We start from the raw sequence: 576,716 nt of genomic DNA on the forward strand, positions 1-576,716 counted from the left end.
AGAATGGCTGGGTCAGCTTCCTTGAAATAAAGAGAAAGTATGCTGGAAACAATAACACAGATCACAAATGAATAGTTTGAGGTTATACTGAGCATAATATTCTGTAATCCTTACTGGCACCAGTGCCTTAGAGAAGTGGATGGGAATGACTGACACTCTGATCTTCCTGCTGCAGGTGCCCTGCTCTCATGGCAGCAGACTTTTTCACTCTTTCTCCAGGATTGTCTCTTCTGTATATGCAAGCTCTCCCATGTTCCTTTGTCATTACCCTACTAAACTTTTTTCTAGTAAGTCAGAGGTTTCTTGGCTGCACTGTACAGCAGGCACAGCTCACAGACAGCTTCCTGCACACAATTGTCTCCTGAAGCTTATTGTGAGAGTGGAAGAAGAATTTAGATAAATAAAAGTAAGCAACAGGCTTGGAATTATTTGTTTTGTGTGTTGTTTTTTTTTTCCTCTTTTTTTTTCTCTTTTTCTAGCTACCTTCCCCACTTCCATACTTTTCAATAGCCTTGAGCATCCTGACACAGGTCTGCATCCCTTAGAAGAGTCTGGACAGAGTTCTACACCACTGTCTGAGCCCAAATTACAGCTGTTCTTCTGAGGTTTGCAGGCCATTTCCTAGAAGTGATCCATGATGCTGCGAGGTAATAGAGCTGAAGAGGCTAGGAACAGTTCTGGGAGAATTCTGCACTGCATTACTCCAACTTGCTAAAATCTCAATGTGCCCTTACCGCTGCTGTCAGAAACATCTCAGGCATCCTGGCTCACAGATATGCTTGCAGAAATCGAGAACTTAAAATCAAGTTCGTGAAATTGGACGAGGTGTTGGTGGGAAGAAGTAGGTAGTGAGGATCTGAGAAAACTTTCAGGAGAAGAGAATCCTGTGCAGAGATGTTTGGCTATCCCAGTTCGTAACAGAACTTGTCTGCTGGCACAGGAAAGGAGTAAAGTCATACAAGACTCTGCCAGCTTTAAGCTGGGAAAAAGCTGATGAGTGTGAAAAAACACCTTGCTCAGACTGCAAGGTGTGTGTGACTTGTATTTGGTGTGTCCAAGAACGGATGAATGGAGAAACAGAGAATACAATCAAACAGAAAAGGTAAATTAAGTTACCTGCAATTCCAGCTGATGAGTATGTATGTAACCAAGAGAAAGAGCAAGGGCAAAATTTATGAGAGGCTTTGAAGGCTGAGGGAAGTAAAATGCTTGACTTCCAAAGGCATCTCCAGGTTGTCAGGCATTTCAGAGCTGGCAGGGAGGAGGTCACTGTCAGATTATCAGCTTCATATGGTAACCAACTTCAGTGCGGCAGGGTGTATGGGTGGGGCATGGTAATGTGTATGAAGAGTTTAAAAAGTATATCAACAGTAAAACACCACAGGGAAGGGCAGGTACTGTAGGAGGCTTATGGCTGGACATACCAGGTAAAGTATAACGGGAGGGTAACATGGGGGTTACCCTTACTGGCCTCTTAGCAGAACCAGAAAATGCTGAGAAAGTGTGGAAATTTAGAGAAAGTTAATAATGATGGCACACTGAACTACTTGCTATCACCAGATCAGTGCCTCTTTGGCGTGAGATGTGGATATTCTGGTTCTGGTTTTCCCTGCTTGCGAACCTGCAGTAGAAAAATGGGGACCTTGATCAGTAAGAAAAGGCCTGCGAACAGACTGGAGGCTGTTAAAAATACCATACTGAAAGTCTAGAATGCATGCAATAATTCAGAAACTCCAGAGTGTTCCTGCCCCACATCATTGTCCCACATGGCTCAGTGGGGAAGCTAAGGAGACTGCAGTGAAATGCTAGTAAGAGATGGAATGCAGTGAAATGCTAGTGTAAGAGATGGAAAATTGACCTACATGAGCCAGAGAATCCTGCAAAATATGTTTTTTTTTAATGTATACAGGAAATCAGGTCTGCCAAATAGAATTTGAAGACTACAGAGTGTGTTCTGCAAATAACAGCAAAAGCTGTTTTGAGTCTGCATGATAGAATAATGGAATCATGAACCTTGGAATCACAGAGTCATGACAAGGTGTAAAAGAGTATATGGGAATAAAACTATAACAAAGACAGTCCATGTATTATTTTCATTGCTTTATTCTGCTAAGTTATCATGGGGCTTTTCACAGCTGGCACATTTATTTATAGCAGACTGAGGAAAGGAACTAATTTAGCTTGGAATAAATATATAGGCAGCATTAGAACAAAGAGATTTTTTATAATCAAAGCATTCTAGAGAAGTTTTGATTAGATATCATGTACTCCAACTGCCTTTACTTACAACAGGGGCAACTCAATCCAGTCAATTGGAGTCTTGTGCTGTTGAGCTGGCAAGATCTCCAAGGATGTCGATCCTGCATGCTTATGCATCCTTCTCTCAGTGGGGGAGTATCCTCCTGGAAAAGAGAGGACATCTCTGACTTCCTGAACATGTTCCAAAAGTTGTGTCTGTTGCTTCTTGTCCTTTCTGTGTGCTCCCTTGTGTAGTGTCTGGCTCCATGGTTAATAAGATGTTAACAAGTTCCTATGAGCAGATGGTACTCACCAAAGGGCTGAGTAGGAATTCAGGTGTGAACTCACAGGCCTGCTGCTTAAGGTGCAAACAGAAAGGGCTGCTAGGTTGCTAACTTGAGCAATGGGTTGCAGAAAGACCCATTGAGGAAATCCTGGGAACAGCCATCTAATAACTTACAATTGTGAGACTGTGATAAGTCTGCAGTGAAGACTAAGGTCACAGAGCACATATGTAAACAAAGTGTACTATACACAAAAACAATATAGCTTCTGTAAAGCTGGATACCTTCAGAGATTCGTCCATTAAAGAGTTGGAAAAAAGGGTGAATGGGGAAATCCTGAAAATCCTGCAGCAGCTCTCTGCAATAATCCTCGCAGTGTGCAGCAACATGCAGAAAAGGGAATGATCTGGGAGGCACAATGACGTAGCTGTAGGTTTTCCCAGTTCATTGCTGGGGAGTTTGATAGATTATTTTTACAAGTCCTTTCTAACTAAAACAATTTTATGGAGACAAAGAGAAAGAGAACTGGCAAGGCAAAGGGAACCACTCTGTTCTTACTGAAAATTTTGGTGGACCTGCAACTTAGGCACTGAGTGTAGATCTCATCTCTGTATCTCAAGAAGGGCATGCTGGAGATAGAAAGTGAGAGGAAAGGAGGAATTCAGGTGATCACTGAGAGGCAACCGTCACTTTTAAAGACAGACCAGAAAACATGAGAATATTTATTTTAGGATTGGGCTGGAGGGTGTGAGACAGATGTGGCTAAAATAAGTAAAGTAGAGGACTGATCTGAATGGAAGTGGAATGGTAGTTCACAAAACCCTGTAACACTGGGGACAGAGGGCATTCCATGAAACCTGGAGGAAAATAGTTTAAAATAGAGAAGAAATAAACTGTTTCTACAGAAGGGGAAAGGAATTTTTTTGAATGGGCTGAAATAGGAGGTTATTAAAGGATAGCTTAAGAAAGAAATTGGCAAAACTCATGGACAACAAATGCATTTGTGGAAAATACTGGGTGGAGCGGAGATATTCATTCTGGTATCCTCACTGCAATTATAGATGCAGAAGACATGAAAAAACTGCACTGTGCAAAGTGAATGGATTTATGTCTTCTTCCTAAGTAGCAGTTCCTACTACCACAGCTGTGGACAGGATACTGTCCAGGGGGTCTACTGTTCTATGGTTGCAGAGCATTTTTTTATGCTCTCCAGTCCATGAGAGTGATAAGAGTGGTTCCCTCTAGGTCTCACAATTTTTCTCTAGTATGCTCTCTCTTCCTACCCATGTGAGAATTATGTGATGGACAGTGTGAATCATATGTTTGAATAGGAAGGGACCCTTAAAGGCCACCTAGTCCTACTCCCCTGCAATGAACAGGGACACCTACACACCTCAGTCAGGTGCTCAGTGCCCCATCCAGCCTGACCTTACACGTTTCCAGAGATGGAGCATCCACCACCTCTCTGGGCAACCTGTGCCAGTCCTTCATCACCCTTATTGTTAAAAACTTCTTCCTTATATCCAGTTTAAATCTCTCCTTTTTTAGTTTGAAACCAATTCCCCTTATCCTGTCACAACAGACTCTGCTGAAGAGCCTGTCCCCTTTTCTTATAGCCCCCTTTTCATATTGAAATGCCTCTCTCAAGACTCTCCAAGCTTTCTCTATGCTAAACTGCCCCAGCTCTCTCAGCTTGTCCTGACAGGGAAGGTTTTCCCTCCCTTGAATCATTTTTGTGGCTCTCCTCTGGTTGTGCTCCAACAGGTCCACGTCTCTAAATGCAATGGGAAAGGAAATCATGTGGGACAGTTGAGTTGGAGAGCATCCTGCCTGATGGCAAGCTGAACAGTGCCTCTCCCATCTGCCCCTGTAGCTATTCCAGATGCAGCTCAGCAGCAGGCATAGCAGGCATAGATCCAAGTGCTATGCACATCTCAGAGCACATGCACCACGAAAAAGATGGGGCAAAGAAGCAAGACTTGCAAGGGAGGACAAGTGAGCAGGAGCTGGCTGGCCCCACTCAGCCCACGTGGTAAGACAAGTCCATTTCACTCCACAACTGTTCCTGACTGAATTGTTTTATTACAGGGTTAAAAGCTGGGCCAAATAAAGGGTCAAGTTATTGAAAAAGTATGGGAGGATGAAACAAAACAGAGAAGGAAAGAAAGTACTTGTCTTCAATGCGTGAGATGTCTGCCTCATAAATTCAGCATCAGTTTCCTTTGGTCCCCAAACCAAGTCTCCTCTAATGCTATTTGCAGATATGGATTGCTGTCTTTTTCATTACTGTTATCAAATGATGCATTTGTGGTGCAGCTCCAGAACCCTCTCTGCCCTGGTAAGTGGATTATGTATCCTGGTGCCAGCACTACTTGACTTATACTTTTAATACTAAAAAAAAAAAAAAGAAAAAGAAAAAGAAAAAGAAAAAGAAATAATGAAATAATGAAATATCTCCCAGGCTTCCAGATTTTTTTCTCTTTCCTTTTCTAAAAGATCTAATTAAGATATTTATATCAAAACAGACAGTAGAGACCTGACCTCTGCTTTGTTAGCAAAATGTGACAAAAGACACTTTGCTAAGCAATTGCACTCACCACTAATGCCAGCTAAACTTCTGGGAAATGCTGTCCCTGTTTCTTCCCACTGCTTAGATTTGAGCCAAGCTTGACAAGATGCACAAGCCCTCAGCAAGCCAGCTGGCCATCTCATGCCACTGCAGCTCTGCATCCCCCTCCATCACCAGTGCAAACACTTCTCAGCTCTGAGGCTGCTGGAGTAGAGAAGGAAAAGGTCCTTTGTCTCTCTGCCTGGTAGAAGTACAGCCATACCAGCTGCACACAGGCAACACTTCAAAGCATGCCATATTATGTCAGGTTTGGCAGGCCCACCTTGCCAGCAGATATGTTCCTCCAAGATGCCCCAAGAATTGAACCACTGCTGTAACACCCAAGTTCTATGTGATCCATTTTTCTTGATAGCAGCTGGCTTTAGCAAGCTTGACGGGGACTTCATCTGGATTGAGAAAGTACTTTGTCTGCAACTTTAGATGTAGTCAGAGGACAAATATAACAAATACCCAAGGTAATTCCTCTGAGAGTGTCTGTTCAATTAGCAGAGGTGATTCTTGTCTAGTAGGATGATGGGAGCAGCAGGAAAATGGTCACCGAGTGGAGGTATGGGTAGGAAATGGACTCGATGGTCCTTATGGCTCCTTTCCAACTCAGGGTATTCTATGATTTTGTTAAAAGAAATTCCTGCCTTCAGCTGAAGTTCTGAAAACTTGATGGCTTTATGCTCATTTGCTCATTATTGTCCCCAGTTTCCAGACTGTGCCACTACAGTTAGGAACTCCCACACCATCTCCACCGCAGTTACAAACTCCACCTCACATCCTGACCTCTCCACTCTCAGTTTCTTCACTCTCTAAGGCTATCCTGGCATCACGTGCAATGAAGCCTCAGTTAAAACCCTACTAGACACCAGTGGGGCAGGACTGAAAGGGTTTTCTGAGATCAAAAGTATGATATAAAAATAACACCAGAAAAGAAAAGCAGGCTCTGCAATGCGCTGTTTGAGTAACAGTGGTATTAACCTCAAGAGTGACATAAAGGGTAGAAGCATGAGCTACAATCGATTTTTTTTAATAACATCTGAAAAAGAAAAGAAAAAAATGTTGGATAGCTGCTGAGCAAGGTCTATAGTATCCAGCATGTCAGACTCATACTAATGAGATAGCATCTGAGCAGCCATATGGGTTTGTGCCCTTCAGCAACTTGAAAATCTTGGTTTTCTAGATCCTTTAAGAGATTGTCAGAATGCAGAAGGACAGAGAGAAAAAAAATACATGATGAGATCTTCAATAGGTTGAAAGTTGTGCTGCTTAATTGAAGGCAATAGAGCTATACCAGTCAAACTTTAGTCCATAAAGATTCCAGAGACTTCAAAAGCCATAAATGGTCTGATCGACATCCAAAACTTTATAGCTACTGCAAAGAGTCTTGGGGTCAGAAAATGCAGAGCACAAAGAGGTTTCTGTCGTTTTAACAGACTTGACCTGCTGCTGGCCTGTGTCATTTCAAGTTTTCTATTATTTAATACATTGATCAGTTGGTCAGGATGAATGCGGAAACATAAAATCAAATGCAACACATTAAAAATCAATCAGAAATAACAACAAGCACAAAAATGCAGCCTGAGAAGACAGTGGGATCTAGCCCAGGGGGAATACAAGAAGAGACTGCCTTTGATTTAAGAGCTAGGAACTCTGTTTATTTGAGGGGAAGAATTACATCATGGTCTAGCTATGGCACTAAGAAACATTTTATGCAGAGAGAGATCATTACAGCAAAAGCATGGAGTCAGCCACTCACCCTACAGGAGTAAGAAAGACACGGTGTCAGCTTGTGTCTACGTAGACTAGGAGTAAAGCTCACATGGGCAGAAGGCAAGTTGTATCTCCCAGACTACTGCAAGTTGACTCGTCTAGCTCAGTTTCCATAAGGTGGGCTGCATCCTAAAACCAAATGCACCCACAGCAAGGATCTACAGCTCTCCCCTCGGCTCACACCTTTCAGCACTGTGAATATTATGTGCTTCTGCTGCAAGCAGTGACTGAGACACAGAGTCATTTGATTTGGGAAAAAACCTGGCTGCAATTTCAACTTTTTCTAGAGTTTTCTGCTTCTTTTTGGAAGGGCGTATGGTAAAGCAGGTTCCTTCTACTGGAGAGACTGAGTCTTCTCTTGAATTCTCGTGTCAGGTAACAATCTCCTCTAAGGCAGCCTGAGGCATTTGCATAGCAGAGTGATAGCTTATCACTCCAGGTTCCTTCTGTGTCTAACGATGCTGGCAGTCCTTGATAGAAGTCACTGTTTGATGGGGCTTGTTAGCACCACAGTTTGTCCCTTTCCCTTTTATTGACAACAGCGTCTGCCTCTTAGTTTTACTTTATTTCTTGTTTGTGAGCATTCAAGGAAAGGCCTCAGCTCCCTGGTGACAGAACATGGATTTAATGTGTGCTCATGGCCACAAGTGACTTTTTAAAAGTTTTTAATGGATTACATGAAAAAGAAAAAAAGTGGAAATGTGTGCGAATGAAGGTGCACTAAAATGCAGGCTTATAACGGTGGAGCCTTGAGCTAGACAGCTAGATGATTGTGCCTTTATAAGAAGGCTTTTTTCTCCTTTTTGTCTTCCTTCCCCTGAATAATTCAAAATCTGCTGATAACTGCAGTGACAGTAGCTGATATGTCAATGTTGCTAGCTCTTAGGCAGGGTGTTCACTGGGCCGCCAAGGCAGAGCAGCACAGCTACAACAGTGTTATTTGAATGCCTGAGTTACAACAGCTGAGAATCATTTTTACTAGTTGCAATAAATAACAACCCTGACAACTTGGCCTGGATCCAAAGTAGAGTGCAAAATTCTATGCAAGTTGTGGGAAGGAAATTATTCTGCAGGCTCCGAGCACTCCTCTGGGACACAAAAATTAATGAGCAGCACTTAAGTTTATCAGAATTTAAAAGAAAAATGTCCTCCAGCAACCCCTAGTAGTGCCTCTTTGTTGTATTAATCTTCAGAGATTGGTACAGATTTCAGAAATGAAGACAAAAATTAGAAGAGAAAAAAATATAAAAAAAGGCTTAACAGAAAATAACCATTGACTTTCAGGGCAAGGACGAGAGGATACTGAAAAATACATGTTTATCTATGTAATTCTATATAAAATAAATATATGTATATCTTTGCCTATAAATAAAGCTACATTGTATGATACATTTAATATACTTATCTATAATATGTCTTTCCACAGCAGGGTCATACTCTCAACAGGTACATGACAGCCCTTTTTCAAGCATGTGTGATGAGACTGGGAAATCCTCTATCCACAAGAATTCCTTGGGAGCTGATGACTGTAGGACTGTACCCTTGCCATTTATGCAGCTCAAAAAAACTGCAATTTCAGCAGGTAATGCAAAGCAATAGGAGGCAGAGAAAAACAGGAAGGACTTGCAAGCAAATGCCTGTTGACCAAGCTGCCTCCTATGCATAAAGAAGGGTAGGTACCTAAGGTTAATGATTATGAAATGTAGCAGAGTTGAGTACAGAGAGCTGAAACCAGGTGGTAAGAGATGTCAAGAATTCTTCCAAAAATACACAGTGCTCTCAAGGAGTCATTAATTTTGCTCTTGTTTTACGTTACATTACGTTCTACAACCAAGTTATTCCTTTCTTTCAAAAGGAAAGAGCTGGTGGGGAAAAAAGGACATTAGAGTGCTTAGAAAGAGGGAGACTGAACATGGTATGCCCTTTTCTGTCTGCTTTCCTTTTCCAGATGTTAGGGCATTCCCTCCTGTTTAGTGCATCACTCACTATTTAAATCCACTGTGTGAAACCATCAGCAATCATGGGTAAAGTTGAGAAACTTCTCTGAAGCAGTCAAGGGGGACATAGACTCAGGTGTCTCCAGGTAAATGGGGGATTTGGGCACAAAACCTCAGCTCCCTGTGTGATGCACTGACAATTAAGGACTGTCCTCACAAGTATGCATTTGGACATCTCCAGAATCAAGATCTGCTGCAGATGAGGCAGAAATGGGAGCCCCATAGGGCACTCAGACATATAAAACTGTGCTCCCTCAGGCCCAAGGTATCCAAAGATGAGAAATTAATAGAATTATAGAATCATCTGAGTTGGAAGAGACCCTTAATGGTCATCTAGTCCAACTCCCCTGCACTGAACAGAAACACCTACAGGTAGATCAGGTGCACAGAGCCTCATCCAGCCTGATCTTGAATGTCTCTGAAGATGGGGCACATGGTGTTCAAGCACACCCAGGAAATTAGCTGCTGTTATCCTGAGCTCTTGACTAGCTGGTGCTATAAGCTGAGATAGTAAGAGAGGAGGAATGACAGAGCTGAAAATACTCCCTGAATCTTCAGTTACCACCAGCAGATTTGTTCCTCACTATGTTGGTAGCATGAGCCTGGGCTAGCTTTTCACAGTGAGCTTCCATGAGGCCTGAGGTCTGCTTTTGGAAAAGTCCTTGCTGAGCTGAGAAGAAGCAACTTTGCTGCACTAGCAAAATGCTGGAAGAACGGCAAACCAGAGAAACTAGGTTTAATACAACATGAAGTTCAATGGAGTTGACTCAGTTGAGCACTGGGCTAGTATATGCTGTGAGAAGGATAATTCCTCCTTCAGGATTGTTGATTTTTTAAGATATACATCTAAAACAATTACTTTTCTTGGACTGATGCCTCTGCCTGTAAAACTGGCAGAAACTCACTTCAGCTCAAATTTCTGAGCTGTCAGTTCAAACAAAGGGCACCTTCCCTCTCTGCTATTTATTGTATCCTTCCCCTCCTCAGGTATTACAGTTCTGTGACTGGCAGTGCCTCTTATGGTGGGAGGAAAACTCTTGCATGAGAACCAGAGAGTGTAAGAGGGAACACAGATACCAGCCAGGTTCCTAGAGGAGCAGTAGAGGTGAGGGAGGAGTGGTGAGGAGACTAACTTGAAAATGAAGGTCTTTCTATCAGGATAACTGACTGTAACAACTGACCTCCATCACAAATGAACTATTTTCCTCAGGGTGCTGCCTCAGACAATTACTGCTCGTGGTATAGGAAGGCTGAGGTTCAAAACATGTTATCAGGTCACTTCGCACACATATAGGTCATAGCTGATGGTAGTAAGGGTATTTCACTGCTCTCATGGAGCTGTAGATATCCACATTTCCTCTTCTCAAGTACCCAAGGAAAACTTCAAATTTTATTTCTTTAAACTTTTTAAGCTGCATGGCTGTCAGACTGATTCTTACCCAGATTCCTCCTGGTGTTGTCTTTCACTGACCTCTATCCTCCCAGTGCAGCTGCTTCCTGACAGCACTGCAAATCTAGAAGCCAAACATAGTTGCTGAGCAAATGCTAATGTGGCTGAAAAGCCTTCTAAGACCAGGATACTGTGAAGATGCAAATATAAAGGACAGGGTACTACTGGCAGGAGACCCCAGAGCGAGAGCCAGTTACGTAAAACTCATCCTTTTAAGCTAGAAAATGCCTTTCTCATTCTGAATATTGTTGCAACTGTTGTATGTTCATTAAAATATCCATTTTTCCCTTTAAATTAACAAGTCTTGAAATCAGAATGCAAGCTAAATGAAGAGTGTCACTACTCAATGCAAGACCTTGCTCTTTTATAACCAATCACCAATACAGGTGCTGGTCTGGTTAGTCTCTTTGACATCCAGAAGGAAAACGGCCTTCCACATTTCCACTATCATATGCTAGGACTCCCTGCTTGCAGAGGGACACTGTGACATTCCATCAGACACAGTTCTCCTAGGTAAATCTATGCCACCTTTTCCCCCATTTCCTTTCTGGAAAGAAGATATGGAATTTCCATTCTGTCTTTCATCTTATAAAAAGAAAAGGGGACAAAAAAAAAAAGAAAAAAAAAAAGAGCAGATGTTTTGTTGGATAGGTATTGAATGTAGAAACACTGGATGATTAATGAGAATTTTATGAGAAGCTCTTAACATAATTAAGCATAATGTCTTTGCTGGATTTTGTCTTCTCTTTTTCCTAGTTCTATTCTAGAGCTGCCAAATTTCCACACAGTGTATGAAAAAAGGCATTGAATTGGGAGCAGACAGAAAATGAGTTAATAGTTCAGCCCTCATGCAGCTCAGCAGCTTTGTGCAACTTGTGTGCCTTCGGTGTTTCCATATCTGTGGGACACATCTTTGTGATGGGGTACAGATTTCCTTGATGAACATGAACCTTTCTGAAGGCTCACCAAAACCTAAAGGCAAAATATAGCAGTGCTGTAACATTTTCTATGTAGAGTCCTTGCCTTTTGGGCATTCTGAGGGTGAAAACATACTTTGCAGAGATGGTAATTTCTCTTCTCTTGGATATTCCCAAGAGACATGTTAGTACGGCAATGAGTTATTAACCTCCCTTTTGTGATACTTTTGAATTCTCTTTGACAAGTTAAATGTGTTGAGCTTCTTGAGGATCCTGTAGGATATCCTACAGATTTCTGTATGACCCATATCTTATGGTCATTTCTTCTCTTCCAAAGCTGTTCTTCAGCCATTTTCCCTTACTCATACTGACTAAAATGCACAGCAATTCCTGGAGAGCTAAAAATTACACATATTTAGTGATGAAACAATCACAAATTCAGACCTTATAAATGTCGGAATCGAGAGACTGCACATGTAGTTATACATCACCCAAGACTTCTTGCCTGCTACCTTCACTTCTGTATTTTTGTGTCTTAGTTCTTTGTCGTTTTTATGAGAAAGTAATTCCAGAATGATAGTGGAAATAACAGGCAAGGAGAAAGAGAGTCCATATAGTTGGGAAACAGTAAGACATTCTTCAGAGTCCACCTTCTCTGTGTTTAAACTAAGGTCACCATGCTCAAGAAGAGAATATTTTTATTGAAGTGACTGAGCTGAGTGGAAGCATCTCCTTTGCAGACTACTCAGAAGAGGTACTCTGAGTTAAGAATGCATCTGCCAGCCTGCCACATGTAGAAAGCACCTCCATATTTCACTGCAACTTTCAGTGTTTTTTAGTGTTTTTTAGAGAACAAAAGTTTTCTAACAGATTGAAGTGTTGTCTATGGAGAAGGATGCATCAAGAAATCACTAAGACCTTCTCTATGCACAACACCAGAACTGTTCAACTGCAGAAAAGACTTTTGGGAAGACTCTGCTGATAGCATTTTATGCCATGTGTCTATGCTAAAGACAATCCTACCTATTCTGAATATCCTATGTGACTGTGGTGTTGTATAATGTCTGCTCAAATAAAATGTCTGTACGTTGGCCCCACATGCATGGGTATCCATGGCATTATGCATAACACTGGAAGAAACTGAAGCAGTGGTTGGCATGTAATATGGGTGGGAGTTATAAGTCTGGTGTCAAATATATAACCTTCTAAGTCAGTGGGAAATCCTGTTGGGCCACTGTAGACGATTTGTCAGCACAGAATGAGAAGAAAAACAATCCAAATTAAACAAAAGGTGTACGTTCCTTGTGTAGTAATTAAACTGCTGAGCGCAGTGTGTGGGCATTCTCTTTCTGAGTTGAAAGGGTCATAATTCTTCTGAGTTTAATTGACTTAAGACAAGAATTGAGTTAAATGAATTAAGGTCCAATAAAACGAAACTGAAATCATGGGGCTTTAGAGCAATTTAACAAATCCCTTTCCAAAGTTATTCTGAATTAATTTTCTGAAATCATTCTGCGTTGACAAAGACCAAATGTTTGTCTGCAAAGGGACATTAATTTGGTTAATGTTAGGGGATTAAAATAAAGAAATAGAATGATTTGTTGTTCGCTCCTTGTGTTTGATTAACTCTCATGCTGGCATAAATATGCTAATTTAATCTAATCTGCTCTGGAGCAAGAATTGTCATGGAGTGGGCAATCAGGAGTAGTTGTTCCAGAACAATTCCTGGTGTACAAAAATGCTGAAATCTGCAGAAAATCTGTTCCAAACTGCCAGTCCAAGTTTAATTTCTTAATGTGTTGGATAGGAGTCCTTTTTTACCTTTGCAACTTAATAGCACAGAAAAGTGATATGTGCTTCTTCTGGCCACTTTAACACCATTATCTCTCTCTCTTTTTTTTTTTTTAATGGCTTGAATTTGAAATAGATAAGAAAAAATATAGACAGTGATTTAAATTCTGAAGCAGTATTAGGAAAGCATTTCAAGCTAACTGTGATATATGTAATTGAAAATCTATAAATATATCAGGCTGAACCTGGCTAAATCAAAGCCAGGTTTACTTCTATCACTAGTAATCTTTGAAGTGGTGCTGTTCCTCTGTTCTTTTTCTCTGCTCCCAACCCCCACTCCTTGAAAGAGAAAATTGGACATTTCTTTTAATGCAATTATAGCTGAAGATACCACTATGTGTATAATTTTGGTAACAGTAATTTGTTATATTTAATAAAGAGCAGCTAGCTAAACAAAGTGAATGGAGAACTGCACAGCCAGACATACCCGTGAAAACGGAGAGGAAGACAGACCCTTTCTGCCTGCCTTGGGGGGCCAACACAGAGTTGTTCTCAGACTGATTACCTCAGAAAGTGAAAGCTATGCAGAAACAATGTGTGCATCCCAGCAGCCCCAGCATGTTTTGAATCTGCTGGATAATTCCAATGCAGTTTGACTGGGAAAGAGAAATCTTTGTGATAACTACATTCTCCCAGTCTAGGAGGGTGGTGGAGAAGTCTCTGCTCACTTCCCTGCAGAGAAGGGAGGTTGTGCTTGGTGTAACTGAACCCACACAGGAGGAACACTGGAAAAAGTGATTCATTCCACCCCTCAAGGAGTGGCTTGGTGCTCATCACAAGACATATCAAGCTTTGTGCAAGTGGTGGGAGAACACAGAAGTTTTGTTGACTTTGATGGTTTCCATTTGGCCCGCATCTTCACTTGACCAATGAGGATGTCAGCTCCTGCAGTGGTTAGCTGCTTCTTCCACCATGGCAGAAAAGGGGTTAGACATGAGGAACTAAGGCACTGCAGCTCGAGAAAACCTGCACTTTAGTGCTTCAAAATTGCCCTCAGCCCTCAGAGCCTCAATATGCAGTGCTGAGCTAGCAGTGGACTAGAGATGGGACAGCAGTGTAGGAGCTCTGCAGCAGCATGTGAAGGCAAAGGGAAGTTGTGGGGAGCTGGCAGGGGTGGAGGTCATAGCAGTGTTTAGCAATTAATATCCTGTGGCAAACTGGGGCTGTAGCTTGCTCCCTTCTGGGCCAAATTGTGTTCAGCTGCAAACCAACCATACACTCTGGCCCTCCTGCACTCTCAGAGCAAGGCATGCTGTACATTCTGGGTGGCCTCTAGAAACAGAGGAGTCTGAGCAACACTAAATCTCATAGAAATGCTGTTCAGTTCTGTAGCTTTTTTGCCGCCTTTTTGGCTTTTGTACAGCTGATGAATTATTTAGTAAATAACCAACTGTCTTAAGAAAACTGCTTTGACTGCCTGTGTCCACTGAGATGCTCTGGTGACATTCAAGAACAAAAGCAATTTAGAGAGGGAGAAATACCAGAATAGGCTCTTAGTAAGTCTAGGAATATTCACAGTGCAGGCTGTGCATTGAAATTTGAACATTGCACAATGAATAAATTGTGGCTGACATTTGATCAGTGACTCATTGCCTGAGTATTTAGAGAAAAAGTATTGATCCCTGTGTGCTGGAAAATCCCAAAAGTTTTGATTAAAAATGCCTATTTCATTATAGCCTTTAGGAAAAAAGAAAAAGACTTAAGATCTTTCTTGTTATGGCTGCTGGGGATTTCTTGACATTCATTCTGGACTCTCTTTCTAAGCTTGCATATAATTTACCCTTTTTCTTGTTTTCTCCTTCTTATTAAATCACCACATTACAAGAATATTTCCCTCCCTCCCCTCTATTATATATTTTTTTCTGTCTGATAGTGGCACTATTGCTTGAAACTTGCTTCTAGACAAATTTAGACAGTGGGCAAGGAACAGGCTCCCCAGGGCAGTGGTCATGACACTGAGCTTGTCAGTTCAAGAAATGTTTTGACAATGTTCTCAGAGATAGGGTTTGCATGTTGGGTGATGCTGTGTAGATCCAGTGGTTGGAAGACTATAAAGGTGCTGCTAAGCTATGTAGGGATGGGGTCAGAAAAGCCAAGGCCCAGCTGGAACTGGACTTGGCAAGAGGTGCAAAGGAGGATATGAAAATTTTATTGAGGTACATCAGCTGGAAGAGGAAAGTCCAGAAGGGCACACTCTCCATAGTGAACAATACAGGCAGGCTGTTTACAATGGACAAGGAGAAGACTGAGAAATTCAACAATTTTTTTGCATTAGTCTTCACTAGCAACTGTTCTACATACAGCCCTTGAGTTCTGAAGGTGGAAATCAAAGGAGCATTGCTCCTCCTGACTTAAGCAAAGATCAGCTTTGCAACTGCCTGAGGAACCTGAACATCCGTAAGATTGTGGGTCCCAATGAGATGCATCCCAAGTCCTGAGGGAATTGTCTGACATAGTCATCAAGCCATTCTCAATTATACTTGAATAGTCATGGCGGTCAGGTGAAGTCCCTGTGACTGGAAAAAAGGTAATGCACTCATTTTTAAGAAAGATAGAAGGAACAACCCAGGCAACTACCAACCTGTCAGCTTCAACTCAGTACCCAGGAAGATCATGGAGCAGATATTCCTCGAAGCTTTGCTAAGGCACATGGATGAGAGGAGGTGGTATGAGATCACCAGTATCAAGGGCAGATCTTGTCTGACAAACCTGGTAGCTTTTTTGATAATGGAACTGCGTCAGTGGACAAAAAGTCACTGAAGTCATCTATCTAGACTTCAGTAAGGCGTTCAACACTGTTCCTTACAACCTCCTTCTCTCCAAATCGGAAAGATATGAGTTTAATGAGTGGACTGTTTGGTAGATGAGGAACTGGTTGTGAGATCCTATTCAGAGGGTGAGTCAACATCTCAGTGTCTAGATGGAGACCAATGATAAGTGGTGCCCTGCAGGGGTTCACTGGGACCAATGCTCTTCAACACCGTCATCAATGACATCAGCAGTGGGGTCGAGTGCATGCTCAGCAAGTTTATGGATGACAATAAGCTGTATGGTGCAGTTGACACAACTGTGGGACAGGATGCCATCCACAGAGACTCAGACAGGCTCAAGCAGTGAGCCTACGTAAAACTGATGAACTTCATCATGCTCTGAGCACCAGATACTGGTGTCCCTGTTCACTGTAGGGGAGTAGGACTAGATGGCCTTTAAAGGTCCCTTCCAAATCAAAATATACTATGATTCTGTGAATCTGTGATCCTTTAGTGTTCCTTTCAACTTTGTATATTCTAGGATACTGTGATACTTTTTGAGTTGAAAGCTGTCAGATGCCTCAGGAAGTTATGGAAAGTAACGATCCCTACTTTAATTTTTGGGGAGTGTAGTTTTTTTCCTCTGAGCACCCTATCCATTTTTCCTATAGAGAATGAAGTCCATCTTCTTGCTGTCTGCACCACAAGAAAACTAAGTTGTTGTTTCCATACTTCTTCCTCCCTTTAGGAAGGTGGGGCAAAAGAAGGAATGTATTCTGTAGGCATCTACCACACAGAGTGTATTCCTTGGGGCTGTGGTCTGGATGATCAGTGGTGCACAGTCCTGGTTGTGGGCTTCTTCCCCTGTCCAATCTCCCACCTTCATGGTTCAAAATTTCACATCAGGAAACCTTGTGGTTTTGGGAATCAGAGTCCTTACAAATGCTCTGAAGCAATGAAGGTTAATAATGTGTATGCAGAGCTAGAACTGAGCTAAGGAGTTTTAGGGTAAGACAAATGACATGTCTTCTCCTCCTTCAACCAGAGACTTCAACACTTTGCTGTGCCATAGGAAGCTGCTGCCACTCCTTGATTCTGACACAACTCCTTGGCTGTGCCACTTGTGATCTTCCTTGAGGGACTTCGTGTTGATCTAAAGTCTTACAGAATGGATCTTCAGCGTGCACCACCCAGAATATCAGCACCCATTTTCTGTTCATGTAGCATTACAAAAAGCTCCACGTTCTGTGCAGCTCTTAGAGATAAAATGATAGTTTTCATTGTTTCACTGCACACAAATTAACACTAGAAGTCACCAGGTGAGTCACTCAAAACAGGTCCTAAAGCAAGGAGGGCTATTATGGAAGACATGGATCTGTATTCATCACAGGTGATTTATCTAACCATCAAGTTATTTTCTACTTCCCATTTTAATACTTGCAATTATTTTAAAACCACCTCTCAGATGGCAGACCATTTTTGTCATCTGGCAAGAAAAGGGATTCTTGGCATTTTGGAAAGAGAGTTAAGGAATATGAATAGGTTGGAATTACACTACAATGCTGTCTGCCAAAGAAAGGTATGACACTTAATTAGCCTAGAAGTACTTTGATTTTTATTGGAAAAATTAGTATAAGAAGTATATATTAAGCATTTATCTCCTCTTTTAAATGAGAGAAATCAAAATGTTTAAATCAAATGGGAAGGCTTTAGAGACCATGTTTTGTGCAGGAATAAGTTCACAATGAATAAAACAGGTGTGGGAATCAAAGGTGTGTGATGAGGCACCAGACTGCTCAAGTTCTGAGCATTATTTTTCAGTTTAGCTGATCACACTTTATCAAGGAGCTGTCTGCCAGGAGCAGGCAGGGAGCAGCCAGGCTCACCTCACTGAGTCTGCTGCAGCCCCACATCCTTGATCATCAGACAGCTCTGCTCAGAGGAAGATTTCACTTCTGGCATCATGCCCTCCAAGTCCAGACAGAGCTTGTGTCCATGAAGAATTAAACAGGAAGGTATTGGTGAGGTTTGTATGCCTGCCACCAGATCAGCTTATGTGGCTGGAAGGATTTTGGTCTTCCTGGGTCAAGCACTGCTTGCCTTGCACTTTTCCATTTCTGTATTTCAGTACTTCAGCTGGATTGTTCTGCTCTTCCTTGGTTTCTGCTGCCCCAAGTGGGTTAAGGTTCATTGGCAGACAAAAAGCAGGGGCTAATGTCCCTTTGTCCCTGTATAGACAGGTGGCTGTCACTGGAACACTCCAGCTTTAGGGTAGTAGTACAATAACACTGAACACAAGATCCAGTCTTGCTCTTTCTCCCTGCATTGGGCAGTGGAAGAGAGAGGTGGGAGAACAACAATTGTGTCAACTCTCTTGCCAGCTGGAGGGAGATTTCTGTGGGCCAGGCGGTGCCAAGGCGGGAGTAGAGCACAAAGATGCCTCAGTGTGCAGGAGGCATGGTCTGCGCGGGTGCACAATCCCAAGTCCCCATCTCCAGGCCGTGTAGGAAGACTGTGCATGGATATCTTGCCGTGTAGGGAGGTCTGGCTCTTTGCCTAGCAATCATCTCTCCTTTCAGGGAGATGGTCACACACTAGGGCAGAAATGCTGAAGCTTGAACTCATATTGCTCTGAGGAAAGGAAGTGCTTCTGCAAGTGGGCAGTGAATTTTCACAGCCGACATCATTAGGATAAAAGCTTTGTGTGATGGTGCACTACCCAGCCCCCTTTCAGCAGGACAAAGGCTGGCATTTTAAAGCACAGCCATTTTTCCTTGGCTCCTCTTCAGTGCTTTTCAGACTGGGGAACATCATTCAGCAAGTTTAGAGCATTGGTGGGACAGTAAAAAAAAAAAATAAAAAGTCTCTATGTCTCTGAAGGTGAGAAACAGAGAGGAAATGAAGGATTAATCTAAAGAAAACCCGGAACAAATCATCCAGCACAAGAACAAATAATAAGTCTGACCCGTTCTAAGAAGTCCTCTCATTATTCTTCATCCTGAAGAAGAAACTATTTGCTTGGCTGGCAGATGCTCTCCCTCCCTTCTTGCACACTTCACTGACATTTATTTCCTTCTCAATTTATTGTAACTCAGTCCAAAAAACATACTCTATGCAAAGTAACCAGTGTTCACATCTATCTCTGATTTAGCCACAGGTTTGTCAAGGCTGTAGATCATAAACTATTTTTTTAACATGAAGCCAGGCTTACATTTTTCTTCCTTTATTTGGGATTGACATTCTCACTGGAGCTGACATTCCCACTGGAGACACTGCGTAAATGACCTTTCTATTCAGGACAGAGAGACACAAGCAGTTTAATTTGGAGTAGAATGATTTGATAGAAGTGGTATGGACTCAAAAAAAGAAGATGCCTGGGAATTCAGGGAGCCACTTTACCTCTTTGGGTTTTTTTTGGTCTTTTTTTCTGTCTTGCCCTGCTAGGCCATTTCTTTCCTTCTGAAATACCCACATCTGGCTATTTGAAGGATGTATGCTACAATAGAGCACTGATGCCAGCTTGGACCCCACAGCATTGCTGCAAATCAAAGAATCATAAAGTCCTGCATGTCTAGCCTTAATGAGGCAGTCCCACTTCATGTTGGCGAACATGTCTGGTGATCTGATTACCTGTTTCTGCACATGCTGAACAGCTGAGAACAAGGAAGCAACTCCAGTAGGAATCTCTCATCTGGGGCATCTGTCTTTTAGACGAATTGGAGGCTGGAGATTATCTACAAATTTGCAAGGAATTAGATGTCTTGAATGGACTAAACATTAGGCTGGTGGTTAACATTAGAGAAACATTAGGTGGTTAAAATTAGATAAACTCTTATCCCCGAAAAAGGATAGTTTTGCATTCAAAAAAGGGAAAGGAACTATAAGACATATAGAGATGAAACTGATTATATAAACAGCTCTAAGTAGAAAGAAAAATTAATTCAGTAAACTAAATTCTTGTTGCCAGTGTTTTGTTATTTACTTCTGGTGGTGCCTGTTTATTGAGTAAAAGAACTTTCTTCTTGTTGTTAATGAAATACAAGCAGATCCTTCTGAAGTCTTTGTCTTGCTTAGGCAAAGAAGCACTGAACATCAGAATACGCTCCTTTGTGCCAGGAAACCTAGTGTGATAAATGAGCCTGCTGGATAAAGGTTAATTGCTACCCACAGAGTACAATATTATACTGATGAAATTGTAGATGAGAAAATCTAGAACAAGCACATTATGCCAGAGCTGAACATTTTATGACATTATTCTGTTATGGGTTTTTTCACTGTCAGTTTTGGGAAGAAATATCTTAGATATGTAAAACATACCAGAGAATTCTCCAGTAGATCACCAATCCATGAAGTGGGATTTGCCTTTATGAGAAAGGATTTATCAAAATGAAGATGTTCTGCAATAATACACTGATGTACATAAATCTCTGCAAATAGACCCCATTGCTCTGAGCTTCATGATATCATCACAAGTTGATGCTTCTACCAATGTTAGTGTCTTCCTGTCTTTTCACGTTGCTCCTGCATTTGGGGCATTTTGGAAAAGATTCCATGAATGAAGTTTACTCTTGCAGTTCCTTCTCATTATCTTTCCATCTCATGTCTGTCATACTCACCAGGCCTCACACTGATTTGCCACTGCAAGCATTTTCAAAGGACTAATGGCAATTGCAGCTGCAGATTCTGCATTTGCTGTGTGCTCAGGTTGTGGAGAGTGACTAAAACAACTTGCTCTAAGTGCAGAAATCATATTCTGTCTCATTAAGTGAGCACTTTCAGATACACACAGCTCTGCCAGTCTAGGTGATTTGATGAACTTTGCTAGAGAAATGATTTGACAGCTTTCCAAAAAATATGTTTTTGTGCTGCTGCTCAACTCCAGATTCTCACAGTCTAAAATAACATGCCTTTTTTTTTCCTGAAGAGTCTGCCAAGATGGTGCTGTTCTGTAAAGTACATAGCTATTGTGAGGCTGTGAAATATCCTTCTGAATCTGGCTTCTGCAAGGTGCAGATAATGGTGGGAAAGCACCATAGTGGAGACTACTCAAGAAAATGTGGCAGCTGGTGCGTGACACTCCCAGCACTTGCTCTGGCTAGCAGCGGTAGACAGGACTGTTCTGAGGCACTTTCAGAGAACATGAGCAGGATTAGTGCTGTTGAAAGCACCAGCTTGTGAATGGTTCCTAGCTTCAGTGCCTTCCAGTTAACCTCCGGTGTCCTCCTCTGAACATGGTTTAGTGTCAGAAAGACGTAAAAGCACATATTAAAACCTAGGCACTACAGATGGTAAAAATTCTGAGTTTCTCTGTCTTTTCATCTGTTGGAGGACGTATTCCTTCCCCTCACTGGTATATGGCTCAACATTTTTCTGAGGTTTCTACAGCCCCACCTTTTTGGGGATGCTAGTTCTCAAGCTCTGCCTTTGACCACAGTAGGACCTGTCCAGGATATGATGTGGCCCAAATGTATGTGGGCCAGATGAGCATAGTAACTCTCCCAAGCAATAGCCATGTACAAACAAACCAAGGCAACATTACTAGAGGAGTTGAGCCACCTGCGGTTGAGCTTTGTATAAGAGGCTGAGAGAAGCAGAAGAAGCCTTCTACTTTTTCCCTTTGTTAGCATGTCTCAGAGCCAAATCAGGCATAATTAACTTTGCTGCTTATGAGAACCAACTATACAGTGTTGGTTTCATTTCACAGATTCTCTGCAGCATTTCAAGTATTCCCAGTGCTGCTGTCAGATGCATATAGAGCAGCACTGAGCTATTGATATGTTCTCATTACTGCTACTTTTGGAGGAGAAAGTGATTTACATATCACTGGATGGAACTTTGGCTTTAGAATGTCTAGTGGTAGTTCAGGTGAATTAAAGCCTCCTACAAACCCAGCTACGGCTCACAAGGTGGTGTTCTGGAGCTGAGTTCAGCACAAGCTCAAGTCCAAGCAGATAGCTTTATCTAACATTTTAAGATGTGTTAATTAGCTCAAGAAAGTTCAAATCACATGTCTGAATCTTAGACTAGATGTGGTTGTAGCTTTCTGTTGCTTAGAAGGGACTCAATCCCAGCTGCCAGTTGTGGGCAGAAAAATAACAGCACGCAGTTTTGTGGTGGCTGGCCTGAATACACAGCCCCTTTGTTCTGAGTACAAGGCAGAGCTGCAGCTCGAGTCACCAGGCAGTTTAGCTGGAGCAGTGCTTATGGCATGAACTGAAAGACAAAGCTTATATCTAGTTTAATAAGAGAAGTCTTGCAATATATTCAGAAAAATGTCTGCTTACCCCAATGCTGTAGCCATTTTTCTGTGAACGTATTCTCACTCTGTCCTCTGTAAGTTGATCTGAAATGAGGCTGAAGGTTACTGGATCATTACATACTTGCAGGATCAGGGTCTGTGGATCCTGCATGTTGTAGAACACAAGACAGAAATAATGCAGTTAGACGTGCTAAGTCCAGGGCCATTCCAGATCTCAGCTGTGACTTTTATGTTGGTAGCTCATATGGCTGTGTACAAAGAATTTGTGCAAGTCCTCCTGCTGATAGTACTGTGATATTACAAAACCACAGTCTCATGGGTGAAAAACTTGATCCCACTATAAAATGATGTTCCAAGAGCATGACTTAAAACAAAAAGAAGATCAAGCTGACTGCATACTATAAGGTGTCAAATCAGATAATGCACAGTATGGAATTCTATGGAAGTTTCTGTCTCCTTCCTGCAAAGCTTTTCTCTTTCTTCTTTCCAGAATTTTGTTACCCCTCCCTGCCTGTTAGAGATCAGCATGTGTTAACTTATTTATGCAGAAAATCTGGCTTTGAAGACTGCAAGAGAGAAGAAACATTTTTCCTGTTTCTTCTTGGAATCATGTTCATGACTTCTTACAATGAGTGCAAATCCAAAAGTAGAAGACAGGGTGAAATATCCAAGAGATTTTGTGTGTCCTTGTTCCTTGCTTTCACATGTAAAGACACTCCTCCAAACTCCTGTCTTGGAACTTACCTGCATAGGATGGAATAACAAGCTGCATGGTTCAGGTCTAGTTTAATATCATTTTTTTACTCACAGGTGAAAAATTGATTTGAAGAAGTGCTTCATGTCTGGTGTGACTGCACTGTGCAAGAGAAGAGAGCAACCTGGCTAAGAGACAGGAAGAAAAGTTTATTACACCATCCAAAATGGCAACAATCTTGTTTAGGTAGGAAAAGATTGGCCTGAGCTTATTTCTCCTCAAGAGAGTTTGCACGTGCTTGAGAAATAAGCAGGCCATGGCAAGTGAAATCAGGTCTAGAGATGGTAATAATGCATGCCACCTGTTTAGATGTGTTGGCACTTACTTCCTCACCTGTTCCATAATGACCCTGTCTAGACAGGTCCTGAATTACCTGAATTATTTTGTCACTTAATGCTTGAATCAGGTACATTCAAGATGAGGTGATTTGCACCCAACAAGCTCCAGCAAAGAAGCTTTAGTTATCACATTATAGGTCCTGTCCTGCAATGCAGTCTCCTCACACAGTGTACACAAGTAGATATCCCACCTACTTCCACATGGTATATGATACACATCTGGTTGTGCTCTGAAATGGCAACATGACTTGAAAAAGATACGTATAATTACTTGTACGTGCATGTCACCTGTAAGCTCATGACTGCACTCACTGAAAAACAGCAGGGAAGAGATCACTCTAAGCAAAGAACTTTGCACATTAATCTGCATCTTCATCCTTTCCAGCGTACTTATAGAATCACAGAATTATAAAGGTTGGAAAAGACCTCTTCCCAGCCCAAAAGACCAATCACCAGCCCACCCCACCACGCCTGATAACCACATCCCTCAGTGCCACATCCACACGGTTCTTGAACACCTCCAGGGATGGTGACTCCACCACCCCACTGGGCAGCCTGTGTCACTGCCTCATCACTCTTTCTGAGAAGAATTCTTTTTTAATATCCAACCTGAACCTCTCCTGGTGCAACTTGAGGCCATTGCCTTCAGTCCTATCACTAGTTACTTGAAAGAATGCGAGCTGTTGGAAAGTACTTCCTTAAGAGCATCTGCTGTTGTCCTGCTTTACCAATATCTATGTTCAGTGATCATCAGCGTGAGTGAAGTGAGGATGATAAAGCACAATGCAAACTAGATAAAGCACAACACAAACTAGAAGTGAAAGTCCAGCTCCTCAGAATGTGCTGCCTCTCAGAAGGGCAAGAGCTCAACCATTTTGAAAATCTCCTCACTTGATTAAAAGTCCCAGTGGAGATTCATCCCCCTTCCTAGAGATTACTTTTCTTTTAATAAGTCCCAAAATGAAGTGGAGAAAATGAAATCCATGGTGAAGGACCATGAGATCTACTGGTGTGTGAGAGAAGTATCTTGGTTTACATTATTCAACTTGCAGTCCATAAAACATTGCTTTGCTGGTACAAATCATATGAGAAAAACAAAAAACGAAACAAACAAACAAAAAACCAAAGCAGAACAAAACAAAACAAACAAATAAATGAAAAAAATAGCCAAGAGATGAGGTGAAGCAGCAGAGAGAGAGCATACATAGCTTTAACTTTACACAGTAAATTTTTAGGAAGCACAGTAAATTTTAGGAAGACACAACATGCATATGACTACGGTACCAGCCTAACCTCTATGAAGAAGAAACTTATCATTAGGAAAGCCCAAGATGTTTTTAAAAAGGCAATTATGTTCTTATATTTAGAGGTGATAAAGCTGTGACTTGGAAAAGTAAAGCAAATTACCCATTGTCAGTAGCACAGAGCATAAATCAAACATTGGGCTTCTTGGGCCGTGACCAGGTTTATCATGTATAAAACTGCATTATTTCCTAATCGAACTGCATCCACACTAGAGGGTGCTGCACAGCTTTTCCAAAGTCATTTCTAGTATTTCATTTATTTAAAGAAGTACTGAACTCAAGTTTAAGATTTGTCTGTGCTTGATGGTGTGACAGAAAAGAGCAGGAGCTTTTTTTGGATAACTGCATGTGGGCATCCACTTCTGTTTGGGTGGATTAAGCTGACAAGCAGGAAAACAAACTCTCTTTTACATCTGTGCATTTGCAAATGCATATTCCTGGGAAAAACTGTACACATACTTGTGTATATATGCAGATATCCTTGTCTTTTTCACAAAAACAATTAAAAAACATTATCCAGTAAACTCAAGAAAATTCAACTCAATCAAATCAACAAGTCTTAATCTGAAAATGATGTGGGATGAATTTGTGTAGCTCAGGGATTCTAAATATGTGACATCAGAAATAGTAATGTTTATAAACAGTCAAGGAATTGGGTGAGATTTTGCTCGTTCTTACAAGGGAACACATCCAGAGAAATGTTGTTGAGGTTCGTGGTGGCATTCATTCAAGGTTATAGAATTAGCATCATGATAACAGAGGAGGGAGCTTCTGTCCTTTCTGAGAAACATACACATGCACATCACAGATGTGCACGCATACAGAGAGGATGAACACCAGCACATCTCAGCTACTTTCTTTGGAATGTTATTCTTTTGGCCTAAGAGTGGGAAATCGATTTTGCTGTTGGGAATGCACAAGCCCAGAATAGACATTATAGAAGGAGGTGAAGGATAGTTTTCTCAATGGACAACTCAACAGGTCCTAAATCAAAAACACCAGTGAGAGACTCCATACCATGTGGGATGGAAGTTGACATAAATTATGTTTTTTCTTAAGCTCTCTTCTGTACCAGAGTTAACTCATGTGAGCTCTAGCCAAATTAGAATGCATCTTTTTAAATATCAGGCTGTAGGTACTTGTGAGAATGAAGACATTATTTGTACACAGGTCTGAGCAATGTACAATTCTGAGCTGCTTACTTCCTATAAAGAATCTTAGGCCCACAGACTGCCCAGACATATTCTCTAAAAATCTATACTCAGTGATGTTATTTACATAGCATTTTTCATAAAGACTGTGGGAATACTGGATTACTCTGTTGAGAACTTTTTGTGAGATGACAAGGAAGGCTGTCAGTAACAATCAAGATGCTACTGGTCACTTTTCAATATATTCCCCTCTAGCTGCTGTTACGTATCTTTTTAAATGACTTTATGGCAGAGGAACTTGCTATATCTGAGCCTGGTCTTGCCCTGAAAGGCAACATGGCTTGGGAAGTATGGTGCCCAGTGACCAGTGTTGAAATAAATTGTTGTGCAGCTTCCTGTAGAAAAGCAGCTTCTAGAACTGACCAAGGAGGGAGCTATAAAAAACAGAAAGCTCTCTACTCAGCAGCCAGTCAGCATGTATGTGACTGCATCCATTTTGGGCTTTCCACCAATTGTCTCTACTTTCTGTGTTGAGTTCACATCTCTGCAGCCCCAAACCCATGCGGAAACCCTGGTTTCTTTGCTGTATTCTGGGAGGAGTCCCACCCCAGATGCTCTGTGACTCACTTTGCTGTAGCAAATGTTCTACCCTCGTGTGTCTATTGGTCTTGGTGTTTTATGTCTGCTATAGAAATATTCAATTTCATGTTAGAATGAAAGCAGTGAGCAAATTAATGATGGCAGAGATGATGGCTTTGTCAGGAACTCTTGCAATGTGTAAAATTAAGAGTGAACTGTTTCGATGTGGGGACAATCCCAGGTGTATGTACAAAGTTTGACATGTTTTTGTTCTCCAGTTTTGCATGTCTGATGTATTACTTACATCAGGTGGCTGTATGACAGGTCACAGCAACCCTCTATCTTGCTGAATGCCAACTCTGCAACAGTTGCTTCAGAAACCATATTCTGAATGCTTCCTGCTGGTGAACACAGCACACAGAGAAGTCTGGAGCACAAGGTTGGTAAGGTCTTCTGCAAGAGGCTGAAGTATCTAGTCAGGTATCTGAGTTTCTCCTGCAATTTCAGCACCTCTACACTGCTGTTTCTACAACAAAGTTCATCTTATAGAGTACAGGTAAAGGCAGCCATGTCCAAAACTTTGTGAATTTTTCTGTTCTGGCAGCACTGGATACTCATTTATCAGTGTTCCTCCTGCACTAGCTCATAGGAGGTATGTTTCACTGATGTCAGAGGATATCGTAGTCCCTCTTTTCAAAAGCTGGTAGAAAGCTCTCTCTCTCTCTCTTTCTTTTCCTTCATGTGATCTGTCAGTGAGGATTCACATGCAAAGGATCAGCACTGGCCAAAAGGGATAACACTGGCATTTCATCACATTTGTGGTGACAGCTGGGCAACTCAGCTCCTTGTGTGCCTTCTGGAAGTGAGATTCTCAGGTCGTGGGAGAACTACTCCATAATAGGTAATCAGGTGGACAGTTCTGCTTCACCCTGCACAGGTATCTGCAGGATGATGGCTTAGGGCTAGTCTGAGTTCCAGCCTGCTCTCAGTCCAGCCAAGTGCTGTGTAGCATCAAAGCAATGAGAAGATGGCTGTAATGTGTCCACTCTCCTTGAAGTTGCAGTACAGAACTCATAGCTGGAGCCTTGTTGCCTCCTTCAGCTGTACTGGCAAAACACTTTTGGACATGGGAAGGACAGAAAGGGTGTATAAATTCCCAGTAGAATACTTTCTGTTTTATTCTGAGGAGCCTTTAATCGTTCTTTGAAAGCTGCAGTTTCTTTGAAGGTCTGCAATAATGGTTGTGCTTGAAGGTCAGCAGGAAATACATCCCAAAGCCAAGGATCAATTTCCTCTTTTAAATGCTGACTCTTCAACTCACCTGATTTTCTTGCTACTCTGATATTGCTGTTTTTCTGTAGAACGCAGAAAGAAGAAGGCCTTTTCTCTGTTTTGAACCTAAATAACTTCAGTTATCAGAAAATATATTCTAATTGCTACCCTTGAAACTCCATGTTAGCATGAGAGACAACCGCCTCAAGTTATACCAGGGGAGGTTCAGCTTGGGTGTTAGGAATAGCTTCTCAGAAAGTGTGATGTCATGAAGTGGTGAAGTCACCATGCCTGGAGATGTCAAGAACTGCATGGATTTGTGACAGTGAGGGACATGGTTAGTGGGCATGGTGGGGATGGGTTGATGGCTGGTCTTGGTGATCCTAGAGGTCTTTTCCAGCCTTGATGATTGCATGATTCTATGATTCTATGATTTACCTTTCCTATGAGATGCTCTACTTTGTCCTTACCATATAAATTTATGTAGCAAAGAATCAGCATCTTATCTAGAAGACTTGACTAATCTCCCATATTTTATGAAAGAGGAGGAATAGGTTCTGAGGGGAAAAAAACCACAGGGCAAGATCCCACTCATTCTTTCATATTCTATGAAGAGAAAGACACTGCCCCTCATTTCTCTTACAACTACATAATTAAGCTAATGTTCATAAATTGGGGGCTTCCTCTTACACAGTGTTTGAATTACAGTTCAGTGTGGTGGCTCTGATGGCTGTCCTCAGGGCACTGCTGCTCACCAGAGTAGCCAGTTGGTGATATTAGACCTTTAACTTGGGGAACAGCAAAGTCTGGTGATGCTTGTATTTCAAAACCTGATGGACCACATGGGTGGGCTGTTCTATTTGCACGTGGCACTATTTATATTTTTTTGTGTTAAAAACCTAGGAAACTATAGAAATATATATATAAATTGCACCACATGTTGCCAAGAGAGCTAGAAGTTTAGTGCTTGAGAGTTAAGTAATGCCAAAAACACTTGAGCTCCCTTGCGTGTGCACATTATGAGACAGTCTCAAGTTACAAGATCGCATTACTCCCATTTCCACAGACAATACTAGGTGCTATATGGTGGAGGACAGCATGGTTCTATATCATTTCTGCTACTGGGATGGAAAATGGGACAAAATGCAAAATGGAAGACTGTGAGGAAAAGGTAGGGTTTAGGAACACGTGTTCGCAGGAACATGTGATGAAATCCCTTCAAAATGTGCAGTAATGTTTTGCGTAAGTATCCTTAAGGTATCTGACTCTGAGCTATTCCTCCGTGCCTGGAGCTTTTCCCATTTATGCTGAAAAATGTAATTATGTCAGATGAGATTCACTAGCATGAGAGAAACAGGAGAGGAGACAGAGTTGTAGTGACAAAACATGTTTTACTTTCTGCCTCACAGTGGTGTTCCAGAGGTGTGGGAAAGGGAAGGGATTTCATAATGCTAAATTGCAGAGCTATGTAACAGGTCAGCAGTTCTACTTGGCTTGTCCTCCACACTGCTGTGGACTATCAAGCTCCATGCATCCAGGCACTTTGCATGTTTATATTGTTTAGTCCAGGGAGCACAGTAAACCTACTGTCCCCAGATGTGTGTAGTGGTTTTGATACACAGTAAAACAAAAAGGAAAAGGAAAAAGAAAATGAAAGGGGGGAAAAAAAGAAGGACTGTAAACTCAGCCTGAGAGTACTCTTGCTTTGCCAAAACTTCATTCCTAAAAGTAAGAACATGTTCATTAATATTGAATTAACTTCACACAAAAAAAAATGAGACTGAAGTAAAATAGGTGTCATCTAGAAAAATGGCATAGGAACAAAACAGATGAAAAGTGTCCTCAAGGTCAGCTCTAAGGACATCTGTTGTTCATAACGTATGTCTATATATAAATATAAAATTACTTGGATGAGAGTGTTGAAAACCTAGGCAATATCCAGCTCTGGTTTCCGTTTGTTCACTCTGGAGTAATTCCACAGACCTTAGTGGAGAACGTCCAGATTTACACTGGTTAAAAAATGGAGAGCAGGATCTGGCTGGAAAGCTCCAAGTTTACAGATGATGCAGAAATTGGAAGATGAGCAAATAACAAGAAACAGTGTAACCAGATTCCAAGGGATTTGGGTTATATTGAGATTTGGAGCCAGCAGATGGCAAATGCAGTTCATTGTCAAAATGATAAAATAATGGGGCAGAATTCAAGGAGACAATCTAGGGAATAACAGCAAACGTTTCATCATGACTAGAAAAGACATTATGGAAAAATAATTGAACTCCACAGCCTATTACAGAGATATAGTAAATGAAAAGACTCTCAAGACACAGTGGTGGTATTTTATAAGGGGAGGGAGTACTAAACAAGATACACAATAGCTGTCTTAAACTAAGGAGTTGTTAATCAATTGTTTGTGATTCCTTTTGCCAGTGTAAAAAGTTATGCTACCATTTCCCTTGCCTCTGGGAATGCTTAGCACAAATTTGCTGTAAACCTGGGCAATGCACACTTGGGGAAAGGACACTGGTATGGCTTGGTTTCCATCCCTTCTTTCAGTACAACTGCTGGATTCCATTTGATCAGGTGGAGATAAAGAACATCTCAGAGACATACAGGAACACCCACTTCAAAGCCTGAGGTCTTCCAGGAGAAACTTTGGACTGTTATTATGTTAGCATTTCAGGGCATGAAACAGGAACACTGGAATCTGTGTATGCTAAGACCTAGGACTTTCCTAACCTAGTGATGGATCTGGAAAAGTCAATGTGAATACTAAATGCGCTGCCAGAAGGAGGCGGTCTGCCTCTATCTACCAATTATGCCCATAGCAAGAACTGTCCTCAGCCCCAGACTGAGAGGGGCCAAGAAAAAGCTGATCTGAAAGCCTGAGGGTGTTATTATGAAGAATATTTTTGAGGATATAGGTTACATGTCAGAGGCCAATACATCACCTTTCATGTTCGTAATAAATATTCACATTAATTAACTTATTTTCCTGAATCCTATAAAAATTGGAGATAAAAGTAACCTATTATTAGCTGGCTAGCAGTCTCTTCCTCAGGGGAGTGATAGAACATTATTTCCTATATAATAAATTTCTGATCTTAGAGCAGTCTTACTTCAACAATTTCTCTTCCTTAATTTCTTGAATCTTCTCTTTATAGTAAGCAGTCCTGCCAGGACTGCATGGAAGCCAATAAGCTGATGTGTTGAAAGAGCAACTTTCCCGGTGACACTATTGATTTTGAGAAACCTTTTACAGAAAGAACCTCAGTAGCTTGGCTCCACCTGGATGTGTTCCTTCCTGGGCCTTCCATGGCTCCCCAGGCTGTGGACCTACACACCCAGCAGGGCCTTGTGGAGACAGGAGCTTGGGAGCGAGGAAGAAAGGGAGACGAAAAACCTTTCATCTGTAGAAGAAGATCAGAGACATTCTATGGACATACTTAAGAGCACCTCTGTTGCAATTACTTCTGTGTGACAGTGCATGGATCCTATGATGTGGACCGGTCTGAAACTAAGCAGGCGAGATTTCTATCATAGCAGTCCAGTATAGAGCAGTTTAACAGTTGCTGTTTCATGGATTTAAAGGTCATCAGGGACCATTAGCTCATTTAGGCTGATATTTGGTAAAGGCCTTCATCCAACTAGCTCTGCAACAAACCTATAGCAAACCTATAAAATTTGTATCTTACTCTGAAGAAGTGGGCTCCAGTGGTCAGACTTTCACCACAAAAGCATATGCTTCCGTACTCATTTGGGTGCAGCAGCTGGTCATACAACGTGAAAGAGGGACATGCAAAGCACACACCTCTAAGATCTGCACAACACTGTCTGTTCAAGGACCAGAACTACAGTAGGTGGGAGGAAGTGATTGTGTTCTTTGTGGGTGATGCTGGGATGGTGCTCACTCCTATGCACAGCTGCGTCCCCAGAAAGACAAATAATTCAGGAGCCTTGTGCTGGCCCACTGCTGAGACAGTTACATGTCACATGATATGACGGATGTCATGGTGGTTTTGGGTTCTTTTTTTTTCTTGTTCTGTCCTCGGGCAACAACCTCAAAGGTGGACCCTAACTTTCCGTCTGAGCTCTGAGGAAGCACTGGCTTTGACAGAACCCACCAGCAAGCAGTATGTGGCAAGTGCAGGTGTGACATAGAGCCTTTCAGAAGAGTCTGCGGGACTGCTTAAAGATGTTGTCTCCATTACATTTCTTCTGCAAAGAGTTGTTTAAAAAGAGCGAGGGACAATATATACCAACAGATGTGAAAGTAATTGTCATGTGGATGGCCTTAATGCTTATACAGGAGGAGCACAAAAAATGGAGAGCTTCTTCTTGTGCTGACCTCTGGTACTGGCAACATCTGAGTTATGAATTACAAGCGGTTGTTTTGTCTTTGTAGTGGTATTTTCGAATCTTTGACAAGTCTCATATATCCTTGTGTCAGAAACAAAATGCCTATTGGAGAATAAATGGTTTTCTAAATGGAGAAAACAATAGTTTTTTACAGATCCTCTTTTATCTAGAAAGGTTTCTTCCAATATATCCTTGTTTAGGAAGGATCATGGTTGTACATTCCAATTTAAAGCTTGGTTGTCTATCTGTAAGTTCAGCTAAAATGTACGTACTTGTTTAAAACAATCTTTTAAAACTGAGAAAGACAGAATTTGTTGCAAAATTTGTTCTTCCTCTCCTTGCAAGAACAAAATCCTATTTCTCTCTCTCTTTCTCTTTCTCTCTCTCACACACACACGTACAAACCTCTTTACTGATAAAACATAAGTGATTAGTTCTTCCTAAGCAGGGTGATTCTTTCATTTCCTATGTGAGTTTTAAAATTTTATGTAACTGAATGAATAGAATTTATGAATGTCTTCATATATGCAAAAAGTCTGTTTTGCTGCTTTTGAAGCTGAGGTAGTAATAGTAACAACAAAAACTTCTCACTATAAAATAAACAGCAAAATTCAGGAATATATTTGTGCAGGGATCATAGAAGGCAAGAACCATCATAATAAAAAGTGATCCTCTTTTCTGAAATGATAAGGGAAAATTCCCTGGTCTGAGGGCTTGCCTCTGACTGTACCAATGAAATCCTGTGGACACACCTGAGCAAACTGCTTGTCTCTTACTGTACCTGTGTGAAACTAGCCTGAGCCATATCTGGTACACAACGTGCTGCTTTCCTGCCAAGGACTTTCTGGTGCAGGAATTTGGGCACTCACTGGCTGACAGTTTCCTAGAGTGTGTTGTGGCTAATAAATCACTGGCTGTCACACACTAAAGTTCCTCAGGAAAGCTGCCAGGTTCTGTACTGGCTCCAGCAGCAAGATCAGAATAAACAGCAAAAAGGAGGTGAAATGGGCAAGCATGCAATATGGGGTTTAGAGGGAGGCTGTCACCCAGGGGGAAGTTTCAGTCTGAAGAAAGGAGAAGAGAAATGAGTGAAGAAGGAAAGATGTAACAAATGGAGCTGAAGGGCTGGTTATACAACTGTGCCAAAACCAAAACCCCAGCCCTGCTCTGCCCCTTGCACCCAGAGAACTACAGTCCTGGGATACCAGCCTCATGCTCATATAATTTGCGCTTCCAGAAAGGCTGAGGAAATAGAAGTTGAGGGAAGGGTAATTCATGTTCCTGGCTCAGTCCTTCATTGAAAACCATGTGCAGTAACATGTAAAAAAGTTGCAGTAAACATGCAGTAAAAGTTCACTGAAGTGTTTGGATTGCCCAGTAGTCACAGCTTGGTACCTCCCTCCAGAAATGTGTGCTGCAACAGCCCTTTCTCAATACATTTTTTTTCCCCCAAATCCTCTAGAGGCTGGAGGTCTTCTGTGGCTCTTTGCCAAGGAGCGCTATGAGTTAGATGGGCTCATGTGGTTTGTGTCTACTGAGTGTCATCAACCAGCACTGTGTCGTCGTCATTCAACAATTATATCCCCTCTGTACTTCCATCTTGGAAGGGAGGCCTGACTATGTTAAGTTCCATTCTCCCAAGCCAGTTTCCTTGTTTACATCAGAGTAACAGATCTACTGAAGAGGCCAATTAATTGGATTGTGTCTGTGGCCAGTTTGATTCATTGAGCAAAATGCTTAATAAAGAATAATAGGAGATGGTGCCGGCCACAGAGATTATTTGGTTTCCAGGAAACAGCCTGTGACTGGGAAACCAATATGTTCAGTGCTGGATGCCAAATTGCCAACACAATCCTCCTGTTTTGTCCTACAGGCAGCTAGCGATCGGCCTCTGGTGAGCTAGGCAGGCCTGAAAAGCTATGGGAGGAACTGCCGTGAGCTCCTATACCTTGTCAGATTTCCAGTAATATGTCAGAACAGTTGACCCCTGGATGACTCAGCTACATCTCAGAAGGGAAATGCCTGGCAAGAAGATTATGCTGGAGGAAAAGTTTTAACAGCTGGGAGAAGCAGCACTGTCACTGCAGTAGAACAGAAAAGGAAGAAGGGGAAGAACGAGTAAGACAGCATAGTAAGACAGCATATTCAGAGGCTGGTTTACAAGCTCAGCAGATGATGGTGGACTAGAGTTTTCACAAGTCAGGACCATCAGAATTGCTAGAGGAAGTGAAAAGTAAGCCGAAAAGTGTTGTATCCTTGCTAATATATTTTCACAGACTCAGACTGTGATTTCAGAAATCGTTGCCCAGCTTCACCAATAAGCTCTGTCCACTTTACTGCTATTCCAGGGACTGAAATGACATAAAAATGCTTTGTCTGATGAGATCTTGCATGCACTGCTCTACATAGCCAGAACAGCAACAAAGGAGATGAAACATGCCATAGGCTCTAATCCTCTAGTAATAATCCCTCTCCAGGGTGGAACAAGTGTTCTATCAGAGAAGAACAGCCAGCACTGTGCAGAGAATCACAGAATTGTAGGGGTTGGAAGGGACCTCCAGAGATCATCGAATCCAACCCCCCTGCCAAAGCAGGTTCCCTACAGCAGGTCGCACAGGAAGGCATCCAGGCAGGTCTTGAACATCTCCAGAGAAGGAGACTCCAAACCTCCCTGTGCAGCCTGTTCCAGTGCTCCGTCACCTCACTGTAAAGAAGTTCTTGCGCATGTTTGTGCGGAACTTCCTATGCTGCAGTTTCCGGCCATTTTCCCTTGTCCTGTCTCCACTCACCACTGTAGAGAGTCTGGCCTCGCCATTCTGCCCCCCACATCTTAGATATTTATAAGAGCCAACCTGATGAGGCCTTACAAGGGCAGAGTAGAGGAGGAGGATCACCTCCCTCGACCTGCTGGTTTCTTACTGCCCAGCTCTCCAGCCTGTCCGGGTCTCGCTGAATGGCAGCACAGCCTTTCACCTTCAGGCGTGTCAGCCAATCCTCCCAACTTCGTATCATCAGCAAACTTGCTGAGGGTGGCCACTATCCCCTCATCAAGGTCACTGATGAAGATGTTGAACAAGACTGGACCCAGCACAGACCCCTGAGGAACACCGCTGCTTACAGGTCTCCAGCCAGACTCTGCACTGCCAATGACAACCATCTGCACTCTGCCAGTCAGCCAGTTCCCAACCCACCTCACTGTCCACTCATCTATCCCACACTTCCTCAGATTTGTTATAAGGATGTCGTGGGAGACAGTATCAAATGCCTTGCTGAAATCAAGGTAGACTACATCCTCTGCTCTCCCCCCATCCACCCAGCCAGTGACAACATCATAGAGTGCTACCATGTTGGTCAAGTATGACCTCCTCCTGGTGAACTCATGAACTTTGACTATTCCTGATAACCATTACCATATTACTGCCATTATAGACAGGCTGCTTAGGGATCCATGCAGCTTTGGAGGCTATGTTCCCATGTCTTTTTGTCCCATGTCTAGAGAATAAAAAAAAACACTAATATCTCCTGCACTGCTTCCTTGACTTGGTATCTTCAGCACTTTCCTATCTCTAATACAGAAATTCTCTGTCTTCAGCTGTCTCTGTGGCCTTTTTACGTACTTGAATATTTTTCTTAAACCGATTTCAGAACTGAACAAAAGCTAGAACAATGACTATGCCAGTCCTAAGCAATGGGACATAATCAGCAAAAATACAAGCTTTGCAATACGTGCATATATCCCTTTCCAACTATCTCTGTCCTACGGGACATCTCCAGCATCTTTTGGGCACAGTGTGACTTACTGAAGTTCTTCTCACAGGAAACAAAGATCCTTGCCAAAGACATCACCAGCTGCAGACAGAAAAATGTCCCAGACTCTTCTCTGAAAACAAAAGTGTCACAGAAAATTGAGCAGTAGCCTTTTTGAAAAATAAGACACGGTGGTTTAAAGATTTCTGGTAACTACTGTTTATACACACTTTCATGTCTCTTCTAAACTCCTCAGATGGGAACTAATTTTCCTATCCTGAAGCATAAGTCTCTCAGATATGAACACTGATGCAAGGGTTTAACAATACAGTTTAACAATACCTTTGTCTGAGCACTTTGGTGTGGATAATCCAGGAGATATCCTGTGATATCTTTTCTAAAGATTCTAAGTACAAAACAAGGAGCCCTGAACCATGGTGTAGTTGTGCTTCAAGCCAGTGGCTTCCACTCTCCCAAATGGTGCTGAGTGAGCATTCAAGACATATCTGTTTTTCTGGCAAGTGGTTTTAGGAACCATCAGACTATCCAAATTTGACTTGTGGTGAAGGCTTGACATGAGAGGAAGCTGAACCAAAGGAAAACAATAAAGAATGCAGAAAAGAAAAAGACATTTCCTTAATCATGGCAATTTACTTCTTCAGATATTAGCAAGAAAGAGATATTCCAAACAGATTTACCTCTATGTTTAATATTGTAACTACTACACTGAGATTAATGGGAATAGTCATGAGATTCTACCTTTCCATCTTTCCTTTTCTTTTTTCCTTACCCTTCAGTCATACTTCATAGAGTAGCTGTCACATGAAGGATGTTTCTCTTTGCTCTATTTGCAGGCTGTTTTAGGCTTGAAATTGCTGTTTTCTCTCATAGTTGGAAGGCAGAAACCATTATCACTTTGAAAGTATTTGAGCTTCCACCTTCATGTTGGAAAGATACATTGCTCAGCACAAACAGCAACAAACCAGTACCCCGGAGCCTCATGTTCTCCAGATGTTTATCCACGTGTCCCATGTTTATTGCTTATGTGAGTATACAGTGGGTGTAGTTCTCAATTACTCAGTTTCTTCTGCTCTGAACAGATTTCCACCTGCAGAGCATTCAGCCCTCTGCATGCTTGTTCTCCTCCACAATGATACTTTTTCGTATGTATTTTAATCCTGCGCTGTAGTCCCACAAGATTAGTTTATATCTCTGTCTTCTTACAGATTGGGTACAGAAAGCTGCATTTATACTGCAATAATTCATCATACTCCAACTTTTCTCTTTGCAGACCAAAATTGCCTGTATTATCACAATAATTTAATAGAAGGCAGGGGCATTAGAAATACTCCATAGATACGAGCTGATGATTGGGCTAGTCCAGGACTGCCTACAGCACTGACTGGCAACCAGATGTTTTGGAAAAAGTAGTAAAAAGTGCATTATATTCCTTTTAGTACAACACTTCTCATCACAGTGAACTCTTGCTCCAAACCTAACAGCAAACCAGTTTATTCCCAAAATGTGTCATTTAGAACCTGAAGGAGCTCACGGAAAAGCTATCCCAAGTAATCAATTATAAATGCAGATTGTCTCTGTTTAAGACACCTAATGCCTTTCTGGTAGTGTTTCTGGCAAATCTGCTTGTCTGCATGGCAACCCAAATTTAATTAGGCCTTATGTGTGGGGAATTCCACATCAGCCTTCGATTGTGTGACTTTCAATTCCATCAGCTGCCCTCTTCTCTAAGTGTGCACAGATAAGTACATAGGACTGCCTGGCTTGCCTTTTACTTGCAGTATTACCATCAGGGGCTTTGTCCCAGACACTGTGCTCTGTGGAAGTGATGGGGGGCCAGGCTGAGCTGGGAGCTAATGGGCGGGGGGATGAGTGGGAGGCTGTGTTTAATACAATAACATATTTTTTCTCAAAATGCAACATCTCAGTAAATGCTGAAATTTTTAATTTCAGTGTTGTCATTTTGTCCATCATAATGCCATGCAAATGTGCCAAATTTGTCATACCAAAAGCTCCAACTTGGCAGAAATGAAACACTTCAATAATTTTGATCAAAACTGGCATGTTTCTGTGGAATGTTTCAATCTAATCAAAAGGGCATTTTCTGTCAGCCAGCTGCTCAGTCAGGATATTTTCACCCAGCTCTAATCAGAAATTTAGCTAGCACTTTCCAAATGCACCCAAGAGACTTGGACACTCAAGGCCCAATGCAAGTTGAGATTCTTGCTCCTAAAACAGTTGGTGCTGGTTTGTGTTGTCACTCTTCTTCCACCTAATATTCATTAAGTACAAGATGTGGCAAGAGGGAAACAGAAATTAACATAGAAAGAGGAAAGGATCTGAAATATTGGCAAGGACCAATGCAGGAGGATAACTGCATCTGGAGCGGAGTTCTGCTGTTACTTGGAAGCTACCAAATTGAATTAGCAAGGAACCAGCCACTCCGTCCTGAAACCATGAAGCTGAGGTTAAGAAAAGCTAAAGCTTTACTTCCCATTCCATACTTCCCACCTTCCCATTCCTGTGCTCTTGCTATTTTCTTCCTTGTTCCCCCTCTGTTTTGAAAAGTGTGCATTATAGAACTATGAACTAAATGCATTTAAAAACAGATATGTAATTGCATATAAGACCTTTGACAGCTTTAATCAGCATATGGAATTTAAATACATACTGCTACCCCCCTGTGGATTAGTAACACTTTTAAATCTGCCTTGAAATCAATATTTTGCATCAGTGACTTAAGAAAATTAGCAGTGAGCTGGGAGTGAAATTGAAACCTGCAGCTACTCTCATCCACAGAGCTCCATCCCTCTAAGAAGCTGTGCCATCTGGTAGCTTGCGATCACACAATTGTCAGGCAACAAAATCAAATGGGGGAGCTTTGGGCTCCAGGACTTCTTCAGGTCAGACATTTACTGAGATTAGGAACAGGCCTTGCACTTTAATCATCACTGTGAACTATAAGTACAAAACCTCTCATGCAAGCCTGCTACCATATTGGATCTGCTAAGTGTCAGTTGTGGTTTTGAATGGCGTTTCTGATCCCATTTCTCTGAAATGAAGTTTTCCCGCTCAGTATGTCTCACCTATGGCAGCAGCTAGAGTCACTGAAAGCAGCAGCTGAAATACATCTCCTTGATGTGACCTTTCTGTATGACACAGACCAGAGAGCCCAGGTCCCTGAAGCATCTTAGTTTTCAGTTGGCAGGATGCTACACACATCCCTGTTATGCCTGTGTCCTCATTTGAACTGTTACAAGTTATGTGTGGACAGCAAGTTAGCCAGATTTCAGAGAGGTGCTTATCTTTCAGTGAAAAGAGAATCCACCACTTCCCTTACAGAAGTTAATCTATCTGCTTAACATTTTCATCATTTTGTTTTTCCACCTCCCAAATTCAGTTTAAGTTTTTAAAATCCTGTCTAGAATCTTACCTTCTTTAGTTCGGCATTTGCAAACTACTATTTACAAGACTTTTCAATTCGCACATTTCTGCATTTTCTCATGCAAAATCTGATTTTAGATTAGGGAATTTAAAAAATTCTGTTGCTCTGCTCTCCTGCATGATCCCCTGTCAGTGTACCTGTAACTACAGAGTGAAAACCACTGCTTTAAAGCAAAAATTCTCCCACCCTTCTCTCTTTAAATGAACAAAGGTGCTTGAAGCCTTGCTACTCCAAGACAGTCTCTCAGAGCTTCCTCTGCATCCTCCACTTTCCTGTTTAATGCTGCCTCTGTGTGTCCCTGCCAGTATCCTCTCCATAAAACTGACATCAGAGTGGGTGAGTGATGGCGCTGCCGATGGTCTGACTCCTGATCCCTGCTCCTTCATCACAGCTTCTGTGTAGGAGGACCACATTAAACCTTCCGGCCACAGTCTCTCAATAAAATGCCCATCAACAGTGGCACTGCATTGTGGAACCATCTCCCCCATCATTGCAAGCTACTCCTTACTCTTTACTGGTGGCCAAATATAAAGGCACACTGGATAATACACAATCTGGTTAACAATCCAGATTCCCCTGGGGAACTGTTCCTTAACCATTTGTTATTTCATGCATTCCTGTTTCATCTGCAAATTTTATCAGCAATGATTTTCATGTTTCATTCCAGATTATTGATTAAAATATCGAACAGCCCTCAGAGTGAAATCTGATCCTAAGGGATACCACTAAAATCATCTGTGTTCCCAGAATGGTCCATTCGAACAATTTCCTTTTGAGATCTATTTTTTCTTTGGTCCATTTTTAATCCATTTAACAAGGCCTATTGATTCCTAGACCATGCTTATTTTAAGGAAGGGGTACTTTAGAGCACAATGGAAAGCTTATTCATTTGAGAAAGTATGTCCATTCTGGTCCTGGCAGCTTAGGGAATTGATATCGACTCTATCCCTCACAACGTACCATTTATTTGTGTTTTTCTGCTGATTTTTAACACAGCTGATTGCTGTCCAAGCATTAGGAAGAATGAAAAATACTATGAATGCTTCAGACAGGTTGTGCTTTACTTTCCCCCCTACTCTCCTCCTGTGCAAAAGGACTTGCCTCCTTTAGTAGCAGTAGTTGTTAAGTACCACTAGGGGCCAGCGTTCTATACCTGGTGTCCGTAATGGCAGACTGAGTTTCAGGACTACTCCCAAACATCACTGTGTTTTAAAAAGATGAAAGGAGCAAAAAGTGTTACCCTACAGCTTACTTCCCCCATTCAGCCTTTCTTTGCTGGCAGAATCATTATAAGTAAAAACCCTCCTATTACTGGCAGTATGGAAGCATGTAGGTGGGGGGACCCCCTACAAACAAGTGGCTGTACATACCTTTGTGCATGCTGTCAATGCAGGCAGAACTACAACTTGTATTTGCCTTCCTTCCTTCCTTCCTTCCTTCCTTCCTTCCTTCCTTCCTTCCTTCCTTCCTTCCTTCCTTCCTTCCTTCCTTCCTTCCTTCCTTCCTTCCTTCCTTCCTTCCTTCCTTCCTTCCTTCCTTCCTTCTTCTCCCTGTGGAAAAGTTATTTTGATACATCACTACTAAAAATGACACTTTCAAACATACTGAGGATCCAGGGAAGACCTCGAGTCAAGAATTCAGTGAAACCACTCTTAAAAAATGTTTTTCGAGTGAGCCCTGCTTTTAAGGCTCAGACATAATGGATTGGTGTGTGTGTGTCTGCTGTAGTGTGCATAAGCAACTGAACTCTAGCACAGAAACAACTGTGTAACAAGGAGTCTATCCTGATTTCCACTGGGAAACCAATTCCACATGGAAGTAAAGTAGCTTGTAGAAATCAAGGAATAAATTAATGTAGTCACCACCAACAATGGTAACAAAAAGAATTTGCTTCATTCTTTCCTCCAGAAAAAAAACACTAGGGAAAAGTGCAGGGTGTGTAACTGTTTACTGTCATTACCTACCAGGCACTGCCAATCTCCCATGTACCACTTAATCCATAGGCTGCTCTGGAAGATCTTAATGAGAAATCATGAGGTTTTTTGGATGCTGACGAGCAGTCCTACTTAGCCTTAGCAGTGCAGAGCAACTGTGAAGAAGTTAATGAGTCCCAGAATGGGCACACGCAGTGCCTTGAATAAGGAATATTCTATGCCCTAACAAAGAGGAAGATGTTGCCTATTATAAATGCACCTGCATTTAAATATTCTGCATGTGTGTAGCTGGGTAAAGATAGCAGAGGAGATTGCACTCAGACTTGCTTGGCAGGTAATGCAGTGGCAGTAAATCCCCTCAGTGTGTCTAAACACTCCCTCAGGGAGTACTGGAAAGGAGTTGACAGTGATGGAAAATCTGTTGTGGCTGAAAAAGAGATGGAAAAATTAAAACATTCTATATGCAAAATTTATGGTTTTAGATTGGAACTCATTTGGAACATCCAGCATCAGTTAAATGTGTGGAAAAACAAAGTTTCTATATACAGCTGAGTAAGTGACATGGGGAAAAATGCTCGGTCTCGTCTAGAACTCCAGAGAACTGGTTTCTGAAGGCGAAGGGCTTCACAGAATCATTAAGGCTGGAAAAGAACTCTAAGCTAATCTAGTCCAACAATCAACCCAACCCCACCATGCCCACCAGCCACACCTCTCAGTGCCGTGTCCACACAGTTCTTGAACACCTCCAGGGACAGGGACTCCACCACATCCCTGGGCAGCCTGTACCACTGCATCACCACTCTTTCTGAGAAGAAATGTTTTCTCATATTCAACCTGAACCTCCCTAGTGCAACTCGAGGCCATTGCCTCTTGTCTTAGTCCAGAATGGAAGTAGCATGAAGCTAAAAAAATGGAGCATTAGATTTGGAACTAAATTAAAACAAAAAAAGAAAATGGGGAAAGGATGTGAAGTACAGAGGAACAGGTAGCAAGTGTAATTTAATTGGAACATGGACAACAGGAAATCAAATCAGAATACACATGTACTTCTACACATACTTGGACATTTAAAAATAACATATATATATATACAAGTTTGTTGAAAATGCTAGATGCCTTAGAAGTAATATGAGTGACTGAAGACATTTTTTAAATGAAACTACTAATATAGTTGCTTTAGGAGAGAGCTGCTGAAAGAGTAGTAATTAATAGAGCACTGAAATGTCACACCAGATGAATACTTGGCTCTTAGCAATGTGCAAGGCCTGTTTCAAGAGAAAAAGGCTGACATCATTAAACAGCAGGGTGAAAGACGGTACAAGGAGCAGGAAAGAAAACTGCAAATGAGACCAGATGAGAACTGTAGGAATCCTTCTGGTTAGTTAGAATTATGAACAGACAGGTCAAAAACCTTAGAGGAAAAACTTGCTGAAGGCATATCACCAGCAGTAGGATGCCCATCAGAGGTGGTGTAAAAGGTGTGGGTGGTCACAGAGGTCAGTATGTAAAAGATAAGGTCATAGCAGAAAACTAAATAAATTATTCACATCTGTGTTCACTTGAAAGGAACCCTCTAAGGTTCATAGTTCACTTTCTCATGGGACATGCTGGAAGATCTGTGCCTACAGAACAACTTCATAAAACAAGGACTGAAAAGTCACAGTGATCAATGACATTCATCCAAAACATCAAAAGGATCCCAAGTATGAAATTCCTAAGTCAACTACTGAGTTGTGGGAGCTACTGCTTAAAACAACCCCAGCACAGGATGAGTGAATGAGCAGTTTTAAAAGAGCTGGAGTAGGGGCAGTACAGGCTGGTAATCTTGATATCTGTAATTAATTGACAGAAGATAGAAATTATAGATACGAAATTAATGACCAGGAAGTGCCATCTGATTTTGCAGAGGGAAGCTATGTTTCACTGATTAATATAGTTTTTTTGATAAGTCACTGAATGTGTTTGTGAGGAAGATCCATTTTGTTTGGCACAACTTGGTTTCCTATAAAAAAATTTAACAAGGTGCTTCCCTGCAGGTTTTTTGAAAAGCTTTTCTCCCATGGGCTGCAAGATATTGCATGTGTAAATAAAAGGCTGAAATGCAGGAAGTAGCAGGTTTCTAATGAAGTGGATCTGTGCAAAGGCGTATGATGCACAGCTTGTTTACAAATGACTGGGAGAAAGGATATTTGGATAATGGTGCAACAAACCTTGAGTAGCATACTAAACCAGAATAGTAAAGCAAGAGCTGAAAATGATTGCAGAAGACCCTAAGGATGTGAAGTAGCATGAGAAAAGTTTACAGATGAAACTGCTGGTTTACGCAAAATTATTCCCGTGTGGAAACAGCAGTGTCAACACTGTACGCAAAAAGTTGAATTCAGTTCCATTTTTTTTTCACTAAGAACATGCTTTTATATTACTGTGCATTGATCTGCGAAAGGATCATTAGTTCAACGAATAGTAAAAATAAATTAGTAAGTAGAGCAAGTAATAGTAAGAATCAGTTTAACTGAATGATAACAGAACTGACTATATAACTATACATACCTTAATCTATATGTTAATCTACACATACCTAAGATATCCATGACTTGAATATCAACTCCAATTCATTCGGCACAGAAGGATTTTATGCAGCCAGATGAGCACCATGGGGGATGACTGGGGTGTGGAGAAGCTGCAGGATAGAAGTTGATTAAACATAAATTGAACATTTCTGCTTGAGAAGAGGTTGCTGAAGTGAAATTGGCTGGAGTTCTGGCTAAAAATGAAGTCCAGTCCCCAGGGAAACTGGGTTTGTAGTGCTGTAGAAACAGGAGTGGATCCCATGAGAACCAAATGCATTTGGGTTTCTGAGCTTATGGAACTTTTTCAGTTCTTGGTTTTGAAGATGTTTGAGCAATTTGGATATAGATGGAGAACAGTACTAAGGACAAAGAAACAGGAGTGAAAGATTTCTAAGGACATCTCACAAGGTCATTCAGGCCTTGCACTGTTGTAGGACACTGATTTTTTAAGACTTCTGCATTCTTCAGCAGAGTTTTGTTATACATTTTTTTGTTGGTTCTACACAAGCATTTGGACTGGAATTTAAAGGTGTGCTGAACAGACTGTTCTCAAATGCATCATTATTCAACAGCATGTGGAAATAGCCTCTTGCTGTGCTAGATGCTATACAAATATGGAAGAAATAGACAATTTCCAGTTGCCCAATAGCAACTTTCCCTTCTTACAAATACTAAACAGGCCAACAGAAGGCCAAGACAGTATGTTTAAAGTTAATGAGTAGAACATTTAACAGTGAAGGAGACCATTCACTATATGAATATCATAGGGCTCCAGTTTTCTAAAGTTAGAAAATATATGAAAAAAATATGCCAATACTACCCACAAAAGTCTTTTTCTTCTTTTTACTTATTTTCCTTCTATTTCCCCCCCTGTCATTTAGAAGATCTTGTTTAGATTTTTGCTATATTTGAGTAGTCCTGAGCAACTTGCTGATCTTTCCTATTTGCAGAAATGCAATCTTCTAACATTGTCCTGTCTCTTCCACATTGCATGTTTTCCATATCTTCCATCTAATTTCCATGATATTACATGTATGTTTCCAGGTTCCTTGGATACTCAAATATCCTAACTGAAGTCCACTATATTCAGTAATGCCTGCAGTTCTTCACCATTATTACCACTAGAATTTCCATCTTTTCACTTCCTCAGTTTTACAGTTCTTTAACCAGCTCTCTTCTTCCCTGTCACAAGAGCAGTATGCTGATTATGAATCAATGTGATCTTTGAAAATAGAAATAGCATTTCCATCTTTCAATGACATTCAGAGTGGAAAAGCCTTCACGTGAGATAGCAAGGCCCTTCATTCTTGTGCTGTGGGCAGAAGATAAAAGTGTGAAGGTCAGTATGGAATTAAGTTGTATGAGATCTAGGAATTCTTAGAAAAACTTGAAATTGGAGAATAAAATGCCCGCAGATATGAACACATAGTTTGCTGAAAATGCAATGCTAGCATTGAGTGGGACTAGAGGTTTTTGAGGTCGGTTCCAGTGCTGAACGTTGACACAGTTGTTTGTAGGCTCTTCCCAAACAGGGTTGTCACTGCCCTTGTGAAGTCAATCTGAATTAATAACTGGTGCTAATTTTCAGAGCATAGGCCACTATAATTTTAATAGTACCTTGTTTTATCTTCTGCAAAACGAAGGGAGGCACTACATAGACTGGGAAGTTTAACCTTCAGGATGATCACAGTAAACTGGGGATGCTTTTCAGTGCAGACAAGTCTGATGTACTATGTAAAGAAGCAGTACTTGTCTGTACAGAGACAACAGGTAACTCCAGCCTCCAGAGCAGCTTTACAAAAGGCATCTATAGGCAGGCTGTGTGCAAAGACTGACATCCTTATAAGAAAGTAACTCACACCTTCTTTCCACCAGTGAATTTTCACTTACCAGTCTTACCTGTATTTTCCCTCTTTGCAGAGGGAGTCTGAACAGGTGTAACATCAGCTGTAGTGTTGCACTCTTCTGAACATGGAAAGTGATCACCAAGTTGCAACATCTTAAAGAGACAGTAAGACTGGCATCTGCCCGATTACAAGGTCCTGTAACTACCCTTGCTCAGGGATACTGAGTGTCTCATCTGAGTGGGCCTACTACATGGTCATGGTATCTGAGGGGCCAGACTTACTGATAACAGATTCTCTGAGCATCAGCGTAATCACTAAGATTCAGAATAAAAATGCCTAGAAAAATCTGCATCCAGAACCTTGCACTAATATTTTCTGAATGGGTTTAGACAGAAAATAGGATAGTGAAAAAGAACTGGGCTGGAATTAATCCTGTTTCCCAAATACTTATTCTCCATTCATGAACAGACTGAAGTAAAAAAAGATATCAGCAGAAATCCGGAGAGATAGGAGCTATTTTCCCTGGATTCTAGCTGTTTTCATCAGGCTACATGAAACTAGCCATGCAGTATGTGTACTTTCCTTTTAGATTTGGACATCTTCTGGGCTGTGACCCATGCAAATGCAAGCTTTCACCTTTTCCCCCATGGAAACCAAATTCATAACTCCTTTCTTGGGACCAGTTGCATAATAGCCCTTCTCCTCTCTCTGGGTTTTATGCACAGCACCCCATCCAGTGCAATAGAGTAGGTCTAGGAGGGAGAAGTCACACAGAGTCTCCGAAGAAGAACAGGCAAAGTAAATGCATGGAGCCATATTGCCAGTGCTCTGGAGAGAAGGTGTAGGAGACACTTTTCTTGCTGTGCCTTTCTCAGCCACTGGGTGTGTGAAGTTAGCTTCAGGGTTCCTTGTAAACAAGATACAAAGTAAGAGCATGAGTTTCTTTGATACCTCTGCTTCCATAGGTGACTTTCAAGTGTTTTGTTTTGTAATCACTACAAAAATAAATAAATCTGAATATGTTCCTTTCCAGACATACTGATGGAATGGAAAATTCATAAGAAGAAAGAGCTATACGACTGAGAAAAGTACAGCAAAATTAATTTATGAAACAAGAAACAAAAAGACAAAGATTTATAACCAGTAACCCTCCACTGATTATGCCATATATTCCATATCTACCAAATGAGGAAGATTAAATCCCCTAAAGGTATTCTGGAAGTGCATGTATGGCACAAAAATCCTCGGGCTGAAGCCTCTATCATCTCTCCACACAAAGCCTCTCATTTGATTTAGACACTGTAGATTAGACAAACGAGGCAGTTCACACAGAACTTGGAGAAGAAAAAACTAGACAGCCACCCTGTCTGCATTAAGTGGAGCAAACTACCATCTAGCAACAACTTATCTGTCACAGATACTCTGTGCCTGGGCCTCAGTTCTCCATCCTAACTACTGAACACAACTGGGGCTACAGTATCCCTTTTTCCAGTCTAGTAGCTTGTTTCACTGCTGAGCACGTCCTAGGAACTGACTCGGCAGCCTCTGGCTCTTTCCAGCAGCTAGAAGACGTTTCAAGGCTGCCTCAGTTTTCCACCAGTCTTCCTTGCCATAGCCTCAGAAGATGTTGGCACAGACAGCCTAAGAGCAAAGAGCTAGCCTGCCTAGCCTTGTCCCCTTTGGGCTTATTAAACACTGCCCGCAGAAATTGAGGTTTGCTGCAGAGATGCTACGTACGAACTAAAATCATGCGGTTTATTATGGACCATTTGGCAAGCTGGTAAAACAAATAGCCAACAGACACTTTACTTAATCTGGATGGCAGGCTGGCATTCTAGAACTTTAGCATCTTCATCAAGCCCTCTGTTACGCTTATAACCAAACTTGAAATCAAATTAATGCTACATGTCCATCTGGCACAAATCCTGCTGACTGTTCCAGGCTAAATCACATCACTAGAATGTTAAGTAAATCATATACAAACCCAGATGACTTTAAGTCAGACCAAAGCAATCACCAACCAGTGTTAGCTCTTCCAGCCCCAGAGCATCTATTTGACTGCTGCAGATGGGTAAACCTTGCTCCTAGGAAGCATTACAGCTCTCCTATAGGATCTCATACAATTCAAGGCAGGATGCAGAAGACAGCTAGTCCTATAGAAAACCAAAGACACTCTTGCCTAGCCTTGCCCTTCCAAAACCAGCCTTGGTAACTTACACATGAAGACTTGGTAAGTGTGGGGCCTCTCCTTTTCTCACTGGACCGTATTCTCCTGACACTACCAACAAACATTTTCTCCTACTCAAGCTGCCAGGAGTTGCTGCCTTTCAAAGGAACTCTTAAGTAACTTATGGGGCACACAAGATCTTGGCTTTAAATAGCATTTACTCCCCGCTATTGGTATTTAGGGACATACATAAACGTCTTTGTTTGTACAGGACCCAGCACAGTGGATATGTCCACAGCAGAGAAACTAGCACATAGGTCAAGATGTTCTTGTCCAAATGCAGGTGGCCACTTGAGGTGAAATTCCAAGCAACTCTTGTAAAAGCTGGTTGTGCCAAGCCACAAAGGCACTTCAGATAGCAGGCCTCAAAGCAAAATTTTGGGCAAAGTGCCTGATCCCAGGTTCATGTCATTATGTAGAATCCTGAACAGCATGGACACTCCCTACCTATTAGCATGGGGGAAGCATGAGGTTCACTGAAGAAAGTTTGACTGGGAAATACCATCAGCAAAGAGAAGTTTCCCTCACTATTCCTCTGCAGTCACTTCCTGAGCAACACATACTTGCCTTACATTACAGTTTTGGCATAGGACAAGGTCTTATACTACTGCCTGTTCTAGCAGTGTTTGAACCCCCATTTTGAGCTTTAGCTTGGCCATGCTGACTGATTTCCTGAGCTCAGCATGGAAGTCTCAGTGATGTTCTGCTCCCCCTCTTCAACTGGCAACTGTCTTTGAGCTGCTCACTGCTCCCAGATTAACATGGCCAAGCTGCAGGTCTGTGAGGGAAGGGCCTGTTTGCAGCTCTGCAGCTGAGCTGTTCATAATCCACCTCACTGGCACTGTTAGGGGGCTGGCAACCAGAGTGCTTATTCCTGCTGTGGAAGCAGGGAAAACCAGCATCATGGAAGGCCTTCATAAACCCTTGAGCTGTTGCAGATAACTGACAATAATTCATCTGTCAGAACCCAAGAAATATGCCTTAAAGTTACACAAGGAAGGTTGCTTGTCTTGGAGTTAAATTGCTGAAAGTGTTTTCTCAGAGGGGGATTGCACAAAGTCCATTCTACTTAAATTGCTGCATATAGAAAAAAGAGAAGTGCCAGAACTCACGCTCAGAGCAAGGTGTTCCTTTCATTCTTCTGCATACACAAATAACTGTGCTGGCTATGTCTTGTGTCTGTGGACTCAGGGATGAATCCAATTGCATTCACACAAGGGTAACTGAGTTCCACAAAAGCTGAAATTAGCAATTAGTTTTCAAGTACTTGTAATTTGGAATCCAAGTGTCACAGGTTCACAGAATCACAAAATGGTTTATGTTGGAAAGGACCTTAAATATTATTAAGTTCCAGCCCCCTGCTGAGGAACCCCCTTGATATCCCCCCATATCAAGGAACAATGTTAGAAAATGAGTCTTTTAAACATTCCGGCAGAAGTTGCAGTGTAGGATTATTTGTCTTTCTTCTACTGAAAATTCAGTTTTGCTCTTACAGATCACAGACTGGCTTGGGGAAACTACTGAGAAGTTGTGGAACTTCAGATCACCACTGTACAGAGTGTGATGAGACAGCATGACAGCTGGATGGTCAGAGACAGAAAAACATCGTATACAACTGTATCAACTTGGGTCCAATATCAGATTTAACAGAGAGAAAGGCCTTAATTTCATGTAATTCAGTTCAAATAGAGATCTAGATGACATGGTTATTCTTAAGTCACACAATGCTAATAATCAGCAGAAAAAGTTGGTCTGTCTTTAAAATTCATATCTTTATCATGTTATTACTCAAGTTCTCACGAACAAAACATGCATGGGTTGTGATATTGTGATATTTATAATTCCTCTCTGGGCTGAAATAAATTGATTGGCTTTTGTCCCAAGTGTCCATTCAAGGTTGACACCTTTGCTGCCTGTCCAAGAAAGCTGTGAAAACTTCTTTTGCTTTGGGGCCCTGAAGGCAACGGGAACAACTACATATCTGCACTTGTTCAATCAGAGCAATGATGAACTAGAGAAAAGTGTAACTTGTATATATTTTATTCTCTTCTTGAATCAGCATATTAAGAGAAGTGGACTTTATGTTTATTCTCAGAAATTTTATCAAATTAGTAGAAGCTCTAACAAACACTCTTCAAAGCACTTGTACACACTGAGCAGCATGGATATTGTTTTTCACCTTGTCCTTTCCACTGTTTCTTCCCTCAAGGGCTGGCTGAACAACACATATATGTTAATACGGGAACTTGCAGGTCCAATGAACTCAAGTCACACTCTGTTTTACAGTGACTCTTCTACCCAAGTGTCAACTTCCACAGAACTTGAGGAAATTTTATCCTCTGAGATACTTGCCAGAGCCTTCAACTACTCCTATACAACAGAGTGACTAACCTTGAGCAGACAGCATAGTGATTTAACCTGCCTCCTAACAAAAATATGTAAACTAAAAAGGGTTTACGTTGAAATTTTTTCTGAACAAGCAAAAGTAAACTCTGGTACCCTCCAGAAACTCCTCTTGAAATTGTAGCAAAAAACTGTAAGAACGAATTGAAAATGCAGAAATTTCTGACTAAGGGTTTCTATTTTTACTCTCACCCACACTACTTCATGGCTGGAACAAATCAATTTTGCAAACCATTCTACAAATAACTTCTTCTGTCTGCTGTCATCTTCTTTTGCCCTCCAAGCTATAAGAACTAGCAAGAAGTTGTCACAGCACCCAGGGCAAGAATGCATTATTTCTTAGTACTTGATTATTGTGAAGGTGAGCTGAATAGAAAAAGCTCTGCTTTAGGTGACATTTGTCATTTATCATTGTCAGCTTATTACAGGTGCACAGCATTGGAGAGAAGAGGGTCACCTGGTTCCTGACAAGAACAGACTTCTGAATGAGGTATAACCCAGTCAAAGTCATTGTTCGTGAGTGATGCCTCCCTCATCACATCTTTTCCAGTGTGTTAGGAAAGCTGATACTGGACTAACAGGCTGCTATACAAGAAAACTACTGGCAATTATAGAAAATGGGAGTTCCATTCAACCAACAAGGCTCACATCAAATTTCTTTTTATTTTGCAGATGGATCTATTCCACACAGCAATGCAGTGTGCATGTCCTTAGAGCAGGGCAGAGAAGGATATCTGCTGAAGACACTGAATTACTGCTAATTGCCTCCCCCACTTCCTTTTCTCCCAAAGAAAATCACAGTCATGTGTGTATCTATGTGTACAACTTTTAATAATATACCTTACCTGAAATCTACACCTCAAAAGAGCATGTATACTACTATTCATGATAGCAAATGTCAAACTACACAGTGTTCCTTTTCTAAAATCCTCTAGAGTGGAGGTGACTTTTTTTTTTAGGAGAGAGATGATAAACTCCTTAATTTCAGGGATGTCATTCGGAGAGACGAAGAATAGGTAATGAGAAAAAAAATGAGAAGAAAACCCCCCCTTCATGTTCCCCAGAAGGCACACTGTTCTGCACATCTCAAGGAGAGCTGCCAGCTAGTTTATGTTGTAGACTTGACCTATTATTGTGGAACAGTTTGGGTGTGTTGAGTCTCTTTGCTTTGGTATAAAGAAAAAAATCATCCCACAATTCAATGCCGGTGATCACTGTAAGTTCAGACTGGAGGACCATGAAAGGAAGACAGGCCATGAGGAAGGCAATAGCTTTTGTCCTTTAATGGCGATGCAGCTAGACAGTATATATCTCTGTCCCAATACATGTTCCACACTTGATGGTCCGGCTTGTTTTTCTAGGGTCTTGACAAGTCAGAGGTATGCTGATAGAAAATCTCCATTAAATGCAGTGTCTGAATGGTGTGCTGAAGCAGTAACTAATGGAGCCAGTCACCTGCCTGACAAATTGTTCATATGTCAAAGTTATAAAAGATTTTCTAAACCCTTTCAGTTCCCTTCCTGCCCTATTGCAAATGAATCAACAAAAGAGGGGCCATCATCTTCTGCCATAGGATGTGAAGAAGACATGGTGGTAAAACATAAAGGCAACTGTGCCTGTAAAGGTGGAAGCCTTTTCTGGTTTTCCCTTTGTTTCTACCAGCATGTTTCTACCATCCTCCAGTTTGCAAGATCACTACAGAAGGGTTACCCGTGATTGTTTCCACAGAGCATGTAACACCAGAGACCATTAAGACCAACAGGTCTGTGGATGCTGGTTCTGTTCCAAAGACATCTGAGGTATGTGGAAACACTTATTCCCACTTCCCTCATGAGGGTCAGGCCTCTGTCACACTTTGCTGTCCAGAGGGCTCGTAGGACACCAGATATGAAGCATGGTTTCCTCTGGCTGCTGAAACAGAAACACAGCTTCTCTGTAGCTCCTGGTGCCAGTCCTCCAAAGCATGTCCGGCAACAAGTGAGCTCATGCACTTGAAAATCAAGATGAAATACCTCATCAATTTGAAATCCATTCTTCTGGGGTGCTTGTCTGGATTTTTTTTAAAACTTTGTTTTTTTAAATCATTGACCTCAGACAAACCAGTGGATAAATCATATTTTTTCCTATGTCAACTGTTTGTTATCAGAGGAAATGTCCTCAGAGTTAGGTCTTGCTGTTTATTGTGCTTTATCTGTGCAGCAAATTCCATTAAGTGAAATTTAATGTCAAAGCTCTAAGATCTGCATTCCTGGGGAATGACTGTTTTGGGGTATTGTCTTTGAATCAGGAGCAAACACAAGCTGATAAAACACTTGTTGGATTATTTAGTCATGCCATCTTTTGCTGGATAGCTAACATACACATACAAATCACTAGAGGCAAAAATATTTCCTAAGTGGAACACTGATGATTCCTGAAAGATACAGCAATGGTCTTAGACAACTAAGCAATACTAGAAGTGATTAAGCTGTTCCTGCCATATGTAACAGGCTGAGCAAGATCTCCCTCTGCCCCCTCCAAGTGACAATTCTTGTTCGCATCTGGTGATGTTGTGCAGCAACGCACATGGGGAAAAAAACATCACCATAATCCATTTTCACAAAAACGTACGCAGTGTTGATTCTTCATTGCTTTAAACTGTATGGTTTAGTAGTGGACACAGGAATCCCTAATATCTTCTTCTGACCCATTTCTTTAGAAAAAAAGGGCAGAACAATCTGGAGCAGAAGAGTTTCTTGGCCCTCTCAGGGTTCAAGGCACCAGGTCTGACAGCGCTGTCAAGCCTCACAAGAAGATGGCATTTCATTAAGGAGGCATCTGCTTCTTGGACCTCTCAACCACCCACAGCTTGCTGTAGTTTTTCATCTGGAAGCTCAAGGGCACCTCACTGACAACAGGTGAAGGGTTTTTTCTTTCTCCCTTCTTCTACTTCCAGCATCCTGTTATTTTCAGCATATAGGAGAACTCATAGACTTCAAAACTATTCAAAACTGGAGTCTGATAGGACCTTCCTACAGCACTGCTGAGATTTTTATTGAATGTCCTATAGTTTACATTTGATGTGCTCTTGTAAATCAGTGTCTGACATGCTAGGTTTCAGAATGCATTGCATGTGCTTGTATGGGACATTTGAATCAGAAAGTGAAGGCTGAATAATTCCCAAATAGCAAAAATTGCTGGATTTTTTCAGTTCCATGTATTTGGCTGGTGTGGTGTATGATAAAGCTAAGTGAGCTTTGGGTAGACTAAATGTGCAGTGCTGCTTAATAATTGTGCAAACACAAAACCAGTGCAATACCCACAATGATCCTAGCTCTAATGGTGTTCAGATTACCTGACAGATGTATGGGTTACTTAGACTCAGTTTTCACAGAATCACAGAATGGTCAGTGTTGGAAGGAACCTCAAGGATCATGAATCTCCAACCCCCTGCCACACGCAGGGCCAAAAACCTCCACATTTAATACTAGACCAGGCTGCCCAGGGTCCCATCCAATCTGGCCTTGAGTACCTCTAGGGACAGGGCATCCACAAGCTCTCTGGGCAGCTGTTCCAGCACCTCACCACTCTCTCTGTAAAGAACTTCCCCCTGACATCCAACCTAAATCTTCCCTCCATCAGCTTAAAACCATTTCCCCTTGTCCTGCTATTGTCTATCCTTTCAAAAAGTTGATTCCCCTCCTGTTTGTAGGCTCCCCTGAGGTATTGAGAGTTTGCAATGAGTTTTGGCTGGTTCTAATGGCTGTCGGTTCATTTGAACTATTTATCTACTGCTCACTTAAGTAAAACTTGTGCACAGGAATAGCAGAAAGAATTCCCCCAGAGAGAGGAAAGCCTGGTGAGAATCCACTCTAAACTTCTCAGTTCAAGATCAGTCCAGGCTCAGCTGTCCTTACTTGGGTACATGAGGAGGCAGGGCAAATTGCCCTTTACTTTGTTTTACAAAGAACAGTATGTACATGGACTGCCTACCCAGAACTGCTCATGCTGAACCTGATTTATTAAAGTAAATACATAAAACTGATGGGTTGCAACCGTGTTTTATACTGCAACAGCCATTAATTGACTACTCTTGCATGAAGATCCCAGTTTTCACTGAACAATGGCTTCAAGTGTTATCATCTGGATGAGCACATTTCTGCAGAGTGGAACCAGTGTTCAGCTCACAAAACATGTGCCTCTGATTCTTTTCTGTCTAGGCACAGAGGCTTATTGAAGCAATACAGCAATGAGAAAAGAGAACAATTCGACATCTGCCTAAGCCTGGCACAAGAGAGATGTAGAGAAATAGAGCAGAGCAGGAAGAGGTCCCTCTCTAATGATCTCCAGCCCTTCTTCTCCTAAGCAAGGTGCCCCTGCCCAGCACAGAACAGCCATGATCACTGGTAGAGACTGCCTAACTAGGATATGGGTGATATCTGCTGAGACCCTGCCCATGATATGTCTGGAGTAGGTACAGAGCAGGAACTGCAGCCTCCATCTCTCAAAGGGAAAATCAGCTCTTCATTCACTGGCTTATTGACTACCTCACTGCACAGCTCTGGCACCCTTTCCTGCTGGAGCTGCTTGCTGCTTGCCTATGAAATGCCAGAAGCCTTTGCACATAGGCCTTGCAAGCAAGAATTTGCAGCCTGATTTTGCTAACTACTGGGTATTTTTTCACTCAAGCTGATGCAGCTATGTTTTCCCAATTGCCTCTTTGGGTGTTTTTCTGTTGTGCTGCTATTCCTATGGCTTTGCATCTGCAGACATTGTCATTGCTGCCATGACGCATGCTTATATAGATATGAGAATTTTACCAGCTTTCCTCCCTTCTCCTAGGCTTTGGTAATGACAATGGTTGTGCTTGGGATCCCAATTACTTGCATGCACAGATCTCATAAGACAGATGGTGTGCTACCTCTGAGCAAGGTGTGCATTAGTGTGTACAACATCCCATCAACAGGGGCAAACAGGAGGGAGCCTGTGGGACTAATGACTGGTTGCTACAGGAAAGTACTCTGGGAGTACAGGAGATGAATTAAGTCAAGGACACCCGCCTGGGAACCTCCACTGCTTCTTTCCACAGTTATGCCAGAGAGTCCTTTCCTTTACCTTCTCCTTCTGATTTTGTTTTTATTTTCTCACAAAAGTAACTTCACAGAATCATAGAATGGCCAGGGTTGGAAGAGACCTCAAGGATCATGAATCTCCAACTCCCCTGCCACATGCAGGGCCACCAACCTCCACATTTAATACTAGACCAGGCTGCCCAGGGCCCCATCCAACTTGGCCTTGAACACCTCCACGGATGGGGCATCCACAACCTCTCTGGGCAGCCTGTTCCAGCACCTCACCACTCTCTCTGTAAAGAACTTCCCCCTGACATCCAACCTAAATCTTCCCTGCATCAACTTAAAACCATTTCCCCTTGTCCTGCTATTGTCTACCCTTCAAAAGAGTTGACTGTCCTTCTATTTACAGGCTCCCTTTAGGTACTGGAAGGCGGCAATGAAGTCACCCTGCAGCCTTCTCTTCTCCAGGCTGAACAAACCCAGCTCCCTCAGCCTGTCTTTGTAGGAGAGGCACTCCAGCCCTGTGATTATCTCAGTGGGCTCTCCTCTGGAACCTCTCCAACAGCTGTCTTTCTTGTATTTGGGTCTCCAGACCTGGAACAGTACTCCAGATGGGGCCTCACAAGAGCAGTAGAGAAGAGGGAGACAATCACCTCCCTGTCCCTGCTGGCCACCCCTCTTCTGATGGAGCCCAGGATACCATTTGCCTTTCAAGCTGCAAGGGCACATTGCTGGCTCATGTTAAGCTTTTCATCTATCAAGACCCTCCGGTCCTTCTCCACAGGGCTGCTCTCAAGGATCGCTCCTTCCAGTCTGTATGGATGCCTGGGATTCCTCCGGCCCAAGTGCAAAACTCTGTGCTTTGCTGTGTTGAACCTCATCAGGTTCACCTGGCCCCCTTTCAAGCCTGTCGAGGTCCCTCTGAATGGCATCCCTTCCTTCCACCATGTCAACCGCACCGCTCAGCTTGGTGTGGTCAGCAAACTTGCTGAGGGTGCACTCGATTTCGTCATCGATGTCATTGATAAAGATGTTAAAGAGCACTGGTCCCAGGACAGACCCCTGGAGGACGCTGCTTGTTACTGGCCTCCACCTGGACATAGAACCATTAATAACCTCTGTCTGTGGCCTTCCTACCAGTTTCTTATCCATCGAATTGTCCACCTGTCTAATCTACATCCCTCCTGTTTGGAGATAAGGATGTGGTGGGGGACCGTGTCAAAAGCCTTGCTCAAGTCCAGGTAAATGACATTGGTATTTCCAGCATGGTCACTGCGTACCATCAAATACAGACCCTGTTAATTGAACTTTGCGCATCTCTCTCAGTGTGCTTTGTACAACATGCTCCATGCCATATGTATAACTAAGCTAGAGAAAGGATGGCCCTTGGGCAAGACCTTTTCCACCCTGTGCCCATCGATGGCAGTGGGCATGGAGTCAGTTTCAGCTCCAGAGCCCTGAGGTGCCTGCAGGGAGCAGGCTCAGACCCAGGCTCACTGAGGGTTCCTGGAGCTCCTGCTTTGCCAAATGCGCAGTGCACTAACACAGATCAGTTCTGGTTGCATTTCAACCAGGACGATTAATTTTGCCAGAAAATTATTAATCAATCTGACAAAAGTAGTTACATACAGAGAGTGACCTAAAAGTTGCTGCGTGGGGATGTCTGTTGCCTTCAGTGGGACATGTTTGGATATGTGAGTGTCCAGATGGAAAGAGTGAGAGCTGTGGGGCAGCAGCTATTTCGCCTGATTGAAGGAATACAACTGTTTTGCCAAGCTCTGTTCCAGTGTTACTACAACTATGAGTTCAGTTGTTCATATTTTGTCAGAGGCAATTTTCATGGATTAGGCATTTGGTTTCCACTCTGTCATTAAAGCCATGTTCTGGCTCCAGAGCACTCCATCTCCCTGCTAGCCCATTGGCTTGCTGACCATCGCAGGGAAAGGTACAAGAAGAGACATCATTTTGGAAAGAAAAAGCAGCTCATTCCATGGTGGGTAGGGACCATTTGACGCTTCATAGACGTTGGATAAACATAGCAAACTGATGAAGTCAGCTCTGTGGTAATGAGACAAAAAGGACTGCATCTGCTATGAGTGCTTGGGGCCAGCTTTTGACACTCCTCTAACTGTCTCACCTCTGCATGCAGTGGTCGGAGAAGGCACTGGCATTATTTGCATGAAGAGTTACTCCCATGAGTAGGGAGTGCAGCAATCTGGGTCCAGCTGCTATTAAAATGCTAATGCGCAGGGAATCCCAGGAGTCAGCATTGTCTGAAGGATTAGTACAGTAATTAACAGGCTTTCTAAACATCTCTGAGTTTCCAGAAGGATGGCTTTAATGATCTCACCTCCAAGGTCCGAGTTTCCTGGCTAGAACACAGACATAGTGTTATGTGAACTTGATGCCATTTAGCAAGGGAGTATAATAAATTTCACAAACAGGAGTTTTCTCCATCACAGCATCACAGCACAGGGTATGTCCCATCTGTACTTTATTACTGAGGCCAACCTGGATTTCTAAGGACTCACAAAGACACAGGCTTCTCACGTTTAGCAATTAGCACTGCAGACACCAGCACTGAGAGGTGCAGCTGGATTTGAGGATGTCTCAGGGTTCAGTGCTACATGCACAGGAATGGCTTTTCCTGTATGCACAGGTCTTGCCTTTTTAATCCTAAGTGTCCCTCTTCTTGATCCTGGATGTTCTGGGACACACTCTGGGGGCCTTTTACACTGAATGCTGACCGCAAAACATTGTGGCCTTAAGGCCACCTCAGGCTTATCACTGAGTTCCTGCAGCTCCCTTGATGTGCTCATGAGTGCCAGCTGATGCAAGGTCTGGGACTAGGGAATGAAATAATAAAACATTTTAGGTTGGAAGTGACATTAAAGATCACACAATTCCAACCCCCAGCATCCATTTGAGCACCCTTTGGCAGCTCGCTGTGGCAGACGGCATAGGGTTGTCATCTCCCAGTGACATCAGCAGGTGCTGAACCCACAGCCAACTATCACCTTTCAGGGAGAAACTCACAAAATTGCAGTTTCGACAGCACTTGGTTTTGTAGTCTTAGGTCAGAGATGCAGTTCTAGTGCTAAGTCTCCCATACTGTACTGCAGCAAGCAGTAAGAATGTGGTGCTCATGGGGAGAAAGCTTGTGGGGCTTTCTGGTTGTTCACAAGGGGGTTCAGGAATGCTCCCAGCCCATGGGTGATTTCCACACCATCCGGTCCCATTCTGCTCCTGCCCCCCTTCTCACTTTGACTTCCCTTTCTTCCCAGCACCTCTCATCTCCCCAGATTTGTGCTACTCTTTTCCAGTCTCTCCTGGGATTCCCTCCCAAAGTCTAGTAGACAACTTTCCTCCCCAGCTTGTCCTGCCCTACTCCCTGCACCTAGGTTGCTCTGGAGCAGAGTGTAAGAGACCAAAGGGGGAGCCATGAATGCTGCAAGCTCCTCCGGGTGCTGTTCTCCTGTCCGACTGCGGCAGGTTGCCAGGAGGACAGCTGGTGTGCTCAGCCACACAAAGCAGCTAGGTACTTAGCATAGAGCCTGTCATACTGAGCCTGAGGGTGAAGGGGAGGGAATACCTCTCCCTGGCTAGAACACAGACTAAGTGGCTATGTGCCACTTAGGAAGAAACATGGTTTGTTATGATGCCAGAGCATCATGCGTGTTATTGCTTAATTTGCCTCGGAGGCCTGTTGTGTGGCTTACATCATAGCATTTCCAGTTCAGACCCATATGTTATTGGCTGTTAAAAGGACTATCTGAAAAATATCTGACTTCCTATGTAACTCTCTGAGCTGCTGAAATAGTTTAAATGGATACTCTGTGGTTCTGTTAACACTCTCTTAGACATCCATAAAAATGCTAATCACACACAGTAGATAGATGCTTTTATACTCCTGAAACCAAAGTCCATTCCTAGCTTTAGTAGACCTCATCCTGAAAGAAGAAATTCAGCTAAGTTGAGGATAGATTTGTTGAAGAATAAGGAGATATGAAAATTTCCATTGCAGCTCTGGGTCAGATTTGTCTTCCTTGCATACCTGATCACCTATTTTGACACTTTGGGCTGCACAGAAGAGCCAAAATTTGATTAATGCCTTGCATGCAAGCACAGGCCCAGATCTTTGTATGCACAGCTAATTCCTAAGGCAGGAGTTTGTGTCCCAGTCCAATTGCACACAATGAGCTTGACTTAGCAGTATGAGAACAACTGCAACTTTCCCATTCTTTGCTCTTCTGTTAAATTTTGTAAGCATCACAATTCACTTTTTGGTCTTTATTTATGTATTTGTGTCTTCTGTAGCATCAGTACACATCTTTTAATTTTTCTGCTCTACAGTCTCCTTCCCAGAGCCCCGCTTAGATATTATCATCAGACTTGCCAGCTGTATTTGTCTCTCAGGCACAATGCAAAGCATAACTGTGGTTGACTCCAAGGGTAGTTTGTATTTAGCCCTCCAAAGTTAAAATTAAGCCCTCTATTGGTGTTCCTGAATGAAGAGATGGCAGCAGGGAACTGGATGATGGAGGATGGTCATCACTGAAATGGTGACCCAGTCCTGGGAGGGAGGAGAAGTGTTTCTGGCTACAGTTACTCTGTCTTGAATGCACCTAATAAGGCAGTATTCCCATCCACATTTTGCTTGATCCTAAAGTATATCAGAGAGAAAGGATACATTGACAGAAGTAAAACAAAAGTGCACATAGCTGGATAAAGCAGATTCATCTTTCTTCATACCAAGTACAAGAGGGATGTCCAACACGTAATTGTATATTTGAAGAAGATAACTCCACCCTTCCAGCTATGATAATAGAGAGATGCCTCGGCTTAAACAGAGTCTGTGTCTTTAAACAATTCTTCTTGGCCATTACAGAACATCCTGAGAAGGCCCACATGACTAAAAAGAGCAGAAGCTACTTCCACCATCTCTCTGCCTCCTTTTAACATGCCCCTTTTTAATGAGATCCTGCAGCAAGCAGACATTTGATAACAGCCTAAGTATAATTGGGCGGAGTATTGAATTATTTGTTCAGCTCATTTTTCAATATGTATGCTGCCTGAAGTTATGCAGTCAGGACCATGTCCTGTGAAAATTTTATGCAAAAAAACGGTATCTAGAAACTAGAAAAACACTGGAGATGGTGTAGCTTTATTTCCCAGACCTTCTTAGTTCCAAAATGAATTATCTGGCTGCATTCAAAGCTGGCATCATCCCTGCATAAGACAAGATGAAGGCACTGCAATGATTTATGGCCAGTATGACTACTTCCTGGTTGTGCTTTTATTTTGGCTATACCTTCTGGAAAGCCTTTCCTTATGAATTTCTTCAACTTTCAATGCTCTTAATCTGATGGTGACTTAGCCTGCCCCTACCAGGGCTTTTTTAAATGTGTAAATAGCACTGGATAAGATGAATCAGCATTAAACCAAGACCAGAAATCAGATCAAATTTCTGGCACACTCATTGCCTACAGCAACACATTCTATGCATCCAGAAAGTGATTTTCTGAGGGACTGCACTTCAATGCACAAGTTAACTTAAGAAAAATCGATTAATTTTCTTGACTTTTATCTTGCTCAGAGTATTTCCCGCTCCCTCAAGTGTCTTTTCATTTTCAAGTGCATAGAAAACCAGAGCACAACTTAGTATAATCAGCTAAAAGAGAAGCCAAACAATGCATTTCAACATGATTTACCCTCTTATATTTTCTATTTCTAAGTTCAGTTTCAAATGACATACTGTTAGAGTTGTAGAGTTAAGAGTTAAGAATCTTTAAGGAAATCTTATAGGTGACAAAATTAAAGCTAGGAAATTAAAGTTAGGAAACAAAGTATTTTCAATTCTATTTAATGCAGAATTACAGGGTAGGAAAGCACAAAGAGCACAAAAGCTTTAGGGTATCCTCCCGCAAATCATGACCTTTGTTGTGTCATGTTATTAACAGAGCACAAATTCATGGGTTCTTATACATCTAGGGATCCTGAAGGAACTAGCACATGAAGCTGATGAGCCATTGTGTTTGAAAAATTATGTGATGAAGATATCAATGAGTGAAAATAAATCCCATTTTTAAAAAGGGAGGAAAGGAAGGTCCAGAGAGCAATGCAGACCACTCAATCTCATGTCTGTGCCCAGGAAGAGTATGGAGAATATTTTCCTGGATACTATGGTAAGACACATGGAAAACAAAGAGGTGAATGTTGACTGCTAGCATGGCATCCACTAAAGGCAAATTATGCCTGACAAATTTGGCGACCTACGGCAGGGTTACAGCATCGGTGAATAAGTAAAAAGCAACTGATATAATCTACATTGACTTGTGCAAAGCATTAGACAATGTCCTGCATGATATCCTGTCCTCTTAAATGAAGAGACATGGATATGACAGACGGACCAGTCAGTGGGTAGCGCTAGCTGGTTGCACTCACAGCGTTGAAGTCAATGATACAATATCCAGGTGGAGCCGAGTGATGATCCCTCAGGCATCCCTAACAGAACCAGTATTATTCAGCATCTTAAAAATTCTGCTGAAAGTGAGATCAAGCGCGCCTTTATAACTCTGCTGATGATACTAAGCTGAATGTTGAAGTCAACATGCTGGAGGAAAAGGATGCCGTCCAGAAGGACCTTGATAGTCCTGAAATGTGGGCCTGTGTGAACTTTGTGTGGTTCATCAAGGCCAACTGCAAGGTCTTGCACCTGGTTTGGGACTATCCCCAGTGTCAGTACAGAAGGAGTGATGAGTGGATTGAGAGCAGCCTTTCAGAGAAGGACTAACAAATTGACAGATGAAAAGCTGGTCAGAAGTCTGAAGCATGTGATGTGGCCCAGAAAGACAGTGCTTCCTGGGCTATATCAAAAGAAGTGTAGCTAGGAGGGAGGTTCACCTCTATTCCACTCTGATGAGATCTCACTTGGAATACTGTGTTTAGGCTTGGAGATCACAACACTGAAAATATATAGGCCTGTTAGAGGAAGGTTCATGAAGATGATCAGAGGCCTGAAGCGCCTCTCGTATAAATACAGGCTAAGAGCTGCTCTTATTTAGCCTAGAAAAAAGAAAGCTCCAAGTAGACTCTACAGTGGTACATAAAGAGAGACTACAAGAAAGCTGGAAAGGGACTCTTCATCAGGGAGTGTGGTGATAGGGGTAAAGGTTTTAAACTAGAAGAAGCTATGTTTAGATTAGAAATTAGGAATAAATTCTTCACTAAGAGAAGCCTGTGAGCCCCTGGCAGAGCTGCCCAGAGAAGCTGTGATGCTAGGTTGGATGGGGCCCTGGCAGACTCAGATGGTGGAGGGCAGCCCTGCCCATGGTAGGGGGTTGGGACTGAGTGGGCTTTAAGGAACAAGGTAGATCATTGAAGAAACTGACTGCCTTGGTCCATCTTCAGTATTTACACTGCCTGTCCATAAAACACACAGGTCTGGTTAAGGTATGTGCACTTTTTCTTATAGCTAGCATACAAGGTCTTTTCTGGCAGTACAAACCACTTTGCTTTCCAAATAGTAATAGCTATAGTGTGAGAACAGTTCAGCACAGCATAACTGAGCCTCTGGGCTGAGATATTACTTTTCTCTGTGCTGTGGTGTCTGAAGCAGCAATGTAAATGACAATGTCAAATCACAGTTAGGAACCTTACTAATAGTGGCAACACTTGCAAGATGTCCACAGCACATCTCAGGAAAACCCAGCCCTCACAGACCTGTTGAGTTGCAAGTAAACGCTAAGTGATCTGCCAGCCACCTTTCTACATAAATAAATTCCTCAGTATGCTGAAAGTGAAAAGCTGTGTCAGCTGGATAATGCGTGGCAAGACCGGAACAATGTTGTTATAGGAAGCTGCTTCCTCTGTAACCACCCAGAAGTTAAGCTGTGATCTTGGAGACGAATTAAATGGGCAGAAGACCAACATGCAGATCTTTGGCCCAATTTGAGTGTGAGAAACTGAGTTTTGTTTTCTAGCAGTTCTTGTTCTTGTTCTCTGAGAGCAGGGTAGAATTACATACATGGTAACCACGACAAATATCATACTGAGGAATAGACTTAGAACTAATGTGTTGTTTTTGAAGATGCATGTATTACTACTCAGAAGTATGGAAAAGTCAGAGCACCAAGGACACAAGTATTTTCTAATAAGCATAATTCAGACATCACACAGGTCAGTTAATCGGCACAGGGCCTATGCCCTGTTAGGGGACCACCATATAAATATGCCTTATGCAATGACTTAAGTCACTCTTCCTCAGTCCTTAGGGTAAAAGATGAAAAGCTTCAATTTCTGGAAGCTTAATACCAGTAATTGCAGAAACCTATCTTTTTTTTTTTTTTTTTTTCCTGCCATGGAGGATCTCAGCCTGCCAGGAAACTATCAGATCTCTCTCTACCTCTTGGCACTGCAGCGAAGCAGACTGCAGAAGAATCTCTCACTGTCTGAACGGAACTGTTCATATCATGTCTATTTTCCTCTAGTGCAGATCATGCTGGCATAGTTTCTTGTGGGGTCTTCCTGGTCATTGTGCACAACTATTTGCAGTAAGTATTATCTGCTTCTTTAAAACCCATCTGTGATCTTGGGGAGCCAGATAATCCAGTATTCCAGTCATACTTTTTCTTTCTCTTAGTACAATCTTTTGGTAGCTAAGCAAGTGTTCCTGTTAACTTAGGAAATCCTGTTAACTCAGGAAACACAAGAAATGTAACTGCTGTGCACAGCCATTCAAGAGCAAGCTTTCTGTAAACTACTCATTTTGTTGCTTTTGATCTTTGTTACCTACACAAATGCCATCTCTTGGATCATTTCTCCACAATTCCTGTTACAGTCTGGAGAAGAATGGGGGTAATATATATACTGGCAGCTCTAGAAGGTCTCTGGATATGCTTATGTAGATAGATTATCTTAGGACCCCTCTAAGGAGACCTAGGAAAAAGGAGCAAGATATCCTTCCTAGAACAAATTTCAGTCCTGGAGTAGTGTCAGACACCTCTAACCTATGGAAAATGTTGGAAAATAGAATATAAGAGCTTCCTTTTTCTTAATGGGCTCAAGCCCCAGTTGGGTATAGCTAGAGCTAGCTATGCCTTCCCGGGGAAGTGAATATGAATACTTTTTATAAGAAAGAAGAAACACCAAAGGACCAAAATAAGAGTTCAATATTGTGATAGGAATTCTGGGTAGAGATGGTAGCTTTAGTAATACATAAGAAACCTGTGTTTGATTAATTCTTTGTAGTGTCTTGCACAAGAAAGCAAGGAGTCTGTCTAGGCACCCCCATACTGAAGAACACAATACAATATGGGAGCATCATAGATATGCTCTTTTCTTCCCGTCTTCAGAGTTGGTCATAGGGTATATTGCATGCATCCTGAAAGTCATCTTCTGAGCACTTGCAATCATGTAACTAGATCAAACCATATTACTGGGAACTCCAGAGAGTTTTGTTATGTTAGAACTGCCAATAGGGGACTTGAGGCATTTTTCTCTTTTCTATGAGCTGCACAAGGCTCAGACTTTTTTTTTGTTCCAGGGTCCTACTGAGAGCTGGGGCAATGTATGATACGTATATTTCATAATCACAACATGACTTTTACAGCTGATGCTTGTGGCATATTTGCTGATAGAGATCCTAAGAGGATTCAAGGGATAACAGATTTCAAGTGTAATGAGAGTATATACTATACAGCCCCGTGACATTACCACTGTCCCTGATACTAATTTCATTAGCATTCCTATTTTTAATCCCAGTAATTGCATTAGCAATTGATATTAGCAAAGCTGTTATTCATGCCATTGCAGAACCCTTACAGATTTGTGAATGAAGACAGGAACATTCATTATCATTTGAGAAGCTGCAGAGTGCTCATCTGCACAACCACACTGTGGTGATATTGAGGCTAATCAGCACATACAGATGGGGGCTGCACTCATTTTAGAAGGTTTTGTTCCCCAGGGCAAGTCGTTAGTCTTCAAAGACCAAGAAATGAACCCAAGATTCTCCTGGGAAGGCTGGGGTGAAAACTATGCATTTAACCTGGTTATTTTCATTTCTGTGTTAAAGAGAACAACTTCTGATCTGGGCAGGCACTAATGAAGCATTAATCATTCATAAGCAGGGTTCGCTGTGTCCAACTTTTTTAGAGCTTTTGCACTTTTCCAAGCCCCCTACAAAATGTGACCTCAAACATTTCTACCATTTAATGCAATTGTGCAAAAGGCTATTCCAGAGAAGCAGTACTTAGACTACACGGCACAGGTTATTTTTATATCCAGTTCTTCTCAGGTTCTACCTGTTGCTCCTCCAAGAAATCAGGGAAAATATTTGCTTTTTGGTGCAAGAAATTATTCAGCCTCCAAATCGCTGGATGCCTCTGTTCTGAAGTAATCTTTTCTACCATAGCTGTCATAGCACTGTACTGACAGTGTCTGGTTTCAGGCCAACAAGCAGAAAGTCAAACTACAAGCTGCATATTTGTTTTCTACTCCTCCAGGCTTCAAGAAGCAATGCCGAGATCCTGGGTCTCCTCACTGCAGGAAGAAAGGCCAGGGTGGGCGTCTCCATGCCAAAGGGCTTCCCTGACAGCCACTAAACACCCCTGACAGCAAGCTGCAGCCAAGAATGGCTGACCTTTGGAACCCCCACGCATGCCTTGGGCATGATGCACTGCAGTGCTCACAAATGGCTCCCTTGGAGCAATGAAGACTGTTCGGAGCTCTGAGCTCAATCAGATCTGTGGGTTCTAGTCTTTGGCTGAGAGAACATGTGCTCTGAAGTTCAGAATCACCCTGTTCCTCAGGCAGTATGACATATCTCCCACCACCTTATCTTGTGACAAGTGGTTTGGTAAATCTACCAAACTAAGCAAAATAAATGCTTAATGGCAAAGTTTTTTTTATTTTACTTCCAAGGCAGAACCTCATAGCAATTGCTTTGCTCTTTCTTCGCCTCACTCTCCTCCCAAAAAATCTCTTCTTATTTTCTTATATCTGAAAGATGTGATGCATACGTATAAAAGGGTGATTGGGAAAGAGACAGTTATAGCACTTCCAGACCTTCATCCAAGGAATACCTCCAAGGGAGGTCTTGGAACTATATGCTGACATTGATCCTGGTGAAATACTGAAGGAGCAAGCAGCAAGAATGCTATTCTCCTGTAACTGAGAACCTATTGTTATCACCTGGGGACAGTACCTAGAGCTTTTTGCTACTGAGTCAGTAGAATGCATATCAGTTAAATGGAATTACAGGGCTGCTGGATGGAAAACCTTGCTTTTTGAAACCCACAAAAACAGTAATACGTTGCCACAGTGAAATTTAATAAAATACTGTGATTAGCTACCTGAATATTTGCCTTAAAATGGCAATTGCAATGAATTGATCAAGGCAATATTCAGAAATATTCAGACAGGTTCCAGATCGTATCTGGCAACCAAATGAAAGATCTGAGGGCAGAATTACTTTGAGGACAACTTGGACTTGAGTTAATCATAATTTCATCTTGGGCTTGGTAAAGCTTTTTGTAACAAGCCATTCAAGTCTGCTCTGAAAGAGTTTGGCAACTGGAATGAAAAGAGGGGATAAAGTATAAGAGTTCCTTTCTGATTTCATTGAAAAGACTCAGGGTGCATGATTTGGTACCATGACAATTAAACTGCTGATTATAAGAGAGAAACAAACCAGCTTGACTTGCCATTTCTGGAGTTTTATTACTCTGAGCTTTATTTCACAATCCATTAGCCTTCAGAGAAATGTCTCATGTTTTCATTTCTTGTGGTGAAATGGAGTTTGTAAATGCTAGTATACAAGATTTTTAATGGTTAGAATGCTTTGTGTAACACCAAGGTGGCATTCTTTTGCTCCCTAGAGCTTTTCCTAGGCAGTGTTTTTAAAACTGGATGCTGAATTGTGAGCTCCAGAACTTTTATAGCGACATTCATGGAAATGGCCTTTATTTATTATAGTTTTGAGTTACTGGTTTCACATCATTAGAAGTTCCTTCCGCTCTTTCCAGGAATGAGTCTGTAAGCACAAATATCTTACTCTGCTCATACACATTTTGCAGCTTATTTTCTGTTTCTGTGGAGGGTTTGAGTCGTCTTAACCTTAGCTCTGGGGATGTTAGTGTATAATGTGGACCTCAATACTGGGACACCCTGAAAGCCACAACTCAAGTGAGAATTGTCCTTCTGAGATTTTCTCTCTTTGCTGCTTATAGAGAAGTCCATGACCCCATTACTTGGGTGTCTTCAGTAATTCTGTTCTGGATTAATTCTTTTTACTTTGAGTTATTTTAATAAAATGAGAGACTTTCTGCCACCCTTGGCATTAAGCTGAGTCCCTTCACTTCTTCACCACACCACTGCCATCTCAGTTCTGGTCCCATTGAGAGCTTCTCTGCAGAATATGATCTAGTTTACCCAATGAGGGAAGAAGCAGGCATTCCCTTTCAATCCCTTCACAGCTGCACAGGTCAACTACCACCCTCATATTTTTTTCTCCTCTGCAGTGCCAAAGGTGTTTCCTCCTGGTTGCAGAGAGTTTTGCAGCTGTTCATTGGCCTTGTTGAAGCATTTTTCCTTTTCTGTCACTGAGCATGCACCAAACATCAGGAAATCATTACAGTAAATTGGGAGACTGTATATGTGTTTGTACACTCAGAGAACACATCACCCAATGGTCTACAGCAATGTGCAGGGTAACTTAAAATGCCTCCCCCACCACATTTGGTTTCTGAAGATTGGTTTCAAATTGGCCATTAGCAGAGTAATGATTTAATCAGTTGTTAACAATCACTGTACTCCCTTCCAGCTGAAGAACATGTAACACTGCAATGACCTCTGCTGTTGCTGTGATCAGAAGAGCTGGCTTACTTTGAGTGATTTTTATGTATTACTGCCAGGGTTCATCTCTCCTGAGTTGCCAGGGCATCACATCCAATACAGGGAAATCTCTTGCTATCCCCAAGGGGAAGAAATAAAATGGAAACTTCAGCAGTAGCTGCCGTTAAAAGTCCAGCTTCCAATAGAAGTTGGTGCTGTGTTACCTCTTGGAACTAAGGGCTTAAAGAGTGAGGTTTAGCTTGGAAGGGGAATTCTGTTCATATTGACATCTTTGTCTTGGGCTCAGTCAGTCCCTGCAATGCAGAACTCTAGATACCCCATGGTGGAGAGAGATCTATTCTGCTGTATGTCACTGACATCACAGCAATCCTACTTGTGCTTAGGCCTGACAACATTGTTGCTGGGAGGTGTGAAACTTGCCTTTAACTCCATCAGTGATTCATAGCATTTGCTCTGTCAGACTTAGTCTGGAGACATTAGGAATAATTTTGCAATCAGTAGACCCTTTCTCATAAGGGCTAATCTGTAGTGATGCTATCACAGCATGACAACATCATGCAAAAGAAACACTCTGGAATAGAAATTCCAAAAACTCTGTCTTGTTTCAGAATTGTAAAATGATCTGTGAAGTGTTCCAGGGAGGCATTATTAGGTCTATCATCACTAAAGAATAGTTTTCCTACTTGTAACCTGAAAACAGCCTGTATTATCTTGCTTAGGCTACACACTGGCTACAGATTGACTAGCAACAACAAATGTCTCTAGGCATTCAGAATAGTTTTATTCCTGCCATCTGTAGATGAGACAGACAGAACTAGCTTGGGAAATGTGTTGTCCAAATCGCTCGTTCATCATATATAGAATTTGCACACCAGCAGCATACCCTGCTTTAGGCTGCAGTAATGAGAAGAGGGTATTTCTTGCTCTATTGTTCTGAGATCATCTGCATTCAGAACTTGTGGAGAAGTTCAGAGACAGGAGCTGACAGAGAGAGATGATAGGTTAAAGACAGCATGGAGTGAAGAACAACATTTTTGCAAGAACATTCATTTGGGACACAAAAGAGTGGGTTTCCTAAAGCATTCTAACTATGGTCTGTATCGAACATGATATAAAGTCCTTAGTTCCTTTGACTCTGAGTGGTTCCCATGTTAAACTTAAGTTCTTAAGTTCATCCTCTCACTTCCTCTTCTACTCAAGTAAGGCCTGCAAGAGTCCGTGGGGAGGTTACTGGCTTCTCAGAGCAACTCATTCCCACTTCAGCAGCCTGCAATGGAAGATAAGAGGAGCACTTTCTTCTCCTTAGTACTACTAGTGTGTAATGGGACACTGTCCTGGGCTTGCTTTGAAGTGACAAAGCCAACTAAAATGTTCAGGTGATACAAATAGCTTAAGCACCCAGACTCCCAGCTACTGGATGCCTCTACAGTCACTGGCAAGACTGAGAGGTTATCAGAAGGAAAATTAATCTTAGACTTGTTCTTGACTCACTGTGTTGAAAGCAGGGAAGGCAGTGAAAGGTAATACCCTTTCCTCCCTCTGCTGTTTAGCATTTCATTCAGTGCCAATGGATTTGTGGAAGGAGTTTGACTTACGCATTTCTATTAGACGTGGGAACAGGTGGATACGAAACACATGTATGACAACTTCGTGTTTTCCTGTCTCTTTTGTCCACTCTTACCTTTCCTTTTAGTTAACCCTTGTCAGTAGTAAATAATTTTATTATACTAGTATCACACAAGGACAACCTTTTCAGCTGTCTGGCCTGTTCACTTTCCAAGGGTGGCAGATAGATGCAGAAAGTTAAGTGCAGGGGAAGTACTTCTACCTCACAATCTCACCTCTGTGTGTGGCGAGATCATGGAGCAGATCTGCCTGAAGGCCCTATTAAGGCACATGGAAAAGAAAGATGAGGTGACTGATGGTAACCAACATGGCTTCACCAAGGGAAAATTGTGCCCGACAAAGTTGGTGGCCTTTTATTATGAAGTTACAGTGTCAGTGGATAAAGTAAGAACAACCTATTATAATCTGCCTGGCGTATCTGATGGTGTCCTGCATGACATCCTGGTCACCAAACTGGAGAAAAATGGATTTGATGGATGGATCACTTGGTGGATTAGCTGGGTGGTTGCACTCATAGAGTTGCAGTCAATGGCTCAGTGTCCAACTGGAGACTGGTGATGTTGTGAGTGACATTCCTCAGGGATCAGTGCTGGGACTGAATGTCTTTGTAGGCTACATGGATACGGACAGTGGGATCGAATGCTTCTTCAGCAAGTTTGCAGATGATATCACACTGAGTAGTGCAGTTAAACCTCAGAAGGAAGGGATGCTATCCAGAGGGACCTGGACAGACTTGAGAGGTGGGCCCATGCCAACCTCATGAAGTTGAACAAGGCCAAGTGCAAGGTCCTGCATCTGGGTTGGGGCAATCGCAAGCAGAGATACAGGTTGGGCAGAGAATGACTTGAGAGCAGCCCTGAGAAGGATTTGGGAATGCCGGTTGATGAAAGATTCAACATGAGACGGCAGTGTACACTTGTAGCCCAGAAGGCCAACTGTATATGGGCTACATCAAGAGAAGCATGACCAGCATGTCAAGGGAGGTGATTCTGTCCCTCCACTCTGCACTCATGAGACCCAACCTAGAGTAGTGCATCCAGCTCTGAGGCCCCCAACACAAGAGAGACACAGAGATGTTGAAGTGAGTTGAGAGGAGAGCCACAAAAATTATCGGAGCATCTCCCTCACAAGGACAGGCTGATATAGCTGGAGTTCATCAGCCTAAAGGAGAGAAGGCTCTGGGGGGCCCTTCCAGAGGGATCTTCCAGTACCTGAAGGGAGCCTACAGAAAAGCTGGGAAGGGACCTTTTATAAGGGCAATTAGCAACAGGACAATTCCAGGGGAATCGGTTTTAAACTGGAGGAGGGTAGATTTAAACTAGATATTAGGAACAAATTCTTTACTCTGAGGGTGGTGACACACTGGAACGGGTTGTCCAGAGAGTTTGTGAATGTCCCATTCCCTGGAGGCATTCAAGGCCAGGCTGGATGGGACTTTGAGCAACCAGGTCTAGAGGGACGTGTCCCTGCTTATAGCAGGGGGGTTGGAACTAGATGACTTTAGAAGTTCAAACCATTCTATGATTCTGTTTTTCATAATGTCCGCTTATTTTCAGTGTAGATATTTCCCAAATCTTATGAGCTTTCTGTGGGTTTAGTAATCTTCACTGGATTACTGTCTGAGATCTGGGCCCCTCTTATGACCATGGAGACATTATAAATCCACTACCTCTTGCAGCAAGGAGTTCTCTAAGTTAGCATTCCTCATGTGAAAAACTGTTTTTGAATATGGTACCCAGGTTTTGTTTGATACCTCAGATACCTCTGTTGTATTAGAAAAGATACTGAACAACCAGTCCTTTCCTATTCTCCACAAGATAAATATTTTCTTATAGATTTTTGTAATACCACTTCTCTAACTGTCCTTTCTTCCAGCCTAATGAGTCCAAGTTTACTCAACGCCCTATGAATCATGCTGTCTCCAGGTATTTGTCCACTCTTCTTGCCCTCCAAACCATTCCCAGTCATACTCTTTTTATTCTGAGACAAGAAGACCAGAACCACTGATTACATTTAAACATGAATTTATACTGTGTAATGGTGATGCTCTGTGATAATTCCTAGCATTTGTTTATTTTGACTGTTGCTGAGCATTGAGGTGACATTCACAGAGCAGCCCCCACTCTCCCACCTCCCCTGCCACCCCACCTTGGTGACAATGGTCATGGCAAATCTAAACACTCTAATTTAAGAAACTAAGATTGTTTTACCTAGGAACTGAAATGTCTGCCAGAGACTTCCACAGGAAAAACTAGAAAACAGAGGGAACGGTGGCCCACAATGCATAAAGCCTCCAGAGCAGACACGGAACCAGGCAAAACAAGATCTTTACATTTGAATCCAGAAAGATGGTGGCTAGTGACCTGACACAGTCTGCTGAGCAGCTGTGCCAGTACAACACATGAGCAATTTAATCCAGCACCTCTTTTACTTAAAATGAAAAACAAAACCTTAATAAATCAACAATTACTTATTGCTGTATTTGGGATAATAAATTCTTTAGTTTATCAGTAGCTTGTGGCTTCCATAGCATGTTCTTTGAACAGTTTGCCTTTCAGTTACATCCCCTTTCTCTCCTGAACAATAAATTATCATTCTTTTTTCTTTTAAAGGAAAAGAGGGGAAAAAGAGGATATATTACAATTTTTTTTCAAAGCAAAAAGAAAAATGCAACATATTTTTGACATATATCTTAAAATAATATGAGGATAACTTTCTCCGCGTGTTAGATGACTATGCATAAATAATAAAGGACGTTATGTTATTTACAGTGTTACACAATAAACTAAGAGAGTCTTATTTAACACATAATCCATAAAGACAGTAAATGATGAAAACATCCAAATATGTACAAGATGTATTTACAATCGAATAGAGAATTACAAATGATGATAATTGGCCATGTTCTTTGTCTGCCCTTCTCTGCAGCATTTCATAGGTGCTTTTTTTTTTGTTTCTTACTAGAAGTAAGTCCCAGCTGATGGTATGTAGCCACACTGCAGAGCCAGGAAGTGTCCAACAGGTTGAGATGTGTTCTTGGAAGGAACACAAGTTTGCTATCCTGGATGTTCAGGTAACTGCTTGTGGTGTGTGTGAAAGAAGTAGGGAGATACAGTATTTTTTTGGAGGACTGAGCTTCCCTGGTTCCTGATAAAGGCAGTGATTGATCTCTCAAATCTAGGGGTGCTGGGGTGGCTCAAGTGAGGAAGGGAATACATGGACCAAGAGAAGGGAGTAGGTTTTTCTCTTTTACAATAACACATTGTGGTGGAGCCACAATGTTCTTTACCAGCTGAACAGGCAGGCTGCACCAGGTTGTGAACATCTTTCAGATCTATACCCTTAAAGGAGACCTTTTATCCTGGAGAACTTCTGCATATAAATAAACACACAGGAAAGCTCACAGCTCAAATTAAATGACATGGAAATAAACGAGGACAATCTGAACAACCTGGCACAAATATATTGAGACTGCCTAGCTCAGAGGTCCAGGTAATGAAGTGAACATCCTCCAGGGGAGCTGGCCATCCCCATAGGCACTTACTGGCTCTGCTCTGCATTACTGCAGTCCACAGCACCTAGGCCAGCTGGAGATGGCTGCAGCCCGCCAGCAGAACCTGTGGCCATGCAGACTTGCTAACTTTGGGGTACAGACTTGCCTGATGTGGACAATGCCTACCTTCCTCACAGTATGCTAAAAACAAGTCCAGAGGGGAGAGGCTGTGTCCTGGTCCCACTTCTGTGAGTGCCAAGCTAGGGCAACTCCCATAACTCACTGTTGCATGAGTTGTGCTGTAAGGCTGGGTTCTCCCCAAAGACCTAAGGGCTTAGGCAGCCATATCCCCAATTGTATTTTCTTGTTCCTAGGTCCATGTGAAGTCCCCAGCCCAGTTTCATTGAGGCACTGCAACAGAAGAGATTTGACATTTCCCTCTAGATCCACACTGAATAAATCATGCTTATCCAACTCCCAGGCACATGATTGCTGCTTCCTTTTGTACTGACCTTATTTGGTAGTCAAATAATTTACTTCACTTCAAAGCAAGCTACCTTTCCTTCCTGATTAATCTATCTGGGGTATCACAGACCCTTGTATGTGAGCTGGCCTTGTAGGCAATTTATACTGGAGCAGATCACGGAAGCCCTGCATGATAATCTCTATTCTGCCACTAAAATGGGTGATTTGGGGACAAATCTATTGTTCCTCTGCTTTCTTTTTTCTGCCTTGTCTGTCTTGCAGGATTGTTGCTGTATCAGAAGCCTTACTGAAAGAACGGGTTTTCAAGTGCCTCTGGAAACTCAAGAGCACAAATGCTTAGAAAACTGGTGGTCTGCATAAAGTTCACCTGGCTCACCATGCTACTGAGCTGCAGTTACTGGGGAAATGGAGTGACTGCTGCATGGGATTGCAGATAAATAGGCATGACTGAGGGGATGGAAGTAAGTGTATGGTATATAAAATTTGTACAGAGCTTTTGTTCTGGTCTGCAAAGGCAAAGTGTGTTCAAGTACATGCCAGCTAGGGAAAAAATGGCAAAGGGACTTGAGTCCAGATAGTCTGTAGTTGCCAAGCTCTGCTGTATGCCACAGAATTTTCAAATATGCAGTGCTATTTCAGCCACTATGTAGCCCAAAGCTGTACTAGCTTTCTGATCTTTTGCACCAACTAGGATGTTGCACCAACATCCTAGCACCCAACTTTCTCATAATTTTCTTCCTTTTCTAAGTTTATTGTTCTTCTTATGTTGAAAGTGGTTGTATGGGTTCCTCCACATTCTTAATAGTGTGATGCACTTCATCTCTACCATAAGAAACTAGCTAATTTTCATCCTCCTATTAAAGAGCTTCATTTCCTAGACTTTGCTTTCAGGTCTCAAACCAATAGGACACTGTCTTCAGCAAAACTCTCAGGCACATGCTCAACTTTATGCATACGCCGGATGCATCAATGGGAGTCTAGCACATGCTGAAGATAACTTCTGCTGGAATTAGCATAAGCATATGCTTGAGCAATTTACTGAGTCAGGACTTTAGTTCCTTGGGTTTACATATCACAAAATTTCTTTGACTCATTTCTCTTCATTTAACTGGGACCAGGACGTGGCCCAAAGGATGAGTGTAGTTTGGCTGAAATTCTTTTTCTCTTGACGTGGCTCCTATTTAGAGTCCTATTTAGAATACCTGTAGAACACATGTTCTCATTTTCAGAATCCCCGGAGTCTAGGAAAAACATTTGTTTTCCACATCAATCCTGAGTCTGTGCTGTGCCAACTGAACACAACAAAAATCAAAAGAAGAGAAGAGGCAGAGTGACCCTGACTAAACTGATAGGAATTCAGTGCAAAAGAGGCCATTTGCTTTTGTCTGAACGGGTGCAACAGCTCCAGCACTGACAGCACTCTTGTTCATTACTAGTCAAAGACTTCAAGGCCATGACTGTCTATATAGACATTCATATCTAATAGCCACATGTAGTACGGCTGTAACCCAAATGATGTGCTTGACTTCATAATGGACTTTGCATCAGCCTTGTTTCCTCCACCCTGAACAATGGAGTCAATAAAAGCAACTAGAAATGAACTCCATGCTTTTGCTATGTCCTTCCTACTTCCCACTACTTTAAACCATCCAGCAGATAAATTCTTCCCTGAAAGTAATTTCTGTGTCCAAGAACAACCCTTACTCTAAAAGCAATGCTAACAAGGTATTGCTAGAAGCTTATCAGGGTTCTTTTTGAGGAGGAGAAGAAAAGGGAGAAAATTGAGGGGAAAAAAAGGAATAAATAATCTTTTAAAAATCAACATTAAAAAATAGAGGTGAAAACTGATTGCACTTTTATTAGTGGCATTTGTTTTCCAGCTAGATCTCTTCCTTGCTTCGTTACAGATATCTGCTATAATATTTCCCCATTAACTTAAACTAATATAAATCTTTTTTTTTTCTTTTTTTTTTTTAATTTTTTTTTTAATTTTTTTTTTTTTTTTTTAGATTTTAAATAGAGTATTGGGTTCGAAGCCTCAGCTAACCTATACCCATTTTCTAAGGGATAACTAGAACAATTAATATCTGGAAAATAATGAAATGGCAGCTCTTAGTGATTACAAGCTGACCTTTGATTAATAATATATTTGGTTTAAAATCACAGTATTTCTTTCTTTCTATAAGTAACATTACTTAATGCAGGTTTTTTTTTTGTTTGTTTGTTTTGTTTTGTTTTGTTTGTTATCCTGCTGTAATTAATAGTAGCATGCTGTTGGATCTACTATTACCCCAGTGCTCAACGAAGCAAACCTTTTGGCTGGCAGAGAGCAGACAAAACTCTTTTCATATAAGGAAAGCAAATAAAATGTCTTATAGAAGAAAACAGGCTTTTTTTCATCATTTTTTCAGTTTTTTTCTTTTTTTTTTTCTTTTTAACTTTTTTTTTTTCTTTTTTTCTTTTTTTTTTTTTTCTTTTTTTTTCCTGGTGAAGTGGATAGGGTGGGAGTGCCATAACAGGGCTTTTTGACCTGGGGATTCCACAACAAGCAAATGGGGACTTCTGCAATTCTTGTAAATCATACATCCAGTTATTATAATGCAGTGCACAAAAAAGCCAGAACAACTGAGGCCTAAAAGATTTTGCAAAATACTACGGGACAGCAATCATTGTAGCTGTACAAAACTTGCTCTCAACATAACATAACATAAAGGCACCATTGATATCTTTCCCCATTTTGGAAATACTGTAAAAAATTGCTACATATGGCACATAACACATTTTTACATACGTATACTTAATTTATAAAAGTTTCTTTTTCCTCTCTTGTTTTCTATCAGCGGAATTGCTAAAATAAAATAAATTGTTTAATTTAAAGGTGGAATACTTCATTATATAAAATAAAGTTTTACATGTGAATCTATGTGTTTTGTTTATGTCTTATACAGCAATAGGGTCTTGGTTAGCTATTACACTGGACAACCTTGCTTGCAACTCTTCTGGTGTGGAGAAGCGATTTGCTGGGTTAGTCCTGCTCTCAGCCAGCCGATATGCAGCGGCTGGCTCCAGACTAGTTGCCATGGGATTTTGTATGCTAAGAAATGGTGTATCCTCACCTATTCTTTCATCTTCTGTTTCGCTCTCAGAGCTAGTGCTCTGAGAGCTTGTGTCGGAGTCCACTTCTACCCTGCTGGAAATATGGCCATTGGGCTTTGTTCTTTTCACCCTCCGGCTGTTGGTGAGTTTCTTTGGAGGCTCCTGTGCTGGTTCGTACTCTTGTGTGGTCTCATACTCCTCATCCTCCACTATCCTCAGAGGACTGGGTGGCAGACTGTTGCTCTCATGGGTGGGATTGTTGTGGAAGGAGTTGAATTGCTGAAGGTGGTTGTCGTACTTCTCACGGAGCCGCGGTGGTGTCACCAACAGCAGAGGTCTCTCCTCATCCATGAAGGGACTCACCGCCACCGAAGGGATGGAGATGGTCAAGCTGGAAACTGGTGGTGACATTTCAGATGGAGGGGACTTGGGAGAAGTTGGAGTGTGGAAATCAACAGGTGACATGCGAGCTGGTGTGGTCATAGCTGAGACATACCTGACAAAAAGAGATGGGAGAAGGTTGCGGGCACGAGCGGGGACACATGAACATGGCTGCTCATATGGGCTGTGGAGAATAGCGCAGAGAACCACTGAGGGGCCGCACCATCCTCATGTGCATCCTTAGCGTTCACATATTCCGTTTGCTATCTTACATCATATGAGCCTATAAAACCTCTGATTTCTGGAACTATGGTGAAAAATGCTTCAAAGCAGTAGGAACAGAGCAAAGCCCCTAGAACTATTCACCTCCAAAGATCCGAGGAGATACTGTAAATTATTTGCCAGAATAATTTCCTGGAATGAACCCAGGAATGAGAATCAGAAATATGGTAATAGCCAGAAACAAAATGGATTTGCAAGTATTTTCTCTCTGCTGCACTCACTTCTGGTAGAATCTGGGGTACATACAAATGAATAACAGGAAAGAAGGGAAGGGATTTGAGGGACAATCCTCTTGCAGCTTCACCCTCTTCTGGCAACCAGACTGTCTCAGGCTAAGGAGGAAAGCAAATGCTGGACAAAATCAGGAGCCACATTCTAGTGAGAGCTCTGTGCTGCTCTGTGCAGCTAGCCTCCCTGCCAGGCTGGTCTATGTGCAAAGAAGTATGACTGGTCAGTGCCTGAGGCAAGCCCAGGAATCCAGCATGAGAACTAGGATGTTTAATTACAAAGGTGGACACTAGAGAGCACAGAGCCTCAAGCATTTCAAAAGCAAGTGGCTGTTCCTCATCCCAGCAAGCTGCAACAGGCACTGCATCCATCTGAGCACTTGTTAAATCACCTCCACATTGCAGCTGTCTTACAACACTGCCTCTATTTTTAAACAACATAGAATATCTAAATGCTTCTTTCTTTTTTTTCCTTTTTTTTTTTTTTTTTTGTTAAATGATTGTTTTTGACTTGGTGCAGTATAGTCCTTACAATTTTTACTTTGGGTTTTGCAGAATTAAAATTATCATTATGTTTCATACGAATGTCATTATTACATATTAGCTTTTTTTTTTCTTTCTTTCTTTTTCTCTTTTTGCCTATTTTGACTGTATCCAAGCTTCAGACAGGAGGCTCTTGTCATAGCTTCATAAGTCTAAATGTGATGCATTAGATGTCCTTGCCTGGGAACAAATGCTGGTAGAGAAGACAGTGTGGCTTACTGACAGTGGTTGCTCTGCAAAATTTGCACTTGTTCCTTCTTAAGTTTTTGTAGGATGGAGTGTAGTCAAAAGTGATTCAAATATAAGAAAGTGAATATATGAAAGTGAAGCTCTGGTGCTGCAACACTGCTTATCTCAAAGGAAGAGGACTTTGGGCTTATTTGGATCAATGGAGCTCTGTTAAATGCTATGAAGTCACACTGATTCATGACGATCAGCCTGAAACTTCCTGATTGATGGAGCAATGTCCAGCATGACATTTTGCATGCTTTGGATTTGCTTTTTGGTCTTATCTTGTGTTCATGTGCTTGAGTTTCCGCTCTGTCCAAACTTATCTCCTTCTTTTAGATAGGCCGACTGAGACAAGTTATATGGCTGCGATTGATGAAGTTTATTTGTGGTTTATTAATCTGAGTCCAAAAGTACCAAAATAAATCCGAATCAAACTTTCTTATCCAACTTATGACTCAGTTTAACATGTTCCTGTTGTTTAAAACAAAGAATTATTGGAAAAGAGAAACCAGTACAGACACTGAACAGAAGTGATGAAGTGGGGTAAATCTGTTTCAGTAGAAGTACATGATTTACATCAGCTGAGGGAAAAAAAAATAAATCTGGAATACATGGGAATTAATCAAGCTAGTTGCAAATGAGAGCAGATGGAAATTAATAGGTCTGTGCACTGAATGAATGAAATCGTTATTTATTTCTCCTTGCATTAGTGAGCTTTTTATCTCTTTCGCTTTTTAAAATAGGTGTTGTCTGAAAAACTGAAGCCTTTCTACCTTTCCAGCTGGTACAGCTTTGACACACTGGAGTTTAGCTGATCTGGTACTGTTAATGCATTTAGTTAAAAGTGTTCAGTGCAATGTATGTGCACACTTTCATCAGTGTAAATTACTCATGCTGGTGTGTTACGCATTCAGTGTTCCTGGCGCAGTTCCACACAATATAATTGTATAGCACTAAGAAGCTGTTGTCCTCAAGCTAAGGTGCAGGTGCTGAATATAGGCAGCTATAGCCCATCCTGAAAGGAAGGTTAAAAGGTGTTGGATTTATCCAGCTTTCTGGCCAACCATACTGGCTCAGTGAAAAGGGATTAGAGTGCATACACATTCAGCCAATTAACCAGTTAAGTGCTGGTAACTTCACCATATGGTCCAGCTTGTCATGCAGAGATGGCATTTTACAAGCCCTGTTCCTGTCAGATGGCTAAGGACTTTACAAAATACACATGCTTGAGGCCTCTGTTCATGGTCATGGCATGGTATACAACAGTAGAAAAGGGCCACACAAAAGAGACCCTCAAAAGTCTGCTTCATTTCATTTCAAGATTGTGAGGGAGCCGGGGGCCTGGAGGATGGATGCACACAGGCTTGATTTGCTAATTCAACATTTGATTGCTTCAGGAAGTCATTTGTCAGCTCATATGCTCCTTGATGTTTCAGAATAATTTTTAGTTGCAAGTAACTCTCATTTTCTCCCTTATATACACATGCATACAATCCATCTCTCAGAAATCATCTGCCACATATTTCCTGCTTGCTAGAAATAGAAGAGGCCTAATTGAAAGCCTGGGAACTATTTTTGCCATGCCAAATTCACAACCATTTCAGGTGCAGACTAAGCCACCAGTGCATGGTGAATTATCACAGAAATGTTGCTCGATTTCACCTGTAGTGTTATCTTGAAGAAACGCCATCACTGACAAAACACTTTATTCATTCTCTCTGAAAACACTTCCTTCTCCCCTACAGTCTATTCAATGTGTGTTAGGGTGTGACTTCACATGTCCAGGGCCATCAGCATGGGAATGCTGAATGACCTGTGCTTCTAAGCATGTATGTTCAAATACACAAAGCTGCATTACATGCCGCCGGTGGTCACGTGGCAGTGCACCCCGCTTGGTTCCTAGGTCGGGGACAGTGCAGTGTTTAATACCATAGGTCCTCATCCTGCAAAGAACACATCGAGCTTCACCCTGCATGAGTGATCCCACTAATTTCAATGGGGTTACTCACACAGTTAAATGCTAATCCCGAGTAAGCACTCAGGGACTGGGGCATGGCTGTTTATGTTGGGTGAGCCACCTATTCTGAAAACTGAACGGGATGGCAAATACCAGGTAAATTTTATATAAGAGAAACATTTTGTTGACCTTTGTGGCCTACAAATTATGCGCAGCCCTTGTCTTGTGGTCCACTGTCCTGCTGCTAAGCAATTGTTCTTGTGTAGCAGCAGTACCACTGAAATGGCTTTTGCTGTACGTGCACATTCATTTTTCTGGAAACCACAATAAGTCTCATACACAAGTTAGTCTCCTTGTGGATTGCCTGGCTGCATTTTTTACATGATGGACAACCCACGATATCAAAGCTCCATGTGATTTCACAGTGTTCAGAGCATTGGTCTAGTAACCATTTTTTTTTTTTTTCCTCTTCAGTCTTTGATTACTGGGAGAAAAGCCCTCTTCAAATGTCATGTTTTTCCTCAGTCCTCCTGCTTCTCAGCCTCAAATCCAGAAACGTTTTTCAGTAAAAGTTTTCTTACAATTAGTACACTTTAAAGCAGAACTTAGCTATTGACAAAATCAGTCTGCCAGAGAAAAAAATTACTTTTTTGTAAAAAACTTGGCCAGCTATGTCTCTGGCTACTCTTGATCTAATAATGACCTCAGTTCTTATGGTTTGCAGTTTGTGTTCTTTGCTTTTATTTAATAAAATGTCAAGAGGAATTTTCAAAAGGGATAATGGGTTTAAGATCTGGAATCCTCCAGAAAGTAGGTGGCAGGTGAATATCTGTACTCTTAGAAGACTTGTCACCGTCTTAAGGTTCAATACTTTCATTTCTCCCCATCTTTTGTGCCCAATAAAATTCCTCAGTAATCAAGAATCAGTCAGAAATCCATTTTTACCTCACATTGAAAATTTCTGAAAAATGACTTTGATGGTGCTTATTCAAATGTGTACTGCAACTATAAGGAACAGAGGTCGGAAGGGAAGAACTGCTTTTCCAAGACTTCAGACTACTGCCAAGGTTTCCATCTTCATGAAAGAGGGAAGGTATGCCCTGCATGAACATCACTGTTGGGTTTCCTCCTATGATCCCAAGCTAGGAAACCCTCAGGGAGACCCTGCCAGCTGGAAGCAGTGAGGTAGATGGTGAGTGGTACCTTTCACTGTGAGGAGAGTCTCGGTAGGAGTCAGGGGTCTCTCTTGCATGCCGGAGGAAGCTGTTGCCTTCCCGTGGCCCACCAATGCCATTGAGGCGGCCTCGTGGGCCTGTTGGGCTGGTGTGCCTGCTATTCTCTACTGAGGAGCTGACGAGCACGGAGTGGCTTTCGGAGAGAATGCTTTCAGTATGGCCATTACTCCAGCTGGAGGAAAGGATGAAAAGGGAGCAGTGTGAGATGAGGAGAAGTTTAATCAGTGGAAAGCAAGGATTCTGATGCAGCTCTGGATGTGCAGCACAGCCTTAGGACTGGTAATTTTTTTTTAATTATAGGAATCCATGTACACTGACATCATTTTTCATGTGTGGGTAAAGGAAAGAAGAAGGGCATTCCTGTCTCCAGTAGTGGAGACCGTTCTTTAAAACAAAAGAGCTGTCACTGACATCAGCATACACTGAAATTAACCCTAAAAATATTGGAATGGCATTCAGTTAACAAAACACTTTGCAAATTCCTGGGAAGACATTTATCTAGGTGACATGACATAGTCATAAAATGAAAACATTGTAAGTGGATCTTAGATTTTTTCCTTTTCTTTTTTTTTTTTCTTTTTCTTTCTTTTTCTTTTTTTTTTTAAACATCTTTTCTGTTTCGCTGCAACAACAGAATGATAGTACAGGTCCTGTTTCACTTTCCAATCTAGTACCTGTGGCTAGGGGTCTGGGTGACTGTCGTGGAATGATGTGTTGTTGAGGTGTAGTGGCTTGTGGAAAACGAGGTCTCTGTTTCTCGCTCAATGACACGTTCACTGGAGATTATGTTTTTTGAAACGTATTGCTGTAAGAAAACAACATACAAATGTCAAGTTTAGAAAATGGAATTTACAGCACATCTTCAGACATAGTTACGTACACAAGAGCACAAACTTCCTCACCCAAATACAGGCAGAAAGTGCACTAACACACTCAAGCAATTTCATGTACACATATCACATCTAAAATCAAAATAGAAGAAATAAGAAAATTAGAAAAAGGCTACATCATAATCAGGCCATAAGCAACATACATATGCAGGAAAGAAATGAGAAATCCTCAAGGACAGAGACCTAGAAAGGTAATCCACACCTGGTACCAGATGTCCGATTGACAAGACAGCAGTAGTTAATTAACAGCGGCAATTGTTCATTGAACTATAGATGTCTGGGCAAGAAATAGCTATTTTCAGAGCCAATGGTTGCAGCACAAGGAATGACTGACAGAACGACCCAAAGGCTTGTGAGATGGAGCTGGAGGCTCAGTCTCCTGAAATAAATGCCTAGAGCCCTACTGATCTCACCAGAGAGGCTGTTACTGTAGGAATCTCCATTTTCCTCAAAGTAAAATCCTTGTTTCCTCTCTCTTAAAAATCTGAGCATGGATTTAGTTTTTTTGAGGGGAAGTATTACAAGCTGTGCTCTTCTGAAAATGTGTTTTGGCCCCAGCCAAGGCTAGCAGCCTTAACAGAACCAGGAGCTTGGATAAAGGTTTAGATGCTGACTGGCTCACTCCACATTGTGCTCTGACAAAAGGCAAGGGGATATTCGTGGATTACTGACCCAAGCCACATATCCCCAGCCAGTGTATTGTCCAGATGAGAATCTCACTCAGACTGTTACACAAGAGGCTGCTTTTTTTCCTAACTCATCACCAATTTTTCCTCTTAAGCTGCTGCAGAAGTTGCCAAACTCTTTCCACTCTGTGTAAAATGCCTTTCATTGCTGTTACACTGGAGTGGAGAACTGGAGTGGGCATCACAAGTAGCACTGCTCCTTGAAAACGCACAGTGTTGAGGAGCCTGAAGTGTGAATTCACATTGTAGATGGCAGTTGCTATGGCACTGGCAAACAAGGCTGAAATGTGGGCAGTAAAACTTACATTCACCAGCTGGACATTGTCTGGTGGTGGGTTGGGGTGGTGAGGCCCATTTGCCATGTTCATCACATTGTTCCTCTCTGAGCGAAGGCTCTGCCGAAGGCGGTCATGCAACTTCTTCCTCTGCTTCCTGTACACAAAACATGGAAATGGTTTTAATACACAAAAGCAAAGCAGCTGCATCTTTCAGCACGACGACGATGATGATAACAGTAATATAAATACTCTTTCTTGCCAGAATTCTCCCCACTGCTGCAAGATTTCAGAGTCACTTCTAAGATCACAGCACTAACTGCACCTGGAGCTGTGGGGACCTGCAGCAGGGAGAGATGTGTGGGCACCTGTCCAGCAGTCAGCAGGCCACAGGGGGACAGGAAAATGTGTAAGGGAGAAAAAGGCCATTTCCGAGCCATGCCCTGTCTCAGAAGAAGCTCTTTGCTGCACTCCAAAGAGAAGGAGGAAGGATTTTAACCACATCACCTTGCCACTTGCCACGATCAGGCTTCTGACTGGTCCCTGCTACACAGGGAGCTGCCACCCTGCACAGGATAGCCTCCACATTAGGGGCCTGCCTGTGGCTGTCAGCAGTAGTGGCAAGGCGTACCAGCAGCCTGCTTTCTGCTTTCTCTTTGGCTTTGCCTTTGTTTCACAGGCAGGCTGACATGTCTAACAGTGGCAAAGTTTAAAAGCACTGCTAAGATAGGGGCTAATTTGTAATACTGCAGCTACATATTTTTTTGTGGGATTCATATCCCTACCCCAGACTTACCCCTTGCATACAGACATGTTAAAGAAGTCAAGAGTGCAGAGAAAGCCTCAGAAATAGTACCAAGTGAGTAGGTGTATGAGGTACACTTGAAACTGCAGCCATCCTGGCAGCTTCTGGAAAGTTTCATTGCAGCAACATCAGATTAACTGTAGAACTTAGTGATTACCAGGCAGATGTGAGGGTTGTTAATTCATTCAAGAGAACCATCAGTATTTTCTGCTTAGATCTTGGCCTTTGGCTGATTCAGACTCCTATTGTGCTTTATTTTCAGCTGCTCCTTCCCTAGTTGCTGATCTTCTGAGCACTCCTCAAAAGAACTTTTCAGGACACTGCTGTGAGCTGACAGCAACAAAACTTGCAGCATACTAAAACCTGGTGCTATGAAGGCTACACAGAATGCACTAAACACCAAAATAAATGATCAGGGAGAGTGTTATTCAATTTCAAGCTTAATTTGTTCCCAGTTTTGCTGGAGAACTTCCACCATCCTGCCACAGAATCCAGGAAAGTGAAGGAAAGGATGCAAGCTGCAACACACTGCAGAGCGCATATGACCTTGGCTATGGTAAGAGCTGAAATACTCTCAATTCCCTAAGTCCCCTGAGTTGGTAGATAAAGTGAGTTTTTGAGAGATCTTCATTTCAGTGTCTATGGGGTTGATATCCTGGCACTTACTGCTTTGGAATCTACCCCTGTAATGTATCCACATTACTTCCCAACTTCAGTGATCATTGTATTTTCATTTTGTGGACTTCCATGTGTGCCATTTGTCCTCTAGTAAAAGAATACTAGCTAAAAAAACATATTCCTCCAGGAAACTGAGGGGAAAGAACAACGAGAATGCTAATATGTGCTTCACTAATTCTGAAGAGCCTTTCCTAATGCAAATGACTTGCAAACAAAGCTTTTCTGAATTGAGACTCAGTGCCAGAATATGTTGCCTTAGCGTTTGACCAATAGTATCTCCTGCAAGGAGACCTACAAAATTGAAGCCATTTAATTTTATTTGATATGTTTTCCTGACACCATCCCAGAATTTCCACTAGGTTTTTGTCTACCAGGAAGAAATGGCCTGTGGGGGATATCTAACTGATAGCAATCTGGTATCAGCAATACACTTGGAGGGCCATGAATGGCAACTCACTTTCATTCTAACTAGTTGTCTTTGAAAACACTTCAATTTTGGCTAGCAGTGATTGCTGATATCTAGGACTGACTGTGACACAGCATCCACTATGGGAGTATTTTGTATAGAAAACTGTACCCGATTAAATGTTTATTTAAAGTCATGGAGATGCCTTAGCTGATTTCAATGAACTTTGGACTGCAAAATATTTTGTTTAGCTACCCTGGTGTGGCTGTTGCCATTTCTAAAATGAGTAATTGATCTGATTCTTTATTTATGTTCAGTGGTTCTCAGTTCCCAGCTGACCATTGGTGAAAAGGTTGTGGGTAGATGCTGCATGTGTGTAGCTGCACTCATTGAAGGGGTAAATGATCTCCCCCACCCCAGGCTTTTAACACATTCATTATTGGTAGACCTTGCAAGGAAAACAACAACCCAGTTACTAGTCAGGCCTTGTAACAGTAAATCTACATGCTTATACAAATGATAAGGGTTTTCTGTGTTTTGGTGTGAAGATTTATAAGGACAACCAGAAGATTTGGCAGCACAAATCCTGCTGATTTTTAGTATAATTTATGGTCCACAATTTCTTGTGCATGTTCAGGAATCACCCCCAGTAATTTACAGAGACTCAAGGAATGCATTAAAGCATCTACTTTTTCACTGGGAACACTTTCACACTTGGTTCTTTGGCCTTTGCTGTTTAGTAACTCCTAGCACTGTTAATCTTGTTCTTGAGTATAAACAAACTAGGCTGATCTTTAAAATTTACTACTGGCTAGCAACATGATTCCACTGTTGGAGTTTGCTCCCATCCAGGCAGGAATAAACATGAGTGTGTGATAAATGCATTACAAGTTGATGAGTCAGACATGAATGATGAGAGATCTTTCAGATACCTGTCTTATTTTTGCATTGCTGATTGACATGGAGAGCTGAACCCTCCTTGTTTGAACCACAGATCCTGATCAGTGGGCTGTCTCTTCAGTTCAACTCTGGAAAAGCCCTGTTAAAACCTTATGCTTAGAGAAGTAGAAGCTACAGAGAAGTCAACAGAGAAGCCCTGATCAACAACCATAGATATAAAAAAGAAAAGTTTACTTGGTTTTGCAGTAGGCCACCACACACATGATGCCAACTACTAGAAGAGCAATGCAAATGCCAGTTATGGTCAGCACCCGTTTCTGGTACAGTTCCTCAGCTTCTAGAAAGGGACAAAAACAGAGAAGATCACAACATGGAGGATGGCTTGGCAAGGAACACATTATCAACAGCTGACATGCTACATACCACTGCAAAGATTCACACAGCCACACCAAAATCTACCACACTTCAGGCATACTCATTAAACTGCAAGGTGAACAGGACTACACTGTAAGCTCTTACACAATATGAGGGATGACTGATCATCCATAAAATTACAGTCAAAAGTAATCTCTTTTTGATTAAGTCAACAAGAATAATATATAAGAGAAAACATCACAGTTGACAAACACTCAGCATTTGCTGGAATTAAGAATGCAACACACTAATGTAATAACATAAATCTGCAAATGCTTAGGAAGTTTTGCTCTGCAAAGACAGCTGAAATGAAGGCCAGTTTTATAGACCTTTTAGATAAATTTATTTTCCTGCTATCTTTTTTGGACTGCTTTCATAACCAATGTCCCTCTGCCCCCCTGCCACCTGATATCTCAGTTGTCTTTGCAGGAGAGATTTCAAAATATCTTTCTACATTTGAGACTTGAGCTTGGCTTGTAATCATATTACCATTGGAAATGAATAAATATTTTGAGCTCTGGTCATAAGTTTCTCCCATGCCCCTCAAAAAACAGCAGTATCAGGAACAAAATGTGTCTTGTATCAGAGAAATGTTGCATTTTAACTTGTATCTCCTCATGGCTAGCTAACGAGCTGCTCTATCTAGAGTGGCAACTTGCTTAGAGATGAGAGCTTCTTGCTGATCTCATTCATGAGACATATTTTACTATTATAAAGATGTTAGTAGCACCAGTAATGTTTGGATTGGATCTACTCTTGCATTCCAGCCTTGATCACTCTTGGCAGAGAGCATCAGTGCGTATTGTACAGGGGAAACATTACATAAGAAGTTCTGAAATGGAGACACGCATTCTGTGTTGACACAAGAGACAGCTTTTATGAATGCAAATTTGCATTCCTGTTTTTAGCAGAAAATTGTGCATCTCGCTTGGGTTTTTCTCAAATCTTATTTTTGACAGTCCCAAAAACCTGCCCTGGAAAATTTGGTCTGGCATTAGGTCAGACTGCAGCACTGACCACACTTAGAACACCAACAGGTGATCACAAATAAATGAACGAACAAAAGCTGCACAGTTTCACACTACTATGGGGATAAAAATCAATATTACTCCTACCCAGAGGGACTTAACAAGAACATAAAAGATCTGTGGGACAATTCACCAGGTGCTACAAAGAAGTACCTCTACATGCTGGTCCCTCACACATACTGTGAGTCTCTGTCCAAGCTCAGCATCTCCTAAATGCTGACCTGAAAAAAGCTTAAAGGAGTTTGGGAGATAAAATTATATTAGGGAATATAATACTTCATCTCAGAAATGCAAAATGTACTAGCAAAAGAAGGTACTTCTCCTGTCAGCTTAGGAGAAAACCCTCCTCACTGTGGAGGGAATATTCATTCTACCAGAGAGCATCCTGTCCTTATTTAGTTCAGTTTAAAAATTGTAGGCACAAAGGTGCAAAGAGCTCAAGACTGGGATTTATGACAGCTTATAGGATCACATCTATTTTCCTTTCTGGGAAAGAAAGGAGGTCAGGGTGCTGCGACTCTGAGAAGGAGAAGCAAGGGATTAAAATCCTGGAATTTGTGTGGAGTTTTGGATAACAAAGGTGATTGCCATCTATCCTAACTGCTAAGAAGGCAGTGAGATTGCTGAAGCTTTTATTTCAGAGATGTGGTTTCAGTCACTGTAATTAACTTATCTAAAATAACTTAATTAATTTAATAAATGTTGTGGCCAACTGTTGATGCATGGCTGGGTGCCAGCACAGATACTACCCAACATTCAGAGCTGAGATTTTCAAAAGATCAGCTGAATGTCAGCCTTCCAAGATTTTCCAGTCTCAAAGCAGCTACTCACTGCTGAGATTCAGGACAGATGGCAAATTTTCCATGCAACAAATCACCAAGTGAGAAGAAATCTTCATTTCTCTGATACAATACATCTTCCCATAGAAATAGTTCTTCCTACAAGCCAAACCCACTGTAGACCAAAACACCAGCAAACAGGTCATGAGCACTGTCAGACAAAATTAATAGCATTGATTATTAACAAGGGAATGGGGAGAAGAAGTGAGTTTGGTAAAACTAGGATGCTGCAAAAATGTATTAAAGAAAAAAGATAATAACTCCGAGAAAGTAAAAAAAGGGAGGGAGGAAAAGTCTGAATATCCAAATCAAATGAGGACAAAAAGAGGAAGGGGAAAAACAGGGAAAGACAAGGTTAAAGGGTTGAGAAATCAACTGCAGGCCTGGCACAGCATGCTTGATACTGGAAAAAAGAGTGAAGAAATGCTCAGGGACGAAAAAAAAAAAGGCTGAAGCAGAGTCTGAAGGGATTTCTCATACAGCATAACTCCTCACCTAGGCTAGTTAGTGGCACTCGATCCCCTTCCCATTTATGCCCCTTTTGAAAGCGCTTATTAGTTAGCCATGGAAATGGTGTATTACAAGAATGTCACAGGAAACAGGAGAATTGCATTAAGCAATTTAGGGGCAAATATGAAATGCTTTGAAGCTACTTTTTCTTTTCTTTTCCTTTTTTTTTTTTTTTTGGTCATGCTGTCAGCCGTTAGCTTGTGAAAGCAAAATGAATAAATACATTTCAACCCATTTTCCTTTGATGGGAAGGGAGAGGAGGAAGATTAAGTAAACAGTGGAAAGTCTGCTTGGTTGTTTATACTGGGGATAAACTGCACTGACTCAGGAGAGTTGCTGCAAGCAAAGGCTGTTGCAAACAAGCTGGTGATCACTTTGCTAATGCTGTCAGTGGGCTGAGGCTTGCTAAATGTGTGAACTCTCCTGGGCTTGCATGGAAGGAGGGTGCAGTGAGGGAACCAGGCTGTGGGTAAAGCTGTGAGTGATGCTTCTTGTACCGCCACATCTGCGGGTTTGTGGGTTTCTGAGGACCTGCTTTCAAGGGCCAAATCCCACACCTGTAAGAGCTAGGACAACCTAGCCAAGTGGGATACACATGAGCAGCTCTGCTGCCATGCACTTCCCAAAATGGGAGGAGAAGCAGATCTCCAGAAAGTCTGGCAGACCTTGGTCTTCCCCAAGCATTCCTGAATGTCTGTAGCAGTGGCACCCACAGCCCAGAGGCCTGAGTAGGTCTCTTGAATTATTATACGACTCCATGGTTATAAGACCTGAAGATATTAAGTTCCTCTATGTGCAGCCCTTCAAACATACTCATTATGTAACTAATTTTACTTCACCCTAATTTATATATAATTGATAATGTCTTAAATTTGCTATATTTTAAAACTTTTCCAGGTCTCTAGTGTTGGTTTTCTTTTTTGTTTTAATTTTTAAAGAATTCGGTTCCAAGAGATGGTTCCACTGATACTGAAAACAAGGTTTGCAAGTTAGTTTTTTTTTTAAAAGGATTTTAATGTAATTTCTCATATGTTAATGTAGCCTTGTGTCTTCCAATACAGTTTAGTATTTATGACTTAGAATTAATATTATCTTGTGATAATAATAATAAACAGGGTTGTGAGAGATTGTTTAAATTTAGATTTGTTATGGTTTCTCCATAGTTCACAGCTAAAGCTAATGACATTTTATGTGGACATTGTTAATAAGAATATGAATTAAAACTGTATGAATACTCTCAATGCTTAGTTCTTCTCACTTGCCCAATAGTTTTAGGAGACTCCATGCTAAACTTGACTGAATTCCAAGAGTTAAAAGAGTTAAAGAGATGCATTATTCACATTCCTGATCACTAAATGTTAGTGGCGTAAGTACAGTCTCTTCATGAAGAGGGCCTGTTTTTATTCTCTTTAAGGTGTATCACAATAATATTACCCACTGCCAAAGTTCTTGGTTTGGTGCAATTGTTGATTTTGTTATAAATAATACTGAACATATCTGCCAATTTCAGCATCTGCTTACCTCCTGCAAACCTTCGTTTAATCTCCTAAATAACTTCCAGTTCAGTGCTCATTTACTGACCTAGAAATATATGTATACATGCATATCATTCACACCTGTGTATATACATCCTATTTACATACCTAATAGTGTGTTTACACATAAAACTTTGCTTGGAAATCAGAGCTCAAAGCTGAAAATTTGCAGAAATTTAAGTGCCTATAACAGTACATCCTTTTTTATAGACTACTTAGTCACTTTGCTTAATGCTTTCAGTGTTTCTGAAATCAGGCAACTGTAGAACTCAGGAAAAGTAAATATCACAACCAGTCAAAATTACATTGCAGAAAAATGAACATACACTATGCCAAAATTACTTGAGTAATTCCAGGATCTCCTTAGATCTGGAATATCCTATTACTATTACAATTTTAGTGAACTGACCTCTAACATATCTAACATTTTGATAAGGGCTGTTGTTATAGCTGTATGATCCCTTCTAAAGCATAAAGAAATTGGTTAAGAATTGAAAAGGGGAGGTGGAGGGAAAAAAAAAAAAACAACAACAAAACAGGTTTTATCTCTCAGGCTCTAAAATCTGCAGGCTATAAGGAATGATTGGTCCATACCCATAAATTCAATCCCAAGATGCTCTGCCAATGCAGAAAGTTGACAAAAAAAAAAGAAAGAAAAAGGAAAATGTTTCAGAAAAGAGCAATACACTGTACTCAAAAAACAAATCACATATTAGTAATATGGCTTTTCTGTGTCTGCATATGAAACAGGACAAAGGGGCATGTGGTCAAATGAGCAGTGCTTGTGAGCCCCTGTGAGCTATGTGACCAGAGCTTCAGTAAGGATTACACGCCAAAACACGTATAGGGTATCTGAGCAGCCACAGTGTAGTGAACACAATGGGAACCATTAACCCTTAAGGATTTTACTGAGATGAAGGGAGCTGTTGCTCGAGAATGCCATGTGAAATGGCTGGATGTTTTCAGATGGGAGCATTAGGGCACAGGTTGGCTTGCAAAGAGCAGTGTTCCCTGGCAGATGGGCTGTGTGCAGCCTCAGTCCCTGCTCTCGTCCCTCTTGTGTGGTTCCTTGCTCTTGTCAGTCGCTGCCCTGAGGTGTCTGGGACCACTTGCTAGGAAGCAGGATCCCTTCTCAGCATTGCAAACTGACTTCAGCAGGGCTCTTATCTCTGGAAGAAAAGGAACTGGTCCTTTTTCCTTGCCTTCATCACAATAACCCATTGGCTGGCTGCATGTCACAAAGGGTGCAGGGGCTATTGCAGTTTTCACCAGATCACCTGCCAAAATTAGCACTCCCATGTCCTGGTACCTCCGTCCTCCGTGTGCTCTAGGAGATCCTTCCCATGGGTCATAGCTCCATAACCATAGCAGTTCTCATTTACTTTGTCTTTGAATGTGGTGCAATTTAAATTCAATCCTAATTATCTGATCAAATGGATTTTTGTATACATCAAGAATGCCAATTCTTTCCTGCCAATCAGTAATATTTTAAGGGTTAAGTATGCTGGAATCCACCCAAGTCTCTTCCTAAAGAGCCATTTTTACATGCCTACATGAACACTGCTAATGATATACATTAGTTACATAGAAAGCTTGGTTAAGTCTTTGATAAAATGAGTGACATGCCCATGCATATATATTGCCGTATTTATGCTTACTTATATATAAAATTCCTTGCCTGGATGTAATTTAATTTGGGGGGAAGTCATTCATATCATGCAGTTTCCATTTGAAATAATTCAACGGGAAATTGGTACTTAGAATGGGAATATATTCTGGCTGAAAGCCCTAATGAGAAAACATGCTGAAGAAACATGCATCACTTATTCAAACCTAGATATAAAATAGCTCTTAGTTATCTTTTTTATCCCTAGCTACATTGCCTAGACATGATTAAAAGAAAGCAGAATATCCCAGCAGTTCTTGTTTTATAAACAGGTCATCAGTTTTGATCTTTTCCTATTTAAATCAATATTGCTACATATTTATTAGACACAATGTGTTTTTTATCCACTATTTGTCCATGTAAGCCAAAATGAAATGCAATTAATTATTTTAAGTAATTGTTTTTTATTTCAGATGTGATTTTTGGTGGAGCAGAATTGGAAGGAATAAAGCTTGGAATGCAGGTTTTTCCAATTAAGTGACTTACTACTGCTGCTCACTGGATATACTGGTGTCCAGTGCCTGCAGAATATGATGCCAGGAAATGCTGCTGCAGTATACAGTTTTTCTACAACTGCATGCTGCATTTATGGCAGCAGTACCACAGTAAGTAGGCAGTCATGATTTTGGAGAGGCTGTCCCACAGAATTAGGAGCTTGGTAGCCTTGGACATAGGGAGGGCTGCATGAAAGCATTGCACCTGACAATGGGACCAGACCATTTGGATCAACTTCACGTAGCTGCAGAGTTATGAGAAATATTGAACTCGCAGAATGGCAGAAAAATGGACTTAGGAAGATCTGTAGTTAATCTGTAAGAAGATCTGTAGCCTTATTCCTCCTTTAATTTCTCAGCCAAACACATCCTGAGAATATGTAGCAGAGTTGTCTAAAAGAAATTTTCCACTGACCCTCTTGAGACCGCCCTCTTGCTCACTTAACATGGCAGATCTGAAATGATCACAAATTAAACTGGTGTCTTATGTTGAAATGCTGCCTTCAGGAGTACAGGGACTACATTCAGTTAACTCTTGAGAGTGCCTGTACTATATGCAAGTTGTTCTATGTCCACAATACATGTAGAAATATTAGCAAATGAAGAAACAAGCCACCAAGACCTTTGAACGAGATCCTTGGCCCATCTCAGTTGTTCAAAAGGACAAATAGTGTACCTGTGATTATGCTTTAAAGAAGTGCTTCAGCTTTTTATTTATTCAAGGTTCTGCTTTGTTTCTTAGTCCAAGGATTGTTCTGCATTAAGAGTTGGTATAAGAGCTACAGAAAAAGTAGCCTGAACTTTTGAGACTAATTATTACTTCTGTTCTCCTACACTTACTTTACCTCCTTGTCCTCAATCAAGTGAATGTGAGAACACTAAAACACAGCAATCTACATGGAACAGGTATTTCTGTAACACTTCCGTGGGCCATCTTCTTATATTTTACAGAACCTTGGTGGCCCATGAATCTTCAAGTCAAAACCACTGCTGCAAAAAGCCTTCTGGTGTTCTGGTATCTTCTGACATTTCTGAGTGCGGCACAAACTGGCCAACAGTCTTAAGTCTTTGAAACTTACCACCTACTATGTGTCGCTCACATATGCCCTTCCTCATTGGAAAAGCTTTTGGGGAAAATACCTGGTAGAAAGTGCAACTACTGTGCTCAAGGAAAGGATGTTAAAGGATGTAAAAAGACAAGCTTCCACGATGAGAAAAACTAGGACCGCTTGCTCTTGATTTTCCTTTTGTTTGCCGTGGTGGGAAGTATCAGGGGAGCAACTGTATAGCTGCAGTGCTGAAGATGACTGTGTCAGTGAGGACCCTAACAGCCATCACTTCTTGGCTGTAACAGGATGTCCTAGTTTTGCAAAGCTGGAAGCTAAGGTACAGTCAATATACACATGTGCCTTTCAGCAGTCTCCATCACTTAAGCTGTGCTTAAATTTCCACTGTCAAAAAGGAAAGTCATTTCTATTGGGGAAGTTTTCTTAAAAGGGAGGTCCAGCTAATATCCTGTATTTCTTTTTGGCCTCTTTTTAGTGCACCATGATAACTACCTACTCAAGGGCTAAGGAAATCACTGACAAGATAAACCACTGAGTTTTACATCCTCTTGGGGCTGGGGATTTTCAAAATGTTGAGCATCAGCTCAGTTCTGATCTTGCAAAAGGCCTTCTGCAAATAACTTTAGGACTCTTCAGGATTCTATAACAGACTTCGGAAGCTAGCTTATTCTCAACAGCCTTAAGTTAGTGAGAGTTCAACAGCAGGCATACTTGACATGGAAACAACTTCTTTCTAAATAAAAAGAAGATCCTTCTGAAATCAATAATGGCTAATGACTTTATAGTTGACATACACATTTTTGTTTCCTCCTGGCCCCGATTTGCTCTGCAATTTGCAAAAACTGCATCAACAGAGCTAAACTGAATCAGTAACCTGCAACACTTGCAGGTGCAAAATATGAGAGCCTGCTTTTTAGCTCCAACTTTCGCCTGAAGAGAACTTCCAATAAAAGCTCCCCTTACATTACATACTATGTATTACATTCTTGCACTTCTGCATTGGGTGCAACAGTAAGAATGCTTCCTCACTGATCTTTTTCTGGTTAAATATGTGTCCTCACTAGATACTACCCAAAAATGTCATTTTAAGATGTAGCGACTTAAGAAATCTGAAGTTATAATGCAGATGCAGTGCAGACTTCAGTGCCAGAGTCCGACAGTAATTGCCTGAAGTTCTAAGACTATTATGGGATATGTATTTGCATGCTCTTTTGCCAGTGCATTTCAAGGAAAGTTGTACTGGACTGGCTTACATACATACACTCCTGCTGCAAGGCAAGGGCATCTATGCCTTTATCATGTAGGCAACTTCAGAAAATCTCAGGTTGGTGTCAGCTACCCAAAGATGCCTTTAAAAATCCCCATCAGTTTTAGGAATCTGAAAAACTAAGGAGCATGGAAAATACATCTCTCTCTCTCTCTCTCTCTCTCACACACACACACACACACACACACACACACACTTTTCTAGGTAGGAAATAAGGCTACCATATAGTTCTTCCACATTTTTCAGGGCAAATTCAACAAATAATGGATCTTATATTGCATCTCTTTTTAAATGGTTCTTCTACAATGAGAAAAATTTAACTGTACTTTTCATTGCAATACACAGAAAAGGCCATTTAAATCTAACACTTAGTAAACTTAAACACTGCAATAGCATAAAAATTCTTAAATCCATAGTTTCCAGAGATATTTTAAAAATAACTCACACTAATAAAGCATTTAAAGCTGAGGGATAAAATACAGACTTTGATGTTAGAAGGTCGGGTCTCCAGTCAGTGCCCATGGGATTTACATGGGTAGCTTCCATGATGGGTAGTATGAATTATGAATGGACATTTTTCATCCATCAGTATAAGAGAAAACCTATGCATCTCTTCAGGCTCCAAAATGTCCAGCATCTGCTAACAGCTCTTAGTTCTATGTACTAATGGAAATTAAATTACCTATAGTCTTTGAAATCTTTCCATGCTGGCATGCAATCTATAAAAAATATTTCTTAAAATAGTGATCTTAGATCATAGTACATTCTGATGCCAATGACAATTAATTATAAAAAGTACTCATGCATTAAAATGTAGGATCTAGGCAATTTTCTTACATGTTACCTTTGACTTCGTTATAGACAATAAGAGAACAAATGTTCAGTGTACTTTCTGTTTCCTCACTGGCAATTAATAACGATTAATCCATTCTTCCATGGGAAAACTTCTAAGATATGACTGCAGTGCTACCAGTGGTCTGATACAGACTCATCTGTGAGTGTGTGTGCTACACTTATTTAGCCAATTAATCTGTCTCTGAAATACTCAATCTCCTGCACCTGTTACCCGCAAATAAATACGTCAGTTCCCGTTGTTTATGCCATCTCTCCCCCTTTTCTTCTTCCTTCTGTGCTCTCTTTGCCCCGAAATTTGGACAATGAGAAGAAAGAGCACTTTGATCCTGTTCAGAATGTGCTTCTTAGAAATGATGTAAGCATATCAATTACCTTTAAATTATTGTTCTGAATATAAAACTCATATGTAAGTAGCTCATTTACCTACCCCTTTATTGAGTGAGTACTGCTCTATATAAAGTTTCATATATAGAATTTTATATTTGTGGCAAATAAAATGACTTTCAATATGTCATTTTGCACTTCATCTGCTTGATGTCAGTGGGATGTATACACCAAACCATTCCGTGTTAATTTCACAGTGTTCCTTATTTTGCATTTCCCCATAACCTCAATGCCAAACAATCCAGGAGAGTACTGCAATTGCTTTTCGTTACCATGTTCATGCAGCAAGCAGAGACGATCAATATTAGGCCTTAGGCAACAAATCTAGTTAAGGATTAAAAAAAAAAAATTGGAGGAAAGATGCAGCGACAAGAAAGCAGCACCGACTGAGCATGCGTCTACTGCGGCACAGACAGAAAGGTAGTGGACGTACTGTAGAAGCTGGCCATTACGTAGTTTTGGCAGCGATCACCAGTAAATTCATTTGGGCACCTGAGAGGAAAAACAAACAAAAAAAAAATGGTAGAGAAAAAAACAGAGAAAAGAGAAGAGGTGAATATATGCTAAGAAAGAAGCTCCGTCAGTGTGAACTGATACGACTTGGTGAGTTCACTTTCAGAAACCGTATCTCGGTTTAGCGTGTTAAAATGGCTCAAGATGTTGAGAGCAACTCATTTGCTCTGCAGAAATGAAACAGAAATCCCCCCCGAGAAAAAAAAAAAAAAGCCAAAACCAAACCAATCCAGATCAAAGTGTATTTCGAGATGTGAGAGAGAAATTCACCACTTCAAATTCCCAAATTGCTTTTAGGATGCACTTTCCACAAGGCAGCGAGGACACAAGATCTGTACATCACTCATCTCCGTGAGTTTGTTCTTTTAGAGTAGCACTTTACAGCAGTCTCCCAAACAAGAAAGCTGCCAGTGTGTGCAATACAAATGCATCTGCAAATGAATGGAAAGATCAAAAACCACATAAATGAGAAACATTTTGGAGATCAATAATGCCATGGTGTACAGATTTTACTTTAGAAAATCAGGTCATAAATTAGTGCGTAAAGAGGCCGGTTCCAGCTGAACTGTGAAAACACCAAGTACTATTGATTTTGTTGCTGTAGTTGGGGAAGAAAGCAAAGTTCAGATTATTTTAACATACTTTCTTGGTTTTGGATTTTCATGGGCAGAGTTTCAGTACATCTTGCTCCAGTGAATCCAGGTTGGCACCTAAAGGGCAAAAATGTGATAAGCAATAGTACACCAAAAGCACTGCACTAACAGACTGACATCTGCTGGCCTACGGAGACGGTAGAGCACTACTAAGTGACCTCCTGGTTAGGTGTTAGTGAATAATGATCAGAAAAGGGAAAAGAAGGAGTAATCTTTCCGAAGACAATACTTCACAAAATTCAGAGTAAAAATCCACCACAGAAAATCACAGGAAGTCTTTTTGTTTGTTTCAAAAGAGAAGGAAGAATTAGGCCTAGCAGAAGTGTTTGTCATTCACTGTTTATTCCACCTCATGAAGGGATCAGATATTTTAAAATTTCCAATGCAGTGTACAGTGGCAATTTACACTGTTGCAGTCGCACAGAATCTATGAAAATACTATGATTTCCCTATTTCTGTAATGAGATGTTGTGTCTTCGAGTAGTTTCCTTAAAAGGAGACTGGATAAAACAGCAATCATGAGAAGCAAAAAAAAAGAAAAAGAAAAAAAAAGGGAGGAGAACCTGAAACCCAAAGGCAAAAGTATTTTTAACATGGCTGATATATGTAGAATGAGTCAGTCTGGTCAGAAAATCTGGAGCTCCACAGCTGCCCACCCTTTCAGTTCATTTGGTCTTCTGTGGAAGACTTCACTGCAGGTGAAGTCTATAAAGAATGAATTTATCTTCAGTATTTTTTTAATCTTTCCTTCTGCTAACAGCTGTCAATTCTTACTTCACCTTTCTTTATTCTTGATTCTGTGGTGGCGCTCAGCAGTTTTCCTTCAAAATATTAGCATACCAATCCAAGCTACTGCACTTTTTATATAAATCTGAATGACTCTCCACCACATTAAACACATAAGAACTTCAGTCTTCCTCCTTTCCTCTTCAATGCACTTTTACTTTGTGTATAGTCTTAATTGATCCGCTACCTACTTCTTCGAATCCATCTCAACTTGTGTTGTCCATCTTTCTGAGAATCTCCATGAGTTTTGCCATGGTGCAAGAATCTTCTTCTGTTGCTGCTGATCAGCTGCTAGCTTCCATTTCAAGCTACCTCATCATTTACTTTCCAGGGGCCTCTTATTTGCAAATGAAAGTTGTTCAGAATGATCCTTTGCCTCTTCCATCCATCAGATCTTCCTGTCCACTGAGGGCAGGCTTATTTTTTTAGGTTTATCTTCAACAGTTTCCTCTAGTCCTAAGAGTCAAGATATTGTACAGATAGGACTCCAGAAAAGCACTATGGCAGGTGATCAGTGTCAGGCATTATCACTAGTTTCTTGTTCAATAAGCAATGCAGGAATAACCTTGGTATGATTAAAAAAATTGGAGATCTGTAGATGATTATTTGGAGATGATTCGCTGTAATGATACACTGGTTTATTAAGGAAGGACATTTATTATCCTCAGAGCCAAGATCTTCTTATAAGCATTCAGTATAGAGAGATCCAAGTCTCCACAGATGTATTCAGATGAGAAAAATGCAACAAAGGTAATTCTATCATGAGAAATAAATACTGCTGGGCACAACGAAAGACTACATTTTGATCTGTGTTACTGAAAAAGAGTGAAAACGTTCTATCACCTTAATTTCCATTATTTTATTTTGCACATTTAATTCAATACTTGTCCTTGATAGCTGGCATTCGCACATAAATTGACATTTATTTCAAAGTGACATCTCCATCTTCTTCTCCAGGCCCAACCCTACAAAACTCCCATGAACATGCAGCTGATTAAAAAATCTCAAGATTACTTCTGGCCGCTAGCTGGGTTTGTTTTTGGGCCTGTATCAAGCTACTGAGACTGCTGATTTATGGTAAAAGGGGGTGGTGACGCAAGTAGATTAAAATAATTTTTCTTTTCCTCTATATTAAGCATTTAAAAGGAATACATCAAACACATTTCATCAGCGTTTTTCTGGCAGGAGGGTAAAGGCTAAATGGGTCAGAACTTAGTGTTTCTGTTTCAATGACTGCCTATAAGCAAATGCACAGTAGGAATGTGGTTTTTCAAGTTGCATTTAGTAGTCTGTTTCATAGTTTATATCAAAACTAGTATTTCCATTGTATTTTTAAATGAGTGACTTCAGAATTTTTGTTAGCATCATTGAAACAATTTTTCTCTTTTTGCATTTTCAAGAACTTCATGTCAACTCCATCAAAGCCTTTGCATGAATATGAGTACAGCAATCAGCTACATCATGAACAAACACGTAATGTACTCTTTTGCTGTTAAGACATACAGCAGCATTATCACGAAACATTATTTTCATCCAGTGAAATCAGGAAGTAAATTAATTTCTTCATCAATAGAAAAAGCAGTAGAAAAGATGATCTCTGCTAGTAAGGAATCAATTAGTCAGACCAGCGAGGACTTCATGGGAGAAATCTTCAAAAGAACACCCTGAAGGCGTAACCAATAGTATATTCATATATGTTTTTCTTCAGATAAGAAGTAAATGCTGGGAACTCTGCTCTTAATTTTACATTTACAGAAGAAGCCGTCTCATTGTTTGTCCTCAGAAGACTTGAGGACACACTTCCAGCTGGACAGTAACAATGAAAGAACCTCAGCAACACCTGTAACATTCAGGCTTCCAAGTCTGAACCATTTTCAAAACGTGACTTGTGTTCCTACGAAGCTTCTGAAAGTTTTATACATTAATAAGCCTCAAAGCTTACTTTATCATATTTCATATTTTGGGATTGCTTTGTTCAGCCTGGGATCATAATGTTAATAAATATAGGAAACATTTGTAACCAGAGATGTAGCTGTATAAAGCATTATTAAGTCTCTACACATTTATTATTTCACCTAGCTATCTCTTAAATGCGTTGAATTTCCTTGAAGCTCACATCAGTATCATCCATGAGATCAGATCTAATTCATCCTGGATCACTGTACGCATATTTTACTACAGGTATTTTTTGAATACATAGGTGTAGACTCTAGGACAAGTAGGACTTAGGATGTCCATTTTTTAAAAATAGAATAGAAAAGTTTACAAAACCAGAGATATCACTTGGAAAATTCCGTGGTTGTTGTGATTCTGAGTCATGTTTTTTTGGTTAGGGATAAAACCAATTTAGAATGATATGGCTCATGCTTTAGAAATTTTGTTTTTGCTCTCAACAGATGGACCATATGGAAAAATGTGAACTTGCTACTGAGGCAGAAATATGAAGAGCAAGTACCATATTTCAAGCATTCTGTTTCCACAGGCATGTTCTGAGGGAAGATTTATTTTCTCAGGACAATGAAGGCAATGTGTACTGGACAGATACTTATTTTAATTAACACTGGAATACTGGAATTAAAAGTAGACATCTGTATTTTCAGTGAAACAAGAAGAGAACCGTATTTCGTCTCTTCAGTTTCCCAGTACTCCCACTTTCAAATACTCACACTTTCATTTCTTGTATTGCAGCATTGCATCCTGTTTCGCTACGCAACATAAAGTTCAAGTTCTGGCAATTATTAGAGGGCATAGCAAAATGCCAGCAAAATAGCAGTGGCCCTGACTGTCCTCAGGATAAGAATCTTATTCCACTGTTTTACTATAAATGAGATTCACCCCTTCTGATTTTACAGCTCTGATGCTTTTTCCAAATAGGCCTTGGGCCACCCAGAGAGAGGCACATCTGCCAAATTTAGGAATTGCCTTTTCTTTCAACTCCAAACCCAGAATTAAGGCTTATTTCTTGTGTACAACAGGGAGAAAATCCTCTCTCCACTGAAATGCCTCTAAGACATTATTTGAGAAAAATTTAGCCAACCTATATCACATAACAAACACAGACAGATCTCTGAATATATATGAAGAAGAAAAACAAGACACCAAAAAACTTTCCCAAACGTCTGAAAATTGTATAGCTCTGAAACTGTCAAGATAATGCTAATTAGTAGCAAATCTGGTAGATGTTGAGCTCTGCTGCCCTGGATTTTCTTGAGTGGTATCAATACAGAAAGTAGAAATAAACAGGTAGGCTCTAGTACATACCCAGAAGAGCCACATCATCTTGTTCTGTTGATGTAACATGATCAAGAGTACATCAACGCGACCTTTTTTTCTCTCTGCTATCCAGCCCACCAGAGCCAGAAACTGTTCCATATTCACTTTAGCTAAAAACTATTCTAAAATCAATGAATCATAGAATCATAGAATCATAGAATGAATGAAATATTCATCACTTTCAGCAATGGTGCAATCCGTGAAACCCAAAACAAAACAAAGCTCATAAGGTCCAGAAAACATCAATCTATAAAACAAACGAAAACTTACATGTGAAGCAAACATTGTGGATTATTATTATTTTTCAAATTAACAACAGTGCCATTCAACCTATGCCTTTCTCATCTAATGAAAGCATCATAGACTTCTGGTAACTCACCCATCGAAACCTTCTTTCCAAATATTGTCATTTGATTTTTAGTCAAAGATATCTGCAATTCTGTGCAGTTACAGCAGACAACAGATTCTACTGAAAGCTGTCTCTTGTCTGTCTGAAAGGCTGCAATATCTTTACAAAAGTGCCCACTTTCCAGTCAGTCCTGATAGACCTAAGGTATTAAATGCTGATTTCCCTCTGAAGTCAGAGAGAAGCAGTAACTTGCTAAGACTGATTTATCTCCACAAGTAAATGCTACATGATGTGCTACCGGGCAGGAAGTGTACTCCAGCACTGTACTTCTCAATAGAATCTTTCCAAATTAATGGATACTGCAACAGCCTTTTGCAGAGTAGGCTAGGCCTTGAGAAGAAATGCACAAGCACATAAAGCTTACGTTCCTAAGCTTTCTTGAATCAAAATCCACACATGAAGTAGTAACCTCCACAAACTGCTGTAACATTCTTTTCTTTCTATGCATTTGACACAACAGTGAAAACTCCAATTGAGAATACATTCTCATCAGAAAATGTTCAGTTATTATAGCAGACAATAAACATAAATCACCATTAGTCCTGTAGAAAGGGTACTTATGTGATGCAGTTCTCAATGCATATTTTTTGACTTTGTAGTGTATTTAGTTTACAGCATCTTTTCATTATATCTAACGTTACAGCTTAAATTGTGCCATTTCATGCCAGGTATACACCAATAAGGTTTGCTGTGCCTTTTAATCCACGGAAAGATTACTTGGTTAGCCTCTCACATGCCTCATATCCAGATACTCAGGATGAAGAAATACCTCATGAAACAAGTCTAAGAGAAGAAATTTTTCAGGTGCACCTTTAAAGAAAAAGTATTTATAGAACCTGAAGGCTCCACCAAAATAAGAAAACAGGATTTCTTACCTGCATAAGTATCGTGGAGGGTTTGGGAGGTCTTTAACCATGTAACACTCTCCTCCATTTACACAGAAGGCTTTCTGCTTTATGTCACATTTTGTGAGATGACTTGTCCCGGTTGTAGATGTGGAAGTGGCTGGAAAAGACAAGAGAGAAAATACAGATCAGAATGGCTAAAACTTTCCTACTGTCTGGTAAGTATATTTGTACATGAGGGAAGAGGTAAGTCCAGTGTGGATCTGACATGTCAGTGAACTCTTTTATCTACTGCTCCTACAAGTATTAGACACCATTTTTCGCTGATTAACGCACAAAGCAGAGTTCAAATGAATACCTCAGGGAGGTATCCCACACCCAGCCTGTGGGGAAGGCAGTATTTCTCTAGATCCAGTCCATCAAACAACCTTTTATTTCTGCAACACTCAGGTATACTTTATTAAATTAGGCTGTATGACTTACATCCAGTTATTTAAATTGTGTGAATAGTTCAAGTGGATACTTTACTATACTTTAATAGTTCATTAAAGCCATGTCCCATCATTAAAGCAAAATTGCTTCTGTGAGCATGGTTAAACATAAGTCAGGCATGCATCTGCTAGGCTGCTGCTGCAGACAACCAAGTCACTAACTCTGGAGCAGTAACACCGTAATTTGGATATGTTTTACCCTAAATGCTACCAAAAGGGGGTAGTATTTAGAGCTTCTATATGGATGCTGGTCGTTTCCCAACTCAGTAACACACCACGATAGGTTATGTGGCTTGTGGCATGTCATTTAGGTTTGACTGACTTCACTTGATTCACAATTTAGAAGTAAGGCTCTCTCCACAGCTCACAGAAAGCCACTCACCTTATCCCCCCAACAGGTGGGATAAAACCCCGTTATTGTGTCTATCTCTCCACACTGACTGCAGAGCAAGCTTAAAGCCTTGAGGATTTTCCCTAATTTTTAAATGGCTGAAACTAACTGACGTCACCATCTGCCATCTATTAAAGGTGGAGGTGATATCTGTATGGTCTTTGTTTATCTGAGTCCAGACTTACGGAATGAAGAAATTTTCTTACAGTGTTAGACAAATCCTAGTATTTTTATTTCTGAAATATAGCTTCTGCCCTGCAGTGAAACGATGGTTTCATCTACTGACTGATTCCACAGGAGCTGACTAGAAAGCTGCAAATGCCTACACGAAAGTTGTGTGATAGTCAAAGCATTTTCCAACACAAAAGCACCCGAGGGGCATGTTTATACTGCATGATGCATGACTTTCTACCATTTGCCTCAAACACAGAATCCATAGAAAACATGCTTTTAGTAGATCAGCTATTAGCAAGCACCACTTATGCATTTTGAGTAATTTCTGAGAATAAAGATGAATTAGTCCCTGTCACATTTGTTTTTCATGCATTTCTCATTATCTTCCAAGGTAAACTGCATTTTTGGAACTCATCATTTGGGAGAATGGGCCACTGTGAATGGCACCATCTCTTGAATGGTTTAGCTATCTTGTTTCAATGAGATACGAGTTTCTGATATATTTAAATTCCTTGTTATTGCTCCATCAAAATCCTGTCTGCCTGTACAGACATTGCCTCTTGTGCCTTTTCTCTACTTTGCCATCCATCACCAGTATGCCAATGTCCTTTTATGTTTTCTACGATGCCCTGTTTGTACAGGGTGTTTTCCTCCAACAGGCTGACAGGGCTCCAAGAAAAGTCTTTCCAAAACTCAAGCTCCCTCTGCTTCTCCTCACTGCAGCCACACATTGTATCATATCTCACTAGATCCACATCTAGACTGGGGCCTAATTAAATGCAAGCATGAACTACTAATTCCTCAGAATAACACATTCCTTTTTCCTGGCTCCTCGAAGCATGATGAATAACCTCTCAGACCAGGATAAATTTATACCTTGTCTACAAGCAGGAAAAGGGGTCATGTTTTAAAAGTAGTCTGATACTCTTTCAACTAGCCTGGGTTGAACAGGACTTTGTTGACAAAGGCTGGCCAACACATTGCCATCAGCTCAGCGGTGAAGGGTTGTCTATGCCTTACATCCGTGGGTCGACCACATCCTTGACACAAATCTTAGGATGGGTAATTTATTTTGTGGAGGAGCCTCTCCTTCTTCACTGGCTTAGAAGAACCCTACATTACCAGCTCAAGAGGAGACGTCTGACATGACGCAATATGGCATAACATGAACACAGGTATGATGAAACCTGGGTGAGTGAATTCCATCTGCATGGTAAGAAACATGGTTGTAACAGGTAAACTCATTTTTAAGCTTATCCCTACTCACAGCATATGTTTAACTACGTCCTTTCACTTCATAAAATATTAGAGAGACAAACACTCTGAGGATGTCCTTCAACTTGGAAAGCTAATGCATTGATTTGGGAAGAAAAAAACAACAATACTGTCTGTAGTGTTTCTGCCAAAAAACCATATTGCTATGCTGCTGGCTAATGGAATGTTTGAAATTGAATTACGAAGGTAGATATAGCAGCAAGTGGGCTTGCAGTTATCCATAATTGTTTTTGTTGTCTTGCTTACAGCTTTTCTTTAAGCAGAAGTTCAGTCATCTTCAGATCACCGTGGAGTTTCAAAGTAACAGTTATTTCCCAGGTGATGTCAGTGAGCTTGGGATAACAATTGCTCTGAACCGATTACAAGAGATGGGAATAATCTGCAGCTCTCAGAAAATCCCACGATACAAAGGCTTTACACATATTTGTGAGGAGAGCCTTTACCCTTCATTTTTAGCATCACATGTTCAAAACTTTCGTATAAATCTTGCACAATAATTTACTCTGCATTACTGATCCACTAGCACCATAGTCCCAATCTTCCTGAGCTTTGTAACTGCATAAGATGAGGGGAGGAAAAAAGTCCCCAGTGAGAGTTAATTCTAGTATTAGTTTTTCTTTGCAAAGAATGCATAGTTTTTATGGCATAAAGCCAGTATTCAGTGTATTCACTACAAGTCTATATTGCAAATTAAACAAGAAACACTAACTGTGGTTTTGGTTTTCACTGAAAGCCACATAACGGAAGAAATGTGGTGTTTGGGAGCAGGTGTTCATCAGAACCCATTTCATACAGCCCATAACTAGTCCTAAAACACTGCATTTCCATAGTTCTGAAGCAGACAGGGGCTTGGAGGATGTATATTGGGAATGACCTGCAGGGGTGAGGTAAAGCACAGCTGCAGACCACGTATCTCTGCATTGTTCTTTTTGGCTAGACCACCTAGCCAAAATTCATACCTCCTTTCTCTTCTGTAATGCTTCCTTCAGCTATACATGTAAAAACTAGCAAAGCTGGTACATTCTGCTGTTCTGTACCAAACCCCTAACTTACACTGAAAGGATAAATTACATGCTAGAGTGAAATTTGAAAATGTCATGCGTAAGTTAACATCTAAAAGCAATGCATTCTCTCTCTCTCTTCTTTTTTTTTCCTAAATGCAGAAATGCCATCCTTAAAAAGCAACTGCAGGCAGTTTGAATAAAGTCTCTGCTAATACAAATATTCACATTGCAGTGAAGAATAATGAGATCTGCTTCAACCTAAGAGAACTGCCCAAAGCTTTTAAGAAAAAGAGAAACAGCTATAGCATCTTTTAAAAAGTACTCTGAAACATGAACTACTGCTGTACAACTAATTTAGGATTATTTCACATCACGCAGACATCACACAATTCTGAGCTTACCTGGGGGATCTCTGACCCGATTCTGTTCTGAAACAGATAAATACATTCTCTATCTTGCTTTCCAAAGACCCCCTCTGAAATACAGCGGCTATAGCAGTGGACTCCCAGTTTTAGATTCTGGAAGGAGTCCTAAGGGATCTCTGAGTACAGACTGAGAGGGAACAGCTTTGCAACCTAAACAGAATAGAATCCATGCCTCCTTGAATTGAGTTTCTGCAAAGCTGGTATGTCAGAGGACATACTCAAAGCCCCACAAGGTGATAAATGAGATCCTTATGACCAAAGGTAGACAAAGTCAAGTGTCATCTGCAAAGGAATGTTTGCCATTCTTACTGGAAGCCTACATATAAATGTGCCACCTCAGTGGACTGCAGACAGAAGCCCTTCCAGTCTCATGAACAAAAAAAGAGCAGAATACCAGACAGGAATAAAACATACTTCTGCTTGTTCCTCTTTTCTGAAACTAAGAGTAGAGCAAAGCCTACTTGTAGTTCATAGCAACGAAAGAGGAAGGCATCTGCAATGCAGTGAGGAAGAGACAGAGGGAAGGAAGAAAGGTAAGTTAGAATGCACACAGTAGAGCATGCAAACTAGCATTAGGATGACAAAATCTATGACCCCATAAGAAAGGCAGCTTTACTAATCCACATTCCCTCACTTGAAGGTCATTCATTCCTTTAAAAACACAATCCATTTCCCCCTTGACTTGCTGACGGGCAGTTTAAAAGTGTTCAGCCCTGATCTGCAGGGCAGATTGATTTCCCATATAACTTTGGCTGTAGCACTTAATCCCTCTGTGTCTCAGTGAAACAATCTACTTTTCTTCCCACTGAGGACTAGGCCTCTTCAACATCCTTGATGATCTTGACTTGCAAAGTACAGAGAGGTAGTTGCATCTGCAGAAAAGCTCTGCCTTTCTGTATTGCACTGAATAAGGAAAACTGCTGGTTCCAGAAAAACGTGGGTAGCAAAAAATACACAGGTGCCTTCAAGAAGGACAGAAACCAAAAACTGAGAGCAGTTGAAAACTGGCTTCTGTCTGTACAGAGCAGAACTTTTTTACCAAGTGAGCAGATGGTTGTGTTTGTTCTTTTATATTGATCCTCTGGTTCCAGAGTTGGAGCTGCACCCATGTAGCTCTGAACATATCAAAGGGTTAGAAAACCACCAACACCTATGAAAGAAACTCAGGAAAAAAATTCCAAACTCTATTGGAGGTATTTCTGGTCCATTTCATAAGGCTGCTCAGAATTCTTCACATTGCTTTGGTGATGTAATACATCACCAAATAAACATATATAAAATACATATAAAAAACATATAAAATACATCACTGTAATAAACTGTCTGTTGAACCCGGTTATTAATTTTTTTAGCCCCAGTCCTCAGAAACAACATGCATTAAAACAGATTTTTGGGACCTTTACATGAGATCATTCAAGAAGCCTGCTATTTTGGCAGAAGCTGGAACTGAGCACTTATACATTAGGGGAATTACTCTCTGGGCTTCAGACAATGCTTTCTTACTCCGGCACTATCTCTATAAAGATCAGAACCAGCAAGAAGGAAACAGGAAATTGCTGGGTCTGCAAGATAGAAACTTCAGGAAAGGCTGAGAGTATATAAACTCTTGCTGAACCACAGCAGTATGTCCTTCTTCTCTCTACGAGTCCTGAATTGCATTCAGCAGTGGCTTCCCCTCATGAATCCAAGCTTAGCAAAACAAAACAAAAAACAAAAAAACAAAAAACAAAAAACAAAAAAACCAACCCAACAACAACAACAAAAAACCCAAAAACCAGAAAAACAAAAGGCAGACACTTATTTCACTGCACCAGATCACTTCCTTCCTGATAGGCCAGCAGACTGACCTAGTTGGCAGGCTTGTGATGACGGTAAGACCTGCACAGTGTCTGGCTCACCACAGAGGGTCGAGAGGTGACACATGCACACATGCTAAAGGCAGCCTGACAAGGAAAAGTCTTTGTTTGCTTCATGTCATTTTGAGATGGGAGAAAAGATGGACAGAGACACACACAACTCACAAGCCATCTGTGAGGTAACAGAATTACTGCTCTGAACAAAGCATTGGGTGGGATGCAAGTTCATCCCTCCTAGCAAGTGCATGTGTACACTGCATTCCTTTTTTTTTTTTTTTTTTTTTAGAAAAGGGAAGAGAATGTGGATTGTGTAAGAGAACAAAGGTGCAAAGAGAGACCTGGTTAAAACTGGGCTCCCAGACAAAGCATGCTTTTCCACTGCTATGAAGGATGTCAACTTCCACCTTTGGGCAATGCAGTAAGGGTCTGCAAGAGGTTTGAAAGGGCCTGTGGAAAACATTCCCCACCCAGAGAGGGCAGACAGAAGTGGCAAAACAGGAGGCACTGACAGGCTAGGGGGCTGAGGGGAAAATATGTGTGTGGCAGGAATAGGCAGCATGAAATGGAAAGAGGACACAGAGGAAAACAGGCCTAAAACCAGGAATGATTAACTGACAGACAGACAGGGGAAAGCCTTTGCTATTGGGGAACTCTTGAATATCCCTGAAAATGCCAGGAATGAATGAGAGCGTCTGAAAACTCACAGACCTTAGATTAAAGGAGATGGCAGATAAGGGATTGAATGTAACTGTTGAACTGAATGATAAACTTTATCTTATGTGGTGGCCTTTGCTGCACTGGAGAGCATCCCACAATGAGGAAAAGCCTGGGTGGCCAACTAGCCATAGTAAAATAGTCCCGGCTTGTGTTGCTTCAGAGGCTGCACGCTGCGCTTCTGCATGTCTCTGTGCAGCAAGGTTAGGTAAGCAACACATTGGGCTAGAAATTCAGGACAACTTCATGAACATCCTCAGGCATGCAGTGCCTGCTCTGTGCCTCACACTCAGACCCTGTTTGTAAGGGGTATAAGCGAAACAAACACATACATTCTCACATATTCATATTCTGTGGAAACTCCTGCATCATCCATGACAGCAGTAATTCCTAGAAAATCAAATAACTCCATGAAAATGTTGTGAGTTTGGAGTAATATTTCTCCTGTCTTATGAGTTGGAAGTGTTCACCTGTGAGAGATCAGTCAGGGTGTTAAACTGAGCTGGTGGAAAAATGGCCGCCACCTCTCCTTCCCAAATAAGCAGGTTATTTCATACATCATGAAGAATAAGATACAGAGGTGCTGACCTAATAGAGAAGCTGGTAGGAAAATGAACTGGACTTTAACTAGTAAACCAGAGAATCTTGGCTCTTTTCTGAAGTCTTAAATGCTATACACAGTAGTGACATTCATATGAAGATATGAAGAACATAATTTCTGCTTAGACCAAACAACTGTACACACTGCTTTTAAGTAAAGAAGATTTTTAATTAAAAAAAATGAAGAACTTTGGCAAACCAAAAAGACAGACACAAAGACTATCATGATTATTAAGACAGATCACTTCCCTTCAAGGAACTGTGCAAGAATCCTTAAGTTGTCCTAGGGCCTTTCAGCTGTCCAAATCTAACTAAAGGTTTTGCACGGCCTTGCAATGCAAAATCTGGATTTTTCCCTTCTTTAGCCAACATTTGACACTATCCTTGCATGTCAGCCATGGAGTTCACTAAGGCTACAACTCACATTCAATCACTAAAACAAAAGATCTAACTTTCATTAGTTAGTTCAAGTAGCAGAGCTGTCTACCCACTCCTGACAGTTCCTGCGGCAGAAGACTGTATTACAGGTTCCGCCTGTCACCATGAAGTTTGTCCTGATTAGTACGTAGCAATACTGACATATTTATTTCCTTATCACCTTGAATATCGAAATACTTAAATCCCATTATAATATAGTGAGTCAAAATCTGTTCTTGTTCCTCTTTTCTCTATAAAGATTTTTCTTATTAATTCCAAGTGGTACAATTATACCTCTGCAGATAAGTGCTGTGTCTCTCCACTTCTCAGCCCTATCTGCTCACAGAAATTCAGGGACTGTAAAGACTATTCAACAGCTTATGAAAAGAATCCAGCAAGCTTTCAAGCACAAATGATATTTTATGCAAAGTTAATTTGATAATCCTATATTGCCTGGAACCCTACTTCAGGAAAGTATTTCAGCAAGATTTTGCTTAAAACTGAGCATGTATGCTCAAATTCAAGAGAGCACCCAAGCATCTGCTTAATTTAAAGTCACATCAGCTTCCATGCTTTTTCTTGATATCTTTAAAAAGTTTTACTGAAAAAGAATGAATTTCAGCACAGTGTCTTAAGTGTTTGAACTGGTTAAAAGAAAAAATTGTCCACTAAAATGTCCCAGGTCTGCAAAAGCGATCTGTGTCTGCAGCCTTTGCTGGAGTATTTCTGAAAGTCCAGCCTGAATGTTCAAGCAGGCATTAATCTGTCTTCTGTTGCATACTCTGCAGAGAAAAACATTTACTAGTTTACTGATTCCAGAATTAAACATGCTTTAATTGATTTTGAAGCCTATCTGCAGAGCCATTGAGAGTATGCACTCTACTCCTTCCAAGTCCAAATCACCTGATACTCTCCTTCAGTGGCTCTTTGCTTCATAAGGGATATGATAGCCCTGAGGAGTAACATCTCAGTCTCTTTAACCTGCTCTCTTTAATCCACTTCAGGATTCAGGTGAGGACCAGCAAAATAGCAGGGATTAGCCCTTCCCATGTAACAAGAGCTTTTGGTATATACTCTTTGAAATACAGATCGGGGTAGAAATATACCTCCATTTCTGAGTGAAAGATATGGCAAAGGCAACTTCTCTCTGAAAAACGCGAACGATTTCTCACAAGTTGCCAAGCATCTCTTAGACATCTATAATAAGAAAGCATTACTAGAAAAGTCATCCAATAGGCCAGGCAAGTATGGGAGATAAGTATAGCACTTATCACAGACACTCTCCTTCTTAATGCACTGAAGCTTGAACGTATTTGTCAGATTACTTTGATATTTGTATTCCAGCAGAGATTTCCAAGTGCCTCCGATTTTTTTTTTTTTTTTTTTTGGTGCTTTACAAATCAAAACAAGTTCTGAGATACAATCAGCAACTATTCCATTTGAAAAGTGCTGAAAAACTGTTAGAAAGAGCTTCTGGGTTTTGCTGGAGAAGTCAGCTTCCTGGTCTGTTACAGAGTTACTCACTGAGACCAAGGAGAAAAATCTTCTGTGGGTGGTGCACAAGCAATTTTCACTCTGCTATCCGCCAACACAGTCATGGGACTGCCTTTTCTGAAAAACGCAGACTTCACATTTTCCTGCTTGGAATTTCTCTCTCCATAGGACAGTGGTAGAGAACAAAGTTAGCAGGTGCTTTGCATACACTGAGATCCTTTAGACTCTGCAAGTAGGGTACTTTTATAGCTAACTGTCAAAGCAGTTGAGATTCCTATCAAAGAAAGTGTTTTCTACAGCAAACTAGTTCCATATAGGAAGTATGAAACTGTTAAAATAGCCTGAAATAAATTTGGAATGTATTTATTTGTTTATCTACTTATTTTCTGAACTGCAGGCTGTAGGTCTAAGTGAGACTAACTCCAATAGATTTCAAAGGAGCCACAGCATTATTGGCCACTAACTCAGCCTGACCCAGTATAAGCTACCTGTAATTACTGCCACCTCTGCCCAGGACCTCTCTGAATGGCTGTGGAAGCAGGCTAGCTCACAAGCACAGCAATGGTCTGGAAGACAGAGTCTAGGCCGGATCTCCATCAATATCTAGCTTTCACGACAGCTCAACTACTTCCAGCAACACTGCCTTTCAGTTTACATAGAATCATAGAATAATAGAATAGTTTGAGGTGGAAGGAATCCTTAAAGGCCATTTAATCCAACTTCTCTGCAGTGAACAGGGACACCTACATCTAGATCATGTCGTCAGAACCCCATCCAGCCTGACCTTGAAGGTCTCTGGGGGGGTGGCATCCATCACCTGTCTGGACAACCTGTGTCAGTGCCTCATAGTATAGAATCACAGAATTATAGAATCACCAAGGCTGGAAACGACCTCTAAGATCATCCAGTCTGACTGACTGCTTGTCTTGAGGGAGATCACATGGCATATGCCAGGGGATCAGGCCTAGGAAGCATAGGTTCATGAAAGGCAGGTCCTGCCTCAGTTCCTCAACAGTCCCCACCATCCTTATTGTAAAAAACTTCTTCCTTATATCTGACCCAACTATCCCCTAGTTTCCTTTGAAACCATTTCCCCTTGTTCCATCATAACAGACCCTACTTGTATTGATAGTGAGGGGTTTTGAAGTGGATTAACTTGGAGACAGAAAAGATTATTAACAATAATCTAATTTCATGGCTTCTCTGAGGCAGGTACTGAGCTACTGTTGTGTCACGTTGCACAAGTCCTATCTGACAGAGTAGAAGAGTTAGTATTTCCTCATGAGCCTCTCCATCTGCGGTGAGAGGTGCACTGCACTTTACCTTGGGCTCACTGGCCAAGTGCCATGGCAAAACCACAGATTACTGTGGAATCATTGGGTGCTGTCCTTAATATCTGCTATCTGCTCAGTCTTATAAAAATAAACAGCAGTATATTCGTTGCAGTAGGAAGGTCTGCCTTCCATTTATCAACAGCACTGGTTTATGTGGCACTTTATTTTATTTACCTGCTAACCTTATTTTATTCATCTGCTATTTCTTCACTGAAGTTGTATGTTAATGTGCTGATATACTGACTGTCATTTAATTGGTACCTGATCTCAAAAAATGTCATAGAGGACTATGTGATAAACACGTGATTGTGTCAGACAGTTTTGAAATGTTTATGAAAATATTGTTGTTGTTGTTGTTTTCACTTTAAGAGAACTACATTAAAACAAGCATAATGTTATTTTTCTACTCACTAAAGAAGTCTGGTATGAAAAAACACAACATGTAGAAAAATAAAATGTGTTCATGTTGAGACTAAATGGCACATTTCCTCCAGCAGTTAATTTCTACAGTCTGGTTATAAATCTGTCAAAAATCAGATTTATAATGAAATGCCATCAGATTGCTGTGCTAATGGAGTCACTGGCATACTCATGTATTTGTGCAGACACAGACCTACAAATGCAATGGATCTGTAGGAATGAGAAAAGGTCCAGCTCCCTGAGTGGGCGTCTCCCTCTTTGCAAGAGGCAATGTCAGACTGAAGGAAAGCTTCAGGTGCACATCTTACTTTCAGCAGAAAGCCAACTTCTTTGTTTCATTAAGAGAGGATATGTGGCAATACTGCACATATAGTCACTTATTGTCCTTCTATTCATATAAGGAAAAAAATACGACCAATAAAATCTCACCCTGTTGAAGCTCTCTTTTCAATATAAATAATTCTTGCTAAACCAGTGACATTCTTGGTCCTCACTCTTCAGCTAACAAGGGGCTCTTTGTTGATATCAATTGTTTCTATTACTGTAAAGAGAGCACAGATGCTATTGTGTACTAATGTCAAGGAGAACAGTAGCCAGAAATGCAGGGACATGTAAAAATCAAGAAGTTACACAGAGCTGGTCATACCAGAAAACATCAAGGATACCAAAGAACAAAGGTAAATTCTGCATCTTGAAAACCATGATTTTCTGCAGGATGCTCCACAAAAGAGGAATTGCTAAGTAAAGGCCTCCTGCCTTTCCTGTCTGTGGAAACTGCCATCCACAGTCCCACAGAAGAGATCCCTATCATATTGTTAGTCTAATAGCAAAACATCTCAGCCAAAAAAATTAACGAAGTCCAAATGACAACCAAGAGACTGGAAGAGGATTGTACAACCTAGCCTGATGAAACTAGATGTAGATTCTACCTAGTAGAATGTGTTTCACATGCCACGTTTTTTGGGCAGATGTGCCAGTCTTTTCCACTTTTGATCTGAAGACAAATTCCTGAAGGTCCCCAGAACAAGGCAATCATTTAGTACAAAACAGTGAGAGAGAAAGATATCAAGTGCTCATGGTAAAAGTATTAGGCAAATATTTGACAGAAGCAGTGCGAGAGCTCTTCTGAATTTATGGAAGTTGTAGGCTTAGCATTTATTTTAAAATATTGTCCTGCAGCATGAGCCAAAGCAAGAAGAATCATGGGTTATGACACTCAAGAGCCCTGAGTCAGGCCCTCAGAATTCCAAGATAATTTTAGAAAGAGAACAGCAGGATGTAAAACATTCTGCTCCTATACTCAGTGCTTTTGCTGGTTTCTTATTTCCCAGCCTTTGAGCCTATGCAGTATTGCAAACTAAGACATTAGGTTTTCTCCCTTTCATGTGAAAGGTAAAATGTAGCTTGAAGAAAGAAACAAAATGCTGTAGGGATTATGCTAACATTGCATGCTGGTAGCACTGCAACAGCATTTTATTGAACTCTGAGAAATGGCGCAATCTGCTGCTATACCCAGAGTGAAATATCCACCACTAGCCATGGGAAGTGGTGACAATTTCAGAAACAACTCAGATTTTTCCCAATCTGAGGTATATTTAGACTATGTTGAGCCTTTCCACAGGACCAAAGACATGGGCTGATTTTCCCTGGGGCTGAGGGGCACATGGAGGAAAGGAGTCAAGTGCCAGCCTGACATTTACAGGCCTCATGGCTGTAGCCTCATGGCTATGGCCCTGTGGCAGGTGCCCTGATGTGCCAGCAACCTCTGCCACAAGTGCTAATGGCACAAGCACATCTCTCCGTCCTCTCCACAATTCTCCCCTGCCCATTTGCATCACTATACATTCAGTAAGGTCCACAGGATGGCGGCTTGTGAAGATAAAATAATAAAAGCAATTCTAGCCTAAGCCTGGCCTGTATAAGTGCTGCCTTCCACAGTATGCATTTCCTCAGTGGAAAATATTTCAAGGTCAATGCAGACAAGACAGTATTTGAGTATCTCAAGGCAAAAAAGAGTGATTTTCACTTTCTTTGAAGTATTTTGTTACAGCCAAACAAGGCTGACTTACTATCTTTTTCAACTTCCCTGTTGAATCAGAAGCTCATGTCAGCTGTCTGCTTTATTTAACCTTGGTCAGCAGGACAATAAAAAGCCTGAATGATGAATGCTGCTGTAGCAGTTGCATTTGGTTTGGAGAGTACACTAATTAGCACTCTCAATTTACCCAACACATCTTGCTTCATTCCACCAAAACCTTGTTTTTTTGTTACCTGAAGTCACAAAGTCATGGTAGTAATGACTCAAAGAAACCAATGTCGACCAATGAAATATGCAAGGGGTTTGACTTAAAACTGATTAAATAGAAGTCTTGGCTTGGTAGTATGCTGGTGGTGGGCTCAGTTACAGTTTCTGTGCAATCTTTTACTCTCTCAGCACGGTAGCAATTGACCCTGTGTGCCATCAATTTCTATAGCCTTTATGAAACTCACCGAGTGGGATGAAATTGCATTTTACTGTGCAAGGAGTCTGCTTTGAGAGAAAAGGGCAAACGGGCCATGAGGATTTATCTGCCACAGTCACTTATGACTTGATTTAAATGAGAAAGTGATCCTGCTGAGAAACAGAGAGTGGGTCATTCTCCTCACTGATGTTTTTTGCATGATTTATCTGGTTTTATTTACATGCACCAATGGAGAGTGTTTCTTCGAGCACTGTCTTCTACTAATGTTCCTAAGGCTTAGAGCAGTTATTCAAATTAAACAGTTTGGGGCTGTCTAAAAAGAAATGAATGAATTTGAGAATAGACAAAAAATCTTCCATCTTAGGTAGGGATGCAAGCAAAGATTATACAATCAGTCTAGCTTACAACAGGCACATTTGGGGAAGAATATTCTGAATCAGTGTGTGGTAGCTCTGTATAAAGAACTGACATGGCACAATGATATCATGGATTATAAAATCAAATGAAGTCTAATGTGAAATATTTTTGCTTAACTTCCAGCAGTAAGGCTTTTCTTTTTTTGGGTTGTTAGATTTGTGCAGTCTTTCAGAAATATGCTGCAGAAAAGGATTCTTCCTACGTTACTGATGCTGATCAGAATAAATTTGAGTATCAAAGAGATATCCAGATAATGTTATAAAAAATAAAATGAAAAAATCTTTCATGCATTTTACAAAACTCAAAGTTCAAAGAGCCTGATGACCATACTAAACAATTTTGTGTTCTCAAAAGCATGAAGAACATTTTACATTTTGAAAGCATTATTTCCCCCAAATGAGTAATGAAAAATAAAGAGAAAATTTCAAGAAATCAGTAAGTATCAGTTAATATGAATATTTTAAGAAGGATTTGAAAGAAACTGGAAAAAAAAGATAGATCTACATTTAGAATATATTCTTCTATTTCACTGGAAACTAATTTGAATTCTACCAGTCACAGTGAAAACAATAAGAACTTTGTTCTAAATTGTGATTAAATATACTACATGAAAATCAGTAAAGAGAAGAAAATGCTTTGAACTGAATAATTATCAAAACAGATGAGGTTTATTTTCAAAAAATACAGCTCTTGTGTGGTGCGTATCCCATGTGTGCCTATCAGAGTTCTGCAGTATATGCTGTTGGTGACATGGATTCTTATGAGGGGAGAGCAAAATTAAACACGTCTGAAAAGTAATGATAGTTATTTTTCAAGAAATTGTACTGAAAATGCTTTCTGTTTTTACTCATTTTGTACAAAGTTGGGAAAGCCCTGAAGTGGTTCCTCTACAAATAAAATATATAAGCATGATGGTAAACAAACTGCTGGTTTCGAGTGGACCTCTTGAGTTGGCCTGCTCTTCAGACAGGCTGTGCTAATAATCCATGAAAGCTGACCTGAAGTAGAAACTTTGAGAATGGAAGTACCAAAAAACTCAGAAGTTTCTTTCTAAAATCTGAGTTTAAATGCCACAGAGTGAGCTCTTAGTGCAATTACCCCGAGTCTGACTTCTGGTAACTGTTTGGCCTCAAGTCAATAGCAGACACATTTTATAAATGAGTGAGAACAGAATGCCATTCATTACCTTCCATCTTTCACACATATTCTGGTGGAGTGTGTCACATCAGAGAAATAAATGGAAGAGGTTATCGCTTTGAGACAAAAATGGGAAAAAACAAGTTTCAGGGATTTCGTCTTTGGCTTTATAACAGTCTGCAATTCGTCATCTACACCCTGTTTCTAGAGGCTGAAAAAGAATTACAGCCGCCTAAAATGATGCTTCTCCTGACTCCTATAGAGCAGAAGTCCAAGTCTGGCTCTCACTGTTGTAGCAGTGGACCTACAGATCACAGTATTTATCCACTTTTGTATTTAGATATCTTTTGCCTTCCCTGCAAACAGTTCATTCCAGACTGTGCCAAACCAGCAGCCCTGTCTGTCTGAGCCTTCCTTCCTCAGCATCTTCCTTCCCTCTCATCCTCTTCATAGCCTGCAATATCAGTTTTTCTGCCCATCCTGGTTTACATCACTGTCCTTGCATTTTCTAGTGTGCCTGGCTCCCCTCCTAGACTGCTCTTAACAGACAGGTCTATTATATTTTGATGCAGAACATGCCCTTGGTGTTAAATAAAGGGTCACAAAGGGAAGCCTTGGGTCAGCTACTTAGTCCAGTAAGAAATCTTTTAAAGTGTTCTTGAAGTCAGCCATCCATTTTGCTGAGACTTCAGCAGCCTAATTTATTTTTATTTTTATTTTTATTTTTATTTTTATTTTTATTTTTATTTTTATTTTTATTTTTATTTTTATTTTTATTTTTTAAATATAGAAGTCACAGTTTTGCATTGAAACTTGGAGATTCAGTTTATTTGTCAGTTTCCTTTCCATAGCCCTGGCCTAGATTTCCCTGGATCTTCAGTAGAGTCAATCAGTGACAGGAAGATTGTGAGAGGAAACTACGAAGAAATAAATGGCAAGAAAAGTAAGACAATTGTCAGAGTTAAATCACCTGCCAAACCAACTTAACCCTACCCTATCCCTATCCCTATCCCTATCCCTATCCCTATCCCTATCCCTATCCCTATCCCTATCCCTATCCCTATCCCTATCCCTATCCCTATCCCTATCCCTATCCCTATCTCTATCCCTATCCCTATCCCTATCCCTATCCCTATCCTCATCCCTATCCCTATCACCAGTCAAAGAATTAAGGAATATGAAGTAAGAAGTCTACTTTTTCAGTTTGTTAAATAATAACAGTAACACCTTTGGGCTTCAACATTGTACAAAACTGTAGTTCAGACAGTGGGTATTTCCACCATTTCTCAAGTGCCTTGAAAAACTGTGCCCAGAGTCGTGTCTCAGTGAGCAGCTCAGAGATGCTGGTCCTGCTGCTTTCCCTGATGAAATGCAGTTAGCAGGGCTGCAGCAGTTTCATCACTACCATCTTTCCAGTTGCAAAACTTTTCTGTATTTCTAAATATAACAGACTAGCCTTGAAGGTCTTTGTGACTCACTGCTCCTCCTTAAAAGACTTATAAATTTACTTGGGGCAGTGTCATTTCTGCAGCCACTGGGCTCATGAGGGGACACATCATTAGCCAGGGTCAGGTATCCTTCATTTTTCAAGAAGACCTATGAAAGCAGTAACCTTACATTCTTTTCTATGTATGTTTTTTTAGGAGGCTGTATCTTTTCTTTTGCAAATGTTTTCCCAGAATATAGTAGAAGTAATACCCAGAGCAAACAAGCATGTATCCAGACGATTGTGTGCCTTGATCATCTTAGAGATGGCAGGATTTAAAACAATAAAGCCAAAATAATCAAGTGAAATTTTGAAATTGGTCACATGCTTTCTGGTCTGTGACAGGAAGCAGAGAGTGTATGGTAACTTAAATACTTGAAGAAATTATTTGCTCATGGAATTATATATAGAAGATACTTATTCATGTAACAAAGAATGAATAAGCAGAAGACACATCTCTGACCATTTATAGCATGTCTGTAATTGCTGTTTTTTTTCTGTTTTTTTTGCTTTTTTTTTTTTAAATTATTATTTCCTAAGAAGCATGTTCAGCCATTAATCTTACAACCAATATGTAAAACAGACTGCACTTCAGTGCTGTAAGGTACTTCTGTTTTGAAGGGTCATCAAGCCCTGAAAAGGAAAAGACATACACAGGGAAGACAAATGTGCGTATGGATCCCAAGACTTACAGATCCTCAGATCGTTTGCATGTGATTGTTATTTTTGTCCCTTGGAGCATTTAAACTAAACTGTTTGGTCTACTGCCTACTTCCAGGTGGACATTCAACCATTCAAACATACAATTCCCTATTCCCTGCTCATAAATCTGGATTAATCCCATCATTCTTCAGAATCAGCACAACAGCACAAAAAAAAAGAAAAAGAAAAAAGAAAAAAAGAAAAAAAAGAAAAAAAGCAGCATGGCACAATTTCAAATGTGATGCGAATTTTCCAAAATTCAGCATTGCTTTTAATTCTGTTTGTGTCTATATATTTATTCCATTAAGCCATGTTGCCATATAGTACATTTTTCACAGGTGCTGAGTATGAACAATTTTCACTGAAATCAGAGGGACTGGCAGGTGGTTCTTACTTTTGTTTAATTAATCTAGTACAACTTTTTCAGACTTCCATTCAAAACAGAGATATGAGCATTCCTCATTGCAGTAGGAGGAGGCAGCAGTTTTCAGGGAAGGTCTGAGATTTACGAGATGTAGAAATCTGATGGCAAGTTTCCAAAGGCTTTGAGGCCCCGATGCTAAGATCTGGGATTGACAGGTTTTGTGTAACTGAGCTGATCAATGAATTTGGATAAATGAACATTTGGGTATTCAACTGCAATAAATGAATCTACCCTGATCTTCGTGAAATAAAAGCTGTACTATATTGACAGCTCTTCCTTTTTCTCCCTCCTTTCCTTCTGATTTCCATGCAGCTTCAGCTCACTGAGGTGATTCTAAAGATGTTTTGTTGCAGCTATAGCACATCTCGACTCTGGAATGTTGAGAAAAAGGACCCTTTTCTAAGGTTCGCATGAGGATGCAGAGGTTTTATGCTGTGACTGCTGTCAGAGTTCCATATTCCAACTTGTTAACAGGCCCACAAAAAGCCCTCGTTATGACTGTGTGTCCTTAATTCAGATTAGACCAAATCTGGGCCTAATCTCCTCTACTGCAGTGAACATTGGGTCACAAGCTGCCTTTGAAGGTACTGGATTCTGAAGGGAAGGAAGAAATTTTCCTGCCATGTGCAACAGATGTGATACTGCTAGAGCCAGATGAGAAAGTGGCTGAGACAACCTCATTCCTCCTGGGTAGCAGCAGAAGCAGATGAAACTACATCCTTCCTCCACTTGCCTTCCCATTATCATATGCCTCTGTGGAGATGCCCTAAAAGTGCTGAACAAGTGTGGCGGAGGCTGTGGTGGAAAGGAAGCTCAAAGAGAGCCAATTCCTCTACACACAAAGAGCATCCAGTGCCGCCCCCAGGCACTGTGGGGAGGGAATTATGCTTACGACATAGTGCTACAGCCTTTCTCCTATTCCAATTACAGACAAAGGCCTCAGAAGAAAACTCATATGGGAGCTCCCCTTCCTGGCCATGGGTGCCTTTGCATACAGTGCTCAGACGTTTCAGCCGCAGCAAAAGGGAAAGGACAACAGTTCCTACATGGACAATAGGAGACCTCTGTGCAAGGACACTGCTGGGACCAGCCTGTAGGGTCTTGTACACAGAAACTGATGTGTGCAAGCACCTGATGTTGTCTTTTGGAAGATGGGTCAACAGGCAGAGCAGCAGTGGTTGGCTTAGGCAAAAGGGGCCAGACAGCAAAGGTGTACTAATGGCACTCTAGTGTCAGCCTCCACCAGCTGCAAGAAGTTCTGAAACCATCTGGATTTACTGTTAAAATGCTGGCTGTTAAGGGTGAATAAGCACAAGCTCTTCTGATGAGAAAAACAACTTTTCAGACCTGTTATAATGGACTTCTAAGAGACAAAATAATTTTATTTAAGGATTTCAGGGGCTTCAGTTTGCCTCATTTGTCCTGCATAAAACAGATGAAAGATAGCAAACTGGTTAACTTCAGTAGGTACCCAGTACCCAGAGTGTCAGGTGTCTCTGAGCTACTCAGCCCTGACATGCATAAATAGAGGTAAAAATAACCAAACTCCAAAAGTTTATTGACTCAACTGTCTTTTGCTCCTGATATGACAACAAACTGATTCAGCTGCAAGAAAGCATCAGCTGATATATAGCAGGACATGACTCCTTTGCTGCCAAGGGAGAACACAGGCAGCGTTGTATCAGCTGTCATAGAACACAGTCACAGCCAGAGCATCAGTGGGGAAACAAACAAACAAAAAGGTCTCAGATATTAGTCCCAAAAAGTGAAGCAAAACAGTGTCTGTGGGACATCTAATCCATTATTTGTTTTATTTTTCCTAGCTTCTGAATATCTGAAACTTGAGGAAACCTAGGGCTGAGGCAGGGAGGGGGGAAAGGGAGAAAACATAGGCTGTGGTTACCTTTGGGTGTTAACCATGCTGTGCATACAGTGTTTGACTGAGCAACACCAGGGTGGGTTGAATGCTCTCCTAATTCTTAGGCTGCCAGAGGCAGAAGCTTTCACAGTCAACATACAGAAGTGTCTTTGCCATTGCTGGCTTTTTCAGAGGAGTAAAGAAGCATTAGAAGTATACAGATTCATATAAAGGAAAAATACAGATACATACAAAAGGAGAAATTCCTGAAAGGACCGATGAACTTCAAGGCCATAAGCAAGACGGACATAAATCACAAATATATCAGTGCATATATCCCAATTGCACTGGAGGTACTATTTGTCTCACTGTGTTACTGTACCATTTGTTTCACTCTGCTTAGACTTTCTACTTCAGAAAACTGCATTCTGTCTATTAGAAGGTTTTCTCATGTTTAATTTGTCCTTAGTCTCTCTACTTTACTTTTTGAGAACATATATTCCATGTGTTAATAAAGCACACTGAAAGTTTTCTCCTCTGATCTGACAAATTGTTTAAAAACCACAAGCAAGAAGAGCACAATATTAAAAAAACCAAACAAACAAACACAAAAAAAACAAGAACAAACAAACAAAAAAACTATCTCTTGTAACAGCATCCAAAATAGGCTATTTGATATCAGCTACAGGCAGTCTCAGTCCAGCAGAGTAAAAAGGGAACAAACAGTGTAAAAAATTTGTGCTATTATATTAAAAAACCTGGAAAGCCTGGAGTTAGGCTGCAACAAATGGGCAAGAATGCCTCATTTTTATGTTGTCAACACTTATTAGTATCTGGAGAAACAGTGAGCATTTCTCATTCAAATCCACCTGTAAAGAGTCAGGTTTCAAGCTTTAACATCTTGCCTGTTTCATTTTTCAGAATGAAAGTGTAGTTGCATCTGTTCCTGTCCTGGACCCAGACTGTTGGGAGCAAACCCACTCATTGTTATCAGTTTGGGGCCAGGCTGTAATCATCCAGAGAGACTTGTATTTCCTGAGAAGAAGACAAGCATGATGGGAGGAGAGCACAGTAATGGAAAGCACAGTCCTTTTTGGAGCACAGTTTGTGACACAGGCATCATCAGCTTCCAGAGCTGTGGCGTTACAGTCACTCCCACCCCAGCTGGGGCTGTTCTCCTTGCTAATCTGGAGCCCTGGGTACCCAGGGCTGCTCTCTGGGTGTCAAGGGATATTCATTAGTAGTAACACAATCCCTTCAACCTGGAGCACTGAGTTAGCATCTGAGTCTCACTGCTTCCCCCAGCCCACTTTCTGCCCCGTTACTTCAGTAGTGCACCTGCAGGAAGGAAGGTTGGAAATAGAAGACATGTCAGTGAGGTCACCTGGCAGCAAAAGCGTAGATTGGCCCTGGAGGAGGACTGCCATTATTACTTACCCCTGCAGTTTCTCTCTCTTGCTCAGTAAGCTGCCCTACCACCTTCAGAAGACCCTCTGCTATGCGAGGGCTTACAAACAAGGTACCAGGTAGATCTAGGAGGTCCTCCTGCCTGTATGCTGTGAGACTGAAGGTGAAAAAGGTCTGCGCTATTGTGGTGCATTTCTGTCTGTCTGGAAGTGTATGGCTGGTTGCCATTGGAAAGCTGCCATTTTTGCCTCCTGATGCTATTGAGTGGCCTGGAGGACCCCGGTATGCTTGGTTTCTGATAACCAGATAGGTTAGCTAGAGACTCCATCCGCTCCTCAGCTAAAATGTTTCCTTCTGCTGACTTGTCTCATCTGCATTGTTTCCTGGACTGGTGAGAGAAATCTCCCTCTTCAGCTATGGACTGTGGCCTATACTCTTGTTTTGGTAAAGACCTTGAAGCTGGACAGATATTGCTGCTTTAAAGCAAATCCACCAATGCATTGTTCTGATTTCAACCCAATGATTTCCCACGGCAACAAGATGCACTGCTTAACTACTTCTGATCAGCTTTTTAGCCCATCAAACAGTGTGACTGAGCCTTTTTGTCAATGCAAAAAGGAAGCAGAATCTCCTGCTGACCTTCTCAAGTCCATTTTTAATATCATACTCTTCCCATTATGTCCCCCCAAATCCTTCAGCTCCTATCTCAAGATAAACACAGAGAGTTTTTCCAAGCTGCTTGCTGTTCTTTCAACTTTTTGCTGGATTCCTGTCTACTTCTGCTATTCCATTCACAAAAATGAAGCAGCAGGCAGCACTCCATCAAAAATTTATCACCAATTTCTATGAAGGCATTGCAACATTTTCCCTATAGCTTTCCCATTCTGATTCATACATTTCTTAACATATGTACTTGGGTCCTTGAGCACAACAGGGTATGCAGAAGAGCTCCTTGTTTGGATTTAAAAACAAAACAAAGTAATACTGAACTGCAACTGTGCTGAGGTGTAAGTGGAATAAGCTATTTCTATTTCAAAAATACCTGCAACACAGGCATAGGCTTACCCCAAGGGACTTAGAATCCAAAGTGACTGGACCAAATTAAAGTTCAGAAGCAGGGATAGATAGACAGTAGTAGAGGCAGGGAAAATGCTTGTGAGTCCTGAACAAACACCAAGACTGGATGAGAAGTGTGGCTCTGGATTTCTCCCTGGGAAACAGACAGTTGGGCTGGTTACATCTCTGTCCTGTGTCAGCTCAGACAGGCTAACATAAAGGAAAGGGAACTGACACAGAGGGCTGTTGGAATAGATCTGCCTCCATGGTCTGTTTTTCTGCATCCAGCCTGCCTTTTTCACAGTCCCCCAAGAGGCTCTTTTCTTTTTTTCTCTTTTTTTTTTTTCTTTTTCTTTTTTCTTTTCCCTGAATTGTGTATTAATTTCCAGTTCTGTTCAGTGTGAATCATGAGAAATAGTTCCATTCCACAAGCTCTTCTCTAATAGATCTGCACAAATACTGTCACCCATGAGACGCTGAAACTTTGACTGACCTACTTGTGGCCAAAGTTTAACTTTCAACAAGGAAATAAGCAATGCCTTTGATCCAAAAGTTTCAAGGAGAAAAACAGGAGAAAACAAAGATAAAAGCCAACTAGTTATCACTGAAAGGCATAATAGACTTTTTTCAGAGTAGAGGGAAAGGATTAAATGGGAAACTCTTAATTTGTGTTCCTCATTCCAGAAGTCTTAGGAGTTCCTTACGGATAGTCTGTGTTACAAATAGGTATTTATCTTGCTCTTTGTAGTTCATTTCTTTGTCATTTTCTTATTGGCACCTCTGGCCCCAGAACAGCCACTAGATAGGAGACTACTGCAAATGCTTTAACAAACTTTCTTAATTGAAGTGACAATTCCCCAGGAATCTGAATCATGCCATATATGCCATATATGATACCAAAATGAAAAAGAGATCCTTGATTTCTTCCCTCCCACATTTCCAACATTGATTTTCTCATCTATTTCTATCTATGCCTTATTCAGGACAGAACATTTCCAATATTGATAACATCTTCTCTCTAGCTGTAAGAAGATTTTGCTTTGCCTTTAGAAAGCAGAAGTTGAAGCAGAAGAAAATGTTTGACTTTGACCTTCATAGGAAATCAAATCCTAGCAGTAAAGAATCAAATAATAAAATGTAGACTGACTTTTCCAAAGATTTTATAGCAGCCACTTTCCACTACCGGGACCCATTTTCAGATGCAATCCGACTCCCACTCTGACTCCTCTGTGGGTGCTGTTGTTCATATAGAAGGTAACCTTTTCCACTGTCCACAGTGAAGTTCTTGATGCTGACTCATGCACCGTTAGCCAGTTTCTTCGAGCAAACTCTTTGCTAACAACTACAAATGGAGGTTGTAAACTGGTCTTTGATAGCTGGAGGAGAAGTTTGAGATTGTCTAGGCCTGCTGCTGCTGCAGTGCTGATTGCAGCACTGGGGAAAAGCCTGTACTGCATGAAAGAAACATGTTACTTTGGGTTGGACAAGAACAGCAAAACCGAGGGATAGAGGAAGATGGGCAGGGAGGATGAATAAATGCGCAGAGGAAGGTTATGCTCTTCTTCAAGGGCTTTATTCCTGATAATACAGGATGTAATCTCAGTGTTGGGTGATTTGTTCTGCTTAGCAGGTGTGCTTTTTTTGTATAAGGCTATTCACTAAAGATGCATGTGAACTACTGGCTAAACTACCTGCCGCGCCTCCTTCATTGTCATTTTCTGAACTCTGTCTTCTCATGTGGGTCAGCCTCCTCCTTGCTCTCGCATATTTTCTCTTAGTGCTTCATTCCACATCTCTCCATCTGTCCCACTGCTGCAGACTTTCACCAGCTGTTCATCTGAAACATGGGGACCCTTCTCCTCCTCTCCAGAGGGAGGAAACACAAGTGCCTTGGTATAAGCATACTGTTCTTTCACAGAAGAGTTGCAGATCCGTGAGATTTTTCTGGAAGATCCTAGGAGAAACCTGCCGCTGGCAAAACCCCTGCTGGGCTGGCAGAACTGCAGCACCTCCTGTCCTGCGCTCAAGGTCCTACTGAAATTACGTTAAAAATTGAAAAGTACATTAAAAATAGAAAAGGCTTTTGACTGGCTCCAGTGTTACAGCAGAAGAGGATGGCATGCCTTGTCAGATTCATACTGATATGTAGATTTAAAGATGTGTGTAGTTAAGTTTCACTGAATTCAATGGATTGCATCAGAACATGAGGCTAGGTATTAGGTTTCCTGCTTTTGTCTGGGGACAGGCTAACTTCTGTTTTTTTGCTCACAGAATATTAAATGAGGAAACTTGTTCTGCCTTTCCAAAACTTCTTTTTTTTTTTTTTTTTCTATTTTAATTCTGAATATGCATTTCACTAAAGAAAACTAGTTTTGCCAGACTGCGTCTGGCTTGGGGCCCAGTCACCCATTGTCCCCTTTCTGACAGTGGCCAGCACCAGATGCTTTAACAGAAAGGTGTAAGAAGCTCTGTTAATGCTGAGTTATGAATAAGCAGGCCTCGGGGAAAATTTCTTCCTAAGTTCTCTTAGCTAGAGCCTGGCTTAAGTCCTGATGCCCAAGGATTTATATTTCTTCCAAAATCTCTCGTTTATTTTTAAGTATTAACCGTTATGAGTCTGGCTATCATTGCTCTCCATATTATGCCTAATCCTGTTTTGAACAGGCTTGCAGTCTTGGCTTCAGCTATATCCTTTGGCAGTGAGTTCCATAAGCTAATTGTGTGCTGTGTGAAAAAGTATTTCCCTCTATTAGTTTTTACTTCTTTTTGTCCAAATAAAAATTATTTTGTTATTTCATCCCTTCCTCTCCTTTTCCTGTTTTCCTTACTAACAGATATCTATCTCAGAGCTGCTACAGAAAGGAGAGAGACATTTATAACCGCTGCAAATTCTGCCAGTGATTCAAAGACAGGCAGTGGGGTGGAAGGCATCACCCAACCAACCCCAAGTAGTCTGCACATTGATGTGCCAGCCCTTGAAAGCAGAGATTCTGTAAATAAGTTTTCATTCTAAGTGTGTTTGGGACAGAAACTTGGGTTTTCTTGAACTTTATTGTAACAAATTTTAATTTTGAATGCTTTAGTTCAGCCATCTGATTTATTATTTATATAATATATTCCATGCTTTGTTATAGATCAGTGGCCTTTAGAGACAGAACTGGCAAAATTTGCTATTAGTTGTCAGCCAGCATTCCTCCTTATTCATTAGAGACACTTTCTCAAAAGAGACAGATGGCAGTGCCAGCAACATACTTCCTTGGAGATTTTCCAAAGGGAAAACATCCGTAAGCTAAAAGCTGAGCTTCCTGAGAACCCAAGTAGGAAGATTCCCTGTAACCCAGGACTCACTCTTGCAATGTGCTTCATATCTCTAAGTATATGGCATTATGAGAATGTGAAAATTAGTTTGCAACATCACTGCCTGCCACCATGAAGGCTCTCTTCTGGGACAGCCACCCACATGGTCTCAGGCTGAATGGGATCAGCTGGTCTTCTCAAAGATCCCATGGCTGGCTCTGCAAAAATGCATATTTGTAGCGCTGATATCTTCTGACTTCAAAAACACAGCATTGCCTTACATTTAACAACTGAGCTGGTCATCATTCTGATAGTTAGCTTGTATTTCACAAGGCCTTGTCTCCTCAATCTTCTAGAAAAAACAGATTTCAGTTTTGCAGCCCCATTAATCAGTAAGCAAAGCAAGCTGTCTAACTAATACAAATCTGGGTCTTACAACTGATCCAATTTAACAAATCAATTTCAGTGAGATTGTAGGCAGACCAGCCTACTCAATCATTGTCACCTTCTGAACTGGAGTTAGTGAAACAGCTTTGTTTTCAACAGCTACTTACTTAAAGGCAGAGTAACAATAGTGAGGCAGTTTCATTCACTGGTAGCCAGTGATCAGGGGATTCAAGGAAGCTAGGTGAACAGAAAGGATGATTGCTGCATGAGGCATACAAGTTCATGAATATGATTTTGGGAACTCTGAGAGATGACCTAAGAAGAAGTAAGGGGAATGCATGGTGCCGAACTCAGACTATCATAGTACCTTTAAGAACAAGTTGTTCAGCCAGTGACTGCAAAAAAGTCCGTGAAAGATGGCACAAAAACAGCAAACACATGGTAACTGCAAGCCAGCCACACTGCAGTTTTCCTTTGCAGCTGCTCTGCAGGCATGGACGGTGACTTATCTCAAAGAAATTTGCATCACAGCCCCTTGTCTTAATTGTTCTCACAATTAAGTCATTGCTTGAGATGTCTGGAGTCATGGTATCATGACAACAGACTGTGAGAGCATAAACAGGTGTATGACCTCACTGTGAGACTGGGCAAAAGATCAGCAGATATTTACCCTGTCCTGGGTGTTACTAAGCAGTAAAAATTAAAAATAATAACACTAACACATGCAAATGGAAGGCAGAGAAGAACACAGCTCTTGCACAAGTCTTTACTCATGGTTACAGACAAACACAAATTGTGCTGTGGAAAGAATGTCTTCTGCACAATTCTCCTTTTTCAAACAGTTTGTGGAAGAAATAAAAGTGAATTTTACAGAGATCTCCTTACAGACCATACAGAACTGCCTGTATCTGGAATCCTGTACAACTGTAATGTTTTCTTGCAATCTTAGTTTTACTTCAGTATTAATACTGAAGTCCTCAGTAAAGCCCCCTTGCTTGACATGCAGTAGTCTAGCTTTACTTGGCAAATAAATGCTTACTTCCTCTGACCTTGATGTTGCAGCAAATTGCTCTGCTTCTCTGCAAAACCAGAGCCCCACTACCCCATGCATGGGTAGATGGGTCCTGTGTATTCAGAGCTTCTTGCAGAAACAGATGTTTGTGTTTTGTCAGTTGTGCTACAGGAGGCACTTTACGATTCCTTTGAACTATGTGCTGGCTTGGTTTTCAGTGTGCGCACACCTTCAGAGCTCAAAAGCAAGAGGACACGTTTACATGAGTGTCCAAATAGCCACGCTTTTCAGTGGGAGTCATTAGTAAAGATTAGCAGTCTAAAAATCTTTGTAACTGTCTCCCCAAGAGACAAGAAGGTAGCCAAGGATCTCCTAATTTTCAGTGGCATTCATACACTAACAAAATGATTCCAAATGCCTCTGAGACAAAGACCATAGTAAAAGCACCTTGTACTAAAAATAGGCACAGAATGCATATTGGTTCTCTGCAGTGCCATTTTTGTAGGCTGAATGCTTAAATGACGTTAGGAACACAAGGATCCGTGGTGTTTTTTTCCAACCTCACCTCTATTTCACCAGCTCCCTAAGCCCTACATAATATGTCATCATATTGGAGAGAGAACGTCCTTTCCTGACGGCTGTTGTCTTCACTGATTTGGTTCTAAGCAGAGTCTTGCACACAAGGAAACATTTTGAGTCTTGGATATACTGCCTCTGATGAGTCATGGAGCAAGGTCATAGTGCAGAAGGAGCTGCATTTAGCAAACAGGAAAATACCACAAGCCTTTTATTCTTCTGAGCTGCCTCGTTTTCCTTTGTCTCTTCAGTGTGCATTACACCACTCTGCCCCCTTTCCTCTCTTCTAAGGGATCTCAAGGGCAGAAGATGATGATGCAAAGCTCATTCTTGATCTAAAACAGATCCTCCTCTCTGCACAAGCACGCTCAGACCTTTGAAATTCTAGGATGCCTGCTGTGCCATTGGTGATATACAGGCAGAGTGGGCTACTTCCTCTGGTCTCTGACCCCACTGAAGAGCCATTATTATTAGGACTTTTGTTTATCCCATGAGATGGATCTTAATGGTTTCACGAGTTGGGCAAGGGGTGCATCTCATGGAACCCATATGATCTAGAAATTTGCAGAAACTGGGAGAAATCTACACATAGCTACGTGTCCCTGAAATATGGCAGCTACAGCTGGGGACCTGGCTACCAATGTGATGTTGTCTTCTCTACATTACCATCTGTGTAAAAGCACAGCTCCAAACTCATGAAATTTTTCCTTGATCTCCTGCTATTCTGTTCACACATGGGCCTCAAGAATGGGGTATGGGCATGGAATAGATGTGAGGTGACAAAGGGAAAGGGCAGCATATAACAGTCAGTCTGCAAGTGACAACAATATGAATGATAGCAGAAAAATCTGCATAGGATGTTCAAGGATATGTGAATCCAATTAGATACATATGAGCAAACTCCTACTTGATGGCCACAGCTTTCTGGTGAGTCACATCGCCAAGCACAAAAGCTTTACAGGAGAGGACAACATTCACCCCACTTGCCTGTTCCTCTGCAACATCTCCTCTGAATATTATTTCTGCCTTTTCTGATTAACCCTCGGCTATTAATTGCCAGAGGACAGTGGAGGACCAAAGGAAGAGGGCTGGAACTGTGTAGGAGAATACAGGACAGTAAGATTCTGAACCTCACGTTCATAGCCAAACCCAACTCATTTCAGCTCAGAAGACTCAAGATATTAGCTGTCACATGAATATATGGTAAACAGAATGGGTTCCCATCCTCCACTACATTGAAAGATCTAAGAGATCTAAAGTTCTCACAGAAAAAAAGCAGCCAAGAGGACATGTTTTATTGCTGTCAGAAGAAGTACATTTGGAAAATCCTGGAAGAACTTGTAACTTACAGAGTGCGGGTCTGGTGTTGTGGGCACAACGGAGACACTATGAGATGCTGTGTATCCTATGCCTAAAATCTTCTAATGAAGCACAGGAATGATCTGGAGGGAAAAGCTTGTGCCAGCTGATTTGGGCAGAGAGAATTAACACAGTGCAGCAGAGCTGTAGATGCAGCCAAGTGGCTTGGACTGAAAATGAACTGAGGTTGTACTCCAAACTGGGAAGGCTTTATTTCCCTAACAGTTATTAAGGCAGGCCTGTGTGAAGTTCCACAGTCACTCTGCCATGTCTTCGTGCTGCCCAACATTTTTAGCATGTTAAGCATAGGAAGAAAGAGGATGTCTGGCATCTTGGTATAACAGATGAAATGCTGCTGTTCAATTAAAAGAGGTGGTGCTTTGATATGGACTTATGCCTGCTTGTGCTTACATGCTTGCAAAGACAAAAAGGGATGAATCAGCCTCATTCCAACACTGCCTGGACTGCTAGCAAATTAAGGAGTCTGAAACTGGACATTCTCTCCAGTGACACAAAACAGGATGCCAAAAAGAGAAGGAATGTTAAGATTATTATAAAACTGCAAGTAAACCTATATTAATATGTAGCTAGATCACTGCAATTTTTTAGTCTCCTGACTTAGGAAAGATCTATTTTCATGTAACTACAAAACCCAAGCCAGAAATTTGGAGGAGTTTATTTGGTTTATCTATTCCTCTAGGGCTACTATGCTGCACTCTTTACACAGGCCAGTGCATTGGCTTTCAATTAGGACAACAGAAGAACATAAATCTAAGTTTCTTACAGAGTCACTGTATCATCCTTCTCCTCCACTCCATCCAGTAGCCACCAGAGACATGCAAAAATAGTAATTCTGAGTTTTTATGTTTGACAACTTTCCTCCCTTCTCCCATTTATTATCCCTGACTTTCTGAAACTACTATTCCCTGGAAAGAACTAACTACATGCACATCACAAATGGACCAGTTTCATTTGGTTGGGGGAAAAGAGAAGATTAATTCCAGTCTTAACAAAGAAAGTTAGTCATAGCCTTAGCTACAGAGGGACCACCAGCTCTTCTTCGTTTTGAGAGAGCAAGGCTTGCTTTTCACAGCAGCAGTGTCTGCAGCTCCCAAACAGGTTTCTGAACCATCATGGTGGGTAAAATCAGCTGCATGAATGTGATGTTAAAAGTGGGTTTTTGACACTACTGACTTTTCTGAAATGTTACTTCTTAAGGATGTGGACGCTTGTTCTGTACCAAGGCAGGGTAATAATACTCGGAAGAGCTTTGCTGTCATGATACATAACACTGAAAAGGAATGTGAGGGATGAGTGGAGGTGGAAAAGGAAAACACAGAAAACAAGTGGCTTTTGGAGAGAAGAGCTCTGCATTATATTCACTGGAAGGCAACATGTAAAAGCTTTACAATAAATTACTGCACTGTGACTTGATGAGGTGTCTGTGATGGGACAGGATACAAATAAAATCACCATCTCCATTCTGTGACTCCTAAACTGCATTTAAAGATAAGTTTTAAAGAGTGCATTTAAAGCCAGAATGTGATGTGGGAATCTGAGACCATTGCATAAAGTCTTCTTCCTGAAATGCTTCAGGTTTACCAAAAGATAGTACCCCCCAATGCTCACGGCATATTTTTGAGTTCTCACTATTTTATGTAAAGTAAGTGCAGAAATAGAAAAGTCAAGAGAAAGAATAACAAGAAATACAGCCAACCTGTTCAGAAAAGGGCAAAAAAAATTGTGATGCTAATGTCCAGCATCACAAGCAGACTTCCTTTTGTACCAGGACATGCTCAGACACCTCAGTACCCTGGTGGATGGGATGCTGCTTTCCCCTGCTGACTGCCAATGAGACACTTCCTTCCCATTCCCATACATTTGAAGACTTACAGACACTGTTTCACAAAAAGATCTGACCAAAAAGCTTGCTGGGGCAGCAAAGGAAATCTTACAGTCTCTCAGCTCCAGAGAGGTGGCGAGAAAGGGTAAAAACCCTTTCCCATCCATCATTATGCAATGGGAACTTCCAGTTCTGGTGCTGAGGAAACTGAGGATGGAGGACACAAGGTACACAGCCTGTGATAGACACCATGGACTGGGAAATCCCTGAACAAAGCCCTGGCAGCTCTGCAAGAGCACTTACAGGGAGATCAGCAAATGATGCGGTTTCTTATGCTGACTTACTTGCTACACTGGTTTTGTCATTTTGAATGCAACTTTCACCACAGCCACAATGCAGCTAATGAATCAAACACATCCCAGTTCAGATTAGACACAGAGTCAGGCTGTCTTTCACAACCCAATGGGTGCCATTCTAACATGACAGGTAGAAAGAGTAGCAAAGCAACTAGCCAAAGAATGACCCAAACCACACACACACACATGCACACACACAGAGATGCATGCACACACACTCACCATTAGATTGAAAAGACTAAACAAAAGAGTCTCCTCCAATGCCAGAAATATTGTATGCTCGTTAAAATACTGGCCAGACTGTTTTATGATTACTATCCCAGGACTTTAAATGATGGCTGAGTTTGAGATGAGGCTTTCAGAACAAAAACTGCCAATTGAATAGAGGAGGGAAGTTCAGAAGAAGAGAGTGAAAAGGATTTAGACGTATCAGAGAGAGTTTTCTCCTAGCGCAGCCAGAATTAGTTTGACAATTAGACACTGTTTCAAAGCCAATGTTCTTTGTGTCTGTTGGGGTATTATCTTAGATGACCAAGAAATTATGGAAATGAATGGAAGAAGCGTAGCAGCATAAGCTATTTAACATTACTCACAACCTCTCATAGCAAATCAAAAGGGAAAATAGAAATGTGGCCTGTGCTACATCCTCTCAATGCAATTGGAAGGATCACTGATCATGCCAGCTCTTATCCCTGACTGTTTTTTTTTTTCCTTTGCTATTGTTAATTTTTAATTTGCTCTCCATTTGCAGTTTAAAGCTGCAGCAGCAAGTGAATCAGCTAGTCTGTATCTTTCAGCTAAATGTAAATCAGATCATTCATAAAAATAAAGAAATATGAAAGGAGAGGAAAGTAGAGAATAGTGGGGCAGAGGAAACCAAGAAGAACAAAAAACCCTCTGCTTCAGGGCAATGTGTGGTCTTCAGTCACAATCCCAGAATCACTCTTCCTGAAGATAAGGAACACTCATCAAACTCCTCTCAACCTAGCATACGATGCTGACTCATTCCAGGACACAGATCACCTTCATTTTCCCTTAATGGTGAATCAAGCAGCTATGCCAAAAGTGAAGTCAGCTTCTCCTGTGCTCTCAGGAATCCTGCAACTAGTGATTTTCTCTTTGAAGTGTGCCCTTCTGTCTTTCCAAATCTTTGGCAGAACAAGGTTACCACAGTGCACAGATCTATCTCTTCCTAGCAGAAACCCACTAAATCAAATAAATCTGCTGCTGACATTCCTTTCCTCCCATTAATGTCCCTTCATCACCACTTTACGGCATGTGTAACCCTTGAAGGCAGAAATATTTCATGCACTTTAATCACAACAGCAACAGATACTATGCCACAAGTACAAACTGGGTGCCACTGAAAAAAACTACCATACTACCAGGATGAATGAATCAAAAGAAGAGATGTGCCACTGGGGAGCTGGCAGGAGCCTAGTGGGCCAGTACATCCTGACCAGATCAGACCTCCAGGACTACTACCAGGGGATCAGATCCCCCATGCAGACCACATACCACACAATCCAACTCAGACAAAGTTTCAAAGCCAACAGGCAAAAAAGTCAGAATAAAGATAGACATGGGAGTTAATGCTCACACTGAAGAGTCCGGGAAGGAGCCGAGTGCACACAGCTATATGAAATACAGGATACTGCACACTACTGCTGAACATCAACATCCTTTGTCTCCCCTAAACATTAGCTAGGCTGTCTCCCCTAAACATTAGCTAGGCTGTTACCTTCTTATTAAGTGATCCAATAATGTAAATGACACATAATGTGGAATATATACACTTTATAGCACAGTCCCTGCAGCCACATTACTCTGTACCTTAAGAGTAACCTGTGTGAGTAACTATGAGCACATCCACTTGGTGAACGCAAGCTGTCCTTCAGCACAGGCAAATCCGTTCTTCAAACACTTTCCTGGTCTTGCTCTCAGAAGTATAAAAAACCCTTTTCCACTGAAACTTTCCAAACTGTGCTCTGCAGCATGAAACAGGGAAAATTTCCACTTGAACAGTTAAAGCCTGTCTAAGTTGTAAACGAGTGGCGGCATGGGCTTATAATGGAAAACATTGTGCAAGCTTGGCTGCAAGCTATTGGCCATCAGATTCCCTGTAGTACAATTTAAATATTAAATGTTTAAAAGAAATTCATGCATTTGTTTTCCAAGATTTCTAGGCAGTTTTTTTTCTATTTCTGCACAGCCCTGTATAGCTTTCTTTATGCTTAACTGCATGTAAGAGAGTGGTAATGATGTCATTCACTGCTGCAGAGGAAATAAAAAGCTCTGAGTTTAGATCTTGGCAGGAAAAAATAGTTTTGCACTTAATCTCTAAACAAGTGTTTAAATAAAGTTTGTTTTGCTTGAATGCTAGTCAGGGTCTGACAGGAGGTTTCCCCAGGCATCCAGTCCCTGGACAGAAGAAAAACTGAGGCAGAGCAAAGGGAAAGAAAGCAGCATGTTGCTGTTGGCTTCATTACTCAGTGAGCAAATGCCTCCCTCATCCTCTACTCTCTCCCTAGCATGGCTGGGACCACGTTACTTCACACCTGAGAAGTGTGAAGTGCTTACACACTGTAAGCACTGAATTTACGTAAAAATTGCTTATGTAGAAGATGTCCCTGGAGGCAATCTGTGAACCACGACATGCAGAAATAATTCATGTGCCTGTAGAACAGCTAAAGACAAATAGAAAGCAGCAGGAAACCCTGATTTCATGGCTGCTGCTGTTTAATTTTTGTTTCTGGTAAATGATATAGCTAACAATGACCCATAATGCAATTATGTCAAGTTTGGAGGATGACAGAGTTGGACGAAGAGCACAATTCAGCTTCATCTTATGCTCTCTAACTACTAGGACATGTGATGAAACCTCATCTGTACATCTGTAAGGGAGTGCAGAGAGGCGATGGCAGACAGGGGGGACCCTAATCACACTCTGTCTGTCCTCTCCAGGACATAACAGGAGCCACCAACCCCGAAGCATGGGCTACAACCCATCAGTCTACTCCAATGGAGAACTTTCAGGAGCAGCTTTCAAACTAATGGGAATTGCTGCTTGCAGAAAACTTACAGACACAAAGGAAGGCCATTCTGGTATTGCTCATTCAAAACAGCTACAAAGCTGTAGCTTCACCTTAGTAAGCCTATCAGACTAGCAAATAGAATATATTTGTTCTTTTTAGAAGTATAAACCATGGTCAACATGAGTGAGTGTAGAACTAGATACAATAGCCATGCTTCTTTGTATCCTGCTCAACTCAAAGCATTCATTCGACTTTCAGTCCCATGAGACCAGAGACATCAGAGCTTAGTCCTCTGTTTAGGTGCAATTTATACCTCCTCAAGCAGAGGTGATTAAGAAAAAGGACTGAATATGTTCATCCTTTCTTCCCATAGAAAGATTTCCTTTCAAAAATAAATAAATAAAACTGACAAGGATAGTCCTGCTTGAGAAAAGGAGACCTTAAAACAATTTGAGGGATTTAACATACCACGTAGAGAAATATTTTTTTAAACAAGATGTTTTGGTGAAAAACTGAACACAGTGACTTTACAAACAATATGTTCAATTTTCCTGGTCTATTGTAAGGCTATCCGTGCAGATGTTTTTAGTAATATTAGGTCCCTTGGTACAATCAAGATACTATCCTTTCTTTTTTTTTTTTTTTCTTTTCTTTTCCTTTTTTTTTTTCTTTTTCTTTTTTTGAGCTGCAAAATGTTTTCTTGGAAGACATCAGGGACACAAAGCATGTTGTATTTCAGAGAAGGGTGTTACAACTGGAGGATGCTGACTGCAACTTGAAGGCAATAAACTTGTAGTGAAATACAGAGTAACAGAGTCTTCTTGATAAACAGCCTGTTATTATAATATCTACCTTGTGTCAGGTTACGATAAGGAAAAGAACCAACACAACAGTCACTTTCAGGAGAACAAAATTCAAGGAAGCAGGGCATCAAAACATTCACTCAGCACAGCATCTTATTACTGTATATCCAAGCTAATACCCTAGTTGACTGTAACTCATTTCACCTCTGACAATTTCTTCACAATCTGCCCTCTAACCTATCTTTGCTTCCTGCTGTTACTCCAAAGTCCTAGAAATGTAGCTGTTAGAGTTGGCAGACAATTACCAAGCTTTGGTGACAAGCTGCCCAGCACAGTGCCAGATGATGGCCCATAGGCTCTATGGCTATTGCATGAGGAAGCCTCACTGCTGTTGTGGGCTAGATCTAGAAGAAACAGGATGAGGAGGGACTGAGGGGAGTGGTAAATTCACAAAAAAGATATCGCATCTGAAATACTGCACTATGGGGTCTGTTGTCTGCTTTCCTGCTCCTTTCTGTCAAGCTCCTTGGAGACCTGCTCAGAACACAGCTGCTCCAACCCATAAGAATTGCCTTCTACTTTCCAGCCCACATTCATGTGCTCTCCGTCCCTCTCACTGATGCTTTCCCTGCCTTAGGAAGTCCAAAATCCATCAGATCATCTCCAATAAGACTGCTCTCCATTCCACACGGTTCGTGTCTTCCAAACTGGTTTTTGTTCTCGTTCCAGTTCCTAAATGGGAGCTCATGCTGTCTGATACCTCACGGGTTTCTTCACCCTTGTGTCCCCAGCTCCCAAGCAGTGCTGATGTGACTTCAATATGCAGTTTTGACCAAGTGCTTACCAGGAAAACAAATATTAATTGTCTGTACTGCACTACAGACTTTGCAGGGCATTTCAGACTGGGCTATTAATGCCAAAAGAGGAGAAGCTGTGGTGCCTCATCCCTAGATGCACTCAAGGCCAGGTTGGATGGGGCCCTAGGAATCATGAGCTGGTGAGCGGCAGCCCTGCCACGGCTTTTTTTTTTTCTTTCATTGTACTGCAGTTATTGCTTAGATTTTGTGAAGCAGATCTTGTGCACAGCTCTGAAGATAAAGAAAAGATAGCTGAGCATTTAGAGCTTACTGAAGTCTCTTCAGGCCTCTACCGCCTCAACTATTTCATCTAATCCCACATGGCTCTTATGTTCATGAAGAACCTCTTTCAACTGGTAATTCAAAGGTTTAACTTCATGGAGGACATGCTGCCTGCATCTGCAGTGGCTTTGGCTTGATAGGCGCATGTACTGAGCACAGCATCTCTCAGTGATTTCTCCTCAGCAGACAAACCATGTAGACGTGCCCCTGCCCCAGCACCACAGTTGCTGGGTAGTTATAGGTATGCTGCTTGAACGCACTATGTGTGTCCCTGAGCTTGTTGAGCATGTGAAATTTACTGTCAGCCTCCAAAATAACCCAAATCACTTGCTGTCTGTTCTAATATATCTGTGCTGCAAATGAACCAAGAACATTTTTGAAGAACCTTAATGTTGCGTCCCACATGTCTTTGTTCATAAGCCAAGTGATTTTGCTGCCAATGCTCAACAAGCTGGATGCGCTTGGAGGTCTGTGAATTGCTACCCTGTCCCATAATCAATGCACCTTGCTCCCCTTCAGCCCACAAAAAATTTGGGCATATTCCTTATTCAAAGGCATGTTTTAAGAGTTGGAATCAGTCTATTTCTGGCAACATGGACAATATCAATAGCCAGTAGCTTCACATGTAGGTATAAAAGATCTCAGTTCAGTCATGCTATGTGCTCTGGTTCATTTGTTGAACTCTTTGTATGCAGCCTGACTCTCCACTACTGCCAAGAGTCACAGCAGTTGGTAGAAACAGGACATCCTGAGAAATTATACTCTGTTTCCAAAGTGCTGGAATAGGAGGAACTATAATGACAGTGTCCTCAGACTCTGCCCCATGGGACTTAGGTGCACTGAGAGAGCACATCTCACAGCTCAGAAATCCACCCTGGGAGAGCAAGGTAGGTGAGGATCCTTAAACACCTGAATATCTTTTCCAGCAGGACAAAGAATCTGATAAAACAAGATTCAGAAACCAGCAGAATCCTCCAGGGCCAGATCCTGTCCAGGCCAAGCAATGCAACTGCACATCACAGTACTTCTCTCTGGCTGACCAGGGCAGAGGGTATCTGTTGAGTCATATCAGCCCCTTGATTGATTCCTCATTTTTCTGTGTGGTTCCTGCCACAGAGTCCCTCCATGTCTTGTACGGCTTGGATCTACAGACAGGCACAGTACTTAGTAAAATACATAATTGTTCTTATTCAGCACATTTCAGCTGTGAAGTAACTCAAGCCATATTATCCCATCCTTGCAGCTCAACCTATTCTCATTTCCTGATGCTATCCCTAAACACATTCAGAAACAGCTCTCAATCCCCTTGGGGCCCTGACAGAAGGCTCTGTGCATCTGCCTGCTGGGCCCTGAGCAGCAAGGCAGTGCTCATAAAGGAGGTGTCAGGGAAAGCCTTATGTGAACAGCAAAGAAAGCAGACAATAACAAAATGCATCACAACGTGTGTATCTTCCTTCTGGTCTGGTCTGCCTCACACTGATCCAACAGTGACCACTCTCCCTTCCTGACATGATTTTGCAAAGGGCAGCTGCTCTGGAAGCTCCTGGTAAAATGTCTGCTCAGGAGAGTCAGCTTTGCCTGGCAACTCTACCTGCTCATGTCATGTACACTCTATTTTTTACTGCTGAGGAAGATGCTCATGGCTGATTCTGCTGACAAGAGGGTTTTCTTTTTCCCTAAATCACACTTAAGATGATAGAAGCAGGATAGGACATATATACTTAAAATATACTTAAAATACTTAGTATTGCCTGCATGGTGCTAAGCCATGGGATTGATCTCAAGGAAGTACTGCCACTGGGCAAGGACATGGGGAAGGAGTGCAGCTAGGGACACTGCAGGGAACAGGCAGTGTTGGCCATGCAGAGTCACATGAGGCCTGGGAACAGCCTGGCTCTTGGCTTCAATTACTAAGCAGCAGGACTGCACTTCAGAGACCACTTATCACGGCAATAAATCTTGCTCCTCACTGAGCACATGTGGAAGCTGAGACATTTGACAGGGGGCAGGGCTCATGCAGGCAGGGATGAGGAAGCACAGCCAAGCAGCAGTTTGTACAGGGCTGTGCATGGTCCCACTGTGATGACTGAAACAATAGTTTGGGTTCAAAGCTGCTTTCTGTATCAGTGTTCTTGGGGGCTAGGGCGATGGCAGTGAGAAGAAGGGGACTTAGATGAAGAAATCTCTTAAAAAAAAAAAAAAAAAAAGAGAAAACAAAATTTAAAACAAATGCACAATCTGACAGCTTCTGTACAAAGCCCCACAGACTCCTCAACAGGCTGCTGGCAGGATGAGGTGAGGACAACGACCATGCCCTGCCCAGCTCCCATTTTGATTGCAGCATTTGCTGCAGAGCGTGTGAAATGTCAGAACCTTCTCACACCATCTCTGCACCCGGCTGCTGCACCCAGCCATGAGTCAGCACCAGATGCTTACAGCCTTGGGAGTCTCAGCTTCAGCAATGATAAATCCCTGCAGCTCCAGTGGCCACAAGAGCTCCTCAGAGCAGCACCAGCTGGAAACCTGCCCCTGTCTGTCTCTGGGGGCTGTGAAACCCATAGCAGCTCCTCCTTGGCCAGCCTCACACAAGGGTCCTATTTTTCCTGCTTCCTGAGTTTATTTCCACTCCTCCAAATGCATAAAAGGAATTTGGTGGATGTGAGAGCTGGAGCCCTTTATTTACGTTGTGCATGCAGGCTTTGCTTCATCCCTAGTCTAAACAAAAGTCTAAATGAGTGCAAATGATCATCAGGATTTTGAGTGAGTGCTTGCGTGCATGCATGCAGGAGACTGCAGCTTGCTTCTGTCCTCCCGGGGATAAAACAGCCGTTTGTAAAACCTGCACACACCTATCTTGGAGACACAGTGAATATCCATTATGTATAAACCAGCAGAAGCCTATTTTTAGCTACAAGGCAATGATAGTGTATCTGTCAGTGCAGTGCTCAAACCTCAGCGCACATCTGTCATTTTCCTTCACTTCTCCTGTTTTTAACCATCCCTTCTCCAAACTTTCCCATTCTTATGGAAACTGGGAGGCATTTTATGAAGTTAGCAATGAGATTCCATCTCCACACACGAACAATGAATCACCCACGGCTTTTTCCCCACTTCCATCGTTAGTTTTTACAAGGAAGCCCTATGATGTTTCTATGATCACAGAACTGTAATATCATTGTCTTATCCTGGGAGTGCTGCTAGAAGTAATACTGGATTTTGTTTCTCCCTTTCTTTCTGCATTTTTTTTTTTTTTAATTAAATTAGGGAAGAAGTTTGTCTGCATTACAAGCCTGTATACTGAGAAGAGCAGGACTTGAATCATAATCTGAATAGTATATCCTTCTGTACTATGCACCATGCCATATCTAACAGTATAAAACCCTGAAACATTCAGCTGAGCCATTTGACTCACTCTAACCCTGGCGTTGTTCCTCCAGGCTCATCTCTATCAAGCCTTATTTTATCCCCTTCACACCTACTTTGAAGCCCCCTCAGCAAGACCTGCCAGCTCCGCTAGGGTCCATTTCCCCCTTTGAGACAGGTGAGACCCATCTGCAGCCATCAGGCCAGGAACAGTCCCATGGTTGAAAAAGCTAAAATTCCTGCAGGGACACCAGCCTCTCAGCCATGTGTTTATCATATACCAGTCCTCTCAGTAATTCTTGCTGCCATTGAAGGTACGGAGGAAAACATCTTCTGTATGGGTTCATCGACTAACCACCTCAAAGCTCTGAAGTCCCTTCTAATAGACCTCAGGCTTCTCTCAGCAACTTCATCCCTGCCAGCCTGAACTATCAGTAAGGGATAACAGTCAGAGGGGTGAACCAGACTAGGGAGTCTCCTAGGAATGTTCCCGACTCAGGCCCCAGGGAGGTATCACACTTCCCTACAGGTACAGTCTGGCTGAGATATGAGGCTCTTCATTCTCCTCAGAAGGGTGTCACCTATGATAATTACTCTTCTTTCTTTGTTGGAGGAAACAGTCTTGAGATGTGGAGTTAACCATTTACCCTGGACAACCTCCTGGGTGGACCTTCCACTGCAGCCCCACTTACCTCTCCCCTTAGATGCAGGGCCTCAAAACTATTATGTATGGGGGTCTGGGGAATAGAGATAGGCAGGGACAGGGTCTCTCTGCAAGGCCCAGCTGAGATCTATTTCCTTTCCTACCAATCTCTCAGGTACCCTGCTGATAGTGTCAGGGCAGGGAGACCACCTCTGTGTGGGATGTATCACCCAGGTGCCTTTCTTGCAGGTATGGCAGAGAGATGATCCACCAGTTTACCTCCTGCTCACATTCCCTGATGCTCGTTAACCTCTCCACCTCCTCTTTCAATTCTTCCACCATACGGAGCAGATCATCCCCCTGATCACAGCTCAAGCAGGTGATATCCCTGCCACCCTTCACCAGCAGGGACAGGCTCAGGCACACTCTGCAACCAGAGACCCAAACAGACACATTTTTGGGCAGGCATTCAATCTGAGTCACCACATTTTTTTTGGCAAGAGCTTTCTGCCTAATGGACCAGAGGCCATGACCAGATTTGTTTTCTGGGGGCTGTTCAATAGGTAGGCCAGTCAGCAGAATGTTTGCAGATGATACCAATTTGGAAGGAAGTGTTGATCAGTCTGAGGGTAGAAAGGATCTTCGGAGGGATCTGGAACCATGTATACTAAGGAACGTGGTTTAGTGGGCAACATTGGTAGTAGGTGGACGGTTGGACTAGATCATCTTGGAGGTCCTTTCCAACCTTAGTGATTCTATGATTTCTGCTCATATTAGGATGCAGTTGCCAGGTTTTCATTCTAATCTGACTCCACTGAAACAGCTTTTTGTCACTGACTCACAGAGAGTTACTAAAAATCAGCACAATACCCTCAGAAGCGTAGCTCAACCATCATGCTAGAGGACTGGCAGTAAAGAACAGCCAGGGGCACTAACTTCCTCATCTTCTCCAGCTTTGTCCCCAAAATATATACGACTGTACTCTTTCTGGGACATTGGAAGAAGCAGGCAACAAGCAGAAGCTGTGCTTGCTCTAATGATGGAAAAGTGAAAATGTGCAAGATTTGGGAGTCTCCCCACTCATTTATCAATGAATTTTTATGACTATACCATCACTGAAGTTTGGTTTTCGCAATCTAATCTACAACGTACTTTTGGCTCCAAGACTAGCACTCTGTGAACTTGCAGACAGGGTAGCAGTTTTCCAAGGTTAGTTCATGTTACGTGTCATTTAAAACACTTCTAATAATCTTATGTTATCCTTGACTGGAAGGAAACATGCAGGAGTTCCAAGGATGGAGCAGTCTTTCAGGGAGCACTGTCCTGCACCCTTAAATGAACAGTTACCTAAAGGCTGAAGGGGAAAGTCTGAAGGGGGAGGGGGGGGGGCAGAATGAGGGTGTTAAAGCTGTCTCTTTGTAGCTTACAGGAAAATAGAGGAAAATTGCACCATGGGGCAAACTCAAAGCATTCAAACGGCAGCAACCTCCCAAGAAGCCAGCTTCCCTGTGTCTACTGCATGCCAATTCTGACGTGCTAACCAAGAGATGCTGCACAAAAGACAGCCTGGAGAAGGTACTGGACATAAGCAAGCTGGCCACAATGTTGCCTGCTGTGTAGAAATGACAGGTTTCCCTCATCTGTATTTTGCAGATACAACAATGGGAGTTGTGTGCACCCAGAGGGCACCACCTGCCGCCCCCTGCCCCCCGCCTGCCTCAGGCAGCTGTCATTGGAAATTTCCATGTGACATTCCTCATGACTGGGGTAGGTATTTCTGCTGTGGATCAGTTTTCTTAAAAACACAACAAAACAAAACAAAACAAAAAACCAGACAACCAAAACAAAACAAAAAACCAACCGAACAGAAAAAAAACCCAAATCAAAGATAAGCCCCAATAGAGCGCTGCAGAAGCAGCAAGGCTGTACACCAGGACAAGAACATCAGGCAGCTAATGGGGTGTTGCAAGGCTATTTCACTCATGACTAAGCTGTTTTTGACTTACTGGGTTTTTTAAATATTCATGCAACATTTCTCCTTTCACACTGTGCTGTAAATTACTATTTTTCAACGCACGGTGCCACAGACCCTGCCCAAGGGAGAGAAACGCAAGAAAATCTGGGTTTGTCTGGGTGGCATTACAGTTTGTTTACTTATTTAATGAGAGCTTTGCTGTTTGCCTTCCCTCTGTGATGTTTAGAAAAGAAGCTTCAGCTGCCTGTAGCAAAGAACAGTATCCTGCTCCTGAAATGGGTGCTTTATAGCAGAGCTCTGGGCATCTGATCCACTGGACAGAAGGAATCGGAAACAGTCATCAGCAGAGCAGCATAAACCATAGAATCACAGAATGGCTTGGGTTGGAAGGGACCTTAGAAACTGACCCTTTCTATCCCCCTTCTGTGGGCAGGGCTGCCCACACCAGCTCAGCTGCCCAGGGCCCCATCCAACCTGGCCTTGAATACCTCCAAGGATGGGGCAACACAGCTTCTCTGGGCAGCTGTGCCAGGGCCTCACCGCCCTCTGAGTAAAGAATTCCTCCTAACATCTAATTTAAATCTTACCTCCTTCAGTTTTAAACCACTCCCATTGTCCTATCACTATCAGACAGTGTAAAAATACACTCCCTCTCTTGTTTATAAGCTCCCTTCAAGTACTGGAAGGCCACAGTGAGGTCTCCCCTTAGTCTTCTCCAAGCTGAGCACATCCAACTCCCTCAGCCTTCGTAGGTGAGGTGATCCAGCCCTCTGAGCATCTTCATGGATTCCTCTGGACTCACTCCAGCAGTTCCACATCTTTCTTGTGCATTGGGCACCAGGCCTGGATGTAGTACTCTAGATGGGGCCTTGTGAGAGCGCAACGGTGGGGACAGTTGCCTCACTCGCCCTGTGGCCACCCCTCTTTTGAAGCCTTGTGACATACTGCTTGCCTCTACATCCCTGAGCTGGCAGAAGCAGAAGGTGTCAATGTCACTCCTGCTTCCACCAGCATTTTTGCTCCCCTCACTGTTGCACTTCTTCAGGGATGTTGAGCACCTTTCAGGGATGTCCCACTGCCCACTAACAGCCCTTGCTGCCTGCACCCGTTATGAGGGTGGCACATCTGTGTGGAAGGCAAAAGAGAAGGGAAAAGGAAGTCTTGATACAAATGGCTGCACTAGTACTGATATGCTGGCATCCAGCACCAGCTTCAAGACAAGAGAGCCCAGCACACAGGTGGGTGATGCTCTTACCAATGGTCATACTGTCAGTGCTCATGCTCAGTGGGCAGCAGTTTGCAAGGCCCAGGGAAGAGGAAATGACCAGCTCAGCACTAAACTGAAGCAATCAAACAGGACGTGATTACTTCCAAGTGACTGAAGCCCTGGCTATCTTGCACACACTGCTGCCCTTGGCTTGTAATGGCACAGCACTCCAGGAGCAGCTCCTGCCAGACTGCATGCCAGCGGCAGAGCAGGCTGCTCATTTCTGACATGACCTTCCTTGCTGAATGGGTTTGGTCCAGGATATTTCCCAAGCATTCACACTGTCTCCAGTGACCACACAGACACATCCTTGCTTGTGGGTCCTGTTTCTGCACTGCCAGGAAACATTACATAGAGTTGCCTGCAGAAAACCGCAAATTTCGAGATGAGGCATAGAAGAAATAAAATACGTATCTCTACTGCTTTGCTTGAATGAGATGGCTAGGAGAAGCTCAGAAAATGAAGCAAAACTCAAGACAAGCAAGAACAAGGAAATTGGGATCCATCCATGCAGAGTGGGGTCACGCAGATGTGCCAGGCCTCTGCCTCTGCACCAGTTACAAAGCTGCTGCTTCCTCTTTCCTGCTGCATTTCTCTTTTTCAGAATAAGAGCTGCTAATAACTACTGTGCTTGTTGTGGCATCCTCTCAAACCCAGCTACTCCTCCCCATATCACCTGCTTCCTGTGCTTCTGACTGTAAATCTCTGGGCCACATTCTTGCACTTGTACCATCCTCACCCTGGCTTAGGAAGGCAGTCCTTGTGTTCTCCATGCATTTTCTGCTTGGCCTTATCCATCCCTTGTCTGTGTTCACAGCTTGTTTCTCCTGAGCTCCAGCTTTGGCTTGAGGGCCTGATCTCAACATAAGAGACAACAAAACACCAGCAAGCCACGGGCCTGAGGGAGAGTGGGTCACAGCTGCACACACACAGCTGGCTGTTCATGTCATCTGTTTGGCTGGATACCCAGAGCACAGGCTGAGATGGGTGCTCTTCCCGAGGAAGAGTCTTTCTGTCAGGAATCATGGATGTCCTGCATCTAGAGCATTTCTGCCAAAATGTCTCCAAAGCTTCCAGAAGGAAGGCAAGCTTTGGATAGCAGCCTTTAGAACAAGGGGAGTTTGGTGTGGCACTCAAGACAGATCGAGGCACTCAAGGATGCTGTCCTGTTCTTCCCAGACATAAAATCAGCACAGCTGTTCCCTAGCAGATGCAGGAGGATCTTTGGAGATGCAGCTAAGGACTTGTGAATGGACGGGCTAAAAGTAAAAGTGCAGATCTACTTTGCAAAAGCACTTTGATTGCTCTTGACACCACAGACTAACTTCATTAAAGCCCTAGGCAGATGACTCATGGTAGCAGGCTGTGCTAGTGAAGGGAACACAACAGGATGAAAAAGGAGGACGACATTTCCACAGTAATTAGAGAATTTCTCAGCTGTAAATAGAACCACATTATGTCTCACCTTCAGCTGCATTGCAACAGTGGGTAACTAGAGATATTCTTGAGGAAAAAAAAGCATAATATGTGCCTTCTACTGAAAAGCATTAAGTAATGGTTTTCCTTAAAGGGCCTAGGCTCTTCCGAAGATAGGTGCCTTCCTTGTTTCTTTCTAACATAAATAAAAGTGTTTAATCAGCCCAAGTGCTTTGCCATGAAACCGCTGCCTTCATCTGCTTGGTCTCTTTAGGCTGCCACAACGTCAGCATACTCAGCCACATGTACATGATTGGGCATCAAGGAAGATCTGAAATGGTAGCAGCCAACTAGAAGCAAAGCAGACTGAGCAGATTCCAACTACAATTCATTTTGCCAGGCTTTGGACAAGCATCACTACTGTGAAGATTGTTAACCACCATAGCTAGTGAGGGAGGAGACGTGTGTTCCCAACTGCATGTCCAAAAACACACCCCAAACAGACAAGCAGCTTTCACCACCTCAAAAGAACTCAGGCATTGCTAAACTCATGCTGGTGAAAGGAATCAGACGTAATCCCCTGTAAGGACTGGCTGGGAACTTAGAAATTCTAACCCTTGGGTATTTGCAATTATTGCTATTAGCTACTAAACTGCAAAGCTGTGATGGAGACCCTGCTGGGAACTCATGCTGGGAAAGCTGCTTCACCAGTCACATGGATATGGAGAATGCAACCAGAGGGACAGGGACTCTCAATGTCTCCATCCCACTATGGTCAGTGCAAGCCCAGCACCGTACAAACCGCAGGAGCCAGGCCTGAGTCACATCACATGCTGTGCAGACAGGAGGGGAAACAGACTGTCTTTTGCACAAAGGCAGCCAACTACAGGAGCTGCAAGGTTTGCACCCAGCAGAAAGCAAAGGCCTCTGAGGACTGACATGTCCCTTCCTGCAGCCCCTGGGATTTGGGGCAAAAGGAAATGGGCTGAGTTTCTTGCTGCTGACACTAGACTGGTGGCTATTTTGCAGAGGAGCAGCTCCATGCAGACTCAAGCTGACATTCTCCTGGAGCAGAACCCCTCCTCAACAACCCAGCTTTCATCAGATGCCCAGGCCTGGTCCCAGACTGGTTTCTCGTCATTAATGTGTGTCCATTCCTCTTAAGCCTCTGTCCTCTGACATTTCACCATGCTGCTTTAATTCCCCTTGCTGGGTGCAGCCTTCTCAGATTTCCCATCAGCCTTATTCTTTTAAAAATGATATATCTTTTCCTTAATGGCATGGCTTTTTTTTTTTTTTTTTTTTTTTTAAGCACAATATATAGCTCTCAAGTAGAACAGTCGTACCCATTCCACAAAGCGTTCAAACTCATCAGCAAATCTTACACAATTCTGCAACTTACACGCCACATAACAAAAAAATACTATGAAGGCAAAAGCAAAAATCAATACGTGCAGTGGATTAGGAAAGCTTTTTTCGCCTGGAATGATTGTCTGGGTTGTCTAATGATATTGCAAAAGTGAACGCTAACGAGAACATCCACTTTTGTTTCTTGTCTCCTTGCTGTGAAATAAGTAGTTATTCTTCAAAACTGTGAGGCTCTGAACAGTTATAAAATATTTGCCCAAGTGACAGAATTTCCATGGCAGAACACTGTCCTGAGAACAGTTATTATGCAATATGTTTGCAGATTTCTTTGCCAAGAAACTGAAAAAGCTGTCTAATTTAGTGCTCATCATTAATTACCAATGCTTATTAAAAAAAATCTTGAGTAGAATGTTCATGGCACTTTCCTACATCTTTAAGTACTTCATTAAAATAACTACAATAACTAATGAACGCAAACCAGTCTATAGTGGCTCTTGCTGGGCAGATCTGCTGCTAGCTATAGCAGGAACAGCTTTTTCAGAACCTGATTTTTTATAATTTTTTTACACTCAGTTGCAGAGATCATGAAGGAGCAGCTGCAGCTCTCAACACTTGCAATATCTGTGCAGATTTGTTTTCTAAAAGGGTAAAATATACCTTTCCTCTTCTTTTTGGAGGGTGAGGAGGTGGAGAGGACACAGGACTTTCAGCAGTGTCTTTGAGTCCACACTGCTCCTGGTGAAGCCTGGGTGAGAACTTCTCCTGTGTGCAGAACTTCTCCTTGTGTGCATAATCTGATATGTAACAACTCCTGCCATCAGATCAGGAGTGGAGGGAGATGCTGAACTTTGCTGAGTCAGTTTTGGTAATCTTTTTCTTTGCCATCCAAGCCCTTATCCCATTATAATGCTTGATTCTTGAGTAGAGGTGAGAATTACAAATGCTAATATGCCAAGGGATTTCCAAGCTACCAAGCAGACATCTTTGCACTTTTTCAGAAGCTTTTTATATTTCCCTTTCTGGTGACTTTGAATTATTCCTCACCGCTAGTTTATTCTCAAAGTCAATAATGCATTTATGGAATGAGGGCACTGTGGTAACAGCTTTCTAAAAACAACACACAAAAAACATCGCTTTTCTGCAGCATCCCATGAAGAGCAACGTTCTCTTTCATTTTAATTGCAAATCTTGAATGTGGCAAATTTTTAGAACGGGTGTGAGATTGAACATTTACACGTGTGCTGAGTTAAAGCTGCCATAAAACTGATACTGTCGTCCTCCTGACATGTTCACTGGGTTGGTGTTGGCACCTTGAGGGAGCATGCTGCTCCCAGATGCCACCATCCATGTGAGAAGGACAAGGCTCCGAGGACAGCAGCATAGGGATCTCCCGCCCCTCTGGGTCGCAGGCCTCCTTCTGAAACCCCCCATCCCTGTTTCCTGGCATTATGCTGCTTCCCACCAGCTAACTCTGCAACCAGCACCAACAAAGGACTGCACGGGGAGGAAGTGGTTACACAATTACAGTTTTGTGCTCTGCCGGAAGGGGATGAAGGTTTTATCCACGGCTCTGCCACATGCTTTCAGAGAGGCATAAGCAAGCTGGTGTGTTCTCAGACATGGCCACTAATCCTGTTTCACTCATTTTTCTGACAGCTGGGGCCTGATCTTTCCAAAATACTCTGCCTTTTGACGTGCCGCCAGCAGGGGCTGAAGGAGAAGAAATCCCAGTGCTTGAGCCTTGAGTGCATGGGGGAGAATCTTTTGGAAGAGGCACATCTACCAATGGCTGCACCCAGCTCAGGTTCTACATGGAGATGCAGGAGCATCTGTGTGGCTATAGGTGAGAACGTGCTTTGAAGTTAAGTCAGGAGAATGGCTGCCTGCTCTCATAGCCATCATACTTCTGCAGGTACCAACGGAGACTGCCTGCTGAGATGCTCTGCCTCCACCATCGGAGAACTGACCACAGAGCCCAATTTTCAAATCACATATAAACAAGCGAGCAACACAAACTCGTTTACATGACTCACACTGACTGAAAAAGCATTCTGTAAACAGGTTTTATGGCTAAAAACGATTACAATTTGTCAGTTACAGCACGATACGCAATGGGGCACAAGTGTTCCACATTTATGTCATTTGTCACACATTGCTATGGCCTGTGTCACACACTGGCAAAACAGTAAAGGTTGAGAAGATTGGTTATAGTCGTGAGAGTGTGAATGCATGGTAGACAGAATCTATTTGGAAAGAAATTTTGAAAAAACAGCAGAATGGATTGCAGAAATACTAAGGTGCTGTTCAGTGGGGCATAGGAGAAAAGTTAATCAACTGTACACATGCAGATAGGTAAGGATGACTCTAGAAAAGGATACTGGAGTTGTTATGGATCACAGCTAGTGGGAAACAGCATAGCCACAGAATAATCACAGAATCATTAAGGCTGGAAAAGACCTCTAAGAACATCAAGTTCAGCCACCAGCCCACCCCCACCATGCTCACTAACCACGTCCCATGGTTCTTGAATACTTCCAGGAGTGGTGACTCCACCACCTCCCGGGGCATCCTGTGCCACTGCATCACCACTCATTCAGAGAAGAAATTTTTCCTAATATCCAACCTGAACTTATCCAGTGTCAGATGCAGCTCAGCACACAGGAGAGGCTGGCTCCCCAGTAGCACATTACTTCCCATTGTCAAGGAAGGTTGCTCAGTTGGACAGGCTGCTCTACAAGCTCATTCTGGTAGGACACTAATGAAATGAGTCTTGAGTACCTCTCCCTCTTTAACCCTTAAATCAATGCATCAAAGCACTGGTACTAGACAACAAATCAGGAGTTTAGTTTTTAGGGTACATTTGCAATGAAACAGTGGCTCATTTCTTTGGAAAACTGTTATTCTGCATGGGGCAACTGATAAAAGCATTTGGTTGGCTCAGATCTAGTTTTATAGACTTAGCAGAGGGAAAGTTGTTAGTTTCATAAGTATGACCTTCTGTGCAATGCAGGACATGCAGTTCTTGAAATGGTAGAGGAATGAGTAAGGAGACTAAGACATTCCAACACTGTATTTGGCAAATGTTCTGTGTGTAGGTCACGGTGTGTGTGTGCATGCACATGTGCATATAAGCACATTAAATTTTGCATGGGGGATGACAGGAAAGAAAAACTCGCAATTCAGCAGCTTAATGTCATTTGGAGGATACCAGATACATATTGCCAGGGATAGAGTAGTCATTCCTTGTGGGAAAAGAACTATTTGTGGAGAAATTGTGGAGAAGTTTCAAAAATTACCCTAAGTATTTCTGAAACATTCTAGAGGCTTTTAGACATTTGCAACATCATCCACATCTTCTACCAGTATAACGTATGGGTCTATTTACATTTTTTATTCAGAGAAACTTTGTGGAACAAGGACAGTTATTTAAAGAAAAAAAATAATCCAGAAGTCTATTCTGAAGAGCTTGTCATAAAATGGAATGAATTAAAATGTTTGGTAATAACGAGAAAAAAAAAAAAAAAAAAAAAAAAAAAGTTCTATTAAAAGCCGTATTCCTGAAGATGCCAAGATTTGAAGCCTGCATTCTCAATAAAAGGTTGTACAGTCTGTCTTGCCAATCCCAAGCATTCAAAAATCAAGAAATTGGCATGGAAGTGAAAATCTCTTTTAAAACAACACATCAGTTTTTGGCCTCCAGATTTCTGAGCTTTAGCTGCCCACATTTTCAGGCTTATTTTTGCAAACATCATGACTGGAAAGTGATGCAAAAAATAAAACAGAAGAGGAGAGAAGTACAGATTTTCACATAGTACCAGGACTCAAAGGGCTGACACTTCATCAAGGAGGTTCTGACTACTGAGGGCCTCATGGTAACACCTAAGTGTTGGCCTCTGCAGAGCAGTCTGCTTCAGTATCTGGGTAGATTTTACAAGCCAGTCCATTGCTTATCTTTTAAGTGCTGCATGGTAGGATATCTCACTCATCTATTAACGACTTCTAAGACAATTAGTCTAACCATGCAAGCTTCTGAGGCCATCTTTATTATAAAGCAGACTTGAAGAACAGCTATCTCAATTAGCATTTGCAGACCCCTAATCAATAGCCATTAGTAGTTTAGTAGCTTTTGACAACAGCTGACCAAATCAAGGCCACAATCCAACTGATAGCTCCCAGCATCTACACCACTTGAATTCACAAAATCAGGAGCTTTTATTGCCAACCTTAATGAATAATGACTGAACAGATGCTGTGGGGGAAAACGTGAGACCACAGCAAGTGTCGTGGCTCTCATCACCACTCTCCCGCAGGCAGGAAGGCAAGGTTTTGTTTTTGATTTGCTTCCTATTATCCCCAAACTAAGACAGGAATAATGGGAAACAGTGGGCCAAGGCTGAATCTGCAGAATTTATTTTTCAGGGGCAGTGCCACCCTTCTCTGAAGAACGGGGAGATTTTCAGAAGGGTTAAATATCAAAGTATGCTGGCTGACACCTAAGAAGATTTGCTAAGAAAGTCTAAGTCCTCTCTGGAGTACAAACCATCTGTCTTGTATTGCCTTGCTTTTTTAGGGACAAAGATAGATAACATTTGTCATGTACTGGCCACACACTACATGATTTCTTCTACACAGACATTGCAATTGCAATTGCATGGACACCTCTGCAATTTTATCTCCTACCAGTGGGTCCCAGCAAGGGGAGCATCCACCAGCACTTATGTGAGCACACCAGCAGGGAAGATGTGATCAAACAACCTTACATTCACCCCCTTGCTCTACATTGAGCTTGCAGTATGAGCACTGTCACACTGCTTTCCTCTTCAACCTTTTGTCTCTCCTCACTGCGTTGCTTAGAGGAAGGGCTCTGTCTCTTGGTTTATTGGTACAGCAGGTTGCAGCCTCAATGCACGCCTTATAAGGCCAGCAAAATCAAAAGTACTGTGGCATGGATCTGAAAATATTATGCTAACCTACAATAGAAGCCCAAAGGAGCCATGTGTATGTGCATCATTTGCAGTTCTGGTCCTTCTGAAGTCTGTCTATCTCAAGTCCTAAAGAAGACCACTGCTAAGGCTGGAATTCTGGCAACAGCAGAGGCAGAGCTGCCTTACTCCGGGCAGTGCTAAAGGCTCAAGTGGCTCAGGACTGAACTTTACCTTCAGCATGGTCCTTCAGCACTCTGCAAGAGCCTGTAGTGTCACCAGGTCATCCACACCCAGTATTTAGTTTCAATTTAATCCTCTAATTTCCTGCTGATCTCTGCTGGTTGGGAGTTAGAGCAAAGGCTGCTCCAACCAGCAACAGTAGGGTTGGAACGCTGTCTCTCTCCCAGGCCAGGCAAAGCAGTATGACTTGGCACAGGTCAGAAAAAGTTAAGAAGCATGTGTGATTACCTGGCCATATCTACAATGCCAAAGAAGCAAATGTGAAAGACACCGCCATGCCAGTGCTGAGAAAACAGAGCCTGCTGCCTGTACTGCATGAGGCAGCACGTTCCTCAAAGTAGTACAGTTGGTGCTTTTCAAGTGACACAGGGGAGCATGTACGTCACTTGTGACACATAAGGAGCTTGGTCAGCATATGGCTTGGTATAATGCAGTACCCTCTGTGGTACCCTGGCATTTCAGCAGTGCTCCCTGTTGCTGCACTCTCTCAAGCTTGAGAGAGCACCATTTGCTAGCACCAGTGAGACCCTGCGCTGCAGGAATGACAAAGCAGGAGTTAGGCAGACAAATGCATTTTATGAAATGCAATTATAGAGCAGAGCAGATCTGTGTGAGAGGAACTCAGCAAAATATAGCTAGGAAAGGTCTGCTGTAACTGTTGTTCTGAGGGAAACGGTATGATTTTGGTCCCTGCCAAATTGTTTAATTTTCCCTAAAATTGGCAACACACTGAGAAGGGGAGTGGGAGGCTGTACGAGAATCCTCATTTACTAGGGAGTTCTCTGTCTCTGGTGATAAATTAAGCTTCATGGATAACTCTCTGCTTATGTCTTATACTCCTGAAGAGCTCATTTTGGTTAGAATAAACTATGGCCTCCCTGGCCCTGGCAAGAGCAGACTGCCGCTCAGTTCTCCAAATGACTGCAGTGAGTTGCACTACAAAAGAGGAAACAGCATGGCGTTGCTTTTAAAGCAAAGGTAAAACTAGTTACGCTCAGTGTCTATGGTCTTTCATTTAGCGGAAGAAAGAGAAATGAATAATAGATGGTCCCCTGGAAATATTGTTCCACCAGCTCTTAGTTGGAATCGGGCAATGCTAATACATTAAGAGCATTTGAGATTATCCTATTTAATCTCCATAATGATATAGTAATTTTAGCCTGATAAGAAGCAATGACAACTCCCCCTCTCCCCCACAAAGACCTTGAATCCATAAGTGGAAGTAGGTCCTAGCCATGTCCCAAGACAATAGATAAAGAGCCTTTAGCTTCACTGTCATTCTCTGGAAGTGTCAGATAACCAGGACATGATATAAGGTTAATAAAAGGTTAATAAGCCTTGTCTACTGCAGGTGTTTTTGGTTGTCACATCTCCGAAGGCAGGTCGAAAGATGGGGCTATACCACACAAACTGTGTTTATCAATTATCTTCCAGCTATTAAGATTTAATACCTGAAAAGCCCAGGCCAGTCCCACAGATAATCCCAGCAAAGTAAATGAAAACATATGCTTGGCTGTACCAGAGTATTTGGTAAAAGCTTAGCATTCAGGCCTAAAAGTATGGCTTCACTAAACAGGCATTAACTCATGCATGCACCATGCTGTAGAAGCAGCTTCTGAAAAATAGGCATGTTTCCTCCTTCCTAGTTTTACTTCTCACGAAAGATCAGCCCACTGCAATACCCCACCAATTAATCTGAAATGTTAAAAATAGCCTGAAATGTGTCTCCTTCTGCTCAATTTGAATGCAAAACAGTTGTGTTGCATGGCAGAGTATCACTTTGGCTGCCAGTAGTTTGCAAGCCAAATGGCTCTTTATTGTTTCGTGTCTAAGAGGTGTACAGCATTTTGCCTCTTGTCTTGCAGACTGCAGCACTTCACAGAAAATGCATCCTTGCTCAATACCTTCAACAGAAGGTACTGAAGAGGAGACACACAGTCGCTGTTTCCCTCCCCTTAGTAAGTTACTGCTTTTGCATTTCCCTAGGGGTAGGGAGAGATGAAGTTTTGATCTGAGAGTGTGTAAAAGCCCAGGGAACACATAAAACTGTAAGAGCCAGTAGATCCTCACCCACAGAATGAAACTATATTGGCATGGTCAGACCCTAAAGAAAGATTAGGATCCTAACAGCCATTTGAGAGTATAGTCCTCTACAGAGTACCATCAACTTTTTTCACCTAAAAGGACTTTTTAAGCATCTGCAAGTTATCTTGTGAATTCAACATTCACCCATCAATGTTGGCCCTGGAAGATAAGTCAGCGGCAAAGGGATGTCATGAACAAGATGCTTTGCAGCATAGGAGAGCATAGTGCAAGGCACTGTGCAGTTATCCGTAGGGACAGGCCATGGACAAGAAATACTGTCTTGGGGCACTCCTGCAGATCACATATTTCACTCCAGCTCCATGAAAATCACTGCTCTGGCTGTGAGTAGCCTAGCACAAGCCAGGACATTTATAAATGGGAGGCTACACTGATCATAACACAGAAACTGAACTTTAAGGCTGGGCTCTTCGAGATAAGGTGGATGGAAAAACCACTTGCCTATTTATTTGCACATCTACTTCCCCAGAGTCAAGAACTACAGCCTCACCTATGTAGTATGCTGAGTTTATATGATAGAAAAGTCAGTTTTCTTTCTGCCCAGTGGACCACTGAAGAAGAGCTTTACAGTGCAAGGGCAAAGTAGAACTCAATTATTTAGTTCCAGAACAGCCTGTTTCATTTTAAAATGAGGTTCACTTGAAGCAGCAGGACAGGTTGGGACATGGCTAAAATACATTTGTGTTTTCTGTAAATGCTATTGTGGCAGACCTGAACTCAAATCCTCAGAAGATACAGCTTTCTGAGGTGCCCCAGCAACTGGCAAAGCACTGACTGGCACAGAAGACATCATCACTTACAAACCTTCATTTCACCTCCTTCTTCAGGTATGAGTTTGACAGTGACTCACTCTGATCCATGTTCTGGTGCTCTGTACCAAACCAACTTTCCTTAACAAGCCCTCTGTTAACACTGGCATTTTCTACTCTGAAGCAATAGCATTAACTGTCTCAACAGCTGATTTTATGCAGGACTCTCAGAATAAATGAAGTCTAATGTAATCAATCTTGCATTTCTAGCTGAGGCAGTGCTTAGGTTGCTTTTTCCTAACAGCAGCAGCTATACAGTACTGTATGTATAGTATCCCTGCTGCAGAGAAAAGCAAACTGGCAGAAGAAGAAAGGACTGTTCCTGGCATCATTTCCCCACCTACACAGCAGAAGGCAGAGCAGTTTCAAGCCAAATAATTATCCTCAATTTATTACGGTAATGACAGTAGTGAAGGGCAAAGTGAAAAAAATCTCTCTGAGCAGGGCTGACCAGCTAGGAAGGGGGCTTTACGCAGAAGAAATCACACTGAGTCCCCCTCCTATTCCACCAGTCCTCAGAGAGCACCAGTATTCTGTACTGTCCTACTTCAAGGGCATTCAAAATAACTGGCTGATTTTGCATCTTTATGCACAAAAAATGAAAAGATTTGGTATTTTGCAAGCTACCTCTACTAAGAAAACAAACAAACAAGTGAAATCACCCAGAAAACAAATATAAAAGTAAACAGCTAGACTCTGCAGCTGGTTGAGATTCAGCCAACAGTAAGGATTTGACATATACAGCTCTAACTTTGGGAAATATGATCTCTAAACTTTAGCTAAATGTTCACTTGTCAAATGTCAAAGAAGTGCAACTTTGTTTTTTTTTTTTTTTTCTTTTCCTGAAGGAAGCCATTAGCAAACAGTCTGTTATATTCGATAAAGCAATGACAGAAAAACAGTCTAACTTCAAATGTCAGGATCTGATTTCGTTTACATGTATTTTATCTCATCCATTTTTAGCAATAAATGCCAGCAAGGAATGCATTTTAACAGTGAAGACCCATGGTCTTCCTATATATATTTTAAGCAATAATTCCGATTACTACCTTAAAAAAATCTGGAACTAGAGGATTCTGGAATGACTTTTCCTTTAGTATATCTTTATTCAAACATATTTATTTGCATTTTTTCTCCCCTTTCTATCCAGATTTTCATCGGTACATGTCACACATTACAGATAGTATGACTGCCTCTCAGGCTGTGAGATTTCACTTGCAGCATTGCTACAGGTCTCCTCTGTGATACTGCTGAAATCACACTGTCCTCCCTAAGAGGAGTTGCTGGTGCTCAGAGACTGAGCAAGGCAAAATGTTCGTAAGCTTTTACCTATAACGTTGTTATCCACTTGCTCTCCGTGCAGTGGGATGATGGGTATATTTCTTTGGTTCTCTCACAGGCTAGCTGTAGAAATGAGTGCAGCTTGGTCCCAAAACGCATGTTGGGAGATTTAATGGAAGATGACTGCTTCTCTGCTCTCCGCATCTCATGTTGTGCAAGCTGGTGTCCTTGCTGGTCCTGCAGTGCGTTTTGCTGATGCTAGCAGTGATGCTGCAAACCTCTCAGCACCAGCACTATACAGGCTACCAGGGCAAAAAAAAAAATCAGCCTTATGTCTGCAGCGTCCTTCTCTCTTTACAGGTCTGAACACTCCCACTCCTGTTCCCATGGATGTTTTCAAGGGAGAAGGTGAAATGACCCTGCAGTGTAGTACAGTCCAGCTTAAAAACATCCCCACAAGAACAACCTCCCCAGGATCACAGTACTTGTCCGTATGTAGCCCAAAGGACTTGCACGCACCGCAGTGACCTTTCAATCACAGTCACCATTTCGCCTTCAGACTGAAGCCCATTAGCTTCTAAACTAGGCTACTTCCCGGCGCTGAGCTGAAGGAAGCACTTTGTTGGGAGTATAATCAATCTCACCACAAAACTCTGGCTAGTACTCTCAGGTGATTGAACAGTCACATGGGAGAAAAATGACACAATTCAAGGGTTGCTCTTAACCACGCTAGGACATGAAAAATGAAAAGTGTCACTATATTACTTTGACTTCCTTACATCATCACCCCCAAAGAAGGGCCATGAAATGCAGCCCCTCCATGATGGACTTATGCATAATTCAAAACACGAGCTGCATTCCGGAGCAGATCTCTAGTCCAAGTCTGCTGTGAATGCCAAGCAGCGTGAGTTTGATGGCTGCCCAGATAGAGAAAAGGGCACATCACTAGCACTGCAAGAAAGCGAAGCACAAGAAAGACTGAGGTTGTGATCACATGAGGAAAGTCAAAACCTGACAACTTTGAAAGCTCTGTTAGCAAGTAAGCAACCCTGGAATATCTCATAATTTTACAGGTATCTCTCCATCTGTAGCTTTTCTGCTACATAGTCATCTTTTGTATTGTGGGCATTCACTGTACTCGCCATCAGAACAGAACATGACGCTCTTTAAGTTAGCAGTATTTAAAGCAGAATTGTATTAGAATTCAAATTATCATTCCAAGGTTTCTTTTGTTTTTACATCAAGCCACACAGAGGTCAAGCTGAAGCTAGAAAGGAGCTGAGAAATTACTGAACTCAGAGTTAGCATGGACATAAGGAGCTATTTCAAATACTTGTGGTAAAAATGAAGGAATTTGCATTCATCAACAGTCACCAGGGAGTGTGACTGGAATTTGCTAACGCTTCTCTCTTGATGAGGTCGAGATATGAACCAATTACCTTGGGGTAGCAAGCAACCATGCTGCTATTGGTGCAGTAATGGCTAGGGCACATTGTCTTACTGTGTGATTGATTCAGGTCAGTTAACTCTTAGATAAAAAAAGCCAGTAACTAAATTGGCTTTTTTCTTCACCAATATGGCCGATTTTAAGCTTGAGTAGTCTATTTTCAGTTCACTTTCACATGACGTGTTGTTTCATTGCCATAACTGAACACTCAAAATTTTCTCTTATGATGTGACTTACGGTTATACAAAATTCATGGTGAAGTCATTTTCTGATCTTTCCCTATTGACTGACATTTTAAAGTCTTCCACTGCAAGTGCAGGATTTAAATGACTTGCACAGTATTTACAAACTGTGTTTTTAAAAAACATTCTTAGTGTTTCCATTAAGTCAACATTTTGGATTAATCATCAGGGATGTTTTGCCATTATGCCATCACCACCCATTTGTAAAATAGAGAAACATGTGAAAATTAATGTATAAATGAAGTGTAAGTTAGCATCCAACAGCAGCGCTACTGCAGCCTCTTGTTAATGTGCATGAGAATTCTGGAAGTATCAGTAAAAGTCCAGAGAAAACATTTTTATATTATAAAAAAGCATGAGCACAGCACGGACACATACTGGTCTGCAACATGGGGAACCAGCTAAATAACAGCTAGGGGCAATGCAGTTTGGATAACAAATTCTTATTTGAGTGCTGGCATACTGACATGCCATGCTTGGTTCATCTCAGCTCTGCTCAGGAGGTGTCAGAATAATTTTCTGCTTTTTTTTTGCCTTCAGTTCTTCTCCCCATCATCACTATCTCCCTTCTCCCAGTATCAAGTTCCTCTTCCCTGCCAGCTTCTGCTTGGCTAAGTGGCTTAAGGGAATTGATACTTCCTCTGATTCACAGCTGTAAATCTGCTTCCTGGGCTTGTCACCAGTTATCTGTGTACACTCAGAACACATCTTTTTAATCCTTTCTCCAAATTTGAAGAAGGGAAAATGGCAAACGCTAAACAGTTGATTATCAACAATTAAGAAAATTACAGGGTTGCCTGAAAAGCTACTTATCTGAGGGATCTCAATTAATCTCCACTATATGGTGAATTCACATGCTTGGAAGTAGCAATTGACAAAAAGGTTGCTAGCCATGTCAAATCTCTGAACATTTAAAAGCCAGCACACATGTTGGTTTTCATGGCCATACACCATTCTGTAAAGCACAGGGGGAATTTTGAGATAACTTACAATTAACTTTGAAAAATAGATTGTGTGTTACTGCATTGATTGGCTGTTTGGCCTGAAATGCAGCCTTTCTGTGCACACCAACAGAATACATGCACAGCTGTATGTCATGAACATTGCACAGCTGAAACAGTTTGTAAAAATTGTTAGTGAAAACCTTCACAATCTGTTAACTCTATTGCTAAATCCTAGTCTCTAAAAAGCAGGGTGGGCTGATAAAATGCATAAGGCGATAACTGCAGTGTACCAAGGGCTTTTGCACAAAGTGACAGGAGGAAATTCAATGACTGAGAGCCATGCTGCTGTGCAGGCAGAGCAGAGTGGCTCCAGCCCTTGGGGAAGCTGAGACAACAGGGCACAAAGGGCACCTCCTTGGATTTCAGCATTGGTGAGGAATATGTAGCCAGCACGGATGGATGGTGAGGGGATCTGCTTTGCGAAGGTTTGCTGAGAAGCAAAGCATGGCCTAAGATGGGATGTTCATATTCATAGTCTGGCTCTTCAGCAGGAGAAAAATCTGCCTCCTGACCTTCTGCAATGTCTAAGGCAGATTGTAGGTATCTGTGGCTTTAGGGAATAGAGATTTCTGCTTTGTTCCTGACAAGAAAGGGTCAGATGTCTCTTGCTTGCCTGTACTTGGCAGATTTAAATGCTTCTTTCCAGTTTCCCAGTACTTTCATGGCTGCTTTATGTTCTTCTGTGGCTTCTATGAGCTCAAGCTTCCCCAGCCATGTGCATCAACCCAGCAGGAAACCTTCAGTTGTCTATCACAAGGACACCAGTTTGCTTCCCCACTAGTTCAGACTAGATGCAGAAGTGATCCTTCTTCCATTCCCCTGCAGCTGTTTCTCTCACCTTGATAAATGTCTCCCTTACTAAGGCACTTTACCTCCACAACGATAACTGTTCTGCTGAGCACACTCATGGCCTGACGAGTGCTGTCTTGAAAATACAAGCGTATCTTGAAATCATCAGACATTGTGACTTTCTTGATATGATCATGGTACCAAATCCCCACATCCTGTGATGATTCCAGATGCCTGACCATCTGATCCTATTAGGCTGAGTCCATGCAACAGACAAACTGGGACAGAAGTGTGAGAAGAAAATGTAATTATTCAACTGTATTTAATCTCATAGACCCTAACACCAAAATCCTTCTCTCCCATGTATACATACTCTGGGGATGCTGTCACTTGTGGAAGAAAGAACCAAATACTGGAAGAGCTGAGACGACAAACTAAATTATGAGTATGCTGATGCAATGATTCTTGGGACAATATTACAAGAAATGTCTGAAGGGCAAGTAGCAAGAAATCTTTGAAAGCATGACTACAAGTGACTGATGGAGTCTGCACAGTCAGAACCAATGACAGAACTCCTTCACTCTTCAATCAAGGAGCTTTGCTGGAGGTATCCCTCAGAGCAGGACAGAAGCAGCTGTGGAATGAGAAAGATGGAAGAACCTCTGAAGTGCAGCATTGACAAGGAACGGTGATGTCAGTTTATTATTCCCTTGACTGGCCCCTAGAGTTGTTGTTGCACCCAAGCAAGTAGCAGCACATGGCCCTAGGGACAGCTCAGGAAGCAGGGCAGAAAGGGCCCCTCTATATGTGACATATGGGTCTTTTGCCCTGACTGGATATCATTACTTATTTACTGCTTAAAACACTAAGTAGGCACTAGCAGTAGCTCATGCATCTTGGTGCTTCTTAACAGTGACAGAGAGAATGAACAGTTTTTACTGCCCCTTATTGGGATTTTGGACTAGCTCATGTGTAAGTATCGTATCAAAATTAAAGCACTATTTATCTGAAAACCAAGAAAGTTGTGAAGGGGGCTGAAATAATTCAGGGACTGAAAACCATTCCCTCCATGGGGAGAATTATGGAGCTCAGCATGCCTGGTCTGTCAAGAAGACTTGGATAACTACTGCCCAAGAGGAGAAACAGATGTCATTAAGGAGATTTTAAATCTAGGTGAGAAAGATATAAATGAATGAACATCCAGAATACAAACACGTATTTCAAAATCAGTATGCGTGGTCCTGTTTCAAAGAGAATGATGGAATATGTGAAAACACAATCTTTCTCTTGGTTTTGACACCACAAATGGGATGTCTGGAAGAAACTATCAGGAAGATTCTCTGTGCCATGTTGTTCATGGACTAGAGCATCTCAATGCTCTTCTAGGTTTTATAGAGTTACAGACCAGAAAATACGCCAGTGAAAATTCAGGTCATTTTGTTCAAGCTGAAAAACTAAATTCATTACAGAGATTAATTTAGAATAGTGGAAAGGATAAGTAACTCTAATTCTTCCTGAGATCCAGTCCCCTCAGCTTTAGACTGTTAGCACCTTAGATGACTCAAGTTATTTTTTGTGAGCTTGCAGTCCTTTTCTTTTTTTTTTTCTTACCTGAAATGCTTTTGAAGAAGCTTGATACTCTTTTTTTTTTTTTCTTTTTTTTTTTCTCTCTCTCCTTTGATCTGTCTAATCATGTGAATTAATTGACTGTTAAAAATTGTAAAATTCAGATCTCTTTCAGGAATTCCACAGAAATGCCGAACAGTGTCACAAATCATGCTTAAGATCACAGCTCCATATACTCACCCCGCCCCGTGCCATGTGACTACCAACCCACTATTGATTTCCTTTCATCTCAAAAACTGAAGCAATATTCTTTGCCAAAATAAAAAGCTGTCTGAGTTATGAGAATGCACTGCCAGCAAGTTCCAGAATGAAACATAGATACAAAAAGAAAAAAGTGGGGGTGGGGGGCAGTGAAAGCATATGTGGAATAGCTGAATACACTCTCTGATATGTATTAGAATGAGGTTTTAATCATAAAACTACACAGGAGAAATGTAATAGATGGGTGCCACAGTCTCACCATTCTTGTCTACACTGGAATGAACTTGCCTCTAGTTTAGCTCAGAGCAGTCCAGAGGGGCAACCAGCCATGTCCCCATGGATTTGCTCCTGCCTATCTTTTGCTGGCTAAAACCTTCTGCCTCATGACTAAGCCTCTCCTAGGAATTGGGGGAGGACAGTAGACAGGATGAGACAGGACAGGTTGTAAATAAGCAGTCACATCAGCCTTACACTGGCCAAAACTGTAGCATAGTTATTTCTTCCTTGCTGCTTTGAAATCTCTCTAATTGCCAAATGACAGTCATGCTCTGGCTCTCGAGTTTAATGTGTACCTCCTACCAAGTCTGGGCCTCCACAAAACATTTTAATGTGAAGGAGCAAGATGTAATTCACAGTGTTTTCTCCCCAGGACATTGAGCTGTCTGCAGTATAAATAGTAAGGGTAGCCAGCATGACTACCATAAAGCAATCCACATAAAGACAGTGCCTGCTCGTCTTTAGAGCCTGTCTGGGCAGTGAGAGGGCAGGAAGTCCTTCACCAGAGATGCTCCAAATTCATCTACCCATCTCCAAGAGGCAACATGCCTCCATCCGTTCCTGATTTCACATGGCCTGAACCTAACCCTAAGCACGAGGACGTCCTTTTTTGCTTCCCTTAGTACCTTGTAGCAAAAACAGAATTTGGGTCCAAAATAGTCTGATTTCCTCAAAGGAAAGAATTCCTTCCCCTCAGCCACACAAAGCCTCTGCTCCTAACACTGCCCCATCCTGGGCAAGCCAGCTCTTTCCTCTTAGAAGTCTCTCATCACCTCCTGTGGCACTTTCTAGGGCTGTCTGGCTTTCCTGATGCAGAGCTAAAGCAGTCTCTTCCCAGGTACTGTCTGCAGTAGATTGGCATCACATGTGCTCTCCCTGAACCAGCTGCCTCATTGCATTGCTATTGATTCCGAGTTGGATTTCTGCAGCAAATCTATTGCATCTCCATTAGCAAGACTGCAAATGATGAAAACGCTCATTTGTATTGTTTCAGCTCTGCATTACAATTAACCTGCTGCCTATGCTCCAGTGAGCCAAATTCTACCTTCTCATCTGATGCTGAGACAGTTGCCCAAGGTTTCTCTGTGCCTGGGGGTGAGACACTGCAAATCTGAGGTGGGGCAGCTGTATGTCTTTATTTACAGTGCACAAATAGGAAATCAAACATTTCACTCACAAGTACCACAGATACTAAAAAGATGATCATTTTGGTGATCCAAACACTGCTGTGTTTTTGTTTCATTTTTTAATTTTTTAAAAAAATCTATTTTGCTTAGAAACTTTTGATGCAGTACAGTCCCAGCTGTCATTTTTAATGAAGAGTGGTCATAGATTCCGTGTAGCTACGGCGTATTTCTGTATTCACATATGCTTTTAAAAAGGTATACAAGTGGAAGCTACTCTTCAGAAATAGAGACTATTACTATGAGAACATACTTCAGAACATTTTCTCCATTGTGCTCTGCCCATGATGCTTTATGTGTGCAAGAAAAACTGCATTCATGTTTTAAAAGCTGTGGGGGTGCTTTTACAAGAGAAGGAAATGCAGAAGTGATCAGTTTCCCTCTGCATGCTTACTAGAAGAAAGAAGTTTTCTGTGCAAGCAGTGAGTCTTAACAATGGGGAAGGCAGAGAACTATAAAAAATCAAAATAGTAATAAGTTAATCTGGCCAAACTGTGTGCTTATTGAAGGTGTTTTATAGGCAGTGTGATGGATTGGGCTGGAGAGAGAAAATATGCATAAATTGATTACCTCTTTGGAAAGCTTAATCAAGGACGTGAACTCCCTGAAATCTGCAGCATCTTATGCATCTTATCCCATCAGCCCAACTGCACCCTACTTTGGGTATTACTGCCGTACTGCTGTGGACGTGTAAGTCATCACAACCTTTGGGACAGTGGAGAAAGAAGTGTCTGAGGCATAAAAAGACCGGATGGCTCAGTAAATTGTCACTTGCTTTACTGCTTCATGTTAATGGAGGGCTAGTTTTGTCTTCAGAGCTTACTGAGATCAGTATGTCTATATTACACTCTAAAGTTAGGCTTAGAACTTGTCTGGTATCTGGGCCATGATTAATTATAACTGTCTCATGACAAGACATTGTTAATTCACAGGGCTTGACAAAGAAAAGTCCCGGTTTTCAAGACAAGTCTTGGAATTGTTGCATTGCCAAAACTTACTGGAGGAAGGGAGTGACTCTTCCAAGTCGCACTGTGATAACCACCCTAGGCAAGGTCTCTTCCTTAATGCTGACCAGGAAGCAGAGGCAGCTTAGCTTTCTCATGCAGGCATTTAGATGTTTGAGGCTAATCAACAACAATATTGTATCACATATGGAATAACACATGCTCTAAGATGTTCTAATGCACTGGAGAAAAAGCAGCCTCCTTTGCAGTGCTGTCCTACCTAACAGTGAAAACAGGAAAAGCTGCTAAACAACCTGTTGTGCATCACCTCCACCTGCAGCTCTATGACCTTCATGCTGCCAGATGCTGCCAGGCATGGAGTTAACCCTACAGTGTTGCAGTGGGGCTCCGAACTGCAGAGCAAGGGTAAAACTGGCCTTTTTGAGAAAAAAGAACAAACACATGACAAGCTGCTATCGGCAAATCCTCACCATCCATGAATTGAAACCTTTCCCTGGGCTGCAACATCTGTAAACCAGAGGGAAAGGCTCCCTCCAGCTTGCCACAGAGATAAAACACAGACCTTTGCAATCACTGGCTGTACAGGAAAGGACATCGGACTCAGAACTGAGAATGAAGAAGTGAAACTGGCAGATAGAGAGAGAAACTCGCAAGGAGATTTTGCAGTAGTATATCAAATTAAGTGACAGGCCAGTTTTCTTTTGACTTTTTCCCATCATAACCCTAAAATGACACAAGAAATTCAGCCATCATGACTGGACTACTTTGGAGGACAGTCAAGATCATTTCATAGGTAAATGTCCACTGTGGAATTTTTTCCAACATTTTTTCTACCCAGGATAAGAAAGCAGCAGCTTTTGCTAATGGTTGTTCAATGCACCTGAAGAGGCACCTGAAATTAGCAAAAGGAGAAGACAGTGGTCCCAGGCAAGGCTGGTTAACAGCAGCATGCAGTGCTTTCTCTTCTTCACCTCGTTTTCCAGGCTGGCCCAGAAAAGCTCAGAGAACATGGAGGTAGTGGGATGGAGATGTAGCTGACCCGTCAACCCCCTGCACCCCAAGGAGCCAGGGAGGCCAAAGTGGAAAGAATGCAGGAACAGCCCAGGTCTTGGGCATCTTCTCTTCAGGCACAGCCAAAGGACAGAAGTGCCCTTTGGCACCCCAGAAAGGCAGCCCTGTAGGAGCTGGAGGGACCAGAGGGCTTTGAGAGTGTTACAAGAAGCTGCATGTGAGGTAGACATAAATGGAGCTGCTTCTGATGCTGAGAGCACAATGCTACGTACTCATGTCTCCCGTGCAGACCTAAAGCACTCTGGCCAGTCAGCCCTCTCCTTTCCAGACTAATCTGAAAGGTGGATTTGTTTAGGAAGAAATCACTTAGTGGGAAGAATAGACCACGAAAACATCTGTACAGAGGAGAATGCCTTGTTTGCAGATGTATGGATGTAGTTACTGAAATACAGATCTGACAGTACAAAGGAAGCGTGTTGGTCACTAACCTAGATAAATGGTGGAACTGTATTTGAAGGTGATGACTAAGGCAGAAGTAAAATTTAGCTGCTGAACTATGTTAGCATTTTTACAATGTGCTTGTCTTCACAAGGAAGGGAGATTGTAGCTTATTGAGTAATACTATATCCTGCACGCGGAGAAACCTTCTCTGGAGTAATTGCACTAGCATAGACACTCTCAACTTTAAAATGTTCACCTTTAAAACATTCACCTTTCCTTTCTATTTCAGTAAAGGAGACGTGCTATTATAATATAAGATGGTAACTAACTAGAAAGGAAGTAATTTTTTTTCTGTATTGATAAAGGGCAAAGCATAATAATAGAAGGGAGACCAGTCTTGAATCTAATGTACCAGACACAATTACTAGGATTGTCTCTCTTCTGCTTTCTCTCCCAGGCTCCAGGAGAAAGAAGAATCAATTAGCTCTCAACAGAGGATGACCTTGAAGGATACAGCTTTAAGGGGAATATGCTGAGTAAGACAGAAAAGAGAGTAGAAGAAAAGGATTTGGAAATTCACAGAAGGGCTTGGTTCGGAAGCAGTACCACAGAATATGAAATCTATCAGTTCTTTTTTAGTTCTGCACTGAAAAAGAAAGTAATATTATAGTATGAAAGGGAATTTCTGGGAACAAGTTACCTCCTTCTGCCTGGAACAGCAAAAAGGACACTGAGGCAAAAGAAGGGACAATTCAATTTACAGATGCTACTTTCCAAGCCATCTCTCAAAATTTTATAGCTGTCAAAAGCACTCATAAAAAAAAAAAAAAGTTACCGTTGATGCAATCTGTCAACCTCTCCAACAAATCTTGCTCTACATAAAATGCAACAACGTGTTTGAAATGCAGCTGTTTCAAAAACCCCAAGACAGTTCTTTTAGAGCTGTCCAAATCATTCATTTCATGCTTACTTTAATTCTTAGGCAGATCTTCTGCAGTGCACTTTTGCAGCTCTGTTTTATTAGAGCTTCAGCCCTTTGCACTGCCAGAATTACGCACCACGGTTAGACTCACTGCAGGCTACACAACCTTCTCCCTCAGTGCAACCTGAGCTCAAATTGATGCAAGTTCTCCCTTTCCTTTCAGTCTGTTCCTATCTGTCTTAAAAATATTAAGAAAATTAAGACAACAGTAAGAAATCCAACTCAACCACCTGATTTCTGGACAACTATTTACTTTCCAGATGTAAGCAGATATGAAAGCAGATAATGGCTTTTTTTTCCTGGTAACTGCTCCAAAGAGTTTTTGTCTCCTCTTCATTTATTTGCTGATGAAATGAGATTACTAGGTGATTGAGAAAGGCTTGCCTCACAAGGATTGTTTTGACATAACCAGCTTTTGGTTGTTTCTCCCTAACGTAGGAAAGAGGCCATTTTGACTAGATGGTGCTCGCTGGTCACTATACGGACTGGACTAAAAAGAGCTGTCATATCCTTGATGCCCCTTACAATATCCACAGTACAGAAGAGATTTTCTACATCAACGATTAAGAAAATATCACCGAGCATAGTTTTGTATACCTGAAAAGGTAGTTAAGTGTCCCAGTAATTCAAATGATGTTTTACCTCCCACAAAAAAAGCTGGCACAGTAATATTTCTCTATCAGACTATTTCCATCAGATGAATTACTGTTAGTCCAGTATTCCACTGTCACCCATTATATAAGCAAAAGCCTGCAGGCATTCTATGCAAATATCTAAAATTTCATTTCTGTGATTCTGGAATCATTCCTAACAGTCAGTTGATCAATGCTAGTTCTCTGCTGGAAGGATCTTTGCTGAAATCACTGTAATCATGCTCTTTTTCACCTGCAAAGGTGCTGGCCCAAAAATGTCCTAGCTAGTCCAATTGCCACGTATCTATACTGAGTCCAGTCTTGGTGGGGCTAAACTCAGAAGTGAACTTATGGTGCCTTCGGGTTTGCAAGGTGAGGTTGAGCAGGTAACACTTACAAGGTGGGTATCTTGGGGCACTACAGGGAAGGCACAAGAGAGAAGAATGTCCTGCAAGACAATTTGCAAGGAACTAAGCTGCACACTCTGATCACTGCAGCTATCTGAAGGAAACCACAGCCCTGTGCTGTTGGCGCAATAGCATGCTACCTTCTTTTTTTACTGGAGTTGCACAGTTTTATTCAGCTCAGAAACTGCTGGCTTGCTTTGCTTCAGACTTGATGGGTTAAAATGAGGAATGTCAAAGAAATTACATTTCAACAATGTGGTGTTCTGATGCTTTATGATCACTACTGAGAAAATAATCCAGGTACCCCTGGATATGTTTTTCACTTCAAGGATGAACAAAGACTAATTTGAAAACTGTTTCACACTCCCTTTGCATGGACAAGAATCCCTTTTCTGAAATGCCCCACAGAAAGCAATGAGTTATTGTCTCATGTTCAACAAGATTCAGCACCTAGAGAAGGGGACAGATACAGAGAAATGTGTGCTATGCTCTTAAAAGAAAGGGAAAGATCACAAATTAATCACTTCCTCAGTAACTCCCATTCTCTAACTACAAATACACTGTCACTCTTTCCCACTCTTCTGCCTGATTGCTTCAGGATGACAGGGATGCCTGCCAACAGCGGAACTTCAGGAAGGAGGTAGCAGAAATGCTCTGCAAGCAAGGCAAAGAAAATGAACACAAATGGAAGACCCAGTACAGGACACAAACCAAATTCATAAGAGAAACAGGCTGACAGACCATATGGAATAGTATTTCAGGTAAACCCTTGATGTAAATCACATGCCTCCTTACAGGTGGATACAGAGAAAAAGATGGCACTAAGTCTTTACAGAGGTCCCAGATGAAGCTGTGCTCACTGCTATGCACACTTTGCTAGAGTTCAGAAATGTGGTACCAATCTCAGCAGTCAGCACATGTCAGTCATATGACCCCCTGGGAGAACAGCTGCAGTTAGGGGCTTTTTTTTTTTTTTTTTTTTTTTTTTTGGTGGAAAGGAAAACGAAAAGAAACACATAGCTTCTACTTACAAAGTTTTGGAGCAGTTTGGAGACTGGTTTCTGTTGCTTGTGCCTGAGATGCCTTGGTAGGCTCCGGGGAAGTTGGTGACAGTGATGGTGCAGCAGAGGACCACAACCCAACATCTAGGATGCGGTTGTAGAGAGAAGGCTGAAGGAAGGGTCTGGAGGGCACGAGCGAACTGTCAGTTTGCACTGTCACTTCAGCCTTGCTTTCAAGGCTAGGTATGGGGAAGGGTGAGGCATACACCTCTGAAGGCACCCAGGCAGACAGAGCTGTAGGATCCACAGTGCTCCTTGGGTCTTGTCCTATCCTCCCAGGGTCAAGGTGTGTAGGAGAGTCATACTCAAAAATCTTGTCCACAAAGACCCACTTGAGGCCAGCAATGCAGAGGCAGAGGCTGAGCAGGCAAGCCAGGATAGGGGCAATGCAGATCTTCTCGGAGTTGAGGCAGCCCTTCAGTCGCTCTGCCTCCAGGCACACACAGCAGGTCGCGGCCAGGCCTGCCACCCCTGGGACCCTGCTGTCCTCTCTGTGAGGCCCCGGCATGTTCTCCTCAGCCGGGAGCCCATCAAGGGATGCATCAGGGCTCAACTGAGCAGAAGGGCTGGGGAAAGTCTCGGTGGCTACTTCAGACATGGTTGAGCTCTGACACAGCTCACCTCCAAAAGGCCTTAACTCTATCACAGTCCATTACTGTGAAATACAGACAAAAAGAGATGGAGTAACAGTCACAGCGCTCAGCAAAAATCACAGGGCAGGAGTCAAAGAAAGGTCCGAGCTCAGCAACATCATCTGAACAGGGAGAAGAGGGACGCAAGGGAAAAAGGAGACCCTCCCACCCCCTGCCCAAGCCCTCTACTGCTCACGCTGCCTTGCTGAAGCCAAAGGCAGCTCTGCAGTCACTGCGCTCTTGTTTCCTGGGCACTTTTATAATTCCTTATATGCCTCTCAAGCAATTCCAGCTTTTCTGAGTGAGGGAAGAAGCGTCCCCCCGAAAGCAAGCAAAACAAAACAAAACAGGGGGAAGGAGGGTGGGGAGGAAGACAACCACGAGCAGCGAACAAATTGACCGGATTAAGTGAACCAATAGCCCAGAGCGAAAGGCAAGACTCTCACCTTGAGCATCTGAGGCTGGTATCTGCTTAGGCGAGGAAAACAATTGTCATGCGGTAGAAGGAGCAAAAGCAAAATCTGTAACAACAGCGGCAGCGGCAGAAGTGACAGTAGCAGCAGCATCCTGTCGCGTTACAGCGGCGGCTGAAAGAGGCTGAATCATTACAGAGCAGCAGGTGCTCGCTGTCTGAGCATCACTGCAAACAATATCATTACACAGAGGTTTGAAAGGAAGAGCGATGCCAAGGCGATGGTAACTCCCTTTCTCTCCCCTCCCTCTTTGTCCTTCTTGAGAGCTCATTCACTTTCCTCCTTCCCCCCCGCCCCGCTCCCCCAGCCCCCTCGCAGCCTGTTTCTCTGATGTACAGGCTCACTCCTTCCTCCCGTCCCCACCCCCCGCCCTCTGCAGGGCTGGTCTGAGGGAAATCAGTGCACCCAGCAACGCAGGACTGTCAGTGACTTCCTATTTTATCCAATTAGGAAGAATAAAGGCCATCAAATCAAAGGGAGGGAGCGGGCAGGAGTTGTGCGCTGCCGCCCGCTCTCTCTTTCCAGCCGGTCGGAGGAGGGCAGACACCGGCGGGGGAGGACGGGTGTCGGTGGGAGCGCGCCGGGCTGCGCGGGGCTCGCCGAGGCTGGCAACACCCGATTCCTCCCCGGGGAAGCCCGCTTTCCCGCAACAGCTTCTCCCCGCCTAACACCTAGAGCGTTTCTTTCCTCGCCTCTGAGTAAGTTCGATCCACTAAGAATAATGCACATTAGGTCAAGCAGCAAAAAATAAAAAAGAAAAGTAAAAAAATTCCCACTTCTGACAAATTTCCATTTCATTTATAGACATCGTTTTACATTTTAAAAAAAATATATATATATTCTGTTTTTAACCTCCCTTCCAAAACCATCCAAAACCAAAAAAAGGCAAAACCTTTGCAATACAGCCAGCTTCCCAACATAATTCTTGAAAGGCGGCTGCTGCTAAATTATGTCCTCACTCTGCCTTAGAGTAAAATAAAAAAGTGAAAACCCAAAGAACTGTGTTATTAACAAGGCTTCCACTTTGTTCCTAAATGTGGCTGTCACTCCTCACCTCCACCTGAGTCTAGCACTAACTCCCATCTCCAAGAGCACAGAGTAAGGCAGGTAACAAAGCCTGGAACTGCCCTTATTCCCTACCCCTCCTGTCTCCAACAGAGAAGTGCACCTGTGAGACAATATGTCTAAAGGGAGAGAGATTTTTCAGCTCAATTTCCTCAGCAAAAATGTCTGCACCAAAGGCTTAGCAATAGGAACACCCCTGCTACCCTAGTGTAAATGATTGCAGGATACATAATGAAACAAAGAATCAAATGCTTCAAGCTGCCCTGAACTAATTTTTTATTTTATTTTATTTTTTGTCAGTATGGTATCCAAAATGGAATTTCATTTGTAATGGTATATTTTTGGTAGTGACTAAAAAGATGCCTGTCTCTACTCATCTCTTCTCTCTGCCTCATAATCCTCCCATTCACAAAGACTTCCAATGGAACATTAATAACATTCACATTAAAAAGGGTTTGTCAAAGTCTCAACGATTCCCATACTGTTTTCACAGACTCTCCTGTCAAGGACTAATTGATGGATGCCTGATCACACAGCTTCCTGTGAGACTGCAGTAGCCAACTGAAGTAATCATGATGCTACATTCAAGAATTTACCTTAAAGCAGTGATAACAGTCCCTGGAAGAATGTAAAAAGATAAATCATCATACAATCAAGTCTACATTACTGCTGAAGTGTCTGGTCCTCAGGTTAATGATGTGATCAGTAGCCTGAGACAGAATGAACAGCTTGCACTGCACAGTTACACATCTCCTTTTATTATCAGGCACATGTGCTACTTAGCTGAAAACATTTTGCATGAGCACAGTCTCTTTCAAGTATCTCAAAACGTATTTCAAACAGCAGTAACAACATCACAGCCATAGAAGAGGGAACATCAGAGCAGCCTTGTTGTGTCTACAGTGATGGCCTGTGGGTACAAACACAAGCAAGATGCCTATGGAAGACTGAATCCTTTCTTGGATTGAGTGATTAATCTGGGAGGGAGATGTACTTCCACACACACAGGTTACTGCTCAAGTGTGAAGATGAAGAGTTGCTTTTCAAAGCTGAGAACCAGCAGCTGATTGCTTGATGCAAGTTTTTTAAAGTGTCCTGACATCTTCATTCATGCCTTATTTTCTAATCTACTTACTTCCAGTGAGAAGCTTTTCCCTGATGCTGCCTCTTTAAGCTGGTATTTGTGTTACCTTTATACCACTGTCAGGTACACATTCCCTGTGCTGGCCTTCTGGGCTAACTAACCCTCCTCTTATATTCTCCTGTAATAATTTGCTCACATCTTTCTGCTGCTGAGGTGAATGGAAACACACATGGAGATCTGCACTTTCCTTGGAAGTCACAGCCTCCACAGATAACGCTGTGCAGGTGGATGGAGGGATGTCAGCCCATCACCGCTGCTGACCTCGGTCGGCCCGGCTGTGTGCGCAGCCCCGGGAGCGCGGTGGGGACATTCTAGAGCTCCCTTCATGCGGCTGCATCTCTCCCTCCTCGCCCTGCCGGGGATACTGTGCCTAACGAGGACAGCCGGGGCGGCTTCTGCTGCTCCTCCCCGCGCTTCTCCTTGCTCCCCGCCTCGGCGGCCGCAGCATCTCCGCGAGGCCCTGGCTCCCTGCCCGGCTGCAGACTCCTTAGCTGCCGCACGATCATTCCCCGCGGCACCTCCGGACCTGCCCCAGCACCGCGCCGCCAGCTCCGCTCAGACCTCCTCCTTCTCCTCCTCCTCCTCTTTCCCCGCGGGGAGCCCGCGGAAGCATATTACGCCCCAGCCGTGGCGTTCCCGCTGTGCTCCGCTGTTCCCTTACCGCAGGAGGGGCAGGGAGGGATGCTATACCGCATCACCCACCAGCCGGTGCCTCTCTGGCACTGCTCCACAGGTGGCTGAAGGCAGGGCCGGGTCAGCCTAACTGGGATGTGCTGCTGGCTGGGGTCTCCGCTGCCCCATAGAAACGTAGGCATTCCCTTCCGGCAGCTGCAGGTTGGGGCCTTTAGAATTTCTGTACTGGCACTGGCATGCCCAGCTTATCCATGGGTTATGGCCCAGGCAGGGGAGATGAATGGTTTGGAAAAGAGCAGCAGCTGGTTAGTAGAAAGGGAAACCTGGGAGAAAACAAGAGGCAGCGTGGACCTGAAGGTAACAAAATTTTACTGCAGTAGCCCTTCAGTGACCAGTGCAGAACAAAAAGGAAGGAGGTTACTTGCATGTTTGCAGCTAGGTCAGGTTCTAATGCAGAGATTTATTTCTGATTATTATACAGCTCGGATCGCTTCGGCTTACAGGAAAAAGTGGTATGATTCTAGACTAATGAAGCTAATGTGTGACTGATTTGGACTCTTGCCAGGTGTAAGTGGCAGATTGAAACACACAGGCTTATGAAACTGTAATTTTATTTTGTGGAGAATTTTGGTAAAGAATCAGGCGTTATTTTGCTAAGTTCCATTCCCACAAGACTGAGAAAGAAACACAAGGCATTAACTTTCAGCCTGAGATGGGGATGAAGAAAATGTATCTGCTTCTTCAGTTTTACAAGCCCTAAAAGGAGGCTGAATTTGAATTACCTTGCTGTGGATGAACACCCTCTATGGCCAGCCATAAAGATGTGAATGAAACACGAGCAGATGAATAACCATAACTGACAGTACCCAGCAAATTAGAGCAAATAGTGCCATTTCACTCAGCTGGCCCCTTGCTCCTATCATAATCACACCTAAATGTGCTGAAGTTTTTGGAAAAATTAGGCCTGGCGTTTTCATGGAAATCACTGTATTCTGAATATCTAACTGCTTTAAATAAAATGTCAGCAATCCACATAATTCTCTAAGGATCATCTGCTCTTGCAGCTAATGGGACATGAGGAATGTAACCGCCTCCACAGGCGGTCATGTGCAATTTTCAGGTCTACTGGGTCGCAGCTTAAGAAAGGACGCTCATAGGACCACAGGGCAAGTGGTCACCCCCCAGGCCATTGTTGTTTTTTTAAGACCACATCAATTCTTCAGAAGACACAAGCAGCAATATATGGCATTAATTGTTCCATCATATGTTCGATCACATTCCCTTTTTTCCCCCATACATTGAGAAATTAAAAGCACCGTAACCAAGAAGCTAACAAGAAAAAAAGTGCATGTTCATTAATAAGAGATTGATGAGGAAGATAAAAGGATCTCTTTTTATTGATTGCAAGCACTTTCTTCAAATTAAATAAGTGCACTATTTAAAGATGGAAGGGTGACCCAAAGCAAGTGGGCAGGCTCAATAAGCAGCATCAGTGCCAGCAGCCATAGTGTGGGAAGAGCTGGCTATCGCACTTGGTGCAAAAAATTAATTTATTTCTCCTTTCAGCGCTCCACCAATCTCCTCTCTTTAATCCATCTCCCTTGGACTGATGCCAGCACTCTCTCCCTTTGAGTCCTTCCAAAAGCCTTCACTAAAACCCCCATCTCTCAGATCAAATGACATAAAGAGAAAACTTCATTTTGCCTCTCTACAGGAACTGCAAATGCAAAAATGGGACAGGCTGTCATTCGCACACACATACATCTAATTTTTCACCTGATGGAAAGTGAATTGAATACAAGTGATATTGCTGCTTGTATGTCTTTCCCCATTCCCACCACTTTCTTCCACTTTTTTTTAAGTCCTCTGGTCATTTGCAGCCATATGTGACTGAGGAGAAGTGATGCCAAGCCATTAAGAAAATGCAGGAAAACATGAGTGCTACAAACATAAAACCCCAAACACATATTCAGGCTTAGACATGAGGGTACATAGATCAATGTCAGCAGAATAATTAGTCCTCTTAATAAATTGGGTGTAAGAGGGCCATACGTGGAAAGACCACCTGCCCATAGAGGACCTCCTGTTGACTTCTGGTCAATAGAGGAGCCAGGAACAGGAGGAAGCACCATATCCAAACCATCTTTTTACCCTCAGGCCAAAACAACTATACTGGAATTATTCCAGTGCCCACATAGGTGTGTCAGAAATGTTTCTTGGAAGTGTCTGGAGCATGGAATACAAACTTTGGTGCTTTTGAAAAGTTTATATTTGAGCAAGCTTATATTTCCTTTGTGCCAGAACTTTCTGTATTGGCTTCACCTATGCACATTTACACCAGGAACATTTTTCTCTAAGTACAATAGCCATAGCTAACAAGAACAGTGATTTGAAAAAACAACAGAACTACAGAACAAAATGGACTTTTCAGAGTATGTTTATATTTTAAATAGCTGCAGCCACTAATTGAAACTGAAAACTGCCATAAAATGGGCTGTTATTTCAGGGGAACCAAAAGGTTTTTCGAATCTTTTCATCTTCAAGAGAAATGTGAGACACTGACTTTCTTTCATCCTAATCAGAAGCAGAGCTTGTGGCACTACGTGAGACACAGAAACTCAACATCAAACCATGAATGTCAGGGTTTTTTTATCAATGACACTGACTCACTTGCCCGACTTCTACTCAGTCACAAAATCTAGGATAAGCACAGCCATTGGTCAGATTAATGACAACTGACTCTGCTGTGTGATAAAGGAGCATTTAAGAAATTGAAAGACCTGTAATGCCATCAGCTGGGCTCTTCTGCCAGTGAGCAGAAACAGCAGAAATAAGACCTCTGTATTTTATTGTTTCCTTCAGATTCAGCACCACCTTCACCCCATGACTGGCACCTCTTTGTTTCGCAGTGAGGCAGTGAGCTGGGACAGCACGATGACTACACAGCCGAGCTGCACTCATTAACTCCTGCCCACCTCAATGGCCAAATGCACTTGTGGGCCTGCGTTTGAGCAAATATATTCAGAGATGGAGCAAATTCCTTGAGGGTGCTGGCTGGCCAGTGGCAATACTGCTGCTTTGTACAGACATGGCTGTCTAGGACTTCAGGATGGCAAGCCTAGAGACTATGTTCCTCTGCCATGGCCATGAGTGGTTTTTTTCACATCCACAGTCCCTCTGATGCTGAGGAACTCCCTGGACACAGAAAATTTGAAAAAATGTTCTGAAACTCTTCAATTAAGAAATTATTCTGCTCCCACTGATCCCTGGTTAATGAAGTATTCAAATGGGCATGGAGTTAAACAAGTGGTAAAATGCCTTCCTGATTAGAGATGGGTTAGATCATATGTCTAAGTGCCTTTTTGAACTAGAGCCTAATTCAGGAACCGAAAAGGTATTTTGGACTATAGTGCCGTGTTTCATGATAAATACAGCTTACCAATGATGACACCAGCTCTTCTCTTTCTTAATGCTACCTCTCACTTGTGCTAATCCAGCAATAATGTTCATTTAGTTGGGCTCTCAGCTGGATTACAAAAACCTGATTTTTTACTTAAAAACTATTATTTTAAGATTTCAAAATGATTATAAATAGGGAAGCTTACCAACTGCCTATGAGCCTGGCCCCATAAATACTGCAGTCTGGAAGACCAGCAGGAGAACCAGGCTCCAAAGCACAGAAATTTGACCGAGTCTTCTCACCAAAGACTCTGCATGGTGAAGTATCCTTCCAAGTTAAGGCTTACCTTAGACAGAAGTTCTTAGAACATCTTAACAGGATATCTTAATTCTACTTGTTATACCTTCCAGCTTTACACGGTGACAGAATTATTTTTGTACTTGCATATATTCCCAGCTGCTGCTGTTTAGAACTTCAAGGCATCAGACATGATTTCACTGTAAAGTGCTGTTTTCAAAATTTCAATCAACTACACATGTGCTTTTTTATTAAGTACCTTGCAAGCTTATCCTTAATAATTTTAATGCTAGAAAAACAAAACAAAACAAAAAAAGCCAAACACATGCAGCCAGCAATAGTGCATTGAAGGATTTTTATATCATTAAAGTGATGTTAATAATATACCATCCATTTATTAGTGGTTTAGGTTTGTGAGGTACGTCTTAGAATATTGTCACACATTCACAATCTGAAACTTTCAGAATTTTGCTTGCAAAAAATGTTATGCTTTCAGCTCAAGCACTGGCTTGCTTAGCAGCCTTCTGCAAATTGCTTCAGGTAATGAATTTAATCTGCCTTATCCTAACTAACTAAAGATCCTCATTGAGCTACACTGCTTGGTTTAGCTCTGGTTGTAGATACAAAGTCTGATTATGTCCAAGATAAGGAGGTAGAATTGAGGTGTTTGCTTTTCAAAATATAAAATCAATTTCACATTTATAACTGAAAAATTTCAACAAGAATAAAAATGACAGTTCTCATAATGCCTCAGAATCCCAGCATCATCAAGGGCATTTAATATTTAATATTCTTTCATAGTGCATTCAGAAAGCCATAGAAGGCATGAATCACTCCTTTGGCATTGGCTGGAAAACACTGTCAATTTCCAGCAAATAATTAAGAAGAATTCAAATAAGTATGACAAAGGAGATTTTACGTCTAGTCATGAGTTCTTGGTAGGCTAATCAAATATGTTCCTATTACGCAGCTGTTTTGAATGTAAACCCCAGCCTGAATTTCAAGATGATTCCTTGTCAAGTCTTCCTCACTTCTGCAACCAGACACACTTTTTGCTGTGTATGGTCTGGCATGAAAGCAAGCCTCTCACCTTTAAAAAAGAAAAATATGAAGGGAAGCAAGGTAGTTACTCTCCTCACACATTGGACTTCAACATTTCTGCACCATGTTGGGTCTTGTTAAGGGCAAGAGAGAAAAAGCTCCCAAATTCTATAATATATAATAATTTCACTGACCCTACAGAGCAGAATGCGCTGCTTCAGACAAGGAGCGGGCCCTCACTTACATCAGGGAAAAATGGATTCATTGTAACTGGCTTGTGTTTAACAAATCCACATGCAAGCTCAGGGCAGCAGGGGCTGCTGCTGCTGAGTGGTGTAAGAGCGCTACAGCAGCTTTAGAAACACCTCCTGCAAGGCAGAACAACCAAGAAACGGAGCACAGGAAGCAGCGATGGAGCAAAACGTAGGTCATTAAAGCTCAAGGCAGTGTAGAGGGCAATTAAACAGAGCCTTTGCTACAAAACTCAGCTATGTCCATTCCCCACTACTGACAACAAACACACGCGTGGAAGTGTTTATCCACTCATACATAGATATGCATCAGAATGAGCTGTAATCGTCATTTTATTTGAGGGATGCACTGTCATCCTGCAGCATCTCCAGCAATCAAGCTGCAGGCCATACTTAGCAGGGGTGCCTCTTGTTCCCCTGTGTGTCACCACAAAGTTTGTGGAGTGGAAATGAGACTACACTGAGTGGCGGGCAGACTGTCTTTCTCCTTTTTCTTGAAGATGCCTGAGGAAGAAAGAAGCTTACTCTGAAAGAATATTTGAAAGAGTGGGCCCTGCTGGCTGGCCCGAGGTCACCCTGTGTACTAGATAGACAGCCACGTTCACCCAAATCACTGAACATAAAAATGCCAACTAAACAGAGCTGTGATCATTGACACACATGTGCCTGTGGTGAGAGAGGTGGCTGTCATGCTGGGGAAGAGAAACCAATGTCTGGAGGATGCAAGGAGAAGAAAACATTGTTTTGGAGCTTTGCTGTATTAGGATGGTGGTTTGCTGAAGACTGGTGCACTCTTCAGCCTGCATGCTTGTTTTCTCACTCCTGCCTGCTGCTGGGACCATTCTGCACAGCTGTGCTGAAGCGAATGCAGCTCTCCACCACCTGTGTGACAAGGCCCAAGGCTGCTTTTCTTACTGAGGGAACATAGGGCAGCTGCTACAGAAAAACAAGTAACTCCCAGGCCAGTTTGCAGTCTGAAAAGTGAGGTGAATGCTTAGGTGTAGGCCCGTGGTGCCACCTGGTCTTGAACTTCTGACATCAACAGGAGCCCAAATGCTCAGGCAGAGGTCTGTGTGGGGATCATCTGCCTGCCTTCCCCAGCCCACAGGCAGCAAGAGGCACCTGGTGACCTCAACTTGTGCTCAAGCAGCCAAGATGAACTCTGCCCCTAAATCCTGCTCTGATCAGGGTTGTAGTTTGAAGCCAGACACTGTAAAACTCTAGCACTCCCTCAGACATTGACTGCTGCAAAGATGGGGCCAAATTTCTTGCCAGCGTGGGCAACATTTCAGCCTGCTCAGCCAAAGCAGTGAAGATCAAGTGCTTGCTTTCACTTGAGGGCTGCAGCCTTCCTATTACTCAAAAATTCCCTGCCCACTGCTTAACCACTGCTTAACTCCAATTAAATTAAAAGGTGCTAAGGGGCAACAAATCCTCTATGTGTTCCTAACTTCACCTACCGTCCTTCCTACTTGGTTTTTGACATAGTTTCACAACTTTGCTCATGCTAGAGGAGAAAACAAGGATATGACCAAAATAGATCAGATGCTGAAGACACAAACTCCACAGGGCAAAGCCCACGTCCAGGTCGGGGCTCCCCAGGGTGGACTGGGGCTGAAACACATGCTCATGGGCATCATGTTTCTATTTATTCCAGGAGTGTGCAGGCCAGCTAAGGGAGAAAAACACAGGGTGTATTGAATTTTGAACTCCTTTCACTCCGAAGAGTGAAAATGGTGCTTCTGCTTCACTGATCAGTTTGAAATGATTCTCTTGAGGATTTGTTAATAACACTTGAAAAAAAATGTGAAATCTTCTGTATTATGTTCTTTCCCTTACTTAGGCATCAGTTCATGGGTTCATCAGGAAAGCAGTACTACTCAGCTGCATAAGAAATAATTTTCAGACAATATGACTGAGATTTAACCAAGGGCAGTGAAAAACAAAAGATGGTAAACTTCTGGCCTTCTTTTGAGTGTGTGCTACTAACACTACACAGGCTGGATGCAAGCAGACAGTACACTTCCCTTCCTATGCTAGCCACCTTAGAAAGTGCCAATATCATCTCAAAAGTGACTACTACGGTTAGATACAGGATAATTAAAAATCTATGCAGCTGAGGTCCAGTTGGCTGTTTTCAACACCTTCTATCCTCCACCTCCTTCTCCTTCCTCTTGCAAATAAAAAATAATGCCTGTGCATGTATGTAGTTACAGGAAATATAACGCATTATTAACGTGGCTGCAGCTGCTAGAAAGTTCAGCTTTACTGCCTACCTTTGTAGAGGTTAGTTGCAGCTACTGGCAATAGTCAGCTCACTGGTGCATCAGGTAATGAGAGAATTTCCAGGAGAGCCAAGTGAAGTAGCTGAATAACACCAGGTTTGTGGAAAATAACAGTCAGTGAGGGATGATGGGTCTAAATCTATCACTGGGGCAGGCAACTACAGTTAACCTGTAGGAAATATTCCAGGAACAATTAATTTGTGACTGTAATGTTGTGTGTTTTCTTTGAACTATGAATATGATTATGCTCAAATGCAGCTACACAGAGCAGAGAGGAAACAGGTACAGACAGTAGTACAAGACAAAGCCCTCCAAATGAAAGTCTTTACCAAAACCTTTCCTCACAGAAACAACACAGTGTTCGTAGTGAGCTGAAAAATCCCCACACATGTCCTGTGATTTCAAGGAATATCATCCCTACATTCATCCTGTGATTTCAAGGAATGCCAGACAAGTCAGCCCAGAAGTGCTCATTTCCTGACATACTGAAAAGTGAACTATCATTGCAGACATCTATCTATCAGGCTGAAATCTGCACACATACACTGAAGAAATGCCCTTCAGATTTCATTTTCCAGTTATCCTGGACAACATACTGTACAAATATAGATACATAGCCAGAGCCCCCACTGTCAAGGCTAGGAAACAGCAGAAAAATATGGTGTGACTTGAACAAGTAACTGAAACCATGGATTAGATACATGGATTAAAGTCACAGAAATTAATTCAAACCTGCCTCCCCAGCAGGATGCTTTTGTGTATTCTCAGAACAAATAATTTTTAGGGTTCCTTTTCCTACTCAAATGCTTTTGTTCTGTACAAGTTTCTAATTCCTTGACATAGTGCATAAAATTTGAAAACTGTAAAGACAGCAAGGAGATGTCCGAAAACTGAAGAATCAGATTTTCCCATTTGTTATTGAAACGTGTGTGCATAGATTTCAGTGATAAACCAAAAAAATGCAGATATATTTCCCTCTAAGTAGGCCAGAAGGGAGGACCATGGACTGGAGTGAGAATCCGGGGGCCTGCACAAAGTCTGGAACTGCAATACTAAAGCTTCACTGATCACCTGTACAAACTGAACAGGTCAAGGACAAGAAGAGCTGCAGGAGAAGCGTGTTGTCACAATGTCTGCCATTCAGGCTGTGGCCCGTGGCTTCACCCTGCTGACTATCAGCTGTAGTTTCTTGCTGACAAGAATCTGTGGTTTCTTCTTCCTATCAGTTGGTCATGATTGGGATTTGGGTAAAAAACAGTGCAACCCTGCCTTTGAGGATGACCTTTTCTCTTTCAAGTGGCAGCATGGAGCTACAGCCTCGTTAGCTACCCAGTGCCATTGACTATTTCACTACTGCAGACAGGATTTTTAGTACTGCTACAGGAAACCGTACTCAGATAACATAGAGAAATCCTCTGGTAATTACTTGGGCTAATCCTATTAAGAAAGAAGGGATTTCAATTGCTATAGCAAAAAAAAAAAAAAAAAAAAAAAAAAAAGCAAAAAACTACAACTATTCCCTTCCAGCCCCAGATAGACAAAACCTTATTGTGCATAAGGAAAATTGTGCTAAATCAAAGACTGTTTAATATTTAAGAAAATAAGAAAAACTTACTTGAAATGCCTACAAATTGAAAAGGCACCACTGAGCTTTCCTCCATGTGTTTTATTATACTTCACTAGTCCACAGCTCAACTTGTGCATTTTCCAAGGAAAAGAGACAGATATTTGCGGAATGTGCATAATTTAACAAGTACTTTTCATATGCTCCAAATTTATGCTGCAAGAGGGGTTCACATTTATGATCCCCAAATCTACTATTATTTTAATGCTATAGTAACATCACAGTGGCAGACTTAACTCTTTCAGATTCTCATTAGAAATTCAGTTGGAGTGTTTAAAGTGACAGTGACTTGATTTATTGAGCTATAAGAAGCTTTGTGGCCATGAGCCAAACAAGTTATCTTTTAATAAGGCATGTGAAGTCACTGCATTTCCTTTATGAAAAGACAAAAAAAAAGCAAGTTCCAAAAAAAATGTGCTTAGGCAACTAAAATGGGCCTAACTTGGCACAAAGACACAGTTTTTCATGTGGCCTTATGCACCTCAGTTCCCATCTGCACTTGCCCACCCCCCCGGGCTTCATTTACTACCCACAGGGTGCAGGATGAACCAAAACTGCTCTTCAGACCATTTCACCATGGTGGAATCATTCAACATCTAAATAGTAGATTTTGGGTCTACTTGAAACTCATTTGATAGAGCTACCTCTGTTCTCCTCTCCTGAGATCCTATTTTCAGTGCCAACACTGCAGGCTGTGTTAGGCACAACTTATTTCCAAGTTACTCTCAAAGACCAAAGACAATGTTTATCTTTGCGGAAAGAAGCAAAACATTTTCTGAAGAGACAGACTGCTGAAGCTTATTTCTGAACCCAGCCTGCAACGCTCATTCATTCTAATCCTCAGAGTTGCTCAGCAATTCCTTACTTCAGTCACTACCATGATCATGTCCCCTTGCTGGCCTTGTCTCTCTTTCCCAAACATTCAAGAATGTGTGTCTGTGAATGCTGTCCCAGTGATACACTTATGCATCTGCAGATATACAACTTCCCCGTGTAACCTTCCTCAAATAAATGATTTAGAAAAACATAAGCAGAGCTGTGTATCTGGGAAACAAGACAGGAGTGTTTGATACCTGGTCAACAGCACTAAGCTGCATTCACTCTCAGTGGGAATGTGAAAACTCAGGAGAAAAATGCAGATTTGTGAGACTTCTCTCCTTTATTTAGCAAACACACGTAACTGTGAGCCTTCTGTACAGCCTCCCACCTAGCAAAAACATAGGGAATTATTTTTACTGGTGGTGAGAAAAAGCGAGAATATCTACTAAAAACTACAGTCATATCTCTAACACATTTCTACTGTCAGTGATCAGCACACGAGTTATAAAACTCCAGTAACTAACTCTGAGCCTCTGCCCTCTCTCATATAGCTGTCTCTCTAGCTGAGATCAAACACCTCATTTTATGAATCGATCCTTTTCCCCTTCCCCACATTCCTACTTAAACATCTACATTTTCTCACAGTAACATGCATTGCAACTGAAATTGACACAACCATGGAAATTCCCAGAGGAGCCCGGAACACAGCTCATGTTGCTCCTGCTGCACAGGAAATGCAAACGTTCTTACTCATCCTTCCTCTATAATGAAGAGTCAGATTCATTGTCTTGCTCTGCAGAGGAGGAAATTGCTGCATAATCTCCTTCCATAGCTAGACAATCCTCTCTTTCCAAAGCAGGCTAAGCATGCACATTCTCTGGACACATTTGATGAATTTCTAATCACAGTGGGCAAAATGACATGGCATAGGTAAGAATCAGTGACAGAAGCCTTGTGCTGGCTCCCTACTGAGCATGTGTTTTCCTTGTATTCCCACCCACATATTAATTGTGCTTGCTCTGAGACAAATAAATTGTAATCAGTCCACCTTAAAGTCTATGAGAAGACTCAGAAAAAACTGCACACGTTTCCTGCTCAGCACATCACACACACCAAAGAGAATCACAGAATCATAGAATCACAGAGTTGGAAAGGACCTAAAAGATCATCTAGTTCAGCTGTCCTCCTAAAGTCCCCAAAGTCTCCCCATTTACGATGTTAAGTTGCCACTGATAGTGCCACTCCTAGCAGTCAGGATGTACCCCTCCCTCTCTTGAGCTACAGAAGGGCCCTCTGTGGACTACCAGGAGCAGGCCAAATGGCCAAATTACGCTAGGAGATTTTATCAATTAAAAAAAAAAATTTTCCCCATCTAGAAAAAGAAAAGAAAAAAAGAAACTCTTATCTGCCACTGAGAAACAGCTTTTTACCTAGTCTCCCTTCAGGCCAAAAGAAAAGATGCATCAGCTGCATGGAAAATAGGATCATACATTCCCCTACTGCACTAACAAAAACAAATACTTCTTAAGTGAGGTCTAGTAAGCCTCTGCTTTAGCACATAAGCCAACTGTTAATCACAAGAGGACAAGGATGACATTTGCTGGGTAATAAAGCAATTCCACATCTTTCCTTGAAGACTGTGCATCTTCCTCTCTTTCAGCCTTGTCCACAGTTAGAGACAGCAATCAGTAAAGCACTGTCATTGTCTGGTGCTCTGTGTTCCCACATCAATCATGTACAGCACTACTCAAAGTGTCTGAAATGGCATGTAATTCCAGTCTCAATATTTGCTTATGCTGCTTGCTGCTGTAACGGTTTCTTGTTGATTCAGACAAGGAATGAGGAGGCAAACCAAAAGAAGATTGTGTGCTTCAGTTGGTGGCTTAGGATTTAATCATCCATCGTCCCTAACTGCCCTGGCTCTGTAAGGTGGGACAGCCCCCTCCCCATGTCACTAGGTGCCAAATGACCTGGCAATGAGGAACCTGACCTTCAGCACAGCAGGCTGGTGCTTGCAATGGGAGTGGAAAGGAGCTGGAGCCGGTAGCCAAACAAGATTACAAGAGAGACAAGACTTCCCTTAGGCCTAACGAGAGGAAAATCAGGAGTCAGAAAGGCTTAGTTTCCCCTCATGGTCGCTGTTAGAATGAAGCACTTCTCAGAGGCATCACCTTTCTGTTGTGTCTTTCCAGCAGCAGTCTCTGAGGCATGAACTGCTGCATGCTGCCTGAGACTGGTGGGCCAGGTAGACAGGACACAACCACACACGATCAGCTTGACCAGATCAGCTACACTGCAATTCAAGAACCACAGCTATTTCAGTTTTAACCGGAAAGAATAAGTGTTCTCTATTTTTTCCCTTTTTCCTCCCTCATATCTCTCTATGGATGGAAAAGGTTTAGTCTTCTTGTATCAGTCCGACAGAACACAATAAGCTGTCCTGCTTATGTGTCTTATGAAAAGCCCAGACTGAGGCTGGCATGTTCTTAGTTGCAACTCTGTTTTGTCATATGTAGAGCAGAGTGATTGGTGTATGAAAGGCAGCACTGTCTGCAGAGATCACGCTGAAAATCAGTGGGAGTAGCTGTAGGGCGACTGGAGGCCAAGACAGGAGCCATCCTGCTGAGGAAGAAATCTCAGAGATCTCAGAGAAAAATAAGTAGACTCAAAGACTTACTGAACCTCTACTGGTGAGTGTTTCTCACAAATGCAGTAATAGACATTGTCACATGGATGATTTCCTGCAGCTACAAAAGGGGACACACCGAGGATATGTACCACTTGATAAATGGATGTCAAGAGGTGGTTGAGACAAAGATCAGCAGAAATGCTAGATCATGCTCACAAGCTCTCTTTTGCTTAGGCTACTTTTCCTGTACCCAACTACTGCCGCAGCATGAGGATTCAGCAGAACTACTTGAGAGCAGCAAGTCTAAACAAAAATGGCCACACATTCCCCGCTTGCTTCTCATTCTAGAAAGTTAACTGATGTCCATTTTTCACTAAACAGCTTTTCTAAGAGTCCTTTTCTTGTTAGCGTTCTCAGTTTTTCAACAATAGCTGATGTGCTTCTATTACAGCTACTTGTTCAGATCTTTGGAAAATTTGATAGCAATCAGTATTTTTGTCTCACTCATTTTTGACTACTTTTTCTCCAACCATTACTTCATCTGCGCTGTTCTTGGGCTGTAATTGTGAATAACAGTCCTATATTTCACAAGACATTTACAGACAAAAAAAAGATATTGTTCAAGATGAAACAGATACTGAGTGACAATCTTGCCCATGGAAGGAGGCTGGGCCTTGATGATCTTTAAAGCCCCTTCCAACCGAAGTCCTTCTGTGATTCTGTTCCTAAGGACCAGATTCCTATCAAATTCAAAGGCAATATTTCCTTCCCTGTACACAGCCTTCCTGATGGAGATCTGTTAATAGTGTCCGTGTGTATAAAATTCATTTGCACATTTAAATTGAAAAATGCCATTTGCTCAGCCTGCTTATAGCTGTGCTCTCTTGCTGCAGTGAGTATGAGGTCCCTGAAGCATGCATGTTATACAGTGAACATATAATTGCAAATGCCATTCACATGCAATTATCTGGAGTTTTACTGCATATTTTCTACACATAACTCAAACAATAATTACAACATCACATTAGCTTGCCAGGTGTCCATTTGGCTGTAAGAATTTTTAAAGTGCTGATGCTTAGCTGCTGTCCTCTAAAATATTCTACTTGCAGCACTGCTTCCAGCAAGAGAGGTCACTTATATACTTGAGGCAGGATTCAGAAATCATGGGAAAGACGCAAGGATCTTCTGCATCTAACGGAAACATGCAACTGGTTAAGGTACACAGTCCCTACGCCATGCCTGACTTTCTCTCTTCTGCTTCCAGGAAGGCATTTCAGCTTTCACATAGTCCAAATGTGCTGGCTGAACAGATGTAGAGAGGGTTTCAGAATTGTGTCACCTCCCATGAAGCCAGAGACTGATCCACTGCTTTCAGGGATTGCAGCAATGTTTGCCTGACTACTAGTCCACCAAAAAAATGGCAGAATCCATATTCACTGCATTCCTTCTTTGGACCTACCTTAATCTCCTTTTCCCTCCAAAGCAACAAAAATCTAAAGGAGTTACAAGCATCTACTCTACAGAGGTAGCTTGCCTATGACCATAGACAGCAAATGACTCAAAGCTGTTTACAATAGAAAACTAATTTAGCCTCAGAATAGTCAGACACACATCTAACTGGGCTGTGCTGCTGCTCCAGGCTATTCTTCTAACTTCCTGCAAAATTACTGTTTAGGATTTCTCTAGCTATTGCAGACCCTGAGACAACTGTTATCCTACTGTTTGTCAAGCAGTAGTTGCCACTGTGGCAACTAATGGGTTTTGTGTACATCATTAAAACACTCAGGAACTCTGCAGAGCCTGCAGCTTGTTCTAAGCCTAAGATTTCCCAATGGGAAATTGAAGGAAAGAGTTGTTCCACGGGATAAATAAAAGTCATATTTGTTGTATAAAAAATATACTGCAAGGTTAAACCCCGGTCCTGTTTCCCTATTTGTCCAGTGGAGTCAGGGGAATTACTCTGTATTTGTACTGCTGTAAATAAAATATAATTAAATATTAAGGGATTAAAAAATTATTTCAATGCCAGTTTTGGATTTTTTTAATAATTTTTATTTTTTATGGTAAAAGCAGGGAGGATATCATTTAATCAGTACCAGACATTTAAATGTACCCTTTTCTCAGAACAATAGCTAAACTGTTGAACTGATGCTCCTGAGCAATGGATGCTAGCACTTAGAAGACTGCAACAGAATTCCAACTACAGCTAAAGAACATCCCCTGTTACTACATACAAAAAAAAAACCATTTCAAATGAACAAAAGCCTCACATGTGATTACATCACTTCCAACTTGAGAAGACCTGAAAAATCTTTCTGCTACTGACAGTTTGTGCCACAATTGCCAGCAGCAAATCCACTGGGAATGTTTCTACACTGTAGGAAGCTGTGGCCTTTGCCAGAGACAGAATAACCAGCTAGATATCTGCCTCTAAAACAGACAGTGAAAAAATGCCCTCACACTTCTTTCCTGGAGTAAGGATTCTCTCTTCCTTTGAAAAATGAACCCCTGCAGTAATACTCATTGGCAAATATGCTGACATTTTGGAAAGTTCTTGGGAGAATCTCTAAATACCTGATAGACACTTGACTGTGTTATTAAGAATCATGGTTCGTGACTGTGAACATTACCAGAAAAATATCAGTAATAAAGTTCAGTTTTCCACTTTCCAAACGTCAGAAAAATTATGACCTCATTACTTTCTGAAAGGTTATTATCACCCCGTGTACAAATGCCAAACTTTAAGATAAGCTCAACAGCATATGATCTTTGTAAAAGCTTCAGGCAGCAAAGGTCTGTATGGTCAAATCCTCCCTGACTCAACATCAATGCTGAACATTTATAGCTCTGAAGCTAGGAGCTTTTCTGTGCTGAATAAACAAAACAGAAACAAATGAACAAACAACACAGTCAGATGCTCAGGGCTGGAAAAGCAGCTGTGTCCACTGTCGACTTGGGACTGGAGTGTATGAAGTATGGTCACATCTTTCTGTACAACATCACCAAAAAGTATTCAGTGCATGGACCAGATCGCTCAACTCAGGGGGGCAGTGGAATAATGTCAGTGCTCTGGGCCTCATGTGGACTTCTTGGAGGGGAAGGAGACAGGGCAGACTCAGCATGGGTATCTCTGTGCTGCTCAGTAACAGAGTTCAGTCCAAGGGCAAGTGGTGTGCCTGGCCTACATCTGCATCTCACACTCCTTTGCTGCAGCTCTGCCCTTTTTATACCTGTGTTTTTTTCATGTCGCAGTGTCTAAACTGTGAGAAGGCTGCACTTTAGCACATCCGAGTGGCAGTTTTATGACGTGAACTGGGCTGTACGAATTCTGAATGTATGCTGAATGGTATGAAGGCACCTGAGAGTTTCTCGGAATTACAGCATCTGCTGGAATACTGTGATAGGACTGCTTATTAGAGCGAATGGAGATGAGCTGGTGAGATGGTACCCATACTGCCTCCTGGGAAAGGCTTCAATGCACACTATGCTTTATAATGTCATCCAAGTGCCTTGGAAAGCAGCAGCTGATGAGGGGCAGAATAACACAAGGAAGCGCATCAGTGATGGAGTGGGCAAACACTGCTCCAGTACTCCAGAACACTCCTCAGCCTCCCTTCACTTAGCACCATAGGCTTTGCCCTTATGAACATCCACCATAAATTAGAAATGCCTAATGCTCTTTTAGCTAGCAGTAGGGTTGATGCGGCTTGAAAATGGGAGTCAATGGAAGTTTCTTCTTTTCAACAAGCAGATCCCTACAGAAGGGAAAACGTGGACTTATTTTGCCAATGAATCTCAGACAGTTGGATGCCAAGACTAACGGAAATTATTGTTAACACCTATGAGCTTTGTATGCTTGTAATAAAGTTGCAATTACTAGCTCTAAGAGTGGGCAGTCAGAATAAGAAAATCTAAAGAAATAAGAGTCCTTCCTGCATTGTATATGCATATATATATAAGTATATACATATTCAAATACATAGAGAAATACAAATATATTCACCAAAACAACATATTGTTATGCATAAGACATAAATCATAAAGGATAATTACCCCAAGGCATAATTTCCTATTAAAAAAATCAAAATGCATGTTCTGTGCTCCTTAACATGCATTTCCACACTACTGCAGGTACAACTTCAATTCTCTGACTAGCTAACTACCACTAAATACTTAGGAAGATACACACCTAGAGAGAAGATGGCTATAAAAAGCTACTCTCTAATTGCTGCAGTGAGTACTGTGATTTGTTCTCATCACTGTACAGGAAAATGTCAAGAAGAGCAGAAACCATTAGGAATCTATGGGAACATTTTGATAATGAAAGTCAGTGGAGATACAACTTTCCCACTTTGTATCCAATTAGGAGAGGTTACAAGAGGCAATTTGGAAGAGATGTGAACATGAAAGATAGGATGATAATTTCTTCCTGAGGGTTTATCTTGGCTTCCACTGCACTGTTAGAATATGTTAGAATAGCAGCATGCAGGGAAATCATTGCTTTTAATTTACCTGCTACAGTCCAAGTGGAGTCTCTACTGCAACATAACACTGTGTGGAGAAGTTAATGAGGGATAAAGTGATGGTTTTTAAAGCCATACAGTTAAGAGAAGATCACATTTATGTATACAGCGCTTTGCCTATGGCTTTTGAAATGCAACATGTCATGCAGTTTGCATCTTTTAAGAAGTATGTTATTGAGGAGTTATTTTTAAGCAACTGGAACTTACTCAAAGACATCAACTTTACAAGTTATTAAGATAATAGCATACTTTTTTTGTTTGTTTGTTTACCTACTGCTGTGTAATCCTCTGCACTTATCTTCTAGAAACAAATCCTACTGAATGATGAAGCACTCCCACTTATTAAACTGGAAGGTGCTGTCTGGATTCCCGCTTACAAATCAGCAGAACATAGGAGACCAACCAAAAGACTGAGGGGTATCTTCCCTTCCCTTATTTCCTTCTAAGAAACTTTGTTCCTTCTTCCTAGACAACAGCATCCTAGACAACACTCACTAGAACTGAGTGAATTGGAGGCTCAGCATGAAAATAAAGCATCAGACCCAGTCTCTTGTCTTCTTTGTATTACATCCATTTCTGCCTTATGACTGATGCTTCCACCGCCAGACCACAAATTTGAAACAACCTTTCATGGTGCAGGGCCTTGCTATGCCAGACTGGGTCTGCTGATGCAGCTTAAGACCTCCCCTGGGAGAATGTAGAACGGAAAGCCCAGAACACACAATCCAAGAAAGCCAGGTATGCATTCTTTTCCAACAAAGTAAGTTCAGTAAAACCACCAGGCATGCTGGGAAACTCAGACTTGAAAATCCAAGGCCCTTTAGGTCTTTCCTCTTTCTTGGACCTTTCCAATCAAAGCTGAAACATGGACACAGAGGACTTGGCATTGCTGACTCGGGGTGCCTCAGTGGTAGGTATTTATTGTTAGAAAATACATGGAAGAAAAAGAGATGAATAGAATTTGTGGACTCAGGGGTAAGTCACTAAGTAAGTACCTGTTGTATTAGTATTATCTCGTACCCACGTGGCACTATTTATAATTTTTTTTGTCTGTTGAGAATATCTTTTTTTTCACACTTGCTCTGAGCTTTTGGCTCCCTCATGCTTTCCTACAGATGACTGACATTCTTGATTTCAGCCCAGTTAGGGGCATATCTTGATTCACCAGAATGCCTAAAATAGAAACATGCTGCTGTCAAGGTCACATGTTCCATGTTGTTCCCACATCCCAACTACTATTACTGCCTGTTGGTAGCTTCCTTCAGTACAAACTACCTTAGTGCCTTGAAAATTTTAGGAAATTTTTTTTAGGAATCTTAGAAGGAAAGATAAGACTGATCCAATGCCACAAACTATGTTTATTGCTACTACTCACAAAGGGTTTAGCTGGTGTAGAACGGGGAATGAGAAGCGTTGAGCACCTGTTTTCATCGTAGAGTCAGCAACAGGGATTTCCTCCCATGGAAGAAACAGCAACCAGAAGACCATGATCAGACCACTAACACACCTCTGTGATATAAGCTTGCATCCTCCAAGTTCAGCATAGGCTAAGCTGGCAAACCACAAAGATATTGATTTGTGTCTCTATTGGGCATACAGGACAGGTAACTTCAGCACTGTGGGGAAATGAAGAGAATCAGGCTTTTTTTTATTTTTCCCCTCCCACAGAGATACATTTTTCAGGAGGTTTACTGTTGGGTTTGAGATCTCAGAAATGCAGTTTTGAGAAACATTTTACTTCTCAGTCCTCCTGCTAAATGATAGAAAGAGTTTCTGTGAGAACCTTGGAGAGAGGAGAAGATCCACAACGTGTCAGTGGCAACAGGAGGTGTGTCTGCAAAATTTGTGCAGGAATAACACAAGTTTAAGGCTCTTTTACAACATGTATGGCAGCAGAATGGCCTGCCTCATGCTTGATGGTGCTTTTTTGATGTAATCCATTACATTAAGGAATCACAGTCTGAAATAAATCATTGCTTTCACCATTATACATACTTCTAAATCTACGTATGTGTGCATCCTTATACACAAAAAACACTATTGCTTCATCATATACACATGCTGAGGCAAGCACTGGCCTTATAGATTTATACCCACATGCACCAATATAAGGATAGATAAAGCTGATGTCCTTAAAATCCTTTTACTCCTTAGCTCTATTAAAGCTCCATAAACTGTCCCACTTACTTTTTAAGACTGTTACATCAGCTTCTTCCAATTTTAATATTGCTCATACTCATTACTGCCTTTCACCTCCAGGACCTCTTTGAAGAAAAATAAAACAAAACCAAACACCAAAGTACCAAAAAACACCAAAACAGCACAGAAGAGAACTAACTTTCTAATAGCAGTGACGACTCAGAAGTTTGACATGTCCACTCTTTCCAGTGGAGCTGCTTAACCTCAGGTCCTCAATGCCAATCCAAGAACAAGGAAATGAGAATGCAGCTGCAGAGAAGTCTGCAAGATTAAGTGTTTTGGAAACAGACATTTAATGTCATACGACCCTTAGACCAGAGTCACATGAAGGCTGAAAGCTGTATCTCTGGAAAATGTTATCTGTTCACATTAGTTTGCCCTATCTGCAAAATTTAAACACAGGAAACAGGATTTGTCATGCCAGATCAAATCATAATGGTACTGAGATTACCACTGTGCTCTCCATTGTGATTAGTGCCCACTGTGGAGGAAGAAATTAGAAAATATTGCACACTACACTGGGTTTTAGCAGGGGATCCATTCCACTTAGCAGTATTCCACTAACTAGGAGACTTAATTTTATATTGGAGCTTACAAATAATAAAATCTAGAGAGAAGAAATAAGCAGTCCTAACCAACACATTCCTCCTCCAGTTAATCTTTTTTTTTTTTTTTTTTAATTGAAAAATTAAAAAAAATTGTGCAGGTTTTAAAGGCCTGCACAAAAATTTGAGGGAAAATAAGGTTAAACTAGCCTATGTGACAAAGTCAACATTGTTTTTTTTCTCCAGCCAAAAGCTAAAGCAACTTTCTCTGTTCTCTTCCAAAAAGGAAGACATAGACAAGGTGGGACCAGCCTTCCACCTGTTCTCCTGTTGATACTCATGTCCCTCAAGAAGGCACTACAAAATCAAGAGTATATTCCAAGCAGATCCACCTTCCTGGTTATTGGCTCACCTTTCTGCACAAGTGGACAATCTGAACTGAGTATTGGTTTTGGAGCAGGCAGGCTACACAAGGCACCTAGGCTTGTTGCTGGAGGAAGCATTTCCGCAGACATATTAAGGAGCAGCTCTTTAATGGGCAGTATAAACAATGGCATGAAGGTAATGTTGCAAGATGCAATTAACTAAATGCTTCCCTCCCTGATGACCAGTCTGAAACATACTTCCACAAGTTCCAGCTCCCTTTAACTTCATTTTCTACCACTAAAAACACTCAGCTCTTGACTCAATTTAACCCTCTGAGCATGAGTTTCAGAACTGCCGTTGTTCTTAGAAACAAAAAGCTAAGGCACAGTGTCATGGATGTTCTATACACCTGTATTGTTGTGCAGACAATTCCTATGTCAACAGGAGATGTGACCACCACAGACAGACACCCTGAAGCCCACCACTTCCTTTCCCTCACACAGTATTCCTCCATCAGGAGGTTGCACACAGTGCTGATCATTTCAAAACAGGAAGCCTCATTGATTTTAATTTTTTTTTTTTCAGGTATGTTCAAATTTACAAATGAGAATGTAACGTTTTGGATCACTTTTCTAAAGAAAAGGAGGACTGCCATATGCTATTTTACCTGTCAGTGAGAAGCCAAGATTCCTTCAATAACATGTCCCAGAAGACCAAAAAGACCAGCACATTCTATTTCTCTAGTCTTGAATACCATTGACTGAAGTCATAAAGTCAAGGCACTAAACTAAAGCCTCAGACTTCCTTTTTTCAGTGCAACATCAGAAGAATGGGAAATTGCAGGATCACAAGAGATGTGTTTTGGAGATTTGCAGCCCTGAAAGTAAGGGGACAAAAAATGCCTTCCATTCTCATACTGTTCTGATGTGCTTAAGAATGATTTCTCTAGTCCATGGTATGGAGAGCACAAAAATGAGACAACTTAGTTGTTAAAAAAACCAAAAAGTTTCAACCTGGGGTTCAGTATTACACAATGAAAAATAAACATATATGGGACAGTTCTAGGGGTGGGGTGGAAAGGAAGGCGGAAATCACTTCTATCTGACAGGGGGATTGCTAGCAATTACATCTCAAAAGTCTCACTTTATGAAAGATCACAAAACCTTCCACTTCCTCCCTTGAACCACTGCTTCATCCTCTCATTAGTCTGTTATGTGGAACTAGAAATATATCATGGTCTTTTTCTTCTCTTTTACTTTAGTATGAAGGCTAACACTCTCAAAACAAACTGGAGCTGAAGTACATATGCACATAAAAGGGCAAAGGGACCTTCAGTTTTGGGATGCTTGTTGTGGAGCACTTGGCAGAGACAGGATTTTTTGAAAATTTTTGTTCTGAATACATCTGTTGTCACTGGAACTCTAAGAAAGCAAAGCCTGACACACCTGTTCATTTGTAAAAGCTTGGGGCAGAGCGCCTACTTAATCACTGCTGTTCTCAGGTCCCTCCCAGCACCTGGTCAATAGTAACTGTGCCAGCACTTTCTCTGAAACATCTATCATGGTCTGAGAAGTGGAAGGAAACAGTTAATTTTAGCTCCTGTAGCTGTTCAAGATTGACAGTGACATGCGTGGCATGGACATATCCCACTGAAATTCAGAAAACAAAAGCCCTGAGCCACTTTCGAAGTACATTGATTCAATTCCCTCACTGCTGTATGGTGTGAGTAGACATTCACATCTGTTAACAATAAACATCAGCTCCCTCCTACTTTGTAGTACCTTTGCTACACAGGACAGACAGCAATATCCAGTGCTACTCTCTCTACTCTCTTACTTATTTTAGTGAGTCGGATACAATTACTTCTGATAAACACCAATTCAACTGAGAACAAAGCAGAAAGAAATGACTGTTTTAAAATGCTCCAGGAATTACTCTTGCATTCCCTATTGCTATGCTTTGGAGGAAAAAGAAGACCAAGAGTATTTACTCTTCTTAACTCGCTAGCAGAAAGCTTTTTGATCATTTTAAATAACCTATCAGATTTCTAAGTTTCTTTGAGACACACTTAAAACATCAATCAGCCTAATAGTGGAGAAAAAAAATCTATGGAAATGAATCTTCTGCATCTCATAGAGAATACCAAAAATGTTCAGAATTCGGCATCTAGAGACCTGGCTTTGGTCATTCTGCTTTTGCTGCTACAGTAGCTATGAGATTTAAGTTCAGGGCATGTATGTACAGTTTGTTATAGAGCATACACTGTATTTTATAGCAACGCTGGAACAGTTGCCATGGATAAGACAACTGGTCTATCCCATCTGCCATGTAATTTCTGAGAGCTACCAATACTTCACGCTTTAGAAGAAGGTCAGCACCCTGCCTCCTGCAACACCAATGACCTCATTTGAGGTGCCCTCTTCGATGGCACAAAATCAGGCTAAGCAGGTGGTCAGTTTGGCTCTATTTAAAAGCTCTGCCTGATTGCTCTATAGAGTGGAATTGCTTAGCATTACCACAGGTGAGCATGTTTCCCTGAGAAACTACAGATGAAGACAAGAGTCACCTTCCCCATTTGTGCCTCTGAAGATCGCAGTGCACTCTCAAGATGAACAAAGAGACAAAATCCTGCCTCCACCTCAGGAGGGACAGGATTGCTCTGGTGCTACCATGCTGGTTCTCTGTCCTAGCTGAGAGAAGATGCACAAGAAAAGGCCATCAATTTCCTCATCCTCTTCCCAACAGGCAAAGGGAAAAGCTCCTGAGGAGCTCTAACATGCACCAGCTGGCACAGAGATGAAGCAAAAAGCACTCCAGCTACAAATGGCTGGACTGGAGGATGACGTACTCTAGGAGCAGGGTGCATGGAAGCAGAGAAGGGAATTTCAGATGGGAAACTGAAGCAGTTTCCCCTTCCCTTATCCTACCCAAATATGCATTTGACCTTTCTAAAGGAGGTTGTTTAGCCATCAATTTGCAAAGGACATGTCTCTGAGAATCATATTCTCATATATTCAAGAAATAACAACCCTTCAATGATGTATTTGTAGTTCAGGAATCCTATCCAGTCACTTCCAAGCCATTATTGTAGTTTTAGACAGAAGCACATTGTTTGCTGAACTACAGGGTGGAAAATCATAGAATCATATGGAATCATAGAATAGCTTGGGTTGGAAGGGACTTCAAGGATCACCAAGTTCACACTCTGTGCCACAGGCAAGGTTGCCAGCTGCTAGATCAAGTACTAGATCAGATTTGCTCAGGGACCCATCCAACCTGAATCCAAGATGCTTGCCAGCAATAATTTAAACAGCTTGTATGTACTTACAGGAGGAAGTATTTGTTCCTTCTGTTGAAGCTTGTATCCTAAGCATGGGTTCTGCAACACACAGAAGGTAACAATAAAGTTGTAAGAATAAAGCCACAACTACACTGTTATAATTGGAGGAACACAAACATTTTCCCCAAGAAGGGCTTTCTTTATTTTTTTTTAATTCCTCTTTTTGTAGTAATCAGAAACCCACTGAAGCAGATGAAAAAAAAAAAGAGATAAATCCAGAAAGCAAAGAACTTCAAAGTTGGTACAGTGTGTCCTAGGCACACTGTGAATAATCAGTTACAGCAAAAATGCTCCACAGTTCTGGGAGAGAAGATCAGGAGAAAACTGGCAAAGAGAGAGCAAAATGTTCAGCTGTTTGTGACAGCATCAGAGGAAAGTGGAAAGCAGTAGGTCTTGAAGATCCCCATGCCAACCCAGGAGACACTAGCTGCTTACTGCTTATCTTCTAGTTTCCTAAATCCAAATGGGCAGTCAGGACTCCACAACTATGATAAGAACCTCTGCAGCTCAGAAGACAGCAGGTCCTTGAGTGCTACAACCTCTGGAAAAAGCTGTTGCTGGAAGGGGGAGCAGGACATGTTCCAGACTAAAACTGGACACAGCACCAGAACCAAAGTGGTTGCAAAGGGGGAAAAAAAAACAAACAACGTTCTCAAGATGGCAGATAATCTTGTAGGACAGCTGAAGGAAGCAGACCTCAGCAGAAATCACACAAAGCAAGCACTCATAAAAGTTAATGAAAGAAGCATGCCAGCCTTGTGCAGGGGCTGAACCTCCTGCACTGTAAGAAACTGAACCTTGTAGCAAGATGGGACTAGGAATTTGGGTGGTGCATAGGCTTTCACTGTCTTAGAGTCCAGCAGAACGTAGTGTCATGCATGAAGAAAGAATTCAGGAGCGTGCTTCAGGAGTGCTGTCAGGTGGAAGAAAGTGTCTGCAGGGAGAACAGTCAGCTTGAGGCAGCAATGTGACATGCCACCGAGAGGGGCAACCAGCCTGCGATCCCTAGGAGCAGGTGAGGCATAAGGCATGCTCTTTAGTGAAATATTTAGCAACATGTCACTTCAGGCAGAAAAGATGAGCCTGCTGCTTAGTAGAGTCAGCTTTTAGCCAGAGTAAAACCTCACTTGAAAGCTAAAACTGCTCTGTAAGCCCTCCTATCAACACCTGGTGATTCACACATCATCATTCACAACAGCCAACCTCCAACTGGAGAAGCAGCACACTGATAATTTATTTGCATTTGTAAGGTCTGGAAAAAATAAGTAATGCTTGAGATCTCAGATGTTATCAGTCAGCAGAAGAATGCTGCAGTGACAGGGAAAGCTGAAGCGGTCTGGACCAAGGCATCAAGCAGATATCTGATCTAGCCACATAGCAAAGACCTATTCAGAATGCCATAGAGATGCACATTAGAAGATCTCAACATGCGGCCATCGAACTTTTTGCTTTCTGCTATCCTTCAAGCCAACAGCATGATGTGCTGCTTGGCACTGCATTTGCAAGTGCAGCGGATTTATCAGGAATGCAGCCAGCCTTTTAAACATGCCTGCCTCTTTCCTTCCAGTCAACAAAAGCAGCAAGGAAGAGAGCAGTAATGTAACAGCAGGCACTGGAAGGGACACAGGCGAGGAAAGAGACTACTCATAACAAGAAACATATTTCATGGGAAAGAAGGGAGCAAAGTGCAGGGTCTGCATTCTTGCTGCAGAAGGGGGAGCATAGTGGAGTCATTGACCAGCATGTCACCTTCTTTGAACAAGAATGGTTCCAATGGTTACAGGACACTTGCTATTAGCTATGTGGTCTTATAGATACCCAGTGAAGCACTGGTGACAGGCCCCACTGAGAACATGAAAGAATATGGGCACATCCAATGGCTTTTCTGTCAGGCAGTGGTGCCAAGATTTCAGAAGTAGGTCGCCACACACGCAGATGCATCAAAGGGAAGGCTGCAGGCATGCTAAATGCAAAATCTGGCAATCACACTGTTTTCCTTGATCTAGCCTACAAACACTGTCATCTCACACTAAAACCTGTCTCTGCCAGACATAGCTTTCTCAAAAAGCTAGCAGGACCCCAGCCTCTCTGCCAAGCAGGATATGTGCATCTTGTAAATCTTGGGATGCTCGGCTTACATGTGCCTATCCACAGCTCCCTCAGCCAAACTCGGTAGTAGAGATAACTGCTAGAATTGTGACCATATTTGAAGTAACTCCAATGTTAAAATAATGAAAGTGACTTCTCATTGGGGTCATTCCAGGAGTGACTCTAGAGGTATGAAATACATAACTGAAAGTGGGATCTTGAAAGCAGAATTCCACCAGCCTGAAAGGAAACCACCTGGGGAAGACTCCTATTGTGCCAAAGGCAGTTTTGAAAGCAATTAAACTATGCTAGGATCTACCTTCACAGATCCTGAAGAGCTGCCAGGCAATCCACCTAGAGCCCAGAAGAACAGAACAGTCTAGGCAGCATTCTTTCTGTTGGAAATATCAGTATATCCATATGCTCAAGTTCATGTGTGGCTGCTAGGATGTACAGGAACAGGAGCAAAAAGTGCTTTTTAAAACACAGGTCCTAACAGCTCAAATATGCTTTCATTTGGGCTGCTTGCAGGTTGACAACTGCAGGCCATGTTATAATCCTCAGTACAGCTCCAGGATACTAACAGGTATGCTTAACCCTTCTTCATTCATCTCTTAGTCCCTGAAGCAGATCCAGCATTCAAGATCATAAGCAGGTTCTGAGGCTCTGGACGCAGGTGAACTGATGCAGGTGATAAGAAGAAGCAGTCTCACAGCTGCAGAAGCAGTTCAGAAAGAAACAAAGAGAAGTAGAGAGGAAGACTCTATTAATGGAACTTACGTGAAGAAGTTTTTGTCCCTTCTGTTGATACTGGTATCTTGCTGGTGCTCTCTGGAAAACACAAGAGGCAACAAGAAGTTATAATGTGGAGCCAGGTGTTCCTCTAGCAGCAATCAGCTCCAAAAATGGAGGAAAAGAGGAAAAGATGCTCAAAGAAGCAAGCTTAAATTCTGTTTCAGCTGCAGAGGCTGGAACCAGACATCAGCTTGCGGAAGTTTCCTTTTGGGAAAAAAAAAGAAAAACAATGGTGTCTGCTGGTGGGACTGAAGAAGTAGTCTGTTACTTCTCAAAGAAGCCAGTTGATCAATCTTTCATTCTCCTCTGGGAATAACTGATCAGTGGCAACAGGAGAAATCACACAGATGGTTCTGCTTCTGGAAGGCGTCGGAGTGAGTGTTCACTCCTTACGCTTCTAGAGAGTTAAATTTTGCAGAGATGTGTTCCTGCTCATATCACTTCGATTGCTGCTAAGTACATCCAATAATGTCACTTGCCACTTCACTGAAATCTTCGAAGTCACACATGCAAATCCAGCCTCCCATGGGATGACTGCTGTGATGGAAATCAGTTGTTTTGCTGAAGAGAGGAGGAAAGTTGCTCTTCCATCCTGGTCCTATGGAGATGTGCTGCTGCCAGTGACACAATGCCATGGACTTCTTGCACTGGAGTTCCCTTTTTCTAATGACACCATCCACCGGTCTGTGCACTGCTGACACTACAAGCCACAAGTGCATGGACTTCCGTAGGTATGAACAAATTACTCCTCAGTTCTATGTATTTCAGTCTTCTTCAGATTTGCACCAGTTTCCCACCTCAGATCTGTGCAGCTTGGTGCTGCTGCACATGTTTGAGTTCCAGGTTTGGAGAAAGGATACAAATGCCAGGAAGAAGTCTTCCCTTGAATCCTCAAGGCACACCAAAAATTCTCTGGTAGGCCAAACAAAAAATGGTTTAGAAAAAGCCTCAAAAGAGACTCAGGAAAAGACAGTTTAAGAAAATTCTTCTTCTGTTCTTTGATTATGGATCAGGTAGACCCCTGCTCATGTTCGTAAGTTTGCATAGAGTCTTGAACAGAGACGGAACGTGGCCCAATTGTCTTCCCCTCAGGATCCTTATCTTTAAGCTTGTGTTGAGCCAGTGTGTTAATTTCTATCTTGCTAGTACTTTTTTCCCTTTTGATCCAGTTTCCATTGGCAAATATCTTGTTTGTGTGGGCAACAGAACCTGGTTTCATCTCATCAATGAGAGAGAACATGCTATGCAGCATTTCCCTGATAGCCAGTGGTGCACGGCATGGAAATGAGTATCATCAGTAACATTTTTAAGGTCAAAACCTTTGCACTTTCCAAACTTTGGAACATAGTGGCCCATAGCCAGACAGCTTTCAGGACCATTTGTCAGCTGTGGAGGCAGTTTGCTGTTGTGCACTGAGAGCGTCTGAGCAATTAACCTTTCTTAGTCATAACAGAGATAGAACATGTCTGACAGCTGAGCAGCTCAGCATCTGGCATGACTGGAGCAACCTTTTCTTTCCCAGTCAAAGAAACTATGCTCCATTTAGTGCTTGTGCTGAGCTTTTTGGAGTACTTCTTATTGCTGCCTCCCTAGGCTTGACTATGTCTTTAAAACACAGGTGGAAAGTATCCCTTCCAGTGGAAGACACAGCCAGAGCCCCCCACATCAGAAATGTGTCCAGAGATATGTTTGGAAAACATGGCTAAGTCACACATTACCAAGCCTTGTTAGTGATTTTCATACTAGGAGCATTAACAGTGGATGGTAGCATCTGAAAAAAATGTGTGCAGTGCTTATTTATCACCACAATAGTAAAAAAGAGATATTTTGCTTAGACAAGAAGGACAACAGAGTTCCACTCAACGAACCGTCTGAAAACAAGATGAGGCTGCTTATGGGAGCCTTCAGTACTTGGAGTTGGAAAAGCCCAAGCATGTTTTAGTCATGGTACTTGCAATTGCTGAAGATATGGAGGCCACAGCTTGTTTCCCTATGAGGAGCAGCAACCTCAAATGCTCCATCCCTGTCCCCTGGAGTTTCTAGGAAGTGATCAGATTTCATGAGGTGCCATTTCCTGAAACTGAATATGTTTGTGCTGGAGCTTTCTTAAGGAAAAATGTTGGGAGAACAGGCAAAAAATCTTTTCTTGGGAATGCTTTAGGGGACAGGTCCTTGCAGTCTCTCAGTCCCATCTCAACTCTGACCTGCTCCAACTCCTGTCCCTTCTGATGAGATGGGGAAGAGCCTCTGAACACAAAAGGGAGTTGCAGCACTCTTGCTGAACTTGGCATCTTGATCTGTCCTGCTGGGCAGGGAGCATTGCCTGGGCTGCAGAGAGGGGACAGTTCAAAGCCAAGGCAGCAAGCACTGCTCAGGGAGGCAAGAGGTCTTCCTGCTCTGGAGAGGTCTTTTTTTTCCAGGGATAACCAAGTATCTAACAGCCATACAGACACTTTTGTGAAGAGCCCTCTGAATGTCCCTACAGCCCATTTTTCCTCTGCTAGTTTGCCTGAGACCTAGCACAAAAAGCCTGCTTCAGTAAACTGAGGGTTTGATCTCATGGGTTCTGGTTTCAGCTTCCAAGACATCCCCGAGGACCCTGATAGGGACAACAACTTCAGTTCTGAGGAGGATTCAAGTGAGAGCTGCAAAAACGTTTCAAGTCATCCTGAGGTTTATTTTCTACTAGTGACTTAAGGCTTTTGCACTGATTTTGTCAGACACATAGGTGCCACATATCTAGAGAAAAGGAAAGTATCTGGAACATCTGATACTTGTTCTTCAGCAGGCAGAGAAACGGTAATACTTGTCTTTAGGGCCCAAACCACTGACGTTGGTCCCAAAAATGCTCATTTGCACCCACTCATAATATGACACATTATTATGTCATTATTATTATTATGGTCAGCCTACCATGTTGAAAAAACACACAAAAAAAAAAAACAAAAAAAACCAAAACTGTGGCCCTAGATAACTTGTAATTATGTTAATGAAAAACAATCCTGTTTTTATCAAATCTCAGATTAATGCATACGTAGGAAGGGACTTTTCTTGCTTTTGAGATGTTTCACAGTTGGCCACATGCTCAGTGAGTACTAGAGGCTTTAACGAATGATGAATACCAGATTTCTGCTAGCTACTGCACAATTCTGAGCTGTTAGCAGTGCTGCAAATAATAAGGATGCAAAACCAGGAGTTTATCAGGCCATTGTCTCTGTATTCATGAATTTATCAAGGATTACCTCTGCCCACAGCTGAGTTATGTGTAACTATCATCTGAACACTTCCTATTCCCTTCAGTTCAGGTGAGGCTATCCGAGCCATCCCTACTAATGATTCAAATGTCAGCTCACTTTGTGGAGATGTGCAGGATGAGCACTCACACAGTACCCTGCAACAATACAGCAGCTGTGAACACTGAACACTGCTGAATTCTCAAACATCTCTGCAGAAATCCACCCCTTTGTATGCTGAGCCATGCTGGGCACTGAAATCTCCTTAGTGTGACAAAGGATTTAGGTCAATGGGTTTTAAAGTGTAAGGCTGACACTGGATTCAGCCTTTGCACTCTACACTTGAGAAAATGAGGTCACTTACCTAGTTAACTAGGTAAGATTTTTTGTGACAAAGTTTTCAAACATATAGTTAAAAGCTTTGGTTGTGGTAGAAAGTATTCTCTCAGAGCCCTTTAATGAGCTAAGGTCTTATATTCATGAGGAAGGCCACAGAAAAGTTCACTGTAAAAATCCTTCGCCTGGCTAAAGAGACAAATTAGGTTGCAAAAAATGGCTATTATTGCATAACCAAACCTGTGTACAATTTATACAACTCCAGGAGTACATCATGGCTCAACTGACCTCAATTACAATCTTTCTTAGGGGAGAATACATGAATAAGAGTGAATGAAATTAAGAATGCAGCTCATATCCTGTGGGCAACTTATACTCATTAGGAATTTAAAAGGGAACAGAAAAGCTCCCACTACTTGTTCATATGAATGCTAAACAGATTTTGCCTACCTATTTTTACATTTGCTGCATTATTTATCCATAAATGTGGCTCTATAAACAAGACTTAATGTGTCTTTAAAAGGAGAAATGTGAGAAATGTTACAGGAAAACACAGTGCACATCCTGCATGTGTGTTTGTAGGTCTGTTCACTTACAGTGAAAACTTGCATAAGAACAAGTAGGGCAGTTTTAATTAACAGCAATGATAATAATAACAGTAGCAGTAAGAAAGACTTGAGCTATTGCACTATTACTGTTCAAGTAAGAAAGTGTTATAATTCCTGAGAATTAGATCAAGGAAAAATAAAGCGCTTTTCTCATTGAAAAAAAAAAAAAAGAAATTTTTATGATGATTTGTTGAGAAATACCCATTTTTTTATGCTTTGGTGCAGGCAATAGAAATTGGTCATTTTCAGATGCATGGCCTTACAGCAAAAGGTGTTTTTTCCTGTTCTTTTCGGGGGAAAAAAGTCACATATTGTGCCTTATTCTTCATGTAACTTTTCTTAATATTCATTTCTGGTTGATTTTAGAGATAAGGCACAATGCTAGATAGACGTTTGATCTATCTCTAGAATTCCCTTTTGTGGGAAAACAGCAAAGAAAATGTCAACCAAAATAGATAAACTTAAAAAAAAAAAAGAATGTAGGGAATTAACCCCAGGATTTTTACATTGAAAAGTAATAATATCTTAGTGGAAAGAAAAACCTGATTTCCAGAAATATCATCCCCTTATTTACCCTCAGTCTTAAAGCACACAGCATAAAAGAAAAGGAGGAGCTAATAGTTCATGGACAGTGGGGCAACTTCACAAGCATGGCCAGGTGAGTATGCAGGTGCCAACGGTGCATACGACGTGCTTAATTAAAGGTAAGGTTCACAGATTACCAACAACCATTCTGTCTACCCTGAAGAAGTTCACCCTTCTCAGGGGTCCACATTACAGTTTTCTACAGCTGGATCCTGTGTTGTTCAGGACCCCAAAGTCTTCCCTAAAAGCCCAATGGCAGGAAATTTATAAGAGCCTTTTTTTTTTTTTTTTTTTTTTTTTTTAGGTTGATTCCTTTCTTTCCTTCTCCCTCCATAAAAGAGCAGGACCACACATATACGGGACCTGAATAATGACTATCCTTCAGGGCTCATTACCAAGTTTGGATCCCAAATCAGTCATTAAGCCAGCAGGGGGAAGAGGTCATGGAATGTGGTGGAAGAAGGGGTGAGGAGGTCAACAGTGCAGGGGGTCTGTCCCTGTTTGGAAAGCAGATGTTGCCCTCTGAGGCCTTAGGGATCCTTTGCTCTTAAGTCACTAGATGTTGCCCATGCTGTTCTTCAACTCCAGGTGGAAAATACCAAGCTTAGCAGAAAAAACAGGAACTATTTTACTGGTAATTTATAAGAAACAGTAAGCAAAGGGGGCTCAAATGTATGTGCGGCAACCAAATATGCATGATTGATTTAATCATCCAGTGAAGGCTGCCATGCCTGATTCTAGGTTATCAAATGTCACTGAGATGTTTCAGTTCAGATATCACTGCGTTTCCAGTTCAGATCTTCACTGAAAAGAGCCAGCTGCTACGTTTAGGTTGGATCCAATTTTTCCCTGTTTGCATGCATGATGGTGTTTTAAACAACTTATGTTTCACAACAAGATTAGACAAATTCTAACATATCAGTTACACATTTACATTGAAAAGTTTGCCTGCAAATGTTCTCATTCAAATGCAGGCTCCTGATTCTTTGCAGTAGAAGTGTTTTGCTGTCATTCAGGACAGCCCAAAGGGAAGTTCAAAAATTTATGTCACAAAGTAGGAATTAAATCCTTCCCCACATAGGTCACCATTCCTTCTCTGAGGAACTAATGGAGGATGCCCACACATTTTTTGTGTTTATTTGTATCACTGCCCAGGCACGGTGCCTACAGCAGAGTTTTGGAAACTCCAGTTCCTTGGAAACGGTATAGGAGCTTTCCATGTAAGCAGCTTGTGAGCAATCAAAAATTGTGTTCATGGAAACCAAGAGCATTTACTAAGCTGCACAGAAACACCTACACATTTTTGCTCCTAATAACATTCCAGTAAATAACACTTGATCTTTTATATGAGTCTCCTGACATCTGATCATGACTATAATACCAGACAGCTTATGTGAAATCTTAGCACTTGGGATTCTTCAGTTAATGAATTAGAATAGCAAATACACAATGTGAATACAGCCAAGCAATCACCATGTGACCACAAAACAGCAGATATCCAAAGACAAATCCCATTGGCAAAAGTTTACATTTGTTTTCCTATTTATTGAAATGCCAACATCCTGCTTTGGGGCACAATGTGGAACAGAAAAAGCACCACTGCGTAATTCCCGTTGGAACATCAGCTTCAAACTCATCTTACGTACACGCATAATGTATGCTTCCTTTGCTAATGACACTATGTTTCTTTGATACTTCACCATGAGCTAGACACAGGAGTTTGAATTATCAGAACCACATTAGATAATGCCACTGTTAAGAAAGAGCATTTCAGCTGAACCATCACCTTCAAAGCACGTGCAAGGAGAAACAGTACTGTTAAAACATTTATGTACAAGAAAACACTTCTTAAATCCTGCAAGGAGCATTCAGAACTATCAGTGAAATGAAGTGAAGGAGCTCTGCAAAAACAATTAACAAATCTATAGTAGTTTAAAATTGTTCAGGTAACTAAGAATCTTTGTTCCTCCTGAAAAAAGTTTAAAATGCAGCACATGAAGGTGCCCTAAGGTACATTCCTGCCTTTGAATAATATGCTTTTGTCTTTACCATGGTGGAAATCATGAAAAAAAAACCGAAAGCTATCAAAATCAGTGGAAGGAAAACTTGTGGCAATCAGAATCATGCAAATGGAAGAGAAGAAGGGGAGCTCTAGTTTAGAAGTGAAATTAAGACTTGTTTATGGTAAATGAAAGCTCCTCTACAGGACTCTCATGACTCTCCTATTCATACATATCACAAGAATTAAAATATTTCCTTTCCTTCATTATCTTCCCATCTCATCTATTTAGACTGTGACTTTAATTTCATTTGGGAAGTCTATCACAGAAAAAGCCACAGGAGATCCACAGGACACGTCTTATTTGACCGAGTAAGGAAAGCCAAGCATCTCAATGACAGAGGTGCTTCATTTTCTCAGCACAAGTAATAGATTTCAGCATTTCTGCTTCCATTTCACTTGCATATCTTCCTCCTCCTTGGGACTCTTTTGTCCTAATAACCAAAAAAGTCAAGGTCTTTCTGAACACAATAGCAAAATAAAGAGCCAAGCCTTACCATTGGTGTCTGTGATGATAACACTGGCTTTAGTACTGTCATTCCCTAGTTTGCTGCTCACTCTGCATGCGTACTCCCCAGCGTCAGCCAACGTGGCTCTATAAATATGAAGCTCAGAGTATTTCCTGTGAAATGACAAAAAGCATGTAAGCGTCCTTTATTGGAGTAACAGTCACTGCATCAACTAATGCACTCTTACCCTCAACCGATTCTTATTTTCCATTCTTATACTCTGACAGATTAATACTAACCAGGTTTGAAAGAAGGGAAGACAGTAAAAAAAAAATCTCTCTTCTACAAGATGCTGGAGAACAGGCATATCAATGAACTCAATTAAAGATGCTTCTTTATGCTTTTCTGCTTGAGAGGAGGCTTTGTTCCTGAAGGAAATCTCTGTAAAATAGCCTTCCTTCCTCAACTAAATTGTTGTCTATTCTGATGCCATGGAGATGGGTGTAATTTTAAAATAAATTACTCTTTTCTACAGGTTCACATTGCCAGTAGCAGAGTTCTGGGTAAGTACTGTAGCTTCCAACATTTGACTAAATAATCATGAGATTAGGACACACCATTCTCTTCAACAACCTCTGAAACCCCAATAGTAAATCATTCTCCAGCACTAACAAAAAATTATGGGCAGGAGCACAATTTGCATGAAGCTACATTTTGTTCCTGGCTCAGAGACGTAATTTAATCAGTCTCCAAGGTTTTGAGATTAGATTTCAAAATGCAGAACTCCTGCCTGCTCATTAATTTGGTAAGAACATGCTCTGGTGTCATTCAAGGGGTCCCCAACTCATGTGATGTCAATAATCCCATTACTAAGACTGCAGAGAATGACTAGCTTGGGGAAAATACACAAATTACCAGTGTTTCTAGTTTCTGTTTAAAATAAGTGCTTTGTGGAAGTTTTTGCCTGTAGTAAGGCCCCTTCATTTATCCACAGAATAGTTGCTTAGTGGAGCGCATGAACACAGGCTTACCTATGTTAGCCTATCCTAACACTATGGACTACCTCCCCAAGGGGCAGAGGTTCTTCAGTCTAAAATCTCTTAGTCACACCAACAGGTACTGAGCAAAGCAGTATCTGGGGAGCTGCTTTGCTCTAGCACAGCCACATTTTCCAACTCTTCATTCAGACTTTACAGCTGGTTACTCCTTCTGGGAATCATTGAGCAGGGCTGGGTTCACACCAAAGATTAGTCTTTGTAGCAGCAGTGCTTCTAGAGCAACCAAAATACTCAGCACTGCTTCCAGTACGCCCTTCTGAGCCATCTCTCCCTTCATTACAGTCAACCATCCCATCCGTTGCTTATAGGCATCTCAGCCTTTCCTGCCCCTATGCAAATGTCCTAACACTGAGGATTCAGCACCGTAGCCCTCATGACCACTCGTAGCCCTCGTGACCACTGCGCCAGAATCCCCAACTCTACTTGAAACCTGCATCACAAGCATTTCCTGTCATGCCATGAAAAAAAAAGCTACTTTCCTGAGGCTACTGGCCTTCCAAGAAGAGGCAGCAGCCAACCTAGGATTATCAGTTTGCTATGGTTTGTTTCAAAGATAAACAACTGAATAGTTGACAATTTGGAGACTTTTCTCAGGTTCCCAATATTGGATTAATTTACTGGGCTGAATACCTCACTGCATTTCAGACAGCATGTAAGAGAAGACTCCAGCTGGTGGCAACAGTGAGTGAGTGAGTACAAGTGAAAAAAGACACCGACAGAAGCTACTGTCTCTTTGGATGGAATTTTGCATCTAACAGCTACACTTAGCACCACAGTAAAATTTAACTATTTAACTTCCCGCCACCTACTCACACACCTCCCCTTGCAACAGACTGTTGAAGACATGTCCTGGAAGTAGTCTATACCATCTAACAGCTTGCATGGACATGTGATATTTCCTATATCCCACGGGTTATCTTTCAGCTACTCTAGCAGACATTTGTCTATAAGGAGAGCAGGCTGTAGCTTCAGGGTATTTCAAAAGAAAATATAAGCAGACTCCACTCTTTAGGGAGCTCACTTTGATAAGCAAGCACAGCTGCAGCGATATCACTTTTATTTAGGCTCTCATTGTGTGTCTGCTGCAGTCTCTTTTCCTCTCTATGACATTAAGTAATATTGATGCAAACATCCTTCATGGCACTCTTGGCTTTTAGAAGCAGTAACTCTGTTTACCCTATACATTTTTTTTATTCTCTTCATTTTACATGACACCTACGAAGAAAGTTAAGGAAGTGAGGCTTCCTTTTATAACTTTAGGATGAGATTAAAATAGGTAAAACAACCATATGGCTTACAAATTTACTTTTAACAATCCAAATTTTGTCTTATTCATAGAAAAATTCTTCAAGAACAAGACATCAAAAGAATATTTATAGCTGTAAGGATATTATCAAGACATATTATGACAGAATTCAAAACAGACAGAGCAGAAGATGACTCATGAATGGCTGTAAATGAAACAACCCTTTATAGCAATATGGCGCTCCAGCAGAACTCGCTTAAAGTAATTGATAAGGGATTTTATACCTAAATGCTTGTTCTGTTGTCGGTCTATACCATGCTACACCAAAAAATGCCTCTCCCTCCACAGTTCGCTCTGCTACATCTTTTGTCCATCAGTACTATGGCACTGCAGATCTTATATTCATACATGAAAGAGAAAAAATGCATTGCAGAATACAGTCTCAGCCCACCTTATCTGACTGCTTGAATTCATTTTGCTTCCAGGCTCCATCTGTCATCCAGAATTGCCTGTCTGCAAACAAATATCCAGGCTAAGCTTGGATGAAACCCAAGATACAGGGCACTTGTACATAAAGTTTTCTCACGCACTGCTCTATCCAAAGCCATCAGCTCCTGCCCCAAAATCCTGTAATTTATGTAATGAAGAGAGCCTGACTCTGTACAGGATACTACCCAACACAGAACTGTGAGGTCTTCACGTACGTTTGAGATGCAGAGAAATAAAATGAAACATTGTCAGTAAAAGCAGATGAGCAGAAATGCTTAAACAGCAAGTGAAAAGGCCTTGTGTGGTGCTTAGATTTTACTGTGTCTACACTGACATAAAGAAATAGCTTAAATCTGTACAGATCCATCAATAGAATATGGCATACTGAACCATGTACAGTCCTAAGAGCAGCAGAAACTCACTGGGTGTACACTGTTACTCCGTGACAAATTTAGGGTAAAAATTGAGTATTTAAGTACCTTTCACCAAATTTTAAATTCTTAGTTTCTCTGGACTTTCCAGTGTGACAAGAAGGGACACACGCATCTAGTGTGATTCACCTGCTGCACTGTAATGTCACTGAATGTTTGATCCTGCATGTTCTGAATCAACCACCCTAGAATCATCCTAGTGAGCTCAGTGGAGTGATCCCTGGAGCTCATTTTACGTGAAGGGCCAGTCTTCAGAAAGATATGTCTAGAGGAAACCTGCACTATCAAAGAATCTTCTAAACTCTCAAAAATCTAGGAAAATGCAGTCAGCATCTGCTCCACTTCTGCAGATTTTGTGAAGCAGTAGCACTCACCCTGGGCAAATGTATTCAAAAATATCAAGCATCATATTTTCCATTCCTGCTCCAGAAGCTAAGGTCTCCATTTTCTGTTTCTAAGCTAGAAACTTCATAATTCTTCTAAAAATTTTTGCAGTTTGTTAAAAAATCTCATGCTAAATACCCAGTGCTCAAACACATTTATTTTCTCCCCACAATGAACAAGTTTTGTTTTACCGCCACACAATGATGGCACAAAGCTGATTTTTTGTAAACCATGGAAATATAAAAAATCACTTCTGTCTCTCAGACACTACATTAAAATCAGCAAAGTTTTCATAAATGTACAAAATATTATTCTCAAACGTTTGGATTGAAGGAGTCAAGACTGCGTTACCCTGTGTGCTAATAATGGTGCTGCAGAATATACCCTGTTTTTATGTAGACATTTGATGTCCTCAAAGTGGACGTTAATCCCAGGTAGCTCCACTACTACTCCAGCCTTCATTGATGATTTTCCTACACTTCACAGTAGAAAAGGATTCACATTAAAATACCTCTAGTAACAGTGTGGTACATGCATAGTAGTACAGCACAGGTACATAGTAGTACAGCACAATAGTACAGCACAGGACAAATATTTATCAGTGTGTTGTCAGGAAAAATAAATATATAGAAAAAATGGAAAAACTCCACTTTGATCAATGATATTCCTGATTTATTTCCTTTTTTTCATTTGGAACAGGATTTTTTTAACGTGTATTTGTTTACTGTAATATGTACATCCTCTTATACATTCACTTTTTCACCACCTCTTCTTCCCTTTTCCTCTAAATTTAGAGCACGTACCTGTCCCACTTTCTTTCTACAGATCTATCTCCTCTAGAGCTGTTCACACCCACTCTATGCTGGAAGAACACAGAAACAGCAAAAGAAAAAAAAAAAGGCAAAATACTGATATGTCCCCAAGATAAAATCTAAAAGCAAAAATATAAGGAAAATCCTTCAGATATCAGCAAAAGCAAAATTTTCAAGGCAACCCTTGTCTTCTCCCTTTTTGCATTCTATATCTAGTGATTTTCGCATCTGTGAGCAGAAAGGCTTCTCTGTTCCATGCAGAAATCTCAGTTTTAAAACACAAAACGGAGACAGAAATTCTAAGGATGAGTGATATCCTTGGCTGGGGTAGCACTCTAAATCTGCACTCTGCCCACTTACAGTGAAGGACAAGGAAATCAGATCTCCACTTTCCAGGAGGCAACTTTTTTCTTTTTTTCTTTTATTCCTTTTCTGTGTGCGATGTATCTTTTAGGGAATTTTAAATGTGTTTTCACATATAAACCTGAAAAATAGACTTCAGTGTTCCACGTGTATGCTCTAATAAGTGGCTGTTAGCTAGTGTCCCTTCTGCCAACTCCTTTCATTCCCCCTCCCCTTCTCTTTCCCCCTTTCTTTTCCACAAAACTTTGAGAGATGCTGGGATCATTCTAGAAGACCTATGGGTTTTAAAAACCATTTCATGCTGTCTCCACCATCTCCCAGTACCTGGTAGAAGCCAAGATAGTCACTGATCCAATGGTGCCTCCCTGACAAAGTCCCAGGAGGTGAAATCCCAGATACAGTGAATTTTATCGATAAACATTAGCCAAAATGTAACAGAAGGAAAAACACTTTGCCCCTCACAGACAGTGGTCTTCTGAGGACCAGGCTCTGATCTGAACATTTTCTGTGCAGTCTAGAATGACAACACAACTCTGACAGAGACATACGGCAAATGGGTTCAGACAGTTTGCCAGGCTACCTGCCACCTGGAATGGCTCCATTTGACAAATGCTGGAAAGAGACATCACCAGTTCCTTTTTGCTGTCTGTGCTACTGTAGCACATGGGCTGCAGTGATGCTGCTCTGGACCCCTCTGTATTTCATCAACCTTTTGCTGGAGCATAAGAAACCATGGGGGAAGTCAGGGCATCTGGTTTTCAACCTGAACAAGTCTGGAAGGTCAAGTGCCTCTTTGATTTTCGATGCTGTTTTGCCTAGCAAGATGGGATTTGGTGAAGTATGGGGGCACTTAACATCTAAGAGGAAAAGACCTATTGTAGAGCCTAGCCCAAATCCTCATATGAAGAGAAGGCAAAGACCACTCCAGCAAGCTGCACTCCTCTATACTGATAGCAGAAGTGAGAGTTGGTGGGCTGGTTTCAGATTTCATGACTCCTTTCGATGAAGGAGCAGCCATAATCAAAACTTCTAAACATAACCAATAAAGTAGTGACCACACAGCAAAAGTCTTTTCCATCATCAATGCAAAAAATGTATTGTGTAGCTTCTTCTGCCTTCCCTGCAGAGAAAAGGCACTATCAATCCTTTGGCACTGAGTAACAGTTATGTACTGGGGACAGTTTCCACCAGGCAAAAAGAGATTTGCAAACTGTGCTAATCACATGGCATCTGCTAGACTTGTGCCTTTTCTGCATATTGCTGAAATGCCTCTAACGAAGGACTTCTGCAGGCTTGAATATCACACCTGGTGCCACTGCAGAAAGTATTCTTCTTCAGAACTATACTGCTTGCAAATCAAATCTCAAAAATATTTTCAAATTTACATTGCTTAGATGACTTTAAATGTTCTTGGACTTTAGACAACAAACATAAGGTATTTCTGTTCTCATTGGTAGTTTTAAAATGGCCTGTCTCCAAGGCTTGCTAGTTAAAAAGATAGCCTTTGGCTATCAGAACAGAAACATGCATTGGAAAGGAAAAATTATTTATGAAATATTTATGCCATACTACCACTTTATCCATACATTCAAAAAACATGATGTCAGCGTCTGCTTCCTTAAAGTTCCTTTTGTAACTCATAGACTTTACCTTTGTGATACTGCAGTTAATACTTTCAGTGCTTGCTTTCTTTTGGACAGTCTTTTCCCCATCCCTCCCAGCCCCAATGGCAAGATGTGTCTCTGTACTTACTTTTGTTTTTTAGGAATCTTGACATTTTCAGGTCTGTTTTTTTTGGTTATTTCCTTCCCGTTCTTTAACCATTTGAATCTGAGCGCAGGATACTCTGAAGTGGTTTCACACCTTAGCACTAGCTTCTGACCCACAGCAACCTCTTGGTTTTTCATTTCCTTCAATTTGGGAGGCACCGCTAAAGAAATAAAAGAAAGAGATGGTGATTAGGCCGTTCTCAAAAAGGAAAACAGTGTTAAGTTAACCACAGCAGATATGGGCAAGCCACAGACAGCAAAACCCCAACCAGAAGAAATGCTTCTGCACCAAAACATGATAAATAAGGGTAATTTGTGCATTATACACATTGAAGTAAAAGGAGAAGGATCTAATGATACTCTAGTTTATTCTTACATGAGTCCTACACGACAATCCTGCAGGCCATATTTATTCTGACAGAGAGCTAAAGCGTTGCTTCTAAATACAGTATGAAGGACTCACAACACTTAATTGATTGTGTGCACCTAACGTAGACACACACTACCCCATACAGACTTGGTAGATAACACAGATGGAGGGCCTCTTGATGTGTTATTAATTTTGACTGCTATGAGTCAGTGGCTATCGAAAGGCTCCAGGTGCAACTTAAGTGACAGAGAGCTAAAAGCGTAAATACAAGCTCAACAGCTTCCCTGAGAGGGAAAGGCTCCTGCTCCAGCCAAACATTATAACCCACATTATACACCTAGCTCAAACCTCAGCTTGGCTATATCCTTTCCCTGAGGCAAGAGTTGATGGTCTTGGAAGCCCATCAAGCGAATCAATATCAATTAAGGATATTTTGGACCCAGAAGGGGACACTGCATTGATAACACTCAGCCAACAGCTCCCAAACGCTGGTGGGCTCCAGCTGATGCATCTCAGTTATAAGCTATGTTGTTGCAAGTGTTTCTCATGTAGGCACATCAAACCACTTACGACTTCTTAAAATAGAGACCTCTAATACTCTGCAACCAGTACCGGTCCTTGAGCACAAGCTTCACGTGAAGATGTAGTGCCTCTGGGAATCGCAACTCTTCTTTTGGCCTCACACATTAGCTGCAAAGCAGCCTTCACCAAGCTCCTGTAGCAAAGTAAACCACTTATTCCCCCTGAGGCTCAAGACAACACCTTTACCATGCAATTGCTCTTATGGGAAGCTACAGCTGGTCAGCTAATGGGTGACAGCATGTACGTCTTCTTCAGCTCAGCCGTGTGCAGTTGTTAGCCTGTACCTTCAGGGAGCTGGTATTACAGTGCAGCACCTCTATCAAAGAGTAGTACTATTCTTTGATTTTTAGACAGCTGCAATGCTGTCTGAGAAAATGAACGGCCACTATGGCCATGTGATTATCCACAACATGCAGATGAGGAGCTCTCAGCATGATGCCAACAGGTCTCCTGTATGGTCCTGTATAAGAAAATGTTTAATACCCAGGAGCATGCTTGATTATGTTTTGATGTTTACGGCTCTGTGTAATCATGGAGACTTGCTGACGTCACTTGCCCTTCATTATTATTCCAATTAGTCAAATATCAAGCAGCACCATCACAGCCTTAATTCCGAAAGATGGGTATGAAGTGATGCAGTGTGCATGCTCTCTGTGTGTTTGTCTGCCACAGACAGCAGCATTGCCTGTCCTGCATGTAAGGCAAACCTTCTGATCTCAGCATAGGACAGTGCAAGGAAGCCAGGGGAAATCTGATTTCCTTGGACACTGGGCCCAGAGCAGAGTGGCCTGAAGAGCGGTGGAAAGGGAAATGGGGCCTACAGTAACAGAGCCACTGAAGTGCAGCAGAATAGAAGATACAAGGAGCAGGCACATGGCCCAGGGCAGGGACAGAGCATCTCAGGCACTTCAACAGGCCAAGTGAGTGATGGAGTGATGGATCTTGTATGTTGATTTCCATTCCTTCACATTTGGACAATTCAGGAAATTCCTAAACATTCCCAAAATTCTACCTAAACAATTTTTGCTTCTGGAAGAAACAGTGCCCACATGCCATTTGGATATCAGTATGCTTAAATATGTATTCTTTTGTGAGTGAATGTAACTGTGCATGTATGTGTTCATCCACAAACATCTACACATGCAGATATTTACCCAAAACAGAGGAAGAATTTTGAAAAATATCTACTTTTAAATTTTCCAACAAAAATAACTAGCATTAATTAAAACCTTTACAACTGAGATTTGCAGTGATAGCTTCATTCACTTAACACTTAAGGTTATAGTCCTTTGTCTCTACAAGAGAAAACGAGGTATGAAATAAAGAGTAATATTTCTTATCTGAATATACTTCACTTGTTATACCTCTATTACATATCTTATATAAATAAAGAGGATAACCATGATTGCAAGGCTCAAATCTTTTTGTACTAAAGGCTTTGGCTGGTTATTGATTTTCCTGTCAACCTAGCAAGGTAAAACTGGGAATAAAAGAGAGATTTTGTTCCTGATTTTTATTTTAATTCAATATTATCTGCACAAAATGACTTGCAGATTTTTTTTTCTCCTTAAGAACTGCCAACAAAAAAAAAGTGTTAAATTAATATGCTCAACTCTTGCCATAATTCAGGAGTTACCTGGAAACATAAAAGAGGATTTAATCAATGGCAGTGACCCTCACTAATTCACAGTAACTCGCTGTCCAAGCATGCAGCTCTCCAGGGAGAGCAGTAAAAGCTGTTCACAGACATGACAGAAAAGTCTGGTGTTCCCCCCCCCACCCCCCCCTCTTTTCACTTACTCTATGTTTGTTTCCTTTCAGCTGCAGTTTTACAGAAGCTAATCAGACCTGTCAGGCATCAAGACAGCTCGTGCTGATAAAACTACAGCATTGTGTGTATGGATTGAGATCAGCCATGGTTTGCACTGTTGCAAGAGGTAGTTGAATTTTGTCACAGCCTGTGCTAGCTTCTCTGGATCTGGTAAGACAGGACCTTGTCTGAGGGATAAAAATGACTGCAATGGAGGCAAGAATATTTACGGTGACAACCAGATTACTGCTCCTCAACAGGCAACTCCCTCCTCATCTCCCCATCCCTTTCCACTCAGTCCCTGAGCCTGTCTCCTGACAGCTGGGCTCCTCTCCACCCCATCTTGCCGCCTGTCACGGAGCACAGCTCCATCCACCACCAGGCCTTGTGTTCTGAGTGAGGCTGGGGGGAGACAGGCAGAAGGGGCAAGGAAAGTACCTTCTGAGTCTCCTGCACATGCATCGAAGAAGATAAGATGCCATCTGGGACAGGGTGGCTTGGTCAAAATACAATCTCCATATCAAAAAGGGACTTGCGGCATTTACTGCAGAATGAGTTTTGGACAGTGCCATTGAAAGTCACTGCGGTACTGTGGCTGCAGAAGTCTCCCATGTGCCATCAATCATGAAATGACAAGGGCCAGAGAATAAAGAAAATAAACAGATCACGAAGAGGGACACTGGAAACTATCACCCTGAAATTGGCACTGCTTGAATGAAAGGTGTGGCAGGATTCACGGTATGTACTGCTTGTGCTGGAAATGTGCCGGAACCTGAGGGGGACCTCATGTCTACGAGTCAATCAGACATACAGAAAGGCCCTCGAATACAACCCCATACCTTTCACACTTCCTACAACTTTCCATGCACTTCCGAGATTGGATAGGGTTTCTAGGAAAGCATTGGGATGGTAGCAGCCAGAGAGGAGTTCTCTCTGTGGCAAGCCCTACCAAACTGGCACTCCCATTGGCGAGATCCAGTGCTGTTGGGAGGGCATGACAGACTAAAGCATGCCAGCTCTAGATCTCTGCTTGTTTTGGTGGCTTGAATGCCTGTCATTTTTAGCTGTTTTTTTTTTTTTTTTCCTACTCAGAAATGTCTATCTACTGGCCTGCATTATATCATTGCAGATAAGGAACACAATTTTCCATATTCACCCGGCAAAAGACACACTGGCTAGAGATAACTTCTCTCTGGACTTTGGTGAGTTTGGCAAAGCACAGCAATCTCCTCACCCTCAGTGTTTGATTGTGTAGTTAATCTGCGTGGAAGCTCAACACATTGAACAAATTAAACAGGAAACCTGCAAAATATTATCACACAACTACATGCTTTCAGCTGAAATTCCAGGAGGTACTTTTTTTTTTTAACTTAGGAAGGCATAAGCCTTTCAAGAGTCTGAAGACCAGAATGTATTAGGCATGCTTGCCAGTATGCATATGTGCACAACTTGCCATGCAAAATTGTGACCAACAGTTTGGTGAGTGGTAATAGAAGCCACAACAATAACACCCATTCCCTTGGACTCAGATTTGCTTTTTTACTAGCACAGTGCTCACGACAGGTCAGTAATGCAAGACAAATTATATTATTTCCAAAAAGCCTTCTCTCCTTTCATATGAGATTGTAATCAAGCTCAGGCTTATCATAAGCAGGCCAGATTTTCTAAATCCTCTTGTAAAAACCATGTAAGCTACACTTTAAAATGTACACTGCTCCTGCCTAGACAAGTAAAAGAAAACAAAATGTTTTCTTGTTTTCTTTTGTTTTTAATCTCCCTATTGTTCTTTCAGCAACATTTGGATTCCGAACAGTTTTCAAAATCTGGCTATTTCATTCGAGCATATGAGTCTCTGTGCAGATTATATGTATGATAAAACACTGTGGGGAATGATAGATAATCTCCCACCAGGGTGGCTATTCAGTTGCTAGAGTAACTGGATATGAGCTAAGAGAAAGGAAAATCAAACAAATCATTTAGCTGCTTAAACAGAATTTTTTCAGTTCTGAACTCTATTTCAAAAATATGTCCAGATACATTTCAGCTTCTGGGTCTTGGCATGATTTGAATACTTATGTCTGCACAGAAGAGCTAAAGGAAAAATGCAAAAATAATGTTTTTCTTGAGCGCTACATGTAACAAATGCACAGAAAATCATTATTCCTGGTGATGCTAAAATAGATTTTTTTTTTTCAGAAATGTTAGCTATAAAGTCGGAACACCATATGAATGGCCTGTACCAAGTTAAGAAACAGATCAAAACATAGGCATAAAGCACTACAACTATTTTCTTGGAACACTGGACCAGGAAATGAACCAGTAAATGACACGGTAAATCAGAGTAACTACTCTCAAAAGACAATCACAAGGCCAACCACAACTCTGACTATTCTGACTGGGAATTGCTCATATCCAGCTGTGGATCTTTTGAGTCTAAAGTATTAGAAGAGGAGGCTCAAGGGAGACCTTATTGCTCTCTACAACTGCCTAAAAGGAGGTAGCAAGGTGGAAGTCAGCATCTTCTCTCAGCTAACAGGAAGATAGGAAGAGAGAGAATGGCCTCAGGTTGTACCAGATGGAGTTCAGGTTGGATTTTAGGAAACATTTCTTCTCAGAAGGAGTGGCGATGCAATGGCACAGGCCGCCCAGGGGTGTAGTGGAGTCACTGTTTCTGGACAAGAACCACATGCATGTGGCACTGAAGGATGTGGTTAGTGAGCATGGTGGAGTCCTTCTTCAATGCTAGTGATTCTATGGTTCTATTGAGCCTGATAGATTTAAGCACAACAGTTCTGAAGTCTCATTCCATCCTTTCAAAAGAATGGTGCACCAAACAAATTCAAAGTTGCCCCACTAAAGTCCTGGTTTGCTCTGGATGAGATGCTTTCAAGTACATTTCACACCAGAATTCATTCATATTTATCCCAAGCACTAAAGCTATTCTCAGAGCTTTTGTTGATCTTTTTTTTTGTTCTTGTTGTCTATGATAGAAGCCCAGTAAACTGTTCCTAGGAGAAAGTCATGGCCATCTCATAACATAACATTTGGAAGGTAACATTTTAACAGGATACTCAAAATGGGCGTATAGAAAAAGCACTGTGCAAATGGAGGTCTCCCAACTTCCCTTCACTTTACAAGTAAAAAGCATGTTCACTGCAGCCAGAAAAAGGATGGTAGTGAAAAATGGGCATGCCCAGAGAAGGATCATGCCCTTGAGGGAAAGGCTGAGAGTGTACATTTATTCAGCATAACAAGATAATGCCAGGCTATCCAGCCCCATGCAGTCACTCAAGATATCAGTTTCTGAGCTTAGACCTCCTTAGAGACAGGGTACTGCATTCATAGACAGCAAAATACAAGTTACATATGAGAAGCTGGGTGTGAGCAAGCTTCTAACCTAAAGATTACAATTTAAAAGTCAACGCTTAATTTATTTACTGATGATCATGTCTGCAGGCACACACAGCCTGATTACGTTAAATACTCACTCCTCTGCTTCACCATGTTGCAGCTGACTTCAACTAGCTGCATCCCTAATAAACTTTGATGATCTTGTTAGGCACTGTCAATACAAAAACCTGATCATACAGACTGAAAATGTGAAGACAGCGTAAAATAAATATATTTGATATCCAATAAGCAATTTAGGGACAACTGTTCATAAAGTCAATACAAAAATCTGCAGGTCCATATTTTACATACCTAAGTGCATGAAGGTAGACTCCAGAATCTTTATCTGAGCACTAAAAAGAAAGCAATTCAATGCACAGAAATGCTATCCAGGCATAAATCCCATGGATTTCAAGTGGATTGGCAAGTGCTTTTTTATTTTTGTCTTTTAAATAAGGCTGCTTTTGGTTTAGGAACTGAATTACAGGACTGCATTTTATAAAAGTTTGTCTCAAGTTGCGTGCCTTGAAGTCCAGCGAGGGGAGGATGGCCTGCTGCATCATACATATTTCTCTTTCTCTTTGTTCTCAAGAGTAAATACTTTAATCACTAATCTCTGTCGTTGCTTGAAAAAAGACATTCAATATGTCACCAAAGAGACTAGTACAGCTGAGACAACCACTGGAAAGTAAAGGCTATGACTGCAGTGTTAGTAGTACTGCGTCTTAAATACGGCTCACACCCAAACTTGGAAGTCTCACCAGGTCAGTGAGCTCAGGGGAGTGCAAAATTTGAACTTTGGGTCTCAACGGTGGTACATGTTTAAACACCCTAACGTGCCTCAATATCATGTTAGGAAGAGTGAGCACAAATGGGGGAAAAAAAACAAATCAAGAAGGAAAGAGGTGCAACATAACAGCGTTGCAAGTTAATCGCACTTCGGTATCATTTCATACTTTATCCCTTGCCGTAACAGTCGATTGCTAATGAAAGTCTGTTTCTCGGTAATTCCCTTCCCCCTTTATTTATTTATTTATTTGGGTAGATAGAACTTACACATTTTGATGAGTTTCTTAGAATTTTAGTCTATCTACCCAAGGTCTCTTAAGTCTGCAGCCATCTCCTCCTTTCCTTCTTACATTTCCTGTTCTCTGGCACACTCCTGTACTTGCCACCTTCAGAAAACTTATTGGGCTTAGTACTCACCTGGAATACTGTGTCCAGGCCTGGGGCACCCAGTACAGGAAGGATGTGGAGCTCTTGGAGAGGGTCCAGAGGAGGGCCACTAAGATGATCAGAGGGCTGGAGCACCTCTGCTATGAGGAAAGGCTGAGGGAACTGGGATTGTTTAGCTTGGAGAAGAGAAGGCTCCTGGGAGACCTCATTGTGGCCTTCCAGTACTTGAAGGGAGTGTATTAACAGGAAGGGAAATTACTATTTACATGGGTTGATAGTGATAAGACAATGGGGAATGGTTTTAAACTAAGACAAGAGATTTAGGTTAGCTTTTAGGAGGAAGTTTTTCATGCAGAGACTGGTGACAACAACCAGGGGCATCCCTGGAGGCATCCAAGGCCAGGCTGGATGTAGCTCAGGGCAGCCTGGTCTGGTGGTTGGCGACTTTGCACATAGCAGGGGGGCTGAAACTAGATGATCGCTGTGGTACTTTTCAACCCAGGCCATTCTTCGATTCTGTGAAAATACAGTCTTATGTGTTGAATTCTGTAAGCTTTTTATACCTTATGCACTTCCTTGTGTTTAGTAGCTCTTCATTCTATCTCCCTTACTCTTGGCTGCCTCCGTTTCCTCTCAGAACCTCTCCAACCTTGTTTTCCTTACACATTGTTCCAACAAGCCTGGGGTGCTCACAAACCTAAGCTCTGATTGCTTCTTTGGCATGAACAAAATCAAAACAAAAAAGTAGGAATTAATTTGAAGGAAACAAGAATAAATGGAAAAGTGCAAAGACCTTTGACACTTTCAAACTTCCCCTCCTCTCCTTCAAGTCCTTAGTGGTCAAGTCTCTTAGCAATAATCCATTTGTGGGATTCATGTGGGTGTTCAGCACAGACTATGACAGGACAGAGGCCCACAAAAGCATGTGGAATCTGTCTCCACTCACACTTAGTCAGAATTGTCTCACTAAAGGTTTTAGTAGTTGTTCTCAGTTTCAGTTGTTCTCAGTTCAGGTGCTTGTCACACATGGAGCAGAACGTGTGCCAGACCATTGTAGATAGAGGAGAAACTCACCTGGCCCTTTCAGATCACTGATGTGGCCACCTATTGGGAACATCTGTTAGCAAAACCTTCTCTTTTTTACAAAGTACAGTTTACAGCTCTAAAGTACAGCCTCACAGCCCTTTGGGTTATTTTAGTAACTGAGAATCTGGATATACTTGAGCATTTTACATAGCATTTTACATAGACTGTCAGCTCAAAAAAAAATCTGAATGTGAAGCTCAGCGGGATGTGCTCACACAGTAGGCGAAGAGCTCGTTGTATACTATAAGATGCAATTTATTTCCAACAGATACTGAACCCCACTGTTCTGTTCCATAGCTCTGGCAAAATAGAGAAGGAAATCACAGTGAAATGTGAACATTTGCACCATGCCTGTTTAAAAATGGATAGGTGATCCTCAGAGAAATGAAAAGTAAAAAAAATAAAAAAAAAGAAAAAAAGAAAAGCGCAAGAATAAATATTGTTGGGTACCCTGAATCAGAAAGAGATCTTAAAAAGACCTACTTAGAAGCATCTCTCCTGGTTAAATTATTATACAAGATTAAGCATCTTTTCAAAGGTCAACCTCCAAAAAATCCATAGCCACATGATCAGCAAAGCATGCAGAAGCACGCCACGGTCCAGCAGTCACAGGAGGAGGGGCAGAAAGATTTTATACCACTCTGGAATGGTTTCTGGACTGTAGGCTAAAGTTCAAAAATTGTGTAGGAAAAATTACAGGCCTTTTAAAACATACATTCCAGATAAACTATAAAACAGTTATACTGCATACCAGGGAACCTGCGTGAATGCTAAGTAGCAGGTTACACAGGACAGGGAACACCACGCAATCACACCAAATCATGAAATAGATCTCAAAGGGGCCATCAAATCCAGCCTGGAGCTCTCAGCCTGTAACTATCAGCCCCATCCTGGCTGGTGTTTACATAATCTTTTGTCAGAATCCCTCAATGGCCTTAAGTTCTATGATTATGCGAAAAAGACACACATTAAACAGTCTGCAATTATTTAACAGCCTAAGTATCTAGCCCTATAATAATGCCACCATACTGTCAGGTAGGAAAGTGATATCTTTAGATAGCAATCACAGGCAGACTTTCTTAATTCACTCAAAAATATCAACCATAACAAATGTGCATTGTTTACCAAATCTTTTGCCTTATTCCAAGCTCTCCATTAACAGAATAGAGACAATACTTCAAGGTATAGATAAAAAAGAGTTGGACAATAAGTCTACATAAATTCTGGACAGGCTGCTGGTAAAAAAGAATAAAGACATGGTAAATCAAGCAAGCTCAAGCAAGTTTTCCCTCCCCCATTCTTTAAAACTTACAAATGGTTTTCATGTGTCACAGTTTTGGATAAAATCACAGCCTGAAAATTGATTATATCAAGTGTGCAAGTATCCAGGGCTTTATTTGCTATATGATAACAACTGAAGGCCCAGCAAAGTATTAGGCAAAATTCAGGCCCTGTGAAAATAAAATGCTTTGTCATTGATTCGATACAGCTAGACTTAGACCCTAGAAGACTGGGAAACGTGTTACAGTCATTATAAGAGGGCAAAAATAAAGCACAAACTTTGTCTACATCCAAATTTGCACGATTCTAAAAAAAGCATAAATAAATTTTATTGAAACCATTGGAAGGCATCAGTGCGAACACTTTTAAACTGATTTAAATCTGATTTATGATTAAACACATGTTAAAATCATTTCTTTGACAAATTAAGTCGAATCAATAAACTTAAGGATTAAATTAATCGTAACAACTCTTTCTAGAGGCAATGCTCTCTCTCCTTCAAATGAATTGGTTTAAGAAATCTAACTTCAGTGATAGTGACTTCATTTGCTAACACTCGTACCTATAAGTATGCATTCATTGTTCAGGGTAGAAAGACACTGATGTGATTTTAAGCCTCTGCAAAAGAGGACAATTCAGACCAATCAGCCTGATCTGGTAGGTGGCAAACCTGCCCAGCAAAGGGCAGTTGGAAATGGATGATCTTTAAGATGCCTTCCAGCCCAGCAATTGTGTGATCCTTGTGAGCAACAACATCCTGAGGCGGACATTTTCACATATAATCTGCTGTGATCTGTCTGTTCCACAAAATTTCTAGTTAAAATTTCACTTTGTGGTCATTTTTTCAACATGAAATTCTTCCACTGATTTTAATTCTCAGCCAGGACACTCATTTCAATCACGTATCACCTCCACTGCATATATGTAGTATCTAGCATAAAATTTCTGCAGAGCATGAGTAGCACGACTGTAAACCTGCCTGCAGGAGGCCACTGCTGCCATGGAATCAGTTCAGATTGGGATAGCAGACTTGCAAGGCCAGAATCTACACACTCTTCACTGTACCAACAGAGTCAACATCTCAAGCTGGCAACAAATCCTCAGGGAAACAAAACAAAACAAAACCAACCAACCAACCAACCAAACAAACAAACAAAAAAACCCAGAGGCTTTTTTCAGCCTTCAGCCCAGCCATCATAGAAGGAACTCTGCTATACCTGGAGCACAGCAACAGACTGATGATCTAGTTCTTGCAGATCCAGCACTAAAAAAAAGTCTCTGGCTTCATCCCATGCATGTGCCCCCCTGAAGGTACCTGAAGTGGAGAACTGCAGAATGAGCTAGAGGAGGCTGCAGCTGCTTAACAAAGAATGGTTGTTTCTCCAAGATAAGGTTAGATCATCAAACAAGAACTGATCATGAAATCATCAAATCAACAAGATTGGAAAAGAGCTCCAACAGTCCACCTACCACCAGTATTTCCCCACTAAACCATGTTTCTTAGTACAACATCTAAACAATCTAAAGTAAATCTTTTTTTAGAGAGCATCCTCATAGTGTTTTGAACAATTCCCAAGTGCTGTCACGTTTTTTCTTCCTTTCAGTACTTTTCAAGAAAAATATGTCTTTCATAAACCAGACAAAACCCATCTATCCCCCCAAAATGCTGTCATGTCAAGCTCTTGATTTTCACTGGAAATGGCAAATAACAGGAAGAATGCATGGCTTTCTCTCCAGCTATGCTGGACCCTAGGGTGTTGCCAATCATTCCTTTTGTCCACATTTTCCAGAAGACATGAGAAAAAAACCTTATATTACAAGAAGAAAGTAAATATCAAAGTTTTATACAAAAAGGTTTTGAAAAAACAGAGTATTGCAGTGGAAGCTGTTGCACAGGTCCCAGCAGCAGAACTAGCAGGTGTATCCCTATAGCTGCACTGCCCATTGCTGCAGGGTGGCACGGGCACTGGCCCTATCCATTGCACAAGAAGTGCAGTGGCAAGCAGGATTAATTTCTACATGATGAGCAAAAAGATGAGTCTGCTGTGAATGTAAAATGATATATGCAAATCATCTGGCTCTTTTACCACATTTTTTTTACCTCTGTCTTTTCTCTCTTCAGGAGAATGAAAATCCAGCTGATTTCACTAATGCTGGCATCATGGAGTAATGTGAGTATTTCTGTTCAGGAATGCCCATTTATTCTGTTAATCGTGAGCTGTATAATGGTCTAAAAGTCCATCCAGCAGACCAAGACTCTTCTGAGTCTTTTCGTGTGTTAGAGTATCACAATTACCAAAATATTCCCTGTTAATTGCACTTTGGGATTCTACTACACACTGAAAACAAGATAAAACTGTGGGAGACCTGGCATAGAAAAGGCTTCTGATAAACAAAGAAAAGGTATATCTAAGCCTCATCCTGGTGGACTGCAACCTGGTTCCAGTCATGTGTTCTAGCACTGCAGTACTTCTCTCTTCAAAATATGTTCTACGTTGGTAAATATGTAGCAATAAAAGCTATGCAAATGAAAGCCATTAAAGATTGATGGATGAAGTCAAGAAAGGGCCACAACAGTATCAGAAAGTGACGTTCATTAGAAAGAATGAGGTATGTTTCCACTGCATTCAATGAAATTTAATATCCTGAGTCCCCCTTCTGGCTGCAAAGGGAATGTAGTAGGAAGCAAGCACACGAAACACCATGATGGCTAAGCAAAATGGAGAAAATCAAGCCAGAAAAGGGCTCTGTAAAAGAGATGCCTAGTGTTTTCACAGTATTACCTGGCTCTGAATCTCTGCATCTGTACTAAGAGATGTTATGAAACCTAGCATGTGTGAAAGAAGTAATAACAGTAATAAAAATCCCAGTATTAGTACACTGAATGTCTACTGTATTTTTTATCTTTTTATCATTTTTATTGCTTCTGGAAAGAATTTAAAACAGACTTTGAAAGTCATTATTTCCAGGCATGATATTTTTGCGGAGGATTCTATCTTACCAGCTTCATCCAGTAGTAAATGAATACACCTAGGATTAAGTAAAAACAGCACAAAAATTATTTTTTTTCCTGGAACCTGCAGAAGAATCAATCCATTCATGGTAGAGTGAGAGGATGTGAACACAAACTGTGACCATGGACGTGTGAAAGGGCCAAAAGCCATTTTCATGAATAGCTCTGAAATGTGTTGGAAGTGTATAGAGGAGGACTGAAATCCAGCAAAACAACAACAGAGTGGCAATCTCCTCTAGTAGTGCTTGGCACCTCCTGCAGGCTTCACAGGTCTTTCCAGGTCTCTCTAAGCACATGCCAAATACAACTTCGAATCGTGGAAGCCCATATTTCCATAGCAAGAAAGACAAAATACCTCCAGTTGTCATCTCCCCTGTCTCTTCATCACAATCTTTTAGAGGAAAAGAAAAAAGAGAAGTTTTTCATTTTTTTCATTTTCCAGTGCTCAAGAGGTGGAATTGTTTTGATAGTAGTGAGAGGTTTGACAGATGTTAATCCCTAGGGCTTCCTTCCCCAGTCTTAAACATAATTTAAATAATCAGAGGAAGCACTGATCTAAACAACAGGTTTTAATAATCTTTTTCCTCTCTATACTCCATTCTTTTTGTAAAAAGAAAAACAAATGAGAAAAAAAAAAATCACTTTGGTTACTACTACAGCCCTCTTATTTGCTATTAAGCGTAGCTGTTACTCTCAATCTGGTAACCTTGTTTTCCAGTCTGTGAGGATATACTGTCTCTGCAATCCATTTAGTCAGTTGTGTAACTGAAGATTCAGATAACCATGCTACACATTTTTTTTAATCTAGGAAAACATTGTTTTACCTGCTATTTCTGTTATCCAACTGAACTTATTTTATTCTGAAATTATTAAGAACTGAAATTATTCTGCAGAAGGATGGAGATTAAGAGACAGAAAGAGAATTTTGAGATGACATTAGCCGCATCTGCTAGATGAAAATGAAAGAAGTAGAAATTTTATTGAAACATATTTTGCATTCATAGTCACACATTAAATAAAGAAGGACTGAAAGTGATTTTCAGAGTCTCATTTAAGTATGGCCATCATGTCCTTAAAAAAGGAGAGGCATCTCATTTTCTGACACAGTCTGAGAAAGAAAAATATGGGTATTTTGCTGTTTTAACTCTTATTCAGCAACTTCATCTCAAATAAATTAGTCATCACATTGAAATAGCTAAAAAAATAATGTGAAGCAGGGAAGCATTCTGAGATCTCAGACGAGTGAATTTTCTACACTTTGGCTTCCATGTGGGCAAGACAGTTCATGGGATGGGATGGAAATTCACATAGCTGTGGTAATTTTGCACTCAGTCACCACTGGCATTGCATTCATATAATACTGCATGCAGAGTAGAGTGTCATAATGCACTTTAAACTGGAGCGGACAGCAACAAATCTGACAAAATGAGCAGTCCCTGACGCACAATAATGACTGCAAGTGATCCAGGGAGATGCACAGAGAGCATCGGCATCACGTGGGCAGTCTGTCAGAATACAGCGTATCCCTTTTCACGAGGTGTGATGTGAAATACTGTAAGACTGGATGGCTAGGCAGGGAGCTGTCCATCATAGCTGGAATACAAGAAAATCTCTCTAAGGAAGGCACTCAGGGTGTGGGAGGACATTAAAGCTTAGGAAAAAAAGACATCGCCCCTAATAGAAGTCACAGCGGGCTCGTGATGGAAAAGCTGCACAGGGAGTGTTTGAGGCAAGCGCAGCGAACAAGGAAGAAAGACTTGGCAGAAACTGTCAAAACCAGCATAGTTAGCTCCCCAGCCCTGAAGGTTCTCTTCTGCTCAGACCCAAAAGCCTCATCATGAAATGACAAGAGCTGTGTGATGTGAGTGACTGCTCAACTCTCCCACACGCCCCGGGGTCTGTTGCCAAATGGGTTCTCCACAGAAATAAACCCAATCAGCGCATCCAGGTTTGGACTCCACTGCCAGTCATTCTCCTTGTGGATTGCCTGAATTTCAGCGGGGCTTTCCCATCACCTTACACAAAGCATGCCTCTTCTACCCTTCACACACATGCCAGCCCCTCAGCACCCCACTGGCATGGGAAAGGCACACATACGATTCGGCATGGCATGGCTTGACCTAGGGGGATCAGAGCCTGTGTAAGAGGTTAATCAGAATTCCCTGCGTTAATTAAATCCAAAGCACACACTTCCATTTGGAGCTTGGGTGGCTTTAGTTTGCTTTGACTTGATTCACTCCACAGCAGATTTTGCTACAATCAGCTCAGACCCGACCAGGAATCATCAGCTCCAGGTTTTCCCACAGATGAACTAATTCACTCTAAACCTGGACATTTTGAGCCCTGGCCAGGACCAGCTGTTGTGCTGAGCACCTGGAGGGTTTGTTCACAGCAACCACCGGGCTGTAAATTCACAGTTTAGTCAAGCAGTTTGCTCTTGTAGACAAGCCATGGCTTTGACTTAAAAGCTCCAACAGCTAAATCCCCCTCTTCAATTCTTATTCGAAGTTGCTGAGGCTGTGCTGTGGCCTGTGACGCACTGCACAAGTTCTGGCTCTGAGCTCTAAAACAATTAGTCTGGGGAAATTAAATGGTGCTTTCGGCGCACCTGTGGCTGGCTGCTCTCCCAGCCTGACAGCATGGCCTCTCCCACACAAGCATTTGTAGGAGCAGCCTGCAGTGCCCAGGCTGGGCTCTCCCAGAAAGCTGTCGAGGGGGATGGCGATGTTACTCATGCAGTCAAATGGAACCACTGAAAACCACTTTTTGTTTGAGGGAAACAAAAAGAAAAAAAAAAAAAGAGAGAGAAAAAAAAAAAGGGAAATAAGGGCTGCTCCTGAGAGTCTCTGCTTCGAAGGCTTATATTTTAAACAGGCAACAGCTAATATCAAGGGGGAACAGATACATTACCAACAAGTCATTTCCAAGCAGCTAATAACTGTTTCCCTACCCACCAGATCCTAGGATGCATTTTCAGGTTTGAACATAACGTATACATTGTAAACAGCGGAAACATCTGGGGTTTATTATAACACCACTTTGCTAGCCTTGGGCATTGTACAACTCCCGCAGGCCACGGTTCACCCTTGACCTGCCAAACACGATTACTGTACTCAGGCAACTTCCCCTGCTCCACAGCTGCTCTCCCCTCCCTCCTCTCCGTCAATACTCATTACCGCTGTCATTACAGCTACCATCCTAGAGCAGCCAGTCAAAAACTTGGGTTGCCATGGTCACAGCATGGCTATGAAGGCAGGGAACAGATTATGAGGATGACCAGTGAAGTCATTTTGCCTGCTGACCCCGGAGGATGAAGGGCTACGCTATGTCATCTGCATGAGCAGCCTTCTGCTTCCACCCCCCAAGACCAGCTTCCATCCCTGTCACACCCATCCCACTCCCATCACAGCTTTGACATGCCTCAGTTTCCCTCCTTTACAAATCCCCATTGTCCCACTGAGCCAAAAGTGACCCTTTCCCTCCCCTCACTCTTCCTTCACCCTCATTTCCCAGCTGTGTCTTCCCTTCCCTTCCCTTCCCTTCCCTTCCCTTCCCTTCCCTTCCCTTCCCTTCCCTTCCCTTCCCTTCCCTTCCCTTCCCTTCCCTTCCCTTCCCTTCCCTTCCCTTCCCTTCCCTTCCCTTCCCTTCCCTTCCCTTCCCTTCCCTTCCCTTCCCTTCCCTTCCCTTCCCTTCCCTTCCCTTCCCTTCCCTTCCCTTCCCTTTCTCTTTCTCTTTCTCTTTCTCTTTCCCCTTCTCTTCTCTTTCTCTTTCTCTTTTCCCTTCTCTTCTCTTTCTCTTTCTCTTTCCCCTTCTCTTCTCTTTCTCTTTCTCTTTCTCTTTCTCTTTCTCTTTCTCTTTCTCTTTCTCCTTCTCTTCTCTTCCCTTCTCTTTCTCTTTCTCTTCCCTTCTCTTTCTCCTTCTCTTCCCTTCTCTTTCTCCTTCTCTCTTCTCTTTCTCCTTCTCTTCTCTTCTCTTCTCTTCTCTTCTCTTCTCTTCTCTTCTCTTCTCTTCTCTTCTCTTCTCTTCTCTTCTCTTCTCTTCTCTTCTCTTCCTTCCCTTCCCTTCCCTTCCCTTCCCTTCCCTTCCCTTCCCTTCCCTTCCCTTCCCTTCCCTTCCCTTCCCTTCCCTTCCCTTCCCTTCCCTTCCCTTCCCTTCCCTTCCCTTCCCTTCCCTTCCCTTCCCTTCCCTTCCCTTCCCTTCCCTTCCCTTCCCTTCCCTTCCCTTCCCTTCCCTTCCCTTCCCTTCCCTTCCCTTCCCTTCCCTTCCCTTCCCTTCCCTTCCCTTCCCTTCCCTTCCCTTCCCTTCCCTTCCCTTCCCTTCCCTTCCCTTCCCTTCCCTTCCCTTCCCTTCCCTTCCCTTCCCTTCCCTTCCCTTCCCTTCCCTTCCCTTCCCTTCCCTTCCCTTCCCTTCCCTTCCCTTCCCTTCCCTTCCCTTCCCTTCCCTTCCCTTCCCTTCCCTTCTCTTCTCTTCCTTTTCTCCCTCCCTCCTTTCCTTGTTCTTTATTTGCACTTTTCCCACTGCTTGACATCCAGCTCAACAAATCCTCAACTGTCAGTTCCCCATACACACTTCTCTACCACCTCTCCTCTCTTCTTGCACACATTCTCAAGCTGCCTTCTCCCTGCAATTCCCTGCAAGTTTGGGAATCTCTTTTCCCTCGGGGACTCAGCTGGGGCTGGAGACTCATCTCAGGCTTAGCACCAAGTGGTGGCATTCTAGGGCTGTTGGCACAGTGCTGGACAGGAAAACTTTATCTAAACTAACTCCAAGTGTGAATCTGTGTTCTTCAGTTAAACTACAGTGCGTGGATAGTGGAAATAAAATGATGCTAATTTTAGTCAGTTTAGAGCTAGATAAAAAATAATTAAAAAATCCAAGTGGTGATTGAATACAGGTTAGTGAATGCACTTTAAAAGCTCATTTAGATGAGCTTTCCAGGTGTCCCTGCAGAATCGGGCTGCTCACTGCATGCACTTGCCTTCCAGACATGCATGAGCAATGCCATTACTGCCTCCAGCCAATCCTCCCTACTGGATGCCTGAGCAAGGGGCAAGAGAGCAGGGCTCAGTGCTGCTGTTCAGAAACACTGCACTAAGAAAACACAGCCTCTGCTTCCAGCAGCTCCATCCACCTGAGAACCAGGAACAAACCCAGCCATCTCACAGCTATATCCCAAATTACAAGGCACAGAAGTGTAACATTTTTCCTATAAACCTACTGTTACAGGAAGCCTCCTCAAGAGGTAACATCCATTCTGGCAGCAGTACATACACTTGCAGAGTGCTATCTATCAAAGCTCCACCACTCCTCCACACCTCACCTCTATGACTGAAGCCTCTTGACTGATGCTATATCCACCCTGATACTGTTCCACTGAGTTCCATGCTGGTACCATATGAGGACAACACCTCAACTCCCTCCCTGTTCTGGTAAAGGAGAGGAGCAAATTTCTGAAAAAAGACTTCTGAAATGTACTGCCTTGTTAAAATTTCATGACCCACTATGCTGCTAAAACTTTCAGTGTTAAAGAATAATGACATAAAGCTTTATCCTTTTTTTTTTCTCTTTTTCTCTTTTTTTTTTTTTTTTTTCCCCCCTATAAATCTGTTAAGTTCAATCTACTGATCAATCTAAACATCATCCTGGAATTATGCTATGGTAAAACAAATCTGCATTTAGAGAATAAATGGAATTGATTCACTTCTGGAGCACAAGGCCTTCTTAAATGAGGTATTTAAATTTAAACCCAATCCCTCTCTGAAGAAGCACCTGGTAATTCACTTTTTGGATCAAATTGCATCTCCACAAAAACTTTATGACCTCATATGGTCTTTCCACCCCCACATCCCTCCCTAGAAACATTATGTACAGCATGCTCCAGGCAAAGGGGTTTGTTAGAAATGTAGATGGTGGTGCTGGGGAAAGTAATGCAGCAAGCACCAGAGCACTGAGAATGTGAGAAATGGGCAGCTGCTGGAGGATGGACTCCATGAGCTGCTGGTGTATTAATTCCTGGTCAAGCTCGTATCCTATGCTCCTGCTTGACAAATCCTCCATGCCCGATCTTTTCCCTTCTCAAGCACATACTCCTCCCCCACTCCATCCTCAAGCATGTTCCAGCACCCAACTAGCCTGACCAAATGCTGGGCTAGACTGGCATCCCATCTGCCATGGTGGGTGTCAGGGAAAAGAGATAAGAAAAAAATTACAGAATCACAAAATGGCCAGGGTTGGAAGAAACCTCAAGGATCACAAATCTACAACCCCCTTCTCACAAACAGTGCCACCAACTTCCCCATTTAGTACTAGACCAGGCTGCCCAGGGCCCCATCCAATCTGGCCTTGAATACAGCCTTCTTTTCTCCACACAGTCACCTCCCTGTCCCGGCTGGTCACCCCTCTGCTGATTTGCTTTCCGAGCTGCAAGAGCACACTGATGGCTAATATTCAGTTTTTCATCCAGGACCCCCCGGTCCTTCTCCACAGGACTGCTCTCAAGGACCGCTCCTTCCAGTCTGTATGGATGCCTGGGATTCCTCCAGCCCAGGTGCAAAACCTTGCACTTTGCTGTGTTGAACCTTAAATCACAGAACAGATCAGACTGTGACACACTTTACTGTGGCAAGATCTTCCAGGTCAAAGAGTTGCAGAGAGGAGGTATTGCTGGACACACTTAGGAGCCTTTGTTGTGAGAGGCAGAGGTACAAGCTGCCTCTCTTCCCTCCTGGTTGGACCCTGGGGGAATCTGGCACAAATAAGTGGGTGTTTCACCGGAACGGAGATTGCAACCCTCAGGCAGTGTTACTGCAGCTAGCACTGCCCTGCTGATGGCCAGGAGAAGGGTGTGCAAACACTGTCAGGGTAATCCTGTTTTATCTTTTTTATCTTATCTGCTCACTAGTTAGAGCTAGAGCTCACAACAGTGTTATGAATGGAAACGGCCTTGCTAACAAACTAGTTCTTAATCTCTCAAGTTGTTGCTTATCCCTCAGCTGCAAAGCAATTTACAGCTCTTATTTATGCTTGGGTTCTTTGGGATTGATTGGAAATGGAGTGGCTTTTCCCATGCAACTGAGAGCAAGAAACATCATGGAACGCATCATGACTTAAGATGGTCCTGCATCTGCCTGGTATTTCTTTCATGTGTAAAGGGCGTCGCTAACCAAGTACAGCTTTAAAAATAATATATCAAGGGGAACCCACTACTCTCAACATTACAGCACTTCCCTGCTGTAAGCATGGTGGGGAGATTTCTACTTTTCCATGAAGAGCTTGATTCCTAACACTATCAAAAGAATACGCATTTGTTCCTCTCAGAAATATTAATACAGAATTAAGAGTTATTTGGGAAAATGCACTGCTTTCTCAGAGCAGCTATCAGTTTTGTTCTTTAAAGGCAGCAGTGCTTTCCAACTCTGTGCCATCCAGCTGTTCACACATTTCACAGGACCACTCCCTGAGGAGGGCTGGTCCAGGAGCTCCAGAGTTTTTATGGAACAAGAAGTTAAAAATGGCTTAGAAAAGAAGACTTTCCTTTCAATGACACTTCACCACTGGAGGAATTCACTGATGTAATATAACCCGAGAAGGCCTCAAACTTTCTAAAAATTAACTCCTCTCTTGCTGAAGTCATGAGGGGCGGTGTGTATGTTTGTGTCTGCACAAGTCTACATATATGTTTGCATTAATCTTACTCCAGAATAACTCTAGAAAGAAAAAAATGCTTTTATTTTCTTCTTGCCAAAGCTATGTAGATGAGAGTAGAATGGTTAAAAGATAGCAATTCCCTGAGCTAAAGAGGATAAAATGAAGAAGATTCAGAAACACCTAGAAATGAATTACTCATGGGCTGGCTGTGTTATGCATTTGCCCTAGAAGAAAATTTTCAATATTTAATTCAATTGTCTTTCTCTTCCTATCATCTCTAGGCCAGCACATGTGACGCAGTGCATCATTTCAGTTTCTTCCAAATACTGTTTCTGCAGGACAGAAGTCCATCTTATCCTCAGTTTACAAATTCTGTAGTGCCATTGACTGCATTTCCACTGGGCACCTTCAGGATTTGCTAAAAGACACTTGGGAGGTTCAAAATCCACAGGTACCCATACATACTGAGAGAAGAGGAAATCTAACTGCAAGCACGCTATCTTCTGCTCTCACACAATCCTAGCTACCTCCACTTATGTGAGTGCGTAAGCAAGCCCTCAGATTGCGTTCTGCAAACAGCCTCCCTAGTTTTCAAGGAGTTTCATGCATTCCTGACAGGTCTACCAGCTTGCAAGTCAGCTGGACAAACGGGTTCCTCACAGGCCTTTACAGTGCACAGGACAAGCAGATGTATGGACACAGTCACCTGACCACTACCTATAATAAGCAGTGGGGTTTTGAACCACTGTTCTATGGGCTATGTTACCCTTTCAATTGCACAGGTGATTTTGCAGCTAGTCTTTGCCCAGCCCATGGACTTTCTCTGCCAGTTGATGGAAGCTCTTTTTCCTCTAGAGGTCTGACTGAAAATCAGCAGCAATTTTTATTCCAACCCATCCCATGCACCCAGGTCCCTGGGATGCATTTAAGGAGATTTTCCTGCACTGAAGCAAGCTGGCATCATTCTTTGCCACTTATGCACACAGTGAAAGGGCTCTCTAAAGAACATATGTTCTTTATAGCTCAGAAATAGATGGAAACTCTGACAATGGGCTGCCTTGTGATCCTATGTCTGATGTCCCTGGAGAGTACAAAGTGACTAAATGTCCTGGGACCATGAGAAGGAGAGCAACACTTCAACTCAAATGATACTATAAATCAGAGCACCCTCTGGACTACTTTATTTCATGGTGGAAATGGCAGAGCATGAACAGCCACCACGCCAAAGCACTGAGCAGCTTTCAGTGCTGGAGAGAGTCTACCAAAAGTGTATGGCTTCATTTCTCCAGGTCTGAAAAATACCTTGCACAGGAACTCAGAGGCCAAACGTTGTGTGACACAAGAAGACAAGGTCCCCAAATGGTTTTTGTTAAGCATCAGAATAGCTTGCAAAAAGAAGTAATTTCATATATCCTCCTGCCATTCCATCTAAATGACATGCTGACATAGTATGCCCTTTTCCCAGCTTGATGGAATTACCTCCAGGCAAGCACACTATGGCAGTCAGTACTCAGCACAACACATTACAGAAGAATCGACAAAATTTTTGGGAAATGAAGGAAAAACAAACACTGAAGAATCAATCAGTAGGTGCTGAAGAGGAGAGGAACTATCCAGACTTGGTGGATTACTTCAGCTTTGATGATGCAAGCAAAGTTGAGTTGAAGGAAAGCCACTGATGTCTAGACTGAACCATGAGAAACATTTATGGGACTCAGCTATCCTCTATTGTCCTCAGTGTCCTGGGAATCTCTCTTGAGCAATTTCTCTAAAGATGAGCCAGTGTCACTGGCAGTTCTGCAATTATTTCCATACCATTAAAAAAAGACAGTGCTCAGATTAAGCTACTTTTCTCTCATCATCTTTTAGAAAAAATACTCCTTCCCCTGATCTTTCTTGTGGTCAGTGGGGAAGATGACATCACCTTAGCACCAAGCTCTGCCTTCATTCTGCTGTTAGGTACACCTTCAATTGTAGCCAAGGAGCTACACATACTGTGCCTGGGGATTAGAAATAATCTGATTATTGTCACTGGCTTCTGCCATTTGTGTGAGATCTGGAGAAGGGATGGGGCAGAGAGCAGGCAGAGGACAAGAGGAAGAACACCAGTAGTTCAGAGCATTGAGTTCCAGCTTTGTGGAACAGACATCAGCTGCAAGAGACCCTGCTGGAGAAATGCTGACCATTTTGTGGAAGGACAGGCCCTGATTCTATCCAGGCTCCTCACCCAAATGGTCTTCACTGTAAGAGTGAGGATGGAGAGCAGAGAGAGGCATTCCTTCTACACATGGTAGAAATAATAAAGGAAAAGGAAGGAGGAGTGGGCAAGAATTAAAAAAAGTATTTATCTGTCTTAAGTAGCTCCATATGAATTTTTGAATAAATATTTTTGAAAAAACTTTTTTTCCCAGCTAATTTATTGAAATAGTTTTCCAGTTTCTGACTTTGACAACACTTCACAGCCAAGAAAATTTTTGCTAAGTCTCAGCTTCTCTTCTGCAGACAATTGGTTTCTTTTCTCCATAGTTTCTGTTGCCATCTAGTCTGTGAACCTAGCCTTTCGCATTTTTCACATTTGCTGCACATTTGCAGCACCCTCTCAAGTGCTATGCACAATGCTGAAGAGAAAAAAAAATCTTCAAACAAAATGTATCAACAACAACAATAGGATGAGGCCAGGATCGCTGAAATCTACAATGTTAAGCCTGCCAATAATTTGTGCAGAAAGTCGAACCAGAGACCTGTCAAATGCAGGAAACCCCACCCATCCAGTCTGCATTCATCCCAGAGCTTTTGGTTGAGGTATAGCACGTAATAGATATCAATCCCAGCCTCAGATTCTATGAGTGGCAGAATATTTCCCACATGCCTAGGCAAGTACTTCCAATGCAGAAATGCCTTCTATTTGTTTTGTTTGTTCTTCCAGCGCCTTTTACCTGGCTTCATTACTGTGTTGGCACCTCCATTCATTCTCCCACAGCTTTTAGAGTTTGCTTTACACCCCTGCATCTCCAGTCCACTCTTTCCAAGAACAGGTCCAACCAGAAACTTACATGTTTTCATGCTAGCCACCTTCTTCAAAAGTAAGTTCTTTGCTGGTATGGTTCACTCGGTGAGGCAGAGGGTGCTGCAAATGGTACGGTTCACTGCAGAAGTGCAGCAGAGGGTGGAAAAAAACCAAAAACAATAACAAAAACAAACAACAACAACAACAAAAAACACAAGAAAAGAGCCACTGGCAACCCTAGGACACAAATCATATTTTTCCCACTGAAATACTGTTCCACTGCAGCCAGTGCCACTGCAATAGGCAGTGCCTCCAGAAACTGGGAAAATAATCTTTCCATGTGCCAAAAAACAGAATGTGAAATGAGCTCATGTTTTCTGTACATTACCTTCTTATCTCTGGATAGGTCACACTTCAGGAAACATGATGGTTTGTGGAAAGAAGTTAGAGACAGAACTAGGAGACCTGGTTTCTGCTCTGAGACCAGACTGATGTGGTGTGGCTTTGGGCATGCAGGTTCCTGGGCAAGGAGAGCTTGTTCTCAGCTAAGCTGGTTTCAGTGAGGGGAGTTTGAAGGATGCAGAGTTCAGTTAAATCTCAAAGCACTACAGTGACACAAACTATATAAATTTAACTTGGCACAATTCAAGGATATACTGGAGGAGTGCTGTGCCCAGGCCTGGAGCTCCCAGATAGAGAGCTGTTGGAGATGGTACAGAGAAGGGCCACAAAGATGATCAGTGGGCTGGAGTACCTCCCCTACGAAGACCTGCTGAGGGAGCTGGGCTTGTTCAGCGTGGAGAAAAGAAGGCTGTGGGGTGACCTCATTGCAGCCTTCCAGTACCTAAAAGGAGCCTACAAACAGGAAAGGAATCAACTCTTTGAAAGATAGTAGATAACAGCAGGACAAGGGGAAATGGTTTTAAGTTGATGGAGGGAAGATTTAGCTTGGATGTCAGGATGTCTCTCTTTAGAGAGAGAGTGGTGAGGTGCTGGAACAGCTGCCCAGAGAGGCTGTGGATGCCCCGTCCCTGGAGGTGTTCAAGGCCAGGTTGGATGGGGCCCTGGGCAGCCTGGTCTAGCATTAAATGGGGAGGTTGGTGGCCCTGCATGTGGCAGGAGGGCTGGAGGTTCATGATCCCTGAGGTCTCTTCCAATCCTGGCCATTCTATGATTCTGTGATTCTGTGATACATGCAAAGAAGTACTCACAGTATAACTAGCTCTATTCCAATTATAATGCAAAAAATCAGAGTAGCTTTCAGTATTGTTTCATATGCAAGTGCAATACATTGTCAGAATAAGTCCTTTTTTTTCTCCTTTTGGAGTCCAGTGGATGTCTCCAAAGGGAAACTAAAGACTCTGTCACTGAAGAAGACAAAAATCCTAATAAAATTCACACAAACCCATACATGCACAAACACGTAATCTTCCGACACTGGATTGAAAATCTAACTCTTCTAGCAGTAGCTGCAGTGGGAACAATCTATCAATCACCTGTGCAAGCTGATGTTACCAGGACTCTGTTTAGTCATCTCAAATATGCATTCATGCTTCTGTAACTGTCTTCAGAGGGATTAACCATTAGCCGTAAGACATGGCATGTGGTTGACTCAGGGGTGAAATGAAAGCTGTTAATGCAGGAGAAAGCCATTGAGCAAGGCTGAGCCTGAATCTAAGAGCTGAATGCCAAGCCCCAACTGCTTGACTCGGATTCCCCCTGCTTACAGAGGTGGAAGGACCATCAGTTCATAAAACCTGAGAAACAGATGCACAGGGAGAATGAGGAAAGATTCCCAAATGAACTGTCACAATTAGATTAATGTCACTCTCTTAATCTCAAACCTGTGAAACTGACAGACACTTTATCAGAACTAGGAGGAGTCAAGCGGTTTAGAGTGAACAAACTTGGCCAATTTCTCCCCAGATCTAATGCTCTCAAAGAAATGATACAGATAGAAATGCAAATATAGACACAAACAGTGTTCTGCGTACAACTAAACTGCCAACAGTTACTCCAGTTGTGGTTTGTGTTAAATCTGTTAAATCTCTCAGTTTGTTGTTGCCTTAACGTTCCTTTTATGTTTTTTCTCCATTAACAGAAGTTGAGCAGACAGGAAGGATGAGAAGAAGAAAGAAGTGTGGAAGGCTGGATGGAAAGGAGGAAGAGTTGGAAGGAAAAGGAGGCAGGGAAAAAGGGAAAGAAGGAAGCAGGGATAGAGAAAAGAAAGAAGGAAGGAAGAAAACGACACATCAAAGAAGAACTAATAGACTTGGAGAGGACAGATGGATGGGAGGGAGAAAGAGAGTAAAGAAGAGGAGAAAAAAGGAGGAAAGGAGGAATGAAGAGAAGAAGAAAGAGAGGGTTACAAGCAGACTCGCTCTCCAAGTTGCCATCTCCTCATCGCCCTCCGTTACCGTAAAGGCGCCTATAGCCAGACGACCGCCTCCCTGCACTAGCGCAGCTCCCGCACGGCGCGGCCCGGCCCCCCCCCGCTCCCCGCGCGGAGCAGCGCGCTCCCGCCGCACCCTCTCGCGGCCGCCGCTGGCAGCGGCACCTCGGCCCGCGCCCCGCCGCAGCCACCCGTCTTCTGCTCCGGGAAGCAGCGGGCTCCCTTTCCCCTTCTTCGCTGTGAGTTTGGTCATCGTTATTATTTTTTAAGCGGCACTGACACAGACGAGCATCGCTCAAAGGCACCCTGAGAAAGCGACGACGTGCGTTTCCTTTCCTTGCTGCTGCTCTTCCTCCTGACTACAGTCCCGACACGGGCACCCTCATTCTTCCAGCACAGGTCTTATAACGTGCGCTTTCTGGGGCTGTAACAAGATCACCCTCCCCCCCCACCACCTCCTCCCCCCACAGCCACCCAGGGTATTTGCGGGAGCAATGGAGGGTTAACTGAAATACTTTAAGCACAGTGAGGCAGTCCTTTGTGCAGCTAGAATGACTCACACAAAATATTGACACTTGGTTTGTTTTCTTGTATCATAACGGAACATGATAAACTATCAGTACTGTTAAAGGCACATTCACTCTTGTTACTTTTGGAGTGTTAACAAAACACTGATTTGGTAAGAATTTGTAGCATTTCCAGAGCTTCTGACACTCTGCAAGACGATTGTTCTTAGCTGTTTTGCTCTTGGTTGTAAGTACCTGCCTCAAAGGAATATCGGATGCTTAGGGACAGATTACAAGGAGGAGACGGGGGAGGGAGATGGCTGCAAGAAAATTTTCCACAGTTTGGCACTTGGCTCTTTTCTTTCAGAGCCACAAATTGCCACCGATGTGACTAAAGTTGACATTCCTGTCCTCAGGATGCTCAGCTGCTCTGTGGTGTGATTGTCGCTCCCTCAAACAGTGCTGAAGAAGTCTTCTAAAAAATTAACTATGTTGGCCCTTTTTTTTTTTCCCATAAGAGCTGCCTCAACCTGTTTTGTTATTATTTTCATTTACAGTTAGTGCATTTCCAGAAATCCAAGAAGAGAAGCCCACAACTGCAAAAAGAATTGAGTCTCAGCTTTGCCAGGGATTAATGTTTCAAAATCCCTACATAGCTTAGCAGATCTTGGTATTTCTATACCAAAGATAAAAATTTTTTTTAGCCTTACCCAGCCACCAATATTTGCACAAAGTTCAGAACGGTTTCTGCATGTATTTGACATAGGGAATGTCCTTCTATACACAGGCAGTATTTACTGGACAACAGTACTGGTATGTCCTCACAATTTTATTTGCATTCCCATGGCTACGGTCAAGTAGTACTTGCAGTGTTAAGTCAAAAAAGATTGAATGATGACTAATCTCATTTATTCACAAAACATGAACATACTCGCATGCTTTTTAAAGGATTCATTCTCAAAATTGCTCTGAAGATTGTATGGAATGTTTGGAGCATTCATGCACTGCACACAGGTGGAGAGGCCTTCCTCTCAGAAAAATCTACAGGCATACCAGTACAGCATAAATACTTTGGCTCAGAAACACCAGGAGAAGCTGTCACACCTTCCAAACAATGGTTTTCATCTAGAATTGGACAGCTTTTACCAGAAACCACAGCTCTCATGCCATCTCCAAGGCTCTTGTCTTTGGTTCCTGTTAAAACCTTGACCTGCTTCCTGACCTTTCTTTATGAATGCTGAGTATCAACTTAAATTTAGCAATTCTCAGATTAAGTTGTGAGCCCTCCCAGCCAAACCCTGAACCACAGCCCTGTCCTCAGTCTGACCAATGCCATTTCTTCCTCCACCAACTAAGCCTGCAAACAGGATGAAGTCAAAGGTGATGCTCAGTTGCACTCATCCCATCTGAACTTGCTGTTTATTCCGTTGTGCAGTTGCAAAGCTCTAGCATTTTGTCCAACACTACATTAAATTTCTCACCAGGAGGTACTTATTTTCAATGTCGATGACCCTGATCTCCCTCTGCTGGGCTCTGTAAACACAGATGTGTTCAGAACCATATTTCTGAGGTCACCTCACTGAAATGATGACTGGGACTCATCTTTGCTTCTCATCTTTCTTCTCCACACCAAATTTGTCTTCCTGCACCAGCTGCTTACAGACCCCTGCTACTCCTGCCATTGCTGCTGAACTAAAGAGTGGCTGGCAAAACCCAGAGTCTGCTGCTCAATCTTTACACCCATCAAAATGTTCTTAGGAATAGCTCATGGTCTTCATTCTCTGTCTACTCAAGCCCTGAAGCCTCTTCAAAGCACTTGACAATGAGGCTGGGCAGCCATGTACTGGTGCACCACCTGGTTTACACAGGTCTTCCACAGAGGGATTTTCCCCAAACTGATTATTTTCTGTCACCTCACTAGCACCACTTTATGGGGTCCGAAACCGAGGTCAGTGTGGCAGAACATTCAAGAGCTGACATGGTTGGATATTAGGAAACTTTCTTCTCAGAAATAGTGGTGATGCAGAGGCACAGGCTGCACCAGGAGGTGGTGAAGTTACCATCCCTAGAGGCTCCAAGAACTGTGTGATTTGGCACTGAGGGACGTGGTTAGTGGGCATGGTGCGGGCTGCTGGTTGGACATGGTGATTCCAGATGTCTTTTCCAACATTAATGATACCGCTATTCTATGGTGGGCCCAGTACCAGACTTCTGACAAGTGCTGTAACAGCACTCTGAGACAGGAGCAGTGCCTAGGTCTGGAGGCAGCACATCACAATTTCAGTTTCCGTGCATGGGGTTTCTCTCTCCTTGCACTTGAAGTACACTGAGAGCGCCCTGAGAAGCCAGGCAGATTTGTTAAGCCTGTCTGCACACTCAGCTGGCACAGCACATCAGTGAAATCATTTGGAGAAAAGCTGGAAGCTTCTGTCAATTCTTAATACTCCCTCCTCAGTTTTCCACTCTCTGTACTTACCATAGCCTGGACTGCCCAGCTGAAGGAAGATATGATCACTTTGGACTTCATGCAAGCAATCAATTTGTTCAAGATCATTTGAAGTGAGGGGAAATTGTTCTTTTACATAATTTTTGTGACTAAGAAACCAAGCCCAAGCTTTTGTTACCAAGCCCAGAGCTCAGATTCCACCTGGATAATGGAAAACATGATTTTTTTTTCTGTATTGCCAATGCGTAGCCGAGCAGTACAGGCCAAGCCTGCTTATATATATATATATATATATATATTTAAATAATTAAGCATCTTCTCTAACAGGAGTTCTGGAGCTCCCTAATTATTAGTGAGAGAATGTAGCAAAGAAACATCTTTCGTACATCCACTTTTTAAAATAATAAAGATGATTCTTAACCTTGTATCTGTTTTCCAGTATATGAACGCTTCTTTACAAGACACTGAAAGGAAACATGAAATAAGCAAATTAAGCTTTTTTAAGCTTTTAAGCTACAATTAAGATTGTAGCTATTGAAGCTACAATCATGAAAACAGCCATAAACAAAAAAATAAAGACTTTTGTGCTAGTGCACAGATGGTAAAACTTGGTTGTAAGGTGCTGTTTTTTCACACGGAAGGAAGCCCATGAGTGGAGGAGGTAAACTACTGATAGAGCAGAATGCAGCACAGAAAACAGCAATTCTTGATATACTTTCATTTAAGAAAGTAGGGCACTAAAAAATAAAACTCTTCCATTACCTCTTCAAGCTGCACATTCTAAGCACACTCACTGATCATCAGGTGCTTAATATCTCACTGCAAAACAGTATCACTGAAAAGGAGAAACTGTGGTTTTACCAAAGTCGGGAGGTCTTCATATCATTGCCAGAACACAAGGTTAGTCAATGTGTGTAGTCCAATCATTAATTTGAGCTCTGATGTGCTTGATCAGAGAGAAAAGAAGCCAGATGCTTGAAATGCAGAACTTCTGCTCTACTACACTGTGCATTAACCAATCTAACTAGTCTTTCTCTTCTGAAGAACTAATTCATTTTCTAAGCTTCCCCAAAACAGAAAATATCCACAAAAAAGAAGGTAGTTATGGTTTATAAATGCAACGTCATCAGCATGACATTATTTCTTTGTGAGTCAAATGTACAGAGATGTCTTACACTGTATTTCAATCTTCTCATTAGATACTGTACCTGCAATCACTGCACACAACTCAGCTACGCACGCGAATTACCGCACGCACTCATCTCAGAAGGAGTGGGATTTTAATTACATAAGGTAGAAGAATGCACAGTTCTTGCCCACACAGGAAACTTTTGACTAGTAATGTCAGGTATGGATGAAGGCGGTACTCTTTCATACCAACAAAAACATCCTGGCACTTTGGAAAACTGAGTTAAACACTTGCCAGAAAACTGGACTCTTTCTGTTTAAAACACTGTCATATTTTGGCTTGGCAGTATGCAAGCTCTCAGGACTTTTAGCAAAGCCTGAGAACCCAGGCTTTGCCTAGGTTTAACCCTCTTTTGGTGAACCTCAGACTACACTTGCCACCATCCAGCGTTTCAGGCAAAACACTTTCCATGGCAGACATGCTCAGACCACAGCACCAGAGACAGATGCAAATACCCAAACTCCAGGTGATAAATGCCAGCGCATCCTCCATACTCTTATTACTCTGATTTCCCCACGAGGTCCCAAAACCTCTGTCTAGTTCAGACTCAGGATGGCTGATTTGCCCAGTAACAGCCCCTCTGGTTTGGCAGTTCTTTCTCATTCTCCCCACTGGCTGGCACAACTGCTCAACCCAAGGAAGCTGCACCTCCTGCCCCAGCCACCAGAGACTGCCCATGCCTCTCATACATACAGCAGCCTTGCTCTGCTAGAGGCAGCAAGCTGCCCACAGAGCGGAGAGCTCTCCTACAAGAATGGGATGGGACATGGCAGGACCCTGAGGAGCATACAGTCAGAAGTTTACCTCCCTTATATTCTCTTGACAGTGATTTCCTGTCATAAATCCTCCAGCATGTTTACCATCCTCATGTTTTCTATGTCAACCCCTAAAACAAACAGAAAATCCCGAACACCCCAAATACCCCAGCTGTGACTGATAAGTCTGCCAAAGGTTTTAATGCTTCAAGAGACAGACTCCTAATGGATTGAGAGAGAGAGACAGTAAGAAGTCAAACGAAGAGTTCGTCCTCAACTTGGTGTACCAAGGGAAAACTCCCCTGCTCTCTCCGTTTTTCATTTATGCTCAACGCTGAGCAGAAGCTGGGTGAATGGGGTGTGATATCGCGGGAGCGGATATCTGTCTCTAAAGAGGCACAGAGAAGAGGATGCCCTGAGCAGAGAAAGTTTTTAAAGATTATTAGCCCAAAGGGATAACTGCTGTGTCTGAATCACACACATCCTCCCTGAGGACTGGTGATTAAAGTCTAGAGCTGCATCACGTTTGCCATGATGCACTAAGCAGAATTAACTCAGGTATATTTAAAGAAATTAGCCCCTTGGGGCTTTCTGTTTCTCCATTTAGTGGAATAAAAAAGCAAATAAACAGCCAAATCAGGCAACTGACTCTGCTCTTTTAAAATAATTTCCCACCAGCAACAAAGAATTCAAATAAACAGTCTGACCAAAAACTCCAGGCACATGTTGCTGCTGCAAAAACTCTCTCTACGCATGCACCTCTAAAGCTTTCTGATAAACTAGGTGGATGAGCGCTTTAGGAAAAGCATCATGTACTTGTACAGCACTACGGAGTCTTCACTGACTGAGGTGTTTGGCTGAGTGAGGCAGCTTGCACGGCTGCAACCCTGCCTTTGGGTAGGTCCGCAGAGTCCTGAGCCTGTGCACACCTACAATTAGGGTCTTAATGGCACAAACCCCTGCATGTAATACGGAAGAGGCATAAGACAAACAACACGTGCTGCAAAACGAGCAAAAGGTCCTCTCTGATCATCCCTGAGTAAATAGCTGCAAGTTTAAACAAAATACCAGGCACGAAAGTTTGCCATCTGTTCAACTCAGCTAAGTGATTCCTGGGGAAGGAAAGGGGGAGAAAACGCGTTTTGTAACGGGAGATATGCACTACCACCGCCATCGCTGGGGAGAAAAAAAGAAAAAAAGAAGAAAGAAAAAAAAAAAAAAGGAAAAAAGCAAAAAAGAATAAAGAAAGAAAAGAGAAGAGCAACAGCTGGCCGAGAGCCGCTCAGGGCTCCGGGGTCGGCGGGAGGGAGGGCTGCAGACCGGCTCCGCTCGGGCAGCCGAGCAGCTCCGACCACGCCGCTCCGCGGGCAGCCCCCGGCGGGACGGGCCGGGACGGGAGCCGGGGCAGCAGCGCCCGCTGCGAGCGGCCCCGCGTCTGCCGGGAAGAGAGCGGTGGATCCACGCAGGCGGCGCCCGCACCTGCCGAGAGCTTACCTGTGGAGGAGCCGGGCGCCTGGCCCTCCTCAGTGGGAGAGGGCTTCTTGCCGGGCCCTTTGCCTTTCTTCCCCTTCCTGCCTTTGCCGTCTTTCTTCTTCTCGACCATCCCGGCTCCGGGCGGCCCCGCGCTCTCCGCGGTTGCCGCCGCCGTCCCCGCGGCCGCCCCCTCCGCCGCCGCCGCCACCGTCGACTCTCGGAGCTCCCGCGGCTCCAGCATCGCTCTCGCCCGCTGCCGCCGCCTGAGACTTGGAGCAACGAGTTCCTTGGAAGTTTTTGGAAACTCCTCTCCGGGCCTTTTTTTTTTTTTGTTTCACACCCCTCCACCCCCCCGCTCCTCCTCCACCCCTTCTCCCCCCTCCCTCCCCCCCCCTTTTCTTTCTTTCCTAATGACAATAATAATAATAATAAACTCCAGCCCACATACACACCCCCTCGGCACACGCCGCTCCAGTGCCCGCCCCGGGCACCACACGCTTGCTCTCGGGAGGAGCCTGCACGGCCCAGGCCCCGGGGAGGGCGCAGGCACGGCGGTCCCGGCGGGGCAGGGCAGGACAGGACGGGGCGGGGGTCGGGGGCGGGTGCTGCAGCCCGAGGCCGCCCCGCCGGCCGGCAGAGCACCGCGCTCGCCGCGAAGGCGGGCGGCTTTGCCGGCAGGCGACCTGCGGCAGGTCCGGAGGAGAGGCGGGGGCCTCGCTGGGAGGCGCGGGGCGGGGGGAGCGAAAGGCGGGTGCAGCTGCGGTAAGTCCTCAGGGTGCTTGCGTGCTCCCATTACGCACCTGCTTAAGCTGTAGCTTCCTGCGGGGTTTAGCGGCGGTGCCACCCCCCGGCTGCGGCGGATGCTCTGGGAAAAGGGGATTTGCAAGGCTGGAGTGCAGTGCTGCACCTGGTGCCGAGAGCGGGGGTCCTGCCACGGGAAGATCCCACAGCGGCGGGCGCTGGCAGTGCAGATCCTTTCCCACACGTGCGCTGTGGCACCGTGCTAAGCCCCGCACCGCAGGGAGGTGAGCGAGAGTGGATCAGGTAAAGCTGCTCCTACATGGCAGCGCACCCGGCGCAGCCTTCCCTGAGAGAGCTCTGAAGTACGGGCGGCAGTGGAAATACACCGATCTGAACTTCGCTGTCATCTCTTAAAACTTGTCCAAGAATCTTAGTGTAGTTACTTGGCTAATGTGAGGCACGTTCCCTGCTGGTGCAGGTAATTGCACCATTAGGCAGGAAACATGATACTCTGAGAAGTTACAGAAGGGATCCGCACAAACTGCTTGAAACGGCTCAAAAGAAGGTTTTCCACGTAGGCTTGGAAAGGTCATGCAGTGTGGAAGAACAAATAGGATCAGAGCCTAAATCGAGGATTGCAACTTAGCAGTTCTTAGCGACTGATTCTTGAGGAGACTGTTCTATGTGTCCTTCACTCTGCAGAAAGATTTGGAACATACACCATGTACGAAAGATGCTACAGAGCTGTTTTTCAGTGGCAGTTGATTAAAAATAAAAATAAAAATAAAAAAATCTTGCCGAGTTAGATCCCAACAATACTCCAGAACCAGTGCATGCTAAATTCTTATCTGCTCTGACTGAAAGTTTCAGGGTTCAGTTTTTCCAGATATTGCCCTGGAGCAAGAAGCTTTGGAAGGAAGCTGTGGTTAACCACTGATACTGGGACTTCAGTTTGGACTTTGGTACCAATAACAACAACAATAGGAAAAAAAAAAAATAAATAAGAAAAAAAGAGAACCAACCCCAGATCTGTTCCATGTGGTAAAGTAAGAGAGGCGGACAACATTGACTGCAAAGCAGTAAAGCAAAGAAATAGACATCAAAACGTCTGGGTAGTGCAGCATCAGTGAACGAATCAGAATACACGCACACACACAAAAGGGACATGGGGACAATTCTTGACCCCAAAAGTTCTAGAAGATACCTTCTGCTGAGCACAGCTCAGCAACAATCATTATTATTATTATTATTTTATTTCTTAATACGCGGTGTTATAACATCCTTTCGTAAATGTGCTGAACTGAGAATGAAGAAATAAACCAGGCGAGGAGGGGACAGAACGCGAATCTCACAGCACAGCACAGCTCGGCGCAGCCGGCGGCCGTACTACCTGCGGCAGTGGCTCGATTTCTCCTTAAGGGGTCACTACTCAGCAAGGAGGGAGTCCTTCACGGCTGAGTGTGAGGCGCTGCTCGGTGACAATGTGCTGTTAAATAATCTCGCTATGACCTGGCTTCTGTGCTCTGCGGAGCTTGTGTGCTCAAGGTAAACATTACCTTCACGATACGCTCACTACTATTAGGTTATCATCCCGGATAGTTATCAGCAGAGCCCTGAGCAGAACATGGTCTGGGCTGCCATCACTGGCTTTTTTGTAGTGTGTGTTACAGTGGGAAGACCCCAGGAGTCTGGAGATAGACCAAAAATTAAATAAGTGCCAAATTCCTGACTACCTGGCATTGTCTCTACCAGAAATTGGAGTCGTTTATTGGGAAAACATACCAAGAATCTGTCCCTAAAGTAAGACTATTATTTCCAGAAGGAAGAACGTGATTAATTTTAGGCAATGCATCACAGATCTGCAGCAAAAAGGTGAGATTTACTTCTGCACGCTACAAGAGACGCAGATTTCTAACACCAAAGTCTGTCTCTTTTCCTTTTGTGCTGCCAGTTGTGAGGTGCCTTATCAAAGTTGGTAGCAACTAACTTAACAACGTGTTTAATAAAAAAAAATAAATGTCTTTTTCCCCCTCCATTGTGGACTTGACAGAAGGTGGGCTTGACAGAAGCTGATCAGAAAACATGCAGCATAGCACAGTATTTTGAACTGCTACAGCATAGTTCAGTCTAGAGACCCTAGAGCACTTGATCAGTTCCCACATTCAGAGGCCATTTTGGACTTCCTGAAATAGAGGAATGTGATCCTTTATGACTTTTCCTTGGAGTAAGAACCATATCTCAGATGTGTTGCATGACCTGCTAAAGATTACAGAGATACCTGTGGAACAGAAGTCAAATTAGCACACACATCACTTCATTATAGGGCAGGTAGAAGAGAGCTGTCCACTTCTCACCAACATGTAGCAGGTAGAGACCACATGTGGAGCTTTTCATCTCCTTGCTCTCTTCATCCAAATGTTTTTCAGTGTAGAAACAAAGCTCTGTATGCCCCAGCTCACCCAGCTATTAGCAGTTGGGCTACTTCAGGCTTTGTGTAGTTGTTCACATCATGCATAGTGAACACAGAATGCTGCTAAGTCTGATTTTTCACTTACATAAACATCTTAACAAAATGTAATGCAGGGCAAATGAGACTGGCCAGTAAACAAAAATAAATAAAGACCCCACCAGAGTAACAAACAGTCTACTAAAATGTCAACAATCTGATTTTCTTTTGGTTCTTTACAAATATTCTGCTCATACAGAGGGTACTAAGCTACAGCCATTCTGAGATTCCAACACCCTACAGAAAAGAGTAAGAAGTGTTTACAGATTGTTCTTTTTTTTATTGAAAATGCACAAACTGGTTCCTTAGTCAGTAAGGTTAGCCCCAGTCTCAGGCTGTTTTTCATGCAGTTGAAGGACTGCTGATTTCCTTTTCTAAATTTGATTTTCCCTTAAAACACACGAAGGTAAGTAATATTTTGGTCTTAAACCTGCATAAAAATAAAACCACTTTTTGCCGCTCAACTTACAGCAAGAAAATGGCATGCAACATCAGCATAAATGCAAATAAATGCTAAAGATGTATCCTTGCTGTAACTGTGAATAAAGTATGTTCTCTTTTTCAGTTGGACTTGAAAGTATGTTAGCAGCTAAGTACCAAATCTTTGACATCTGCTCAGCTGAGTCAGGACAACAGTAGTAGCTTTTGTTCAGCTGACATTTTTGAAGATGCAAATCTTGATTACACAAAAGTATCCTAAGAGCAGTTTAAAGGTCAAGCTGACAAACCAACATCTTTGGCAACATCAGCGATCGTGACAGGTGATGACGTCCCATTAACGTCTCTGTTCAGGAAATGGCACACTTTGGAGTTGTTTGTACATGTGTCTGTATATATGTTGCTACAAACAAGAACTGATAGTCTCCAATTTACCAACAACTTTTATGGACTCATAGTTCAGGAAACTATCACAACAAGAGATATGGATACTTTAAAATTTACAGTTTCAGAACTTTTTAGATCTTCTAATCACAAGTGCTAGTGATGTTAACATGCAAGGTGGAATGAATGAAAGAGAAAAGCATAGTGGACATAGGCTTTATCTTCTTTAAAGATGTATCAGTGTGAAATTTCTACAGGCTACTGAAAAACATAGAACCATCCAACCATTTAGGATGGAAAAGACTCTAATGCTCATTGAGTCAGACCATCACCTAACACTACTAACTCCATCACAAAGCCACATCCCTAAATGCTGTATCCATATGTCTCTTAGATACCCGCAGGGATGGTGACTCCACCACTTCCCTGGGCATCCCACTTCAGTGTCTAACTGCACACTCCTTGAAGAACTTATTCCTAATCCCCAGTCCTCCCCTGGCACAACTTGAGGATGTTTCTTACTGTACTAAATATTATCATGTTATAATCACAAATGTGACCCCTGACAATCTACCAGATTAAAAGATGTAGTAAGTGAAAATCTGTTCAGGGGGTAATTTTAGCAGGCCCGTTTACAAGGCAGTAAACTCCAGCACTGAGAGACTGAGAGATCTCTCATACAGTGGTGTGATCCCACTGATGGGTGTTTCATCCTCACATTGTGCTCTCATCACAATGTACTAAAATTTATTTTATATTTATTGAGAATTCATTTAATTTTTGTGCAGATGCTCTCACTCAGGACAAAATAAAAATCTTTAAGTTCAGACCAATTCACTTGGGTGGCTAATTAAGTCTAATCACATTAAACTCACTTCTGATTAAAAATGCCGAAACAAAGCTTTAAGGTAGTTCGACAAATTCCCTTTAAGTGCACATCTGTTCTGGACCCAGACTGATGGTAATTCCTGTTATCCTGATGCACCCACAGGGAACACATAGGCCTTCCAAATTAGACCAGTGCTCTATGGGCATGAATCCATGGTGGTCTGTGCCTCATAATAGGCCAGCACACATCCCTCACCTCTGTGGCAGCGTGTCAGAAGGTACAACAGTCCCAGCACCTTTGAAGGCTGCACCCATGTACTCAAAAGCTTTACTTTGCCCAGAGGCTGCAGTCAAGCTGCCTCTGCCTCTGAGCTGACAAGAACTGCAGGTGTTACTGTGTTTTGTCTAGTTCACTCCTCTGCAAGGTGGATGGTGCTGTGGCCCTTCCCACCCTCCCTGTGACCCCCTCCTCTGCCCAGTGGGCAATCACCAGTACAGAACTCCACCCTTCTTCAAGAGCAAAAGGATGCTCCTGATGGGAGGCAGTTAACCATGGTACATTATTATTCCAGTGTCATGGACCGAATCACTGGCTGAACCTAAAGGGTCTGCAAGGGCTCAGCTTCAGGCTACCTGTACCCCACAGAGCCTGTGGATCAATCAGCTTCCCTCTGGAGTCAATCAGTCCAGCCCAAGTATACTGAAGTGTGTTTTGCCTGTGCTGCCAACCAAAGCTGCAACAGCCTTATTCATGAGATTATCCCAGTGGAACACAATCTGCATGGTATCTGGTCTCCAAAACACCCCTGTGGTCACGTGGGGAATCTAGAAGTCTCTTTCTTTATCAAAGACGGAAAGGAGTTAGAAAGGAGAAAGCATTTAGATGTAACAGCTGTCCTCTTTGTGGCTCCAAACTCAAAATGATCTGGTGATCAACAGAGTACCCTGAAGCAGGCACACAGGCCCTCCATTTACACAGCGCTGTGACTGCTCAATGCCTGGCAGTGGGATTCATGCGACGTCTGCTAAGCAGACATCCACCCAAGTTATGTGTTAGAAAGATTAACAATACAACGAGATGTCTGGGTGAAGCTTAGGACTTTTCAATACTTTCTCAGACCAAAATTGGAACAAAAATATTAGGAGAAAAAAAAAAAAAAAATGCTGTAGGAAGAGAATGGCAACAGGGTACACTTCTTCCTTTCTGTCTATAGTAACAGTCAGTGGTAAAAATGCCTTCTCCCTGAGTAGGAGAAGTCCAAGATCAGGTTCCTTCATCTGTCTGGAGGGATATAAATATATAAATGCACATCTCCCTTACCTCTGAAGTTACCCAGGCACTTAGGTACTCAGGCCACAGATTTTGCACCAGTAGAATACATGAGAAAGCAGAAAATGGAATTCAGACCACACTTTCCTTCATGTGAGCATTCTAGCCACTGCCATGCTTCCTCTGCCTCTGGGCCAGTGTGTGGATATACCAAGCATATTCTTCCATTCCTAAGCATACCATAAGGCAGGCACACAGATGTATAATGTTTTTCAATGCATTCTACTGAGATATCAGCTAAATGTTCTGTTTTTAAATGCAGTAATAGTTGTTTTTTTTTCCCCATTAATACACAATACAAAGGATGAGACTTCTTCCATCCACATACTTCACCACATTCATTCAGGATTCAGCAAATTCAGAACTGCTGTGATTCAGCTGCAGATCTTGCAGCCCACGGTGCTAAACAAACAGCAGTAAGCAAAAATACACTGCACAGGGGAGGGGAGTCTCTTTCTGGGCTTTGTGTTCTCCGTAACTCTTTTTACTGAAATCGTAAGCAGAAGTGAATATCCTGTTAGAAAGCAAGTACAGTCACTCCACCTTTCTCTTAAGGTCTTTCAACCAACAAAATAATTAAGATGTTCTTAATTAAATTCTGAACCATTAGTAAACTTCCCTACTGTGCACTGTGTGTATAAGAAATATATAGCAAATCCCGATAGTTTAGCTCAAGCTATAGTTTGTGTGATTAATTACTGTGTGTTTAAATCCCTGATTTAGCAGTCATCTTACTGAGCGTACAAGCATTTCTATGGCAACTCCTTTGCTTAAGGCACAGGCTTATGTACCTTTGAGAAATAGGGTTTGGGAAAAGCTCCTTCAGAAAATTTTCATGGTCTTTATAGGTAAGAACAACTTTGGTTAAAATCTCTCTGATAAAACTCTACTGCAGTCAAATTTTCTCAACTGAAACTTTTTTCTTTTCTTTTTTTTTTAGTAATACCTTGTTTTCACCAAGTTGTTTCAGAAGGTGGATACACTTCCCATCACAGCCAAGCAGAAGATAATTTTGGTAGGCTCGCTTCAAAAAGAGAAATATGGTGTGCAGGGGTATCATTTCACACTGTGAAATAAGGATTGAAGTGAAAGGTTAAATGAGAAACTAGTCAAGTGATAAATTAAAGCCCAGGGAAATTTGGTTATTTCAAGCCTTCAAAAATAATGTTTTGAATCTGTGTAAAATGGTCTGTAAGGAGGAGGTGGGGTGTTTCCTGCAGATTGGCCAGAGCAGAACTATGTTGTTGCATTCTCTGAAGCCTGCCACCTATTGGGTAAAAAATGCACCCCGAAATACATCTGCTCTGCAGTTACCCTAAGAACAAAGCATCAGGCTGGAAGCATGGATGAGGAAAACTACTCTCTATGTGCCTTGTTGCTACTTGTCCGCTCCAGGAGTCCGCTTCTGGCCATCGCTATGAACTGGGTGTTCAGCTGGACTGGCCTTTGGCTTGACCTTTAATCACCACTTTTATGTTATTGTACTTCGCATACCATTTGGCAAGTGGCCTGGGGTTTCAGATCAGCAATGATCTTTGTCATATTTCTAAAAGCACCTGGTGACTACAGTTATCTGTAAGGGAACACTGATTCTGAGCCGTTTATAGGAATTTGTCTTCTCTTCACAGATTAAATACTTTCTTTTTCTGTTTTCCTGCATATATAGAGACAAGGTGTGAAGTCGCATTTCCCTGTTGCTCTTTTAAGATCAGAGTGATGGGACCTCTATTGTCACTTTCTCCTGTTTCTTTGTTTTGGCACATCAGAAATCACTAAGCTATCTCTCTACTGAACAATTGCCCAGGGAACATTGCAGTGACATTTTAAAGGGTCTTCTTTTTTGCTTTCATGGCTGTGCAAAAACATGAATGAAGTACTGCAGGTTGCTTGGTGGAGGTGGGAAAATTGAATTCAGCATAAAACATTTGAGATAGGGCTAAATATAACTTTGTCTCACAAAAGGCAGGGTAGGAAGGTAGTGAACACGGTGCAAATGTTGAAAAAAAAAACAGAGGTCAGATCCCTGAGGGTGGAAAACCGATTCAGTTCCTTTGAAGTCTATGGAAATAGTGATTTACACTTCTGAAAATTTGGCCTTAACACATCATGACTGTTTCCAGATGAGTTCTAGTTTAATGCAGATAGCAAATAGAGTTGTAGTTTGCTGACTAATTCCTCCCTTTTTAAAGGAAGTGGTGAGTCCTGCTGGAGACCCCCGGCATTGTAAGTTGTTTCATGTAATCAGACTGGTGTGACTTCCTCTGTCGATAAAACTTTTGTAAAATACTCTTTGGACAAAATTCTGTCCAGATCCTCAGGGCTCACAGTCACATGCACACACACACACAGAATAAGACTCCAGGGATGCTGCAGGGCCATGCAGGTCCCAGTAAGTGCAGTACTTCAGCACACTTGAAGACCTAAATACGTGTTTGTTTGGGGTTCTTTTGGATCACTGAAAAAATCCTACAAGCTGTGCCCTGGCTGCCAAGTTTCAGTCCTTAAAAATACAAATAACTGGGATCTGGGTGCTTCCCTGTAGGGCAAAGTTTTTTAAAAACCTTCATTAATCCTAACCTTAGGAAAACAATACAGGACTCAGTTGTCAGGGAATAAAATGTGTGGTGCCTGTGACACTAAATTCTTTCAAGTGGTTTTATTGACTCATAAAACATTCAAAACTGAGCCAAGACAGGAATCCTGATACCCTGAATATTCTAGGCCTGTACAGCTTGCTAGCAAAGTGCTGAAAATGGTAGGATCACCTAAAAAATAAAATAAAAAAAAGGCAGAAAAATAATGCATTTAATAGAAATTACTCTGCAAGTTTATTCATGAGTTGAAGTCAACAACAAATATGCTATTCCACAAGTTCAGACTTTTGGCTATTCTAAATAACTCACAGGAGGACTGTGGGTATGCCCATTAGAAGGGAGAACACATAATGATTATTTGCTAAATTGATTACTACGTATAGTTGTGAGCTGGCCCATTAAGCAAACACATTTAAACCTATAGTTTACTCTTGAACTGTCTGTCACACACGCTGCAGAGAACTTGTTAATGCAGAGGCACTATCTCAGCTATATGCCTGAGTTTCCAGATAGGAAGCCGACACATAAATTGAAAACAGGGTGTGAATTTAATAATGGGACTGACAGGCACCACTTTTTTTCAGTCAGCATACTGACTTCTGTTCTGTGTTAAGGGTTATTTACTATTCCTTCTTCACCAAGGTTTCATTCTGCAGTGAGGTGAATGAAAGTCACCCACTTACTAGCTGTCAGCTTTCTTTAGTCTGTCACTTCAACTGTGAAAGAGTAAAATACACTATGGCAAAAGCAAAGAGAATAGAGTCAAGCAAATCCTGATGATTTGGTAGGAACCTGTCACTGAAAAGTGGGAGGTGTCAAAAGTACCTTAAAATGTTCTGGGGTATATCAATTACTGAGGCACTGACACCAAGATAGGGATACCAGCACTAGAGATACCAAAATATTACAGGAATAAAATTAGGAAAGAGATTTTTGTGAAGTTTCTTGACAAACTGTGAGTTGCCAAGGGACACTGACCAATAAAATGCCTCAGACTCTCCAAAGGATTGCCCTTGTGAGACTGAGCAAGAAAGTTATCCAAGAACAGTATCCATAGAGAATGCACAATTTCAATGAGCTCCAGTAAGAGTTAACAGAAAGTACCTTAACTTGAGCCATGGCTCAAGCCTTTTCATTCAGTATTGCCAAATCTTTGATTCTGTTTGAAGCCGGTGAAACATGTATCCAAGATTAAATTAATTTCATGTCTTAGAGATGGAGCCCAGGGTAAAAAAAAAATTAAAAAAATAATTGATTTACTTCCAAATATCATAGACAGCGGTATGGTTTTCAGTAATGCAGTCATGTATGCAACAAAAGAAAACAGAGGTATTATACTCAGATCAAGTGTCCTTGTTCTGCAAGGACACTGGAAAAAAAATGCCACAAATGCAGAGCTCTGGGATAGTGATGAAAAGATGGATGTTTTGCTGGAGTGTACAGTAAGCCTTTAGAACAACTGCCCTCAGCAAGATGATTTTTGACAGGCAGAAAGAAATAAACAGCATAACAGAAATGAATGCAAGTGTCAGATGATTACAGCAGCTTTTTAGTGCTGTTAAATAAATGTGAGCAAGAAGCTAACATGATGCAAGGCAAGGGAGCAGGCAAGACATTGGCAGGGAAAGAACAGTCCCATCTCTCCACAGCTCGGTACTACAGCTCTGAAAATCTGGGCTGGCTGATGCCCTGTACTGTCTCAGACCTCCCATTCCTCCGGAGCAGGGTAGGCAAAATTTGGTGCGCCACACTGCCCTCCAGGTTTTCCTACATGCTCCTTTCATCTCCCAGAGGTAGAGATGGAGCACTTCGGACTTAAGAGCAGGATGCAAAATCAGTTTTGCCTTTGCTTCTGAAAGGTCTTGGTCCAGCCTTGGATCGAAACCTCACTAGAGCCTCTCTTTATAGACAGGTACCCATTAACAAAGTGTGAAGTAATGGATAAAGAAATCTCTGGTGTGTGTAGGCTGAAATGCAGTCTGCAAATGCAGATGGTCCAGCAGGTGCATGACTTGTCTACAGCAACGGGATGCAAAAGATATTAAAGGATCTGATGAAGTGTCTGATGGCCAGGGACACCTCAAGAAAATAATAAGACACATTGACACAGATCCCAGTGTCTTGGCAAAAATAAGAAATGAGTGAATGTCCTGAGCAAAGTGATGAGAGATAGAAAAAAAAGCTGGACTAGTTTGGAGAGGATAATTACCTAGCAAGAGTTACAGTAGTAAAATTAAAATAATTAAGTATCAGCAAAGCAGTTAAATGCAATTGCTTCTCCCCATTCATGAAGAGAGGCCTAATTTTGAAATGGTATTTACAGAACATACCATAGTCTCTCAGGTAAGCTAAAGGCTTTGGCAGGCTGAAATATGACACAGAAAGAAACTCTCTTGCTGCCCTTGGGATAATGAAGTAAATGCCCTAGCACCCAAGATGACTGCATGTACTGCAGCCTGAGCCACCTGAGGGTCTGGATGGGATGCATGTAATGACAAAATTGGCTGAGGATAAATGTACCAATGTCTCAGAGTTACCACTTTATCTGCCACAACCATTCACATACTCTTTGTTTTACACCATTGTCTGGCTGTGCTTACATGGTGGCATGTGATCAGGTCATAGATGTCTGTATATTAGCATTTTTATAAGATGCTGTGGAGGTATTCAGCAGCTCTTGGTGTCTGAAATGTTTTAGGGAGCAAATTCAGAATTCCCCTCTGGCTTTGGTGTGCCCATGGTCCTATGTAAAATTTACACAAGAGTTGAATAGACTTTCTACCCCCATGTGTTTATGATCTTTCATTCATTCATAGGGCAATATTTTCATAACCTTTAATCATCTGTATTTTTAACTGAAGGCCATGATTAAACCTTTCTTTTTCCTCACTTTCCCCATGTTCTTTAGGAGGCTGAATATTTCTCCAATAAATGCCCACCCCAGAGTGTTGATTTCTTCTAGTTTAACAGCTTGCTTGTGCTCCCTTTGCCTTAAAACAAATGTCTTCCACTTCCTCATTATGCAGAAAGATCCATTTATTTTTCGGAGAGGAAATAAATACTCACAGCTTGGACACTGCTGAGACAATTTCTCTACCTCAGTCTGGAAGGTGCACCAACAAACCCAACAGAAAATCCGACCAATCCTTTAGACATTGCGTGTTACGTTTACAAGCTGTGGTTACATTTAAATCAGTTTATCTTTGTTCTTACCAAACAAAAATGTGAAGAATTTACAGACCAGTTTAAACAAAGAGGTGGGGTCTGAGTCAGCTTCTTCAGTCATCAGTGATTTTACATGGTCGATTAATTACAATTAGCTCTACCTTCCATGAGTGCCTTCTGTTAACCACCAAGCAAATTATGATGTTCACCTTCAAGAAATGCCATTGGTTCTTCAAAAGATTATCAACAATCCCATTCCCTTGGCTTAATTCTTGGTTTTTAAGATGTCACTGTAATGACTCCCAGTCGAATGAAATGAAGAATGATGTGACAAAGTGTTTGATTCAGGGAAGTACCACAAAGATGTCAGATCTTCAAAATGTTGTCCCAGAAACTTCAGAGAACTGTCCCATCTGATATCATTATATGGGACACAAAGTGTGTGTCTGCTTGTCCCTTTCTGGCTGGTATCCCTTTGGAGGCCAAGTGGTCTTCATCTGAGATGGGATATAGGACATGCAGAACCTGTTCTGGCCTTCTTACTAGCTAGGGTGTTCCACCAAGTAGCAGACTGTCCAACATATACTACACTACAGGCCTCAGATGTTTTCAAGAAAGGCTGTTCACAACAAATTAAAGCTAGAGGGACAGATCTATAACTCATAGAAATCAGAGCAAATAGTAATGCAGACACTGTACTAGATACAGAAAAAGTCACTGAAAGAGAAAAAGAAAAAACACAGAATGGGGTTTTGTGCTGTGCTTCTTCACATACCAATTTCAGAAATGTTCATGCTCCTAAGAATGTGTGAGATAGTGAAGACAAAGTCTGTTCCCTTTAGGCACTGATTCAAGACAGCAACATTTTCATCTCAGTAGTGTGCAAAAGGTCAGACTTTGCTCTGGGAAGGCATCAGATGACCACTAAAGCTAAAGTACAGACTCAGAACTCTTGCAGTAGTCCTTTTACTGTCTCTGAAATAATGCCGTTGGAAGACAATTTCTGTTGTACAGGTTACCAACTGGTACCTGTGCAATTCCCTCATTCCTGTTCTTTGTATGAAATCATTCTTTTAATGGCTCCTGCCTTTCTTGGGGCTGGATATATTGAAGGAATTTACTCCAAAAACCAAAGCTTGGGAGTTTGGACAACATATAAGGGTCAAAGTAATCATAAGGACTGCAGGAATAATGATTATAGCGATGCTGCTAAAACCTTTAGAGCAATGGTGGAAAAAATGATATTTTGTTGAAGCATAGTCCTCTTTTTTTTTTTTTTTTTTTGTGGCCAGAAGGGCAAAACTTGGAGCTCATAAAGCTGACTAAAAGCAGGTAAGAACATAAATAAACTACCCAAAAGGATATATATGGAGGGTATCTTAGCTTAAAAGACAAGAGAGTGGAGAGGAGACAAGAGGGTCGGAAGATCACAGAGAAAAAACCCTCTCTGATCTGTACTGATGAAGAAATGGGATTTCAGTGGATTATCCTCATTCAGGACGAGATCTTAACTTCCAACCAAGACAGCAAAACCTGTGCTAGGAACTCCTACAAAAGGAACAGAGAAGAAAATTGAGAACATTGGTCTGCCAAACCTTCTCTTTGCACCAATATTTTTGTAAAAACTGTCCCTGCATCTGCTCTGGCTAAGCTACAGAGAAGAGCAAGACAGATGACTGAAAGCATGCAGTCTATGATGATGGGAGTTGTGGCTGGGTTTCCATGCACTTTTCGTAAGTGGAACAGAGGAGCTGACTAGGGAATTACTCAGTGGTTCCCATAGTTGCACAAGGGGGCATCAGTAAAACCAAAAAGCAGAAGCTTCAACTTTCAAACACGAGAAAGGATACCTTTTCACACAGCATTAACTAATTACATTGCGGAATTCTTTACCACAGGACTTTGTGGACAGTAGAAGCTTACATGGAATTCAAAACCAATCTGATAAACTGATGGACTGAAAATGATTCAAGAGCTATTAAACATGAACTCATCATCCCTGAGATGCAAGCACTGGGAAGTGAAAAACTATTCCCAATGAAACAGCTTTGGGAGCTGGGTACCAGGTCAGTGTGAACAGGGACGGGGCAAGAATGGCGGCAGAGGCTCTCCTCTATGCAGGCCTCATCCACGTCCTGAGTCCATCTGAGGCCTCCTCATAGAGGAGAGACATCAACCAATAGATACGAACTCAGCAGAATGTCATTATTGTGGAGATAAAGCACTGCTCTGTGAGGAGAAGCTGCAGACCGGTCTGGTTTGGCCAGGAGCAGTGATAGCTTTGTGGTACCTGCCTGTGCACTGGCAATGGCTGGTGAGGAGGTGAGCAACAGTCGACATCAGCTGAACCTAGAGAGGCACAGGCTGTAGTTAAGGACACACTTTGTCACCACAGCAACAGCCAGGCAGTAGAACAGGATGCACACAGTGTCTGTATCATCTACATCCTCAGAGATTTTCATGACCTGAGAAACAAAGCCCTAACAAAGCCAAGGATAAAGCTCCTTGCAGAGGTGAGTCTCTATTTCTATAGAACCCTCTGGGTCCAAAGATAATGTAAATGCTAATGAAATAGCGTCAGTTCAATGTGTAATTTCTCTTTGCTTCTGAAATATGCATAAGCAGACCTTGGCATTTATACTCATGCGAAAATAGAGATTAACTTCAACTTTCTGTATAACAATAATTGCCATTAGACCGCACTGTCCCTGTCCTAAGAAAGGCAAGATCTCCAGCAAAGGCAGAGAAGAGTTTTTTCATCTGGTGCAAGTCAGGGCAATGTTGCTGAAGCTGTCAGGCTCTGCTTTGTTACCCCCATAGAATCTTTGCCCCTGACCTGCCCCCTAGCTAAGCCAGTAAGGTGGAATGGTCAGGAAGGCCAACCAGGCACAGCACATCAGCAAGTTGATGGCAGCAGGTAAAAGGTAGGGGAGTCATGTCATTGGTGCACAATGGTGTGCTTGCGCTAACATCCCTCTTGCCTTGGCTGCTGTGGATGAGGAGAGGAAAAGCAGGATGCACAATCTCCCTCCTGCCAACAGGGACACTAACCAGGCTTCACACGCCTGTAGGCAGGGGAGGAGAGGGGGCCTGTCTGCTTCCTTTTCATCTTGTGGAGCTGACAAGGCTCTCTTTTCCTTTAGAGAGGCCTACAGAGTGGGTTGCAGTGTGCAGGCATGACTCTATCAGTGACTGTGCTGCAGGATCCTAAACAGCACACTACGAGGCTGTCTTCAATCTGACAATGAGGACATTGGTGCAGATGCTCAGCTTCCCTTTGCACAGCTTAGGGCACATTCTATCCACAGAAACACTCTTTTTAAATAGGAATGATGATTGTCTGGGATTTGATAACTCCAAACTTCCATCCTGCTTTGTGTTGAAACAGCCATGATTAACAGGTTGTATTAATGCTTCCATTACCATGGGGGTGAGATAATGCCCAATATATCTATTATGCAGTAATAGCAATAATGCCAGCAGCAAGTTAGGTGTTAAACAGAATTTGATCTCTCCTGTGGTCCTAAAAGGTACTTGTGTTTAATTTAGACCTTATCAGCATGACTTTAATTTTTTCTCTTTTCCTAAAACAAAGTAAGGACACAGACAGTGTAGATGATGGAGCATTTCATTTGTGTTTCCTACTCTGAGCATCCCAGAGCTGGAACATCCCAGCTGGAACCAACAGCTGGGTTCAGCTGAATATTGGGAACTTGCTCTCCTTCAGCACAGTTGGGATGATAGAGAGCCTTTTGGGTATTCAATTCAACATGCTCCCAGAGGAAAGGAACTGTCAGATGTAGCACATCATGAGTGTCACCCAGAAGAGCAGTGTTACAGAGTGCAATTTCTCAGGACTCTATGTTGCTCTGTCCAGCTTGATAGGTACAGCTTCTCCCTCCCCTCCTTGAAAAATACCAATTTAAAAGATTTAGATATTGACTAATACGTGCTGCAAAGCAATCAGAGAGATTTTTCCGTATTCCCGGCATGGGCTTAAACCAGGCAGAACGCGTTGCCACAGAGGGACCTGTGAACACATGCAGTAGCTGCTCATGCTGTTCAGGAACTGAGTGCACACACTCAACAGAGAAGAATTTCCGTTTACCTTTTGGTTTTCCACCTGTGTTCAACCTCTTAGCTGCAACGCACGTTACTTACATGACTCATCCCAATTAAGTCAGTGGAACTACTCACGAAAGTGCTACTCATCAGGAGAAAGGGTTCTCCAGACAGGCCACAAATACTTTATCATGCTTAAATTTGTGCATGCCTGCTCCAGTCATAACTTAAACACCTTCACACAGTCCCTCTAATAGCCACAAGTTTTTGGAGAGAAAGGAATGCAGAATTGACTGGGTGTTGTTAGGAAAGAACATAGACCAAGCAAACAGTGAGTACGTAATTATTACAGTGAAGGAAGAAATAAGAAGCAGGAAAGTCCAAAATGTGGAATATGTCTATTTTGTTATTGTTTTGTGGCGTTTTTTGTTTTTGTTTTTGTTTTATATATTTTATTTTGTTTTGTTTTATTTTTTTTGCTGTTGCTGTTTGTTTGTTCATTTATTTGAGCTGGCCCATCACTACTAGTGGATATATTCCAATTTGTTTACAAAAATGGACTGATTTAAGAGGTGAAAAAAGTTATGTCTACATGATGAAGACTATGACCTGGGTGTTTCACCTGCCATGTGTACTTGTTACTAATTTGGAAGTATATCATTTATTACTCTGGAGGACAAGAAATAGGGAACAGGAGGTTTTTTACTTTCCTTATCTGAACAAAATACTGAGAAGCTGAATGTCACCAACGATATTGTCTTGTATCATCTTGATTATGTATCTTATGGAATGATACATGAAGACATTTATGAAGTACAACACGAATGTTTAATGTATTCTTCATCTCTGCAGTTTGTTCCTTTTTCACTGTCCTGTTATGTGCCTTTGTTGGGCATGATGAAAGCAGAACATGATTACTGTTCAAGCGTCACAGAAATATGCAAATTGTACAAAGGTCCTTCAAGTTTCAGCAGGGCTGACTTAGCCCCCGGTGCCAAAAGAGAGAGAGGTGATTAAGGTTGTCTCAATCAGATGGGATGCTGCTCATCCAAGCCTGGCACAAACTTCACAGGCAATAAATATCCCAAATCACTTCTTGGAAGCGCCAGCATTTCCTGGTGGAACTCCTTTGACTCCAAACAAGTGCACACCCTTCCTGTACAGCACACTGTGTGCCACATGCTGGGGCTGGTTGATGGCATTCAGTGGTGTCTTATCAGGCATGGCAGTCACCTGTAATACGTCACTTTTCAAGGAGCTCTTGGGCTAAGGAAAACATGACATAGTGTTGAGAAAAGCAAAGAGCATCTCCCCTATGTCAGGAGAAAAGTCCTTTATTGCTTCAATCCAACTTGCTTTCCAGTAGCTGTGCAAATCCATTGATTCAGTGCAGATCCTCTGTCTGGACTCTCTTGAAACTGAAAAATAGGAACCTGCTGCAACGGGATTATGAGCCCAAACACTCTGTGAGAAAAGCTTCTGGCTCATCATCTCCAGAAATCAAGTCTTCCCTGGAGCTTATGGAGAAACAGTTTTGCATGGACCTCTTGTCCAGCTGAGAGATTTGCCAGAGATCTCACTAATATATTAGCTTCTTTTGAAAGACTTGCTTTCAGTGGCATGAGATCCTGCTGCTGTCAGCCAGGCCCGCTGAGAAAGCTTCACAATGCTTACTTGGTAACACTGCATCAAGCTACCTGAACAGCAAGCACTAGGCTAACAGTATCATGGAGAACATTTGTTAGATGTGTGGCTAAAAATATTTTTTAAATTATTTTTACTTTTTCCTAGAATGAGGTGTTAAAAAAAAGAGGCATTTCTCAACAACACAAGCTCTTCCTGTGGATACTGATTTTAACCAGCACCATGTTTCTGGGCTATAATCTTTGCAGATGTTGGGCTGATAAGGCTTAAGTCTAACGTAAGTGTGTAGCTTCCTTACCCTTTAACTTCTTTCATAAATCACTAAGAAGCCCTCTTTCTGACAGCATTTGATGGTTTTTCTGGATAAGAAGGATTATTCTAACAATGAGGACTTCAAAACAGCAGTCCCTTAGCAAAAAACTGACTAGAGAAGTTCAGCCATTTTACCCCAAAGTGCACAATACTTCCCACCTCTGTCACAAACTCTGCTCTGCCCTGAAGCCTTTGAGTCTTGAAGATAAACAACTTCTGGTTGAAATGAAGATGACTAAAATCCACAATAAAGCTTAGATTAATATTTTGAAGCAAGAAGAATGGGAGTTTAAATCAAAGTAATGTCACAACCAAACTTTTAAGATCTGGCAGCACTATGGAGTCTGTAATGTATTCAGTCAATTTCTCTTTACATAGCTTTTCCTACTTTCCATCAAGCGGCCTCCAATTTGCTACTGCTTAACATTTGATTTTAAGAACTGACATCCCTGCTTCCTTTAGGAGATGGAAAACTTGTCAGCTGCTGTTAACAGCATCCACTAAACTAATCCAATTTTTGATACTCAAAACCAAAGGAATATAGTCTTTTACAAGTAAGATTTTGTTTCTTCCACCGTAATAATAATAATCATACTCTTGGAAAGAGATGGGGTTTCCCAAACCAGGATGAAACTGTAATATTCTTTGTAAGGAAAGCCTTAGCAAATGCTTCAAATGTAGATATCTAAAGATAGATTCTTCGTCCATGGTAGGCAATCTATAAAGTAATCATGGACTTTTCAAGAGCTGTATTAGATGAAAACTCATAAGGAAAAAGAAGTGTGATTTCAGACTATGCCATGAAGGACAAACTCTAAGAATCCAATCTATACAAACTTTTTCATGGAGGTACTTTCAAGATTTTGATTTTGTAATCTTAAATTTCTTTGACAAAATTTTCAAAGGTAAGTTGGTAAAATACAGTAAAACCTAGTTCACATCACATCCAGAAGACACTGATCATGCCAGGAAATACACCTGAAGTCCAGATGGATGAATGGATAGGACTACGTTATAGCTGTGATGATGTAAGGACAGAAGCAGGTCAAGGCTTGAAAGACGAGGTAATGTCATGAATAGAACTATCAGTACCTTGGAAGTAACTGATAAATTGAACATGAAATTATGTGCTAAAAGTTTTACTATGTTTTCTCATATAACAGCTACTCTCAATCTTTGATTTCTCAATACAAACTGTACGTAAAAAAAGATAGACTAATAAACTAATATGTAGATTGATTTTGAAATTTGTCTTGGATTGACATGCTAAACCCTGGGGTGCATTACTAAGGCTGTACATATTATTACCATGAGCCTAAGTATAAGTCACTGATTCAGAAAGGTCACAGAGAAACCTTTAAACCAGACATAAAGCTAGCTGAATAAAATCTGTTGGAGAAACAAGCATTCATACCAGCTACGTTTTCCCTGATATGAATAATTGCTGCATTTATTTAGCCAGCAGACAGCTAAGAATAGGTCGTGGAAAGCAGGCAGTTTTATTAATAATTGAAAATTCATGAAAACCAAAAGCCTGTGTTAGTACCTATGACATCTCAGTTTCGTAGTTTCTCAGAATTAGCATCACTTTTTTACTTCCCTTTTATGCGCAGAAAGCCCAGACTAGTCAAGAGTATAAGCACACCAAGCATACAATAAGTGAATATTGATGTTTAGATGGGATTCTCCCTTTTCTGTGGACAGGATATCATGTGGGTGATAAAATGTGCAAAGCATGATCTGTCCACAGAGCTTTCAATGGCACAGCCATATCCTTTGCTGTTCTCCCTCCAGATAGTGAGTGAAAACACAGGAAAAGTGAAGGTACCCCACAAACAAACATCTGACTGTTCTCTGCTGCAGTATATGAAACTGCAGTGAAACAGAAAGTGAGCTCTTCTATCAGTGTTTATCAAGAAAGCTATGATGATTTCCTGCATGTTTTAATTGCACCAAACTTGAAAATATTTTTCAACCTATTGTCCAAAGATGACTACTTGCAGACTTCCCCGTAAACTCCTGTCTTTCCTTAAACTTTTGGATGCCACAAGAATATTATCAGATCATGTTTGACTAACTTGAAAAACATCTATAATGAAATAACTGGTCAAGTATAAGAGCACACTCTCTGCCTGGACTTCAGTAAGATATTACAGAATCACAGAATCACAGAATTGTAGGGGTTGGAAGGGACCTCCGAGTCCAACCCCCCTGCCAAAGCAGGTTCCCTACAGCAGGTCGCACAGGAAGGCATCCAGGCAGGTCTTGAACATCTCCAGAGAAGGAGACTCCACCACCTCCCTGGGCAGCCTGTTCCAGTGCTCCGTCACCTCACTGTAAAGAAGTTCTTGCACACATTGGTGCAGAACTTCCTATGCTGCCACTCTTTCCTAAGATCCTCATAAACAAGACATCAATGTATAGGCTGGTAGAGCAGACAGTGAGGTGGATTGAAAATTGGCTTGAACAGACAAGTCAGAGGGTAGTGATCAGCAATGGAGGCCAATAACTAGCAGTGCACCTCAGGTGTCCATACTGGCTTGAGGGCTGTTCAATATCTTCATTAACGAACTGGGGAATGGCAAAAAGTCTGAATCCAGCAACTCTGATGACCATGGAAACTGAGAATAATGGGTAACAAAAAAAACCTGCATGGTCATGCTGCCAGAGTGACCTCAGTAGAAATGGGCTTACAGGAAGCTCACAAAACTGAATGAAAACAAGCTCAAACTCCTGAACCTGAGGGGTATCAGTGCAAGGCATGGGGACATGCCAAGGGCAACCCAGTTGGAAAGCAGCTCAGCAGAAAAGGACCTTCTAGTAGACATCAAGTAAAAGATGAGTGACCAGTGTGTCCTCTCTGTAAAGGCCAACAGTATCCTCAGCTGCTTGAGGAAGATCTTGCCAGCAGGTCAAAGGCAGTGATCCCTCCTCTCAGCAATGCTGAAGCCACACCTGGAGTACCTTGCCTAGGTCTAGGCTCCCTATTACAAAAGAGGCATGGACATACTGGAGAGACTCCAGTGGAGGGTCACAGAGCTGACAATGGGCCTGGGAAAAGCATGCTCTGCTTGAAGACAAATGTTTGGGGGACGAATCTTAGTGTATAAAAGTCTGAAGGGAGAGTGCAAAGAAAAAAAGCATCAAACTCTTTTATTGATGCCCAGTGACCAGACAAGAAGCCATGGGAACAAAATGAAGCACAGAAAGTGCTTTAGAATCTGAAGGATTCTGAATGCCAGAAACAGGATCTGAATATCAGAGAATACATTTTTATTGCCAGGATGATGAAGTACTGAAACAGTTTGCTGGGAGAGGCCGTGGAGTCTCCATCCTTGGATAGGGTTCTAATCAATCTGCTCCAGGTGTTTCTGCTTGACCAAGGAGGCTAAATAAGATGGCCTCCAGAGATTCCCTTCCAGTCTCAACAAATCTGTGATTCTTTGGTATTGTGAATTGTGCCTCTCAGTATACTGAATAATCTGAAAGTGTTGAATAGCAGCCAATTGTACATGTAATTGTAAAGTATTTTTTACTATAGGAGAATTGTGCTTGAAAAGATAATTAGCATTCAGCAATAGTAAAACTAAGTATTTTCACCAACATTTAAAATATGTAGTTATTAAAAGCATTTTGTGAACACAAAATCAAAAGATCTACTTTTAATGGAAGCATTTAAGAATTCATTTTTTACTGACTCATTCAGACTTTTGCAGGTACTATCGGGTTAAAAGCAAAGTTTTATTTTGTTAAACATTTCTGAAATTTTTTTTTTGTTTGTTTTGTTTTAGTTCATGTTTAAACGAGTCTTGTTTTCACTGTCTGTCATTTCTTTTTTTATTTGAATCAATGGATGAATTGTTTCCTTTCAATGATAAAGACATACTGCTTTGCTAAGTTTTGATAAAGAGCACTGCATGACATTCTAGTGCCATCTAATTAAAAACAAAAAACAAAAAACTTACTTCTTTAGTTTTCTGTTGAGTTTGAAAACATGCAATGCATGAATACTTGCACTTGTGAAAGTTACCTGTCATTTATGATTGGTGGACAAATTTGCTTGTGCTTAGAAGAGTGAGAAGCAAAACCTCATCAGAAGTCTACATGACTTTTAAAAGCTCCAAAATTGTCCAGCTAGCTGAGTAATGAAGACAGTAAGATTCGACAAAGTGGAGCAGCTTCCCATCTGTACTACTGGGAAATGTATCAGTAAGGTGTATGGGAGAAAAAAACAAAGCTATTGAGTGTAAAAAAAGGCAACAAAGAAAGAAATGGGCTTTGAATAAAGAGGGTAGCTGAAAATGGGTGGCATAAATACTACTGAAGGGATTCTAGAGAAAGGGAGGGGAAAGAATGCAGATGAATGTGACTTGAAGACGGTGAGAAATTATCAGACAATTCTGTATGAGGTCATCAGTACCATTTTTCTCCCATGTCCTTAATAGTAAGCACCATAGCAACTGGTCAAATAATTTTGAAGGGCCTTTCCTCTATCTATACAGAAAGGTAACCTCATCCTTCCTAAGTAATTTGTGTAAATAGGCTGGTGATGGAATGAGGCAGAAGGGGGCAAGAGTAGCATCTAAGTCTGTCACTTTTCACAAGCATGCAGGGAGAGCATTACACTGGAGAGGAAAGGGGAATGAGAAGTGTTGCATATCCCCATCACCCTTCTCAGCTTCTAGTGCCACTTCTAAGCCCTGCTCTTGGCAGGCCTCTGCATGTAACATTTGGAGGCCTCTTTCTCGGGTAGCATGCACTGTTCAGGCAGATATCTCCCCTTTACCCCTGAAGAAGGTAAAGGAAAAGCAAATTATTTTGAAGTGACCATCTTATACAGTTAGTTGTCAACAAAACTGAGTAACTATCTGATTGCTGCTACTTAAGTTGATGTCATAGAAAAAAAAAAAAAGGTGTTTAGATTTTAGCTCCTTGCTGGAACATGAGTAAAAACTGTATTTTTGGGCTAAATGCTAAGGATCGAAAAATAAATGCCCAAACTGAAACTAACGAAGTGTGTAAAAAGCAGTGGCTATATAAACAACTCTTGGCTGACTTACAGGTGATGTTGGAAAAAATAATCAAATGGAAAAGCATCAGTTTCCTCTAGCCATGTTCGTATCAGACACCTGGTGCCTCTTCCGAGACCACATCTCATATTAGTTACACCAAAAGGAACCACTTCAGAGAGGTAAGGAGCTCTTTTAACACTGATGCCCTGCTGAGCTGCCAGTGATTGGAAGTGGTAACCAAAGAGTTCAGAAAGCCACACAGCTTTTCTTTCTCTATGAGAGGATTTCTTTTCAAGCTGGAAGTTGTTACAGAATGGGGACTGACAGCTTCACAAATTAAACCTAAGAACAACAGATCTGAGCTCCTTGAGTGTTGAAAATTCCCAAGGGACAGCTTTTCCATGCTGCTGCTTGAACTCCTTTTTCCTTTTATTAAGAGGTGTTATGAAAGACATCAAAAAGAATAAGCAAGCCAAGAAATAGATGAGGCCATCTTAAAGCCCACTTTATCAGTAGCCTACTTCCCTGACCACGCAATTGTTGAAACTCCTCTGCTGTGTCTTCTCTTTCAGGCTGTGAGTTTGAGATCTGGCCTGGAGAGCACTGTTCTTTATAACATCAGCATTAGTAGCATATCTCAAATTCAGTAAAGCTGGGGAATGCTTTTGTCTACAGTTTTCTAAATCCTAGAACACAACAGCACAGGTTTGAGAGCTGTCATAACAGTTATATAAAAATAAAATAAACAGATTAAGAAAGTTGCACTGGAGAATTCAAGACATTTGAAAGCAGTTGAAAGCCTAGGTATCTGGGGTTATAGTGGTAACCTGTTACAAGTATTATTATTATTTTTTTTTTAATGTATTTAATTGTAATGGTCTGTATTCATGTTTTTTTAATTTTAACTAACAATCTGAGTGAGAGAGTGCAGCTGGAGGAGTGACATATGTGCCCCACTGATATTTTCTACTGTGAAACTTTTGCTCCTCCTGGATTTCCTTTCACCTAAGGCAAAGATTAAGTTGACTGCAAGCAGCTATATGAGGGTTTATGGAAACAGGTAGGTTTACTGCCTGCTTTCTCTTCCACACACCTCTCCCTGCTTTGCCTGTTTCTTAGAAAGACAAGAACTTTGCTGCAGAAACAAGTAGAAGGGACATGCAGTTGACTTCACTCATGCACAAGGTGGTGGGAGAGGGAGTCCCAGATGTCATTGTGCCGACGCTGCTCAGAGCTCCAGGATAGTTTCCCAGCAGTGAACATCAGCATGTTCAGACAGGCAGCATAACAGTGATACTGCACTCCAGTGAGGATCACTCTGTATTAGCAGATGCAAGGGAGGTAGTTTCAGCACGTGGGCGTCAAACGAAACCTAAAGTATACGGTGGATTTAGTGACTTTAAATTTGTTAGCTTTACAGACCTGAGATTGCAAACAGTTTGGATAGTGTTGTGATCCAAAAGAAAAGCCAGCTGTTCCCAGTCTTCACTTTCAATCACTTCTTCCTACTCTCTCCCTTAAAAAGGGAAAAATGAAAAAATGAAAATGAAATGAAAAAATGAAATGAAAAAGAATAGAGTTGAAAAATAAAATAAAATAAAATAAAATAAAATAAAATAAAATAAAATAAAATAAAATAAAATAAAATAAAGTGAAATAAAATGAATTCTTTTTCCTGCCATCAGAGGCTCCAACTGTCATCCGATTTGTTTGAAAAGGGCAGTATCCTTGTTCCCCAAGGATCAACAGGCAAATGGTTATGGCCTAGTATGAAGGTCTACTTTCACTGGAAGGGGTATGCATTTTCTTCCCAAAGCTTGAAGGAACTGCCCCTTCCAAGCCCTAGCCAGAGCCTGCCAACTATCTCCACCAGAAATAGTGGGTAAGTTCCCACTCATCTGCCTTACTGGGAGAATTGTCAACAGCTTTGATTGGGAATAATGTTGAACTTTCTCAGTATCTAAATATTTATGAGTGCTTATGAAGAAAAATTTCTGCAATTAGTAGTGTTGGCTTTGTTTTGTTTTGTTTTCCACTCTAGACCGCAAAGCTCTTTATAAGTAATCTGTATCTCTGAAAGAGGTAAATACCTCTTCCACTTCACCATGGCTTTTGGAGTGAAAACTAGTTGTAATAATTATTGAGTGCTGCATAAAAACAGTGCCATTTGGGTTTTGTGGGACTGATACCACCATAAAGCAAATCAAAGTGAAAGCAGACCTGCTGTCAGTGTGTAGAAGAGGACCTTCAGTTTGAACACACCGTCTCTCTTGCTAAAATGCGCATCAGTGAATAGACCCCATCCTTTCTTTCCACTACTGCAGTGTGATAGGAGGTCCTCAGTGCATGTATCTCAACAAAGAAATCAAGACATCAGGAACGTGCTTGAGCCATTCAGTGAGCACACCTGCTAGAAACCACACAGGACAGGAATATGGTCTCTTGTGAGACTCAGATCATATCACCTGGACTTCATCAAGCTTATTTCAGGATGCTGTTGCCTTCGCCCTGTGAGAACTGCAGCTCAGTATAATTTATAATCATTTGACAACATTGCTGCAATATGGACAGTAATAAACTCTTAAGGCAGCTCCTTATTCCTCTAAGAGTCCCTTTTATGTCACTCTGGCAGCATATTATATCTTTAAATTGCCTACAGATTGTATTTACAACCACTTAGCACTCCTGCAACAACTTGAAGAGAAATTGCATAAAATGAGAACCTGCCTGTTCTTCATATAGAGGGACTGCAGTACTTTTTATATGTCTTCTACAGCTCAGTGCTAACCAAACAGTAAGCTGGTTTTCTTCTAGATACATTTTTGAGGTGTACAAAGAATCCAGAGTCTTCAGCCACATTTTCTAAAATGACTGTGACATGTAAGGGGATATAATTACTTTGTCTTCAGAAGGTGATTTTGGCAAAGACTAAGATTAATGCAGCCTGTCTTAGGTGTATTTAACCCTTCTGCAGCTGCCAAAACCAATGTACTCAGCCACTGTTTTCAGTCACAGAGGATCACCCAAACTTAATGAATCAGTCTATGGCTTTCCCTTGAAACTTCGTTTCCTATTTGACATCTATATGGACAGATATATGTAAGGGCAGGAAAGAATGTGGATGGATCTGTCTGACTGCAAGAATGAGAGCTTAACCCAACTCACAGTCATCTATCCTCCAGCTTTTATTCAGTTTTCCTCTTTATGAACTCTTAATCTGCTGTTAGCTTTGATCTACATACATTGACTGCAAAAGGCCTTTTTTTTTCCTGCCTAAAGGTGAAATCACCTAAATAAAAGGCTACATCAGAACTCAGTGTTTCCAGAACAACAAAGGAGACACTTGTATGCTTCACTTCACCAGGAAAGAAGGGGAAAATCATCAATCAAATTGAATACTGGAGTGGTCAATTGACTACTAAGTCAGCTGTCCAATTGATGATCTACTTGGAGTAGTCAACTACTTTTGTAAAAAGAGAGCCGTATACATTTCCTACTGACATCAAGCTGGTAGACGTTATAAAAGCTTCAAGAGGCTCCAGGGAAACCAGTGCAGCATTTTCAAATGCACCTTGAAAGAACAGCAAATCTGTGGAAAATTGATTTTCAGTTTTTGTTCAAAATGGAAGGGAGGAAATTCACTATATGTGGCAACTTTTAAAGAAAGTACATGTGAGTCCACTTTATCATGTAATTTAGAAATACTCTAAGAGTCTTCAGTTTTCCTTTAGATTCCTGAGTTAATCTCATACCAGGTGCCGATGCAGTCGCTGTGCAACTGGTTTTATTTGTGGATCTACAAAGCTGAGTGTGTTTCTAAATGGATTTGGAACTTCCTCTGCAATAGAGCATGATAGCACTGTTCCTGTATTAATATAAAGACTTTAAGGCCATTTCACACCACCTTTGTGAAAAGATGGGCCAACGAGAGCTTTGAATCCTGAGCAATTGTGGTTCCATTTGCAATAAACTGAGGTAACCATCCTCTGCCTTTCCAACCACAGCTGATTAGCATTCTGGAGTAACACACTGGGCTGTGGTGTAGGCATGTTTGCTTCTCTTACTCCACCATGGGAGCAGCATCGTCTTGCAGAGAAGCAGGGTGGACAGCTGGAAGAGTAACAGAGCTGCTACAGATAAAGAACCTATGAGTCAGGCTGCTTAGAATAAATCAGAATCAGGTCTATTCACCATTTATCTCCGGGATTCATGCATTATTCTTATAAGCTATGCTATTTCAGGGCTTGGATTCTAACAAAACATGAAATGAAAGCGTGGAAGAAAAGCCAAGCAGTTTTTTACTGAGATGTTACTCAGGAAAATTTGTATGTATCAGAGGCTGAATTGGTATTGAGCCAGATTTATTACACTGCATCATAACTTAGTATCTGCTCTAAGCTATGATGTTTACACTGCAGGACCATTACAGCAACAAATATTAGCACGATGGTAGAAAAAAATATCAATATAATGTTGTCAAGCAATTAAATCAGTCTTCAAGATTAGAAATTGCTTTCTTAACTAAAAGGACACCAAAGAAAATTTTGGCTGAAGTCAGCGGACGCCATTGATGAGTCACACTGTCTCAGATAGTTGTGTACTGAAGCTCAATAGATAATGATATATCAGGCTTTTAGCTTTCCATAGAGCAGAACACTGGGTTCACAAGCCAAGGAGCCAACACACCTCTCCAGGCTGCCACTGTGCCAGGCATCTTTGGAGCATTGCTCTGTCAGTGTGCTGTGGGGCAGATTGTGAAGGAACCTGTGTAGCTGCAGGAGAACACGAGTGTGTGGGACTGACCCTTGCCTGTGAACTAAACTGCCACTTAGTCCATGCTGATGGCTGCCTTTGCCATCAGGATGGAATACATGAGCTCTCAGAGTAACAGGGCTGGATGTGGGAAGTCAGCTGTTGGGAAAATATCAGCTACTTTCAAAGCATGAATGTGCAAAAAACTCATCATTTTTTACTCATTTTGACAATGGAGAGACATAATTTTCTGTGATTTTTGAGGGGAAGATCTCTGTTTAGACCCAAGCCCACTGAGATATGACAACTGAAACAGAGACTACTGAGATAAAAGATAAAACTTGTTTGAAGCTACAGTTTAACAGATTTTAGGGGATAGATACAGTTCAGAAAATTTTAGGATGTAGTTAATCATTACTGCTAGTATGAAAATACTACATGTTTTTACACTTTTTTTTTTTTTTTTTTTCTGACTGCATTTTATTTTCATAACACATTACTAGAAATTTCAGAGTGAGTTGTTTTGCCTGACTTTCAGAGAAAAAGGTGTTTTATCTGTGATCAACATGTATTTATTACCTAATGGCAAGTCTTGAAAATCTCATCTCTCATCTCCAAAACTGGAGGAAAATAAGGGCAATCATCCTTTTAGTTTAGATTTAACAAAGCTTCAAAATAAGCAAGAAATCAAATACAAACATTGGAGGTGCGGGGATAAAATTGAAAATCACCATGACTTTTGTTGATGTATTGATCTAAAGTCACAGGTACACTTTTTATGCAGAGGGAATGATTAAAAAAAAAAAAAAAACAACAAAAAAAAACCCACACACTCAGAATAAATGAAATTGAAATAACAGAAGGCTCTCCTCAATCTTAAGTGAATTTTTTTTTTGTTTATCCTTTTGTAGCTGTTGTTAGATTAAATGACTTTATTTTTTGATTCTCCTTCATCATTTTTAGGGCTCTGAATCTTGCTTGTACAGTTTTCCATTTTGGAACTTAAAGCCCAGGCGCAGAAGAGTTGTTACAGTAAGTGTGCTGGTGCTGGCGCCATACCCTACAGCTATAGACTTTGATTTTGATGCTGCACTGAGCTAAGCCAGCTGATGATGTTATCATCCTTCAGATTCTCATTACCACCCCAGGCAAGTTAGTTTACACTCCTAAACTATTGGGCTTGTGTTTGCCTTGCTGTGTGCCAGTTGATTCTCCCTACAGCATAGTTGGGAACTACTCTGCCAGCAGAATTGCACAGGTGGCAACTTCCACTGGGGTGATGCTGGCACCTACACCTGCGTAGCTAGCTCAAAAGAAGAAGCAACTTGAAACAGAAAGTTAAGAGTATTTCTGATCCAGAGTGTAAGGTCCATACCGAGTAATATGTTTAGACGCTTAACTTGCAGTGACAAATATATTTGAGAATCTAAGCTTAAAGTATCTTGCAATATAAAGGATTTAGTTTCATTCTCAGGTCAGAATAAATATTTTTTGGTACATGCTCACAGCTCACATGGGTAGGCAAAAGCACATGAAACAGAAGCAGTTTTCTCCAATAACAACTGTTGCATGGTCTTGTCCTCTGCCAAGGTTCTGTTCCCAGCCCTTTACACTGCACAGATTCTTTCCAGACCTCCATAGATATTTCATGTGACCAAAATTCCCATATTAAGACCTATCCTTATGCTCTGAAAAATGGGACTGAGTCCCCTTTTTGTTTCATTCAAGTCTTGGGTGTGTCCATTGTTTCTCTGTTGTTCATTTTATTTTGCATAGATATTACAGAGAAACAGCCCAGAAACAAGGCAAAGAATGGCTTAATTTTGACAACATTTATCCTACAAAGACAGGTTACTGACTCATTTCAATTTAGTTATTAAGGTCTCTACCTAATAATGGACCAGTAAGGAAGGGGATGTAGATCAACCAAGCTGTGCTGGGTGACTTCTGTAGAGCTGAGTGTGATCCATGCATCATATCTTCAATGAAGCCATTCTGTACTATTTATCATTTATTCTTACAGATCATAAACCCCCCTCTCTCTCTCTCTCTCTTCCTTATTTTTTTTTAAATCTCCTTTCCAGGGTATTATATTATTTTCTGAAACAGGGGAACCTCCTAACAGTTGGGTGTATGAACCCACTCCGGATATAAAAATGATCCATTACAACCTAACTTTAGGAAGCAGATACTTAAATCAATCAGTATTTTACAGTTTGATCACAACATATTTCTCTTTAGTTTGATGTCTTCTGTCTACTCTAGACTTTTACCTAAACAGCCATTTGAATAAATTCTCCCCTTGGACATGAAGTTGATATATATGAACCTCGTTTCAGTGCTTTTTAATCTCTCTTATGACCTACCAATGTAAGTACTGATCCGTATCTATTTGGCTAAGTCCTTCCAACCCTTTCTGTTCATGTGCTCACTATTCTGCAGAGCAGGTAAACAAGGCTGCAAACAGTGGGTGAAGATCAGAGGTTTTGTCTATGAATTCCATTCAGCACTTTGTTGTTGATGTCTAGCATTTAATACAGTCTTGTAAAAATATTCAGTTACAATTCTGGATGATTCAAAAACAGTGCCTTAGTAAAACCCAAGTATATTCCACTTACCAAATTCCTTCCCATTCTCAGTTTATATCTGTTTTACTTAGCAGAATAGTCAACGATTTCTGGTAACAACTAATTGTTTATAACAAATGAGTGAATAAGTTACAATGAGTAACTTATTCCAAGAGTGCTAACAACTCTGAACAGAATGTCTGCTGGCACAACATGATTTCCTCAACTGCGCTTCATATTTTAATATATTTGATTATTCATGCATGTTTGACCCATGAGTGGCTTTATATTTCTGATGAACTTTGTAAATATGATTAACCTGGACAGGAACTGAGATGAGAGGCTATACTGAGGATATAAGTGGTTACTAATTGATTCAGCAAAGCACTTACGCACACATGTGCTGAACTCTGAGCACTGAGTTAGTGCAAGACAAGTTAGAAAATGTTTAATGACTTCCAGAATGGGGACCCAGGTGTCCAAGTATGGACTCATATTTTGAAATGTTGTCTGCTACGTTTTAGTGTTTGTAGATGCATGTTAAATGCTAGGAAACTGAAGGCCGTATTATGAGGCTTCTCACATGCAACACAAATTTTGAGAGAAGCTGAGCTGAGTCATTCTTCGTTACTGAGGCAAGAACGTGGAGCGATTACATTATAGAAATCCACCAGTCTCAGGCTGACAGGCCTGATATATATATCTCCTATGGGGTTTATGCCTTATCTCCAGATTGTATTAAAAAATATTTTACACGACCATTCCTTTAGAAAATATTCCAGATGCTCTTCTGATTTCTTACTATCACTATAGTCTGAAACACACTCAGGCTCCTTTTGGCCACTCTTGGAACAGGCTCACCTACAGTTTCTATTCAACATTGCTGATGAAGCTTTTTATAGGCTTAATTGGGAGGACTACTACCACGATGTAGAAAACTCACCAGCAAAATCTCCTCATGAAGAGCACAAGACCAATGCAGTTGCTCATTCACAAACCAAGAAGCCAAAATAATATTATCTTCTGCTTATCTACCATCATACTGTGTCAAAGACCATTGTTACAAGATGAATATCAGTAAGGGAATCCAGCAAGTTATTTCTTTCATAAAGCGTCTATGATGGGTATCAGGGCAGTGGTGTAGATACAGATGTGTGTGTATATATATATTTGTCTGTAAGTATGCATTTGCGTATATGCATATATACACAATTACATACATAAATTAATATGCATCGGCATAAGAAATATGTAGGTATAAATCAAAAGATGTTTTTCATCAACATCACAGAATGTGTAAATTGGTGGTCAGACAGGTTTTTTTCCTATTCTTCCTATTTGAGAGAAGGGAAATAATATCAGGCCAATTCTGCACGGGAAAATTAAAAAAAAAAACAAAAAAAACCCAACACTCAAAAAAACTCAACTTCTTAGTAGTTTCATTTCTGGAGTTAGCAAATAATAAACTACCGTTCCTTCCAGAAAGGAGCAAAGGCCATTAGATGCATGCAGGTATCCTGTATACCAGAGATTATTAACTTGGCCTTTTGCTGTATAAAGAATCATACTGTAATCCTGCTAACTGAGCCTGTCAGCTTGTAATGAATTATCTTTACCTTGCAAATGTACTTCAATTGTCCTGGGTACAATCAGTGGGCTACAGGCCTGCATGACCCATTTGTATTCAAGGTAGATGTTAACTATGTATTTACAAACAGTTGCACTCAACATTCCTCCTCACCAGCTCACTAGCTAAACCAAGCACTGCAAATGAAATATCTCCCACATTTAGAGCAGTTTGAAAACACCCTGTCTTAAAGCACCTTGGCTGGGCTGGACTTTTTAGAGACCTAAAAGGTAAAATCTACTCAAGCAAAACAGCAAGCCATGTGTTGTTATTTCAAAAAGTTACTTCAATATGAAGATAATTTAGCAAGACTAGAGAAGTACCAAAGAATATTTATCCCACAACATTAATCCGTATTTTCCATCCAAGATAGTACTCCTATAGCAAGCCTTCGGTTATCCTGAAAATCCTTATTTGGCAGGCTCTCTACATCTGAGAGGAAATCCTCAAGGAACTTGGCAGATGTTCTATCTATATCATATCCTTTACACTGAAGGCATATTTCCCCTCCAGCTCACCAAGTACTTTTGCCTCATTACACTTTCCACAGGAGTGGTTCCATGACATGGAACAGGTTGTCTCATGTATAGCTTCAGAAATAGAGCACTTGCAACACCAAGGGTATTCAGTGGATGGTAGTCAAAATTTGGGAGAGAGCTCTCTAAGATGAGTCTGAAGTAGTATTCTTCCTCACAGGGACAAAGAGAGTATAAGCCCAGTGAAGACTGAAGAGTACAGTCCTTTTGGCAATAGGACTGGGAAAGATCTCAGATGACTAAGGCCACAGATATAGCAAGAGCACAACACCTCACTAGTTGCTAAGACATGACTTCAGGGCAATACGAATGAGGTGAAACTAACCTGCAAAGGAAGTCTATAAAAACTGACATGCTCTCTTTTGGGTGGCACAGCTTGTGGTAAGCAGAGCCAAATGCCTAGAAAATATATAGTTTAATGGCAAAAACAAAAATATGGATTAAGTATGCTTATCTTTCATTTCATGCTTTGTCTTTCCTGTTTAAATTAAAGTTTCCTTGAGATGCACAATTTGTCATCAGCTCAGTACTGTATCTTCTCCATCATGGTCAGGAAGCCCTCTTGGTACCACACTGACAAAAACCCATCAATAACAGATGTTAATAAAGGAAATAACAAGATACTGCAAGAGGTATCATCTCTATGGGAAAACCTGGGTTGTGGTGAACTGCCTCTGCATTGAGTTTGACCAGACCAACAGAGAGTCCTCTCACCAAGGTGAGAGTCTTTCTCTTTCTGAAATCCTCCCCACCTGTACTAGTGGGGATAGCTCAGTTTCTTACTTGCCAATGTCACATGTTTACAGAGCATGAGTCAGGGCGCCAAGCCTCACAGGATGTTTAAAAAGGCCTTGGAACATTGGATGAAACCAAGGGTGTCACTGTTCCACCCCAGCAATCTATGACCCAGTTAGAGAGCCAATCTCTCTTCTGCTTCTATTTTTTTTCCAAAGGATGAAACAACTTTAACTGGAAAAAAAACAATTTCAGCAAGAACATTTTGCTATTGTCTTATAGAGCCCCTTGATGGTGGACAAAGGTGATTTTACCCCTCTCAAACAGGGAGGCTTTGAGCCACAGACTCCAAGATCCCTGGCGCTGAAGGCAACAGACAGATCAGGCCTCTGTGTAAACTGAAGTGAGATGCCCAGTTCACATCCTGCAAGGGAAGAACATCCAGTTCTCCCAAGCTCTTAGTTGGTGGCCTAACTGGTAGAAAACACCAGTCAATGTTTTATTGATCATCCGCATCTTCACTGACAGCCACACAGCCTGGAATTTTATTGAAAACCATACTAGCCTGCACATTAATTACTCCAATCAAAACAGCAGGTACAGGGCTTTTTACAGTGTTATCTTATGTGTTTTTACATTGTGTTATTACAACTCTGAATTAGTTCTATCTGAGGACACAGTGATAAGGAAGAGTCCAGATGTTGACTCCCACCTTCCTATACACCTCATCGCTGGAGTTAATCATAAATGTTTTGGGCTGGCGTCACAGCACAGTATCAACAGCAATGCTTTAACAAACTACGGCTGAAAAGTGACCACATTTCTCTGAATTTTAAGGCAAACATTTTATCTCAGTTAAATCCTAAGTAGCCATGTGGTTTTGCCCATCTACTCAGGAACATTTAAAGTACTCTTTCTCTTATAAACAGTTTAAACTCATAATGGTAAACACACAGGCCTAAAGCTAAACTTCCATTCCTTACACTTGTGTTGGTTATTTGCAACAATACCAGGAATGTTTACCAATTCACCAGCATAGTTTACATTGACATCCTCCACTCATTTACCTCTTGTGCCATGATTAATTGTTGGCTTCCACCAAGGAAAAGAAAGAAGTGGACATAGCTTGTGCACCAATTCAGATCCATTGTGGAGTGAACTTTAGTTTTTGAACATGATTCAAAATACCAACTGAATAGTCAGTGTTGTAGATTTCTTCTGGACTTTTCAATAATTTTCAGTGCTTTGATTAAGCCTCCTTGGAACTGCTAACGTGCAGAAAAGATGTAGTTAATGGAAGAGCCAAGTACTTTGCAAATGACAGATTCTTCTGGTCAGACTCTGGCAATATGCCAGGAGGCAGATCTCAACAACACCACTGCTGTACCTCCTAGAGCCCCATTGCTGTTTGCTGTTGACTTCCAGGACTGAGTTGAAGTTCAGTAGAGAAAGAAACAGCTCACATCAAGAAGGACTCCAATGGACATAATAAACTGTGATACTCTGGAGATTATAGAATGATGCTACACCAGTGTAAGAAAACTGTCTGTTCAAGATTTTTCTTACCTCCTTAAATAGCTCAGCAGAATTTTGGATCTCTAGTTTCCCATGTCAAGTTTTCCAGCATTAAGCAGCAAACACAAACTGGGTATAAGGCAAGATTATCCTTAGAATATCCTTAAGATTCACCAGATTACAAGGACGACAGCTAACCAGATCAACATGTTAGACAAAACTGGAAAAGTAATCACGAGCGGCACCCTTCCAATAAAGATAATAGGAAATCACTAAGCATTGCAGAAAAAGAAAACAACTGCAGGCCAGAAGCACGCATGTTGCTCATTTTAATTTAAACACTCTGTCTGTTTTTTAAGCAAACTTGGCAAAAAAAAAAAAAAAAAAAAAAAAAAAAAAAAAAAAAAAGATGAGCCTTGCAGTAGACCTTAGTGATCAACAGTATGGAGATAGTTCATAGTAGAATCACAGCCTTCAAGGTCCTGTGAGCCCTTGAAACAGAACTTAATACAAAGAAGAGACCCCAGCTATCAACCTGAATAAAGAAGTGTCTTTGAAAACCTACCATTCAACAAGTTTTCACAAAGTTGTTACTGCAAGATGTTGAATAGTATTAGAGTACAAAGTATGGATTTCAGAGGAATTTGGTTGCTACATTGTTTGGCAGAGATCAGGCCATACTTCCAGTAAGACAAATGATATCACCCCTGCTAGGTAATGCTAACCAACACCTAAAGGCCAACTGCAAAAGGACACTTGTCTATGCTATGTCCATTAGAGTTGATAATGGACTCTAGTGCTAACTTCTTACAATTTTCCCGTAATTTATATAATTTACATTACCACAGTCAGAAGTTGCAACTTAAGTTTACTGTCAGCTGTTTCTGTCTTTTAGACAGACAAGCATTTCCTAAGCTTTGATGGATTAGTAAATGTGGAAATAACATTATGGATCAATGCATAATAACTAGCCACATCTTAGTGACTGATAAGCAGGTACAATATTTTGAAATTTAGACATTCACAATTTCCTTTATTTTAATATCAGGATATTTTAGGTTCTTGATTTTGTAGATCAGGATTGTAAAGGGTGCACATAAGAAGGTGTCAAAAATGAAGATATTTTTCTTTATGCCTTGAACAGAAGCCATATTACAAAAGATGTTGTTTTTAGAAGAAATAAATAGGAAAATGACTTTCCATTTTCTGATTGTCGGTAACTAGCCCAGCCCAGTTGCTTGTATTTTCCAGGAGCTTTTGTTTTTAGGTGGTACTCAGATATATCTTTTTTTTTTTTTCTTTTTTTTTCCTCCAGAATCCACACAAAAGTGTTCCACAATCTCATCACTGCCCTTTAAGACCATTATCACCTCTTTCCAAAATGCCTCTGTACTAGAGCACTCCCAAGGCACATCCTGGAGAGTTTATTTCCTCATGTGTCACATACATCTTTCTGTCCTTGTGGGAATGGATTTGGAGCTCTAAATTAGATTTCTGATAGAAAACAGGTGACCTTCATTCTTTCCCTCCTGTTTTATAGCCTTTTGCTTCCCTCCTAGAGCCTAACTCACCCTCGTTCTAATTTATTTTATTGCTGCTTTATTATTTGGTATTATTTTGTTATGTACTTTGTATGTGTTTCATATAATACCTATAGAAGATTCACAGGCAGAAATGTACATGCTGGAAAATCTCTGCCTATCTTGAGCAGTTCTGCCATCCCTGGAAATAATGTTAGTGATGATAAAGACCTACACAGTGAGGATCTAAAGAAGACAGAGGAGTGAGATACAGGCCTGTGCTTATGGAAACCCTTGGTGAGTATTTTTAGGCTCTTCTGTCCATAGATTCATTTAGCAAGAGTGGCCTGCTCCATATTCAAGAGAAAACTTCACCTTTATAAAGCACAGCAAAGTTAATGGGAATAAATTTTAATTATTAAATAAGGTAATCACAATGGATGGAATAAGCATAACATACTTACACGTAAATAAGATAGAATTAAGATTGAGGATATGGGACTTTCTTATCATGTTGCAAGCTTTTTGGATGAAAGATAAACAATGCAGTGAAAGGAACAGAAAAACAAGTGAGAGAGATTAAATGTGTTTGCAGCAGCATCCAGATCAAGAAATAACAATGATATGAGTGTAGGACACTTCTGCGGATCATCCGTGATGTTATACTGAATATGTAGGCTTTGCTTATAGGGCCATTATGCTCCAGAAAGGAATATGCTTAATAGTACCACAAACCTGAAAGGTCATCTTGCCTTTATACTGACCTATGAGCTATTTGTGTGCATAGCACAGACACACAAGAGTGTGTAAACTGGAGTACTAGAAAAACGTGAAAATAAGAACTACCATTGTTAGTTATGTGCAGATTCTACTTCCCTTTTTTCAAAAGCATATTAAATATAGTATATGCTCACAGAGACAATTATAGGTCAATGGAAATTAAAAAAGAAAAAAAGAAAAAAAAAGATGAAATGTATCTCCTTCAGGGCATAAAAAGAAGAGTTAGTCTTCATGTTGAAAATTATCTCAGAGAATTACTCATAGAGATGTGACAGTTAACTGTAGTAAGCCTCGATCTAAGGAAGACAATAATTTATTTCATTACAAATTGCTCCTTGATAATGTCTCAGGTAATAAAATCCTGGATAGAATCCTGAAAACATGTATCTCAGTGGAATCATGAGGGAATCCATATGGAGTAAATGAGCATTGTATTTGGGATTTTCCCCATGCTAGATAAGGCATCAGTATAAGCAGATTGGTTGTTTTAACTGAAATGTAGAATGTCCTTCAGAGGAATTAACACAGCCTATTCTGGCTGAGGAATAAGCTGGTAATTGGCTAGGGCTTACTCCCACTGTAGATCACACATTCTGACTCCTATTTGTCCATCTATGAGCACAACCTTCCTTTTTCAGAAAAGGAAGATTTTAATTCCATTTTCAAGGAGAGACTCCTCACACTATGGAGTAAACCTAAAACAACCAGAACCCATTTTTGGCCTCATCATCACATCCTCAGGACAGGACTCAGCATGTGCTATTTTCTAATGATTCTCATGCATTTTGTTATATGGTTTGGGTATATAAAACAAGTAAAAGAGACACTATTTTAGCATTTGCACAGACTAACAAAGTTTCCTAGGCCTTGCAAAAATGTAACACCTGCTTAGTGGAGCTTTTAACCACTTTTTGTTTATTTTGGGCCTGAACTTTTCTGTTGAAGAAAAAGCTTTCAATGAACCACAGGAACCTGGGGCCTTCAAGTCTAGTTAACCATTATTTCTTTTGTCCCTTTACTGCCCTCCTGCATTACGAAGTGTATGAAAGTAATGAGAGAGAAATCATGTTTCAGGAAGCGGCATAGTGACCCAATGATAACAATACCCAGGGCTAGGGATGGCGAATCTCCTCTGTTCCAGAGGACTCAAGAAAGAAGCAAACTGAAGTTTGAACAGAGAGATGAGTTAATGCTCTGAAGTGAAAATGAAACCCTATCTTTTCTCTGTCAGGAAAAGCTGAAACATTTACGGTAAATGTATCAAGAACTGCTCATTAGCTGGAATTTGCGTGGATAGGTGTGTTTTCATAACAAGACATTGCTGTAATTCACCAATTACTGCAAAGAAGAGTATACTGAAGAGAAACTGGGCCCATATGGCAAAGTTGCTGTAGCAACTTCCTTGAAATAATTAACGGTTAGGGGGAGGCTGCCTGCTGTTCCACATGTGGAAGAACAACAGATGGGCAGCTTTATATTTCCCTGATAATAAAATGACCTAATGCTCTATTTAGAAAACTAGAAATGCTTCTCCCTGACTGTTTATAGGTTTTAGAAATATCATGATAAGCAAACCCAGAGAGTTCAAAGCAATGATATAAAGGACAAGTGGATAAATAATGACCCAACTTTGTTACGAAACATAGTGGAATTGTTGTATTGTTAATATAAACACAGATGACCTTTATTTTTGCTCATTTTTCGTCCCTAGAACAGGAAACAGCAGATAATCTTTATCAGCCAGAAAAATCTTCTACTTTGCTTCTACTTTGAGCTATGGGGCAGATTCATGTGCTGTGTTTGAGAGTATGACAGTGCTACTATTTTTTCCAAGCACATGTTGATATGGGTTTGAGAAGAAAGGCATAAGGCTTTGAATAGCTCAAGGACTGCACAGAGCACAGCAATAGGCACCCACTCCCACTGCTTAAAAAAGAGACAGTAACCAAACTCATGTGTATGGGATTTCTGTAGAAAAATAAGAAAATGTGTTTTCCATATCAAGAATTCTTTATTTCTGATGGTATGAAATAATTTAAAATTGCCTACTTATGAAATGTTCTGACTGCTATACAGCAGCATATTCCCTAAACAGGTTGTTCTGGATTTCTCTTCTTGTTCTGATTGCCTCTCTTGTGTTGGCAACCAGGGACAAGGGAAAACATCTGACAGAAAACTAACCCTGAAAAAAATATGGCATGCGATAGTAAGACGTTGCTTTTAAGGCAGATTGACTCTTTAATCTGAGTCGTTATTTATACATAGGCACCAGAGCTGATTTAGATGCTGGTGCATCACAGAGGTAAAGTTGAGGGGTACAGGACCACTCCTTTGTTTTCTGTACAAACTTGGCTGAACCAAGATCTGCTGGTTGAACTGAAGAGCAAGAAGAAAATGTACAGGCAGTGGAAACAGGGACAGGTACCATGGGAAGAGTAAAAGGAAGCTGCTAGGCTGCGTAGGGTGTGGTCAGGGAAGCCAAGGCCCAGCTACAACTGAACTTGGCTAGGGATGCCAGCAAAACCAAGAACGGCTTCTATAGGTACCTCAACCAGAAAAGGAAAGTCCAGGAGAGTGTACATCCCCCTAGAGATTGACACAGACAGGCTGGTAACAACAGACAAGGAGAAGGCTGAGGTACTTAACAAATTTTTGCTTTTGTCTTCCCTGATAACTGCTCACCACACAGTTCTCAAACATTTGGTTTGGTGGGAGAGGACCAGGAAAGCAATATTCCTTCCACTGAAAGAGAAGATCGGGTTCATAACCACTGAGGAACATGAACATTCACACGTCTGTGGATCCCAGTGACATGCATCCCAGAATACTAAGGGAATCGGCCGATGTAAGTGCCAAGCCACTCTCTATGATATTTGGAAAGTTGTGGCAATCTGGTGATGGGAAAAAAGTAACATCAGACCCATTTTTGAAAAGGGTTAAAAGGAACTACTGACCTGTCAGTCTCACCTTCATGCCAGGGAAGATCATGGATCAGATCCTCCTGGAAGATATGCTAAGGCATATGGAGGGTAGGGAGGTGACACAAGAGAACCAGCATGGCCTCACCAAGGGAAATCTTGCTTAACCAACCTAATGGCCTTCTATAGTGGTCTCACTGAATCAGTAGACAAGGGAAGAGCCCCTAATATCATCTATCCAGACTTCAGTAAAGCCTTTGACATGGTATCTCACAACATCCTTATCTCCAAACTGGAAAGACATGGATTTGATGAGTATAATGTTCAGTGGATGAAGAACTGACTGCAGGATCAAGTCCAGAGAGTGGTGATCAATCGGTCAATGTCTCAGTGTCTGGATGGAGATTGGTAATGAGTGGTGTCACACATGGGTCAGTGCTGGGGTCGATGCTCTTTGATAGTTTCATCAGTGATGTAGACAGTGGGGTTAAATGCACCCTCAGAAACTTCGCCGATAACATCAAGATGTGGAGCACATCCCATCAGAGGGATGGGATGTCATCCAGAGGGACCTAGACAGGCTTGAGCAGTGGGCCCAGGTGTACCTCATGAAGTTTAACAAATCTAAATGCAAGATCTTGCACCTCAGTTGAGGCAACCCCCATTGCCAATATAAGCTGAGGGATGAAAGGATGGAGTGCAACCCTGACAAAAAAGAACTGAGGATACTGGTTGATGGGAAGGTGGGCACAAGCCAGCAATGTGCCCTCACAGCCCAGAAAACAAACTGTACCCTGGGCTACATCAAAAGAAACCTGTCCAGCAGGGTGAGGGAGGTCATCCTGCCCCTTTGTGCTGGTGAGACCTCACCTGGAGTACCAGGTGTGGAGTCCAGGTGTGCAGTCACATGCCCAGAGGAGGGCCACAAAAATGATCCATGGAATGGAACACCTCTCCTACGAGGACAGGCTGATAGAACTAGGGCTGTTCAGTGTGGAGAAGAGAAGGCTGGGAGATGACCTAGTAGCAGCGTTTCAGTATCTTAAGGGGAGCTAAGGAAAGAAGGGGACAGACTCTTTAGTGGTGTCTGTGGTGTTAGAACAAGGGGAAATGGCTTCAAACTTACAGAGGGTAGATTTAGTTTAGCCGTAAGGAAAAAAATCTTTTATAGTGAGGGTGGTGAGGCACTGGAACATGTTGGCCAGTGATATAGTGGATGCCCTGTCCCTGGAGACTCTGAAGGCAGATTTGGATCAGGCCCTGGGAAACCTGATCTAACTGTGGTGTCCCTGTTTGTTGTAGGAAGGTTGGACTAGATGGACTTCAGAGGTTGCTTCCAACTCTCAGAATTCTATGATTCTGTTCTTACCATTCTGAATTATTAGGTAATGCAAAGCACAGAAACTGCAGCAGAAATCCCAGCTAAATTTACACACGATGTATATCACCAAATGCTCATTTCCCACGTGGCTGCTTAAAACCAAAGCATTCAAATGTATCCCCTCTAATAAAATAATTTGGAAATGCCTTTTTTCTACTTTTCCAAAGAAGATCATGCTCCAGGTTGGAGATGGACCATTTTATTAAAAAAAAGAGATATTTTCCTTTTTGATGGAATTTGGTAGAGCTCCTTGGAAAATATACCATGGGCTATTCAATTCACAATATTTCCATTAATGACATTTCAAAAGTAAAAACTGAGTCAGCTACTCTCTTGCCCGTGTCCTGTATCTCCTTCTGTTTTGAAATAAGCTAAGGAAACCACAGAACTACAAAATAATTTTTGAGAAGTTCTTAGTGGCTTCCAGGTTTTTGAACAGCTTGTATTTTAAAGATCCTCACCCAAACCACAGATGTGAGAAAATTCTTTCTTTAATTGTAGTTGGGACTAGGCGTAGTGTCAAGGCAATGGGAGCTAAAGAAGTAGAGCTCTGTGTGCTGGCAATGCTATGATGGCAGCCTTGGGTTATTTTGTAACAGTTTGTGTCCTGCAAAAGATGCAACGAAGATGCAAGGTGGGGGAGGAAACCTGTTCTTTGCCCTGGTTGGGAATTTCCTACAAGTTTCCACAACATTCTTAATGCTACTAACAAAGATAAATGGTCATGGTTATTACAGCATGTGTTCTTCATGGTTCACAGCTCTCTTGGAGCATACAAAGTTTCACAGAACTTGTGTCTTTTCTGATTGCAGTCAGTGACCTTCTCACTTTCAGAGAAAAATAGAACAGCAAAATGCCCATGGAAGACATGAGTGCAATGTGCACCACAACCACACATCAAAAGCTTGGATGTCAGAAGAGTTTGCTTGAATGTGAATTCTGCAGTGAGTGACTGGCTTTAATGCTGCACTACAGGTCCCAGTCTGGGCATTTCACAGTGCCCCAAGGCAGCTGTTTGCTGATATATCGAAGCTGTATGTTCCCCTTGTGCTGAGTATCAGTGTTTACAAGCCAGAAATCATTTGGTATGCCAGTCCTTAACTGTAACTCAAGATCAAGTGTAGTAACCACACATATTTCATGTAAATATTAGCTAAGAACTTAAACTGAAGCAGGAGCCTGAATGTGTTCCTAGGTCAGAGACAAAGATTCAGACAGCTCCAAGATTTTGGGACAAGTGGGTTGATATGCAAATTTAAAGTTCAGTGCCATGGAGATTTATGTAAGGGCACAGATTTTAAGCCTCAAAGCCACACCAGAGGAGTCTGTGTGCGTGGCATGTTTATGTGAAACTTTGCATGTTCCTCTGTGATTTTTACAATTGAATTTGAGCAGAAATGACAATGAACAATTAACTATGCTTAGATCACTTGCAGTCAAGGCCGAGCCATGGCAGGGCCCTGTCCAGCATGTTTAGTTACCTTTCCCATTAAAGAAAGTAAGCTTTATTAATTCTTATACCTATTCTCAGAATCGCCAAACAATGGTGAAGATGTCTGACAGGTGTCTAGTCTCTGAACCTCCTGTTCAGAGTAGAGTTATCTATTAGATCAGGCTGATTTGCTCAAGATTTTTTTTTTCCAGCTGAAGCTGGAAAATTGACACCAAAGGAAATCTCTCCAAACCCTAGTTCTTATGGATATTTAGCCTTGTAGTGGGTTTTTGGTTTTTTGTTTGTTTGCTTGTTTTTGTTTGTTTTTTTCCCCACCTGCACATCCAGTTAGAAACTCTCGTGTCAAATCATGACTCTACTCCTCTCCTGCTCCTGGAATGCATTGCTGATCTTCTCCCTGCAGACACCAGCATACTATTAAGTTTCCAGAGCTTTCTCTGATCTAGGCTGAGCTAGCCTCAGCCCTGCAGCCTCTCCTCACAGGGTGAATGCTCCAGGCCTATTGTCTTGGTGGGGCTGAAGACCTTGAACCTTCTCCAGTCAAGATATGCTTCAGCATTCTTCTCTGGTTTTAGCTTAATTTTCTCTATCACTCTGGGGAAAGAGAAGAGAGGAGAGGAGAGGAGAGGAGAGGAGAGGAGAGGAGAGGAGAGGAGAGGAGAGGAGAGGAGAGGAGAGGAGAGGAGAGGAGAGGAGAGGAGAGGAGAGGAGAGGAGAGGAGAGGAGAGGAGACGAGAGGAATCAAACACTTAAACGTTGATTTAAGTTACAAACTAGGAAGAAAAAAGCACCCGGATCAACTGCATTGGAAAAATTTCAGCAAAATAAGAGAATCTCCCTTGGCTATTATTACAAAAGTGACTTGTAGACTGCACTGGATGGATACTTTGCCTCATTTCTTCTAACTAGCAACACAAATTTTTAAGTAGGACCAAATTTTGTTTCTGTTCACACACTGCCTCAGAGAAATGAAACATTCTGCAACACATTGAACTGAAGGATGGATGGTGACACAGAGAGCTTCTCTAGTAAAATAGCTCAGGGATTAGGCTTAGGGATCTGGGGATCTTTTTTGCTTAGAAATTCATTTGTTGTTGATTTAGTCGTAAACCACCACTCTATCAGAAGAAAGGAGGAAATTTTGGTGGGAAACTGAAAACAGAACTGTTGTTCTGAAGATCTATTCCTCAGCTTCTGTCTTTGGACTCATAACAGGCAAGTGACCATTTCTGCAAATGAGCTAAAGATCAAGTCCTTATCTTTGTTCTGATTTGTATCTACAAATCACCACTCATAAAATCATAGAATCATAGAATCACAAGGTTGGAAACTACCTATAAGATCATCTAGTCCAACCGTCTCCTCATCATCATTGCCACCACAAGCACTAAACCATATCATGGTAGATATTCAGGAGCTGACTGCTCATCACATAAAGGCATAGGTGGTACAAGGGAAAAAAAAAACTTCTTCCAATTACACTGTCCTTCAAAGTTATGTGGCATATAACTCTTCTCCCCATCCTGCTCCCTTTAAGGTACTATACTCCTGTGAAAAGACTGAAGTCTCACCCACTGTTGCCTTGACATTTACAACAGCATAGAAGATCAGCACACAGAATGTAAGCTTTCTGGAACTACCAGAATAGATCCTTCTCTGTGACTAAAAATGAGACTGTAAAACCCAGCAGTGTTTATTATGATATTTTGGATTGCTTCTTAAACGTAAGCATTTATTCTCAAAGTACATGCATATGTCGTAAGTCCTTCTCTTTTCATCTGAAAGTCACAGGAATTATGATGAAGTAGCCTTCTCTTTTACTAAAGTTTCTCTTTCAGCATTTGCTTATTTAGGAAAAATCAGTTTGAGACAAAGGAAAGAACTATTGCAAGATATGACTGTACTCAGATCCAGAGTAGACATACCCTCAAATAAAGAGTTTTCTGTCTGTTCCTAACTCCAATTAACAAAACAAAGCAGGAAAAAAAAAAAAAAAAAAAAAAATCTCCATTAAATCCTTTTCACATAGTGGAAAAAGGACAAATAAATAGGTGGTCAGACCTTGGGCCTTGGTAGCATTTTTGAGGAAAAATGTGCTTTAAATCTAAGTTCTCCTTGCCTCAACTTGTTGTTGTTGTTGAAGTGAAGCCCCTTCTGAGTCTTCTAAAGAACCATGATAGTTGTCAAAGAGAGGGCTATATGTATGCCTGAGTGCATCAGTCTCCAAAGCCTCTTGGAGATCTCTTGCTCAGTTGTATGTGGAAAGTAGTACTATATTTCCAACAGACGTTTCTCTTCTGTTACACTTTGGACTTCACATCTCTACCTCCATGACAGAGAGTTGCTATTGAAGTCTGCCTGTGATGAAGTGTCAGATCTGCCCGGCTACAACTGTGGGGAATATCTTTGCCAGTGTTAATGGACAAGATGTCAGAAAGTCTTTTACAGATCTGTATCAACAGCTTTCATTCCACTGAGGGCATAAGGGTCAAATTTTACAACTGTCCAAAGAATGTCTTTTTTAAAGGAAAGTGCTCTTGACCCCAGCCACAGCACTGCCCTGTAGATGTTTTGCTCAGTTTGACTCTCAAGTCAGCAAGAGACTGCACTGCAAAGAGAAGACCCAAACAGCTTAGTGGAACTCCACATTTTTATTTGAGCAGCCAGCCTAAAATAAAACCCTTTGAGGAGGTAATCGGTAATTCTCATTCTCATGTCAAATGGAGCCCACTGCAGATTTTGCCACAGGAGAATGTGAATTGATGAGATGGTACTGATCAATCTCTCATGTACAGATTAGAGAGAAAAAATAAAGAAGTGGGATGGTGTGATGGATGATTTGCTATCAATTTGTGTGAAGGAGGTAGTTTATTGACTTTGAAGTGAGTGTAATTGTCTGACAGGTTGTATTCACTTTGGAGTTGCCAGCACATCCTCCATGAAAGCAAACCATGACTGTTAATCTGGGCTGTCTCAATTGTCAAATAGAGTGATTCATTAATGGGAAGTAAAACCAACGGAGACAACAAAGAGGCAACAAGAAAGGGTCCTATAAGCAATGACCTTTGTTAGGACTCAGATATTTCAAGTTTCCCCTCATTTACAGATTAGTTGATAAAAAGCTACCAAAATTGGCACACATGACACTTCATCCCAAAGGGCTTGACAGACTATAGGAAATAAAGAAAGGCTCTGAGAATAAATTCTCCACAAATATTTCTGTTTTGGCCTGAGGAGATCTGTCAGGAAAATCAAGAGTCCAACAGCTAAGAGCATTACCTTTTGCAACCTCTAATGGCAAAATCTGCAAATTTTTGAACAGCCAGCTGAGATCATGCAATTACATGCAGGGTAACATGGAGATGGGGGAAGGCAGCTGGCTCAGAGTTTTCTGGGCTGTCAGCTTCCTACTGTTCCATGCTTGGTCCTGTCAGCAGACACCCACTCCTCACTCCATCTTGATATGTAAAGGCCTTTGCAGACAAGGGCTGTAGGCACTTAGGAACCTATGTTTCACTGACAGGCAACAAAACGTAGTCTCTCATAAGCCTGTCTGAAGTTGATAATAACTCATTAAATCACCTTGGTGGTTTCAAAAATTTTCATTTGCTTTGTTTGCTTTATGTGGTTCATGCAGTGCCTCATTCCTGGAGCTTGCCATTTTCAGCATTGGCAGTACATTCGCAAGTTCCTCTGAAACCTTTAATTCAAACAAGTTACACAGAAGTTTATTTTTTTTGTCACAATATGTTTTTAGAAGACCTTGCCTTTATCTTTTTCTTCTTTTTGCCCTAGAAATCATAACAAATGACTTGTTCCTCATCATTCCAGTCCTTCACCTGTGTTCTGCTCCTTGTTCTAGCTTTTATTTAAAAAGTTTGTCTGCTGGAGATGGATGGCACGGGTCAATCCTTTTAGTGTCATCAGAATCATTTGCTGGGTCATACAGTCAATTTCTCTTCTGTCATTTTCAAACTCAGTGTGAGCACGTGTTGAATGCCTGCATTTGTTCATAAATGAACATCAATGCTGTGTTGTTTTCCAGCCACCACAAAGTACACTTCACATCAAATTGGAGGAAAAAACCACAAGAAAATATAATAATGAATAGGCCATAGATACTTCACATGTCTCCAGAAACTTATTCACCTCTCTGGGATTTTGGCATACTTGGAAGACAGACAGGCTGAGGAATAAAATTGGGAATCAGTGACATCAACTGGAGCCTGAGAGGACACATGTCGTGAGAAGATTTATTGCTTGGTCACAACTATGCTGTACTGCACAGAGGTTTGCCCTTCGTTCTATCTCATTACAGCTGCTGAATAACAATATAGAGTGCTGAGGTAGGAGGGTGCATGATCAGCGCTTGGCTATCCAGTACAAACAATGGATAGACAGATAAAGAGGAAAAAAAAAGAGAAAAGAAAAGGAACAAATTATACAAACAATTTCTCTGCCTGTAAACTACATTAGCAAGACACCATGCTTATGTTTGAAAATGTAGAATTACTTGTGAATGTAACAAGAAAAAAAATTGAGTTTGTTTTATTTTTTCAGTATGGTTTAGTTAACTCAAAAAGCATGTAACCCACTCATGGATAATGGAGATTTGGATGTAAAGGAGAAGTATGACAATTCTTTAGACAAATAGTTTTAGATAACATTTGGAAACATTCAAGTAATTATCAGAGCAGTATTCTGATCTTTTAAAATCAATATAATTGAGTTTATAGGGTTTATCAACTTTATTTTCAGTAAAAAGTCACATTTCTAAAATGCAAAAAATTGAATTAATTCAAGAGGCTTAGTGGGGCTCGAGCAGTGCTGAACTCTCTGAAGAGGTGACATCAATTGTTTAATGTTGATTTTGACCCTGCAAGTCTCCCGTGGAAGAGAGAGAGCAAATAGGAATGTATATCCATCTGGACGGAGTTCAGATGAAATAATGGAGCTTAATGTTTCCTGGTGGCTACTCCAGAAGGTTGTCTGCCCATCTTTTCACTTAAGCCTTGAGAATTACTCACTCTTCAGCAGCACTTCATTTTCTCCATGGTCTAAGAAAGCCTACGTACTGTGTGATTTTGGTCACTTATGATCACACAGCAAAGCTGTGCTCTGTGTATTTATACAATGTGAGGTTTGGGACCAACAGCCAAATGTTGCAAAATGTTTTGCATTCAGCCACATGGAGAGGAACAGTTTAGTGCAGAGCATTTGGGGAAATCCAATTACCAATCTCCTGATAGGTATGCTTTTGTCTGTCAAGGTATCAGTGTCAACAACTGTTAGTGTTTGCTCAGTATTACCTCCTCAGACTTCAGAAGAAATACCAGTGCAGCCTAGAGCTGGAGAAGACGTACTTAACCACAGGCATAGAACTGAGTTGCATAAGTTTCCTCCTATATTAAGGTTCCATTTATAAATAGTTTATAAAGCATTAATACATTATTAATAGACATTAACCAACAGTGATAAAGTTTGACAAGTTGTTTATAAACATTGGCTAAGAATTAGCTACACTACCTTCTCCTGCTGTGTTTATAGCCATTTACAGCATGGACTGCCATGCCTATAACAAGCTCAGAACATTCATTAATCACATATCGCTCTTGCAAGAATGTAACCTTAAAATAAAGCCTGGAAAGTTCTTCTCCCATTCAGTTCTGCAAGTAAAGATATTCCAGAAGTCACAAGTGGACTCCTGCACAACAAAATACCAGAACGTAGGTATTACCTGGATTTTAATGGTTTTAAAATCCTTGCCAAAACTGCCACGTCTATTGCTCATACCAACTTTTCACAGTGGCACACAGTAATTTTTGAGGACAACATAGTGATCTAGATATTCATGTGAAACTGAGAAATATTTTTGCAGACCAAAGATTACACAAGAGCAGAAGTCCAGTGACCTTTTCTTGGAAGAACGGAAGCTTAGTAGGCTGTAGTGTAGGTTCTACAAGAAAGAGCAAAATAAGAGTAAAGTTTGAGAGCATTGCTAAAGTGAGTATTTTTCCATCATCCTCTGGACTGCAGTAATTGTAACAAATGCTTGTATTTCACACAGCAGACATTCCTAGCCATCAGGGTCTACAGGCACTGTGAGATTTGCAGAAGGTGACTAACTCAGAAAAACAGGTCCATGTGTTCTGTAGAATAATGCAAGGCTGTGGCAATTATGAAGGACCACCCGGAAATGTCCTAAATCTTCTCAAGCATCTGGGCATTGCTGAATTTGTCCTTGAGTTGAGAGGCTGATGCTACATGAAGGCAATGCTCTACTCCACAGAAAGCAAAGCAACAACTGAAATTGAGAAACAGGGATGAACACAGCTCCTCCAGACAATACAGGCAAAGGTGGCTTCTGCTCAGAGTTTCAATACACCTAAGCCATTCTTCTTCCAACATCCAGTGCAACCTGGCATAAAAGCTATTGGCACAGGAGGTAGGGCCAGAGTTCCTAATGCATGCACAATTCAGTTGTACCATAAGCTCTGCACCTCTTTGGAAAATACATCTAGTGATGCATACACTGGCAAAAGGTTCGGTCACAGATTTAGAAGCGTGCATCTTCTGAAAGCACTCCTGAGAGCAGCAGGAATCACTGAGTAATGGCCCAGCTGTCAGTTCTCAGCCAGGAGTGCAGCTGCTGTACATGGATCTGCCCCGCTGGAGAGCGAGAGAACACAGCACGCATTCAGCTGCATCTCCTACTGTCCACACTGGTGTCTGCTGCACATCATCACACCTTGCTCTGCAGGCAGACCCTTGCTTACAAGACAGCAAAGAAGTCTCTTAGATACACGAAAGAATCATGACTGTAGGCCCCTTCTATTTGTGAAAATTACAAATGAAACTAAATTGCTTTAATTAAAGATCAGATGCTATCTTATATTTTACAGCTATTTCTAGTACAGTTATTTTTCCTTTGCTAAACTGGAGTGCCATTGCTACTGGCACAGCAGCAAGTGCAAGAGTTAGTGAATGTCTCTGTATTTATTTAACCAGCAAAGGAACTCTTGAGATACATATGTAGCAGATTAATCAAACTGAACAGAACACTCTAAAAATTACTGCCTCAAGATGTATCCCTTGATTTCTCACTGGTGAACTCTCTACAGGAGCTATCAATGCAAAGGGAAGGAAATCTTTTAAAAGTCATAGTTGCTTGTAAAAAAAATTCTCCGCTAAGTTAAAAGTATTTAGGGGAAGAATGTGAGTCTAGTTCCTAGGCACTATCACAAGACAGATTTACAATGACTCATAAAGTATTCATTTGATTATATATTACTGTGTTGTTCTCAGCAGCCCAAACACAGAAGAGTCTGCTGTCTTCATTAATGCCCACTACAAGATTTTTTGGACTTGATGGCTTTTTTTTTCTTGACCTGTTTCATTTTAGCAGTAAGATAGCTGTTCCCTAGTAGCAGTTAAGTAAAAAGCCAATGCCACTTCCATTCTAAAATGTTTTGCTAAAGTTAAAAGCACATCAAGGTAGAAATTGATATACAGGCCTGGATACATTTTTAACTTGCTGAACTCCATTAACTAATTCCTGGAGATGCTATGCATGAATGTACCAGCTAACATTTTTAGACCTCTTCCTGCACAATAATAGTCTAATTTTTCAGTCACTTAATCCTTTGTGTGGATGGCTGCTCTCAGTAATTAGTAGACAAATGCAAAAAGCTGAATTATTTAACTTTGCAAAGTGGCTGCTGCTAAGCTTGCTATTAGTGGTTGAATTGTGCCAGTATACACAGCTGAAATTCAGGGCAGCAACAAATGTCAAGTAAACAGCAATTATCCCACAAGTGTTCAGCATTTTATGTTTTTCTTGCATGAACACATTAATTATTTTAGGAAGACTGCATTTTTCAAGGAGGTTCAGGTTAAAAAATGCATGATTATAAAGCAATTTTTTAGACACGGCCTTGAGTTTCTAATTTCAAATAACATTTTCAAATAATGTAATTTTAAAAAAACTTTGCTTTAGGGAAGATGATATTTAATTGTTGCAAGGGCAGATTGTGCCTGACCAATCTAGGGCAGATTGTGCCTTTAACAATGTAGTGATGGCATCAGTAGACAAGGGAATTGCAACAGATGTCATCTACCTGATGTCAACTAAAGGCCTTTGATATGTTCCCATGCCACATTCTTACTTTCAAATTGGATAGATACGGATTTGAAGAGAGGACTATTCAGTGGGTAATCCTGGATATAATGTATAGACTGGGAGAAAAGCTCATTGAGAGCAGCTCTGCAGAGAAGGACTTGAGGATCTTAAAGGATGAAAAGTTGGATGTGAGATAGCAGTGTGTGCTTGAAGCTCAGAAGGCCAATGGCATCCTGGGCTACATCAACAGAAGTGTGGCAGCATAGAGAGAGAGAGGGGATTGTCTCCCTCTGCTATGCCCTTGTGAGATCCCATCTGCTGTACTGCATTCAGGCCTGGCACCCCAGCACAAGAAAAATGTAGAGCCCTGAGAGGAGAACCACAAAGATGCTCAGAGAGCTGGAGCATCTCTTCTATGAAGAAAGGCTGTGGGAGCTGAGCATACTCAGCCTGGAGAAGAGAAGGTTCTGGGGAGATGTCATTCAGCCTTCCAGTACCTGCAGGAAGCTTATGAGCAGGAGAGGAACAGACTTTTCACACGGTTTGATAGTGATAGTACAAAACGGAGTGGCTTTAAACTAAAAAGGGGGAGATTTAGTTTGGGTGTTAGGAGAAAATTCTTTACTCAGGGTGTGATGAGGCACTGGCACAGGCTGTCCAGAGAAACTGTGGATAAGCAGGACAGGATGCAGTTGAAGTGCTCAGGGCCAAGTTGCATGGGACCCTGGGCAGCCTGATATGGTGGATGGCAGACCTGCCCGTGCTAGGGTATTGAACTGGTGATCTTTATGACCACTTCCAAGCCAAGACTTTCTGTGGTTCTGTGGGTTTTTTTCTACATGGAATTAAAATTGTTATTATTTTTTCTGTCCCTGAAAATAAGTACTTGATAAATGCCTAGCCTTAGATCTATTAGAACTTAACATCCACTATGTGCTTCATACTCAATCTATTCCTACTTTCAGCAGCAGGTGCATATGGCTAGAAGAAATATGACTGTCATGCAGTGGTCCCAGCTTATTACATTTGGTCTTTTTGTCCCAGTGGCTTTCTTGTAGAACTTCTGCCCTTATCCTTCTGTGTGTTCTAGGCTGGTCTAGCTCATATAAGGTAGGCTGTTACAAGCAAGTGAGTTTCTACTGCATATCCTCACATGTCTACTGCTCTGTACAGCAGAACCATGTCAGTGAACACTTCCTCTGAAACACCTCAGGTATGGAGGAGGGAAAAGGTTTGTCCATTTAGATCCAGCATTTCAATCAGAGATGCAGAGACGGCTCTTCCAAAACTAAGACGAACTTCAGAAATAAAAAAAGGAGAATCACCCAAATAAATGAGTGTTGGGATCTGCCTTACTCCCAGCTAGAAGGGATCCAACAGCAAGTATTCAAATTGACCCTGTATTTTATATTGAAGCACAGCTGTACAGGAGTTATTTCTTTAACCCAAGTCTTCCATTGAAGCAAATCCTTTGATTCACAGATATTTGGAGCTGAGATTGTCAGTTGTGGAAGATTAGAAAATGGAGCATAGTAAAAGCAGCCTCTCAAGCAGAAGCTCAGTGCTGGTGATGCTTTTTGTACAGGCTGCAATGACATTTGCATTTGAAATGTATCATTTCAACTGAATTTATCTTTCTGCAAATATTGATTTCTAGGAAAACATTTTTTGTCTTTTGTAGCCTCAGTGATAAGCATTTTCCTTGAACTGCAGGGCTGCTGCCAAGATAACAGAATAAGAAGTATAACATACTCCAGGTGTTAGAAAAAGCATCATAATGAAGTCTTGGGCTACTTGGAAATTACTACCTTTTTCACCATCAAGCAGCACTACTTTCCCCTTGGAAATCTGGCAACGTTTCCCTGACCCGAGAGTGGGTCAGGGGACTTCATCCCTCTGAAGGACTGGTTTGTATGTGCATTCACAAATGTCCTCCTTCTTTGTAATCAGTAACAGCTTGTGGAAGATGAACTCATTGATGGCACTGAAACACTGTGTTTACAGTACTATATTATGTTGGACAGCTAATGCAGAAGTTTATCCTAGATGAGTGGATATGAAGTGTCATTTTATGCAGGAATCATAGAATCATCAAATCATTTATGTTGGAAAAGACCCTGAAATTCACCAAGTCCAATCACCACCTAAGACTACCAAGTCTACCACTAAACCACTACTATATCCTTAAGCATCACATCCATGTGACTCAAATACCTCAGGGATGGCAAATCCACTGCTTCCCAGGGCAGCCTGTTCCACGCTACCCCTTTTGTGAAAATTTTTTTTTAACACCCAATCTAAACCTTCTCTGGTGCAACTCACTACAGTTTCTTCACGTCGTATTACTTGCCACCTGAGTAAAGAGACCAACACCATCCTCACAGCATCCTCTTTTTAGTTTGTAGAAAGTGATTTTTCCAGAAAATAAGAATCTTGGAAACAATAATCATGATTTTACAGACCCAACAACAGGTTAAAACATCAGCTGTAGCCACGTAGAGAGGGAGATCTCATATCCAAGGCAAGCTAATGAAAGTGTCATTCGATACTCAAGCAAAGTCCAAAAGGTAAACAGAACACATGAATTCTTAGAAAAGACAAGGAATAAAATGTCCAAACACTACTTCCATGCTGTACCTTTTAATTTGTTAATGCCAGCAAAAGCAGGCCTAAACCTTGTCAATGCTCAAACAATGGCAATAATTACTGTTTCTTCTTGTATAGATAACATACTTTCTTCAGTTTGAAAGTATATGAGTTGTACATAAATGGAAGGTACACACAAGGAAATTTACAACCCATCACATATCTGTAGGATATAGGTCAGTCAACACAATGCCTGCATTTCTGCCTCTTAAAGCTACTTTATAAGTTGCTGAACATGAGGCTGCCAGTTTCTAGTTTCAAAACATACCCCTTCAAATTCCACTATCCACCTCAGGAAAGCCAGTCAGACACAAAAATAAACTATGAAGAAAAGAAACAGGACAGAAATCAGCCTCCCTAATAACTTCCAAATGGCTGAAGAACAAAGATCCAAAGAAGATGGGCAGGTATGAAGTAAGATAAAAGCAAGCAAGAAAATCTGCGCAACTGTGTAAAAACAAGCAAGCAAAAAAAAAAAAGGAGAAGGACAGCCATGCTTTATGTTCTCTAAGGGCTCTCCTTGCTGTTATAGAAATGCAGGCAACATTTCTCTGGTTAAGAAGGATAAGATGTGCATGAGACTATATAGGACAACATGGAAGTCAAACCTAGAATATTAAGATTTTGATTTGTTGTACTGCTGTAACTCAGTGATTTAAGAAAATAAGCTGATTGCCTGAGTGTTTTTCCCATTTGATCTGGCATAGATGAGTTAGAAGCAAAACATTTCATTTCTACATTATGCAAAAAATAATAAAAAAAACCAAAATAAATAATAAAAAAAAAAATTGTGCAATTACTTGAGGTTCTCTGATCTTGGCTCGGCAACCTAATAAGCCTCAGTTGTAGAAAACCATGCATGGAGGTTCATGGAGATCAACCCAACTGAATCTCCCAACTAAAGTCAGTGGAAATAACTGTAAGTTTTCTGATTGAGAATCTGACCATTTTTTTTGGCCCTGACTAGAATCAGAACTATGAAGAACTATTATCCTTGTGGCATGGCAATGTCAGTAATCCTAAGTAGCTATCGCTACACCTACTCACAAGAGGTAGCTACATGTTTCTCCTTATTTCATTTTCTGTTACCTACACTGGAAATCAATGGGGAAGGCTGTTTTCCATGCAGTGCCTGCATTCAACAGTCATGTTGCATGGGAGAATCTTCTTCTGAGAATATTATGATTAATAATTATGACAAGGAGTTCTCATGGTAAAAGCTTTCTGAACATCTCTAAAACATCTGAATCACAATGTTATTCATAATATGCAACCTAAAAAATGACAGTTAAGCAGGGTTAAAGGCAACCTTCTGCAAAGCTTTGAAGGATGCTGTCCTTCAAGGCTACAAGATTGCTTAGTTGCCTGCTACTATGAATGACCAGTCTTAGTCACTATCCAACGACTCAGCCTGTACAGTGCCTAGAGCTGTCACGATTTTTGTGGATACTAGCGAATAAACTTTCACATCTGGCAACCAGGACTACTCCTAGGCAAGGTGCTGTTTTATGGAGCAGCCTTTGGATACAGTGAAACAGTTCTTAATAGGTACAATGTGAGGTCACGACAGTCAAGAGTATCTCTTATCTTGAAAATACAAGCAACACAAAGCACAAACTTGGAAAAAGGACAGGGAAAGACAAACAGCTCATAAGTTTAGTTTGAACAAGACCATTTTTTGACCAAATTCCTATCCTGTTGATAAATTAGGACTGAGAAATCTTAATCAGAAAGATGCGTTCACTTTACAGACCTCCTGCATGAACCTGTAACAAAAAACAGAAATCAACCCAGCAGGCATCTCAGCCGGTGATGTTCAGAAATGCTGGGGCTCAAAGTAGCTCGTAAGACAGCTGTGGGAGTGCATGGTGCTCAACCAGAGCCAGCTGTGCTCTTTTGTTGCCATATCAGCAGAAGGTGTGATGGATGGTAGTCTTCACTGACAGAAGAGTGTGGATAACCTCAGTACAGTTGTAGTTAAATCAGAAAAAACTGTGATATGTATTGAAGATAAACACAGTAAGAAACAAACTCACCTCATCTTACAAACACAAATATTGTCTTCTTATACACAGACACATACTGGGACAGTATAGATATAGCTGCTCACTGCCATCTTGCCACATGGGCTGCCACTGGCATTGCTGAACAGAAGGACAGAATGCAATTCCAGAGTGCAGATCACCAAAGACTGGCTTTGGTTATTGGTGGGTGCTGTTGCATCCTGGTAGAGTTCAAAACAGCATATACATGTAGAAAAGCACTGTTATCCCCTCCTAGTGCACCACAATCCTCTTCAGAGATATCTCCCAGCTTCCGCAGCTGGTCTGAAAATAGGGTTACAGCAGAACTATCACCAGCACTCAGATTTCCTACTACAAACTTTCCACTTCCATTTCTTGCAATCCAGGTCCTCTTGGATGCATATATTGTGGAGATAAGGTATCTGGAGTTCTCATCTTATGGTTTCTGTTACCACTAAAACTTCCTGACAGAATTACAGCTGCGTTAGTTACAAATGTGAGATTAGCAAGATCTATATCTTAAAAGTCAAGAAGAGCAAGATCAGGCTCTTAATCTCAGCATATATCTTGTATGGACAGTTACACAAGAAGTCTGCGATACTGAGCAGTGAAATGTTAGATAATGCCTGAGTTCCCATTTTCATTGCTTGTTCTGTGGATTTATCATGATTCGGGTTTTAATGGTCTGACCTCAAATTTACTTAGTGCTTGTAAGAGAAGTACTTTGATTTTTGCAGTAAGACTATATTGTTATTTCCTTCACTGTTCCAAAAGTGTGGAAGTTTCCACCCTTCTGATACTTACACACTTCTCTTTCTCCAATTTTCCTTCATTCCTAGAATGTAAAGCCCAATGAAAATGAACTACTATTAATTACCTCACTTACTATATCTTTCATTATTATATTATCTGAAAGCTTAAGAAACATGCAGTTATCATCACAATGAGACAGGAGGCCATTATCCTGTTGTTGGGATAGAGGAGGAAAAGAGGCACTGAAATAATAATGCATTTCAGGTATGGTATTTGAGATATGTTGGACCTGATTTATCACAGAAGCTGGCATTACACAGAACGACGTGATTCAGATCCAGTTCAGTGTGATCTGAAGTGCACAGCAAAATGATAAATCAAGCCACTAGCTCTCAAACATGACAAGAAGAAGGGGAAGAGAAAGGGGGACAATCTCTTTCAGAGTTTAGTTTTTCATTGGCAGGAGGAGTAAATTTGAATCATTACTTCAAGAATTTGGTTCAGTCTTGCCGAACGCTGACCAAAGCATTCTTCCTTCAACCTTAGCACTATCTATTCAGAGGTTTGTCTTTCTTCCTGGGTTAGATGGAGAGACCTCTTTTGGCTTAAGTAGACCTGTAGAGAAGGGGAAGCTCATCACATGAAATAGCATCAAGTGATGGGACAAGTTTGTTACATATAATTGCTGGGCATCATGTTGATATCAAAATGAAAACTTCAGGATATGGCAAAGGAAGTAGAATCCCTTCACCCCTCCTGATCATCTGTGATGACAAATGCAAAAAGGAAAGACAGAGAAAAGGAGCTTGCATTCAAAAGTGTTACAGGAAGTATTTTAAGCTACTTCTGTAGCTTTTGAGAACATATCCAGGATTAGCAGGCATAGCCCTGTTAGGCAGACTTCAGCAAACATTCTTTGGGATATTACTTTTTCTCTAATTTGAGAAGTGGCATATTGGCTATGCTATCATTTATTTAATTAAATCACCATCACCCAAAGCCTGATTTCTTGGTTATTGACCTTTGATCTGACTCTGTTTATCAGTAGCTGAGTCCAACTGTAAGCAAAAGGATTTCCAAAGAAGGGCTTATGTGACTGTAATTACATGCATACCAAATATGTATGAGGAGGAGAACCAAACAATTTGGTGACGTGTCCTCATTGTGTTCCCAGTTCTTCAACACTGGGCAATTTTATGCTTACTTTTGAAAGGATCTCGTCCTTTTCCTACTGCTTCAGCCTAAGACAGTGTGCATCAGTGCATCAGCCAAAATTTGTCCCAGAATGGAAATTCCTATTTGATAAATTTAGGAGAGTTAAATTCAGTGAGGCAAGATGAAACTTAGGGATCACTTTTCCCAACAACCTAGGCAACAACTTGTTAAACAGAATCATCATTTTTTTTCCTTCAAAGCACAGCTACTCCACTGAAAAGCCCAGGAACAGATCTACACTGAAATCTGCATGGTGTTGTGAAGACATACAGCTTAGTCACAGCAGCCTGAGCTGCAGGCAAAAGCATCTGCAAGGTTTCTCATTATACTCTATTTCCAGATCTGAAGAACTACCATTTCCTGGGTAGATAGCTTGAAGTGGAGTAGTCAGTACTTTAATACTGCACTGTAGTCTGTATGGAAGGGTAGGCATAGCTCTTGAGAAGCCAGAGAAAAAGATCTCTCAGCTTTCAGAAGTCCACCCCACCTAAATATCAGCAACTCCAATATTTTATAAACTTTTCACAACCCATTCAAAGAATAATGTTTTTATTTCACACTCAGAGCTAAGAAACCAAAGTGCTTTGCAAGTCACAAACCAGTAGTTCATGGTTTTTCTAATAAAGGCAGCAAATCTGTGATTTAATGGAAATGACTTATGCCTTACTGAGAAGCTTAGATAAAAAGAGTGTGATAATTGGACATACTGTGTGATGTGATCCCAATTTCTCCTGAAAATGCATTGTTGGAGAATAGATGATGTTTATATTAGAATGCAGCCAAACTGTGTAACTGAACATTTTGCTTGCTTATGCATTGTGACTGCAGTCTAACTGTCTGGTGATTAACAAAAACAAGCAACTCTTTCTCCATCCATACACTGTTTTTAAACTCTACAAATAAATCTCTTTATACATGAAGCTGAAGGCTTGTCAAAGGATGGCAACAATTTACAGCGACAAACAATTAAGTAATCAGAGATCTGTGCCAAAAATTTGCCAATTAATCCCAAAGAACGCTGCTCCCATCTCCATCATGTAAATAATGGAATGGAAAGTGTATCCATGATGTTCTTTAAGGCAAACTCACATTTTAACAATGCCGTTCTCATTCGATTAGTAGTGTGTAAATTCTATTTTTTTCTTCTGTTCTAAGCATACTAATGTTTGAATTCAAAACTGACTCCTATTTGTACGTGCATGTACAGAGACCTTCTGAGATAGTCTGGAGAATGGAAGGGATCAATGCTTTCCTCCTTCCAGCATGGGAAATACGAAGCTCCATGAAAACAGTCCATCTTTTGAATCACACAGGTTTAAAATAAATCTTAGGATTCTGGGCAAGGGAAAGATTCATTAATTGTTACATGCTTCCATTTTACATGTAGACTTCCCAGAAGCTAATTCTCAGGTTTACTAGGTTAAATTATAAATATTAACCTAGTGACAAAGCATATATTCCCTCCCTGCTCTGTGAATCTTTGGACATGCTCAAGAAGAGACTCTGTAGTCACAAACCAAACTGGGAAAGTTAGAAAAGAATGAAGTGGAAATTAAGAACCCAGCAAAGATCGGTGATAGGTAGAAAGAAAGCTCCTGAAGAAAATCTGTGTGTCACTACTTGGGCTGCTTAGGAGCTTGCCATGATGTCAGACTGAAAATCGTGGTTGGAGACATCTCTGAAGAGAAATTCTGCTGAGAAGCATTATTTCTGTCACAGTATTTTTATATTACAGATGTTTAGCGAACAAAGAATGGGTATTCATTTCTTCTGGTTTTGCTGACATTTTTGTCATGAGAGAGAAAAGGTTCCTTCCCCTCACCTCCGTTTCCTGCCCAGAACTAATAAGTCTGTCTAGACTGGGATGGTTAAGGAATTTAGCCACTTCCCAAAAGCCCCATAAGCCTTTATCATTCATGATTAACACACAGCGTTTACACAGCTATGTCAACTTTAACTTTACTTCTTTGTCTATTTCTGCAATGGAAATACACTGATGACATTTGCTGTTGATTTTATCTCTTGTTTATTGACTGGACGGTAAAGATATTGAGAGGGACTCAGTCCCAGCTGCAGTGAGCTGTGTCAGTGCTTCATGTGCTTTCTGCTTTGGTGACAGTGCTGAACTGGATGAAGGATGCATTTCACGTGCAAATGAACTGCATTAATCAGTCCTTTGCTGTACTGACCATTTCTATTTTATTAAAAAAAAAATAAGTAATCCATAATAAAAACCACCATATTTCACAGTGTAGCAAGTGGGCTACAAATGTCAAAGGTGCTTGCTTCATAAAAATGAAGAAAAGATTTTTTAAGAAGTATTGAAAGTTGAGAATAGTCAGAGATGCAATGGGATGCTGTTACTCCCATGGCATGGATTCCTTCATCCCTTGCTCTGATGTTATCCAAAGTGTATTACTCATCTTTAAAATGTACTCAAATTTGTTATAAAAGTTCTCAGACTTTTCACTGCTTCTAGGATAAGTTAGGTAGAGGAGGGACACAGCCTTAACACTGTTCCTGCTACAGCAATAGACAGAGTAGCTGTGTTGGAATCAAGGAAGATGGATAGTTTCTGTGAGAGAAAAACCTTAGTACAGACTTCTTATTTTGATCATGTGCAATCAAGACACGTGCAAAAAGACCACATTCAAAGAAAAAAAAAGTAGTCTGGAGAGGCACAATGAAGTCACTGCTTTTTGCATGGCCTTTGTAACTAAGCCACAATTTCAGCAGCAGTACTGTGGAAGCTTCCCCTCAGTCTTTGTTCCTAACTTTTTTCTTTCTCACTCTCTTCTTGCCACATGCCTTTGTACTCCTCACCCAGAAAACTTCTCTGTTTAATTCTTCACTATCGCCGACTTCAATGCGTAGTGTTTTTATGACTGACTTGTATTCACGTTAATACGGAACTTCCAATGTTCAAGTTTCAGGCATTACTGCTTGTCCTATCACTACAGATCACAAAAAAGAGTCTGACCTCATCCATTTGCCTCCCATGTCCCTTTAGATATTTATAGGCATTGATCAGGTTCTCTCTCAGTCTTCTTTTCCCTTGGCTGAACAGACCCAGGTTACTCAGCCTTTCCTCATACAGGAGGTGCTCCAGGCCCCTTATAATCTTTGTGACCCTTTGATGTACTCCTTATAGGAGATTGTTCTCTTTTTATCTACTGGGAGCCCAGAACTGGACAGAGTAGTCCTAATATGGCCTCACCAGGGCAGAGTAGAGGGGGAGAATAACTTCCCTCAAACTGCTGGACATGCTCCTTTTCATGCACCCCAAGATGCCACTGGCCTTCCTGGCTACCAGGGCACACTGCTGCCTCACAGCCAACCTGTCATCCACCTGGACACCAAGGTTCCTCTCTGCAGAGCTCCTCTCCAGCAGGTCATTCCCTAATGTGCATGTGGTCATTCCTCCCCAGCTGCAAGACATTTATTCTTGTTAAACCCCATTAGGTTCCTATCTGCACATCTCTCCAGTCTGTCCAGGTATCACTGAATGCACAGCCTTACATTGCATCAGCCATTCTTTCCAGTTTTGTATCATCAGCAAACTTGCTGAAGGTGGGCTCTACCCCTTTATCCAGGTCACAGAATCACAGAATCACAGAAACACCAAGGTCGGAAAAGACCTTCAAGATCATCCAGTCCAACCATACACCTATCACCAGTAGTACTCACTATAGCATATCTCTCAACATAAAACCCTAATGTTCCTTGAACACCTCCAGGGTCGGTGGCTCCACCACCTCCCTGTGCATCCCATTCCAGTGCCTGACCACTCTATCAGAAAAGCAGAACTTCCTAACATCCAGCCTGAATCTCCCCTGGCACAGCTTGAAGCCTGTAGTCCTATCACCACTTACATGAGAGAAGAGATCGACCCCCAGCTCACTACAACCTCCCTTCAGGAAGTTGTAGAGTGTAATGGAGTCCCCCCTGAGCCTCCTCTTCTCCAGACTGAAAAATCCCAGCTCCTTCAGCCGCTCCTCATAAGGCCTCATAAGGTCAATGATGAAGATATTGAACAAGATGGATTTAGACAGCCTGGATTGCTGGGCTGAGGTGAATGGGATGAGGTTCAACAAGGCCAAGTGTCGGGTCCTGCACTTTGGCCACAACAACCCCATGCAGCATTACAGGCTTGGGGATGAGTGGCTGGATGTGTGTGAAGAAGGACCTGGGGGTGTTGGTTGGTGCTTGGTGAACATGTTGGTGAACATGAGCCGACAGTGTGCCCAGGTGGCCAAGAGGGCCAAATGGCATCCTGGCCTGCATTGGAAATAGTGTGGCCAGCAGGAGCAGGGAGGTGATCATCCTCTGTACTCAGCACTGGTGAAGCCGCACCTTGAGTACTGTGTTCAGTTTTGGGCCCCTCACTACAAGAAAGACATTGAGGCCCTGGAACGTGTCCAGAGAAGGGCAATGAAACTGGTGAGGGGTCTGGAGCACAAGTCTTATGAGGAGCGGCTGAGGGAGCTGGGATTGTTCAGTCTGGAGAAGAGGAGGCTCAGGGGAGACCTCACTGCACTCTACAACTTCCTGAAGGGAGGTTGTGGTGAAGAGGGATTTGGCCTCTTCTCCCAGACAACGAGCAGGACATGGGGCAGTGGCCGCAAGTATCAGAGGAGGTTTAGATTAGACATAAGGAAGAACTGTTTCTCTCAGAGTGGTCAGGTACTGCAATGGCTGCCCAGGGAGGTGGTGGAGTCGCCGTCCCTGGCAGTGTTCAAAAGGTGTCTGGATGACGTGCTGCGTGATATGGCTTAGTGCTAGAGGTGGCAATGGTGATGAGGAGACGGTTGGACTAGATGATCTTGTAGGTGGTTTCCAACCTTGTGATTCTATGATTCTATGATTCTAAGACCAGACCCAGAACCAAGCCAGCCAGACTCTGCACAGCTGATGACAACCCTCTGGGCTCTTCCAGTCAGTCAGTTCTTGATCAACCTGCCTGTCCACTCATCTATCTCACATTTTGTAAGTTTCATAACAAGGATGTTGTGGGAGACAGTGACAAATGCCTTGCTGAAGTCAAGGTGCACAACATTCACGGCTCTTCCCCATCTACTCAATCAGTGATGACAGCATAGAAGCCTATCAGGTTGGTCAATCATGGTCTCCCCTTCCCTTTATGTTATTTCTTATGCTAATTGATCAATACTCTTTAAAACAGAAATTAAAAAAATACCCAAAAGCTACAGATTATTTACTTTATCTATTGTGTCTATCAGAGGCAGACACAATAAATGGAATCAGCAGAACAAAGACAGTCATAAGGAGGATGAGAGGAAGAAAGAGAAAACAAAATGTCCAAAAGCTATGTGTTTCCAATAATGCAAAGCCTGTGCCTTTAGATGCACTTGTGCTGAAGAGGGGTACCTGAGACTTTGTTTAGGCTCTGTTTGATTCTGGTAGACATAGGAAGTTTCCACAAAGAGGAGATACAGCTGGGAAGTGACTCTGGGAACATGAATCCCACTGCTGGGTGTTTATATGGAGCTTCAGGCTTTGTGATTTCAGGAAGTTTCATTGTAAAACCCATAATAATAAAAATATAAAACAAAATGATGGTGAGGAAAAAGAAGAGGAGGGAACACCTCCTGTGCGAGGATAGGCTGTGAGCTGGTGCTGTTCAGTGTGGAAAAAAGAAGGCTTTGGGGAGACCTTATAGCAGCCTTTCAGTATCTAAAGGGGGACTATAAGAGGCAGACAGACTCCTTAGCAGGGTCTGTTGTAATAGGACAAGAAGAAATGGTTTCAAACTAAAGAAGAGAACATTTAGACTGGATATAAGGAAGAAGTCTTTTACAGTAAGGGTGGTGAGGTGGTGGCACAGGTTGCCCAGAGAGGTGGTGGATGCCCCGTGCCTAAAGACATTCATAGCCAGGCTTGAGGAGGCTCTAAGCACCTGACGTAGCTGTAGGCGCCCCTGCTCATTGCAGGGGTGTCAGACTAGATGGCCTTTAAGGGTCTCCTCCAACTCAAACAGTTCTATGATTCCATGAAATTAACAATCTAATAAAGCAATGAGTCCTTTATCTGTCTTACCCCAAGGCATATTACAATATTGGAAGAGCATCCATGAGCTTTTTACTAATGGGAGCAATTTGAGTGCTACAGGGTTAAAACCAGTCTGTGGATGTGTTCAATTTTCCTTCCTAAGGTCAATTATTTTGAAATCTTCATTATTAAGAGCAGTCTCAGGTCTGGGAATTGAGGCAAAAATTTATAGTTTCCAACTGCAGTGAGACAAGCTTTCTTTTGATTTTGCTTTGTCTTGGGCAACATCACTCCCCTGGACTGAGAGCCAAAAACTCTCTGTTGATCTCTGAGGCAATGTTTGTGTTTGGATTTACATGTTTTCTCTGTTTGTCACTGGAAGAGTAAGAAGTAAGACAGGAAGAGGAACAGGAAAGTCGTCATACTGCTCAATAAGATTATTATTTTTTGTATATATGCATACATACAGCAGAAATACATATACTTCTGTAAATGGCCGACATATGTAAACAGTGCAGAGAATCTTTTCATTATTTTTCTCTCACAGCAATGTGTCAGATTTAAAAGATTTTCTAGTTATTTATCTCTCAAAAGATTTACTGCTAGGCATTAATAGGCCTACAAGCAAATCTCCTGAAGGAGTATAAGTGATCAGCCTCTTCTTTTGTATAACCATGTGTGTAAACATGTTTCTCAGTGTCAGTGCAGCATACTGCTCTCAGTAGTCAGTGAGATGCAAGCTTACATTCTGAGTAGATGGCTAAAAGCCTAGTGAGTTGGTGCCATTGTCAAGATGATGTAGGAAGATGTAGATGGTGGAGAAAAGGCCTTTCTGGGCTCCCAAAGTAATGACTGGAATTCCCCACATTCTTGAAATGAAAAATGCAATTTTCAGAAATGTCAGAGTGCCTGAGAAGCACGCATCCCACCAACCTGCGAGGTCTCTTGCTTTTTTTCGTGTCTAAGAGCATTTGATCACTTTCTACTGTTTCACTTTTCATCTTGGTTTCTCAGACACTTTTTTTTTTGCCACTTCTCTGTTGATAGTATCACAGTTCAGCACATTTCCAAGGTTTTCTCTTCTCTACAGAGAACAGGCACCACACAAAAGCCTCTCTTCAAAACGGCAGAAACCCAGACTACAGCTAATTATGTCAGCAGAGCTCCCTCTGCTGCTTCAGGACAAAAAGATTTTCTTGCAGACTGTAACTTCGATATCAGTGTACTGTAACAGAACTCATTTCAAAAGAACATTTTAGTCGCATTTTTAAAGATTTTTTTGGATTTATGAAATCCATCTAACGGCTTCCTGCTCCTGTCCACTTGCAGTTGCAGGGCTCCATATACCAAGCTGATGTTAAAAAATTGTTCCTACTATCATTTTGCCAAAAATAAACTGAAAAACAAACCCGGCTCCTATGAAATTCCCTCAGATGTGCCTTTGAACCTTACAAAAAAATTTGACAGGAAAGATCTCACATGAATGGATAAAAATTAAACAGCTGTTTCAGTTTTGAGCTACTAAACTTCATTACAAAAGGAAGAATGCTCTCTGAGTAGTTTCCTCAATGAAAATTTTTCAAGAGAAATAGCCAGGCTCAACTCAATGAATCAAAGACTGTAATTCAATTAATTGTCCAGTACAGGATTGCTCCAGCAAGTATACTCAAAGAAGTCTAGAAGCCCTTTCCTGGCATATTCCTGGATCTTGTGATTTCCTTGCCAATAATTCAGTTCCTGTATAAGAGGCATTTCAATAACTGCTATGAGGAAAACAACAGAGAGCTTGCTTTGTGTTCCACTCGCATTGCAGAGTATTTTCCTTCTACAGGAAGGATTTTGCAGACTCTACCACCACTGTCAGCAGTGAGGAATATCCATAAAAGCATCTAACCCTTCCTCACTTTGGGCAGAAAGAAGAAGAGTAAGGTCTGTTACAGTCATATGTATATATCTTCATATTAACAAAAACTACTGTGGTAGTGAAATAAATTTTTATTAATTGATTTAATCTTGATGTACAGTTTAAGTCAATTTGTAAAAACCTGTGCAGCATTTCTGGAGTTCCAGAAACTATTCCTGTTTTCTGCTCACACAGGTACACCAAGGGATTGTGCTAGACTGGCCATAGGCACAGTTCAGTGTTGAAAGTAAATTCAGGTGCTGTGTGTAGGGGTTCCCAGATTTCAGCTGATAGTTTGTAGTGAATGAATTAACGCTCCTATCTTTCACCCCTTCTCTGCCATATGGATGATGAATATTCTCAGTGATATCAGCAGGGAGTCTGTGCCATAGGATGGGACTGAACCAGTATCCAATATTAGGAATTCAGCTTCTGGGCCATCTTTTCTCTTTTCCTGACATGCATCAAAAGATAATGCTGAGAAAAGGCTCAGCACTGTCTCCAAGATCCATTCACCGCTTCTGAAATGCACTGGTGTTCTTACCATGGGTAAAACACAACCTCTACAGCTTAGCACTGCTCTCTACTCATGAGATGCCAGGGGCAGAAAGCTGCAAATGGCACAACAGAAAAGGAAAGTGGGACAAGGATAAAGACAGCCCTGCTCCCAGCTGCAGTTTGAGACAAGGAGGTCTCTACACCCTTTTTCCCTTTGGCACGAAGGGTAAGAGGGAACAGATGAACAGGCTGCTTGCTGTGGAATGTGCATGGATCTTCTGCTCTTCTTAAACCATGGCAATCAGAAGGCATCCCTTTACTGAACAATTGAAAGACAAATCTGTGTGTGGAGCCACAGAAATTTCGCCAAGGAATTCATTGTGTAGCTTGCCTCCACATCACTGACCATGAAAAATTAATGGTGTGGATAGAATAGCACATAAAACACCTATGAGCAAAGAAAATCCCCTTTCCTTGGTCCTTGGCTTAAAACAAATGCAGTGCAGTAACTACTCAGAGTTGTTCACAATATGTTCCCGGTGTGAGAAGCAATAGCAAGGAACTCCTTGTCTTTTCCTCTGCCTCCCCACTTTCTGTGTAGGGGATGGGTATCTCATTCATGAGATGGGTGATTCATGAGAAAACTATCCCAGCTGAGCGGAAGCACTACTACCAACCCACTTCCCTGGCACTGTTTGTGCTTATCCCCCTGTGACAATATTGTCAAGTTTGTGGAGCAGAACTTGGAGGCAAAGGACAGCGGAAAAGTCAATACGCCTCTGCTTTAACGTGTCTGAACAAAGCCATAGCACAGTTGTCATTGTTTTCCTTTTGGTCAGAAAAAGAGTTTGCTTAAAACTGCAGATTTATTATTTTTTTTTAATGTAATTTTGCAAATGAAGGGGATTTTCAAGCCAGAAGGCATTGTGAGTGCTCTTTGATCAAAAGCACAATGGAAGTCTCTTTTGCCCCAGCCTAACAACAGTGGCTTAGTCCTTAGTAATATCATAAACAGAGAGCGCTCATCAATATTTGGGTACAGAATGCTGAGGGAAATGCCCTGCTGATAAGCTCCAACTTGCTTAAAACAGCTCTTTAGCAATATGACAGCACTCAAAGTGTGCCAAAAAGCACGGTGAAATTGAAACTTTGTCAAGTACTTCACAAATAAATCAAGGAAGTCAAAGCATGGAACATATTTTGACAGGAATATCCTTGTAAAATACTGCGTGAGTTATTATCAAACACATTCACTGCAGCACATATGATCTTACTGTATCAGTAACACAAAATATTGGTAAACCCTGAAGGTTATGTTAACTTGCAATCACTACTTTATTATTACTTTATGATTATAGCCAACCTAGTGTTCAATTTGCCTGATGAGTGCTGTTATGTATTTTATTCCAGTATCTCTCTCTTTCCACAAAACTGCTTTCTTCTGTAAGCAGTTGAGGATTGAACAGACCTGACATAGCAATCTTGGGTGTTTCTGATTCCTTCAGACTTTACGGGAGTCTGAGTCAGGAGGGCTAGCCAAGACAACCCCTGCCATTGGGCATTTATCATTTTACGTGAGCAGAACAGGTGAGTGCTCCTTTAACTTTCTGGGCACAGGACTTCAAGCTTCCCAGGAACATCATGAAACTTTGTAATCAGGTCAACAGACAATACATAACGATTAGATAGTCCTTCCTTATTATAGCACACAGGCAAACCTTTGGAAACTACAAGATACCACTATCCTAAAAGCACTGAAATGCCTTTCTTCTGCAGAAACATGGAAAAAATGTTCCAAGTTAGACAAGCTGCAGCTCCAGAGGGGACATCGAGGGGAACAGAGGTTATCACAATGAAGTGCTGTGTCCTAACTTGAGCACACCACAGAGATGAATGGCCCTTTCAAAAGCTTTCAAAAGCCCATTTCAGTTACCTCTCTCCCAGCGTTCCTATGCAAACAGTGGATGTGTAGCATGCTTCACCTTATGGCACTATGGCCTGTATCACTGGCTGAAGGCTGGTCCTGGAATAAGGCAATCCAGTGCCTAGTTTTTGACTTCTTGAGATGATGAGCTCACAGTTAAGAAAGAGAACTGGGCGGTCCTTAGTCCGAAGCACAGGGTGTGGAAAAGAGAGGAAATACTTTCTAGAGGAGGGAGTGTTCGAGCACTGCCTTAGCAGCTCAACTGGCCCACTGCTGTGCTCGGTGAAGAAGTGTCTGCTTCTCTGTGAGGAGATGTGGGACAGACTGGTAGGAAAAGACATGTTCTCCAAATACCTGCAGCCTCTAGCAATTTCCTGATGCATGCATACTGTGCTGTTTAGAGATAGATTATTCATAACCACGCCCTTCTGCTGAATAAGATGGAGCAGCAATGGTCAAGGTTCTGTCATCAAGAGAAATCTTCATTGCACAGGAGAGCAAATAGATCCTAGTTATTTGAGGACAGATAAATGCATAACAAGCTCAGGCTAAAACATTATTTCCCAAAGGATATCTGGGTTGAGATCAGCTGGTGAAGGCACATATGGTATTGGAGCTGTAACAGAAACCCACCACAGCTGTAACACTGGGATTAGGACTGTCCTCACCCTCCAGTGATAATACTAAAGCAGTGGCACACTCCAGAGCTCCCCAGCTGCATCACTCTGTCAATTTGCAACATCTGTGTCTCAGTTCAGCTGTAATGAAAATCACGTACTCACTAGCCAGTGCTGAAAATAGAGAAGAACGCGTCTTTCTCTATGAGACGTTGTGCTCCTGTAGAAGAACTTATAAGAACTGTCACCCTTACAAAGATCATAGCTCAGATGTGTTCATGTTCTCTTGCACCAAAGGGTCTCCCTTGCACTCGACATTTAAGTCAGCAAGCTTCTTCCCAGTGGTGTCTATGGACTTTGCTGACTGTGACATGAAGTCACATGTGACATGAAATTTTAAAGGTCTGTTACAGAGGATAAGAATGGCTATGATAATAGTCACACTGCAAGCAGTCCGTGCTAATGTCACACTTTCACATGCCTCCTTGTCCTGCTGCTTTGCTTTGCTCATCCTTGCTGCCTCTGAGTTAGTCTCCTTTTTCTACCAATCTTAAAGCATTCTGAAAAAAGTTGGGAAATTGCCATTCATTACATAGGCAAGATGGGGCAATAGGGAGTGAAATTACTACAGCAGTGTAGTTGGGTGAAAAAAGTAATGATGCAGTGGAGACAGAACAAGTTCTCCTGCAAGTTCTAGCTTGAAAGTTATTTCCTCGGGCCAGCTATGGAAATAAGCTTTTAATGCTTCTCTGCTTCTTCCAGCCTGCACTGCTGACCTTAATTTGTTCCTAATCTCTTGCTTTTTGGCTGCTGGCTGGAAACAAGTGAGCTGTGAGCTACTCCATTGGACCTCCCTGAAAAGGCTGAGCCCTGTCTTCTTTCCCTACAGATCCATCTCCCCTTTCTTTGCTCTACTAGCAATGGCAGACAGAAGAAGGCAACTGAAGGAAGAAAAACAAAAAGAGCCAAAAGAGGGTCCACAGCTCCAGGCTGCCCTGAAAGTTTGTTCCCTAGGGAACCTTTCAGGCTCACTGACACTTTGGGTGCATGACTGTGCAGGCTACAGGCATCTGATACCTGTGTGAGTTGCAAAAAGTAATTCCTGTCGGTCTTCCACCCCTAACTCACTGTACAATGAGTTTTCTCCTTACATTATTACTGCTGGAAACTCTTCCACATACATTCAATAGAGTAATTTAATTTTATAATTCAAGACCACACCCAGAGGCCTGAGAATTACTTCTGCTTCATGCTTTCCTTCTTTATGTTTTTGTAGCTCAGCATCTATCCGTCCTGTTCATTTCTTCCAGAATATGGGCTTTATGCAACAAGAATTCAACAGTATATCTTAGATATGTATCTCTCCTTACAGTGCTTGTGCTCAAGCCATAAATTTCATTTCTCTACAAATGTATAGGTTAACTAGCAAATAGCTAAAAAGATGCAATGCTTACTATAACCTCTGAGTATATGTTAAGCTTAAGGACTTAAGTACATCACAGAGATCATCTACTTCATTATAATGGGCAACCATTGAATTTCAATAACTTTGAACCAACAAAGTATTTCTTAAATTTATTTTAGAGCCCACAGATGCTGGAAAATTTGCCATGTTTCTCAGTGAATCGTGATTCATTCTCTCTATAAACTTTTCCACTTCTGTTTCTGGTCTGAATTACTCTTGCTTTGGCTCCTTGCCATTGCTGGAGCCTACACAAAAGAAAGGTCTGAGATCCCTTCTGCAGGTAAATCTCTTCAAATCAAGTCCCTTGAATATTAGAAACGGACCATGTTTCTCAAATAACATCACAGTAAAGTGAACTTTCTTAACTTCAAATGATACTTGCTTTTTTTTTTTATGATACTCTCCCCAAATTCCCAACATCTGTTTTGATATTCTGCCTATAGGCACAAAAGTTTCCCTGCCCCTAGCATTTTCCTATTCTTTACAAGCCCTCATTACCTTACAGCACTGCTTTGAAGGTCCATGATCAACAAGACCTCTGCTGTGATCCATTAGCTTTTTTGCGTTGTGCTATAGGACACAGATATCTATTTTACACATACAACTTACTTGCCTCTCTCCTAGGATATCTGACCTTTCATTTTGCTGAATAAAATATGATGATGAGGCAAATCACCAAGCAACCCAGGCCTCTCCATTTAAAATCAATAAGGTACAGATCTGGAAGATTCGTGAAAATATATTTCAGGTTTAAATAGCCCTTTTAAACATGAGTACTTTGGGCTCTTCATTATTGCTGTTTTTATTGAAGCTTACCAGGGTGATCTGTGGGATTATACATGGTCTTATGTGGGGAATGCAGGAGAAAGTTCTTCAGACAGCAGTATCTATTCAGCAGCATGCACACTTCCTTGGGCATTCCTTCCTCTGGTTCTGCTGTTGTGAACTCAAAAATGGCCTGGCTTTTCACACTGTGGTCTGGGATCTGATGAAGGCGCATTGGGTGCATAGTTTGTGGACCCAGCTAGCTTCAATTCAGCTCCAAAAGACAGAAGCCTGATTGCAACAAGACCTCCTTCACACACGCCTGTGGTCTCTCATTCTAATAATTTTGCCATTCTCCCTTTTCCTATGCTTTGGCAGTGAATTATTTGGGACATATTTTACTTAGTGCAGATGTCTGCACACCTCAGATGAACCATCTGAGAGGTGTTTCTGCAGGTCCTTGCCAAGGCTGGGGCTGCAGTGTGACACAGGGGGACAGACAGCAGGAGCTCTATGGCAGATGCTGAGTTTGATGTTGTCCCTCTTGCTTACGTAACTGGTGAATGTCAACAAACTGTGCCCTCAGTGAGAAGATTAAGATACACTGTCCCACTAAGCAAATGACCCATGGGGGAGTAAGGGGCTGGAAGGGTTTCCAAGCTCTCCTGCATGCTCAGCTTCCAGCTGGCACATTTTTTCTCCAGCTTCTCCAAGGGCACTGGAGTACAGAATCTAGCTTCAGAGTGGCTTTCCACAGCATTTTCCATATTAAAAATAATTCTCCAAGGCCCACTGACTGCTCTCAAGACTGACAGGCCACCATCTGTGTTAAGACAAAATGCATGTGTTTCTTAAGTACAGTGGAAACAAAACAAAGGAGTCTTACTTGTGGAACTTTTCAGTTATCACATAGGGGCTGATTTGCAAAACTGCAATAATACCACATGACTTCAATTGGGTTGGAAGTAGGTACTAGTAAGATTAATATGCAGGCATCAACTCAACAACAAGATCAAAGTCGGACTGTTGCACAAAGCATTACAACTTCATCTCCTACAGTACATGAGATTCTGTAACTTTACCACATGCAGCTGTTCAAGCAGTAATCCACGAGGAGTCAGAAACGTTTTATGACTCAGTCTTTGCAGAGTGCTTTGGTTCTGCTGTGAAACTCAGTTCAGGGTGATGACTGACAGGGGATTTTGAGGAGTTTTGAGCTGAGGTCCTTCAAGCAAGCAGTGTCCTTCATCTTTTTTTGGCTTTATCGCCATTATCTAAAGAGAATACCTGGATGGACAAAGTTGATATAGGTGGACAATTTGTTTTCTGCAAACATCTCAGATGAAGGACTACTCCCAGCAAATCTGTTCATGCAGTGGTGTGTGAAACTATTCACCAGCCTGTGGATACAACTGAGTAGTTTACCTCAGCTTCAGCATCTTCTTATTCCCCCGCTGACACACATTCTCTGTGTCTTTCTCTCTATACGTGTTTGTATAGCTCCTTGCACTGAGTTATGATAATAAGCAATATGCTGCAGCTTAAACTAACTTCTGCTGCAAGGCTGTGTAACCAGCTCTTATGTTTAATCCTGCCATGCACAGCTACTGGATGTAAAGACTTTGGTTGGCGGTCTATTCCTCACAGCCACGCTCTCTGGGGGTCCACATTTACTTTGCCATTTCCACCTCAATACAAATGCTGTCACAATTTTCAAAGCTTATGTTGGTGTCCTCATAACAAGAGTGTTGCCTAAAATTACAGTACCAGCAGCAGTGGAATTCATTCTGATGCTTAGAGTTGATCAAAAATCAAAGTGAATATAACCTTATTTTCCAGAGTAAGAGCAGAGTGAAAGCTTCAGCAAGGCTGAAATATGTTATCTTTGATGTAATGCTGGACAAAAGCAGTCTCAGTAGTTAATTTTTTCCTGAGAAACATTCAGAACCTCTGAATGGGCTGGATAGACTTTCCTGAGCAAACCTCTTAATCATACTACTCTACTATCCTCCTTCCCTTTTGTTATGGTCCTATCTTGTCAGTATTTTCTGGGACTCTTTGAAGCAGTTGACTTACTACTGATATTTTTGCCTGTCCTGTCAAAAATAAAGTCCCTGAATAAAGTAGCAGTAGACGCAGCCCATAGGGAATTGTCTACCTCTCAAGATGGTCACATGAGGCATATCATGAATTCAAGAAGGCAAATCGCTGTATTTCTAAAGATTTGTGTACAGAAGAGTTACTTCTAAATTCTCAACAAGACTACTGACACAGACATCTCCTACTGATACTGCCGTGTGGATACCTCCTGCCTATACACATCAGATAGCCACCTTAGGATATCCACTGTGATTACTGGCTCGGAAAGTAAGCTAAAAAAAGAATATGCATATTTTTAAAATCAATTTTATGCACTGCTGCAGGCAGAAATGAAAATACAACATCACCATATGACTAGCTTCTTCCTAGAAAAGGCACAGCATGAAGTCTCTGGCCCGCTCTGCCATCCATGAGAAAATCACCAATCAACAAAGTCTGTGCAACTCCAATCTGCCAAAAGAGTGCTGTGCTGCATATTTGCAGTGCAGTTACATCAGAACTGATTAGGGATTCAGGACAGTTGTAAACATGTACTGTAAAGAAACATCTTTATAAAACAGGTCAACTAAAGCATTCAAAAATTTGAACCTCCTCAAATCAACAGCTGCTTTCTCAAATCAGGGTAGCAGTATTCAGAAGGGCTCTGAAACTTCAAGATGGATGCAGTGAAGCTGTCAATCTACTTAATTTCACCACCTTGACAGCTTCCTGGAGGGCCAGCCATCTTTGCACTATCAGCCTTCCTTTCTCAGTATTACCCCAATGTGTATGCATTGTTTGCTTTGTGGTTATTCTCTTAAGAGTGTGTAGCATTTCAGCATATCGCAGTGCCACAATTAATTGCAAAAGAGATGTTTGGAATTTAAAGTTTATGGCCACAATTCTTATCTGCCATTGAGATTTTACAGGGTGTTCTTGAGGTCTTTGCTTCATTTTTGGTGCTTTACTATCTATGCTATTTGTGCATCTTTCACCCTTGTGACTTATGGATGTCTGGTTAGGTTTTCTTAGGCTGCTTTTCACTGCTGTACTGAAAAATAACTTGTAGTGATTGTTAAAGTCTGTTTTCATGTGGCAGAAAAATGGTATTTCAATTCTCAGGCTATGGCAAAACAGAGGAATATAGGAGATAGGCTCTCACACATATTTTTATTATTTTACCCTACTAGTTACCAGCAGGATATTTTTGAGAATTTGATGCTGCCATGTAGGAGAGAACACTCATTCGTTGTCATGAGATTTATGAAAATGTTCTCACAGTTTATTTGTGCAAGTGTGAATGAATTGTTATGAGAGTCTTTATAACATAGTCTTGAAATGTTCTCAGCTGTTCACAATGCAGCAGGTTGGCACTGAAGATCCAACTGCTACTAGCAGAAAGAAACCAAAGTCATTCATGGCAGCACAGATTCCTCTTCAGCTCCATGGTAGGTTAGTTCTCTGTATCACCTACAGTGACTCAGTTTTGGCTTTCAGCAAAATGCTTTCATATATTCAGCTTTTGTAACAGCCAGTAAAGAGCTCAGCTCTTAACAAGATACTTGTACACTTCTGTGATTCTTTGTCAGACTACTGCAGTTCCAAATCATGGCATGATAGCATATTTCTTTTAACTCCTGCATATCTGTGACTGTAGCCCTCAACTACATACACGGGGTGAAAGAAAAAAAAAATAGAAAAAACAACCATAGAAGAAAAAAATGTTAATGACAATATGTAGCTATTCGATGTGGAGCTCTCAACCTGAAATAAATGCTGGTTTGAGAAATGCTGAGCAGTGGGGCCATGTGAACTGAACATTGTGTTTAATTCCATAACATCTTCCATAGGGCCTTTTTTAATTATTATTTTTTTTTTTTTAATTAAATAGTACGTAGGATGCTGGAAGAACTGGGCCAGATTCGTAGGATGCTGGAAGAACTGGGCCAGATTCACAAAAGTACTAAGACAAAACAAGACAGAGCTGTTGCTCATTAATCAGAACACTCAAGCAGGCAGAGTATGGATAGCCATGCTCACAACCCCTCTCAGTTCAGCCAGAAGAATTTCTTGAATCTTGAAGATTGCTTCTGTATTAACTAACTCAGGAGCCTGAGTTCATCCTACAGGATGGTGATTACCCAGTGAGTTTCACATCTTCATCAAAATAAAATACCTACAGGAGAGAATGACAATCCTTTTACTCAAAACCAAGAGACTGGGGCATCACCATGGCAAGGCAAACCATAAATGCCACGGCTCTTTACACTGAGGAAGTGGAGATATTTTGAGCCAGGGTCTCTGATCTCTTGATGTCTTGATGTCATTACAGGCTGGTAGGAATAAAATAGATACTTCCCACTTCATTCTTGGGATAACTCTTCATAGTAGAACTGAAAAACTACAGCCACAATGAGGTCAGCTAATAACTAACTCAAAGAGAGCCCTTTTTGTTAAAAAGCATCCCGAGGATCACAGATAAGTTCAAGATAAGCCATCGTCTGTAAGTCACAGTTTTCTACAGATATGAGAGCATCTTCTCATCTCTACTGTTTTCACACAGTATTCAGAAATAGTACATCTCATTATTGTGTGTGTTGGAATTAATGAGCATTTTGAAACTTACCATGTAGACTGTGCAATGTCTTTCTGCTTACACTGTTTTCTTTTTCATATGTCTCTTGTGGAAGACACTAAAATCCTAAAGACACAGACCACTCTGTCAATGCTGCATACATCTACTGGAGTCACTAGTGTCCTGGTATTAGAAGCGTAACCTAGAGAGGAACGGAGTAAGTCTCACTAAGGAGTATCTATAAATCACTTATTATATACTGTTGGCACTATGCAAACAGTGCAATTATCTTCCTCATTGTCTATGGTAGCTATGTGGTAATGGTTGGCAATGATTGACATTTTAACAGATTCTTTGATATTGTACCTTTACCTGCCTCTCTATTTTCTAAGAAACAGATGCATAGAGTAATGATGAACTAAATTAAGTCTTGGTGATTGGCAAACACCATCGGAAAGGTATTTACTTTTCCATGTTTTAATGGCACATTCCTTCACTTCTGCTCTGTCATCCCCTCTAATACAAAACAGCAGGCTGAGTTTATACAGAGTGCGCCACAGGTGCAACCTTCATTTTTGCAAGTTCAGGCAAAGAGGGAAGACACGCCTTGCTAGAAAGGCTCAGAGCACAACAATGACGCTCCAGTCTTTTCCATTCTTGCAAGTCTGGGCAAAGAACTGTGAATGGCTCTGACCTGACTCTTATCATATGCTTGGCTACTAGTAGATGTTTTAATTCCAACATTCACAAGCAAATCCAAGATTTAGACTAAAAATGAGGAAAAGACACAGAAATAAAGCACTAATGTTCAACTTCAGGCCTAGAGACCAACAGACGCTTCAGGAAGATTGAAAATAGGAGGAAGTGAGAGAAACGATTTGCAAAACAAAGTAAAAAATAAAACAGCATTACAAATAACATAAGGAAACATTTGTTCAGAAAACAGCAAGCCTGTAGGCAATTTTCTGAGATAACCTTCCTTTTCCACCTGGAGGCTAAAACAAGTCATTAGGCCTTGGCTGTATGAAAATGGGAGTAAACTCTTCAAAAGGGCTGACAACAGCAGGACTAGGGGAAATGGATCCAAGTTGAAGGAGGGAAGATTTAAGTTGGATGTTAGGGGGAAGTTCTTCACAAGGAGAGTGGTTAGGCCCTGGAACGGGCTGCCCAGGGAGGTTGTGGATGCCCCGTCCTTGGACGTGTTCAAGGCCAGGTTGGACGGGGTCCTGGGCAACCTGATCTGAATGTGTACGTTTGGTGGCCCTGCTAGGCAGGGGGGTTGGAACTACATGATCCTTGAGGTCCCTTCCAACCCGGGTGATTCTGTGATTCTGTGAAAATGTCCAAGACAAGGAGGGTAACCTCTTTCTGTGCACTGTTGCAAAACAGGGTCTATTTCAGGTCATATTTTCTGAAAGAAAAGATCCTTTGTAGATTCTAAAATATACCTGGGATCTGGGAATATGATTGTTATGAAGTACTGAAACTCAGCTTGCTTAACTCGATGGAGGGAAAAGCTGAGAGGTGAATTAATAGGTGAAGTATGGTCAGATGACTTTGGCCATGGAAAGATTACTGTTAACTGTTTGGCAAGAAAGATGGTAAGACTACCTACCTTCTTCTTCTAACATAAATTATCTCCTTTTCTTCTTTACAAGGTCTTCCACTCCTTCCTCTATACCCTACTCCTTCAACTGTGTGATAACTGTATGTAGGGGTGAAAGTTAAGTCAAGAAAAGGATCTGGCTTGAAGACAATTCTGCAAAAGAAGACCTGAACAGATACAATGCCTTACTCTAAACATCTGTTGGTCAACTGAAAGAGAAAAGAGGTGCAGAAAAGACGCTGAGAGCAAAGTGAACACGCAAAATAAACCAGCTAGCATTGCTGTCAAGAAAAAAGCCTTATAGCAAGGTTTGAACCGAGACAGTGCCTGGGTACTGAGGACAGACTCAGACTAGAAAGAATTGCCATTTTAAAATTGTAATTGTTTCTATCTTAATGCTTTAAGGGTGTTGTGGATTCTGTCCACTTTGAATCATTATTAAAGCTACCATTTCCCTAAAGACATCTTCCAGCTCAATCAGAACAGGAGTTCAAACTGTGAAGTGAAATGTATTTGCTGGACAGGTTAGGCTAGAGGCTCCCCTCTAATGGAAACTTGAAGCAGTGGAGTTTGGTGTCTCATAATACCATCAAGCTGTTAATTACCAGTAGAGGCATAACAATTTTCTCTAGACAGAAACCCAGCTTCTGATACTTTGCTGATATGCTGGCACTGTTCAGTTCAGTGGTTTTACATGACAAGTATATTGCATTAAGTAATACTGAAATGTATAAATACATCATCTGTTTATCTATCTATTGATCCATCTCTTTACATCTATATATCATGATTCATGTATGACCTTACTTTGGATGAACTGAGTGTCATATACCTCATTCCCTTCAGGGCAAGGATTAACACCTTTTTCTGACCTAACTAGATTTGTTCTATACTTATCTTAGTAGCCTTGATGCTTAATTTATTTTTTTGCTTAAAACTTTGTAAAATCTGTCTCAATTCTGCCATATGTACCAGAAAGTAAAGATTTTTATGAGAAGTGTGAGATATCTCCACCAATTTACATTGTCTGACTGACCTTTCCCCTTGTTCTGTAAGTAGTGCTGTATGTCTGGAAGCACATTCTTGTGATGAATTTGTGAGTCAGACCTGATTCGCCATACACAGATGATGCTGCTACAATACAAACTAATTTGTTAATCCCCCCATCTTCAGGATGCTGTGGCTTTTCAGTACACTTCTGAATAAGCTTCCCCATCCGGAAGCTTAATGGGGAGGAGAATCTTGGCATGCTGGCAATTAAGAATGAGTCACCTTTGGAAATGAGGAGCACTAGTGTTACAAGAAGACAAGTCCTGGTCAAAACACATGTTGACATGAATGTGGAGGAAGGAACAGCCACACACACAAAATAAATCAAAAGAAAACATATGAACAAAACAAAACAAACAAACAAACAAAAAACCAAAACACACACAAATAAACCACGAAAAGTATGAAAAGAAAACCCTGACATCATCACTGTCAAGATACTCTGTACCTAACTTCCATGGTGAGGACTGACATCTCACAGGCTTCTAGCCCAAACCACGTGGCTCCAAAGAGCTGCTCTCAGGAGAACAAAATTTCCCAGTCCATTTTTTCAGTCTTAAAGACTGCAAAATGTTTTTCTGGAGGCAATGAGAAATGTCCTTCACCGCCATCTCTTTGGCAGCATGACATCAGCATGTACTCACCTTTGTCTGCTTGCTGCCAGATGATGCTTTCTTTGTTCCCACAAAGAGTGAATATATCAGGGAAATGAGTCACTCCACCTCCTAAGCTGACCCTCTTTAGGCTGTGGACATAGTGAAAACTATCCACTGTGGTGATGAAACAAATACTTCAGGGAGCATTATTTCAAAATATGTATGTCTTATTTCCCAGTTAGTCGTGCCAGAAAGTACCTTGAAAGTTCTGGCTTTATCTTGACCCATGCAACTGGCTGAAACACTGAAAAGAGCATGCTTCAAAAATCATCCTCAAGAAGCTATTAGTATGACAAAACAGCACCAAACACAAAATTTGTAGTCACTTCTAGCAAGCGGCTTTCAGAAAATTTGAATGGAATTTTTTTAGGATGATGCATTGGTAGCTTACCATTAAAAAGCATTTTTTTCTTGTCTTCCTGTCTTTATTCCCCAGAGCAGAACTGGAGTTGAAATAGTTTGTCTCTAATTTCTGGCACTGCATTTGATTTTCTAATGCTACAGGAAAATAACTTCACATGTCCATGCCTCTGCCTTGCCATGTTGATTTATTTTGAAAGTAACTATAAGAACTGGGCACTTACTTGCTCAGGAACAATCCCATTTTTTGCAGAGAAACACCTTGGAGTTTCCAGTGCAGAGACATGAAGTAGCTCATGCTACTTTCATTGAGCAGAAGAACTTCTCTTCCCTGATAAACTCTGCAGCTTTGGTACCTCCACATCTTTGTGCTACAGGGAGCAGGCTATAAAGAAGAGTAGTTCCACTGCTACCCTAGCTGCTCAGAGTTTGAAGGGACTCATTCAAAGCTGACTGAAGTTGCCATATTTTACTCCAGCATACGTTGGTTCACTCCTGATGAACCAGTGGGCTGTCTAGTATTGGGAGGCTGACAGCAAAGTGAGGTTGTTTTATTGGGTTAGGCAAGTCTACTGGATTATGTCCATTGATATATCAATAATGAAAGTCTCAGGATATCACTGAACCATTACCCTGCTGTAGACAGGGATATGTGGTGATTTCTGATACCGTCCTTTATTGTTTTGTTTTGATTTGTTTGTTTGTTTTTTAATGAGAGCTTCCTTTACATGTGCTCTAATTTCAGCTCTTCTCTACTAAGGTACTTTGGTCTTTTGATCTCATGCACACAATTGGAGTGAAAACAATAAACTCACCTGGACACTATTGACAGAAAATGGCTACTGGCTATACCAAGCTCCTGGTCAATATGAATGGGAAAGATCATACATAGATTTTCAAATCTATGTGACAGCCTCTGATGTTGAAACAAATCTGTCAGTAACTTGAATCAATCTTGTAGTGCTTTAGGCACTGAAACCTGTTATGTCGGTTTCAAAGCTAAGCAAGTGCTCAATGACCTAAACTCCACGTGGTCTTTGCTCCATAGAGGTAAAAACAGTTTCCTTGCAGAAACAGATAAATGAATGAGCAATCTTAAAATTGTGCGTACAAGGCTCCTATGTAATGTGTTGTTGTGCAACCACTAAAATCTAAACTTTGTACTGCTATAAACAACATACTTAACCATGCTCACAACATCAGAAGTTCATGCGTACACCAGTTGCAATTTTTGAATCACGAATCACATAGGAAGGAAGTGTGGTGCACTCAACAGTGAAGTAACAATTACTACATTATGAAGGATTACAGAAACACTACTCTTGTGCAATGTGTAGGCTACTTGTACTATCGTGATTATTTCTGTACTGTAGGACGTATGTTCTGAAGGCTATTCACGATTTTTATGAGTGGCACATCTGGACATAACATATCCAGCATTCAAGGAAAGTCTTGCATATCCTGAATATTGCATTATGTAAAGCAATCAGAAGATGTAACCTCATTCACCATGTTGTAGATTGAAAAATATTCAAATATACAGCCACATAACACCTGCATAAATTGCTTATTCATGTTGCAGCAACAGTGCAGTTTGTTTAGTCAGACAAAATTGTGGTAGGGCACTTACACTACTCTCAAGGCTGAGTTTTTTTCTTTATGATATTATTTGCTTGTCATCTTAGCCCATGTTAAACACCTTAGGGTGTTTTGCTCAGATTCAAATTCTCAGATCTTTCTGTCGTAAAATTGATAGCTAACAGAGATGTTTTTTCATACTCTTACTACAGACTATCTGCTGCAACTTGAATTTTTAAACACTCATCTCCTAATTCATGGCTACAGGGTGCCTTCATGCAGCTAGACATAAAACTAAACTCTTCAGGGAACGTGAAAACAAGGACTAAGGACAACCCTGGTTGAAAAGGCAGTGAACTCACCGACAACAGTGTAGTGTAAACTGCCAGGACACGGTCCCAATCTGCATATGGAAGGATACAGCAGATGACCAATTTTTCTCCATTTTGGCTGGCAAGGACAGCAGCCAAAGAAAACTATCCTGAAGAAGTTTAGAGCAAACCACTCTGCCAACATCTAACATCCAGAATGAGCAAGCACAGCAAGTTGCAAAGGAAAGACCAATCCTCTTAAATGAAAACTTCTTAGAAAACAACATGGTCATCTCAGTCGAACCTCAGTAGAGGTTTAGAAATTATGTGCAAGGTACCAAAGACACCAGCACTTCCACTTAGTACAAACCTCTTACTTAAGAGAGGCAGGGACTCTTCATGAGGCTTGTAAATTGTACACATCTTCAAATGGGTGGATTAAAAGAGTTAAGTTATAGTAGGGGTAATAATGTCTAGCCCTTTGTTAGCAACCATTTTGCTAATTGTTGTTAAATTGAATGAAACAACTCTGAAGCCATAGGCCTTGCTGACTTATTAGCAAATTACTCCATACTTTCTTTCGCAAGAAATTTGAATTTTGCTTTAAAAACTAACCACAGTTTTGTTCTGTGGATAAGTCCAACTGAAGATTGCCAATGGCCATTACACTGTCAGTATTCACTTTGCGTGGCTCACATACCTCCCCTTGTTTGCTGGTAATAAATCAAACTTGGCTTCTTTATTCCTGGTGAGCCCATGCAAAGAAATCAGTGATTATATCACCTACTCAATAAACTGAAGTTGGGTGGTGGCTAATACTCAAATGTTTATGCCTTGAGTTATTGATCAGCACTAGTATGTTGTCAGTAATGTGCTAATGGTACTATAATTATGAGTTTTAGTGTGACTGAAATACAGTGGTGTTAAAAAAAATATTTAAAACTGCATCAAAAGAGATATACCTAGCAAAATGATTGTTTCTCAAACACAAGCATACAGAACCTATAGTCTTCTTCCAAGTAAGGAAGTTACTTATGACCATGGCTGTAGAGAACTTCTGAATACAAAACCACTCTTCTATCACACACCTAGCATTTGTTGAATCATTAATTCTGTCTGCCACATGCTCAATAGTAATTTTTTTTAATTAGAAGAAGAACATGCAGACAACAATGTCTTAAAAGTAAATCAGAAGACAATACTGACACCCTCTGGAACACGTAAAATAGGCAGAATATGAGCAATGCATACTCAGTTTTGATCTTCTCAGGTATGCATTTTGTAATAATCCAATAGGACCAATAAAACGTGAGCAGCCTCATAACAGATTTCAAAATCCCCCTGTTTCATTCAGGCCATACTTATCGAAGGAAATATTTTCTTATTTGAACTTTGCAATTAAGTTATCATCCAATATCTCACTTAGAGTAAGGACATGATTGCGTCATTACAAATTTCAAAAGGAATAAAACTGTAAGATTTTATTGTCTGAATTTTCATACTTGATTCTCCAACATTCAAAATGAGAAAATGAAATAAACTGACAAATAAATATATTGTTTTTGAGGAGCAGAAGTAAAAATGAAAAGACAGCAAGCATACCAGACCAACCATAAGAAAGGAAATCTATTTCTTCGTTCTTCCTTGGAGAAAGACCAAAAACTTTGTTAAGATCTATTTTGGGTAATAAGAATTTTGGATTTAAGTCTGCAGACCCTATTTTTTATTTTTATGGGACTGGAATAATGATTTGAGGCATTTGTTAAAAAAGTCACAAATCTGCAGCATTGGCTAGAGTAAAGGGCTTAAATACATTTAAAAAAAAATTTCCAATTAATTAAATGAAAAATACAGTTAAGATCAAATTAATGTATTAATTTAAAAGCAAACTGCACCCATAGATCAGAGTAATATCTCTATTCAATTCATCTTTAAAATTCTGAATTTTTGTTATAGCAAGTATTGGAACACACTTCAAATTGGATTTTTCCATTTCTTCTGAGCTTATATGGGAAGGAGAGGGATACATTGAACTTGATGCATCAGACTAGTTATCCTGAAAGAGAGGAAAGGGCCATTATACAAGACAAGTCAAAACCCAACTTCTTTTGTATTCCTTGAGGTGTGTGCTTTCAGCAGACCAGTTAGTGACTGGTTGCTAGCAATGTCGATGATTTTCTCAGCATCCTTGTATTTGGTACAGAAAGGATGTTCTGGGAACATTTGTTGCCTTTAGGAATTTCTGACAGAAACACATATCCCTTCAGCATTCTAGTACCTCACGTAGCACCAAGGGGCCACTACTTGTAGGTACCTTTTGCATTATAAAAATACATATATGAGAGGGAAATAAAGACATATTAACATGCCTCTATCAATTCTTTTGATTAGAAAGAAAATTTAATTCTGGAGTAAACTTCTGCATTAAGAACACTTGCAAGATGGGGTTTTGGTATCTGGCAGCTGATCTAGGGTCTGGAAGACCTAAAATTCCCTGTATTCTGTATCAGTTGTTCAACATTTCCAAAACAGCTAATGGAAAAATTAAAGTAATCTGCAACAGAGTTGACATCGCTGCTCAGGAAGCATTTATGTACATCAGTTCTGTTTTTATTTTTCCCCCAGAGAAATCTGCAGGAGGGAATAGTATCTATAAACAAAAGGAGCAATGAAGACTTTGCTTTGTGGACTGTGGCAACTCCTATTCTCCTGTAATCTTTTATGGATGTAGATTTACTACTTGACTCCGGTGCTTGAGAGAATTTCTTTCTGCTTAGGGATTCCCTGGGTAAGAAAGTGTCAATGACATCACTGAGAACTTGTTTCATTTCACTTCCATGGTTTGTGCATGGGAGGGCACTCGCCCACTCTGATAGCAGAGGGTGGTGAGAGAGGGGGAATGAGGGGAAAAAGACAAGGAGTTTCCAGGGAAACACTACAGCAGATGGCTTGGTCTGCTGATAAATAGTGAAACATCTGTAGCTCAATCACTGGGTAGGGTATTTTTGGAAATCATGCTCTCCCTTTGGAAATCTAGTTAATCTCTGCCCTCTCTCCTCACCCAAGCCCCTTCCTCCCCCCCTCCCTTTTTTTTTACTAGCTCCTTTGGCTGAGGATGGAGGTGTTACAGCAGAGTTTGAAAGTGTGCCATCCTTTGCAAAACATGCTCAGAATTAATTACATGACGTGCTATCCCTCACTCACTCCCACCACCTCACTTATCCAATTATGCTCTCTAGACTGCTAGAGTGGTGCTGAATACAAAAATGAATGTTGCCCAGGGAACAAGGAGGAAAAAGCAGTGTTTTCCTCCTGCAGCCATGGGATCAACTCTGTGCCCTTAAAATGTGAGGTATCTGTTAAGATTCAGCGATCCCTTTCTTGGATGTAGACATAAATTCCCAGCATACCCACGCTTCATCAAAGCACAAATAAAAGGCTGTCAAACAGTAATTTTTCAGGCAGTCAGTTGTATGTAATACCATTCAGTCAGGGCAGGGAGTGGGAAGAACAGCCTGTGCTGAAGTCCCATGTACTTTTTAGCATTGTCTCTCAGGGATTTAATGAGGCACTTTCCCAAACGGCCATCTGTGGCACAGAGGAGGCACATGCTCTCCTCTCCTAAGCCCCTCCAGAGTGCAGATAACACAGCTGCATATCATCACAGCCTAAAGGGTTGTGGCAAGGCATTATACAGCCCCACTTCTGAACCTGTGTAGGCAGCTTCAGTAATTCCAAGAGTTTGGTTTTTGGAGAATTTGTATGTCAAAATCCTCAGCCAGCTAAAACTCCCCATTTAGCAGTCTGCCTAGTTCTTCACTTTCCTGTTAAAACACACCCTATGGACACAAATACCAAATCTCTCTCAGATACAACCCAAAATATAACAAAACAGGAAAAGCATGATTACATGATACATGTATCAGGAAGTTTGGTCCTACACTCTTACAGTCAACAAAGTCACACAAACTTATTAGTCTTAAAATAATTAATTTTGTCATGTCCCAGAATCTCAAATGTCCAGATGATGAATGATTCAAAGATATAATTCAACATTGTTTCAATAGAAAAGGGCAGAAGAAGTAGAGATGTGGACAGGGAAGTGACCTGCCCAAGTCCTTTCAATCCAACGATGTCAAAGCAAAGTTAAGATGCAAACCCAGGAAATCTGGAACCAGAGTAGAAAGGGAGATTGCAAGCAGAGCTCTAGCACCACAAAGATCTTGTACTTAATCAATGAGCTGCAACTTAGTCAATTGAAGGAGACCTTTCACATATTTCATCTAAGAAAATGTATTTGCTTGGCAAAACCACACAAAAATTTGTGTTCTTTTAAAACTTGCCTTTATTTTAAAGATTGGAAGCTGGATTTAATGCCCACAAAAGTTATCTAATTGAGTTCTTTCACCATCAATTACTGGAGCTTTTCTATTTTTCTTAAGAGAAGTGGAAAGAACTTTTAGTTTATTTCAAGCCCATCCATTTCAAGTCTGGCCTCAGTCAGATGTTTTTTGTACAGATGCAGACTGCACCAGAAAAAAAGATAGAAAATATAAACTTATAATCCTATTCATATTTTGTTTCTTCTTTTGGACACTTCCGTTATGTGGTGGATGTACCGTATTTTGCAAATGTGGACTGTCATTTCGATATGGGATGCTATCTTTCAAAACTTCAAACCAAAGTGTTTTAGCCTTTGTTGGCAAATTCACCAACTGAAAACAGAGCCACAAAGGAGTTTTTTGGTGGAGGAATGATGTATGTGTTACCAAAAATACTTTCCATGACTAACTCATGACCATCAATCACTCTGCCTTTTTTTTTTTTCCCAAAGGGCAGACTGTGCATGTTAGCTTGATAACACTTGGATACATTTTGTGTCACCTCCATAGTGAAAACAGGCTTGTGAATGCTCTGCTACTCACTACAGTTCTAATTAGTAGTAGTATCTGTAAAGCATGACTACTCACAAAGGTGCATGCATACATACTTATATAAGAGAGAGAGAGAGAAGAGGAAGAAACCATAGCAAATCCCCCGGATGTGATTTATTCTTAAAGTGATTCAGATGATACACCTTCAGAATCAGTCGGTAAACACCATCCCTCCTGTGTTTTTTCACTGAAGCCTGGTGAAAAGCAAAACTGTGATCAGCTGTACCTTGAGTTTTCTCAGACTTATATAATGGTTTCTGGTCTTTTGTTATAAAAAGAAAGTGTCCTGAAATGAGAGGCCAATACCCAAAATTGGAGTGTGGGTCTGTAACTGCAATTCTGAACTTTTTGGAAACCTGATGCTAGAAGCAGAAGTCACAGACGCTATTTGAGAGAACTTCAAACATTGGAAATGGTTTCAGAATAGTTTCTGTGCAGAAACAGGTTAAGACCAAGTAGGCATTAACATGTGCTGGAGAGAAAATATCTAGTGCATACAACTACTTCTTCAGCTGCCACACCTTTATTTCCAAGCATCACTAAACTGCAGGTAGTCCTCTTGAGCTCAGATGGGTGAAAGTAGCAGGCAAAAGACTTCCCAATGGAGAGGCGAATCATAGAATCATAGAATATCCTGAGATGGAAGGGATCCACAAGGATCGCTGAGTCCAACCCCTGGCTCCACACAGCACCATCTCAAATCCAAACCCTATATCTGAAAGCAGTGTCCAAATGCTTGTTGAATTCTAGCAGTCTGGGGCTGCGCCCACTGCCCTGCAGCCCATTTCATGCCCATCACCCTCTGGTGAAGAACCTCTCTCCTCTCCCAGCAGCAGTGCTGGACCTGGTGCACCCCACATTATGATCAGCGCTTTGGGTTCCAGGGCACACTGCTGCCACGTGCTCAACTTGCCATCAACAAAAGTTAGCAAAAGTCACATCCTGAGTTGACTCATTCTGCTCAAAGATACTATCTGCTGATTTTACACAGTCCTATTTAGCATGGAAAAATAGTGAAAATTATTCACTTACTGCTAATTTTGAGTTGTCTGCACAGGTAAGGGACACATATATTCAGCCTTTCACTCACAGCCACAAATAGAGTACCTCTTCAGTTCACTTTCTTTGACATAAATGATGATGAACTTTGCCTAAAATAATTCTCCCCAGGCCTCTACTATTTCATGAGTGATTGCTGCACTTGAGCTCTTTCAGAGAGAAAACAGTGAATCAGATATCTTCTGTGAAATCTAGGATAATGGTAACATTCCTTGGTTTTCTACTGATTCATTTATGTTTTCATGTTTGAAAATCTGTCCCTGTATGGCTATGTAGATACTTTTGTCTGTTACACAAACAAACCCATGACCTTGAACCAGCCCTGCAGGGACGCATTCATTCTCACTGTCATTTGTTGGCTGAATCTTTCTCTGTAAGGTGATGGCTGTGGCCAACCTTGGGGTGTTAACTTCCTGCAAAACATCGTACCTGAAGCAGCAACATCAGCTCAAGGCGTTCTGCCTATAGAAGCATAAAAGACGTGAGGCTCATCATCATCATTTTTCCTGTGAAATATCCAACTGAAATTGTAATGTTTTTTCATGTCTCTAGTTTACTATCTTACTTTTGAACCAATACTGCCCCCCATTGACGTTTTAATTAGTTTGGGTAGTTGTTAATCTTTACTTTTCTCAGTGTATCTTGATATGAAAATCATTTTGAAATATACGTCTCAGATACATATAGCATCTACATAAGTGGAAACATAAGGACTATATGCCCAATAGTTCTATACACATCGCACTCAGCCACCAAGTCAAAGCAATATTTTACTTAGTCTGCATCAGTGCAAGTTTCTGCAAGGAACCAAACGGAGTGACATATATCGACTAATATGTGTTGCCCAAAAAATCAGATGCATATGAACACCTTCTCTGGAGGAGATAGTTGGTTGGAACTTAGATTAGTCAGATAAAAACAAACTCTGAAAGTCTGTTCAGTCTTTCAAATCTTGCCTCTGGCAGGCAACACTACTACTCCACTTGCTGGAATTGCAAAGAGGCTGGCTGGCTGAGCTTATCCATCTACTGCTGCTTGTTGGGTGCTACAATCCACACGTTGCTCATGATTGGCCACCAGAGTCCAAAAGTGCAACACTTCTCTTGGTAATGCGCAGAGAGAGACATAGCCATGACACTTGTGAGTTGTACTGGGCAAAGGATAGGTTCCTCCTGCCTCCACTCTGATGAACTGTCTTAATAGTATCAGGGTCACTGGAACTGCTTGTTGAACACTATAATAGCATAGAAATAATTACCCACAGGGTAACGAGAAATTTGCTTGTCGTTTCCTAATGAACAGACCTGCTATGTACATCCATACTACTGAGCAGGAAACCAAGATGTAAGTGGTTCTCAATCAGTATAAACTGCTCTGGTATACATACATACATATATATCTACCTGGCGTGGGTGATTTAACTTCAATTTATACCAGAGCTTTACTTCTTGTGCTATGACGGAGGTTAGCCTAAAAGATCTAACTGTTCCCTCTAGCCTGGGAATCTACAAAATTACTCTCCAGGCATTGCAGGGAACACTATCAGAATAAGTATTAGAAAAGAAGTGTGCTGTTCCTCAACTAAGAACAAGCAGTATGATGAGACATGAAGCCATGTGTCAGCTCAGAAGGAAAGTTAAGCTCATAGCCATGTGTATGACACTGCAAACCAGAAGCCATGGGTTTAACAGTGCAAGAAACCAAGTGAGCAGCTGCTTGTTGTAAGCAGGACAGAAGACATGAACCATATTCATAGCTGGCTGCTGCTCCACAAGCAAAACGGTCTTCTGCCAGAATTGCCCAGTTAATCTGCTTCTTAACAGTAATTCTCCTTCAGAAAAAGGTTTGTGTTCCAGATGCTCCAACAGAAACCCTTCCACTAGCCATACAACTTTCAAGCAATCCTCCCCAGCCTGAAGGAAACATTCAGCTGAAACTTGCCTGTAGGTGGGAGTACAAAATCACATTTAACCCTTGCAGATTTGTTTTAGAGACAGCTTGCAACTCCCACCTGAGCCTTCACTATGTTTGCGAAGGTAATCCTCTCATTTCCTGCAGAGTTCCATAAATCCACCTGTACACATACATGCAAGCATACTCATGCAAATGAAATTCTGTACCTTCTCTCAGTAAGCATGAATATAGAAGCAGCAGATCAGTGAAAGTTGTACTCTGAAAGTGAGTGTATGAGATAGGCTTTCTAAATTGGCAAAAATTGGAATGCTGTAATCTATGACACAAAAGACTGGCAAAAGACTGAATGTGATGGCACATTATTTTGGATTTGAATAGAAGGCAAAAGTACTTTTAACTTTTCCAACATTTAAAAAGAATAATTCATTCTTCCATGCAAATTTAATGTCAGATCAAAAATTTAAATGTCTGCAACATTTTTTCACAGGAGTTAAGGTATCTACGCTCACACATCTGGATAAGAAATATATTTTATTAAAAGTTCAGTATAAACATATCATCCAGAGAACTCTCTTTAAAAAGATCGAAATAGTTTTAAATATACTTGTGTATCTATATACATATAGAAGATCTGTTTTCCTAAAAAGAACTGGATTTCAATTGGTGTGTGCTTCCTCAGTGAGTATCCTGACATCATAAAACACTGAAATTTCCTATGTACCAAGCAAAATATGTGCAAAAAATGTAGTGCTTACGTGTTTTATTAGATTCACTTTGCGGCTCAATTACTCTGTCTGTTTTGCTTGTTTTGTTTGCTTCATCTCCAATTAGCAGTTAAAATAGTCTTTTCTAAAGAATTGAATGTTTCACTCTGATGACTAAGATCCACAAGTTGGAAAGATATTCAAGCCATTGCAAAACGGTCTTCTTGTGTATATGGAAAATGTATCTTGATTTACTGAAGGGGTACAAATAATTATTTCATGGATGAAAGTGTCAATTTACTGTACATGCCCATCTGTGCTCTCCAAAGGACAGGTAGGTAAAGCAGATTCTACTGTACTTCCAGTAAAACTTACCATTCTTCTAAAAATTGCTTTAAAAATGGGAGTGAAATGAAGAAGTTGCACATAAAATGTCACAGCAGAAGTACAAAATATGGGCTGTTTTTGGAAGTGTCATGTCAGTACTATTCAACAATAATATTCAACATGTATAAAAGGAAGAGCATAGAATTAAAAGTATATTTTGAAAAGCAGTTATTATTTTAGTAATTGTTTTACTCCAAAAATAGTATATTTTCTTTTTATAATAGCTGTCAAAACAAGTTAATCATTCAAGTATACGTAGGCCCAAATTTTCCTTCAGTTTACAAAACTGTGGTTGCAGTGGGTTGATGGACAAAAAGAATTTGACAACATAAGGATATCTTTTTAGTTATCCTACCAAAAGTATTTTGTGAATTGCTTCATTTGAAATGACAGTCTTTGAAATTATGATTGGTAGGGGGTGAATATATGCTTTCTGAGGTGTGGCTAGATCCTATAACTTCAGGAATTTGTGTGAAGAGCCCAGAGAGTTGTCTCTCTCTCAGGCCCTACTGGGAGAAAGGGGTCATCAGAATGTGGGGGGGAGGGATATGAAGGGGGTTGTAGGGGAAGGAGATAGGGGGGAAGGCAAATATCTAACTGGTATGCCTGCTGCTTGATAAATAGAAAAGACTCAATCCTTCACTGATTTGCCCAGCACAGAATCCTTGAAATATAAAGAAATGAGAGAGGTAGTTACATTCAAGCTTTGTGCTGTTGTGAATGACAGCATCAAATGCAAGGCTATGTGGAAGCCTTCTAAGTTACCTGTAGTTTAATGAGAATGAAGAACACACAAACTACAAAGAAATGCGTTTCTCTCCTTTGAATCAGATGTTCAAGGCTCTGCCTGATTCCTGACCTGTGGGCCTGCAGAAAACCAAAAGTGTATAGGAAAACAGTGCTATTGCTTCTGGCAGTCAAATGTAGAATGACGGGAATGAATTAACATGAACAGTGTGAAGAGAATGCAGTAGTCAGGTTGTATATATCTTGCATTTGAAACATGTTGCACACATTACAAATTGCATAATTAAGATGGACTTATGTTGTCAAACAGTTCTAGTGAAGCATTCATTTGGACACTTGTTTTGACCACACTCAACTGTTCAGTTATTTGTTTTCTGACTGTTGATTTATTTTTGCTCTAAAAGTGTATTTATGGCAAACGCATGTTTACTCAGGGAATTGGACTCTCCATTTTGAGACGCTAACCTTACAGTCCCATTTTTCCTGTTTATAAGGGTGAAACGTAACTCTGGTTTTATTTATTTATTTATTTATTTATTAAGTTAACAGAGGTATAATCAAACAGTGAAATGATGAAAAAATTGTCTGAGAAATAGATATTTGCCAGTATGTGATTTGTGAGCCCTTGCTCTAATGTGTCCTCACTCAGAACAAAAATCCATCTGGTTAGTGTTCTATCACTAAAGGCTAATTTAAGAAAAAGTATTAAAACGTGATTATGGAGTAATTCTTTTCTGATATGTCCTCCAGGTGTCATTTTAAATAGGCAGTGATAGCACTGACTTCTACATATTTATCTTTTTTAGAATAACTTGTGGTAATCAAGCTCATGGTGCAATTATGGTGTGGTTTGAGGAGGAGGTTAAGTCTTCCACTTGGTAAAGTAATAGAGCTGGAAAAAAATAAACCTGATTTTTTGGCACATGAGAATTTTCAAGTTTACAAGGTACGGTAATATGTCAGAGTACCCAAGAGAAACAAACTACTTAGCTCCCATGATGCTGGGGAAGGGTTTTAGCAGCAGGAGACATGATGATTATGTCTAATGATTAAGAAAAACACTAATGTGCAATAAAATAAATACCTATCAGGAACATATTACTTTCACTGTTCAATAGAGTTAAGGAGTTAAATTTCTCAGCTTGTCCTTTGAAGGTGCTTAATAAGCTGTCCTTTACAAGCAGAGTGAGAGCTTTGTCAAAAATACTCTGTCCTGGAAAGAGGGTTCTTTATATTCCGTTCATTGTCTAAAGGTGCATCATTACAAGTGATGGCTAGTTAAAAGTTCACATGAGGTGACTTTGGAATACTGAATGCTAATTCCAGCTATTGCAAACACATGATCAAGGCATCTAGAGAATTCATTCTATGAAGAGTCAAGATGTAATGGCTCTGGGGTGGTGCTAACTGATGCATGCTTGTCCAGTTAGCTGTTGCACACTTCAGAGCTATATTGTAACTAAATTTTCTTGTTGTCCCTCCACCTAGGTTTCACAGAGGGTCATTCCTGTCTATACTTTCTGGTGTGCATGACTTGATGTCACACAGAAATCCAGATGTTGCATGCTTCAAAAAAGCAACTAGTTTCTTTAGTCTGCATGATACTGTCATGAGCCCTGAGAAGGTGGTTGGATGAAATATCTCCTGCTGTCCCTTTCAGTGGAAGCTGTGAGTCTTTATCTCACATTTAAGCCTAGCAGTAAATTAGCTTGAAATGTGGTTTAAGTTATTTATATGAGTGGGTAATAAGTCAAAGGAATAGTTTAGCTAAAGCTGTGTTTCATCCCACTTGACTCAAGTTTTTGGGCACAGGTGGGTATCTGTGTTGTTCTACAGTTTACTCAGACCTTAGAAAGTTATAAAAAGGGGGGATGAATCCATCCCCTCATTTGTTGCAATGCTTCATAACAGTTCTTTCAGGCACTCACTGCTATTACTCTTCCTGCAGAATATTCATTATTGAAAAGGGACATATGATCCACAAAAATGTCTGTCCTGCACCAGAACTTTCCTCATTCCTCAGTATTCACTAAAGAAAAAAAAAAAAAAATAATCAATAAATCTCAAACATATTTATTCTTGCAGATTTTATGTAAGGCAAGTATTTTTTTCCAATTTCAAATTTTTCATTTAGTCATTAGCCAATCTTGACAGATACTGGGTAACTCTTGCACTAAATTATAAGAATAATATCTTTTATAAACTCAAAATTACAGATATAAATGAATTAAATATGAAAACTACCACCAGCTGGCTCAGCAAAATCCCAAACCTTTCTATCTTAGTGCTTTTGCTCGCTTTTTGCTGCACTATCACATGCACAGACTGATCTGTTTGAATTGTACATCAATGCTTACATTTTTTAAGAATTACAACATTTATAGGTAGTGCTTACAATAATTACTAACTGAAGTAACACTCTCTCTTTCTGAGCCTTCTGTTGCTGTCAAACAAATTCTTTATTTTTTATCCTCTTTCTCACAAGTGTGAAGTACAAGCTCTCCATCCAGGCTTCCATGCCCCTAAAACATGAATGGCCCATGGAGGAAAAGACGATATTCCTTTATAGGAGCTTTTTGGGTCACTCCCAAAGTAATGCCTTGTGTTCATTTCCATGGAAACTACGACGGATACAAAGAGTATACAATAACACTACCTGATAGAGAAAACTCTAAACTATAAAAACTTCTTTTTCAGCATAGTCACCACTATTAGATATGCTTTTTCACCAGCGAGAAACAGGAGCTTGCATGCTGTGCTTATTAAAATCTGCACCAGTGGAGATGACCCATTTTTTCACAGCTGCTAAGAAAATGTTGCCCACACAGTCCATCTTTCATTGGCTAAACATATGGAGACTATTCAGTGAGTATGGTAGGATAGTCCAACCAAGACTGGCAATGTGCTTGATGATCTTTAAGCTCATGTAGGGCCTTGTGTGATTGTGTTGCAAGAGGAAGGTTTTCTTTCAGACTATTCTTTCCGTTCCTGTGTAAGCATTCATGAGATCCATCACGCAAATTCTGCAACATTCTGACACTGCCATCGTCAGTTCTAGTGCAATGGAAGCTGATATTCTGCTCTGTGCACAGTTCCATGATTGTAATCTGATGAGTCACATGGATGAGCTGCTTGAAACATTCTTGTCATTTCAGCTGTACACAGCTGTCCAGAATATGGCTTAGCTTTCATGCTGCTGTCACCACTGCTGAAATGCACTACTACTGCTTCAGTGTCCTACACTCTCTGTTGGTTTCCATGAGTGTTCTGTAAGTGTCAATTAATACCAATGGGTGCCATTTTTCCAGCATGGAGAAATTCAATGACACATCTTTATTTAATCCACACTTCCATTTTGCCATACAACCCTTTTCTGCTGCCAGATGTCGCACAACAATAAAATGTAATGGAATATTTGTGAGGAGGTTCAGCCTCTGCCACTGTAAAACCAACACCCACCTCTGATGTTACTGGCTAACATAATAAAATAGGAGGCATTACTTTCAGAGCAGCCCTCGCAAATGACTTATTTCCTCAGCCTTACTTTTCAAAATCATTACATATGTGGCCTCAACTGAACATTCACACTACATCCCACTCTAGCATTCATGCCACGCAGCCACACTTAGTAACTTACCTGCTATGGGATAGACATTCCTACAAGCTTTACACACTCAGGACAATGCTGTCCGACAGAACACCTTTCAGTGAATACTTGCTCACATATATACTGAAAGGCAAACACTGTATTTAATTCTCTGTTTCAAGCCTGAGTGAAGTCAGATGCACAGAGCTCAGTTTTGAATGTGAGGGACAGCAACTTCAGCTGTTCACATTTCTCTTGACTTAGATGGCAAACAAGACTAAAGAAAAGTCAAGTCCGTGTTTCAAATATACATACAGGTGGATATGATTGCACAACACTAGTACTTGCTAAGGAATTTTTTTTTAATAAAGAATTCTGTCAACAAATATATATTTTTTTATATCAAGCTGAAAAATTTTCTGCGATATTGCATTAGTTATGCATGCCTGAACGAGTGATGCTTTTATGAGAGACAGTGAAGCCAGAAGTACATTTTGAAAGATTCATTCTAGAGAATGCTACAGCAGACATGAGATGGAGAGGGAAGGTAGACAGAGGAAAAAAGGTAGACTTTTATATCATGTTAAAGGCATTCTTGTGAGAAAAACTTGGCTTAAGGAAAGGAGACTTATACCCTGGCTCTCACCACAGACAACTGGGCAACTGGACATTTTTCACAGAACTACAGAACCAAAGGGGTTGGAAGAGACAGCAAGTTCAACCCAAGCAGATTCCCTGTTGTAGGTCACACAAGAAAGTGTCCAGGTGAGTTTTGAGTATCTCCAGAAAAGGAGACTCCACAACCTCTCTAAGCAGTTTGTTCCAGCACTGTTCCACCCTTACAGTAAGGAATCTTTCTTCTCATGAGCAGATGAAACTTCCTGTGCTTCAGCTTGAACACACTGCCTTTTGGCCTGTCACTGGACACCACCCAAAAGAGCCTAGCTCTTAACTCTCACCCATTAGATATTTATAAGCACTGATAAAATCCTCCCCTTACTCTTCTTTTCTACAGGCTAAACAGTCCCAGATATCTCTGTATTTGTAATACACACACACAGAAATTAGAGGGAACATGCACATCAAGACTGAGAAATGTTTCTGTCAGGATATCCATAACATCATTTGAACAGATGAATATCAGGAGGTGGGAAACCCTTCCCCCACTTTTAGAGGAAGTGGCTCTGCTTTGTACAGGAAAACTCTCTGGTGAGGCCACACCTTGAGAACTGTGTTCAGATTTGGGTCTCTCACTAAAGAAAGACACCGAAGCTCTGGAGTGTGTTCAGAGAAGGGCGACAAAGCTGTGAGGGGCGTGGAGCACAGGCCTTACGAGGAGCGGCTGAAGGAATTGGGATTGTTCAGTCTGGAGGATAGCAGGCTCAGGGGAGACCTTATAGCTCTCTACAACTGCCTGAAAGGAGACTGCAGTGAGGTGGGGGTCAGCCTCTTCTCCCATGTAACTATGACTAGAGGGAATAGCTTCAAGTTGTGCCAAGGAAGATTCAGGTTGGACATTAGGAAATAATTCTTTTCCAAGAGAGTGGTCAGGCACCGGCACAGGCAGGAGGAGATGGTAGAATCAATGTCTCTGGAAATGCTCAAGAACAGTGTGGATGTTGTATAGAGGGACATGGCTTAGTGGCAAATATTGGTGATAGATGGACTGGATGATCTTAGAGATCTTTTCCAACCTTGGTGATTCCATGATTCTAAATGGGCCGTGTGAGAATAAAATTCACAGTGAATGTTCTGCAGGTATTGCTTCACAGCAATTGGTAGTTGGTATCTTGGCAGGAATAAACAAGTGAGCACTCAAATAATTCAGCAAGATTTAATGGCCTGTAACTATGTAGAATGATCTCATATGGGATAGTCCAGGCAGTCACATGTGGAACTAATGTGAACAGAGAGGTTAAAATCAAAAGTGGCTGGTGTAAATAGTGTTTGTATGAGAAAGACTATTCCTATTAAATTTTCCATTGAAACTGATGTATTCTAATGCCTTCCAAGAACTTTTTTGTGCATAGTGGTTGGTTTACAGATCAGAGAACAGTCACCTATGTTGTGGGAATCCTTTTAATTAATTAAAAAGTCATTAAAACATTTTTTAATTATTATTTCTTTTCATGATCAGGTCATGGCGTCTTGTGTGAAATAACTGCAGCCAGAAGCTCTGTAGGTCTGAGAAAAAATCATCCTCTGAAATGAGAATAAGACTTCTGAAGACCGTCCCTTTAGTTTCTCTTGCTTTGAGCATGGATTACAAGGCAGATTACCAGTATTTGTTCCACACAGTTGCAATCAAAGGTACTTAGGATGCCAGAGAGAAGAACTTCAAAAAACGAAATGAGTAATTTTTGTCTTTGCATACCAGAAGAAGAGTTAAGATGATAAATAACAATGTATCTAATTAAGACTTTATAGACCGTGGGGTTAGGATTATCTTCTATAACCTACACCCTATTTGAAGCAGATTTTCTAACTGTCATCAGCTAGTGATAAAACAGAATGATTAGAGAGCTAATAACTCACTTTCAGTACAATCTGCAAGCAAATAATGAAAATTAATAATGGTAGACTCCACACAGGACCACTCAAAATCCAAACGCTGAGCCTGAGGGCACTGTCCAAATGCGCTTTGAGCTTTGGCAGCTCGGGGCCGTGCCCACCGCCCTGTGCATCCCGTTCCGTGCCCACCGCCCTCTGGTGCAGCCCCTTTCCCTGACCCCCACCCGCCCTCCCCTGACGCAGCTCCATGCCGTTCCCTCGGCCCTGTCGCTGTCACACACAGCAGAGCTCAGCGCTGCCCTCCGCTCCCTGTGAGGAGCTGCAGCCGCCGTGAGGGCTCCCCTCAGCTCCTCTGCTCTGCGCTGAGCACATCCATAAACTACACATGCTCCTCAGGAGAGGAGAGGGGAGGAGAAAAGGGAAAGAGAAGGGAGTGAAGGAGATTTGGAGGCCTAAAAATAGGCTCACAAGCCAATCTTAAAGACCTAAACATAAAGACAATTTTCTGTAACCTGGCTTACTCTTGGTGGATAGCTCTACTTAGCCACACAGTATGTGATATACGCAGAAACTTGTAGAACTGAAGGCTTAAGTAAATAAGAGTTGAGTATTTGCAAAGTACAGTCAAGAGGCTGCCTGTATGAGCAATACACGAAATAAAACACCACAGTTTTGCAAATCTCTCCCCTTTCTTTCAGAGTGCCTGGCAGCCACATCTACTCCAAGGCACACTGTTTGACATCTAATTTAATGCATAATTATTCCCTGCAAAAGATAAGCACCCTGGGAAGCCTAACAGTAGTTTATTTTTAGTTGTTTATATGTTTCAGCTATTTTCCTGTGGTTTTACCTGTCCAGTCCTAAATTATAAGTCTGGATGCAAAAGTTTTATGGCACCAAAAGGTTATTCTAGGGATGCTTCTAAATAGGCACGGAAGAATGTGCAGCCAGTATTTGATTTCAATTTTCTTCTTCATTTAGAGAAGTGGGAAATAAAGTGAGAACTGCTTGAACACTTGAGTTAAGTGGATAGAGACCTGCTTAACTTAAGAAAAAGCAGTGGGAATACTACAAACAATGGAGGGTCTACAAAGGAGTAGCAGCACTTCCCATAGTGACTGCATGAGCTAGTCCTGCTCCAATGGAACTTTGCTCCTTTGGAGTGGAGGAGTACATTTCCTGTCAGAGAGCTGCCCCAATCAGTCACATTAGGGATGCTCTCCTCTGCCAGCACCAGGATTCATAATTCAATCCTGAACACATTCCTCTGCAGAAAATAGCTATAGTTTTCAGCTTTGTTGAGCTTGTTAAATCTTGATTATTACCAATCTGTAACATATTCTGGCTCCTGTTGCTGGAGCCAATTACGACATTTGCTTAGTCAAGGAATAGCTCTCACTGACAGTCAGGTTGAAGCAATGGTAACTTTCTGGCATCAGCCATTCCAGCCTAATTACAGTTAAGCTTCCAGCTTTACTCACTCATATATTCAGAGCAGAAGCTGGAGGAGGAGGAGAAAGAATTTCATGTAAGTTCTGTTTTTCCAATCTGTTCCTATACATAGAGTTCTGCAAAGATTTCTTTAAATTAAAAACAAAAACAAACAAAAAAAACCCATGGAAAATGCAACTTCTGGGTTTCCTGGTACTTTCCTGGAAGTTTCCTAGTATCTGAAAGCAACTGCTTTATGCTGAAAGTTTCTGCATCCTTCCTGATCATGAAACTCACCTCCTAACTCCATTCTGAATGGAAGTGACATGGCAATTTGGAGGGGCAAAGAAGACGCACAAATAATGTTAATTTTTAAGAAGAGACTAAAACTTTTATATTTTAGACAATTATTTGTAGAATATCTTTCTAAATTTTTTCAAAACACTTCAGTTTGTCAGTTTATGTTAATGTCAGTTTAAACTTTTAGAACAGGAGTTACATCAATACATACAAAGTTATAGCTATCTGTCATGTAACACAGTTCTAGATTGCATTCCTTTGGTAGTGGCTGTAATTAACCAATTTCAGTATCACTGAAGATTGCTTAGAAACTAAAGATCTTTTAAATAATTCTTCTATAAAGTAAAAATTGCTTTTTTTTTTTTTTTTTTTTTTTTTTTTAATTTCACAGCTATATCTTGTAGTATGATGGATTTGGTTGCTTCTTACTATTGAAATAAGATGGACAGACAGAGATTACCAGCTTGGCATGACTGGGGAACAGTCAAACAGTCTGAAATCACTCAAGTCTTACCTAGAGAATGCAATGAACAGAGTTCAGGACACCTGAAAACTACAATCATCGTACCGTATGCACTTGCTCTTCTCATGCTTCCCATCTCCCACTTTCACATTTCCAGTAAGAAAAAAATGCCTGAAATAAAATCCCAGGTGGTGCTGCCTTTACTGTCCTGCTTAGTTTTTTTCTCCTCTTTCCTCTATCATGTTGCCATTTATATTCATTTTCTGCAGAAACATTGGCAGTACAAAAAACCAAAATCTAAGTATGATAGCAAGTGGGCTGACATATCTAATTTTGTCTGAAACTACTGAAAAGAAGTAGAAATACTTGTTATAAAAACATGCCTTGCAAATCTATATTTTGCTCACATGTTTTCTTATCACAGGATTCAAGGATTTAGCAGAATAGGCAAGAAAACAAAGAATCAGGGCTTTTTACCTCTCATTTCTTTTACTGGGGTCTCTAGCTCTAGAGAGTCACTGGGAAGTGACTCTCAGGTCTCTGAGAAAGGGAATCTCATGGATTCTCACACTGAAAAGTGCATTGTGGGGAGATGTTTTTAGTAATCCAGACAAAAGCCACACATAGTCTGTCAGGCACACCAATCCAGATTCTAAGGTTTTAATTTGAATAGTAGAAAGACAAAAGTAACACTTACGAAATTAAGAGCAGTAAAGGACTTCTATAGACCTGCACAAACATCTTGAAAATTGTGCAGTGCCCCAGCTAGAGGAATAGAGAACTGTTTTAGTTGTGGTCCAGGTCCTCTTCACATCAGACTGGTATGGAGGGAATCACTCCTGATGTGCAACAATGTATGAATGAAAAGACAATGAGATTTTTTCATTTTAAAGCCAGAACAGTGAGCGCTGGCATAAGAACAGGTCTTGCTGGCATAAACACAGGGAATTTATGGGAAAAGATACACTGATGCTCTTGTCTTGATATAGGGAATCCAAACTAATCTTGGAGGCACATGAACATCTGATACTAGCAACACGAAATGCATGAAAAAGTTGTTTCAGATACATATCTTCAGATCCAATCATGGTCACCTCTGCCTTTTCCGGTCACATCTTCTGACCAGTTCTTGCCTACTGTCAGAAAAGATCTTAAGTGCCCTAGTTTTAAGCTCACCTGCCTTTTCTGGCCTTGTTCATGAAAGTTCAGTTGGTACAAAATAAGCAAAATTGGAGGCTCTTTTCTAAAGGCTTTGTTAAGGAAGGTTTTCCAAATACAGAAGCCAAATGACCCATTTTCCTCTGCATGAGCATTGCAAGGCAAACAAAACTAACTGCTGTTATTCTCATGCACCCTGGAAGAGTGATGTCCCTACTTGTCAAATTTTCATCTGGATGGAATGCCAGAGTATGTATTTTCCTGGGGTTGGGCAGTTCTGAGCTTCTTAGTTAGCTTTGTACACAAAACTTTCAGAAATCTAAATTTCAGATCTAACATATTTGTGCCAACGCCCCAGGTCCATCAGGTTCATTGAACCCCTGCATAGGTTACCCATTAGACGGTGACTAAATCCTCACAACAGAAATTGCAGTTGGAACAAGTAAGCTGGATTGTGTTATCATCATGCATCTGTTTGCAGTCTATTGTAATTTTATTACATTCAGGATTCTGAAGAAATGGAAATTGAGGGCATAGCTATGTGCTCTGTAAGAGCTGATGCATACTGAAGCTTGCTGGGCAAGATCATGCTGGTAACCTTCTGTATCAAAGGGGAAAACAAAAGCCAGTAAAAATGGACAAGAAGAGAAGTGAGATATTTCTCTGCAAGCAAAATAGATGTCATTGTGCATTCGTCAGAAAAAGGATGGAAAAAGTATTGAGGCTTGACTTATAACACTAGGCTTAAGACATCACAGAAACCTGTCAAACATGACTTCTCCATTTACTTTGAGCAAGAAGCATATGCACAGGGAGGAAACTATCTCAGGATGGAGATGGGGTCAGAGAGTGAGGTGAGCATATGTTAAATACAAGTACATTTTTTGCTACAGTGCTATATATGGGATTATTTGTGGTAGCCTCTATCTGTAGCCATAACCCGGATGATCATCCTACTCCCACCTCTTCTCTTAAAAAGGGAAGGTTGCCCTGTCAGAAAACCCCACGACCAATTCCATGGTCAAACCTAAGCTTGAAGAAGGTGATCTTTTCTCACAGTGGAATTCCACTTAGGAAAACAAGGGTTCCTGGCTGTCCAAACTCCAGTCTTGGTGTAAAGGTCTCATGAATGAGAGAACTCACCAAACCCAGCCATATGTTGTTTTGCTGGGTAATTATCTTGCATTACTTTGCATGAGCAGGTGCTACATGTTGAAGACATGGGAGAGTAGAAAGCACTTTGAGAAGCTATGATAAGAGATAACTACCTGTTCTCCCTAGAAAAAAAGTCTTGCAGAAGAGCTTGTTGTAAGAATTGGCTGGCAACAAGTGCAAGCAATCAGAAGAAAAACAAAAGAATTCTCTTGAGAAGGGAAGTCTATGAAACCCCATGAGGCATGAGACTTGCTTGTCTCCCACATATTAGAACATTCCACAGTGAATTAAAGTGCTCTTGCCATTGCTATCATATTGCAGGCAGCAATATTAACAGTGCTTCTGTGTGGTGCTGTTTCACAGCTAGACCGACCAATTGTAGAAGCCTTTCCACTCACTCAGGGCATTCACAGAATCACAGAATGGATTCTTTGGATTGAGTTGGAAGGAACCTTAAATGTTATCTAGTTCCAACCCCTCTGCCACGGACAGAGTTGCCCATCACTAAATCAGGCACTATATCGGGCTTGTTCAGTGCCCCATCCAACCTGGCCTTGAATACCTCCAGGGACAGGGCATTCTCAGCTTCTCTGGGCAGCCTGTGCCAGTGCCTCACCATGCTCTGAGTGATTTTCTACCATCTCTCTGATTTTGATGTTTTCATTTCTAGTATGGTTTAGGTTGAAGTGTCAGCCTTTCTCTGAGCAGGCTAGTAATAGAGTTTTTCTTTTGCCATGAATCTGCTGATAGGCTCTGCAAAAGAAAGCCAGAAAGACTAGCTTTTCAGCCAGATCTTGCAGCTGCAGGCATAGGAGAGCACCCTCAAGAGGGAGGCCCACTAAGTGTGAGTGGGAGCTGGGGCATGCACAGAGCCAGTCTACTTCAGCAGTGCTTTGAGACCCCTTCATGAAGGGCTTTCCCATTTCTTTACAGATGTGGTTAGAAGAAAAGGTCACTAACAGGGAAAGAAGAGACTAACAGCTCGTCTTTATGAATATCTAGATGTAATTAGGGCTGGTCATACAGCACAGAAATCTCAGATAGGACTAGAAGATGGAAATGCTGGCCATGCAAGTAGACAACATAAACTGGCAATGTGGGGATGGTACAGCCTAAACCTTGCTATTATTCTAATAACTATGCTAATAGATCACTGCTATAATTGGTCCTGAAAAATGATAGTAGAAAGGTATTTGGAAAAACTTCAGTAATTGGGACAGTTAAGGCCATAACTCTTGAACATACAAAATCACACATCCATTTCTTCATACTGGAATTATGAAAGGGGACAAAGTCTTGTATTACAGCAACGTCATATTAGACTGTGTGGCATTTTTTGGTTTGTTTCTCCCTCATGAATTATTTTGGCTGCAATAAGAAACCTTTTTTCTTTTCCATTTTCGCCTATGTAAACCCTCTGGACCTAGTCCTGATCTGCAACTCTGCAAGTGAGAGGAAATGAGGACCTTGATTATGGGAGGATGCCAGGAGAGGGCTACAGCCAGTGGCATGCACAGAATTCCCTTCAGGTTTCTGTAGGCTTAGTCACCAGTACAGCAAGAGTTACCCTGTGACAGTAATGGATACATACGAACTAGCATTGTGATTACCATATGAGGACATAAAAGGGAGGAAAAATACTTTCTCCCTTTTATAAATGAGGCATACTAAGAATAACGTAGGAAAAGATCCTTAATGACACACTAGCATGACCAGCCAAAATTCTCTTGAGAAATACTGTCCTTCAAAATCTTATCAAAATCAGTAACAAAAATCTCTGTGCACTTCACTAACTGCTCTATAGGTGCAATTAGCTTTTATACAGGCAAGAAGGCTCTCTCACAGCCAGCAGACCACAGTGCTTAGGTAGTTATGCATGAACAAAGAGAGCCAGGGAAAAGAATGAAAGGCCTTTTTCTCCCTGAGGTATAACCCATTCCTGTTCTGTTTCATCATATTCAGCCTGCTATTGCGTTCATCCTACTGGATGCTATCTATCTGGTATTCTGGATGCTACCAAGTTTCAGAATTAAGGGCCAGTTAAAGATTCAAGTGTGATAATTAACTCTGTGTTGCACTCTTCAGTTAACTGTGTAAGCTTTGAATAAATTCATATATCTAAGCATCTGCTGGCTTGCAAGCAGCTAGTGTTTTTCTCATCCACCTTGTTTCTTGTGGCTTTTCTCAAACATACTTCCTCCTCTCTGCTCCTGTCTGCTCTTCCTCTTCTCTGCTGTCTGATTCTTTGAAAACATAACTCAAGGTATGTTTTAGAGCACCCCACCTTGTTAGTGCAAGAATGGAAAGAGATCTGCAGTAGCCAGGGCTGAAGAGGGGCTTCCTCTTAAGAACAAAGCCTTATGTGAAAACACTGCAAGGGACAGAATGTAATTGCATAACTGAAGACAGTGATATAGTGAAAGAATTGCATTCAACAAACAAACAAGCAAACAAACAAACAAAAAACAACACCCCAAAGCCAAACAAAAAGTCCTCCAAAAACATCATCATAATGAATTATGGTTGTTCTTGGCTGTTCTAAGCAAGAAAGATATTTTCAGAGTAGCTTTGTTAGCTAACATGAGAAATTTTAAACTTCTGCTTCAGAGATCCCATGGCTAGCTCTGTTGTGGAGATTTCATCAAATGTCAGCTGGTGTTTGTGCACACTGTGCAGCAAAAATGACACTCAATTTAATACACAGAGAAGGTGTATGAAGTTGTAGTTTAACCAATAAAGTATTTTATTTGTACTTAGTTACAGTTACAGGAGAAAGACTGGCTACAGGTTTAGTTCAAATGATCTTTAACATGACATAAAAAAAGCACATAGATAACAAATGTTTGAAAGGAATCTCTTAATTCCTGACACTGCAGATAATTTCTCTGTGTCTTACAAATAAAGGAGAGTTGAAGTGCTGAGGCATTCAGATGTTGCATTACAGAGTGATAGCTGATCTGCACTGACTCCCAGTATTCATTCCTCAGGGCTAACCTCCACTTGTGCTTTGCTGCAGGCTATGGAGGGAAGGGATGCCACTCAGAGGGACTTGAACATGCCAACCTCATGAAGTTGAACAAAGCCAAGTGCACCTGGGTCAGGACAATTACAAGCATAAATATAGGCTGTGCAGAGAATGGCTTGAGAGCAGCTTTGAGAAAAAGGATTTGTAAGTGTCAGTTGATGAAAGACTCAACATGAACAAGCAGTGTGTGCTTGTAGCCCAGAAGGCCAACTGTATCCTGGGTTGCATCAAGAGAAACCTGATCAGCAGGTTGAGGGAGGTGAATCTGACCTTCTGCTCTACTTTCGTGAGACCCCACCTGGAGTACTGTGTCCAGTTCTTGGGGCAGAAGAACAGGAAGCTGTTGGAGCAAGTCCAGAGGGCCATGAAGATGATTATAGAGCTGAAGCACCTCCTCTAGAGGACAGGCTGAGAGAGCTGGGGCTCTTGGGCCTGGAGATGAAAAGGCTCCAGGAGGATGTTAAGAGTGGCCTTCCAGTATGTGAAGGGGGCCTACAGGAAAGCCGGGGAGGGACATTTTATAAGAACAGGTAGCAACAGTATGAGGGGAAATGGCTTTAACTGGAACAGAGTAGATTAAGACTATATATTAGGAAGAAATATGATGAGACAGTAGAACAAGTTGCCCAGAGAGGCTGTGGATGCCCCCTCCCTGTAAACATTCAAGGCCAGGCTGGACTGGGCTTTGAGCAGCCTGGTCTTTTGGGAGATGTTCCTGCCTACAGAAGCAGGGTTGGAACGAGAATGAACTTAAAGGTCCCTTCCAACCCAAATTATCCTGATTCTATGATACAGTTGATAGCAAGGGAGTAGGAAACCTGAGAACTGGTCAGAACTGTCTGACATCGTACTAACTAAGAGTTAAACCTGCTCACTTACTTCCTCAACACTGTCATATATGGCCATATTCCAGCTACCCCAAGCTTAACACGATTCTTCTGAAAGTTGCATTAAAAAGTCAGGTTTCCTGACTCACTCTGAAACTGTATGAGCAGAATAGATTACTCATCAGAGGCTGGACACTGAAAGGCTTAACTCTGCCAAAATAAAGATGAGGCAGCTAGAAAAAGAAACAAGATCAATTGATAGCCTGGATCTGACCCAAGGACTTCTAAATCTTATGTCTCATACCGATCGATCCCAGGTATTTCTCAAGTAATTTTCAGCGTAATGCAGGTTGTCTGTCTGCTAGATTATCTCATGTTGATTCGTGATAGAGATTAGATGAATACCCAAAGCGCATTATCTAATATATCCCTTACATCCCTTCCAGAATTTTTATCATAATTAATTATTACCTGTCTAGGTATCTTGTAACTAATGCAAGTTTTTAATGCTTCTTTGAATTTAATTAAATTTTTGGCTTTGAGATCTTCCCATGGCAGTGTATTCCAGTCTAATTACATGTTGCAAAATTGCCATCTTCAACTTCTATTAGTTCTTGTGTTTTCAAGCAGAAGTTCCTATGCCCACAAGTCCAAATTAATCCTTTTTATTTTTTCCATCATCTCTTATTTATACTGTTTTCAAAAGAAACAGGCAGATGCAAGAGTACTAACACACAAATATAGTATTTTGATTCCTACACGAAAAAAGAGGCTTCTTTAACTCAGTCTAAACAAAGAATACTTCTGTAAACGTCTGCAGTTTATGCCCTTTTCTTACAACCCAGCTAATTCCTGAACAGTCACAATCTGCATGGATAACTACGTGTTGAAGGGCCAAATTCTCTCTTAGAGAATTCTTCTCTTGTACATAATGACTGGATAATAGTTATTCTGCTGAGGAAATATGCTTCAAGTCTTAATGTAGTGGTGATGGAAAATTTCAAACAGAACTTTTTTGTTTTACATCTCTGATATTTTACCAGAGCTTTATTTTATTTTATTTTGTTTTGTTTTATTTTATTTTATTTTATTTTATTTTATTTTACTTTATTTTATTTTATTTACTTATGTATTTATTTTTTAAGCGGAACAAAACGCCTGTAAGCAAATCCTACCTATAGAAAATGTTTCATACCAACAGCTCCATTCTGATGAAGAGTAGTTCTTTTGGTGTGAATACCCTCCTTTTGTGAGATTTGCTCAGCTGGTCTCAATGGAGCCAGAACAACCTTGCTCAGATGGGGAAGGAGAAAGGAAGGGAAGGGAAGGGAAGGGAAGGGAAGGGAAGGGAAGGGAAGGGAAGGGAAGGGAAGGGAAGGGAAGGGAAGGGAAGGGAAGGGAAGGGAAGGGAAGGGAAGGGAAGGGAAGGGAAGGGAAGGGAAGGGAAGGGAAGGGAAGGGAAGGGAAGGGAAGGGAAGGGAAGGGAAGGGAAGGGAAGGGAAGGGAAGGGAAGGGAAAGGAAGGGAAGGGAAGGGAAGGGAAGGGACAGAGCTGTATCTACCAGAAGAGTTTTTATCTTTTAAATCCATTCTTTGGAGGTAGCAATTAAAAACCAAACACAAAAAGATGCAACTCTGAATGCTTCATACCTTTAACTACTCATGAGTTTTTAGTTCTGCATTTCTGAATCCCAAGCCTACACCCTCCAGTTTGACACACATACTTGCAGCAGCAGTAAAAACAATTAGAGACTGCTGACATGCCAGTCTCCCACTGGCAGTGGCATGTGTCTTTGTCTAATCATAGAATCATAGAATGGTTTGAATTGGAAGGGACCTTAAAAGATCATCCAGTTCCAGCCCTATGCCATGGGCAAGATTGCCACTTCTAGATTAGGCTGCCTGGGGCCCCATCCAACCTGGCTTTGAATACCTACTACCTCTAGGGATGGCACAACCAGAGCTTCCTTCCCTGTGTAGCTGATGCACTGCCTTCTGAGTAAACAATTTTTTTTAACATCTAAATCAAATTTACCCATTTTTAGTTTACAGCCATTCCCCCTTTTCCTATCACTATCAGATCATGTAAAAGTCTGTCTTCCTCCTGTTCACAAAATTTCATTAATTACTGGAGGGCCACAGTGAGGTCTCCCCAGAGTCTTCTGTTCTCCGGGCTGAACAAGACCAGCTCCCTCAGACTTTCATCATAAGAAAAGTGCTCCAGGCTCTGATCATCTTTGTGATCCTCCTCTGGACCTGCTCCAACAACTCCACATCTTTCTTCACAGAATCACAGAAACACCAAGGTTTGAAAAGATCTACAAGACCATCCAGTCCAACCATCCACCTATCACCAATAGTACTCACTAGAGCATATCCCTCAACACAAAATTCAAACATTCCTTGAACACCTCCAGGATTGGTGACTCCACCTCCTGTGCAGCCCATTCCAGTCCCTGTCTACTCTTTCAGAAAAATAGTGTTTCTTAACTTCCAGCCTAAATCTCCCCTGGCACAGCCTGAAGCCATTCCCTGTAGTCCTATCTCTAGTTACACAAGAGATGAAGCTGACCTTCAGCTCATCACAACCTCCCTTCAGGTAGTTAGAGAGAGCAATAAGGTCTCCCCTGAGCCTCCTCTTCTCCAGACTGAACAATTCCAACTCCTTCAGCCGCTCCTCATCAGCCCTGTGTTCCAGACCCCTCACCAGTTTTGTTGCCCTTCTCTGAACCCACTCCAGGGCCTCAATGTCTTTCTTGCAGTGAGGGGCCCAAAACTGGACACAGTACTCGAGGTGCGGCCTCACCAGAGCTGAGTACAGGGGGACAATCGCTGCCCTGTTCCTGCTGGCAGTCCTGTTTCTGAATCAAGCCAGGATGCCATTGGCCTTCTTGGCCACCTGAGCACACTGCTGGCTCATGTTCAGCTGAGCATCAATCAATACCCCCAGGTCCATTTCCTCTACGCAGTCCTCCAGCCACTCCGCCCCAAGCCTGTAGCATTGCCTGGGGTTGTTGTAGCCAAAGTGCAGGACCCGGCATTTAGCCTTGTTGAACCTCATCCCATTGGTTTCAGCCCAGCCATCCAGCCTGTCCAGATCCCTTTACAGGGCCTTACTACCTCCAGGCACATCGACACATCCACCAACTTGGTGCCATCTGCAAACTTACTGAGGGTGCACTCAATGCCCTCATCCAGTCATCAATAAAGATATTGAAGAGGACAGGCCCCAGCACCGACCCCTGCGGAACACTACCAGTGACTAGTTGCCAGCTGGATTTAGCTCCATTCACTACCACTCTCTGGGCCTGGCCTTCAAGCCAGTTTCTTATCCAGCCAATATTGTTGTACTAGGATCCCCAGGCCTGGACACAGTACTGCAGATGGGTCTCAAGAGGGAAGAGTAGAGGATTGCAATCACATTCCTTGCTCTGCTGCCACCCCTCCTTTGCTGCAGCTCAGAGTTGGTCTTCTGGGCTGCATTTGCACGCTGCTGGCTCATTTCTGTTTTCTTGTCCACCAGAACCTCCAGTTCTTCTCCATAGGGCTGCTCTCAAAGTGTTCTTCTCTCAGCCTGTACACATATCTGGGATTGCTTCTACACAAAGGCAGAACCTAGCTGTTGGATTTGTTGAACTTCATTTGGTTCATTTGGGCCCACTTCTCAAGCTTGTCCAGCTCCCCTTGGACACCATCCTTTTTTTCTGTTGTACCAACTGCACCACTCAGCTTGTTGTTATCAGCAAACTTGCTGAGGGTGCACTTGATCCCACCATGTTATTGATCAAAATGTTGAAGAGCATCAGTCCCAAGGCAGACTTCTGAGGGACACCACCTGTGACCAGCCTCCGCTTGTCTGTATGCCACTGACCACAACTCTCTGGCTATGACTATTCAACCAATTATTTATACACCAAATAGTCTGGCCTTCAAATCCATATCTCTCAGTTTTAGAGATTAGTATTTGGTGTGTGGGAGCATATTAAAGGATCTGCAGATAACATCAGGTAGATTACATCAGTTGCTCTTCCTTTGTCCACTGATGCCATTCTTCCATCATAGAAAGCCACCATGTTGGTCAGACATGATCTGCACTTGATTAAGCCACACTGTCTGTCTCTGATCACCTTCTTGTTTTGCACGTGCTGTTGCATAACTTTCTGTAGGATCTGCTTCAAGATCTTACCAGGCTCAGATGTGAGAATCACCAACCTGTAGTTCTTATTTTCCACATTTATTTATTTATTTTTAAAGGGAGTGATGTTTCCCTTTTATCAGTCTCTGGTGTCTTCAACTGACAGTCATGACTTTTCAAATATAATGGAGTGTGGCTTGGCAACAATATCAGCCAGTTCCTTCCGGACCCTGAAATGTATGTCATCCAGCTCCACAGACTTGCACACATTCAGTCTCATGAGGTAGTCTCTGACTTGCTCTGCTTTTACAATGAAGATTATTCTGCCCAGCTGTACCCCATGTAAAGGTTCAGGGATGTGAGAGACATGGATGGGAAGCCTGTCTTGTGCAGAAGACTGAGGCAAAGATTTTGTAAGTACCTCAGCTTTCTCCATGCCTGTTGGAGCCATTTATTCCTTTTCATTTATCATAAGGGTTACAATCTCCTTGGCATTTCCCTTCTTGCTAATGCACCTGTAAAATCCCTTCTTGCTATTTTTCATATCCATTGCCAAGTTCAGTTCCACCTTTATCTTAGCTGTCCTAATCCCATTTCTGTCTGTCCAGACAGCATCCCTGTATTCTTCCCAGGCACTCATCCCTGCTTCCACTCCCTATACTTTTTCTTCCTATCTATCACTTTGATCAGCACATTCCTTCTTAGCCGTGTTGTTTTCCTGTCTCCTCTGCTTCATTTTTCATGCTGGGGGGTGAAGAGATCTTGTGTTCTCAGAAAGGCATCTTTAGAGAGCTGTTTGCACTGCTCCATTCCTTTGTCCCTAAAAACAACTCTTCCCAGGGGATCTCATCCAACAATTCCTTAGATAAAATTTCACTCTCCTCAATTCTGGGGTCCTCACTTTGCTCTTTTCCAGGTCCACATTCCTCAAAAACTTCTGCCATCTCTATCATCAGCTCTGACTGCCCCCTTGACCAGAAAAAAAAAAGCCATTTTGCTGTGGCATTTTAGTGTTGCAGATAACAAATCTCTGCTCCATTATCCAGCACTGGCATGCATCACCTCAGAAAGAAGTCAGCAGTGTTATGCCCCTTTCTTATTACAAATTCACCCCAAGTTTGTTCATTTCGGGTTTATTAAAGATCACGCATTAGGAGTCTGTAAACACAAGCAAGCAATGTCCAGACACCTCAGTTTACTGCAAAGATTCTCACACAGTAAGAGCATTGAACTCTGTGTTAGTAGCCGCTGTTGTGCAGATCTTGACATCAAAGTCTGTGCCAGTGACACTTCTGTAGCAGCTTCCAGGAAATGAAACAAAACCAATCTTTTGAAATCAGAAGTTGTAATGGAAGTCACTGCACTATTATTTCTTGTTAATGCTAAAATCATGGGCAGGAAACTCACATGGAAGATTTTCCTTTCCATTTCTATTGTGATAGACCTGATTAGAATGCTGACAAAATGAAGGAATCACAGTCAGAGGACAGAATGTCTAAGGGGTCTAACTCTTGTAATAACAAATCAGCTTGCAGTAGCACTGCTAGTAATGTAGATTCACTTGTTAAATTTTCCCTGTGAACTGTGCCAACAGAATTAATGATCACTGGCATACAGCAGAAAAGAAACCTGGCATGCCTCAGCAAGTCACCTACTTTTGTTTTTAATGAACAACCACTATGAAAACCCACACTAGTCATGCTGCAGACAGCAAGAAAAAACACATAAACTATAGTATAACTATTAAACCTGCTGATACTTATCCTCAAACCTACCAAAATCCATTGCAGCCACCCAATCAGCCTTAGTAAATTCTGAACAAGCAGGCCTTAAACTGAAAAATACAACAGCTAAGAAACCCAAAATGAAGCATAATTGCTTGAAATTCTCTGTTGCTGTTTAAGATTTGAATATGAACTAATGTGTCATAAAATCAGTTTGTTTTTCACATCTGTATCTGTTGGTCTATCTGCTGTTTTCTCTTCCCATAGACTTTGTGTCAGGTAATAGTAGCTCAGTCTGCACAGTGGTTTAGATTCTCTCAGTTTAGATTCCCATCACTCTAAGAAAGAATGATTTTGAAAAAAAATTCAGAAGACAAAAGCTGGTGTCCATCAAAACCTAACAGGACTGAATAGTTTGAAAACACACAATAAAAGAATAGTGGATGTGATATCACAGAAACACATGCAACAATACCTTCTTCCCACTGAAAGGGCCTTAGACTTTATCACAGTGTTGCATCAGAGTCACTGGCCGAAAGCTCTTGGAGAACATCTATCACTTTTCTAAATACTATGCAAACTTATTTGGAATGACAACTGCAGGATCTGGTCTATTCAGTTTAGCTACACAATAGGAGCAATGCTGTCAGAATGAACAGCCTCTAGTTCTGATCCCCAGGATCTGTATGGAAGGATGATATTGTCTACTTGCCCTTGGGAAAAGAAAGGAAAGGGGAAAGGGAAGGAATGGAGAGGGGAGCTGGACAAGTAGAGATCTGAAGACTAGGTGAGCTGATAGGAGGACACAATATTTTATAATGTTGTAATTGAAAGAAAGTAAGTATTTTGGAGTCTTAATGTTCCCCAGAAGTGCATAACAGCTCATCCTCTTCCAAACCATGACTCTTCTTATATCTGAGACAGTTGCTACCTCCTACTGCTTACCAGAGCTTGGAAAAATGCAAGCCCCATGTGCTACACTCCATATGCACTCACTGAGCATGAAGTACATCTGCATTAGCTTAAAATCCCCAGGTGCTCTGCCTGATATCTTTGAGACATATGCTTGATTTTAAAATCCACTTGGCATGAATGCATGTCCAGATACCTCAACTACATGCTGCAACTTTACAGTGGGTCGTGCTGTTCATCTCAAGGTCCATATCCACATGTTTACTAACACGGAACTGTTCTTGGGGTTAAGGGTACAGCTGCTTAAACATCTGGTTTGAAGTACTGCCCAGGATATCAACACTTCCAACCAATTGTTTACAGAGGCAATCATCAGAATGCATGAATTGTGGGACTTAAACAAACCAACAGAAAACAAAAAGGGAGAAAAACATGGTATGACTCACTCAAGCATGTGAGGCAAAGTATAGTAAGAAGAAACAACCAATTATTTGCTTAAGAGTCACAAAGCAATAGATATTAGTTTGTGCTGACATTTTCCATTCTTCATCATGCAGCACAAGATCAGATTTCAGTATAGCTTATGATAACATTATTACAATTTTATTTATATATTGTCAGCAAAATTTTTAAAAATGTGGTTGAAAAAATTGATAAAAACCTGCATTTTCAAAGACTGAGTGTTTAGGAAATGCATGGAGAACGTTAAAACTGTAGTGAAGACAACATAGCTAGAAAACAAAGGGACAATCCCCATCACTGCAGTAGTTTGCAACTGCTTTATCTGACCTTTACATGAATGTATGAGATGATGTAAACCATTCAGCTCTGGTGGTCAGTTTTAAACAAATGACAGATATCTTCTCACTCAGTCTAGGACAGAAGGTATTACTGGATCTCTTGACTTCGAAAAGGAAGTGTGGTGCATGCACAAATGGAATCAGATGGTTTAGGTCACTGTGACATTCTCAGCCCTCCAGACTTCTTTTCTGGAAGTCCAGAACTGCTGTCACTGGATTTTTGTCTGTCTTATCCCTTCTGGTGATGTCCATTTACCATCACCAAATTTCATCTCCTCCATATGATTCACTTGTCCACTGCTCCTTTAGCACACAAGCTCCTTCCACATATTTGTGATGTCAAGTCAAATATCTTAGGTCACAGGGAATCACTAAGAGGAAGACACATGTCAGGAGCACAGAGGATCAGATGTCACTTTTTGTTTCATGTAATTAATTTTATTTTCCCTGTCTACAGCCTTGCCCTCCAGACCATTCACCAAATTTGTAGCCCTCATTTGGACACTCTCTAATAGTTGCATGCCCTTCATGCACTGCAGCAGCACCCAACCTGCATGCAGTGCTGTAGGTGAGGCTGCACAGCGCAGAGCAGAGGGGGCAGCCACTCCCCTCACCTGGTGGCAGCACTGGACCTGCTGCACCCCAAGGTATTGTTGGCCCTTTGGGCTCCAGGGCACACTGCTGCCTCATGTTCACCTCATTGTCAGACAATCCTATGATCCCTTTTTGTGGAGCTGGTCTCCAGCCTCTTGTTTCCCAGATTGAACACAGAGTCCTGGTGCAGAACTCAGCACTTACACTTATTCATGCAGATAGTGACCATCCTTGAATTCATCCAGATCTTGGTGCCAGCAAAGAAGCTTAGGCTCCAGGGGAGCAGCAGTGAACCTGAGCCGATAGATGCTGATCAACTTGAAGGTGACTTCGAGCCCATGGAGGTGGATCTACCCACAGAGGAAGAACCAATGGAAATGGATCCTCCTCCAACAGGGCAGGGCAAATGCTATAATATCACGCTTGCCTGGAGATGTCGCCATATCCATTGGCAGCACACCAGGGGCTCTCAGTTTCCATCTCAGTGCTGAAGTATAACCATCTGCCAGATAGCCCCAGTGTCAGTTGCTACTTCCTTGTCACCTTTCCTTCCCCATCTCCCACCACCACCTTTCCCTGAGACTGCTCACTTCTTTTGCAAGCTCTGAGGAAAAAGGAAGTACTTGGACTGGGACTGGTGTTCTCTGAGCTAGCACAACAGAAGTCCAGCGGATGGCCCTCCACTGCCTCCAGGTGAGTCCTGAGGAAGAGGACAGTGCCTCAGTGGGGAAAGTCCTGGGCACACAGCAGCTTAAGGCAGGCTGTGGGCATGGCCTTTATCAGTGCTCTCTACAGAAGGCTGAGCGGGCTGTAGGGCAGCAGAGATTCCCCTCCCTTGCTCTGCAGAGCACCACTGAGAGACAGGAAAGGCCTCAGCAGTCCCTGGCACCCAGAGGTTGGTATAGGAGTGGTGGTTGGGGGTCGAGGTCACTGTTTCTCAACAATGGCTGCAACTGCTTGCAAGGAACTTCTTGTGGCCTCTATTTGGCACAGAGCTGCAGCCTCTTGGCCTCAGTGGCCTCTGTAATCACAGGAATTGACGTGGCTACCCAGACAGAGAAATCCAACAACATGAGGCCAGGGTTCCTGCACCTGCTGCTGCCTCCTGCATCTGCCAGCCCTGTCCACTGAACCTCCTGGGACAGGCATTGCCAAAGCAGATGTTCACTCACCACTATATAAATGGGCCCTAAAATTTGTTTGCATGACAGCAGTATGGAAGAGTACCAGAAAGAGTCATTTTCATACATAGCTTATACTTTTTTTTTGTTCTTTACCAATTATTTGATTTCTCATAGAAAATTTAAAGAAAGCAATCCTAAATTTTCTACAGAAAAAGTTCTCTCTTCATTGCCAGGAAAAGATGGTGGATGCCAAATTACAAGGACCATCATTCCTTTAAATCTTCACAGAAAAATAAGAGCTATTAACTAAAAAGACCGTATTTAGACAGAAATGTATCAGAGGACTGAACCTTCCAAGTCTTCTGACTCTGGTACCACCATTATTACTGAGTTTTTCAAAGGTTTCAAGTTCCTTGACATCTTTCAGGTGCCATTCACTCCTGAAAGAGGTGAAAGTAATCCACTATGATTCTTGTCAGATCAAAATTACTGAAACAGTTGCTCAAATTAAAACCAGTTTAAGACCAGTAAAACTCATTAATATGTCTGTCATTTAACATTTTTCATTACCCAAGGCTGTAGCACAAATTATGAAAAGAAGGCAGTAGATGGATGCAGGATAAAGTTTTGCAGATAAGATGAAAAGTAGAATATGCACAAATATAATTTCAGTGTCTGTCACTATCAGGATAGAAACTATATTAAAAATCACCACATCTGTCCAGACTCTATTCCTAGAGCATTAAGCCACATATGTACCTTCATAAAAAGGTCCAGAAAACTTTCCTTATCAATACCCCAAAGCACCCCAAACCACCAAGGGCATAACCAGAACATATCATGACTGGATATCTGCTGAGAGTTGGGATTGCAAACATTGGATAGCATTGTGTGTGTACATAATCGATGAGATAGACTTAAACTATGAAAGGTCTCACTTTCCCTGTCAGGTGCCCCAGGTACCACTGCAGAATTGAAGCAGTAGCAGCTAAATTACCTCAAAACTGCATGAAGGATATCATTTCTTGTCCTAGAGCAGACCAGTACTCCTGCAGTCATCTGAGACTAGCAACCCTTACATGCAGAACAACAAGAGCAGGCAAGTGACAATTCAATGGAGGGCCTTGTTTATGCATGGCTTCAAGTGTCTTCTTCTCCAGTCTGCGAAGTGTCTTAAGCATTCTCGGTGGCCAGTTTTCTCGGAGGAGAATCCAGCTCCTACAGCCTACTGCATCAGTAAATTGCACTAGCCCTCACATATCAGCCCTCTCTCTGACTTTCAGGAAAGGTTTACCCAATGCTTTTAGCGAGGCATTAAAAACCTGAGAACTGTTCCAATCAGATGGAGCTCGGGTCAACAAACCTTCTCCACCCCTCCTCCCAGAGCCCATTGCAGAATTCTTGCACCTTCCACATGCACATAAAACAGTATCTTTTCAAGGACTTCCTTGATTGCAAATTGACTCACTGTTGTAACTGCTGTTGACGTCCGTCTGTGTCGGTGCCAGGCTGTACTGAATTGGACCTTCAGAGGTGGCCCTTCCTGACAGTAAAGCGGAGAAGAGAAGGGAGGAAGAGAAGGGGAAGAGAAGGGGGAGAAAAGGATATATTTAGATAAACTCACATATCAGACCTGCAGTGTTGTTCTAACACAACTTCTGTGAATTCTTTTCCCCAACAACATTCACATACTCCAATCATACATGCAAATTCTGGTACCCCAGTAGATACGAGAGGTTAATCACCTGAAGACTTCCAGAGACGCTAGCTTGTCTGTCTGACAGCCCATACAAGATACCTTGTTCTGGAGTCATTAAAGAGGGTAGAGGACACATAAAATACAAAACTTAAAAAACATTTACCTACAGGACTTCACTAGCATGTAGTATCCCTACAGATCAGGCAGTCAGCCCACGTTAACACCTCAGCGTATCTTCCAGGACTGACACATGCAGTAGGACCTGAATGCTAAACATGAGAAATTCAGCCCTGCTGTTCTATTCATTAGCAGACATCAGACATAGCAGAAAAAGTATATTGGCAGCATTTCTCAGTAGGAATAACTTTGTTTTTACAGAAAAAACATAGTCCAAATCCCCTCTGTTAATAAGGGTATTTTTGACTCAGGTCAGAAAAAGAAATGTAATTAAGCTGATACATCTTCTTAGCAGATTGCACTTGTGAATTTGCTGTGCAGAGAACAGTCCCTGAGCATAGAAGGTCCAGAGATGCAGCTATCAATCCATTCTGATGTGCCTCGTTTCAGATATACTGCTCTGTATGTGAGGTACCAGAGGTGGAGTGGCAGCCTCTTAGATTGAGAGCACTTGGGTACACCAGTTCTAACAATCAAGGTCATGCTGACTACCAGTGCTGATTTCCAGTCTATTTCTTTTTCCACTTTTTGATCTCACTGCCTTCTCATCAGAGTTAACTCATGAAATCTTGCTTTACTTGCAGCATTCATGAAGGTCCCTGAGGTGTGTGCTACACCATGTGCAATTCAATGAATCTTAAAGGCTTCTGGGGCTTTCCATGAAATACCTTCTGTACTAGTACTACAGAGAAAACAGTGAATCCGTAAGTACCATAAAGACATGGCTGTGCTTACATGAAGAGATTTTACCAGCAAGGCAGAGAAAATCTGTCCCCTCAATCCTAAATCTCTGCCTGACTAATAAGGCAACAGTGAATGAGTGTAGCTGTGTTTCTGTAAATAAGCACTGCCTTTATTAAGCTTCCAATTCTCTTTAAACTCCCTTCTTGTTCTCACAGAATTTGTGTAGTCAATACATACACTTAAGATGGATGATAAAACAGCATTCACATTAGTTATATCACTCTCAGAGATGCTACGTGGAATTAATTCTTTACCTTGAGAAAACTCTGAAATACAGAACTGAGCATTACACCATCTAGAAATGTGCATTAGACTAATCAAAAAGCAGTTAATGCTAAGTTATTGCAGACAACTGGTTTCACACATTCACATGAATGCAGATAAATAGCACTGAAGAAATCTGTGTCTTGTGAGAGCAAACACTGAGGAAGGTATTTCATATTTGTAGTCTTTACATTGCAGTACAACCATCCAAATTCTGACAGAACACAAATTTTAAGATACTTCCCTTGAGATACTTTGACTGAAGACTCTTAGGGGTTTTGTACGTTTATTTGTATCTGCTTGCAACAAAACAGCAATAGCAAAAACACTTTCAGAATCTACAGAATTGCCCAAAATTGTCAGAGAAAAATGGTATTTTTGTATGAACTCTTGTTCTCTTGCAGTTTCCTGTGCAACAGGAGTACAGAGATTGTCTCAGCGAGACGGAAGCAAGGTGGTGATGTGTTGAGTTCCTCAGCTGTTTTGTTTTTCTTTTTTAAAGATTACATAATTTTCAAAGCTATTCTTTGTTCAATGTTGTTTTACTTTCTTTTCCAGAAGAATAGAATCATAGAATCATGGAATGGCCTGGGTTTAAAAGGACCAAAATGCTCATCTAGTTTCATACCCTCTGCTATGTGCTGGGCTGCCAACCACCAGACCAGGCTGCCCAGAGCCACATCCAGCTTGGCCTTGAATGCCTCCAGGGATGGGGCAAGTACCTGCTTGCATCTACTAAAAAGTATAATGCTTTCTACCTAAGCCTTCACACACACTCAGTTTACCAAAGTGGCCTCTTCTAAGGCATGCTTTCTGCTTATGAAGATTTTTGTAGAAGTTTCCCACCTTTATCCCAAGTCCTTGGATCTGTAAGTTCTGTTTGTTACGCACTTCTGTTTTCACAGTAGCTTTGCCTCTCTAAATTTTATATCATTTAGTACTCATATCTCACAAAGTGTCTCAACTCCCAGTTATTTACACCTGATCTGCCTTTGGTTCCTTACTAAGGTGTGTAAACTGTCCAACATTCTCCATTAAACTATTATTGCTTTTATCACACGCATCAAAAAGCAAGCAGAAGTTTTCAGAGCTGAGCATCAGAAATTATAACCAGCTGAGTAATGAGTCATCCTGAAACTTCATTCTAGTCCAATCATGGTGATTTCAAAAGATTTATTAATTTATTTATTCTGAGAAGTGAAGAGCCAGTACATTTTCTGCCTGATTTCATATGAAGTGCCCTCTGTAATTCAAATAGAGATAGCTTGAGTTCACAGTACAGGCAAAATGCAAGACAGAATCAGAGGGCGATCAAAACAGAGCAAAAAGGATGCTGTCTTGATAGATACAAATAATAAGAAAAAGATTACAGAGAAGTATTTTTGTGCCTGAAATCTCCTCCAGTGAACAATCTTCTGATTAAGACAAAAACAAAAACAAAAACACAGGAATTTATGTATACATCTTGAATTTATAAAAGGTGGATACACAAACTTTATGCAGTGCTAGTCAAGTAAAATTTTAGCCTTTGACAGCAAGCAAATTGCAGGGTATCCTAAAAATGTACATCCAGCATACAAGGGCTTTCTCAGCCAGTTTTGATAGCATGCCAGAACTCAGAGTTTCTCCTTCACTCTCCAAAATGTTGGCTGCGAGCAGAAGAGCAGCCAGGGAAAACACTTGCTGCCAGCTGCAAGGAGCATGAGCAGAGCCTCAGCATGACCAAACACCAGCAGGTAATTTCGCACTGAAGCTGATCTCTTCTCAGAATGCTCAAATCCCAGCATTCCCAGTAGAGGGATGGATCTGTGCCTAAGGGAGACAAACTAGATAAGCTGGTGATGTTTGGTGGGGGAAGAAAGAGCAAAGATGCTCTCAGCCACACCAGCATTAACTGTTCCAGTCACCTCAAGACCCAAGACTAGACCTGCATTCTCAGCCTTTTATTTGAAATCATGGTAAACAACTACAATAAAAACCCTCTAATACATACTACATGAATTTATTTTGGTTATGTTTTTTTTTTTTCCAGTTGACATTCCTCTGAAGGGCCAGGGTTTGCTCTCAAATGACAAAGTGTAACATTGATATTTCAGGAAAATAGTATCACTACCTCAGTGAAACCTAAAAAGAGTTTGATATACCCAGCATCTGTAAAAGTCAAGTTGATTCTTTGCAAATTCCACACAACTTTTTCCATTGTCATTCAAGCTGTTGTCATTGATTTGCCCTCATCTGCATCTATACTAATTTCTTACAGGCTTCACAGTTTAAAAAGATGCTAGAGGATTCAACATACGAATTTTTGTGGCCAGAGAGATAAGAAAGTACAAAGGAGAGTCTAAAAAGCCAAAAACTTCAGTGGTCAAAGTGATCACCTGTACTGAAACAAAAATAAAGATCATGATTTACCTAAAACAAAACAAGCCCTGACATTTTAGCTTTCTTACCTCATGTTGTATATTTTGGAGCTGTTGCATATTTTGGAGGATTTGAAGAAAATCCTTCCATAGTTTGCTTTTTACTTAGGATATTAAAAAAAATAAAATAAAAATAAAAATCCAGATTTTAGTGTATTTCCCAATGTATCCAACTTCCCTTCAACTATGGGACAAATCTCTCTTACAAGGGCTGTTCTTCCTCAGGGTACAAAAATCCTGTTTTTCCCAGGAAGCATGATTTTCATTTTCCAGCTAATTTCAGGTTTTAACCTCAACAGAAAAACAGCAGTATTCTGCTTGCAACGAAAGCACTGATGCAGTATCTTCAGTAGCCATAGCAGCCAGTTTCACTCAGGGGAAACCCCATCTCATAGCAGATAGTACCATTCCATAGCATCATCTGAATTTTTTTGAAAATGTTCATCCATTTATGCATCTAGAGGCCAAAATGTCAAAGCCACTGTGAATGGGGCCAGATACCAAAGAGTGAACTTGCAAAATGCTGTCTTGTTTTTCTTGCTTAATGCAATTTTAGCAGAATAGAATTTAAGCTTTTTAACCTTGGCATTTAGTAACCAGCAACATGTAAATATCAAAATCCTTGTGTGTACAGATGTCTACAGCTGGGAAGACGAATGACTAAGTCTTTCACTGCACTGAATTTTAAGAGCATGCTGTTTCAGGGAATGCTTATTATTGATACAGATGACCAATTTTCACAAATAGAACAAGACAAATAGTATATAAATGACAATTGATAATTTCTCCAACCCTCCTCTGGCACCACTATAGCTGGAGGTCTGCGCAAAATGAAGTTCTGGCAAACAAACCAGTTCTGCCCCACCATGGATTTACCCTCTCTTTGTCATTCTCTGTGGATTGTGGTACCAGACAGTACCTACACAGCTCATTAACACTGTAAGAGAAGCATAGCAGATTTCACAGATTCTTCAGAACTGTAGGGGCTGGAAAGGACCTCCAGAAATCATTGAGTCCAACCCCCCTGCCCAAGCAGGCCAGGTTGCACAGATAGGCATCCAGACGGCTCTTGAACTTCTCCAGAGAAGGAGACTCCACAACCTCTCTGGGCAGCCTGTTCCAGTGTTTCATCACCCTCACTGTGAAGAAGTTCTTACACACATTTGTGTGAAACTTTCTATGCTTCAGTTTGTGGTTCTTTCCACTTGTCGTATTGCCACCTACCACTGAAAAGAGTCTGGCCTCATCCCTTTGCTTTCCATACCTTGGATATTTATACACCTGGATCAGGTCCCTTCTTAGTCTTCTTTTCTCAAGGCTAAACAGACTCAGGTTGCTCAGCCTTTCCTCACAAGGTAGGTGTTTCAGGCCCTTTATCATCTGTGGCCCTTCCACTGAACTCTTCCCAGGAAATCTCTGTCTCTTTGTACCGGGAAGCCCCAGACTGGATACAGTACTTCAGGTAAGGCCTGACCAGGGCAGAGTAGAGCAAGAGGATCACCTGCCTTGACTTGCTGGACATGCTCCCTTTCATATACCCCAGGATAGCATTGGCCTTCTTGGCCACCAGAGCACACTGCTTGCTCATGATCATCTTGTCCACCAGGACATCCAGGTCTTTCTCTGCAGAGCTCCTCTCCAGCAAGTCACCCCCCAGCCTCTATTGATCCATGCAGTTATTCCTTCCCAGGTGCAAGACTCTACACTTGTTAAGCCTCATCAGGCTCCTTGCTGCCCAGCTCCCCAGACTGTCTGGGTTTCATTGAACAGCAGCACAGCCTTGCAGTGTGTCAGTCACTCCTCTCTGCTTTGAATCAGCAAAATGGCTGAGGGTGGGCTCTAACCCTTCATCCAGGTTGTTGATGAAGATGTTGAACATCAGACCCAGCACTGACCTCTGGGAAATACAACTAGTTACAGGCCTCAAATCTTTCATAGTGTGGTGGTTGTTCTAACTATAGAGCAGGAATTCCTCTGATGAGGAAAAAGTTTGCTCAGTGTTGCACACTCACTGTGGAGAATCCTTTAACATCCGAAAAGGCTCCACGTAAAAGGCAGTGGAGTGGAGTAGCTCAGCATGTACTTGGTCAGATAAAGATTGCACAGGCAGGCTCGTTTCTTGCAGTTCCTAAAATTGGAATGCTATCCTACTAATGTTCTTTAACACAGTTTGTGAGTGTAATCTATAATTCTTTGATGCTATGTCAATACTTCTATCTCATCCCAGAATAGTCCACTACTACTTACACAGCAGTATGGAACACAGCTATAAATAAAATCGCTGTCATTAGTATTGATAGTATCCAACATTATCAATACAAGAACTCACTAGCAATAAAAATATCAAGAATGATTAACTCTTGCATCTAATGACTACAAAGCAGAAGATGAAAAATCAATGACTAAAGTCAGAGAAATGTTAATCCTCTGGATTTCCCTATTAAAAAGTCTTTAAATCAGAACCGTATTTTGCATAATTTTGATCTTTAAAGTTACACTGGATGTAGCATTGTTATTCCCATCTTGAAAAAACAACACAGGAATATAAAAGAAACACTGAAGTACAGAGAAGCTCCTTCTAATGGGAGATGCGCCTATCCACAGCAGGGGAGTTGGATCTGGATAATCCTGAAGGTCCCTTTCAAGCTATTCTGTGATTCTTGATTCACATTAAGAAGTCACTGAGCTAAATGAATCTTGGCATATGTTCTTCATTGCTCTGAAAGTGTTGCTGGTGGCACCATTAAGCCCACTTCTAATAAACGTCTAAATTGGAATGAATGTGTGCTGTGAAAGACCTCTGGACAAGCCTTAGGGAAGGAATTCTCTGCAAGAGCTTTCTCACTGATATGAACCTGAGACAGGCAGAAACTCTCTAGTGCGTCTATGGCCAGTTCTTAAGGAGCTGCACACGCTCTAACAGTTGACACCTCTTCAGGCTAGGGAAAGCAACTGAGAAATGATATGTTACATGCCCATAAAGACATAAGAATCAGAGAAATCTATGACCAGGGAGCAACCTTCACCATCACTTCTCATCCAAGAATTATGGAGCAGCAAATAGAGCAGATTAAAAACATAAGAATTGTATTTATTTATGCAACCTTATTTCAGTTGCTGAAATCCCAGACACAAAGCACTCTAAATACCAAAAAATATTGAGGTTCCAGAGTCAACTGGACAGATTCAAAAAATGAAGCTTATGGTGGGCTTCTAAACAAGAAGTTTTGTTAGTACCTTAGTCACTTACTTCTGAAAGTTTTGGAAATGTCAAAACACCATATGCTTTCCCTGTTCTTGTAATTCCTCATACAAGAATTCCTGTTTGGAGCCAAGACATTTGGTTTAGAGAACACTGGTTTGATCTGGTGTAACATTTTTGGGTGACATAGCTTTCATAATGCTTCTTAATAAAATGGTTTTACGATCAAGACATCAACAATTAGTCACTTCAAAGAAGAAAGAAATGTATGATGTTGAAGTTTTGGCCTAAGAATTCACCTACGGAGACTGAGGTTTTCAAATATCTACCATTGATAATCATATCTTTATTTTTATTTGGAGAACAAGCATGAATTCCAGAACAGATGGTGTATAACCACTAGGGCAGAAAGGTGGGACTGTGAGAGAGGAAGACAGCATCTCCTGATTGCCTGGAGACACAGGAGCCAAGAAGGAGGAGGCGACAGCTTGCAGAAAGATAAAAATAAACCCAGAATATTGACATAGCCTTGTTTGCTTCGTAGCTGTGGGATGGAAAGACTAGACTTGTCCATTGTATCATGAGAAAAGATTTTTCGGTGACTCTAGTTAATGCCAGAAATATCAATTTAAAAATAAATTTTATTTTAATGTATTTCAATGTACTTTAAATAAATCTACTGTAGATGGGTACAATTTTTACAAGTAGTCCTGTCTTTGATGGCAGGATAAGAAAAAAGAAGCACAAAGGATCATCTTGGTTATTTGGAAATTGAATTGCCAAAAGTGCTAAAACGACGTATTCTGAAGAGCACTTTTAAAATTGAGCAACAGATGTGCTTGAGAACTATGAAGTCTGAACTCTCAGTCCCCTTGAAAAAGTGATTAAGCTGTCTTCTTAGTCTCACTTTCCCACAAATGTATATATCCCAGCCATGTCATTCCAGTCCATGGAATGGACTGCCCAGGGAGGTGGTGGAATCACCAACCCTGGGGGTGTTCAAGGAAAGGCTGGATGTTGTGTTGAGGGACATGGTTTAGTAGGAGCTATTGGGAATAGGTGAACGGTTGGACTGGGTGATCTTTTAGGTCTTTTCCAACCTTGGTGATTCTATGATTCTATGATTCTATGTCTGTGCTTTCAAAATGATTGCTCATTTTGAGTGTCCTCAAAAAAGCTTCTATACGTGCTCTCAAAATCTCTCCACTGCTCTCTGTGCCCACCCTTCACTTGCTCTGTGTTGACTGCTGCTACTTCTATTAATCTCTCATCTCCTCTGTACAGCCAAACAATTAATGTAAATTCTCATTTCAAAGGAAAACCTTCCTCAAGTGAATATACCATGCTGAAGCAGAAGGCTAATTTCTCAGCTTGTGCCCCACTCTATAAGCAGGAAGAAGTCTTTCTGAAGTTGAGTAGTGTTGAAGTGGATATCTGATATGTCGATGGTCCACAATAGCATGGGCGAACATGTCCTGATGCAGAGCTTTTCAGTACAGAAAGCAATCTGTGCCTTGTCCTCTAACTAGTGTGCACATGCTTTTCCTACATTAGACACTAGGCATATAGTGAATAACAGTGCTGCATTCAAACTACTTTTAAAGCTTTAACCACATAACTGAAATGCAGTATACAGACTGGGTCTTCCTACACATCTCTATAGCCAATAAATTTGATTCTCCTCTATTATTAAGGAAGATTTTAAGATGTCGTTCATTGCAACAATTCAGCAATAAGCTGGAAAAAGAGAATTTAAACAGCAATTTGAAGATGGAGACTTGAACTTGATGATTTCTAGCTTATTATTTTTATTGTAGCATTTTCCTCCTTGAGCCATATCAGAAAATCACAATACATATTGTTGCCAAGCTCTACAGAATCAAACCTCAGATGCTTCCTTTATTAGTTCTTCCTTGCTTTTATGTGCCTCACGTAATTCATTTGCACATGTAATGAGCAAAATCTTTATTGTTGGAACAAATAATAACACCAACAAAATATTATTTCCATCTTCTAAATTATTTAAATACCAAATAGAACAGAAAAACATGGTCTAGTTTAATAGATTTTTGCACGTGCAAGTTAGCTTTCACTAGAAAATTGTGAAAAAAACTTTTACATGCAAGATTGTGAAAAACAAATTTGACTTACATATTTTTTAAAGCCTTCTTTGGGGCATTTTTCTCATTTTAATTTCATAACAGAGCTACTCAGTTCACACTTTGTACCTGACAGCCCTCTCACAGCAGTTCTGCACTTCTGAGATGTTAGCTGAGCTTTTTAGGTATGAACATTCAGTATTGCATAGTAAGTTTGCATTTGCAGTACAGACAGCCCAAAATACAACCCAGTGTGGGCCAAAACAGCCTAAGAACATCAGACAACTCTAGAATCACGTTTTTTTCTTGATTTGTACCATGGGCTGCATGCTGCTGAGTGGCCTGCTGAAGCTTTTTGTTGCCCAGATATAATTTGGACTAGTCTCAAAACAAATTTACCCTGCCCAGAAAACGGGCTAGGGCCAGACTCCAGCAGTCTCAACTCCACTCATTTTGGGAATGGATGGGCATTTTGAGCCCTGTCTTATGCAGCCATTACGGTTATTAGAAGTAGCATTGAGTACCTGCTGTTAATGAGAAATAAAAAAACTATGACACTTGAAAACTGATAAATGATTTTTCTCATCAGCGAAACTACACTTGTGCTCTGCTTTCTCACACTGAATTAACAAACAGCTAAAGCATAAATCAGCTGTTTACAAATTGGGACATATGCTAAATACAATCACAATCTTGGCTTGTGCAGCTCCATAAACTATTCCCTTTAAATAGATGGAGCTTGGATGTTTTCCTCACGATTTCCTACAGTGAGGCAGTGTTTTTAAATGCTTTCAGACTAGCCATAACATTTAACACTGCTAGATACGCAGGGAGGAAGCATGGATTAGAGCTGACAATCAGACTTAATATTTTAATCAGAATTAGTATAGTAAAAATAGCTCAGAAATCCAAAGGAAAAGGATTGTAGCATTTGCAATAATCCAGATATCCCCTATGATGTACCAAGTGTAACCATTCTGTTTACACAAATACCAATGCAGAGCTAATTTGAACATTAGATTATTCTTATTTTGCAATAAAATTTAATTGCTTCTACTAGAAGAAGAATTCACTGTTCAGAAATGTTGATTAATTAAGTTCTGCAAGTCACTGAGAGATAAGAAGGCATCAGTATACCAGTTACCTCAAAGACCAAAGCCTTTAAGTCAAGATATACTGAATGTGAAGAACACAGCCCTGGAAATCAGCTTGTCAGTCCTTTAATACTGACATCCTCACTGCTGCCTCTTCCAGATTTGCCAACATATGAATGCAAAAGCACTGTGTCCTGAGACAACTCAAAGCTCTCCCTGAACCTCTTTTGCCCAGATCCAAGCCCCTCTCCCATGCAATAGCAGAATTGTTTCAGCTGATGGAAAGGATGAAATAAGGAGGCGAATCAGGAGATTCCACTGGGAAGTGGGAGGAGTGAACATAAGGATATGTGGTGCTGAGCTGCTTGCTGCATTAAACCACAACAACTGGGTTTGAAGAAGTATTCTGTTTTAAAAGCTGAAATATCTGTTGTCTTTGATGGAATATCTCACAGCTTTAGTGATGTGACTATGGGCTTATGGTGTGAATTAACCCCTCTTGAAACTAACACCCAAATCTTCCCATTCATGGAAAGCAAGGCACTGCTGTAGTTCCTTTGTATGCTTTTTTTTTGAAACTAGCACAGTGTTCACTTCACTGTCTAAGTTGTGAAGCCTTCCAGGACACGGGTATATGCAGTCTCAACAAATTCTTTTGTATCTGCAGTACTTCCTTTCCCTTCATAACTGATCTCTTGTTGAAGGAACCAAAGAAAGGTCTGTATCCAAGGGAATAGCCTTTGACACACACGAGTAGCAGAGATGGCCATTTCAGTAACTTCTGTAACTAACATTAATATTTATTAGCCACTACATCACCTCTTCACTTTTCTTTTACCTAAATAAAACATGACAAAATTTAGAGCCTTCTGAAATATAACTTTCAGTAGCCTTCAAAACACAGTTAACATTTCTTGACAACCCATCCAGCTAATGAAGACCAAACAAAAGACTCTGAACACTAGCATTTGTATTACCAGCTTCAGTTTCAGCGTCTGTCCCATATGTCAAAAAAGTTTTGAAAACAGAATGTATAGAACAGGGAATGACATTGATTTTCAGTCACTTCACCAAATTTTAGCAAGTTAACCTTTTGGTATATCTGGGAAATAAACTGGGTTACGTGACTGCAGGAATGAGAGTTACATCACTCACTAGAGTCCTGTCCAGATAAACCACTGCTTAAGTTCAGTCATAAATAGCACTAATAACAGTGCTCTCACAATGCTTTGGTGGGGCTCCTGCCTCTCTGAGAGCACCTCAGGCAAAGCATCATGCAGGCAGTGCTTGAATCTGAACCACTCCTCCAGCTAGGTCTGTAAGCCAGATGTTACAAAAGTCCTTCACTCAAAGCTCAATCTCCATCTTGCCATCTGCAAAAAGTATCTGTAGAGTAAAGAGGACCTCTCTGTACAGGAGCAAAGAAACTTTTAGATCACAGGCAGCTTACATTCAGGACACCTTGCAAAATACTCCCTTAGAGAATTTATTTCTACTGAAAGTAGTGGTCCTGCTTCAGTTCGTTGTTGTCACATTGTCACACTGTTTCTAGTGTTTCTATAACAGTGCAGTAAACCATTCATACTTTACAGTGTTAAAGTTCTTATTTTAAATCTGTCCTAGATTTCTACCTTAAGACTCAATCTTTTATGGAACTTACATCAATAGTAAACAAGTTAGCAGGCTCCCAGAAATCTTCTTGCCAGGGGCAGAAGTGTTTTTCACGTGTTGCTTTTTATTTCTTTTTTACTTTTGCCAATGATGTAAAAACTAATTAATTAAATAATTCATTTTCTTGAACATTTTATAGAATGTCTTTGTATGTACATATTAGGTAGGTCTTTCAATCTTGAAGTATTCATAGAATCATAGAACCATTAGAGTTGGAAGGGGCCTGTAAAGGCCACCTAGACCAACTCCTCTGAACAGGAGCACCACAACTAGATCAGGTTGCCCAAAGTCTGATCCAGACTTTGCTTAAAAAGTCACCAGGCATGGGGCATCCATCACTTCTCTAGGCAACCTGTGCCTCACTACCCTCACTGTAAAAGATTTTTTCCTTATGTCCAAGCTAAATCTTCCCTCTTTAAGCTTGAAATCATTTCCCCCTATTCTGTTACCTCAGATCCTACTAAAGAGCCTTTCCCCTTCTTTCCTGTAGCTCCCCTTTAGATATTGAAAGGCCACTAACAGATCACCTCAGAGCCTTCTCTTCTCCAGGCTGAATGGCCCCAGCTGTCTCAGCTTGTTCTTGTAAGAGAGGTGTTCCTCCCTTGGATATCATTTTTGTGGCCCTCCTCTGGATGTGCTCCAACAGGTCCATGTCTCTCTTGCACTGAGGATTCCACATCTGGACACAGTACTCCAGGTGAGGCCTCACCAGCACAGAGCAGAGTGGCAGGATCACCTCCCTCAACCTGCCTTCCCTAGAGATCAGAAAACACTAGATAAAATAAACTTACAGGTCAGATCTTAATTCAACAAAATACTCAAGCGTGTAATTACTTAAGTCAACAAAGCCATCAAAATGATTACAAGTGTTAGTTAAAATTCAAAGACTGTCTGATCTGAGAGCCAAAACTGAAAGACATTGCACACTGGAGTGCCAAAACTTACAACCTTACAGCTGCAGTGGGAGTTGCAACTGTGGAACAAAGACAGAGTTTGTTCTTTGACTATCAGTATATGTACAGTGGTTTTACAACAAAGCCATCTGACATGATCAGTTTTGTACTGTACAAATTGCAGTCACTGGAGGAGAGTATATGGCCAGTCAGTGACCAGGGGAAACAATATCCATTCATCTATAGAGTACTAAAGCAATTCATATTCATTTCAAAATGTGTGCCTGGGTAACAATAAAGAATTCAGCTTCAATAAAAGTCTATCACTTGTATTTCTCAAGATGTTGCTCCTTCAACAAGAGATCAGTTCTCAAGATGTTTAGTATCCGATACCCATGAGCTGTAATGATAAATAATTGGTTTCATTACCTTGCTCTACAAATGTTGGGCACAACTGTAGTTTGCAAAGTGAAGAAGTTATGATAATTCATATTAGTTCTCTAGATAGGTTAGTCTATTTGAAAAACTACTTTAAGAATCTCAAAAGTCTGGAGATTACAGCTCTACCACCAAAATTAGCTGAAACTCACCAGAAGGTGAAAACATTGTGTAACACAGGGAAATCAGCTAGACTTACTGAAGTACTCGCCTTCACATGACATTCTAATGTTCATTTACTTAGAAAACTATAATATAGAGTGATATTTTTATTATTAACGATTCTCCAGAGAAGTATTTTAAACATTTAAAATACCTTTTCCCAATTCATCATAATACCTGAAAGTCTGCAGACAATCTCAGCTGAGGATGTACCTTTTCCTGAACTCTCAGCTTCTGAATATCACTGGATGGTAACCATTACCTGGATGGTAAACGTTATGCTTGCCAGTGTATAAATATATATATATAAATGCAATACATTTGCTCTCCCTCTGCTAGTGCTGTTTGCCCTGCAACCTTTCCTGCAGGCCACAGGAAAGTAAATGTACCTCAGGTGATACCCTGTTACTCATTTGCTGAGATAATAATATTGCATTCTGCTTGCAACAGGGAGTGTGTGTGCAGGGGCTGTGAACATGTACACTATTTTTAATGTAGCTATGTCAGTCAAATACTACTGAAGTCAAAAAAGCCAAGAAAAATGGTCCCTGGGAGGAGAAACAAGAGCAGAGCAGAAGAGAGGCAGGAACCTGGGAGAACTGTAAAAACAATTTCTGATGCATTTTTCCAGCTGATCACAAGAAGCTCCAGATCAGGCCCATTTAGGCATTGTCAGGAGAGGTGAGCTTTCACCCACTTCTGTTCTCCTTAAAATCTCCAGCTGCTTTAGCATGGACACTGGTGGTAATAGAGCAGTACCAAAATTCATAGAGTTACTTGTTGTAGCTCAACTAAAAATCCAACTCTTCATCCTTCTACTTGGCTCTGTTTTTTCTATTAATTAGCCAGAAATTAGTCTCTAACTTCCAGAAGACAGGTGAAAAACAAAATGTTTGTGAAACTAGCTTATGATTAAAGGTCTTAAATGATCCAGTTGTTAAGACTAGAAGTCAGTGAGGGTGGGAAAATGATGAGGGATAAATAAGGACATGGAAAGATGTAGAAAGATGCCGTTTCCATATTTTCTTTTATCGCTTTAAAATGATAAAACCCAGAGACTTCAAGCGTGAGGTAATTTTCTCCAGCTTCCTGCTTTCTAAAAATATCGTCTCGCTCTCTTCTTTCTCCACCTAATTCAGAGGACTGATGCCAGAGCCTGATGCCAGTTACATCAACAGCTGCCTTGCCTCCATGTAGCTCCTCTTTCCTACCTATGACAACAGATGCTGTGTGTGTCTGTGATAAGCAGAGTAATAGGGTTATACCAAGGCCTATGGCTGGATGTGTCAGGGAAGGGTGCGAGGAATGAACTCCATAAGAGTACAGTCAGACAGAGGAAGAAAAACAGAAATCAAATTCTGACCAAAAGCAAAATGCATTTACCAAAAGCAAAATCATTTACACCTTCTGCTTGTCTGTACCACAAAACACCTAGTTCATGCTACATTTTCAAAGAGTTCAAAGTCTGAAAGAACACTGTGTCAATAAAGTTGACCATATTTAGGGACTCTGGAATAGGCTAGATGTTTTCAGAGGCTATCACTTGATACACAGCTGTTCCTCTGATGTAAATATTCACCTTTCTAGCCACATCACAGTAGCAGTACTTAGCAATTATTTTAGCATTCACCAGGATTTCAACTACTATGTGTTCTGCAGAGGATAAATTTGCCCTCACCAGAATATGGTGCTGAAGAACCAGCTCACATGCAAGGTATAACTACTAGTACTTCCACACAGTTATCTGTGTTAGCAGCACACTGTGGTGAAAACTTAAACTGAACTTTACAAATACATAATTAAACACTTTAACCGGAATGTGTGAATTTTGTTAATAAACTTCAGAATATACATTTAAGTAGGTTACAAGGACAGCCAATTTAGATATCAAGTTTCTTTTCACTGATTCACTGAATACAAATTTTTTATGTATATGACTCTATCGAAAAGAAGAAGAAATTCAGGTAGATCTAAGTCTGGTAAATATGAAAAAAAACCTCACAGGATATTTCTCCTTTTGAGAACACTGGAGTAGGACTGTGACAGGAAATGTTGGCAGAAACAATAAAAATTTGATTGGAAATGTACCAACAGGATTCCCTTTCCTTTCTGTATATCATCCCACATGTCTCGCCTTTTGTCATCTGGTAACAATAAAGTAAGAAGAAATCAAAAGACAAAGACTATCTCAGTAACTTCATACAGACTTTAGTACCCAGGGATCTGCTTCCTTTTAAGATAAATCAATTGGTGAAGAGAAAACAGTTATTTTGCTGGCTTTAGCACTGAAAGAAATTTCTTAAGTTCTGCCATATAGTGCCTGAATTTCCAGGATTCCATGGTCATCATCATGAAGATCAGATAACTTGCCAGACAACTTCCTGGCTCCTTGAGCAGAACATACACAGCTTCAGAGCTGAGAGTAAACTAATTACTTTGAATAAAATCAGATTAAAAAACAAGATCTTGAAAAACGAACTTTTAATCCATTTTTTTAACTCCTCAACTCCTCAGTGATCTGCAGTTTATTCTCTCTCTTAACCCATGTATTACACTCCCACACACTTGCTAGATTCTTGTGGTATCTAACTGTAAGCTTGCCAAAACATAAACTTTCTTGGTTTTCATCTGCTTAGACACAAAGCCAAGGCTAATCCATTGAATCTTACCTGCATGCTATGGGCAAATATTTACTAGTTGAAATCAAGAAGAGGTCAGCAACTACAAGACAAATATCCTATTATCTTGCCCTTTGTACCACACATGATATTTTTTTAATAGTACTCTGATGTGTTTGAAATTCTTCTTTTGCTTAGTACAATACCAGACACTAGTACTAGAACTCTCCCAGTTCTTTGCAGAGAAACGTCTAGCTATTTTTCCCCACATGTGATGATGGATTGATCATCTTGAAATTACTTACTGACAGGTTTAAAGACCACGACACTTACAATTTGTTTTTTTTTTTTAATTCTAATTAATCACTCTAGTTTCATATTTTAGAAAGATCATAGTATCATAGAATCATTCAAGTTGGAAAAGACCACTAAGATAATTTAGTCCCATCATCAGCCCCCCAAAGACGTGAGCACTTATGGATAAAAACTTCTTGCCTGTTAGACACAAGGTTATCCTGCAAATAAACTGTTTTGGAAGAAAAAAAAAAAGAAAAAAAAAAAATTTCTTTGTCCCAAGATGAAACTGAATGCATGCCATATAAAGTTTTAGTTATGCGAAAGAAAGACATATCTGTAGGAAATACTGAGTTAATTTAATTGAAACATCTACTGGTAACTACAATACAAAAATGTAGAGGTCAGTAAATACAGCTAAGGTGTTATTTACCTTTTTCAATGACATGGAGAGAAAAATAACCTACTGTAGAGATTATGACAAGATTTGCTTAGGGTCAGTGTAGGGTGCCTCTCTGATCTCAAAGTTCTTTTTGTCAAAGATAAATTCATTTTAAAGAAACGTGCTTCATTTCAGAAGACTTCACTAACTTTAGGTCCAAAGTTGCTACTGCTTCACTTTAAATATCAACTTAATTAACCAATTGTAGGTTATTTTTCCTGATAAAAAATGTACACAGTCCCACTGAGAGCAAAGGCACAATTATTGGCAAAATAAGGAAGGAATCCAATGTAGTTTCCATTGCCCATTTCAACATTTACATGTTATTCTACCATTTATTCTTTAACTATATAGAGTCATAGAACTGTAGAAGCATAGAATCATGGAATCACAGAATGACTTAGATTGGAAGAAACCTCAAGGATTATCAAGTTCCACAGACAGGGTTGCCAACCATGAGATCAAGCGCTAGATCAGATTGCACAGGGACCCATCCAACCTGGCCTAGAACAGCTCAAGGGATGAGGCACCCACAACCTCTATGGGTAACATGTTCCACCACCTCACCACTCAGTGAGAAATTTCCCCCTGATATCTAATTGGAAAGTTCTTTCATTTAAAAACATTTTCTCCCTTGTCTATCATGATCTACCCATGTAAAAAGTTTATTTCCCTCCTGTTTATATAATATGTAATATATAATATATCATATATCACATATTCAATACTACATATAATACATATACAATATATACAATACATTATATATATTATATATACATATACGTGCATATACAATATAATATATATATATATGCTTATGTATATAAATACATATACAATAGGTACTATATTATATACATTATGTATATGTATTATGTAATTATTAGTATATATGGTGTCTTGATTGTCTATTCTCATGTGCTTCAGCAGTGTTTGCGAAACAGCATTGTTTTTCACAAGCTAATCCTCTGTTGTTCAATTTCACATTACATTCAGAGCTTGTCAGCCCTAGCCCAGGTACTATGGCATGGGGCCATTGCTATTATAGTGTTAAGCTGCCTTATAGGACTTACCTGTCTTATGCTGTGCATGCACATAATTAGTTCATCTTCATCATTGCTTGGGGATCTCAATTATTAGCAAATGACTGTAAAGATAAAAGTTGTAACAATCCACTATGTTGAGGATTTCACTTTCTATGTCAGCTCTTCTTTTTCTTTTGGAAATGCCAAATGTCTTCAGCAGAAGGCTAATCAGACATGATCAGACTTGGCCTTTCCTCTGCATCCGAAGATGCTATGACATCACCATCCCATTTCAGTCTTTGAGGAACATAACATTTGAGTAAGAATGATTTGATCTATAAAGGGACCTGAAGACTCGTACTTTACTGAATAAATGTAGCTTTCTCTATAAAGAGTAGAAGAGTCTACTCATAGTCTATATTTTTGCTGCATTACAATTATTTACATAGAGGCTGAGATATTATAAGCAAAGAGAAACATAATACAGCTTTAAAACATATAGCATTTATGCAAGTAAGCATCTTTTCTGGAAAATAGACACATTGTTATAAGCAACAATAATCCAACTATTCTGCAGTGAAAAGCTTCCAACAATTCAAGAATTCAAAGAGGAGATAAAACAGATTCTCTTCAAATCTTTCATGGAAGAATGCCTGATTTAGTTAGGTAAGTGGCAATCTATAAATGGTTTCTCAAAAATAATACTGAGCTAAAGATTCATTTAAAGTCAGTTTTTCAAGTGATTTTTTTTTTTTTTTTTTAGACATCTATAGGTTGAAGTTAAACAGATTCTGGCACTGCATAACAATGTGATTTCAGCCATATATAGGAGAGTAATTCAATAAAGCGGGGTCCTGTATAAACACAGCACAATCTTAACATTTTCAAATAGCTGAAGAACAAGCTTTATATATGGTAATATAATTCAGAGGCTTTGATTTGATTCATGTTACTAAAACAAACGAACAAAAAAAAAACATTCTAACAGAGCATCATGAAGAAATGAAGATGTTCTGACAGACTGACACTCCTCATCTGAGGCAGATGTTACAGAAACAAAGAGAACATTTATATTAAAACATATTAGGGTCACAGACTTCTCAAGAAAAAAGAACCAACAAAACATAGAATTCACTCATGCAAAGAGGCAGAGATCCAGCTGAAATCTGCCTCAACTTATGGCAACTAAGATTCCATCACACTTAAGGTGGGATTAGCTTGCCATAATTTTAGTTCCCTACTTATTGAACTAAATAAAATTAGACGATGCACACTGCTTTAAAGCAAAAGAAAATATACATTACCAAAGAAATGTGGTAGCTAATATATGGTACATTTATCTCCTGTGACCCAAAGTATCTACTTCATATGGTTATGTGACAGGTATTAGAAAACAGAAAATTTTGTTTTTTCCAGTGCATAGTGGCTTGAATCAGTGGTACAGTAGACATTTAACAGACAGAGACAAGAAGTGGAAACAGACAAGACAGATGCACAGCACAGATGCTTTCCCTAAGATCCCTTAGTAAGTCTTTGCCAGGGCTCCAGATTCTCATGACTGTGTACCCTGTACTGATGTTTTTTTTCCACATCAGGCAACACACATCAGTAAGTGCCCAACCTGAAGAAAATGAACTATGGAATATTTTATTTCCACTTACAGTTAAAGTAAAATCTTTGCCTAAATTCCCTTTAGCAATGACATTTATCTTTTCTTGCTATTCCATTCCCTTTCCAAACATGTAATTAGGCTAGAAGTGAGCCCAAAACGTTTATTTCATTTGCAAAAGGTCACTAAGTGAAATACAAGCAAATTGTCTCCAGTAAACTGTCCTCTAACCCTAAAATAAAAGCTTTTCATTCATATTCTATGCAAGTATCATCTAAAGCAAAAAAAGATCTGTCCCATTGTCTAGCTTGATATTTATCTGAGGCTGTCACAAATAACGTGTTCACATTTAGCATTATGGTGGCATATAGACACTTCAGGGTCTGGACATAGTGCAAGAGGCTCAGGTTGGCTGTCACTCTGCAGGAGGTACTGCATCTGATTAGCACTTCTTCATAAGCAGAGCTAGTGCATTTATGATACCCATGCTAAATCATTTGTACCAAGAGCAAGTACATTTTACAGATGTGTGAGTTCCATATACACAGAAATTAACATGGCTGAACCAATGAAGTGTTAATGGCTCCCAAATCCATTCCCTCAAGTCCCCTGGAAATCCAAATGAAAGAAAGAATGCTTATTAATTCAGTAGTAAAAAATGCTGTAATTCACTGAAAACAGTCCTGGAAGATTTCTCAGTTATCTGGTAATGAATGTGACCAGCAGCATGGGTGTGATTACCTCCAGTTGGGTTATGCAACTTGTCCTTGAAGCTACTGCAGTAAAAACTCAAAGGATCGCAGAAAAAATATTCACTGGAAAACACTTCATGAGATAATTTTGTGTTGACAGGATTTTGTCTTCAATTCGGGGACAACTTGACATAGTTATATTTCCGAGAAAAACTTTCCAGCAAAGAAGAAAAATAAAAAAATTAAAAAAAGAAAAAAGAAAAAAGTGTAAGACTGTGTAGGGGTGTTTTTTGGCAACTATAAGGCTGAACAGCACCAGCTGTAGTGTAGGTGCTGCTCGTGTCTTAGCCACCTGAGGAATGAGTGCTGTTATTCTGTCTCATATGGTCTGAACAGGTTGGGACAATATCAGTAAGCTGTAGTGGTTATAAGTAACCCAGCTGTTTGGCTACAGCAGTTTTCACAAAGTGAAGTTTATTAGAATAGCAATGCAAAGCACTGTAACATGAGTAAAAACCTTTGAACTGTAGTATTGCTATTACAATTTGTAATATATTTATTTACCTTTTGCAAGGACATGTCCAGAATCTCACCAAATTTCCTAATACAAGATGTCTTGCAATTGGTACAATCAAGGGAATGATAAAAACCTAGAAATTTTCAGCCTTTTCTTTTTGTGCATAAAGTAAATACACATAAAATAAAAATTCAAAAGTGAAGCATTTAAAATGTCTGTAATGCTGCTGGGAGAAAAGCTCTTTAATTTCACTGGGCTGAATCTTCCAGTCACACTTGTATCACCCACTGTGTGGGTGGCTGCTATTCTGTTTAAAGAGCTTTTCTGTAGACACACAGACTTAACATTTAAACATTTACAGATCTTGAATTCCAAATATCCATACTTCACCAAGGGTGGACATTAACGCAAGTACACAACTGGGCCTCAAGGTCATCCCGCTCAAGCAGCCCATTAGGTTATCTACCTCACTACTGTACCACATGGAAGGCCCAAGCACATGGAAGATCCACGTGGGAGATGGAATAAAAAGTATGAGAGAGATCTGGATGGTCTTCGTGGTCCTCTGGACCCACACCTTGCAAAAGCAGTTTTTTTGTTTGCTGTGGGGAGCTGTAAAACAGCATAAACCATGGTTAAATGGCAGAGGTTGTGATCCTGATGGCTGGGACAAGAAGAAAAAAAAAGGAGCTAGTGGATAGATCTTTTTTTGTGCGTATTGTGCCCTTTTTCCATGAAAAAACTTTGAACTCCTGTGTCCTGCCTGCAGTGGCTGTTCAACAGTTCAGGCTACCTTCAGGAGTTAGTAGGGATATAGGCGTACATATGGTCTTTATCAGATAAAGATAATAAGACAAGGAAACATATTTTAAACCATCCCTGAGCTTATTATGGGCATGTAGATGTTCTCATATCTATCACCTTCAGGCAGGCACGTATCAAGCTAGAATGATTTTGATCAATAGAAAGGGATTATTACCTCGATCTGATTTATGGAGATTGTGGAAAATCATTACAGCTTAAGGCACTCACATGAGGAATATCAGGAGACTTGGTAACTTCTCTAATACTCCATCCTGTTCTAGATGCATTCATTAATAGCCTGACATTATCCCACCTACCAATATAATAACTGCCACAACACACATCTAAAAGCATTCAGAGAGAGCACCAAACCTGACTGTGTGAAAATGACCACAAGCAGGAGACACCCATTCATATGAGGATTAAAAATCTGTTGATAACTGAAATGCAGAAGAGCTGTCATTGCTTTGCTGAAGGGGAACCTTAGGTCTGTACTTTTCTAGTTCCATCCTTACATTCATTCTTGATCTATGTGATTTGGACAAGGTGTGACCTAGAGATTCAGGGAGATGATGGGTCCTTGTCATAACATCTAGAAAACAAAGAGACCAAAGAGACGTCTGTTACAGAGATCCTTAGTCATCTTTAAATAGAGAAATTCTTCCAATAATCTACCTATTGAAAGAACTCAGTTCCAAGTTTCAAAGAGTCTGGAAGGGCACATGTGCCTGAGCAAGTGAGCTGATCTTCATCCTGAAGCCAGCTGCAGTCAGAGGAGAACATTTTGGGCATTGACAGCCAAATCTCTGAAGATCTTTGAGTGCAATTGCTGTTCTCTGTGCTCTGCCAGGACCGTATGTATTTTAAGGCCATTATTCACTGCATGTGAAAGAATGCCAATTTGGCTTCCATTACACTACATGTATAGAGTGGTGCCAATAGAAGATGTTAACTGAAAGAAGCCACTCTGCTTTTAATCCACAGACTATTTTACTCCAAATTAAATTCCCTATTTAGATGTGGCTTCGGGCATCTCTAACAAAATCTGAGAGCCAGTATATTCTAGAATAGGTTTTATCCAGAAGTTCAGGAGAATTTGTGCAATGTAGCCAGCCGAGTGCTTGATGCAGCTTCAAAATAGACACAAACAGTACAATCAATTTAGAAATTATCTAAAACTACTAAAGATGCCTGTGGAAGTTGCCAAAAAAATCAACCTAAAATTGCAACACTTATGATTTTATGATTATATCTCCAGTGCTGGCAAAACTTTGGGTCTTGGGCAGAGTCCCTTAGAGAGAAGCAAGTTTAATCTTCATCTGTGGAAAAAAACAACCTGAAATACAGCTTTCAAAACTACTAAAAGCTGTCTAGTAATTACTGGTTTGAACTATTTATAAATAATAGGCAGTTGGCCTTTTGGAAATACTGCTAGAATATGCACTGCACAAGAAGCAAGGAGTTGATGTTCTTGAAGATAAGTATAATCTGGAAATAACTGCTATTACAACAGCTGTATGGTAAACACAGGAGACTCTATAGTCCAAATGCTGCACATCTGTGTCTGCAAAACACAGATAACTGACAGGCATCAACCATTTCTAACACGGAGGATATTCAATATAGTGTAATTGCTGACATCAGATATCTGATTTTGCAGTGCAGCTCAGCTTGACTGCTGATTTTAGAGTATTTCTCTATTTCCTCCACAGTTTGCAGTGAGTTACCAAGCTGTTGCTCACCATGGTGCACAAAAGGCTGCTAACAAGCAGTGTGATGAAAGCAGCCTTCTGCTCCCCACTTCAGAGGAAGCTGTTGTGTGCAGTGTGCATTCACTCAGCACCATTCCTCAGGAAAAATGCAAAATCCTGGAATCAGGTAAATCCAACAGTTTTCCAGGTGAAGTCATACCTTGAGATGCTGTTCTGTATGCAAAATCAGTAGTTGGGGGTTTCACCAGAAACCAAACTCATTTCTGAACAAACTCTGCTTTTTGCTGATGTGAAGCAGGCATGGACACAAGAGAACCCACCATGAGGATTTATGGTGCACGTTACCCTGACCCGTGATGTCCATACCTGCCTTGCTGTTCCCAGCAATCCCTGCTCGGCCACAAGGACTGTGACTGCTGGTCGCCGATGGAGGTTCAGCACTACATCCACCATGGGCCTTTTGCCAACTGAATTCTGAAGTATGGTACTCTCTCTGCTTTTATATTGCAAGTTTTTCTTTTCATAAAATGCTGGTGGCCAGAGAAACATATGGCTACTCTAAGCACCTTAATTACCATGGCCGATGGTTTATTGGGACACATTGCATGGCTCAAGTTTCTGTTAAGCTGCAGGAAACATAGGCTTTGTTGCTTTTTTTCTTTAAGACTTTTCTGGTTTTACAGAAATTATCCAATGGGAAAATTTCACTCTGTTAGTGGGACTCTTTTGATCTAAATTGAACAACGTGCAAATAAGTCTTACTGAGATAAAGTGCTATTATGTCAAATTAATCTTTTAAAAGAGTTAAATAACCTATTTGAGTATGATATGGGGGATGCACCATCCCTGGAGACACTGAAAGCCAGACTGGAGGGGCTCTGAGCATCTACTATAGTGTAATTGTCCCTGTTCATTGCAGGGAGTTGGACTAGGTGGCCCTTAAAGGTCCCTTCCAACCCAAAAGATTAAATGATTCTATGATTCTAAGTAGACCAAAAGATCCCTACCTTCATTTCTCTGTATGGAAGATGGTATTTATGTCAAAAATGTGTCATCAAGTCTGCTGTCTACTGCAGCAGGCAGTGGTCTTCTGTGGAAAGCAACTAAAACTTTGCTACCACTTATCTGCTTGATAGGGAACTTAAACATCTGTGATCTCATATAACCAAAACATTAAAACTAGCCCTGGCTGCTCACGTTATTTCATTTAGATTTATATTAGTTCTGTTTTTGTTTTGTAATGATTTTTCAGCTTACGCATTTGTACGTAGTCATACAACTCTATGAGAATGTCAGCAACACTTTAAAGAAAGTGTATATATGTATTTTATTTAGCAGTAAATGCCTAGCTATTTCAGCTGTGGAAACTCTTGCTAAGAAGAGTCCACAGAGGTTCGCAACCCAAGAACTAAAGACAAAAGGACCCAGACTATTGCTTTTTTTTTTTTTTTTTAAGTTCCAATATTTTTGAAACCCTGTAACTCATCTACAAACAAGAATAGTACCATGATTTCAAATGACCTATTTTAAACACTGCAAGGTGATGGAATGGAAAATGCAAAGGGAATTTCCCATCTCTCATATCAGAATCTGAAAACTTCTAAGCATGTCTGAAAAAAAAATAGCTGTCAAACTTGGTCAGGGGGTGATTGCTAGACAATTGCTCATGGGAAGGATGGGGTCTTGTGCAGCTAGGGTTTCAGTGTCACTGGCCTCCAAAGGGCAGGAGGCGATGTTACTCTGGGAGTTCTGTTTGGGGATGTTTTCTAGAACAACTATTCTGAGCTTTATCTGCCATCACTGATGTGTAAGAATCTGAGAATTTTATTCTGAATTACTCAGTTTAAGGTAATTCTGAATAAAGAATCAAATATTCGTTAACTTCAAGGACATACAGAGTTTTGAATTCAAATCTTATTTTGATCCTACTTCTCCTACCCTCCTCTCTCCACCAAGCAAACCAGGTCTCTCAGAAACCGAAGATGGAGCTCTAGCACCACACTTTTTAAAATTTCACTTGTCTGGAAAAAGAAAACCCCTGTACTCGGCAACACAAACAGCTGCAGTAGATCAGTGGATTTCTATATAAACAAATAAGTAAAAATGAGTAGGTAAGGTGTACGGGAACTGCTGAATCACTGCCTGAACCTCTAATTGATCACCTGAGGTGAGCAATGAGTCAGCCACAGGAGCACAGGTGAAGGCAATTCACCTGTGCTGCCAGAAGGTGTGGAGCCTGGCTCCACCTCTCCTAGACCTATTAAAGAGCTGACTAGGAGTGTTGAAGGATCTCTTCTGGAGGTTCACTCCACCAGAGTTTGTCAAACAAGCCCAGGATATGGGTGAGCATACCTATCTTTTCTGTTTCCTGCTTTGGTGTAACAGCTACGTAGCTAAGCTCTCTGCTATACTATAACATCTGTACATTCATTAATTGTACACTTGGTGAGCCAGCCCGACCAAATATACTAAAATTTACATTATGTCCTTTCTATGGAATTTAAATGGGTCATGGGGGAGAACGCTACCCCCCTCGATAATCAAGGGCAGATCCCAGGATTTGTGGGATCTTCCTATTGTGAACTAGTGGTTATCATTGAAAAATTGGATCCCTTATGTGTTGTGGGAAATATCTCCCCATATCTCATGGCAGATTACTTTTAGGGACTTAGCAAATATATATTGATCACGAAAGACGATTAGCAGCTTCCACAGCGACATGGCCACTATTAAATGCTTTAAATCACGCTGAAATGAGAAATAATACTTCAGAGAATGAAAGCCAACTTTTGAAAGACTGTATTGAAAAGTTAGAGCAAGAACTTGGCATGTTAACAAAGAAGAAACCAACTCTGCATCTTCCAATAGGTCAAGTTTGTAACATTTCAATAAACAATAACCAGGCTCCTGAATCAACAGACTTTGTTAATCAGGAAAATAAAGAGTCTAAATTAGATGTTGCATCTCTGATTTTGACAGATCCACTAGAAATCTGTCCTGTCATAACTCAGAAAACAAAAAACTAGGCGTGAACTAGGCGTAAGGGAAGCTATCTATGAAGACACATTTGATGGCCCTGTTATGGTCAAATTCTCAGTAGGGATGAGATTCTACATCTTAATGTATCTTAATCTTAATTCTACATCTTAATTCTACAGCAAGCTCCCTCTCATTTGTATGGTACTTTGGTCTCTATATTAAATCCTCTGGTGGCCTCAAAAGCGGTTGTCCAGCAGGCTGCCCAGTTAGTGGCTGACCTTGGAGAAACAGAATGCCTGTGGACTAGGTGCAATATTCGGACATTAGAAGAAGCTGAGGTCCTGCCAGTGACTAAAACCAAGATGCTGGCTACTCGAGCTCCTCAACTGCGAGCTATAAGGATCTCCTGAAAATAAATGTTTAATGATTTAATTCGGACGGGGGTCCAATTTGCTAAGATTGACTGCCAGCCCAACCATGTCCTTCTCTAGCTTTGGAGACAACTAAAGGACAATGAAAAATTTCAGAACTACCCTAAGAAGCCAAGGGTAAGGGTTATAGAGAAAATATCAACGACGACTTGGAACCTAGAAGATTTCACTGTTCCTAATAGGAAAAAAAAAGAAAAAGCCACCTCAGGTGTCTCAGGCCACGATGCCTGAGCAACTGGAAGCAAAAGAATTGGCCATAGCACAATTCCTGGCATGATGAGGGATGTTTGTCCCCCTAGGGCCTCCAGATGGGACCAGAGGCTCTGTGTAGAATTAATGATTTATTGGTCCCAAAAAAATGTTCAGAGAGTTATGGCATTAGTGGACACCATAGCAGAAACATCAGTGATCTATGGAGATCCGACCAAATTTGATGGAGACAGAGTGATGACTGGTGGTTTGGACAGACTATTCCTGTCACCCAAACATGGTTGAAACTGGGGGTTGGGTGTCTCCTATCCCAGGAGTATAAGGTATCTATTCCCCAAGTCCAGGAATACATCTTGGGCATAGATATTCTATGGGGTCTGGCTCTCCAGACAACAGTAGAAGGGTTCAGACTTCAGCAGAGATGTATCAGCATTCAGGCGGTGCAGGCAATATTAAGAGGCCATGCAAAACAAGGACCTATTTCCTTGCTGAAACCATGCTGGATTACTAATGTGAGACAGTATAGATTCTCGGATGGGCAGGATGAAATATTGAAAACGGTGCAGGAATTAGAAAAAGTGGGCACTGTAAGACCTGCTTACAGCCCATGTAATTCCCCCATATGGCCAGTGCGAAAATTGGATGGCACGTGGAGAATGACAGTGGATTATAGAGAATTAAATACGGTCACACCGCCTATTCATGAGGCCATACACAATATTTGCCTCACTAATGGGCACTTTAAGTAAGGAAATAAAAACCTATCATTGTGTCCTAGATCTAGCAAATGCATTCTTCAGTATCCCAATTGCTGAAGAATTGCAAGATCAGTTTGTATTTACATGGGGGAGGCAGGCAGTGAACCTTTCAGGTCCTGCCACAGGGGTACGTGCATTCACCAACATATTGTCATAATCTAGTGGCATGTGACCTGGCTGATTGGAAAAAAACTGATGATGTTAATTTATATCATTACATTGATGATCTCCTGCTGACATCCGACTCACTGGAGGCAGTAGGACAGGCAGCAGATTCATTAACCGCCTATTTACAACAGAGGGGATGGGCTATAAATCCCTAAAAGGTGCAAGGTCTGCACCTGTCCATAAAATTCCTGGGGGTGGTTTGGTCAGGAAAGACCAAAGTACTATCCAGTGCTGTTATAGATAAGGTTCAGGCGTTCCCAGTCCCTACAACATTGAAGCAGCTGCAAGAGTCTTTAGGTATATTGGATTATTAGCATTCTTTATACCTCACCTAGCACAGCTGCTAAAGCCACTGTACAGACTCACAAAAAAGGGGCATCTATGGAACTGGGGGAAAACAGAACAGGATGCCTTCCAACAAGCAAAAATTGCAGTTAAACAAGCCCAGGCATTGGGTATATTTGATCCTACCCTCCCAGCCGAGTTGGATGTTAACATTACTCAAGATGGCTTCAGTTGGGGTCCGTGGCAACACCAGAGTTCTGTTCAGACTCCCATTGGTTTCTGGTCTCAGGTCTGGCATGGAGCAGAAGAAAGATACAGTATGATTGAGAAACAGTTATTGACTGCCTATTTGGCATTTCAGGCAGTAGAGCCAATAACTCAAACAGCTGAAGTTTTAGTTAAGACCACTCTGCTGATTCAGGGGTGAGTGAAAGATCTGACCCCCCTTCCTAAGACAGGGGTGGCCCAGGCACAAACAGTGGCGCAATGGGTTGCCTACCTCAGCCAAAGGAGTAGTCTGTCTTCATCACCCTTGAAAGAAGAACTTCAGAGGATCCTAGGCCCAGTGATGTATCACAGTGGTGCACCAAAAGAAACATTGGTCACTCCACTAGAGAAGAGTCCTGTTTAGGAGGGAAATTATCCTATCCCTGAAGATGCCTGCTGCACAGATGGGTCAGCAAGGGCAACCTGAGCAAGTGGAGAGAAATAGCATACCAGCCTTCCACTGAGACAATCTGGCTCTATGAGGGGGATGGTCAGAGCAGCCAATGGGCTGAACTGCGAGCCATGTAAATGGTTATAACCAAGGAACTTGGTGATGGTATCCTGAATATCTGTACAGGTAGTTGGGCTGTGTACCAGGGACTCACTCTTTGGATTGCGCAGTGGGGCTACCCAGGAATGGACTATCCATGCCCTGCTGATCTGGAGCAAAGACGTGATTAGATATATGGAATACAGTCAGACACGCTGGCCTGAGCTTGATGGATTGAGAATTCACCATCTGAGAACATCAGCCATTGGTTACATCAGAAGCTATGGCATGCAGGACAAAAGACAATGTGGGCAGCTGCTAAAGCATGGGGACTGCCCATACAGCTGCCTGATATCGTCCCCCTTCCTTGGTCCTGAGGGGGGTGAGATATGACCTGACCTGAGTCGGCACTGCAAGTGGGCTTCTGCAGGTCTATCCAGTACCGAAAGCAAACTAGGCATATACCATCTAAGCGCTCACTAAACTGATGTCTGCCAACGGGACACCTCAAGTCATCAAAAGTGACCAAGGGACTCATTTTACTGGTGCAACGATACAGCGCTGGGCAGAAGAAAATAACATCGAATGGCGATTCCACCTGCCATATAATCCAGCAGGCCTCATCGAATGTTATAACGGCATTCTTAAGGCTGCCCTGAAGACAGACTCCCAGTACCTGCAGGAGTGGATAAAAAGACTGTATGAAACCTTGTGAACATGAATGAAAGACCCTGAGACAGCAGACCCAGTGCCCTGAGAATATTGCAGACAACATGGGCCACTTTGCTTAGGATCCAAATTATGGGGACTGATCATCAGATAAGATCCTAGATTGGTAATGAAAATAATCTTCTGCTCCCTGCCCCTGAGAATTTAGATCCAGGCACCCATAGAATAAAATGGCCTTGGAAAGTGCAGGTAGGACCCAAGTGGTGTGGCCTACTTGCACCTTGGGGGATATTATTGGAGGTGGGAGGCTCAGTAGTCCCTCCAGTAATAGGTACATGGCCTACTGATATTGTGGTCAACACTCTGATCTTCATTGCTAAAGGGACTCCCATCATGTCCCTATGGCAGATCTTTGGTGTTTGGTATTATTATGCAGCCACAGACATCCAGCCAGAAGGTGTGGTACAGGCAGCTAGCACATGCCCCAGTACAAGCCGAAGTGTTGACCCAAGATAGAAATACGGCCTGTATCTTGCCCTGGAGAGTAGATCTTCCCCTCCTGGTACCTCTGAAACATCTGTATTCCTCCCTGTGAGCCTGTGAGCCTTCAAGATCACCAGAAGGAACGAAATGTCATCAAAAGTATGATCTGACAGTAACACTGGAACGTGCAACACTCAGTGATGGTCTATATGAGACTGATGGAACATAGGACGGGCCTGCACCTCATGACCACATGCCTCCAGTAACATCATCGAGCACTGGCCAACATGTGTCGTGATGGAAATTGTATAAGCATTGCGATATAGCAGATCTCTGTATTAGGAGAAGTTTACACTTTAGTCAACCTGGTTCATACTGTGAAGGGGTGGAGTGTATGGGAACTGATGAATCATGGCCTGAAGCTCTGATTGATCACCTGAGGCGAGCCATGAGTCAGCCACAGGAGCACAGGTGAAGGCAATTCAGCTGTGCTGCCGGAAGGGGTGGAGCCTAGCTCCACCTCTCCTAGACCCATGTAAGAGCTGACTAGCAATGGGGAAGGATCTCTTCTGGAGATCCGCTCCACTGGAATTCCCCAAGCGAGCCCAAGATATGGGTGAGCGTACCTATCTTTTCTGTTTCCTGCTTAGGTGTAACAGCTACATAGCCAAGCTTTCTGCTATATTATAACATCTGTATATTCATTAATTGTACGGTAGGAGATGCTAACACTAAAATGCACACCAAATTGCACCATACTTTCTGTATGATACCACTCTAGTTACTGGAGGTGATGCTCAGTTCAGTACATTTTACAATGTATAATAACACATCAAACTCTGTAGGCTTCTGGACTGCATGGAACATTCTGAGAAAGACACAGACTGTGGCTGTGGGTGAAGCAAGAATTGCATCCTGTATTACTTATAGAAGAGTGAAGAAAATGTAAAAATTCATTTTCAGATAATGATATTAGCCAAATTGGTAGCTTCCTAAAGCAGTAATGCAAGGGTTTCCTGACGGTGACAGAGTCATAGAAGCATAGAATGGCCTGGTGTGAAGTGGACCGTAATCATCATCTAGTTTCAAACTCCCTGCTATGTGCAGGGTCGTCAACCACCAGACCAGGCTGCCCAGAGCCACATCCAGCCTGGCCATGAATGTCTCCAGGGATGGGGCATCCACAACCGCCTTGGGCAACCTGTTCCAGTGTGTCACCACCCTCTGTGTGAAAAACTTCCTCCTAATGCCTAATAGGCACCAAGAATTAGAAGAACATGTTATGAAGTTATCTTTGGATGAGAAATACAACTTCTCAGAACCCTTTTCAAATGTATTTTATGGGTGTCATTGCCAAGTGATGGTGCAGTCCCTGATTGCTAACTATATCAAATCACCCTCTTTTATAGCAGCTTTTATGTTGTAACTCCAGTGACAAAAAAGGAAACTAATCTGCTGCCAAAATACAGCAAATTGGTAAAATTTGATGGTGTGGAGATATGGGGAATCCATTCTCCCTTCAAACTTTGCAGAATTTGATGCAAGCACAAATATTGTGCTGTAGAATAACCCCCAAGAAAGACCTATACCCACCCAGCTTTCTCTCATGTGGCCTCAATACATCAAGCAGCTCCCATTACACTGCCTATTTTCTGTGGGCATTTATTTTGTGACTATGTACAGTTTTCTTATGGACATTTCCTTCTTGCTTCACAGAAGATGAGCTAGAAAAGGCAATCAGAGACCAACTTGTTTTCTCAATAGCATCTGCTTTATTGTACAAGGGTGTTACACTTCCACAAGCAAGGAAGTGAGGTGGATGTGGTTGCTGCCTCTTGACAAGATGCACTGTTTTGCTGTGCAAGGTATAAGTGCCCTTTCTCTTCTGAAATCCTCAGCAGCATGGACCTTTTATGCCTATGTTGATAAAATCAGTGCCTCCACATTCTCTCCACCCACTTGGAACGTCAGAGGGCTGCACAGAAAGGTCAATGGAAATGTAACAGTACACTCTCTCTTTTCAAGGGAATTACACAAGCAAACATTTCATAATCCCAGCTTGATTTACTTTACAAATAATTACACACCTCCTCTGATAATTTTCTGGAGTCAGTGCACTGGAATTTCTGCACAGTTAACAATCACATCACTCTGGAGTGCTTATTATACAACCTATTTTAGGATACTGCCAAGAAGTAGAAGAAAAGAAATTATCTCAAGATGGAACATGCATAGCTTTCATTCCCATCATGTGCTATAGGGAAGTCCCTGCACAGCAGGCAGGACTCGAAGACTTCTCCTTGCAGCCAGTGGATTTTAGACCCCTAAGTGTGGTTAATATATTTCTCCATCTGTTGCCCCTCTAGCACCTCCAGCTCCTGGTTAGTCCCTACAGGGAGAAAGGACACAGATGCAATCTATGATTTTTCTATATGCAGTCAACATACTTAAGTCATTCCAAAGTTTTTCAAACACAGCTACAGCTTCCATGTCTAGGTCAGTACATCACCAATACAATAAAAGCTTGGAATAGTTATTTTTGGCACTGAAGTCCAGTTATAATCAGAATGAAAAACACCAGTCACCATGAAGAAGTTACAGTAGTCTCTTCCAGGACAGATACCAGTGCAGTGGAATTGAGACACAAACCAATTCTACACAATATGAAAAAGCAGCAGAGCATATTTCTGGGTACAGTGGCCAGAGAAAATGTCCTGGTGCTGGGGCACCTAATAGAGATTTTTCATAGCCTACCCAAACCAAAAGATATGAGCAAAACAGCTAATATTGAACTAATGTCTTGTCAGATTGCAGAGTTATTACACAAAGTAGCATTTAGTGAGTTGTGCTAATTACATTTGCACACACACACACACAAGTTATTTATAGGAGGGATTCCCAGCAGCTGCTCCCATCAATTCCACAGTGGTCTCATTAATATTTACAGACTTGAGGTTCAACAAGGCAAAGTCAAGTCACTCCAGATATGTGTACAGGCTGGAAAAAGAGCTCATTGAAAGCAGCCTGCAGAGACAGGCCTGAAGGTTCTGGTGGACAAGATTTTTGAAATGAGGCAGAAGTGTGTGCTTGCAGCCCAGAAGACCAACAGTATCCTGGGCTGTGTCAAAAGGGGGGTGGCAACAGGGAGAGAGAGGGACTCTCCCTCTCTGTTCTGCTCTCTTGAGGCCCCATCTGGAGTACTGTATCCAGACACTGGGTCCTGAGCACAAGAGGGTTGTGGAGCTGCTGGTGTGGGTCCAGAGAAGGCCATGGAGATGATCAGAGAGAGATGGAGCACCTTACTTATGAAGAAAGGCTGAGGAAGTGGAGCTTGGTCAGTCTGGAGAAGAGAAGACTCCAGGGAGTCCTCATTGAGACTTCCCAGTCTCAGTGAAGGGAGCTTACAAACAAGAGGGAGACCAACTTCTTACTTTGTCTGATAGTGATAGGGAGAAGGGGAATGGTTTTAAACTAAAAGAGGGGAATTTTGGCTTAGATATTAAAAAGAAATTTTTTACTCAGAGAGTAGTGAGGCAGCTGCCCAGAGAAGCTCAGCAACACAAATCTAAAGGAGTAACCACAAGTTCTGGTTAAAGTTTCATGTATATATTCATGGGTATATCCACAAAACATGATACAAATGTTCATATTACTATTGTACAGTAGGCCAGCCCTAGATGCCTAACAAGTCCTGTATGTCTGTTCCAGATAATGCAGAGAATTCAATGAGGACTGAAAGCAAGGTCTGACAGATTGCCATAGATTCATAGAACCAGAGAATATCCCAAGCTGAAAGGGGCCCTCGAAGGATGATCAAGTCCAACTTTTGTCCACACGCAGGACCACTCAAAACTCAGACACTATACCTGAGCACACTGTACAAATGCTCCTTGACGTCCAGCAATTCAAGGTTGTGCCCACTGTGCATCCTGTTCCGTGCCCACCGCCCTCTGGTGCAGCCCCTTTCCCTGACCCCCAGCTGCCCTCCCCTGACAGCTCCATGCCGTTCCCTTGGGCCTTGGCACTGTCACACAGAGCAGAGCTCAGTGCTGCCCTCCGCTCCCTGTGAGGAGCTGCAGCCGCCATGAGGAATGAGTTCCTCCTGAAAACTTTTTATTTTTTCAACATTTTAGGTGTTAATTATGGGCTTGGCAAGGAGAAACACTGTGCAAGGCAGGGTTACACTTTCCCATGTCCTAGATTAAAACCACACATGATGTAAGGAAGATGAACTATAAAAGAAGATCAAAGCAAGAGAAGACAGATGTCCAGATCATCCCTGGAGCCTATTCTAAAACTTGATTCTTTCTCATCACATCCCTGGATTCCTGCATTCTGCTATGAGACACTTCATGTCTCAGCTGTTGAAAGAGGAGCTATTGCCAAAATGCAAAAAAAAAAAAAAAAAAAAAAAAGGAAAAAAGCACCAAGGGGGAAAAGTGCAGCTGAGATCCTCTACATGCCTTGACTTCAGCACAGCCCACTTCAGAACTCCTCTTGATCTTTAATACTGGCTTCTCTTTGATGGCTGAAATACAGCGACCATAAACAAAGAAGAATCCCCTCCCCACTGTTTTGCTAACAAAGATGCTACAAAAATGTAACTCAATGCCATGTTCTTTGTTGCTTTACTTTTTCACACATTAGAATTACTTCTTTAGGCACTTTTTTTTTTTTTTTTTAAAATATATTTCACGCCTCAGACATTACAGAAACATAAAAAGAAGCAAGAAAATAAGACAATACGTTGAAAAGTTGACAGATAAAAAAAAAAAAAAAAGGGAAAAACAAACAAAAAAAATCAAGTTTATGATGTTCAGTTATGTGCAACAGGTTATTTGTTGCTGCCTTCCCTAGCTCCATACTCTGTGCAAGTTACAGATACTCTTTCTTCATCATTTATTCACTCCTCTGGAAATTATTTTAATGCTGCTTTGACAACTGAATGACTGGAAGAAATTCCCAATAATTAAGAATGACTCAAAGCCCTCAAGTATCAGAAACACTTGGAGACAGGATTAGATGCTGCTGTGAAATTTACCATAGCTGGCTAATATACTCCCTCCATGCTTCTCACTTGCCCTGTGTATGCAAAGTGTTTACCTCCTGATTATAGAATCATAGTATCATTTGAACTGGAAGGAATGCCTTAAGGCCATCTAATTCAACTTCTCTGCAGTGAACAGGAACACCTACAGCTACATCAGATGCTCAGAGCCCATCCAGCCTGACTTTGAGCACTCCCATGGATGGGCCACCCACTACCTCTCTGGGCAACTTGTGCCAGTGCCTCACCACCCTTATCGTAAAAAACATCCAGTCTTTCCTCTGTTGTACCAGGCGTTCCCACTCTGCTTATTTCTATGCCAAAGCCATGCTCGTCACTTTTTGAAATCTAACCTACTCTAACATGGGAATAAAAGAGCCACAAGGGACTTTCTCCACCTGGCTCTTCATCACAGGTCAGTCGTCTCCTTGATCCAATATATCGTCTCCTTGATCCAATTACCACTTTGGCTAACAGGAACATCCTGTCAAGGTACTCACATAGTACTTTATGCTTTCTTAATTATTCCACTATTAGCACACAGGTCTGCTATGCTTCTTTTATCTATAACCTTCACAAAAGCAGTGGAATAGTTTTGGCAAGGCACAAAACAAGAACACCAAGTTTTAACATCTGACAGACTAAATGGGATCAGCTATGGATTCTGCGTCTCTACTCAGTGAAGTAATTAATTTTTCCAGTAGCTTTTTACTCCTGCTGCCTCACACTGAGCTGCAACTCAAAACTCGCTCCGAGCTCTCTCCTCCTAATGCCTGCTCCAGCAACTGTGGCATTGCTTGCTGCACAAGCCCACAACTACAGGAGTGGCCAACCCTCAAATCATCAGTCTTTTTGGTCCCACAAGATTCCTTCTGAGGAAGCAGTACCTGCTCAGGAGAGGAATACATATAATCTATATAACGCAACAGCCCCAGTATCACTTCAGTGTTGTGAGGGAATCACGAGTTCATTAGGCAGGATCAGCTGCAGTTTCTACTGCTTCTGCTTTACCTTCTGATAGTGCTTTCCCTGCCTTTCTCTGGTTAAAATGCTACTTGGAGATGAATTCATAAAGGGTTTGCAGAAGTGAAGAATATCACATAACACCCTTTCTACTTCTGTTTTCAAGGTGTGCCAAAAAGTAAAATGGCACGTCAATGACTTTCTTATGATCATGGGCTTCCTGTACTTGTCAGAAACAAAACAGATCCTTAAGAAAAGTGATCATTGCTCCACAATGTTCTGTTCTGACTTGGGGAATGCACAACCAACATGCACGGGCTGCTGGGCTTCCTTGTTCCAGTTAATTTCTTGATATCCAGTGTGAAGTCCTCTGTGAGCACTTTTGTCAGCAGAGTAGAGGACTCCTCTAAGGATAGTGGTGTAGACAACAGCTAAGGCAAGCTGTAAGAGGCACACCAAGACCTTCAGTGCTAACAGAGAGGAGGGGCACAATGTTGAAATACCCCATAGCTTATGACAAATGACACTATTGCTGTGACGCTAATGTTAAGGGTTTTAAACTAGAGTTTTAAAAAGGATTCTTAAAAAAAAACACGAAGGAGTTAAAGGATGAGTTTGCATTGGCTGGTATTCCAAACTCCTGTCTGTACTCCTTCAGAACTGGAGGAATTTACTGTGTATTTCACCTCACATCCCCAAAAAATCCAGATTTTACATGCTCTCACACAGTCTCTTGACATCCAGATCATGCTGGGTTTGGGTATCTCTGAAAATTGAGCCCTTCAGTTCAAGAAATGCAGTCTCTCCAATTTATTTTAGTAGAACTCTGCTTCACTGAGAGCCAGAGCTTATAAATATGTTTCCCTAATATTTTAAGGACTTGTAACAAAAAAAAAAAAAAAAAAAAAAGTGGGATAACAAGCTGCAATGCATACAACATATGCATTCTGCTTGCCAAAAGATAAAAGTCTGATCATTTATACTGGAGTGAATGCCTGCTGTACATTCAAATTGCCTAAACAGAAGAGCAAAAACATGGGCTATCTGGTAATCATGTCATCCTCTTTATAACCAAGATGCTTCATTTTTATCATGGGTAAGAATTTATGAAGTTGTTGGCATTTCAATGCAATTACTCTATTCTGTAAACTTTGCCGAACCTTTACAAATCTGTGGATATGCTTTGCAACTTTTTTTTCAGAAGAAATAGTTTTGAGGAAAATGGCCCATTGTGCATTCACCATATTAGTGATTGATGAAACTGTGGAACATGTACAAAAGACAGTCTTTAAACCAAGCAAAGACCATTCAGTGCTTTATAAACTTTGTGTATGGTGCTGCTAACCATGTCTTTCTGACTGCTGTGAACCAAAATCCAGTGAGAAAATTGAGCAGATTAAAGTAAGTGCTAAGCTGAAGAAGAAAGATGTCAGGACATCTCCTGCTAGATTGTTGTGACCACGTATTTATACCCACCAAGCTGATACTAGCTCAATGTTGAATGCTTTTTCTTTTGTCTACAAAGAAAACGTGCTGTCCTGCTTTGCCAAGGATATGTCTTGCTCTGTATATATCTGCACATTCAAAAATTTACTATTGGGTCTACCAATATTTACTTTACTAAAAACAAACAAACAAACAAACTCTATCATACCAGCAAAAAATCTGTAAAGCCAATCATCACTGTATCATATTAAGTAAGAATGAAATATGACCTTTATTTTCCACATGTGTGCTGATATTAAACATTGAGCAGCAAATTCAGAGAACTCTGATGTGAGCAACAAACACATTGGTGGCCATTATTACATTTTAAGTGAGGAAAACTAATAACTTACCCAGTGCTATGGAAAAAGAGATGAGAAAAAGTAAATGTAAGAATTCAGAGGGATCCAAGTTTGACTTACAAGCCATTACTTTCCCCACCTTTTGTATTTTTGAAGAGAAAATGAGGTGGAGGGGCTCAAAAGAAGAACCTCAAAAAGGGGAAAACAGAAACAGTTTGACTAATTTTGACTACTGAGCTAGCAATTCTTTCTCAGTGAAACTGTGGAGGTGATGAGTTCTTTGAAAATCTTTGAAAAGTAAAAGCATTGAAACAGGATGACTTTTTTTTTTTTTTTTTTTTTTTTTTTTTTTTAATATTTGCAACATAACCATACTTGAGTTAGGTTGGAATACACACTGTCTTTATTCCTCCTGGAACCCATTACTGCATTAATGTTTGAATTTGCTTTCTTACACTGTATCTAGCTCTTAAGTGAGCACACACACTTGCAGAGGTAGTCAGATTCAATGACTTTTATAAATGTGAGACTATGTACCATGTAACCCAGTGAAAAATACCATGGGGCTTCCTGCTTTGGAACCAAGAAGAAGGTCTGTTCCTCATGTAGGCAATAAAACTTGACAAAGTAGAAGGGAAAGGTCACCTTTTAATGGCTCTGAACTTAGCTCTTGACCACTCTACTGTGGTGAATTTTCAGACAATAAGCTTTTTACCTTAGAACCATTAGAAAACAGGTAAGAACTTATCTGACTATACCTGTAACCAGCTTTTTTACAGATTAATCACACTGATTATCAGGTGGCAATATTTTTCCATTTTTCCCATGGAGACTATGGGACATGGAATGAAAAGAGGCCTCCAATTTTCTCACATAAGTCTCCTGAAGAAATCCACCTGCTCCTTCTTTTCACCTAAGGCCCTTGAGTACTTTCAGCCATCCTACATGCCCCTTCTCTTCTAACAGCTGAGCTGAACACTGCTGGACTGCAGGCAAGGAGGGCAGACAGGTCAAAATATCTCTGTCCCATCTCTGTAAATGATGTTCAGTTTGAGCCCTGATGAGCAATCATGACTTCCTTACAACTTTACATTCCTCAAACAAGAAGTGGTTTCTCACTTTGTACAGTGCCTAACACAACAAACACCCTATCTGACACAGATCTTGTAGATGAGACAGTATTTTGCTTCCTGAAGTTTGCATTAATGAGATAGAGAGAGAGGCACAGGATAGAGAGGGTCAGCCCCTAAGAGACCAAACAGAGAAGCGTCCATTTTGTTTCTCAGGAGACTTATAGCTGAGCTAACTTTGAAAGAAAGTGATGATAAAATCATATACTGCAAAAAGTAAAACAAATATATAAATTATACATATTCCATTTTCTAAGTCAGAGGGCCAGATATGTTGCAGAGATAAGAGGATACAAATTCATTAGCTTTTGAAAATGACTGGGCAGATGACATTCTTGTGTGCTGACCATCCTGAATCTGGAGCAACATTGGCCTTAGAGGGATCATTCCTGAAGTTTCCAGTAATAGAAAACTAGAGTTGAGATCAACGGTCAATTTGGATCTTGAATGCAGGGCAGTGTGCACCTTTCCATTTCTCTCATTGATTCCTCTACCCCTTAAAAGGGATTCCTCCAGTTAAACAAATTCATAAGACAGAATAATTGCGGTGTAACTGGGGTGAAAAAAGTGGACACTGGCTTCAGGGGCATATAATTCTTAGCCCTCAGACTATGGTACCAGGAATCATTTTCTAGGTCAACAGTGTTTCTGAGGACATGAATGTAAAGCACACAGGCACCAATTTGCTGAAATGCTCTTATCAGTCACAGTGCAACTTCTCCTCTTCTTTTGAAGGTTTGCAAGATACTGATGACTGACTATACAGGCAATTCATGAGCTTAACAGTACTAGCCTGGAGAATGGACAGTGAAATCAAGGCACATCCTTGTTTTTGACAGGTATCCAACCTACTCTCTATTCTTTGAGAATTACATAAGCTCCTCCAGGACATTCTGAGTACTGAGCATGGACATGCCAGTTTTAGTGGTACAGTCTGCTCTCCGCTTATCTAGAGGTAACAGTGCTTGAAGGCCTCTCCCACCTCACAGAATCAGAATTACAGAACAGTTGAAGTTGGAAAGACCTCTGAGTGTCATCTGGTCCAACATCTATGCTAGTAGAGACATGTAGAACAGTTTGAAAGGATTGCATCCAAGCACTTTTTTTATTATGTCCAAGAAGAAGACTCCACAACATCTCTGGGCAACCCATGCCACTACCCTGTCACCTGCACAGGAGAGAAAGTTCTTTCTGATATTTAGTGGGAACATCCTGCCCATTTCCTCTTGTCCTGGCAATGTGCACTAATGGAAAGAGCCTGGCTCCTTATTCTATCCTCCCCTTCAGGTGTTTATAGACACTGATGAGATGTCCCTGAGTCTCCTCTTCTCCAGGCTGAACAGTACCAGCCTTTTCTCACAGGAAAGGTTCTCTAGTCCTTTCATAATCTTGGTAGACCTAGAAGAAAGACATGTCATGAAAAGACATTTCCATGTCTTTCTTGTACTGGAAGGCCCAGAAATGCGCACAGTACTCTGAGTGCAGACTCATCAGTGCTGAATAGAGCTGAAGAATGACCTTTCTTGACCTGTTGGCAACACTTTGCCTAAGGCAGCCAAGAATACTGTCGACTTTCAACTTCTTTTTTCACCAGGATCCCCATGCCTGGTTTTGCAGAACTGCTTTTCAGCTGGATGGTCTCCAACATGTGATTTGGTTATTCCTCTGCAGGTGTGAGATTTTGTACTTCTCTTTGTTGAATTTCAAGAGATTTCTACTAGCCCTATTCTCCAGCCTGTAGAGGTACCTCTAGGTAGTAGCACAGCCTTCTGGAGAATCAGCCACTCCCCTTGGTTTCTTGTTGTTCAAGAATTTACTGAGAATTCACTCCACTCTATCATCCAGATTGTTAATGACAATATTCAATAGAATTGGGCCCAGTATGAAAGATAATCTTACTTCTTGATATTTCTTCATTTCCTGACAAATGTGCTTTGTTTGGTGAGATCTGTTCTGCTGAAAGAGAAGGCTTCTGATGCCTGGCTGCAGCAAAGACTGGAGAAGAGGAGGCTCAGGGGAGACCTAATTGCACTCTACAACCTCCTGAAGGGAGGTTGTGGTGAAGAGGGATTTGGCCTCTTCTCCCAGACAACGAGCAGAACAAGGGGCAATGGCTGCAAGTTGTATCAGAGGAGGTTTAGATTAGACATAAGGAAGAGCTTTTTCTCTCAGAGTGGTCAGGCACTGCAATGGCTGCCCAGGGAGGTGGTGGAGTCGCCGTCCCTGGCAGTGTTCAAAAGGTGTCTGGATGACGTGCTGCGTGATATGGTTTAGTGCTAGAGGTGGCAATGGTGATGAGGAGACGGTTGGACTGGATGATCTCATAGGTCGTTTCCAACCTTGTGATTCTATGATTCTATGAAAGATAAAGACACTTCCAGGTTTCCTCCCTTCAGTGTTGCCATTTTCTTTTTCACTCTATCCAGTCTTCCCCAAGGTGCTCCTTAGATTTGGGATTGTCTACAGGCTCTTATGAGGAAGAACATATTCCTTCCTGTGTTAGATAACTTTAGCTTTATGAGTTTTAATGAGCTTTAAAGTTCTCAAAAAAAAAAAAAAAAAAAAAGGTTGAAAGTAAGGGTCTTCTTGAAACTTCTTGCCAAAGTCACCTTCACTTCCCAAGCTTGAAAATCTCTCAAAAATTGCACTTGCTCTTGCAGAAAGTAATAGGAATGCTGAGCTGCTGTGGGAAGTTTGACATTTCAAAGGTGAGCTTGTTAAGTGCTGTGCATATGTTTATGATAAACACATAATGATGAACTGGGGATTTTTAGGAGGGAATACTGATGGTTCTTGGCCTGAAACACACAGTAAAATTAATCCTTACTCTAGTGACAAGCATTCCTGTGCAAATTTTGTGTACAGCAAGTTATTTGTGCAATTTCATGTTTCACTCTACACTTATTGACTGAAGACTTGAACTAATAAAATCACATTTATAGCAGATGTTAACAGGTGATCCCAAAAGCTCAGGCATGTCCTTGTACCCTCAAGAACAACAAACTGATAGTCTGGAATGAATGATGCATGCAAAAGAAAAAAAAAAGGAATCATGATTGTCTAAACTGATTTCAGTTTGCATTGCAAACTCTGAATGCCAACTGGAAAAGAGCAAAGCAGATTGTTCCAGTCCACTTTCAAGCACACATAGACACATCTTTAAGTAAAATTTATCAACAAATCCAAAACACATAATTTCTAGGTGAGTTTGGATTGTTCATTAAATACCTTTGTCAGAGAAAAAAAAAAAAAAAGGAATTTAGAGCAGTGGCATTTCCAAATGTCTGCTGAAAAAAACATGCTGCCTCACAGTATGCATGGTCTTCATCTGATTGCTTTAATGAGAATGTTCCGTGCTTCCACTTGGGATGAGCCCTCACACTGCCTGTGTGACAAGTTTTCCCAACAGCTTCTTCTATGGCACTCCTAGAGCATCTTTTAATATTGCACTAACACATTCGAAAATTCATATCCTCCTTTTCCTGTCCGAAAGGGTAAGAGGGTGGTAACTGTCCACTTGAGGCTTGTTAGCTGCAGGAACAACCTTAACTGGGTCCACAAAAGGAATTACATCCCAGCTTTCGAGCACTTCCATACTCCATTGATGCTGCTTACTGTAGTTCCCTGCTGAAACTGCTTGAGAACTCTATATGGCTCAGAGCCTATAAAAAGCAGAGAGGAACTGAAGCAAACCATCTGCTCTCTAAGCATACACTTAATTCAAACCACAGCAATTCTCCAGATTGCTGTAGCATACTATTTTATTATTATTATTATTATATTTTATTATTAATGAAGAAGGAAGGAAGGGAGAAAAGGAGGGAGCGAGGAGACAGGGAAGGCGGAAGGGAGGGAAGGGGTAAGGGAATGTTTCTTTCCTGGGCCACATGAGAGACAGAAGAAATCCAAAGAGAACACTTTTAAAACTAGTGTGATGATAGCCACTATACACACAAAGACGCTGAAGCCCTTGGGGGGGGGCTTATTCTTGGCAATTTGTGGAAAAAAGTGTGAAGCATTCTGGAGTGCCATCTTCAGAACTCCTGTGGTTAGTAAATTTCCATCTGGTATGCATGAAATCAGGTCCATACCTGCAGGTAAGCATGTAGAGTTTTCCAATATTAGCTCATTTCTGTTAAACTGATAACAGTGATGTCACCTTTTCTTTTGGAACAGAATGCACTGAAATATTCAAAGGACTGAAACTGAGAAGGCAAAGAACTCCACCATGTTTGTGTCATGGATTTCTAAAGTCTTGAATTATGTTCCCTCACGGTTCATTACAGAGACAATCTATCACAAAATTCCCTCATCTGAGGCAGGGAAAAAGCACATCTGGGCTCTTGATGAGCTACTAATTTGGCTGGCATATATCATGGCAGGATTGCACTTCCGCCATCCTGAGTAATACAGACAGCAGCAAGATTAACATTGCCACTACAAAGATGTAGTTTTGAAAGTTCCAGTAATGTTCTGCTGCATTCTTCTACTGGGGGAGCATAATCAAAATATCCTTCTCAAGACCACATTACAAAAGGCAGAAATAGAAACTGAGGTGAGACAAGAAAACTATTGACCCCAGTAAATGGAGATCTCTTCTAATCTTTGCATTGGACTTCAGAGTCAGTCTCACCTGCTTAATCCCAGCTCAGGGCTGCATGATAACATGTGTGAGGCAATCAATGGATGCATTTCCCTGATAAATATCTGAAGTAGTAAGGAACTGCTTGCTTCTTTAAGCCTTATCAGTCATTAAGAGTGGCCATATTAAAGATTCCAAGTACTGTTGCAACTACTTAGTCTCAGCACTATTAGCCTGTGAGATGGGTAAAAGTGCTAACACATGGTGGCCCATCTGTTGCTGAAGTGCCAATTCTCACATTCTGTGCTAAATCTGAGTAAGCTACTTCCCTGCTTTGTGCATCCATTTTCTCTACCCACAATCCCTTTTGTTCAGGGTGTAAACTCCAAACTGCAGTCAAAGTCATGTCATAAGAAGAAATGCTGATAATAGCTCTATTTCTAGCTAAGAATCAGCATGTAGATAGAGCTACCTTTGTAGATGTTAGCCCCGTTCACAACTTTCTTATTTTGCATTTCTTTACTGGTTAGGTTTGGCTCTGATTGATTTAACCCATTATGTTAAAGGCTGATAACTGCAACTGCAGAGAATGAAAATCCTGGAAATTAGAAAGGCCACAGAGTCCAGAATATGTGCCCTTAATTACTGCTTCATTTGTAACACGCAGCTAACTCTGCTCACTGACATTTTCTTGGTGTCATGTGCTCAGTATACCATACTATTCTCAGCAATCTTGAGCCATTCTGAGAGGAGCAAGGGAATTTTTTGCTACACTGAACATCTCCCTTCTACTTTGCACTCTCTAGACAACCACTTTGTTAGAAATTTTCCACCTCTTACACTCAAGAAAACTGTTTTTTCTTCAAATAAATAAATAAATAGGTTTGATTCTCCTGAAAGAAAGAATTGCAGAGCTTCAACATACAGTGCTTGATAAGGAAGTTTGCCTGGACCTAATCCTCTCCCTTTGAATTTCCAAATATGAACACCGGCAGTCCAGAAACAGGTCTGAAATTAATTAACTTGCTGTATGCAGGAGTCATTAGCGTCACCTACTGACTTCGGCATAGCTTATGGCTGAAAAAAGGCTTTTTATTCTCAAGACATTCAGCTGTGACAGAAGGACCCTAAGGGACAGAGAGATTACCTGTCTCTGGCCATTTCTGCTGTCTTACAGCACTCCACTCCGTGTAAAAGTGTAATGTAAAAGTAAAATGTCCTGCTCACTTGCAGAGCTGAGAGCAGCGGCAGCTGCCAGGTCATCTCAAAGTGAGGAAAAATGGCATTTTGGAACAGCACCACCCCAGCTGCAGATTGGTGTAAAATGGCTGATGGACGGGAACAGTGTTTGAGACACCCTACAGACTGACCATAAAGCACTTCAGCTAGCAAGCCTATATCTTCCAACTACTACACACAAGGGAGCAAATTCCCCTACTTTTAATTATTTAAAATGGATTTGAGCATTTTGTTGTTATAATCCACTCCTGGGTATAGGAGAAGAGAGAGCCATGAGAATACACACTTGCAACCTAAAATACAGTATTTGTGCTGCTAGCATATGAATCTGTCAGTGTCCAGAAGTGACACATTTGGATGGCAGCCATCATTATTTGACACACTGGAAATATCACTAAGTCCTAATTACTGACTGCTTTGGAAAGTATGAATGTCAGTCTATCTAATAGCAAAGATTCCACATGCATTGTTACTCAGTACTACAGAAATGTAAGCATTTCAGGCTTTTTCCTTTGTTAAATAGCCGTAACTTGACAATTCAGATGCAGTCCATACTTATCTGGGCTGTGGTTCAACACAAAATGCTTTACTGCCATTCAGCTATCCAAAACATTAATTAACAGGGGGAATTTATTATGGGGTGTTAGAGGAAATGAAATCAGAAGGTCTTCTCTTGCTGAAAAGGTTTTGAGTGCTTGGTGCCATCACTGGATTTGCTCTGGGTCATGTCAGTGCAATAAGCTGGCAATTACGCTAGCTATCTGCAATGACAGGCTTTTTAATCCAGAAATTCTAGAAGAATAGCAGGCTTAATTGTTTCTGTAAAACATTTCTTCCCAGGAAACGTATTTCTTACAATTTTTAGCACATGGAAAGATCTGAAAACAGCTATCTCCTTGAAGCAGAAAATTGCCAGTGATGAAGGACAGGTCCAAAACAGTTCAGAGCCCCAAAGTCCTTTCATAAGAAAGAACTTCAGTTAGTGACTTACATTTTCACCATCCTCACCTAATCCATCTGATGGTGTGAGTGAGGGTAATGCATATCAGCCTGGTCCGCTTCAGTACTGCCTGGAAAAGCCAGTCCATCAGATGGAAAAGAAAGTAATGAGCATAGGGAGCTGAGCATCTGGAAAATACTGGGGAGGTGAAGAAGTGGGTCCTCTATGAGGAAAAAAGCAACATGAAAGACCTTGGGAAGGGGCAGCACAGCAGGCCAGCAACAGCAAGGGCTCTGTGTGGCGCAGCTCTATGTGGCAGAATTGAGCATCGTGGAAGCAAAGCTTCCCTCTTTCTGTCCTTTCCCCCTGCCAGGCTGATTTCAATTAAAGAATAAATCTGGAAAATAGTGCTTAACCTGTCACACAGACAAAATGGCAATAATACCAAGGCCAACTCCTCCACATACTATAGGAACATTTTCAGGCCATTTGCTTTGATGGAAATTGCTTTTCTATGGCTCAAAATAATGTTCTACAAGCAACCTGGGGTTGTTTTTGTACTGTGAAATAGGACAGAGTGATGAGAGCTCTCTGTAAGATGCCTCTCTCACAGAGAAGACCAAGCAGCCCACACTGAGCTGCAGGCTGCATGTAGGCAGGCACAGGCTGCAGTGATAATGCTAGGTCCATTCCTTAGCAGAATGGTTTTGGGTTTCTCACAGCTGTTTTTTGATGGGGTTGGGGTGGGTTCTGAGAGCTTCTGTCAAAGTGTCAAGGAGATAACTAGCATCTGAGGTGCTACTTTTGCTAGCCATGCCTGAAAAGCTTGCTTTGCATGCTCTTTACAGAAGTTTTGTACATGGTTTTGGCTATTTCTGAACATAAAAGACAGTAAATCTCTAAACATGTAAACCTCCAAAGCAAACTGTGTGATCTCTTTGTATTTCACAGCTGTAACTGTTGGATAAGGTTTACTCAATTATTATTTTTTCAAGGCTTCACTTTGTTTCTGTACACAACTTTACTCATCTGTTAAAGGAAATATTCGTTCTCAAGTAGGATGAATACAGTTTTGGGTACCATGCAGTGCCACAGGCCACTTCTTAGCCTCTAAAAATTCTTTTTTTTTTTTTTCAACAGGATATGTCAGTAGTAAATTTCCTGCAGCTGGGACTCAGCAGGCTGCATCAAGCCCTACCTTCAGCCTCCTCCCACCCTTGCATGTACTCTGCACCCCAAGGCTATCCTGCCTAGGAGAAGCTTGGTCTAGTGTTTCTGACAGGCTTTTATGTCAGGTTGCATCACAGGCATCACAGGCTTGAGTATGTTAACAGCTGCATGTGTTTTCCTTCATTACATTTCCATTGTCTTTTCCATCCATGCCTCATATAAGCCACCTGCTTCTTGCAGTCTCTGTACTTTTCTTCTAAAGATTTTTATTTTACATCAAGACATATGTTTTTCAGTTATTTTGAAGCTGATCCTCATCCAGACTATGTTTCAGACCTCAGCTGGATCTGCCTTTTTCTCACCAGTCTATTTCCTTCTCATGCCCACTGCTGGTCCTCTTGCCACAACCTCCTCCCATCAAAGTGCACAGACACTGCATCCCAAGGTTCTGCCTTGAACATCTGACATCCTTGCCGTGCCCTCTCTTATTTCTTGTAAAGAAAACACAGTTTTATAGCATTTTCGTTGTGACGCAAGGCTTCCTACATGACTGAGCATTGAACACAGCCAGCCAAGAGCTGAAGCTCACAGAACGCTGATACTGTTACTAACTCACCCAAGACTTTGCAAGAGGAATGTCTCAGGCTTGTCTGAATAGCTGGAGTTGCCAGGGTAGCTTTACATGATGCATGTCAATGGAGCTACCAGATAACAAAGGTTTGGACTTGGGCTCCTTGTTACACAGCCAGCAAGTCGTTCATCCAAGCAGACTTCTCATACTAGAACGATACAAGCCTTCTTTATAACAAATTGAGGAAGTGTCAGTGCAAAGTGCTGTAGAAAGGAATTTTTCTTTATCTGTGGAAAACTGTCTGATTTACAGCCTTCCTCCCCTGCATACAAACGCTTGCACTCTAACCTATTACCTGCAATGAAAAATGCTGGTAGCTCAGATACATGTCATATTCAAAATGTGACAAGACACATAATCTTGAATAGGTTGCTGCTAAATCCTTTCTACTGCAGCACTTGACACTTACCAACTAAGCAGGGTGAGAAGACCTATTACCTAGGCACATAATTCAGGCTTATAACAGCTTTGTTGCTTGGCTGCCAAAGAGTTAGAGAAGAGAAAAACTGGGCACAGAAATGGCCACATAAGTGATGCTTGAGATGGGAACAAACAAGAAGATGCTGTAAACTACAACACATTGGCATTTAGTGCTTAGCTTTCTTCTGAATTACACTGCTCACTGTAGTATAGTTAATGATAACCTAGTGCATTTTTACAGATGTCACTGGAGGACATTAATTTTGCAGGCAGTAATCCATGTAGTTGCATGAATATACTTTTGTCATTTACCTCCTTTTCCAGGCAAATCTTTCTGCTGGTATAATCCTGCTGAGCTTGGCTTGATCATATATTCAACAAACATGCCCCTGAATTAATATAAGGAAACTTAACCAAGATGACTGTGTGGCAAAGTGGGAATACTGGGGATAGAATTTCTGAAGTTAACCTCAATATTATCAAGCCGTATGCCTGCAGGCTCATTCTTGCATCCTTCTGGTTGCTTGCTGATATAAACTTTATTTTACAATACAGTAACTCTGGAGTTTAAACTCTTTGTGAGTTCAGCAGAGGCATCAGGCTGTTTCTACTTAATCAGCAGAGGTACACATCTTGTTTGTCCAGATGACCAGAGGGATAGTGATCTTCCAGCACCTCTTTCATTCCTGCTTTTGTATGCAAATGAGAGTGACAGTGATCTTATGGACTTGAAAAAGATGCTAGCATTTGCTGTTATCACCTTTTTAATTTGCAAGACTGGGAAAAGCCACAACTTTTTAAACTTCATTTTTTAACTTCATTACCTTTCCAATCCTGTCATTACCTTTCCAAAACTGTGTCAGTGTGTGAAGAGGTGAAATCTGGACCAAAGCACATCATCGTGGTGTACCACACTCAGTGCTGAAACAGAGCACTCTCATACTCCACAACTGCTGTCAACAGTCCCTTAAAATTCCATCAGCATCTCTGAACTGAGGTACAAACCGAGCAGGAAACAATGAGGAGTTTCAAGCAGCACCAATCTTTCTACCTATATTAGCTGTTAGCATACCATGGAAGGAGGGCACCTGTTCTCCACCACTCTTCATGTGATCATCTTTTCTCCCTGTGTAGTCTTTCCAAATCAGCATTTCAGATGTAGCACCTCTTTTTTCTTTCCTTCCTACCATATGGGAAAACAAAACTAATCAACATACACAGAGCAACTAATGATGGAATAAAGAGATGGATTAAATTCTCATTTCTCAAAACTGTCTAGTCTTCTAGTTCTGTCTCAGAAACTTCTGCTCAGAAGAGTTTAAGGATATCAACATGGTCAAGGGCCTAGAATATAACTCAGAGAAGAAGGTAAAGGTGTGGGGCTTGTTTGGCAATGCAAAGAAGATGCTAGAGGTGATCCAGTAGCAGTTTATTTGAAGGGAATTACAAAGAGCTGTTTTCAACAGTTGCAGGTGGTGTAGGAAGGTGGACTCAGGCCATGGACTCGGCAGGATTCAGGTCAGACAGTGGAAAACCTATTGGAATTTGCAGAGGATGGTGCAGCCTTGCAGCTCAGCACTGATTCAAAAAAGAAAAGGCTGCACTAATGAACAGTTAGGGATAGGTCTGCTCTAAAGTGAAAGCTGGAGTCAGTTGTCTCCCTTAGAGTGAAAATTTTCATATATTTCCCCTTTTTTTTTTTTTCACTCAAAAGTGAAGTATTCTGTGGTACATAAATGGTCTTGAACATTGCAACCGGCAGCTCAAACAATCTTTTACCGACAGCCTTGGTGAATCTCAAGCAGGTGAACACCACAAGACTTGCACTGTGATATTATACTGTCAACAAGTTCACAGCAGATTTCTCACCATTCCTGCAACAGACCTTTTGAACCCCAGAAGAGCAATGCTGGGAATGACTTCCAGAGGAAATTGATTCAATTTTCTTCCCTAGACATGATCAATTCATAGATCAATACTCAGCACATACAACATATTGTATATGGCAAAGGCATCTCACCTGATACAAATCATGGACCCTTTTAAAATGTGTTCAGTGCCTGCATCCATGAAGATAGCATGCTGTTTTGGTATATGGCTGAAATATGGATGGAAATCTCACTTCAACAGGGTCAATGAAACCATATGGGGAGAACTATAGAGTGAGGAAGAAAGGGATAAGGGAGGAAACAGCTAGTATGCTGTGAAGAAGTTTGATTATCAAAGTAAGTTTTTTGATTCTTGTGATAAACTAATCTCTTAGACTCTTTCACAGGGATATATTACTTGTCATGATGACAAAGGAGAGATATCTTCCTCCCTTGAGGCCATTTTGACTTCATCACGTATTTTGATAAGTACATGATTCTGAAGACAGCACTTGCCAAGAGATGTCATCATAATTCATATTTTCTCCAGGGATAGCAAAGCAGTAGTTTAGGGAAAGTTCAAAAAGAAATCAAGAGAAATAAGCTATCACATGAGCCTGCATTTTAAGCTGTGGTTTTACTGTCATCTTCAAATTAGAAGATAACAGAACTTTTTGAAACAAAAGGTTCGTAACTTTGACATCAAGTTAAAAACAGGAGACTAGGCAGATTGGGTTTGTTTATCTGTTTGCATGTTTGCTTGGTTTTGCATAGCCTAATTGTCTTCTGCATTCTTCAACTTCTGCTATCACTGACAGAAATTTTCCTTACTATGGGTTAGATTTATGTGATCTGCATTAACAATGGTAAATTGATGTTCTCATTCTGAAAACATTTTGGAGTTCAGTGAAATTAGCTGCTTCTCTTGTACAGGACAGGATATCTTCAGTCAGTTCTGTCCTGGTCCATGCCTACACTGTGACTACACATGTGCCTACACTCTGCAGGGCACAGTACCCAGTTAGTCCAAACATCTGCAAGTGAGTGCATGAAGACTGCTAGTTTCCATTTCCAGACATCAGAATAGCAAAAGCATCTCTTCAGAGTTATATTTGACCTGGTACAATGGAGTCATGAACATTCTGAATATTTATTTTCTCCTTTTGCAAACACACCGTTGATGCATAAACATTATAATAAGGAAACAACACTGGAGTTACAATTGTGAAATGGATTACGTGACACTTTTTTTCATTCTTGTATCCTATGGCCACATCTTGCAGTGTTCTGCAGAATTCAAGTTTTGAAGCATCAGTCTAATTATTCTTTTCAGGTTGGAAAACTGCACCTGAAAATGCATCTCGTTGATTCATTGCCTGAAGCTACTTAGCCTGCCATAGATCATCACTGTGCTGCTCTCAAAGCACAAAATGGTAAGTGTAGAGCACGCGTGGTCTACTGAGAATATTCAAATCATTCCTGATGATTTATGTGTGAAAAGTATAAGATAACATTCAGAAAACAATAATCCGTATGCCAGTAGAGTAGCAAAATAGCACAAAATCCAGTTATGTAGAACATATTTTCAGTTCAAGTACTTATTATTTTAGGTAAAAGCATCTCTTAGCATTAGAATTTATTCCGGTTTCATCATTCTGGAATTTCCTACCAAGTAATGAAGGGGCCGTTTATGAAAAGTGCTATGCACTGTTATCACATATTTCAAATGTTAAGCAACTTCTTTTCAGCCTCATTTCAGCCTTCTTTTTTAACGTTATGCTTTTGGGATTTATCCAATTCATTCATTCTGCATATTACAGTTATAACCAGACATCTTCTACTCTGATTAACTCCTGGCTGGCTTGCCAGTTTACAGTCTGTGTGGCTGTCATCAAATATATCACTCTTTTTCTGAATTTTTAAAACAGAAGTCAGTAGGTGATAGAGTGATGTACACATTTTTGTGATTCCTTTTCCTTAGCCATTCAGCAGCTAGTCAGTGGGACGTGAAGTTTTTGTGGGGCAAGAGAGCTGCAACAAGCGACAGAGAGTTGCATAACCACATCAGATCTTTCTGGCAGAGCAAACTCTCAGGGAAAAGCAGCTTTCTTGAAAAAGGACACAGATGTATTGGGTGAGATTACGAAGGTAAGGAGCTTTCTGCGACTGCTTCTGGGAGCAGTGCATACACCATAAATAAGCATAAGCAAACAAGGTATGGCAAGTGGCCACAGCTTTCACCTATGATTTCTTTTCAAGTGGGAAACCAACATTACCCCCTAATATCTCTTGCTGCTGGTTCCTTCTTCAGTTCAGTTCTGTGTAATAGTTTCATTTCTTCATTACGAAACATTTTAAGTTGCACCAGTCAAATTCTTGGTGTAGGCAAGACAATCATTGTATATTTTTTATATTGTATAGGTCATTTTATTGGTGACAAATGTATGTTTATTCTGCCAAGCTGTAGAATAACAAAATTATTTGCCATCTTACTCACTTATTCAAGACTTTTAAATTATTTTTTTTAAATAGGCATACTTTCATCAGTGAGAGCAAAAGAAAGGGGAAAGTGCTTTATGCAAAATCAAATTCATAGCCAAACTATTAGCAAGTTCATTCGCCAAAAAATACCTGCCACTAAATTGTTTATAAACTTACTGTTAAAGGCAACAAGAATGCAGTACTGAATTGTTTCTTTAAAAGTGCATAGAATCTTGAGAAAGAGAAAACATGACAGCACCAAGCTGGTCATCAAATGCTGCATGTTAACAGTTCAGTGAGATTAAAGGCACTTCTGGTAATACCAGGTTCAACATTTCTCAGTGATATATTTTCCCTGGTGTTTAGTGTTTTCCTGTCTGTAAAGACTATTTGTCATTTCGCATATGTTTAAAATTAAAGGACTGAAAACAATCAGTGCTGTTTCTCTTATTAGCCCTCGTTTGTTGGACATCTTTGGGCAAGCTGTTTTGCTTATGGGCCACCTCTGATAATGCAGTAATGGCACAGACAACACCCACAGTATTGAGCAGTTTCAGCCCTAAGCCAACAGAGAGACAGCTCTTAATTTCAGTGAGTTCTTGTTAAGGTCCACTGAGAGGTAACATCATACAGCTTCAACTGCTTTCTGGTCTTCTTGCATAGCACAGATGATCCACAGATGCCCCACACAGGATTTTTCAATCACACAAAAATCTCTTGTGACTTCAGACCTGCTGAGCCTACAGGGATACAAAATTAAAGCATCTTAATCCAAGTGTAAGGTCCTGCACCTGGATCACAGCAGTGCCCACTGTGCAAGTTGGGGAATGTAAGGGTAGAGCACAGCCCTGCTGGAAAGGAGCTGCAGGTACTGGTAGGTGGCAGGTGGGCATGTGTCAGCAATGTGCCCTCAGCCCAGAAAGCCAACTGTAGCCTGGGCTGCAGCAACAGCAGCATGGCCAGCAGGGCAAGGGAGGTGATCCTGCCCCTCTGCCCTGTGCTGGTGAAGCCTCACGTGGAGCACTGCCTCCAGAGGTAGAGTCCTCAGTGCAGGAGAGACATGCAGCTGCTGGAGTGCATCCACAGGAGAGCCACAAAAATTGTCCAAGGGATGGAACACCTCTCCTGGAGGACGGGCTGAGAGAGCTGGGTCTGGAGAAGCCTGGAGAAGAGAAGGCTCCGGGGACACCCAATATAAGCACCCAAAAAGGGGGTTGTAAGAAAGAAGGAGACAGACTTTTTAACAAGGACTGCTGTGATAGGACAGTAGGACAAGGACAAGGGGAAATGGTTTCAAACTAAAAGAGGGGATATTTAGACTGGATATATGGAAGAAGTTTTTTGCAGTATAAGGGTAGTGAGACACTGGCACAGTTTGCCCAGAGAGGAGGTGGATGCTCAACTCTTTGAATGGAGACACTCAGGGTCAGGCTGCATGGGGCTCTGAGCACTTGATGGGGCTGTAGGTGTCCCTGTTCACTTCAGAGGAGTTGGACCAGATGAAAGATCCCTTCCAACTCAAAAGCTATTCTATGGCTCGATGGCATACAACCTTGTTCTGAAGAAGTGATACAAAGTAGCAATTCTCTGCTGTCAAAGGATGATACAGAGATGGTATGTGAAACTGAAGAAAATGTAGGAACTGCAAGCTGCAAATTCAGATTATGTCCTAAAAACTGGAAGAGAATTGTCACTTGAGTAAGAATTTGAAATTTATTTCCATGGTTCAAAATAAATTCTGATGTCATTTGCACTGTGAATTATTTTAACAGTGTGAATGAATATGAAGCACAATTTTGAATATGAAATATGATTTCCATATCCCTTGCAGAAGTCTTCTTAATTAGGTCAATCCTATTAATTTTGATAGACAGTCACACCGAGGGGAGTTCAGATCACAGTGAATACTTCAGCCTGAGACTTTAGAAGCAACAGAAAAGCAATATTACTAATGCTGGTAATTATACTGAGAACTTCATCATCCTCTCCACAGGTTCTGAAGTAAGTAGATAAAAGCCCGATTTTCATGAAGAAGCGAGTGTCTAGACTTCCTAGCTGTGTTAGGGACTGTGGGAAATACAAAAAAGCTGAGGCCCAAAAGCTCTTCTTATAGCAAACAGCGATGAGCAGTTCTGCGATTTTTAAGGTATCTGCTGATCTGGTGGGTTCTGAGATGTTCTGGCAAGACTGAGTGAAAGGATAAAGTAAATTGCCAGTGAGTGAGTTAAGAACCAACAAGGAAGAAATCCACAAGCTGGCTCAGATTCTTAGACTTTTGAATGGTTTGTGGAAACATAAAACCACAGTGAAAACCAGTTAGCACGAAGCCTATGTTTGAAGGGGAAAAAAATACAGTAAAAAGCTATAATAAAGTGCTTTTGCTGGAATCTTAAACCAATGAGCTTTTGGTCCCGAATGCAGCTGATTTCATCGTGGGTGGTAGCTTTACTTGTTTACTTTGCAATCAAAAGAAAACTCATAGATAATTTTTAAAAGTCCTATATGAAGAAATGGCAACATCAAAATTCCAAGAAAAACTCTGCCAGAGACTGTCTGGTCTTGCAAAATACCCATTCAGAAACACACAACTTGGAAAAATAGTTTTCTCTGAGCTGAGTGCAATGCACGTGCTGCTGAGAGCTGTGCAGATGCACATCTAGGTTGCACACAGCCCACCAAGTTATTCTTTCCTTTTTGAGCCTGACTCCAGGCTGTACCTTAGCTTATCTCCAACTTCAACTTATCTCAAACTGCTCAAAAAAAAAAAAAAAAAAAAAAAAAAAAAAAAAGTTTATTCTGTACTGGCTTCTTGCTATTCTTGATACCTACCTCTGTCCTGTTTTTTTGGGTTTGTTTTTTTTTGTTTGTTTGGTTGGTTTTTTGGGTTTGTTTTTTTTTGTTTGTTTGGTTGGTTTTTTGGGTTTTGTTTTTTTTTTTTTTATTTCTGTTTTTGTCCAAACAACACCTATTTTTAGGACAATGGTTCAAAACTGTGAAAAGGCACCAAGAGCTCCCCCTCAGGAAAAGACAGCCAAATGTCAGGAGACTAGAAGCATTTATCTGGGGTGGAGCACATGGTGCATTTATTAAACTTAGAATGTGTATCTCAATACCACCCATCAAGACAAATTCACTGCCCTGTTATGAGATTTGCATCCCTACAATTTTCTTGGGTAGATTTACAGCAAGTAAGAATTTTAGGTTCCTTTCAAAAAAGTTTCTGGTCTTTTATGGAGCATAGAACTTGAAAAATGAAGTACAGCCAAAAGACTCAAACCAGAAATCAAATACAAAAGGATCTAAAATGTATATGTATGTGCATCAGGTCATTAGCGATATTGTAAAGTTCTCTAACCAATCTCAAAACACTTAAGAAATTCTAATACATTAATTTCACTAACTCATGAACTCATTAACCACTACAACTTTTGCCAAAGCACAGCCCACTTTACGAGGAACTTGGCTTGGTACTTTTTTCTGGAGTTCTGTGAAGTATCCACTTTTTCCATTCACTGTTATTGTGCAAGTCAGAGATAAAATTTATCACTAGTGCGATTTTGCTAATATGGGACAAAAAACTACTGCTGGAGAGCGTTACCAGTCTTTTCTTCTCATGGTTGCTGAGATTGCTTAACTTGTTAGTCTGACCTAGTGCAAGTCTTTCATAGATACACATGCATGAAGGAATTGACATAGAAGGCTTGTGCCTCTACCCCTCTAGGAAACACTGAGGCAGTCTTCTGCAGAAGACAACCCAATACACCCACTTCTATCCTTGATAATTACAGTAGTGTCCTGGAAGACAGCTAAAAAAGAAAAAAGAAAAAGAGAATTAGAAAGATTTGGATATTTATGCCTTCATTTGCTTTTTGGAATGCATGTGAAAACATGGGAAGTGTTCAAGATAAGCAAACCAGCATTATCTCTGCACTTAATGCCAGTTTGGATGACGTCTGAACATTGACTCCTGATAACAAAGGTCTTGATGCCCACCACGCAATGTGGAGGCTTCCAGGGGAAGATTAAACTCTGCAGTGAGTTTGTTTTCCTCATGGCAGACTGGGGAAAGCAGAGTTAGCCTTAGACAATGGCACAAGATCTTGTTTGAAGATGATACTGGTCTGGAAAGGGCTGCTTAGACCACAAGTCTCTGACAAGCATAAAATGTGATGAGTGACTCACAAATTTTATTTCTCTTCGTTTAGTTATTCTCCAAGTCCACTACACAGCTAATTACAGCTCTGTCAAATCTACAGACTGAAGCTTTCAGAAGTACTGGCCACCCAAAAATGCCAGCAGCAAAACAGATGTGTCACCAGAGATCAGGTTGAACACAGCACAGCTGGGCAATTCTCTCATTATTTCCAACCTGGATCAGAAAACCCCTCTGTAGCGTGCAGACAGAGGAGCTGCTCGGAATTTTGCCTTAATGTACAGAAACAGCCCAAGTGGTTTCTGGAGTTAACCCAGGTAACCCAGTGAGGTTTCAAATTCACAGCAGAACTGAACATGGAGAGTTTATTCCTAGCCGGTTCGGAGCGTGCCTATACTGATGATGCCATCTACTGGCTAAATAATTATCTAGCCATGATTGGAGGAGGAGAGCCTGAAAAGACATGCACAACTCATTGCCTCCTGCTGGCAATTTCTGTTGCCAGAAAGCTGAAAGGCTTGGAAACCAAGAGTTGACTGTTGTGAACAATGAGCAGAAGGCTGAAGTGTGCATGTACAATTCCTTCCTAGTCCTTGAGAATCTGCACCATTTGAAGTGCTGGGAAGTGAAGCCTGGAGGGACTTTTATGTGACTCAGTCTTTCAATGTACTTGGCATAAAATCACTCATGATGTGCATACGGGTTGATGGGACTGCTTATAGTCCCATTGATTTCTGCTCTTGGTCACTTCTAGGAGCTCCAAACTCAAGTATTTTCCGCAGACAGAGAAATCTACAGTATAAGCGTGCAACAGCATGACTTGCAGTCAGACCTTAGCACACCAGCTTTTCCAGAAGAGTGGAGACTGAGAGAAAGCATGAGCTTGCGAAGTAAGCAAATCAGCACACATATTTATGTGCAGCTACTCAGTCAACATAAAATAAACTTTACCAGACAATAAAACATCCTGATAATGTGATGGAAGTTAAGAACAGCAAAGCATCAAGTTCTTATGCTTTGAAGATTTCCTGGTTATGTGTCGCTTATACTTGCAAGTCACTCATAATGAACAAAATTTTAAGATGTGTTCTATGTTGTATCCTGAAAATTCACTAAATCTCGGAAGAGTAGCACTACTGAGATCTTTTAGAAGTGAGAGTCGATTGCTTCTGAGTATGACTCCCATAAATTCTACGTTGTTGCTGTAATCAAAGGATTGAAGCTGATCAAAGGATTTAGAGAAAATTATGTTACCTTTTACCAGATGCACTGACACAAGAAGATGCTAATGCTTAGTTCGTTGGAAAGTTTTCTCTGCTTCGTGCTGTGTGGTTTCTGTTTCAAACAGAGTATCAACGCTTTTCACTGTGTTGCAGAAGTGCTGTCACAGCTGTGCTGGTCGAGGCTGGTACAAAGTGTTGTTCCAAAGACAGCATGATTGCAACCTACAACTCAGAGCTCACTTCCACCTCCAGATCCCCTTTTAGGAACCCAGCCTTATCTCTCCAGTAGTGCTGTTGCTGTTTTGCTTATGGCCCGTGAGTTTCATACATGTAAATCAAACCCCAGTCAGAAACATCACCTCTACTCTTCAGATCTGCTTGATCAAGATACTGCCCTGTGGATACTGTGAAGAGTTTACTGTCAAGATACTGTGAACAACAGGAGGCACTATTGGCTAGACTTAAACTAAAAATGCCTTGATTAAAGAAATGCTATAAAAGATCTGGTAATTAATGAATAATCGAATCCAACTTTTCATTGCCTGCAAGTCACTAGTTATGCCTTTTTCTCTCTCATTTCTTTTTTAAAAGATTGTATCTGTGTTGTATTAGAAGTCTCTTTAATCCAGAACACTTTCACTATGCAAACTTTAATGTATTTTAATAAATCTTGAGATACCAAATTGCTTTTTTTCTCAATCATTTTCCTTCCCAGAACCTCCCCCCTTACTGTAATACATGTGTTTTAGCTAAAGGATTTGTTTACATCCAGAGTAATTCAAGATGCAATGGAGATAATAAGGAGCAAGGGGAGGAGGGAGCAGAGCTGGTTCCGACATAGACTTCTGTCATGACTTTGGGAATAGTACTGCTTCCTTTCATATCTGTCATTCTTCATATAACATAAACATGTCTGAACTCGGTCATCTCCTATGAAACATTTGTAGATCATCATGTCCAATAGAACTCTGATTGGCAGGTGCCTTTATACATGAGTCTCTGTATCAAACAGGCCATACAACTCTCTCCTCTCTATTTTCTGTTAATAAAGGGTAAATCAAGCAGTTATTCACAGAACGTTACTGTTAGAACATTGCATACTGAGTAATAAGCACTCCAAACTTTGCCAACAGATGGTAGTAAATAGGTAAGGCAAACAGAAAACTTCCAGTAAATTCAACATTACCATGTTAAAATGATGCTCAATTAATATAAATCCAAAAGAGTGATGACAAACCAGTTCACTACAGGAGAAAACTTGATCTTATTGTATTGCTGTTGTATTTTATTTGATTGCTGCAAGAAGCCCTGAGATGTCCCTGGCTCATTCGCATGTTAAGTTTTACAAGTGGTTTAAGAGAGTAATCTCTTCTGACAGAAAGTGACCTGCCCTATCAGTGTACTTTTAACAGCTAATTTCACCGAATAGTCAATAGAGCAGAACGAATCTACAGCTCTAGAAATTATTATATTGGGTGCTTACATTGCAAGGTTCCAAGAATCACCTTCATGCCTCGTGGCCCAACATATACAAAAGTGAAATGTCTGATTGCTGCTATACTACTCAGTGGAACTGCTTAGGACAGAACTATCCATCAAGGATGTTCTCTTTTTTAATTTTGCTTACATCCACAGGTGAAATTAGCAGCCAGACAAAGGATGTCAAATCTTTTAAAGAGATTCCTAGCGCTGTAGACTGAGACCCAAATAGAGATAATGCAGCAATTATGTTCAATTTTCTACTAAAGAATGCATGTGATCAATACGCTTCTTCTCCTTTTTGGAAAAAGAAGGCATTGCTATGTACTTCTTAAGTAATCCTGAGCTATATGAAAAGTTTCATGTTGGTATAGTTGTACAAAGAACTGTTGAAACAGTTTGGTTCTGGACAATGAAAGAAGATTATACACACTTGTTTCATATAGCAGTGTAAGGCTACAGAAATGCTTTATCTTTTAGTAATGATTCAAAGAAGGTGAGGTGCATTCTGTCTCTTGCCTTTGAGAGCAAATTGCTGCTTATTTGCACCTCTTACAAACCCTTTGTCCAACCTCATCTAAGTTTAACTGCAAGAGTGAGCTCTCAGAGTTGCTCAGTTCTAAAACTTGAGAAAATTGTGAGAAAGAGATGGCAAAATTGAGCTGTCAGACAACAGTCTGTTCCTTTCGCAAAGGATGGAAGAGTAGATTTTTCAATGCCAGGGAATTTTAACAGGAAAAAGCCTTTAAGAATTTCACAACAGGAAAAGGCTCAGACCCTCTGCATTGTTGGACATTAATACCATCACAAGAGAGCAAAGACTGAGAAAACAGGGCTGTAGCTTTTTGAGGAAATTGTGAACAGGTCCATGAGGCCTGGCTTTGCGACTCTCCAAGAGCAGGTACTGAGGTCCATCACTTGGTAGTGGCAAAGAAATCATCTAAAATATACAGCTAAAGCAAACCAGCAATTACAGACAAAATATCCACAACCTCCACTGGAGGGGATAGTGGCTTATCGAGAAGAGTTATTCTCGGTCCTGAGTCTAAACTGGAAGGAGATGCACATTTCTAAGGCAGAAAATGATTTTCAGTTGGACAGACTTCCCTCAAACACCCACAGCAAAAATCTTATAATCTCCTAAGGGTCTGTAGTTAAATTCTACTGTGATCTTAATCTCTGCATAAAATTCCACAAACATAGACTACTTTTGTACTGCATAGTGAGTTTAAAGTCAGAATAACTTTGTACTGTCATCCTGGGATGAATTAAGTCATTATATGCACAGCGATAGCTATGGAAATGCTTATTCCTGAATATAATATGAAAAAAAAAAAAAGGAGTGTAGCTCTAAATCCATAACTGAGCCCAACCAACAAAAACCTTTCTTTACTCAATGCGTTATACAGACAAACTGATGACTCCCACACAGCAATACAAGTCATCAGTGCAGTCAACTTACCAGTAATTAACCTAGCACAGGAATAAGACAAAAAGAAGACACATTCCTCAGTTTCAAATCATCTGTGGTGCTTTCTCAGGGACGAATTGTAAGATTTTGCAGTACGTCATGTAAGGGTATGCCTCACTTCCAGAGCCACTTCAGTGCTCATGGCAGTTGAAACTTTTCTTACACTTCACAAAAGGGACATAGTAACAGCTCATAAACTATTATGGAGAAAAGGAATCCCCAGACTCGAATATGCAGATGTTCTGTGAAGCTCCTTTTGTATGTTCTCTGGGGATAATGCTATTAGACAATTTCTCATTTTCTGGCTTTTTTTTTTTTTTGCTTTTTTTTTTTTCCTGGTTCACAGGGAGAAATTGTTTAAGTTGCTGTAGTCTACAGCCAGTTACTCACTCTTCTCGCCTTGTAAAACACAGATATTTACACTCATTTCTGGAAAATTCTTGCAGGTATACAGATGCACACATTTTTGATGAAAACACATCATTACAAGGTTTTTGCAATCAGTGTTTTCTTCATCAATAATACAAGTCACAGCCATTAACACTGCCATGGGCAGGGCTGTGTCCCAACATCTCAGCTGCCCAGGGCCCCATCTAAACTGGCTTTGGGGGCCTCCAGGGATGGGACATCACAGCTTCTCTGGGCAGCTATGCCAGAGTAAACAGTTTCTTCTGTCATCAAACCCCAAACTCCCCTCTTTTAATTTAAGTCCAATCCCATTTTCCCTGTCACTATCAGTGTAAAATATTGGTCTCTCTCTTGTTTATAAACTTCCTTCAAGAGGACAGGCGCACTCTAGTTTAATACTCATTAAGAAAGTTATTTCAGCCACTGATATTACATGTAGTTTGTTTTTGGTAGAGCCTAGCATTGCAAAGGAAATATTTGGGGAATAATTTAGAGCTGTCACATCCTGCTAATCTCTTTTAGACAGGAAACTGGCAGAAACATGAGACATCACCTCTGCAGAAGCCTCTTCTATTTACTGCTCATGGTTTGCTGGAAATTCTCTCTGCAGACAAGGCCAAATAAAAATGGCTCCATTTACACATGATCAGATATAGAACACTGAGAGGGAAGAACAGTGAGAAATGATGCTGTTGCAAGGAACAAAAGGGCTGTTGGTCTCTCAGATTAGAAGTGACATCTTGCCCATTCCACATAGCAGTGGATAAATGATACCAGAGATCCTGAGCTGAACTAACATCTGTTGCTTAACTATGAAATATTTGATAAATGCTACCCAAATGAAGAAATGCTGTCCAAATGAAGAGAAGCACCCTTCTTTTAACGTGTATAATCTCCCTCTATAAACATGACAACCATGCATGCATGGCCATCCCATTGTTTCCCACCTTGCAAACAGCAGCAATAAATCAAGTACTGATTTATATATAAACCTAGTACTGACCAGTAGAACCACCAGTATGTTTCAAAAATATGCCGTTTATTTGTTTTGCATACTTTCTTAACCATATGTTGAAAAGAAGACGCAGGAATACAGAGTACACAAATAGATAACAGAAGATCGTGTTAAAAGTCAACAGAATGCAGGAGACTTCTTACATGCTGAGACACATACAATTTTCAGTTAGTGGTGCTGTGTTTCAGCATGCCAGATCATGTAGGTACTTTTCTCGGAAGAATATTTCAGGCAGTGGAGCATTTCCTCCCTTCAGTTGCATCTATTTCATATAAAAATGCATAGGGAGAAAAGATTCTTAGAAAACATTCATGGTCGGTTATAAGAGCACTGTAAAGGAAGCACAGTGTCTTCAGCGCTGTGACTTACAGTTGGTCGTCAGGGAAACTCTTCAAAGGTTTGCAATTCGTTTAAATCACTAGATGGCGATGTAACAAGCACGATACTAGTAATATAGCTGGCAAAATTGTGATAAGGAAAGAGATCATCTAAAGTAGAGGTCGAAGTAGATATAAAGGGAGAATGTTATACTTTGCTTTAAGTGAACTTGAATAAAGACTTAATTATAGTGAACGAAGTCATTGGGAAGATTTTAAGTTAAAAGATTTCTCCAAAAACTCTGTATTAGGAGATTATTTCTAAGATAAGTTCTATTTTTTCAGTGGCCCCATATAAGAGGTTCATAAATTCTGGAAGAAATGCTATCAGCATGATGCAGTGATTTCCTGAAGCAGACTATGACACTATGGAACTGTTCTGTTGTGTGTCTGTTCTTTGATACTTGAAATCTTTGAAGCTTTAAAATTGTTTTTCTTTCAAAATTTCGCTCAGAAACAAACAAAAAAGGACAAAAAAGTATAAATACTTGAGGCCTTTCTCTCTAAAGCCAAAGTGCCCAGTTTTTCTTCTGACACCAGCAATCTGCATGCAGATGAAGGCTGCAAACTCATGCAAGTGACAGGTAGTCTTTAGGGCTAAAATTCCCCATGTCAGTTCTCTTTTCATGAAATTCTTACCAGACATTTACTTCACAGTATTTCTGAGTTTATGAGATAAGTATAAGCATAGTGTGCATGATCTGATTAGAAATGTCTGCGGATTCATGGATTCAAATGACACTACTCAAAGAGAGTTTTGCCTTATAGAGGTCATCTGAAAAACGTGAACTATGAGAGGAAGTTTTCATTATTTCTTTGACATATTTGAATATTTAGAAGATTCACCCAGAAGCTATCAGCTTTTTCACCTTTTTAAGGCTGCCACTGATAAAGTGTGAAAAAGAGTTCAGTACTCACTAACTCGATTCTGTATCATACTAAGGAAACTATCCAGTTTCAAATGGCTAGCATAACTGAAGTTGCAAGGATTTCTTAAAAATACTTTAACAAAAAAAATCTTCTGCCAGAATTCAGCAGTCTGTTCCCTAAATCAGGAGCAATGAAGAAATGCAGAATCTCCTGAATATGCATAACATTTCAGACTTCACAGACAAAAAGTCTTGCAGCCGAAGCTGGTCTAGTGGAGCAGGCCAAGGTTATTAATCTTTCCCAATAGCTGAGGCTTTTGAAAGATTGAAGATTAAAGGCAACACCCTATCTATCCACCAGTTCTCCTGGTTTTGATCTGACAACAAGGAACAACAAGATAACACTCAGAAATTGATTACCAATTAGTACAGCATATAATTTAGGATCAGAACGTGCTCCTCGAGGTTATGCCAGAGATATGAGAATCACTGTCCACTGTTGTATGGTTAACTGGGTATAGGTAATGAAAACACAGATGTACCCTTCTAGAGATACGAAAAGAAAGCCAGAAAATGTCAGTAAGAGAGGCTGCAGAGATTTGATCACTGTATTTTCAAATGCAGAATCCAGACACCACCTAAAATATTAGTACTCAAAAGCTGTTTTATTCATACAGAATTAGTCACAAAAGCAGGGCAGTAGTGAGGAAAAGGAGGCAAACAAGTATGGGTCAGAAACACAGTGGCTAATCCTGAGATAGATGGCAAGGAACTGCTTGTATGTCTGTGGGATCCATACTGCAGTCAGAACAAACTTCTGCTTGTGTTTTCCAAAAAAATGATACATAAGCATAGTAAAATTGGTAAAAAGTGATCTAGATGAGCAGGAAACTTTGGGAGCCTTGGTATCTATGAACACTCATTGGTCATCCCTGGCTTAAGTTAAGTGAATGTCTCACAGTTTCACTCTCACCACTCCACGAAGCATTCGCTTTCACATTTCTTCAAGGGTGGAAAGCTGTGCACTCTGTATGTATTTAGATGCTGCTTCTCACATAGACATTGGACTAGAGTTGTGATCAGTGTGAACTCGAAAGTGAAGAAACTTGATGACCTGGGGTAGGGCCTGCGTGGCTCGTTTGGCATCACTTATGAATTCTGGAGCTGGACAAAAACAAACACCAAGCAAAAAATCAAAACAGCATATTGGTTTTCATGTGATGTTGAGCCACCTCCACTTTATTCTGGGAGTGCTGATCTTGCCTGGACTGATATTCACTGACTATGCTTGCCCCCTGTCCAGGTCCTCAAGCTTTATGACGAATTTATGTCTCATCAGATGAAATACAAGTTCAGTGACTTAATGTATCTAATTTTTTATACTACCATCCAGTCCCTTTCCATCCACATCTTTTTATAAAATAGTCACTGTTTTTATGATCTCAGAATGTAGCTGGTGTCTCTCAATGAAGCGTGTTTTCATTTTTAGTGCAGAAACAACCGCCTGTCCTTTTTCTATGTCAGAAACAAGAGTGGAAGACTTGGCTTCCTTCCAGGAGCCTGTAAAACAGCAGCAAAGGCAGGCATCTCCCAGACCCCTGTGCTGCAGAGCTCCTGAATTACTTAACTAAATTCAATATTGATCACTTTCCATGCAAAATTTTTTAGTTCAGAAAATTGGGACTGCAGTTTTTCTCATTATTAAATCAGGTTATTTAAGAAATGATTTTCAGGAGAATTATAATCCAAGCCTTATACAACCTTGCACATTTTGAGGTAGAAAGAGGAAAGAAACAGGGACTAATTCCTTCATTGATTTTAAATGCCGGGTTTCAGCTTTTATGGAATAAACTAATACCAACAACCAGAAGACAAATTTTCTGCCACAATTTTTGTGGCCCTCCTCTGGACATGCTCCAACAGGCCCATGTCTCTCCTGCACTGAGGACTCTACATCTGGACGCAGTACTCCACGTGAGGCTTCGCCAGCACAGAGCAGAGGGGCAGGATCCCTTGCCCTGCTGGCCATGCTGCTGTTGCTGCAGCCCAGGCTACAGTTGGCTTTCTGGGCTGAGGGCACATTGCTGCCATGGGCCCAGCTGCCACCTACCAGAACACTAAGCTCTTTTCAGCAGGGCTGTGCTCTATCCTTTTGTCCCCAATTTGGGGGGGTCAACGAGCTTGGGCTTGTTGAACCTCATGAGGCTCCCTGTGTGCAACTGGATATTTACTGATATTGGGCTATGTTAGTAGTCCTGATCATCTTTGCCTTAGCAGTGCACTGCCTGAAAGACACACTGGGAGACCATCTAGTGGAATAAACACACTTCCCATTGTTCCTGCTAGAGTGATGGACCCCTCCAGTTTAATGGAAACCCCACAGTTTCTGTAGTCCAACAGACTGACGTAGAGCCCTACAAGACGCAGAACGTCACTGTGGACTGTCAGACATAAAACAAAGCTTTCCTTTCTGGGAAAGGTGATTGTTTCTCTGCCAGCTCGTACATCAAATACAAGTCATCCAGCAGGCTTGGAGCTGGTTGGTAATGCTAATGAAATGCACTCCAAACATCACCAGGCAATATGATTCACTACTGTTTATTCACAGCCTTTCTTGCATCGAAGGACAAGTGTGCATGATTGCAGTGCATATGCACATCAGTGCTCTCAATTTGGTTTGTGTAAGTATATGTAGTGCCAAGAATACAATATTTTCATTATACCACTGATTTTAACTGATCAGTCGTAACACAAACTAGACACAATTTGACTGTTTTCCTGAGTCTAACCTACAAAGTGATTTTTAAAAGAATTTCATGCTTCTGAGTTATCACCTACTATCAGAGAGGGATTGATCAGTGCTTTAAAATAACAGAGATCATTAAAACAATCTAAAGTTAGGAACATTTTTTCATTAATTGCTTTGAAATTGTTCACAATGCTTTTTAAGGTGTCTGCATTCACACGGTGAAAAATTTTATGTTATGCTGCTTCTCCTCTTTACACAATGATTTACATTATTGTAAAGATTATGAACACAGCAATCAAACATACAATTTGAAATGTAGTAAACTGCATTAATCAGATGGATTTTTTTCTCTAGCCCTGAAGTGATTATTCACTGAATAACTGGAAATCTTCTAATTAAGGGAGATACTTGCAAACAGGTTTTCATGAATCTTCAAGATCACAGTCCTTTTTGTATTTCCAGTGTTAGCTTATCTCAGTATGTCTTGTGTGTACAGACTGGGGCGGGGGGGGGGGGGGGGGGGGTGGGAATGGAGATTGCCTTCACAGATTGAATTCAATTAATTATTTTTAAAATTTCAATACTTCTTATATTTGCCATTGTAACATTGTAACCAAGCTCTCAAAGCTTGGTATATAAAAAAAAAATTAAAGGCAGGTGACTAAGGCTGTACACATGAACACATCAGATGTTCCTTCTATCATTTCAGATTTGTCTCTTCATTATGCTCAGTTCCAGCCACAATACACCTTATTTATGATTTTGTTTTATTTTGAAAGCGTTTTCCTCCTTTGATAAACAAACCTTCCAACCTCTCTGCAACATTAAATTCAAAATTTCAGTGTGCTGCATTCTGGGAGTGAGGCCAAGGACAGACTGAAGTGTGGAGGATAACTTTCAGTATCTCCCGGTTCCCACATGGAGATGCTTCAAACCAGGAGCCGAGGTGTGCAGTTTGCAGGCACAGCAGAGGCTCAGTTGCCCCACTGAGGTGACATGCAGAGCTTGGTCACTGAAAGCAGCTATTGCACCACCCAGGTAACTGCTGTGTTGGTGATTTCTGGCTGTGTTCAGACCTTTGTCCATCTGCCAGTGATTATTAGCCTCGATGACTGTAATGAGATAGAAAGACTTCCTATTTAAAGGGCACGAAGTACAAGTAGATCACATAATCAGAGAACCATTAAGGTTGGAAAGGACCTCTGAATTATCCACAACTAAATGCCAGCCCATCGCCACCATGCCCACTAACCATGTCCCTCAGTGCTCCATCCACGTGGTTGTGCTACATGCAATGCTTCTCCTGTACAGGGCAAAAGTGGTCTAGCTATCACCATGCCAGAACCCAGCACAAACTAACACATGAGCTCTGTGCCCCACTTTTTACCGCAGCCCCTGCTAGTAGGCATGGACGAGGAAGGCAAATTGTACTGTGGATGCAGGGGCTGTCCTCAGCCTTGTATGGCACAGCAGCATGGCAGTCCCCTCATATTGCCTCATCTCAGAAAAAAGAGCAAGCCACAACCTGCTTTCCCCAAGGCTACGTAGCATATGCAAGAAAAGATTCCCTTCCCTTCCCTTCCCTTCCCTTCCCTTCCCTTCCCTTCCCTTCCCTTCCCTTCCCTTCCCTTCCCTTCCCTTCCCTTCCCTTCCCTTCCCTTCCCTTCCCTTCCCTTCCCTTCCCTTCCCTTCCCTTCCCTTCCCTTCCCTTCCCTTCCCTTCCCTTCCCTTCCCTTCCCTTCCCTTCCCTTCCCTTCCCTTCCCTTCCCTTCTTGTGTTGTTACACCCAGATTTTGTGCATACAATTTATCCTCTCAGAGAGATAATTCTCCCGATAATAATAATAGCACTTTGAAACCAAGCTATTTGCTCTGCTAAATCCCACAGCTCTGCTTATCAGCAGCAGATTTGTCAGGTACTGCTATAATTATAATGCATTTTAATTTCTTATAGCGAGAACCATTCTCTCGGGATCAGCTATCTGAGCTGCTACTTGAGGCACCTCCTGCAGAGTAATGGCAGCTGTAGCAGCAATGTCTCTTTCTTCAGAAAAAAAAGAGGTCATCTTTCCTGATCCATGGACAAAGCTATTTTTGGTGCCTGCCTTAGATGTGCAATGAGCTGCACAGCTGCTTTGTTTTGCTCATTTTTCTGTGGCTGGTAATGGCTTGGGTTTAGAGGAAGCCCTTTCAAGAAGAGATGCACAAGCCTCAAAAACATGTGAAAAAGAAAGTGGCACGGGAATACAAACACTAGATCTGAACACTTATGGGGAATAAATAACTATCAGATACCAGAACAATCTTTACTTAATATTTCCCATGCTTCTTCCAGGAGAAACAAGTAATATAATAATGAACTCCCTTTACAATCCACAAAGTTTAGCAAAGGCAAGGTTTAAAGGCTACTGGAGAGTTGTGCATAAAAATTGTCCCCCATAGCACACTTTTCAGGATGAAGAAGGGCTGATCTCATACCTGCTGAGCTCATGGCAGCAGCTGTCCCACAGGACCACCTCCCCCACTCCCAGCCACCAGAGCCCTGCATGCACCTGGGTCTCAGCAGGTTCAGCTCCAGTGACTGCATGATTATACCATGCAACAGTAGCTGAGGTTGAGGTGCCTTCCACCTCTTCTCAGTGCTGGGAAAGCAACGGCTTGGTTAAAGGTCCAAGGTGAACAACAGAAATCATTTTGTTTGTTCGGACAAGTTGTTCTGTGGATGGAGGAACTAAATGGGGATATTTCTACTACAGCTTCCCAGGAATAAAGCAAAACTGATGCTGAAAGACAATGGGAGAAGGATTAGAAAGAGATAGTGCTAGGGATGAAGGGAAGCAACCCAGGCAGTGACGTGTACTGCTTACATCATCTTCCAGCCGGATGTGGAAGCTGGATTTCACTACAATCAAATCTGGCATTTCTGTGTGCAGTGTGCACACTACATGAGACTTTCTGAGATGCCAAACAGGAGCATAGCTCCAATCCAACCACCAGATTCACCAAGAAATAATCAGAGTCCCAGTGCTGTGGTAAACTTCTCTCCAGATATTCTTTTAGAAGCAAGATTTAATCAGCAGACTAGGAAGTCAGGACCTCTGCAAACAGATCCAATTATGTGCAAAAAGCAGGCAAGCAGAAACAGTGGGTGGCAATCCGTAGTTATGTCCTGTTTGCACCTTTCCAGTCAGTAACATGTAGCTGTAACACAGCCCTGGAACAAGTGATTAAAAGTGTCATCTCTGAAATAGGAAATGCACTTCTGCCTATTTTTAGTATCCAGAGTCGTCAGTGTCCTTCAGAGAGAGAAAACAGCACTCTTTACAACTCATATGAGAGACTCTTTCCATATTTTTATTTCCCTTTATTCTGTGCTGGTGATACATCAAGCTCTGTTCCGTTACACTCAAACTTCCCTGCAGAAGTGCAATAACAGGTTTTCACACCAGCACTTCTGGGAGCACTATCTCCAATTTGATGCCTGAGTAATAGCTTGCCATGATAACAGTGAAGACAAATTTTGCAGATTGTTGGGGCACACACAGCTACCCTGTAATATGTCCTAAAAACCATGAATTCAACCCAGCGCAACACCATCCAGCACAAGGCCTTGCAGATTGGACTTCGTTCCATCAGTGGTAACAACTGGTTCTAGTCAGCATGGGAAGTTAGAAATGTTTGAGGCTGTCAGCAAAGGTGTGTCTTTGTGCTGAACAGGAGACACTCATACCCTGGATTGTCCACTTTACGGTTTTTTCTTTACATTAGGAAAGGTCATCAGGGCACTGAAGGGGATATGGACAGCTGTATCTGCCAGTTTAAATAAAGGTAATTTACATGAGAGGTCATTTCAGAAGAAATTGCCTGAAAGTCAAGGGAAACATAACCACAAAAGAGATCTCTCTCTCTAATCCCAAGTGAAAAATATTAAGCTCACATGCATGCCCTGAGTCCCTTACAGACATTAACAGAAATCTAAATTTGCAGTCTGTGTGTGTATACTGTATGCACGGTGTGTGCAAGTGCATATTGACAAAGTTTTTAGAAAGGCCTGAGAAATAAAAACAGAAAATGAAAAAAGGTCCATCCAGATGCTGGCAAACACAGATAATAGCGCTCCAAAACCTGCTTAAGCACTTATCTATGCAAAGCACCCTTCTATGAAGGCAGAGCATTTGAACATTCAGATGGACGCTTGGAAGTAATGCAATCCAATCCCGGCAGCCCGCGAATGTAACAAGCATTGTTGCAGTGCTAAAGGTGACACAGAACGTTTCTTATCTCTCTCTGCACTTGCTTCAAAGTAACGTGCAGACAACACCTCTCAGCTCCTGGTGGTTGGGGGAGAAGGGATAGCCTGCTGCTTTTTAATAGGCTTTGAATCACTTCTGCTCTTCCAGCAAAGATTTAATCTCCATTAGCAGAGATAAAGCTGCACAGAAAGGAAGAGCTGTAGAATCTTCTTAGAGGGAGAGTACAAAACAATAAAATTAAAAGCAATTGCACCACTAGTGTTACATTTCCCCTGTAAAGAACAATTCATAACATAAACACTGATCTACTTAGTCTTTGGCCTGTCACCTGTGCACTTTACCCAAAACTGAATGTCTGAATGATTCCATAAGGAGAATAGAAACCCTCAAATACGGTGTAATGCTGTTTTTTCACACAGGGCTGGCCTGCCACTGCTCTCCACCTCTTGCCTAACTCTACGCAGCAGACATTCAACTACTTATTGACATTCTGCCACATCTTGTTATTTCTGTTACTTGTTTCTAAAACCCTGCAGATCAAATAGACCTAGGTGTAACATTCAGACCAAGGAATACTTAAATTTTTTTTCAGCATGGTTTTAGATTCTATTCCAGAGCTTTCATACTTCAGTATTCCCATTCTCTTATATTGTTTTTTTTTTATTCTTACTACTGTACTGTGAGCTGTTTCCCTTCCCTTCATCTTTGTGCCATTGTATGGTTTTCTCTCCCAAGTAAGAGGGGAGAAAAAAGGGAAAAGAAACAAACAAACAAACAAAACAAAAAAATGATCTCATATCTATGTTATAGAATAACATCCTCAAAAACTCATAAGTTGTGAAGTATTGTTTCCATCTTTCCTAAACTAAGAATGTAGGAGTATTTTTAAGATGCACGTAAGATAACATCACCGACATGAGTTCCTAAGGCACCACCCTACCAGCTTGTCTGGATGCCACCTAATGGCATCTCAAAAGAAAACAGAACTCAAAAAAAAAAAAAAAAAAAAAAAAAAAAAAAGGATGAAATGGGAAAAATGGACAGATGAGTACTACCTCTTCAAGACAAATAATGTGGCACCATGCTTATTTTGCAAGGAAATTGTGTCACTTTTCAAAGATTGCAATTTAAGGAGGCATTATACACAGAAACTTGATGCTAAATTCAGTGTGTATCGAAGAATGCTTGGTAAAGATAGAATAGCAGAAATGAAAACAAGTCTGTCACCTCAATAAAATCTTTTTAATAGAGTTAAAATTCAAATACGCTCTGTTATAAAACAATGTGGTAACAAATCTGGCTGAAAAACAAACAAACAAACAAACAAAGCAGAACTGTTTACTGATGGTGAGTGTACTAGGAAATGTATGGAAAGGATAGCAGATATAGTGTGTACTGATTAAAAAAAAAAAAAAAAAGATTTATATATATATATATATATTTTTTTTTTTTTTTCCTATAATCATTTTGTTGTGGCTGGGCAAATTGAAGAAACAGGAACATCTGTTGAAATAATTTTGGAGATGTAAACCTACAATTCCAAATCTTTTGCTTTGTCAATATAAGGGAGCACTGATGATACAGATACCGCTCAACTTGCTATTTTCATTAGAGGTACTGATAACAAATATAATGTCACCTAAGAAATGACTTATTTGGTGCCACTAAAAGACATAATAAATCTCTTGGTTTATATGAAGCATTAAAAAAAATACATTAAGGCAATTTTCTTCATCCTTTGTCAGCTTATCTGGTGTAGCTACTGATGGTTCCTTGGTGATGGTAAAAAGGGGAGGGACATAAAATCAACAGAAGATGATGCAGTTGCCACCAGCAACTCATATTTGAGAAAATGTCACTGCATCAGACATCAAGAAAAATTTTGTGCAAAAGATTTGAAAATGGATAATGTCATCATCAAAGAACTGAACTCCATAAAGACCAAGGGATTGAATCATCACTAGTTCTGTAGAAGTACTGATGCTGATTACGCAGACACCATTTACTTTTCTGAAGGAGGGTAGCCAAGCTGGGGTAAAATGCTAAATAGACTTTATGATTTGCAAAGTGAAATGAAGTCCTTAATGGAATCAAAAGGAAAAATTGTGCCAGAACTTGGAGATTTTAAATGGCTCTCAGATGTACCATTTTTGGTGGATTTGACTGCTTATTTAAATTAATTAACCATTCATCTTCAAGATGAAAATCACCTTAACACCTGTGCTGTGTTTCAAACCACAACAGCAGTTGAAATGAAACATTATGTAAGGCAAGCTAAAGTTAACAGCAAATAATTTTGTATGTTTTGATGCATTGGCTGAACCTGTGAACAGCAAAAAACATGCAGCTATGCTTTCTATTTTAATAAAGGAATTTGAGTATAGGTTTCAAAATTAAAAAAAAAAAATCTTTTTTTTTTTTTTCTGGTATATTTGTGAAACCATTTTCAGTCAATATAAATAAACTTTCACATGGAATGTATAGAGTTGCAATCAGACATTCAGCTCAAAGAAAAGTTTGGTCAAGTCTCCTTACCAGGAGACTATCTCTGTCTTAACAGAGAAAAATATCCCTTGCTTCATAGTCATGCCTTATTAATGTCATCGCTTTTTGGCAGTACATACATTTGTGAGAAATTATTATCAAGGATGTAGTACAGGAAGAGTAATATTTCTTTAAAAATCTCTGATGAAAACCTTAAGAACTCACTAAGAACTGTGGCTCCTTCCATTGAACCAGACATTGATGCATTAGTATCACAAAAGAAGGGCCTAATATCACACTAGTTTTATGTTTTTGTTGCTCTCTCTCTTTTTTTTTTTTTTTTTTTAATGTTTTAATGAAAATAATTTTGAATTGTTTAGTTACTGATACACATTAACTATATAATACATTTTATAGGCAGCTCAAGACAACTCCTGTTTACTTAATGTGGTCCAGACAAATCAAAAGGTTGGATACCCATGAGTTAGATGATACAAGCAGGTCACCAGAAGCAATGCTGGGAAGGGGCCAGCTGGAAATGTGTTATCCAATAGGACTCTTGCTGACATTACTGAATGTAAGATTAAGGCTACTTTCTGTGATTAACCCTCCATAAAAACTTAATTATTTTTAATAGTTTGAAATCAGGAACTGAATCCCAGCTAATTAATGGCAAGCATGAACTGGCCTATCCAAGTCCCACGTGGGACCATTGTCTCATTTCATCTCATGGATTTCATTAGAAAATGAAAATAAATTACAAAAGAGCAGACGTGAGGATCTGAGAAACTCAAGCCAGAGGAGAAGGTTGGCGTCTGAGGGAACATTTTTTGCCCATAGCAAGTCCAAGCCCAGTTTACTTGCTTCCTGCTTCCTTGTGTGGAAAGTGCACTGAAGTGCACAGTGAACTGAAGAATGTGGATAGATGGACAATTTTTGCAAAGACCCCTCATGCCAGCACTGTGGATGCTTCATGCACAGGTAACTCCTGACATGCTGGTCATAAAGATCAGCTTGGTCTTTCAGTCCACTGCTAAGGCAGGGAGTGCTATGGTTAAACAAGGCATAGGGTTTCAGCCACATTGTCACAGCCCACAGACTGTGGGTTTCTGTTACCCAGACTCAACCAAGCAGGTTAGCTTGATAAGCACCTCCCTGTTCTCTTAGCTCCAGGGCAATGTCTTTTCACTTAAAATATTTACAGTGCAAGGCCACCAAGAGCATGTTCAAGAGAATTCAAGAAGCTTTGCTCAGAAGTAACTGAGATTGCACAAGATTGCACAGAAGATTACACAGAAGTAACTGAGAAAACGGAGATGGCAAAGCAGCTGCTTTGCAGAGTAATGGATGTCTGTGGTGCTGCAATATTGCCTGTGTACAGAACATTGCCTCAGAGCAATATTTTTCTGAGGCTGCTTTCCTCAGTACACCTCTCCTTTGCCAATCTAAACAGAAGAACTTTCTAAACTCAAAAGAGCTCTTCGGCCCAAACTGTGCTAAGCAAAGACAAAATACTGACAAAGAAATTCATTCAGAGCCCATCTGCCCCTCTTCAACAGTATGAAACATTGGTTCAAATCCAGGAGTCTGATCACCACAAATCTCTGGGATTGCAGACTCAGTCCTCTAGCTGGTGCAGGTGCATTCACCTGCTACATCACCTCTTTTTTGGTCAGCTCAGTGTTTGACTTCCAGGCTGTGCCTTTCCTGTATCTATAGATAGGTGCTTTAAGCACTGTATACTGCTCAGAAACATCTGCAATGAGAAATCATAGCTGTCCTGGGATGTCCTGGGAGCTGTCTTCCTAATAGGCATTGTTGTAAGTCTGGAAAGCAACCTTCAACTGAATGATTGGAAGGGCTTTAAACCATGAGTGAAGAAGAAAAGAAGTACAGAAACCCACTAACAGAACACAGAAAAAGCAGAGAAACAGCAGAGAAAGTGCTATTTCTCAACAGGGCTTTGCAAGCATACCAAGGCCAGCACTTCTGTGCACATGCACAACCTGAAACACCAGACTAGAGTATGCACAAAACAAGTGACTTTCAGCTTGACAATAATGCTTATGGTTGCAGTGGGGATAAAGAAAGATTGCTGCTACTGTTTTTGCCAGCACACCATGAAAAATACTAGAAAAACACTAAAAATGAAGTACTACAAGTAAAATACTAAAATATCATGGCCATTTGTTTTAAAAAAAAATTGTGGTCATCTTTAGGATTACTTTTATAAACAGAGATTAGACACTGCAAAGCTCCATGAAGTCTTAATATCTTAAAATCTCTAAGTGCAGATCTTTATATCCCTTTCACAAAATCACTCAGTGTTCTATACAACAGCTTTCCAGCTGGCATGACTATTTTAAAACTGTTTCCATCTTATATTTTACTTCATTTGTTTTGCTCTGTAACAGCATGATTGTTTAATTAGCCACCAAAAGCTCTACTGCTTCCTCTGGAGCACTCAAGGCTTCTTGGCTGCCTGTCTGCTGTGATCACATTGCACTTTATGCATGCACTCCACTTAAGAGATTTGTGCACTTATGACATGTCAATACTGGGAATTTATTGTTGTATAAGCTCAGGTGTGAATTTAATGTGCAATTATTATTCTTTTCTAAGTCTTTATGGGGGTTATCTAATTCCACAGAAAAATGCCTTTGAGGTTTTCAACTTCATCCTCTTTGGAGGAGTGCACACAGGGCATTGTAACAGCAGTGTTTACATAAATAGCTGGTGCTAAATAGCTTTTTTGGCACTTTTGCCATAAAGCAAGTATTACTTAGCACTTGCAATCTAGAGAGCCTGTTCCCTAATCCAAGCTCTGAACTTGAGGGATGGATCCCACAACATACTGAATACAACTTGCCTGCTTCACTTTCTAAAATACTATCTATACATGAGAGGTCAATCTGGATTAATTAATGCTTTGAATTTAAAGTGGGATACCTATCTAAGATTCACTTTTATGTGCTCTACTCTTCACTCCTAACTGCATAACTGGTACCTGTCTGACTCAGGACCAGAACCGTCTCATCTGACCACGCTTGGATTAACAAGACCAGAGTACATAGGAGTAAGAGGCAGGCAGACTTTATGTCTAAGACTTTCATCACTATGATGTTTTACTTAGTTTCTGTCACAACTGTGTTTGTAGAAAAACATAATAAATATGTTTATGTGCAGAGTTCATAAACACCTGTGTGCACTGGCATGACCTGGGACAGCTGCCTTCCCTTACCGTGCAAACATTTGTTCCTTTAAGTGTAACCATTGATTTTCTCTGCCTGTTTCAATCTGCATTATCATTTGATGATAGTCTGAATATATGATGTGTGCATTTGAAGGTTGCTGTTACAGCATTTTAGCAGACTTACTCAGTAAAAAAACCCTCAGATTCATAAGAATTGATGGTGTGTTTGAAGCAAAATTTTTTAATTCAAGATAGATTTTGCAGCTTGAAGATTGTACAGAACACCTCATGAGCATGTTTTATGGCTTGTTGTTCCCTTCTCAAGCAAGATTTCAGATCGGGTTCAAAGTATAGCTGACGTTTCCATTTGTAAGACTCTGCAAATGACACTGGTTAGGATTAGTGCTGCTTTTTTTTCACCCAATTTTCTACATGTATCTCATAGTACTTAAATCATATCCATCTTCCAGACAGAATCAGAGCTTCTAAAGATACCCTGCTATCAAAATTACATTTGAACTTACAGAAAAGCTTTTTTTGTTCATTTTTTTTTTTTCAGCCACTGTTACTCACCTAAATTCATACGTAATATTATGCTTATTTTTGAGATTAATAATGTGTACTTTTCAAAAATACGTAAAAAACCAATCTAGATAGGTCACACTAATTATGGATCAGAACTCTTGCTACACATCATTACTGACTTTGAAGCTAATCCACCACAATTTCTGTAATTGCGTATGACTCAAAATGTTGAATATGCACCCATCATTTTCTGGTATACAGCTCTTCAGAAGAGCAGCTGCTAATAACTGCTTATTTCTCACAGCATGGTAAGTTGAACCAATGACTAATTCAATACATCAGATTTCAAAACCTCAGATTCTTTCCCATGATGAAATCTGTCAGATGGAAAGACCCAAGTCAGCTGAAGAATGTTGCTTGTAACAAGACGGATTGCACATGGAAAAATTGAATAAGTTTTCTGATCACATTAATGTTCATGACTTGAAGAGGGCCAATGTTTAAAAAAGCAGTTTTGTGAGAGCTTGCTGTCAGCTACAGTAGGAATGGTTCCATTGCAACTAGCAGGACTGGTGTCAGGGCACCACATCACTGACTATGGTGTCAGCGCAGCAAACAACTGTAATGCTTCCTGGACTATCCCCATGAGAGTCTACAGGTACATCAGCATTTTTTGTTTGAAGGAGCAGAGTGGTTACATGAGAGACACAGAGCACTTCTTTCTGAGCAGTTTCAAGATGAGGAATGGTTTTGGATATGAAGTGCATTCTCTACAGAGAAAACCCCTTCAAAAGCTGTGCTCTCTAACTCACAGCAAACACACCCCATACTTTAAAGGAGACATGAAAATTTGCATCTAAGATTTTTTTGCTTAGAACTGCTTTGATTCACATGAATCTGGATGCTGAATTCAGAGCAAGACTAAATTCAGTCTTAAATAAATTGCATACAATGTTGAAATGATCCCAGCATCAATTTTTTCAGCTCACTACTGTGCTCTTCCTTTACTAAATTATTTACAGATATGGTGAGAGTACACAAAAGCCACCAGCAGCAATCTTCTTCCCCATGCCCTGGCAGCAGTTGTTCAAACACGAGTAAAAGGGCAGAAATTGCAGAAGACTGCACATTTTAAACTTATTTATCTATACATTCATCAGGTACCAGATGGAGGGAAAGATTACCTTCGCTGGTTGAGATGACTGAGTGCAGAACCGTTTGCAACCAGATTGTCAGAGGCTCATTATGAGATCAGAGACTATTTGATCCCACCATAGAAGAAGCATGACTTAGTTCCTCATTTATGAGACCCCCAATACAAGCAGGAGACAAAACTACTAGGTGAAATTATGAACTTCTTTGAAAATATGGGATCTATGATGACTCAGATTATGAATGCATGTAATGCAAATTGAGTAATAGTCTTACTAATATGATGCTCTATATTTGGACCAAAGCTCCCAAAACTGCAGGCATTGATGCAGGAAATTTATGCAGATTTGCTTAAAGCCCTGAGTAATCTTTAAATATTTGAAATCAAGTAGATGTCTCTGAGAGACTTATTTTAGAGATCTGTATAATTTCCATGTAATTATTCATCACCAAGAGGAAGACATGCAACCATGAATTATGAAAGCACAGGATGAGTCTGGGACTGCTGCCTTTTCTAACCTTCATTTAGTAATAGTTCATAGATTTGTTTCATCCAACCCTGTATTCTATAGGAAAACTACTGTGCAAATACTTCATGACCATTTCTTCATTCAGGATCTTCCCCATAGCGCCTTTATTTCTATAGGGAAATAAACACATGAAAAAAAATCCCATGGAAATTCTCAGGGGAAAGCGAGCTGTCCTCACTGCAAAAACATGAGTATTTCAAGCCATACTACATTCAGCAGTCTAGCTGCACCAGCTGTTCTCTGGAAACCTCTGAAAAGGGCAACGCTGGAAAGCATGAATACTCCTTCCAAGGGGTGCTACCTTATTCTCTTACTATCTGTCAGCACTCAGAATGATAAGCGCATATTTGCAAGTGCACACACACACACAGGGTGTACAGTGCCCTAAATAGGGAGAAATGATCAACAGTTGATGTAATTATGCTTATATATTATGCTTATTATTGGAACATCCCTGACAGCAGGTGGAAAAACACACAAGCAAGAAAATAACATCATTCTTACAAGTACCTAAAAGAATAGTGTTCTACTGTTGGTTTTAACTTAAGGTTTTTCTATTTAGTTATCTAAAAACCAAAATATGTCAAGGTGTCATTAGTACTGACATAATTATTCTAAGGCACAACATTTTTTATTTCTGAATTGATTCCTTTAAATTTTTGTTCTGGATAACTTCAATTATTCAAACAGAAGCCGTGCCTTAAAAGGCAGATGATTCGATGGGTAGGATATTTCTCCAGGACTCAAAATATTTACTCTTAGTTGTTATGTGATATTGGCTAAGTTATTTAGCTACTATACAAAACACTGTTTTTCAACAGTCATCACAATTAGTTACAATAGTAATTAATCACAAATTTCCACTAGTAAAGAACAAGAACCTGCACACCACATTCACAAAAATCTGCACCAGCAAAGGTGATCCACCACTTTATAGCTGCTATGATTGCACTGTTGCTAGGAAAATGTCATCCACGCAGTCCATTTTTCATTGACCCAAACAGACAGAAGTCAGAAGGAGCCAAATTCAGACTCTGAAGTGGGCATGGTAGGATAGTTCCAGCCAAGACTGGAAGTGTGCTCCACTGTCTTCAAACTGGTAGGGGGTCAAGTGTTATCATGCTGCAAGAAAAACTGTCTTCTTCTCTTGCCTGACTCTGGACATTCGAGCCTTCAGAGTTCATGGTTTGTCCAGATTCCAGGAAATTCAGAAGGATCACCAGTTTCCTTTTCCAAAAGATAGTGTACCTCTCTTTGCCCACTCACGGCTGTGTCTTGAACTGTTTATTTGATAGGGAATTCAAGTCACCATTCCGAGGACTGCCATTTTGACTCTGGCTCCTACCAGTGACACCACATCTTGATGCCAGTAATGATACAATTCAGGGAACTGTCCCCTTTAGCCACAAATTAGTTCAGTAGGCCCTAACAAAATTGCATACAGTGTTCTTTCTGTTCCTGTGTGAGCACTCTTGGGACCCACCTGGTACAAACTTAGCAATATTCCAATGTTGTCACCATTGTTTCCAACTCATTTAAGCCAATATTCAGCTCTGTGTATAGTTCCCTGGTCATAACCTTCTGATTCATGGGGATGAGCTGGTTGAGACACCTTTTCTTTTGTGGGGTGACAACAGCACTCAGAATGATAAGCACATATTTGTAAGTGCACACACACACAGGGTGTACAGTGCCCTAAGTAGGGAGAAATGATCAACAGTTGATGTCATTATGCTTATATATATATATATGTCATATGCTTATATATATACATGCATATATATATATATATATATATATGGATCATGGTATTTCATTGTCATCGCTGTTGAAATGCATCGTCCACCGCTTCACTATTCTCACATTCAGTGCTCATCTCTACAAATGTTCACCAAGTATCAATGTGTGTCAGTGGGTGCCATTTTTTCCACATGGAGGAATTCAGTTACACATCATTGCCTTATCTGCATTTCCATGTCAGACACCATGCTATCAGACTGACCCTCTGTCATGTGGCAACAAAATGTAATGGAATATTGGTAGGAAGGTTCAGCTTCTGTTGTCATACCATCAACATCTGTTTTTGATCTCGAGGGCTAACGTCATAAAATATGAGGCACTACTTTTGGAGCAACCCTCATACAAAGGAACTAATTAACTTTTAGAATCTCTACTTCTGTCCTCAAACAGTTGTTTCAGAAGGTTAGACTGGCAATTTTAAATGCTTTTCTTCTGTAACATCTGTACTTCAGAGGAACAGGAATCCCTTGTGTTTTAGGACTCTGAAAGATGATGAACAGTTGGTATTACAGGGAAAGTACAATTTTACACCATTTGTCCAGCAAATCCTGTCTGTATCTTTGGTGCTATTTTTATCCATTTACCATTAACCTTGAAAAATAGGCTAAACAGACAGATCAGAAAGAATCTGGATTAGAAACAAGTGTTTTCACTTACAGATGATGGTGAGATGAAAGAATTATGTATCAAAACCAGCATGCTTCAGAATGTTCAATTCCAGGTCAGTCTTGACAGTAACATGTGAGCTTTTTCCTCATGTCTCAAATAGTTACATACAAGAGGTGCAAGAAGGCTCCCCTTCTTTCCTTTTTCAGCTACCCGGTGGTTTGAAGCTCATAGTTATAAAAACATCCACTCAGGGTTACCTGGCAAGAGTTCACCTCTTGTGTTCAGGCTCATTGGCCCATGTCACCCTCTTAAAATAGAGCAGCTATTTATGGGAACTGTAATTTCTTTGTTTTCAGCATCCACCAGACAAGATTGTCAGGAAAAATAGCAAGAGCTGAACAAGGTCATTAAATTTAAAATGCAATTTCTTCTTTAAAACAGTATTTTCCTGTATTACTTCAGATCTATTATATGTATGAGTTAATATGGAAGCTCACACATGCTAAAATCTAGTAGCTTAGACACCCATGTGCTCTTAATAGCAATTGATTTCTGTCTATTGGTTTTTGCAAATCGCTTTAAACAGTGAAACAACTAAATGGGAAATCTCAATGTATGGATTCTGTGCATGTTTTGTGCATCAAGCCTCAAATGTCCTCTGGTTTCTTCCCTTTGGAGCTCCTTCCCCTGGTTAAATCCTCTTCCTCATTGGCTAGCTGCTCTGCGCACCTTTTTAAGGGTCATTGAATAGCACATCATTGTGCTATGTCAGTTCATTTCCTTCCTCCCAAGAAGACAATGTGTTTGTCCTCGCTCTCATTAACTATCCAATTTTGGGGTCCTTTGTGAATGCACATTCAGCAGAAGCCAAATCGTTATTCCATTCAACAGAATAATTTCAAGAAGCAACTTTTTTGAAACTCCGTACCACATTTACAAATCACCATCAGTCTTCCAACAAACCTGCTACACTCACAAATTGCTCCTCACTGAAGTGGGAGCAGACAATCAGTAGCATTTCCTGGGAAAGAAGCTCATTTATGATGTCCAAGGCCTGCTTTCAAAAGGAGATTCCAATCTAAAAATTTCTTTCACAGTTTCAGCATCTCCCAGTCCTGTCCACGCTGTTCCCAGGAACTCAGTTGCAGTGATTCCAGATAACTGCTGAAGGGAAGCCGTTCAGGCCCCAGCTTACATTTTGAGTGCAAAATCATGGCTGTCCATTGTCTGGCCCATGCACACACATTCAAAAGATCCCCGCCTTTGCATCACATCCTTGAAATGCCAAGACGCATTTGACTGGATAATGATTCTTTCCTAGTATTTGGGCAAGACCTGGAATGTCACCACGCTACAAGGAACACAGTGATGTATCCAGGTAGGAGAGGTTTCTAAGGGAAGTGTGGGTGCTGTCACCTTCTTGCCCTAAGTTGCAACTGGTTTATATAACTGCATTCATGTGCAGGCATACTTGATGCTGTATTTTCCCTGACTGCTTTTTTTTTTTTTTTTTTTTTTTTTTTTTTTTTTTCTGATAAAGCCTGTGAGACCTGCTAGGATTGGTCAGTATTAAGCAATCCCTAAAGGGTATGCCAGCTGTTTTTGGTCTGGAGCTCGGTAATTTACAGAGACAGCAACTCCAAAGAGAGCACACTGCACATATGCTCCATCCACCTGCTAAATGCATTTGTCACAGGACACAGAGGTGCTGCTAGAGGATTTTACAGTGAACCCCAGTACTCAACAAAAATAAAATGCCACAATGCAGAGAAGCAAAATAACAGAGATTCCAGTCTGTAACAGCCAGTGAGTACAAATGGTGGAGAATGGAGGTGGGAGACTTATCACCAACACAGATGTTGAAACTCCTAATTCAGTTTCCAAAAATTCAAACTTATAAGCAAAACTCAAATAGTCTTTGCCTTTGGAAATAACATGATCAGCACCTGGCCCAGCACTGCTCAGCTTTCTTTACATGAGTAGTCCTCTTACTGAAGTTAATAGGCCTTTTTATATAATTAACTATGTGTACAACTGGAGTTCAGAGGTGACATGCCACAGCAATATGAAAAATAGTTTGCTGCATCAAGCAGAAATTATGCACAGTTAGGGTAAACTCTGAGGTCAGCACAAGAGGGTGTGAATATATATGCCTCACTGGCTGTCTTTGCTTCCCTGATTTGGTCCACGGCCAACAAACCCATGGTAAAATACAGCTCTATTTATTGCCTTCTAAGAGAAGCCTGAGAACTGTACATTCATTACTGTTTTTAGCTTCAATCCAAAGATGTTATGCACCTATTTGAAGTCCCAATTGTCCAGTGCTTTTCCAGATGAGCCTAGTGACTTTACCCCAGTCAGTAGTCACACTGTGAGCAATTACATTCATGAGTTCACACCTTGTTGCAGACCCTGTTGGGCCTGACTATTAAGCCAAGAGGATACAAGATTGCAGTGCAAATATAGCCAATTTTTCATTAGCCTTAAATCATGTAGCAGTGCTCATGAAAAAAATGTAGGGCAGGAAGTGTCAGAAGGCAAGAGGGAGAAATGGAAGCAGTGCTCTCATCACATGCAGAGAATACAAAGACCAACTTTTGTTGCAAAAAGATGGCAATGTTGGCCAATCCCTTCAAAAGCACTTAGATCATTCTTTTTGCTATATTGTGCAGCTTGCTTCTGTATCTGCACACATTCACCACAGAGAATTTGTTATTGATTGCATTTTTGTTGATACACTTGTCTCCCTAAGGTATGTTTTAAACTGTGAACTATTGATGCTTTTGTAACTTGTGGTTTCCAAGCAATTAACATGCCATGAGACTCCTGCCTGTTACCATATTGGATTAATCATACCCGTCTTACACTTTCACCTGGCAACATACTTGGTAAGGTGACAATTATATGAGCACTTAGAGGGTGCTTACAATCTTCAAAGCAACTTTCCAACATCAAGTGAATTAATTAAACAGAAGTACAGCTTGCTTGCCCCTGGGATTGGTATAATAGGATGCAAAGTACCTACTGAAGCAATGCTTCATTCTGAAATAAGGCAATCTATCTAAAACAGGGAGAAGAATGTGGACGGGATAATTAAGGTATCAAATTAGGTTATACTCATTTGAAATTATACTTGAGCTAAAAACCCTATACATTAATTAGAAAACAACATTTAAAAAATCTCACTGAAAATCTCAGAGATTTCCCTGTTTTTCTGCTAATTTCAGGAGGGCCAGTGTGAAAATCTGACATCAAGATACTGTATCATCTGTTTGGACAGTGACAAAATAATAAAGTCTTGTCACAAGGGAGTCTTATTTTTCTCTGCTTTAAAACCCAGAAGCTGTCCCTCCTCCCATTCCCTTCCCATCCTGCTGACTTCTAAACTAGAATAACTAATTCTCCCTAGTCCTAACTTGGAAAACAAAATAGCAGGCTGCTGGTGTAGAATGTACGTCAGTCAGTTCCCATCACACCAATATAAAGTAGAAGAATTGATCAATTTTTCCAGACAGCTTTTCCAGCTCTTTCATTCCCACACATACACACAGTGCTCACCAAGGCAAAGTACTGGAGCATACACTTTCGGGGTAACGATCCACTGCCAGCTTCACTTATCTTTAGTCAGCTGAATATTTTCAAGCCTTCAAAAAGTAAAAGACTTTTGACAGTCCATTCCTTGATTACTAAAGAAACAATCAAAATTCATTGCTGAATAAGCTATGGTTAGATTCCTTGAGCTCCTGTGTTTTATTCTCATTCTGTTCATATAATATAATTACTAGAGAAGACTATTTGTGAGTAACTGACAGTTTTTGTTTGCCTGGCAGGCTTGTCAAAATGTCAATAAATTTTCCTTTTATTTCCCTTAGCACATTTCTCACTTCCCACTTTCCTACATCAAAGGCAAGGTAAAAAGAAGTCAATGCTAACAGTATTTTTCACATCATTACTAGGTGATTAGCTTGCTAGATATGAAATTCACACTGACCCAGTGAATAAGATGAAATGCTGAGTACACATAAGAGATCACAATGGAAACATCCTCAACTCTGTTCTGCAATATTAACCAGCAAACCATGTCATACAATGGCAGGTCTTCATTGACAAATCTGTCTTTCACACCCAAGAAAACTACTAACAAGTACAACAGAAGTTCTTAGTGGTAAATTAGTATTAATTTGTTCCTAATGCCAGACAATTCTCCCACCTTCAGGAGCAATTGCAAGACAGTGTAATTTCAGCTGACATATTTGATCCACGTAACTAGAGAGGTCATCATTCTTACGGCATCGTGCTCAGCAGTAAAAACTGCAGGGAGAGAAGGAGTAGACAGACATCAAACTTATGCTGTTTGACTTCTCAAGCAGCCATTCCCTGTGACAAGCCCTAGTTTCCTTGGATTCCTTGTTTTTTCTTTGCTTGAACACATAAATTTGCTTTACCTAGAAAGTTGTCTTTATCTCAGTGGAGAAGCGCTTGCGCTTTTATCTTTCACTCTTTCTGCTCTGCAGTAGAATGGGAGTGTGTGGCTGCATGGTGCTGAATTGCTTCCTAGCATTAAACCACAACATGGCACTAGAAAACAGCAATAAAATGGCACACATGATGGCCATGATTACAGGTTTGGTCTTCCACTACTGTTTGTTATCTTCATATAAGGTAGGAGCAAAAACACCTACCAAAATCACTGGGTATCAGAGTTCTGATTTTACTTTTTTGAACCAAGTTCTCTCACAAGTTGTCATGACTCTATGTAAATCATAGATAGAGAAATCAGAACCTCAAATACTGCTCAGTCATGTCACTGCATTTGAGACAAAAGTAATTCTTTTTAATACTTTAGTAATACTGACAACCTGCCCCCATACATCCTGTCCATGAGCAGTGGACTAAAAGACCAAGTCAGGCCAATACTAACCTTTACCTAGATAGTCATACTGACACACATGGTCACACTGAAACCATCAGTTCTACCTCAGGAGAGCAATCTGTGCATGCATGTTTGTCAGATCAGAGCCTCTCCTGCTCTTCTCAATGAGAACAGAAGGAGAAGAAAGAGGAAAATATAGGCCTCTCCTGCAACATCCTATCCATATATGAACAGCATGACAATGCCCTGTGCCAAAAGAAGACCCACTTTAATCAATCAGAGGCATCTGCATTTTTACCAGCAATTCAGGAAGGCAAGATCAATTCCAAGAATAGGACATTAGTGGCTGAAAGAAGAGGTAAAGCCTCTCCTTCAGGTTCCAACTCTGTACAACAATCTAAGCAGAGAAGATTACACAAATCCATCCTAAAACTGTTGGATATAAAAACTTTATTGCCAAGGAACAGACTTGTGTCTCCTCTTTGCAATGTTCAGTCTTCACAACATCCCCTAGGACAAAGCATTTGAGTTTCTCCCAGAGAAAGTGGGTCAGAGAGAAACTGACTAACTACAGAGTGCAAAGTCTGCAGGCTTGGTGGGAACAGAGATGTAACTTCCCCTTCCCTCCACACCCACCATCACTGAGTTAGTCATCACTGACCTCGGTGCTCTGCTCTGCACACTTCAAAGCAAGGCAAAAATATATCTCATTTTCCTTTGCAAGGAAGGCAACAGCTGGTGTTCCAAATCTGCTAGATTCTTCTATGCAGAAGTAAAAAGGATTATTGCTTCTTCCCACTCCTCCACTCCCTAACTACTGTTGAAACTCTTACTCAGCTGTTGCAAAGCTTCTCGTTTTGCTCCTTGCCTCATTTCCTTTCCCTGGGATAGAGAGAAGCATTTCCATGCTCACCCTGGAAAACAAATACATCAGAACTCCTCCCCTTGAATTTCATGCTGCTGTATCATTGCCTTTATATGTAGAATTATCCCAGGCAACCAAATATGCTGGAATCCCAAATATGCCATTGCACATGAATCAGTGAAGGCTTTTCTTCAACTCTGCATTAGCACAGGTAGTTTCAGGCCTGGATTCCACCATCAGATTCAACAAGACAGTGCAGTCAGTACAAAGTTAAAAATACATGTCAAGGCAAAGACAGGACAGGATTGGTAGGTCCATCAGAAAGGGCTCACCTGAGCTCTGATGCCTTAGCCTGTTTAGGAAAAAAGGTTACATTTAAAGTGTTGGAAGTGGGAAATAAAAAGTCCATCCTGCAAGCAAAACATTTTGGGGACCCAGTTCTCTGACTTACCTCCATAAATCTTGCTTGTGCTTAATACAGAGACTATGATATTCAGTGTTTTGTTCTCCCAGCCTTTCGCTGATAGAATCCACTTGACATAGCCCCAAAATGCATTACTTATTTATTGCCCCAATATTTGTACCAGTGCTGAGTACATTTCCTCTAACACTAGCCCCCATCCTGTGAGTGGGTTCCATGGGTTCCTGTGGTGCTGGTGGCCAGCTGCCTACCTGTAAGCATCAGTGCAAGACAAAACAAAGCAAAGCAAACAAAACAAAACATACATCTACAGTTATTTATCTCTGCTACCTTCTAAAGGTGATATTAACTCAAAGGAAATACTGTGCTCAGTTCTAAAGACAACCAAGCAGTGAGGAGTCTCATAAAGTTTTCCATTTTTGACAGTATCCAGTGTAACCAGTGTCCTTGTAGCAGTACAGCGTATTTTCCTGAGCCTTTGCTTTCCTTTCCTCAGGAAAAAAAATGTTATGCTCCTCCATGCTTCTTTGAGGCAGTCAATACCAAATACTTGGATTCCTGACACAATAGCTTCAGTACAAGCAGTTAGAAAGTATGCTTATATTTAGCTTGTTTTCCAAGTTGACAGATATCCTCCCACTATGAAGAATTCCAATATAAAAGAAAATCTTTGTAATACAAGTATCCAAGGACATATCTTTTCAAAAAGCCTCCTCAAAATATGATTCTGAAGCAATAACACATGACAACCTCGAAACACTGTAAGTAATTCAGTGTTCCCTCCTTCATTTTATAAATTCAAGATCCAGCCTTGGTTCTTTGTAAACTTTGCTGGCTGTACCCACACACAGCACTCATAAAAATTGCAAGACACTAACATGAATCCTCCAATATATCGTGGTTTCCCGCACTGAAGGTCATCTCACAAACAAATTAAAGTTTTAAGTATCCCTTGTAGCAAGGATTTTGTTGTCCTTGCAGCATCCAGGGAGAGCCTCTCCAGCCTTTGGAAAGAAAATTCAATTTCCATTTAAATCTCTTTAAACTTTTTTCATCTTGCTCACAAAGAGCTGTACATACCATCTTAATATAATAGGGAAAATGGATGGTTCTGATCAGAGGTAGAAACCAAGTGGGTCGCAAGTAGAGAAGGTTGCACTGTGCAACCCGCTGTGAGGACTGGAATGTCCTCATCCAGCTACCCCAAGAGATGATAATTGATGCTATTAGAGTGTTATTCATTGCTTTGTCATGTATTTCTAAAAAAAGCATCTATCCTAATGAATTCATTTTTCTTCTTTTCTTCTCCACCATCTCCCCATTTTTTCTGCAGACCTGGAACTATTTATATATTTCTCAGATCATACTTCCCAGAAACTACTTGATTAGTCCTATATCCCAAACTGTGCTAGAACATCCATCCTTCAGCTCACCAGCCAGGTGATTTACTTGCTAACAGCACTAAGAATTTCTTTGCAATTTATCCTTACAGAATATAAACCCCGCTGGATAGGCGACTATACGTATCAGCACAAGATTATGGAGTTTGCAGCATGCAGAAAGATAGAAGGAAAGCTCAGGCTAAGAACACTAGACCTGTGGACTCAACTCTACTCTTACTTGTTTTACTAGGGCTCCAATCCAATGGAACAGTTTGCCATAAGTGCGAGTAGCCTTTACAATGTATTAAGAAATATGACATGTACAAGCAAAATAATGTACCAGGGTGGCTTTTAATGCACAGTTAAGGATAACACTTGTTCAGCGTGCGTAGGAAAACTCAAGCTGAATGAAAAGGTAAGTTATTAATATATGTAGAAGTAACAGCAGAGCTGTTACTTTTTAAGTGCAGAATTCTTAAAAAAGAAACCAAGGAAAGCACTGAAATCTCACTTTGCTAAATGATTTGCTGATTTTTAGATAAAATCAAGGCCAGAAAAATTGCAAAAAAATCGGGTTCATTCTCTAGTTGCATTAAATGATACAGAAGTGCAAGAACTGTATAATTATTTTGAAAATCTTTGCTAATAAATACCCTATATGTTAAAAAAACAATGTTCTGCCAGTTTCTCCACCCACACAACAGTTTAAAAACTGAGCTCACTAAGAAAATGCAGGTTACTACAAACAATTTACATAGCCTAAACTGAAAGACACAATAGAAAAAGAAGCCAAAGACGATCTAACTTTTGACCTGTATGAAAACAAAGGGACTATTCTGATTATAGTGCTTTTTGGTCATTCCTAAACCTTTTTTTAGTACTGCAGGGATGTGGATGGTCCTTATGTTGATGATGTCCAGAGAACTGTGCCTAGTAATTCAGCCTGCAAATAAACAAGTTGACCCTTCCAAATTTGACTCACTTATTTTCAATTATAATGTGAATTTGTCCATTTTCTTTGTCATATGCTTTCTTCAAAACACCAGTAGAAGGAACAGTGTAATTTCTTCTATGTACTGTATTGCACCCTCTCATGTGGATTTCAGAGATTGGATGAGAATGGTTACAAGCTTTAGTAAGATTTCCTCAGCATTCTGTTCTTAGTATCTCGTATAGAAACATGAAAACATAATGCAGATTTATTCTCTTGTTAAAGAAGTTCATAAAAAGATAATGAACTGCTGACTTCTGCATAGGTTAGACCCTGCAGTGGCAATGGTAGCTCAGTAATGGCCATTGAATAGATATGACAAAACCTGATGGTAGTCCTATTTGAATCAGACAAGAAATACACAGTAAGTCTTTTTGATAGCATTTTAGTAAATGAAAAGTAATGCACAAACTAAGCCATACTGGTCTAATTTTAATCATGGTCTCTCTTCAATTTGAGAGAAAATTTCTCAAAAATATAGCAGTTATCTGACTTCAGTATGGTGTTTAGTGGTGATCAAAAACAAAGCCAGGGCTAACAAGAATGAAGAAAAGAACAGAGAATAAGACATGAAGGATTATCACAGGTACATGAGGTTCCAACAAGAAGAAATCCAGTAAAGGCAGCAGGAGTTTTGGATGGACGAACGTGTAGCTCCTGACTACACTTAGGCATGAGAAGGAAGCGTATGGGAGGTGAAAGCAAGGGCAGCTGGCCCAGTAGGACATAGAGACATCACCTGTGCATATAGGAATAGGGGTGGAATGCCAAAGCCCATTTGGCATTAAATCTAGCAAGGCATGTTAAAGGCAACAAGAAAGACTCACACTGGGAGCAAAATCAAGGTAAAAGTGGGACCACTAACAAAGGAGGCAAGAGCTCCAAAACAAAGGACATGATAAAAAGCAGAGGTACTCAGTATTCTCTTTGCCTCTGTCTTTACTTACAAGATCAGTCTGCAAACATACCAAGCCACTGAGTCAATTGGGAAAATCAAGGCAAAGGAGATTTAGTGCCAGTGGAGGAGGACAAGATTAGGGAACACTTAGACAAGTTGAACTTGCACAAACCTATAGGCTCTGCTGGCATTCACCTGTAAGTGCTGAGGAAGCTTACAATAATTTGATATTATTGTAAGGCCACTCTCAATTATCTTTGAAAAGTCATGGTGGGAAGCCTCTGAGGACTGGAAGAAACAAGATGTCACACTGAACCTCAAGAAGGGCAAGGAGGAGGATCCTACATGTTAAGGGCCACACAGATGGAAAGCAGCTTTGCAAAAAAGAGCATAGAAGTCCTAGTGGATACCAGGTTAAATACAAGTCAGTAATATGCTCTTGCTGCAAGGAAGATTAACAGTACTACTGGCTTCGTTAGACAATGTAAAGAGACACGACCCAGTCCTACTCAGCATTGATGAGACTGTTCTTGGAGTACTACATTCACTCCGGTCCCCCTCAGCACAGGAGAAACATGGACATATTATAAAGAGTCCAGCATAGAGCCATCAAGATGATCAAGGGATTGGAGCACCTCTGCTATAAAGAGAGGTTGAGAGCTGGTCCAGAAAATAGGATGCTCTGAGAGCATCTTGTCAATGTCTATAAACATCTGGTGGGAGGATATGAAGAATGGAGCCATGCCTTTTTCAGTGGTGCCCAGTGCCAGAGTATGAGGCAATGAGCACAAACTGAAACACAGGAAATGCCATGTAAACATAAGGAAATGAGCAGGTTACCCAAAGTATGTATCAATGGGGCTATTCAAAACTTGACTAGACATAGCCCTGGGCAACCTGCTGCTCTGTTAATAGTTCTATGATTCTGTTTCACTGTACAGTCATGTGTACTTTGAATATCATATGCATTCCTTGCTCTTTCAATCTCAGAAACTTAAAAAAAAAATAATAAACTATGACCTTTACCTCACCTCCAAAAAAACAAAAAGATGGTAGATTTGATATGTGAAGTAGAAAATCACCTGACATATGCACACGGTGGGTTAAGAATTATTTGTGTTTCTCTTTTTATATATTTTTATACATTATCTTGCAGACCTTCTGAGAAAAATAAGGCAGATTTTTTTCTTTTTTTTTTTTTTTTTTTTGTTATCTGGTGAACACTTCAGCTGTGGATTTTTGACGCTGTAGGAAGTTTAGAATATAAAAGGTCATGAGTTCATCAAAGCAATGAAAAATACACATAGAGTTATAAAATTTCTAAATTATACCTCTTACACAGAAAGAGCATGAATTGCAAATCAGTTGGAAGCAAAAAAGGCATCACTGTGTGGTTTCTATGCTCCTAGCCATCTTAGGTATTTTCCTCATTTTCCACCTACTACTTTATCTCTACTACTGGTCAAGACAAACCCAGTCTACCCTCCTACTTGAGCTGCAGAGTTAATGGGAGTGCACACTAACATGAACACTTCTGTATTCACATAAAATGCAGTTAAAGAAGTCTGAAACCCAGACACTCTCTAAGCTCTCATATGTGAGTTTTTATCGATAGGAAGTTAGGCAGAATTGCCCTGCAACAGGTGAAAATGCCACTCCTCATTTCTATCCCCACTAACACAGCAAACTTTTTTGAGAAGAGCTATGAACTGCCAACATATTAGCTCTGCTGCTGCCTGTATAGATAACTGTAGGAGACCTCACAGACACAGAACAGACAAAAAGAAGCAATAAGATTATTTGTTTTTTTTTTACCACTACTCTGTCACAAAATGGCAGTGGAACACTTCAGGTGCATTTCTTCCCACATTATCCCACACCCTTCTTTCCTCTGCTTGGTTCTGGATAACTTCATGCATCTCACTATGTAATTGTGCAGCACTGTGAACAGTTAGATTCCACAGCAAGAACACCAAAATGAAATCACAGCTACTTGAAAGTCAACAGAAATAAAAAGCAGCTTTTATGCACATGGAAAAAGGGGACTTATTTAAAGTGCTTCATTTCTTTAGGATTGGTTTTCTAATAATGTAGCATGAAACAAGTCTCCAGTCTGACTGCTAATTACATGCGCATTTGAAAAAGGGTTATTTGTAATTCATGTATGAATAGCTGCTGGGCAAAAGAATAACGTAGATGTGGAACAGACCTCTGGAAAAGAGTACCTGTTGTAAGCTGTAATCTATTGGGGTAACATGCAACTCTCCACAGAAAATCCAGCCACCAAAATGCCTGCTGTGGCATTATGGTAACTGTGGTTTAACTATTATATTGATTGGAATTGAATTCAGAGTTATGATTTAAAAGCTGGATTTTCCATATAACTTCAGGATGGTGTTTTTAAATGTTTACTGTCCACTGTGGACATTAAACTCTTTTATTGTAGAGGTATAAGTCAAGGATAAAATTCTCCTGGCAGAATCACCACTTTCTGAACTCTCAGTAAATCGTTCAGTTTCACCCTAGAATAGGAACCTTGCTTTTACTAGCTATGCTCTTAAGTTTTCCAGGAGTATATTTTTAGATGGTGTAAATTGTCATAGCAACACTTCCTTTATAAGGTTTGGATGTCCTCCCTTCTCTCTCTCTCTCTCTCTATTTGAGATAAAGACACAAGGCCAATTATACTGCATATCAAAATTTTATACCACAGCATTATACAATCCCACTGCAGCACATTCACATTATAAATTAGAGTGCAATGGATTTCTTGCAAAACTAGAGCAGGTTTTTGATAAATCAAACTTGTTCCAGGCCCAATGCTGCTTGCTAAGAAATAGCAGCCAGGATCTGAACTGGTTCTTTAACAGTTTCCAGTCATTTGCTCTTAATTTTTGCAATAGGGTGAGCATGATTAGGTCCACTCCAGTACAAGATGTGACTACAGATCATGCACAAGATTAGAACCAGTTCCAGCACTGAAGACCGTGTACCTCCTACAAAACCTGATCAGGTCCCAGAAAGCAGTCCTCACCATGTCCACTTTGGACTGATGAGACTGCACAAGCTGAGCATGAAATAGATATAGTGGCCAGGTCTTACTGACAGCAAATGTGGAGAGAGATAGGTCAGGCGTACCTTATTTGAAGAGATGTTTATTAATCCTTCCATTTACAGACAAGCCATCCATAGTTCTAATGAGAAGAAGACCCTGATTTCAAGGAAGAGACAGCTCACAAAGAGCAGGAAGGGTTAGGTTGCCTTGTCTTCTTCCACTCCTTACTTTACAGCAAGCCCAGAATCTGGTCACTGAAGTTCTCGAAACTGCCATGGAAAGACTATAATAATCACAGAAAGTACTCACCCCTCAAAATCAGCACAAACACCTATGCCTTTTTAGGCTCATTGAAGTGAATTCTGTCTGAATTACAGTAGTTGTACTTCTCAGTGTTTTTTTTCCTAGCCTCTTCTTTTTTGCAAAGGGCATATGAAAAAAAATTTGACAATTATCTAAAGGATTGTATCCTCACTGTAATTATCAGTGAGTTGAATTCTTCAAAAACTAAACCATCCTTAACAATCCCAAATATTCAGCAGAACAATTAACTAAGAGGACAGGGGGCCTGATAACCATACCATGCTTCCTGGCAAATCTGATCTTGCAATGCACGATCAGATTCAGCCAGTTTTCATCCCAAACAGCTCCAGTAGAATGAGATACGAGAGTCTGAGCAAAATGTTTCTCCCCATGTAGTACGTAACATACAGATCGCTCATCTCAAGGTATAAAGAGTGGAGTTCTTTTTAAACAGACTCATGTTCCACCCCTCCCTGCTTCCTTCTATATTATTCCAGTCTATATGAGTAAGTAGACACTGAGTTTTAACAAATGTCTTACAGATTCAGTGTACACATGAAATAAAATGGCTTTGCAGGAACTAAATGTTCAGGGCACAGAGAAGCTGGTTAGTCGAATTGTGTACACTGCTCTTCTATGAGTTTGAAAGATAGAGTGACTGAAGATATGGATGTTATCTGCCTAAACTTGGCTTTTCAATAGCTCAATCTTAAAGGCCAGCTGGAGTGCTTTTCACCAAAAGTGTATAAAGGATTACCGACCTCTTGACAAAAATACAGATGATCACAGAGCTAACAAGAGCATTGCATTGATCAGAGCCTTTCACAGTGGCTTTGTACAATTCCTCCTCATCCCCAGCATTCTGTTCACCAGTGAGGAGAAGATAGCAGACAGCACATTCTTGATGTTTGTGACCTGGAGTCCAAATAACAGAGACTGAGGAAATTCCTGTGTTTTAAATGCACACAGTAACTACAAGCATAACAAAGAACTTACTGGAAGTCAGGCTCTAGGAGAACAGTGCATTCCAGCATGTAAGCAACAAGCCCACACCAGTACAGATGATCCCTTTTCTTCTGAAGGAGCAAAGACTTCTCTTTAGGAAATCCAGTAAGTCAAAATTGATGTTGTGCTCTTCCTCCAGAACACACTCCTACTGCAAAGAGGATATGGAGCTGCATCTACAAGGAGTTTGTCCAGTAACCCAAGATCTGCAAATGCAAAAACACTAAATATGATCTGAAAACAGTACAGGATAATATGGGGGAAAAAAAAATAGTATGGCACAAGAAAACGAGTCAGAAATATTGAGGAAGAAGCATGATCTACCTCCAAATTCTGGAACAAATAGCACACAGCTGAGTGACACTGCAATGAATCTTTCCCAGTTCCTAATACTGTTTGAATACTCAACAAATAACCCCCCATTTTAAAAACTTGGCAACCTTCTATCATTTATACCTAAGAAACCAGAAGAAACCTGCAACATACAAAAAAGTATAGTATCCTTGGAAATGCTGTGAAACATTTGCGTACTGAACAAGACTTTACCACTTCCATCTGGCGACTGCTCCAGTGAGAATAACAAGCGTTTCTTCCAATGATCTCAAAGTGCTCTTTCAAATCCAATCCTTACAGCATTATTAAATTAATTATGTAACACAGAAAATGTACTCCGACTCAGAGAAAATGTCATACAGGCTCATATTTTGTGTCCAGTGCTGGCAAGTGTGAAATGCTACTTGGAGAGACCAAAATTGGAATGCAAAGCCCAAGGACAACAGAACTTAAGTTTTGGTAAATTATCTACAGAACAGAAGAAGAAGAAGAAGGAGACAACAAAATGTTCCTTTCTCCTAATTTTGAAATATAATTCTGTCCATATAAATAAATAAATAAATAAAAATTAATTATCTGTTCTGCATTAATTTCTGTCTTCTTGTACCTGTGTGAGGTTCTGTAGGCAATACCACAGCTTGGTCACTGCTGGAAGGTTTTAATGTGCTTTGTATTCTTTTTCTACATGAAAAAGACCAGGAACTTCTAGCTTTCTTTGCGTGTGTGTGTGTGCCAGAGCTTGAGGAATGCTGTAACAAAAGAGGCCTTATGGGACATCTGGGGACAGTCTGTGTATGACTGACGTAGAAGAGGGCACAGAGTGATTTGTAAAGACATTCTTGGTTCACCTGCACTACCCTCATGCATCACATTCATGTGATTCACTATTTTTATTTGACCACAGTGGCATGTGACATAGTACATGACTTCATGCCCAAATCCCGAGCTTCAGCACACAGCAGCCTTGCAGAGTCAAACTGTTCTTCGTGACATGGAGCAACAAAATTAATTTCTGATCTGTTTTTTTTTAAGGAGGATGTCCCAGAGTTTTACCAAAACATTAGTATCAGTTAACAAATAATGAAAATTTTGATACTTGTCATAATGTGCCATGGCTGCCAACAGGTGAATATTGCTCCTTATACCAGCCTGTTTACGAAAAGTAAAGAGTGTGAGCATGAGAGCTTGAGAAAAAGACAGCCACATAGCAAGAACCACATAGAAGGATATATAGCTGACAGCAAGCATCTCACTGAGAGGATTTGTGAAACCCTAAGAAGAGCATGGAAAAGAGATGAGTAGGGAAAGATGTTAGCAACAACAGAAAGAGGTAGAAATTCAAGGTGAAAAACAGCAGCAGGCTCCTTTTAAATCCCCAGGGAACTGGAGCATGGGAGATTCTGTTTTGCATCAGGAGCTTTGCTTAAAACACCCCATCAGTTCTCTAAATTACAGTATAACTCAGACAGCTCTGCCTAACTATAATAAATGCCCTTTCTGTGTCTTTCAACCTTGCCCAAATTCTTGTGCCTCCACTGCATGCTGGAGTCAGGTTTCCCTGTCCTTCATTGTCCACAGGGACAGTTTCACCTTCCCTGGCTCAGGTTTGTAGAAGCACTCAGACATGGACAGCATTCAGAAGAATACTGAAGGTTCCTGAGTATCTGGGGGACATACCTGGCTTGCTTTCCTAGGCCTCAAGATTTAAAACACATATTGTTAAGTTTAAGAAGATACACATTATTAAGATTTTCCCTAGAAGATATGAACATAAAGTGTTGGTTTGTTTTTTTTTGTTTTGTTTTGTTTTGTTTTAAAAAGAAAGGGAAATAAAAGCATGAGCATTTAGTAATGGACATTAGAAGTTAGGCTTATTAAAGAGAACACATGACATAACAGGAAATCAGTTGGTCTTGTTCCTTGACTCAGACAGGAAATTTACCTTTGTAATTATCATGTTCCTGATGTAATTTTTAAATAAAAGCATTTCAGCATGCTTAGGTTCCCCACTAAAGCTTGAAACAACCTGAAAAATTGGCTTCACAGAGGAAAAACATTAAGAAATCAATTTATCAACAGCCAACCTGAAGACCTTCAGTCTCCTTTCTGTCCAAGAAGGACTGAAATCAAACTACTGCCAAACCCAGTTTCAAACCTAATTTCTATATTAAACACGGATAACATCCATACACAATAAACATTTTTTAATCTTAAAGCTTTTGGTAATTCAATACAGGTGTATACTATTGACCTTGCAAAACTAAATTAAGACGTTTCAGTAAGAAAAGTCCTTTGCATCAAAGGAGGACTACAAAGATGATCAGAGGGCTGCAATACCTCTCTGATGAAGAAAGATTGATGGAGATGGGCTTGTTCATTGTGGAGAAGAGAAGGCTTCAGGGAGATCTCTTCCAGTACATAAATGGAGCTTATAAGCAGGAGGGAGAGCAACTTTTACATGGTCTGATAGTGATAGGACAAGGAGAAATGGTTCTAAACCAAAACACAGAAGATTCAGGTTGGATGTTTCCTTAAAGGGTGGTGAGGCTCTCGCATAGCTGCCCAGAGAAGCTGTAGGTGTCCCATTCCTGGAGGCACTCAAGGCCAGACTGGATTTGGCCCTGGGCTGCTGGTGGGTGGCAGCCAGCCCATGACAGAGGGTTGGGACTGAATGGACTTCAATTTACCTTCCAACCTATGCCATTCTTTGATTCTATAATTTGGTGATTTGAAATACCAAAATGAGGCATTGTGGTCCATGAAGTGATGTTCTGGCTTGACATATAATTAAAGCATAATTCGTTACTTCTCCAAGCCCTTCAGCTCAGCATCTCAGGATTTCTGGAAGCTCACTGCACTGAAGAAAGACCTGGAGCATCTCCTGTATGAGGAAAGACCTGGGACTGTTCAGCCTGAAGGAGAAAATACTAGGAAGTTATCTCATCAATGTACATAAACATCTTAAGTGCAGGAGCCAAATCAATGAGAGTGGACTCTTTGGTGGTGTGCAGCAATAGAACAAAGGGCAATGGGCAGAAGATGGATCATAGAAAGTTGCATGTTAACACAATAAAGAACATTTTTATGTGAGAGTAGCAGCACTCAACAGGCTGCCCAGAGATGCGATGGAGTCTCCTTTGCTGGAGATACTCAAGACCCATCTGGACACTTTCCTTTACAACCTACTCTATGGTACCCTCTTTAGCAGTTGGACTCCATATCTATAAGGTCTCTTCCAACCCCTACAATTCTGTGATTCTGTGAATACACTTTCTGGAGACAACCTTGCACAGCATGCTGCCTTGGGGACCTCAGCTTCCCTACCAGGCTGAGCCATGGGAATTTCAACCTGGAGAACAGGAGATCAGAGTTTTTGCCTCTACAGTAAACCAAGTGTGGCAGAATAAGTGATCAGATGTTCTCAGTGCTAGACTTTGTGAAAGGCTGTCATAAGACTGTCACATATGAGAGAACTGAAAATCAATATATTTTTTTTAAATTTCTGATTCTTCTCATAACACATGTCAAGTCCTCAGTGTTCTCTTTCTTTCAAGTAACCTTTGAGAATGACATTTCCTATCCTACAACTGAATTCCTGAAAGCATTTGGTAAAGTAATTCTTATCTTCAGATGGTAGCTAAAAAGACCCCAGCAACGTGAGGAATGTAAATGGTTTCCTGAAATTGTCAACAATGTGCTTTTCTTTCAGTTCCTCAGCAAAGGTTCTTCAGAAACTTCTACAGAGCATTTCCACATTTAGCTGCAGCACAGTGTTGAATATAAATTGCTTTGAAATTAAATCCCAGAAGGAAGTTGCTTGCACAAGGATGTTAAAACAAGAATGACTCTGGAGATCCCTTCCAACCTCAGCAACTACATGAGTTCCCACTGCTCTGTATCATAGTCTACAACTGTACTCATAGCTCAAACCCAATAATAACCAATCATCAAATAGCTTTTCAAATACCTGAGTGTATTTACACACAAATGCAGCATCTGCAATTATACATGTCCATTTTTCAAAGCCTATCTTCTTACCTCTGTGTCATCCTAATTAAAAATAAATAAAATAAGTATAATAGGTGGGGCGTTGAAGGGGCAAAGCCTCAAGTATGGTAGTTCCTGCTTTAGCACAATTTTCAGCTGAGGTCTAAGTCCTAGACACAAGATAGCTTTTGTGGGAGTACCTAGCAGAGATGAAAACATGCAGGACTTAGTCTGGCAACAACTGCATGTTAATACAGCACAGTTGAACCACCTGGTCAACTGCTGTTCTTACTGAAGGTAAATAATTATACCTAAAGATTTATGCTTCCTTAATGTCCTTTCATTTTTCTGGGCCAGGTGAATTGTTTTTCAATCTTTTTCTTTTCTTTCCAACATACTTGCTTTTCCTCAAAATATGATCCCAATTTTTTTGTAATATGGTCAATAAACAAACAAACAAACCTCCATACTTTCAAAGACATGGCAGAGTAAATCTGTGGCTAAACTCTGATAGCAATTGCCTCTCAAATGTTAATGAGAATTTAACTTTGATCTAGGATACAGCAGCTGAGCTTTGTCAAGAAACAGTCTACATAAAATCAAATACAAAATTTCTCAAGGAAGGATATAGCAGATGCTTTAGTGCTTCCCTACCCCAGAGATCATTCTACACCTCCTAGTGTGAGCCTGAGACCTCCAACAACAGGTTCAGAGAGAACAGATGAGATAAACACCATCCTCCCCATTCTCAGTCTATCCACTATCCTCATGGCAGATCTTCATTAAAGGCAGGTCTTCATTAGCACAAAGAGTAAGGGGTAGGCTATCCAGCTACATAGGGATAAAAGTGTTTCGATGTCCTATTTGCATCCTGAAAGGACAAGAAAGCATAAAGGACAAGATAAATGATACAGATAAAACAAAATAAATAATATAGGTTATCACTCTTTTATCATAACACTCCTGACACCAAACCCAAAGTGCTAGTTGGCTTGAAAACACAAAACAAATTTTGTTGACTACATTAATAGCAATGACTGAATGCTAACTTCGCAGTTCAAACATGCGGCAAGGAGATCATGACTTGGCTTCTTTCTGCATTTTTTTCCCTTAGGAGTTAGAAATGCTAGGATTCTTTAGCAACCAATGGTATGAAAAATTCCTCTGATTCTGCATAAATGCCATTCTGGACACAAATATGATCTCTAGCAGAGATATTACCTTCTAGAAACTATGTTTTCAAATTTACAACAGTTACATATCTTGAAAAACACATCAGCAAACAAAAGTTAACTAAATCAGGCCCCTTCAGGCAGGCTGCAAAAAGTGCCTGGTCAGATGGGAGTGGGGCAGCTCTTTATTCAGAAGTATTGAGATCATGGGGTGAATTCATATCCACTGAAGTCCTGCCTTCTCAGCTCCTGCTGACTTTGTTAAGGAATATGAGGCATATTGTCCTGGGGAGAAAACAGATGATGAAGTAAGAGAATAAGAGAGAAAATAACTGAGTATGGGCTCAAAAAGAATTCACTACAAATAGAGGGCAACATGAGCATATTCTGATTTGAAACTCCAGAGGGTAGCTTAAAATTCAGGCCTAAGAGTGCACCTTGGAGCTGTACTCCACCTCTGACATGCCTTCCTCTTTGGCACATCACTACCTGTTTAAAACTCAGACCCAGGAATTCTTTCCAAGACAGTTACTACCTCCGTATAATAAGTATTTCCACCTTTAAATGACTGAACTATCAGTTCTACCTTGAGTTTAACAAGATGTTTATGGCTTGAAATTAAGCACAAATTTCTTAAAAGTTAGCAAATATACAGTGCTAAACAGCCTACAAGCTAAACAGATTTTCTCACTTATCTTAACTCAAATATAAAATATTCCAACATGGTTCCATGTTTTTTCTCCCCATTTCTTTGGGTAATATAAAATGAGTCAAGAAAAACGCATACTGAGAAGAATTTTTATCTCACATCTGTGCTGTAAGCTATAACATTATTCTTTATAGATACACAGAGAGAGCTGACCCACATTTCCGAACTTGATTGTACGAAGTGATCTTTCTTTGAAAAACACATTACAAATTCCATGGGTGGTAAGTCGTTTCATCACAACCTTTCCAAGAAGGAAAAGAAGTAATCCATAGCTAGATGCTTGAGAAATAATTGAATAATTGAATTATGAATTGTTGGACTTGCCCAAAGCAATGATGACCAAAAAATGAGTATCAGAAATGACTTCAAACTACTTCAGCAGTAAGAAAGAGACTGTTTGTCTGCAAGACAGTCTAGCTTTAATAAATAAATAAAGATTTATCAGATTTTTAGGTGAGTAATGAGGCTAACCTCTCCTGGAAGGTTGTGAGGAGGTGTAGCAGTGAGCTGAGGGGGTTTGAAATTGCCTGAAAATAAATGAGCGTGGATGCTATTTATACAGTAACGAAAGTTAAGAGCTGAAGACAATCATACAGAAGGACTGTGTTTCTGTTTTTACACTAATAATCAATCACATAAGTGAGGATGCATCTAACTGTCAAAAAACATATCGTCAAAATAATGAGAACATCTCTTCTTAATTCTGACTCTAACATGGAGTATCTGACACTGTAGCGTTTCTGTCAAGAGTCTATTGCCAACTTAATAATACGAATGCATAATTCAGAGCCACATTAAAGAAGACAAACAGTTGGCATGATAACCTTGGACCTGCTGTGGAAGGCAATATCTCAGTTCTCTCCAAATTAAGAAAATTAATTTCTGAGAAACAGCAGAGTTATAGAAGAGAACATAGAAAACTGTCAGTAATTTAGGGCTAAATGAATATTCTAGGGAGGCCAGAATAAAGATTTGTTGCTGAATTGAATTCTTATTCTGCCCTTTTCCAGTCCCATTTTTTCCCCATTCCCTCATATCCCTCCCATACATATACAGTAATTTTCCTTAATTAAAAAGAGAGAGAGAGAGAGAGAGAGAGAGAGAAAGAGAGAAGAAAGTAAAAATAAAATTATTCAGTATGTATACAAGCCTTTAACATATTTAAACAATATAGAATTCTTTTCTAATTACCTCTTGCTAGACTTGGAAAACCACATACTTAGGTAAATATAAAACTATACATAAGAAGAACTGCTGAGGAAAATGGAGATGTTTAGTCCAGAGAAAAGGACAGTGAGGGGAGTTTTCTTTCAACTATCAACCATCTGAAAGGAGATTGCAAGGTGTTTTGGTCACTTCTTTCAGGTGACAAGTGATAGGACACCATGCAACTGCCTCAAGTTGTGCCAGGAGAGGTTTAGGCAGGATATGGGGAAGAATTCCTTCACAGAAAGGGAGTTCAGGCATTGTTACAGACTTCCCAGGGAAGTGGTGGAATTGCCATCCCAAGAGCTATGTATTATATAGAAATAATACTAAGGAAAAGGTTCAGTGGTAAACCTAGTAGAATTAGGTTGATGATTAGACTTGATGATCCACTTGCCAACATAAGTGATTCTTGAATCTTGTTAAATGGGAAAAAAATCTAGTATCTTTAAGGTATCCATCTAGATCTTTATGTATCTATCTAGATCTTTAAGGTATCAAAGACTCAGAAACAGTCTTGATGATGTTCAAAAATCAGATTCCAAACCTTTTGTGCACTTTGGTGGGTGCATAAGAAGAAACTTCTTTCACGTTCTCTTATTTTTCAAAGATAGAATGGAGACTAGAGACTTGAGACTGTTCTTCTGAGGCAGGAATAATTTCCAAGGTGTGCTACTATGTCTTGACTACATAATATGGATTCAGAATGACAGACTCCAGTTTCAAAATCCACTGAAGTATGGCATCAGAGCTGCTGTTAGCATAAAGAGCTAAGCCAAGAAATTTAGCTGTTTTAAGATAATACGCTATGACTACATATAACATTATATGATATATGCTGCAACAGGAGGAATATGGAATCAGAGAACCACCAGACCTTTCCAGTTCATGATCCCTACTATCTCTACCATCACCTCCTAAAGAAATAGCAGTCATTCATAGCAACAGATGCTATTTCAAAAAGGCCTTCTTTTGAAGTAGATGGTAAAATATTTTTTATTCTACAGTGAAAAAAGTAGAGCACTGCTGAATGCTTGCTACAACCCCTCCTAAGGTCTCTATTAAAAATGCTGTGCAGTTGTTTGGATTAAAGAACCATTGGTAATATCTGCTTTCATTCTATAAAATAAATGGAGAATAACATGTCCAAACAATTCTTCACAATTCAGAACTCTATTTATTCATTGCATTTTTCTTTTTACTTGAGAAGTGGAATACAGGACATAATTCAGAAGGCAAAAAATGCAACCATAAAGCTAAGCACCTAAAATCTCCAGTCAGCTTCCAAAAACTTGTGTGCTTCTTACATGCAGCTCTCTGAACAACCAATTCTCTCCCTCAAAACACCCTTCATTTTTACTTGTGAAGATATCTCTTCTCACATGCCAGTCCCTTGACTATTATTATTATGACATGAACAGAAAATGCTTTCTGTGGTATTTTAAGAAAATCAAAATTGAAGTGCTAAATGATTCAAGAGAAATTAAGTTTCGAACTTGGAAGCTTCTTTCCCCATGATTTCTTAAGAAGATTCAGAGGAAGGTTATCTTTTAGTGCAAACATTCATCCAAGCAGTAAAAATCATACAGCCATTAGTTGTATTAGAGACAGATTATTTTTTTCCTTAATCCGTACTTTGAAATTTCTGTCAGTTTAGGTTACACACAAAGCTCCTACCATTTAAAACTAAAGAAAATAGAAGTGGTAGCATGTTGTCTTCTTTAGCAGTCTAGGAGGTTTATTTTCAGAGATTCATTTCTGAGATTTTATATGCCAAACAAATTTCTGCTTGATGCAGTGGTGACTGCATAAGTCTTGATTTTCACTGCTATATTTACAGCATTCACTGAACACTCTGTTATGTAGAACTAGTATGTAGGTACATTCTGGACACTTCTCAGCACAATTGAGCATGAGTGTTACTAGGGAAGATAAGACATTTCTATGGAAGTTACAAGCTGTTATTCCAAATGCAAAACTCTCATTTTCGTTACACATTCACGTGTTTTTAATTACGCCTACTGATCTAATGGAATCTTTATATTAATCGGAGAAACTGCACCTCAGTTTTGGTCCCACATTTAAGATTCTTGTTGGCAGAACATTTCATGCTATTTCTTCTGTCCTTGGACATGGAGTTTCTCTGTAGGGAACAGAGAAGAGAAAACTGCCTTTCGTCGTGTTTATCCTCAGACTTTCAGAAGTTGTCAGTGCTTTCAAAAGCTCTGCCTGTACTGCAGGCACTGACAACAACAGATTTGATCCTAATTGTTTAAAATGCACCTCTTCAAATTCACACATTTCTTTTTGTATAAAGAAGAAGAACAAGACTACTAGCTAAAAAAAGGGACAAAAATTTTCCTCATTTTGAAGAGCTTAAAGCCTGAGCTTCTGAAACTTTTGGAAATGGCCTTTTGTTGCTGTCTTCCTCCAACCTTTAGTTGATTTTATACTAAACACTGCAGAAAAAAACTGCCTTCAAAATAGCTCCTCCTGTGCATTACGTGGACAAAACGAAACACATTTCTGTACTGCCAAAGTGAGTGAATCAGGAAGATAATTTCCAGGCACTATCACAGGAGATGAATGGTCTTGTTTTCTGCAAGAAAAAAAGAGGAGAGAAGATACTGAAAGGAGTGGAGTAGAGAGAAGAAGGGAGGAGGAAAGGACTATTCCACCTCTTGAGTACCACCTCTTGAGTACCAAGGGAAGCCCTCCTAACACTGAGGCATGCATACCTATCCAAGTTACCAAGCTGCTGCTCAGTGGAGAGAAGTAGGGAAACACAAGCATAATGGCAGCAGGAGATTAAAGGAAGGTACAAAGAGAAAGACCACCAGCATGCTTCTGCAAGTCTGAATGTCTTGAACTGAATTCCAGGGTAGACGAAGGATTTCCATATGACTGTGGTGTGACACTGAAGTGAACAACATGACATTATAGATTCATATGATTAGAATTTTCATTTTCATTTAAGTGTCTGACAGAAATATAATCTTGCTTTTTGTTGGGTACTAGTATAATTCTGACCTCTTACTTTTTGTTTTCCCTCCTGGTCATTCTGACTCAAAATCTACACTAAAAGATGAAATGTGATCCTGTGGTTTTTTTTGCTGACCAGTACAGACACAGAGCTAAGCTATTTTCCTTGGACTAGGAAGAGAGAAAGTGAGAGACAGACAGTATCTCAGAAAATCGAATGAGAGACTGAAAAACTCAACATCTGATTCTGCTGTTTCAAGAGATCCTTAAAAGTTTTCCTGTAAGGTAAGTGGCAACTACAAGAAATAAAACCAGCTCTTATACAATGTTCTTGCACTGAGCTCATATGATGTTCACTTGCCAGCACATAACTGAGTCATCTGTAAAAAGTTTTTAGATGCAGTGATGAATAAAGTACTGTAGAAATGGAAAATGTTAATTTAATGCTATGCAAAGATCTGTTAGGAATAGTTCTAGCTGCAGAAGCACAAGAGGAATAAGAATATCATCAACAGAAAAATAGTCAGTAACTAAACTCTATGAAGCTTTTACCTTGAAAAGGTTAAACATAATTTTTTTCACTATGTTAATCCCTCCCTGCAGGCCAGCTCTGGACTTCTGAGGTTTTTTTTTTTATTATTTCTGAAGAATTAAGAGACTTGGAAATGTACTCAAGCAATTTGTTTAATTGACAGTTCAGCCAATTGTCACCGAGTTGTAGAATGAATCCATGGTTTTATCTTGTGCTGAAGTATTTGTGCTCTAATAAATCATTTAAAATAGCTGCCTTGGGGGAAGGCTTGAAAAAAGAAATGGTGATGCAGCACAAAAATGTTTGTCTGGATGAGAAGGGTAAGGAGACAGATACATATAAATAAACTGAACAACTTCTTATTAATTGTCTGGATTTTGAAGAAAATATTAAGCTGTTTCTTAAGTTCCCTTTGAGATAAGTTCTGAAGTACACTTATTGTATACATGCGATGGACAGAAGCCTTTGAAGCAGGATGTACTCTGGAAAGTTCTCATAGACATTCATTCTACTGATTTTATTTGCTCCACAACAAAGAACAACATAGGTGCTGTTGAGAGCTCTAGTCATACAGCTCCACTGATGGAATTCCTCTTAGTAGCACAACTAGGGGCAATGGTTTTAAACTGATAGAGAGTAGATTTAGATTGGATGTATTTTTTATTGAAGATATTTTTTATGATGAAGGTGGTGAGACAGTGGAACACGTTGTCCAGAGGAGTTGTGGATATCCTTTCATTGCAAGTTGGACAATGCTTTGAACTACCTGATGTAGTGGAAGATGTCTCAGCCTAGGTGATCTTTAAGAGCCCTTTCCAATCCAAACCAATGCTGCAATTCTATGATTCTTTATATGGAGACATCTCAACACAAAGTGAATATGTCTGGCTGCCCATTGATGAAGAAAGGGTGATTCTTCTCTTCAAAACTGCTTAACAGAAGAATTGCTTCTTGTTTGTTTGTTGTTTTTAAACTGAAAATACTAATTCACACAGACATCCTATGCTTAGATTTCAAGACACTGAATATTTTTTATATGCAATCTCTCCTTTTACTTATTTATACTTTTTTACTCTTGAACAAAAGAATTGAGTAATTCTTTCTACAAGTCAGCTTAGAAGGACTTATTATGCAAAAAGGAAAAATGCACAAAAGAAAAATCCATTCCTGTAATCTTCTTGTTTTATGTGGCAAGAACAAAAAAGAGAAGGCAAGAAATGGTTAAACTTTTGAAATTAGCAAAGACCTCAGAGTTAGAAAAGGAAAAGACAGTCATTTGGTAGTATCATCATGAAAATAATTTTGTGAAGCAACATTTTAGTTTGAAGTTTACCACTGAAAATTTAATGGAAAACATTTTCCATTAAAAGAAAAATCAATTTCCTAAAATCCCATTCCCAGGCACTCTTCCAAACAGTTTGTGTTTTCAAAATACCTTTAATTAGCATTACCACCATTCTGCTGATCGCGGTAATCCGAGAGAAGCATGCATACAATTACATGTTCTATTACTTGCAGTCATAACTCTATTTGCCTAGCACCATAAAAGCTAAGCGAACTAAATGCTTCACTGAATATATTTTTTTCCTTTTATGAGACGTTTAAAACATGCTCCTGACAATTGCTGCTATTTTCCTTGTCATTTTTCTGTTACTTCATAATGGGGATTTGCTCTCTTCAACATTCTCCATTTTCCCTACCCCAAGCAATCAGACAGACAACAGAAGACTTGACAGTGAGAAGAATTAAAGCCCCAGGCAGAGGACTATTATTTGTTTCAAATATCAGCATTAGACTGTTTCCCTGCTCATCCAGGAGGCTTGCACATTTGTAACCATGTATTCCTCATTACTTTTCTTCAACCCTCATGAGAAATATATCTTTAACTCATTCTGCCTGCTCTTCTGCAATCTGCCATCAACCACTGGACTGTACTATGAGGCATTAACCCAGAGATATTCAGTTGAATTCTCCTGTATAAATTCCTGGTTCAAACAAGTTGAGAGACTTCAACAGGCTTGTTATTCTCTTTTGGATAGAGACATTTCAGATTTTTTCTTGACAGCCACAGACCATATCACCCTGACAGTACACAAGATACTGCGAGATTATAGGAAACCCATTCATGTTCTTCACAGACTAATCAAAGATTATTGCAAGATATCTCAAATAAACACACAATGTGCTTTTATTAGTGAAACCAAATAAAGGAAGTAGGGACAGATCTTATCAAAAAAAAAAAAAAAAAAAAAAAAAAGGAACCCAACTGCTGGCAGATGTGATGAAATCATAGAATCCTAGAATGGTTTGGTTTGGAATGGATGTCAAAGCTCATCCAGTCCCAACCCATGCCATGAGCAGGGCTGCCCCCCCCCCCAGCTCAGCTGCCCAGGGCCCCATCCAATCTAGCCTTGAGCACCTCCAGGAATGGGGCAACACAGCTTCTCTGAGCAGCTGTGCCAGGGGCTCACCACCCCAATGATGAGAGATGGAAGAAATGCCATATTGCATGCAAACATCTTTCTGAGGATAATAATAAGTAGCTATATCTACCAGTTTAGGTGGTGACAGTACTGCAGAAAGAGAAGCTCACACAATTGAAGAGAAGAGCAAGTTGTGTGAGACTTTTTGTCAGTACTGTAAAGACACACTCACCAAATAAATGTACTAGAGTTTCAAGACCTGTAAATGTTTCTTATGAAATAAACGAAAAACAAACCTGTATGTTTCCTCTCAGCTTTGCCAGTAATTCCCACAGAACATCCCTAAACATTCAGGAATCATTATCAAACTGAAACAGAACTGAGGTAAGGAGGATATAAAAGAGGAATCCACTGCCCATCCTACATCTGCATGGAACACAGATGTCACACTGAGAATGGTATTTTAGTTAAAAGACATTTCTTACTAATTTTCCTGCTATTTTTTTCTCTTACAGCATTTTCTTCTTGATTTCTCATGCTGCCATCTCTAGTTAATCTGCCTTTTAGCCCTTCTCATTGAAGAAGGTTAATTGACCTCCTTAAGTGCTGTTGTATTTTAAATCTACAGTAGAAGCAAATGACCAATTTGTTTGTGTTCATTTCTGTTCTCCCTGATTCACTCTGGAACCTCTGGAACCTGTACATTTGTAAAAAAAGTAATAGACACAATAAGTCAACCTAGACCCGTATGTTATTAGGATCTATAAATAAATCTCCTACCTAGTCACCATAGCTACAGATTGAATGCAGCTAGTTTGTCTGGAAGGGGGAGATTCAAGTTATGTAATCACAGACTGACAGTTTACAGTGTTATTGTGGGTTATAGATAGCACACTAGAACTAAACACAAAACAATAAGTTTGAGCTGCACTAATAAATAATAATAGTTTGCATAATCCACTTCATGCAGTTTATCAACATGGACAAGTTAAACTTGCAGCTTAACTTCTTAGTGCATCGTATTTACTGCACAGGTTATTAGCTTGCTAACAGGGAGAAGACCCCATCATATAGCACAGCAGTACTTCTGTCAGGATTACAACCAACTGAATTCAAAAGGCTGTGAACAGACACCTTAGCATCAGAACCGTCAAAGAAGTAAAACTGTAAATAACAGCACCATCTCAGCTACAACACTGTCAACTTTCTAAGGCATTTTGCTAATAGATCAGTCAGAGAGTCACTGTCTATCCCAGGAATCCTCCTCAAAAACAATTAATGTTATGAAAGACACATATGTTGATAGAAAATGACTTGTAAGGATCATCTACCAGGTCAGAGAGGTCCATCATTGCACCATTGTATAATCAGGCATAGTGACAACGCCAAAAAGATGTCAGCTTTTTGCTGGAAAATACTGTGTTGCAAGAGCTAAAAAGGTATAGTGTGAGACATGGGTAATCTGGCCTAAAAACTAAGCAGAAGCCATGCCCTTCTGCAGCTATGCAGAGTACATTCTTGAAATTCATCATGACAGACACTAAATTAAAGTAGATGAGACCAGAAGGATATTTTTCAACAGGTTTGTTTTTCAGGTGGCTCTCTTCTATAAATTACACAATTTTCACCCAGAGCTTGCTCTATTCCTGCAAACTTGGCTGCCTTCTGTTTTCTCCTGCTGTTCAATGAATCTCAAAGACTATGATGGATGCCTCTCCAAGCATTTCAAATTTCAAGCTTACTTACAGACTGTGGCCTTTTAGGGCAGACTAACAGCTAAGCTGACAGAAGCTGAGGAGCAATTCAAGAATTGTTCAGTTTCTTAGCCAACTAGCCAATACTTGACTTGGATTTCATGGATCAATGCTGTCAGCTTGCCTATATTTATCTGAACAAAATCCTTTGTCTGCCCTGCTCCATCCATATCAACCAATCAGTATTATTTAATAAAAGAGAACAGTTAAAAATATAAGTGTTTCTGATTAGCAACTCCATACACAACCCTGATCTTTTGAGATCAACAACATAATGAGACATGAGATATGCAGCCTGAGTTTATCAAAAGATAAGATTTTCTGTTTGGCCATAATAATTTCTTCATATCAAAACTCTATAAAAAAAAAAAAAAAAAAAAGGTAAGTGCTACTAACCTGTCACAGAAACTATAAAAACTAGTTAATTAGATTAAAACCAGTTAATTAACTCAAAAACTAGTTAATTAACACTGTTAGACTGAATGAATTCACTCAGCCTGTGGAATCTATGTTTAAGCTTTTTCATGATAACCCTGTTATCAGTTCACGTCTACATTCCCTGACCTTATAAGTACTTCACATAGGTTCAACTTTTTTCTTGTTTAGCAGCTGGAATGAGATTCTACATCAGGTCTTTTTGCTGTTGGTTGTATAGACAAGTTGTGAAATTCAGTGAAAAGCAAATGCTGCACAAATGAAAAATACATTAATTTGCCAAGGGTTTCTTAGTCATGTTGTCAGCTTCTGATTTGAGATATACTTTTCAGTCCCTTTCAACATCACAAGCTTATCAGTGATTGATTTTTATTAGAAACTATTGTGCAGCTACAGCCAATAACCAGTCTTTTAGTTCTGAGCCATTATAGTTTTAACTGCACAATATTTCTTCTAGAATGGAGCTAAGCAATTTTGCTTTCCTTGGAGTTGCATTCACTTCCATATTCATTGCAGATAAATACCAGCTCTACCATTTGCTCACACTTCGTTTTGTCTTCATGCTTGTACATGTGAATATCTGCTTCCTTTCTTAGAATAAATTGTTTGGATGCCATCATTTTAATTGAAAACAATCTGTAATTACTCAAATGAACAGTCATATTCACTATATTAGTGTTTGCAGTGCAACACGAAGGGAACAAAAATGGAGGCATATGCCCTGGAAAGCTACTGTTTAAACATAATACTGAGGATAGTGACTGAACATGAGATGGTGAAAAGTAAAGAGGTGGGAAATAATATACAAAATAAAGAAGTTGTCTCAGGTGCCAACTACCCTATAGGATTTCTTTTTCTTTCTTTCTAAATGATGTGAGCTTTTTTGTTTTGATTTATTTTGCTTTACTTTGTCACAAAACGTTTTTCACAAATCAAGGTGTTGGTGAAAATTTTAATATTTTTGAACAATAGTTCTCAGTCTTCTTTGTGCATATGCTGGAGGGGAAAATAGCATACATCCAGGATAAGGATTTCTTAGTTTGCAGTGTTAGTTTCCAACATAACAAATTCAGGAATCATTGGGTAGATTCAGGTTGCACACTCAGGTGCTGGTAAAGCAAAACAGGTTTATTTCCTGTCTCTGCTGGAGGGACCACAAGGATTAGCATACATGTGAAAACATTCTGCCATTTCACTAGCAGTCTTTAAGTCATATACTTTGATGCCTTAATCATCCTTCTGTCAGCTAAAGCTCAGACAGCAAAAGAAGGTTCAAATCCCCTTTGTTCTAGACTGATCCCGTAACCTAACATTTCACCAACACTTCCTTTAATCAAGAACAATTATTTTAAAGATTAATATGTATTTTTGCATTTTCTAAAGAAATACACTAGTGTTCTTCTTGGATAATGCTCTCTCTCTGTTTCAAGGGCAGTAAAAGCTATCCAGACTTATTGTATTCCCTCCCTGGTCCCACAACCAAGTCTGAAGGCTGCAGGGGCAGAAAGCTCCTCCGAAAAACACTAGAAGTGTCCTTCTGATTGGTTTGGTATTTTTAAAGTTTTTTTTAAGGCTAGATTAACTATGGTACCTTGAAAACTGAGGTACCAAGCCACGTCACTCTTCGAAGTCATTGCCACAGTCAGGGGAAACTATCTTTACACTCTAATAGGTAAAAACACCTCTTGTCTTTCTCTGGGAGAAAAAAAGTCAAACATTGTTCTGATATTTCCTATCTCATTAGAGAGCCTATAGGGGAAAAAAGCTTTCATGAACTATCTAGTAGAAGTAAAACTCAAAACAGCCACATCTTATTGTGAGACTACACTCCGTGCCAGATTTACAAAGAAATATTTGTATCAAACAAAATGGATATCTCTTATTCACCTAATTTGAATAGTGACAAATATGACAACATTGTGCATGTTTTTAGAAGCACTGTGTGGAAGATTTTTTGCATATAAACATGCCCCATTTTATTGTTACAAAAGTGAATTTCTGATAACTGTATTACAGAGTGCTTTAGAAAATTCAAGAATAGAATCAGTTTTCTTGAAGGGTTCTTTTCTGGGAGATTTATTTATCAAATGAAAAACAACATGTGTTAGCTCTTCTGTCTTTCTCCACTCTCCCATATGTAACAGCAAACTTATGTTACAGACAGGCAGGGATAAATTAGAGACAAAAATGTTTAATCACACAACAAATCAAAACCATAGAACCAAAGACTGGTTTGTGTTGGAAGGGATCTCAAAGCCCACCCAGCTCCAACCAGTGCCATGGGCAGAGCTGCCCCTCACCAGCTCAGCTGCCCAGGGTTCCATCCAACCTGGCCTGGAGCACATCCAGGGATGGGGCACCACAGCTTCTCTGGGCAGCTGTACCTGGGCCTCACTGCCCTCTGAGTAATGATTTTCCTCCTAGCACCTAACCCAAATCTCTCCTCTTTTAGATCAAAACTGTTCCCTTTGAACTATTACTATCACAACATGTAAAATGTCAATCTCCATCTTATGGATAATGCCCCTTTAAGTACTGAAAGGCTGCAATGAAGTCTCTCTCTCAGAGTTTTCTCTTCTTCAGGCTGAACAAGTTCAGTTTCCTCATCTTTTCTTCATCAGGTTGCTGATGAAGTTCTAGCTGTGACAGGTCACACTGTTCTTCAACTTTCAAAATAATGTAGAAAGGCAAATTAGATAAGAAAGAACAATCATCCTGTTTCTAATAACCTTTCAAACAGCATTGTACTGGAAGTCACATACTGATCACAAGCTTATTTCAATATCAGAAGCATTAAAAGGTCATGACTTTGTGTTTCCAGATCTCTGCCAGATTATAATATCAGGCAATCTGCAGACATGTCACTGATTAAAGTACAGTCATCTCTGATAATTCTACATTAATTTTAAAGGGATGAGATCATGCCAAGATCTGAACAAACTACAGTTTTTCTTGACAAGTCCTCCACAGCATGCTGTCAAAACTAATCTATGATTTAGCTGAAAGCACCTTCCGAACATATAAAACTTGCTGAGCAGAAGATAGTGATGTGAAAAGGAAAGATCAATAGACATTCTGATATATAGCACAAAAACTCAAATGAGCCCACCCCTTTGGGGGAAAGATCTTTAGTTGTTCAAGGGTAAGCAAGCAAAGAATCATCCTCTACCTATTCTATAAAACAAAGCCAAAAAGAAATACAATAAATTAAAATGAATAGGCTTTCTACTACAGGTAAACAAATATATTGTTATGTCTTTTATCTTTATGAATAATGGAATAAACATAAAGCATTGTATAGAATGTATATGATTCACAGTTTAACTTTTCCTGTTATAACCAGCAGTAACCAGTATTAGAGGTGTGATTATTAGATTGTAAATGATTTCAGTATGCCAATAATGTATTTAATATCACTGAAATGCTTCTTTATAATCCAATTTCTTATTATTGATTTTGGTTATTACAATTACAATGCAAGAATCTTAGTTACAGTTGAAAAAAATCCAGTGACTCGAGACAATTAGCCATTTAGTATTTATCAGAGAATATCAGTCCCTTCTCTTTTATTTTCTTGCTAGACTACAAATTTCTTTAGTATGTTACTAGCTTCGACTTAAACTGTTTGCTGCACAGTGTTCAGGATACCTTCTGGGTGTTTGCCCTTACAGCAACCTGAGAGCCAGAGGCAAATGAACAACAGAGGATCTTAATCTTTCTGGGCAGCATTACATTTCTTAAGGCACTGAAGCTGAAACACATGGTAGGCAATTCAGACAGCATGCTGAAACTTAAAAGCTTCTAGCAGGTCCATTCAACCAAATGCTCAGAGCAATGTGAATGGTTTTCACCAGCTGATTGCTGGATCTGTGTCCCTTGCCCTGAAAACGTCCTTTGCAGATACTGCAGAAAAGGCTTAGAAACCACACTGTGCTTGCTGATTTGGTGCTGTACACGATGATTCAGTCACGTAGAACAAACACCCACCAGCTGTCAAATCACTGGAAGTGCCAAGGCTGCTTTCTCTGGCACATTTTCACAACATGCTACCAAGCTCCTGGGGCCTCTCCTCCCCTTATGAGCAGCTCCAGGCATATCCAGGACTGGATATGGCACCCTCCTAAGGGGCCAGAGATAAGATGTCACAACTGGTCTGAGCACAGAGACTAAGAAAGTATTTCTGTAGTACCTGTGATGCCATGGTCACCATGCTGAAGTGCAGCAAACATGTCGTCCCACGGGCCTAGGGTCTGAACCAGGACTGTTCCAGGTGCACGGAGAGCCAATACAGGTGCCTCTGAGTGGTAGAAGGCTGAAAAACAACTCGACCCCAAGTACAGCTGGAAAAAAATGTTTAATGCTGTAGAAGGCTCACAGCTGGATCACATAAACAGCAGAGCATGATTTTATTGCAGGAACAAAGGGAGCAAATGGATCAGACTGCATAAAAAGGAAAAGCCTTGTGCTACAGGAAAGGACTGTTTTCAATTCCTGTTTTCAATTGGTTGAAGGCTGAATAGGAGGCAGTGGTAGGGAGAATAAAGTGCGCTGGTTTAAACTAAGAGTTACAGAAGATAGCAAAAAAATGGAGAATAATTAACAGCTGGACAAGGACAGCAAGAAAAGAAGCATGTTCTCTATTTCTCTGTGTCTCACATGTTGGGGAGGAGCAGCTGTCCTTGCAAAAGATCTGCTGTAGTTTAACTGCACCCTATGTAGGAAATGCCAGGAGGCTTGGCTGACATGCTCCAGCCTGTGCTATTCAGGTGGTCAGCTAAATACTCCTCACATGGCTCTGCATTCCTAAAGAACAAGGTGAAAATATGCAGTGCCTGCCTGTGCCTCTTTGGCCAGATTACTACTGCATCCATCTTAGCAAATGTGAGGGCTTGTAAGTTAGAATGGGGTTTGCTAAGTCTCAGCAGTTGTTTCCATTCCACATTACAGACCCCAGAGAAAACTTAGTGTGCACTGTGGGGCTGTGCTGACCACACAAACTTCACCTAACACAACCATCCAGCAATCTCTTTAAGGAACAGCACAAACCGTGCCACAAACACTGCTCTTGCTGATGAACCCTTAACTTTTCTTTATGATAGTCTCAGACGTCTTATCTTACATTCACCGCAGTACTGCTCTTTTAGCTACTCACACCTACTTTTAGTTATTTTGGCTCCTGAGCTGGTCAGATGTATAGAAGTAGTAAGAATGGGCTGGGGAGAGCTCAGAAGATATTTCCATTGAGCCCAGGAAAAGCACCTTTTATCTACTGCAGTATCTACCATTACAGAACTTCCTGGCTGTTCAAAGCCACCAACAAAGGCAATTTTATTCAAGTAAACCAGCATCTTGAAGCATGACATCTGCCCTGCCACCCTTCAGGATATATTCAGATGCATCCCAGTGGAATTTTTTTCTAGTTACTGCCGTGCCCAGTTGTACCTTTCATAAATTATATTTAATCTTCTATTTTACAGCTGGCACTCTCCTTCCTTTAGTCCTGAAAACTATCTTTTCCCCCTAGAGATTGCCTTTTTCTCATTCCAGTACCTGGCAGGCTCTGGAAATACATGCAGATCAGGAAAACAGATGGGTTGCAGCCTACTAGGTTATTTGGCAGGTAGGAAATCTAATCTTTACACTACCATTTTTCTTCCTTCCTATTTAAAAAGGCCTAGTCATTCTGTGGTAAGCTTTCTAATGCTATGTCAAGGCTGAACTGTCAGTTCTTTCACAGTAGTTATACTGGAAATGTAAACAGACAAGCAAAATGCGTTAAGAAAAATGCCAGTTGTTGTTCAGATCCGTTCACATTGCTCAGTGTTACCAAGAGAAAACGAGTCTGCTAGAGCCTGACAGCATTGACCAGCTGTTGGATCATAACTACCCTCAGGAGGACTGAAAGACATTTAATCCTAGATATGCCTGTGTACTTGTGTGAGATGCGAGCTCACCATGCCTAGGTTTCTTTTCTCTCTCGCTTTTAGTCTTACTTGTTGTGATAAGGAGTAAGAAGGATTCTAAGAGCAAAGATTTATCTCCTAGTATCTTTCTTCAGTAGAGCTACAATTAACTGCAACCTGATATACATGATCACTCTTTGAATAAACTTTTCCCATCTTTTTATTTAATTTATTTATTTATTTATTTATTTATTTTTAACTGTACGCACATAACATAATAGCATAGGGCACTCTGTCTGGAAGCAACAGGCAACATGCTGCACAAGCAGAAACATTTGTCTGCACAAAGTCAGCAACATTTATAGCCTTTCCAAATCCTCTGGACATTGCCTTATTCCTCAGTGTCAACCGGAGTTGATGCTGCACATTCCAACACTTAAAAACTTACAACACTGTTCTGAAGACCTCTCATATTGACATGTTCTCTTTCTCACCCACGAAAACACAAGGATCAATGCTCTTACTGAGCCTAAATGCTAACATTTTTCTTTTGAAGTTAGAATTGTCCAAATTTTGCAAAGAAACTAAGCAAGGTTCACACACTATGGAACAACTTTCATGTTTTAGTCTCCACCTGGTTGAGAACAAAGAAGCAGTGCTCAGAGATGTATGGAAAGTGCTCAATACTCTGCCAAGTGCACTACAATATTAAAATATTGAAATCTCAAGTAAGCTATAGTGGTAAGGATGTGCACTGATTGGTAATGATTACATGCATCCTAGACAGAAAAATAGCCAATAGAACACCTGATTTCACTACAACTCCTTGACTCACTTTCACTCACGGCGAAAGCACTCCTGTATTGCCTGTTGGAGGGTAACAGTGTACACTTGAACAAATACCAAAGTGTAACTTTCTCCACCTCTCTCAGTTAAAGTCACTTACTTCCCACAAAGATGAGTAATTTCTAGCTATTTTCTTATTCAATTGGTAGTTCTTTCTTTCATGCCTGTCAACTATTTTCAACAAGCTAGTGAAAGGCACTGGTTAAAGTTCTCAAGAAACAAGTCAATATTCATCAGTTACTACCAGCTCCAGATCCTGCAAGCCACCATAATTCCAGCAATCAGAGCATCACCAATAAAAGCTGGGATTGTGATAGAGGGAGCAAAAAGTTGTTCCAGACTCTTAAATGATGATATGCTCAACCTAAGTTTAAAAATTTCCCTGGACAGACACTGGGAACAAGACTGCCCATATCCCCCTGTCTAAGGTGCCCCATCCTGTGAAGTTTTAGAAAAATCTCATGTCAGGATTTATCTGTATTCTCAGTGGAACAATCCCAATTCTTCATTCATCCAGCCTACTGATACTCTACTTTAGCTTTGGTAAACAAAATTTGGCATTGTCTACACAACTTCCCTGCCTCTGAAGCTCAGGAACAACAGATCTTTTTGCCTCATCTCATGTGCAATATGAATTGCTTCTCTGTGTCTTACTCTTCCATCATTGGAGGTGGCACAACAGAAAAAAAAAAAGAGTGTGTGTAGTAATGAGATAAACACTGCCAAACTCATCCAGATAGTTAAAAATCTTAAGGCCCCACTTGAATTCCTCTGAAAATTTATTGTACTTTATGTAATTTGCAATTTATGTAATGTATAATCTCTGCAGTCCTAGCTGCGTACAGAGCCAATTCACGCATATCACTGCATGGTAACGAACAAGCATGAGTCTGAAAAGTAATGTTCCCTCTTCTTAGACCCCTATCTCCAAAATAACTCCAGTCGGGCAAAAGTTGCAAAATTATTTGCAACTGAAGTATTAATAGAAAAACAAACAAACAAACAGACAAACAAACAAAACAGCTGTTCAAATGCATTCTACATTGGGCATTACAAATAAATGGCATTCCCTCAAGGCTACTACTCAGCGCCTCTTAGCTGGGCTCAAACAGATGACTCAGTTGCTGAAAGCAAGTTATCTCTCCTACTGTTATAAATGATTGTCTCTACTCACTATTTTCAAGATCTTTACAGTCTACTGGTACAGCAGACGCTAATATACTACCACAGCCTTTCTAATTGCTTCCTAATGTCTTTTTCTTGTGGTGTGTATTTACAAGCCAAATATCCACAATTATTGTGATCAGATTATGTCTGCAAACCACCAATTACTGATTGGCTAGAAATGTATCAACACAACAGTATTTCTGTGTGTGAAGGTTACAATTGCAGTTTTGTGTGCTTAGACTGCAAAAAGAAAAGTTGAGTCCCTGTTTTTCTCATCAACATTTCACAGCCATTTCTAAATGAAGAAATATCTTTTCTTTTGCCCATGGGTAAAAAGGAAGGAATAAACCAAATTCTAAGCAATGCCACAATGTCTTTACAACACACTAGAAATAAGACTATATACTGAATATTGACTTTTTATTTCCCTTCTCTCCTCAATCCCCTCCACCTCTTTATTTGTTTGCAGGCACACACAGGAACATATGTGCCCAGACTTTTGTTTTGACCAATTTAAGGATATTAGTGGTTGATGGAGACTAACTTTACAACTTAGAATGCTTTAGAAATGCTGTTGTTAAGATAAGGTAGGAAAAATGAGGCTGACGTTGCCAAATCTTGTTGTGTCGGAAGGCAAAGCACAAAGTGATTATACAGGCAGAAGCCCTACTGAGAAAATATAGAAAGGTGCATTTATACCATGGGAGCACATTAGGCTACATAGGAAATCTGAGAAGAAAAACAGCCAAAGCTTTCAAAATGTCTGAATAACCATAATTTGCCTTGAGAACAACATCAGAAAGATTTTCAGTTGGGATCAGATGTGTTCTTATTTCTATCTTCTGTGAGTACAGTCCTCATTTATTTCACCTGAGTATATTTTGGAACTGCTTTATTTAATTTCGTTTCAGATTTTAAAACTTTTTATGTTTGTTCTCGCTCACTGTCTCACTGGAGCAGAGAGATCTTTCAAGAGTTTGATGGCCTGCTGGCTAGCACAACCCCACCTGCTTCTGAAACAAGATGGTATAAGCAGAAAACTTCAGAAAGTCTAAGGTACAGAGGAGTATTTAGAAACACAGTGTCCAACACATGTTCTTCTCTGATGAAGTCATGGGAGAAAACCCCAGCAGCTGGATGTGAAGGGCAATATCATGATATCATGAAACATTCACCATGGGTGCTCTATATGCTTAACTCTACAGAGAAAATAATAATCTTCAAAGAAAGATATCAAGGAGGGCCCCATCTACTTGTTGCCTAAATCTTACAAATCTTCTGCTGGTGTGAATCCTATCTGAATTTTGGCTAATAATAATAATAATAATAATAATAATAAAAATTGGGGGGAAAAAAAAAGCTGAACACAAAATGCAGTGCTAAATTACAGGTGCCAACTCTGAAATAAATGCTTTACTGAGTTCCAAGAGCACTGAAGCAGTTCATTTCTGCATAGTTTCTACTCATTAGTAACAAGACTGTTTTTTTCCCCTGCTATTGTCTAATGACCCAAAGTCAGGATAACTTTGAGAAATAGTTAATTTCTCTGTTCTCTCTAAAAGTCTGTGCTGTATATAAATTAATGATATTCATTTGTAACTCCTTTGACAACAGAAAAATCTAATCTGTTCTGATCTTATTTGGTCTTTACTGTAGCAATACTGAAGTTACTCAGAATTCCCAAAAGTTTTTAAATTGAATATAGCATGCCATCCAGTACTTAAAATATATTCACTTCATCATTCTACCTGAGAGCTAAACAGACTTGTCTTCTGCAAGTGGAAAATTTCCAAACAGGTGCTTTGTACAATTGGGAGGTTTCAGCATCAGAAGTTGACTGACATCAAATATTCAAGCAAAATAAGCCTTTCCATCATGGCAGATATCATCCAGGGCTGCAACATCCCTGGAAAGAAGTGGCAGGGAGATGAAAAGAAATAAACAATCCATTAAAAGATTTTACAGTACCAATGGAATTTAAAAGAGAGAACAGTGTTCATCCTCTTTCCTTCTCTAAGGACAATTTTTAAAAATTTTATTCTTTTCTTGCTACAAGAATAAAAATCCATACAATCATAGAATCATAGAAACATAGAATCACTCAGGTTGGAAAAGACCTTAAAGATCATCGAGTCCAACCACAAGCTAACCATACTACCCTGACTAACAACCCTCCGCTAAATCATGTCCCTGAGCACCACATCCAAATGATTTTTAAACACATCCAGAGATGGTAACTCAACCACCTCCCTGGGGAGCCTATTCCAGTGCTTAACAACCCTTTCTGTAAAGAGGTTTTTCCTGATATCCAACCTAAACTTACCCTGGCGCAACTTGAGGCCATTTCCCCTCATCCTGTCATCTGTCACCAGTGAGAAGAGACCAACCCCACAGGTGTAAGCACCTTTCAGATATTGGAAGAGATCAATAGTGTCTCCCCTCAGCCTCTTTTTCCCCAGACTGAACAGCTCCAGTTCCTTCAGTCTCTCCTCATAGAGCATATTCTCCAAGCCCTTCACAAGCCTTGTTGCCTTTCTTTGGACCTGCTCCAGCACCTCAATGTCCTTTCTGTACTGAGGTGCTCAAAACTGAACACAGTACTCGAGGTGAGGCCTCACCAATGCCAAGTATAGGGACAGGATTACTTTCCTAGTCCTGTTCACCACACCACTCCTGATACAAGCCAGGATGTCATTGGCCTTCTTGGCCACCTGGGCACACTGCTGGCTCATATTCAGCTGACTGTTCATCAGTACACCAAGGTGCCTTTCCATCAGGCAGCTTTCCAGACACCCTTCCCCAAGCCTGTAGGGTTGCCTGGGGTTTTAAATACACAGATAATGATACTCCCCTGCTAAAAACCATCATGAACAGAGAACTTCCACATGCAGAATGGCATGAGGCAGCCACTTCCAATAGGTTATCTTGCATATAATACTTCTGTGCACAGATTGCAGAGGTGCCAGTTGTCAGACTCTTCATGTAAGACTTCTAACAAAACCATTTTGGTAGTTCTTTTTCCTAACTTTGTGATAGATTTATTTAAAAACAAAACAAAACACAAAAACAAACAAAAAACTGTATAAAGAAATGCAAGATTTGTGCTGGAAAAACAGAATGTGTTTACTTGACATCTAGCGAAGAACACAAAAAATGTTAACAGTTTTTGGTAATAGAAACACTGTGATTTTTTTCTGGAAGAGAAAGAAATGGAAACGAATTGTCACAGGAAAACTGAATGTACAGCTTTTCCACTCTCCTTTACTGACAAATTCACCTCAAATTTAAAAGAATATTTTTTACAAGATCTGTACAAGTGTCTCTGAGAAGATTTTCCAGAAAAAGGGGTTTATTCTAACAGGATAATCTGTGCTAACAAATGCAAATTAGGTAAATGCATAAATTTTGACAGCTTGAGTGAGCTCCAGTGCTTTGACCAAAGCAAAACAAGAAGTATTTGGCAAACTTCTCAGTCAGACGAAAGACTGTTGGATCCATAGTCAGAAAATCATCTTCCTTTGTAGTGTCTGACTTTCTCTGTTTTGTGTTTACAGGTTAATGGTTACAATACATTCATCCCATACAGGAAACTATTACACCTTTTCCAGAGACACAAACCAGTAAACTCTTAAAACAATATTCTATTTAATATTTCCTTACAATTTTTTTCTCCTTTCATGTCTTAAGTGCTATTTATTTTTTCAATAGGACTGACTGATAAATTTCATCTACAACATCTCCTTAAATATTTTATAACGTATCTTATTCAGATTAAAAAATATCTATTTTTAGCAGAAGTTCAATGCTAATTAATTGGTGTCAGTGGAAGTTTGACAATAATTTATTGGTAATACTAGCATTTCTCCCTCTGACCAATTTCAGTAGTGGGCTGTATATAAAAGCGCCACAGACAGAAACAATTGTTTTGCATTGTTTCACTGACACATAACTAAATTTGATCAAGAAAAAAACATTCTAAGAGCTGTGAGATATTTAACAGAGTAGAATGCTAGTTTGCGTTTGTTTTTCCCTCTGCCAAATGCACCAGAAGGATATTCTACTAATTTGACAAACTTTGTTTTGTAGATTTCCAAGTAGAAGCATCTCTCCTGTATCTCTGTAAAATGTATAACCAGCAAAACTACCATCAATGGCTATGCTATCGGTCAGTGTAATCACCAATTCATCACGAATTCATTAGGAAGGGGCTTCTGGAGTCTAGATAATTTAAACTGTATACTTGAAGTTTATGATGATTCCATCTACTTACACATCTTTACCGCACCCTTTATAACATGATCTTTACTTTCAGGACACATGCAAGTTAACCTGAGTTACATTCCTGCAGTAGCAGAGATTCAGGCCAAGATTTACAAGGCACTGAGGTAAATGTCACTGAGTATCTCACGCTGCTTCTTTATTCATCAGACATCATGACATAATTCAGATGATGTTCTTAGAACCTGTCTAAGTTTCCCTGGAAGAGTTGCGTGAAGTTCAGCTGGTATTGCAAGAACCACTAAGGACTTTCTCAGAGAAGCAAAATCAGCAATAGGAGTCTGAATAAACAAGCCATTACTTGGGAAAAGCATTGCTGAGCAGTTACGGCCAGCACAGGGCCCTGGGGAAGGAGGAGTTGCAGAAAAGGGGAGACACTGTGACTTTGCCCCTCTTTGCTGTGTGCACAATGCTCTCTTCTTTCCAGCTATAACTCTTACTCTCCCTTGTCTGACTTTTTGTCCACTTGGATTCTCATCAAGACACGGTTAATAATGACATTTGCTGAGAAGCCACTTGGTAAAAAGTCAAGGTTTCAGTGTAGTATCATAACCAATTTAAAAATGAAAGGGCTTGGGGCAATTGAGGCTGTAGCAGTGACCCACTAGTACCAGTTTGCTTGAGAAGTTTGAATTAGAAGGTTGCATTTTGCACTGTGTGGCTTTCCTTTTCTCCTCATCAGACATATTATGATTTTTCCCAGATGTGAGCTGTGCTACACATTTTGCTATTTGCTCCATTCTGAACATTATGTTGTGGATCCTGCAATCAGAAGGTAATGCATTTTGTGCCTTTTGAGGAGAATAAATTGAAGGAATTTAAAAGCAGTAGCCTGTGCCCTGAAGTAGCAGCTTTCTAATCATCACATCATTCCTAGGTATTCTCAGCATGGAAAAGGAGTAAATCACATCCTCAGAGGCAGAAATGTTCTGCCCTGAGTTTGCACAGTGCTTAGTGCTGTGGAAGTTCTGGCTCTGGACTCTGGAGCATCACTGCAGGACAGGTAAGTAGCAGGTGAAGTCCTCTTGCATAGAAAAGTCATAGCTGACTCCTGTTAAAGTAAAACCACAGCCATTTGCCTAGCAATGTAATTCACACCAAAGGCAAGCCACCAAAGGCAGGTGGCTGCGCCCTATCTGCCAGTCAAGGAGCGCTTGTGCCTGCCTGCCTCCACTTTGTCTTCACTGGAGTTAGCAATGGCAACATGAAGCCTTTCAACTAGGCTTCATCAGGATAAAGTGAAGAACAGATGAAACTGATGTAAACAGTGTTGGGTAGGACTTTCTTGTCTTTCCTAACAGAAATCATCTAAAGCCTCTGTTTACAATGTGGCTGAGACATCAGCACCAACTTGTGCGTTGGTTTTTAAAGCCGAAGCAAAAATCACCATTCAGTCATGTCTCCAGCATAGCCTCATACAGAAATCATCTACTAAGAGAATAATACTGCAAACATCTGGCAATGTGACGATCTTTGTAAAGAACGTTTTTCTCACAATTTTTCTGACAACTGAAGTGTGACTTGAGAACTCCAGAAAGCTTAAGTACAGTCTAGGAATTCACAGAAAATCTGAAAATCTAATTTATGACAATCGTTCTTCTTGTTTTATTTAATAAGCAAGGAAAACAGGCATGAATCCCTAGGTCTTCTATTTCAGGAAGATTCTAGGGCTTTGGCTACAGAATGAGTACACAGCAATCTTATTTGCTAACTAATTTGGAATCAAGTTAAAACTGGATTCTGCCACAGAGAAAGAGATGGGGGAGCATCTCTTCTGTATCATCGCATTTTCTTCTAAAAAAATGTGGATCAGTTCCAGAATATCAGTTAGTTACATCAGACTAATAACCAATGTACTATTTCTTCATGTCTTGAATGAACTGCCTGTTTTCTTACTTTTCTCCTTTCTTACTGTTTTTTGGAGGGAAAATGAACTTGCAATTCATTTTCAAAGACCTTAAAGAAAAATGACTTGTTGTATGGCTAAACATAGCCAGATAGAAACTGGCCTAAAACAAAGTGGAGCAGATGGGCAGCACTGAGCTCTGCTCTCTGTGACAGTGACAGGGTCTGAGGGAACAGCATGGAGCTGTGTTAGGGGAGCGGCAGCTGAGGGTCAGGGAAAAGTTTTGCTTCAGAGGGCAGTGGGCATGGAACAAGATGCACAGGACAGTGAGTATGGTCCCAAGCTGCCAGAGTCTAAGGAGCATTTGGACAGGATAACCTCAATTTTAATGGCACTGCCATTCCCTGTGGACATCATACATGCTGGAGTTTGGAAAAGATGAGCACAGGGGTTCCCTCATAGCCACTTACTGATGCTGAAGAATTAACATGCCTGCATATAGCCCAGGAAGAGTTAAGTTCTCAAATGCACAGGAGGAATCTATTTTTTATTTGTCAGAGAAGCTATCTGATGAGAAAGGACAAAATGAAGGAATTATGCTAACAATATACTTATTGTTATTTATATCAGACACATAAATAAAGAACGACTTTTCATAGATTTAATTATTTCAACTTTTTCAAACTGGAAATATAAATCTTCCTTTGACTGTACTAAACATCAGTACTCCTAGTCCAAACAAAAACAAAGGTTGTTTTGCTTTCCCTATGATTGACCTATATGATTCTTACCTACTCTCTTTGAGAAGTCTTTCCCATAATGCCTTTAAGGCTCTTATTAAAGTAAGGATAAATTCATTAAAGCACATTTTATGTAAAATGCTGCACAGGAAGAACATGAGTTTTAAACATCATGCTTAATAATAGTTGAAGGTACGTATAGCATAGTGAATAAAATAGAACTTTTTATAATAACTTATAGCCTATTCTACATGTTAAATTTCATTTAAATACGTGTATATAACAAATTATCATGGTTGAGTTGCCTCTAGATAGTATTATTTTATTCCAGTAGAAGCATGAGAACTGAAATATCATTTTTATTCCTCCTTTATATTGCATCCACCCACTGCTTTCACTGAAGTTCCTTGTAAGGCTCTATGACATTAACAGATAACACGTGTCAACGGTTTGGTGTTTGAAAAGCACCAAGACCATTTAACTACCTTCCTCAGGCAGATTTTTTTTTTAATTCATCCCATCATCAGTTCAAAAAAGACAGGGATCTTCTAGAAAGAGTCCAACGAAGGACCACAAAAGTGATTAAGGGCCTGGAGCATCTACTGTATGAGGAAAGGCTGAGGGATCTGCGACTGTTCAGCTTGGAGAAAACTGAGAGGGGAGAGAAGATTTTATCAACATTCATAAACATCTGAAGTTCAGGAGTCAGGTAGATGGGAGTGGACACATTTCATTGGCAAGAGCAAGGGGCAAAGGGCAGAAACTGAAAGACAGGAAGTTCCATCAGGAAAAAATGATTTGCTCTAAGGATGAGGTGACAATTGCATCAGAACCTGAAAACCCAGAAACAGGAGCTTCTGCCTCACCGTAGCAGATTCTGTTACACATTGGTGTCTCGTGTCACAGGCTTAGGTGCTTTCTTATGACTGCTGATTCTTTAATGAGACTCAGACAAGGTCCTTTATGACTAGAAGCAGGCACAGAACTGTTTCTGTAGGACTTTTGCTGCAAGCATGATTGGCATTCACAAAACAAGTTGAAGAATGAATTAACCAACAGAAATTCAAATGTTATTGACGCATACAAAGTCCAAGGGAACAAGGTGCTTTGATGCAAGCAGAAGGAATGTTTCTTAAAGACCATTGCTACATCTCTGGCAGTAACCATGGCTTACGGCTCACACTACTCATGCTTTGTTGCGAGCCAGCTGTGCTCTTTTATCATCTCAGATTTGGTAAAATCCCGTTCTCTTAGGAGACGCTATCATCAATGTTGATGATTGCAAAGCACTCATCTCCCAGAGCAACTTATTTCACAAAAGCATGATGTCAGCTGACCTTTGCTTCTGTGCATGAAATGATCAAAATCTCATAGAAAAGAACAGCATACTCAGAGATCTTTTTCACTCTTTCTGTTACTGACGCTTTTGCAGTTCATTGTTGTTGCGGGTTTTTTTTTTCCTCAAAGTCTTACAGAAGACCAAGACTTAGAGTTATCAACCTTACTTTTTGAGACTATACTCTGGGGTTTCACATCTCCATGGAGATCCTGAAAAGGACACCTATTTTCCAAATGACAATAAGTTCAGAATTACTGTGCACATCCATTTTGTCATAAACAGTATATCTGTGTTTCAGTACCACAGCTGATACATATTTGCCTCTGGATCTGGGCAGGAAAGTCACAGGATCCCATGGATTTCCATATGTGGCTTCTATTCAGGTTGCCAATTGACATTCTCTGTCTGAGAGGATGTTGACCATTATCAGACATCCCGGTTAACAAAAGGGTTCTTTCTACAAAGGATGCTGTTTTAGGATAATCTCTTTTTCTCTTTCTCTCTCTCTCTCTTTTTCTCTTTTCCTTTCTCTCCCTCCCTACCTCCCTCCCTCCCTCCCTCCCTCCCTCCCTTCTCCCTTTCTCTTTCCTTCCCTCCTTCCTTCCCTCCTCCCTTCCCTCCTTCCTTTCTTCTTTTACATCCAAGGCTGGATGTGGCCCTGGGCAGCCTGGTCTAGTGGTTGGTGATCCTACCCACAGCAGGTGGTTTGAACTAGATAATCTTCTAGGTCCTTTTCAACCCAGGCCATACAATGGTTCTATGATCCTATGATCCTATGATTCTGTCCATTGCTTTCCCACTTCAGATTGGCTTGAATGAGAACAAAGTATTAGTTTGACTTTGACTTACAGGTTGGCCAAGACAGCAATGAACTCAGAGGCCTTCTCAGAAATATTTCAAAATGCTTGTCTAGGCATATACATAGACAACTAAAAGTTACATTTACAATTCTCCTCTTCTGGACTTGCGTCAAACCAAGAAGGTCAGAAATGGAGTTGAAACAACCAGGCCACGTGAAATGGCAAACCTGTGAATTGCAAACCAAGGCATGAAGCCTACTGGGTGAAAAGCAGGGAAAGATTTTTCATGGCTTGATCCTAACTGGAGCTGAATTTTGCCAGCTAGCCCAGACTGCCTTTGTGAATTAACAACGATTTTGTGCGTATAATATAATGTTTCTAAGAAAGGAAAATTCTGGCGCATATAGATGAAAGAAGCTGAAGCATCCTAGCAAGTCTTGACCTTGTAGCTATGTACAAATAAGTAGGACAGAATTAGCTAGCTAGCACATATGGAAATCAATACAATGGCCAAGGGCTAGTGAGCAAACAAGATTTATTTAAGCTCTCTGAGCAATACGATCACTATCAATAATCTTCATTAGAATTAGATCTCTGTTAGGAAATGAAAAAATAAAAATAAAATAATAAAATAAAACTAATACAATAGCATACTTAGAAAAGATGTATTAATTTCTCCTTTCCTTTATTGTTTTTTTTATGTGGTAGGGCTTGCAACCTTTGTTTGAATGTTATTTGATTTTTCTTCTCTTGGAGGATAATGAAGATGTTTCACAGACATCTCAGCTTTTTTTTTGTATCCAAGGCATTTCAGCAATCAGAACACTGATGACTAAATCACAGGTTTTAATTTAACATTTTTTTATTATATTAACATATATATTAATATTAACAATATTATTTAACATTCTGTAATTTTATTTCTGATAATGGAAGGTGAGGGTGATTCAAGATAAACGACAATCAGGTGAAAGAAAATATGCAGCTCTCTGACACTGGTAAAGTTGCAGCAAGGAGAATCACAAGAAATAAATTTGTTTTGGATCTGGAGGGTGATAGGGTTGATGTTTTTTTGGCTAAACGTGAAGAAAGCAGCAGCTTTATTTTAATCACTGGTCAAAACATTTTGACCATTTATTATTGGCGTGTCTGCTGAAGACGTAGAGAGCAAAAACACTACCCTACTATGCAAATTTCTAATTTAGAAGAGATGAAAAAAAATCATTTCTGCTGTTTCCTCAGCGCAGGATTGCTCACATTATTCTTACCATATCTCCTCACAGTTACATTCATAGCATAGAAGTACAGTAACCTTTACCTCTTTTTGAACATGTATGACTAGATATCTACCAATAAAACTCTGTTCCATTCTCTTTTTTATGAAAGTAAATAAAGAAAATGTTTTTGTTTTTGTCTTTTTTATGGTTACCATGAAGTAGTTAGGAACTGAAGTAAACTGCACAATACGAACCTTTAAAACTATGAGTATCTTAGCAATTCTCTGTCTCTTTTCTTTCCCTCATTCTCATGATGTCTTAAAAATGGCATTCTAATGTTCTTGGAATTAAATTCAAGTTGAAGAGGAGACTCATGCATGGCCTCATCGCTCTATAAAACTACTACTAAAAGTTGTGGTGAGCTGAGAGTCGGCCTCTACTCCCATGTAAATAGCAACAGAACTAAAGGGAATGACCTCAAGTTGCATCAGGGGAGATTCAGGTTGGACTTTAGGAAATATTTCCTCTGTGAAAGAGTGGCCAGGCGCTGGAAAGGGCTGCCCAGGGAGGTGGTGGAGTCACTGACCCTGGAGGTATACAAGAAATATTTAGATGTTGCACTGAGGAACGTGGTTTATTTAGTGGAAAATACTGGTGATAGGTGGTCAGTTGGACTGGATGATCTTAGAGGTCTTTTCCAACCTTAGTGATACCATGTTTCAAAGGTTTCTATTGACAGTATTTGGGGAAAAAATGCAGGGATGTGTTCAAACACTTCAACAGCAGAATTACGTGCAAAGTCAGTTTTTTTACTATTCATATCTGCCTCAACAACGCAGAGGTGTGTACAGTGGATTTTCAGCAGCAGCCTCATCTTCCTCCTTTTCGTGCTGCAGGCCTCCTTCTCAGACTTTGCTCAGAGGACTGTGATGGCCTGCTTAGAGCCAACAATTACAACTCTTTTGGCCACTGCAGTCATTCTCACTCTGAACTTCTGTATGCAGCCCTCTACCAGCAGCTAACCTATTTCTACAGCTTTCCAGCTGGTGGGCAATTGCATTCCAGTACTTCCTCTGTCTCTAACCTACTGCTGTAAAAGTGCTGTATTTCATGTGTTAGATCCTCTCTTAGGGAGTGCCACAGATGCAAGGACTGTGAGGGCACCAGTTCCCATGTAGGAATGAAAAATAGACTGAAAATGCTGCAGGCACTTCTTGCACAGCAGAGCTGTGTGACTGCCATTTATTGATTTGATAAAATGTGCCAGTGCAAACGCACAAGGTCATCCTACCTCCTCTCTCTGCACAATGGTTATCCCTCTTGATAATGCGGGTTATCTGCTAAGCCCTGGGCAAAACACCTATTCATTGATCCCACAGAGGAGAAGAGCATCCTGATGAGGCCATCACATTCATCCCAGCTTTCTGACTGTGGCACACTGGAGAAAAGCGGTGTGCTCCTCACAAGGCACAGCTTCCCCATGCAGAAAGAGGATGCATCTGGAGACATCCAGGAGGAAATCCAGTGCAGGTATTCAGAGCGGTCTGTTCTGTTTTCCCTAGTGACAAAATGGCTTCAAATAAGGGGATGTTGTTCCAGAGAAATGCTGCTAAGAATAGTGCATGGTAGAAAAAGTGTGGGCAGTATTTTTAGCAAACATTATAAGCCAGAGGAGACTATTCCATCTGCAGGATGGAAACCTTGCAATGCAACAGCATTGCAGCACAAGCTGAAAGATCATAGGGTATCTAAAACTGTACAGTACTGCAACCGAGGATAAATAGAATCTTGTGCTTGGTTAAAAAAAAGTATATACACTTAGATTTAAGACACAGGACAAAATATTGGACCAGTTACCATCCAGCCTATAGGCATTAAGATCCAAGAGATGAAAGAAGGATCCTGGATCTACAGAGTATTAGACTCTTCCTTGCCCTGAACTTTTCTTGGTAATTCAGTTTGGTGAAAAAGGAGGGGGAAATGTTGCTCTGGCCATTTTGCTGTGGTAGAGGAAGAAGCAAAACTACTCATTGGGAGAATAGTCTCAATTTTCCCTTCAGGGCTACAGGATTTATTTGCAACTACATATTCCCAGCTTGGATTTGCCTTTGGGTCTGAACAAAGGTTAGATTTTGGAAACTGCATACAGAAGAGTTAGCAGAAAAACTGCTCCAGGAACACCAGCACTGTACTTCTACACAATCCTCACACTTAAGAAGTTTCTTTTCCAGCTTGAATATTTGCTGCAATCACTGCAAAAGGCAAAACGCAGACTCCAGAACCTGAAAGCCTTGAAGTCACAGGTGCTGCTCTAATTACTCCTTCAAATCATGCAACAGCACAGCAGCTGGAGATCCTGTGGCCGTGGAGGTCTGGACACCTCACTCGCTCACAGAAATGGCACTGAACTGCAGAGAACCCAAGCAGAGCTACAAGCAGTGATTTTCTAGCACCACACGGTGCAATCAGTTTCTGAATTAGTATAATTATGATGGTTTTACAGAAACTTCATCCCTAGCAGCTTCTTGTGTTTTAAAAATCTGTTTGCAAGACCTGTATATATTTTATGGTTTACTGCAATACTTATGCTTTTTTTAACATTATAATTTGAAGTTTTAGAGTCAGGGCAATTTTTAGACCACATTCTGCTGAGCTTAGCATTCTTCTATAGGGCATTTCTTTTCTGTATAGCTTTTTGAGGTAATGGAAACCAATAGGTCAGGAAAACAGAATATTTTACTGAAAAAGGACTGTTTTCTGAACATCTAATTCTCACTAAATCTATTTGTTTTAAGATAGGTCACACCTACAAAACCCTTTTGAAATTTTACGTTTCATTATGAAAATAATAGAAATGTAATAATTGCACACTTTCAGGAAAATATTTTCCTCACTCATTTTGCCCTTCCATGGAAGGCCTGGCATACATTTTTTGTTTTTTATTTTGAGTGGTGTAGGACTGTTTGATGCCAGGGATTAGACTCTGTGATCTTCATGTGACCCTTCCAACTCAGGATATTTTCTGATGCTGTGAGTTTTGAAAGATCGCCTCTTACTATCTCCTACTGAAGTGTACCTAAAGTCACATCTACCAGAGGATCAAACAAAGCTGTTACTTTGCTTGGCAATACTTTCACAAACAGTTTGAAGTTAAGCAGATGCTCACAGCACTCATTTAAGCCAAGACATCACTAATCAGCATTTAGCAAAAATTACAGAATTACAGCGTTTTCTTCTAAGGGATTGCATCCTCACTACACCAAGTGTAAGAAATTTCTACTTACACCCTCCTGACGGCGCAGGAGACTCTCTACCTGTTTTCTCTATTGCATAAATAATTTTGGATAGAAATATATTCACCATGGAGATGCTTTTCCAACAGAAAAGGCTACAGAGCCAATATACCACTGGCATCTCTTGATGCTGAAAGCATCTATCAGGTTTAATTTCTTTGGCAGGTGGCACCAATTTGGAATGGCAGCATGAAAATGAGTAAGCTGTTCTGCCTCCAGTTTGAGCAGTTTGAGCAGGAAACAAATATCTCTTTATTACAGCTTGAGTTAGAATCTCTTCTGCTTCCTCATTTCTTCACATGGTGGATAAAGAGAGTTAAAAAAAAAATACAATAGAAATCTTCAGACGAGAAATGTCTTTACCTCTCTTCTTTCCTGTTCCACACCCTCGATAAGTTAAATAGCTGCAATAAGCCCTGCCATAGTAGTACAGCTGAGACTAACACAGCAGAAAAGCACAGTCACTGTGGCTGAGATGTAGTCTCATGATCAAAATGTGCTCCAATGCAACTAGAGCTGCACCCATCTGGAGGACTTTCCCCTCGGTGGAGGACAGTGGCTGGGGAATGCCAGGCTAGCTGTGTTACGCTTTGCTGGGACAACTTTGTTCAGCATAGGAGACAGGGTGTAAGTAGGAGGGACAAATCTTCGCACACAGTTACTCACCGAGGACTAGTAATGCAATGGGACAGAGGAAATGCTTGTGATGGATACACTTGTCTCTCTGTCCAAGAAAAGAGAACAAAAACAGGATCCTAAGAGCAAAAGTCCTAAGATCCTAAGGGGATTATAATGGCACTGATTAGGACCCAGCTTTTCACTTTGTACCTATGTTCCTGAGCTGAGATTTTTTGAGCAATTTAGGTTAAAGCAATTAATTATTTTCATTTGCACTCATTATTTCATTTCAAGCCTTCCACTTATAAAACCAGAATCAAGCCAAGGATACAGGCTTTTCACTGTAGAGGAAAGCATGGGAAGAAACATTTCAGCAGAGAAACATCTCTTTACAAAACTAACATCAGCTGCAACTGCCTTGTGAATGATTAAATAAATACTTAAAAATATATTTTACAACTAAGCCTGGCATTCAAAAACCAGGGACTCAGAGACCTGGAGGAAAGTCCAGAGAAAGGAAGACACATGCTGCAGTAGAAAAAAATCAGGACAGAGAATACTTGAGAGAACTGATCACACAGAAGTCCTTGGGGCCTAGTAGGATGCAACCATAATAATAGATTAGGTGCTGGCTATCATTGTGAAGCCACACACATTTATCTGTGTAAGATCAAGGGAACTGAGAAAAGCCCCCAAAGACTGGAGGAGAGCAAATGTCACTCATTTATTTGGGAAGAAGGACCTAGGGAACTGCAGACAAGTCAGCTTCACCTCAGTCTCTTGGGAAGTGATGCAGTATGTAATCCCGGAAAACATTTCCAGGCACATGAAGAATGAGGAAATGGTCAGGAATAGTCAGCATAGATTCACCAAAGGGAAATCATTCTTGATAAGCGTGACAAGCTTCTGCAATAAAATGACTGGTCAGAAAACATGACAAGAACTGCTGGATATTGTCTACTTTGAGTTCATTAAGGCTGAGAAGTTGATGATTTGTGGGCTGGATGGGTAGATTGTGAGATGGGTTGAAAAGTGCCTGAATCATTGGGCCCAGAAGTCAGAAACTGCTGGCACAAAGTCTAGTTGGAGGCCAGTAATCAGCAGTATGCCCCAAATGTCCTCATTAATAAGCTGACTGATGGAGTACAGTGTGCCATCACTGAGCTCACAAATGACACAAATCTCAGGATGTATGGCTAATTCACCTGACAGTCAAGGTGCTATCTGAAGGGCCCTTAAAAAGCTGGAGAAATGAGTTGACAAGGACCTCAACAAGGGGAAGTGCAGAGTCCTGCACAGGCAAAGGAATTGTCTCAGATACCAGCACATGCTGGGGGCTGACCGATTGGAAAACAACTTTGCAAAGTAGGACATGATGGACACCAAGTTGACCATGAGTTATCAATGTACCAAAGAAAGCTACGGTTATTCTGGACTACTTTAGGAAACTGCCAGCAAACTGAGGGAGGTGGTCTTTCCTGAGCATTGGTGAGGCTATACCTAGAGTACTGTAACCAATTTTGGGCTCATCAGTAAAAGGGAGAAATTAGTATACTGGATACAGACTGGTATCAATACTCTATAATATTGTGAGATGTTACCAAGTGGTGAATACCTGCATAGATACTGATCATGACAGTGTGAGCAGACACGTGAGCAGAAAGCACCCATCTCTTTTCAATATGAATTCTATGCATTTTTAAACAGCATGTTTAATGTTCAGATTAGGGAAGCAAATACCAACACATCCAATGCAGGCACACCTATTTCAAATGAGCTGTCAGTTGATTCAGTGCTGTCTACAGAATGGCATGCCTTTTGGACTGACGGGCAATCACTCTATGAAAACAGAAAAGCTTATCTTTATAAGTATTACATGGCTAGTACATTTTTTTGGAGGTGAATAGCAACATCACTAAAACTTCATTAAATAGTGTCACTTTGGAGAGGAAAGATTTGCTTTGCAGTTTTTCACTTATCCAGATCTGCAATAAATAATGAAATAAGTTATATAAACAGTAACATTTCAAGCTTTACTGAGGCACAATGCTGTACCATTATTGTTCATGAAATAGTAGTCAGAAATGCAGTTTCTCATAGATTACTTTAAATACATCACACCATATGCTTGCTATAAACTTTACAAAGTTACCTGGAGGTAAAAAATCCAAATCAGAAGTCGGGTGAAGAGAATGAAAAGAAAAACCCAGAAGAGTACAGTGAGAAAATTATCAAAGGAAAAACATCCCCACAGCCTTTTCAAGAACAGCTTGATCACTTTTTGAGTTTATAGCGTAAAATAAAACCAACACTCCAAGTGCAGGGGTGTAGGACTGAAATTGTTCTGCTGAACCAAAAGATAAATTGTCAACAAGTTCTCTAACAGGATCTGGTGCACACAATTCAACTAATGGCATCCTCCTTCAAGGCTGTGGAACATGGTGACAGTACAAAGATGGGAGGAGTGGCTGACACACCAGAAAGCTGTGCTGCCATTTAACAAGAGCAGGATGGAGAGTTGGGTGGAGAGGAACATAGTGAGGTTCAGCAAGAGAAAGTGTAGGATCCTGCACCTGAGGAAGAATAATTTCATACCTCAGTACAGGTTAGAGACTGACCCGAGGAAAAGAGCTCTGCAGAGAAGGACCAGGGTTTCCTGATGGACAACAGGTTGGCCATGAGCCAGCATGGCCTCAAGAAGGCCAGAGGTATCCTGGGCCACATTAAAGAGTGTGACCAGCAGGCTGAGGGACAGATCTTCCCCCTCTACTGTGAGGCCTCATCTGCAGTACTATGTCCACTTCTGTGCTCTCCAGAACGTCTAGATGAGGGCAACAAAGGTGATTGTGTGCTTGGAGCATTTTCCTTAATGAGGAAAGGTTGAGAGCCCTGGGACTGTTCAGTCTGGTGAAGAGAAGACTGAGAGGGGAATTCACCACTGCTTATAAATATCTAAAGGGTAGGACCCAAGTGGATGAGTCTGGGAACACAGGAAGTTCCATCTGAACACGAGGAAGAGTTTATTTTCTGTAAGGGTGACGGCTCAGGAGCTAACTGTCCAGAGATGTTGTGGAGTCTCCATCTTCGGAGATACTCAGAACCTACCTTGCTTTCCTGCACAGCCTGCTGTAGGGAGCCTGCTTTAGCAGTGGGTTTGGACATGATGATCTCCAGAGGTCCCTTCCAACCCCTACAATTCTGTGATTCTGTGATCCTCCTCCAAGCAGGAAAGCCAGTCTGAGGCAGGGCTACCAGTAGGGCCAAACTTTTTGCAGCTCTGTGTGACACCTGAACTCACTGTGCTCCTGTCTCATGTCATTGTCCCCAGCATCCTTTTGTCAAAAAGTGCCTGCTGTACCTCTGGGTTTGTAGAGTGTCGAAGTATCCCAGCACAGTTCCAAAGCACAACTGAATCTGTAACTGCTCTTTAACATAAATGCCGATAAGTACGAGTATAACCATGGAAGATGAGGAAAAATAGGAAAAAAGGCCAGTGGCTTGCTCCTCCATGAAAACAAGATTCAGGAATAAATGAACATAAAAATAAATTAAAACTGACAAGCTACTGGAGATCTTCATATCAAGCAAGTGCATGCAGAAGTACTTAGTATATGATTTAACTAAACACAAAGTAAATACTCATTTCCCAAACCATCCTGCAGGTTGACTGCGAATTATTTCATCATTCCAGATAAGACTTGTACTTTATAAGTAAAGGCAAGTCTATTTGAAGTTATGTTCCCTTCACAGTGAGGCATATGGTTTTATGCTATTGTAGGAAAGTGAGGAGGCTCAATACAAAGGGCACCATTCTCACACATTTATCTTTGCTTGGTCAAGTCTGAGCCTGAGCTTCTTAGATGAAAACAAACTTCCCTTTCTATGCGGTGATTGGGTTTTATTTTGTTTTGTTTCAGTTGGCTGGTTAGGTTTTTTTGTTGTGGTTTGGTTTGTGCTTTTTTTCCTGTTGTCACTATAATACTGCTGCCATACAAACATCTTAAAGCTGAAGATAGAAAAGTAATACCTAAGCAACAAAAAGATGTCTCTTTTGGCTGTGCCAATGCAATTTGCAAGCCTCCTCACCAAGCTGTGAGATCTGAAAATAGTAATACACTTGAGGGAGAGTGAGATTTGAGCAATCAGAAGAGAGATCTCGTACCCTGGCTAGATTTTTCAAATTTTCTGCCTATGCCCTTGGACTATGAAAACCAGATCATCCAGGCTGCAAGCAGTGCACAGAAGATGGCACTGCTGTTTGAGCCTTGATGCCACTACCACAACATTTGCACAGTTCCTTATGTTTTGCAGACCAGGTAGGAGTGCAGGAGATCGTGTTTGCCTATTTAGCTGTCACCTATGAGAGTACAAGGTTGGAAATCCTGAAATGTGAGCCACAGTCTGTAGTCATGATCAGCAGATCCACACGGTCTGCATATTTGCATCCTAGCAGCCTTTTTCATAATAAAACAGCACAACAGTTCACCTACTTAACATTACATACAGTACCTGAATCATTTTTACCAGAGCATTTATGTTTTTTCTGAAAAAGACTCTTCAACTCTTTAAACACTTTCAACACTTACCTTTCATAAAATCACTTTTGATAATGAAGAAAAACGGAGATGGATTATATCTAGATCTCCTTACATCCTCCTTCATTGTCTCAGTAACCAATGATCATCACTAGTTGTAAAGGAAATTTTGGGGCTCTGAAAGGATTATTATTTGGCGTTTTATGGAGTTGCTGGTGAAAGGAACTTAAACAGCTGATCACTAACTTGAATACATTTTCTGCACCAGGAACACTTAATGACACGTCAAACAGCTTGCACAATCCTAGTGCCACTGGTGAGCTCATAACACACTACACTGCACAGCAGAGAGTGCCCAGCAGATGTTGTTATGCTGACTTCAAACCACCATCTCCACAAGCTCAGAGAACTTCAGCATGCCCACATACCCTCTTCAGGAGGCACAAATCAAATGGATCTTGGCAATACGTGAGACATATCAGGGACTGACTCAAGAGGAGAGATATGTGCTTGTTCACTCTGCAGCCATTGCTTTTTCAGAATGGATTCTGCAAGGCTTCTTCCTGTCTGCAATTCTCTGGGAAGCCCCAAGAGACTCTGTAATGTGATGGAAGAGATACAGTCTGTGTTGTTTTTATTTTGGATTATGAGAACAAGCTGGAACCACTGCTGTCAGTCATTTCTGGATTGCATAAAGGAGACCTTGGCAAAATTAAATTGAACTAATCTTATTTTTTCACCACTTTTTCTCTTTGAGATGTTTTCCAAGAGACTCACTAGCCATACTAAAATCCTGGACATTCCTATCATTTTCTCAATTAATAATTTTTTGAAAAGTTATGCTATACATCCACATAATTTAATCATAATTTTAGTTAGCACACACATTCACTATATATTTCAGAAAGTCAAAAGTAGACTCACACTGGCTTTAAAAAGAAACAAACAAACAAAACAAACAAAAAAGAAGTGAGGGAAAGAGAAAAATAAAAGGAAGAAAGTTAATACAACTCCACAAATTGGGCATCTGACTCTCATAAATATCTGAGGTCCATGGCAGTCCTGGCAGACAGTCATGTATGGTATAAATTGAAGTACCAGGAGCAAACTGGCTGTAAAGTAATTAACCTCTATGGGCATTGCAGAGCTGAGTCCACAGAGGAGTAAATAGTAAGATTCTTTGTTGGTATGAACAACACAGTTTGAGTGACTTTTGCACTTGTAGTTAAATATCTCACATGGATGTCTTTACTAACATACGTGGTTCCACCCAGAGAATTCACACCTGGGAAGTCAGATGTATTTCAGAATTAGAAAGCCAATGACATTTAAGGTTACTTAATTCATAGAAAATCCATGTGTAAATTAAGCTAAGTTAGTCAGACTATGCCATCTGGTGCATATCCCCAGTCACCACAATTTCATTAACCCCACAATTAACTTTTACTGGGCAGAAGCTGAAAAAGGGTCAGAGTGTAAATTTCTTAATGTAAAAAGAGAAAAAAAAGCAGTCAACTTCAAAAGCAAATTAAGTCCTATTGCAATTAAAAATAAAAAAAAAAAGAAAAGAAAGCTGACAGCACGTGGTCCCAAACAGTACCTGTTAGAAAATTCCTTCATTTTTTATTTTCAAAATTTGCCTCATCATCTTCAGAGCTCTGGCAATGAGAACGTGTAGCAGAGTGTGCTAATGATGTTATTTCATCAGCAAGCTATTAAGGTGCCACAGCAGAAAAAAAGTCTTAAATCAGTTTAAGGACAATTATTCTTTAAGCAGTATTTCTGTTACTTAAGTTTACATACTTCTATGTACTAAAGATATATGCCATTATTTCTGCATTAAAAATATGTAAGGATTGTAAGTATTCTCATTCTTCTGATGGACAATTATGTATGCTGCAGTTGCAAGTCTAAAAGCAGTCCCAGCAGGTAACAAAAATTAATTCCAGTTTTTATGCTGTAAGTTAAAAAACAGTACCTTTGAAAGATTATTGTGTTTGTTTTAATTTTCACATCCACATTGTTCATCCAATGTTTTCTTTTCTGAGTGCAAAAATAAAAGAGAAGATTACGTTTGGCCAGTGTTAATGAAACTGTTGATTTGTTGACATCTAGAAATTATATCACATGAAGGAGAACTGCATGTGTGTAGAGTCTTCACTGTCCTTCCTAGGCATCCTGGCTGCTATTAAAAAGAATCTGCATAGAAATTGCAGTCTGGTTTACACCACATGTGGCCCTTGTTCATATTTTCCTGCTATCTTCATCACCATGATATTTATACTTAGAACTGCATGATTTCCAAACATCTACTGGTTCACATTATGACAAGGTGATTATGTGTGGTATGACCAGGAAAGAAGCAATCAAATCACTGAATAGGTGGGAGATTCTCAAAACTATGACCATTCATCATGAATGGCAATGCAATCTCTAACTTCAAAGCTTTATAATATCCTTACTACCAGCACATTTTGAAGTGTTTTTCAGCCTTCAGGCATATAGAAGCAGTCATAAATGTGTTTTGTGCACACGTGGTAGTCACATCCAAGGACATCTTCTATAATCATTTGTTCATTGTCTCTGAATGAGGCTTGGAGTTTTGTCTCTTTAGATATAGGTGTATCTACCAGCAACACTGAATGCTGTGATCATGCAAGGCTTCAAGAATTTTTGATTCACTTACCTTGTGAGGGCTGCATCTCTGTATTCAGTCACAGCTTTATATTATCATTTGTATGCATTTGGCACTGAGCATGCTATTTTTAGCCACCGTTTTGAGATGTGATATCCCTGGTGCTTGGACTGGATGATCTTAGTGGTCTTTTCCAACCTAATGAGTCTATGATTCTATGATTCTTATTACTAATATATTTAATTCTATCTGTTCAGACATTTATTAAGACGTTGACTCAAAGGCTGGCACTTCTTCTTCAGAACTTGATCCCACCTACACTTACCCAGCTCCACCAGTAGAAGAGGACTAATGGTAGAGGTGTTCACTTTTTTTAACTATCAAAAGTACTCCCCAAAACAATACATGATGCATTTTACAGCTGCCCTTAGCAAACACAAAGGAACATGATAGAAAGCCTAACCCTGAAATAATCCACCATAACCAGCCTTTCCTTTGGACTGAGAACAAAACAAGATACATTAATACAGGGAAAAATAATAGTGCCCTACTATTCTTATTTTTCACCAGCTAAAAAAGACAAACAAGCAAAAAGTTAATGCTTGCAGTTGGAGGGTGAACGTTGCAGCTCTAAACTGCTCTTCATTTCCATACCCAAGCAAGAATTTAATAATTGCCACACCAGTCTGGACTCCTGGCTGATTTATGACCTGCTCTCCTTCTAAAAGCATATGCTGTGGATACCCAGCTTGTTCAGAGGACAGGTTGGAGCATCAGAGACTACTCCTGTCTGTCCTGTGAATCTGAGGAGGCCTGGCTGCTATCTCAGGTATCCAGAGCTGAACATATGTCCCTCATCCCTGTCTGTCTGAATGACTAAGCTTGGTGTGAAATGAGGAAATATCACACTTCCCACAGAGCTGAATGACAGGAGTATCCAATCCTTTAATTGCACCAGATTGCAATAAACCTAAATACAGCATCTTGGTAATAAATATTAAAAGTTTCACTGAGACATTGTGCCTGCAGCCCAGGACTTTGAAAAAACAGGGCATGACAAAACTGGCTACCTGTAAAACTGAAGGTCATCATGGATGCATCTAGTTCAATATTCTTCTCCATTAGTCTCAAGTATTGTTTGAACCTGCTTTTAATCAAGTGGGAAATCTCACCCTGAATGCTCAGGATAGGATTGTGCCAACACTCCATGCATATCAGGTTTGTCCAAGCATGGAAAGCCTACAGAGAATGGGCTGATCTACTTTGGTTGGTCTGTAGAGGAAAGTGAATTTAAAATGAAATCTGCAGGCCTAATACAAGCATTGGGTCAGCCTATCTGGACCTGAATTAATGCATGAGCTAAGGTGACAAAGATGTCAACTTTATAGTAATTTAGCTGTGATGCTAAATGCTTCCTGCAACTTTTATGAGTGGAATATAATACTAGTTAGTTTCTCTTCACACTCAACTTATTTTTTCACTGTATATGGAAGAACCTTTTTCTCCAAGTCTCCTCTGCTCCTCTCCTGACCATGCCTTCTGCCAAAAAGCATCCCTCGTAAAGAAACTGGAGACAGAACTTAACTTCAAATTCAACACAGAATTATCTGAAACTGAGGAACCATCAGAAATGGTCACGCAAAGAATGTTAAATTTATTATAAATACAGCTTGACGTGAAATAAACATACTAATGCTACATTAATTTTATATCTGAAGATAAAACTTAGAGATAAAATTTGCATTTACAGCCAAAAAAAATTTACTGCCCTAATAATGCACGCAGGAAGATGAATGAAAAAGGTGTTTGAACGTGACCTAAGTACTTATACTTCAACTTAGTACTTTTCAATCCCTATGTTAATTATCACCAAGTCAAAACAAGGCTAGGCACAGCTGGAGATAGAAATTATGTTCTAGCAGTTGAAAGATTATCCATCAAGAAAAGACAAGAAAAGAAAGCCTGCCAATATGTAACGCTTATTTCAATTTTCCATGGGCATATTTTATTTTCCATCTGTGCAGTTGCTTCATTTTTTTGTTTATGAGACCATAATGTCATAGTCTGAGATGCTGATGTTAATACAGCTTTACCTCAAATGCTGTTGTTACTCTGCCATCACATTTTCTGCTTGTTCCCATGATCTGCAGCATATTATTTCATTCCCACCAAACTGCATAAAAGGATGGAAAAAAAACTTTGAGACAACACCTCTCTTTTGAAGACATGCTTGAATTTTATTTTTCATGTGAAATTCATCATACTTATACTGTATTTTTCTAAACAAAATATATACTAACTATAAAGAAGATGAATATTTTGCTGGCATATGTATAAATTGAGAATAATGTTATAAATATTTGAAGTAATTATATATGTTTCCATAATAAAAACAGTCTCAATTTTCATTAAAATATAAAGTTTTCCTGGAATAAAACAGCCTTTACCCTGCAGGTAAAAAGGAATCCGGGTTCATCAAACAATTCTGTCTTGCGAGATCTACATCAGGACTTTTCTGAATGTAATTTTCTTTCTCTCTGTCTCTGAGAGGGTTGACAGCAGCAGTAGATTATCTGCCCATAATGCACAGCAAATAAAACCCCAGGGATCTGGAACATAAATACTTGTATAAACCTTTAAACTTTGCAACTAATACTGCTACATTCATGATGGATCTTTCTTCCCAAACTGTATGTATTCATGCTGATCTCCATCTGCAAAGGTAATTCAACTGCACATTAAAAGATAGGGGCAGTAAGCGTGAGTCATTAGACAAATTACTCTTGCTAATATGTACAACAAACACCCACTGGCCCGATTACATGTAGGTAGCAAACCCATGACTAGTCCTAGTTCAGTATTACATATTATCCACCCTCCCAAAAAAAGGGAGAGAGAGAAAGCAGAGGTGAATATTGTGAATAATAGAGAATTAGTGACAAGCTACATATTAGATTGAAGTTAATAGATAAATGCAGTTCAGTACTCAGAAGTGCATACTGAATTGTCTGAAAGTAAAACAGAACTTTCACCTTCCCGAAGAATACACCAAGTAGCCCACCACTGCTATACTGAGGACTCTTTAATAAACAAGTAGAAAAAACGTGCTCTTATTCCTCTGATTGATGTGCAAAGAGAGCTGTCTAGTCTCCAGAAAGCAAATGCCTGATACATACTCTGATTGACTGGTCGGCGTTGCCTCCATAAATAGCTCAGGATCTTTAAGATATCTTTTTTGTCAACTAATAATATGCAAAGAGAAGCAATGAGCGTTTTGTATTGTACCTTTATGTTGGACTTTGGCACAGATTGTGTGCATGCTGTGGGGCAATGGAAGGAAGATCAGGAACATACACATCGGGACAGCATTTGAGGGCACAAAGCATAGGAGCAGTTTCTGTGCAAGGCACAGTCCTTTTCTAGAGTTCCTTCTGCATCACAGTTCACCCGCAGAATGCAAAGAATGGTCTGAGCAGGTAGAGCCATGCAACATGGCAGCTGGCTCCAGTGCAAGGCTGCTCCCAGGAAGACCATATTCCCTTGGGCAACACAACAAACACATACACTCAAAGGCAGCATATCTCCAGTCTCTCTTCAGCTCAAAGAACAGCACATCACTGCCACAGCTGGTGCAGTGGGTTATGCCTGGACTCCCAAAGCAGAAGAGGGGCAAGAAAATTCCTAGATGCCCATGAATCTGCAGCAAGCATAATGAGTGCTTATTACTGGGTAAAATGCTGACAGGCCTTGTCCAGTTGCAGAGATGTTGTGCCATAGCAGGAAGAGAGGGCTATGAGGAGTCACTGTTTTTCTTGTTGCAGTTCAGTCTGTTGTTAACACAGAAGATTGATGCTGCTCAGACTAAACAGCCCATGGATGATGGTCCATGATTAAAAGAAGGAAAGTCTTCTCTGTCCTCTGTGGAACACAGTAATGAGTTAAATGTTATTAGTGGCTGCAAGGAAATGGCACTTCCACTGCTCAAGGGCACTTATGAACTCTTGTGCTCAGTTCTGGACGACAGTCTCATTGCATGCTGAACTGAAATTGGAAGCAAGTAATACAGACAGTGAAGCCTGCCTAAGGGAACACAACTAAATGTTTAGCCTAGCAAAACGAAGTCTGGAGAAGGGATGTTTGCTGTCTATAAATAGTTCAGGGGTAAACAACTGGAGAAGAACAGAACTGTTCAAGCTAAAGGGGATTGCTGGCATTAGAAAAGGGGGGGTAGGGTGTGGTATAGAGGCATTGAATACATTTAACCTTTAACATTGAAAAGATTTTTCAACTATAGCTGTGGAACTCACATAATGGATGAAAGGATAACAAAAATCAAAGACATTTTCATGCTTAAACTTAATAAGGGTGTTAATGTATCAAGTTTACTTGAGAGACCTAGAAACCAGGACAAGAAAGTTGGAGAACACTGTCTTCATTCCATGTTTCATGTCAAGCATTTGCATAACCCATTATCCAGCACTGGATAGGCAGACAGTATAATCTGTCAAAGTTCTATTTCTGTTCAGTTAATACACATAAGGTGCAAATGCTATTAACATTAGTAAGATGGGCGCCGAACTTTTGAAAAAGGCCTGAGCGCCTCAAAGATGGGACAGGCATTTTTTGTTACCATCTGTAAACACCAGCAGGCAGAAATAAGAAAAAGTAAACTTGCTCACATGGATAGTCTTATTTACTTGCTTAATTATTTAAGGCGGAAGGGGTCAGTAAACAAGAGGATATATACTAATGCTAACTAATTCTAATTTTCATGTTGAACAGTTGTCTACAAGTCTACTTTCTTGCATATATAGTAACCTATCTCTTTTTTACTCCCTTATCAGTACATCAACTGCTCTTTACAATCACAGGAATGCTAAAAAATTATGATTTCATCAGACAAGTAAGTATTTCCAAGTCCAAATAAAACTATCATACAAATATTTGAGCTTGTGACTATATGAAAAAGATGCAGTTTGGAGCTGTCTCAAAAGAAAGTGGGAAAGAGATTAGTTATCCACTGTGGGCTGAATAAAGGAAATGTACCTTAAAGTTTTTGGTGTGTTGTTGTTGTTGTAATAGCTAACACTTAGAAAGAACCACCAGTCACTATTACACAACACCAGAGAGTTCTTGTAGTTTTCTTGTTTTTAAGTAAGTTTGCAGTGAGCTATGTATGCTGCCAATGTCATATAATGTATCTCAACAAAAATGCACTTCTGAGTTTCAGCTCTTCGCTGCACACTGAACAAGGGACATAGCCATGAAGAACATCAGTACCAAAGCACCTTCAAGAGCAGTACATGTGTATTTCATTCTGGACAATTCATGCCTGACCCAATTCAAGCTCACAACATCCAGAAGAAAGAAGATAATATGTAGCATATTACCATCAAATGCTGTTCACTACGGAATGCAATAGCAAGGACAGATGTACTGTGCAAAAAATATTGTGAAATCTGACTGCCCCAGAGGAGGGCTGAAACTAGGTGCACTGTGTGCATCCAGCCAGTTTGAATCTGTTTCCTCCCTCTGTGTCAAAACAAATTTGTCACAGCCATGGCACAGCAGTTGTACAGCTCAGAACTGCAGCATGAACTGAGAACTCTCTTAGGGAAACCTGGGTTCCTTTTCATCTCATGTGGATCATAGTTGCAGAAGATGACAGGCAGCAAATTCTTGAGAGCATCTACCACATAGATGGTGGACTAGTTGGTAATGGCTGGCATGAATTGTGTCAAATTTCCTTGCACAAGCCATACAAAGTCCCGAAGTATGGGGAGAAAACAGAGAGTGCAGATGATAAGTAAGGTCTTAGGATCATTGAAAAATTTTTCTTGAAACTGTTAATAATGAGCAAGTGGGAGAAGGTACAGGAACAATTTTTCACTGCATTCTCATTTTCTAGGAAAACTGAGCATATTTGAGAGGGTGCAGCAATCGCACCCAGCATATGTCATACACTTAAGACTAAGCTGGTTTTGAAGTCTGAGAATAAGCAAATCTCAATGCTTCCTATGTCTTATCATCTAAAACATCATTAATTAGTGATTTTATTAAAACAGTAAAAATATGGGAAAAACATTTTCTCAAAGTCCAGAGAAAAACTCATTAGCACAGAGTGAACAACACAACCATACCTGGCATTTTCTTCCTACAAGACATTTTGAAGAGCAGATATCTTCTCTGTTTCCACAATGTCAGATGTCCTGTGTATTATTTTAACAACTTCTCTCTTTATGTAAGGAATGCAACCTTTTCAACTTCTGGTAGCAACTTCATTGCAGTCTCACCCTTTCTCTGAGCACCAAACCCTTCCTGCCTCACCCACTTTGCATCTGTGCCCAGCCTACCTTACACACACACATCTTTCCTCTGCTTGGATCCATTCCATCATCAAAGGCTCTCCCATTTTCCACAAACCCTCACATCTGCTGTTCACACTGAACAAACACTGTTGTAATTTTTCTGTCCTTCTGAATCCATAGCTTTGTGCTACTTCAGCTTCAGCTCCTTGTGCTCGTGAGAAAATCACTGGGACCTCTCTACAGAGTTCCAGAGGGCTCCTTGCCATGCAACCCCATACAAGAATAGCCATCTGTCAGTAATCTGAGAGAGGTGGAAATCAGCACAGGTAATATAATTACACATCATAGAAACATTGTATTGCTGTATTGCTGGGAAAAGACCCATATGATCATGAAATTCAATCACCATTAAACATTATTGCCAAGTCCACCACTAAACCCTGTTTGTAAGCACCACATCCGCACATCTATTCAATGTCTCCAGGGGTGGAACTCTACCACTTCCCTGGGCAGCCCATTCCAATGCCCAACCATACTTTCTGTGAAGAAATTCCTCCTGATATGCAATCTAAGCATCCCTCAGCACAAATTGATGTTGTTTTTCACCTCCTCTTCTCTAAGACAGTAGACCAATACCTACCTTTCTACAGGCTCCCTTCTTGTAGTAGCACTAAGTGATTACTGAAGATGGACACTTCCTTCACTTGTTCTGTTGGTCACATTACTTCTGATAAAAGTCAAAATACTCTATGGCCATAAGTACATTCATTTCTGCTCCTGCTCTTACTCTGCTGCTATTACTACACCATCTTCCACCACTTCCTTCAGCTCTTGTGCAACGTTGCAGCCAAGGAAAGAAATTTCTTCCTCATGCGGGGATGCCTTTGGTGTGTTTTATCACACATCCAGGATGAACCTGTATGCCAAACACCAAGTAGTTTACTCTCCTCAGGCTAAGATCTCCACAGTACTCTGTGTCTTCTTCAACCATTAAACCTAACCTGTCTCTCCAAGACCTATATTATTCCCACAGTACAAACTCTCTCTGCTGACAACCTCATACATATCTAGAAAGTCTGTGTGATTTGGTTACAGTTTTGCTGTGTATCTTGCATGAGAAGCTCAGATAGGAATATAAGAAAGAAACAAGCTTCACTGCCAGCTCTGGTACTAAATATTGATTCTAAGCACTGAGCAAGACAATTAGAAATGTGCATATGAAAGAGAAACCTATTTGAATTATTCAAAGCTTTAATCTCAATTTTACAGAGCTAATTCAGGAAAGGCTGTACAAAGCATACTGGGATTATGTATAGAACAATAGCATACCTCACTTTTACACCAACTTCATATTTCCAAGCTGTAGTACTGTCTTCCAGCCTTGTATATTAATTTAATCAACATTTAGAATCCTGGATGAGAGTTTAGCCAGCTTGATGCTACAACTGCCCTATAGGCAAAACTAAAATTCATGTTTGTTGAATTTTTAACATCTAATTTTATTGCTAGTTTTGGGTCTGCATCTTAACTCTATCTCTTCTTTCACAGAAGAACTTGAGCAAGAAAAATATGCCAGCTGTTGCATCCAGTCCGGCTAACAAGTGCAGGACCAAGCGACATGGTTCAGTACTGATGTGTATGATGAATTCAATTTAATGCTGAATGCTGTGCATGAACATTGCATTGCTAAGGGCCAGAAGGCCAAAACTGGCAGCAGGACATGCAGACTGCAGGATTATTTTCCATGTAGATGTTTGCTTACTGCAGCATGTGACAAAAACAGTGTTTCTCCATTCTAAGATAATCACCTCAGAAACACAAATTATCATAAATGAACAAAACTTGGCAAAAGGAAAAAATTACCATCCATGCAGCTAGATATGTTTGATGGGGTTATTCAGAGATGATAGAGTGTGGGTGGTGGTCCATACATGACTAGTAATTGTACAAGAGAAAGATGCCTGCACAAGGGAAGGAAGTCCATAAGTCTACATTCCCATGACACAAGTAGCCAACTTGCAGTCAACCTTCTACTCATTCAGAAGGATTAACACATCAGCACACCAGGTGACTGTGAAAAAAATCCAGTCACTGCCAGTGTAGCCAAAATAGTTTCCAAAGTTACTCTTCAGAACAAATGACATATATTTAAGATAGCCCAAATTTTCTCAAGTTCCTTTGAAATAATAATGGTCATAAGTGGCAAGAGTCCGCAGCAGAGTTTTCACAGATGCTACCTCTTTACTAATTGGGGAATTGTGGGAAACACACTCTAATCTACAGAATATGTTATCACTTTTCCAGTCTGATATGGAACTTGCCTTTTTTTGCTAGTTCTCACTGGCCAGGTGCTAGTCCATAAGAATAATATCACTAATCTTGATTTCTCAAGACTCTTCCTCAATCAGAAGCTGTCAAGCTGGAAGTTATGACCTTAGCAATATGCAGGCCAATTGTAAAAGGCAGGCAGAACTGCCAAAATGCAAGGCTAATCTAGATACTGGTGAGGTTACCCAACAAGAACAACAACAGTAACAAAGAAAAACAAGCCAACAGACAAATAAACAAAAACATAACAGGATTGCTTTGTTGACCTCAGCACCAGATCAATTCCTTTTGTTCTTCTAAAGGTACATAACTACCAGCTAGTCTCAGACACAAACATGCTCTGGACTTCCTTCACATCTTTGTTTTGTAACAGTTAGACTTCTGCTTGGGAGAGCCAGCTGCAGGATTCAGGTCAGCACTTTTCCCCTGAAGCATAAATTATTTCTTTAGGCTTCCTTTGATTTGAGACTATATCACACGGCAGCATCGTAGCAAACTAAAACTTAATGTTAAAAAAGCCTACTGTGGACCCAACCATCCATCTTCTGTTGCTTCATCAATACAAATCCAGAAAAAGTGCTCGAAGTGGAGTATTACTTTTTGGTAAGTAACAAAGAAAACTGTCATCTGAATTATATACAATCCTCTAGATCAAGGGAACAAAGACACTGATTTAAGAACCACATACCACTCATTTTTCATACATTTGAATACATGCACAATAAGTTTCACCCACCAACTTCCTACATTTGAAAAGCCTTAAGCCTACAAAGTCAAGCACTTAGAGTCACAGCAACACAAAAATAAAATGTGCCTATTAACTTTAATTCAATCCCCTCCTTTGTATGAATAACTCTTAGTTCTCATGAAGTGGCTTTAGTTCCAAGATAAGAAAAACTTCAGACAGTTTCAAACAGAAAATGGACAACTATTCAATTGACACATCACCACAGAAAAGAGACAAGAAAATAACTAGATTTAATAATGCATTTTCTACCTATGATGAGACTGCTTTCTGTTACTACTACAGGTTAGAGAATCCTCAAATAGTTGCGCATGTATTTCACAGCCTCTGTAAATGCTGTGATTCACATACAGTGGTGCAAAGAAAACCAAGGTGTAACAGACACAAGTTCAGAAAGTTCAGGCAGGTACCAGGTTGCTGAGAAACCGGCCTTATTAGAAATGCCGAGTGACAGGAAAAGAAAGCAGTGAGGGCAAGAAGCACATATCTCGAGGAATGGCTTGACAGTTCCAATAAATGATGATAAGCAGTTGCATTCAAAGATGCATATTTTAAAGATCATATTCTTTGTGCTTTCTTCTTCGAGCTTTGCTGGAACACTGATCTTGAGAAGAGATTATTTTAAAAAAAAGCAGATATTGCTTTCTTAAAACTGAAAATAGAAATTAATTCAACTATTAATTGATATGTTCCTCCTATACATATTTTATACCAGTGACATCGTGAACTCCAAAACATGAGAGAATACTATCATTATTATGTAGCTCTATGAAGGTTATACAGCCAGAAATGCAATTTACTGGCACTGTACTCTGAATCATCTTGGGCAGAATTTATGTTTCCAAAGCCCTCTGTCAGTATGAAGATCATCCATTATGAGGTAAAAAAAGCTATATTTTGTTCCCTCAACCTACTTTCCTTTTTTTTAAGTAATAAAATTTGAGTTGAAGTGAGAGCAATTATATTTTCAGGAGACAGAATGCATGACTTTAACACGCAGCCATGTAAGTAGTTCACATGGATTAGAGCAGTCTATCAATTCAGGGCATGATATAAAATTCAAGAGGCATAATAGTATTTTCTGCTCTTGGTCCTGTCTTTATAGTTAGTGAAAATCATTGGTTTTCTCTCCTTACACAGACCACAAACTGTACACTAGCAGACACAATACACCTGTATTGACCCAACCCAATGAGAACCACATCTACTTTGGGACATGCAGTGGAAGTGAACGTTGATGAAAACTGAACAAAAACAGTATCATCAGTAAGATGCTCTTGAGCAGTGTTGTCTTTGTCATCTGCATTTGCATTTCCAGGTTTTGCCCAGGAGCTGCTTTATCACAGTGTAATATAGAAGATGCAAATGAAGAATCCAAATTAATTGTCATTATTTAAATAAACAAACAAAAATTCTGCTTTCTTTACTAAATGTGTTTTGGGAATTCAGCATGCTATGAGAAAGACCACAGAAAGCAAATGAATTTTAGAAAATTCAAAAGTAATTATGCAGCCCTCTATGATGGGATTGCAGTATCAATAGATAAAGGAATAGCAACTGATGTCATCTACCTCAACTTCTGCAAGGCGTTCAGTATGGTCCCACACTGTATCCTTAACTCTAAATTGGAGAGACAAAGATTTGAAGCATTTCAGCAGATATGGAATTACATAGAATTACAGAACTGTAGGGATTAGAAGGAACCTCTGGGAATCTTCTAGTGCAAACCCTTCCTAAGGCAGGTACCCCACCCTACAATAGGTTGAACAGGAAAACATCCAGATAGGTTTTAAATATCTCCAGTGTAGGAGACTCCACAACCTTTCTGGGCAGCCCGTTCCAGCAGTCTGCCAACCTCACACTAAAGAATTTCATTCTCATGTCTGTATGGAATTTTTGGTATTCCAGTTTATTCCTATTACCCTCTGACCTGTTGCTGGGAAACACCAGAAAGAGCCTGAGCCCATCAACTCGATACTTATTCTTTGGATATTTATAAGTGTTGACAAGACTCCCTCCCAATCTTCTCCAGGCTAACAGCCCCATATCTGTCTGACTTTCCCCATATGGTGGGAAATGCTCCAGGCCCCATATCATTTATGTAGACTTCCACTGGACTATAAGACCCATGTCTTTCTTGAACTGATGATCCCAGAAGTGAACACAATACTCCAGATGTGACCTCACCAGGGCAGCATTGTGTGGGAAAATCACCTCCCTACACTTGCTGGCCGTGCTCTTTGTAATGCACCCCAGGATACTGTGGGCTCAATAACATTCAACAAGGTCAAGTGCAAGGTGTTACACTTGGGCTAGAGCAATCCCAAATATGTGTACAGTCTGGGAGAATAACTAATAGAGAGTAGCTCTGTGGAGAAAGACCTGGGAGTTCTGGTGGACAAAAAGCCAGCAGTGTGGACTTGCAGCCCAGAAGACCGACAGCATCCTGGGCTGCATCAGCAGATGGAGAGCAGCAGGGAGTTGGAGGGGATTGTTCCCATATGCTCTGCCCTTTTGACGCCCCACTTGGAGTACTGTGTGCAGGCCTGGGGTAGCAGCACAAGGATGTGAAGCTGTTAGAGAGGGTCCAGAAGAGTCATTAAGGTGATCAGAGGGCTGGAGCACCTCTCCTATGAAGAAAGGCTAAGGGAACTGGGCTTGTTCAGCCTGAAGAAGAGAAGCCTCCTGGGAGACCTCACTGCAGCATTCCAGTACATAACAGCACATTATGATCAGGAGAGAGGCCCACTTTTTACACAGTCTGTTAGTGATAAAAAAAAGAGGGAATTATTTTGAACTAAAAGAGGAAAGATTCAGATTAGATACTAGGAGGAAGTTGCTACTCAGAGGGAGGTATTGTATTGGCAGAATACAATGTCCAGAGAAGCTATGGGTGCTCCATCCCTGGAGGAACTCAAGGGCAGTTTGGATGGGGCCCTGGGCAGCCTGAGCCGGTGGGTGGCAGTGCAGCCCTGCCAATGGCACAGGGTTAAGATTAGATGATCTTTAAGGTCTCTTCTAATTCAAGCCATTCTATGACTATCCTGGACATTTCTCATTTTGCAGTAGCATCAGAATTATGACTGAGAGCTGCAGAAATTGAAAAATTGTTATTACCTAGCATAGCTCACAAGAAAGAATTACCACTTTCATCTGAGATGTTTTTTAGTATGTGTTCAAGTTCCCTTCAACAAAAAAACAGCCTCCAAGCAAGAAATACCCATTATCACTGCAAGATAAGAAGTGCTTTCCTCACAACAGCACACGTCCTCACATTTCAGCAAGGAGATGCCAGTGTGTCAGTACAGCTGTGAGATGGTGTCAGGGGAATCCCTGTCTTTGCAAGTGATGGGTAGAGAAGCCATGAGGTTAGACAATATACTTCTTACTTGGAAGTTTTTACTGACATGGAGAAGACATCCTTTCCCAGAATCCTGCTTCATAGATGAAAGAAGTGTTTTTGTTTGTCACAGTACTGAAAGCATACTCTTGCAGGCATCCTTACATTCCTATGGTCCAGCCAAATGTCTGTTGGCACACAGTCCACTCTCTAACAAAAAGACAGCCCAGCTGTACTCTAGAGTTATTCTAATATGTTTTATGCATAAGAAGATGCTCCTGAGCAAAGGGAAGCAATTAGATTTTTCTTCCATGATAGAAGCTTCTAATTGATGTGAAAATACAGAATTTAGGTTATTCTGTATGCTATTTTTCTAGAAAAAAATTGGAAAGAATGTGACTTCTTCATATATTACTATTTCCTCTATGAAGCCTGTTTATCAATGTTACTTTTCTTGCCTTCCAAAGAGAACTACTGCAACCAGAGTGAGCTCTGAATCTAAGCAGAGACCCAAACTTCTGTAGTATCAAAAAACATAAAATCTAGAGTTTACTAATATATCTAGACTTAGTATTTTGAAAAAGCAATCAGTGTTTCTGCTGTTAATAATTGACAAATTGTCAACTTTTATTTAACTAAAACACTTCCAGTTCAGTGGTGTTGTGAGTCCTAATACAAACCTGATATTAGGTTTCGTGCTAGTAGAAAAATTATTGCAGTTTGAAATAATCTGGCAGCATGGGCAAAGCAGATCTGGCCACAAAATGCATGAGAAATGATATGAATTTTGTGTTAAAAAGTGAGAGGGTGGAAAACAGGGACTGAATGGAGTCATAGTAATGCATTGTTTGTTCTAGTTATCCACTAATTCAGGGCTTATATCCATGAATTAGAATTCTTGATGAAATTGCCTTTATGAATTCTATAATCTGTGTCAGTCTGTAAGGGTGCATACATGTGCATTTGTCTATATTAAGTCCACTTGACAAGATATCTCTGAGTTCTCTCAGACCATCAGCAGTTTCACTTGTTCAGAGCTGATGCTACATTTTGAAAATCTGCTCAGTGGAGGACTTCCTTTTGCTATTGTCCTGCATCAGGATACATCCATTCTGCTGGGCTGGAGTCTAGCTGGCATTTCTGCAGATAAATTGCACGTGCTCCTCTCATGTAAAGTTTCCTTGCATTTTGCCAAAGCCAGGAAGGAGGTCCACATCTACTAATTAGAGGCCTCTCACCTTCTAGAACCTGCTATATACCCTTCACATTATTTTGAAAACAATGTCAAGAAAAAAATTAGCTAGGGCACATGGCTAAGTATGAATCCAAGGGAGATGAGGAAGAAAAATGTTTTTCAGATGTACATCTTCAAAAGCCATCTGGACACAGTGCTGGGCAACCTGCTCTGGATGGCCCTGCCTGCCAATCTCAGCCATTCTTTGATTCTGCAAACACGGCTGTGGTAGCACAGTGATCTGGCTTACTTAGTGAAAATGATTTTTTCTGCATGGTGTGCCCTTGGGGCTTGTCTGCACATCTCTGTAAAGACAGTCCTTCTATTTACCATCGTAAACAACTTTCAGCTGCAGAGTCCCATAAATAGATTTCTTCCTGATACAGTACAGCCAAACCAGCTAATAAGAAAGAAGGTGCAGAAAAAAAATCAAGATGAAGCAAAGATAAGTACGTAATACCGCTTTTTCAGGATGTTTTCTGTGTCCTGCTTCCCATCTGCTGTCAAGAAAAGAACAAGCAAGAGGTGAGTGGAGGGAACAGCAGTGTTCTCACCAGCGGAGCCTGAAACAGCACTGCCATGGCTATGCAGCAGAATGAGCTTTCCTACAGCTGGGTTCTTTCCTATCACTCATTTTACTTGGAGGCAAGACACATTGCTTTTTTTCTTTCTAAGGAACTTCGCCTTAGTGTAAGCAAAGGTTTTTTCATTTAAAAAGAGAGAGAGAGAGAGAGAGAGAGAGAGAGAGCAGCATCCCACAACCTCACAAAATGAGATTAACTACAGAAGGTTAATAATGTGTAATCAAGAAGTACCTTGAATGAGAGGCACTACATAATCAGGTACCTTGGTCTGCTTCATGCCCTGCAGCAGACCAAATTCTCCCCTGACTTTGGAGCTAGTTGTTGGCACTACCATGAAGAAGTTGAAAATCCCACTCCAGAATGCAGAGCCACAAATGGTCCAGATCCAATTGCCTGTGTCCAGGTGTGGCAATGGATCTGAGCCTGTTCAACTCCTTCTTTTCCTCAAAGTCACAAAGTGCAGTGAAGATCTGCTGGGAATTAAATCTAAACTAAACTATAAAGAGTCAGACTATAATTATTCTTCCTTAGCCAAAGCGGCAGAGGCAATTTAACTTGGATTTTAAATATCCTTTGTGTGCATCACTTCACTTCCCTGTCCTGCTTAGTGGAAGTTTCCAAATAGCAACAATGGTGTTTGTTTTCCTTACTTGAGATTACTTCAGCAGCTTTCATGTTCAGTACAAAGCCCAGTCCATCAGTGTCATCTCCACTCCGTTATCTAGAGGCTTGAGAAGCAGCAGGCTACATTTAAAGATGGAAAGAAGGTTAGAATAACAATCAGTCAGAACTGAGCTTTGGTTCTTCCAGGAAAACAGCCAGATATAAACATTTAGTTGACGGTAGGAAGGCTTTTGATCCATCTTTGACCATATGGCAAGAATAGTGGGTAGATGTGTAACATCCAAGTTAGTATGCAAAGAGGCTTGAGAGAAAGTAGTTTTAAAATCAACAGCCACTTAATTCTCTCATGATTATCTGGTGTAAAGCAAGGCAAGGAGAAGAATTCAGTGGCAGAGAAATGCTGAGACCTCAGGAGGTGCAGAAGAACCTGTAAATTTATCTGCAGTGTTTTCTAGTTCAGTCAAAAACTGTCAGACTGCCTGTAGTAAACACTGCTGAACCATAAGGTCAAAAGGATCAGATTAAAAGTCAGAGAATTTTCTGATTTGAATCCTTTCACCCAATGAAAAAAAAAAAAAAAGTTACTTCAGAAAATGCTTAATCCTAACTTGAGACCATTTTCCTCAAATGAGGAACTAATTTAGCTTACTTCTGCTAATATTTCAAAATGAGTGAATTTGAAAGTCTTCCAAATATTGCATGGAAACTGAAGCACAACACAAATTTACATCTATATATATATTTGTAGATTGATTGAAAGTGATGCTCAGCAGGACTTTATGATTTGGTATTCATCAAGAGCTAGGAAGTGAGGGCTTCATGGCAATGTACATACTGCTTACAAGGCTGCTCTGAAAGTAATGTCTCCTATATTATGATGATGTTCCGTGATGTCAGAGGTAGAGGTTGGTGGTATGACAGCAGAGATTGAACCTTCCCACTAATATTCCACTACATTCTGTGGTAGCAATGGTGGCAGCAATATGAAAGACAAGCCACATTCTGGACAGCCACGCACAGTTGTCATATCACAAAATGAAGATTGTCTCAGTCAGCTCATCCCCACTAATCAGTACATTATGACCAGGGAACCGTGTGCATAAATTAGTATTGGCTTCAATGGGTTGGAAGCAATTGTCAAATTTGTACCATGTTGGTTCTATAAAAGCTCACATAGAAACAGAAAGAACACCATGTGCAAGTTTGTCAGCATCTATTCATCTAATATGAGACTGATGGTGACAGTTTCCTGGATCTTTACTAGTGACAAGAAGTGGTATCACCACTACAGGACAAAGTCCATGAAGTGGTGACATGTAAATTCTCCGTCAAACAAATAGTTCAAGAGACAGCCACCAGTGGTCCAAGTGATGTGCACCGTCTTTTAGGGTAGGAAAGGGGTGATCCTTCCAGATTTCCTGAAACCAGAACAAACCATCAGCTCTAACCACTACATCTCGATACTGACTAAGTTTCCAGAGTCACGTCAAAGAAGAACACAATCTTTCTCTGATGGGTTTAGCACTTTCTAACCTCTATCTGTTTGGGCTGATGAAAGATGAACTACATGGGCAACGATTTCCTCTATGGTGCTGTTACAGCAGCTGTAAAACAGTGGGTCACCTCCTCTAGTGCTGGTTGTTAAAAGAGCAGCATGCAGGCTGGTGAAAATGCATAGCTAATGCTGCTAACTATGTTGAAAAATAGTGTTTTGTAGCTGATAATCTGCTCTATCAAATAGTGCTTTGTGCTCTTTGTATCTATTCTAGTTTCTGTGGAAATAAATAGGACATTACTTCTGGAGTGACCTATGTGGTTGACAGATTTTCGCACTGGAAGGTCTAATACAGCTATCCATTTTGGAACAGAAGCAGTGCTTTTGGATCAATTTAATGAGAAAGAAGAGTAGTGTACTACAAGAAAAACTATTAATTAGACTAAGATAATTTTTTGCAAAACAGTGAAAACAATGCCATGCACAAAAAGATTTCCAAATACAATGTCAAAGCGTTACTTAATGAATGCATAGCCAAAACTCAGATGTGCTTACTATCAGTCACTTCGGTGACAGTAAGTCAACACCGCAGGTGTAAGAAATATATACAAAGAAAATTAGAGGAGAAACTCAGTTAATTAATTATTCTCTGTGAGTTATTTATTCTGCTCAAAAAAATAGCCACAGTTTTCGCTGCACAAGGAGAAATTTCAAAGTCATTCCACAAGAGCTGTTTACAAATTCCTCGGTGAAGACAGAGCTTGGAGTGATAAAGTATAAAGCAGAGCCTGAGCAGACTGCCAGACTCCTTAAAAACACTTCAGGTGGAGTGCTGACACACCAGCTCCACAGCCCATCTTTCCTCTACATCTCAGCAGTGATCACAGCTGCCTGATAAACAACAGGCATTGAGAATTTGCAGACAAACATGTCAATTCTTAAGCATGCATTTCCAAAAGGAGTCCTGACAGCTTCACACAGCTGCCTGTGCATATGTACTCTCTGTGTGATGCTAATGCTATCTGGGAAAAACACTTATGTTTTACACATTCTGATCCTTCAGGGCACTATGCTATGATCCAGTAGAACATGTACCTAGATTTGTGCATTCAAGTTACCAAGTTTAAGCATGTACCTAAGTGTTTAGCTAGATCACAACCAAGAGTCCAGCCGTGTAAGATAAGCTCTGACACAATATATATATATTAAATGGCAGAGCAACATATTTCTGGTAGTTTTGAAAAAACTGGAACAAAGCTTTGAAGTATCTCAGTCAAAGTAAGAATACTGTCTGGTTTTTTGGTAAAATCAGAAAACAGGATTCCCTCCAACAAATACTTTAGTGGATGTGCCAGAAGCTTGTAGCAATGATCATAGGCGCTGTAAAGTTAAAAAACACTTAAAATTCAAAACTGCTACTCAGTCTCTTTTCAAAACTTATTTTCACATTCTAGTCTGCCAGAATAGGCAGAATTGTATCATACAACTATTATTAAACTAATTGAGAAGAAAACCTCAATGGCAGACATTGTCAATGTTGTAGTTATTATTATCATCATTTTAATTCTAAATATTAAAGTACTTCTTATAACCACAGTCCATAAGGTGGGAAATGGCATTGTATTGCTACATCAGCTGAAGAACAATCTCAATTTTTAACCTTTACAGACATAACGTTAAAAAGCTAAAACTCTGAAAAGCAAAGTTATGGAAATTCACTACTTATAGATGGATTAACTCCAGAGCTGGGGCCTGCTTGCACAGCACTGTTTACATGAGTAAAGCTTTAACCAATTTACCGAAGTACCCAAAGTCATCACATTTAATACTTTTCTTTTAATCCTTTCCTCCTGAAGCTATTGATCAAGTATCTAGAATGAAATACGGTTGTGTTTGGCAATTGTTCATTTCTTTTAACTTTTTTTTTTTTTTTTAAACAGACAACAGGCTTTCTCAGCAGGATTAGTATCATAACATTAGCAGAAATCTCACCTTCCCATTCTCCTCATCCTTTTGGAGTCTTTTAAACAAAATAACAGTTGTAATACCTCTCAGTCTTACAGTGAGTGTCACAAATTTTAGCCTTCTGCTTTTTATTACATTGGATCTTGTACTTACAGCATAATGCTAGAATCTTCTCTTTTCTTTTTGTTTAAAATAGCCTTAAAGCAACGAGAAAAACATTATATCAGGAGTTTCAAAGCTAAAGAACAATTAGATATATTTTTACTGAGTCAAAACCTTGACTATTTTTTTTCTGAGAACTAATGCACAGCTTTTGAATACCAGAGTTGAGAGGTGTGTCAAACTCAGGAACTGTTTTACCCACAAACAAAAGATGAATGACATCTCTAACATGAAAAACCCAACACAGTCTGTGCCGTTGTGATGGGCTAAATGGCTATCAACACAGATGGCAGGGACAGCAGGAAGTGTGCCTGCAAGCCAGGTGGCAAAAGCCCTGTCTGTTCACTTAGATTTTCCTGAAAAGAGAGCCAAGTTTGGTTCTCCTGGGAGTTCCTTCTTTTCATACGCTCTCAGGACTTGGGCAAGTACTTAGATTCTGATGCACTGATTTTAAACGTTCCCATCATTAGACTTTCATCTTTATTTCTAGAAGAATTAGCAAAAATTGTGTGTATCTTAATCCCAGTGTGCTAGAGAACAGCATTAGTGAAGATGAGTTATTAATACATGTGTCTGTAAAATTCCTCCCCTGCGCAGCATCTTAATGATATATCCTGGCTGTCCAAGGGCTAGTCATGCATTTTACAATAATCAAAGTTTAATGTGACAGAAAACTACCTCACACTGCAGTTAGGTGTTATTCACAGTTTGCTTTACAATTAAAATGTATGCTGTAAAGAGCAATACTCGTGGAGCAGTTTATTACTGCTGACTTTACAAGAAGTCTCTTTTGGACCCATAAAAAGCAACAGTATCTTGTTATCTGAAATGCAGTTGACTGTATCTGTAATAACTTGTCTTCTCTACGCAGACGTTTCTCATTTTTTAGGACAGTTTTACAACATGTGACCAGTTAAAATACCTACTTGGTTCATATTTATTGTATCCTTCAAAGGCTTCGTTTGAAAATATAGTGACATTTGCCTGTCAGAACTGTGTTCATTCATTAACTGCATGTCTCTGAGCTGTATCTTCAGTACCAAGCTATGAATTATTTCCTACATAGAAGTGTATGCTAAGAAAATGCTAAGAAAAATGCCTACATGTTATGTAGCAACTACTGAGGAAAAAATTAACTATTGCTGTTCACAGTATTCTGCTGCATTACAGCCTAATTTCAAAATAGATTAGAATTAAGCAAGATGGAATTATAAGTCATATTTAAATACTGTACTAGGACAGTTACAATGGGAGAATTACACAGACTGGCAATACGTTAGTCATCCATCTGCATTTACAGCAGAAAAAGTGAGTTGCTATGGAAAATGTTGATGGTGCTTAAAACACTGGAAATTGAAAGCCCAGCAATAAGTGAGTAAGTCCATCAGAAACATCAGTGGGTCAAAAAGATACATTAGTACGGAAGCAGTGAAGCACTGCATCAGACCTGATCTGGTACTTCTTGGTTATCTACAAATGTAAGTATTGCAGTCAGTGATGTTAAAGTTTGTATGATACGACACACTTATTGAGCAAATAACATCAAAGAAGTAAGATTAAGTAAGTTTTAATTGCAAAAAATAATAAGGGAAGACTATAGCTGTTAGGAAAAGAAAATTTCAAAACTACTCAGTACTGATGATAAAAGTTTGTGTTTTGAAGAATCACTCATTAAATTTCTTCTTTAATTAAGATTTAAAACAAACAGTGGTTCGAGGCTACTGTAATATTTACAAGATAGGAACCATTGTGCTGACCATTAACAAATCAATATAAAGGAAAGAGTCTTGCAGGAATTCTCTTGTTTGTTTCTGTATCTTTCCAATCATTTTTTTCCACTCAGTAGGATGCCTTCAACTCACTCCCCTGAGAACAACCTGTCATCAAGACAACTGAGCATGAGACTTCTCCAAAACAAACGACACTAGAGTAGTTTTCCTTCTCTTAACTGCAGAATTCCAATGCACCGGGTTTGTTCATCTGAAAATCAGAAGTATTTTTTGTTTCTTCTTTTTACCAGACACCCACATACTTGTATTTTCAGTGAGGACACAAGTCATTTCGAATTACAAGCCATTGCGAAAACTAATTAGACCCCTTTCTCTAAGTGTCAGCCATATGGAGCTATTGCCTGTATGATACTGCCAAGGGTGTTCATCTTTGGATGTCCCTGCAGGTTTCACTAAAAAAAAAAATCAGGTTGCTTGGCAAACAACTGCCAGTATTAGTAATTCTTCTCCGCAGGGACAAACGATGCCACTTCCCAATTACTTCCCAGCCCAAAAGAAAACCAGTGGTGGCCGAGGTGTGGCAAACCAAGAGTACTGCGTTAGTGAGGGGAAATAGGATGTTGTGAGCGACAGACAACATCACTGAAGATCTAAAAGCCATTTCACTATCATAATAACGCATTACTTTCTTGACTCCAAGACTCTTCCAGTTACAGATGGATGATCCTGTTTTCTTCTTCACCTCTCCTGACAGAACTAAGACATTTCATTCAGTGTGAATCTAGCAGCTACCTTTGAAGTTGAGAGTAAGTTGACAGGATGTGCAGAAAAAGGCTAGTTCAGAATCTTTTTCACAGCACCAAGGTTTATAGCAATATATGCTCCTGTTTTCCTCTTGCAAATGTTAATAACTGACCTGATCAGAAGTACAGAGGTAAGTTAAAGTGCAGTGCCATATACTGAGTACCCAGGAAGCGGGCTCTAACAGCTGGGCCACATTGCTTCTCAGCAGGTTTCCTTTTTCTCCTAGGCACTTCATGTCTGTTTGCCTGTGTCTTAAACTCTAACATCTTGTCCCAAATATCTAATGGATCCCTAAATTCAAAAGAAAAGGCTGAATGAATTTTAAGGGACAGATTATATCTAGGGAAATGCCTCTCCAGAAGGCATAAGTACAAAGCTTTTAAATAGCAACATCTCTTTGCTTGTGTATACTCATCCACATCAAAATGCTCTCCAAACCCTCAAATGTCATTGAATTTCAGAATGACTGAAAAAAGGATGACAGTAACAACAGACCAATGTCATGAAAGGGCTTTTTTAGCTGAAAACAGAACAAAACAAGAAAACAACCTCGTCTGTGTAGAGTTATCTGTAAAGGCTTTAATTTTCTATTGTGCCACAGGAAGAGATGTGAACACAAACAAACATAACTGCACAAATTGGAAATGTTCATAGATAATCAGGTGTCATATCTCAGCAAATAAATATTTTGAACACTCCAGAGTCTCTGCCTATCACTTTTCTCAAGATTTTTATTGGATAAAAACCAAACATATTTCAATCAGCAACAAGTTTTAATGTTAGGACATTTCATTTTCATTGTTCTCTTACGAGAATTTCAGATGACTGAGATTATCTCTTTAGAAGTTCTGCACAGAGCCTCTACAACTTTCCCCAGAGATCTCAAGTGTCCAATAAATGTGGGAGTAGCACACTGTGCAAAAAGTCTTAATTTAAAAACCTTAAGTGATATTTTCCTCTGATAGAAAGTGGTTGTATTGACTTCTGCTTGTTGTAGAGACAGCAGACTGAATCCCTTGCAAACCATGTTTTCAGCTGTTAGCAAGATCTGTAGTTCTTCTCTGAAATCTCTTCAGTTGGGTCATTTTCTAGGGTTCACAAGAAAACTGGATATGTGAAAGATGAAGCTTCACAATGTTTAAATGTAAGATGTACAAATATCAGCAGGTTTTTAAAAGAATATCTTTTCAGTTCCTCCGAGAGAATGGGTTCTGGCATTGTTTATGAACTCTGATTTCTTTCCACAGACGCTGTCTCCAGACTACTCCAAATCCTACTCTCCTGTCAAAAGGTACAGCAAGGTCCCTGTTTCACAAGTTCTCTGTTGAAACTGACTGTAAAAATGTACATACTGTTTAATATAGCATGCAATTCACCAAGTGATCAAAGCCATGTTCTACCAATAATCTCCTCCCATCCTTTACATTCTGTCAACATGCAGTGTTTTCATGGTTTCTTCCAGATGACTATTTCAGAGTAGGAAGCCAATAAACAGTCACTATATTACTATAGATAGATAGACTGGCATTCTACTACTTTCTGATTTCTAAAATACTTTTATCTCAAAACTTCTGTTTCAGAGTATGAGAGACTACAGGGCTAATAAGTAAAACCAATACCATTTACCTTCAGTCACAGATTTTTACCAGTATCTCAAGAAAGATTTCTATGTCAAAATTGCCTGTACACACTTAGGCAAGTCTTCTTTCGATTTGAAACTGAATTGCAGTAGATTTTATAAACCAAGCAAAGGTCTCATACAGTTGCACAGGCAGTTGTGACTTAAGCAGACAAAAAATGATGGTGGCATGTTGCAAAGGGGCATAATTCAAATTACATTACAGTGACAGCATCGTGTAAATGTCCCTCCCTCCTGATTCACCTACCAGCATGATCTGAGAGGAATCAGAGAATGAAGTGCCAATGACAAGGAAACATACATATTTCTGTCAGAAAAGGAACTTCAAAAAAACAAAGTTCTAGTTGGGAGGATGAAGACAAACAGATTGTTCCACTTCCAGAGACCACGAAATCTCCATCTTACAAAAGCAGCCTTTCTGACCTATACTTAAGAAAAGAAATGCAACGTTTTACACCAAGCAGTCAGTATCCACAAACGAAAATGTACAAACTAAAATATTTTATTCTCCTTAAGAAAAAGATCAAACCTATAGAACTGTAAGAAGCTAAGAGACTAGCACAAAATATGAGGCAGGAAACTAGAATGCATTTCAGTAAAATTGACCTAAAATCAACTAGCAATCTGCAACCCACAAGAAACAAAAAGATTAAATAAAAAAAAAAAAGAAGAAGGAAAGAAAAAAAATAATACCACAAAAAGTTGCAACGACCTTGAGCTAGAGATGAAATATCCTATAGAAAGTCCTGTCCTATAGAAAAAGAGAAAGTTATCTCCTCAAACATTTGATTACATAATACCTATCCTGATTATCAATAATTATCATTCAATGTCAATTGAAAAGAAAGAGGGAAAGAGGGAAAGAGGGAAAGAGGGAAAGAGGGAAAGAGGGAAAGAGGGAAAGGAAGGAAGGAAGGAAGGAAGGAAGGAAGGAAGGAAGGAAGGAAGGAAGGAAGGAAGGAAGGAAGGAAGGAAGGAAGGAAGGAAGGAAGGAAGGAAGGAAGGAAGGAAGGAAGGAAGGAAGGGAGGAAGGGAGGAAGGGAGGAAGGGAGGAAGGGAGGAAGGGAGGAAGGGAGGAAGGGAGGAAGGGAGGAAGGGAGGAAGGGAGGAAGGGAGGAAGGGAGGAAGGGAGGAAGGGAGGAAGGGAGGAAGGGAGGAAGGAAGGAAGGAAGGAAGGAAGGGAGGAAGGGAGGAAGGGAGGAAGGGAGGAAGGGAGGAAGGGAGGAAGGGAGGAAGGGAGGAAGGAAGGAAGGCAGAGAGGCAGAGAAAATCTGTTTCATCCATTTCTATACAATTACCAGTTGGTTTTTCTATAATGCAGAATTGTAATGCTTCACAGTTAATAAAATTGTTACTGTTCCCTAAATTTTGCCTGTGTTAAATTAGCACAGGGCAGCTAACTTGTTTTCATTTCAGTTTTCTGCGTAGTTCTTAGTATGTTACATGTCTTGCTGCAATTTTCTTCTAGCCAGGCCACCAAACCAGAGTTCATTCATCCTCATGAATTCATGAGGAATTAATAAAGACTAAAAGCAGCTATCTTTGTAATGAGTGCTGGAAATTTAAAATTTTCTAAAGTTCCAGTGTTTCACCATACACATACTGAAATAAATAAATAAATTCAGAAAATAAGTGTGTCTGCAAATACGAGAGCATGATCAACTCTGCTAGAGCTGTGTTGAGCAAAACAAAAGTGAAAAGCGATGAGGACGTATTATCGTTTCAGATTTCATCTGCCACTAAACCACTATGGCAGATTAATATGTTCAATGAATCTGGAAAGGTGGAGAGCTTTCATTAAGTGAGTCAAAAGATGGTGATCCCATGTTCGAGCATGCTTAGGAGAGCGTTCCTTGTCTCCAGAGTGATGTCTAAAAGTGAGACAGATTAATTTCAAAGGGATCTCTGAAATCAATATAATAATAGAGCAGTAAATAGCTACTCTGTGATATTAAGGCAAATATTGAACTTCTTAATAGATGCAGATAAAGCCTCTGCACAACAGAAGAAATTTTTAAAAAAACCATTATCTTTTGATCAGTATTTCTTTTTCTTTTATAAATCTCTATTGAAAGTAACTTTTTTTGTAATATAAGATTAAGAAACAACACTAATTTTCATGTATGGAAGAAACTTCTCATGAACTTCCAGTAAGGGTGAGATTAAAGGTGCCATCAGGTTTTTGACCTGAGAGGATTCCTGGGACTCTTGAGTTAAGACAAGCATGTGGAGCTAAGACAACATTAGAGAGTGAATATAGCCTTCCATTTGTGTTTAAATCTCAAAGTTAGCAAATCTGATCAGCGGTGCTTGTGTTTAAAATCACACTTTCTATTCATTAGTAGGAGCAAAAGCATCAATCCTACCTGCACCACCATTATTCCATGACTGGAGAATGATTTCAGAAGGAACTACTTACAATTAGCCTCCTAGAACAGGAGTTACACATGGAAGTAGGTCAGAATTGAAAGTAAGAAGCACGGTCAGTTACATATAAATAACAGAAGAAAGTTTAGATTCAATGTGCATTGGTAAATGGTCTACTTCTGTTCCCCTTGACTCTCTCACTATTCTTCTGAAGACATTGCTGCATGCAAACCTAACTGAATGTTTCTCTTGACCTTCGTAACTCGCCAGTAAAGAAAGACATTTTCACAGACACAGCAGAACATCCTGTCCTGCCAAAAGAAAATCCCAAGTAAATTAAAGGATTGAGAATCTGGCTGCAAGCCAGAGACAAAATACTCATTTACCACAATTGGACAAAAATTCAATCCAGCTGAACAGAGATACTTAGTGGCACAGCATCCATCAAGCAGCTTGGTACATTTCTATGTATCAGGGAGAAAGATGTGTTAATAAACTCTTTCAGGATTTACTTGGTTTCCGGTATTTTTCCATAAAAACCTGGTTTGTGTCTCCTACAGGGTCCTCCAAGACACAGAAAGGAGGTGATGAAGAGGGCACATTGCAAGACCAGTACAAGCTAGTCACCAGAAACCCAATATGAATCATAAAACTCGCAGTAAATAACTACCCAAAAGTCAAAATGCTCATAATAACTTTGCAGTGCATAAAACACACCTGTAGAGCACTTAATAGTAAACTGGACAAAATAAAAATACCCTACCATCCAAACATCAGCAACCACTTACTGAATTTGATGCTTCCAGCCAAAATGCTTGGACAAGAAGCCCTGAAAAGCTACCACTTCTTCCGTGTTCTATGTTCTGGATGTATCTTTGTACTTAATAGCTTTATTAAATGATAGCTTTATTAAGATTCAAATCTGCTGAATCTTCGTAATATATTTACCAGCTTGAAGCCTGTGCCTTGATCTTCAGCAAAAGATCCGAAGCATTTCACTTTTCTTTAAAAATATTTTTTAAAAAAAAAATATTAATCACCTGAGATTTTTCATCTTCCCTTGTCAAAAGCTCTCTCTGTATCTGAAAAAATATTCCCAAAGTAAACTTTACTGTGTTTTGTTTTAAATTTAAATTGCATAGTAAAAAGATTCTCAGAAAAACATCTTAGCTAGTCCAATTTCACCAAGTACTTCATTATAACAATTGTAATCATTGCACTCACTGTTGATAAGAAGGTATCATATTTCCAATGAATACTTGCATTTCATTAATATTCCACCTCATCTTTTCTTACGGAATATTGAAGATGCACATCCAAATCCATGAGAAGAGGACCAAAACTTCTCATTTGAAAGTGGATAGAGAAGTATTCTCTAGCATATACATACACTTAAAACTTTCAGCTATGCAATTTACTGGATGTCAAAGGAGAAAAATCATTTCAGAATAGTCACTGAGATCATCTAAAGTGACAAGCTGCTTTCCAGTGCAATTTATGTTAAACTATAACAACAGCTTCAGGGTCTGTTCTTGCTGTTTGTGAAAGTCAATGCATGTTTTGCCGCTTATTTCAGTATCGAAGCAAGTGCTAATATAAATCAGAATTTTGTGTATTTCCAAAAACCTACAGTGTAAGTAATGTCCAGAACTCTTAAGGATCAACTTGTTCATGCTGCTTGAGACTTGCCACACATCACAATCAACACATATAATAGAAAACATCAATCAAAACCTTCACTGGTCTTGAGAAGACCTATCCACTCACAGGGCACAGCAAAACTCTTTGATAAGATGTAAAAGATCAGCAGGAATTCTCTCTGATTAAGTTCAAACACACTTGACCAAGAGAGATCATAGGCAGTGACCAGCAGTCATGACTAGACAAATGGCCAGTGTGATGAACTGCTGCTCTCCATCAGTTTTGCATACAGCACTGGGCTCCCAAGGGTTCTGTCTCACAACTAACAGGAGTGTTTGTAGGAAAGTTCTTGGTTTAAGCACTGCAGGATCAAGCAGCAGGCACTGTGGTGTTAATCCTTACTGTCTCCAGGAAAGCACCAGTTGAATGCCAGCAACTATATGACACCATCACTATTATTCTCCCGCCCATGATAGAAGTAGGACTCTTCAGTATATTACAGAACAATTCCCATTGAACAGCAACAATCCTTTGCTTACTCCCTCTCAGTTAAAAACCATGGCAACGCCAGTGAGAAACTGTTAATATTTCACTTTCAAACACAAAGTCAAAGGGGCCACACACCTCTAAGATTGAAGGAGGCAACATATGCCAGTAAAACATTGTTCAGGAGCCATGGTTTTTCTTTTATACCTATCATTTGCTCCCAGAATATGTAGGATTGGATTCTGGAGCACCAACACTAGACAGTGACTAGTAGTAAAACTCTGCTCTTTAACATTATTCAGGAAAATAAAATTACTATAAATAGTGATCAAAAATAGTACTGAACATTGTAAATAAATAATGATAAAAAATTATACTGAAAAATCTGAACTGCCAGCTGATTCTGTAAAAACATGATTGATGACAGATGATTTCACCATAGGAATGAATCAAAACATACTTGTTGCTTGGAGCTGGTATTTTTCCCATGGCTTTATATTTCCCATTGAACAGTACAATAGAATTAACTGTTCTCTTTCAGCCTCAAATAGTTAATAACAAACATGAAAGTTGAGAAGAAGAATGTGGTCAGCATGTATGCGGCCTGCCCTAGCAAGAAAGACTGTTTTAGACAGCTGTACCAAAAACTAATTGAGTCTCTATTCACCTGTTATGAATCAGATTCCATCCTTCCACCAGGCTACCAAATGCTTTTTCACATAAAGAAAGTGCTAAAACATAGATAACAGATAACCGTTAAAAAATAACAACTGCTCTTGTCTGAAAGCAGACATTATAAATTACTGTTGCTGTGAAAATACTTACTGACATGATGAAAAAAGATGCAGTACTGTGTATAGATGAAGGCATTCTGAACATTTTCTGATAGATGGATACTTATTAAGCAAGTTCAATATTAGGAATACATTTTCAGAACGTTATAGAAAATGTATAGGCTAATTTACACTGAAAATTTGATTTTTTTATTTGGGCAGTTTAGCTTGGAAATACGCCAGAATCACAGGGTATGCAGAAATCCAGACATATTTTAGTTGAAGTCTGACATTTTCTAAAGTTCCTCATGTATCCTTGAAGCTTGCTGTTTCCTCTCTGCAAGTGAGAAAGTCCCCATGAAACATGGAGGAATCATATCACCCCAGTAAGGCAGTGCTTCCCAAATTTCTTCTGACTCACTTACTTATGATCTCCTGCATAGATAAACATGATGTGGAGCTGACAGCTTCTACAGCTGCAAGTTTCCCTTTTGTTTTCCCAGAGCTTGCAGACATTTTTCAAGATAGCATGAGGAAGGTTTTCTGAGTCATACATTTGATACTCAAAGACCATGTTTTGGATGTTGTTTTTGGTCAGATTTTGATATGAGCTGCAACAGTTTCTGTCAATAGCTATATCAGGTTAAGAGTTGTCTATGAAGAAGTCATATTTCCTCTCTGCCTTCCAAAACAAACTGGTATGTTTAGCTGGCAGTCTAATTAAGAATCTAAAACTTTCTTAAATCATAACATACTTTATAATCATTGAACATTTATAGGTTCAGTTAAAAGTTAGTGAAGACATACATTGTGAATGCTTATTTAAAGCCTTCATTAGTTTGCTCAGACATAAAGTGCCAAATTAAGCACTGAGATTCAGGGAAGATGCTTGAGACTATTTGTATGTACAGCCTCAACAAGCTGACATAAATAATAAAAATATCCATAATAAACTAATATGCTAGTTTAGTGAACTATTCTAACAGGGGAACTGCTGGTGTGCATGACTCACTTTTTATTAAGGTAATGACGGTGATGCACCCTATTTAGATATGCATCTCATTGCTGAAGATGATCTTGGCATGAGAACAGCAATATACCTATGCTATTCCAGAGCATTACACAATCAGAAAAGATGTATCTATTTGCAGGCAAAATGTATGCTCACTATCAAATAAACAATTACGATTGCTAACAGAATGCAATGAAAGCAAATTATTATTAAGTTTTAGAGTGTACCTCTCATGCATATCAAAAGATACTCAAACATATATGCATGTAAATACAGGCAAAGTTTTTCAGGTTTTCTAAAAATAACTTAATCCACATCTCTTGATTTTCTTTCCCATGCAAAAAGGTGACTAGACTCATACCATATTTAGAAGTATTAAGAATTGCATCTTGCAAAGCAAGAATTCTGATATGATTTATCACTCATATTATTTTGGAAGAAAACTGTGATTGCCATTGTTGCTGCTGGTGGTATCAGAAGTGGAACCCTCTGGGCAGTGAGACTGACACATGAGCAAAGCAGAGGCAATCTCTGCTCAACTCTTTCATAAGACCAATCCCAGTCAAAAAACTGGATACAGAAGTGTGTTTGCATGTGGAAGAAATGTACAAGAAATATTGTCACTTCTACCACCTAAATTGAAATAGGAGTAAATGAAGGTACATGTGATGCCATGGGGAAGATGTCCCCTCCCGGCAGCGCAAGGTCCCCAGGGTAGACTCTACAGATGCCAGAGATGATATTAAAATTCTCATTTGTTTCAAGGGAATGGAACTGGTCTCAAGATGAGCACGAGAGGCAAACTGTGCACTCAGAAGAGGCTTAGCAGTTCAAAAATTTGCCTTTTGGGATGAGTTTCTCCATCTTAAAAAAAATGGCAAGTGGTTAGAACACGAGTTGGGGAGGCTAGGAAGGTTGCAAAATCCAGCCCATAGAAGCCAGGTAGAAACACCACCATCTAACTTGGCACACACAGCTAGTGACAGGCAGCTAAACTCCTGCAAGCAAAATGGAAAAGGACAAAATGCAGTTCAAACAGCTGTTGGAGCAGCAAAACAGAAAAAATCCCAAAGGGGCCTCCCAGGCAGGCTGCTTGATCAGGATCCAGCCTTTCAGAACTGTGCTTATCCCAACAAGAAGTACTATTCAAAAAAATAATCTGCCCCATTTGTATCATGATGTAAACATGGGATTTACACAGGCATAACTGTGAATGTAAAAGAAGGACAGAGAAATATATTCAGAATTTACGCTCTCAATTCAGCAAAGCATGCAGAGCACGCAATCTTGAAATTTCCAGATAGTGGAACATCCTTTCTTTTAAAGAGACACATTAATCAATCTTAGCTAGCCTCAAACTGATGTTTATAGATAAAACAATTTAAAATGAACTATTGATGGAGTTTATTTTCAGTAGTGCTACGAAAGGCAACAAATCAAAGTATGAAAGAGCAAAGTATTTAAAGTGGGTTTCAAGCCTGCTCTTTCCTCTCAATTTGAGTCCATCTGTGAAAGTGACTGTGAAATCTTGTAGCTATTCAAAGACTGAGCTGACAACATGTTTAAAGTTTAGAATAAGCTTTCTTATTCCTTCCCTCTTCATTTGATTAGAAACATCTGTATGTCAGGAAGAAACGTGACACTTCAGACAGGGCTACTAACCAAACCTAAGTGATTTAGCACACTTGAGAGCTGTATTTAACCTTGTTTTACAGAGAAGGCCTGCAACACCCACTAGAATTACATGTGTGCAAGCTGGGGAATAAAGATAAAAACAGACTCCCTAGTACAGAAAAACATTAAGCCAACTATTTTTACCTCAGATCTCCAAATGTATTTTTAAGTTGCTAAAATTTAGGAGCAACCCCTGAAGCAACTACAGGCAGTTAAATCTGATGTATAGAGATGAAAAATTTTCACATGTTCTGTATATCATATCCATACATAATAGAAAAAATGAATTTTAATTTCTCATTAAATTAAATGGATTTTAGGCACCACGGTGAGTATATTTAAATAATTTTTGTTAGTACAAAGACATTTTTGCAACCCCAATTAGTGCCAGCTAGATGCAAGCAGCCTGTTACTAGGCTCAGTGTTAATTTCATTATATGGCTTTGTGACAATCTCAAGACATGAAAAAAAAAAAAACGAGTCAAAATGCCTGTCTGTAGCCAGCACATGCAACATACATTACTGCTAACTGTTCATGAATTTCAGGTTGGACTGAAAGAGTGGTGTGGTATTGGAATAGGCTGCCCAAGGAGGTGAAGGAGTCACCATCCCTGGAGGTGCTCAAGAACAGTCCAGATGTGGTACTGAGGAACATAGGTCAGTGGACAATGTTGGTAGTGGGTGGATAGTTGGACTAGATGATCTTTAGGTCTTTTCTAACCTTAATGCTTCTATGATTCTATAATAGCCATCCATAAAATTAGAATACATGACAGCAAAACTGAGCCATCAAAACATTTTGGATCCTTGGCTTCTTCCTATTTTAACTGCTGCTCAATGACAGTAAAATATGTCGCAAGTGGGGTCAGGAGTACTTGTAATAAGAATATGGGGGCTACATAAGGCTAAACAAGTACACGGCTCTTACATCGGAACCTACCCTCAGCCAAATGTTGGCTAGTACTGCCACAGCCTTTCTTGCAGAGATTGCAGGGAAACTTCACAGTCCAGTAGAAATTAAGGTAGAAATTAAGGTAAAAAGGAACATGTGTACAGTTGTTGCTACATGGGCAACATGTAGCCTTAGGTTGAGAGACCCACATTCTCTCCTGCACAGGGGTGGAGAAAGCAGATGAATGCCAAAAGATTATCTCTGTTGACATTTCATCTCATGATTGATTGGCTTCTGTGTTCTTTTTACATAGATATTTCAAATTTCCTCTCATTAGTCACATGAGCAGTCCAGCATGGAAGGTTCTATGATTATTTGCATGATTGATCATGCCAGGAGAGCACACACAAGCCTAATGACTGAAGGTTCTGTTTTCAGAGTGGTGGGGAACATTTATTTCTGTGATACAATCTGCCTAATGTCAGTAAAAACACTTACACAAGCAGAGAAAATGAGAAAGGAAAATTTAGGAATGGGAGGCAATGTAAAGACATTCCTGAATTGTTTCATTTTTAACCTCCCACAGTTTCAGAAGAAGCAACTAAGGCCTAAGTGGGAAAGAAGTAACATTTTCTTTACAACAGACTCGAGCAAAACGGTGCAGTTTCATCTTTAATAATTATGATAAACATATATTGGTCTTCTAGCACAGTAAATGAGCATAAGTTGTGGCTTACAAGCTGGGATATGCAGCAAATGACACACAAATCCCACTGAAGCAAAAAGAAGATTGGATATGAATTGAAAGGATTCCAGATTTATTAGTTTTTACTCCCCCAATCCCAAGATTTTCAAGGAATTCCATTTAGAATGGCCTGAATTATTGTGCTATTATTGTGCTATTATTGTGTTATTCATTTTGTATAAGGAACCTTCACCTCTAGAAAAGCATTTTGATGGCTTCTGTATAGTTAAACAATGCTTCCTGTCCACAGCTAACCTTCCTGATTATTCAACAGACTTATTATCACAGAGTTTAATTCCTCAGTCTTAATCTAGCAATGCCTGTGGTACACAGTATTGTTTGCTTTTTAAGCAGGCAACATCCTATCAGCTTCCAAAAAATAAAATAAAATAAAATAAAATAAAATAAAATAAAATAAAATAAAATAAAATAAAATAAAAATTAAAAAACCTAACAATGCCATACCTCACAGAGTTACAGAGTTCAGCTTCCACTAAATCTTATGAGTATTTAGGAGCAAAGACCTGTGGATAACTGAATGCAAAAGCATGTCTTCTTCACCCAGAGACACAGGAGATCAGCAAAGAATATATTTAAGATTCAAAAATGAATGTAATTCCAAACATGCAACAGTGCAGTTCATTACTCATGCAAAAGAACATTTATTACAAAAAAAATGCTACAGAAACAATGAAGAACAGTATGGTTAGATGCTGTAGTCTGTTCTTTTGGATGAAAGAAGGGAGGATTTGTACTGGAATGTGTAGTTACTACTTTTTTTACAATCAGAGAAGTTTTCACTAAAATAAATGGATTTACTCCTAGGAGTAAGGATGTATTTTCCCCCAGCCATCAGCTTTATCACTATGTGACGTAAGACTAAGAAAATGTAAGAATAACACAGCTAAGCTTCAACTGAGCTCAAATTCATATAAGCTAATGCACAGCAAAACCAGACTGTATGTTTTGATTTGCAAAACTGCAGGGTGCCACTTCACACTGCCTGCTGCAAACAAATGCTGAGCAGATACAGTCTCAAAATGCCAACAGAAAAGCCCATCCGGCGCTGGGCTGCTGTCCCGCGCTGTGCTCGTGTCACCTACGATCTCATGGTCGGATGTGCCGGCTGCTTTCTGCGACGACTGAAAACCCTGCGTGTGGACCCGACAAGGCTCAACCACATACGTTCTTTCCTAGCCCAGAGACTATCCCACAGCGACTACGTCTCAATGGGGACGGGGAGCCCACCTTTCCGCGCGCCTTCTGCGTCTCCACAGCTGCCGCGGAGCGGCCGCGCCCGGCGCCGCGCTCAGCACTACGGACAGCGCCCCGCGGGAGCCACGCAGCTCGCCGGGCCGGGACACGCGGGGCTGGCTCGGGGCCGGCTGGGCGCGGCCGCCTCCCGGGTGCCCACGCACACACACACATGCACATATACGCGCACACACACGCACACCGCGGCGCCGCTGGCACTCACCACATCCCCCGCAGGACGCCCCGCCGCCGCCGCCGCCGCCGCCCGCCGCCCGCGGCGCCGCCGACGCCCCCCGCAGCGCGGCGGCGGTGGCGCCGGGCGGCCGCGGCTCCATGCGGAGGGCAGCGGCGGCGGCTCGCCTGCCCCCGGCCGCCCCGCGGAAGCCGCCGCCGCCGCGCACAGCCGGAGCGGGAGGGCGGGGAGCCGCGGCCGCATGGTGCTGCCCGCCGCCGCCGCCCCGCCCGCCGCCCGCCCCCCGTGCACCGCGCCGCCCCCGGCGCCCGCGCGACTGTGCACCCCCCGGCGGCTGGGGCTGTTGGTAGGGAGTCGGGAGGAGCCCCGGAGCCCCCGGCTCTCTAAGTCTGTGAGCAGGAATCGCAGCCGTTCATTCGGCACTGCTTTTTTCGACCGCTGCTTTCTTAAACCGAAGTGGATATTGTTCCTTTGGTGTACGAAAGTAGTGTAGGAATGTAATGTGCTCCCTCATTGAGATAACATCCTGTCAGATTGAAACGACTGTGGCACAGGCATCAGCAAGGGTCTCAGAATTCCAAGCATACACAGAGCTATACCACCTAAACCTAAACAGTATTTAGACTAAGGGACAGGCAAATAACAGTACAGGCAAATAACAACAAAAGTGTAGGAAGCATCATTAAGTACTTTCAAGATTCCATCTTGTAAAGCTCATTGGAGAACCCAGATTTCTAACTTTTAATTAAAACAACAACCCTCTAGTGGTTCACTGATGCTTTCCAACCTAACAGCAGGACAAGCTTGACACTTCTGACGATTTCATAGAACCATACAATAACCTGAGTTGGAAGGAACCCATAAGAATCATAGAGTCCAACCCCCAGATTCACACAGCACCACCCAACTCCAAACCCTCTGTCTAAGAGCATTGTCTAAATGCTTCTTGAACTCCAGTACTGGGGCCATGCCCCTGCCCTGGGCAGCTCTCTGCAGAGCTTTTCCCTGATCCCTAGCTGAAGGTTCCATGCCGTTCCCTCAGACCCAGTCACTGTCACACAGAGCAGAGCTCAGTGCTGCCCTCCACTCCCTGTGAGGAGCTGCAGCTGCCATGAGGCCTCCCCTCAGCCTCCTCTGCTCTGCACTGAGCACACCATGAGACCACAGCCACTCCTCACGTCTCACCTTCCAGACTCTTAACCATCATCAGAGTCGTCCTTTGGAAGCTCTCTAATAATAGTTTTATGTCCATTTCATACTTTGGTGCCCAGAACTGCACACAGTACTGTGGGCCATGTCCAGTAAGGTTGGGAAGATATCCAATAGAGGGCTTGCTGGGCCCACTTCCCATTTGCTGAGCATCTACCAAGAGAAAAAAAGGAATCTTCCAGTCTCCTGTCCTGATGAGTGCCTTACACTGCACTGTGCATCTTTTGCTTTTGGTGCACCTCCAAGCATGTCTGGCTCTGTTACCAGTGCCCATCTCTTCAAATAACTGAAGATAATCAGAAGAGCTGACTTTCACCTTTCTGCTCACAAGACGAAAAAAAGCACTGCTTGTGCCTCTCCAGCCACATGCCAATCACCAGGCCCCTCCTCACCTCTGTGATTTCTGCTGAATTTGCTCCATAGGGCCAGTGTTAGCCTTGAGCTTGACCAGCGAACCCAAATTGAACTGACCATCTGTCTGGGCTAAACTCCAGGAGGTTCCAGCAGTCCTTTTCTTCAGCCTTTTGATAAGCCTCTGAAAAGCTACTCCATCCTGTATACCCACTGCTCACCCCAGCCAGGAAGCATTAGCAGACTTGCTGAATCTGTCTATTTTCCACAAATCTCCCAGTCCATGCATCCAGTACCTTTTCACTTGTTAGATTTTACAGTACCTAAAAGATCTAGGATACAGTGTGTATGGACAGAACTGGGCAGTGTGCATCTGAACTCAGAATGCAAGAAGTCCTTTCTTGCTTCTTCCTTCAAATCTGCACTTAAGTATTAAGTTCCAAAATGAGCAATAAATAATAAGAAAAAAACAATATTTCATTTTTTGCTGAGATTACTCATTACTTCAATACATCCCAAATTTGGGCAGTGCTTAACAATGAGATCTGATTTGCAATGAAATCTGTGATTGGAGCTCAGATATTTCTAGACAGTACAGCTTGCTGATAATTTTTGGCTTTCTAAAAAGTGATACTTCATAAACTTCCTTTTGTGTCACCTAATCTCCCCCACTGCAAGCAAGCTATTCTGGCTGATCGCAGCTCAATGACTCAAATCTACCCTGGCCACCTGATAAGGTTCTCTCATTTTCATACCCTGTCTTATAAAGATTCCCTTCCCTCATCCTGTCATTTTAAAAACTAAAGTAGTGCTTATTTTTTAGAATTGGCAATTTGGAAATAAGGTCTTCTTTGTAGAAGAAAATGCTTTTGTATTTCATGTGTTTTCGTTTTCACATGTATTTTCATTTTAAAAATAACATGAAAAACTACTTATCTTCTTAATGATGTAGGTTTGTAAGTCAATCCAGAGCACAACTAAGCTTGCAAGACAATCACCATCCCACTAATTACTATTCTGAGTGAGGATCTCCAATTAGGAAAGCACCAAATAACATGTTTATGGTTAAACATGCTTCAGCTATTCAACAAAGCACTGCAACCTATACTCAGATACTCAGACATCTTTTTGAGTGAGGACTTCATGTTGGAGAAAAAATCAAGTCAGCTGCATTTGATCTTGTAAGCATAGTTAATAAAAATATGCAGAAAGAATGTAAAAAATATAGTTTTGTTTCCAGTATGAGTACACTCAATCACCTCCAGCATAACCACACATAAATAGTATGGGCTAAAAAACTGGAAAACTTAGATCTTGCTCTAGCTTGTGTGAAATCCCTTCTCAGCTTCCCAAAGCAAGCATTCAGTACAACTCCCAGGTATTCAGCACAAGTACCTTCCACACAGCTTTTGTGTCAGCTCTGGTGGTACAGCTCAGCAAGCCTTCTCACTGGTTTGTGATGTGAGCAGGCAAGAAGAAACAGTTCCTAACAGAACCTCTTCTATCTCAAGGGTTTTAAAAGTAGATGTCAAGACTTCTGCATTGATAAGTAGAACTAGAATAACCCTCACATGCTCAGAACAAGGTCAGAACTTTACAACACTGTAATTCATCGAAGTATGTGCTGGTGATACAGATCAGACAAACTCCAGAAGAATATGTGCCGGACAAATTGCCATACTTTCACTTCCAAGTGCCAGGCCTGCTGCATAAACCTATGTTCTTCTTTTATGAGCTGCTCTCTGCAGTTCACTCCAGCTATCAATAAAGTGTGCTGCAGAACCCTCACAAGCTGTGACCCTCTGTGGCTTTCTGTGGACCAGCATTTGGTGGCAGAAGCTCTGGATGGGCAACAGCAGCAGTGAAAATTTTCCCCATGTAATACAATGAGTTCTTAACTCTCATGCATGGCTGCTTAGGGTTTCAGAGGAAAACATGATGATTCCTACAGATCCTCAGTATCAGCAAGACCTTCAGCATCCTTCAGGCTAAGGTTGGCAGGTCTAGAAATGAATGTAAGCCCCTAAGATACATTTGCTTCTTTTGGTAACTACCGTGTACTCACTGACATCTTCACCAGCTTATTTGGCTGTCTTTCATACTTTAATTTGATGGCATTCAAGAATAGGAATACTTCACACATAAAAAAATATGCTGAGGCCTAATTTCAATAATGTGTGATTAATGGCAGGCAGTGTTGAAGGCTGAAATTTCTCTGGCAAAAAAAGTACACTTTTTTCTTCTTTTTTTTTTCCCAGCAGCTTTGGAACCATGGAAGCAAAGAAAAAAAAAACATCAGTTACCACAGTTATCAAATATAGCAAAGGTTAAAAGCAGCATAAAAGCAAGAATTTCTTTAGAATACATAAGTGGTTGGAGTCTAGCCAGAGTGCATATGCACCACTCCTGCACTGTTTCAGGAAAGAAAACAAAAGTAAAAATAGTACGTTATGCATGCAGGAAAAAAAAGTATTTGGAGTTAAAAAAAAATGGTGAATAAAGGGTAAATATCCTTTTTTTTTTTTTTTTTTTTTTTTTTTTCACCTAAAGAAAAAAGATAGTGTTTACACAATGTAACGGGAATTCTGCTCTTGAAGTCTTTCACAACAGAATGACAGTAGCAGAGACCACCACAATGCAGCAATAGTTATCTGCAAGAAAGCTGAAGGCCTTGCAAGGAGGAACTTTAAATTGCTTTTGCTCATTTTTCTGAAAATTAGGAGATTCTCTATCTGAAATAATTATTTCCTCTTCTCTTGTCATCCCTCACTGCTTATGAGAAATTCAGCATTGCCTCTAAGACTTCGTTCTCACAGAATAAAAAAGACAAGCTATTTCAATTTCCTCATCTAAAAAGGACTGTTCCTTCCTTCTGATAGTTGCTCTAACAGCTTTCCCTGTCTTGACCCAATGTCAGTCTGACTCTTCAGCAGAGGTACGCGGTACTGCATATGAGATCACATCAGTGACTTGAATAGGAGCTTTTTACTGAAAGTACTCCTGAAGCACAAAAGCCACATTTGTTTCTCCATCTGCTCCAGTTTATACATTGCTCTTTCCTCTGTTTTTTTTCCAGAAGGGAGGCTGTGTTTCTCATTGTTGTGTTCTTGCCCCACATACTTTGTATCCCTGCAATTCTCAAAGTAACCCACTCTTCCCACATGATATCCTGCTAATCATGTAATGAAATATACATTTTTATATCAGTGTCAGTACCAAAAGATACTCAATAAGGCTTGTCCTATTACAAGATAGTAGGATCTGTTACCACCTGGCAGTGAGCAGCCAGGGCCTAGCTCCCACTTCACAGACCATCTCCATTCAGAGACTGGACCCTTGGGTGTGTTCCCAGGCTGAGGGACACAGCTGGACAAACACTGCAGACTGCTGACAGGACACACAGCACACAGGCACAGCACAGTCCCCTCCTGCCCTGGGGCTGGCAGAGCCAGCAGGCCCTGGTGCAGGTCACACAAGAGATCCACAGGCCATCATCGTGGCTGTGCCTGTCACCTCAGGGCTGCTGGCACCACATCTATGTGTGCTGGTCCCCTGGTAGCTCTTACCTGGCAGCATTGCATGGAGCAGCATCATGCAGGGAGGTGGTGAAGCATGGATTGAATAGGAAAATGGGACAAGATGAGATGGTCAAGTTCAGCAACTCAGAAAAAAGCACTTAAGTCCTTTTGAAACATCCTTTTCCTACAATACTTTAGAAAAAACACAACTAGGAGCCTGATCTTGGCTGGAACTTTTTCCAAAAGCACAACATAAAGAAGATGTTTACAGTAATTTAGCATTTCTTCAGTCTTTGTTGTAAAACATAGCAAAGCCAGGTATAAAATAAATGATCTATGCATAGCACAGGGATGGTTGTGGAACTTTTTCAACGGGCAGCATGCACCTGTTCCAATAACACTAGAATTTTTTTCCCAGTCTGAGATTGTATACATTGGCTGTCCCAAAGGAAAAGTTAAACTTATGGTATTATTTGGTAGCATATCACAGGATCATAGAAACATTTGAGTTAAAAGAGACCCTTAAAGGCCATCTAGTCCTACTCCCCTGCAGTGAACAGGGAAACCTATAGCTGTACTCACAGACCTGTCCAGCCTGACTTTAAGTGTCTCAAGGAATGGGGCATCCACTGTCTGTATGGACAACCTGTGCCAGTGTTTGACCATCCCTATTGTAAAAAAGTTCTTCCTACTACTCAATCTAAATCCACTCCCTCTTTTGTTAGAAAAAACTTCCCCTTCTTCTATCACAACAGACCCTGCTAAAGAGTATTTCACCTTATTTCTTATGACGGTGACATATGTATGATGGCGACAGAACAATAACTGATGCTTGACATGAGAGTTAGACTTACTTAATAGGAGATTTATAGTAGCAATGTAGATTATTGTAATATTAGAACATGAGATGACCCAGTTGAAATGCATATGGACTTTTATCTCCCTCTGGTGGCTAGATTGCAAACCATTAATGAACTTGCAACTGAGCTAGCAAAGCCAGCCTTCTGATTGCGCAAACTCTCCTTGTACATTCAGAAAAATAAAATATTAGCTCCCAGTGGTAACTTTGCTTCAGTCATTTTGGGAAGGATTAGCACATGGGGGTTTTGGCTACTTGGGACAGGAATGCTGTTTTTTTTATTATTTTTGCAGCAGGGAAACAGACATACGCAAAATATGCATACGCATATGGTATCTATTGCAAAACAAACTCGTTGTGGTAAGGAATTTAACTTATGTCCTGTAGACACACGTTTCTGCAAGAATTTTCAGTGTTATAAACACAGCTTCTAAACTACCTATTTCACTCTGTTCTTGAAATCTCACAATTTGGAAAAAACTGCTCGTCAGTTTGTGATAGGGTTGGTGTGGAACAGGTGTGAGAGGAGAACTCCTGACAGTTTCAAGTCTAATAACTTAAATGTGTTACCAGCAACAAAACACAACCTTCCAAAGGTAGTCTTCATTTATTGTAATGGCACTAAAAGAAAATACTGCAATTCCAATTGATTTTGCTAGGAGCAGAAGTCCATGCACTTCATGAAACAGGAGTAGAAAAAGAACCTCTTTCGCCGGCTGTGAATATGATCATAGAACCACAGAATAGCTTGAGTTGGAAAGGACCTCAAAGTTCCAACCTACCATGCCATGTGGCTGCTAGATTAAGCACTAGATCAGGCTGCTCAGGGCACCATCCAACCTGGCCTTGAACACCCCCAAGAAGAGGCATCCACAGCTTCTCTGAGCAACCCATTCAGTACCTTACCAACTTCTGAGTGAAAAGCTCTCTCCTGACATTCAGTCTGAATCTTTCCTCATTTAGTTTAAAACTATCTCCCCTTGTCCTATCATTATCTACCTGTATAAAAAGTTGATTTACTTCCTGTTTATGATCTCCCTTTAAATGTTGGAATGTCATAATTATGCCTCCCTGGAACCTTATTTTCTCCAGACTGAACAAGCCCAGCTCTCCCAGCCTGTCTTTACAGGAGAGTTTCTTCAGCTCTCTGATCATCCCCCTGACCTTTCTCCGAGCCTTCTTCAAAAGCTCCACATCGCTCAACGGGTGGTGGTCAATGGAGTGAAGTCCAGCTGGAGACCTGTTACAAGTGGTGTCCCCCAGGGGTCGGTACTGGGGCCCATCCTGTTTAATATCTTCATTGATGACTTAGATGAAGGGATTGAGTGTACCCTGAGTAAGTTTGCAGATGACACCAAGTTGGGAGGTTGTGTTGATCTGCCTGAGGGCAGGGAAGCCCTGCAGAGGGATCTAGATAAGCTGGATCGCTGGGCTGAGATGAATGGGATGAGGTTTAACAAGGACAAGTGTCGGGTTCTGCACTTTGGCCACAACAACCCCATGCAGCATTACAGGCTTGGGGATGAGTGGTTGGATGATTGTGAAGAGGAAAGGGACCTGGGGGTGTTGGTTGATGCTCGGCTGAACATGAGCCAACAGTGTGCCCAGGTGGCCAAGAGGGCCAACAGCATCCTGGCCTGCATTAGAAATAGTGTGGCCAGCAGGAGCAGGGAGGTGATCATCCCCTGTACTCAGCACTGGTGAGGCCGCACCTTGAGTATTGTGTTCAGTTTTGGGCCCCTCACTACAAGAAAGACATTGAGGCCCTGGAGCGTGTCCAGAGAAGGGCAACGAAACTGGTGAGGGGTCTGGAGCACAAGTCTTATGAGGAGCGGCTGAGGGAGCTGGGAATGTTCAGTCTGGAGAAGAGGAGGCTCAGGGGAGACATCACTGCACTCTACAACTTCCTGAAGGGAGGTTGTGGTGCAAAAGGGTCTGGCCTCTACTCCCAGGCAAATAGTAGGACCCGAGGAAATGGCCACAAGTTGTACCAGAGGAGGTTTAGGTTGGATATTAGGAGAAACTTTTTTTCTCAAAGGGTGGTCAGGCACTGGAATGGCTGCCCAGGGAGGTGGTGGAGTCGCTGTCCCTGGCAGTGTTCAAGAGGTGCCTGGATGAGGAGCTACGAGAGATGGTTTAGTAGCTTGTGGCACTGATAGGAATGGGAGGGTGGTTGGACTGGATGATCTTGCAGGTCGTTTCCAACCTTGTGATTCTGTGATTCTGTGATCGTTCCTGTGTCGGGGGCCCAGACCAGGATGCAGTACTCCATAAGGATCCTCACAAGGGCAGAGGAGAGAGGAGCAATCATTTCCTTCATCTTGCTGGCCACTTCTCTTTTGTTGCAGGATACAGTTGGCCTTTTGGGCTGCAAGCACATACTGCTGGATGCATGTTAAGTTTTTCATCTACCAGGACTCTCAAATCCTTCTCCACCGGGCTGCTCTCAAGCAGTTCTTCTCATTCCTTGTAATCATATCTGGAATTGACCTGAACCAAGTACAACACATTGTTGAACCTCATTAAGTTTGCATCAGCCTACTTTTTAATCTTGTCAAGGTCTCTCTGTATGTCATCCCTTCCTTCTGCCCTACCAAGTGCACCACTCACTTGGTGCCATCAGCAAACCTGCTGAGAGGGTGCGCTCAACCCCTGTATCTACATCTCTGTTAAAGAGTATCAGTCCCAAGACAGCCCCTGGGAGGACACCACTAATTGCTGCCTCTACCTGTACTTCAAGCCATTGACTACAAGCCTCTGGCTGAGGTCATCCAACCAATTACTTATTCAATATATACCACCCTTCAAACCCAAATCTCTCCACGTTAGAGATAAGGATCTGGTGAGGGACTATGTCAAAGGCCTTGCAGAAGTCCAGGTAGATGACATTCAGTTTCCTTTCATTTGCCCACCAAAGTTGTCACTCACATGCCATGGAAGCCCACCAGATTGGTCAAATACAACCTGCCCTTGGTGAACCCCCTACTGGCTGTTTTATACATAGGAGTGAATTCACAGTTGGGTAGTTTCCCCACACATGAGGATGTTCCCTCCATCAAAGACCTGTGTCAGGAGGACAAAGTTAATGCAATGCATTCATACTTTTCTGTGCAGAGCTTTAGATCTTGCATTATTCTTGAAGAAAAAAGACTGTATTACACTCCAGTCAAATATCTAGAAAATGAGAGGCAATTAATAAATCATGTGTAAGCTGTGACTGGCATGCATGACAAGTCTTATTTCAGCATTAACTGCCCGTGTTCACCAAACATGTGAGTCCCTCATTCTGTCCTTCTGCCTCCTTAGAGGTTCAACTAAAAAATTTTTAGTCTCAGCCAATTCCATTACTTGACTTACACAAGCAGAATTATAAGGAAAACAGCACAGCGCTTTTTTTCTCAGATGGAGTGGCACAACTTGAGTATAGACCTAGAGCTACTTTTGATCCTTGTCCTCTGTTGGAATATTAGTACAAAAATAATAGCAAGAGAACCATGAGCTTTCTTCAAAAATCAGCTATTTTTGAGCTATGATTTTTATGTTATCCTCTTATTCTCTGTGTAAATAAATTAACTGTCCTTAAAAAAGGATATAAATATAAGTTTAAGGACAGAAAACAGTAAGTCAGGATGAGCAACCCACCAGGATACAAAAGTGGCATTTGATCAAAATCTGGCTGCATTTGTATTATGTCATGAAAATATACATACACTTATATACTTTTTTAAACAGTTCAGTGAACTGAAGTGTGAGACATCAGCAGAATTTAAGTGTCAGACTATCAGAAATCCATGGGAGTAGGAGATCAGGCCAAATGCGCTTCTTTAGCAGGGGTTGATCTAGAGCAGTACATGATGGTCTGCCTAAAGATAAATACAATCTTCATAAAGTAAAAAATGTACAAAGCTAACTGCATAAATTGCTTTGTCAATCCTCTAAGGGACAAAGTGGCCAGCTGCCATAAAGTATGACCCTCTCCTCTCCTCTCCTCTCCTCTCCTCTCCTCTCCTCTCCTCTCCTCTCCTCTCCTCTCCTCTCCTCTCCTCTCCTCTCCTCTCCTCTCCTCTCCTCTCCTCTCCTCTCCTCTCCTCTCCTCTCCTCTCCTCTCCTCTCCTCTCCTCTCCTCTTCTCTCCTCTCTTCTCCTGTTTTTTTCATATATAACTGCATATGTAAAAGTTGTTCATGGAAGTTATTTCCCTCTTTATTTGGGAAGCATAATTGATTAGATATTAAATGTAATTATGATTTACTTCATCTGTAAATTGTTTTTCTACTTATTTTTCCACTGCAAAAATAGAAGTTATACATAACGAAACAGCATTCAGACAAAAATCTCCAACATTAATCACACATAATCTTTCTGTGTTGAAAGTATTCAAGTATATATCAGTTTAACTCCTGTGACAGTGCCAAAATGTAAGATCGTTTCCTTTCATTTCAAGAAATTGAAATATTCACATCTTGAATTTTTCTCATTATCCATTTGCAGGTCCTATGTGTTAAACAAGCACTGGCTTTGAATTGACATTTTCTTCATTTGTTTGAAATACATGCAATTAATAAAGTATCCTTTTCCCTGTATTACTGAGGCTTAGTTCTTCTCTTGTGGAGTACCTAAAGTCATAGATGAAATCCGTGGTCCATGCTTTAAAGGCTCTAGAAAAAATTATTCCCTTTTTTGTGTGAGCTATTTGGATGCAAAAGCTGTGTGGACTCTGGAGATCCTTTCAAGAAAAACCAGGTAAGCCTCTTTCCATAAAAAAGGCAGCAACTTGCTTTTATAGGACTAAGAAGAGCTGGACAAACAAGAATTGTTTACAGATGTTCCACTTTCAGGAGAACGTCAGAGCCAAGAATGTTTGACAGTACAGAGAAAAATCATACCCCAACCCCCTACCAACTTCTTACATCTAACTTGAGATGTAAGATTTAATGAGATGAGATGAGATTTAATGAGATTTAACTGCAATACCTGTATTAGGCAGACTCTAAAGGAAGGATTGTTAAATTTTTTTTGCAGCACATATATAGGATAATCAATGTAGCAAGCAGCAATAGCAGAGAAAATGTCAAGCTTATACTCTCTGGACACTGTGGAGTCACAGTGGAACACTGCTCACAAAAATATCATTTTCTGAAAGATGAGTACGTTTTTTTCCTTCTCTTGAGAGAGCAAAAGAAGGGCCTTATCTGAATAGGATGCAATTGACCCAGTTTTGGCTTACTTGACCTTCTTGCTTTTAAAGCAGAACAAGGAGTGCATCTGTCTTTCCGTGCTCTCAGTCCCTTACATTAAATAGCTTTAGAAATTAGATGTCCACAAAATGAGCATCAGAATGGTGTATTCTAAATTGAATTGATGACACAAAATGTCACAATCTGTTGATAGAAGGTGGGCTAAATGACTTTGAATTGTTACCCGCACTGGCAGGTAATAAAGAAAGGCATAAGAAAGAAAAGAAGATTCACTTATGTCATCAGTGATTGTAAGCCCAAGGTGATTAGATAAGAACATCATTTATCTGCATAGTTTCCTCCTCCCTCTCCCCATAACAACTGTTGAATTACAAATCTGTGCCATGATTTTCAGCCACCACCAATAATCAGAACCTAATTCTGCAGTGTAATACACTGCTAAAGACCTGCTACTCATCTCACATATCACATGGTTTCCTTTTACCATCTCTGTGATCTTCCTCCCATGTCAAATCTGCATCTGATCAGATAACCTTGGGAACGACTGACCTGTCAGTCTCATCTCTGTGCTGGGAAAGATCATGGAGCTGATCCTCTTGGAAGCTATGCACAAGCTAGGCACATGGAAGACAGGGAGATGATACAGGAGAGAACCAGCATGGCTTTACACAGGGTAAATCCCATTTGACCTGCATAGTGGCCTTCTGTGATAGTACAGCTGCTTCAGTGGACAAGGGAAGAGCCATAGATGTAATCTATCTGGACTTCAGCAAGGTTTTTGACACGGTATCTCACTACATCCTTCTCTCCAAATTGGAAAGATGGATTTGTGAAGTGGACCGTTCAGTGGACAAAGAACTGGCCGCAGGATGAAGTCCAGAGAGTGGTGGTCAGTGGCTCAATGTCAGGATGAAACTGGTAACAGTGGTGTCCCACATGGGTCAGTGCTGGGACCAATACTCATTAATGCCTTCAACAGTGACATTGATGGTGGAGTTGAGTGCACCCTCAGCATGTTTGTTGATGACACCAAGATGTGGGGTGTGGTTGACACACCAGCAGGATGGGATGCCACCCAGAGGGACACAGACAGGCTTGAGAAGTGGGCCTAGATGAACATCAAGATGTGCAACAAAACCAAGTGCATGGACTTGCGTCTGGGTTAAGGCAACATCCACTACTATAAGCTGAGGGATGAAAGGATTGAGCAGAGCCCTGCCAAAAAAGACCTGGGGATATTGGCAGATGGCATGTTGGACATGAGCCATCAATGTGGCCTCACAGCCCAGAAAGCCAACTGTATCCCGGACTGCCTCAAAAGAAGCATGGTCAGCAGAGCAAGGAGGTGATCCTGCCCCACTGCTCTGCGCTGATGAAGCTTCACATGGAGTATTGCAACCAGATGTGTAGTCCTTCCTCAGTACAGGAGAGACATGGACCTGTTGGAGTGTGTCCTGAGGAGGGCCATAAAAATGGAACTCCTCTCTTAGGAGGACAGGCTGAGAGAGCTGGGGCTGTTTGGTCTGGAGAAGAGAAAGCTACAAAGTGACCTGATAGTGGCTTTTCAGTATCTAAAGGAGAGCTTAAGGGAAGAATAGGGACAGGCTCACTAGCAGTATGTGGTAATAGAACAAGGGGAAATGGCTTCAAACTTAAGGAGTGAAGATTTGGGTTAGACATAAGGAAAAAGTCTTTTATAGTGAAGTTTGTGAGGAACATGTTGCCCAGAGTAGTGGTGGATACCCCATCCTCAGAAACTTTCAAGGCAACGCTGGATCAACCTGAGCAACCTTTTCTAGACATAAATTTCTCTGTTCATCACAGGAGAGTTGGACTAGATGCCTTCCAACTCCAAGGATTCTATGATTCTATATCGTTGTTTTATAATCTGACAGTTCCCACATCCTTAGCATGCCTTTCTGAGGACATTCAGCCTTGTTTCATCTATCATCCATTTACTGACCTCTAGTAACTCTGAGGCTTGTTAGCAATTGCTCTGTGAAAAAAAAAATTCTAACACTCTTTTCACCGTTTAACAAACATAATAATATATCTGTAAGATACTGTATCAGTGCCCTTGAATGAATTCAAGAATATACCCTATTGTGTAGCCTTAGTTTTTGGTGAGCAGCAGATATAATATCCAGAAATACAGCTAACTTTACAGAATGAACAGCTTCATGCAAAGCTGTTCACATGAACAAAGTGCAAGCTGTATATTTTTCACAAATGCTAAAGCAACAAGGGAGAATGCTTAGGGACCAGTGATTTGTAACTTCTACCAGTATTTGCCTTTAACCATATCATACAGCTGAGGCTATTATGCATTGAAATATTGTCTCACAAATGTTGATAATTAGAACATATTTGGAAAAATATGAAAAACTTTTAAATACCTTCTTCTACCAGGTCTACAGAGGGGCCCAGGAGGAGAGAGGTAGTGCCAGCTCTGGTGAGCTAGCAAGTATCAGACTTCCTCTAGCAGAAAGGAGCAATTAATAATTAGTCCTGAGTTAAAAAGAGGTCTCCTGTGACCAGAGCACAGAAACTGGAAGTATATACATCAAAATGCACTGAGCTGCTTGGACATGGGATGGCAGAGAACAAACATATAGGGGTGAACAACAAAGAGATTCCACAGACTTCAGTACATTACCTAGTGATTACCATGCAAGTGAACATCTGGTGAGACATTTAACATGCTGTGCATATATAAGACTCAGCAGTGAGCCAGCTTCCTAAGGTTTTGCTGACACCTAGAGCTGAACAGAAAATAAATATCAGTTTCTCAGCATATTTAATTTCTCAAATTTGAAGAAGTATCTTACGGGACAAAATCTGTTCTACTTCAGTCCATCTTTCTAAGCAGAACCCTCCCACATCCTTGCGTACATGTAGACGAGCCTCGTTTCAGTCAAGGTTGGAATATTTGAAGTGAGCAATGAGTTAGCAAATAAATTTCACATTAGCTAGTGGTATATCTGATCTGAGCTCCTCATAATGGACAGAGATGATTTTACAATTGAAGGTCACATAAAATGAGATACATTCTGCAGCTTGCAATACATTTCTTGAAAGAACTCGTTAAAATATAACAAATATTTAAGTTTATTCCTCAAAATCTGCTAAGTTTTAACTTCCATGGTACCTACACTTTAAATGTAAGTGCTTCTGTGGATTTTGAAATTTTTTAAATCTGGGTTTCATTATTTTGATTACATTTGTCTCTTTTTCAGAAAAACCTTTCCTTGGCAGTACTATAATTATTTGTCTTAATATCATCTATGCTCAGCGAGCCTTTGCTTGCAATGTATTCTTCTGTAAATAAAATGCAAAACCAAACATGCAATTCAGTAATTCAAGCACTCACTTTGGAAGCACTACTATGGCACACAACAAGAATTGTTCATTAAGGAGAATTTTTTGTAGGATTTGGATTGTTTTCTAAGTTTTTAAAAGCAATAAAGTAGATTTTCTTTCTGTTTCCACTTTGCCCATTTCAAATAGTTCATTATCAGTTGTATGGAATAGCATAATAAATTACTGGTGAAGTAATGATCTGCCTAGTACCTCCCTTTCAACATGCTGTAGCAGATGCTCTGCATAAAATGAAAAAAAAAACCCTAATCTTCCACTCAGTATATATTCTCAGATCACATTTATTATTGATATAACCTAGTCCTCTTTAATTAGAAGGTCTAGTAGTTCCAGTAATTCAGTCTACTTGTTTATGAACTCTTTTGCATGTTTGGTCAACATGACAACATCTTACAGTGAGTTCCAGAGTTTATCTATTTGTATTTTGTCTTTCAGAAAAGTTACAGAGACTTTGAAAGAGATTCTATATCTTTTCATAATCATAACAGCTTCATCTCCAATGAAGGTGGGGCTGTGTAAAGGTTTCTAGGTAGCACTTCTTGCACAAAGGGTATCAACTACTTTGTCTTTGCTAATGAATTAGCCAGGACTTACACTTCTCTTTGAACTTTGATTCTCCACCCATTTGTGTAACTCTAATCATAGCAGTTACCAGGAGTCAAATTTAAGATTCTTAAATTTGTATTTATTTTTTGTCATTTTCAGAGCAAAGAACTCCTTTTTAAAAAGAACTTTTAATTTGTTAGTCTCCCTTAAACTTACAATAGCTATTAAATAGATTTGATATTCCAGTTCATGAAAATAATATTGCTGAATGTGTTTCCATGAAACTAGATAAGTGCCTTCTTCTTTCCCTTTCTAAATACAAAGGATATATCTCCAGGTTATTGAAGTTTATGCACTGCACAGGCACTCAGGGTGAAATCTTATGAATTGGTGTAAAACGACTTGAAACAAAGGCCAGCACAGTTTCCATGAAGGAAACTTGCGACTTATGATAGAAACAGATTCAGTAAACTGGCTGGATATAATCTGTCTTGATTTTACAGTGTTTGGGAGTACCTTTCATGGAAAATCTTTGAAGAAAATATGTAGGCGCAGAATGGAAACTGGAAGTGTTGTCACAAATATGACTAGGCAGCAAAAGACAGATTGAGCCATGGGAATGAAAGGCTAGGTCTAAACATTCAAAGCGTAGGTTACATTCAGACAGGGTCTGCATCATGAAGAAGTCAGTTGTTAGTTGGGCATATTTGTTAAGGACAAACTAAGTTAGAGTCATTGCTTTGGAACATAAATGTAAAGTTGTGTGAAAAAAAAAATATAGAAAAGGTATATTCTCCACCAAATTATCTTGTTGTTTTCTTCAACTAGAAAATGAGCTCCAGGAAAGTTTAAAAATAAATCTGGGAACTGGCTCATAAAACCTGTTTCTTAGAAATGAGTCTTTTCATCTTCTGCCAGGCTTTTATCCCCACTTAATTCAGTAATAAAATAACTCCAACTCTTCAAATAAACTTTCTGATGTCTTGTTCATAGGCTACTGCTGATGAATTTCCATCATTTCTGATGTCTCTAAATAAAAAATTCCTTTATTTCAGAAATAGTTACAAAAATGTCCTGATAACTTAATCACCATGTTCTCAAAGTGCTTGGCATTCATTCAAAAGATAAAGAAGAGTTACAGCAAGAGCAAAATTCACTTTCAGATAATATGCTTTGTCACAGTGCCCCTCTGCACTGTGGTCTCCTGTCTTCTCCAGGCATAGCTCATCTTCCCTCCCGGAGCAAAGAAGTCTACAACAGTTTAGAGAATGGGATCTGCAGCACAGCCCCAAGATGTGCCCATCAAGGGCTGTGTCTATTCACAAAAGAAGGCAAAATTGGAAAAAGTTAAGGGAAGTTAAGAAGGGAAAATTAAGAAAAATAAATGGACAGGGAATGGAGGTCAAAAATCAGGGTGCAACTAGAAGGCCTGACAACTTACCTGATGAACAGTATCTATTCTACATGTATTTGTAGAGCAAGAAATTGCTATTAGTACTGATCTTTCCCTGAAAGTGTTAAGAGTATGCAAATTTGATCTAAGATGTCACAAGAGAAATTCAAAATATTACCTGTTTCAGGCTGAAAATTACACTGAAATTAAAAGCAAAATATGTGAAGGCAGTAGAACAGGTTCGTAATTATCACAGAATCACAGAATTGTAGGGGTTGGAAGGGACCTCCAGAGATCATCGAGTCCAACCCCCTGCCAAAGCAGGTTCCCTACAGCAGTCGCACAGGTCGGCATCCAGGCAGGTCTTGAACATCTCCAGAGAAGGAGATTCCACCACCTCCCTGTGCAGCCTGTTCCAGTGCTCCGTCACCTCACTGTAAAGAAGTTCTTGTGCACATTTGTGCGGAACTTCCTATGCTGCAGTTTCTGGCTGTTCCCCCTTGTCCTGTCTCCACACACTGATGAGAAGAGTCTGGCCTCACCGCTATGGCCCCCACACCTCAGATATTTATAAACCTGGGTCAGGTCCCCTCTCAGTCTTCTTTTCTCAAGGCTGAACAGACCCAGTTCACTCAGCCTTTCCTCATAGGAGAGATGCTCCAGGCCCCTCACCATCTTGGTGGCCCTCCGCTGGACTCTTTCCAAGAGATCCCTGTCTTTTTTGTACTGGGGAGCCCAGAACTGGACACAGTACTCCAGATGAGGCCTTACCAGGGCAGAGTAGAGGGGGAGGATCACCTCCTTCGACCTGCTGGCCACGCTCTTTTTAATGTAGAATTTTTTATTATGGTTGCCTTGTTGTACTAATATAAAATGCATACTGTGTTAGAGAATGATATATAAAGAAAAGTTAATATAGCAGTCATTCTTTTCAAATAGTATGAAGAGATGAAGTATTTATTCAAATATTTTGTGAAAAGTAGATCTACAATAAAGAAGGTAACTTTTTAATAACAGAAGGACCTATTTCTGCTAAGACACTTATCTTCATGATTGCAAATGAGTTGTTTGTGCAGAAATAGTAGTTTAGGAGAAAAATTTAGTTTCACAATGATCCCTCTGATGGTGATGAGTCAGTGAAAACTCCCATTTTCACATATTCCTTCATCCATTGAATAAACAACTTTGTTTTCATATTGCCAGAATGCTCCAGCAAATTCCAGAGCTCACTAGCATTGTTGCTGGATATAAATAGAGCATTTTTTTTGTGCCGCAAGGAATCTGCAGCTGCTTGCTGAATACAGACAGAAAGCAAATGTTTTGCACTTGTTACAGATATGCATACACATATCTTCTCCTCCAAGCTACTCTGCTTTGAATGAATTTCCCTAGAGCCAAGCCACTGCATGATTTATACATAATAAAGAGGTTGCCTGCTTGAAGTCTCTTCTGAAGATCCTCCAGGTTAATGGTTCCTGTGGGTTGACGCTGAATGAGAGTCACACACTTTATTTTCTGTGTACAGCTGCTTACATTGCAAACAGACCTCCAAAGTATGACTTTCACTCATCTGTGGCACATGGAAGAGTGTATCCTGACCTCTTGGAACCGTGTGTAAACACATATGAATAATCAATTTATTTTTGTCTTACAGGAATTACTGAAATACAAAACAATAAAATCAATTTTACTGTCCCAGCTTTGGCTGTAAAGATTCAGTTTTCCTTTGCATTGCGATTCCATTCTTTTATTTTACACTTTCCTTGAGTGGTAAAGTATTTCTTAAAGATTAAGCCTTAAAAATCTTGATTCAAGCATGAGTAATTTGTATATATCATTGAAAGCATACACCTATTCTTGGACTTGAATTAGTAAAGAGGACCTGTGACTATGATACAGTTGTCTTAAGCTAGAGATTGACATAGATAATGCCATTTCTGCAAGGCAAAGAGGGAATTACATTCATTTGTAGTAAATAATAAGTCTAATAATTTTTTATCAGCAGCACTTTTGCTAATCAGCAGCTAGTAGGAGATGTATCTCTGCTTTATATTTTCTCTAAATGTTCTGTTGCAAAACAATTACCCTTTGCATTGAAAATTAACTCAGAGGTTTCTGTCCCAGCTCTCAGTAAAATGCAAGCAAGACACACTACCCAAAATCCTATCAGAGTAGCAATAATCTGTTCCTACGAACTTTAAAGTATCCTAATGCAATGCAAAATGCAATCACGTTCATAGAATCAGAGAATGACTGGGCTTGGAAGAAACCTGTAACAGCCATTTTGCTCTGGTCAAAAATCTAGAGCAAGTTGCCTAGGACCATGTCCAAACAGCTTTAGAAGATCTCCAAAAGGGAGACTCCACAACCTCTTTAGGCAACCCGTGCAGTGCTCAGTCACCTGCACACTCTTCACCTTGTCAAAAAGCATCTCTGAAAACAGCCTAGCTGCTGTGTTCTTAGAAAACTCTGTTGAGATATCTCTATATATATTGATGAAATTCCCCCTAGCCTTCTCTGCTCCAGGATCAAGAGTCACATGAATCCCAGCCTTTCCTCAGAACAAAGATGTTGCATCATCTTGGTAGTCCTTCACTAGATGTTCAGAGTGACCCATATTAAGACATGGTTGTTTTTTCTGTCTGATAATGGTATATAATAGCATGAAGAAGTGTCATTTCTTAGGGAACAAGAGCTCTCAATTACAAGAAATCAGGCAAGGAGAGCATGAGACCAGTATGGCAGTGTTTGCCTTCTTAACCAAACTAAAACACAAAAAGAAAATGCAGTGGAAGAAGGAATATATATCCTGGGAAGATTACATGGATGAGGTACAGGACTATAGGGATCAGATTAGAAAAAAAACAAAGCACAGATAGATCTAAACTTGGGTAGGGATGCAAAGAATAAAAAGAGGTTCCATAGGTTCATAAGATAACAAAGTAAGATAAAAGAAACTGTACTGTTTCAGTGAGTGAGACAAGAAATATGGCTACAACAAGCATGTAGAAGGCTGAGGTAGCTAGCTTTTTCACCTCAGTCTTTGCCAGCAGTTACACTTTGCATACTTCCCAAGCCACAGAAACTCAAGGCAGGAACTGGGAGATTTAAAACCTACTCACTGTGGTAGAAAACCTCTTTTGAGACTATCTGACAAATTTAAAAGTTCAAAGGCCTTGAGACCCTGTGAGATGCATTTCAAGATCTTGAAGGAACTGGCAGGTGAAGCTACTAAGATTCTAGTCAGTGTGTTTGGAAAATTGTGATAGCCGGGTGAATGTTTCAGTGACTGGAAAAGAACAAACATTACTCTCATTTGTAAAAGGACGAAAAGAATTGAGTAAGTACAAAATGGTGAGTTTCACCTTTAAACCTTTGAAAATCATAGAGTGGGTCTTCCTGCAAACCATGTAAAAGCATGCGGGAGACAGGGAGATGACTGGAGACAGCAACATGAATTCTCAAAGAATAAATAAATCTGGTGGTCTTCTACAGCACTGGTAAAAAATGGATGACATCTTTTCGTCTTCCGTTAATCTTTTGATATGGTCCCACACAAAATCTTTTTCCCTAAATGCCTTTTTTCCTAAAAGGCCAGTATTTGATGAATGGACTGTTTAGTGGATAAGGAACGTCTTGGTTGGCTACATCCAAAGAGTTTCAGTCAACAGCTTGATGTCCAGGTGGAGGCCAGCAAAGCATACAGTCCCTCAGAGTACAGTACTGGGACTGGTACTATTCGTTATTCATTGCACTTGCAGTCTTGGGTTGCATCAAGACAAGTGTGACCAGCAGGTCAAGGGAAGAGATTCTGCCCCTCTTCTCTGCTGTCGTGAGACCCCACATGGAGTCTCAACCGCAGTTCTGGAGTCCCCAGTGCAAGAAAGACATGTTGTTGGAGTGGATCCAGAGCAGGGCCACTAAGATGATCAGAGGGCTGGAGCATCTCCACTAAGAGGACAGGCTGAGACAGCTGGGGCTCTTCAGCCTGGAGAAGGCTCTGGAGGGGACTTTATAGCAGCCTTCCAGTATCTGAAGGGGGCCTATAGGAAAGCTGGGAAGGGACTTTTTATAAGGGCAGGTAGCAACAGGATGAGGATAAATGGTTTAAAACTGGAAAAGGGTAGATTTAGATTAGACATGAGGAAGACATTCTTTACTGTGAGGGTGGTGAGACACCGGAACTGGTTGTACAGTGAGGCTGTGGACATCTCCTCCCTGGAAGCATTCAAAGCCAGGCTGGATGGGGCTTTGAGCAACCTGGTCTAGTGGAAGATATTCCTGCCTATAGCAGGGGGGTCGGAACTAGATGGACTCAAATGCCCCTTTCAACCCAAACTGTTATATGATTCTAGGATTATTCTCATTGATGACATGGACAGTAGTATTGAGTGCACCCTTAGCAAGTTTGCACATGATACCAAACTAGGTAGTGCAGTTGATGCTTCAGAGAGGAAGAAATGCCACCTAGAGTGATCTTGATCTTTGAGACCAAAAGAAGTATGGCCAGAAGGTCAAGGAGGAATGATTCTTCCTCTCTACTCTTTTCTCATGAGACCTCATCATGGAGTACTGAATCCAGACCTGGGGCCCCCAGCACAAGAAAGGAATTGACCTGTTAGTGCAGATCCAGTGGAGGTTCACAAAAATTATCAGGGGCTGGAATGGAGTTCCTTTCTATGAAGAGAGGTTGAGAGAGTTGTTCAGTCTAGAGAAGAGAAGACTCCAAGGAATCCTTACCATGTCCTTCTAGTGCATAAAGGGGGCCTAAAAGAAAGAGGAGGAGGATGTGTAGTTATACAGCAAGTGGTATCAGTTTTGAATTAAAATAGTAGATTTAGAATAGGTATAAGGAAAAAAATTATTTACTCTGACTGGTGGCTAGAAGAGGTGATCTGAAGAGATTGTTGATGCTTCCTCCCAGGAAGAGGTAGATGATCAAGGCCAGGCTAGATGGAACCTAGACTAATCTGACCTAGTCAAAGACCTTCTGGGCAATGGTAAGGGGTTGGATATGGATGACCTTTAAGATCCCTTCCAATTCAAGCTGTTGTATAGTTCTGTGAAATTTTGTTTTTCTTGGACATCTATATGAAGCCAAGTCTAACCCGTGCACAATGCTATACCAGAGTAATCTTTTAATTTGATATAGATTCACTAGTTCTCTTTGTTTGCAATACAGTGTAAGATTGAACACAAGCCAGCATGCTGTACACCCAAAATCTTGTTTCTGCCACAACCACTGTTAGAATTTTGACCTTGAGATCACAATCTCACTGTATGTAACCATTTTGGCACCAGAATGGCTTAGCACAGTGGACCTGAAGCTCAGAAGGGAACTCTGTGCTCTGTTATAAATTTCTAAACATTGCCTTCTGCTGAAGTTTCCAGAATGACCTTGTCTCACAGAAGTAATCACTGAACCATAAAACTAAAATCTCTGTTATTGCACAGAGATGAGGCTCAAGAGTAGCAGGCACATTGTTCTCAGTGTTTTCCCAAACTATAATAGACAATGTTACAGCCCGCAGCTGCTGGAAGAAATCTAGCTAGAAGCAGCAGGACTTCACAAGAATGAGGAAAGGTTACACAGTGTTTTACAAGGGCTGAATTTTCCAATTTAGTCTGTGGTAATTACTTAATCTGATTTACATTTTACCCTAGATTAATGGTTGACAGGTGGCCCAGTTAGCCCACCCCACTCTCTCACACACACATCATCATTAATATGAACATGAAATGGATTTTACGAACCACAGAGTAAACACAAAGCAATCATATTGCACTGTACATCTTCAGCCATTAAAGTCTGATGAAGGCAATAATCTCTGAGAGCTGCTTTCCTCAGATACAGAACAGAAAACTTAAGTTCAGCATAATCTACAAGTCTTTACTGTCTCACTACACAGTTCCATTCCCATACCTCCCTCTGGACTCTGCAGAAAGCTAGGCTTACTGGTCTCAGCTATGTGAGGAGAAAGTGAGAGGAGAGTGCATGCAATGAAAGGAGCAGATTATAAATTTTGCATCTCAGGATGAGACAGAGCCTCTACCAGAGCACATCCTGGTGTATATAAAACAGTGATGCTGTTAAGACTTACAGAATGATAACAGGTTTTCAAAGCAAAAGTAGATAAGCCTAGGGCATTCTAGTTGAGGCAGTGATAAGTTAGTCCCTGACATCAGGCTAATGTCATGTACCTTGCATTTTTAACATGATTGTAGCATTAAGAATCAGACTTGATATCAAGTTATCAAGTTACATTGAGTAAGTTTTGTCCAGCTAGTTGTTGATTTGCTTCTTCAGCATTATTTCCTTTTCTGCACAATAAATTGTTATATCTGCAAGTCACACTATTCAAGGCAGGAATTTAGGTCAAAAGGGAATTCCATTGACAGCAAACAGCGATACAGCAAAAAAGGGGAAAGATGTTGACCAGACTAACTATAGGGCTTTTTGGGCACAGTAGCTCTCGAAGAATGTGGATGAGAGTGGGGTTTTTACAGACCCCAGTGGTTGATAATCCCAAGTATTTCACCTAAGTAAATTCCACATTGGAACAATCACAGGATCCAGACACGTTCCCCTACTGAACCACTCTCCCTATTGTTATGGCTCTTATAGTACTCAGCAACATAAATCTGTCATTATGAGGCTTCAGATGGATGGGAGGCTGTGTTGGTCATCCTGACTTCCTCTGAAGTATTATTTCAACACTACAGAAAAGATTTTTGCCAGGAAGCCAGGTCTTAACTCTTGCTCTCTGGTTTTGCCCCAAACTTTGCATCTACTGATTCTGCCCTGCATTGAATGATGAGTTCATTGTTTAGTGTTTGAAAGAATTGTATGTTCTGGGCTACAAACAGATGTTGGCTATCTGGAAAAACATAGCCAGTGATTATTTCACCCCTTGAAGCATACCACGAATCTGTGACAAAGGTATGACAGACACATATAAGTCATTGCTCAGAGAAGTTTCACAGAGAAGAAAATCAGAGAAAAATTATATACCACCATCTACATATTACTGTAAATGGAGTTTAAGGTGATATGTTTTGTACTTACTGATAGAAGGTCAGGTGAGAACCACAGGTATGTGGTAATGAACACAGAAGTTCTAGTTCTGAAGCTATGAGCCTCAGAAAAGTTATCAGTGTCTCTACCTACTCTACAGCAGATCACTGATGTCCATAAAGTTTTACTTCAAAAAATAAAAATAAAAAATGAAGTCAGAAGCAAGCCAAGAACCACAAAGTTTTCTTTAACTATCTCACTTGAAGACCATTCAAAATCAAGTAGCAGAACAGTTACACTTTCCATAAAGCACCAGTCCAATGACAACATACATTGATTGCACAAGAGGTAGCAGGCCGTATAATTTGTACAGGAGTGTAAAGTATCTCTGTCCCAGAAAGCCACAACTATGCTAGACCACATAGCAATGTTTTGCAATCCTTTCCTCTGCCCACTTATAAGGCATAAAACTGGCAAGGGGAGTAAAATAAATACTGTCCACTTTAGATTTGAATCAACTGCAATTTTCATATATATATCTACAAGGCTAAAGTGGAGGGTATAACATGCTGATGGTATGAAAACAACAGTTGAGACAGGCTGAAAACTCTTCCTACATCTGAATGAAGTAAACACTAGGAAATAGCACTGCTACCATGCTGATCACTTTCAGATGAAGCATTTTTCAAGCAGTACTCTAATACCAGCACAATATTCCCAGAAGTCCTTCTGTCTTTAAAATGACTTGCCAGACCTCACAACAAGATTTTGCTTTGTAGGTAAGCTTGTTTTATGATAGACTACAACAAAGGGCAGGCACTGTTAGCCATAAATCCCTTTCATGTTCCTTTAACTACAAGAAATGCCAGACCATGTATCTGCTAGAAATCATCTCACTGTTCTGTGATTTCTATTCATTTTGTTTTTTCTTGCAAAACTGTGCTCTTGATAGGCAGATGGTATTGCAGAAACCCATGATTATAAACCACAGATTAAAGAGAGAATGAGTATTTTCTCTTTTGCCTTTATAAGTGACCTCTGAGCATCCCAGAGATAGTGAAGTCTTCTGAACAAGCTAGGGGCTCTAAAGTGAAAAGACATTAAAGAAGTGTATTACTTAATGAAAAATACAAAGACAAAAACAGACAGTTTTATTAGAGACTGCAAGTTCTGCTTTTTTTTTTCCCTCCTCAAGTAAGCCCTGAAAACTCATGCCCTGGACTCCTACAAAAAATCACCAACTGTGTGGATCTTTGCATATTGTTTCCTACACCTCAACTGTACTGACCTATTTAAAGTGTGCTCTCGCTTGTGTAAAGTGCTTGTAAGCTTCTATTTGTGATGCACTATCTAATAAAGGAGCAGGAGAATGTCCCATCCTAATGTACTGGAGCTCTCTGACACAGCGTTCAAAATTTTTCCTAGTCTCTTCTGACCGTCTTAATAGTTGTTATGCAGACACCTCTGTCATTGCATAACATCTCTGCCTTTCTACATTTTCAAATTACCAGTAATACAGTCACAGTGATATAATATTAATTACAGTTGGTCTAAATTAACTCCATAGTGGATGTCTTAGCAAAGTCAGTTAATCACATTCAGATGAGGCCACACACCTGCAAAAAATAATAGGATTCTCTGCTTGCCCCAGGAGCCAGAATTATCAGGTTAATTACAGCCAACTCAGCCACTGCAACTCTCATGAATAAAAGGATGCATTGTTCTAGATGACCTGAAATTTTTAATCCTGGTTATTCAAAATGAATGTGACTCTCAGACATGGTTAAAGAATGAGTTTGATCCCAGTGCTGTGTCTTTGTTTTCACACAAGAAACAGATAGCTCCTTGAAAAGTGCTGCATAATGGAGTTCCCCCTTTTGAGGAAAAGAAAAAGCTAGGATATGCTGGTTTGGCTTGCAAGTAGTTTAATCAGACATCTACCATTATATTGGAAGCAAACAATTACCTGAGCTAAGTGGTGCCCTGCCAATTTCCAGTAGGACCAAATTCATGTGATTTTTGAAAGTTCATAATGTTGTCACATGAATCTGATCCACTGAAACCTGACACTCCTTGTAAGGAAGAGCTGAAATCTGTCAACAGCTTTTCTCTTCTTCAACAATTCAGTAGTTTATCACATAAGCTGATAATTTTCCACGCAACTGTGGACATTTTGAAAATGTAGTTCTTGTTTAAGGGATCTGTTTCTGAGAACAGCTAGACTGAATTTCACTGTGGGGTGCAACTTGTCCTTGATCTCACCTGAAATTTTATCCGTTTTCTGTCTGGGTACATCTTGCATGTAGCAGTCTTCCCCACCTCTGTACTCGGAAATATTTGAAATTAATTTCTGGAGACAGAAGTTACTGTATGATGGCTTCTTGAAGACAAAGCAGTTGGGTAAATCTGTATTCTACTACAGAATTTTGCATCCTTTTTATTTCTTTGCCACCTCCCACACACAGTCATCATTGTTATGCTAAGTTTTCCTCATCTTTGAGTGAAATTACCTAGCTTGTATGCCAGCTGGCATTGCCTCATTACCCAAAATAGCCTGGAACACTATATTTTGGAGCTGCTCAACACCTCCTTCACAGAGCCCTTGAGCAGTGACTTTTAGATTACAATTTTTTCTCAATTTTTTTCAGAGTCAGACCTAGAGTCTTTAGTGCTTGTTCACTTATCTTCAACCTGGAATGTGCCACATGGATGTGATGAAGAGGAAGGAAATCAGAAAGTGATAGATCCCAAAAAACAAATGAGTGCGGCTTAACCAGGGTAGACAAGCAAGTTCTGACATCAATCTGAGTAAATAGTATAGAGTTTATGGCTCTGAGTCACTCAATTTTCACCTGAGTGGTGGACTTGGCTCCCCTGGGAACGTGTCAGATGTTGATCAAGCTCTGGTCTCTCAGATTATTCTGCTTCATGGTATACCCTGCCTGCAATATTTTGTTCCTTTGTATCTGGTAATCAAAGAGACAAGAGTACATAAAGGCATGATTTTAGCAACATAATATGAACATAAATTTCTCTATGTTTTTATGAAGAACGGGGTACAGTGTTTGATGCTGTTTCTCAGATAAAAACGTATCTTTTTAATTGAGTTCAAATCCCAAACCCCTCCAGCTCTCCAGCTTGGAAGAAGTTGACCTGGGCTAGCTGTGCTTTGAGGTGCAAGACTCAAGTTTGCAGTTTCACTGTACCCTTAATGAGATAGACTACATTACCTGGTGACAACAATAGCCCTACTAAGTCTATTTTACTTCATGTGAATGTCTTTGAATAGATTTGGATGGACCTACAGGAAGGAGAGAAGATTGTGCTGGCCTCAGAAGAGATGCCAGAAGCCATAGTGTAAAAAAGGAAGGAAATACAACGGGACATTAAGTTCTGCATTTCTGGGGAGCATCCACAGGATTCAAGAGGTAACAGAAAGCTTTATATTGACCAATATGTTTCTAGCTGGTCGAAGATTATGCACAGATTAATGGAACAAGATGCTTTATTGGATCCCAATGGGGCAGGGTGAATTGTGCCCAGTCTATCTATCTCAGTTTGGTTTCTCAGAGTAGCTGCAAGTTTTCTGTTTTAATAGTTAAGATTTATTTTTATTCAGGCAAAAAATTGGCTTTTGAGTTTAAAAGCCCCTCAGCCTTTGTGGAGAGATCACTAAAGAATGGGCGAAGTATATCTGTCATAGAATATTTGTCCATGTGAAGTTCCTGACCTTCCAGATTTTGAAAGGAGGTGCTGTGACAGTAAAGGTAGACTGAAATTTCAGAACCACCGTTTCTTCTAGTGCAGTGTCAATCCTAGTGGCTCATTTTCGGCTTGAAATACTACCTACCAACTTACTGTGTGACTTCCATGCTATCTCAGATCACAACCACTTCACCCAGAGCACCTCAAAACATTACCTTTTACAATTTCTATTCTTTATATCATAAATTTCCACAGTGTTATGGAATATGAATGTATGTATATATACATAATATGTATATGAATGTATATATACATAATATGTATATGAATGTATATCATCCATGGGGCTGGATGATATCCATCCTAGGGTTTTGAGAGAGATAGCTGACTGATTGCCAAGCCACTCTCCATCACATTTGAAAAATAGCTGTCTGGTGAAGTCCCTGGTGACTGGAAAAAGGGAAATATTATTCCCATTTTTAAGAAAGGTAGAAAGGAAGACCTGTAAGCCTCACATCTGTGCCTGGGAAAATCAAGGAGCAGATCCTCCTAGAAGCTTTGTTAGGGCCCATATGAGATAAAGAGGTGATCCAAGACAGCCAGCATGGCTTCACTAAGGGCAGATCATGCCTGACCAATCTGTTGGCTTTCTATTATGGAGTGATGGCATTGATGGGCGAGGGAAGGGCAATAGATGTCATCTACCTGGACTTCTGCACAGCCTTTGACATGGTCCCTCACCACATCCTTCTCTCTAAATAGGACAGGCGTGGATTTGAAAGACGAACAGTTCAGTGGATTAGGAACTGTTTGATTGGATGCAGCAGTTTGTGATCAATGGTTCTGTGTCAGGGTGGAGGTTGGTCATAAGCAGATCCCATCAAGGATCAGTCTTGGGACCAGTGCTCTTCAACATCTTCGTCAATGACATACATTTTGTCATCGAGTGCACCCTCAGCAAGTTTGCAGATGACATCAAGCAGTGTGGTCAATGCATTGGAAGGAAGGGAAGCCATCCAGAGTGACCTAGACAGGCTGGAGAAGTGGGCCCATGAAAACCTTATGAGCTTCAATAAGGCCAAGTGCAGGGTGCTGCACTAGGACCAGAGCAATCCTAGGTATTTATACAGACTGGGGGAAGATCTCCTTGAGAGCAGGGGTTGAAACTGGATGATAATTGTGGTTCTTTGCAACCCAGGCCATTCTATGATTCTATGAATAGCTCCAAATAGCCCTTAGCACCTCTATGACAAGACTTCTTCACACACATGGAAGAAAGTGAACTTGCAGGAGAAAATAATGCTGTGTAGGTTGTAATGGCACATCTTCTAATGGTGAACAACGAAGGGATTTGTCAAAGCAAAAGCAGCTGAGCTGGCAGTACCAGAATCCATTTGAATCAGAATTGGTTACATTTCTGCCCTAGTTACAAGACCAGAGAATTTGAAACTGGAGTGACTTGGTATTTTGAAGAATCAGCTTCTAATAGCAGAAGCATGGGGTAGTAAGACAAGAGGCAAATGTTACCAAATAATTTAGCTTCAAATATTTGGTATAGCCTCAAATATTTCCTATGGGATCTGGCATACTGGCTACTGTGTAAAAGCAAGAGAAGATGCCACAAGCTCAGTCTAGGGTCTCTGCAAAACCTACATTATATCAGGTTGTGTTACAGGAGGCTTAGGCTGGATATCAGGGGAAAAAAATATCACAGAGAGTGATTGGGCATTGGAACAGGCTGCTCAAGAAAATGGTGGAGTTGCCATCTCTGGAGATATGTATATATACTACTTAGGGATGCAGTCTAGCAGTGGACTTGCTAGTGTTAGGTTGATGGTTGAACTTGGTGATCTTAAGGTGATCTTCCAACCTTAGTAATTCTATGATTCTAAGGGTATAGCCCTGTACAGAGTGTTCAGGACCCAGATCTGCTTCTGTTCCATTTGTCAGGAAAGTTTTACCGTGTTTAAACCTGGCACCTACTCTGCTACCACTCTATGTACAGCAGTTTGCTATTGTAAAACAGCTAAGGATACTTTCTGCTAAGGATATTGACAGTAACTGGATACTTTCAGTTGAAGAATGATTAAAAGTGTTAGATTGGAAATGAATGGAAGGAAGTGTAGTAGATACAGATATTGCTAAGAAGACAGTGAAGAAGGATATATGAGGGTTGAAATTAAAAGATTTAAAGAATTAGGACATGAAGAAGAGAGCGGAATCCAACAATCCAACAGTGCAGTTAAGAAAACTTCTCATCTGGGCTCAGGTTGAAGTTAAATAGATGCTACCTTCTTTGTATTTACACCTTTGTATAAGGTTTTGAAGTCAGATCTAAGACATATCTCAAGAAACATTATGTTTGCAGATGTGAACGCATATAGCTTAAAATTAAGCCTTGCTGGGGCAATCTGATGCCAAGTCACATCCTATGAAACCTGATGTGGGCAGAATACTACTTTCAGCAACTGCTGCTTCAACCGTTGTTGAAGTTAACATAAAAATCTGCCTTTACTTATACTAAATCCATTCCAGTTGCTGCCACCATTTTATTTATTGGTGCTTATACAGGTAAAATGAATACAGAGAGGAGCTAGGACCATGTTTTACCCTTTCCAACAGCCCAATACATCCAGAAAAGTAAGAGGTCATGACAAGCTGCAGGTAAGCCACTCCATTCTTTCATCATTTGTTTCTAAGCCTTATATTCTGAAACCATCAGACTGACATTTTTTCCATTCCTGTGTAATAGAAAGCAGAGATAATATATCATAGGACAGTCCAGTACAGACTACACAGGTTTCTGTCAAAGGGAGATAGATAAATAGGTCAGTGGTGGCAGAAGACACAGCTTGACAGTTTATAGAACAGTGTATTGGCTTTGGGCATTAACTTTGCAGGGGTGAAATGCCGAGCTGGCACCGTTCACTCTCCTCCATGTTCTTGGCAAGCATGTTTCTCTATTAATAGAGCATCAGTAGCTCACCAGCCTCACAAAGGCATTTCGAAGTCCTTCCTGATCTTGCCTTCTGCTTTGTCTGTGGAAAAAAACAGTTGACAAATTAAGGCACTGTTTTACTAGGGAAGGACTGCAAAATTTGCTAAATGTAATGCACAGTCCCACTCACCTGTCCATGGAAAGTATTACAAGTTATATACAACAAAACTCCTCAGTGATGCATGTAGTAAAGCAGAACAGTGTATTTCTCTCTTAAGTTCTAGTCTGTGGCTGACCTTATCTAGACAGAACATTAATGGATTCCATTTCTGTGGCTCAATGCAGTAGTCACATCTTACCTAAATAGCTACGCAGAGAGTAGACAGCTGGTTACTTAACCACTGTGCCATTCACTGCAGTGCAAGTGCCCTTTAGGTGAGGAAGTTTCAGGCCAGTTTGTCTTTGAAGGGTTCTTTCACCACATGTATCAACTGAGGTTTTCAGGGAAAATGCTCCTTTTATTGATTAATATTAGAAAAAAAACATTCCTGAGATGATGACTGACTACTCTTAGTCATTTGAGTATCTTGCTTTCAGTGATAAGAATAAGAAACAAGGTACATTTTTACTTTTGTCCGCTTAAAAATTTTTGGGCCTAAATAAATAGACAAATCACATATGGCCTTGATTTTATTCACACAGGATACTAAATAAACCCATAACTATTCTGTCTTTCATGCTTGAAGGTGGAAATACATTTAGTAGCTGTCCATGATCTCTTTGATCTCTTCTCTCAGACCTCTTTCCCAAAATGAAAACCACTCATTTTTGTATAAGTGCTGGTAGTTAAGGAAGACGTTATTGCTGAGAAGTTTGAAAAGTAGCCATTTTAAACTTTGCACCTGTTGGGATCTCCTATGCCACTGAAATGTTTTATTCTAGATATGCTTTTCTAGATATTCTGGAGAAATTACACCAGCATCCCAATTCCAATCTAATACATAATGAGCCAAATACTTGTATTTTTTATATCAGACCCTACCATCTTCTCTTAATTAATTCTCTGAAGGAAATTAAGGGAAACTGGTGGAGCTCTTTCAGGAAGACCCAACCCACCCTTGCTTGCAAGAACAAATACGGACTAGAGTGATCTTTCAACCTCTGCCAGTAGATTAAGTCAGTGGCTTTATGTTGTATCTGTAAAATTGCATCACTCAAGTGTACTTGTGTCCTAGTTTCAATTGGGACAGAGATTTTTGGGTTGTTTTGTTTTTTTGTTGGTTTTTTTTTTTTTTTCATATTGTCTGGTATGGAGCACAAGGAGCTGAGAAGTGACAGAAGGACAGCTTACCTGACTGGCCAAATAGAAATTCCTAACCATATAGCATCATGTGAAAAAGATTAAAAAACTGAGAGGAATTGCCCTGTGTGCAGCTGCTCCCCAGAGGCTGGCTTGGCAGAGGTCAGTAGGTGGTAAGCAATTGTTTCGTGTGCAATTCTTCTGTAAATATATATCATAATATTATAATTATTGTTATAATTCTTATTCTCCTTTCTTCCTTTTCTGTCTTCATACATAGTTTTTATCACAAACAGCAAGTTCTACCTTGTTTTTTTCCCAATTATCTCTCACATTCCAGTGGTAATTGGGATTGAGCAAAAGACTCAGTGATGCTGAGATACTGCAGGGTTAAACCACAAGTTGAAATCAGGTTTCACGTGCATTAATAATGGACTGGCATGTCCTTGGTATCCTTCAGGAATGCAATGATTGTATTAATGAATGTGTATGTATTTCATATGAAATGTGTTCTGTGAAAATCTACAATCACTGAGAGTGCCATAAAAGATTAATCTCTACTTTTTTGGGTTGGAAGTACAAAACTAGTTGGAAGTGCAATTGTCCATCAAGTGATTGCAGCTGCTGTTCCCTGCTTTCTCTATTCACTTCACATCATTTTACACAGAGCAACTAGAAAGGCTGTTTGGGGTATTTGTCAGCATTTCTGATGTGTTTCAGAATGAGAAGAAATCAGCAGCAAAATTTGTAAGTATATTCTTGTTGAAAGAAGTAAAAAACTGTCTTCCCATTCTATACTCACTGGCTTTCCCTTAGGATTATCTTTACTTTTGGTTTAGTTGAACCACAGTTCTGTCAAGCAAATAATAGGCAAAGCTTTTAATGACTTTTAAATTCTCCTTTACGGAGACGTTTAGCAAATCATTTTCCTTGTGCAGCTGAGTCAGAGTTTTTCTGGCCTTGACAGCATAACTGGTAGGAGCACTGAAGAAGCTGAATTTCCTTTTAAATTTTCTTTCTTCAAAAATCTCTGATCATTGCAATGGAGGAAAAAATTCACTCTTGTGCTTTTAACTTTCAAAGTTCTTCCTGTGGGCTTTCTCCAAAGAAAAGGCAACATGAGATTTGAGTCTAAACAATTTGCAGCTCTTAAGAAATCAAGTAGAAGGACTTTTTACACCATTATGTACTGATTGCTGCTTTCTTCATCACACAGTCTGTGGTAAGGAAAAAAATTAAGACTTCAAGAGTCTTCTCATAGAATCATAGGAGATGGATCTGACCCTTAAAGACCATCCAGCTCAACTCTTCTGCAGAGAGGGACACTTACAGTTAGATCAGGTTATTCAGAGCCAGATTCAGTCTGACCTTGAATGTCTCCAAGGACGGGGCATCTGCCACCTTTCTGGACAGCCTGTTCCAGTGCCTCACCATCCTTACTGGAAAAATAATATTCCTTCTATCCAGTCTAAATATCCCCTCAATTTTAAATCATCTCCCCTTGTCCTATCACAACCGATCCTGCTGAAGAGTCTGTCCTCTTCCTTCTTACAGCCCCATTTAGATACTAAAGAGACCAATGTCAAAACTACAGAATGGCCAGGGTTGGAAAGGACCTCAAGGATCATGAATCTCCAACTCCCCTGCCACATGCAGGGCCATCAGCCTCCCCATTTAATGCTAGACCAGGCTGCCCAGGGCCCCATCCAATCTGATCTTGAACACCTCCAGGGATGGGGCATCCACAACCTCTCTGGGCAGCTGTTCCAGCACCTCACCACTCTCTCTGTAAAGAACTTCCCCCTGATATCCAACCTAAATCTTCCCTCCCTCAACTTAAAACCATTTCCCCTTGTCCTGCTTTTATCTATCCTTTCAAAGAGCTGATTCCCCTCTTCTTTGTAGGCTCCCTTTAGGTACTGGAACGCTGCAATGAGGTCACCCCGCAGCCATCTTTTCTCCAGGCTGAACAAGCCCAGCTCCCTCAGCCTGTCTTCATAGGGGTGGTGCTCCAGTCCCCTGATCATCTTGGCGGCTCTCCTCTGGACCCTCTCCAACAGCTCCCTGTCTTTTTTGTCCTGGGGGCTCCACACTTGGATGCAGTATTCCAGATGGGGCCTCACAAGAGCAGAGTAGAGGGGGACAATCATCTCCCATCATGTCCCTGCTGGCCACCCCTCTTCTGATGGAGCCCAGGATACCATTTGCTTTCTGAGCTGCAAGAGCACACTTCTGACTCATGTTAAGTTTTTCCTCTATTAAGACCCCCAGGTCCGTCTTCATAGGGCTGCTCTCTGGAAGGACCGCTCCTTCCAGTCTGTGTGGATGCCTGGGATTCCTCTGGCCCAAGTGCAAAACTCTGCACTTTGCCATGTTGAACCCCATCAGGTTCCCCCTGGCCCACCTTTCTATCCTCTCGAGGTCCCTCTGAATGGCATCCCTCCCTTCTACCGTGTCAACCATACCACTCAGCTTGGTGTCGTCAGCAAACTTGCTGAGGGTAAAGAGCCCTTGCTTCTAGGCAAAACAGTCCCAGCTCTCCCATTCTGTCCTCATAGGAAATACGTTCCATCCTTTGTATCATTTTTGTGGCCCTCCTCTGCATATCCTACAACAGGTCCATGTCTCTTCTATACTGAGGACTCCAGATTTGGACACAGTACTCCAGTTGAGGCCTCATCAGCATGGAGCAGAGGGTCAGGATTACCTCCCATGGTCCTTCTGACCATGATTCTTTTGATGCAACCCAGGACATGTTGCTTTTCTGGGCTGTGAGGGTAGACTGCTGTCTCATGTCCATCTGCCACCCACCAGTACCTCCAGGTCCTTTTTGACAGAGCTGTGCTCTCTCCTTTCTTCCCCTGGCTAGCACTAACTATGAGGGTTGCCTCAATCCAGGAGCAGATGTTGCACTCAGATTAGTCAAAATTCATGAGGTTTGCCTGGGCCCACTACTTGAGCCTGTCTGGGTCTCTCTGGATGGTATCCCATTCCTCAGGCATGTCAGCTTGGTGTAATCCTCAAACTTGCTGAGAGTGCTCTTGATCCTACTGTCAGTGTCACTGATGAAGACATTAAAATTGGATTGCTCAGTTTTCATTATTGGAATGTTGGATTCTGCTTTCCTTCATGCATTTCTTTCCACGACCTTTCCTAGTGTTTTCAATACCATCACTACTGGGCTTGAGGCAGAATAAAATGAGGCTTGGGATGAGGGAGAGGCGAAGCATAAAGAAAGCATAAAGATGCCAAAGTATTTTGTTGCAGGGGCTGACATCCCTTTGTCCTTTGGTCCTTGGACTGTGACTGCCTCGGAACTGCTGAAATGCCATAACCTTTGCAGAAGAAAAATGCATGTGTGCCTAAGACCTTGGCCTTAGTTGCGTAAAGAACAATTTAACAGTAGAGAGGAGGAAAAATGGGCAGTTGAACAAGACCCACAAAATCCCAATAAGCCAGTGTGCTGTTTGACTACAGCAAAGGGGGAAAGAAAGGATAAACATAGCAAGAGATTTAAGCATTTCTTCTTGAGCCTCTGGATGTCATTGGCTCAGACTTCCTGAACCAAAGATGGTGTCTTTATATTCGGTGGTTTTCAGACTTCTCTTTTTTTAATATGCCTAGAAGTTCTTCAAGATTAGATTTAAACTGGTTTACAGTAGTCTGTGCCAGTGAGCATAACATGATGAAAGTGTATTCCTTTCCAGCCCGGGGCTGGATATGCCCCTGATTGCTGTGAGCAAAATGTACAGTGCTGAACCTGTGCAGAGGCCTATTGCTCTCTTTACACAACTGTTTTCTTGTGATTTTGATATTTACATAATTCTTTGTCCTCTTTGGACACAGATGTGTACAGACATAAGTATAACATTTCTCTAGATTTGAACACCACAGCATCTAAAATCTACCTTTAGCAATCAGTGATGCATCTGGTATAGTTACAGAACGTTTTGCCAGTGCTCACAGGGCAGAAATTCTCTGATCCCTCACTGAAGACTATGTCTACCCACGCACCACTCAGAAAAAGGAAGGATAGAATACATGCTGACAGTGCAGCGAAAATTTAGCTTGATTATTCTGAGCTCAGTGGGAGTTTGCTGTAATCACTATCAAGAGAAAAGGAGCCAATTCTCAATGCTTTGAATGAGCAGGCCTAGCCAGAGCATGTTCCTGTATTGCCACAGCTTACTGCATCGAGATCCCATAAAGGAGCAGTTATAAGGTGAAAAGTACTGTTGGATCCATTCTTCAGGTAATACTGAAAAGAGAAGAAGAAATTTTGCATAATTAGCTGTCTGATGTGCAGAGAGATACTGAAAGCATGGGAACATCAACTCATCACTGTCTCACAGAAAATCTGTGAGCTGGACAAAAGGAACAGTTGGCACAAGAACTTTGCCCACTGCTTTATTAGATCACATCTCCTAATGGAATGCATGTCCCACCAGCATTTGAGACATACTACAAACACTAAAAACACTGATTGCCGTCTCCATTCTGTTTGAGGGACACTCCTTTACACTGCTAAGGAGAAAGGTCTGTCTGTTGTAGACTTCCCTCACAGTCTGACAAAAATAAAGAGATAAAATTTGTATTCATAACAACAAATTAAAATCCTTATCCCCTAGAGTGTCGCTAATAGAGCTTAGAAAACTGATCTGGTTTTTAACTGGAGTCTCATGAATTTACAAATCCAATGCTGTAAGTGGAGCCAAGCAGCTGCCTCTCCCAAAAAAGAATCGAAGGGTATGGTCATAGCTTTGTCAAAGAAATAACTAGCAGCCACAGTTCTGCAGATGCAATGTCTAAGAAGCAGGAAGGTGTTCTGGTAGCTGACCTTGAATAGTGTCAGATAGTTGACAGCTTTCAGAGTGGATAAAATGTGTTCTGAATAATCAAAGATGTTAACAGAACAGCATTCGGCTTTAATAATGGACCTTCAGTATTTCCTGCCTTCTCTTCCATTAATCCCACTCTAAGTCCCCACCACACATAAGCTCTCTTGTTACAAGCGCTGTTTTCAAGCTATTTGCTGGCTGTTGTAGGGCACCTAGGAGACAGAGCAGAAACCTCTTGACAAAAGAAGAGGAATAAGTTTTAAGAAACTGCAATAAATAAGATGCTACTTTAGCTAAATCACACTAATCACTTTTTAATTCTTCCCTCTCTTTGCTGGTAATCTGATAATTGAGGTCAGCAGGCACCTCCTAAGGTAAGACAAATCTGACATAGCCCAGAAGAACCTCTGGATCTATGAACAGGACAAAATCTGCTCCTGTAGTGGATTTTCATCAGTGGATTTTCAGTGGTAGACATCTCCACCACACACATGAGCCTGACAAAACAGAAACAGGTCCCTCAGTGCTCCAGTGAAAACAGAGCTCTGTGCAAGATGTCTCCAGCCCAAGAAAGCACAGAAAGTTGGTACCAAGAGTTTAGGATTTAAAGTGAACAAAGGCAAGAGTGGAAAGAGGAGTAACATTAAATCTTTTAAAGGGAATTGCATACTAGAAACTGCCACTGAGTCTATTAGTGGAGTTAAGTCTAGGTACTGCTGACGTTTAAGGTAATGCCAACACCTATTATAGCTTCAGTTTTGTAAATATTCAACTCTACAGTGGGTAAAAATGAATGCTACTAAGCTAGAAAGAGCAAGTAAGCATTGCCATACTCTAGGCAGATTATGGAAGCAAAATTGCTATGTAACTGAGGCACGGATTCTCTGCACAGTGTTGAAATCTCTGGATTTTTCAGGCTATTGAACTTCTTTTTATCTCTGAAACAGAAGACGAACCTTTCAACCCACAGAACTAAATGACCTAGTTTTTCCTTTAGTAAGTTACTTTTTGTGTGTGCATTGTGTTAGTGGACTTGAAGCAAAACTTCACTGTGATGATGCAAGAACAACCTATTAGAAGGTTTTGACAAGCTACCTAATGAACTGATAATGAACTCAGCTTATTTCCATACACTTTCTTCATCACTTTGCTCTTTGTCTCTTGCACACATGAACACTGAAAACAAAATCAGTCATGAAAAAGCAGTTTTGCAGCAAACTCTTTAAAATTTTATTCAACTGCCCCCTCATGTGGATGCAGAGAGCTACATACATACAAATACATTTTGGTTGTCAATGAGTAATGTGTGAAGTTAACCTAACTACGAAGAAGTATCAGAACTTAGTTTTTGCTTGAGCAAGTTGGACTCAGTCCTGTGTATGACTGAAAATAGGCTGGCTTACACCAAGACTTCAGCTTGGAAAAAACCTGTTGTTTTATGAAATTTATTAATTTTTTCTGTTGCAAGTATTCTGCATAATCAGACCATATCTTTTTAAGGTCATGATCTGCAGAAATTGTTTTGCAAATTCCGTCAATCTCTTCACAGTACTATCAATGTAAGAGGATCAAACATCACCGGTGGGATGTTTCTGAGCATAATCAAATGAAAAGGGATGCAAAATAAAAGCATTCTCTGTAGGAAGAACAAGCAGAGATGAGCTGCTATTCCTACTGCATATTTATCTGAAGACAGAAGTCCTGTCATGATGCTACATGACATTAATATTTTTCCAGACTATATGTAGTACTGCCCAGTAAGAGATACTGATGATATGTTCTAAATGTGATCTTTGCCTCAAAAGTCATCAACCAATCCATTTGCCCAGAGGCAGAACCAGATTTTCTCAAGACATAAATAGTAGTTTGCAGGCTGCTACTGTAAAAAGCACATCACCACTCTGCTGAGGTTTTCTCCAACGCAACACACGTGTTCTTCACTGCAATGTGAACTTACTGCTTATTTAGCAACTCCAGATTTCCTTGAAACCTCTGACTTCCTAACTCAACTGTGCTTATCAGTGCAAGAGGTGGCAATAGGAGTGCTGCACATAGCAAAGCACTATGGTAATTAAGTAGTCCACTGGCAATCAGTTGTTTAAAAACTCATTTCATACAGTTCTATGCAGTAAAAGCCCATATTCAGTTTTTCTACTAGTTTTATTGTTTACTGGAAGAACACACACACATACAAGAAAATGGTAACACTTAAAAAGAAGACTCTAAAACAAAAAGTGAGCTTCAGTGGGGTCCATTAAATTTCATACCTTTTACAGACATAAGATGGCAGCTGTCTAATTTAGCCATCCTAAATTTCAGGTGTTCAATTTAATTCACAGCTTTCTTGGCAGCCTAGCAAACCAAGCTTTCATTCATGCCAAATTCCATTTCTCTATGACAGTACTCCATGGGATCTTCAGTACCAAAGACCACTATACTGTGTTGCTGTAGTAGCTTAGCTTAGTCTTCAAGCTAACAAGATCTTGATGTCGGTAACTATCTTTTTCTTTTTTACCTACAAAGCACAGTCTACTTTCAATCTGGCAGCAGCTCCCCTGCAAGGTCTGGCAGACAGTGTTAAGACACAGTCTGCCAAAAATAATCCCTGTCAGACACATTTCAAATCTAAAGTTTATGGGAAGATCTGCTCCTGAATCCCAGTTCTTGGCTGTCAAGAAGACACTGCTTCCCATGAAATTCTTTCTCTTGCATTCTCTTTCATCCAAGATGACTCCAAATATCTGGGTCGACTCTGGCATAGCATTAATAAAGATTGTTCTGCTCTAGGTTTTCCCCTTCCTAAGCTCTGCTTTAGGGAAAATGTCTTTGTACATCACTAAGCTTTGACACAACAGGGGGTAGATGAGTACGGGGGTATTTCCCTAGCAAATTTAATCTACTGATGCTTTTTTCATTCCTATCTGTTAGCCACTGGAGCGGTGATGTAAGAATAGTTTAGGAATCTTTGCAGTCTTTTGCATCTTTACAGCTGTTGTGAGGAAGCCATGTAGCTGTGATGGAAAGGTAATGCAAGTATTAAGACCTCAGTTTTAGGGTTCAATTTCAGCTCTCAATTTTAGGGCCAGTTCCCTTCAGGGCCAGTATTTTAGAAAATGATCTGGACGCAGGAGTTGAATGCACACTAAGAAAACTAGATGGAGATGTTGACTCTCTCAAAGGTAGAGAGATTTGCAGAGAGATCTTGACAGATTAAAGGGATGGACAGTCATTAATTATATGAAATTTACTAAGAGCAAGTGCTGGCTTCTGCAGCTAGGTCAGGATTTTCTTGATTATACATACTGCCTCTGGGATAATATGCTGGAGAGCAGCCTTGTGGAAAGAAATCTGGGAGTTGAAGGCATAATGAATGTGAGTTAATGCATCCTGGCAGGAAAAGGGCCAACCATATCCTAGTGTTCATCAGGTACAGTCAGCCCATCAAGGGAAGGGGATGTTCCACTCTGCTCTGCTCTGTGAAGCCTCACCTCCAGCAATGAGTGCAGGTTTGAGTACCACAATGTAAGAAAGGCATAAAACCATTACAGAGTGTCAAAGGAAGGTTGTGAAAATGGTGAATGGTCTAGACTGAAAGGTGTGTGAAGAGCAGCTCCAGTTCCTTGGTGTGCTCAGCACAAAGCAGAGGAGCTGAGGGCAGCCCTCATGGTGGCTGCAGCTCCTCACAGGGAGCTGAGGGCAGCGCTGAGCTCTGCTCTGTGTGACAGCAACAGGGCCGAGGGAACAAGGGAATGGCATGGAGCTGTGTCAGGGGAGGGCAGTTGGGGGTCAGGATGGTCTCAAAGGGCTCGAATTTTGTGTGGTCCTGTCTGGAGACAGGAGATAAACTTTGTTGGTTCACTCCTACTCAGAATATTTTATGAGATGCTCATGCAGGTTTGTGCATCAACAAATCTCTACTGTAAGGTATAGTGATCTTATTGAGCAACATAACTTCTTTTCCTGAGAAGTGAGAATGAGACAACCTAGGGTAGAAAGAAAGCTGGAGGCAATTCCAGCTATGCTGTACTAATCACTAAACATTTTGTACTAATTCAGTGTACGTGTGTATTATTTGTATGTTCTTCAGTTATCTTAACACAGATCAGTTCCCAAAACTGGCAGACTGTCAGTTTTCTTGGACTAGCAAGGCTGACATCAACAAGAAACAGATCATTAGGATCTATAATCATATTATTGGTGGTACAAAAAGTAAAAATCATCTCTTGACCATACTTAAAATGAAGTTACATATTAATTAACAAGACTGATGTAACTGTTAACAAGCTTTGCTAAAATACCTAATTCTGTTAGCCCTCTGAAATGGAGTTTGCCAACATCTCTTCAGTGATCCCAAGTGTAGAGTCCATTTCATTAATTAAATAACAAGAGCACAGCAGATTAATGGCCAGATGGGAATACTGATAGAATCTCTACCCTGAGCCATAAACTCTTGCAGCACTGAACCATCTTTTACTGGAAATCCTATGCAAGAAATTCATTTTTAAACTTTAAAAGCTATGTAATTTCTTACACTGGAGTGTGAAAAAGAAAAAAACACAAATATATTTTGAATTTCAAAGCTTCTAATCTGAATGTGCCCATACTACCAATTAAGTACTCTTCAGACCACAAGATTGGTATTTAGATTTCATCCCCCTCTTTATCACATTATGTATCAGCATGCATTCCTGAGTGCATAGTTATCGGTTAAAAATGATACAAAAAATGTCTTCTGATTTCATCTCTCTGCAGACAGCTTCACTGAATGCCCCTCAGATCCTGCAGTGCTGAGAGGGACTTAGGCACAACCATCTCCATTTCTGCAATCCCTTCTGCACACATAGGCCCAAGGGGGCCAGTGCCACGCCATGGCTATCCATCTGTGACTATTCCTCTATTATCTGAAAAACATTAGTTGTACTTCCAGGGAGAAGTAAAAAAAATGCCATGAGGCTACTCAAGACCAGCACCAGTCTAGGAAAGAAAAGGTGGCACTTAGGGAACTAACTATAAGGGAGGGAAAATAATGAGAGCAAGGTGAGGGCTGCATTTGAACTCCTGTGGGAAGAACCAGGCACTCAGAGGTCTAGCTAGCATACTGGAGTGTAGAAAAAGAGTGCAGGAAGGTGTCCTACTGCCTCACAGCTTTGCATGAGGTTTTACTGAATGCACTCTCTTGCTATATGAGCCTGCAGATATGTGCCATAGCCAGGGTGATCTGATGGAGACTGAGGGGAGACCTTATCACTATCTACTACCACCTAAAAGGACGCTGTAGTGAGATGGGGGATCAGCTTCTTTTCCCAGGTAACTAGCAATAGAATAAGAAGTAATGTTCTTGAGTTACATCTGAGGAGGTTCAGATTGGATAATAGGAGAATTTTCGTTACAGAAAGAGTGGTGAGGTAGTGGAACAGGCTGCCGAGGCAAGTGCTAGAGTCACCAGCCCTAAAGATTTTCAATAAAAGGTTAGATGAGGCATGGGGAACACAGAAAGTACACTTGAAGCTGTACAGGTGAGTAGAGCATGTCCCCTGAGGGACGTGTACACTTTTTTCTCTCCTCCCATGAAATGATTGTAGCCTAACTTCTTTTTCTTTTTCTAATTCAGAAGAAGAGTACTTACCCTGCCTGGATCTTCACACCACCTTCCAAGAGGCCACCCCACAAGCAACAGTAGGACAAAGCCACGGCAGTTGATGGCACCAGGGCTGGGCCAGCATCTTGGTCACACACAAGCCCTCAGTGGCACTGGATGACTTTTAGTATTTGAAATCTATTTGACAAATATAAGTATT

At 40.9% G+C, this 576,716-nt stretch overlaps 1 protein-coding gene across 10 annotated transcripts; it reads right to left on the minus strand.

Moving 5' to 3' along the window:
- Positions 1–76,068: 76,068 nt before the first annotated feature.
- Positions 76,069–361,805, minus strand: NRG1 (neuregulin 1). Of its 10 annotated transcripts, none has more exons than XM_052700384.1 (13): positions 361,736–361,805; positions 213,686–213,863; positions 207,199–207,323; positions 199,866–199,916; positions 196,986–197,036; positions 102,753–102,882; positions 96,677–96,735; positions 91,105–91,128; positions 86,419–86,521; positions 83,426–83,552; positions 82,219–82,349; positions 81,513–81,716; positions 76,069–77,184 (listed from the first exon to the last, which is right to left on the minus strand). In XM_052700384.1, the coding sequence occupies exons 2-13, from the start codon at positions 213,838–213,840 to the stop codon at positions 76,533–76,535; spliced, it is 1,812 nt and encodes a 603-aa protein (XP_052556344.1). In that variant the 5' UTR covers positions 213,841–213,863; positions 361,736–361,805; the 3' UTR covers positions 76,069–76,532. The 10 variants fall into 10 exon arrangements, with proteins under 10 accessions (XP_052556344.1, XP_052556339.1, XP_052556341.1 ...); XM_052700379.1 differs by lacking the exon at positions 361,736–361,805 and adding an exon at positions 245,847–246,010; XM_052700381.1 differs by lacking the exons at positions 91,105–91,128; positions 361,736–361,805 and adding an exon at positions 245,847–246,011.
- Positions 361,806–576,716: the final 214,911 nt, after the last annotated feature.

Source organism: Tympanuchus pallidicinctus, unplaced genomic scaffold (genome assembly GCF_026119805.1).
Source record: "Tympanuchus pallidicinctus isolate F22 unplaced genomic scaffold, pur_lepc_1.0 scaffold4, whole genome shotgun sequence".
Lineage (NCBI taxonomy): Eukaryota > Metazoa > Chordata > Aves > Galliformes > Phasianidae > Tympanuchus > Tympanuchus pallidicinctus.

Excerpts from the sequence above, each read along its gene's own strand:
- NRG1 (XM_052700376.1), bottom strand. The coding sequence starts at position 170,329 with ATGTCTGAAGTAGCCACCGAGACTTTCCCCAGCCCTTCTGCTCAGTTG. Across the intron at positions 86,522-91,104 it reads TCTTGGGATTGAATTTATGG|AAGCTGAGGAACTGTACCAG; the intron begins GTATGGACCAAT and ends GTCCCTTTCTAG. Across the intron at positions 81,717-82,218 it reads ACCCAGACCCCTAGCCACAG|CTGGAGTAATGGCCATACTG; the intron begins GTACTAGATTGG and ends CCTTTCCTCCAG.